General features: G+C 37.9%; 1 protein-coding gene across 14 annotated transcripts; it reads right to left on the bottom strand.

Moving 5' to 3' along the window:
* Positions 1-137321: 137321 nt before the first annotated feature.
* Positions 137322-556257, bottom strand: beta-Spec (spectrin beta chain). Of its 14 annotated transcripts, XM_083113683.1 has the most exons (45): positions 383947-384393; positions 308944-308984; positions 267374-267531; positions 246164-246315; positions 244084-244257; positions 242942-243230; positions 239623-239923; positions 238138-238290; positions 237089-237212; positions 235535-235698; positions 234135-234486; positions 232864-233055; positions 230887-231087; positions 228794-229006; positions 226925-227071; positions 225263-225454; positions 222706-222894; positions 221728-221892; positions 218595-218834; positions 215729-215941; positions 213034-213166; positions 212089-212207; positions 209799-209957; positions 207890-208030; positions 203728-203850; positions 202285-202485; positions 200109-200225; positions 199468-199668; positions 197850-198058; positions 196760-196964; positions 193371-193565; positions 191819-191998; positions 190266-190510; positions 184059-184197; positions 183121-183205; positions 181044-181135; positions 179430-179534; positions 169594-169709; positions 164415-164491; positions 158789-158851; positions 151772-151897; positions 143967-144116; positions 142355-142445; positions 140347-140526; positions 137322-138830 (listed from the first exon to the last, which is right to left on the bottom strand). In XM_083113683.1, exons 3-45 carry the CDS (start codon positions 267510-267512, stop codon positions 138638-138640), a joined length of 7245 nt encoding a protein of 2414 aa, XP_082969809.1. In that variant the 5' UTR covers positions 267513-267531; positions 308944-308984; positions 383947-384393; the 3' UTR covers positions 137322-138637. The 14 variants fall into 14 exon arrangements, with proteins under 14 accessions (XP_082969809.1, XP_082969810.1, XP_082969808.1 ...); XM_083113684.1 differs by lacking the exons at positions 308944-308984; positions 383947-384393 and adding an exon at positions 555945-556257; XM_083113682.1 differs by lacking the exon at positions 308944-308984.
* Positions 556258-576716: the final 20459 nt, after the last annotated feature.

Below are 576716 nucleotides of genomic sequence, written 5' to 3'. Positions count from 1 at the left end.
TATACTGATCTGGCTACATTGGATAATTTTCAAAGTTTAGAAGAAGCTGTAGCAGCTCTTCAAGCCAAATTTAAGACCCAGGCTAACAACTCTGAGCAATTGAAACAACAATTGGAAGAACAGATAAATAATGTCCAGGCACAGCTCCAAACAATTGTCAAAAGCATAAAATCACAAGAAGATTTTGATCTAGTGATTTCCACTCTAAAAGAACAGATTCAGTCACTCCAAATACCTAATCTGGACCCTCTGAACAATGCCATAGCTGAGGTTAAAGAAAAAATTGAGACACTTGAAAATTTTATGAACAATTTGCCATCTTCTGATGCTTTGAATGCAATAACTCGGAGTGTAGCAAATATTAAGCTGCAACTTGAAACATATGAAGATTTTGGAAAAATTCAAAGTTCCATAACCCATCTTGAAGGTACAATAGCAGCAGTGCAAAGTGATTTGGCAAATGTACTAGAATCCAGATTGCCTGGGATTGTAGATACCCTTGTCAGTGTCCAGCAACAAATCACAAAGCTTGAAAACCTCAACACTGAATCTGAACTGTCTCATTTTCATCACTTGATAGATGATATCCAAACAAAACTTGAAATTTTACAACAATCCACACCCTCTCAGGCAGATATAGCCCTGCTCCAAAATGCTATGCAAAATGTGGCCGATGCTTCTGAATTACACAATGTAAAATTGGCACTTGAATCTTTGCAAAATACAATATCAAATCTTCCTACATCACAGGAACTTAAAAATATTAAGAGGGCAGTGAATAGGATATTGAAATCAGAAGATATCAAGAATATCCAGGCAGAGATCAAACATCTCACTCAGACAGTGACCACTCTTCCAACCAATCAACATATTAATGAACTGCATGCCCTGTTTGAGGATATCAGAAGACAGGTCCATGATCTTACAGCTCAAAATTCAAAATTGGCAATTGTTGAAAATTTGCAACAAATTGTAGCTAATATCAAGCAACAGCTAGGAACCATGGAATCCAATCAAGCAAATGCTCTGTCTGTTTTTGCCACCCAGCTCCAAGAAATTGTGCAACAATACAAAAAACTTGCTGTTGACATAAGAATCAAGCCGGGGCACGATGAGATTGTTAGGACTATCAATGAGCACCTTGAATCTGTAACAAGCAGATTGCTCACAGCAGAAAAAGAAATAACAGGCATAATCGAGAATCCAAAACATTCAGTAATTCTTGAATTGTACAGCATCCCCAACAAAGAATATGATTCTCCATTTACACCGGGTGGCAAAATATATATGCTGTCCCCTGCACAATTTTATTACCAATTTTTTGTTGGGGGCACATTGAGACCAATCAAGATCAAATATTGGCTTCAGCCACAGGCACACCACTACCCCACCTTATCAATAACAAATGCTAACAACAAAGTGAAAATCACCAGTGTAGAATTGGAGGATTTTACAGACCCCAATACATTGGAAACAGCCTATACTGAAGATGATGGCACTCTGGAATTTAAAATACAGATAGGGGACAAATTATATTTAGAAAATCCTGCAGTCTCAGCTGCTGAACACCCTATAGTTGCAATATTCTTGTTTACATATTATGTCTAGAAAAATTATTGTTGATGAATTACACAGACAAGCCAGACATAATTTTAAGAGACTCCCAGTAGTCACAAAGGGCATAGATGATTTATGGCAAAGCGACTTGATTGAGTTGTCAAGTGGACAGTTGAAAAACTTAGACAAAATCAACAAGGGCTACAAGTATCTACTCACTGTAATAGATACATTTTCAAAATTTGCCTGGGCTGTGCCACTCAAATCCAAGACTGGAACATGTGTTACAGAAGCCATCAGAACAATCATCAATCAGAGTGGAAGATCCCCGCGCTATTTGCAAACAGATAATGGCAAAGAATTTTATAATTCAGTGTTTCAACAATTTATTAAAAGCCAGGCAATTAAACATTATTCGAGTTACAGTGATCTCAAGGCCTCAATTGTAGAGAGATTCAACAGAACCTTAAAAAATCTTATGTATAAACAATTTACACTGCAGGGTAATTATAAATGGATTAATATTCTTCCAGAACTTCTACATAAATATAACAACTCGGTCCATTCCACAATCAACATGAAACCCTCTGAAGTAACTTCATCTGATGAGCAAAAATTGATCAGCACTGTATATTATCCTAGATACCAGCCAACAACAAGAAAGGCCAGATACAAGATTGGGGATCAAGTAAGAATAAGCAAATATAAGCACTTATTCAAGAGAGGCTTTACAAGAAACTGGAGCACTGAATTATTTACAGTGGTTCAGGTTAAACCCGGGACCCTTAACACATATATAATAAAAGATCACCGAGGAGAAATTCTCAAAGGCAGGTTCTATGAACAAGAGCTCAGCAAAACTAAACAGCCTGACACATATCTCATAGAAAAAATAATCCGCAGAAAAGGCAACAAGTTACTTGTCAAATGGCTGGGTCATCCGGAAAACAGCTGGATCGATGCAAACAAAATAATAATATGAGCACCTGGGATGTTATAAAAAGGCTGCCAGAACCTGAACAGCAGAATAAGAGAAATGGCAACTTGCTGCCTGATAATATTAGGTGTCTTATTGTTGGGCCATCTGCTTGTGGTAAAACTACACTAATGGTTGATAATTTTTTATTGGCACCCAACTGGTTAGACTGGAAAAACAGGCACTTGTATATCTTCTCTAAGAGCTTGGAACAATTAAAATATCAGCAGCTGATGAAGCTATATGATGGATTGGATATTGCCACTTTTGAACCAGATGTTAAGCCACTTGATGAGTGTCTCGATAATTCTGTTGTTGTGTTTGATGATATTATATTGGATAATCAAAACAAGGTTAGGAATTTCTTTACACAGGGCCGGCACAAAAACATTGATTGCTTCTACCTGGCACAGACTTTTTCAAAAATACCCAAGCAACTGATCCGAGACAATAGCAATTTTATATGTGTGTTTCATCAAGACCATACCAACCTCAAACACATACATGATGAATATGTAGGTGGGGACTTGAGCTACAATGATTTTTCCAAATTTTGCAGCAAGTGCTGGAACCAGGACAGTTATGGGTTTGTCACAATTGATATGACAAGAACACCCAATAGTGGTAAATACAGAAATAAAATCAACAATTTTCTAGACGTAGAGACGTATATAAATAAACATGAAAAGGCCAATTATTGATGATCTTAAGTTAAGAGATTATCTTGTAAAAAGATTTAAGGGATGGAAATCAGAGAACCGTGGAATTTATGAAAAACACAAACAAACAGAACAGCCTATTATTGATGCTATTAGTGAATTAGGTAAGAATATCAAAACTGTTACAGAGCAAAATCAAAATTTGCTCACAGAGCTTGTACCTGTAGCTGCAAGGAACATATTAGATTATCCATTCACCCCACTTTCAAGTATTCATACACCTAGTCCTCCTCGAAGGATTGAGGCTAGTCAGGATCCTATTGAATTGGGTCTTCTTGCTCAAAAATATTTAACCACACCTAAAGACAATAAAGATGAGGTGTTTGGCTTATATGCTGATACAGAGCTTGATGGCAGCATTATTCATAGAATTGGCAATTTCAGAGTAACATTTATGGGAGATGATATAATTGTATATTCAGAATCTCGACTTGGAGAAAAAGGTGCTTTTGTTAAGTACACCGGAACACCTGGATTGTGGGAACTGATGACTAGGAAGAGACCTGGCAGCTATACAGATCAAGATTATGAGGATTACAAAGAAATATTAATAAAATCAGATGCTCTATACCAGAACAATGATCCCACACAAAAAAGGGTTAAGTCGAGCAGTGGAGCAAAATACAACAATTTAATCAAGCCCATATGGTCACAGATCAAGACAGGTAGTGGAATCAAACAATACAACACCCTGCCCAAAGAATTTGTGTGGGTTGATGATGTCAGGAAACTTGTAGATAGGTTATTGGTGATAGCTGGGGAGGAAAATGCTGGCAACCACAATTTTTACAATGAAAAGGTTGGAATTATGGACATGATAAGCACCAAATTGTCTAATTTTATAGTGAATGACACTAAGGGGATTGGATATCTCATAAAAATTATTAATACTCTACCACCTAAATTTTGGAATATTTCTGAGGGTCGGGGCCTTGTTAATGACATTATAAACAAGCTGCCATTTGAACTACATATTCCAGGTTATCAGTATTGTGGTCCCGGTACAAAATTGGACCATAGATTAAACAGAGGTGATCCTGGTGTTAATCCCTTAGATGCTGCTTGTAGAGACCATGATATTGCATACAACACACATTCTGATCTTGACAAGAGACATGTTGCAGACAAGAAATTAGAAGAGGCTGCATTTGGTAGATTTGTAAGCAAAGATGCTTCTTTGAGTGAAAAAATAGCAGCATTGGGAACCACCATAGCTATGAGCACCAAACAAAAACTGGGGTGGGGGTTGTAAATATGTATATAATAAACCTACAATGAAGGCCAAGGGTGTTATGTATCAAATACCTTATGCAGGTCTCAAATCTCTTAAAACTATTGACAGTCTCTTAACCAAAAAGCAGCGCAAGAAGAAAAATTCTTGTATTGCAAAGGGACATGGTATGAAATTGTTGCTTAGTACCCCCCAATTAAAAAAATTACAGCAATCAAGAAAAAAATCACATGTGGGGGATTTATATTTACCATCCCTGCCATCTTAGCTGCTCTCGGGGCTGTTGGGAGCTTGGCTGGGGGTTCAGCCGCCATAGCAAAAACAGTAATAGATGCCAAGAAGAATAGGGCAGAATTAGATGAGCAAAAGCGCCATAACCTGGCAATGGAGAAACAAGGCAAAGGTGTTAAGAGAGCCATGAATAAGTTTAAAAAAAACAAGAGCCGCTTACAAACCAAGATATTGAAGCTTTAATCAAGCCATTGGGCATCAAACATTTTAGAGGTGTGTACATGTCTGATTCTTTGCCGGAACAACCACTCAACAAAGAGTGTGGCATTGTTAATTTGGATAAGTTCAAAAATCAGGGCACTCACTGGATTTGTTATCTTAAATATGTAAAAAATAAGGCATTTGTGTTTGATTCATTTGGAGGTGTTCCACCTGAAAATTTAATAAAATATCTAAAATCAGCTAATTTTTATTACAATAATGCCCGTGTTCAAAACTTCAAAGATGTTAATTGCGGACATTTGTGTTTATCTGTTCTTAGATATATGTCTCAAATAAATAAACCATCAATTGAAGATTTTCAAAAAGCCTTGTGGTATTTAAAACATCATGGGGGTATTCCATCTCACCAGCCAAAATTCAATATTGAAACTTAGATTGCATGATGATATTGTGTATCCCAAAACAATAGCTCTCAGGGCATTTTATGGCATGTACCTGATCCCCAATATTACACACCACAACAACACAATTGCAGTTGGTGATGAAAAAATTGTCATCACTCCAGGGCAATATAATCTATCCACTCTAAATGCTCAATTACCCAGAGGTGTAGTGTTAAGTCAAAATTCTGTCACTCACAGAGTAGAGATTGTATCTGCCACAGAAACAGTGAATCTGGGTACTATAGGAGAGCTGTTAGGCTTTGAGAACAACACAAAACTTGAAGCAGGCATCAAACACACTGCTATGAATATACCTAAATTCTTAGCCATAGAGACTCTGAATATTCACTGTAATGTGGCCGAGGGTATGATCACCAAATCAAATGGCATAGGCACTCACAAACAAACAGGCATCATTGCAACATTCAAGCCTAATTCTGAATTTATGGAGCCCATCATCTACAATCCATCCCCAACATTATATTTTCCTGTGTGCCATAATAGAATAGATTACATTGAGTTGATGGTCACTAATGAAAAAGAAGAATTAGTTGATTTTGCTGGAGCCACAACAACTGCAATCATAGAGATTAACATTTAAATAAAAATACATACAATGGAAAATATTGAGAGTTATGAGCTACAATCATTCCCTCCAAACAGGAGGACATTTGCAAATTTAAATCAACCCAACACAGAAATCGAGGTTGATCTTGATGTAGGGGATGGCTTTATACACCCCCACAGAGCAGATCTATACATCAAATTTGATGTTGTAAAGCTCGATGGTACAGATTATCCTGCAAATTCAAATATAAGACTTGTAGACAATTTTGTGCCGCATCTATTCTCTGAAATTGAGATCAGAAAGCATGGCGTTGTTATAAACAGAGTGGATTATCCCGGCATTACCTCCACAGCTTTGGCCACATTAAAATTATCCAAAACCGAGGCTTCATACTACAAAATAGGCGGAATTGAAGCTGGTGATAAGATATTATCTAAGAACCACACTGTACTGTTCCCAATGCGCCTGTTGCCAGGATTCTTCTCGGATTACAAAGAAATTATGTGGAAGGGTGGGTTAAGAATCACATTTAGAAGAGCTGCAAATGATAATAATGCTTTGATGAGGTACAGTACAATAAACCCTACAGGAGAAGCTCTGCCTAATACCCTACCAGATGCAGGCAAATGCATTATTCAGACCATGGAGCTAAGAATCCCTGTTGTTGAGTATGAAGCCAGTTATGGTCTTAAATACAAAGCTGATATAATAAAAAATCCACAGGTTCCTCTACAATTTTATACATATCAATGTGTACAGAAGCCCGCATCTGGTACATATTATGAATTTGATGCTACAAATTCATTCTCCAGTATTCAATATGACATGCCTGATTTTGTGGTAGTACTGTTTCAGACTGGGAGACACAATAATCAGGAAAAAAATTCAAGTAAATTTGATAACTGCAACATCAAGAACATATATCTTAAAAATGGCAGAAATGAGGTCTTTCCTAGAGAGAATTACAATTTAGACATGTCCAAGGATGATTTTCTTAAATTATATGAAGCTTTTTCGGCTTTCAAGAGGGTCACAATTGGCAATACTGACATGTACTACACACCAGATGAATTCAAGGTACAGAGACCCATGTTTGTAATTAACACTTCAAAAAGAAAACAGGTTGTAGTGAATGACAGAACAAATATTAAAATTATCTGTGAATTCCATGAAGCATTACCTAATGACACCATATGTAGTGTTATTCTCATAGGAGAAAAATCATATGTTTATGATGTAAGAAATGAGAGGGTCACGGAGCAATTCTAGAGGTTCTCTGCATATTGCATTGTTTTAATATTGGATTGAGGCTGAGGTCCAATTAAACTTAAATTGGAAGTAAATACGTGTGTATATGGGTGTGTATGTGTGTATGTATTGGCTTAATTTCTGGTGTTGACAAGTTTATAGACAAAAATCTGGCTAATGCAACTTTTGTAAGTATAGGCAAGAGGCTTTTTTTCTTTCCGAGCAAAAATCTTGGATTAGAGGGGGTTCCACACTAGAGCAATACTCATGTTGAGCTAGGTTTAAGTATAAACAAATCTGCTTGGGAGAGGCTCTTCCTTTCTGAGAAATTCCCGAGGGCATTTTTACAAAAATCTTGGATTAGAGGGGGTTCCACACTAGAGCAAAAAGCTCATATGGGCATGTTGAGCTAGGTTTAAGTATAAGCAAATCTGCTTGAGAGGAGCTCTTCCTTTCTACACTTGTAAGTGGTGCTGGTTATAGCACAAACCCTACTACTTCTAAAGTTACTAATTAATATTATACAAGTAATTGATATATTTTTTTGTTCTTGTTGCTAGTGTTGGGTAATTATAGTTGTTGCAAAATATTAGCTCTCGCGTATGACAGTTTCTGAGTTTTGTTGGGTATATATAGACGAATCGAAATTTTACGTGTTATGTTAAATTGTATGTTAGGGTACATGGTAGGAGAAATCATTGTATATTAGAGCGCTCTTTTAATGATATGCCTATAACTGCATACAGGCAGCCGTAAATTTAGCATAAAATATCCTGATCCTGTTTCTTCTAGCATATGCGACGTTTGTTGTGGTGGCCTCATTGGGGGAAATGTGATTCTCCCATGATGTCATCTGACTTACTAGCATATGCGATACGAAGAACAGGTGTGTATGTGGCTTACTAGGATTAGGCTCATGGTAATGAGGTCCTAGTAGCTGAAACGTTGTCGGGGTATTTTGCATTTTTTTTTATTACGTGCTAAACTACACGAGAGCCTCTACGTGATTTCTAACCCTTCTCGCAGATTAGTATTACATCGCTTTGGATAACCGTATTTAAATGAAATTGGTGACATTTGAAAGAAAAACTCAAATATTTTATTTTACAACTCGTAGACATTGAATGTGCCCCCCCCCCCCCCACGAGTGCCCCTGCAGACATCAAGGCGATATTCCCATTCATGCCACACACGCTCCAACATGGACTGGATTTGCAGAAGTGATGCGAATATGCAATTCTTGCAGGTTTTGAGGCAATGGCGACCAATTGTCATCATTTCCGGCACGTCCAATCCAAGCCGCTCATTCTGATGTTTCCGAACATGTAAATGCCAGTGAGGAGGTGAAAAATAAATTTATTGCCTTCATTTTCTTCCAATTGTGGAAATAAGCATTCAGTGAGCATGTCAAGATAAGCTGGACCTTTCACAGTGGCCGCTCGAAAGAAAAATGACTTAAAGTTTCGATACTCGTTCATTGTTGATATTGGTGTCCATTGTTGACATGCACAAAAAATATTTGAGTTTTTTCTTTCAAATGTCACCAATTTTATTTAAATACGATTATCCAAAGCGACGTAATACCACTTTAAAGTATGACAGTATATTTATGGACACGGTGTACTATTTTCCTCCGAGTTTGCCTTTCGGTCTTCCATCAGAAGAAATGCTTGTAATTAATATCACGTAGTGCCATTTTTTACTTATTTTTTTTTGTCAATTTGATATTTACTTTTATGTTGTTTTGTTACTCTTAATTTTTTTTACTTATTATTATTGCTTTCTCTTTGTTGACAATTTCAGTGTAAAATGGCCACCTGTGCCGTATCTGGAATTTTCTCAATAAATAAATATGTCAGATTCATAAATTGATTTGTTTAATATGGAATAAAGAAGAAAAAACCTTCAACAGTGGAAAGAATCCATAATTGTTCCTGTGTTTAAAAAAAGGTGATAAAATGAACTGCAATAATTACCGTGGAATTTTCTCTACTCTCAACAACATATAAAAATATTATCTCATATTCTTTTAGCAAGACTAACCCCATATGCTAATGAAAATATATGTGATTATCAATGTGGATTTAAACGTAACAAACCAAATTTTTCACATCAGACAGACACTTGAGAAAAGTGAGAATATAACCAAAATGTCCATCCATTAAAAAAAAAAAAGAACATATGATTCCGTCAAAAGAGATAAAATATATTATCTATTTAGAATCTTGTTAATATGTCTGACAATGTACAATTCATGATAGGTTATAAAAGAAAAAGATGCAACATATCCAATGCTCTTTAATTTTTGCCTTAGAATATGCTATTAGGAAGGTAAAAGAAACTAACGAAGTACTAAAATTAAACGATGTGACTCAACTGTTAGCATATGCAGATGATGTAAATACAATTAAGAATAATGCTTAAATATTTTTCAAAGCAGCTAATCAAGTTAGCAAAGATAAAATTACAGGCCGAAACCAAATGATAATTACTCGTTTGAACCAGTTTCCAATGGGAGTAATACTAACAAATGAAAATTATAGTAGAGAGGAAATGAAAAGAAGGCTTAATTCGGAAAATGCATGTTATTTTTTCTCTTTCTCCTCGTTTAATATCTAAGAAACTAAAACTTAAAATATACAAAACAGTAATTTTGCCTATGGATGCGAAAACTTGACCCCTTGAAGATAAATTGAGAGTATTTGAAAATAAGATCCTTAGGAAAATATATCAGCCTAAAAGGGGTGAAGAAACAAGCGAATGAAGGAGGTTACATAATTTAGAAGTATATAATTTATATTTATTTCCAAATATTATTAGATTGATGATTAAATCACGAAGACTTAGGTGGGCACGAATGAGAAAGGAAAGAAAAAAAGAAGAGTTTACAGGATTCTTGTTGGGAAACCTGATGGTAAGAGAACAAAACGAAGATGGACCTAAAAGAAATCGTTAAAGATGGAATAGAATGTATATGAATCTTGCTCAGGATAATTACAAATGGAAAACCCCTATTGCTGCAGCGATGAACTTTCGGATTCAAGAAGGCTAGAGAGTTTGTTAGTTAATTAGTATACAATGTAATATTTCAGAAACCAAAAGGCAGCAACATGGTATTCATATTGACAAGGGAATTCCTACAAAACTCATTTTCCTCGTAAGTTTACCAATAGCACTTACATCCTGTTTTACTTCAAATCTTCAATTATGCGAGGCAAAGAAGAGAAGAATTTCCTTGACTTGATAACATGAGTTTGTGCGTTGAAAGAAAAAGTAGAAATGTTAATTAAAGAGCTGTGCTCAAAAAACCAAAGAAACACGCTTTTGACTGACGAGCGGGAAACATATTAGAAATCAAGGACGGAAAATATGAACAGCGAATGCATGCTTCAGAGGAGAGGGGATATTCAAAAGGGGGTGGAACACAGTAAAGCTCTTCTATGATAATTTTTGCTTTCTGATCATAAACGCTGTTGTAATTATTATTATCATCATTGAATGGTTAATTAGGTGCTCGGTTTACGCTGTCCCTCCGAATGAAAGATGGAATATATACAAGCCTGCGCCTCCTACATTCAACACCTATTCTTCGTATCGCATATGCTAGTAAGTCAGATGACATCATGGGAGAATCACATTTCCCCCAATGAGCCCACCACAACAAACGTCGCACATGCTAGAAGAAACAGGATCAGGATATTTTATGCTAAATTTACGGCTGCCTGTATGCAGTTATAGGCATATCATTAAAAGAGCGCTCTAATATACAATGATTTCTCCTACCATGTACCCTAACATACAATTTAACATAACACGTAAAATTTCGATTCGTCTATATATACCCAACAAAACTCAGAAACTGTCATACGCGAGAGCTAATATTTTGCAACAACTATAATTACCCAACACTAGCAACAAGAACAAAAAATATATCAATTACTTGTATAATATTAATTAGTAACTTTAGATAATATTAATTATTAGTTTTCAGTTGTAATTAATTTTAAAAAACAATTAATAACATGTTAGGTGATGATAATTGCCTTTTTTTTTTTTTACACACAAACAAAGCACCACTTAGTTCACAAAACCTCTAACAGATGGCAGATAGTTACATGGTTCTAGTTAGGATGATGATTTTTGGGTTGTTGGATTGGGGTTGAAGAAGACTATTTGTTGTAGTGACCACAGTATTGTTTTTTTTTTTTTGTGTGTTTTCTGTTCTCTTACGAGGATTAATATAGGTTGTCATAGAACCCTCCAATTCATGACTTAGGAAAAATCTGTTTGGTGATTCATCATGTACACCTATATGTGAGAAAAAGTAAAAATAGAACCTATGATCGGAAATCCAAAATGGCGACCGGAAGTGGGGTTATCTTGGGAAACGGTAAGACTTAGGAAAAATCTGTTTGGGGATTCATCACGTACACCTATACGTGAGAAAAAGTATGAATAGAACCTATGTTCGGAAATCCAAAATGGCGACCGGAAGTGGGGTTATCTTGGAAACGGTAAGACTTAGGAAAAATCTGTTTGCGGATTCATCACGTACGCCTATACGTGAGAAAAAGTATGAATAGAACCTATGCTCGGAAATCCAAAATGGCGACCGGAAGTGGGGTTATCTTGGAAACGGTAAGATTTAGGAGAAGTCTGTTTGCGGATTCATCACGTACGCCTATATGTAAGTAAAATATGAATAGAACCTATGCTCGGAAATCCAAAATGGCGACCGGAAGTGGGGTTATCTTGGAAACGGTAAGACTTAGGAAAAATCTGTTTGGGGATTCATCACGTACAACTATACGTGAGAAAAAGTATGAATAGAACCTATGTTCGGAAATCCAAAATGGCGACCGGAAGTGGGGTTATCTTGGAAACGGTAAGACTTAGGAAAAATCTGTTTGCGGATTCATCACGTACACCTATACGTGAGAAAAAGTATGAATAGAACCTATGTTCGGAAATCCAAAATGGCGACCGGAAGTGGGTGGAAACGGTAAGACTTAGGAAAAATCTGTTTGGGGGTCACCGAGCTATATTTCGGGCAATAAAGTACAACAACTCACCCTAAGACAAGTGCCTAAAACAACAGCATAGCCTTTCACAAGAGAAGAGGGGAAGAGAATATTACAACAACTCACCCCTAAGGCAAGTGCCTAAAACAAGAGCGTAGCTTTTTACGATGTAAATTTTTGAGGGGAAATCTGTTCGAACGATCGAACTAACATCAAGATCGTTTGTGAGTTCCACAATCCATTGCCCGAGGATACCGTGTGCAGCGTCATCCTGATTGCAGAGAAGTCCTTCGCGTACGACGTGAAGAACGAGAGGGTCACGGAGCAGTTTTAAAATATTCGTGAAAAAAAATTTGCCACATACTAAAAAAAAAAATCTACTAAGTTTACTACCACAACTAATTATTATTCTATTATGTCATTTGCTTAGGTGAAAGGGAAAAGAATGGTCCAAAAAGGGAAATTTTGCCCCTTGGGAAGGGAAATTGTTCCCTCGTAGTGTGGCAACACTGCGTCTAAGTCGCCGGTGGTGACATCTAGTAGCAAACACTAGAAATATTTCCACAGGTATCGTCTTCATGTTCTCGACTGAAATATTAAAACAAACGCGGAGTCCAATGTAAGTTAGTTCGGTGCGCAAATAAAAAAAATGATAGGTTAAGTTATATCACTGAAGATCGTAAAAAAAAAAATCGTAAGAAAAAAGGATAGGTTAAGTTATATCACCTAAGATCGTGGCATTCGTACCAAGTGTGAGGTGGGAAAAATTGAAAATTTCACTAAAACATCGCTAAACGCTAAAACATCGACAAAATATTGTCAAAATATGTCAAAAACTGATATTCAATTGATAAAAAAAGAGGGAAAAAAAGGGCTCGTACCAAGTGTGACTTAGAAACGGCTAATATACACTACTGTTATGCAGACCGTTAATTATATTTCTATATTTTTGCCACATTTCAAGTATCCATTTCTTTTCATTATGTGGCACAATTTCAAAGCAATTTGATGCATCGTCCCAGGGAAGGCCAGGAGCTGCAGCCCTCAGGTCCATAATCCTGATCTAATCTTGATCATATTCTGCACAATTTGCGCCTCCCTTAAAGCCTACTGGCTGCTTAAGCATACAAGTGGGCATTAGATCACAGTTTTTGTTTCAAAAGCTTTGGAAATCGCTTTCGCTTTCGATGATAAAGTTAAGGAAGTTGAAAGAAAAGCTTAAATTAATTGCATTCAACTTTTTATTTACTCTGACTTTCGTAAACCTATTCACTAAATCAGTGTTTCGGCAAAGGACAACAAAGCATTTTATTGAATGATAATATGTGAACTTGTCTGTAATATAGGTAATATTCACAAGTAAAATATACATGGAGTGAACACCATAATAAACCTATTTATTGAATCATTCACATTTTCCCAAGTGTATATATTTATTGAATTTGATTGGGTGGGCAATGGGGTGAGCACAGCAATTCTTTGGTAGGCGTGCCCTGTTATTCACGCACCTTGGTAAGGTAATGACAGTTTTATCTGAAGAAATGTTAATTCCTCAATAGAGATATGGATAATATGCACAGAATACGAAGTATATTATATGGAAGTTTTACCTATCGTACCGTACAGAGCAACATAGTAAGGATAAATGCCACCCAGTCTATTGGTCAGATTGGATGATTTGTTATCACTGGAAGAGCAATGTTATAATACGGTCGCACAGATACGCGTATGAATACTAATTTGCTATGAAATATGAATTTCATAAAGCATATCCTGCCATTTCCGTAATAATTACTGTAGTTGGCCTCTTGTAGTGTAACGTCATAAAGCTTATGCACAATGAATAGTGTAATTGAGAGGTGATGTCTACTGCGCTAAGAACAATCGGAGGGACTGAGTTGGAAATTGCAATAACAATGACATTACAGTTGCCAATCGGAGTTATGAAGGGACAATGCTCTGTTGTATTTCACTGGGTTCTGTAGGTAGACAATAATCTGTGATGGGTAGACATCCCTCCGTCCCCCCACTACCACCACCACCACCATCAGGTTGAATTTGCTTCCATCTTTCGAAATCTCTCTTCACAGTAGCACTTCATTTTGTAGCCAGAAAATGAAATTAGATGTAAAAGTATATGTGTTTAACGACACAAAGCATTTAATTACTGGGTACCATGTAATAAGTGATATTTCAATCTAGGCTGGATATCTGGGGGTGAAATTATTGATTATCCCCTTCCTGCACAAGATATTGTTTTCTCATTTTATAATTTTACTGAGTACACTAGCGCACGCAGAATTTCCTTTCGGGAGGGGGGGCGCTGGAATTGTAAAATAGGATATCACATAGCTCCATTCGAGGTACACTATAAAATATAATCAATCAATCGAAAGGTTCAAGGTTCGATCGATGGTAGTTAGGCCCAGCTTACGCAAGGGGGGTTACCGGGTTTAACTCCCCCCTTGAGCTATTGAAATATTACGGAAAATGCTGTAGAAAAAATTAAAAATGGCTAATTTATCAGTCAAAAATCTCCGACAGTAATAATAATAATAATACCAATAATAATAATTTGAATTATTATTCCCATGCAGCATGAAGAAAAACACAACATTCCAAACACAATCTATGTGGCTGCAAAGTTCAATTTTTCAATTTTTTTTTGCACAAAGTCGCGCAGTGACTCTCGCGAGAATTGTGAAAATTATTTGCTTCGTCGCAGTATGCCGACCTTATTGCGAACGTTCTTCTGATTTCACATCCCGTTTTCAACTCTCAAGTGATGCTGAGTCTACATCCACATCATTAAATAATGTTGAAGAAGTGCTTTGTGAATCACCTAGAAGTGATAAATGTGTTGGAATGTCTATAAACTTACTTCTGAACAAAAACATAAGACTCAGTGGAATTTAGCAACATGTATTATCGAACTTCATCATCATCCTGGGTGAGTTCCATAGGTAAATTTCCCCGTGCATATAGCACCGTGCCATGAAGGCACAAGTAGTGGTGTGGTGGGCCCCAAACATTCTCGATCTAGTCCATTTTGCAGGTGATGTGATCAGCACCATGCTCCGGCAGCCTTTATCCCCCAGGGTTGCTCTCAGGTACCCATTAATATGAGACTTGGTGCGGAGACAAGGCTGGATAAATTCCTACCAATACCGGGAATCGAACCTAGATCTCCCACGAGGTTGTCAGATTAGAGCACCGCGGCTCCATGAATGAGTTACATATTTTGATTATTTCAAATAATTTAATATATTTGCTTGTTTTTATGGATTTTCTTCACACTAAAATGTCTCACCTATCATATACAAATAACCGTTGAATAGACAATTATTTCGTAACAAAGAAACAAAGAAAATGTAATTTTGTTCAATTGCTTTCATAAATATATTTATGTAGATCTTTACTACTTAATAATAGTAGTGATATAAGTAGTAACAGCAGCTGCATTAGTAGTATTATTAGTAATAATTGAACTAATCAATTAATTATAAGTATTATTAATTAATTATGATGGTTATTAATTAATTAAAGTATAATAAAACAATGGTAATGTGAATTTGTAGAAAGTTTTCGAAATAACACCCCCTTGATGAAATCCTGCGTACGCTACAGGCCGGTAACCAGAATTTGATTTCGGAAGGGGTTTAGCTATCCCTTATCGGCAGCCGCCATCTAAAGATGAAAAGTTTAGGGGGAGGAGTAAATGCGCTGAAGATGAATTTCTTGGTATATTGCAACTTACCATATACAAGATGTTTAAACCTGTTAATGAAGTAAATTTAATTACTACTACACATTATTAAAATCAGATATTTGTAGGATTTCTGGAAAGGTCTGCAGCTCCCGAGCCCCTTCCCTGGGTATGTGCCTGCTTGTATTAGTTCCAAAATTTATGTGCTGTTCCAACATCGTGAGGACAATTTGGGAAGTACTTGAAAGCGATATGGAAGCAAATTCTGCTCTCGAAACTATATGGGACTCGATGTGATGACCACGCGCAACCGAATGAAAGAACTCTTCGCAGGCCTTGTCCCTCAATATTAATTTTACTGACCAACTGTAAGGTTTTGTCGGCCTCCTCGATGACGTAGTGGTAGCGTCGTCGCCTTGTAATCAAGGGGTCCTGGATTCGATACCCGGTGGAGGCACATAGTGGTTCGGATCCCAGATTAGCCTTACTGTGCTTAAAGTGGACTTAAAACACGAACTCGTTAATTGGAAGGTTTTAGAAGAACTAAACATGGCTTTTATGCATCGTACAACTTTGCTTCTTTTCACCCTACTTTTACAGTTTTTCTTCCTAAGAATTCCACCGAGTATAACACGCTACGAAACCAGAGGTCCAAGGTTCAGACATTGGACAGGTATTTTTGTGTCATGTCTGTCCCATCGCCATTCCTTCGGCTCATCATTCATCCTCATCGTCCCATTTAACCCAAGAGGTAGAAAAGCGGTGTAATATAGAAATATATAAATGATTGATTTGGTTTATTTTACTTCGCTTTCCTGACACTTTCTGGCTAATCGTGAAGATGAAGATGACAATGAGTGATGTGAAATTGATGAGAGGACCAACATAAAGAACACACACGACCAGTCCGGGATTCAAACTCAGGACCCCTGGCATCGTAATGCACCTTGTTAACCACTGCACAACAAATAGAAACAGAAAATGCTTGATAAGTTACTTGCTTCTCCATAACTCATGATTATATTATAAGTATTATTCGCTGCATGACTAGGGATTAATTATATTTTTATGTCTAGCCAACCTAGCCACCTAAGCAGCAGCAGCTTCCGCATTTACAGGTGGAGGCTAAATGAAGAAAAATCACAGAAAGTCAGAAATATATACAAATTTTCTAACATAATACTTATAGAGCATCCAGACGGCTGTAAAAACAATTGCAACATATCTAGTTTCCTTCCTTAATTGAAACGTAGTTTATTCTTCATTATACATGAGATCAACCACCCTGAGAGTAGAACCCAGGATCTTGTGTGGTAGTCGAACTCTCTTTTAGAATTCCAATATGTTGGATATTTGGTCGATCAGTCGATCCTGATCCATTGTTTTCAGAGGAAGACAATGTGGCAGCTTGTCATTCGACATTTTACTCGCGATGTAGCAAAACGAGATCACAAACATTGAAAAGATGCTGTACAATATGTGGATTGATAAAATGAGAAACTATATAAGTGAAAATTGCTTCACTTGTACCGTGTGGCCAGAATTAAAGTTACCCAACTCAGAGTCCTCTGTAACCTGTTTGAAGCATCGTAGAACTCTGAAATTTGATGAATCCACTATGCAGACCATGGGGAAGAGGATGGAGATAAAAAATGTTCAATTTTCCGCCACCAGGTTGAAATGTGGCGCTGTACTTCCATGATGGGTTGTAATAATGACGTAAACTGTTCCAATTGGTTATGGATTTGCCTTTACCTTGCAATCTTGCAATAAACGAGAGTTTATTTTCTCGCAACTTCCAGCCACTAACAAATGTCTTTCTAATTAATAACTCAGCTAAATCACTTAACGTGATTAACGGCAAGCCTTCCAGGAGGACAATTATTGCATTGGGCTTCTCATCAAATTTGAAGTTAAATTTGACATTTGACGAAATTTTAACATTAGAAAAATTAACATTTACAACCTGCACTCTTTGGATGGTTTGTCAGTCTCTTTTTTGATCTGTTGTTTTCACTGATGTCGAATATTTGTACCGTTTGGGGTAACCGCGACAGGAAGATGAGAGGATCTTTGAAGAAAAGGAGTGGGAAGTAAGTTTTCATAAAAAATTGACTGGAGGGACCGATTATAAACCGCTGGATATATAGCTATGATTTGAACTTGAGATCTGTAGATTACAAGTCCATCACATGATGAGGATTTCCGCATCTAAGTTAAATGGAGTAAAGAATTTTACAGTATATCCATTCATCCCTATCACCTAAGCATTGATTACCACTAAGTTATCCTCTACAGATCTCAAGCAATGCCTTTGGAATAATGGATAACTTTACACCGTTCGGCTTAACCTTATCAGGACAACCTATTTTTCCTAGGTCATCATTGATCCCTGCAACGTCTCTCGTCTTTCTTCTCGTCTATCGCATCTTCACTCAAATTCTTCTCCCCCGGATCGAATTGCGCTGAAAAAGTAACCTTCCGGAGCAGTTGACGGAAGCATCCATCAATATCGACTGCCTGAGAGTCGCTGTCAAAGCAGATGTCCTCGCCCCGAGCCAAGGAGAAAGTGCTAGATTATATGTAACATCCTCATGCATATCTTATATACGTATGCCTGAATCACACGAGGCTAGATATCCTGCTGTATTTTCCACTTGGACTTGGACTAGTTGTGTGACTGGCTCATCTGCTAGTTTTCGCCTCACACGATACTTGTTACCAGTGGCGTACGCAAGGGGGGTCACGTGGTTTAACCCCCCTTTGAGCTTTTGAAACATTATGAAAAATGCTGTGGGAAAAAATAAAAATGGCCAATTTATCACAGTCAAAGATCTGCGACAATATTACTACTACTACTAATAATAATTTGAATTATTATTCCCATGCAGCACGGAGAAAAGCACAGCATTCCAAACACACGCGTTTTTCAGAGTGAACGCCTTGAATATAAACAGAATTCTTGAAAATAAAATATGACGGCAACTATGATACTACTATAGGGTGTACTTGTGAACATTTTTCAAAATATGTCTTATATAGGATAAAAATCACCAAAAACATAAAGAGAAATATGCAAAATCAAGGTAAAAATGTTAAAAAACAAGGTAAAAATTCTGCTATATTTTTGTCACTTTCTAGAGCAGGCGCCAATAAACGTAAAGTAAAAACCCAAAATCAGGGCAAAAAGTGTTAAGAAACCAAGGTAAAAATTCTGCTATATTCTTGTTATTTTCTAGAGAATTTTTATTTTTGGAGGAAACCGAAATATAAATGGCGTTGTTTATTATTGTATATTATCTGATTCCGCTTTGATTTTTGATTTTATTATGCATACAGCTATTTGTTACACATATCCGATAAAAAGTAATTAATCATGGCTACACTTGCAACAAGAGCATTCTTGTCCATCATATTTTATATAGTGTTTTTCAATTTCTGAGACAGGGTGTGACGGAGGTATTACAATTACACTCTCTACGTGAATTTTATTCTCTTCATCATATCCACCAGTAATTTTATAAGGGATACGATGCTGTTTTAAGATATTTTCTGTTAGTTCATGGTTTAACAAATTCAATGTCATGCTTTGTTTGCTTATCAAAGAGTTTTTTTTTACCTTTATATATAATTTTATATTTATCGTCAACAAGTTCTTGCATCAATTCATTAGTTAAGGTTTTGCTATATCGATCTGGTAAAAACAACTTCTTTTTGTTATCTAATGTAACGCGTGCTTTTAGACCATGCATTGTATTTACAATTTCACCATTGGTGATTTCATACGGTTTACCTATTTCTAAATCTTGCATCTTGATATACTCGAGCGACGAATTTAACATTTCTTCTAATGATTTAGCGCCTAGGTATTTGTGTGATGACTGATTCATTTATAAGATAAAAAAATTATAAATAATAAATGTACAAGTTTATTCCATTATTGTTATTTTTAAATTTTGGGTTATGTGAACTTAATCAGACTTTATCAGCAATAACGTATCTCCATAATTATGGATATTTACGTAATACCATGAACGAACTCACGCAAATAGATTCGCTTACGTTTCAAAGTGCTTTAAGAATTTTTCAAGAATACTATCATTTAGAGTCAAATGGAATTTTGGATGCACCAACTTTAGAATTAATTAATCGCCCCAGGTGTGGGGTCCAAGATGATGAAATGCAATTTAACATGCTAAGATATAAATGGAACAGTAAGACAATAAAATGGTATTATGCAATAATTAATCGTGAAATTCAAGGAATAGCCGAGGCTGCTTTTGAAACATGGAGTCAGCACACGGATTTAAATTTCGAAGTGGACTCACAAAATCCTGATATTATTATATCTAACAAGCGTGGGACTCCACACAGAAATCATAAAATAGGCGGACATTGCACCTCTGTATTAGATGGTAAAGGTGGTGTGTTAGGCCATGCAACTTACCCAAACAGTGTGAATTCACCTATTGAAATACATCTTGATCAAGACGAATCTTGGTATTTACAAGTAGACGATAATACACCTGGTGACCAAACAAATCTTTTCTCGGTTTTGATGCATGAAATTGGACACGCTCTTGGAATATCTCATAATAATAATCAAGATTCCCTTATGTTTGCTTTTAACACAAACAAAATAGAATTACATAATGATGACATTCTCGCCATACAATCTTTATATGGGAAAAAGAAACGAACTATCGAAGACAAACATGTTGAAGAAGAAGAAGAAGATGAACAGGCGGCAGAGGAATCACCTAAATTATGTGAATTAACGAATATTAATCAGTTTGTAATTGTAAATGAATTCTTGTACGCGTTTTATGGCAAATGGGCTTGGATTTTAGGTCTTGATAATTCTACAGTTGCAATTGGACCGCAACGAATCACTGATTGGTTAACATTTTTACCATCTGATTTTGAAAGAGTTGTCGCAGTTTATCAAAGACCCTCAGGACAAATAGTATTAATAATTACAAAACAGAAAACAAATATGATATACATGTTCGATTACCCCAGTTTAATTTTATTAGACGGTTATCCTAAACCCAGTGCAGAATTTGGCGTCAATTCAAGAGCTACAATTCATACTGTTGTAAACACTTATTCTGGTCGCACGTTTACATTTTATAACGACGTATATTTTACAGAAATAGATGAATGCACTTTAAGACCCAAACAGCATGGCCTAATAATCAGAAATTTCCCCGGTTTACCACCAAACGTGGATTCTTCTTTCAGATACAATAACGGAATGTTGTATTTCTTTAAAGATAATGTATTTTATGAATTTAACGAATTCTCTAACCAACTAATAAGAGCAGGAAGAAATAATCTGCAATTATTTAATATCAATTGTCCCAAACATTCTCATTCGTTTCTAGAAATATTAAACAAGCTAAAATCGGCAATAAATGAACTGGAACTGAATTCCTTTTAAAAATTATTAGAATTCCACTCAAAAAGTGCAAAACATCCCCTCTTATTTGGCTTCAATCTCTCTCTATGTTATCCAGCAACCACCCTTTCACGGCAGCTTCTGACGTTTATAGTCAGGTGCCTATCGGGTGGTATACCACCACGATCATTATGGGTCATACCCCAGATCTTTAATTCGGCTTTACTGGATGTCTGCTATAGAGAGAAAAGAGTGTGAAGATATTTTAGGAATAAAGACGTCGTCCGAACTGTTTTCATAGAGACCCGTTACTCATAGACTATGCGCACTCGTCTACAAGTCGACAATCTTTTTTACACACAGAGCGGTATTCCTAATTACATAATTTCAGACCGCCTATATATATACCTACAAAATCTCTACATCATGCATACGTGAGAGATAAAAATAAAATATTAAATAATTCATTCCCGATAGATTAATTATTAAAAATATTATAGCAATTTAATGTATAAAAATCCACTAAAACCTTAAAGCAAAATTAATGTAAAATAGATACTCAAATAAAATTAACAGAACAAAATAATTATTGAAATGGAGGTTTTTCCAGAAGAGGGGAATTATTAAAAAAACACATGCTGCCATCTATTGGCTGTTTGGATAACTATTTGCATTTGCTTTGTTGCTGTGTAGATGGTTGCATAACAAAAAGGGGCAGGTGTAGAATCAACATCAATTCAATCGTTTGAAACACGGGATCTTGGTTCCTATTACATATTTTGACAATCTGACTTCAGATTTGGGTAGCCAACCCATGTATTGCGGGTTGCATATCTTACAGGGGCAATACGGGTTGCATACCTTTCAGGGGCAAAAACATATTTTTATTATTTTCTCGCTTACCAATTAAGATATTTGAAAAATTCAAAATAAAAAATTTAATAAAATTTTCCGTAGAATTTAATGGGAGTATCAGTTTTTAAAAATCTCAAATGTGTGACCCGATTTTAAACAATTTATCTTTAATTTTCTCAACAAGATTTTTAATATATTTATCATTCATATCCCCATTAAGAGTTAATAGGATTTCTAACTCATTTTTAACATTCTTGATCAGCTGAATTATATTCTGATAATCTGATTTCTTTTTATTCAAATTAAATTTAGTGCTTAATCCAGTGATAATTGCTGAAATGGTTGTAAAACTAGTACTGATAATTGTATATGTGGTTAGTGGTATTAAAACATTTACAAATCCTGTTGCAGCTGATAAAGCTATCGATAGAGTGATTAAACAATAATAGAAATATTTTAGAGCTTTATATCTCTTTTTTTTCTTCTTTAACATCATCTCATATTGGTTTATTAATGATTCTAATAATTGAATCAACTTTTCTCTGGGTATATTATCTGGTATTTCCATTTATCTATTTAATATTCCTCCACCCATCTAAATCTTTTCAATGATTCGTTGATTTTTGATGTCATACGATAAAACGTTGTAGCTCAACATTATGATATAGCACAGAGTTTTATCAGCCACATCCTCTTCGAAATCAAGAACGAGATGTAAACTAGTCTTTTGTTTATCTACAACTTTCATTCGTTTAGTCGAGTCTATAACATACATGGGTCTTTTTTCGATGAATTCTTCAAATGTGTAATATGAGTCATCATTTACACCATCAAGTCTTCTAATCTCTGTGAACGCATGATACATTTTTAAAAATTTTCCTTTTGAAAGGTCTAAATTTTTTAGAGATGAAGAAAATATTTCGTCTCTTCCGTTTTCTAGGTAAGCAGATTTTAATTTACAGTGATTGAAATATGCTGAATAATTTTTCTGGTTAGTATTATTTCTATCTGTTTGAAATACTATTATAACCCACTCTGGAGTGTCAGATATACCAGCTGTAAAAGAATTTGTTAAATCTATATCTGAAAACTTTCCACTTATAGACTTTCTAACCGTTTTACTTTTCATAAAGCTGATAGGAAAATCTTGCTTGATTAGATCATTCTTTAACTTTATATCAACTAATGGGTCATATTTTACTACAGGCATTCTGATAACCATACTTTGAATTACTATCTTTCCAGGTTTTCCATCTTCCCAGACATGGACAGCCATATCATCATTGTTATTTCTTTTAAACGTAATTTTCAACCCTCCTTTATATAATACATCCTGAAATCCACTAAAGAACCCACCAAGAAGCCTTAGTTTGAATAATACCTCTTTTGTTCTGTTCGCATTTTTAAGTTGCCCATCTGTTTCAAATCCAGACATTTTATATGTTCTTGCTTCTGCTTGAGAAAGAAAGCATGCTCCTAAAGCTGTAGAAGTAATGCCTGGATAATCAATTCTGTCAACAAGATACTCACATTTTTCAATTAATATTTGAGACCAAAGATGACAGAAGAAATTGTCAACTATCCTAACCTTATCGTTATCGCTGTATCCTGTGCCATCATCTCTAACAAGTGATTTGTATTCCATGTATACATCAGCGTTCCAAGGATGTATAAACCCATCACCTGAGTCTATTTCATAAATGACATCTTTATTCGGTGAATTTAAGTCACCTTTAGTTTCTTGTGTTGGTGGATATTCTTGAAAACTATACTTGATGATATTATTTTCCATTTATAATAAATAAAATTTAGTGCTATTCGCAAACCTTTAAAATTATAGTAACAAGACTATCTCCAAAATTAATTGCATCATCATTTTCATCTAAAATAGACACTTCGATATAATCAAATTCCATATGTTGAAGTGGAAAAAATAGTGGATATGTTGGTTCGTAAATAATACATTCTTTAAACTCTGCGTTAGTTTTAAATGATGCAATGATATCTGATTTTTTATGTCTGTAATCATCATGTTTTAGCATCATCCCTTTTGCTAAATTACAATGAATATTGATTGTATCGAATGGATGAACTTTTGGAATCTTACTTCCAATATAATCTTTATTAGGTTCCAGTTCTATATCGAATCCAAGTACTTCACCGCCAGCATTGTTAAGATTCAATTTGAATGGTGATTTTATCTCAACTCGTTAGTAACATCATTGCCTTTTATTGATATATTTTGTGAACTGAATGGCGATTGTGAGTTGATGTATTCTTCAAGTGCGGTTATACTATATTGACCAGGTGGTATAACCAATTCTTTTGTAACGTCATAACACAGTGTATTATTGTGTTTTGTTATATTAGGAGTGAGATATGTAGTATAAAAACCTATTAGTGCAACTTTTAAATTGTCATTAGTGATAGGATGGGTCAAGGTTTTTTGTAAGATGGAGTTTCGTTCAGACAATTTGAATACATATGTCGTTACATTATAAATTGTACCGTGTATTACATTCATTTAGTAAGATTATTTTTTCTTAAATTTAAGGTTTCCGGTTGTAATAGTTTTTCCAAATATGTCTATTGGCATTTAATAATGATAAAATATTTTTAATCTTGTAACCCCCGTCATACATTTTTAAAAATGTAACACACAAATGACCACACGTAACTTCATCAAAACCTTGTATTCTATCGTTATTATATTTAATATTATTGTTGTTGTTGTTAAGCTGATCGCTTTGATCTTTGATCTTATTAAGATAGATTACTAATTTTTTAGGAGGAACGCCCCCAAATGAGTCAAATACAAAACTTTCATCACGAACTTTAATATAACATATCCAGTGAGTACGTATATTTTTAGAGACATCAAGATTAACAACACCACATTCATAATTGTTAGGTTTACTCGGTAATTCATCTACCATGTAAACGCCTCTGAAGCCTTTAATACCACTACACAATTTTATGATATCATAGTTACTTAGAGGCGTAATCCTATCAAGTTTTTTGTTGTGGACCTTCGCTTCCGTATACCAGTGCCAAGTATTACGTTCGAGGGTTCAGATGTTTTTGATTCTATGACTGTATTATGTCTTTTCATTTCCGCAAGTTGTGCATCATTTTTCTGTTTATTATGAACAGCACTTGTAATAGCAGCAGCTCCTCCTGCCAATGAACCAACAGCAGCAAGTGCAGCAAACAATGTGACAATAGTAAATATGAAGCCACCTTTGTGTATTTTTATTAAACTTCCTATTTTTAGTTTTTTAAGGTTATTAACTGCTTTCATGTATGATGCTAGTGTAATACCACTCCCTATTTTGGGGAGTGCTAATGTAATACCACCACTCCCTATTTTGGTTGGACCTAAAAGTTTTCGTAATTCAGAAACACTATATAGTAGTAGAGGCAATGTGAAAATAGTACCACCTTTTTGTATTTTAATACCACCACCATTTTTTATATTTTTAAGAAATTTTTCTGTGATCAGCAAATCTGTCATCATTTATATAATAATAAAAATTACTACATTACATTGGCATTCCCCACCCCCAAGCAACTTTCCTATTCATTACAACAGCGGTTCCTAAAGAGGTCAATCTTTCACCAATTGAGGCATCTTTGCTAAACAATCTACCATAAGCCTTATGTTCCAATTCTTTATCAGCCTTATGCCTGCTTTCTAAATCTTGGTTATCTCTATAAGCAATATCGTGTTCTTTAGCTGCTTCGTCTAATGGATTTATTCCTTTGTCACCCCGAGCCAATCTTTCATCCAGCTTCGTATACGGCCCCAAGAAATTGTATCCGGGTAAATGTAGCTCAGGCATTCCTTTCATACTAAGTAGATTGTTAAGAAATCCTGCTCCTTGTTTATCCCAAAATCGAGGAGGTAGTATGCTAATTATTTTTATTAAGTGACCTATATTTTTAGGATTCTGTAAAATGAAATTAGTTAGCGTATCGCAAAACATTTTAATTATGCTAGCTTTCTCGTTATAAAAGTTATCGTTACCTGCCTCTTCCTCACCCATTATAACAAGCAGTCTGTCTACTAGTTTTCTAACATCATTCATCCAAACATATTCTTTAGGCAAGCCTGTGTATTTGCGCAATCCACTTCCACTACTGCATTTTTTCATTCTCATATCCCATATGGGTTTCATAAATGTTATATATTTCTTTGATCTACTTGATTTACTATGTTTAGTGTTGGGGTCGTTATTCTGATAAATTACATCTGAATCAAATAATATGTTTTCGTAATTTCTTGCGTCTTCTTGTGTTACAAGATCATTTGGAATATCATTTATTGTTAACAAAGCCATTAGTCCTTCAGTTGCTTTATATTTTGTACCTTTAATAATAAGATTATCGTTGTCAAAAGTGACTTCAGCATTACCAATGTAATTCTTACCATCATTACCACCAACTATCCCAAATGACTTATCATTTCTAGTGTTTAGGTATTTGGAAACAATCGGAACTAATGATGTTGTGGTGTAATTAGTTAACGCCTTAACGCGTGTTTGTGTTGGTGTTTGTGTTGGCGTTTGTGATTGTGCATGCTTTGCATCTGCATGCTTCGCATCTGTTACTGGAACAAGTGATGTGTTATCAACAACTTTCTCAATTTTATCTCCAAGGTGATTAATGGCATCAATAATGGGTTGTTCTTGTTTTTTATATTTGTTATATATACCTGTTTTGGATCTTTTGATACTTTTAAATTCTTCAATTAATTGATCTCGTAATTGTAATAGTTTATTCGCTTCTGCCACAGATGGTTTCATTTATTATGAATAATTTTCAGTTCGGTACAAAATATTTTGCGGTATAAATGACGGACTGGGATATCAAAACCATTATACCTAGATCATCATTAAATCGAAAAAATGGTGAATATTTACCAAATGATGATTACATGAGATGTATTATAGTTGGTCCATCGAAATGTGGCAAGACGACTCTAATGCTAGATAACTTTTTGTTGTCCCCAGGGTGGTTGGATAAAAGAAACAGACATGTGTACATATACTCAAAAAGTTTAAATCAACCAGAGTATGTGTATTTACAGAATCTGTTTAAAAAAGTTGAACAAGTATTAGGCGAAGATATATGTACATTCCGTAATAGCAATGAAAACGTAGTGTCGCTTGATGATTGTAAAAGCAATTCTATAGTCATTTTTGATGATTTTATACAGGAGAACCAAGATAATGTGAGAGACTATTACACAGGTGGCAGACATAAACAGATTGATGTGTTTTATCTAGGGCAGACGTATAGTAAGATACCAAAACAGTTAATTAGGGACAATGCTAATTTTCTTTGCATATTTAAGCAGGATGAAACCAATTTAAAACATATACACAAAGACTTTGTTGGAGGTGACTTTAGCTTTGAGGAATTTAGCTCTCTGTGTAGTGATTGTTGGAATCAGGATTATGGTTTTATTACCATAGATCCCACATGCAAACGAGATGATGGGAAATACAGATATAAAATAAAAGATTTTATCAGAATGTAAATGTATTATAGCGTTGGAAAGTATACAATGCAACACAATATTTCTGATATAAATGGGAGTTGATATTTATGGAAACACATCAAAGAATGTTCGTATCAATAGACTTAAGAAAGATTTTGAGAGATTTAAGGATATGGTGTTAAACGATCATGTGTTGACTGATCTTGTGAATACAAAAATTACAAATGAGTTTCAAAATTCAATTGATCAAAAAATTAATACAAAGTGGTATAATTATTATTCTGAGTTTCTAAAATCAATTAATGAAACGAATACAAAAATTTCAAATGTAAATTTCCAGGTCCATAATTTAATAATGCGAAATACAACAATTAATAAAATAAATTTAATTGGTAAGTTAAAAGGTGATAAACCAGGTATATTTAAATTTACTCACGGTACTACCCAATTTAAGTTTCCATACAAAGGATCACTATTACACTTCGAATCTGATCATGATGCTCATATTCATGCTTTTATAAATTCAAATATAATTGAAAATTTTCCATATCAATTTGAAAAGGGTGATATTTTACATTTTGAACCACATAGGCTAGCAGAAATGGAAGAGCATACCGTTGTTTATATTGTTCTTCATACAATGATTGAATAAATTCAAATATAATTGAATAATTTCAATACGCAATTTCTTTGCATGATTGATTGATTGATTTAGTTTATTTTACTTCGCGTTTTGTGCCTCTTGGCTAATTTGCGAAGATGGGGATGAGTGATGAAATGATGAAACTGATGAATGGACATTCACAAACAACCAAGCCCGACCGGGATTCGAACCCGGGACCCTTGGCATCGCAGCGCGATGTGCTAACCACTCGGTCACAGGGTCGGGCGAATTTCTTTGCATAATTGAATAATTTCAACATGCAGTTTTTTTATGCATAATAAATGATCACATCATATTGCGTTAAATGCAAAGACAAAACTAACAGCATTAATTCTGTTACTAAAAAATCTAAAAATGGAAAGTCCTATACTCTATCAAAGTGTACTGTATGTGGATCCAAAAAATCTACTTTTAAAAAAAAAAACTTAGGTGAGAGGGAACAGATCATTGATGAGCGGGAACAGATCATTGATGAGCTACATAAGCCAGCTAGAAAAAATTATCCTACAAGAAAAGTTTTAACTTATGGAATAGACGATGTTTGGCAAGCTGATTTGGTTGAAATGGACTCTGGCAATCTTAAAGGAATTTCTAAAAGGGTGCAAGTACATGATAACCATTATAGACGTCTTTTCTAAATATGCTTGGGCTATTCCTTTAAAAAATAAAACTGGAAAGCACGTCACCGACGCGTTCGAACACATATTGAATGAGCAAAAACCAAATAATATTCAAACCGATAAAGGCAAAGAGTTCTACAACAAGAACTTTAAGGAGCTCATGAATAAATACAACATAAATCATTATTCTACTTATACAAACATCAAAGCATCCGTTGTTGAAAGATTCAATAGAACGCTTAAAGAAAAAATGTGGAAACAGTTCTCCATACAAGGTAATTATAAATGGATAGACATATTATCAAAATTATTGCACAACTACAATCATACAGTACATAGCACTATCAAAATGAAACCTGTTGAGGTCAGCTTAAAGAACCAAGAGATGATCTACAACAGTGTGTATCGTAGTGAGGCCCTAACAAAGAGTCATCCAAAATTTAATGATGGTAATCATGTACGTGTTAGTAAGATAAAAGGCATATTCGAGAAAGGATACACAGCCAACTGGTCTACTGAGATATTTACAATTGAAAAAGTATTTAAAAGCGATCCACCATATTATCATCTCAAGGACTCTAAGGGCGAACAAATCATCGGCACATTTTATGAACAAGAACTACAGAAAACAAAACACCCCGATGTATACTTGGTTGAGAAAGTATTACGTAAAAAAAGGAGACATGGTCTATGTTAAATGGCTTGGTTTTGATAGTTCACACAACAGTTGGGTTCCTAAAAAAATGTTGTTGTTTAAATTTGGTTGTCTACACATTGAAGTAAGGGTACAGTATTAATATAAGATAAAATTTTACCCTATTAAATGGAGCATGTAAGAAAATGCAGTATTTGTAAGACTGTTAAACCTCTCAATGAGAAAGAGTTTGTTAAAAATAAATGCGTGAAAAATGGTTTTGGATATACGTGTCATGTTTGCCAAGAAATAATTAATCAAAAAAGGCTTGAAAGAGTGTATTGTGATTTATGCAATAAATACATAACGAAGTTAAATTTTAAACCACATACAAAATCTAAAATGCATGAATTATTAGTACGATTACATAAACTAGAAACAAAAACTATACGTGAAGTTACGGTATGTTAAAAATGTATTGCTAAATTTTTTTTGCATTAAATGGAAATACTAAATAATAATATAGTGCAACATAATACTTCTAATATAAATAATACTATGGATCTAGATAATATAAAAACCAAGCGTGCTCTAATAAACATTGCTAAGCAGCATGGTATCAAAGGGTATAACAGATGCCAACAATAAACGGATTAAGAAAGTACATAAGAAGACAACTAACACAAGAGGCTTCCACTCATGCTGTTGATAATATAAAAGGTAGACGTAATTTAGTTAAGTTTGCTAAAGAGCATAATATAACTGGATGCAACAAATATAAAACAATCGAGGAACTAAGGGATTATATAAAACATATGCTGTATTTACAACAATTTGCAAGACGTAATATTGAATTTCCACAACCAGTTGACTTGTTAGATATTACCAAGTGTATAAATAATTTAAAAGAATTTGCTAGAGATAATGGAATTACTGGGTATAGCAAATATAAAAAAGAAAGTGACCTTCGGTTCTACATAAGAACTCAACTAGAAAAATTGCCATTTACAGATATTGCCAACAGTGATGATCTATTTACACCAAGTTCTCAAACTGATAATGAGTATAACAACATATTTAACATATCACGCCCATTAGATGATACTTTGGTGGCAAACCAATCCACTGTTGATGTTGAGGATATATTTAATATCTCTCCAATTGATATTGATGCATCCAATGATAACTTTGTAGCTATTGAAGAATCTGTTAGACACCTTTCAGTTTTTTCGGATGCTCGCTATAGAGTGGAATTTATAGTCGACAACAATAATGTAGATTTCTTTGCATTACATGATATTATTAATCAAATTATTGAAAAAAGAAAAGCAGGTGTTGGGTTTAGAGAAGGCGTAGATAGAATAAACTTTGTTATTGAAAATCCAAGGCTTCATAGTAAAGCTTTCTCTACAGGTTTTAGTACAACAATCAACCATGGTGCTCTGGTAAACCATTTTAACGAAATAATGGAACAATATGATGAGATTGCTTTAGAAGATACAAGATTCTATATTCAAATAGTTAAAATGCCAACTGGTGGAAGGCTTAGAAAAATAATAAACTTAGCTGAAGATGTTAGAACAAAACAGAGCATACTGCAAATAAAAAATCCAAACGATAACCTGTGTGGACCAAGAGCTGTTATTGCAGCATTGACATACAAGACAAACATTATACTTGACAGAGAACTAAGTAATAATGATATCACTTATATACGAAAGGGGCGAACTCTACAAAAGAATTTAGCAATAGAGCTATGCAACAAAATTAGACACGATCCTGGTGCACCGTTTGATCTAAGTTCTTTCAGAAAAGTTGAACGCTATCTTAAAAACGTGTGTATAAAAATTGTCTGTGCCGAAAACTTTAACACCATTATATACAAAGGAATAGGTGAACGAGATATAACTATATATTTATACAAAGTTAAAAATCATTTTCACGTGATTACTAAAATGAGTGCGTTTTTAGGAATGTCGAATTTCTGTGATCGATGTGAGACACCTTATAAGCATAAAAATCATAAATGCAAAGCATTATGTGTAACATGTTGTGGCCCCATTCATCTTGGTAACAAATCTGCAAAGTATTGTAAAGATTGCAATAGATATTGCTATAACGAAGAGTGCTTTGTGCAACACAAAAATAAAGTATGTCCAACGGTTTACAAATGTTTACAATGCAATAAAATATGCAAGAGAAATAAAGAGCATAGATGTGGATACGAAATTTGCGTAAATTGTAAAAAAGAATTTGAAACAAAAACTCATCTGTGTTACATGCAGTGGCAAAAAAGTAAGGGTGGAAAATGTATAAGAAAATTAAATGATAACCGTTACGTAGAAGGATGTGAAAATTGCTCACCAAATAATGTACATATAGTAACTAAATATACCAAAAAAGAAATTAATGAACTTGCATGTGATTATATACAAGAAAACTATTTTCCTGATTTTGATTACGATGAAGAAGTTGTGGATCGTTATGTTGAATCTTTAAAGAAAAAGAAAGTAGATGGATATATGTACAAATGTAAAGAATGTAAAAACTACACAAACTTAAAAAAAACACTTTCAAAATTAAAAACATGTGATGTTTGTGAAGCGGATACATTACAAAAACCTACATGCACATATACAAAAAAATATATTATAATTGATTTTGAGGCTAACCAGGAAACCGGAGAACACAAACCCAATTATGTGGTTGCTGAGTATGCTTTTGGAGATGGAGCAAAATTTCATTTTAAAGATAGTAACATATTTTGTGAATGGTTAATATCTAAGGAGCATCGGGGATATACAGTTATAGCGCACAACGCTAGATCGTATGATTGGTATTTCGTTATGAACTACTGTATGCGAAATGGATATAAACCGTTCACAATTTATAAATGTTGCCAAATCATGTCCATGATTCTTAGGAATGCAAATATGCGATTCATAGATAGCTACAACTTTATCTCACAACCATTGAGTACATTCCCAGAAACATTTGAATTAGCCGAGTTAAAAAAAGGATACTTTCCTCACTTCTTCAACACAACAGAAAACCAGACATATGTGGGACCAATACCGAATATTGAATATTATGGAGAGAGCACTATGAAAAGATGTAGTAAATGCAAACCTGATGCGACTTGTAAACATTGGCATACAAGAAATCACTTTTTACAGTGGGATGATAAACGAGCTGAAGAGAATTACATATTTGACTTTCAAAAAGAAATGAGTGAGTATTGTGAGTCAGATGTAGACATACTTACACAAGCAGTTAGAAAACTTAGTCAAACGTTTTTAGATACGTGTAACATCGATCCATTTCAATATATAACAATCTCAAGTGTGGCAATGGCTGAGTTTAGATACCATCATATAAAATCCGATACCATAGCTGTATTAAAAGATAGCAACCATGAAACGTATAGTAAAAAGTCTATATCATGGTTAAGAACATTAGGTGATAATGTAAAACACGCTTTAAACGGTGGGGAAGAAGCTATACTAGGACGGAAGGTTGATGGCTTTGATAAAACAACCAACACAGTTTATCAGTTCCATGGGTGCTTCTGGCATGGTTGTCCCAACTGTTACAAAGATGATATAATTAACAACAAGAAGCAAGAAAGCATGGGTGACCTTCATGAAAAAACAAAACGGTTTACTCAGCAATTAAAAGATAAAGAGTACAATGTTATAGAAATGTGGGAGTGTGATTGGGAACCTACATACAAAAAACGTAAACATGAAATAAAAGATATAGTAACACCAATCACCCCTAGGGATGCTTATTTCGGTGGACGAACAAATGCAAGTAAATTACACGTTCGTGGAAAAAAGTTAAAATATATAGATATTTGTAGTTTGTATCCAACAGTTATGTTCTATGACAAGTTTCCTGTTGGTCATCCAGTAAAAATATTACATCCTCAAAATTTCAACCCGAATTGGTTTGGATTAATTAAATGCAAGGTACAACCACCAAGAAAATTGTATCATCCTGTGCTACCGATTAAAGAAGAAAAACTGATATTTCCATTATGCGGTATATGTTCTCATTCAAAAAATCGTGAATGCAATCACTCAGACATTGAACGTAGATTTAATGGAAAATGGAGAACACCTGAAATTAATAAAGCACTTGAAATGGGGTACAAGATAACAAAGATATATGAAGTGGCATTTTGAAGAAACTAGCACCAACATGTTTAAAAGCTATGTTTCGAAATTCTTAAAAATAAAATTAGAAACAAGTGAATGGGAAAATGATTACAGCACTAAAGAATTGTATGTCGAAGATGTAAAAAATAGATTAGGTATCGAATTAGACATTGATAACATTAAACCTAATCCGGTTTTACGTGCAATGGCTAAACTACTTTTGAACGCATTTTACGGTAAGTTTGGTCAACGTAGAAAAATGGAAACAACATATTATATCAACTCAGCAAAAGATCTGTATGATATATTATTGAATCCTAAACTGGAATGTATTAACCTTTCATTAATCAACAATGACGTGATTGAGGTTAGGTATCAAACAAAAGATGAGTGGTTGGAAGATCCTACTAAAACAAACATATTGATTGCATTATTTACAACATCATATTCTAGATTGAGATTATATGATATGCTTGACAAACTAGGTGACAAAGTAGTTTATTTCGATACTGACTCTATTATATACATTGATGATGGTACAAACACTGTAAAAACTGGTTGCATGCTTGGAGAATGGACAGACGAGTTAAGCGGTGATTACATAATAGAATTCATATCTACAGGACCAAAGAGCTATGCATATAAAACATCAAAAGGTAAAGTTGTGTGCAAAATTAAAGGATTCACATTAAACTACATAAACTCTCAGAAATTAAATATGGCTGAAATGATAAAGATTTTAAATAAAGAAATTGATCAAATTATTGTAGAATATAACCAAATTACAAAAAGCAGAAAAACCCATACTTTGGTTAACAAAACAATTCAAAAGAAATTTAAATTGGAATACGATAAACGGGTGATCTTACCGGAAAAAGATGGTGTTATTGACACGATTCCTTATGGTTATTAAATAATTGTTTATCTTTATACTTATCTTATAAGGTTACTGGTGGATATAATGAAGAGCACGTAGAGAGTGTAATTGTAATTACTCCGTCACACCCTGTGTCAGAAATTGAAAAACACTATATATGATGGACAAGAATGCTCTTGTTGCAAGTGTAGCCATGATTAATTACTTTTTATCGGATATGTGTAACAAATAGCTGTATGTGTAAGTTTCATAATAAGATCAAAACGGAATCAGATAATATACAATAATAAACAACGCCATTTATATTTCGGTTTCCTCCAAAAATAAAAATTCTCCAGAAAATAACAAAAATATAGCAGAATTTTTACCTTGTTTTTCTTAACACTTTTTGCCCTGATTTTGGGTTTTTACTTTACGTTTATTGGCGCCTGCTCTAGAAAGTGACAAAATATAGCAGAATTTTTACCTTGTTTTTTTTAACATTTTTACCTTGATTTTGCATATTTCTCTTTATGTTTTTGGTGATTTTTATCCTATATAAGACATATTTTGAATAATGTCCACAAGTACACCCTATAGTAGTTATGATTTAAAAGAAAAAAGTTGTTTTGTGTCTCAGCTGCAACAATGTTCAATGAACATTTTTTTGTGTGTGTGAACAATGAATATTAACTAAAGAAAGTTCTTGGTTCGTTGTAGAGTACAACACACATATCGTTGCCGTTGCGTAGATACCAATTTTCGTTTCGTCTCCCTCTCTCTTAGCATCACGTGTTCTACCCTGCTCGCTAACCTTCGCTATTGTTGCCATATTGTCATTCCATTCCTGGACACACTCGCGCAAACATCATTGAAAACAATTGAATAGCGCTCCAGCTCGCGGTTCACACCGTTCGGCAGGGACGGTAATGTGGCAATATAGCACGGCGTAGTGATTGCTTCTTTTATGCAGTGCATGTTCATTGGCTAGCTAGTAACTAGTGTTGCCAACTGTAATAATGAAGCACTATTTCTGTCACTTAAGGTGAAAGGCAGGTAAAGTGACGGTGAGTTTTGTTGGATTGGAAGCACCATATTTTTATTTTATACTAAGTATTTGACCGGTTTGACGTTGTGTGCGAGTGCTTCTGAACTGTAGACAATTTACCGAACCCATAGCTGTGTTCAATGTTATCTACTGGTTATAATCAGGGCTAGGATTTATAGGTAAATACATACTTTTAGTTTGACGAAATATCGCTGAAATTGTGTGATATCTTTGCGAATAGTAATGTTTGTAGTGATTTAAGGTACATTTTATTGTCAATATTTTTCCATATTTCTAACTTTAATAAATACTTACTTTTACATATTTAATGAAAATATACTTAATTTTACATATTACTATTCAACAGGTTTAATTCACAAATTGTTCATATTTCATAATATTGGAATTGTTCGAAATAAATAAATTATGTGGCTCCAACAGCATTTCAACTCTTGGCTCCGGCACGTGTTCTTGTAGAATGGCATAGAGGAGGCTTGTCATTTTTGCTGCTTAATGCGATGCATATTGTTTTCTGTGTTAAAATTGCCATGCTTTGATGGGTGACCAAGTTCATAGCAGGGCCGGCGGAAGGGGAAGGCGAACCGTGCCCCCCCCCCCCAGAGCGGCAAATTTTCAGGGCGACAAAATTTGAAGAGAAGAAAAAAATAAGCCTATTGAAAACTGTGATCGAGCGAGATATTCTTTTGCGCTTAATAGTACTGAAATAGCATAAGAAGTCTCATTATTTATTTTATATTTTGATGTTTTACTTAGGAATATATTGATTTTCAATTTCCCGTTCCTCCGTAATGACGGGGGGGGGGGGGTCGAAATGGAGCGGCATCTGCCGCCACCGCCCAGGGAGGCAAAATGACTAGCGCCGGCCCTGGTTCATAGCAAAAGAAAAATCCGCGCAGATTATTGTCTAGTGGCAGTATATGTACTTGTTATTGTTGTGGAAGCCGGCATCGTTTGTAAATGTACAACAAAGGCAACCGACTGTCGCCGATCACAGAGAGGAAATAATAATACTGCTTGAGGCGGAGTGTTGTGGTCCAATTGTCGCGGTTTAACACGTTGGCATGATATTATCTGCCGTTGCAGTTCCGTACCAGTGTATACGGGTTTTGGAAGTGAACAGTTAGAACGCAATGCAATGGAAAATAATATTATTTTTTTTTATTTTGTTTGAAGTCACTCAAATAAGGAATCGTATGAAGAAGTCTTCTTTTGCAGCACTTTTGGCAATTTTACGTATGTGTTAGTTCATATTTTGCGAATTTTTAGTCCATATGTATGTAGCTACATACAAAGCCACTTGTTATAATAGTACATATTAATCCTAGTCCTGGTATAATGCATGACGTTTAAAACTCAACGTTAGATAGACCTGAATTCTCTAATTTTCTTGTTGTACGCAACAGCTGTGCACCGGCGCACTGCAGAGATTTTTCTATCTGCTCCATTAGCAACACTGCTTCTTGAGTTGTGTCGCGCATCGCACGGCAGAAATATCTGTGCTGGACTTTAAGCGGCTAAGATATAGACAATGCCTAGGCGGACAAGAATACACTGTAACCAGTCCGCCTTCCCATTGTTTGCCTTGGCACGTTTGAATTTCTGAATGCAAATTACAACAATCTTAACTATTGTAAAATGTTTTGTTGGTAAGAACAGCGAGACAATCCAGATGTGAATGATCGGGGACATTTATGCGGGGACAAAGACAGAAAAAATACAACCAATTCCAGGAATCGATCACGGATCTCCTGCGTGGTTGTCAGACGCCCTACCGACCAGAACACCTTGGATGAGTTCCATACTTTGAATATTTCAATTTATTTTAATATATTTTCTTGTTTTTATGGATTTTCTTCACACTTAAAATGTCTCACCTCGTTGACTAGACAATTATTTCGTAAAAAAAGAAACAAAAAATGCTTCTAGAATTTGTTAAAAATCGAATGACTAGATAGTAATTTCGTTCTATTGCTTTCATAAATACTATATTTATGTAGATCTCTATTACTTAATAGTAGTACTGGTATTATTAGTAGTAAATCAACTAATTAATTAAATATATTATTAGTCAATTACACTGGTCTACGTCCATTTTGCTGACTGGAGGCTGATGGTTGTTCTTTAGTAATTCGAGGGTGGTAAATCCAAAACCGAAATCCGTTTTTTTCTATCACGTCAGGTTTCGGAGGAAAATAGAAAAATATCTAATATTAGGGATGTATATTTAGAGCAATGAAACAACGTAGTCCATAAAGAGGTCACAAGATGGCAGCACATGGAATATTATAATTAATATTATTTCAATCAGTTATTCGAACATTGTTAACCCCAAAACAAAGGACAAATATTACTTACCTTGTAAGGAAAGCATATAGTGCATATTTCGGAATTAAATTGGGTGACCAAGATAAATCCTGGGCACCTCATAAAGTATGCAGGACCTGTGTAGACTAAAGGAAAGAAATATGTTAGCGTCTGGAACAACCTTCATGTATCGGGACAGAGAGAGGCATCCATTAAGATATTTTCAAAGGGACGAAGAACTTGTCTATTGTACAGATGTGAAGGGACTAATTAAAGCTATGTGATGTACGTATACGTTTAATGCAGAAGAAATGAGGCTTTTTATTGATAGCTCGAAGAGGAGTTTGAAGTATGTGTTGCTGCATAATGGTAATAAGTTAGCATCCATTCCTGTTGGCCACTCCGTACATTTGAAGGAAAGCTACGAAACAATGAAAGAACTGCTTCGAAAGATAAAGTACGCAAATGACAGTTGGCTTGTGTGCGGAGATCTCAAGGTCATTTCAATGTTACTTGGTCAACAAGCAGGTTTTACGAAATATCCATGCTTTTTGTGTTTATGGGACAGTCGAGCAAGGAACGAACATTGGGTACGAAGACTGTGGCCTGCCAGGAAAAGCTTTCAAGTCGAGGCGAAAAACATCCAGAACAAGCCGCTTGTTGATCCTAAGAAATTGTTACTTCCTCCACTGTACATTAAGTTGGGATTAATGAAGCAGTATGTAAAAGCTCTGGATAAGAATGGGGCTTGCTTTAAATACATTTGCTCAAAATTTCCTGCATTGGCGCATGAAAAAGTAAAAGCAGGTATTTTTGATGGTCCTCAGATAAGGATGCTAATGCAAGATGAAGAATTCTTACAAACAATGAACCGCACAGAGAAAGATGCATGGTGTGCCTTTTCTGATGTCATTACAAACTTTCTTGGAAACTTCAGGGCGCACAACTACGAGGTTCTAGTTGAAAATTTGTTGGTGACGTTTCAAAAGTTAGGAGTAAATATGAGTGTCAAGCTTCACTTCCTGCACAGCCACTTATATGTATTTCCGTCCAATCTTGGTGCCGTAAGTGAAGAACAGGGCGAACGCTTCCACCAAGACATAAAAACCATGGAGCACCGATATCAGGGGAGATGGAATGAAAATATGATGGCCGACTATTGCTGATTCTTGCAGAGTGACGTTCCTGAGGCCACCTACTCCAGAAAATCAAAGAAACGAAAATTTTTGCATAAGTAGGTATGCATGTTGTGCTATTCTGTGGTGTATGTTAAGTTTAGCATAAGAACAGACATCAGGTGTTGACTGTATGTGCTCGTGAAACAAATTGATCACTTTGCCGGAATTGCCTAAATTTTTTGTCCATTAAAAACTCCTTATTGAGAAAATAGAAACGTATGTTTGTTAAACAACGTGACGTGATACTCTGCATGGACATCTGACTACGTCGCATTCTCTTTGCAACTGCTGTTGGCATCTAACCGGATATAATTTTCTGAAAATTTTGAAATGTGACTTGTGAAACAATGCAACTTAATACCTGTTATCAGCTACGCCACCTATGTATAGTCCTATAATTTCATTATGTGCAGATATCTATATGGAAAATTGTTGGAGTTTAGCCCAGTATTATAATATTGTGAAAATTTTCAAATGTGATTTGTGAAAAATTGTGACGTGATACACTTATTCTGACTACATATTTGAAATCAGCGACCTCAAATTATATAGAATCAGTTAAAATATCTAAGTCAGCAGAAAAAGAAATTTCATTATGTGCAGATATCTATATGGAAAATTGTTGGAGTTTAGCCCAGTATTATAATATTGTGAAAATTTTCAAATGTGATTTGTGAAAAATTGTGACGTGATACACTTTTTCTGACTACATATTTGAAATCGGCGACCTCAAATTATATAGAATCAGTTAAAATATCTAAGTCAGCAGAAAAAAAAATTCGTATGTAGACCAGTGTTATGAGTATTGTTATTTAATGAAAGTATAATAAAACAATGGTAATGTGAATTTCGAGAAAGTTTTAGAAATAACCCCCTCCCCTGATGAAATCCTGCGTAGACTACTGCATGTTACCGTACTTGTCTGTATACTTTATTCCCACAATACATTGCGCAGAGCAACTAAAAAGATCGTCGAGCAATTTGAAGAAGATTGTAGAAGAACACCTATTGCTGTTTTTAAAAATTAAAAGAAAACTATGGGCTAGAAATTGACTTGAAAGAAAATATGGTAATCAATGAGTACTTAACAAGCTTTTTAATGAACTCAGTATGTATATTCATACATAAGATTCTCAGGATTCATTCGCAAAAAAATATGTTGTTCAACAAAATATATCAAACATTTTAAACACTATTAATAATAAGGATTTTCATTATCGGCTAATTACATTTGCAGTGTACAGTGGGATCCATGAGTATTATCGTGCAAATTGTCCATCACCATGTTCGTGCAATTTATTTGACCCAACAAGAGCTTCAAGAATTAAAAGAAAACTCAAAACAAGCTGTTGACAACTTCTGCACCAGCATACGTACAAATCCATCGCGTAAAAACACACAGGATGTAAGAAAAAAATTAATGAAAGTAGTCATGGGCAATTTGCACGGTAATACTCATGGATCCCACTGTACAAATCTCATATCTTTGGATAAATTCCTAAATATTAATGAACTGAACACGAATGCACATCATCTCTTTTACTATTTCTTTAGTCGAGCAGCGAAGAAAAACAACCATCGCTCGGAAACCAGAGACAAAAAACATTCCCTTACCAAACTCACAGATTATCTTCACATGACCAAACTTTCGCTCTAGCCAAGAGAGTCAGTTGCAATTAGAACACGGTGTAGTCACAGATTAACGTCTAGTCTAACAGCCTGGCAGCCATCATTTCCAGCCAGGTAGCCAGTCCAGCGTCAACTAGGGAGTTCCTACTGAATATACAGTTCCGTGTGAATTGGGTCTTTATATTTCTTATCTGATTTGTCCAGCACGTATTGGATACAATCTGAGATATTCAGATCTTAGTATTCTCCTAAAGAATACTCTCATTCCAGATTTCCAGGATAAATTAGGTGATGTTATCCCGGGATCTCGCTACCTTTCTGCCAATCCGAAATCCCGGGATTATAAGATTCATAGTCCCAGAGAGTATTTGCATTACGTATTCCAAGCACATTTCCCGTCTGTATCCATCCGCGTTTATAACATAAGCTACATTACACACACACACACACACACACACACACACACATATATATATATATATATATATATATATATATATATATATATATAACGCGTCTGACTACCATGCTAAAGGTCCCGGGTTCGATCCCCGGCCGGTTCAAATCCGGGAACTTTTCTAACGATGGAAGCGACCTCGGCGCCCACCCAGCGTCGAATGACATGGGTACCTGGGGAAACCCTGGGGGGTAAAGGCGGTCAGGGGCGTGATGCTGATCACATCACCCCCACTCACGACCGGATCAAGAAAGTGTGGGGTGTTACCCCCACACCCCCTATACGCCTTCATGACGTTGTGCTAAGCACAGGGGAGCACTTTACTTTACTTTCTTACTTTCAACTTTCGCAAGACTAGACTCATTACTATTATAGGGGCATTAGCCTGACCAATGCAGGACAATGGACGCTATGAACGTTTTAAATAGTCTACACCGATTGCCAACAATTGGGTGGACAGCAAGGATGTATTTAGGGGGTGGGACTAAGAGATCCGGACCCGCCCCGAAAAGCTTAATAGTCTATATAATGAAAATATACTTGTTTACCATTTTTTGTAATAGCTTATTTATTTCCGCCGAACGTATTGGAAGGCAAGGATTTTATTGTAATCATACGATTTTGAAGGAATGTATGCAGACTATTTATGATAATATGCATAAAATATTAATCTAGAACTTTACCTTTCGTATCTGTATTTCTCATATTTTTTTGTTATTCAATAAATATTCAATTCTTTATCAATTTAACATTAATTTCCTTCCCAGGGCAATTGTTTTATATAAATTTTGGGCGATTTTAACTACACTTAACTAGTAGATAATGAATACATGCTGTTATACCGTATTTTTACCTATTCATGTAATGATAAGAATACAATATTAATTAATTTACGTTTTAATTAATATTATTTTCATTACATTTTAATAATTATGATAATTATTTTAATGTAAATATTTATATTATTATTATTATTTCTGATACACTTGGTTCGGACAGGGTATTTATAGCGATAAGAAAATTTTCATTTGCACAATGATGTATTTGTAATGAGAATATTATTCCATATTGAGTAGAGTCAAGACGGTCAACCCTTTGCAGACTTGCATTCTTTTCCTTCTTTTCAATATGTCTTATGGCCACCTATGTATCCGTTATGCATTGCCACTTTCAGCACATATCAACTCTATCTTACAGCCGAGTGGGATGATCGAAAGGGAAGAAGGAGAGCGGAGGTGATAAATTATTTCTGAGCATGACAGATCTGGATCCCGCTTCCCAGATCCAGGAATTATAGTCCCAGTCCCGAAATCCCGGGATTGCATTCCCTAGGGTAATTGTATTATCAAGACTAGCTGAAATCAAGCATCAAAAGAACCTCAAGCTCCCTAAATACATAAAGTACTCAAATTCCCTATTCAATATCAATCCTGTAGAATTATGATTGGAGATGGATATTTAATATAACAAAGAGGGACTGCTTCGAATTGTTTAAGTATGTATCCTATTAATCCCAAACAAAAGCACCAAAAATATCTTGTAACGTGTTTACCGACATTCTGAATAACTAGTTTGTTGTATTGTTCATAAAAACGGTTGTTCTGTGAGAACTATCTGTTGTAGAAATGCGCTGTTTCTTATGCATTGTTCCTTTTGAAACGGGCTTCTATTTTTTATATATGTATTATTACAATTTGCCTATTTATTAGGGCGATAACACAATATCCACAAGTGCATATGGTACATTTGTCTCCCTGTATATTTTTAATTGTTCAATGGTTGATATTTGAAATAAATTGTAGACGTGTTATGAATGAAAAACCAAATAATATGAACCTCCCTCGTGCATGCCGGACACAAGAAAGAAAAAGAAAACTTCCACACATGTAAACACACACACACAGAAACACTAAACATTTAAGAGTAAAAGAATCTTACAAGGATATTGAAATTGATACCCATAATTATGTTAGTTTTGGGAGGTAAGATGAAACAATGCATATGTAAGTATATTACATAATAATATGATTTAGATTTGTCGAGGATTGACAATACTGGCACATGCACTTTATGAAGCAGTGTTTAGTGCTATTCGTGGAAGATTGAACAGAGATTTCTCATCTAACAGTAGCTTCTTTAACTCGTTTTTAAATATGCTAGAATTGATTGATTGATTGGGTGAGTGATTTGGTGTTTTAAGTTCACTTTATGCACAGTAAGGCTAATCGGGACTGGACCTACAGTTTAAAGTGGGATCCGAACCACTATGTGCCTCCACCGAGAATCGAACCCGGGACCCCTCGATTACAAGGCGACGACGGTACCACTGTGCCATCGGGGAGGCCTACGAAATAAAGATAAACTTCTAACTTTATATAATTTCCAGGATATTTAGACTCTCCTAAAGTGTTGAGAGGCAATTTTGAGTCCGTGAAAGACCACAATGCAAAAATGTCGGAAAAGTATCGGCAGGTATCGATAAATAATTTCAAATCGACATCACTGGCCGATACCGATACATACGTATCGACTCAGCTCTAATACATTGTCATCCCTTTTGAGAAAGCCACGTGTCCCCGATAATCCTGCTAATGGCTACCACGCTTGAAAGTTAGGTCCAAACATTATCGCACAGTACGAACAATGCATTTAGTCTCTTACTTTGCCTTTTACAACATTTACCAAGAACACACGAGCGTCTACTTGTGTGACAGAACCTTCTCTCCAAGGCTTGAAACTAGGTTAAAGCGTCAGAGGCCAGTAACAGCCTCCCCCGAGTGTATTTCTCACCGTCTCCCTTCCTCGAAATGGATTCTGGGTACGAAGTTTCCCCTTTGTTTCAGCCTCTTCCAGAAAGTGAAGCCATCCAGGTCTCCCAACTGAATTTCAACCGAAGATTAATGCGTTCTGGGAAATTCTATTTTCCCAGATATTGGAACTTTATACTCCCCGTTTTTTTTCTTCTCTTCTTTTTGCCCTCGTTTCTAGAAAACAGGGCATACTTTATTTTCTCGACCGTGACTTCTTTCTCTTGTTCAAGTTCGCTCAATGTAAAGGATTCAATTATAATCCGAAATGTGGCCTCCGTTCCAATGTATGTTTTGTATTTGTCCTGTAAGTGAACCTTCGTTCTCTTGCAGTCAAATTTTACAAATTCCGAACTCTTTCCAGTTTTACAACAGGTAGCTGCAGTTCTAAATTTGGTGCTTTTGATAACCAATAAAAACCACTGTATAGCAATTTTAGCTCGCCTTGAAATCAAAGGGTCCCAGGTTCGATACCCGGTGGAGGCACAGAGTGATTCGGATCCCACTTTAAACTGTATCTCCAGTCCCGATTAGCCCATCTGTGCACAAAGTGAACTTAAGACAACAATTCAATTCAATAACAATTTTAGCCATACTTTTACAGTACCCACATAATATCTACATTTAGGCACAGCATTTAACCCTTTTACGAAGCGAAAACGTATTTTTCTAAGGCCGGACGTGTTGTTTTTTTGTTTTTTTTAAAAAATTGAAGTTCAACACAATAACACAATCTAGCAAAGATAACCGAAACCTCACGTTATGAAATCTCTAAAGAAGCTGAGTTGGCAATATCTCATTTACTCCACGTGGACTTGCCAAGTAGTTACTGTCAGTTTCTAAAGCGGACGCTCTTGGTGGAAAAGGTTTGAGGGGAGGATACACTGGGCTCCACCTGGACCTGACATATGGTTGTCAGAGGGAATCTGGTTTTTCGGAATTTTCTTTGAAGTAAAGTGGGATTCGAATCGGGACTTTAACTATATAATGGTTCTGCTTCGAAAGACACAGACCTTGTCAATTTAAATTTTCATAAGGAACCATCAAAACGTAATTGAGGAACCTCTGGGTTCCCTGTAACTTTTGACAGGTTTTTGACATTGATGTCTTTCTTGTGCCAATTTGATCTAATGTTTAAAGTGTAACCTGAAGCACTGCGAAATATGACTCCTGTAGCGATCGAACTGGCACTCAGCTAACGCAGGCAAAACGAGCAATTTCAAGAGACAAATTTAACCTAATGTTATTTCAGAGATCTGTAGCTTGAAGTCCTCCTTTTCTTAAACGTATTATCTACTTCCACAGAAAATACAACTAATGAGAGATGCTTTTCCCAGTGCTTTTTACCCGATATCCATCTCACAAAATTACTTACATAAAGAGCCGCCTATTAAAGAGGACCAGAACCCTGAATGCTCTATTGTTAAGTCTTGTCTCTCTATTCGAATACAACCCGAAAATAAGATTCAGATAGGATCAGAGCTGCTCAGACTGTCAGCCAGAAGAAAAAGAAGCTCCAAGTGACAGTAGACGAATGCGCATTACTCAATTAGAGATCAGCCTATGAGAGATTAGAAAAAAAGTAATAGCATAACCTTTCTATAATATTACAAATCCATGAAACCAAAGTCTCGGATCTAAAATCTTTGGAAATACAAATTCGTATAGTGCACGGACGTGTTTACGCGCAGCTCCTGAGTGCAGTGAAGTGTAACGGAATGGGAAACAGTGTTGTGCAGTGGCGCCTGGCTATAGGCGCGTGGAGTGGGAGGTGGAGGCCCCAATCGGGGCAAGCGAGAGGGCAGCTCCCCGCTAAAGAAGTGCGTTTGCTTTTTGTGGCCATGATTACTCTGGTGTTATTAGTGTTGAGTGGCTTGGAAGAGAATCCTGGCCCCTGCACCATCGAGGACGTCATGGCAAAACTTGACTCCATGGACGAAAAACTTAACTCAGTGACCAAAGATACGGCCATGTTGAAGGGTGAAATATGCAAACTCACAAAGGAACTGAATGACACGAGACAAGAAAATGACAGGCTTAAGCAACAAGTGCTAATGAACGAGGACGCTATAGATAGATTGGAAAGTCAATCAAGAAGAAATAACCTCGTTTTCTACAACATAAGGGAGGAACGTGAGGAGACATGGGCCAGAACAGAAGACTTGGTAAGGGAGTTTTTATCAACGGAAATGGGAATCGAGACTGATGATTTCGACATTGACAGAGCGCATCGTCCCGGCAGGCCAAACGGACGGACCCGGCCAATAATTGTAAAATTGGCTTTTTATAAAAGGAGGGAGGAAATTTTATTGAACAGTTATAGAGCCAAGAATACACCAGTCTATATCCAAGAAGACTACACGCGCCGAACGAGGATGGTACGTTCAGAACTCAAACCGTACCTTATAGAAGCAAAGGCTCGCGGTCAACATGCTAAATTGCAATATAACAAGCTACTCATAAATGGAAAACCATTTACTTTGGAAGAATTGAAATCCCCTAACAACGTCCCGTCAAAACCACTTCCAGCAAGTTCCAGAGACGCACAAGTAAATTTGGCAACAACTTCGAACAAAGGACTCCGATCGTCTCCAGGAAAGAAGGAAGTCGTCGACCTCGGCGGAAACAGTAGGACTCCCCCCACCCCTTCACACGGTGGACAATCGCCAGCGTCTGGAACTGCATCTGATAGAACGTGGACGTCCAAAACCCCCAGGCCATGAGTTTCGGAAGGTGCGTGCAGCTTCTATGGAGGGATGAAGACGAAGGCCGAATCTCGGAAGCAAGTTGGAAATCCCCACCCCCTTCCAAATCCCACCCCTCCCCCAAGCGACGTGGTAGCAGTGACAGCAACGGAGGAAGAATGTCAGCCCGGGGGCAACTCCCACAAACATAAACACGTAAGTTCTCAGACTAAAATATTTAGCATAGTGTACCAAAATGTTCGCGGGTTGCGTACCAAAATGCAAGTGTTCTCTCAGAACATATTATCTAACAATTACAGCATCGTAGCAATTACAGAGACTTGGCTTAATGAAAACCATCTAAGCACGGAACTTTTTGATGATCGCTATAACGTGTTCCGATCTGACAGGAACGCGACCGACTCTGGGAAAAATCTGGGCGGGGGTGCTCTTCTGGCAATTCATAACAAATACGCAGCGACGCTCGTAGGCAAATTTAACGACGACCCTAACGTCGACTCGTTGCTTGTGAAAATTGTAATTCATGGACTGCCTACCTTATACATCTGTATTGTTTACTTTACTCCATACTGTAATGACAAGTCTTACAACTTATTTTATAATTTTCTTGAAAGGCATTGTAGACCCACACATAACATTCTCCTCATAGGGGATTTCAATATCCCTTGCATTACAAGCAACGAATACAACCTCGTTAACGCCACTCCTGTTTGTCGCGACTTATGCAATCATATGGGCTTTTTTCAATTACTCAGCGTAAATAACATTCAAAATAGTAACGGCAAAACTCTCGATCTTGTGCTAAGTAACGTTTTTGGCATGCAGTTGACACGAGAAACTCAGCCACTCGTGCCGGAGGATAAGCATCATCCTTGTCTCGTAATCGAAATAAAGCACAGAAAAAGGACACAGAGTAACCATCCACCAAACAACCTCTCGTACAATTTCAAAAAAGCTGACTTTAACAAACTATACAACAAACTATCGGTCGTTAACTGGGATACACTAAAACTCTGTGATAACGTAAACGAAATGACAGATATGTTTTACAACATAATATACGAAGCATTTGACGCGTGCATCCCCTTAAGACGCCTAACCCCTCCTAAATATCCATGCTGGTTTACCGCCAATATAATTAAAAAAATAAAAGCAAAGGCTCACCACCACCAAAAATGGAAGCAAAACGTAGGTAACCCAGTTCACCATGCCAACAAATTTAAAGAACTCAGAAAAGCAATCAAAAAAGAAATATCAGCCGCCCATAATAATTACTTGTTCGACATCGAAAGCAATATTCAAAGTGACCCGTCACTTTTCTGGTCGTACATAAATCGCAACAGGCAAAACAAACAGTTTCCAGTTTCTTCAAACAATGAACCCATATTAAACCTGGATACCGTCGTTGATGAATTTGCGAAATACTTTCAAACTGTGTACGCAAACAATACGGCAAAGTATAACCTCGAGATCATGGCGGGGCACACAGAGTGCAAAACGCTAGATTCACTCAACATTCAGATGATCAGTATGTCTGAAATTGAAGCAGCTGTAAAAAAATTAAAGCCAAAGAAGTCGGCGGGGCCAGACAAAATCCCACCCTACATCTTCAAAGGATGTGTAGACATTTTAAAAATTCCACTCTTTGTTATCTACAATGCGATATTATCTTCCACGCAGTTTCCCGAACGGTGGAAAGTTACTGCTGTATGTCCAGTACCGAAATCCTCGGAGAACAGAAACATACAAAACCATCGTCCTATAGCTCTTTTATCTGCCCCTGCTAAAATATTTGAGCAAATCTTATATTGCCACATATATAACCATGTCAAAGAAACTTTTTCTGAATACCAGCATGGCTTTCTGCCCAACTGCTCAATAGAAACAAACCTTGGCGAGAAACTGCATTATATAAGCACGGTGTTAGATGATGGGGGGCAGGTGGATGTAATATACACTGATCTTTCCAAGGCCTTTGACACTGTAAATCATGATGTACTACTATAGTGCGCGTCAAATCTCCTGCATATGGCGATAGCCAATAGCAGCGCACTGCGGCGGTGCCATGTCGAAATCTCACAAGGGAAAGAAACAGCGTGGTTGAGTGAAACGCCTTGTCACGGAGAGCACGGAACATTAGATAATATAACATATAATAAACTTAATGGGAGAAAAGAACATAACTGATTATGCCAGAGGGACTGCCAGGAGCTCCTCGTCACTCCTCGTCACTGACCGCACTACTTTCGCCCTCTGTGTCACTGTCCTTCAAATTTATTATAATTGGGTCCAAAATTTCATCCCGACCTATCTCCTTTACAAAATCGTTTTCCTGTAATTGTTGTGCGTGTTTAACACAAGCGGCCCATTGTTCTTGTGTTACATTGTCATCTTCGTTAACAAGTCTTTCAACGTCCACAATTTTGAATGTACTGTTTCTATTGACAACCTGACGCTTTACTTGAGCCCACACAAGCTCAATTGCATTGTACTGACAATGGTATGGCGGCAGTCGTATAATCTGATGCCCCCTTTCATTAGCAAGTTGATCGAGCTCATATATTTTGTCCTGATTTCTAAAAGGCAGAACACGTTGTAATAATTCTGATTTAGTTTCTGTTTGTGAAAAATTTATTCCGCGTTGCTGTAACCATTGTTGAGTGTCAGTTTTGCGAGTAGAGGTGTTCGGAATTTTGTTAACTATTACGGAATTATAACTTGTATTATCCATAATAATTATGCTTCCTTCTTCCAAGTAATTAATGAACCCGTTCAGAAACCAGTCTTTAAATGTATAAACTGTCATTTAATTGTGATAATCTGATGTCAATTTTGATCGAAATGCCCACTTACTCTCTGGTAAGAATCCCGTTTTCGCTGAACCTACATGACACACGATAAGACGGCTACCTTTCCCTACGGGTACCTTTAACCCACCATTTCTTGAGGTATCTTGCCAAATACTTTTTAATGTGTGGTTTTGATTTACCCATGTCTCATCAAGGTAAAAGATTTGTCTCGAATCACAAGACACTCGAATTTCGTGCATTGTACGAAGGAATTTTACCCTTGACGTAAGAATGTCACTTCTCTCCATCAGAAATTTACAACCGTCGTTGGTTTTCCTGTACTTGAAGCCTAATTGTTTCAATATTCTCAAGGTGGAAGTTGTAGAGCCTTTGTAAGATATTTTGTCCCGTAAAGAGTACGTTATCTTTTTGGCAGTAGGAAATTCGCCACGATCGTAAAATTCAAAGACGGTTCTACAAACTACATCTTTTTCAAAGTCATCTAAGTTTGTCGTTCTTTTCGGTACGTTAATATGCTTTCTAGGTGATTGAAACATTGGAGCAGGCCCCGATCCATATGGTTTTGTCCCCGAACATATCCGAGAAACGGTAGCTTGATTCACACCACACGCTTGAGCTGTTAGAGCCTGGCACTTCTTAAAGTCAATTTTACTTCTCTCTTCTTCACTCGAACATTTTTTTTAAAAAAATGTACACCTGAAAAATCACCTGTCGTGCCTGGCTTCGAACAACACTGTATTTTTTCTCTCTTCTCTCGCTACCACTACCACTTGGTTTACTCAATGACATGCTGCACACACCCACTAAACACACGGAAAAAACGAGCAGTGGCGGTATCCTCTTCGTCAACTTCTTCTACCATCACCGGGAACGAATTTACCCTGTTCCCTTCGCTAATCGGAAAGTTTCGGAATGCAGCAGGAACGAAGGGAGAACAAAAACGATACAATGCAAATACATTTATAATAACATTGCTTCTACAGAGGGAACGGTATAAGCTACAATCACGCTTGTTTTTCGTACATACTCGCAAATTCAATATCTTTCAATCTGTTGAACTATTGACACTTGAAATAATATATTTATATCCGAGCGCCAGGTACACGATACAGTAGCGAGATGAAACAGGTTCTGAACTAGGCAACGCCGCACGTCTGTGATTCGCTGGTGCTGTTCAGCCTTTCAAGGCCATATGCAGGAGATTTGACGCGCACTCTAAGTAAATTGGGCACTTTCAACTTTTCCCTTCCCGTCAGGAAACTTATGGCGTCATATTTAATGAATAGAAAACAATATGTCTCTTATAAAGGCCACACATCCAGCGAATTTCTAGTACGTTCCGGAGTACAGTGGTGGAAAAAAGTTCTTCCCCATAAGACTTTAATGGCAGTAAATAATGCCGGAAGGGTAGGCAACACACATTGCACCTTTAGGTGATCGGGTGATTCTGTCTGTCTCAAGAGCAACTCGTCTTTCATGCAAAAGCCAACAGGCACAGGAAATGTAGGAAAGTCACGTGACTTGTCAGGTGGAATGTTGTTCGTCAGAAAATCGCCTTTTCTCAACCCAGGTCGCAGAACCGACAAGAGCTACACGTTATATCTCCGAAAATGATTCCCCTAAAAACGTTGAACGAAACTAAAACAATTCTTGCCTTAATTACTGTATGTGCCGCAGTAGCACAGTCGTTAGGGCGTTTTATTACCATGCGAGAGATCTGGGTTCGATCCTCGACGGGGGATAATCGGGATTTTGTCCACCTGTTCAAGCTGCTTCGGTGCCCACCAGCGTCGTATAAAGTCGGTACCTGGAGGAAACTCTGGGGAAGGGGGAGTGTATGGCGGCCAGGGGCGTGGTGCTGATCACATCATTCCCACCTTCCGCCTGATGAAGAAAGCGTGGGGCCCTAACTCCACTAACTCCACACCCCCTATACGCCTTCACGTTATGGTGCAAAGCACAAGATAGGACTTTGCATTTTAATTTACTATACATCCCAATTTTGTCGTAACAAAACTTCCCAATCTCTACGTGGGCTTTCTTCCAAGTTCCGTAGGGATGTGAATAGGCTCCAATATTTCTTGAGACAATTCATACATGTTATATTTCCTTATAAGAACAACAGCCGATATATATTTTGTGCCTTTTTTTTGGCGGGGAGGTATAATCCAAACATGTGAGGTGATCCTTTTCCCACTAGTCACTCCATTCTCAGAAATAAATCGCAATTCCAAACACTGAAAATGCAGCACTTTCTACATCTTAGCATGCAAATATATACATAGTAGCAAAGTAATGTGTGGAAAGAGAAAAATTTACGATTTGTAACGGCACTCTGGAAATCTTTTACAAGTAGTTTATTTTTTCAATTTGAACTGACATTCATAACATTCATTAACGATTCCAATATTGACAAAATAATAGCTTAGGCGTTCTGCTACTTTCAATTCTTCATTATCGTAGTCACCGTAACTCTCTCTCTCTCTCTCTCTCTCTCTCTCTCTCTCTCTCATCCTTCCCGATGGCGCTGCAGTAGAGGAGTCGCATTGTAATCAAGGAGTCCCCTGTTCGATACCCGGTGGAGACACAGATCCCACTTTAAACTGTAGATGCAGTCTCGATTAGTGGACATAAAATACCAAATGAAAATCAAAATCAAAATCACCGTAACTCTCTACAAAGCCAGAGGATCCATTTTTGAAACCTGTTGAGGCTTAGATGTAGCATTGCATTCGTATCATTACCCATCATCTTCGTCGTCGCGATTATCGCAAGAGGTAAAAATGCGACACAAAATAACCTAAACAGAAGCTTGGAATCAATCTGAATATTGGTTAAGTTGGATACGTGGTAGAATTGTTTTAAATATCACTTCCTGTGATGTAATAGGGTTTTTGATTAAGGACCATTTGAGTTGAGTTGGTGTTTTAAGTCCACTTTATGCACAGTAAGGCTAATCGGGACTGGACCTACAGTTTAAAGTGGGATCCGAACCACTTGTTCCTCCACCGAGTATCGAACCCGGGACCCCTTGATTACAAGGCGACGACGCTACCACTGCGCCATCGGGGAGGCCCGATTAAGGACCATTTGTATAATGCATATCGTTGATGCGAACAATAAGTAGTTTCACGTTCACCACACTCTTCGGTTGTTTAGAAATCGTAAGGAAGAAGGATCTCTAAATTTCCGCTTTCACATGTCAATGAAACTTTAAAATAAGTTCAGTGTAGGTCACAAAAGAGATTTACACATTGTTATGATATCCTTTAAACGCCACGAAATCTAATTCCAATAGAATACGATACTACTCCTTACGTTCCTGTAAATGTTCACCATTAGTCTGGCGAAAGAAAGTAACTAAGATTTCCGTGTTTCCTTGAGGAAAGATAAGGCGCCTGCTTGTAGTAAGCAAGCACCAACTGCTTCGATCAGTGACCTTCACTGCCAGAGTGACTCACAGCAGGCCTGCGCTCGTTCCAGTGTGCGTATAAAACAGGTATTTTATTTCGTTCGTTCCAATCCACAGTTATATCAAGCTAACATTCTAATATTTTCGTAAAATATGTAGTAAACAAGTTGTATACATTATGGTCTTCCAGAGTGTTGTTGCCTGCTATTTACACGCGGGAGATAGGGGTGTTGTAAATATTTCTGAACCCAAAGGTCGAGCACGAAGGAAAAGTTGTGTAAGCATTGGAGGTAATAACAAGGTAATAGAAGTTGAAGAAAATGCTGGAATAAATTATATCAGAAATTGAGTAAAAACAGTTCTCATCACACATAGGGCTATCAGATCACTCGTCAGCGGAAAGTAGGACAAATTGTCTCAAAATGTTGAACACGATCGTATTTGCAGTATTTGCATCTTAGCATATAACGAGAATATGACACATCTTCAGCTGAAAAATTAATGTTGAAGTGAACGGTTGAGTTCAAAATTCCTCAACTGCTAATTAATAGCACGGCTGTATGTGATTTCAACTTGTGTATTTAAGACAGAACGTTGTTCGTCGATGTGGGGCCAGGAAGAGAAAACAATCCATGAGTTCGGGAAGGAAAAAAATCACAATTTCGTAAACAAAGTCTGGAAGTTCTTGTTTATTAATATGTAAAAAAATTCCAATACCTGTCGATTCATATCCGTCTGTCAGGCTGGTACCTTTCCACGGACGAGGCAAGTAATGGAATTTGTAAGGTCTGCATTCCAAACCGACGAGAACATCCTGTCTCCGTAATGTTTCGTTTCAAGTACACCTTCTAATTCTTACCTACAAATCAACAATACACTGGGAAAAAACAGAATTGTATGCCTTATTTCTCCAATAACGAGAAAAATTACTTGTTACTTCGAGCAAATTACCGACACTTATATCAATAAAACTTCACAAGTAAGCATTTTTATACATATATCCGGACTTTTTCGGATCTAGAAAATCGTGAAGTAATTTCTGAGCTGGGATTGTAATTGTTTTTCCGAACATCCAGTAGCAACCATGCACACTCTTTGATTTAAGCATACTTCTCTAAGGAACCACGTTATCTTAGACTTCCCTCAGTTTTTCTGTTTCTCCATCTAATTTGAAGTTACGTGATGCTCAAAATACATACGTATAAGACATTTGAGATTTCTTTAAAATTCCTTCCGGAGGCCAGACACAACTATAAAATGTAGGACACGTCCGGAAATAAGATTGATTCTTATAAGTCTTTTTATTTTCTTATTTAGCGTCGTTTTTCTTTCACCTCTTGCTAATCGCGACGACGAGGATGAGTGATATGATGAAATTGATGAAGGGGCACTCACAAAGAACACCCATACGCACGACGGGATTCGAACCCAGGACATCAGACATCGTAGCGCACTGTGCTAACCACTCCGTCACGGACGGAATTCTTATAGCCCTAATCGTTCCTCAAGCATATTTCCTATCTTTAACTACACACGAAACATAATGAACAATCTAAATAAACAGGTGCCAGTTCACACTCTAAATGTAAAAAAACATATGCATGTGAAAATGCAAAATAATATTTATTTTTAGGTAGTTGTGACTTATTATTGTATATTAAAGAAATATATTAGTGATAAAATGACGGAAGTAGAGGAACATCTCCAATGAAACACTCATGCCTTATGGATATTTTTATTTCTTGCCGAACAAGGTTCCGAGTTCGAGTTCCGACCAAAATGGATTCATTGTGTATGTTCATTCATGTCTTTAATGTAATCATAAATCGTCGTCATGAATAATTTAACTTCAGAGGAAGAAAACTGAGGTAATTACTAATAAAAACAATAACAAAACAAATTTGATCTTAAAGCCCTGGCTTTGCGCTACATATTCGATCACGGGGATCATAGGCGTGCGCCCATGGGGCCAGGGGGAGGGCAAATGCACCCCTAATCATGGACGTCTGCAGATTTTTTCCACGAAGAGACAAGCAAGGTATTTTTCCATGGGGCATATTACCCCGATAATAGTGTTGCATTATCGCATTCCTGCATCCTCATTATAATAATTAATGTAAATTATTATGACTGAAATCAAATTATACATGTGAAAACGTACTTTTTGGTTGACATTCGTTTTCTAAGGGGAAGATGTGGCAATCCTTGCCTCCCTTTCAGACATCTATGCCCCTATATTATTATATTTTCACCTAGAAATTTAGGATAGATGAATCCTATCGCCGTTATTAAACTATATTATACTCTTAAAGAAAATTAAGTATTTTCAAGCCGATGAAAGTTGAAGGCAACTAGTGTTGCCCACGGGACGAGACGGGACAGGCTTTTAAAAATTCGAGACGAGACGAGATTGATCATGTGTCCCGAGACAAACGAATATTTTCGAGACGAGACAGCATTTCACAGCATTTCCACGAGACGAGACAGGCCAAAGTCTCGTCTCGTGGGCAACACTAAAGGCAACTACGGGGGAAGGGGGTGCAGTGGCGAAACCACAGCCCCCCACAACCTTGAACGGAAATCAATTTTAGGGGGCAAACATGGAAGTAAAGGAAAGCAAGAGTAACAGAATCTAAGAGTAGCAGGACAAAAGGATACTCAAGATGGATTTTGTTTTCACGTCTTTCTTGCATTATTTCTTCCTGACTGCTAAGAGCACCTGTGGGGGCGGGGGGGGGGACAGAGCTGCAATTGCCCCCTTGATTTCAAATTTTATACAAATATAAATACCTTTTGTCTTTTGTAAAATGTTCTTGCTCGCTTCGCTCGCAATGTCTGCTTTTCTTGCAGTCTAGTCAAGTTCAGAGCAGTAGCTAGGGGTCGGCGGGAGTTAACCCTGGACGCCAAACGATCTAAATGAAAAAAAATGTAAAAGAGAATAATATGGCGCTCCATGAATTTTTTTTCCCATATTAAATCGACATTGTTTTCATTTTGCAAAAATTTGGATCTGAAAATTTATTGGTCGCTTTGCTCGCAATTTGTTTTCTGTAATGCATTTTATATTAACGAGGAGAGAAGTACTGCTGCTAAAAGGTTTTCTCTTAAGTGCATGAACAATTGTTTGGAGGAAAAGGAACGCGCAGATTTGAGAGACAATTGATACACACACACACACACACACACACACACACACACAAATATATATATATATATATAATATATATATATATATATTTGTGTGTGTGTTATATATATATATATATATATATATATATATATATATATATATATATATATATAGTATGTATGTATGTATGTGTGTGGGGCGGGGGGAGGGGTGTATATATAAACACACCCATCAATGCAATCAAATTTAAACAAGTGAGATGAAATTACGTTATTCTTTTCCGGCCTGAAATATAATCAAGGCTATCCCCCTCTAATCAGAGGGTCTGCGCACGCCTATGACGGGGACTGACACTTTACGTACAATTTGATGATATCGCTATTACGTAATGGATGTGCAGCCACTTAACTGAAGCCCCCAAAATTCACATTTTATTACTAAATTCTAAATTAGCATAATATCACATAGTTTACCTATTCATAATATGCGCCGCTTTGGTGCACTTTTTGGATTGTGCATTAATCAAAATCAGGTTAATCGCGGCAGGCAAAGTGGAGGGAAAATGACAATGAAGAACAACGAGGGGGCCCTTGGTTCCCGATTAATGAAACTTTGTCTACATGCAACTGAGTCGCTGCGTGAAATCGCTGAAAATGTCATTTATTAATTTCTTAATTTTGCTTATTTTATATTGCTTTTCTAGCACTTGGCGTCAACAAAGGCGATGAGGATGATTAATGAAGTTATGAAATGGATGATAGGACATGATGATCCATGTCTTACACAAAATTCTAAGTTGGGACTAATGAATATCGATTCGTATTATCATTTGTCAAGTAGTTGTTTTTAACTCCAATCTTTTCAAGGACTTCTGGGTTGACAGCATGTGTGTTGCGCGATGATGATTCGACGAAAACCACCATTTCAGTGAACAGGGGCGCCGACTTGTCAAAATTATTGGGGGGGCTCTGATCACTGAAATAAATTAATGAATGACTCACACCCTCCTTTTTTTAAAAATAAAAATTACGTCTTCGTATGTTGCGCAACGGATTATTACTATAGCAGTTTTTAAGCAGCTCATATATTCCTCATGCAAATGAAATGTAACATGAGAAACGTTTAGAAAATGTTTCAAAGTATCTTTATGTCTTTTGTGTCTGTTCATTTGTTTTTTAGATAACAATTAACATTTTTATTGAAAAGTATTAAATTACCAAATTAAATAGATTTGATGTTTTGCAGGATTTAAATGATGATGAAAATATAAATGAAACAGACGTAAATAAGAATTGGGAGCACATACGTAATGCAATAGAATCAGCAGCTAAAGAAAGTATAGGATACCATAAACCGAGAAAAAGCAAGCCATGGTTTGATAATGAATGTCATAATCTAATAGAAATAAGAAATCAGGCTAGACTTAGGTGGTTAAATAACTCTGATGATACAAATCTAAACAATTATAATATAATAAAGCGAGAAGTTAACCGCACGTTTAGAAGTAAAAAAAGAGATTACTTGAAAAGCAAAATTAACGAAATTGAAACAAACAGCAAAAATAAAAATATCAGAGATTTATATAAAGGTGTAAATGAGTTTAGAAAGGGGTGGCAACCTAAAGTAAACTTGATAAAAGATAAAGACGGTGATTTTCTTGCTGACCCAAGCGATATTCTAAATAGATGGAAGAACTACTTTAATGACCTTTTAAATGTCCATGTAGAAGATAAATCAGAAGTGAATGAAGTACACACAGCAGAACCTTTAGTTCCAAAACCTAACTTGACTGAAGTTAAAGATGCTATTAAAAGGCTAAAGAATAACAAAGCACCTGGCATTGATTTAATACCAGCTGAGTTAATTAAATATGGTGGAAATTCATTAATATGTCAAATTCATAAATTAATTTGTTTAATATGGAATAAAGAAGAAATCCCTCAACAGTGGAAAGAATCCATAATTGTTCCTGTGTTTAAAAAAGGTGATAAAATGAACTGCAATAATTACCGTGGAATTTCTCTACTCTCAACAACATATAAAATATTATCTAACATTCTTTTAACAAGACTAACCCCATATGCTAATGAAATTATAGGTGATTATCAATGTGGATTTAAACGCAACAGATCAACTACAGATCAAATTTTTCACATCAGACAGACACTTGAAAAAAAGTGGGAATATAATCAAAATGTCCATCAGCTATTCATTGATTTCAAAAAAGCATATGATTCGGTCAAAAGAGATAAATTATATAATATATTAGTAGAGTTTGGAATACCTAAGAAGCTTGTTAGTATGATAAAAATATGCACCAGTGAAACAGAAAGTAAAATTCGTGTGGGTATTAATATGTCTGACAAATTTACAATTCATGATGGGTTAAAACAAGGAGATGCATTATCTCCATTGCTCTTTAATTTTGCCTTAGAATATGCTGTTAGGAAGGTAAACGAAACTAAAGAAGGACTAAAATTAAATGGTGTGACTCAGTTGTTAGCATATGCAGATGATGTAGACTTACTGGGGGATGATGTGAATACAATTAAGAATAATGCTAAAATATTTTTCAAAACTGCTAAAGAGATAGGTTTGGAAGTTAACAAAGAGAAAACTAAATATATGCTTACAGGCCGAAACCAAGTGTTAGGTGGTAATAATCAAAATCTAATTATTGATAACAACTCGTTTGAACCAGTTTCCAAATTCAAATACTTAGGAGTAATATTAACAAATGAAAATTATATTAAAGAGGAAATAAAAAGTAGGCTTAATTCAGGAAATGCATGTTACTACTCTCTTCATAAACTTTTGTCTTCTCGTTTAATATCTAAGAAACTAAAAGTTAAAATATACAAAACTGTAATTTTGCCTGTAGTATTATATGGGTGTGAAACTTTGTCCCTTACATTGAAAGAGGAACATAAATTGAGAGTATTTGAAAATAGGATCCTTAGGAAAATATTTGGACCTAAAAGGGATGAGGAGACAGGTGAGTGGAGAAGGTTACATAATTTAGAACTACATAATTTGTATTCATGTCCAGATATTATTAGAATAATTAAATCAAGAAGACTTAGGTGGGCAGGCCATGTGGCACGAATGGGAGAGGAAAGAGGAGTTTACAAGATTCTTGTTGGGAAACCTGATGGTAAGAGACCTGTAGGAAGGCCAAGACGAAGATGGAGGCACAACGTCGAGATGGACCTAAGGGAAATCGGTAGGGATGGAAAAGAGTATATAGATCTTGCTCAAGATAGGGAAAAATGGAAGGCCTGTGTTGCTGCAGCCATGAACCTTCGGGTTTAAGAAGGCTAGAGAGTTAGTTAGTTAGTTAGTTAGTATGTATTGACATTAAGAGACCAACCTAACAGTTTTATGCCGGCCTCGGTAAGGCGAGCGTGTTGGGTGGTCGACTAAACTCGCTTTTATCCAGAGGTCTCGGTTTCGAGTCCCGGAGAGGGCATGGGTGTGTTTTAATGTCCGCAACAGACATGTAATGGGTTGAAAATAACCTTAGTGTTGACGTACCCATAAAATAACGAATATTTAACAGTTAGTCTCTTCTGCTTCATTGTAGATCTCAAATATGGCTTTAGTCGGCGAATAGCACCTTTCGGCTGTCGCTGTCCTCACTATCGTGAGGAACACTATTGTGTTCATCATCAGAAACATCACACGCTGAAGAATCAGATGATTTAGAAGAGGTTAGGTTCCGTGCAGGAATACCAGGTTGACAGTTACTATTCACATGAGAACTGTAAACTTGTACAGGATTACTTGATTCAACATTAGTCGAAATATTAGATGTTAACTTAGTCATATTTTCCTCACATGCTTCCACGCGCTTAGTTATTTCGTCCTTGCTCACAACGGCTTCAAGTCTTTGAACTTGCCGAGACAACCCCGAAACATTGTTCTGGCATTCTGTAATCTGATCATTCAAGCCAGCAAGTTTATCAGAATTCTCTGTACAAGTAGTGTTGACTTCCTCGATTTTCTCTGTTAGTCCTTGCACTTCTCTTTCCATTTCCTGATGTAATGAACGTGTTGCTAATTTGCAGGACTCTGCAACTTCAGCTAATTCCTTTCGTAACGATGTACTCAATTCGTGGAAGTCAAGCTTGAGTAGTTGCTGTGAATTTTGAATTTCCTGTTGAGATTCCCTGATTTTTGTAAATTCAAGCTGTTGAGACTCTTGAGTTTGCCTCATTTTTGTAAACTCAATCTCTTGAGTTTCCCTAATTTTTGTAAATTCCATCTGTTGTGACTCGCTGATTTTTCTTAACTCTGCCAGCAGATCAAACATTTGAAAAGGAACATTACTTTGCCCCGTTGACGTCTCTGCCAACACAGAAGGACGAATGTCAATTTCTTGAACATTTTCTTGACTTCTTTTCCATTGCACAAAAGCCTCAATACTGAACGGATCATAAGATGGATCACAATCTCTACAGAAATAATTTTCATTTAACTGGTATAATTCCCAATGCTTATCGGACAAACCCAAACATTCGAAATGATACCAATGGCCACAATTTTCACAAGCTACCAACCTTTCCTTGTCGGGATCTTTGCAGCACTTCACCATATTCATGGCACCATTCTTATTTTGTGATTCATCAGGTTCATCACCACAATTCATATATCTAGCTGTAAGACTTGTTTTGGATCTCAGATTATAAGGATTACTTGTATATATATAAATTTATGTACAAACTAGATTCACGAGAACAATGGTGTAAGTTAACACGCAAAACACATCACTCAAGATCGTGCTGATAACGTTCCACAATATTGGACCACCAATTATACTGTGACGTTCACAAGTCAATTATTTGCACGATTACATTTCGTTCATAAATATTTGAAACTAAAAATCGAAGGTGAAGATACAACTTCTATAGGTCTATATATTAGTGAAATAACTGAGCAATATGCAGTTCACTATTACCTATATTTCCATTTTTGTCAGACACACTACTACATAATGACTATTGATTCTCGTTGCTATAGCAACGTTAGAATTCCAAATATCTCGTTTATACAGCGTATAGTGCAATGAATAACATAAAACATAATTAACGTTGTACAAAGTAATAATTATACATTTTTTTAAACGTTAATATAAAGTGATTTTTATAATATGAAATTAATAATTTCAATAAACATATAATTATATTGTGCGGATTCACAGGACCGTCACAAGCAGAAGCTCCTGGAGGGTGCTGTCTTCCAAAATAAACTTCCTTATGTCACGCATGGTAGTTAGAAGAACTTTCTTCTGTTTGGCGACATCACCAAGCATAGACATGTGTAAGGAAGGCCTATCGGCATCCAAATCTTGGTGAAAGAATTCTCGCGTTTGCTGAAAGTTTGTTGTGCAACTGTTCACAGTTGAGATGCATTCATACTCTACGGCTGTTATTTTTTGTAGTCCGGTAGATTCATGTCCTTGTTTAACACATGATTTTGCTGTGTCACACACGTCAGTGTATATTGATTTATAATACTACTTTGTAGTGTAGAACTTGTAATGTTTGGCAGCATCACGATTTTCAAGTCTCTTAGGGACGTGACGTTGCCAGGGCAATTCTGGCTCATCAACTAGGCTCGGTTTTCCCTCTGTGCATTTCAGCCAGAACTGCTCAAAACACATTCACTTTTCTTGAAAGATGTCAATCAAGTATTTTAGTTTTGATTCCACTTCTGTAGCACCAATGCTTGGAGACTGAATCTTACAGTTTACCTCTTCTATTGGACCCATCACATTGCAGTAGAGGGAGAAAAAGAAAAATGTCTTGAAGTGAAGCACTGTCTCCAGGAATCCAGCACATTTTGATGCTGCGTCAGTAGAATCTTCTTCAGAAAATTTCTCAAAAAATTGAGAAGGATTTCATAGTTCCTTAAGATCCGTTGCATACTGGAGGCTCTCAACGTCCACCGACGAGGGCAAAGTGGTCGCAGTCCTGTATGGCCATTCACATCAAAAATATTCCGAAATATTTGCATTATTATAGGGGATTCCCAAACAGCCTTTTAACAAGTCCTTCGCAAAATTCATTGTCTCTGATTAATATATGTATAATAGTAAATAATAATTATATACTTAGTATATAGTAATAAGTAGAGGCACATATTTTTGGTAAATACAAAAGCAAAATTTTGGTGCAAAAACAGTCAATTTCGGGTTCAAAAGCGGTAAATAAAATAAAATTTCGGTGTTATAGCGGTGAAAAAACAGACCGAAAGCAGTATATAAAATGATATTTTGGTTTTAAAATTGTGAACATAATCCAAAATTTGATTTAAAAACTGCACTTATTACAAAATAAAATATAACCCTTCTAATAGCACATTTGTGTAGTTACCATAGTATTAAGTATATTCCTGTATAAAGGAGTCCATTCTTGGTTCTCAAATATTTACAGCAGAATTAAACAGTTTTCCGTGAATTGCATAACTAACAGGATAATTCAAACTTGAGAAAGTGTCACGTCGGTAAATAAACTCTAAATTTCGTGTTTAAGAATCTATTTCGCATTTTGCAGTTCATTTCGCACCATTTTGTGACAAACTAGGTAGTAAAATGCACCTCACACCTTGCAGAAAGATGAAGAATTAACATTAGAATGTAGCTATTATGTCACATTTCGTGTTTTCGTCAAAAACGAAATATGCATGCCCCTAGTAATAAGTCATGTGTTTTGCTGTCTCCGGTCATAGCCCCCCCCTCCCCAAAGTTGATGGTTTAACAGTCTGAGCCCCCCCCCAAGTTGATAGTCTAGAATATTTCAAATGTGTATTTAAAGTTAAGTTCATGTGGTACAATTCAGAGAACTTTACAAGAGAACAAGGAAAATTTTTTGGGGGGCTCTGCCCCCACATCATTAATATTGGGGGGGCCAGAGCCCCCCTAAGCCCCATGGAGTCGGCGCCTATGTCAGTGAACTTTCTTGACAATGACTCTAATATCAGTAAAGAGAACATTTTCTTACGAATAGCTGTTGTTAAGAAACCAATTCCAAACTTTTTCTGGTGGTCTCACGGCACCCAGCTGTTGTTTGTTATGGATGGGCCTGGGGGTATGACTCACGCTGCTGTCAATACTCAATCATTCCCGAGAATCCAGGTCCGCCAGGCAAACCCAAGCGACAATTTTGTTATTTGAGTTGCATAGACAACAGGCTTTAAGATGTTACGATATCGTAGGTCTCGTGGCCCAAGAACTATTTTTCATGACTGTACCTCAAGGGTCCAACATAGGACCTCTTCTCTTTCTTCTATTAATCAACGACTTACCAGAACATTTGATTAATTCTAGAAAACTGTTATTTGCAGACGACCTGAAATTCTTTCAAAGAATAAAAAATATTGAAGACTGTGTGTGTCTACAACAAGACATAAATAGGTTGAGTGCGTGGTGCTTGTGCAACGGTCTTTTTCTGAATGCAGCAAAATGCTATTCCGTTACATATTCTAAACAAAGAACGATCTTAAATTTTCAATATAAACTTAATAATACCAATCTAAAAAAATCTGAAACAGCAAAGGACCTAGGAATATATTTTGACTCTAAGCTAACTTTCACTCACCATATTAACAAAGTAATAGGCAACGCTTACAAACTTATCGGGTTCATTATTAGAATGGGCAGAAACTTTCGAGACACCCAAACACTTAAGGTATTATATTACTCATTAGTGCGTTCAAAACTTGAATTCGGGTCTGTTGTATGGAACACTGACAGTATAGTACAGACTACAAAAATAGAGCGAGTACAATCAAAGATGTTACGTTATATGAAGTATAAACTTGAAGGTACTTATCCCAAATTTGATTCGTACAGTAATCTAACAGAGGAGCTCCGAATGCACAGGCTTGACGATCGAAGGACAGTGCGCGACCTGCTGCTGCTCTGGAAAATATATAATGGAAAACTTCGCTCTCCTCATTGGATCTCACAATTTAAATTACGCGTTCCTAACAATAAGACGCGACCCAATCATCAAACCTTTCTTGTGAATAGAGCGCGAACAAACATTGTCAAGAAATCCCCTATCTGGAGAATGAGTATTCTCTACAATGCCTTAGAAAAGCGTAACATATTCTAAACAAAGAACGATCTTAAATTTTCAATATAAACTTAATAATACCAATCTAAAAAAATCTGAAACAGCAAAGGACCTAGGAATATATTTTGACTCTAAGCTAACTTTCACTCACCATATTAACAAAGTAATAGGCAACGCTTACAAACTTATCGGGTTCATTATTAGAATGGGCAGAAACTTTCGAGACACCCAAACACTTAAGGTATTATATTACTCATTAGTGCGTTCAAAACTTGAATTCGGGTCTGTTGTATGGAACACTGACAGTATAGTACAGACTACAAAAATAGAGCGAGTACAATCAAAGATGTTACGTTATATGAAGTATAAACTTGAAGGTACTTATCCCAAATTTGATTCGTACAGTAATCTAACAGAGGAGCTCCGAATGCACAGGCTTGACGATCGAAGGACAGTGCGCGACCTGCTGCTGCTCTGGAAAATATATAATGGAAAACTTCGCTCTCCTCATTGGATCTCACAATTTAAATTACGCGTTCCTAACAATAAGACGCGACCCAATCATCAAACCTTTCTTGTGAATAGAGCGCGAACAAACATTGTCAAGAAATCCCCTATCTGGAGAATGAGTATTCTCTACAATGCCTTAGAAAAGCGTAACAAAAAAATTGATTTGTTCTCTATGCCATATATACAATTTAAAAACTGTGTAATGAATACAATATCAAATAACAGTCACTGAAGCATGTATGAAAACCTGTATCTCTGAACTCTCTAACTGGGCGCCAGCCTGTTGAGTTCATTGTTGAAAATAAAATAAAATAAAATAATTTAATTTTGCAGGAAATTTTCATGAGAAATATACTAAATGCATGAAAAATACCATCGCAATATGCGATTGCTAAAGAGTGCTAGAAATTACATGTTCGATGTTGCCATAAAAAAATGCACCCTCTGATGTAGCCAGACATGAACTTACCAGGCCCGGGATAATTGCCGAAAGTTTGACGAATTACGCTGGATGAACTACCAAAGCCGCTTGATGCATGGGTGATAAGCTGTTTATTTGGTCTCTACACGTTACCAGCACAGCGCAAATTTTAAAATATATCGATAATGGAGTATTGGTTTGTTATTAATTCAAAAATAAATGGAGCGAATTGACAATATAGAGAAAGTCTCCAATTTTGTTAATTTTCGGTATACTAACTAATTTTGGCCTCCTAATCACGAATCTGTTGTAAAAAACCGGGGGTCACGTCTGGAAATTTGAAAAAAGCCGATTGAATTTTTATATATTTATATACATATATATACATAGATATATATATGCGTAGTTTTACGAACGAAAATGTAATCTCCTGTATTGTTTCCAACCACGCCTTTGTTTTACAAGAAAATGATTTATGATGTTCAATTTTTGTATATATATCCTATTTTTTGGATCAATTTAGGGGTGAAATGAATGTTAATGGAACCTAACCTAACAGACCTAACCTAACCTCGTGTGAATGGTTCGTGGAGCTACCCGTGGATGGTTTTTGGTGTTAACGTCAATGGTTTGTGGGGCTACCTGTGGATGGTTTTTGGGGCTAACGAACAATGTTTCATCAAAATGTACAATTTCCAAACTTGACCCCCGGTTTTTTACAACAGATTCGTGATTAGGAGGCTAAAATTAGTTACTATACCGAAAATTAACAAAATTACAGACTTTCTCTATATTGTCAATTCTTACCAAAAAAATTCAACCTAACGTCTTGGTATTAACATTGTGTAATCACATTGTTTAATTAGCTTGAAGAGACAAATTTTGAACGTGTTTTAAAGCCAAGTTACTTCTCGCTACAAGATATTATGTAGATTAGCAATCTATATTAACTGTTTACCACGAGTGTGCTACTCATCCATCACAAAAATATAAATGTTGAACAACCGTTTCCGCTACATTTTTGGTGCCTATGTCTATCAATTAGTTCATTATCCATGTAAATAATGATATGTTACAAGTAATAATGTTCAAAAGTTCCGTAGCTGCTTCTGTTCGTGCATGAACATATGAATAAAACGGAATTCTTTTACACCTACGACAGGGATATGCGTGAAGACACATTTCTATGGAACAATGGTGTACCAAATGCGATAATGCCAAAAAGTTTTAATTGTTATTATTTTATTCTTATTTTCAGTTGTCGTTCTTAAATTCCTTGAAGATCTTCTCGAATATGATAAAACTAAATAGAATTTAATTTCCCTCACTATCAGTGACTTATTGACTTATTACTAACCTAACCTAAAATGTTACAAGTTTTCTCTGATAGTGAGGGAAATTAAATTCTATTTAGTATTATCATATTCGAGAAGTTCTGCAAGTTGAAAATTCGAGAAACATAATTTTGTAGTCTTACAATTACTAAATATCCCTTGCATAAATTGTCTGTTTTTAGCCGAAATTCTTGGAGAAATACCATCGCATATTAATTTTGTTGACCTCAGTGGCTAACCTAGCGTGCAACAAGGTCAGAGGTTCGAATCCTGAAGTTATAAGCATGTCATTTGGATTTGTTCTTTCAACTATTTCATCATATCACAATCATCGTCATGGTTAACCTAAATCGGTAGAAAAGGGACGTGAAATAACAAAACACAGTGCTAATGCAGGACACAATGCTTTTTTCTTTACCGAAAAGGGTATTTTTTTCGCTTCGGCTGGGACAAGAATATCGCTCTATGATCTGCACACACTGCATATGTCAGTGAACGTCTAACGTAAGGCGATTATGTGCGCAAGGATACATTTTGTAGTGAAAAACGAGTGTTAGTTCACGCATATCTTCGTCCGCCCCTTTCGTACCCAAATGACCTACTTTCCACTGGTACAGTACATAACCCTGTCTTCAAACTTCCACAGTAAAAGACAAATTATTATTGCAAGGAGATGTTTAAGAGCTGGAACGAGCATTATCTGCAATTTATGCGAGGAACTATTTTCTCTCATCCACTTCCACGTCTTTTATTTTGCAACCCCTTCCGTGCGGCTTGAAAATTCAAATATTATGACAGCACCTATATTTATTGCAGCTCCCAGTACGGCTTCGTAGCTGCGAAAACATACAGAAAAGTGGGATATGTAAATCAGACGACGTAAAGGAACTGGTGAGGAAGAGGACGAATTTATGAGCGATGATTACAAAGAAGAGATTCACAGTTTCCTTGAAGAAGTTGAAACATGGCCGAAAGCGTGTGCGTGAGAGAATATTGAGAGCGGAATCCGTAAGTACATAATTAACTTAAGATCTGGTGTATTTTTTGGACTGCTTGTTGCTCTTCTTAAGTTCTCTTGATTACATTTTCTGCTTGAAATGTTAAATGTAGTCCATTTGTGTTCGTGAAGATTGAACTGGCATTTTCTCCATCCGTTTCGTTGAATATTTCAATTAAATATCTGGAATCACGGGACAGTCAAAAGCAAAACTAAATTATGATATATAATGCGACAAACTCATGAGTTTGCACATTATACTTGAAGTTCGGCCATTTTTTAATAATCTCAAAATTTTGTCCATATATTTGGTGTATTTCCTTTATCATCTGCCGCTTGCTTTCAGTTCTGACTAATGGTAACGATGAGAATGAATGATGGAGAAGATGAAACAAATAAATGTGAAGGAACACAAATAAACATCCATGACCAGACCAGGACTCAAACCAGGAATCTTCGGTGGCAAGATCAACTACCATTGTGGCTGTCTTATCCTTGTGTAAGCAGATACTGTAAAATGCAAAGAAAAGAAACGCAAGTGTCAGATTTTAATTACTTTGTAATTTTATTTTAATAGTTGATTCTACGCGTGGTATTGGCTACATTGAAGTATTAATAATCTTAATGTGTGTCACATACTTCGCTTACTTATGCACTCTAACTTAGTTCTGCTGTCAGTTTACTAAAGTTTAGACTGTTTTGTCTTAGGAATTCAAGTCCCCATTTTATGTCCTTTGAAGTACTTGGTATCATCATGTACAGTTCCTTCAGACTTCCACTACAAAGTCAACTCACCCTATCAAAGGTCACTTCTCGCTTTATGCTAATGCATTAGTGTTCCACCTTTCACATAAATGAAATGAATGTTTGTCAAAGATCTGTTTGGATGCTTCAAGTTCAATAATGACTTAAAACGGACCATATTTCAAGATTATATTGCACACGCGGCTGATTATTCCTAACTTAAACTAATATTTATTATAACTATTTACAATCTTTACTAGCTATTTACAGCTACTAACGCAACTATTTACAATCTCTAACATAACTATTTACATCTCACAACCAGGTACAAAGTCCCGCAGAATTAACTTGAGACAAATGGCTGCCGGCGCCGCTGCAGGAGTACCAACCTACAGCGAACGCTTGACTCTCACGCGAATCACGGGCAATCAGCTGACAACGGGAGATGGGAGATTCGAAAAATAATTCCATTGTGTTATGAAAATATCACTGTATTAAGAGGACATGCTAAGAAAATTATAAGTATTCTATCTTACACAATAAATGGGAAAACAGTTTATTCTGTACCTTTAAAACACCCGAGGTCATCATCCGTGGAATCTCCACTTCACTTGCTTCACCAGTCACTGCACGTGAGTCCTTTCAACAGTTGGTACCATTTCGCGCGCCCGAACATTAGCGTTTCCGTTGGCCCGTTACAGCGGGAAGTTTCCCGCTCTAGCCAATTCGAGCGCAGTTGCATCACTCACAGAGCGGCAACTTCTCTCAAGTTAATTCTGCGGGACTGTAGATACCGCATCAAGCGGTTTAAGTCTCAATCATTTTTAACGTCATAGCAGATAAACGTTGTCCACATCCAGTTGCCAGTTAAAATTATCAAAACCGAACGCAAGATATGAAGTTACAAATCACAGTGTAAAATTTCGATTTCTTCTGAATGGAAGCAGTCACAATTGATGTAAGCTCTTCACGAAGCATTTTTTTCAAAGCGGAGAACGTCTTTTTCGCTTCTAGCTGCTGCTTCTTGGCAAAAATTTCCAAATCGTGACTATTCGAATTCGGATTTCCCAGGATGAACGTTTCAGCTGAGGTTTCTAATTCACACAAATATTCATCGAATTTTGCAGTAAACTCATTGCCAGCTGCGTGGATCTTCAAAACTCCAGTCCAAATCTACTTTCCTGATTTTCATCAGGCAGGAAGAGGTTTCCTCGCGTGTCTTCCTGTGCAAAGAGTCATCTAATTTTGTGCTCACTGAGTTCAATTTTTTTCACTTGAGGAAGAGCTCTTTGCATTTGAAGGCAGAGTGTCTACTCTCTGCATACTGTGCTCCCCTGCTCCATATGTTAGGCTAATCTGGTGTATCAGCCACTTTCCACCTCTCTCCGTAAATCTTCTTCTCACTTTCTCTTTCAACTGTATCATCCGGTGGTGATTGTAGCGGTGGTTCTGATATTGTGCTCAAGATGACGTCTCCTTTGTTCTTGGAGGAGTCCGGTAGAGGCCAACACATATATCTTTGCCGCTGTGCAGATGCCAATTTTCGTTTCGCATCCCTCTCTCTTGGCATCACGTGTTCTACGCTGCTCGCCAACCTTCGCCATTGTTGCCATATTGTCATTCCATTCCTGGACACACTCGCGCAAACATAATTGAAAACAATTGAAAAGCGCTCCAGCTCGCGGTTCACACCGTTCGGCAGGGACGGCAATGTGGCAATATAGCATGACGAAGTGGTTGCTTCTTTTATGCAGTGCATGTTCATTGGCTAGCTAGTAATTAGTGTTGCCAACTGTAATAATTATGCACTATTTCTGTCACGGAAGGAGAAAGGCAGGTAAAGTGACGGTGGGGTTTGTTGGATTGGAAGCACCACATTTTTATGTGGTTCCATAAGCATTTCAACTCTTGGCTCCGGCATGTGTTCTTGTAGAAATTGCATAGAGGAGGCTGTCATTTTTGATGCTTAATGCGATGCTTATTGTTTTCTGTGTTAAAATTGCCATGCTTTGATGGGTGGCAAGTTCATAGCAAAAGAAAAAGCCGCGCAGCTTATCGTCTAGTGGCAGTATATGTACTTGTTATTGTTGTGGAAGCCGGCATCGTTTGTAAATGTACAGCAAAGGCAACCGACTGTCGCCGATCACAGAGAGGCAATAATACTGCTTGAGGAGGAGTGTTGTGGTCCAATTGTCGCGGTTTAATACGTTCGCATGTTCTTAGTTCTCAAAGCAGTGGTAGTGTCGGTCGTGTATTATCTGTCGTTGCAGTTCCGTACCAGTGTAGACGGGTTTTGGGAGTGAACAGTTAGAACGCCACCAGTCCATTAATGCAATGGAAAATAATAAAGTGTTTATTTTGTTTGAAATCACTCAAATAAGGAATCACTATGAAGAAGTCTTCATTGAAGCATTTTTGGTAATTTTACGTATGTGTTAGTCCATACGTTGCGAATTTTTAGTCCATGCATATGTAGCTACATACAAAGCCACTTGTTAGCACATATTATTCCTAGTCCTGGTATAATGCATGACGTTTAAAACTGAACGTTAGGTAGACCTCAATTATCTAATTTTCTTGTTGTACGTAACAGGAGTGCATCGGCGCACTGCAGCGATTTTTTCTATCTGCTCTGTTAGCAACACTGCTTCTTAAGTTGTGTCGCGCATCGCACAGCAGAAATATATGTGTTTGGCTCTAATGTGGCAATATAGCATGACGTAGTGGTTGCTTCTTTTATGCGGTGCATGTCCATTGGCTAGCTAGTAACTAGTGTTGTCAACTGTAAATATGAAGCACTATTTCTGTCACGGAAGGAGAGGCAAAGTAACGGCGAGTTTTGTTATATTGGAAGGGCCATATTTTTATTTTAAGTATTTGACCGCCTCCAGTACTGTTGTTCATATTTCATCACTTTAGAATTGCTCAAAAAAAAAAAAAAAATATGTGGATGCATGAGCATTTCAACTCTCTGCTCCGGCACGTGTATCTTGTAGGAATTGTATAAAGGAAGTTGTTACTTTTGCTGCTTAATGCGATGAATGTTTTATTTTAATATAAAATTGGCATGCTTTGATGGATGACAAGTTCATGACAATAGAAAAAGCCTCCCGGCTTATCGTCTGGTGGCAATATATGTACTTCTTATTCTTGTTATTGTTGTACAACAAAGGCAGCCGACTGTCGGTCATCAATAATACTGATTAAGGAGGAGTGTTTGTGGCCCAATTGTAGCGGTTTAACACGTTCGTAAGTTACACTTTTCTACAAATTTTAACTTTTTTGTGATACAGAAAGGAAAGTAGCTGAATTCTTACTGAAATTTACATCCTGAACACGAATATGCACTTCATTTTCTAAGATTGGTTCTTAATTTAAAGTTACGGCATAATTCATGTTACCCATAAGCAATGCATTGACGCTTATTTTCAAGATAAGCATAATTCACGTTACATAACAATTAATCATAATCAATGTGGGCATAACTTAATAAATACAGTATATTAAGAGCGCCCGCAAAAAGAGGCCAGGAGGGCACTTGCCCCCCCCCCCCCCCGCCGATATCTGGGAAGAATTAATACAATTCAAATTTTGAAATTAAAGCATGAAAACATAGATGAGAGATGCCGTGAAAGACAGATGCAAATTAACGTAATGCTGGTCATGCTTTATCATAATTCTCTTAACTGGGGGAAAGCATAACTGTTTCCTCCACTTTAAACACTTCCGTAATCAGGATCCTCATATTAGTAAAGATTGGGTACTCTCATTTCTGTAACAAAACGTGTATAGAACAGTGTTATTAGTTCTCAAACCAGTGGTAGTGTCAGTCGTGTATCACATGTCGTTGCAGTTCCAGTACCAGTGTGTACGGGCTTATTTGGAGTGAACAGTTAAAATGCCACCATGTCCATTAATGCAATGAAAAAATAGTAAATTGTTTTATTTTATTTGAAATCAATATGAAGAAGTCTTTTGTGCATCTTTTTGGGTAATTTTACGTATGTATTAGTCCACATTTTAGTCCATATTTAGCTAAGTTTTAGTCCATATGTATGTATATATAAAGCCACTTGTTATAATGCATGGCGTTTAAAACGTTCCTTGTTCTACGAACAGCTGTGTCTCGGCGCACTCTATCGATTTTTCTATCGAACAGATTAACAACACTGGTTCTCGCGATCTGCTGCGCCGGTCGCGGCATATATATATGGGTTGGCCTGGTTCTGCGCGTGGTTCTTCTGCGACCGATAGTGTTAATCCTTTCAAATGTTCCACCAACGCCAACACCAGTGCTAGTTGATAAGCTTCCTGTACGTTTAGCAACATTGACATCCGCTTAATCTTGAAATATTCCTCAAAATACCAGCGATTTAGCTTCAATCAACTGAGCATGGACATGTACAGGCTTCCATGCAACGAGTTTCAACAATCGCAACCCCGACTATCCGTTCAACAATTGAAAAGTGGAGCAGAAAAAAGCATTGTTAGCTTGGGCACATTCTAATGCAAAGTTACATTACAGAACTAGGATAATTGCCTCAACTGAAATATATAGCAATTCCACTTACTATTATAATTTAAAATATCTTATTTTTTTCCATATGAATGTCCTTCGATCTATCCACATGAGCTGGGGAAAGAGAGGTCTGTACGCTGAATGGTTATGGCGGGGGGGGGGACTTAGCATTACGCTTATGGGAGTATTATTTTACTTGTTCTCTTAGTAATATCAAACTTCCGATGGTGTAGAAAAACACATGAACGGGAACAGGACAGGTTGAAGATTTTGTTTATCTTAAGGAAAGTCGAAACTACCATTTGATTAGCCATAACTTGAAGTTGTTCGTCCATGAGCAATACATGGGAGTTTCAATTTGCAATATGTTTAGTAGCAGTGCTCTTTCCGACGGTATTGAAATAAGTGCATGCTTGGTGCAAAACTGTCCGAACTAGGGTCCGGACCACTATGTGACTATTTGTTTTAAAAATAGTTGTATTTATTGTTGAAATTAATTAATTGAGGTTACTGCTGCATAACGTAATAAGGATATTGCAAAATCATGTAGCAAGTTAAGCGAAGAGATTACTGTTATATTAATGTAATTATGCAAGTATTAAATTAACATATACCTACAATGAACTTCTTCTTTAACAGAAAAAAAAGGTAAAAGGTAAAGTGTTCCCCTGTGCATAGCACCACGCCATGAAGGCGTATAGGGGGTGTGGGGGTAACGCCCGACACTTTCTTGATCCGGTCGTGAGTGGGGGTGATGTGATCAGCATCACGCCCCTGACCGCCCCAGGGTTTCCCCCAGGTACCCATGTTATTCGACGCTGGGTATGCGCCGGAGCCGCTTCCACCGTTAGAAAAGTTCCCGGATTTGAACCGGCCGGGGATCGAACCCGGAAAACTTAAAGTATTTTAATCCCTTAAGTGTGGAATTTTTTGGGCAAGTAACTACCGGAAAATTGAGGTTTCTTGATTTTTAGCAAAATTCAGTTGCACCTTCTTCCTTTTACGATTCACATTCTGTTTTCTCAGTTGTTGCTGTTTCAATATCTTGAAGTTTTACTATTCAGCTGCGGGCTACAGGAAATTTAAGCATTACGCCCGCTTTAACATTTTTGTTAGCATAAATGCTATGTAAATGCTTCAAAAAATCTTACAGCAGACTACTTTACACGGAAACATTTCTGGTTAGCTATTGTGATTACAATGTATAATATATACAGCACAAAAGGTACGTCTGTCGTCGCCTTGTAATCAAGATGTCCTGGGTTCAATACCCGGTGGAGTCACACAGTGGTTCGGATCACACTTTAAACTGTAGGTCGAGTCCCAATTAGCCTTACTGTGCATAAAGTGGACTTAAAACATCAACTAAAAAAACAGAAAGGTACGTTGAGTTACACCATCTATGGTGAGTACACGGTGTTTACAATTGAAATAACTAAAATATTCTTCCATACGTGTACTGTATACGTTATAAAGTATGTATTTAAGCAGTGCCATTGCTTTGTAACTAAAACCCTTTTATAGGAAACGTTATTCTTCTCGATTGAATAGTTATCGGCTTTTAAAAATGTGAAGTGATACGTTGTTTACATCTCACGCGGCCGCCATTACAACTGCACTCGTGACTTAGAGCTCGCTTCTGATTTGTTATGCTACGAAAAATGCTACGGAAATAGGACCGATTCGATTCTTGAGAAATGCCATGAAATATGGAATGGCATCGGAAATGGTAACATTTTGGTCATGGCACAAATGTTAAGAAAAGTGATAAGGAAAAGCTTTCGTTTAAAGCGGGCCTCACACTGAGCAAGTGCCGAGAGAGGTTGGTGGGGGTGATAGGAATTTAACCACGAAAATTAGATTTCATTATTTAATTGTCCACTTCCAGACGCGTGGGCAGACTAATTTATTTGGGGGTACCTTAAGGAAAGTTTCAACTGGACAATGTTAGCCAAATTATCGTATCTTCATGTTTCTATTCCTTATGCCTTATTTTTTAAAACACCGATATTATTTTCATTACTGGTAGTTTCTGCATATTTTTTTTGAGAACATAATTGGGGGCGCTCCCAGTGCGCACGCCTATGTCCACTTCCTTTCCATAGCAATATTTAAATCTCAGACTGGGATCAATGATACAAGAAACGTTCAAGGTTGACCAAGACTTTCGTGCGTAAAATATGAATGAATCAATGTAGCGCTGCATTATTTCGGCAGGACAGACCATGATTCTTTGCAAGTAACCACGATCCTTTGCGACGCATTTGGAGCATGCGCAATAGTGTAAACAAAGATGGCGGCAAGTAGTGTATCTGTTGCTGTGGAACAGCGGTGTATAATGAAATATCTCGTGAATGAAAGGGCGAAACCTGCTGAAATTTTACGTAGACTGCAAGCACAGTATGGTGAAAAAACACTGTCACTGTCCACCAAAAAAAGAAGCAAAACGCTGCCGTCTGCCGATTAGATTTTGGAAACTGTCTTCTGGGACATGAAAGGTGATATCCATGTGGATTTTTTTGGAGAAGCATGCCACAATTAATGCCCAGTATTACTCAACACTGCTTCATGGTGCTGTACGTGGGGCCGTTCGGAAGAAAAGACCTGGAATGTTGTCGAAACATGTCATTCTTCTCCATGACAATGCCAGGCCACACACGGCCCATTTGACTCAAACAACACTGGCCAACTTGCACTGCGAGGTTTTACCACACAGTCTTTACAGTCCAGATTTAGCCCCGGTGAACGCTGTCCTGCAATGGTTACGACACGAAACTACTTCTTTCTACGCCAAAAGCATCAAGGAACTTCCACAACAATGGCAACGGTGTCTGGATGTTCACGAGGAATACTTTGAAAAACTGACATAGTTTGGTGCTTCTATGTATAGACGAAGCGTCCTATGAGGCCAGGAGGCCTACCCACGTCATCATTACTCTTTTAAAGTGCCTTTGCTTATTTCGTCAAAACATACGTAATGCAATGCAAAAGTTTTTAATTTTCATTTATGATAATTACAAAAACTTTCTAACCCTGTCCAGTATGAACTTTCCACGGAGTGAGGCACATCTGCTGGGGCTTCTCCTCTCCACATTCTGTCGTACATGCGGGAAGCCTAATCTTACGAGTATTGTACGTATGCTTATAACGTGCTAATGAGGCCGGCCTCACGGTGTTACCCACTAGGACGAATAGAAAAAATATCAGCAACACTGCATTTCCGTCAGGGTTGGAAATTTGTGGTATACCAGCATTTTATGTAAACATTAACCTGTTTTCGTGCAGAAATATTTGTATTTCATTGTACATTCTCCATATTTTGTACGAAACTTAGGTTTTTCTCCCTTTCACCGATGTAATCTGGTGGGCGGGAGGAGATAACGTCTAACAGACATACATAATTATCGTACTGATGGCCGGTAACAACCCTTTTGAACCATTCTCCATGACATACCCCTCACCCTCTTTTACACATTCAAGCAACTAATGGATATTATCGTACTTTTGTGCCTATCCTGCTATAATAGCAACTCTACGCTTCGCCACTGTATGTATGTATATTTCCTGTCTAGAAATGAAAGTCTTGGTCAACCATGAACGACCCTTGTACTTCCGTAAGAATGGGCAAACCATATTTGTTTCTGTTGCTTATTCTAAGTGCTGAAAGCTGGCAAATATTGAAATTTGGCGCTGTGAAATGGTCCGAACCACTGCATATTTTTAGAGCAACGAAGCACACCTGCAATACATATGATATGGTTATATTAGTTTCCTCGTACATTGAGCTTCTTTCTATACGATGAACAGAACCAGCAGATGGGCGTGAATTATTATCTAAACTAATTAATGTATCCATTGGCGTCTGCGTTGTTTCAAATAAAGCTTTCACTTCTTTGCACACCTTCGATTGTCCGCTATTCTCCTCTCAGCCGGTGAGGCTGCTGAAAGGCACACTGGTTATTTAGAGCGTCCGCTGAACTGAATGGACTGTCAATATGTGGTCCATGAAGTTGTATGAGAACACAATTACGCCCTGTTTCCGATCGTAACCGCTGTGCAATAGCCCATCTTCTCTCCCCCCAACCCCTCCTCAGCCCGGTTCTATCTCCCGCGTTCTCTTCTACAACCAAACATAACGAGATTCTCTTTATTGATCGCCATGGCAACGGGCTCCCAGAGGCTACGTCAGCTAAAATCATGCTTGTCCCGATGGTGACAGATTTAGAAAGGGTTTTTACCTTTCATCTATCCTTAATTATTACACAATAAAGCGCTTTCCAGTTCGGGGGATTTCAATTATATAATGGACGCATGAAACGTTTTTTGGCTAAAGCTTCAAATTTTAGCAAGATTATATATATAAAAAAAAGACAGTTCAACGCGAAGTACCTGCCCTTGCACCTCAACTGTGGGAAGTCCATGCGAGCTAGACCTACATTATTATGAATACATTGACAGATATCTTGCGGAATCAAGTCCACCGTGGCGCTAGTTACCGGTTTCTAAATTGTGCTGTCTGTTATTTGTTCTTTAATTTCGATATATTGAAACCCATTTCCGTAACTGTCGTTTCCAATATGTAATGGACGCATGAAAGGTATTGTGCGTGTTATCAGTAAAATGGAAATATAATATATATATATATTAATTTCTGACAGTAAGAAAAAACGGTTCAAATTGTGTTATGCGTATGACCTAGACCTACATTATCAGGTAAGTTGATGGAATCGTGTCCATCTATAAGGATAATTAGTGATAGCTGAGCTGCAACACAGATAAACGAATTGTAAATATATTTATATAAACTTCAGCTAGTGCACTCTCAATCTGCTAATACTTTTTCGATTTTTAAAATACAATCTTCTTGAAATATCCATTAAAAAACTATTGCAAAATGCATAATTACCTGCATAAGAAAGCAATTGTGCGTTGGTGATATCAAGACACCGTTGTTTACAAGAAGTTCGAATGCAATATACAGGGTGTCCATAAATTATCTTTACAACTTTAGACTTGAATAACTTGAAAACTATACTGGATAATGACAAACGGTTTTCAACATGTGACAAGAAAACTCATAAAGTTTTTTGTTATTTTCTAGGTGACGCAGTTTAGACGAAAAATGTGGACGTCAGAGGAAAAAGGTCAGTGTGTATCCTGGTTTATAGAGAGGAAGTCCGATACCCAAGTGCAACGAAACTTTCGGACACAGTATGGAAGGGAACCACCGTCCCGACCCACCATTCGGGCTTGGCATACGTCATTCATGGAATCTGGTAGTGCTTAGACAGGGTGCGGGTCAGCCATCTGTGTCAGACGCCAACGTGGACAGGGTGCGGCAGGCGTTTGCAAGGAGTCCGACAAAATCAGTGCGTACGGCGTCCAGAGAGTTGGCAATGCCACGAGCAACAGTGCACAAAGTCTTGCATAAGAGGTTACGTCTCTATGCCTGCAAGGTGCAGCTGCTTCAGGCACTTGGGTATCGGACTTCGTCTCTATAAACCAGGCTACACACTCAGCTTTTTCCTGTGGTGTCCACATTTTTCGTCAAATCTGTCCTTGCACAAACGAATAGGTTGTTTCTGGACAGAGGAAGTCTTCAGAAGTCTGCTGTCTGCAATATTATTCTATTTTAGTTCTATAACCATTGATGCAAGGCTATCAGACGTTGCGATTTAGTCGGGACAGTCCATTCCTTTTAATCCATGTCTCGAACTTTTCGCTTCACAAATGTTTCACATAATTAGAATAGAGGGGAATTTTCTATACTCTTTACATTATGGAAGAAAGGTTCCTCAATGACTGCAACACAAAACCCACCATATAAGGGGCATTTAGCTCTCCACCCGCACCGCAAGGTCTGTGATCCCTTTTCGCCACCACTGAGCAGAAGGATAAAAAAACTTTGATTTCTTTCTCCAACATCAGGGTTTTTCTGCAACTGATGTCCATTCTACCACTCAATGGCTTGGGTTAATTAATATTATGTAAATAGGAGAATCCACTTCACAGCAGAATCGTTGCTACATTTTTGGGGCAAAAAATTGCCTGAAATACTTTTAACAAATACGTATTGTTATTTGTCCAAAACACTCAAGAAATTAAGTACATTATTATTTACGAAATTCTGTCAATCGGAATTTGTTTTACTGCAACTTTTCTTCCTTTCCACTTGTAATTGTCTTGAACATAAATACTCAGTGGTGTGACCATACAACAGACAACTTTCACAGCGTGCAGAAGACATCAAGGCCAAAAAATTCGATGCTACGAGCCGTTGATAATGGCATTTTCTATCCCAGTGTATGCATCCCCATTTAATAGCTTCTTGGTTGCCACTGGCATTTATTTTTACTGTCAAATAAGATTCTAAAAGTGAAAACACACCATAGAAACAATATTATGCCAGGAGACACACTGCCAGGGTGAAGTCACTTAGCCGTTTCCTTCAGATAATTTATTTACACGGTTCGCACTGACTCCAAAGACCTGGACAACTGGAGGAGTCAGGAAAACAATGCTAGGAGGTCATTGGAAACAAATTATTTTTGAAAAAAGCTTTCAAAACCTGGAAAAGTCAGGGGAATTAATTTTTTTTGCTTGGCAGAATTTGAAACCGGAAACACGTTTCGTTTTATCTTCCCAACAATCTTCCTTTTTGGGTAATATTGCTTATAAAAAGGTTCTTTCATTTTATTTTTCATTTATTTTCAAAAATATTCAACAAACGTGATTCATTTGATTAACTTACAAAGTTGAAGTGTAACTCTTATTTCTTTAGCCTGTTAAATCATTACACAGTTATGTAAAATACCTGGAAAAGTCAGGGACTTCGCAAAGAGGGCGTGAACCCTCATCTATCAACACATATGTTGCTTTTCGTAGGCTATTTAAATTGTTTGCTTTATGCACACATGTAGCCACCCCTATCATACATTTTTACCCTCCCTGACAGAAACAAATGTCAGTGTTAACTGCAAATTGGTTGTCACGTGGTTGCATGCATATAGGTTAGAATATTCTGTTCTCCAACATTTCGGAACAAAATGAGCAAATTTCTCTATACCCCGCCCCCCCCCCCACACACACACATATAAATATATATATATATATACAGGGTGACTGGTAATTACATGTATTCCATGAAAGGGGTTAAAGTAGAGACAATTTGCAATAAATTTGACCATATGATACCCCGTCCGAAAATTAGTAGTTTTCGAGATAATCGAATTTCAATTTTTTTTTTAAAAAAAAAAATGACAATTTTCCACATAAAAAGATGAATTGAGAAAAAACTGCTCATTGTATGGAACTTATTTCAGCGTTTTCTGATAGCTAACAAATAAGTAGTTCGTTGAAAAAAAAAGTTTTTCCCAAATAACAATCACATGTAAGTAACGAGTGGGTCTAAACTTACAAGTGATGATAAAAAATTGCACTCTTAGTTTACTTGGCAACGTATTAATAACAAAAATGGTATGACACGAAGCGTACAAATTACTTAAATTACTTCCTTGTGTCATCTGCTATCCAACAAGGTACAAATGTTGCTGACATTCATATTTGTGTACAAGAAATAATACTTCATTCATCTTCATGTGAATGGAATCAATGAACACTACAATTAAAGAACATTATATGTCTTGCTCAAAATGGGCACCTCCGTTACGAATGCGGGCACGCAGGTTTTCATGGACATTTGGTCTCTTAACTCGTGATGTGATGGTATCCTTGATGTGTTGACCAGCTGATAAGATCCTCTCCCTGAGCTCTTCTTACGAGTTTACCGGTGTTTTGTCATGTGGCTCCAAATGTAAAAGTCGCAAGGCTTCAAATCGATCGGGGGATCGAGCTGGGCAGTCATCATGCTGATAAATCATGTCACGACTTGTAGCTAGAGGCACATCCTCCAACAACATTGCCATCCCGTTCCTCAAGAAATGTTCATAAGTGATGCCTTTTAAGATTTGGGGCAGGAAAAATGGCTCGATTGTTGATTACGCCCATCCATACTTCTGCCTGGGCGTGCGACTGTGGCTGGATGAAAATTACCCAAAGAAATGGATTGGCCGAGGAGGCTCGATTCCCTGGCCGGCTCGAGCCCCCGATTTGAAGCCTTGCGACTTTTACATTTGGAGCCACATGACAAGACACCGGTAAACTTGTAAGAAGAGCTCAGGGAGAGGATCTTTACAGCTTTTCACATCACGAGTGAAGAGAACTATTGTCCGTAAAAACCTGCTTACCTGCATTCGTAACGGAGGTGTCCACTTTGAGCAAGACGTATAATGTACTTTAATTGTGTTGTTCATTGATTCCATTCACATGAAGATGAATGAAGTATTATTTCTTGTACACAAATGTGAATGTCAGCAAGATTTGTACCTTGTTGGATAGCAGATGTCACAAAGAAGTAATTTAAGTAATTTATACGCTTCGTGTCATACCATTTTTGTTATTAATACGTTGCCAAGTAAACTAAGAGTGTAATTTTTTATCATCACTTGTAAGTTTAGACCCAACCGTTACTTACATGTGATTGTTATTTGGGAAAAACTTTTTTTTTTCAACGAACCACTTATTTGTTAGCTATCAGAAAACTCTGAAATAAGTTCCTTACAATGAGCAGTTTTTTTCTCAATTCATCTTTTTATGTGGAAAATTGTCATTTTTAAAAAAAAACAATTGAAATTCGATTATCTCGAAAACTACTAATTTTCGGACGGGGTATCATATGGTCAAATTTATTGCAAATTGTCTCTACTTTAACCCTTTTCATGGAATACATGTAATTACCAGTCACCCTGTATATATTGTAGAGATATGGAGACCATTAAACCGAGAAAACCTCGTCATGTTAATATTCACACTTGTTTATTTCCTGAACTTGTCCGACCAGCGAGTGATCCCAAGAATGCGCTAGCTTGTAACTTCCGTAAAACAAGGAACTGGAAAGGCAAACGCGTGGATCTAAACAGGATCTACCGCGTTTGAAAGGTTTAACAACCTTTCGACGCCTAGAATGATAAAAGCAAGCTCCTACCCGGAGCTAGCTCTCTTTTGATTCTGACACTCATCGACGCTACATGGATAACTAGTCCGATTACTCTACAACACGTTACACTGCTAACTACGACGATGGAACACGGAGTTACCGCTGCCTAGCATGCTACAAGGCGCAAGGGATCGCTTGGCTTGGTGAACTGAGGGTCGCTGGATAGAACCTTGGAACTGTCACGATTCGGTCTGCGAGAAGCATTAGGACAAGACAACACACACATCTACCAGGTATGAACAAGCGTGAATAACCTTTTACACCAACTTTCCATATCTCTACCCTCCTAACGGAGCAGGTTCAGCCATCAAATATTATTAAGCTCTACCTAAATGTTTAAATTAAACTTCCCTGTGACCTCAGAGCCCAGGTAAAACGGGCTTACAACATGGTGGAGGTGCTTCAGGCCCTTTTTGCAATTAAGTACCCTCCTGTACGAATTGCTTTACATTAAATTATTCTCTCCCCCCTCCCTCCCACTTTGGGAGCATTTTTAAAGTAAATTTTTAGTAATTCCAACTCATACTCCCACAGTACGCTTAAGATGCGTCAGACCCAGTGACAATTTTGTGTATTACCCTATGGAAAACAACCCCTCTTTTTCTTTTATGCCGAGCCCCCCCCTTTTTCAACAAAAATCTAGTTCTTCTGCATAACATGTATTCAAGCATCATTCACACAGGAATGAGAACACTTGCTTATACTTCTTTGACCAGCGATATATTAATGACATAAATAACTGTATAACCATACTTTCATTTGTTCTTTGGTCAGCACGACGAACCTTCGTTTATGAATACGTCACAGATAGCGTTGCACGAACACCTAGATTCCTCCCTCGACCAAATCATAGAGTTAGCAACTGCAATCACGGCAAATCCAATAAATTCACGACCTTTATCCCCAATTCCCTCCCCTCCACTAACACGGTTAAGGTCTGCTAATAGAAATTACCCTCAATTTGTCCTTGGACTACAAACACCCAACAAAAACCAACCCCAGCCCTTAGCAAGTACCCCGGCTCCCGTTTCAACTTCCTCTAACACTGTTAATAATTCTGGTAACGTAGCTGTACAAATTTCCACCACTAACATGGCCACCCCAATCCCAACTGCGTTATACCCGGCACCATTTAGCGGAAATGACCCTAAGCACATTGACTCATTTTTCCTCAAGTTCCAAAATGTAGCACACGCCGCAGGATGGTCGGAAGCTAAGCGTAAAGAGATGTTACCTTTATTTTTGACTGACACCGCTTTAACTTATTTTCATGACATACAGAAACGACCCAATTTTGTAGACTTGACATACACCCATATCAAAGACGAGCTAAGTACGCTATTTAAGGGATCATACCTTTCAGCAGATCCTGTACAGATAATACTTCAAAGAAAACAAGTGGTAACCGAACCCATTCACACCTACGTTATTGCTAAAAAGGCATTAGTCCAGCAATACTTCCCGAACGCCACTGAAGAACAAACTCTCTCTTATATCATCACGGGACTGCGAGCCAAATACATTGGCTGTTTAACCAACAAGCATTTTGCCAGAACAGAAGAATTAATTGCCCACCTACAGAATTTCGAACGCCAGCAGTCATTAATGAATTCCCGTATGTTGGAAGAGAAATTGGAAATTGATCAGGCAATCGCTCAGGCGAGCTTACCCCAGACATTCATCCCGACACCACTTCACAGCTGTTCGCATGCACAGGTCTATTCCCCCCTCCCCAGTAGTGCACACAACCCGACTCAGCAGTTTGTGTCATACAACCAGTGTCCATCTTCTTTTTTCCCACCATCGACTCATCAAGTACAAAGTCTACAGTCCAATCCCGCTTCCGTAAATAGTTCCCACACAGTGTATCAAGGAATGTATCATGCACCGAGTGCTGATAGTGTCCGCTGCGCGGCGACACCATCCGTAGTCGCTGTGGAACACGCTCAAAGTGCTACCTCTGGTGATGAAATAAACAAACTCTCGTCACAAATGTCGAGCATGTCTCTCTTTTCGAACGAACAGATGAACGCGAGTTCTCTTTTCAATCTTTGTTCAAATGTACTGGAATTTGCGAAAACGGCTAATCAAAAAGCACAGAACAGAGATTTCAACAAGGGGAATAATAAGTCCTCTTCCTACAGAAATAATAATAATTCTAGAGCTAATCACAGAGGTAACTTTCGATCGAACTCACGAGGCCAATTCAGAAGTAATAGTAACAAGAGGTTTCAACGTCGAGATCAGGCTAATCGCGACGATGCAAATACCTCAGCCTGCAAGTTTTGTGGTCGTTATAATCACGAGAGCGACAACTGCTTTTACAAGCCACAAAGAGGCAGTAGTTTAAACTAAAATCGTCTTCGACTTGCAGGAACGAAATCGAAGATAATAGCAGATTAGATAAAGTTCCTATAATTGAGAGAAATGGCCTATACTTTATTAATAGTAGCATACAAGGAAAACAGGTAGATTTACTTATTGACGTGGGTTCCCAAATCTCAATTTATCCTTCCCACCTTCTCCCTACTGAAAGAAAAACATACAAGGTACAATCTACAATCCAAGGTGTGTCCGGATCGAAACTGAGTGTGTCTGAAATTGTAGTTCTTCCTATCATAATTGGAAAGCGTAAATATTCGCACCCATTTAGAATAGTAGATTCAACTAACGTCCCTCCCCTTTTAGGAAATGACTTTTTACGAACGCAGAGGTGCGAAATGTCATTAAAAGACAATACAATAACTCTTTGTCATTTAGGACGTACTCCAGATTATAGTATTTTAAGATCAAAGTACAAGACTCACCAGCTGTCGCATGACATATTTACCCAAATTGAGAATGTAAATGTGTATGAGGGAAAAGCTACCCTTTCAAACACAGTTCAGTTAAGTCCACGATCCAAGACTTATATCAATTTGAACATTACCACTACGACACCTAATACCCATAAGCCTGTACTTTTTACACCATCTGCTTCCCTTATGAGCCAGCATCCAGTAGTCCTTCCCAATGCTGCAGTAAACCCGCAGTCACCTGTCATTCACATACACAACCCTACGGAAACCACAATCACTTTGGAAAGTGACACAATATTAGGCGAAATATCGACATGTGAAATTTTAAGTGATGTTACTTCCGTTTGGGAACATAAAAGTGAAGATGTCGCATTTTCATACTCATGTAATGAAAATAGTACAGTGAAGCAACAAATCAGTGAAAGTCAAAAGAAATTTGACCCCTCCCTCCTCACAGTTAACCCTGATATTCCCCGAGAAGAAAGAGAAAAAATCCTAAAGCTCGCATACACGTATGCAGATATTTTTCTCTGGCCAGGGGATAAATTGACTAAAACTAATGTTTTGGAATATGATATCAAACTGACAGATGACACCCCAGTGTATGCCAAAACCTACCCTATTCCTTTTCATTACCGAGAACCCATGAAACAGGAAGTTCAGAAATTACTAGACCAAGGTGTTATAGAGCGCTGTGAAGGGAGTCCCTATAGACACCCAGTCCTATTAGTTAAGAAACCCAATGGGACTTACCGTTTTATCTCTGACCTCCGCGACCTTAACAGAATAATAGCTCCGATTTCCTTACAATCCCCAGACATAAAAACCATCATGACAGAGATGGCTGGAAAGAAATATTACTCAATTTTAGATATGTCCAGTGCATTCTTTCAGGTATCATTAACAGAGCGTTCTAAGGACATTACCGCCTTTTCTATTAACAATCTTGGTAGTTTTAGGTATGCTAGGTTATGCCAGGGATTGAAAACATCCCCCGGTGTAATGAATCGCGTAAGCGAACTTGCCCTTAGCGGAATAGACAGTTCAGAACTTTCTGTTTACACTGATGATATTATTATTTACAGTTCAAATATCACACACATGCTTAACATACTGGACAGAGTGTTTCAAAAGTTACGAACAGCATCCCTTAAATTATCACCCTCTAAGTGTAGGCTAGCTTTTACCGAAGTAAAAGTCCTTGGTAATTTGGTATCTCAAAAGGGAGTTAAGATTTCAGAACACATTCTTAAAGCTATTTTGGAATATCCCACCCCTACCACCAAACGCAAGCTTCGTAGTTTTCTAGGACTTGTCAATTTCATTCGACGATTTGTGCAAGGTTTTGCAGGACCAACAGAATGTTTATTTAAGCTTCTTAAAAAGAATGTTAAGTTTCAATGGACTGATGAACACCAGAAAAGCTTCGAAACACTGAAAGAAATGATCACGTCCGCCCCTATCCTCCGCCCTTATGACCCTAAACGCCCCTCATATGTATACATTGATGCGAGCGGAATTGGCATTGGAGGAGCCTTGTTACAGCCTGATGAAGAAGGAAATTTACATCCATGTGCCTATTGTTCACGAGCCTTAACAGACACAGAGAAAAGAGCTGACACATTTTCACTCGAAATTGCAGGTGCATATTATGTTTTGAAAACTTTCAAATTTTTTCTTATGAATCAACATTTTGTGGTTCTCACAGACAACAAAGCCTTATCCTATCTTCGTTCAACTAAACATCATAGTTCTATTTTAGGAAGAAGAGCCCTTTATTTTCAGAATTTTGATTTCGAAATAAGGCATGTTAGCGCTAGTAAAAATGAACTTGCAGATGCACTCTCCCGTGCAAGTTTACCGCTTGACAAGACTAATCATGACAAGAAAGATGATGATGATGATGATGACTTATTCTTTCATCAAGTATTTCATGCACAAGCAGCAGATTTTGATATTAGTTCAGAACAACGTAAAGACCCCTATTTCAGAGACATTATTGATGTATTAGAAAACAAAGATAAAGCTAGTGATCCTAAACTAGAAAAGCTTTCGTATTCTTATGTACTCAAAAATGGAGTCTTATACAGGACTAATAAAATCAAAACTGGTAATAGGGATAGACTTTGTATTCCTCATGCATTAAGAAATCAAGTATTTGACCTTATTCATGCACACAAAATGAATGGAAGTCACCAAGGTGCACAGAAGACATATAATTTAATGCTTATGCGTTACTTTTTCCCCAATATGAAGAAATTTGTGTACGATAAGGTTAGACATTGCATTCCTTGTCAGATTTCAAAGAAACCACAAGGTTCTAAACCGCATACGCTGCAAACATTTCAACCAGCCCAAAATCCTTTCCAACGAATTCATATTGACGTATGTGGTCCTTTAGTCTCTTCAAAAACGCACAAATACAAATATTTCCTATCAGTAGTCGATAGTTGTACAAGGTATGTAATTACAGCTCCTTTGGCTAATCACGATGCACAAAACATAGCAACAGCCCTAGTTGAGAAAGTCTTTTTAGTCCATGGCATCCCGGAAACGATCTATTTAGATCGTTCCACACCCAATTCAAGTTTACTCTTACGAGAGTTAGCAAATATTACAGGCGTACAACTAAAATATGTAGATACTTGTGCCCATTTCACGAATGGATTAGTTGAGAGTTCATTTAGTTACTTAAAGAAAGTTATGAGAGTCTTTGTGTTAGAAAAGAAAGCTTCGTGGTGTGACTATTTAGCTAGCGCAGCGTTCAGCCACAACGTTACAATCCATTCTGGATCCCTCCAGAGCCCGTACTTTACTTTGTTTGGCTACAACCCAAGGATCTTAGCTGACGCTGTCCTTCCTTCGAACCCCGACAATGTTTCCCAGACGAACGCACAGAGACTTGAACTCCTGACTTCCATACGTAAGACAGCACATGACAACTTGAATAAGCGTTACGAACAGCAGAAAAAGTACGTAGACAGCACTTCTAGGAAAATACAGTACTCACCAGGACAACATGTATGGATTCTAGATGCCACTCCAACTCCAGGTGTGTCAAAAGCTTTTGCGTCCTCTTATAAGTACAAAGGAACTATTCTTCGCAAAGTTAATGAGAATTCCTACGAAGTAACTTACATCGACGGCAGGAGTAAGCAAAAGACTGACACTATTACTATTTCTAGACTCAAAGCCCGCTACGACTAGTGCCATGATAACCCCACTAACATTCATTAACACGCCACTCCGTTGTCACTCGCTTTAGCCTCCTCGCTCCTCGTTGCGTACATTGCACATGCTAGCATCCCCTGATCCAGCATTTTCTCACGCTCATCGACCCCCCCCCCCTCTTTCCACTTCCCGTCCTCACACTGCATTTCTGCGTTAGAACGAACTCATTTTTATTTTTAATACAACATGGTCATTTTATTTTTAACAAGATCAGGATTACAGAATGCTATCTCAATCGTCGGAACATTTATAATACATCTCTTGCCTAATAATTAATTATTTTTTTTTTTACAGATATTTTAATGTTATTTTATAATTTGCGTTTAAACGCATAGTAATAGTCAGAACATATCACTTAGCTGATTTGACTAATAAGTACTTAGTGTGTTTATGATTCTAACTAGCAAATATTTTTTTCCCCCATTTGCTGGTACATATACGCTCAAATGAAGAAAAAGTACAAAGAAATAAAGAACGAAAGAACTAAGATAGAACAAGATCAATGATTTAAAGAACAAATGAACTGCGTAGAACTTGCTTGAACAATTGGCTTTTTGGCCATAGCAAATTTTTATTTACGCTTAGGTGTAACGCGAACTGCTTCTTTGAAAGCTGCAATGCACTAAATATGTTAATAAAGCATATAATAAAATAGGCAAATGTTCCCACTCTCTCCTTTAATTTTATAGTTCAAATATTGATAGCATACAACATGGTATAGCTCATATCCCATGAAATTACAACCTACTCTATTTTTCAATGAACTATTACACAAATATATTACTTACTCTTTTTCACTTCTTTTTCATTTTTTTTTATTAGCAGCGAATCGAAGGCGCTTAAACCTTTGTCCACAAGACACGTAAAATTCTTGCAATTGTTTTTTTTTATAAACGACATTTACACATATTACAGAAGGAAATGTCTCGTAATCACTTAGTTCGTTCTATTATCGCTGAATTCTCCTTTCTTTTTTTTCATTTCATTCCCGGCTAAGCCGACTATTCTAACTCCCCCCCCCCCGTTGCGCCCCGGCGAACTTTCCTTACAACATGGAATTATTCCGCCTACTCCCCCCCCCCCCCCGTTGCCCCGGCGAACTTTTCTTCAGGTAAACCTGTTAATCAAAAACAGGTCCCCTTAAAAACTCTACACCATACAAGTAATAACGCCCCTTCGCCGTCATTCAAATTAGATATTACCACCCCTCCCCCCCAAAATAATTCACCAGTTTTAACTGAAAGTCCCTTTTCAATCGATTTTATAACCCGTCATCACTTATTGTAAACTCTGCTCCACTACCTTTTGCTTTTTCCTAATTTTTCCCTTTTTTGCGCTTGTTTCATTATCTCATCGCCACGGATGTTACTGGACCCATGACGACCACCGGCTTGTACCATCGAGCGACAGACCTAGGCTCATCGCCGAGACCAACAACGATCTTGTGGAGTTCCAGCACCGACAAGGACCCGTTCCCGTCTGGACCCATGGCTGATTTTTCCATCTCCCACGCCGCGACCCAGATGTGGAGCGCTTTACCCAGGACGTTTCTTGCCCCGAAGCGCCATCGCAAATTTGACTTCCAGACTCAACTTCGCTGACGTCACGGCGATCTTCATCGACAGGCCCCGCCCACTCCGTGCGGACTGCCCGTGTTTACTGACGACACATGATCCTTATTTTTATTTTTTTTCATCGGCTCACAGTGTTCCGGTGCTCAGCTACTTCAAGTACCGTAAGGCACACGCAATTAATACAAACGCATGTCCATTACAGTGCCAAAGTTTGTGCCCATGGGCACTACCCATATTGGATTAGAGACACGTCTCTTTCTTTTGTGTTTTTTTTTTTTATCGTCAGCTGCACAGAACGACCAGCCTATGGCGGCATGCAGTTTACAGAGTTGCCATAGCTAACATACCTCAAGGCTCCGCCCAGCATCGTGTATGTTCCGCCGAGTGTACTTTGAACTCAGCAAACAGTGAATACAACCGCGTGCGGTTCCCGGCGTTTCCACACACTGTGCTGACATGTATTTTTTTTTTTTATTATTGTGCTGTCATCACTCAACCAAAACTAGTTCAGTGTTACACTTATGTAATTATTTTTATCCATGCCTCAAGACTTAGTTATTTGTGCTCGTACTTTTTGAGTTTATAAGAGGCTATGACCTACAATTTTTTTTTTTTATTCTACGTGTTTTTATATTTTTTTGTCAACGGTGTTTAGTGCCACGTTATTTTCGATGATATAACTATTCTGGTAATTTCAATTTTTTTTATGGTGATGCGATTCTTCTAGTGATTTACTGTATTGGTTTTCTACGAGTTTTGATTTGTTAATAAATCCTAATTTTTAAATATAATCTACTCCGGCCGAGGTAGTCGACCATCACAGAGTGGTTCGATTATTTCAACAAGGGGAATGTAGAGATATGGAGACCATTAAACCGAGAAAACCTCGTCATGTTAATATTCACACTTGTTTATTTCCTGAACTTGTCCGACCAGCGAGTGATCCCAAGAATGCGCTAGCTTGTAACTTCCGTAAAACAAGGAACTGGAAAGGCAAACGCGTGGATCTAAACAGGATCTACCGCGTTTGAAAGGTTTAACAACCTTTCGACGCCTAGAATGATAAAAGCAAGCTCCTACCCGGAGCTAGCTCTCTTTTGATTCTGACACTCATCGACGCTACATGGATAACTAGTCCGATTACTCTACAACACGTTACACTGCTAACTACGACGATGGAACACGGAGTTACCGCTGCCTAGCATGCTACAAGGCGCAAGGGATCGCTTGGCTTGGTGAACTGAGGGTCGCTGGATAGAACCTTGGAACTGTCACGATTCGGTCTGCGAGAAGCATTAGGACAAGACAACACACACATCTACCAGGTATGAACAAGCGTGAATAACCTTTTACACCAACTTTCCATATCTCTACCCTCCTAACGGAGCAGGTTCAGCCATCAAATATTATTAAGCTCTACCTAAATGTTTAAATTAAACTTCCCTGTGACCTCAGAGCCCAGGTAAAACGGGCTTACAACAATATATACAATGTATAATGTAACAGACAATTTATTTAAAATTCGCCTATTGGGTCTGCCCCCCCCCCTCAAAAAAATCCTGGTTACGGGCCTGTGCAAGAGTCGTCGGGACATGGATTTAAAAAAAATAACTGTCTTGACTAAATGGTTATAGAACTAAAATATTGCAGACTGCCGACTTCCGGAGCCTGTTTCTACCCACATACAACCCACCCAATCGAAATCTGATAAATTGTCGTAAGGTTATATGGGTTCACATTAAAACTTTACATACCTCTAGGGTGATCTAGCGGGTAGAGCGTCTGACTGCCACGCGGGAGAGCCAGGTTCGGTTCCTGGGTGGCTGAGCTTAGGTAGGAATTTTCCCGGCCTTGTTCCAGCATAAAACGGCTCTGGGGCTCACCCAGCCTCAAATCAATGGTTACCTGGAGCGTGGTGCTGATTACAACATCTCCGAGATCGAGAATGTGTAGGGGTCTACCCCCCATCCCCGAAATGCAGGATTGTTAAAGGTCTAGAAATTTAAATAAATTCAATTCCGGTCCAGGAAAGAAAATCAGAGAGCTTAAATTCGTTCTGGACCGTAAAGAACCTTTTTATCTGTAAAGTATTTCAATTCGGTCCAGGAACCTTTTTTTACGGATCAATTTAAAAACGATCCTGGAACCTTTTTTCCGGACCAACTTAAATACGGCTCAGGAACATTTTTTCCGGGTCAGTTTCAATATGGTCCACGTTCCGTATTAAAATGAAACAATACGCAGCTTGGACTGAAGTTCAATTGCGCGAGAAAAAAAGGTTTCGGTCTTGATACGCAACGCAATAGAACCCACTACAATGTATGTGTTCCTGGATTTTTAACAATTCCAGGGTTGTCAAAAGATCCAGGAATTGTAAATAAATTCAATTCCCGACCGGAATGAATTGGTTTTTAAGCGACATAGGGAGTTTGAATGTACGAGTGCTACCAATTTATTTATGACAGACTCAGCTTTTGAAGTTACATAATCCATGTCATCATTGCATTTCTAGTAATTTCACACCTAGATATTTAGCTTCCTTTACTCTTCTAAACATTTTCTCTGAGTTTCATCTGTGGGTGTTTATTAGCATTCATCTTACCCTGGTCTCCTGGGTGGCAATCATCAATTTCACCGTATCACACAAGTCCTCGAAAGAGTATATCGCAATACTGGACTTCCTTTCGAACTCTGTTCTTGAATTACCTTATATTAGAATTATTACGTCATCTGCATAGTCTATTTGTGCTTTTGATCCAGAAATATTTCCTAATTTTTCTAGAGATGTTTCCAAGTTTAGATTCCACAATTTTGGACCTAGCATTCGTCTCTGTGAACATCCTTGTGTTGTTGATTTTGAGGCCGTGAAGTAAGGACATCTGATATGCTTTCCTATCGGTGCAAGAGCTTCCATTATTCTGTCGAGGGTTCCTGGGCAAGCCGTGTCTCTTAAGATCCTGAAACGTTGCGACTTGGTTGGTACAGGTAGATGTCAGTTCAAAGCCTCACAACGCCGTCAACGTCTCTACTATCTGTGAGGGCCTCTTTTTTCAGTTGGAAGAGGGACGCAAGGCCATTTGTACCTTACAGTCTTGCGCCGGAGAACAACTGCAATCGACTTGATATATCGCATGCAAATAAACTCGATATAAATGTCGATTGCATGTGTGTATGACAAGATCTCGCTTTCATGTCCATAGCGATCTCTTGCAATACACCATTCTTCCTTTTGAGTCTGCAATTCTAACATGGTTAAATCTAAGGTAATAAAAATTGCACAAAGCATTTGAAATACCTATCAGTCAACTAACCTACAAACTCAAAAGGAAAAACCGTTAGTGGTCTTACATTACATACCTACTACTATTTACATACACATACACTGGCTATCAAGACTTACTTCATTACATAGCTACAGTTTCCTGAAGTGACATGGAAGATCTCAGGGACTACTGCTATTACTGTAATTGTGCCGTGGTAATCTGGCCAAGTTTACCCCAGCATAACAACAATGGATGCTGCTCAAACGTAGGACCTTCCCGACCCAGCAATATTTCAGAGCTGACGAACTCTTAAAGCTCGGAAAACCCCATGTACTATCACACCATAGTATAGGGCCACCAATGCAGAGGCAGGCGCATTGTCCTATGTGGAACATCCACGACGTCTCCTACCAAACGGCAGGGAAAAACCTTATCGGGAGTGGTCGTGGAAACTTAACGTCCCCCTGTAGCCCCCAAGATTTTTGTAGTACGGTAGACGCATTTTGACCGAAAACTTAAAAAGTTTAAGTTTCCATTTTCCATTATTAAAATTCCATTGAGGCAAGTACAATGTTCAAGTACATTTTCTAGTTCAGTTAAATCGCAAAGTTACTTTTAATACGATGTGTTCTAAAATCAAGGCGAGGAGGGTATATGCAAATATGCCTGGATAGCAGTGGCTACCATTTGATACTACGTAATTGGCTAATCATGAGTGCCAGCCAAACTTGCTACGAAATATGTTACCTGCCTCATAGGTGGACGACGTATTCAGTGCCTGTGAGATTGTTCTTCAATTGTTGGCATATGCAGCTAAACGTGTACTTTATTAGGCTCCATAAATCGTATTGCTATATTTCTGAATAAATCTAACATAAGTGTAAAATGATTTTTTTTTAAGTAGGACAACGTTCAACATCTAAAGAGCCGTCAATGTTCTTTTTTGTTTGTTAGTTCCTCATTCGAATACCGACAATGGTATGAATGTTATCGATGTTCTCTCATTGTTTGCCTCATTATATCTCTCCTTATCGTTGCAAATATTCAAGAGGGAGAAATAGGACGTTAAGAAATCAAAGAGTACACAAAGTAACTAATTCTTAAATATTAAGAATTGGAAATATTAAAATTGGACCTCACAGCCCTGGTTATCTAGCAGCAATACTGCTGCCTTGAAATTAAGGGGTCCCGGGTTCGATCCCCGGAAGAGGCACATATCATTAAGTGGCTCGGATTCCACTATATACACTGCATACGATGCAAAAATTAGCATGCTTGGGCAAATTTCATTTTTCGCAGGCCTAGGCCTACATGTTAATTAATTATTATTTATGATGTTAGAAAATATTTTCTGCAGTACCGTCGGCCAAATTTGATTCCGTGCAGAAGAATCAAACTTTGAAGCACATCTCATAAAACTATTAATTAAATTCTGATCAATATTCAGAGCATAATATATTCTGAAATAAAATTATAATCTTCAGCAGTCACTTCTCTAACCAAAATGTTCAGTGCAAAAGTTGCAACTACATATATTCATTGATTTTATGTCAGTATATTTGTCTCGTAGTGGAGGTGGATTTGTAGTGAAAATATTTTTGTTCCTTGAGAGTGGCACGTCCTAAGTGGACGATTTCTCACATCCTCCCCATTTTTAGCCCTACGTTCTGAATTCCAGTCGTTGAACAAGAAAAGTAAGATATTTCATAATGGAAGAGAAAATGGTATCATTAATACAGTTTCTATTCAAGGGTGTTTACGCGTATTTGATGCCTATATTTGATTAAGTTAGTGCCACTTTTCTGAAGCATGAAAAGCTACAATCTTTATACGCTCCCTACTGTTGTGATTTGGAGAGTTTAGAGTCAAGGCACACTATGAGGCAGAATGGAAGCCAAAATAAAGACCTTCAGCAGCTGCTTGCAATGATTGAAACATTCAAAATTTTCTTTAACGAACATTATAAGCTTTGTATTATTGAAATGTTCATATCCCCATCAACGGTTGCTTGCGAAAAACCTTCGAAATCTAATTGGTGACGAGAGGTTGAGTGCTCTATCTGCTCTGTCCTTTGAAGAGCTTGCAAAATCTTTGGATTTAAAAAAGGTTGTGGCTACTCATAAAAACAGAAGTATCTTGTCATAGTTCCTTGCTGTTGCTGTGGCTCATTTTCACATTTTAGCAACAAGTTAGTCACACTGTTTACATAGAAATAGTGTAGTATTTATACGAATATCCAGCGAGTTGATAATGTAATGAGTGTAGTTTCTATGGTGTATTTTGTACTCTTCACATGAATAGTGTAGACGGTAGGGTGCAAGCTACGCACGAACCTTGCCTAATGCTCACGTAAGCTCAACGTCAAACGTCCAGAGCGACAGGGAGGTCATACACCTACCTCCTATATAAGCACAGGAGCAATTACGTGGAGCTCTCTTTTGTCTCTGTTGTCATCGAAGTGTAAGCCTAAGCTATTGGGCTGGTAATCTTGGGACACGCTGTGTTCAAGGAAGCGTCGCTGGATTAGGCAAGGTGAGTGAGTGAGTGTGCCTTCCGTTTGCAATCCCAACCTCCAATCACATCAATAAACCTAATGTGGAGAGAGTATCGGTCATTGTAATTTTCAGTTTGCCTTATCCCGGTACGATCTCTACTCTCCCGGAGGATACACCGTTAGTAGAGCTACGGGATGCGACGATCCGGTGTCGTCTTGTCCTATTGCGGACGCCGTTCCTTCGAAGAGATCAGAGACTAAAATAGTAAGACTCTGATATTATTCCACTCAATAATAGCTTAGGAAAAGAAACAATATAATCATTGCATTTTATTTGACAGTTTTTTACTACCTTCACAACGACGAAGACCCTTCGAAAGTCTTGTCCACTCAGGGTGGCTACACTGAAAGATTAAGAAGTAAATGTAATACTTGGCAAATGAACATCTTCGAGAGTCTTGTCCACTTATGGTGGCTAGACTGATGTCTGAAAATAATGTATCATTTGGCCAAGGAACCCTCTTCGAAAGTTTAGTCCAGTTATGGTGGAGTCATTCCATGCGAAATCAACACAGCCTTTGACCTGACCATCTCCGATTTTCATGAAATTTGTGGAATTGAAACTATGCGTGGAACTTAGTAAGTATAAAATTTTTTAGTTTCGTGCGTCTTGTAATTGTTAAATTATTCAAGGTCAAAGTTTGCAGAAAATGCCCTTTTTGAGCCCGCTTAGCTATACTAAATCTGCTGTAACTCCGCCCCTATTTCGCCTAGGAAGCTCAAATAAAGCTTATTGTACAGGGAATTGAACAGGCTTTCCAGTGATATATAATAAGCCTACCTTTGGATAAAAATATAATTTTGTCACGTGACCTTGACTTTTGACCTTGAATATCTCAAAACATGTCATCACCAAAAATCGTGAAAAAAATATATTTGGTCCCTCATACCATACTATAAAACATACCAAAATATCATTCTGGGACTGCAATGGGATAAGAAGATACAAAATAATATGTGTAATTATGTGACTGATAAAAGCCCCATTACATGAACTATGAAGAGTCAAATGTCCCTTAACACCCCCTACAAAATGTGAAGGAGTTATCCTGGGTATAATTGGTCATAAAAGAAATAGGTTAGGCACAGGGAGATTTCTAGCCGTGTGTGTCAAGCGCAGGTCCGGCATATTGTTGACCGCCATATTGAATTCAACGCAAACATTTCAAAGGAAAGGGGGTTATGTGATATATCAAATGAGGCTAGAACTTCACGAGAAATGAAGTGACGAAGGATTTTCCAACGTATCTTACGCCAGCAAAAAGTTATACACATATCTTTCACTTACGATATATGCACATTATAATGTTGTCAATGTTCCTGTGAGCACACTCGTTGACGTCTCTCACACTCGCATAGAACATTTGGTAATGTAGCAGGTGCAACAACATCGCAAGCAGCAACTATGCCTTCTCTCAGATGGTCAATATCAGGGACTTTTAGTGCATACACCATTCTCTTCAAATGTTTCTGAAGGTAAAAGTCCTCCTAAGATCTTAGATCTGGGGAATGTGCAGGCCTTTTAATAGATCCCCGTGTGCCCATCAATCTACCTAGAAAATTACCATGAAGAAATTGCGAAAATGTCTACATAGTGTGGTCACACTCTGTCCTGTTTCAAAACTCTCGAAAAGTGCCATATCCCGTAAGCAAGGGTGAAAAAACCTGTTCACTTAACAAATCCAAGAAGCCCTCACCATTTAAGGTTCCGTTGTTGAATATGGACCAACCATTTCCTTTCGCCATACATTATACCACATAATTAGCTTACCAGCAACAACCATTCGACTGAGCAAATCACAGGTATTGCATATTATTTTTATTAACTTCACCGTGAACATAAAAATTTGCCTCGTCACTGAAGAATTTTTCATTCCAAAGGAAGTGTCACGTAATTGTTTGAGATACTTTTCCCAATATTCTTCACTATTCAACTATTTGGTGAATGTAGCTGATTAAAATCATATGTAATGGTGCGTATACTTCTTTCTCTCCCAAGATGTCAGCGTGATCTCGATGAGTTCCTAACACGTTAGGAGCATTCCAATGCTTTGTTTTTAACACCTCGAAAAGGAGAAAATGGTTACAAGCATGCAGTAATAAATTTTTGCTGGTTAAATATATGTTGGAAAATCCTTCGTCACTTCATTTCTCGTGAAATTCTAGCCTCATTTGATATATCACATAACCCCCTTTCCTTTGAAATGTTTGCGTTGAATTCAATATGGCGGTCAACAATATGCCAGATCTGCGCTTGACACACACGGCTAGGGATCTCCCTGTGCCTAACCTATTTCTCTTATGACCAATTATACCCAGGATAACTCCTTCACATTTTGTAGGGAGTGTTAAGGGACATTTGACTCTTCATAGTTCATGTAATGGGGCTTTTATCAGTCACATAGTTACACATATTATTTTGTATCTTCTTATCCCATTGCAGTCCCAGAATGATATTTTGGTATGTTTTAGAGTATGGTATGAGAGACCAAATATATTTTTTTCACGATTTTTGGTGATGACATGTTTTGAGATATTCAAGGTCAAAAGTCAAGGTCACGTGACAAAATTATATTTTTATCCAAAGGTAGGCTTATTATATATCACTGGAAAGCCTGTTCAATTCCCTGTACAATAAGCTTTATTTGAGCTTCCTAGGCGAAATAGGGGCGGAGTTACAGCAGATTTAGTATAGCTAAGCGGGCTCAAAAAAGGCAATTTCTGCAAACTTTGACCTTGAATAATTTAACAATTACAAGACGCACGAGACTAAAAATTTTCATAGTTACTAAGTTCTATGCATAGTTTCTACTCCCCAAATTTAATGAAAATCGGAGATGGTCGGGTTAAAAATTGCACATATCTGTGTTGATTTGGCATGGAATGACTCGGTGGCTAAACTAATGATGGAAAATATAAGTAACATTTGGTAAAGCCAACCCCTGTTTGAAATCCCCAAGTTTCCCAATTATCAAAAGATTTGCATTTATACGATATTGCAGAATCGCATCATAATGCCTTGCGGGATGAATGAGGATGATGCGTAAGGAAACGCAAGACTGTCGGAATATCAATTAAGTCGAGGGTAGGCCACAGAGATAGTTAGGTTAACTCTGTGTTAATGAAAGTACCAATGGTTAGGCCATAGGTACGCCTTTGCTTGAAATAAGTAAATTGGTTGATTATGTAAATGCACACATGGAAGCGATTTGTAAATATGCATATAATAGCAACGTATAATTAACCTATATAATCCTACTACAAATGTTCTGATTTGCTGAATTAACTCCAAAAACTTCAGTACTGTCCACTTCAAACCAATTGTTTATTTACTTGCTGTACATGTATAACGAACCAGGGACTAAAAATATAAATTATGTGAAACCCCTTTCGTAATCCCGGCGCAAATACAGTATGTAACATTGTTATTCGTACACATAGAATTTCCGAAGAAAAAATGTCATATCTACTAGTAAATATAATCATTTTCATATGTACCTGGAAATTAATGTTAATGAAGGTTTCACCAACAAATGTCAATAAAAATGTATGTTCAAAGTGTATAAACAGAACATATAATTTGTGTGAAAAGAGAAAAACACCCTTTTTCATGCAACATTGTTATTCGTACAGACAAGAGTTTCAATCTTCCTCGCATACATCGCCACCGCTATTCGGGCGATTTCATGCAGTTTGCAACTTCGTAACAAGTTTGAACATGCAGGCGCGCTCCCCGTCAACCGGAATGCTGGACTATCGTCTATCTATCAGCGTGTTCGAAATGGGCAAGGTGAAGGAACTTAGTTCCGATCTGAAGGATGTTATTATAAATTTGGTTCTTAGAGGTTATTCGTTAAGAAAAATTGGACAAACAGTCAATAAATCACACTGCACAGTTCAATACATAGTAAACAAATTTAGAGAGGAAAGTTCAACACAGAATGTGCCGAGAAAACCAAAAGAGAGAGGGTTGAATAAACGGGATGAACGCTTTATTTTAAAAAGAGTGCGAGAAAACCCTCGACTAAGTGTTCCTCAGTTACGACCGTTAGTAGAAAATGTTGCTGGCAAGATGATGTCCTATCAAACTGTGCGACGTGCCTTGTGGAAGCATGGCTATCATGGCAGAATACCACGAAAGAGGCCGTATGTAAATAAGATGAATCGCAGGAATAGACTTGCATTCGCGAAAGAGCACATCCACAAGGACCAGGAATTTTGGGTTAGTGTCATATGGTCAGACGAGTCCAAGATTAATATATACGGGTCAGATGGGATAAATAGGGTCTGGAGAAAATCAAATAAAGACAATGATCACATTAACACAGTTCCAACAGTTAAACACGGTGGTGGGTCATTAATGATTTGGGGCTATATGTCGTCCAAAGGTGTTGGTACCATCCAGTTTATTGATGGTATCATGGATGCATATGTTTATTTGGACATATTGAAGAACAATGTAAAGCAGAGTGCCCAAAAATGGACATGCCGCCTATCTACAGATTCCAACAAGACAATGACAGTAAGCATAAGGCGCGAGTTGACATGAATTGGCTAATATGGAATGTGCCCAAAGTACTACAAACACCAGCTCAAAGTCCAGACTTAAATCCCATAGAGCATTTATGGGCAATTTTGAAGAGGCGAGTCCATAAAGCAGGCGTCAAGTCCAAACAAGAGTTGAAAACTGTTGTGCAAGCAGAGTGGAATAAAATAAGCTCTGAAACATGTCGGAAGCTGGTTAATTGTATGAAGAACAGGTGTCAAGCAGTAATTAAAGCCAACGGATACGCATCAAAGTATTAGAACTGTCAGTCAATTTGCTCTGAATATATTTTTTTCTTTTATATTATTAAGTGTACGAATAGAAAAGTTGTACAAAAAATGACATGTTTCTCTTTCAGTTTCATTTAATTTATTATTGTCATTGGATATACAGAATTTGGGTAAGATTTTATGTTTCTAATGATATTAGTTATTGAATTGTAAAGAAACAATTTCAAAAGAGTGTATTTCCTTTCAGATATTAAAGCATTTTCTTTGAAAATCCGTGTGTACGAATAAGAATGTTACATACTGTATAATCTGCTCGCTTGGCACCCAGGGTGAGGTGGAAGGAGAGATTTATAGGATGATACGAGGGTAGTAATTCAGAGGGCCTGATCTAAACCAGGGACTGGGGGGGCCTTTCACACATCTTCATCTTCGCGTGTAGCCAAAAGTTGCAGAAAAGTGTAGAAAAATAAGTAAAATCAATGTAGCATTATAATAACACAAACACGCCGGTTCGGTGAGGGAGTGTGTTAAGTGGCCGACTTTCGATCTTGCCAGAGGAGTTCCCGTGTTCGAATCCCGATCTGGGCATGGGTGTCCTTGTAACTGCCCTTTCCTTAATTCAATCATATCATTACTCATCCACATCGTTGCTATTTGCCAGAAATTACAGAAAAGCGACTGGAAAATAATGAAATTCAAAAACTTACGTACTATCCTGCAGCTGCCAGCATCTCTCCACTTTGAATGGAAATCCTATATTGAGGATTTAATAATTGTCATGCGTGTCTGGTCGTCAGTTTTTGGATGTAGTTTCATAGCTACTGAAACGAACTTCAACAATGAATAATAAGTGTTGCATGTGAATAACATTGTTGTGCTGTTGTGTGTTAGATCACGTTCACTTACAAGATAATCTAGAATGTAAAAGTAGTAGTTTCGAACTTAAGGAAAGTAGATATTGAAACTGAACGTGAAGTTAGTAAATCTTGGACTAAGCTAATTGTACTTTTATTTAAATATAGCCATTTTGACATCATTGCTCTTTACCTGTATCAGTTCATTTTGAATTTCAGAACGCGGATAATTATTGTGAATCTCATTTTATTGTATTCGTCTTAAATGTTCTTGTGGTAATTGGTCATATTTCGAAAGACATTTCACCAAATACGTGAAGTTTCCTTAAATTTCTGTTGTTTGTGCTGTGTATAATGTTTCTCGATGTTCTCGAACCACTAAATTATGAGAAATCAAAAATTGTGTCTATTCTTATCAACCTTTGTAAGAGAACGTTTCATTGTTGTTTGGCTTCCTGGATATTCTAAAACCAGACGGCTAAATAGTTGGCGTATTCAATCAAAGTGTAATGTTTCACTAGAATTTATAACCGGTTAAAATGTTGTAGTTTTATTGGCCACAAAAATTAGCTCTTTCCATCTGCTCGCCCACTTCACTCACCCATTGCTACGCCTCTGTTCTTATAATTCCTCCCATTGTCACGCTAAACTGAAGGTCAGATATGAGAAGTAAAATGATTTACAGAGAAATAAAAACCCATTCTCTGCAGTGGTCTCAGCTTCGATTCCCTGTTAACACATCTTGTAGACTCGTTCTGATCCAAATTTAAACTGTAGGTCCAGTTCCGATTAGCCTATCATGAGCATAAAGTGGACTTCTCGAGCCTGCTAAACGCGGTGATAAAGAAACAGAACGAATGAGTCTTGAATATTATTAGGCATAATAATATATCCAAATCATGGCAGTAGGGTCCGTTGATCCGTGCCTGCAACTGTCCTCACCACCTAGAAAATGTTTCTGCGCCCAGCCATCACCCACGGCATATCGCTTGGATGGACGCTTCGTCTCCTTCTACGACCAACTGGAAATTTTCCAACGTCGCGCATTTAGATTGGCTTTCAGGATTAAATTACCCTATCCCACGGCATTACTGAACGATAGAATCTCCTTCCCTACATAAATAAAGTAATGATGTCCGATAACCCAGTATTCTGGATTACCATCCATCTGGACATCCGCCATGATGCAGTACCTACTCACATGTATACGCCCTTACAACACCTGCTCACCATGTACCAGTGTTGCCAACCACTTTTCGACAATGTCCCTACAGACGTAGTCAAGATGTCCCTACTACTGACCAAATGTCCCTACACCAAGTAAAGCGACTAAAAACACATGAGCACATGTACACATTTACTTAACAAATCTTTCTGCTCGATGCTTCCACAATTTATGAATGACGTTGAGTCGTTTACTGTTGATTATGTTATTTGAAATCATACATGCTGCTGCTGTGAAGAGATAGATGTTGGTTGGTGATGCTGTACATCCTGCAGTCTTCTTCACGATCACCAGTAAAGAATTTAAGGTCCTCCTCCGTAGCCGAGCGAGTTGTCGACCTCCGTGGCGGAGTGGTTAGCAGAGCGCGCTACAACGCCAGGGGTTCTGGGTTCGAGTCCCGGGTAAGGCATGGGTATTTGTGTTCGTCCAGTTGATAAGAAACAAAGAAAAATGTAAGAATTGAAAAGTGTGAAAGTGAGAAAAAGAGTGAATGGTGGGGGATACCTCCGTGTAGGGGGTATTTCCTTTTATGAAGAAAAAAAAAAGTGGTTAGCAGAGCGCGCTACAACGCCAGGAGTTCTGGGTTCGAGTCCCGAGTAAGGCATGGGTATTTGTGTTCGTCCAGTTGATAAGAAACAAAGAAAAATGTAAGAATTGAAAAGTGTAAAAGTGAGAAAAAGAGTGAATGGTGGGGGATATCTCCGTGTAGGGGGTATTTCCTTTTATGAAGAAAATAAAAAAAAAGCGAGTTAAGGCGTTCACTCGTCTTGAGATCGTTCGCTGCGGGACGGCGTAGGTTCGAATCCGGTTCTGGTCGGAATTTATTCGGCCTACGTATAGGGCCGGTTGCAACCCACCATCGTGAGGAAATTGGGGAGCTCCGAGTGAGTGAGCGTAATCCGGTCGCGAAGTCCTACAACAGCTGGGTGTCGGTCGGGCTGACCACCCGTCCCCCTAGTCTGGCTGCAGATCTCCACGCCCCCTTGGTGGCTCGCGTGGGAGGGAGGCCAGCAGTCGGTAGGTAAGCCTTGCCCGATATTGGGCTGTTGCGCTATTGGATTTGGAAAGAATTTAACAATTCTGGTCCCAGTTTATTTCTCTTTTTGGTTTTGTATCACTTAACATTGAAAATATTATTTCCGTTTCTGCGTTAGAATGTGGTAATGTTAGCACTATTTTCGCGAGAATGTAAATGTTTTCGAAAAAGAAGTTCTCCGTCTGATGGAGATTTGTCAGTTAGTTCTTTTTTCTCCTCCTCGCTAAAATATCCAGGTACACTAGTCCATTCATTTTCAGGTTCAGAAGGATACAAGTGGGTCATCAAGTGGGTCATGTCATCAAATGATTCCGGTTTCATAAAATTTCGGCACAGCATTCTTATTAATCTCTGACTTTCTGACTCTAATTATCCTATTAAATTATGTTTGCTCTGAAACAAAGCATTTGTAGAGTTATTTTCCAACATTGAAAAAGTCACTACGTTTTCCTTTATTTGGAAAAATCTGTCCCTACATGGACAAAATGTAGTGAAAAGCCCCTATGCGTAGGGACATGCCCCTACGGTTGGCATCACTGTCATGTACTCTTCTGGACGACCTCAATCCACAGAAACAAGAGTACAATATATATCATCCAAACCACTTGTCACGACAGATTTACCACACCATTAGAGCATAATGAATCATAGTGGTAATCGATTTGTACTAACTAAAACACTTAAACCCTCCAAAATGCTGAAAGATACACATAATGTACATCGAATCACTTACCGAAGTGAAGGCATAACCCTCTCAACGGGTTAACACTGGGGGGGAGGGATAATAAGCTTTAAAAGTCTAATATTTACTACAGCACTTGTATGACGATTTTTGAGAGAGTTGTTGGTTGGTCGTTTTATTGCGATTCCTAACTACTCTTAATTATTAATGTTAAACATTACGTTACGAATTCCCAACCTATTTCCTGGACTTCCGAAGCAATTGTCACCACTCATATCGCTAAAACTCCTAAGTATTATAACCCCTCGATCACATCATTTTATTTCTTTGATTTGTGGAAGTGTGCAATTGTAAGAAATAAACTTGGCAACAGTGAGTGTACGTCAATAGTGACGTCATTGAAGGGCGCTGATTGGTGGACGAGTGGAGGAGTACGTCAAAGAGCGTATATAACAAGAGGTCTATCGGTAGCCATGGGAGAGAGATCGGTTAGTTCGTATGAACTTTCCAGCCTAATTATTGCCTATTTTTGTGGGAGCAGGACAATTTTCCCTCCCATCCGATATGTCGATCTTCTCGGCGGAATGTTATGCTATCTATAAAGCACTACAATTCGCCCTGCAGTTACGACTCGATCATTCTTTAATTCTTACGGACGCATTGAGCGTACTTCAAACGTTAGCACGAACAGGTCGGGCAGCATATAAATTAACGGTATTTCCCTATCTTATTCTCCGAATCATGCTAGACCTTCAACGGCAGGGTCTGTCAGCGATCTTCACATATATTCGCGCCCACAGTGACCTTAATAAATATCAAGATCGCGTTGATGTAATGGCTAAACAAGCAAGAACGAAAGAAACTGTTACCCCGATGCGCCTGCCGTACACTGACCTCCTCCCACGGGTAAAAATCAAAGTAGAACAACAATGGGACGATTGGTGCACCCAGCAACTCCTGAATACCAATACATATAGATGGCACGCACAATTCGGCAATAAACGTCCTTGGTTTCAACACATTAACCTACCCCGTGCAGTTTTAGTGTTTACCATGCGAATGCGTACAGGTCACGTTGTTATACATCCCAGTTCATATACCGTGCCTGCAACTTCCTGTCAGTGTGGAGAACCTATCCAATCAACCACACATTTGTTTTTACAATGCCCAATTCGACAACAACATCGCAATACTCTATACAACCAGTTACAACGTGTGGGTATTCCATTTCCGATGTCCCTTTCGACTCTACTCTACGAACCACGGTCTGATGTCATGTGGATACTGTACGGCTTTGCACGCAAACACAACATTGTAACATAAACAAACAGATACTTGGAATGTAAACAAACTTTCTCATAACAAACCAAATAGGACCCCTGGCAAGAAATCGCTCATAGGCGATGTGTGCCAATCAAAGAAGAAGGAAGGAAGGCAGGAAAAGGAAAAGGTTTATTATCCAGCCATGGGAGAGAAAGAGAGTCGCCTTGTCTTCAATCCACAGTCTACTTTTCAGTTAAGTATTGGTTTGATCTTTATTTTTTTGTTCGTGCATAACTGTTGATAATTTGCTAATTGATTATTTGATCATTCCAAAAGAAGGTTACTTTAGTTTAATTTTCATATTGCCATTTTGAAGAAAGGATACTGTCCCTCTCTCATGCACGCTCTCCCACTGAATGTGTAACCATGTGAAATAGTATCTTAAGTAATTAGACCCACAATATGTAACTAAGCCACTGATTGGTTTGAATAAATGTATAGCTAGCATGAATTGTGTTCGAATTTTGATTACTGCAAATCGAGTTACTGTTAGACCGAGTATTCGGGACTTCTTATGGGCCCAGATCTGATAGGAGTTCAGCCCCGAAAGGCGGTTGTAGTATGCGTTAACAGGCATAAACAGGCCCGTACTCAGAAAATATGCACTTCATATTGAGTGTGTGTGTGTAAGTGAAAAGAGATTACAAAATAGTTGAAGTGTTACTATTAATTGTTAGATTTTATTTAATTCTTGCTTTGATAAATAAGTTTTCACACTTATAGTAGTCTTGCATCTTTATTTTGTGTGTGTTGCTACAAGACCCGTATCCAGGATTTTTCTTAGAGGATAATAAGGGAACAGTGTTGATCCGAAAATGTGGAACTGAGAGAAGATTAGAAATGCTGTAAGTTTGATTGACTTAGTTTATTTTGTATTGCTGTTCTGCAAAGTTTGTCTAATCGCGACGATGATGGCGAGCGATGATATGATGAAGGAATACACTCACAAAAAACACCTATGCCCGGGCTCGTATTCAAATCCAAAACCCCTGACATCATAGCACGTTGCGTTAACCACTCCGCCACCATGCGCGTGCACTCCGGTACAGCAAGGCCAGCAGTGGTGGCACACAGAATAACTGTTACAAATTAATTCTTTAACTTTTGGATTCTCATTATTTCTTCCGGGTTGCCTCAACAGAATATCAACCTGCAAGCCTCCAAGGTTCGTCCTTTCCGATATGCGGCCATCAACACCCTCTCGCGTCGTGTTGACAAAACATCTGCGTAGTTTCACCATCCTGGCAATGCCATCAGAAACCCGAAAAATACCCCGGCGACCTTCAAGGATCCAATGGGAGGGGACATTGTGTGGAGACCAAAGCTTGTTTTCCAACCCGTAAGGGCTGGAAGAAAGCAGAGACTGCCGTCGGTCAGCCTGCTGATGTCCTCAGTGTTGCGAACTGCACGATTAAGTGTCCAAGTGTACTGTATACTGTCAGCGACGAAGCATATCCACCAAGCTAGTTAAAATTTATATTCATAAATAAACTATAAAGTTTCAAAACACAGGAGAAACACAAAATATGATTGCTGACATACGGATAATATATTATATGTGAAGATAAACGTTTCCGAGCGTTCGGTCTATTAAGACAGCTGACATGTCCATGGACACATCCGCCAAATAGAGTTGGTAAAACTCGCTGGCCGCGGTCACACTTTTTTCAAGCGCTTTGCGAGGTGAAAAGTTATGGCTTTTCAGGCGGGTGAATTTCTATTTGTTTGCTTGAAATAGTGTTGGCATTGTTTACTATTTATTACGGAAAGAACTACGTGGTGCCTAAGTGGATTTGTGAATATTGCAATGTGTGAAAATCTTGAAAATTCTTTCAATCATCCGCGATCGTCTGTTGCATTAAATACGTTTGACAACAGACCAATTGAAGATCGAATAACTGTGCCAGGAAATTCATCTTTCCCTTAGACGTTATGGAAACAGTATCAGGTAGAGTGCTCATTTTTTCATTATAACGTACCATGTAGAAGCAATGAATTCTTGGTTTCCTTAATTTTTCGGGATCTGCTTCCCCAACGGAAAATGTCACCGCACGCCACTGTCCGCCCCTGTGGTCAGCAAAGTGCTGCAGAAATGTTAGATGTAGCCACCAATGCTATAATATTAATTATATAATTGAAGAGTTGCAACATTATGGTCCAAAGTAACTGGAAAAAATTGAACTCCCCCTCATCCAAGAATCAGCCTCACAGTCGCTTACAGATAAAGTGTATCACATGGTATGTAGCTTAGTTCTTATTGCTTACACATTCAATTTCCAGAAGTATTCGAATAGTTCTGTGTTCCGCAAATTAACAATGTTTTCAAATTTCCTTTAATTTTCTTTTACCAGCACCATTTAACAGCCATGATAATTATATGTTTAGAAAATAAATTAAATTATCCCTATTAGCAATTATTATTATTATTATTATTATAATAATAAAGAACTCAAAATGTAAGTTAACAAAAAAAAGAGACATTTTCGACATTTGCATTAATAGTTATTGATATTTTTACAAACTTGAAAAATCGCCGATGTTATTGTCGTACCTTTTATAGGTTTTCACATTAAAATTTTTCATAGTTTCGAAGGGGGGATGGGCACGCACCTGGATTAAATAGAAATCGAACCATGAAAAAAATGCGTTTACCAGGGACGTCGAAACAAGGGATCCAATGTATAACTTTCAACACGATTTTATTTTCTAACAAAATATTATTTGTGTGATGGAAATTTCATAAATTATTTGAGGACTCTGTGGGTAATTGCACAGAATTCTGCTCTAAAATGAACGTTTTACACCCACTTCAGACGAAAGCATTTTCCTTAGCATTTATCTTAACATTTGTGCCATGCCAAAAATGTTACGTGTAAAGTGAGAAATCTTATGGCATTTCAGATGCCGTGGCATATTTCATGACATTTCTCAAGGATAGGCTCGGTCCGTAGCATTTTTCGTAGCGTAACCAATCAGAAGCGACCTCTATATCACGAGCGCAGTTGTAATGGCGGCCGCGTCAGATGTAAACAACGTATCACTTCACATTTTTGGAACATGATAATTATTCAACCGAGAGGAATTACGTTTCGTATTAAATGGTTTTAGGTAGAGAAGCATGGCACTGATTAAATATATACTATACAACGTTCACTGTGCACGTATGGAATAATATTTTAGTCTTTTCAATTGTAAACACCGCGCACTGGCCATATATGGTGTAGCTCGACGTGCCTTTCATGCTGTATATGTTATGCATTGTAATCGCAAAAGCTAGCCGAAAAGTTACATGAAATGCTTGCGTGTAAAGTAGTATCTGCTATAATCTTTTTGGAAGCTTTTACATAGCATTTATGCTAACAAAAATGCTAAAGGAAATGCTTTCGTCTAAAGCCGGCCTTACACGCAAGCATTTCACGTAACTTTTCGGCTAGCTTTTGAGATTGCAATGTATAACATATACAGCATGAAAGGCACGTCGAGTTACACCATCTATGCTGAGTTCACGGTGTATACATTTGAAATAACTAAAATATTCTTCCATACGTGTACAGTAAACGTTGCAAAGTATGTATTTGAGCAGCGCCATTGTTTTATACCTAATAACGTTTTATACGAAACGTTATTCCTCTTGGTTCAGTAGTTATCGGCTTTTAAAAGTGTGAAGTGATGCATTGTTTACATCTCACGCGGCCGCCATTACATCCTCACTCGTGATCTAGATGTCGCTTCTGATTGGTTATACTACTAAAAATGCTACGGAAATAGGACGGATTCTATCCTTGAGAAATGCCATGAAATATACCATGGCATCTGAAATGAAATAAGATTTTTCACTTTACACGGTAGCATTTTGGTCATGGCACAAATGTTAAGAAAAGTGCTAAGGAAAATGCTTTCGTCTAAAGCGGGCTTTACTCTATCTCAGTATTTATTTTTCAAAATACACGGCTAATTAAGGAAAACATGTGCGAGAATACAGGAAGAAGCATGGAAATACTGTAGTCTTCATGTTCTTGGGTGAGTCAGGGCCGGTTTTTCAATGTTCACTTAAGGTTCATGTTAGCACGTAACTTGAAATTTCTGAAAATTTCTGTTTTTCAATGAACAGTTAGCTCGTAACTGGAACTCTGGTGGCGATTATCTTTATTGCTACTCCTTCTTGCAGTTACCAGCCTAACTGAAAGTTACGAAGCAACATGGCTACCTCATGCAGCGCTCGAAGTTCCACACTCGCAACTTCACTGTCAGATTAAACAAGATATGATTCATAAAACTGTTAAATTGGTACAGAAAAAGACTTGTTTTATTTGGCAGAGTTTACCAACGCCCATGCAAATATGGAAATTAAGCAGCGTAGTCGGGGACGTCGGATCTTATTTTGGAGTGGGGGGGCAGGTTTTCAAATCTATCAACCAGTTTTTACAATCTCATCCCCCATATATATATATATTAATTATTAATAAATAGCTTATTTTATTTTATTGTTTTATATATATATATACACATGGTGTCCGGCTTACACCTTTCACATTACAAAACAGTATAACTTTAGTTACATTCAACTTCTAATGAAACTTATTGTTTGTATGGGACTGGCAAGTATGGCCATTTGCGAGAATCACCAGTACTTCGAGTTGACGTGACGCGCATGCGCGTGTAACGCATAAATTCCAAGATGGCGGAGTGGACGGTTCAGCAGAAAGTGTTCTGCGTTCTTTCACTGGCAGCAAACAAATCTGTGAAGCTTGTTCAACGTGCTTTTCGTCGTGAATTCAATCTTCAACGTCACGACAATGTTCCTTCCTATTTGAGTATTGCTAAGTGGGATAAACAACTAAGAGAAACTGGAAGTGTTGTGTCGGTGCGCGGGAAGTTCGCGAAGCGGAAGGTGTCAGAGGATAATATTGAAGTGATTTGCACTGCATTCACAAGAAGTCCAAGAAAATCAATAAGATGTGCAAGTTTAGAGCTCAACATTCCTCGGTCTACTATCCATGACGTTGTGCACAAAAGGTTACATCTACGGGCGTACAAGATCCAGTTACATCAACGAAATTATCCTGATGATAAACCTAAAAGACGGACGTCTTCGGGAAAAATGTTAACCGAAATTGACAACAACAATGCTTTTCTGGACAAGGTGTGCTTTTCTGATGAAGCTGCATTCCACACGTGTGGCAAAGTTAACAAGCAAAATTGCCGTATTTGGAGAAGTAACAATCCTCATGAGTTTCGTGAAATTATGAGAGACTCGCCAAAAGTTAATGTGTGGTGTGGGTTAATGAAAGAGAAGATAATAATCCCGTTCTTCTTTGCTGAAGAAACAGTGAGAGGAACGAATTATTTAGACATGCTTCAGCATTACGCTGTGCCTCAAATGCCTCCAGAAACCATTTTCCAACAAGACGGAGCCCCGGTACATTTTGCTATCATTGTACGAGAATTTCTCGATGAGCATTTTCCCAGAACATGGAAAGGAAGAGGATCTAAACCACTTGCTTGGCCTCCGCGCTCGCCGGATCTTTCCCCATAGACTTTTACTTTTGGGAGTTCATCAAGGACCTAGTCTACAGTATGTCCGCCAAAACTTGGAAGATCTGCGTAACAGAATTCGTCAGGCGATTAACAATATGACCCCTCAAATGCTAGTGAATGCCTGGACGAAATTGGAATATCGGTTGGACATCTGCCGTGCCACAGGGGGGGCTCATATCGAGGTTGTGTGAAGTGCTGGTGCTGGGACAAAAAAATGCATGAGTTTTTCTGCCAAAATGTAAATTTTGGTAATAAAATTGGGTTTCTCTGCAAAATTGTGCTCTTTTGTAATGTTAAAGGTATAAGCCGGACACCCTGTATTTATTACATAAATAATAAATATATACTTATTGAATATATGAATATCCACAGTGGCGAAGCCTCACAGGAGATAAGAGAAGGCCTAGAGACCTCTATTACGGAATATTTTATTACTTATTATTCCATTAAAAGGTCTTACAATAATTACCGCAAATTTCTTTCTACCCTTGCCTGGTACTCGATCTTCGCATGCAGTGAAGCATTCCTTTATAATTAGTAACATAACTGAAAACGCACTACTTTTAACTGAAAACGCACTATTTTTAAAAGGATGAAAAGTACACTTGTAAACGTATTGAGAAAATCCATGTTTCTGAAGCTTTTTGATCGATGTGTTGCAAAGAAAGTTGCCCTTGGCCGTGTTCTCATTTACCATTTGATCATTTTATAAATCTTACGTTAGTACAATTTTAACAAAAACGTCGCACACTAAAGAAGAATTACATGAATGAAAAAGTTAAATGGAAATAATTTAATGATAGATTTAGTTTACTTTATTTCACTTTCTTCCATTTTTGGCTGATCGCGAAGGCAGTCGATGAGATTGGGGCAATATGGTATCTTTTATTTGGTAAGTGCTATATTTTTCATATTTCAACATATAAAACATTTCTGATTCTAAAATGGCGTAACAAAACGATTCTTTCACCTTTTACTGATATTTTCAAATCCTAGATTGCTATTCAGAGATTAAGATTAAGAAATGAAACTATCAGTAATTTTAGAGTATTTCTAGGCTAAAGTTTGCAACGAAAGATTTCAAATATAGTGCATGGCTGGAGAGGGCCGAGGTATCAAATAAGGGGCAAGTCGCCACGCTACGCCAAAAGCTTTAAAATTAGATATTTTGATCTGTAATTATCGTAGCAGGTAGGTACTTGGTATTGCGTTTGAATGACATCAGTTAGAGCTTTACATGTATTTTCATATGTTTCAGATTTGAGAGAAGAACCTAAGACTGAAGCCGACCTCTCCCCCCATTACCCCCCAACCCCGAGAAATCTAAAATATCGATCATGCCTCGACCTTGGCACCTAAAACTAACCTCCCAACGTAAAAATGAATCACGCGTGAACATAAGAATGAACGGTGTTACCTCTCTCTGAGGTCTAAAGTAGTTAAGCAATCAGTCCTAAACATGACGTTTATAATTAAACAGTAAACTTTTAATAAATCTAAATGGCCAAGAAATAAAAGTTCCTCCCTTCCCACAAGAGGATGTGGTTCATTCACTCCAAAGTTTGCAGCGTTAAAGCCCGAAAGGGCAGAGAACTGATGGTGTATCGGAACGATACTTGTTTGTCTCTAGCCTCGTCTTTTTACGTCCTTTCACACAGAAAATATAAATTAGTAAAGAAAACCTAAGGAGAGAAGTAAAACTTACCATTCTCTTTATTCTATTTGGTCTAGGAATTAATTCGTGCGCCTGGACAAGAGATGGCGTAACGAGCGTATCGTCCCACAGTTCCGTGTAGCCACACATGCGTTGAAAACTCCTGTCAGCGCGCATCGTTCGTAGTATAGGGCAGTTGATTGACGCGTCAACAACAGCATTTTGTAGTCAACTGAACATGGCGCAGTTCGTGCCAGATAAAGTGTTTTTGCGGGGTGTTCTGCTTCATTACTTTAACATGCAGAAAAGTGCTACCGAAAGTCATCGTATTTTGGTGGAAGTGTATGGTGACCATGCGTTAGCTGAGCGAACGTGTCAGAAGTGGTTTGCACGGTTTAGAAGTGGTGATTTCGGCCTGGAAGACCAAGAGCGACCTGGACAGCCAAAAAAATTTGAAGACGAAGAATTGAGAGCATTGCTCGATCAGGATTCGTGTCAAACGCCTCAAAGCCATGGGAATGATTCACAAGATGTCACATTGGATTCCACATGAATTGAAAGACAGAGACGTTGAAAGACGAAAAACCATTTGCGAATTGCTGCTTCAAAGACAGAAAAGAAAGGGGTTTTTGCATCGCATTGTTACTGGCGATGAGAAGTGGATCCATTACGAGAACCCGAAACGAAAAAAGGCCTGGGTGAAGCCAGGTGAACCAGGTACATCACAACCGAAACGAGATATTCACTGTGCAAAGGTTATGCTGTGCATATGGTGGGATATAAAAGGTGTGGTGTACTATGAGCTGCTGCAACCGGGTGAAACTATTAATGGAGAACGTTATCGACGACAATTATTGCGTTTGAAGCAAGCTCTGGCCAGGAAACGACCAGAATGGGAGAACAGACATGATAAACTTATTTTTCAACATGATAACGCTCGCCCACATGTCGCAAAACCGGTCAAAACCTATTTAGAAAATGTCGGATGGGAAGTTTTACCCCACCCGCCGTATTCACCAGACGTTGCTCCTTCGGACTACTTGTTCGATTGCATGAATAACGATTTGATTGGACAGCAGTTCACTTCTTCAGAAGATATCGAAAAATGGGTCTCTGACTGGATCGCTTCAAAGGATGAGGACTTCTTTCGCCACGGAATCCGTAACTTGCCTGACAGATGGGCGAATGTGGTGGCTCGCGATGGACAATATTTTTCTTAAGGTATTTATGTATTTTGTGTTTGAACTACAGCTTCAATGTGTGCGTAACAACCGCACGAATTAATTCCTAGACCTAAATATATAAGGCGACTATTTGCAGTGCACTGATGCGCGATCTTGCAGTCGGTCTACTTTCTGCAAATGATTTAAATGTATATAAACTATATATGCACAGTTATATCGCTTGGTGTGGAAGGAAATCCAAACTCATCACTACAATTTCCAGAGTAAATGCCGAAACACGCCTTCTGCAGTTATTCTACTCTGAACGATAACTGTCCCTTCTGACCAAGTCTAAATTTGGAAAGGCAAGGGGAGATTAGCCTAGGTTTGAATTTCAAAGAACTTACAAGGTGCACCTTTTCTCATGGCAGATGACCTTTTATGACAGCAAGGGGTCTCTAAAGAAAGATCATGTTCGGAAAGTGCACCGGAAGATTTAAAGTTAAGCTGTCCTCTGTGCCCCTCCCCGGTGAATTGTTATACGCGAACGTACTTGTAGGTACAAAACCTGGCAGTCTTCAAAGCATAACTGGAAACAGATGCAGCGAATTCCTACGGGGATACTTGATTTGCAGAGACCTAACTGCGATGTCACGTGCTTCTGGTTGTGAACAGAAACTTGAGTGCACGTTCACAAATCTAGTGCAAAAATATTTTTCCAAATATTCTTCACAACCAAGATAAGTGGAATGAAATATATGTAGCCTAGTCTCATTTTTTAGAGCGTGACTGGGGGGGGGGGGGGGGGGACAAAAAGACAATCTTGCTCCTTCTCTGTGGCTTCTTAACATCAGGCAATACTGAAAGCACTTGTGGGTAGAGGCGGAACAACCAAGGGAGGAACTTTTATTTCTTGGCCATTTAGATATATTAAAAGTTTACTGTTTGTTTTAAACGTCATGTTCAGGGCTGATGGCTTAGTATTAGACCTTAGAGAGAGGTAACACCTTTCATTCTTATGTTCACATGTGATTTTGTTTTTTAATCCGTGCAATGTAGGCACATTTAAGGGATGTGGGGGTAGGGTCCACACATTTTCTAGGTGATATGATCAGCACCAAGCTCCGGCCGCATTTACCCCCCCGGGTTTCCCACAGGTATCTATTCATTTTAGGCTGGGTGAGCCCGGGAGCCGCTTTTTTGCGGCGATACGGCCGGAAAAATTCCGACCTTATATCACCCAGCCCGGGAATCGAACCCGAGTCTCCGCGTGGCAGTCAGACGCCCTACCCACTAGACCACTGCGTCGTCTCGCATTCGTCCCGAATTTTTTCCCACCTTCACCTTTTTACCAAGAAATCTCAAGCTCCATCTGCCCCTTGGTTCGGAGCCCTTGCATCCATGGAATGTAGTTGCAGATGGAAAAGAAGAGATTTAAAATTAGGCTGCTCTCTGCCCCCTTCCCATCGGGGTACGCCGACCGCATCTGTCCGTAAAATCGAAGCGGCGAATACCTAACGGGATAATTCCACCTTACACTTGATTTGCGCAGACGTGGCTGCGATTCTTATCTGCACATGGATCTTTCTGTCACGTACTTCTTGCTGGTATCGTATCAATCCCTAAGATTGTATGCTTATTTTATTTAAGTCTCTCTGAACGCTTCATGTTGACCAGGGCATTCACTTGTTTTTCTCAGTTGTCTCAAGCCTCTGAGGCATGTTTACAATGCATTGTGTTGTGCCATGCAAATCTCCTGAGCATTCAAGAAACAGGTAATACTTCTGGTTACAGAGTCGGCGGTTTGCATGGTAGCAATTATAATAAACACGATTCGGCATTGAGGAAGAGCTCGATGGCCTGGGAATATAGAGGTGAGACAAGCTGAGGGGAGATGGACTATTGGGATTGAGTTGGTTGAGCAAGGCAAGGCAAGGCAGGAGGTCAGTAGTGAAAGCACGCTTTGGTCAGCATAAGAGAGAAGCTCACAGAGGACTTCGATTATTTCGATTCAGCTAAAGACTTCAGATAGACAGGTAATTATCCTACACCCAGCCATGATACAGGTTCAACGGTTCATAAAACCCAACGAGTGACCATTGTCTTTTCTGTAGTCTAGTCCCTAGTGTAAATTTGTACCTTTCGCATTGCCAAGCGATAACTCGTCATGTCAATGACGAGTGGTCTCATCAAGAGGATGAATGATGAGTAGTTTACATCACCCCATCAATTAACTGGTTAACCTTCTAGGTACTCTTAAGATCCCACGAACTTTAAGGTTCGTTACGGTATCGAAACTTGAGTCCACGTTCATTTAACAGTGCAAAAATATTTTTCCATTTCTTTCAAAACGAAACACAAGTTGGAAAAAATATGAATAGTCACATTTTTAGCATGCGACCGGGAGGGGGGGAAAAAAGACTATTATGCCCCCTCGACGATGAGTGGGGGGGGGGGGCAAGTCGTCCCCCTCGGTTCCGACGTCCCTGAGCGTAGTTGCTAGAATTCGCTTGATAAGGTTGTGTTGGAGAATTTGTGGCCAGGATATCCGGTCTAGCAGGCGGGAGGATCTTCAAACAGTAATTTGGTGCAGTGGTTAGCGACACCACATTTCGGAGGGTGTTGTGTTTTGTAATACGAGCTCGGTCACGGATAGTTTTTCTTGTCAATTATTTATTACGTGTGTTGCCTTCAATTCATGCTTTATTGTTGAATGATCTCGGAGAAATATTACAGTAAATTTTAAAATTATTTTTACTCGTACCTTCATATTTTTAGAAGTTTACAAAGCATGCTTACTATTAACATGTTGTTTTTTTCGCTCAACAAACATGCAGTCAAATGTACAATATTTACATATTAATAGTGTTTATATCAACAGACAGGTATTATTAATGTTTCGACTTCCGAGTTCTTCACGCTTCTTCTACAAGAAAGTGTCTGCGCTTGCGCCTCATAACAGCATTTCCCCTACGTGGAATTGACCTTTATTAGAAGAAAGCCATTGGTGAACTTCTTTATGAACATAAACATTAGCCTTGTCACTGTGAAAGACTTTTAATTCAATGGAAGCGTCACACTGTAAATTGTTCGCGACAACCATTCATAATGCGCAGCTCTTCATGGACGTATCCGATTAAAATCGTGTGCAATGGCATGCGAACTTCTCTCCCTAGACATCACTTTGATCTCGATGCATTACCGATGCGCTAAACAAATTTTAAGGCATTTTTCTAACACCTCGAAAAGGAGCAAATTGGTACAAGAATTCATTCATAACTTTTTACTGGTTAAAGATATGTCGAAAAAACCTTCACCATTGCATTTCTCGTGAAATTATAGCCTGATTTGATATATCATGTTGATCATATCACCCCCTTCCCATTTAAAATTCTAAAGTTGAATTCAAGATGGCGAACATCAAGATGGCCGCCGACCGTGCGGGTGGTTCCCCCTTGGCCTGATAACGATTGGTCATCACCACTTCCATGTTGCGCGCTGCAGTGGCCTTGTACCGGGGATGTTAAGTGACTTTTTGAGCCACCCTGTATATATAGTGTGTGTGCACGCGTGCGCGATTTGTAATTAATGCACTTACAAGGGAGGTCTAAGTCTCCCCCTCCGATTTCTATGAAACTTGGCAGGTGTATAGAGGGGCCCAAAGGAAGAAATTCGTGTTTCAGCTAAAAAAAACTGTTTTAGGGGGCAAAACCCCCTCAAATGTCAAGATGAAGACAAATTGACGCGGGGATCTGCCCCTGTGTGCCACTCCGATTTCCATGAAATTTGGCAGGTGTATGGAGGTTTCTTCCTATGGGTCCCTTTATACACCTGACAAGTTTCATGGAAATCGGACGGGGACACTTAGATAACCACCCTTCTTAGTCTTACACTTTGTAATTATATAACACTGCATATATTATAATGTTTTATTTTAATTTGTAAAACTGTAACTAGAACAATTGTATAATTTTTGTAAAACATTTCTGTGTGTTTCCATTTCCAATACGTTCGAATGAATACATATTCGTTTCAATGGCATTTACAAAATCACCTATGACATTTCATGTTAAACAAGTAAGATTATTTTTGTGCACGAGTGTGTTAGCCGATGCGTAGCAAAGTATTTTAGGAACAACACTTGCAAAAAAATCGTGAAGGTTTCTTTGTAATCGAAGATCATAATACCTTTTAAGGTGTGGTAATATTATAATGGGATTGAGATACCAAACTCTCGGATCCGTATCCAGATCCTTAACTTTCGGATCCGGATCCGTAACTTTTGGATCCGGATCCGTTTGGCCATCCCTAGTTAAAACTGGCTGTTATCTCCAACTGGCAGTTAGTTAACAGAAAGATTAACAGGAATTAATAGTCCATCGAATAATAGGTAGGTGCCTTCGTTTTCCACAAGAATGTGAGCTACTTTTAACATCCATTGTCGGTAGAGGTGTGCGAGATCCCGAAAAGTCGGGATCGGGAAAAAAATTTCCCGTCCCGATCCTGACTTCGGGAAATGACGTCCCTACTTTTCGGGATCCCGAGCATTCGGGAAATACCGAATAATCATTTTAAAAAGTCGTTAATTCTCGACGTTTTTATGCATTGTAAGTGTCTGGAAATCATCGGAATTAGTTAGATTTTATTCCAGAAAAAATAATCACTTAAGGTGAAAATGACGTGTGGAATTCGAGATTTCCAGAGCTTCGGGAAATTTCGAACATTTCCGACTTTGTCTGGAAATTGCGAATTTTTCCCGTCCCGAATGTCGGGATTTAAAAAATTTCCCGTCCCGACCCAAAAAAATCTGTCCAGCACATCCCTAATTGTCGGTGTCTACCTCGTCTTATGAACTTCTAGGCACCAAAATTTGGAATGTTTTGGCTCTAACTTACATTTGATAAGACACAAAAGAAAGGAATGGTAAAATGAATTGATCGTCTTTGCTCAGTACATAGCAGTGCATTCTGGTGGGTGGCACTGGCGTACGCAGTAAAATAGTAAAATCTCTTTTCAGTAAAGGTTAGTTTCGAGGCACTGAACCCGTATTCACGTTCAGCTGTAGATATTGGTACAATTTCAATTGAATTCATATAATACTTGCGTGAGGTGTAAGTTTTGTCTTTGATTTTCTTTGTAACTTAGATGTGAAAATCTCAACTAGTGACACACACATGGCTTGGCTTACATTAAAGTTCACGTGACATGTGACCATAAAACACACGTTATCATCTAAATGCCCAGGGGGTCCGGGTTCGAATCCTGGCTTGGACATGGATGTTTGTGTCCATTCATCAATTTCATCACATCATTACTCATTTCCATCTTGCAAATTAGCCAAAAGTGGCACAAAGAGCGAAACAAAATAAAGCAAATCAATCAATCATCTAAATGCCATGTGTGTGCATTTAATAGGACTACATGCGAAACGAAACCCAAGTCTTCAAAATGGCTGTTCATATAGTTCACCAAAGATTGAAAATATTGCTTTCGAAGGTATGGTTTTCCTCTGAACTCCTTAACTACCGTTCCGTTCTCCTACATGGTGAAAAAATATTTTCTATGTTTCAAGAGTAGCAATGCCAATTTCTTGCTTTGCTCCAAGAACTGAAGGATTTCGGTTTTGCATATACACTGATAGTACTCTCAGTACTTGTAGAGAGTTTTAAATTATAGAAAATTCCATCATAAATAACTACGAGGGCTATTTTTCTTTCAACCTCCGATGCAAGGTAACTTAATATACTATAAGGTAGCGCCATCCGAAAATTGCCGATCATGCACGAACGCGTGACGTCATGTGGGAGGATCGGTTATGCTCGGTGCCCCTTCGGTTATGTTCGTTCGGGGCTTGGCAGAAGCAAACGGCCGCTATCATTTCTATGCGAGTTTCAGAGAGGGAAAGTGTTTCATTACTTTGAGGGGTAAATATTAATTATCATACTTCGGGATGGTATTGAGGTATTCCTTTAATAATTAGTAACATAATTAAAACACGCTACTTTTAAAAGAGGGGAAAATTGCACGTGCAAAAGTATTGTAAAAATTCATTTTTCTGAAACATGATCGATATATTACAAAGAAGATTGTCCGTGTTCTAATTAGAATTTCAGATTTCATCATTTCATAAATCGTATTATGATTTTAATAAGAAACATTGCATGCTAAAGAAGTATTACATAGTGAAAGAGTTACAAAGGAAGAATTGATTGACAGATTTGGTTTATTTTTGCCTTTCTCTCTTTCTTTAAATATGAAAGGAAAACACATAAGAGGATCTCTTTCTTTGTTTCCACAAGCCGGCCTCCTTGGCGTAGTGGTTAGCACATCGCACTTCAACGCCAGAGATTTAGGTTCGAATCCTGGCTTGGGCATGGATGTTTGTGAGTGTTCATTCATCATTTCATCACTCATCCCTATCTTCGCAAATTAGCCAAAAGTGGCACAAGAAGCGAAGTAAAATGAAGCAAAGCAATCAATCAATATTTGTTTTCACATATACTATCACATTTACTAAATTATCAATTTTCCCATTAAGGACAAATCAATATCTTGCCCGATTGGATTCGAATCCGGGATCCCTGGCGTTGAAGCACGATGTGCTAAGCACGCCAAGGAGATCGACAGAGGCCTCCGAAGTACTACGGGCTCACAGAACGTCACAGGAGTACTATCGGATTATAAATTTTGGATATTAGAGTTTGGATAATAAATAAATAAATTATATAATATATAATCTATAAATAAAAAACACCCGTTCTTTATTTATAGAATCTCAAAGAGAGCGATAGTTTGCCAAACTAAAAAATAATCCTATCTTGTTCTCACGATAATAAAAATAGAAGGCATAATAAAAAATAAATAGGTAACTATAGATTGACACAGAATTGAATAAGATGAATTTTGATGTAACTCGTTTTTATGTGGTTCTACTGATTAACTTTTAATTGGAGTGCAAACTTGAATATCCGTAATTTCTAATCCGATAGTAGTCCGGTATAATCTATTTACAACATTTAACACAACGAAGTACAAATGCCTAATATTTAGTTTTCTGACTAAATAGTTCCTTCTTATTCATTCAGAACGTTGCAATCATTTCCAGGAACATTTCAAATTTTACATAACATCAGAAAGTATTAAAATTATAGAGTAGAGGCGGCAAATGTGGAATACCGTTTTTGTTTTGAACTATAATTACTTTATTTGTGCACATTTTGATATGAAAATTCAACAAAAAAATACAATACACATTCCTTTTTCAAAAAAACACTCAGAATATTTGAAAACATTAATGTACTTTTGAAGAAAAAAACATTAGTGAATAAAGTGCGAAATGTCAACAAAATGAAAGTGGGGGGTAATGTGGAATACAGTATTCCACATTACCCTCATAATTAGAGATTACACAACTTTGACACTTAGCCTTATTGTTCTGTTCATTTATGTTAATTCGACATTCGTTATGCAGTTAAATGAAAAACTACAAATTTACTTGCAAAAATCGCAAATAAACACATCTCCCTCTGATGCACTACAGAGCTCATGGGCCCACAATTCACACAATACGCACTGGATCCACTTACTGCCTGGAACATCAGTCGACCAATTCTCTCCACAGAACAAGCACTCAGTGTCTGGGTTCCTCGGACCTACACTTTCACCAATCACACTACAATGATCAGAGGTGATTCCATCACTTTCAATGGTCGATTCACTTGTACTTGCTGCTTCTTCCCGCTTCTTGCCACGCTGAGTTCTGGATTTTGCCATTTCATCTTTTCCTTTCCCTTCACACTGATTTGATTCTTTGAAGATACATCTCTTGCACGAGTTGCTTTTCTTTGACTTCTTCTTTTCTGATTCATGAAGAGAGTGTTGTAGAGAATGTTTATAAGGTGTTCCTGTGAGTACAGTTGACGAAGTGGTTCTGCTTCCCCTCTTGGATTGTGCATTACTTGTAGTTGGAACTGGAGATATATCCCATGGTGTTACTGCATGGTTGGGTTGAGTTGATCGGCGAGTGTAGACAGCATTTGTAGACTTTTCACTTGGTGAAGTTGTTTCCTGTACAGGCGGTGTGGGATTTTCAGTTGGCGAAGATGTGGATGGTTGCGGATTAACACTATCAGGAGATAGAGAGACGTCATTACTGGCTGTGTTGGTAGCTCCAATGAAATCACTATCCCTAGAAACGTTTGGATTCAGGGGATGAATCCCTGTGCATTTGAATCCATTAACAGCAATCTCGCCCAACTGAGCACATAGGTAAGCTCTGGAAAAGAGTTCTCCTACGTCAAAAAGAGTTGCGCTTCTCCCATGGTTACGGAGAAACAATCTTAATTCCTCGTTGTAATATTTCTTCAGAGGGCCCAAGAATGTTCTATCAAGAGGTTGTAGCTTATGTGTCGAGTGTGGTGGCAAAGAAATTATAACAACAGATTCTTCCCGAGCTAGGTCAATAACCTCAATATTCCTGGTGTGGCTGTAGTGGCCATCAAGTATGAGGAGTACTGGGTCATCTTTGCTTGGCTTCACTTTACTGATGAAGTGACGAAACCAGTTAGTGAATATTGAGAGTTAAATCCAGCTTGAGGGATGGTACGCTGCGATGGAACCTGGAGGTGCATATTTCATCAGTTGAACATTTTCATTTTTCCTTGGAAAAATTAACATGGGAGAGACAAATGAACCACCCGCACTCATACATGTTACTACAGTTATTAGTGATCCTCGCTCAGCGGATGTCAGAGTACCCACCTGTCTTTTCCCCTTTAATGCAATGATTTTGTCCTGTTGGGTTTGCACCACAGTAAGTCCACTCTCATCTACGTTATACACACGGTCAGGGGAAGAAATTGAACTTCTTGTAGGCATCTTCCAAGTTGTTGAAAAATTTAGCCACGTTTTCGCGACTGAAGCCATTTACTCTCGCAAATGAGGTTCCAGTGGGATTTCGAAGAGTCACTACATCTTTATGTCTTTGCATAAACAATCTTAACCAGTCTTTACCAGCACATTCTCTTACCACAGAGAATGGGTGCTTCACATTATTTCGAACAGCTAATTGATAAGCAACTGAACAAATGTCACGTTTTGTGAGTCCATAGTAACGAGATTCCATTTCTAAGACATAACTGACAAGATCATTTTCCATGGCTGGAGAGAAGATTGGCTTTCGACCTACACATATTCTTGCAGCGTCATCTGCAGATTTGTCAGAATGTAAAAAAGTGTTCCCCTGTGCATAGCACCACGCCATGAAGGCGTATAGGGGGTGTGGGGGTAACGCCTCACACTTTCTTGATCCGGTCGTGAGTGGGGGTGATGTGATCAGCATCACGCCCCTGACCGCCTTTACCCCCCAGGGTTTCCCCCAGGTACCCATGTTATTCGACGCTGGGTGGGCGCCGGGGCCGCTTCCACCGTTAGAAAGAAATTATAACAACAATTAGAAAAGTTCCCGGATTTGAACCGGCCGGGGATCGAACCCGGGACCTTGAGCATGGTAGTCAGACGCGTTACCGACTGAGCCACCCCGTCAGAATGTTCTCTAACTAATCGAAATAATGTGGTCCGTGGAACATCATATGTTTTGCTGGCACGCAGAAATCCCATTTCTTTTTCCCTGACTGCTGTCACTGCCTGCGTCATTTTCTCTGGGTCCCACTTCTTCTGCTGTACTTCTCCTTTAGGCATTCTGGGAGGGTCTGTGAATCTGCAAAATATAAAGAGACCATTTTGAGCATTAAATATGCAGATTAAATATAGGATTTTTTGTCATAATACATTTACAGTAATTATTCTATCTTAACATGGGCACAATTTCATTTTTTTTTCTGCAAGGGTTTAGGAAAATCTAATTTCGTAATAAGAACAGTAATAAGGGCTGAAGAAGGAATGGCTGCCGCATAATAAGATCAATGTCGAGGGAATATTTGCCAAAAATGTTCTCATTAACAAGTTGCAGAAATTTTGAGGGTGTCTTGAACCCCCCCCCCCCAACATGATAAACATTATCTGCCATTTAGCTGTACCTTATAACTGCATGCAGGAAGTCATAAAACTATAAAAATGTGATTTTAACAAATTGTATCAAGGCCTGAAAAAGAGAGGGTAATGTGGAATAGTATTCCACATTAACCACCCTCACCTATTCCACATTACCCGCTAACTACTTTTCTTTTTTAATCTTAAATTAGATAATAACGAAAATTTCCAGGACACCTAATTGACAATGCTTATTTAGCTACGACATTGGTGAACAATGTCACATAGAACACTTGCAGAAATCTTACCTTGTCTTTGCTTTGTGTACAAAACGACGGTAACGAAAAAAAGTCCGCTCCCTCCAAAACAGCTTTATGTGCTCCGTCAGCAAACATTCACAGTGGATGGCGGGGGTTGCTTCAGTGCTGCCATCTGTACATACCGTCTGATGGTTCTAAACTACCCCGATAGATGATAGACGTATGTAGTTGTAAATATCATGGTATTCCACTTTTGCCGACCATTCCACATTCGTCGCCTCTACTCTACTGATATACTTAAAATCCAATCTTTACCATTCACCATAATGTAACTTTATTTTTTAAGTTATCAAGTGAAAGAAGCAATATACAATCTAGATAAAATTTTACTCTGCATTTGATACTTACTCTAAATTCGAAAGAATTCCCAACCTTCTTCATATATTTATTTACTGTACAATAATTTATGTACGGATCAAAGTTCCACATGCAAATTTTTTTTGAAAAGTTTTATGTGGAGGAAGAATGATGAAATAGTTTGTAAGATAGTAGTTTCAGACTTTGAAAACGCAATTCCAGTTTGTAATTTGCAGATATTTTTAATTTCTCTGGTTCAAATTTGGCTGCAAGTTATCGTTGTCATAGTTCTAAAAAGTATATTTTCGTATTAAGAATTTTACATACAAACGCATGCAGAAGACGAGCCAAAGTGTACAAGTACTAATTTAACTAAGTTAACCTATACTCGAAATACTTGATGAGTGCTAGGAACATCAAACTTAAATGTCTTAACCTACTAATTCAAGCCTATAGAAATAGATCTTTGATCACACGGTAAATGAAACGCTTTGAGAATATCGATGAAAATATCTTAGTTTAATTAAACAATAAAGGAGAAAAGTTAAATGAACTCACAATGATTGACCGTGCATGTGCACGAATTATTATTCGTTAAAGGACTTTGTCCGCAGATTTTCCATTTCCATTCCCATGTGTGTCTGAGTTGTATAACCGGAAAATATACTCCAAGGCTGATATGCGACACACATTTGTACATTAACGAAGTAACTTGCATTACAATAATCTTAGATCTTGCTCTTTTTGACAGAAATGTACTACAAAGAAATAATGTAACATCCATTGGTTTATATTGAGTACAAGGGTACAAAATTATTCACAATATATTTGTGAAATACCAACATTGAACAAAGTTGCAAACATTTTAATGATAGGTGTAATATTCACTTATGCAATATTTACCATCGTGCATACAACGCTATGTAACTCGAATTGAAGATGTACTAAGTGAATTTCATTTCGAATAGCGTGAAAGTTAGTACACGATCTTCGAAATGCCCATTTCCGACAACGTTTTTCACAATAATGTGAACATACAAATCACAATTCACATCGGTCTGTGTTAAATGAAATTGTTAATAATTATAAATCCGACTTACATAAAATGTACTTAACAAATAAGTTAGGCTCACTACGTACTTCGCACTAGTTGAACACATTTTCAAGATATTGATGACTTCTCTTGTAGTACTGTCGGTTAGGTTACGTTCTAGATTTTAAACTTTTTTATTTGGTTAAAGCGGTTGAAAGAGGTTGTTTGTAATCTTTAATTTAACTAACTAACTAACTCTCTAGCCTTCTTAAACCCGAAGGTTCATGGCTGCAGCAACACAGGCCTTCCATCTGTCTCTATCTTGAGCAAGATCTATATACTCTTTTCCATCCCTACCGATTTCCTTTAGGTCCATCTCAACGTTGTCCCTCGATCTTCGTCTTGGTCTTCCTACAGGTCTCTTACCACCAGGTTTCCCAACAAGAATCCTGTAAACTCCTCTTTCCTCTCCCATTCGTGCCACATGGCCTGCCCACCTAAGTCTTCTTGATTTAATTATTCTAATAATATCTGGACATGAATACAAATTATGTAGTTCTAAATTATGTAACCTTTTCCACTCACCTCTCTCCTCATCCCTTTTAGGTCCAAAGATTTTCCTAAGGATCTTATTTTCAAATACTCTCAATTTATGTTCCTCTTTCAATGTAAGGGACCAAGTTTCACATCCATATAATACTACAGGCAAAATTACTGTTTTGTATATTTTAACTTTTAGTTTCTTAGATATTAAACGAGAAGACAAAAGTTTATGAAGAGAGAAGTAACATGCATTTCCTGAATTAAGCCTACTTTTTATTTCCTCTTTAATATAATTTTCATTTGTTAATATTACTCCTAAGTATTTGAATTTGGAAATTGATTCAAACGAGTTGTTATCAATAATTAGATTTTGATTATTACCTAACACTTGGTTTCGGCCTGTAAGCATATATTTAGTTTTCTCTTTGTTAACTTCCAAACCTATCTCTTTAGCAGTTTTGAAAAATATTTTAGCATTATTCTTAATTGTATTCACATCATCCCCCAGTAAGTCTACATCATCTGCATATGCTAACAGCTGAGTCACACCATTTAATTTTAGTCCTTCTTTAGTTTCTTTTACCTTCCTAACAGCATATTCTAAGGCAAAATTAAAGAGCAATGGAGATAATGCATCTCCTTCTTTTAACCCATCATGAATTGTAAATTTTTCAGACATATTAATACCCACACGAATTTTACTTTCTGTTTCACTGGTGCATATTTTTATCATACTAACAAGCTTCTTAGGTATTCCAAACTCTACTAATATATTATATAATTTATCTCTTTTGACCGAATCATATGCTTTTTTGAAATCAATGAATAGCTGATGAACATTTTGATTATATTCCCACTTTTTTTCAAGTGTCTGTCTGATGTGAAAAATCTGATCTGTAGTTGATCTGTTACGTTAAAATCCACATTGATAATCACCTATAATTTCATTAGCATATGGGGTTAGTCTTAAAAGAATGTTAGATAATATTTTGTATGTTGTTGAGAGTAGAGAAATTCCACGGTAATTATTGCAGTTCATTTTATCACCTTTTTTAAACACGGGAACAATTATGGATTCTTTCCACTGTTGAGGGATTTCTTCTTTATTCCATATTAAACAAATTAATTTATGAATTTGACATATTAATAAATTTCCACCATATTTAATTAACTCAGCTGGTATTAAATCAATGCCAGGTGCTTTGTTATTCTTTAGCCTTTTAATAGCATCTTTAACTTCAATCAAGTTAGGTTCTGGAACTAAAGGTTCTGCTGTGTGTACTTCATTTACTTCTGATTTATCTCCTACATGAACATTTAAAAGGTCATTAAAGTAGTTCTTCCATCTATTTAGAATATCGCTTGGGTCAGCTAGAAAATCACCGTCTTTATCTTTTATCAAGTTTACTTTAGGTTGCCACCCCTTTCTAAACTCATTTACACCATTATATAAATCTCTGATATTTTTACTTTTACTGTTTGTTTCAATTTCGTTAATTTTGCTTTTCAAGTAATCTCTTTTTTTACTTCTAAACGTGCGGTTAACTTCTCGCTTTAGTCTATTATAATTGTTTAGATTTGTATCATCAGAGTTATTTAACCACCTAAGTCTAGCCTGATTCCTTATTTCTATTAGATTATGACATTCATTATCAAACCATGGCTTACTTTTTCTCGGTTTATGGTATCCTATACTTTCTTTAGCTGCTGATTCTATTGCATTACGTATGTGCTCCCAATTCTTAGTTACGTCTGTTTCATTTATATTTTCATCATCATTTAAATCCTCCAAAACATCAAATCTATTTGACAGTTTAATTTGGTAATCTTTCTTAATTCTTTCATCAGTAAACTTTCCTGTATCAAATTTTATAACTTTTAGATTTTGTTGCTTATGATTTATCACTGAGAGTCTTTCTCTTAATATAGCAATTACTAAATAATGGTCACTGGCACAGTCAGCACCTCTATGTGTACGAACGTCAATTATACTAGTATGCCTTCTCTTATCAATGAGAATATGATCTATCTGATTATGAGTTTTACCATCTGGAGAAGACCAGGTATGTTTATGGATATCTTTATGTTTAAATGTGGTACTTTTCACAATTAAATTCTTTGAGGTTGCAAAAGTAATCAATCTTATACCATTATCATTACTTAATTCATGAAGACTTTCTTTACCAATCGTGGGTTTAAATGTCTCTTCTTTGCCAATCTGTGCATTACAGTCACCTAACAGAATTTTCATATCATACTGAGAAAATTTATCAAAGGCCTGTTCTAACTCTGTATAAAAATCATCTTTAGTATTATCATCTTTATCTTCCGTTGGTGCATGTATGTTTATTAAAATAATTTTACACTACCTACCCTGTAAAACTGCATATGATATCCTATCATTAATAAATTCTACTGTTTTAAGAGCCGAGATAATTCTATTATTTATGAAAAAGCCTGTTCCAAAATTAATCCAAAATCTTTAATTTATTTGCTTCATTATGCAGATGTGTATTTCTCCTTTGTAATAGATCGAATATGTTTTGCAACAACGAAACATTGCTTGCAGTTTGTGTATATACCAACGTCTATATATTTTTCACTTTTTTGGCAGCACAGTCTTTAGCCTGTTTAGGGCACGTTTCCTTATTGCGTGTCTTTCGTAGCGTACAGCTCTGCAAACCTTATCAGCACGTCCTACAAGCGAAGCATATTGTGAAGATAAGTGTTTAGGAGAACTACACCATTTCCTCGATTATTTGGTACTAAAGTAATTGGATGTAATTTTAGCGATGGCACTGCAGTTGGCTTCAGCATGTTCTTTGGTGGAAAATACAGAAATTCTGCTTTTAGATCTCGCACATACGTAGTCTTCTTCACAATAACTGGCACTGCACACTTGCATTTTTTACATTTCGTCTACAAGCATGAATCCACTGTTTACTTACGCAATTATCGACTGGAAATCTATGATATTTTATGTCAGTTCCTTTAGTTTTCAGGTTATAGTTTTCATAGCTTGCTACAGCACAATTAGACATGATTGCAGTCAACAAGTACAAAAATACAATAAAAATAAATGGAATGCTACAAAATCAACAACCTGCTTGTTCCGATTTTTGCGACGTGTTAGTAGCTAAATGTACCCCACACCAAACTTACTGCACATAGCAACGAGCACCGTCAAACCCGATCCTCCCAGATGACGTAATGCATACGTACTTCACATAGCAACGAGCACCCCCTGCCTCCGATGGTGCCGCCAGGAGGTCCATGAAGCGCTAGAAAGCGGGGTGTCACGCAGCGTGATTGGTGTTTCCCCTACCACTACCAACACCACTGCCAAAGCTAACGCTTCAGTTTAAGCTTAGCGACAGGTGCGTAAAGATGTCTGCTACAATCAGCTCTACCACCAAGTGCAAGGTCCGTAGTGTGATACGATTTATACAGGCAGAGGGGCACAATGCAGTGGAAATTCAACATTGAATGACCTGTGCGCCGGAGGGGCATTGTCTTGCTTCATGACAATGCCCGACCGAATGTTGCTGCATCAACCAAAGACCTTTTTCAACGAATCCACTGGAAAGTGTTTGATCACCCTCCCTACAACCCAGACCTGGCACCGTGACTTCCCACCTTTCCCAGGCGATGAAGAAGTGATTGGGAGGATGGTGGTTCCACACCAAAGCGGAGTCTCGACAGACCTGGCTCAACAGACAGGCAGCACATTTCTTTGCAGATTGTATTGGAAAGCTGGTGCATTGGCACGACAAATGTCCGAATCTTCTTGGTGATTCATTGAAAAGTAGATTACACGTGTATGTAACTTTTGTCAATAAACCCATTTTGCTATTCACTGTGGTTATGATTTCATGCCAATCCTTCAAACCTGAACTTTCCACGAGTCAATCGGACACCACCTCTACTTATTTTTTTAAGACGCAACAAAACACCACAGATCTCAACAAGATTGATTTTACTTCACATTTTGTGCCTCTTGGCTAATTAGCGAAGATGGGGATGAGTGATGAAAGGATGAAATTGATGAATGGACATTCACAAACAACCAAGCCCAACCGGGATTTTAACCCGGGACCCTTGACATCGCAGCACGATGTGCTAACCACTCGGCCACAGGGTCAGGCCGATCTCAACAAGAGCTTGAACAGGACTAACTTACATATGCACAAAAAGAATTACATTTGTCATTTTTGTCTTTCAAAAATATAGTTTGTGTGGTTGTTTCCCATTATTAGCTAATGTGAAATTGAAAGTGTTGAAAAAATATCAGGAAAAAATGCCAATAAGAAAACATTTTGGTGGCACATTAATTATCTAAATTGAACTATTATCGAACTAGGATGGTAAAATGAATAACGAGAGATATATCAGTTTTTATTTTATGATTTTAACTTCATTAGTAAGTTCCTTAAAAATTCCATAAACGATAATATGCTATATATATTCCATGATCAGATCAGTACCCATGGTGTATAGAGTAATTATTCAGGGGGATTATAAAACTTACGCCCCTAGGCTATCCTTTGTTCTGGCCCTGCTGGCATTATTATTATTATCATAATTATTACCTCCACTTCCATTAATAGCATGCTCTGTATAAATAACACTTCTAAACTTTAAAACGCACACATCTGATTAAAAATTTGACTTCATTTTAGACTTGTAGGTTAAGATGCAGAACTGAAAATAGTTATGATGTAAGAAGTTATTTAAATGCTAGAAACTCCTTCCTTCTACCTTATTTCATGGAAAAACACGTACGTTGTTGTTATAATTTGCTATTAATACAAATTTAAGGAATTTCAATAATCTACGATCCTTACCAGTTCTGCCTCATCAGCATCCCAATTTTGTCCCTCTTTCCCGTTGGACTTGCGGCCCCTGGGATAGCTTAGTAGCAAATTCTCCCTGCAACTATTTGAGAAAAGCAGAAAGACTTGCTTTTGACGCTGCATTATTCTTGCGAGGCTGAAAGTAGTTTGTAAATAGTTCTTTAGGCGATGCAAAGCAGAAAGTATGATGACCCAAAAGCAGTGGTCGGAAGTAGCATGCTACTTGCAGCATTGCTAATGTAGCTAGATACAAAATTTGTAGCAGTAGCTGTAGCGAAACTACGAAATTCCTGTAGTTGTAGCAAAAATTTCGCTACAGCTACATTTCTTATCTGCATTTTGAGGAAAATTTTGAATGTGACCACAGCGTAAAAGAAAAAATAGACAATAACGCTTACTTTTGCAGGAGCTCCATAATGTCAAAGTCTATTACATGGAAATACGTATAATCTAGATTATAAATATCTTGATATCGCAGATTATAGATATCTGCGTAATTTATTTCATTAGTATAGAATAAATCTAATATACAGATAGCTAAACTGAACTGGCATATATGAATATATTCTGGCTAACAGCTACTTTTTTTGAGCTACATCACTATTTTGGGGAGAAACATGCCTCATTTGAGCCACACCAGGAACAAATTCTGTGGATATCCATGGTGTAAGAGACAGGTAAATGTTATTAATTACACATCTTGCAGTGCAAAAACGAGCGATCAGTGGATGAGAAATGACAAAGCAATAGTGGCTTGACAGAGATGAATTCTTTGAGTTTAAACAGAGCCTTTCCTTAAATTCAGCATTCTCAATCTTTCATTCAATGGCTTAATACGTTAACAGCATTGATCATTGTTGGTACATAGGATCTCACCAGCAAAAAATTAATGTTACAAGTATGATAGACATACACTTTCTGGAACTACAATTATTTTAATCATAATATTTGTTCACAAATTTTAAAATTGCAATATGTTTAGAACACTCGTGCTTACACATCAGTTTCCTCAATATATTTTATGGTATTGTAAAAAGTAGGGATGGGCCAATATGAAATTTTGGCCGATACCGATACAGTACAGATATAAAATATACCGATACCGATAACCGATCCGATATAAAATTAGAAATGGTCCTTGAAGACCCTGAAATTTTCATTGATCTCCGTAATAAGTGTGTGTTTCGAGTTGATTGCAATGCAAAAGAAGTTGAATATTTAGACATTTACTTTTTCAGAAAGTGCATGGAGATTACCCATAAAAATTACAACAAAATGGCAGAATTTTGCACTAAATTATACGATATTTATCGATATATGGAATCGGTAAAATAATCGGTAATTTTACCGATACACCAATATGCCTATATCGGCCGATACCGATAGAGTACCGATTAATCGGTCCCATCCCTAGTAAAAAGTATGTACGAGTTATTGACTTTTCTGCAGAAACGAGAATTTTCTTTAGTTCATATACAATTTCCAAATGTATATTAATGTTTCTACTTTTACGTTGCTTTTCTGTAACTTTTGCTAATCATGAAATGGGATTATAAATGGTTTATTTTGTTATTCTCTTATCTCGAGTCGATTTCTGCCACTTTTGGCTAATTGTGAGAATGAGGAAGAATGATGAGTGTAGGGAATGGAGGAGCAGGAGGATCCATCCTCCCAAATAGGCATCTTTCCTAGTTTTTTCCACTTTATGCACAGATAAGCTAATCAAGACTGGATCTGAATCACTAGTGCCTTTGCCAGATATCGAACATAGAGCCCTTTGATTACAAGGTGACAAAATTTCCACCTCGTTTTCAGGAAATCACAGTTAACTTATGTAATGCATCACTCCACATGTTGCTCATTTAGCTATACCAGAGAAGCAGCCCCAGCTATCAGCAACGTTACAGCAAACATCTAGAGAATTATGGGAATTATGATAATAAATAATGATCTGTTTTCCAGTAAGAACAACTATCATACTAGGGGCTTCTTTTGAATATCAGTGTTTTTTTTTTTTTTATGAAGAAGTAGCGCAAAAGTAGCTCACATGTATAGTGAGCTACTTTTTGGTAAATGTAGCTGTAGCGAAGCTACATTTTTGGGCAAATAGCGGTAGCTGTAGTGAAGCCCTTTTAAAATGTAGCGTTCTGATCACTGCCCAAAAGCATCTTAACTCTGGGGCACTGTATCAAGTACATAAGAAGAAAGTGGATAGTATTGACACTAAAGGAATCGTGAAATACTTCATTGAATGTTGATTCCCTTCATAAAAGTCTAGGAGAAGTTCAAAATATTCTGTTTTTGAAAATGGTACTTTTATTTAATCAGGATTAGAAAATTTTAAGCTTGTGCGTTATACCTGTAAACATATGTGGTGTTACACTTCATACTGCATTACTGTGGCTAGTGTTACATATCTATACATTGCGTAACCAACATTAAAAATATATATTTCTGTGTAAATCTAGTGTGTATACTTAGGTATATACTTTTGATTTGAATATATATATATATTTATCGCCCCAATCAAAGTAACTTCTTGCAAGTAATTATAACAGATATTAACAAAAAGTCAAAATTATCAGTCCTAAATTTTGTACACATCGCATATTAAGTATCCAATATTGTAGTCGTGAATGGAATGCAATATTACATTCTGAAAGTTTGCGACGGTGTTGCCAGGTCAATTTGAAAAAACTGGAGATTGTCCACTTAAAAACTGGATCTGCTAAACAAATCAGAACTAATAGTAGCGGATAAACAATGTTCTTTGTGGGGGAGGGGGGGTAGAGAGAAATCTTTGTCTTCATTGATGATCATGATTAAATATTAATTTTAGATGTCAAAAGATAAATTTATAACCCTCCTTAATAAAAATTGTATTATGAATTTGCACATCAAGGGGTACAATAACCCCAACCCCTTAATTCACATAAGGTACAGGTTGAGTTTCCCTCTACTAGTGTCTAGGATTGGGTGCCATAACTGGGGGTCACGGACAATTTACTTGGTCTTGATAGACAAAGCTTAGCATTAAGAAGCCATAGTGCAGTGCAAAAAGTGGAGGACAATAGCCCAGTTTTTAAATACCTAAATAACTGAAGATAACCAGCCAATGTTAGATTGATCGTTTATTTTACTTCGCATTTTTGTCACTTTTGGCTAATCACGAACATGTGAAATTGATGAAGCGACACTCAAAAAGAGCACTCCTGTCCAGGCCGGGATTTGAACCAGAGACCCAGTATTAGACAGGCCGCAGGCTTAAATACAGCAGCAGTCTGGACCTTTTTTGTCTTCAATTTTTTCCTGTCACTCCAGACAAAGTAAATGTTAATTAAATCAGCTTTTTTCATTCTATGATTACCGGTTATAAAATCAGCAAATATAATTTCTAGACTAACTTTAGGAGTAGTTATGCTGAGAAATAGTTTAAAAAGTGCTATGGAACTATTCCAAGTTGGGAGATTAGTGGAGAAAATAAAACTGATGTATTATCCTGCAACAATGGTATACTAAGCCGGCCTCCGTGAAGGAGTCGTTTTCACAGCATGGTTCGATAGCAGGGTTCCCTGGTTCGAAAACCAACTTGGGCATGGGTGTTCTTTAAGTGTCCCTTCATCAATATCATCACTCATCCTCACCTTTGCGATTAGCCAAATGTGGCAGAAATGCAAAGTACAATAAACCAAATCAATCAATCACCAGGGATTGTCACCCACTTCACCCACTCCTTGCTACACCACTGATTTCAAGTGCATTACCTGAAAATGAGCTGTCAGAACTTCACAAGTCACGTGCTTGTTTATATTTACTTCGTTCTTCCAGCGAATGGAGAATAGCACACACACTGGTGTAGTACTTCCATTTTTCCACATGGAAGGGGAGCTTCAAGTAAATTCTTTGGAAACCAATATACAGTGGAACCTCGATTTTATATACGGAAACAAGGCTTAATTATGTTACCACTCGATTTTGTTTTTCAGGGGACCAAGCTGAAAAAACTTAAAATACAGGGAAACGTACAATCGAGGAAAAGTTTACAGCATTTTACTGTTTGGACCATGAAGACTGAATGTATAACGCAAGAAAGTGTATAATTTGGGAATGTAAAATTTGAGTTTCACTGTATTCTCCCATGCTATCTGATTTACAGTCAGTAAACCAATTTTTTTTCATCTGTATACAAATTGCAGAAAATTTGAAGTTATCTGACTTGTGCTTTTGTTTTACTTGCATGTGTGCATCGGTATTTTATTTCTATTACATCCAATTAATGTAGATGGGGTGTGTAATAAATACAAGCTGGCACAAAAAGAATGCATGTTTTTGGAATAAATGTAACGCTGTTGATTTTCAACACAAACTTTTTATTAACGCGAACACCATTGGTAAGAAATGCAGTTTGGATAGGTATACAGTGATGATTTAAGTATGAAAGATGTCTGAAAGAAGATGCCCTTGTTGCTGTACACACATCTGGAGCCTCTCCTCCAAGTTCCGCATTGCCTTTGCTAACATTATGTTTGGCACAGCTGTAATTTCTTCACGAATGGCAACTTTCAGCTCATAGACTGTACGAGGTTTGCGAACGTAGACTTTCGACTTGAGGTAACCCCACAGAAAGAAGTTGCAGAGACAAATCTGGGGAGCGTGGGGGCCAAGAGACATCGCCAAAACGTGAGGTTTGTTACTGTTACTGTAGCCCCCTCTTCTTTAAAAAAAACAAATTATAATACTAAGTTCCAGTGATCCACACTTTCGAAATGCTGCACCACACTGTCATCTTAGCACTTAGCATAACCATCTAAATGAAAATGTGCCTCATCGCTCATCATCAGAAGAAACAATTGTTGGCAAGGGCCATGACAGAATGTATTGGATGTGTGTACAGCAACAATGAAGTCTTTCTTGTATGTACGCATTGCTTGCATTGTAGAATTATTTTGCTGTAGTTTACGGTTATTACAAGCATAAGAAAACAGCTTTTCATTTTTGTGTGATGGCACGAACACGATCTGGACATTATAAATCTAAACCCAAGAACAGGTTTGTCAGCTCACATCATCGAAGAGAAGAATTTGATTAAAAAGAGTAGGGTTTTAAAAAGATTGACGGGAAACAGAGTTGAATGTCTGGGAAGCTTCCTTCATTGCAGAAGAACACTGGAATAAATTAAATAATGAAAATTGTAACATAGATCCAGTGTGGAGTTTTCTTTTTCACAAATGGAGTAAGCCACAATCTTTAAAATTTAATGTAACAGAAAACATCAAGAGATTTTGTGAAAACAATGATTGCTTTGAATTACCTGATGATATTTGGGATTCATAATTTTATAAAAAATAATGTGATCAAAAAAAAAAAAATATCTGAAATAAAAATAAAACTGACTGCTTCTTTTCAGTTAAGTTGCTATATTACGTACAACAATGTAACATTGACAATATCCATTATATAACATTAGTTTTGTTTAAAAAATTGTTAACCATTGTTATAACTGTATCTTTAGTCAAAATGAAAATAAATGTCCGATGAAGGAAGCGTGTGTTCTCCTGAAACGTCAAAACGAAAAACTGTTTTTCTTATGCTTGTAATAACAGTAAACTACAGGAAAATAATGAAACAATGAAGTCATCTTTCAGACATCATTTTCCATACTTGAATCATCACTGTATACCTATCAAAGCTGCATTTCTTACCAATGGTTTTCGTGTTAAACGTTTGTATCTTGAAAATCAACGACGTTACTTATTCCAAAAACGTGAGTTCTTTTTGCGCCAGCTTGAATATACAGTAAGAATTGTTGCGGAACTTTCAGAATACTCCACTTTTACAGCATACACTATGTAGCATCCCCAAAGGGAAGAATATTTGCAACCAGAAACTTGTGAGGAAGAATCCTGAAATTAAGTTCAGATGAAAGAAAGTGAAAGGCATGGCTCAGCAACACCAAAATCCTGAATTAATTAAAGTTTCCAAATGTGTTTTGTTAAAATATACCTACATGAATGTCCAAACAAAATAAATACGTACCTACACCCTGTAATACACAAGTATTTAGAATAAGATGATATTAATAGGGATCTTGAATACGAACTATTATCAGATACATTTGCAAGTTATCTGAAGTTATGGACATTTATGTGAAACCTTGAGTATGTTGGGAAGGTTTACATAACTTCAATGTATCATCCTATATTCTCTATCTCTCAAAAGTGATATGATGTTACATGGGAATTCTTGTTTATGCTTACATTTCCCCAAGCTTTATGTATCGAGTGTATTACACAAGACAGAAATCATTCACAATATTGCAGCAAAAACCAAGTTAAAACTCCATGACAAATTTATAGTTCGAATATTTCACATTTTTTTATTTTAAAAAATTAATGCTTCTGGCCAAACATACAGTTACTTTTTTCCTTTTTAATTATGTTTACAAGTATACAGCATAAGATTTCTACCACAAAATGAACATAAAAAATAAAAGTGATAACAAGCAAACTCAAATTTCAGATGCCTATTGAACATTAATAACAGACTTTCCATGCCATGATTAGAATACTCGTATGGATTGTTTTCTTTTATTAATCGAATAATACATATTCAATAACAAATTTCAGAATGTTTACGACACTAGTCCTTTTGCCTGCCACAATCCCGAAAGATAAGATTTGGAATGGAACAAGGTATTTATGGAGGTGCAGGTGGGTAATATATTGGAATTTTAATTTACCTGAATACGTTCGTGCTGCTGTTCATTTCCCCCTATTGTTTTCTATCAACTATTACTTCCCCTCCATAGCACAAACATCCATCAGAATTAAGAAGGTCATGTAATAAGCTAATGATTTATTTTACACTGGATATGGGTAAAAGAACAAGTCAACTTATGCTTACAAAGAGAGATACAATAAAGAACACAACAATCTGAAATTAAAAAGTTGCTTTTTTTACAAGAAAAAAAAACAACCACCTCTCAAAACAGCAGTAAATCTTTCAAGCTTATCCCTTCGTCTTGCAAGATACCAATGCTATTTTTTTATTATTATTTTTTGTCGTACATGCACAAGCACACTTTCACAGCACCAAGATGTTCCAATTTTATTTTTGTTCTTTCACCGAGTTTTCCTCTTAGTGTGCTGTTTTCTTTGCATTCCGTTCCGGTGTGAGAAGACAAACAGTAAGCCGAAGTAGTCGCAGGAAGGGAGATGGTAGCACGAGGAAACATGTACACTATTTTGTCACTGCATAAAAGGTTTGTTGTTCTACAATCACTTGATTTGCCAAATCCCCCAAAAGAAAACATAAGCATATATGGAGTTTCAATTGTTTTAAAACACAGAAAGACTTGAATGCATATAGAGGAACTAAAATCTAATTCCAATGGAAATTTGCTTTTTTTAAAAAATACACATTACAACACCATATATAATATAGCAACAGCTCAACTGTACAATCTCTTTATTTACCATATCTATAAAAGCCAAAATGGTACGGTAATTTACTTCTCTCTTTTACGTTTCTCTCTCATTTTCCTTAATTGTGGATATACGTTTCTTCACTGTTTCTTAAACATGGTGATACGACACAGGACGCAAGATGAATCTGAGAAACTTTTTTTTTAGGAGGCGGCCATGTGTAGCTTTACATAACTTTTCTTAACATAAAAACAAATATGAATAACATGGTACACTATTATTATTATTAATATTAATGTTAGCATTATCATTAGAAATGTGTGTGTTGAATGAATGCTCAGATGAAAGCTTAGCTAGGATCTCCTTTACACTCATCCACTTTAACAACCAGGTAAAGCACACCTCACAACCAGCAACGTTAACCACCCATCACTCGAAAAGAAGACTGGCAGTGCTAAATATTGGTAAAATACTTTTGAGAAAGGAAACTTAATTCACATCACTTGCTAAAATAGAAGCATTTTATTTCTTTTTTTTTGGGCTAGGTATGATTTTCTTGCTTCCTTCTTAGTAAGACACTAAAGCACCAGCAATTCCCGATCCTAGCTGTTAGCATATGATTGGAAACTCCTTTATCTTATAGATATTTATATCTATTCATATGCCCCCCTTATAATACAAGTTCTAGCAATAAAAATATGACACTATCTTAAAAAGGAGACCAGTGCTAAATTATTTTTTCTTTAATGTAAAGAAGCTCCTGCGTTTTGGCTCATCTTTTCTTTCGCCAGAGGCAGGCAGGGTCTGGGAGCGAGACGGTCCAGCCGAACCTTCAGCTTCACACTGGATGTTGATTTTGCCCAGCCACTGACCCATCTCGTCATCGTCCTTTGCTTGGAACAGGTATTCAGCTCCATTGGAGAGCCTGCAATGGAATTAACATTGGATTCAGCAAGGATTTCAATTAATTGTATTCAAGTACAGAATAATTACAAAATTCAAGGGAAAAATTCAGCTTTCCGTCAAAAGTATTCATGCATGCATAATTCTTGAAGGAATCCCACAATATATGATGATCATGGAAAGTAATTATTGCTTGAATGTTTGTATTAATATGCAGGTATTCCACTGCAATTGTATTCATCAGCACATGAAAGTCTTGCTTTCAAAAAATGTTCAGAAAGTAAATAGAAATATTAAGATGTCATTTCTTCATATTCTTTTCCATGTAATACTGGTGCAAAATAAATTAAACTTCAAATTTTTCCAATTTTGGACATTCCGAATAAATTTTATTCATTATCTATGGTTTTAGTTTTAACGATAACAGCGAAAAGTTAAGGAAAGCACAATAAAGTGTTTAAAATGTATTTGGGTAGGTTAAGGAGGCAACTTTTCGGTGTTTCTGAATTGCTAAATAACACAACTTTTTCAATTTTTCAATATAATACCAAATTTTCTCTAACGCGAAAAATGCCGCAAAATATGCAATATAAACCGGTAATAACATTTATTTTGTTCAAAAAGAACTACCTAAAGTGCTATTAGATCTGTCATTTCTATTCTACCTGGTGAAAGTTCCATTCAAAAGAGATTTTGTCACGATTCATTTATTGCAGTTTGGCGCAGACATGCCTGAAATTGTTTAACCTCGTCCTGAAAAGGTATTCGTGGGGGGATCTTCCTAGAAGGGAAGTTTCGTATAGGAACAGGAAAATTTTCACGGATAAGCATCTGTTGTATTGCAGGGGAGGGTGGTTAGGGGGAAGGGGGGTGTGTGTACACAAAACTGTATTTTGAGACCACAGAGGAATTTTTTGGCAGTTAGGGAAATGTGATGTGTATGATTGTGTTCAAAGATTTGGATGATATCATTCAATAAACATATCATTTAGTGGCTGATGAGTTGAAATAGTTTTGTGAGCCATAATTTTTTTGCATTAAAACTAAAATTTGTCTCAATTTTCCGGAACTAAAAATGTGAAAATCTTAAAACTAGAAGGAACAGTAAATATAATATCCATTTTAAATTAATAACATCATATTTTGCCATAAACCGGGAAAAATAATATTGAAATGTAGTGAAAAATAAAACTAAAACTTCACATCCCTATCATTATCTTGTTCAGCCAATACTTTTCCTGGCTCACTGAGAATCACGAAAAATATTGGCATTGCTTCAGTCTTAATGGTAATGCACACTAATTACAATAAAATAGTTTGCAGTGAGGAATTGTGTCTCTGCAAGTTTAAATACAGACATGAAAAGTTCTTCACCGATGCTCACAGTAGGACTGAAGTCATGCAAAAAATATTTCTGGATGCAATGGAAATCCAATATTACATTTTCAGGGGACATAAGAAAAATGTAAAATGCGAGGAACATTAAAAGCGGGAATTTAAAAATGGAGTTTCACAGTAAAATTTGCAGTCATACTTACTTGACTCTAAATACATGTTTCCTCTTGGTGTAGTCAGAAGCAACTTCTGTAGACCCTCCTCGAACATCAACTGGGTTTTCATTCCTGTAATAGCTCTCGGGAGCTCCTCGATAGCTCTTCTGATCCTTATAGAAGAGGAGCAAATTGCCTCGAAGCACTACATAGATTTTATCCCAAGACCTGAAAGAGAGAGAAGTTTGAGAACTGTGTGTTATAGACCTAGAGTGAATTATTAGTAACAATTAGAACAGAGTACTAGTTGTGCTACAAAAGGGATAGAATATTTGTGTCTAGCCTCCAGGATGGAAAGAGTGTATGAAAATTGCATGGCTATTATAGCTCTCTATGAGGTAGGGAAGTCAGCAAACGAAATTTTCCAAACCCTTCAGAAGCTGTGAATCTCCGAGAGGTTGACAGCCCCAGACAGAAATGGTCATGCACCGTTAAGGACTGTACAACTGGTCAGTGGTGGATCATGAACTGAACATTTCCAAGATGTCCTAGTCTCGTGTTAGGCCGGCTTTTGACGAAAGCATTTCCTTTAGCATTTTTCCTAGCATCAATGCTATGCAAAACCTTCCAAAAATCTTATAGCAGATAGTATTTTACACGCAAGCATTTCATGTAACTTTTTGGCTAGCTTTTGCGATTACAATGTATATATTACATATACAGCATGAAAGGCATGTCGAGTTACGCCATATATGAGCGCACAGTGTTTACATTTGAAACTAAAATATTCTTCCATACGTGTACAGTAAATGTTGTAAAGTATGTATTTAAGCAGCACCATTGTTTTGTATCTAATAACATTTTACACTAAACATTATTCCTCTCTGTTGAATAGTTATCGGCTTTTAAAAATGTGAAGTGATACATTGTTTACATCTCACGCGGCCGCCATTACATCTGCACTCGTGACCTAGAGGTCACTTCTGATTGGTTATGCTATGGAAATAGGATGGGTTCTATCCTTGAGAAATGTCATGAAATATGCCATGGTATCTGGCCATAAGATTTTTCAATTTACACGGTAGCATTTTGGTCATGGCATAAATGTTAAGAAAAATGCTAAGGAAATGTTTTCGTCTAAAGCGGGAGTTACAAAGTGACCTAGGATTACAAGCTTACAAACTATGTACAGATTTTCTCACACCTGAGTTAGCGTCAGTGGGCAATAAAAGCAAAATACGTACTGGAGCGTTACGCATGAAATTGGTGACAATAATTCTGTTCACCGATAAAATAATGTTTTACTGTTCAAGGTGGTTTTCTAAATGACACAATGCATGCCATTAGTCTGCAAAAAGTGCTTCAATCATCGTGAACTCTATTTCTGCAAGAAGGGAGTAAAAACATCAACCTGGGTGTACAAGAGACAGTTCTGTAGACAGCGGTCAAGGATCTCTGCAACACACTCTTTCATGATCAGGTATAGGCAGCTTTCAGTAGGATTCTGCACCAACTCATCAGGCTCGAGCAGCCTGGCAGTGGCTTGAGACCAATGTGCCCGACTCCCATTTCCTTCTCAGATGGGCTTCAACCCTCTGGACTACAAATTGTAGTCTGTGTCCCAAGACACACCTGAGCATAAGCGCCCTTTTGAAATCAGTTTCAAATTTCTCTCGATACAGTGCATAATGCAAATGATGAGTGGTAACAGACACTTGGGGCATGTGTGCAGGCCAAAGGTGAACAATGATTAATGCTTTGTGTGCACAATACATCCATGTTAACACGTGTCCATGGAAAATTACGTCATCTTAAAGCACCTTGAATAACGAAACGAAAAAGGAAAAAAAAACAAAGAACAAATATCAATGCCTTGAGTAAAATTTCAATCTACGACACACCACTCCATATGCTAAACACACTGCCATGGAAGCGGACAGTGTGAAACTTTCACAAGAGGAGTAATTATTATTTAATTTACCCTATCTCGTGTGGAAAAAAAAAAAAAAAAAAAAAAAAACCTGAGAAAATACTCTTGATCGTCTCATGTCCTCACCTGTTGGATGCTCGCTTGGTGGTAGACTCCCACTCCTGTTTCCTCACAAGATTTCCTTCAAACTCCTCCTCAGCTCCTGGGCTTGGACGTTCTGCAATGAAAGCAACACAATTACACTAATGTATATCCAAGGATATGCTGTGCCTGGACAATTTACCTATTAAATGGAACAAAATAGTTTTACTTACAGTTATTTAGAATTATCCACACTGTTCATCATATGAACATAAGAAACGAAAATAGCACAGAACTTTTGTCGTTCTTTTCCATCCACTGATCAAATTTCCAAAATGGGCCAAGTTTACAGATGGACAGACACAATTTACAACAGTCAACCACTCTATACTGCACCATTGGAAAGGGGGATCATATTTTTTGCCACACTGCTATATTTTTAGTGGATTTTTTAAAGTATTAGAGTGGATCAAATGAAACTGGAACAGGGGCTACAGAATTAAATCAACAAGGTTTATTTCAAACTTAATCTCCAAAGTTAGACAACCTCCTGTCTCACTGTTTCACCAAGCGGCAAATACCCTGCTCGTAGAACTCCTTTGGCTGAGATCGAAACCAGTTGCGAACATTGTCCACGACTTTGTTGTCCGAGTGGACCCTTCAATGCCTTTTTCAATGGACCAAAGATATAGAAGTCACATGGTGATAGATCGGGGCTATATGGTGTGTGCTCCAACACTCTCCACCCACATATTGCCAACATGTTCTTTGTAACAGCTGACGTATGTGGCCATACATTCTCATGCAACAAAACCACTCTGAGGATAACAAGGCTGGGCAATTTGGCCTCGATTGCTGATCTGACAATACTGCTGTCTGACCGCCTACGCATATCACGTGCTCACGCGTGACTATCTAGGGAGAGTCCATTATGCAGTAGGGGTTTCCTTCCTTACCTCCTGCTCAACCTCTACACAGGGTTGTCACCACACACATACATACATACATAAATATAACCCAACACATCCACTGTTCAGTTTTAATTTGTTCCGCCCTAATAATATCAAATTTATGATGCAAGGCAAAGCAATGGCACCTTTTAAAATCATACTGCTACATTTGTTTTGGTAACATCTGATTTGTTAGACAGGCTTTCATTGTAATAGTTATGAAGCAATCCCAACCTTTTTGGATAATCAATGTCTATGATATGGTGCATATCATCAAACACTATATTTTGCATGTGTTTATAATGTTTATAAACATAATTTTAAATATATCCTGGTTTAGTGTTAGTACCTGGACAAAATACTACCAAAACAGCACATACAGTAAGGAGTTTCCAGTTCTTTCTTCTTTAAAGGAAGCAACATCACACAAATTCACATTGTTAAAAACATTTAAAAAATACTTTTAAGGAACTGAATCTGTATTCAAAAAGCTCTTAATAATAATACATTTTGATTCAAAATGATGTAATTGACCAAAAAGCAAGATTATGCAGATGACAACACAGTCAAGTACTTATTCTTAAGGTCTCAATTTCTATTTTGTCCTGGTGGTGGCAACAGCGTGTGTCTAACTTTTAAAATTCTACCATATAAATAACGCTAATGCTGATTCCAGAATTCAGACTTACAAAACCACAAATGCTCACCTGCAGCCCGTTCCAAGTTTGACTCATCATCACTTGCACTACCTGGTAGAGCGCTTGAAGGCGTCTTGGCTTTTTTCCAGCGGAAGCTTCGGAAAGGTGACTTAGACCTTGCCCGATCTTTCTTCTTCGCATCTTTTCCAAGATATGGGGCTAAACGGTAGCACAATCAAAAATAAAAACACTGCACTACAACACAGCGACTGTTCAAAATGAAGTTCAAGTTGCAAGTCATTTGCTGACAAAATACAGCATGTTAAAAATAAATAAGAACTTGCAACTTGAACTTTGGATTACTTACACAGATCCAGAAGAAGAAAAGAGTGCAGATCCTTCACCCGAGTGCGTAAGTCGAAAGAAGTTGTCCATTCCAGCAAATTAACCAAAGAAGTACCAAGCGTGCATAAAGAGTTATATTAATCCAAAAAATAACACTATCATTCACCAGAAAACTAGATAGGAATACAATTCCTTCCAATCCTTGCCATTTGCAAGCATCTCGCTGGAATTCGAGATCAAAGTCAGTGGAACAGAAACCATGCACATCTCTGGTGCACCTCAACAATGCTTTCCTTGCCAACTTGCATCAATTATTCATAGTTAAGAGATTGAAGCAAGCAAGGAACCTCAAACTTACCTCAAAAGTGAATCCATGTTATGCATACAAAAGCAATAAATTTGGGATGGGACCGACTAATCGGTACTCTATCGGTATCTGCCGATATAGGCATATCGGTAAAATTACCAATTATTATACCGATCTGATATATCTATAAATATCTTACAATTTAGTGCAAAATTCTTCCATTTTGTTACAATTTTTATGCATAATCTCCATGTAATACTTTTTCAAAAAGTAAATGTCTAAATGTGAAACTTGTTTTGCACTGCAGGCACCTCGAAACGCACATTTATTAAGGAGATCAATTTTCCATTCTGTTCTTCAAGGACCATTTGGAATTTTATATCGGATCGGTAGAATATCGGCTATTGGTAAATTTTATATCGGTCCATCCGTACAACAATGAATATTACTCTCCAAGTTGTACTAAACATCAAAACTAAAAATGCTCTCTTCACTGTTTTACATTAAGCCTTCATTCTGAATTGAAAACTTCAAGCCACCATTCGGATTTGTATCAGTATTTCAGAAATGTCGAATAACTTAAACGTTAATACCAAAATTTTGTGAACATAAGTGTATCGACCATAACCTTGAGTGTATTTTTCAAACTTGCTGTGAAATACACAAAAATGTAGTTCAAAAACTAATTGTCGTAAAGAGATGAAATTGATTTTTGTTTTCTTTTTTAAGAGCGGGCATTTAGTGGAAGTAAAATTTATACATTGTGGCTTCCAATAATTAGTGTTAGAGGAGGAAGAAAATTGAATTTTTTCAAAAAAATTGTAATTGAATTGGAATATGGTAATTCATACAATAGTTTCAAACAAGTAACAGAAAATTCTAAACATTAGAATTTTTAAAATATTTTTATCAAGCATGTTCATCTTTAGTAATTTTACATTTGTAAATATTTGCATGTAAAATAAATTATACTTTAAGAGTCCACTTCGTTATTGAAGTAAATGAGATAGGTCTTTGGGCTTCTATTTATAAAATACTTAATCAGCATGATTTTGGAATTAAATGCAATGTTGTTATCAACAAACAGGATCCTAGTCTGTTTAACTTTGCAGTGAAGTAACACTAATGTGAAGAAAGCACTTTCAGTTACATCAAAATTGCCTTCCTTAATGTGAATAAGTGCAAGAAGTAATTCATACTTGTTTCATATATACACAGTATTTAATTATTGGTGTTTTAGGAATAAGGATTTACGACCAATTTCCACACAGATACTGAGTTACATACAGTTCTTGCCATTTTCAGCCTGAATCATACAAATATATGATGTCATATTACATTTAATTTATGCAGGGAACAAGGGAACAGCTTTTTTCTTTCACTTTAAGCAACACTGTTGCCGCCACATTGCTAGCAGGCAGTCTTCTATTACTTGTGAGGGCACCCAATGTAGAAGACTGGTACATGACAGGCACATTGTTCCATCACGGGGCAATATCAGCTATGTACGGTTAACAAAGTTAGTTGTTTATTATACAGCGTATATTGATACACTTGTCTTGTTGAATTGTATCTTCTGCAAATATGCTGTATAAAGAAACAAACTGCCGGAGAACTAAGTGAGGTGAGTGTACCAAGCTAATGTCAACACAGGTTTTATCACTGTTTAGTACAGAAATCAACAATGGCTCAGGGAGAGGAGCACAAAAGACTGTAGTAACTTATGCGAAAAAGTAACAGTGAGTATGAAGAGCGAAGCACATGCTCTCATTTTGATGAATGCGAAAGAGCAGGTTCTCTGAAACTGAGACGCTTACATATGTTGCTAGGCTATAAAAATTGTGATATACCATATTTACTCGTGTATAATGCCACAGACACCTCTAGAACAAGGCCGCGGTGAATGAGAATTGGCAACGTCGCGAGGAGGCTGGTCGCAAGCCTCTAGCGCCATTTCAATGCATAGGGAAATAGTGCACGCTCGCTTGTTTTTGTACTCGTGGAGTTTAATTTGTGACAGTGTTCAGTTGGAAGTTATGTCGGAATGCCTAAGAAGTGTGTTGTTTCTGGTTGCAGGAGTAACTACCACTCTGAAATTCAAACACAGGGATATGTGCCGTGTTTTAAGATTCCAACAAGAGAAGACCTCAGAAATGTGTGGATTCGCGCCATTCCTAGAGCTAGTTGGACACCTACAAACAATTCATTTGTGTGTGCAAAACATTTCAACCCCGAAGACGTCAGTTTAGTCGAAAAATTCTAAGACAAAGAGGGCAACGAAAAAGAATTTGTGAGAAGCAAAGCTGTTTTATCACAAGATGCGGTTCCCTGCATTTTTCCTAACCTGCCTGCTTATTTAAGTAAGCCTTCTAGTTAAAAAAGGAAAACTCCCGAAGAAAGAAAACAAGATGTAGAATAGCGGCAGAAAGCTGAAAAGGAGGAGTTGCAGAAGTTGATAGAAAAGGATAAAAACGTTAACTCTTTTGAGTTACTAAGTGAAAATGTACGCTCCAAGCTGTCTGTTTTTACCAGTGACACTTGTTGTATTGTTTACAAGTTGGATATTACTAACTCACCTAAGGTTAGTGCTAGTGTAAAAATAAATCGCAATTTGGGTGTAGAAGTTCATATAAATGGCGGTATCATACCGAATTCATCCATCTGCTGTGAGGGATCACAATTTTTTAAAAACTCTTCTCTTTCAGAATGGAAGCAATTAACAGATGCTTTATATTTTTGTGACAATTTTTTAAAATCAGAGGATAAAATTAATGTACTAATCAGTCAAATTGACTCATTTTTAGAAGATCTTGAAACAGAGCTAGAAAATGCAGAGGACGAAACTTCTGAACGAATTTTGAAAAAGTTAGGTTTTATCAAAGACCAGTTTTCTTAGATTTTTTTAAAAAAGCCAAATAGAATGTTTCTACTATTTTGAATCCATTTTTGATTTATATATCTTCTGTAAAAAGTTATAATACAATAAGACTCAATAGTATTCTCACTTTGCCTCATCCTAGACTTCTTCAAACTGTCAGTAGATTTTTCTGTATCACCTAAAACTGATGTTGGAGAACAAACTTTATTTCACATGTGACAAAAGACTTATCTGCTTTGGAAAGAGTAGTCAACTTACAAATAGATGAAATTCATGTAAAAGAAGCTTTAGACTACAAAAATGGCAGTCTCTTTGGTGTAGCTTCTCACGATACAGAGAAATTAGCAAAAACTGTGGTAGCTTTTCTTATAAGGTCTGCTTTTGGTAATTTTAAAGAAGTTGTAAAGCTTGTTCCTACAAAACCAGTAAAAGGTATGGAGCTAGCAGAAAGTACAAAGACTGTTATTAAACTTCTTCAAGAATGTATTCTCAGCGTTATTTCTGTTATTTGTGACAATAATAGTGTAAATAGAGTATTGTTTAATATTCTAACAAGAGGATCTGAAAGTAAATTTTACTTTAATATTAGCGGAAATCCTTTTAAAACATTTGTGTTGTATGACAGTGTTCATAATTTTAAGAACATACGAAACAATTGGTTGAATGTAAAGTCACAGTCTTTTCTCATTCCTGTCTGGGATCATTTGGATACTTACATTCTAAATGATGATGTAAATATTGTAAATGACCTTATTTCTAATACAAACATAGAAGATAAGTTTCACAATGTTAACTCTAGCCCGTGCATCTTTTAATGATTTAAGACAATTGTACAAAATGGAGTCACACCAGTTAATTAAGTCCGCTTCAAAACTTAATTTCAAAAGTTTATATCCAAATTCATTGGAGAGACAAAAAGTATCTCTTGTTGTGAACATTTTTCATGAGACTACAGTCACTGCCTTACAAGAGTATGGTTTTTGTGAAACAGCAATGTTTACTAAGGTAGTTTTGACTTGGTGGAGAATTATTAATGTTAAACGTAAATTTACTCATATCGTTAAGTGCAATCCACTGCAGAAACCATTTGATTTTGTCAATGATAAGCATTTAGTGTTTTTGAAAGACTTTTTGCTGTGGTTAAAAAAATGTAAAACTGTTAATCAAGGAAATTCTTTGGGCAGTTTTTTTGACCGATGACACTTATTCCGCCATTTTTCAAACAACATACATTTTAAGAGAGCTAATCATCTATTCTTTAACTCTTGTCAAAGCTCAGTTTATTTTGACTGGCAGACAGACAATTTAGAAGAGATATTTGGCCAATACAGGCAATTGACAAGGTGGAAACTATAACATTTCAGTTATACAAGTTCTTGAAACTGTAAAAGTGTACTAGGTCTTCACTCTGCCAGGTACGGCGAGGTAAAGTTTTCAAAAGATGGCCTCAAGAGTGAAAAAAATGCCAGTGAGTATGGTAGGCCTAACAGTAAGTCACCACCATTGCAATCTGTAGATGACAGTTCATACGATGTACTATTAGAACCATACATTCACAACATTAAGTGCGATAAGTCAGGATTTTTGTTTGTATGTAAGTTTCAAGCTAAATGCAAGCTTGAACTGTAGTGATTGTTCTAATTTACTGATAAATGTAATCCAGCCTAACGATAGTTATTTTGAGGAACTGAATAGGGGAGGACTTTCTGTACCTTCAGACTTTACTATTGATGTAAGGAGAGACGTGATTGGTATTGACCAGACACTTTTACAACCTAAGTATGAGCCCACATTATTAGAAACTTGTAATAAAAAATATGTTTTAGAACAACTTAGCTTACATGGTCTCAATTTGGACTTAGATATAAGTGATACTTTAAAAGAAAAAGAGACCTTGTGGCAGAGAAAATTTACAAATTGCATAAAAGAATTGTCTCAACCATGTGTAACATTCTATTCAACAATTACTCCAAGTCCAGAACTGATCAGCAGAGCAATAGAAGAAAGCTTACCATGTTGTCTTGGATTTTAGTTGGTTTTAACAATGTATGAAAATCCGTTAACATTGAAAAAGTAAATTTTGTGGACTTGTGAAAAAAATGTATTTCTATTTATTTCCCTTCTTTGTACAATAATAGCTTATACATAATTTAGCACAACAAAATAAAGTACAAAAGATAAACTCAAATTATTATGGATTTTTTATTTATTTCTTTAACCAATGTAAACAAGTCGCAGTTGAATAAATCATAATATTAATAAGTTACTTATTAAATACCAGTTTTTAGTTACAACCAGGTAAAACATAGGTTTAGGTTTTTTATTCTCTTATTTTTTATTTATAGGGTATTCCCAATTTCTGTAAAGTTATTTTCGTAATAAAATGAAATGCCTATATTTAGAACTCAATAAAAAGCTTAAAATACTATGCTTACACATGCACTAAAGAATTGTGTGTAAAAAATGACACCCACTCTTATTGCGTAATTATTGTGTTTTTTGTATATACAAAGCAGCACGCGAGTGCAGTAGATGAGTCAAGCTAACCAGCCTCCTTCCACGAGCGGGAGCAGTGTTGGCACATCGATGGCCGCGGCCTTGTTCTACAGGTGGCTGTGATAATGAACATTATGCATGGAAGAATTCGGACAGCCAACATGAAAGTTATATTCCATGATTTTGTGACACTTGCATTGATTTTTCATGTTTACGGAACCCTATCATGTTATATATCATTGTAAAGCTTAAATCCTGCAGTTCTGAATATAGCAATAGTATTCCATTCACGATAACGACACTAATGTGAAAGGTGGTTGAAATAAAGTCATCACAAAAATGAAGGAACGTTCTGATTTGTATGGTACTTTGAATGAAAAAGTTAAGGAAAAAGAGTATAATAATTAAAATGTATTACTGGCCAAATAATAATAATAATAATAATAATAATATATATATATATATATATACACATACATACATACAGAGAAATTAGCAAAAACTGTGGTAGCTTTACTTATAAGGTCTGCTTTTGGTAATTTTAAAGAAGTTGTAAAGCTTGTTCCTACAAAACCAGTAAAAGGTATACACACTCTCTATATATATATATAAAAATCAAAGAAGGTAAAAGGAAACACTCACCGGACAGTAGAAAAATTCAAAATTTTCGCTAATTTCATAGCATCATCGGTGTGAGGAGAAATAGACGGAACCGGTTGTCCGGTGAGTGTTTCCTTTTACCTTCTTTGATCTTTACTTAGCCCTTTTGGCCCTCCTTGCTTTTATCCAATATATATGTATAGTGTGTGTGTAAATGTCTTAATGGAAGAAATCTTGTGCTATCATTGCAGATAGCAATCTTAGCAGATCATTGAATAGGTATGATGTCATTCACTCTTGATTAGCATAGTAACAGCTTTACGATCTGCAACTAAAAAGCCATTTCTTGAACCTGGATTGTACTGCGCATTATATACGAGATATAATTGTTTTGTCACTTGTCCCCATCAAAAACCAGGGTGTGCATTATACACGCGTAAATACAGTATGTACAAGAAATCACTAGGTTGAAAACTATGTGACTTCATATGAAAGTGGAGTACTGGGGCATGCGTCATGGCAACTATATTTTTCTCAAACGGTAGTACTACGGTATGATCGTATGTTCCAATAGACATGACATCTGTAGTATGTGGACACATCACTAGATGGCAGTGTGATGAACAGTTATTGTACAGAGGCCATTGTTGAGTGAACCGTCGTGCCATGGTGTGAACAGTGTTTGTGTATCAAAATAGCCATTCTTTAGGAAAGAAATGCCAGAGAATGCCACAGGGAGCTGATTGAAACTGTGGAGGATAGTGTCCTACCATAGTTTGCACCTCTTTTGTTCCTGTCATGATCCTATGCTTTCAGGCTTGTGAACACACGTGGCACGATGCTATACGGATGCTTACTTGCTTCCCTATCCTATACCTGGTACAAATGATCATGGTACACATGCATTGTTCATACACTGCCCCCTTCCATTTGTATATTTCGGATTTTCGTGCTGGTCCTGCATTCTCGTGAAATAAAATTGTTGCCCAACCCTTGTGTGTCCAATTCTTGAGCACAAAATACTCATTTTTATAAATGTAACATGATATATTTTGTATTTCTTACTTTCTGCCTTGTTCCTCTAATCAGAATAACAGGGATGGTGACTTGGTGAAACAGCATAAAAGGACGAATCAACAGACAACATGATATGATGTAGTGATAAACATGAATGTAATATAACCATAACACCATAGCTGTTGTGGAAATCAGCCTTTACTATATCATCTACATCCTGTTAGTACTTACTTGAAGATGGAGAGACCATTGGAGACTCCAGAGTGCTGCTGGCTGAAAATGACGCTTTGTGAGACCGAGGAGTCACAGGCGCGGAACTCACTGTAGTTGCTGGGGAACCAGGAGGGCTAGCATGCACTATAAAAACAACCATCATGCATCATACTCCATGCACAATATTATATACCACCCTCCTCCCAGTTGTTACAATTACCGATACTCTAAAAGTGCTTGTGACAACTGCAATGATTCAAGTGCTGGCAACTTTAAGTGCATACACTTAGCTACACAGGATTATAACGTTCTTATGTAAATAATTTGAGTGCATTAGCTTAGTATCTTACAACAAAGACGTTCCGTAAGTTAGCAAAACTTCATGCATTATTTAAAAAAGACACAAACACACACATGAATCTATAAGTTACACACAAAACATGCAAACACTCACTCTTGCATACAATCACATATTTACACAGTATGCTTCAATTCTGTTATGCATCCATGCTATTAACTACAGATATAATCCAGTTTCAGTAACACTGAACCAAGGGTGTATTATAAAGTTAATATGGTTTTAAGTGGTATGAGCAGAAGAAATTTATTGAATAAATGCAGTTTTAAGTGGTATGAGCAGAAGAAATGCATTGAATAAATGCAATTTTAAGTGGTATGAGCAGAAGAAATGTATTGAATAAATGCAATTTTAAGTGGTATGAGTAGAAGAAATTTATTGAATAAACTTAGTTTTAAGTTGTATGAGCAGAAGAAATGTATTGAATAAACTTAGTTTTAAGTGGTATAAGCAGAAGAAATTTATTGAATAGTAGACAGTTTTAAGTGGTATGAGCAGAAGAAATGTATTCAATAAATGCAGTTTTAAGTGGTATGAGCAGAAGAAATGCATTGAATAAATGCAAACTTCACAGTACACTAAAACAGATGGGATAACCTGGAACTTTTTATTTTTACTCACCAAGGATGAACTTGAGATGAAAGATTATTATAAATTGTCTTACTAGATTGGACCAAGCAAGGTCGAGGATAATTGCACTAATTGTCAGTCTACTTAGTCTCACTATCACTTTTAACTGTTTCCACACCAGTTATTATAGTAAAATTAACTCAACTCAGGTCCATAATTAAAATCTGGGTCCCTGCAGCACAAGTTAGAGAAAATCAAGAAGATTACTGTGGAAAATGTGGTTTTCACACCTACAATAGATTGCCAGTAGAAAATCTGTATTTGCATTTTTCTGAAAATCAACTCTGGTGTTAGGTCATATTGTGCCAATATATAATTATGTACGGAGCAGAAGACTTGCACAATGAAAAAGAGAGAAGAAAGATGCAGGCAGTGGAGATGAGACTGTTAGGAAGTGTAGTAGAGAAGCTGCAGGGCATATGAAGAGGATACGGCCAGAAACACTGCCAGTGAAAGCAGTGGGAATGAGCCTAAGGAAACTCAAAATGTCGGTAGAATGAGCACATAGTGAATACCAAGAAGAGGCGTCAATTAGAAGACAGTGGGAAGGGAGAAATGATGATGAACAGAATATGGAGATGTTAGACTTCCAAGCGAACCTAGTCAGATAGGACACAGTGAAGGAGGATGATTATTTGCTAGTCAAAGTTATTTACTACATGAAAAACTTCAAAATATTTGCTTTTAGGGCTGACTTGATACTAGAAAGTATTGGCTTGAATATATTCAGCAGTAGCAGAAGATACTTTTCTGGACCCTGATTATCTTAAAAAGTAAGAAAAAATTGCTGCACAACACTTCCATGAGGCCTCAATATCATTAATTTTACACCAGTTTTGTCAAAAATTGATCTTGTGATTAAATTACTATTTTAATTTTCTGGCATTAATTCTTTGAATATTTTAAAACAAAACTCTAGTAAATTGATGTGGTACATTTGCAATTATCAATAAGTTACGATGTTCAAGCATTGGTAATAACATAATATACGTAATATAACCAGTGGTTCTACAGCTCGTAACGGCCTTGGCCTATCTCCCAACTGCCAGTCTCCCCTCCCACAGTCCTACCTAGAGGTGTGGAGATCTTCAACCAGCAATTGGGTCAGCATGTCAAACCCCAGCCGTTATAGGAGACATCCATGACCCGGTTACACTACTCACTCGTAGCTCCCAAACTGCATCACGATGGTGGGTCCTATACACAGGCCAAAAACCCAGAGACTGAACCCAGGTGGACTCGAACCCATGCCATCCCACAGTCTGAGCCCAAAGCACAGCACCTTGAACCACACGGGCATGGAGGAGGACGTTCAAGCATTGGTATTTGTGGGAATAAGTTATGATTTATTGATTTTGTTTATTTTACTTCACTTTTCTGCCACTTTTGACTAAACGCAAAGATGAGTGATATGAAATTGATGAAGGAACACTCGCAAAGAACACTCGTGCCCATGTCGAGATTCACATTGTTGTGTGGTGTGATAACCACTCTGCCACGGAGGCTGGCTGGGAATTGTTATGAGTATCGGCTCTGGTATCAAATCAGCCCTATTTATTAGTTACATGTCGGCATGCGAGAACCCGAGGAACGTAACTCCAAAAACGTGGTTTTCAGTTTTGTTTAACGTATCTCGTCTGAAGAGCTCTATTTGTCAGATTGACACATCTCCAATTCTAATCCTTAGCAGTAAAATGGAGTCACGTATCTCCAATTTAAGAGTCAGATATACAGGGTGGTACAAAAGTCAGTTTACCCAAAAAGCACAATTATAATAGTATTACTATAGTGTATGTGCTTCTTGTGCTAAGTAATATTTTTTAGGTGTACGGTTGGTAACATTGTCATGTGACACTGGCAACAGTGGACTCGTTATTCTTTTGTCAACAGTTGAGAGTCTGGCTTGTTGTAGTGTGGTTGGTTGTTGTTTGCAAGCAACTTCTAGCCTTTCCAACACAATTGAAGCATGCAGACATGCTGTTCTGTTCTGTACTTCTGTGCCATTGTAGGTTTCAACCAGTCACAGACCAGAACTTTCTTGCAAACAACAAACAACCACACTACAACAAGCCAGAGACTGAACTGTAAACAGAAGAATAACAAGTGCACTGTTGCCAGTGTTACGCGACAATGTTACCAATCGTATACCTAAAAAGTATTACTTGGCACAAGAAGCACACACACACTATCGTAATACTATTATAAATGTGCTTTTTGAGGAAACTGACTTTTGCACCAGCCTGTATCCCTACGGATACATTATTTCCTCTCCTATAAATTTGATATGTTGCGTTCATCTGGTTCTCGCACAACAATATAACTTTTCATGCAAACTGTGCCAATTCTGTTTACATATGTACATGCAAGGTTTTGAAGTGCCAAAAAACAAAATACATATATTCTTACCTGCAGTAAGCAATGATGACAACACTAAACACAGTAACATTACTTGCATCAGTATATAAAAAGCACAACATCTAACTTACCTATGTCACTGCTGCAATACAAGGCAGGTTTACAATACAGGACAATTAGACTTGCTCCCAATAGTACGTTAAAGCAGCATCCCAGTAGACAAATGCACCAAATTCATAGCACACACATGTCAACAATGCTCTTGTAAGCCTGAACCCCACAGGTGTCTGTGCCGAGCATTTGGAGGAAAGACGTTAAGTGCACAGTGAGCAAACAAGACAAAAAACCCACCACAGTCTCTGTAGATGGCTGTCTATAAATAAGCACTGGACAGAACCTGTTGCAAGCATTCGGAAAGCCATTAGTATGGCAACACTGTTTTGTCTCTTAAAAACAGATTAACGCAAGTGTTTCAGGTAGGTAAGTGCACCAATGTCCTTACTGAAACCACCACCAGAACATTAAGTGTAAAGCTATGGGATGTATTAGAGAAAAAAACAGGATTAGAACCGAGAAAGAATAATGTCACATAAACATTGAACAAGTTTGAGTAAGCAGATTCATCACATGCTATTACTTGTGCTTGTATTTCAAACCAGTAACAAGTTTGGTGTAGTGAGGAAAATGTATAGAATATTGACATTAATTTAAACCAAACACCTTAGTACAAATTTCAAGAACACAAGCTATTTATATTGTCATGACTTAAGATCTAAAGACATGCATAATTTGAAATAAACACTAATATTAAAAAACATTACTAATAATATCTTTTATCAGAAACTTCCCATTTGATTAGCAACATAATTCACAACCTCAGTTGCTTGTACAGTCACAGACATTTCTGGCTTGTAATGATACCATCTGCTATCAATGGGATTGTTACGACCCAGAAGTGTTGGTGACTGTACACTCCCATTCGTATGAACAGCTAACACACGATGAATGATTAGTTGAAAATAGAGGGATGTGCACAAAGGAACAGTCATAACCAGGACAAGAATAAAACTGAAATTTTTGGAGGCAAGTTAACATCCTAAATTTATTCAATTATAGCAAATACGTTTTGTCTGAAGATTATTTTAACTTGCACAGCACCTTAAATTCATTTGCTGGTGCTTTGCAGCATGTGATAATCATCACACATGAATAAACAAGAGGAACTGTATGTTTGAATGTACAGAGAAATTATAGTTTTTTTCTGAATCATGATAACCTCAAGCCACAATTATACACTAGCTCTGCCATACTATATGTAAATATATTTAATGACTAAGAATTTAACTGCTGTACAAAAGTTTCTGAACGAGCCCTATGGAACTGCATGTTAATTACTTTTCAATCTATAACTTTAAATGCCAAGCACCTTTTGCACCATTTATGACAACATCTTTAACTCCAGTCATATTTGCAGGTTGTTTTAAAGTCCAGTGACCTAATTTGTATTATTACTGGATTTCCATTAGAGATTGAAATTATTCAATACTCTATTGGTATTAACTGATATAGGCATATCAGTTTATTGGTAAAATTATAGATTTTACTGATCAGATATATATAATAGTCTACAGTGGCATATTATCCCATAATATCTGGTTTACTGCCAGTAAACCAACTTATTTCATATACGTAGAAATTGGCGGGAAAATTTGAAGTTGTCAGACAGAATTGTTGCAGTATACCAGCTCAAATTTTCAGAATACACAACTGATAGTCTAATTTAATGTACAGTTGTGTGATTTCATTATTTTTATGAACATAGACATTCCTCTACGTTGTTTTGAAATCAATGTCTAGATGCACGGTTTCTTTTTCAAAGTAAAATGCATTAATTAAGGAGGTTCTAATTTACATCAATTTTTCTTTTTACATAATGCATACAAATGCTGTAAATATGGGAATGCAAAAGAGAAGCAATAACACACACAGAAACACACACATATGTACATGTTAAATTGTCATAATAAATATTGCTCAGAATATTCACAAATATCTGACACCCATCCCAAAATTTTGATCATAAAAGTTCCAAGCATTTTTCAAAGAAGGTTTAAATAGGGGTCAAAATTTAAGAGCTTGAAGTTAATTGCTGCAGACTGTCATTCCTCTCTTATAGCATCATTCATGGCAACATGATGAAATTGAATTATCATCAATCTATAACTTTATCCTAGGGATGGACACAAAACCCAGATAGCAGATATCCAATTTCAAATTATCCGATATCCATTTTGGATGCAACGAATAATCTGGATATCCAAATATGCAGGTAATTTTGATATCTGAATATCAGAATTCAGATAACTGGATAATTCAAATATCTGGAGATTTCGAATATCAGGATAGAACAGATTTCATGAAGGATTAGTAGAAAATCCACACAGTGAAATATGAAAATGACAAATAAAAGAATATGTGGATAGCCCGTAAAACATAGTCCAGGCAATTCAGATAACCCAGATAATCTATGTCATAATATCAAATATCCAGATAGAAAATTATCTGATATCCGGATAAATTTTTATCCAGATTTGGCCATCCCTACTGCAGGCATGCAAATGCTAGCAACGTTCAACTCCAATTCAGCTTAGTGACATGTCTGTGAAAATCATTACTTGGCTTGGATGGTCGAGCTGTTGTAGAATGCCTGGGCAACAAATTAAGATTCCAGCTGAGCTACTTTTCAATAAAACTAAAAACTCCATGGTGCAACAGCCTTCTGGGGGCCAGGGCCTTCCATTGGAGCCCCATTGTTGCTGTTTTCTGGAGTCCGCTACTACTTACTTACTTTCAAGTAGCTTTCCAATTGTCCTTATAATGCTGAGCCAACACCTCATTTTCGGAACTCCCACTGGGAATTGAACCCAGGTTTACTTGCACCAAGGGTGAGAGTGCTAATTTTACTGATCTGATATGTCTATAAATATATTACAATTTAGTGCAAAAATGTAATGAACATAATAGTCTCCATTTTATACTTTTTAAAAAAAGTACATGTCTAAATATGCAGCTTCATTTGGATTGTAAAGGCTTGGTTCATATGGTATCATACATATATTACAGAGGTCAATGAACCATTTGAAATGTCCGTTATCGGAATCTGTAAATTTTATATTTGTGCTTTATCGGTATAGGCCAAATTTTCAATCCATTGCTAAATTGTGTTCATGTATGTCAAAGGTTAATCATGGCAGCCTTCCAAAACATTTTTCCTTTTATCTTTTTAAATAGCCCTTTATAATGTCTGGTGGGAAAAAAAGTTACGCAAAATTCACACCATATATAACCTGATGTGAATAGTTCAATAATGAATGTGGAGCCTAATCCAAAAATCAACAGAATAATCCATTGTGAAATAAGGAATAAATAGTTTTCACTATGTTATACTGTCATGAACACTTCTTGGTTGTAACTATCCTATTGAATGTCGATGTGATTCTTGCAACCCAGGAATGTCTGTGACTGTACCTGAGTAATGCTAAAAATGAATGTATAACGTTCATCCACAATATGCAAAGTTAAATATATGATCACGTGTAATAACATTTTGACTCCCGTTCTTTTCACACTACTGTTTACTAGAATCTACAAACTGCCATTAAAAGATGACTGTCACACGACACTTCACATACCTTCCCTCGGAGCTGGCTTCTCTGTGGGTGAGACCACTTTGGTGGAAGATTTGCGCTGGACTGCTAACCAGCCAAGGGGGTGGCACAGTAAAAAAAGAGAAAGAGAAGAACGTGTATTCATGCAACATGCTGCTGCCATTATTCCACAAAAACACACGCTGTGAATGAGTGACCCTTACACACAGATATCTCGGATCAGTTGCGTCCAGGGAATTAAGTCTCGTGCTTTAAGTTTTTGTGCAAATCTTCATTCATGATAGACTAACTAGATCTCCCAGTTAGGAACGTAAATAAGTAAGCACTGTAGTGCAGCTGGTCTTTTTCTGAGTTAAGGGGTGCCAAGTAGCTTTCCTGTGTCTACTCACTCACGACAGAAGAAAGGTTACAGAAACAGTAATCGGAATTCTAGAATTATTAAGGCGAAGCACTTCAAGATATTGGCAACATCAAAATATTTGTAGCACCAAAAATTAAGATCGGGACATTACTAATTTTGAGGGGAAGAGACAATGCCATCATCTCTCTGCAAAGTTCTGTATCCAAATAATAATGAACTATCACAGTGTCGCACTGTATAACAAGTGACACTGCAAAGTATATTCTCTTTCTAGTCAGTCCAATGAAGAACTCAATTCAATTGTTGAGGTTTGCACAAAGGCAACAGACAAGTGTCTATTTACTTGTCCGCATAACTATGGAGCTCCCGATAGACCTGGATTCAAGATACACACTGCAGCAAATATTTTTTCACATGATTTCTATGAGGCATGTCAAAAGTAAATATACAAGGGATATATAGATCTTAGGGAAAATATGTAAGGCATAAGTTAACAACACTAACAGTAACCTTGATCCTTACTGTTTCTAGTAGCGTTCAATCACAGGGCTGTGCTGAGTCTTGTGCAAGTCTCACGTGCTGGAAATTCATGTGGTGATAAAGAATCCTGCAAATGCGAAGTGTGGACTGTAATGCAGTTTCTCCAGGCAAAAGGCGAATGTCCAGTGAACATTCATCTTCCAATTGCGACAGTTTATGAGAACATTATGAATTGTCAAAATGTGACTACATGGTGCATTCATGAGAGGTAGGACAGATATCCATGACGAACACAGGAGGAAGGCTGTCTGTGATCTCTAATTGAAGGCATGACAACTTCATCTATGAATGTTCTCTGGACATTCGTCTTTTGCCTGGAGAAACCGTAACACAGTCTGCACTTCACATTTGGCAGGATTCTTTATCACCGCATCCATTTCCAGCACATGAGACTCGCACAAGACTGCGATTGAATGCTACTACAAAGAGTAAGGATCAAGGTTACTGTCAGTGTTGTCAACTTATGCCTTACATATTTTCCCGTATGTTTACTTTCCTGACACACCTCGTACTTGTGGGAATCTACATGTGTTGTGCTTCACTCAGAAAAAGTTCATGTATTTCTTACAGTATCAAAAAGATATTTCTTTCTAGTCATGTCATTGCCCCAATAATGACTATTTCTGGCAATATAACCTACAGATGTAATTTGTACCGAGAATAAGTATTTTGCTGCCCTTCGACATCATCCCTATTTCCAAAGCATCAGACTTAATTCCTGTAAACAACTGCTACCACTACTCTCTTGATCACCCTTCAACAGCTACTGAACACCAGCCAACTGTTATTTTATTAAAAAATAAAATGTACAAAGAGGGCAAACTTAAAAACTCAAAAAAAAAGAAAGTCATGCTAAACCAAATTATTAAACTGAATCAACATTCCAAATTATTCAACATTCTCAATGTGAGAACTTTAAAAGAAAAAATGCTACTTTCTCAACATCACTGAATTAAAATAATGCAACAAAACCACAGATACAAAGCAGAATTTTGTATGTTATTAAATTAGGTTTAATGAAACTAAATCAAACATTTAGCAGTTAAATCATGCATCATATGTTAGTCGCAACAAGTGCACAATCCAGTAGGTTATTCTGCAATTTTGCGGCTGATATAAAGCTTATCTTTCCCTCTATTATGTCCACATAGCTTAAGCATTGCCTCATGCTGGTTAGTTGTTTGCCAGTCAAGCTACATGCACATCATCATCACCGAACTCCAAAGACTGGAGCTACAAATAGTATAGTCCCCTTGAAACTGTCTCAGCACCATTTCCTTTTTGTCTTGGTTAAAGAGAAATAAACCAATATTCTAGAAAAATAATAATCTTAATATCTGCCAGGATCACACAGATTTCCTTATCTCCCCCAGGATTGTCCAGAACCCTTTATCCCTCTTGTGTTCATTTGGAATTCCCACTTGTAAGGTATTCAGAATTTTTATTTGGATTGCATTTGCTGTTTAGATGTTAATAATACAAACTATTATTTTACATGTGAAGTTTGGTGTTCCCACATTGCAAATTTGGATGATTTCAGATTAATTTTGAAGGCCCATTCATTGCCTTCATTAACTCAGGATGCAGAGTCTGATGGTCACTGCTTTCTTTCCAGGCAGTAGTAGTTCAATTTTTTTTCCATCTGGCAGCACTGGTGCATGTTTCTTGGTTTGCATCCTCTGCTGTGCTTTCAGCTGGTAAACCAATACAGCTGCCAAGGAACAAAGTGGTGATGGACTACCATCTCCATCTCTGACATCACATCCTTAGTTAACCTCTCTACTACGTATGGGCCGTATGTAGTAGAACCTGCATGCTCAACACTACGTACGGCCCGTACATGGCTGGTACTATTGGCCAAAAGGAAAATATTCTTGCATGGTAATGGCCAAGAAAACGTACGTATGCCTCTGGTTGGGAAGGACTGACGTCTGTGTGTTGCTGTGACCCCATTTGAGCATGTGACTATCGCAAGCAATGAGCAAAGCACGCTCGTTACACCATCTGTTGCTGAAAGTACGTAAACGTGCTATTGAGGAGACCTGTGTGTTTTTGTTTTGTTGCATATTTTGTAAAACAAAAGCAGAAAATATGAAGGAGGAGGATAGTAGTTTGTCAGATTATGTTCTGGAAGAAGAGGAGAGTGACTGTAGTGTCTGAATATTCAGATATTTTCGAAGAGGAAGACTAGGCAAAGTTTGTCGGAGATTGGACATACGTGAACGATTCTTTCAGTGATGCATGTGAGAATCCGTGTTATAAGTTTCAAAATGACTATGATTTTCATCCTGCCGTTATGACTGAAGAACAGTCAACAGCCAGCAAGTGTTTTGAATCATTTTTTTTTGCATGTAAAATATTTGTGTGGGATTCTGCTCTCTAACTACAGGCTGGGATTCATGGCGTTAATGAAGGTAGTGGGCCTTCGAAATTAATCTAAAATCATCCAAAATTCTCAGCACGGACACCAAACTTCACATATGTAATTCAAATACCACGTTTACAGCATCCACCATGAACTAACTATTAAGTCTGGACAACAGTGAATAGAATGAAGACCTGCTTGTGCATAGTGAATCAATTGCAATCATTCCAACCTGCCTTCTCCCCTCTCTTCACACCTGTCTCCTAAGAAGTTGAACTTTTCTCCAATGAAAGATAATAGGAGCGTAGCATAGCACAAATAGTGCAGTGAAAAAGACAGATGGCCTGCTACTCCCTCCCCCTTCTATATTATAATCAAGATTAATAAGCACATACAGGTTTTTAGTCTACAATAGTTCCGTATCTAAAACCGTATTTCTCCAGACTGATTTTGGTACACACACATGGACACTAAACTTACGTAGAAAGAAAATTTTCGAATATGCTTTTTGTACATAAATTTGTGTACTTTTTACTGAAAAAGCATGTACAGATGGTAAGTGAGAAATCTCCTATGGGTGTGAACTACAGGCATAAACTTACTTTTCATACAGCAAAATGCACATCCTGCACAGAATGTGCACAACTACTGCTTTATCTCAAGTTTTAGGAAGTCTTTCAATTTTTAATGCTTGGAAACAGATGATCAAAGACACTTTTTTTGCAATGGCAATAGTATTTAGAATGTTTGATAGAAAACATGTTACAGAGGTCCACGTGAATTTTCCCCACAATGTCTCTGCATAAAGCATCTTTGTGGCTCACCTAGCCTCTAATGACCGGGTATCTGGGGACAACCCTGGGAAGTAAAGGCAGCCGGATCTTGGTGCTGATCACATCATTTCTACTATGGAAAATTTTGAGAAACTGAAGCCCTGACACCCACACTACTGTGTGCCTTCATGTCATGGGGAGAGCTTAACCCCTTACATTTTTTATTTAATTATCCTAATCAAAAGTTTGTCTCAAACATAGCATGCTTTTCAGATGAACGCTATGGATCTTAAGACAAATTCCGCATATCTACTGGATTAATGCATTCCAAACAAGCAAAATTTCAAACTCAGGTTAACTGAAGCAACAAATCTCAATTGAAAAGTTAAACGAAAACAGGAATACGCTCGCAAAATTAAACAATTCTGAAATTAGGTCAAGCTAACGTAACTTAGTTGTTAAAACGCTACAACACCACACACACACACACACACACACACACACATATATACACACAAAACGACAATTATTACATTAAGACACAACATGTTAACAAAATAACTGAAAATCTCACACCAGTTTCAAAACACACATGTTAGTCAGATGAAAGAAGTGAAGAGAATATTTTCAAGGTGTTTTTTCAGTACTACAAAGCAAAAATGCAATTAGCTTGAGTTGGTATATTTCTCCAGGTATTATTTTTATTGACAGCTCACTGAAGCAATGAATATAGTTGTGCAGTTTTTTCAAGTTTTATCTAGAGGTTCTACATTCAATTTGTCAGGATCGGTAAATCCACTTTTTGTATATTTAACCACATATACCAAAAGTTGCCTTTGGGAGTGGAAGAGTCAATTAAATTGTAAAGATCATGCAGGCACTTTTAGAATATTTCCATATTATACAATGCAATTTTTAAATATTCCTACTGAATAAATAACAAAGTACAGGAATTCCTGTGGCATCTTGGAAGGTTGTAAGTATTCCAAAAGCAAAGTTCTGAACACTTTCTTGCTCAATTTTATATTTATTATTTAGTTTGATTTCATTTTGTAGTTAGATGATAGATCGAAGACTAATGTAGATCTCCGTTAATTTACAAGAACTGAACTGCTCATGCATTATTTCCACTTTACATATTCTTATCTTTGATAGAATAACAGTTTTTCAAACATTGAAATAAAGTGTTGTGGATAGTTTTCATAATATGGTCTTCTCTTATAACTGTTTACAATCTGAAAAAATATACTCAACTCAGTTTAGTAGCGCATGATGGAATTATTTGTTTTTAAAATAATCCATAAAAGCAGTAATGTGAAACTGGCTGGTAAACAGCTGCGATAGGTTACTATATTAAAAAAATAAAAAAAAATAAACACTTTTGGCAGTAAGTGTATAAGTGAACAGGAATATTCTGGGATACACTGCAAGCTTTTTATTTTTTTCTGGAAAAAAAGTGAAAGAACACAACAACGACCGTGTAGTAGAAATACCAGCACCTCCGAAAGCTGTTTTTCCTGCCTTTGATATGACAAGAGTTTGAACAAAACTTAAAAACCTAACCCCCACACAGATACCTGCACGTGACTCTTCTTGTATCAAATAGCCTACCTTCATGTTGTTCACCTGCTTCCTTTTCGCCGTTGAGCTGCATTTGTTCTCCTTCTGGTGACTGGTCACCGTCAACCCTGCAAATACGAAAATCATGTCAATGACGTTACTGGGTGGCCACTCTAGGACCATGATAAAATTCAAGTATAATTCCCAGTTTTCAAGCCGAACTTTCCAAAAATTCAAGGGTGCAAACAGATGTTTTCTCCACTTCAATCTCGCCTCTCACCAACCACACACACACACATAAATATATTAACAATATAAATGGTCTGTGTGTTTCAAAAGTATCCAAAAATTCTAATTCTAATTCAATTAAATGGTATATTACATTTGCCATTTCCCATAATCTACGAACGCAAGTCGTGAATTTCAAACTCAAATTTAACTCTTCAATTTCAAGATATCTTGCAATAATCTTCCATCATCTGTCAGATAGATTGTTCTGCAAAGGACACTAAGAAAGTAAACAGGCAGAGAATTCTGTGCTATTTTCTTCCATAAAAATAAAAGCTAAACTGTGAAAAATGTCTCTGGAAATTTGTAAATACGTATAAATTCTGGATTAATAAAAGTTGCAATTTTTCACATCTATGGAGAAAAATTCACACAAAATGCATGAACAATTCAGAGAATTCCCTCGGTGAGAAGCAACCCTGTGTGATCATTGGACAGATTTTTTGCCTATTACTTTGAGAAGCAGTAGTACATTGGGAATCTTCACATTATCCACAATTAGGATAATATTAGGCATGCATTATAAAGAACAGCTGATTTTCTATGATATTAAAGCTCGAGAGTATGCCAGACATTCCAACAAAAAAATGCTCGCGGTGAATTGTAGGGATGAGGATCTTCATGATCGGACTTGTGCTAATCCAGGTACTCTCACTATGTTTATATGTGCAAAATGCATCAGAATTGGAAGTTTGTTTGGTCTCTGAGATTAAACCCAAACTTTTAAAATAAATAACTTATTTCCAATAGACTTGCTTGTGGATGGTGGCACCAAAATTAACAAAACCATTAGCCTGGTAGAGTCTGCATTTTTTGATGAAACTTCTACATTAGAAGTAAGTCTCGCGGAAATAAGTCACAAATTTCCTTGTGTGTATTTATTATTATACTGTAACTTTCATTCCCCCTCCAGGGAACGCCGCCTTAAAGTAGCACTGACCGTGCGGGCGGAGGGGTTTGCGTGCTTTGTTGAGGCTGAGAGCTATGCCAGCGGTAGATTTTCTACCAGCAGGGTCACCCATGCTGGACAGGTCTCAGAAGAGAAGCCAGACTAAGGCGTTCTGCAACGCCCCATCTTACCTAGTATATCCTATCCCAATATTCCTACCCAGTCCCAAACAAACAAATGCGAACATCTGCATCTGTGTCCCACATTGTGGAGTGGCAAGTGCCAAGGCCTAAAGATGGCAGCCCCATCATGGCACTCGGGGTCAGAGGGCCAATAACCCACTACCCTTAAAATAGATTATTAAAGAAACCAAACGAGGAAATAGCCGGACGGACAAACTGTTGACGACCTTTGGACTTAAAAAGAAAACTGTAGTAGGGTTTTGGAATGTTAGAACATTATATGAGGCAGGAAAATTGCAACAAGTAGAAGCAGAAATGGAGAAATATAAGTTGGACATCTTGGGAATGAGCGAAGTGCGTTGGAATGAATTTGGAGAGATGAAAACATCTAGTGGTATGACATTCCTCTATTCAGGTAGACCAAATGAAGATGATGAACATCGTAATGGAGTAGGCATACTCATAAACAAGAAGACTGCTCGAAGTATATTGGACTGGAAGCCTGTATCTGAACGAATAATTATGGTCAGATTACAGGCAAAGGTTAGAAATGTGAGCATCATACAATGCTATGCACCTACAAACCAAGCAGAAATAGAAGAAAAGCAAGAGTTCTACAAAGAATTACAAGACACTATAAATAAGGTTAAGAAGAAAGATGTTATTATTGTAATGGGCGATTTAAATGCTAAAATTGGCTCAGAAAATGTTGGACTGGAGCAAGTGATTGGCAAGCATGGTCTAGGTGATAGAAATGAAAATGGGGAAATGTTTGTAGATTGGTGTGCCTCAAATGAAATGACTATTGGAGGTACACTATTTGCACACAAAAATATACATAAGATCTCTTGGGTATCCCCAGATCATAGAACTCAAAATCAGATTGATCATATAGCTATAAGTAGGAAATGGAGAACATCTTTATTAGATGTGAGAAGTAAACGTGGAGCAGACATTAGCAGTGATCATCATCTTATGGTAGCTAGTTTTAGGGTAAAAATTATGGCTGCAAAGGAGAAATTTAATAAACAAAGCACAAAGTTTGACATTGGAAAACTACAGAATAATAGTGTAAAACAGGACTTCAAGTTGCAACTTCAAAACAAATATCAAGAACTAGGGGAGCTGGATGGTGATGAGGTGGAACAACACTGGGAAAAGGTGAAAAATACATTTACAACAGTATCAAAAGAAGTTTTGGGATATAGAAACCCTAAGAAAAAGAACTGGATGTTAGAGGAAACTTGGAGGAAAATAGAAGAAAGGAAACACATTAAGCAGAAGATTAATATGTGTAAAACTAGGAAAAAGAAAGCAGAATTACAAGAAGAATATAGGAAAAAAGATCATGAAGTGAAATATAGTGCGCGAGCTGACCGTAGAAAATGGACCAGTGAGTTAGCAGGGAAGGCAGAAAAAGCAGTAAATGAGGGAAATATGAAGGAAGTGTACCAAATTACAAAGATCTTGTCTCAAAAGAAAACCATACGGAATCGCCCAGTGAGAAATAGAGATGGAGTACTCCTTACGAATAAGGAAAATCAGCTCAATAGATGGAAAGAACATTTTTCAGAAGTATTAAACCAAACCATAGAAGGGACAGAAGATTTGCTTGAAATACCGGAAGAAATGCCAGAATATGAAATAGAAGATGAAATAACTACTAAAGAACCAACAAAAGAAGAAATTAAAAAAGCATTGAGAGAACAAAAGAGTGGTAAAGCACCTGGAATTGATAACATTCCACCAGAAATTCTTAAGGAAGACATGGATATGACAATAGAAATATTACAACCACTTTTTGCAAAAATATGGAAAACAAAATCAATACCAGAAGATTGGAAAAGAGGTTTACTAGTAAAAATACCTAAGAAGGGAGATATTACTAACTGCAATAACTGGAGAGGCATAACACTACTTTCAGTTCCTAGTAAAGTTCTAAGTAGAATTCTTTTAAACCGAATTAAAGGATGTGTTGAGAAAAAGATCCGGAGAGAACAAGCAGGCTTTCGAAGCAACCGTTCCTGTATAGATCAGATAAATACACTGCGTATTATTATAGAACAGAGTATGGAATACTTCTCTAATATGTACCTTATATTTGTGGACTTCCAGAAAGCATTTGACTCTGTAAATAGAATGAAAATGTGGACAATTGTAAAAGAATATGGCATTCCAGCACATATGATTGATCTTATCAAAAACTCCTATGATGCCAAGTTGTGCATGAGGGGATACTTACGGATCCAATACCAGTTATTTCAGGAGTAAGGCAAGGATGTATTTTGTCACATACAATATTTCTGATGGTAATTGATAAAGTAATGAAGAGGGTAACGGAAGGAAAAAGGAGAGGTATAAATTGGAGTCTCACCCAACAGCTAGAAGACTTGTGTTTTGCAGATGATGTTTGTCTGCTGTCTCACACATACCGTAATATGGAAAAGAAATTAGGAGATTTGGATAAGGAAGGGAAAAGAGTTGGTTTAAAGATAAATAGTACAAAGACGAAATCATTAAGAACAAATGTAAAAAAGATGGAAAATTTCCACTTGAATGAGGAAAATATTGAAGAGGTTAAGGAGTTTACATATCTGGGGAGTTTGGTGACAAATACAGGGGGAACAGAAGATGATGTTAGATCAAGAATTAGGAAAGCAAATGTGGCATTTATTCAGCTATATAAAGTTTGGAAAGCCAGAGAAATTTCAATAAGAACTAAGCTGCGAATTTTTAGAACTAATGTGAAGTCAGTTCTCCTTTATGGATGTGAAACTTGGAAAGTAACAAAGAAAATTACTAAAGACCTACAGACATTCATAAACAGATGCCTAAGGAAACTTCTGGGAATATATTGGCCAGATATTATCTCAAATGAAGATCTATGGAAACGTACGCAAGAGGAACCGGTGGCAATACAGATCAAAAGAAGAAAGTGGAAGTGGATTGGCCACACATTGAGGAAAGATCCATCGGCAATAGAGAGACAAGCATTGAGCTGGAATCCACAAGGACAACGTAGGAGAGGAAGGCCAAGAATGAGTTGGAGAAGGACAATAGAGCAAGAAATATGGGCAGCAGGAAAGACCTGGAACGAGATAAGGAAGATGGCTGGAAACAGAGTCCGTTGGCGATGCTTCGTTGAGGCCCTATGCTCCGTAGCGGAGTAACAGGAAATAAGTCAAGTAAGTCAAGTAAGTCAACTTTCATTCCCGAAACATGAATAACCTTTTTAAATTTAATTTGGTAAAAGGAAAAGTGAACTAAATTTTCAATACACTGAATACATTTGCCTTTCCTCTGCCCCTGAGTTGGTTAAAAAAGCTATTTTCCTGGAGAGCATACACAACCTTATGGATAGGTGGACCAAGTATGATGCGAAACAGGGTGAATTTTGTTGAAAAATACGACAATTTCTTGCAAAAGAGTTATTAATAAAATTCCTGTTATTTAATTACTTTCCCTCATAATACATGATCAATGGAAATCAGTTACTGACAGCTGTGGATTTCATATTATCACTTAAAATTTCATATAGGTACATTTCTACAACACAAATAGTGTTATTTCTTTTAACCAACATTGGGAAGTTAAAAACCGCACTGAATTTAGGGCAAAAATCATAAAACAAAGGTCCACTTGAGCAAAATGTAATTTCATAACACACAAACCCATTTTTTTTTACAAAAAGGGGAATTTATGGTGTCTATTGAAAAAAAAAATTGCTTTATATGACCACACTGCAAGCTCAATAAATTCTTACTGGTGGTTGTAGCTATACTAAAAAATAATATTTTCACACAAAAAAAACCTCCCTACTATAGCACCATTCAAAATTTACTCTTATGATAGAAAATTTTCATCTACTCACCTATCACTGGGCTGTTCATCTGGTGAACTTTGTGGTGGTGTTTGCTTCGCAGCTAGTTCTTCTTGCCTCTTTCTTTCCTCGTCCTCTTGTCTTCTCTTTAACTCCTTCAATTCGAACTGTGGAAAATAATTTCATGTGTTAGACGATGCCACACTTAAAAGGCTAAGTAGAAATTAAAACTGACACATCAAGTTTTAACGCAAGGAACATTGTTCAAAAAAAATAAAAATAAAAAAATTGCACGGGCTATTATAATTTTAGTAATGCATCATGACAATGACAAGAACATAAAGCATGTTTCATGCATAGAAAAATAATAATAAATTTATATTAGGATTGCTGTGCAAGCATCAAGCATTATTAATGTCTGGTATGCAACATTTGGCCACAGTTCAGTCTCTAGCTTGCCCAATGGGCATATATGTGCTGTCATAATTAGAAGCTTATTCCGAGTTGCTTCATCGCATTTTCTCTCCAGCTAAAAAAACAGACAAGCTGGACAACAAAACCTTTTCAAATGCAATAGTCTAATTGGTTGAATTGTAATTTAAAGAAACAAAACCCAAGTGTTGAAGGTCTGATTGATCCCACTGTTAAATGTTACTAATGTGATGCTGATTATAAATATAAAAACAAAATTACAAGATATGGGTATTCCAAGAGGTCAATTTACAGCTGACGACAATGGTAGATTAGAACACTTTTACCTGCTCTATGTTCTAACATTAATGCTATTTGTTTGAATTTTAATGTAAGTATCCTTAGCAACTTGAATGTATTTTCACAACTTTTATGGTAGTTTACGAATATATTCAGCATTAATTTGTCAATTGTTTTCATAATTTTGGTTATGTACATGGGAGAACTGTGTGCAGAAAATCACACTGGTTCCCTTAATTATATGACTCATATAATTTATTTATTTATTTACGACTTTGTTTACATGGCGAAGTTAAGGCATTAATGCCTTCTCATCCACTTACTGCTGTTGGTTGTAATAATGGTGACCAAGGTAAAAGCCATGAACAGTGTATTTGTTGCAGAAGCTGTGCTTGCTGTTGGAAATTAGTTAAATGTTAAAAAGGTGCTCTGTGTGAGCTTTCACCCATAATATCAATCATTCAAGCAAACTTTCTATTAGATGCAAATTTTTTCAGCTGGTCTCCCAAACAAAGTACTCTGTTTAGTCTTGGATGCCTACATTACACTTAATATAATGCAAGAATGCTAGGTTTTCACTATACAGGTTGAAAAGTTGGTTTTGCTGAGGAAATGGCATACAGATATAAGACCCAGATCAAAAGTATTCACCTTAAAAACCTGGAATCACTCTCCAAAAATTCAAGGTGTACAATAATTTAAAAAATATATTTGCTTTAACATTTGAGCATTTATGAATATTTCCTTACACATCTTATGAAAATGTGAATATTGAGGGTTGCAGGAATTTGCATTAGTGTTCACATGTCCGAAGGTTTCAGACAGTTTCAGTACACCTGAAATGGACATTATAAACTTAAACAGAGATAGCTCATGATACACAACAGGATTACTTCAGTTTGAAAAGAATAATAAATGGAGAAACAGGACGTACAAGCAATGTACAACAGGATGTACAAGCAATGCTTATGCCAGAAGCATAACAATCAAAATCATACCTGAACTGTTTGAACAAATTTAAACTGACTAGAATCCCTTTCATTTTTTCTACTAGATTGTGGAGATTCACTTTCGCTACTAGAAGCACTAGGTGAGCTGGATAACTGGGAGTTTACTACAACTAGTTTGCTTCCTCTTAGGGTTAGTGGGGATCCTGAGTTCACTACATCGCCTTCTGCTTCGTAGAGCGGTGGCAGGGTGACGCTGTTAGCCAAAGGGTCGTGAAAAGCAGGAAAGTACACGTGTGCAGTGCTGCCACCAGATGGAGACACAGGCGGTTCTGAAAGGGGAGTGGATGGAGTGGAAGGGTTCGACTTCTGCCAGTCCCAGAGGAACGAGCACCGTTTGTCAAGGTCTTCAGCCAACTGACAATCGTGTTTCTCTTTACGGAAAGGAACTTCGATGACTTGCTTGTACTCAGTTTCGATCATCTTAAGCCTGATTCTTTTCTTTCGTTTCTGTCTCGGTATACGGCGACCGTACCTCGAGAGAACTAGGTAACGCACTGCTTCCTCTTCTGTCATGCTGCTCTTGAACGTTCCATGTGCGACAAGGGATTTCACATGCTTTAGGGCTGCATTCTTGGGAACACATATTTTACATGTATCTGCATGGCTTGTAATTTCGTTTAGAACTTCCTGGTTGATTTCATTTAGCCATTCCTGGCTAGAGGTTAAAGTGTAACACCACTTAACATGCAGTAATTCTGGATTCAACACTGACATTCCATCACCACAGTCACTTCCATCACCATGCTCAAGCTACGAACACAGCAAAGAAAAAAACACCATGAACATAAGACAGCATGCACACAACCACAAAAGATGGAAACAAAAATTACTCTAGGAAAACTATTAGTCAATATTAATTCCTGTTAGCATTCATCACCATGCAAGCAAAACAAATAACAATGAATTATTAATTAGTACGTTCATTTCAATATAGTGTAAATGTTGATTTTGCATCGTGAAAACAATACAGGCATGTATCTGTACTGATGAATAGTTCCAATAACTTAGAAAAGTCTAATCCTTATTTTATAAACTCTTCTCTCTTGCTAAATTTAGTCTCCCTGTCAGCACCGCTTGCTGAATGATTTGATTACCATCTATAAAATCGCCAATGGCAAAATCCGGTGCATTCACTCATTCAGGAATTCTACTGATAATACAGTGGAACCTTGATTTTAAGTTTTTCAGGGGACCAAGCTCAAAAACACTTAAATTGCAGGGAAAATGTAAAATCGAGGAAAATTTTATGACGTTTTGCTATGTTGCGATCATCAGATTGAATGTATAATGCAGGAAAATGTAAAATCTGGGTTCCACTGTACTAACCTCATACAGAAAAGTTCAGACTTGAATATTTTAAAATTACTTTCTTTCTTTCTTACAATTTTTCACCCAACATGAAGTGTGTGTAAATACAGTCCATCACAAAAAAATAGCGCCACTCTTAAAAATTGCATGTTTAGTGTGATTTAATAATAATAACCCATACTAGACAGCCCTCGAAGGGCCTTGGCCTATCTGCCAGTCTCCCTCCCAAAATCCTACCTAGAGATGTGATCATCAACCAGTAATGGGGTGCCCTGGGGTTAGCAAGTCTAACCCTCAGCCATTATAGGCTATATCCGAGACCAGGTTACGCTACTCTCTCGTCGTTTACCAATTTCCTCACGATGGTGGTTTGCCACCAGTCCATACACAGGACGAAAACCTATAGACTTAACCCAGATAGACTCAAACTCATGCCGTCCCGCAGTTGGAGTCCTAAGCACTGCACGGTCACCGAGGAGGATGATTTAATAAAAATCATAATTTTTATCCACAGGCTCAGAACAAAAGAAACTGTTTGCTACAGCATCCAGTTGCCGGAATATCACATAGTTCACAGCAGAGCACAAATGCTGTGGTACTATTTTCTTGTGAGTGACTGTATATATTTTAGTCAAAATATGTATCTATCGCAATAAATGCTGCTAAATATTGTTAAATTTTTGCTTCCTTGGACTTATTTGTTAATTTTTATTTTTTGACTATTTTTACATTCATTATCAATTATTTCATAGTTTTCTGCAAATTTTGTTCACTGAAGATGCAAAGTTCATCTATGCAAAATACAACTCGTCTGTCTCTCTTACTTTATAAGTAAAACATGGGTATGTTGTTTCTCACATGCACTACATAGCAATGAAAGGCTGAAAACCTGTCAAACCATATAGTAGTGAAAGACTTATCTAACAGCTAAGTTTCTCTAGCTACATTCACTAACATTGGCACATATCAAATGCATTAGTGTATGAGGCATGTTAAACTTGTAGGCAGGATCATTACCAGGGCTTAATTCTACACTTGTTTAGTTTCAGTTACTTATGCAATCATTATCCCATAAAAAAAAAAAAAAGTGTTTCAAAACTAGAAATGCCTATAAGTACTGCACACCATCCTCGGAACTTGTTCATCGAATCCAAATCGAATCGATGAACAAGTTCCAACGAGGATGGTGACAGTTGCCACTGAAATTAATAGAACAAAGTACAAGTTTCGCAGATAAAGTGAGTACTAGTTTCTCCGTAATTATCTACTACCACGTCTCTCTTCTCCCAATTATGAATAGTAAAGTCTAGTTTACAATTAAATTTTATTTTGACACAAATAAATATCACAAGCATAACATCTGCATGAGACAGACTAACTATGGTGATACACATGTACTACATGAAAATTACTAGCTAAACTTTTGGAATATATAAACTAAATTTGTTATAGCTTTTGAATCTTTAGCTTCCTGCCTTATACTTGTTTTAGCGAATAGGTGATTTCAATACAATATCAAAGTTGAAATTCATAAACAGTATTTTATAAGAGAAATGACACTGTAAATGTAAATGAAGGAATCTGTATGAAACTAAAGGAATGGCAACTAAAATTCAAACTGTCTTTACCTAAAGCTTCAAACACTAATTCACATTAAGCAGAGGTTCAACAGCAACTACCCACAAAACTTTGCATTAGTGTATTGGAACCCAAATGAAATAGCCTCATCATTTAGGGACAGGAGAACTACATACAGGGTCTAGAACATTAAAACATGCAATAATTTCTATTTGAACATAGAGGGGAAATATCTAAGTAGTTAAGAGATTGTGAGTGGAAATAAAAAAAATAGTTGTTATACATTGTAAAGAAACATGCTGTATATTTACCACATACAATTATTTCATTTTGTACATTCCTGGACAAGAATATAAGCATGGTGAACATTATCAAATTAATGTCACTTAAAAATTAAATGTTTTCATATTTAAAGAAAAGGATGAAGGAACAAATTCCAGACAAAAACAAAACTTCAAAAATTAGACAATTCTCGAAGCTATAACACCAGAAGCAAATGTTCTTTACTTCATGAAGAAATTATCAAACCAATTTTTAAAATTGGGGGGGGGGGGAGAGTTTGAAGAGCAAACAATATGTTCACTTTAGATTTGATCAAAGTAATATAAATACATTTCATGTCTAGCAACCACGGAGGAAACTTACAACAACTTACATTCCTTTGGGGGGAAGGGGGTGGGGAGCAGCATCATTTCTATTCATGCACTGTGAGAGTTTAAGTAGGTGTTTCAATGTTCCTATGCGTCAGAATATATCAGAAATGTTTGTTTAAAAAATGGTAAATAATGTGTTAATGTTTCCTTGGTCAAGTAATAAAAATAACACAAATTACTGCACAGCACTTCAACAACTATATAGTTATAACTAAAAACAATGTAAAAATGAGGCATTCAATTTCTGTTGTGTTAGAATTTGTGTGAATCTTCATATTCCAAATTGTAATAAAAATAACACTGAGTCACTTCTATTTCTAGAAAAAGAACACGAGGTTAGTAATAACGATTGAAAATAAACCACTGATTCACCGGCTCCTCAGAATAAGGATAATATCTCTCTCCATAGTAAAGTGTGCGCTGCTGTTCATCTGTCAGCCCGAGTTTCTTTGCCTGTTCTCGCAATTCCAGCTTTGCAAGAGGGGGGAAACGAAAAAGTTGACATGAGGGAAGAGCAAAAAATTTATATGTTCAGTCAGAAAGGTTTACAACCTCCACCCATAAGAAATTGATTTTCCCTTCAGCATACTTTTTCTTTTACTCTTGTCATAAGCAGCAAATACCGTATTTCACAGCATAATTGTCACACCCTGTTCTCTGAGTTCAAAAACTGTATTCACTGCATCCACAAGTCAGGTAACGAAAGTAATGATAGTGGTGTGGAATCTTCGGACACAGAATATTAAATTTTGTTAAGTCCGTACCTTGCAACACTGTAGTAAATTTTCTCAAGTGGAATATTTAGACTATAATGCACAAAGCAATAACAACTAATGTATTAATTTTTTTATTAACGCGGGAAAAAGATTGTTACACTATCCCCAAGAAATGATGTGCATCGATTTGAACTACTCAATTTTAACACACATTCACGAGAATTCCATGTATATTAATTAATCTTGCACAGAAGAAAGTTTAGTAATAAAAGACTAAAGTACCGGCATTACTGATACAATTTTAAAAAACAAAAAAAGCTTCACATAATTGTCACACATTTCTTTACAATAAAAATAGACAATATCTTCAACGATTATGCAATGAAATATGGTGTATCATTAGCCCTAGCATACTGGGAACAGAGCATAATATTTCAACAATGGGGTCTTGCTCTGGTGGTTATTTTCTCTACATATCTGTTTCTTCTTCAAACAGTTCAGCCTTTTCTTGAAAAGTTTTATGCATATATACTGCACGCAACTCCAACTGGCGGCTGGGAAACCGCGAACCAGCAATCAGTTAAATTTCTTTCGACTGAGATCGGACATTTTCGAGCCACAAGTTACCGAACTTTGTTCACAGAATGAAACAAATGAGCATTGGGTCCACCACATGTTGCCAAACGTACCGTAAGATGAGAAAAAGTCTTCTCGGGCAATGGTATTATCAGCATCAAAAATGAGAAGGGGTTGATGGTACAACTGCACACGCGGTCCTGAACGATGACGTTTCCGGAAGGACCACCCACAGGTCTGAATGCAGGCGGACACACATTCATATAAAGACAACTGGCAAAAACAGAAGTACACTTGGCAACGTTGCTTCGGGAGAGTGATGTGATCCTTTCAGCTTTTACTTTGCAACTGAGTTTGTTGACACCCATCGGACCACACGCCCTCAAAAAAGATTGGTGGACAGGATGTGCCAGAAATAGCCATCAAGGTCAACCGCCAGTTGGAGTTGCGATCAGTATAACAACAATGCATTAGTCTGTAGTCATTAATATGAATCTCAAGTAAAATGAATGTAAGTAAATACTAATGAAGAATATGTTATATGAAATTTTTACTATTTCTCCTAAAATACATGATGGATTCAAGTTTTGATATGGACTTATGTGCTTATTTGTGATCTCCCCCTGAAGTCTTTCCAGTGTGCCTAGTGATATTAAGTGCCAAAATTAATTCCCACCCTGCTTGAAATTAAAATACCCTCAAAATCAATGATCAGAAATCTGCATAACAGAAAACATGAGCGTTTAAGAGAGATTCTTGAAGATCATAGCTGTCTTGAAAATGAACCTGATTATTTTAAAGCAATAGTACACTATATGAGAAATAGCAACAAGAGATCCCATTAATAACATCTAATACTATAATATTACTTATAACTACTCAGAATAATTTTAAATTCTTGCAATGTTAAAGTATTACATTGGCAGATTTGGCAAGTGTGAAATACATACCCTACCAATATCAGCCAATATACACATATCAATGTACTTTTACATTGTATAATAATATTTTTACATAGCCAATATTTAGTAAAAAATTCTTTCATTTTGTTATTTTTATGAACATAAACCCCTCGTTTTGTAAAATAAATGTGTAAATACACAGTTTCTACTTTCAAAGGTAAAACCCACCGGAATCACCAGATTCAAGATACTTTAATTAATCAGGCTCAGTAGAATATCTATTGCTAATTGATCAAAATATCAGCATACATTTCACATCTGTCCATTCATATTGAATGAATACTTATGATTGATTTGCTTTATTTTACTTAGCTTCTTGTGCTACTTTTGGCTAATTTGCAAAGATGAGGATGATGATGAGTGATGATATGATGAAATTGATGAATGGACACTCACAAACATCCATGCCAGGCTTGAATGCTTATGAATTCTTATTTTGAGTGCACCTGAGAGAAAAAAAACACTACTTGATATTATATATTAAAATGATTACTTGCATTATCAGGGAAAATGAAACACGACAGTAATACTCAATCTATACACAAAACTTTTTCTCGATGGATTTATCTACAATTTTCATCTCTGTCCAGCACAAAGTTCCTATGTAGATGGGTGGCCATAAAAATTAAGAGAACCATTGTTAAAATAGTTTCACAGATATGGTTAAATACCTGATCATATTACCTAATATAAGAGTATTAAAATTATAGGAACGTCAAAACTGAGGATATTTGCTTCCCTCACTGAACACCAGAGCAAGTTCCCTCACTGAATACCAGAGCAAGAACATGACAGCAAGTTGAGTGTGCAAATTAAAGCAAGTGTTTCTGTAACAAAACTTATGAACTTTTCAAGAGCAACGTAAAAACATCTACAAGCTAGAATTACCACACCTTTGATAACAGCTGGGCAAGACACAGGTGAACACAACGCCACTCCTTGTGGGTCTAGAGCCAGAGCTTTGATAACTTGCAAGAATGCAGTTCCCAGGGGTTACTGTGTGGGAAAGGATATAGTATTCCCACTCAAAAAGTACCTAGTCTTACCATAAATACTGTCCCAAAGTTGTAAATAAATAGACACAAAATGTTGAGAGATATTGTAATATCAGAATAACATGAGGTGCATGGATGTATTATGAACCAAAATCACAAATAATTATTCGAAATGAGCACCTTTAGCACTGACACACTTCTGAAGTCTTCGTGGCCACGCATCAATTGAATTACGCAACACATCGACTGGAAAATGAACAACTGCCTTCAGAAGAGACCGACCGCTTTAAACTTTCAATATTGAGATGCCTGTTCTTCCAAGCCATCTCCTGAAGCTTGGCCCACAATTTGTAGTCCAAAGAGTATAGGTCCAGACTTGCAGAAGGCCAATCTGAAGTGGAAATGAAGTCTGGAACATTTGCTATGAGGGCACGATCCATTTCTGTGAAAAAGGGGTAAAAACATCAGCCAAAGTGTACCAGCAGACAGTGCTTGAGAAACGATGCAAGAATCTTACCGACACCATCTTCCATGGAGAGAACTGGAGCTTCCAGCAGGACTCAGCCCCAGCACACAAGGCACGCACCACCCAGCAGTGGTTGGAGGCAAATGTTCCTGACTTCATTTCCACATCAGATTGGCCCTCTGCCAGTCCAGACTTAAACCCTTTGGACTACAAATTGTGGTCCAAGCTTCAGGAGATGGCTTGCAAGAAGAGACATCCCAATATTGACAGTTTAAAGCGGTCTCTTTAGAAGGCAGCTGCGGAGTATCCACTTGATGTGTTGCGTAATTCCATTGATGAGTGGCCACGAAGACTTCAGAAGTGTGTCAGTGCTAAAGGTGCTCATTTCGAATAATTATTTGTGATTTTGGTTCATAATGCATCCATGCACCTCATGTTATTCTGATATTACAATATCTCTCACCATTTTGTGTCTATTTACTTACAACTTTGGGACAGTATTTATGGTAAGACTAGGTATGTACCTTGGGGAACAATTTTCTGTGACTGGAGGCAAAACTTTTGAACATGACTGTGCACAAACAGGAAAGGTATTACTTCTATATTTGAGTAGATAATAGTGTCATGCCATAGGAAGACAACATTACGGCTTATTTCAATAGTGTGTAGCATGCACTTTGCTTAGAGGTACGACACTTTTCACAAACAAAAGCAAAAAAAAACAAGTATTTTAACCCAAACTAAAAATGGTTATTCACCAAGCAATATCCTCAAATACCTATTCATTTGTCAAATATGAAGTGTTTCGCAATACTATTAACTATAATTATCAGCTTACAATATTTAAAAGACGATTTTACATGGTAACAGGACATTCGCATAAAAAAGTAGAATGTTTTGAACTGAACTTACTGTAGTTAACCTCTCCAGAGCTCCAAATCTCTCTTCTTGTGCGGCTGCTGACTTCTCAAAGGCTTCATGTTTTTTGATGAGGTTCTCCACTTCATCAATTGTGTGCTACAAGGAAAGATTTAAAATAAGTAAAACACTTCTTAGAAATTTTTCAAAAAAAATATTTACAATGAGAATTCACACTTTTTTAAAAAAAAAAATATCCCAGAGAAAAAATAACACACAAGCTTTTCAACACAGGATGACAATATTTATTTTTAAAAAATACCTTAGTCTGCTGATACATGCATGCTTTATTATTGTAAAAATTTAATGTTGCAAAAAATAGTGCATGTGCTCTTTAGAAATTACATGGGGAATAATAAATTATCTTGTTATATTTAACTAGAGATACAGTTATATCATTATTATTTTTTTATGTTGCTTAACTATTGAACATTTTAACCACTTGCCTTACTAACCCGAATTATCTCGGATGTGGTACTCTTCCGGCAAAATATTATCCCGAGTTATCTCGGAAACCTGAGGAGTTTGAATGTAATTTTTTTACCGGCCCGTACTAAGTCGGGCGGAACTTTCATGATGAATTGGGTAGGTGGAGTTAGTTGCAAGTCCGGCCAACAGATGTCTCGAGCGTGCACTAATTTTTGTGCCTGCCTTGAGGCACCAAGAAGTGAAGAAAGACAACAGCTTTTCTGCATTGCGTGACATTCGGTTGCTTGCAAGAATGCATTGTTCGGAAGCGTTGATTCGGTTGGAACTTTCTCGTCCTTTTGGCAGCAAAATGAGTGATATAAGCACAGACATAAGTGCATCAGAGTGTAGTGTAAGTGCTAGTGGCAGTGAAACAACGCTAACTGACTGTGATGATATTTCAGTCAAAAGTTCGCATTCTGATGTTAGTTTGACGTCTGTACGAGTGTGGCAAGAACTTGATCCTGAATAATTACTTCTTTTGTCTTTTGAAATCAATATTATATCATTTATAACATAAACAACATACCATTTTGTTCGTTGCATTATTGTTAGTAAATATCACAATTTATATCACATTTAACAGCTCCGAGTATACTCGGGTTAATAAAGGAATGCCTATTTGGAGTAGAATATTTTGATTATTTTTGATTGTTGTACCAAAAATCATTGTTAATGTAATTTTGCATGTAAAGTAGTAGTAAAATATAAAATTAAAAAAAGTGTAAAATTTTGACATCAATTTGGAAAAAAAGTCGTAATGCAAGTGGTTAAACCAAAAAACTATAAGATTGATATGGTATAGTTCCAATTATACTTCAAATATTTTGAACTACTACAATTTTTTTTCAATTTAAAAGTATCGACATTGTATCCGCTTGACACACTTAGATTAAACTTTTAATATAACACTAACATAAGTTTTGAAGTATGTTACACATCACATTTGATAGAACTTGAAGGTTTCCTTATTACGTACACGAGTCAATTTTTTACCAATAAGATAACTTATGATATTCACGATTGTTGAATGTGACTAGAAAAAACAACTGAAGAACTATTGAAAGACAATGGGATGTATTGTGAAAAAATAAGTTTTAGAATTTAGTGCCATTATGGAGGGAATAAAAATTTACTTACTCCTAATTCTTGACTCATTAGGTACGGCTCTTGTGCCACTAGCCATGCCTCAGCCACAGCTGCATCTCTGGCAAACTGGTATACTTCCAAAACTGAAAAGATTAGCCCATAAACGTCATGCTAACATCCACATATGCATAGGTTCAGATATACAACAAAAAATTATGGATTTCCTGATAAACTACCAGACAGTTAAATTAATACATTAAATTTTGAAGAAGTACTATGTTAATCATGTAATTCTGATTGCAGAAACCTATTACAAGGTTTCAAGTGGTATGGTATATCAATGGTTTAGGTATTCCTAAGTACTAATGAAATTAATTGCAATATGGCTCCAGCATCATATTGAACTCTGAATACAGTACAGAGTAGGGTGTGGTTGTAAGGGTATTCAGAAAGTAAGTCCCAAAAGCACAACACTTAAGTTTTCTACTTAGTTGATTTGGTGCCTATGCACTATGTTCTGGAGTGGTGTACGGTATCGTGTATGGTAACATTGTATGTGCTCACCAATCAAAATTATGTTGAAAGAGCATGGAGGCATTTATGAACTTAAATACCCCTATTCCTTCATACAGCATTTACTTTGTTCAACAATTTCCTTGCACCTGCCTGACACTGCACTACACTACAAGTAGTGCCAAGAAAGTGCAGCAAACTAGACTGGACTTCTGGCATGCCCATGCCTGGTCACTGCCTAACTGCACGTACTCAATTAAACAATTGCAACATGCATAATTCCACTGGAAACTTATAAGAATCGTGTGGGTGATTTCTACAAGGATGTACAAAAATCCATCCCTTAGTCACATCACAATGGTGGTGACTGTACTGAAAGGTAGGTGCAAGAATCATGACCACAGTAAGTATGTAAAAAAAGTTTTCTCCCCCCCCCCTTCCTTTTAACAGCTCAGCAAAACATATGTTCTGAATACCCCTCATATTATGAATTACAAAAGAATACGGTACAATAGTGTGTGCTGGACTGCACTTATTTTCATGATTGTATTTTCAGATACAGTGCACTCTCTTTAATTCGAACAAAAGCACATTCCCCTTGAAACCCCTATCTAAAACAATGTTAAAAATGACTACTTAATTCAAATTTTGAAGGTTAAATTTGGATAATTCGAAGTCAGGTTTCCAATAATTTAACATAAGTTTTTCCAAGAAAGACCAAAGTGGTTGCTACATAAGAAATTCCAGCGGATGACTCGTCCCCCTTTTCTTCTTGAAAAGGTTGTTTTTATGGTTAACAGATGTGCCGACGGCAGATAAGAGAGGGCAGAGGGAATCACCCTCTCAGAAACGAGTTGAGAGGGGAGCGGATAGCCAGACAGAAGGGGTCATTTGTCTGTGTGTTTTAGTGGAGTCACAATGTCTAAACGTGGTGCGTACAGTAGCTTAACATTAGATAAGAAAGTTGAAGTGCTTAGAGAGGTAGAAAGAGGAATGAAAACAATCATGTGATGTGAATATTCCAATAAGAGTACTGTTCCTGGATGGAGATATGGATAAAACATAGCAGTTGTAAGGTAAGGTGTACTGCTTGCGTATTAATGCAGTTTTATGTTTAATACAGTGTGTTATTTCATTGGTGTGTTTCTTTTTTTATTATATTCTGGTTTATTCGAATTTTTTTTCGTAGCCCCTTGGAGTTCGAATTAAAAAAAGAGTCCACTGTATTTGCAATGGTTGCATGTATTTTCCAGCTTGTAACCAGTTTCATTGCAATCTTGATGCATAAGTTCCTGAACATACCCACATGAGGCCTGTACTTTATACTTCACATGATACTACATAGCTTCTCAGACTCTTTAGGCAAATTGCTAAAGGCGAAAATGAATGATTATTACATGAAGGGACATGCATGCCTAGGCAAGGAATTGAACCCAGAACCTTTGGTGGAAAGTCTGCACGGCAACCAACCAATGTGCGTGACCACCGATACGGCAAATATATGTTGTTTTTTTAAACATAAGACAATAATTTTTAGGTGTGTTAGTACTCTATACAATTTCAATATACAATAAACATATATCTACATTATGCATACAAAGAAATAACTACTTACTGAGCTGCAAATTTTCCCATCGTTCTTCCCACCTGTGCAGTAAAGAATTCCTTTGGTTTGTAAGGGAGACAAGTTTCTCCTTGATCTGAAAATAAATTAATTTCACACCTTACAGATTTGTATCTCTATCAAATAAATCGTTCATGCATTAAATTGCATGTGCCACCTATATCTTCTAATTTTACCTGTTTTCATGAAATTTGAACATGAGCAAATCATTACTGAACTGGCACCACACTGAACTGGCCAGTTAATCTGCTAACAAAAGTTTTGCTGTAACTGTTCTGCAGTTCACCAGTCTTTTCAAATATTTCGCAACATTATTTATTTGTTAGTCTTTCTCACTATTGCTATTTTGATTTATTTATGCTGCTTTACAACCTATTCGGTTAATCAATAAATTATGTACAGATGAAATGGATAATGCCTTGGCCAGGGTTTGAACTTGGGACCTCTGGCTTTCGGACAGCTGATGCTAACCACTCTGCCATGGTTTTGATTGATTCATTGATTGATTTGGTGTTTTAAGTCCACTTTATGCACAGAAAGGCTAATCAGGACTCTACCTACAGCTTAAAGTGGGATCCGAACCACTATGTGCCTCCACCGCACTCCGCCATGGAGGCTGGTTGCTACCATCTCTTCCATGTGGTCCTCAATGTCTATGTTTTACAGCATCTCAATCTAAAATTTTACGTAATTTGACGTAGACATTCTGTTGTATTCTGATGCAGGATTTCAACATTTCAGTTCAAATGAGTGTACATCCAAAGAACTTGCTTAGATTGTAGATAATACAAGAGATGTTGATATCCACATTTCACATTTATACAGTGCAACATACAATAATAATTACATCTGAAACAAGATTAATCATACCATTTCAAACATTACTATCTAAACATAATGCCAACGAAATTTAAATGATAATGACATACCTCGTTAGAAGCATAGTGATTACGATTAAGAAGCTCCTTTCCTAAAGATATACAAGCTGTGAAGTTGTCTTCTCTTGCATCAATCTCAGCCTTCAAGCTCTGGTGGTTGTTCATCAGTAGCTCGACACCGCTTACGTCTCTGCAAGACACAGGAATATATCATTAATACTTATCTTAATATTGAAATAATATTGTTTCAAGTAGATTATGTAAAAAATATGGATTAAAGCTGTTCCACAATCAGGGTTCCCATGTGAACTTGAAATGTAATTTCCTGGAGTTTTCCAGAATCTTCAATTTTTTCCCATAGTCAATACACAGTGCAATACTGTTTTACTTTATTTTTTATTTTTTTTACAAGAGCTCCAGTTTCCCCTCAAAGCCATAACATCACCGACTTATTATTAGAGAGAAGACTGACTAGATTATAGATTGCTTTAACATTTTTGGGTGCTTCGGCCCATGTGGCCATTTTGTGGGAAAATTCATTTATAAAACCCTTCTCAAAATTAAAAAAACACGTGTAGAGTGAGATTCGAGGAATGTTAAAAATGCAACTTGTAAAGGGACTTCCACAGAACAATCATGAAATTAAATGAGGCAAGAATAGTCCAAGAACTTCTTCAGAAACAGTGTGTGGCCTGCAGTGTTGCCAGGTCCAGAAAAAAGTGTTGACAGTGCCACACACGGAAAAATGTTCCTTCACCCCGCTGTCGAAAACTGAGTGGTGAAAGGTGTAGGGAGAGGCAAAGGGTGTTGCTGAAGGTGAGGGGTGGGTATGGGAGGACCATTACTGGGTGGCCTTGTTCAGGTCAGGGGATGCAATTGCACTCCTTGGCTGATATGCAGGCCCTCTCCCATCTTTTGCATACTGAGGTGTTGGTGGATTGGGGCAAGGAGTGGATGATCGCTACCCGGAAGCAGTCATTGAAGGGAATATTGTGGTGGTTGGTGTGAATAACAACAGCAAAGTCCAGGTTTTGGGTGGAGGAGCGGTGGGGGTTGATGCGGAGGTTCAGGACTGGATGTTCCCCCAGGTAGAAGCTCCCACAGATATTGCAGGTGAGGAAATAAATGAGGTTAGAGCTGAAGCAGGTTCCTTTGGGGTAGAGCGTGGATTTGCCAGTGGCAGTGTGGATCTGGAGGGTGCAGGAAGTAACAAACATGGGGTAGGTTTTGCACCTTGGGCAGTTGCATTTGTGGGCGGGGGCGACTTGATTGTGAGTTGGTAGATTGTGGTGGACCAGGATGTTTTGGAGGTTGGGAGGGCATATGAAAACAACTCTGGGCTTGTCGGGGAATATATTTCTGGTGTCAGGATCACTGTGCAGGATGGGAAGGAGGGAACGTACAGTGTGTGATTTTGTTGAGGTGGGGGTGATATTGGATGACAAGTACAGGGGGATTGATTGGTGGCAGGTTTCTTGGTGGAGGTGTATGAAGCAGCTGAGGATATTTGTTTGGTGACCAAGGTGGAAGGATGTCTACAGTTGATCAAGGCTTCGTGTAGGCAGAGGCTGTAGTTATGTTGGGAAGTGGATGAGGTGTTGTGGCATTGACCTCTGGGGGCCAGGGAGAATGGGATGGGCTTTCTTGGTGTGGAACGGATGGGAGCTGAAGATGTGTAGGTATTGCATATGGTTGGTAGGTTTGATGTGGATGGAGGTTTCCAAATGACCTTCCTTCATGTGCACATCCATATCCAGGAAGGTGATTTGGTTGGTGGAGTGGGTACAGGTGAAATTGATGGAGCTGAAGTGGTTTAGTTGGTCTAGGAAGGTGGTCAGGAAGGTTCTCCATGTGTCCAGAGCATGAAGATATCAATGATGAAACTGAGCCAGAGGACAGCTCTATCTCATTTATATCCTCACCTGCCATATCTGTGGGAGCTTCTACCTGGGGGAAACATCCACAGTCCTGAACCTCCGCATGAATAACCATCGCTCTTCCACCCAAAAACCTGGACTTTGCTGCTGCCGTTCTCACCAACCACCACAAAATTCCCTTCAATGACTGCTTCTGGGTAGCGATCATCCACTCCTTGCCCCAATTGACCAACACCTCAGTATGCAAAAGATGGGAGAGGGCCTACATATCAGCCATGAGTGCAACCACATCCCTACACCTTTCACCACTCAGTTTTCGACAGCCTGGCAAAGGAACATTTTTCTGTGTGGCACTGTTAACACTTTCTTTTCTGGACCTGGCTACACTGCAGGCTATGCTATCCCATTGTCCATGTCACTCAGTTAACAAGCTTTCTTCTACTCCTGATGATGCGGTAGCTACAGCAAAAGTTTGAAGTTTTCTGGTGAGTGTTTCCTCTCTCCTCTTTCACTTTTTATTTACAGAAAACCCTTGTTAATACGAGTTCAAGGGACCAAAAAATGTCAACTTCGAATTAAACAACTTCGAGTTATCCAAACTTTTCACGAAGGCACCTGTTTTTCAGATGTAAATAGAGTATAAATTACCCCCACAACGGATGTTTTATACTTTGTGGTAGCACAGAAAATAAGCTTTATATGTACTATATAATAATATTGTACGTTTTAAAGAAAGTGTAAAAAATGTTACACAAAATGAGAACACTGAGCTTACGTGGACACAAAAATTCCAAGGAGATGGTAACACCATTTATCCTGCCTAGTTATACAACCGGTTATGCACGAGATGCATGTTGTGGCAAAAAGTTTGGGAGGGGAGGGAGACGTTTAGAGCAAAAGTGGAGGGAAAACAGAGCTGAGTATGTGAGGAGCAGGTTGCCTGGCTCCAACTCGTCACTGAATCCTGGGCACGCAACTGGTCATATCTTCAGAATTTCTGTTATTCCGTTTTTATGTACTAGTATATTTATTAGTTACAGTACATTGCATTTTACATGGTATCAACGGTAAGTGTAAATTATACAACAATTAAAAAACTGTATTTTCATTCAATTGAGCAAAGTCGTTGCTCTTCCACGAAATTTTTACAATTTTAGTTCATAAGAAACCAGTTTGCACGGAGACCTACGGAAAGGAAAACAGTCTAGTTTATTGCAAGAAGTGAAATTCGGAAGAATCTTGACAGTAGTAACACTGGCGCGAGCAAGAGATGGGAGATAATCGGACAGAATGAATATTGGATTTTATGTGCGTTCACTAAAACATTGTCCATTACAGGATTAACTGGTAAGAGAAGATTCTCTTGGGAGAGAACACAACCTTTCCCTGACACAAAAAAAAAACACAGGCTGTAAATTTCGTTCTGGTTTGGCTGTCTAAACACATCGTAAAAAAAGTCACGTTTTCTTTGCTTCAGTTACCTTCATATTCGGCCCCCTCCCCCTTTGCAGGGATCAGTCCAAACTCTTCCTCAACTTGCATTGTAATCCACCCTGAAAAAGGAAACACGCAACTTGCGATATGTTTGCACCGAATGTGTATCCTAGGACACATTAAACAGCGCCGCACTTGATAATCGCTCTAGTTTGGATCCCACTTTTAAACTGTATATTTAGTCCAGCTTAGCTCATCAGCATAAATTGAACTCAAAACAAGCTTTACGGAACTTGCGTATTTTCAGATTACACTGGCGCCAACTGCAACGTAAACACAATGAGACTGGCTGGAAGTTAGAGCAGCAGGTGGCAGAAGGGAAATCCTCAGCATTTTAAAGATAACGCAATTGTCGAAAACCGAACTTTTATCAGCAGTGTGAAAAAGAAAAATGATCCTTGCATTACATTTTACCATGCAACAGACAATAATACGGGCAATATTTCCTATCCAGACAGCTGCATTCAAACAAGAAAGAGGGACCTGAATTCTGAAATTATCGCATTGCCATGCACACCAGTGGCGGATAATGAGCTGTTGTAGGAGAAAAGAGGGGTCACTTTCCTTTTTCTTATCCTGCAGTTTTTGTTCGTTTTGAAGAAGGTATTCAGAACTGGTTGCTTTATTTTAGACGCCAAAGAAAAGGAGCCTGTATGCGCACACAAGCAAGAAAATCGTGGCCAAAACAATTAGCAATGGGAGTGATGCAGAGGCATCTTCGGGGCGCATGCATCAATTGTGGGAAAAGAATTATTACTTTCTTTCACTTCAGATCCAAGAAATCTTAGTTGAGCACTCTCGTGTAAAATAAATACTTCTTCTATATGAAGAAATTAGAATGTAGAAATGCTCATTAATGTCGTCGCAGAGCAAGCTGTCTGATGGACCACATCAGCGAAGAAAGATTTTAACGTGGGCAAGCGCTGCTCGCGTGCTTCTCCCCTCTCTGCTTCTTCCCCCATACAACGTGTGAATATTGCGTTGGTTGCATGCGGTGAGGTGACAGATACAGAGAAGAGTGTGCTTGTTGTTTCATTGAACAAAGAGCAGTGGCAGCGATTGATTTTTCTCCTTGGAGGTACAGTGGAATGCACATTTAGTTTGGTTTACTTCTATTTCTGGGCCACTTTCAAAGTTCCACATGACTTAGTGCAGCATTTTCCCGAAATATTTAAAAAATGACTGAAAATAAAACAGAGGGTGTGATACAGGACCTAATTAAAAACCATTAAACTTTGCTCTTTCTCAGAAAAACAAGAAATAGTTAAAAATGATAGACCTTGCCCTTCTTTAACCAGCCTGTGTAGTAATCGTAAGGATAAGAAACAGGAGTATGCAAGACATTTTCAAATTGCGCAATACAAGAAAACTAGCTGGTCAGCAGGTTGTAATGTTACAGAGAGGTTGTTCTGTTGGTCCTGTCTATTGTTTGTTGTTGATAGAACAAGTATATAGACTAAGGATGGATTTAGCAATTTAAACAAACGTACTATTGATTCCTATTTCAAGACATGAAAAATCTCTTTGTCATATTGTGAATTTCCAATGTAAATATAAACTGTTTATAAAAAATATCAAGTGATTTTATAATTTTATGAAGACTTCCACATCAGACATCAAACCCGGCGAGTTTTAAACTTTTATTATCTACAATATATTTCATTACTTTATACGTTATGCAATATTTAGTAATGTTAATGTGCAAATCGTCAACTACTGAATATGTATAATGCTATACCCCATTCCATAATATATATTACGTGAAATTTAGAAATGTCGTATTTCCTCGTTGCACAATAGCCAAATCCTATTAATTTCGAAGATCCTCTGTTTTCATTCACTAAGGGTACGGCATCTGGAGTGGAGTTGGTACTGCGTCACTGCTTTGTTCCCAGGCAGCGGTAGTTGCAAGAAAAATTGCTACTACCACCACCCGGGAACAAACAAAGCAGTGACGCCGTACCCTTAGTGAATGAAGACAGAGGCTCTTCGAAATTAATAGGATTTGACTATTAAATTGTGCAACGCGGAAATACGAAATTTCTAAATTTCACGTAAGTAATTTTAAACCACGTTTACCACATCCATCATGAACATAATATATATATGTTTTAAAAAATTTGTGTACAGCATGCCCTTTATGAAAATCCAGGATACGCCACTGCAATTTTTTTTATCATTTGTCACTAGATGTTACCATCTTGAATGTATATTTTCTTGGCTCTTGGCACCCCAGATGGAAACGGTTTCCTGCAATTGTAAACTGATGTAATTCTTGAATACTTTAAAGGAAAAACTGGTAAATAGATGTGCATAACTGGAGTGAAATACATACTGACATTAGTCAATATCTTGAAAACAAGTTTCAACTGTTTCAATAGTCAAGCATCAGTATTGGGGTATGCAAGGAACAATTCCCACTTTAGATCAACCACCCTGGAAATCTAAACTGGGTCTCACACATGCCAGTCAGATGTCATACCAAATAGATGGCCAAAACTATGTGGTAAGGTAATGGTACCCCTGTCCATTTGCACACATGCCATGAAGGCATATGGGGTAATGTGGAGGGGCTGCGGTAGCTCACTTGGTAGAGCATGTGGCTACCACGTAGAAGACCAGGGTTCAAATCCTGGTACTGGTGATCTGGACAGAAATTTTTCCAGTCATTTCAGTTTCTGCATGGTTCTGAGGCAGGCAACCAGGCATGACGCTGATCACATAATCCCAACTATGGGCGAGATCAAGAATATGTGGAGCTCAAAACTATGTGGTGAATATGTAATTTGTAGTCTAGCAACTAGTAACCAAAATGCATGTGTATTTTTAATGTTGTGATACTTTATGGACTAATACAATCATAAAAGTAATTGAGCGGAATATTTACCTTGGTTTTTCAGAGGTGTTCATCTGACGAACAACGTCATCCATCCAGAGCATAAGTGTGCGTACCATGTTGAAGAATTTGAAGAGGTCACCGGTGTCAGCAAGTTTCTGTCTCCTAGCGTCACACATGCCTTGTAGGTTCATCCATGCATTGATGACCTCTGCTTCGCGATTTGTGATTTCCTTAGCTTTGTCTCCCGCATAAGAAGCTTGCAACTTTTGTGAATCATCTTGAATTTGCTGCACCTAAAAAGAAAAATTGTTACATATGAATAATTACTATTAATTATACAATTCTCATTGCTGAGAATACATTAATAGTTTTATACTTAAAATTAGTTTTGTACGTAAGCGGAAAGATATAAAAAGTTCTTATCAACCATGTTCAATTTATCACATGTAATGGATTTTGCCACCACAGGGCCATATATTTCTGGTTAATAAAAGATTATGATTTTGGTACAAAAATTAACACATTTCGGGATCAAAAGCAGGACAAAGAGGCATTTTGGTGTTAAAATGGTGAGAATAACCCTGAATTTCATTTATAATCTACACTTATTGCACAAAATAAGCATTTCCATTATATGTTCTTCAAAGTTTGCATAACCACTTTTTGTAGATGCAAAATAATATAATAGTTATTTTTAATGTATTGTATTTTACCTGCTATGTTTCATCCTGGTTTCCAAGAACTTCGTAAATGTTCTGGGGAACCAGGATGAAACATTGCAGGAAAAATAAAAATCATTAAAAATAACAGTATTATATTATTTAAGATTTCCCTTCTAATAGCACATTTATGTAGTTATCAGAATATCAAGTTTATTTATTCCTGTATAAAGGAATCCCATTTTTTCTTCTCAAATATTTACAGCAGAATTAATCAATCATCCATGATTTATTACATAACTCGCAGGATAATTCAGACTTCAGAAAGTGTCATGTCTGTAAATAACCTCTAAATTTTGTGTCTTAACATTTTATTTCACATTTTGCAGTTCACTTTGCATCATTTTGTGACAACACGTTAGAAAAATGAACCTCACACCCTTCAAAAACGAAAAAGGAGTATTTATTACAGGGTGTTATTTCATATTTAGTGTTTCCATCAAAAACAAAATGTACATTTCTCTAAAAATAGTTAAGTGTTATGTCTTCAATTTTACAGGTTAATTGTTGAAAATAAATTATGTAAAATACAGTGGAACCTCGATTTTACATTTTTCAGAGGACCAAGCTGAAGAAACTTAAAATGCGGGAAAATGTAAAATCGAGGAAAATTTTAATAACATTTTGCCATCAACATTGCGGGAAAATGTAAAATCAGGGTTCCACTGTATTTATTGTTATACAAAGTATTCCCTACCCAAAAAAAAAAAACAAAAAAAAAACTTTTTGGTATGAAAAAGTTACACGAGTTGTTATTTTTTTTCCTGGCAAGCAAGGAACTTAATAAAAGTTCCCAGACTGCTTAGTTCATTACCGCAACTTTTCGAGTCCCCCCTTTTTTTTTTTGTACCAGAAGGAAATAAATAGAAAACATTTACTTACTTGTGACTGCAGAGTGAGAAGATCTTGAAGGAAGTTCTGATGCTTCCTCTGCAGAGCAGACACTGATCCAGCATCACGACCCAGTTCATCTGACATTGCATGCTGCTTCTCCAAAATACGTCCCAAGACATCTTTGCAGTCGTGGAAAAATTTATGGAGTTCACGAGATGCAGCAAGCATCTGAAATTGAGTGTACGGCATATAAAATTAGGAAAAGAAAGCTTTCACATTTAAACTACAAATACATGCAGAAATATATATTTATTCCATCAGTGTGATACCATGCAAACAAAATGTGTTAAAGTAGAAAAATACACGTGAATTAAAGAATATAACAAGAACAATACTACAGTAATTTTCAATATGCTTATGACAGTGAATATAAATATTTTGTTATGTTTGATATGGGAATTTAGTTATTAATTTTCACAAGTGTGAAATTCTTTTTGTAGCGTAATGTCAAGATGACTAATGTGATAAAAGTATTTTTAGTGAATTATTTTCGTGGTTACATGGCTTCCATATATTTGGATAGATGTGTTTCTGTTAGCCATATTTTCAATACAAATTAATCATAATGAACTATTGGGGAACTGACATTTTTATCAGTTTTACTCAATCAGTATTTCTTAACTAATTGCTAACTTATTTCTATAATTTTCCTACAGTGAAACACACACACAAAAATAAAAAATAAATCTTCAACATTTTGGACTGTCTGTGGCATTACAGTTTCCAGGTGTCAGTTCTAGGACATGCTTCGGCTGACAGTAAGTACTTCAGTTCCCTCCGCCTAGTTGCCTTTTGTTTTTCATAGAGCTGAGGTGCTACCACTTTGAACCAATAATCTTACTGATTTACAATATTACCGATACTTTGAAATTGTTAACAATTCAAAGTAGTTCAGAATATGTACAAATTTGACGATATAATTTTCCCATCGAAACTATATCATTGCAATATACAAGTTTTGCTTTAAAGTATTAATTTCACATGAGAATCAATAATTCACAAATTCTATTTCACCCCCACATAATGAAAAATTATGAAACTTTCTTATTTTCCATAATATACATACTCTACAAGATCCCAGACAACGTATCAAAAGTATAGGCCGGTATCAATGATTTGCATTATAATTGATACCAGTGGACCCATACCAATATGCCGGGTCAGTTCAGCCTACGTTATTCCTTTTAATTATTAATATTTTAACTACTAGTGTGCTGTGTTTGATATTAGTGGCCTCATTTTATGCAGGCAAGGAAAACAAATTATAATTTTCTTGTTACTTTTATGATCATAAAAGTAAATTTATGTACTTTGTTTTAACTGACACTTGTAAATTTGTAGTTTTTGTCACACATCAATACCTGTGTACTACTATTTATTGATAAAATTTTTAAACATCACGCAACTTCTGATTTAGATTTATTCACAAATGAACGACAAGTATACTATGAAATAAACATTCCTAGATCCTTGCCAGTATCAGTGCTAGCAATGCCCAGAATCTACTCATTAATATAGAGTACCTAAGATCTTTCATTACCTGTGTTCGTGTTTCGATAAGTTCCAGTAGGTCTTGCCAGGCTTCGTTGAGGCCATCTTTCCACTCAGCTATTGTTGCAGAATCTGAGTGACCAGCACTGATCAACTGATCAGCAATCTCATTGACGGCTGCAACTCGTTCTGTACCAATGGCTTCAGTGTCACGAGCGAACTCCTTGAATCGCTCCCACAACAACTGAAAAATAAATTACACAATATATTCAGTGTCTTGAAGAAAGCCCGTACTGTGCAAACTTTCATTCATACATAAAAAATCCAAACTATTAAACTATGTTACCAATATGAATTCTCATTTTTTTCATATGCTATGATTAGGGACCTTGATTTTTCTGTGTAATATTTTTTCCAAAACTGGTGTTTTCCCAAAAATCAGGATTCTTATCTTAGCCCATATTTCTGCCAAATACCTAAAAATTATACATTTATTGTGCTTTTAAATAGTATTTTAAATTGTATGTTACATAACTTACACCTGTTTGTTAAGAGTTTTGATACGTTGAAACCAATTTTCATTTTTCTTCAGGAAGTTCTTTTCCATTATTTCTTATGTGACAAGTACGGTTTTCAGGTGACTGTAAATGCACATTTGATCTCCTGTCAGAACCTAAGTGACAAATCATGGCAAACATCCATTTATACGAGTTTTCATGTAGCCTTCAAAATTATTCCATGTATAACATACCATTATAGTTCTCTCTCGTACGAAATGTTGGAAAATGTGCATGTTATACATGCATAAATATGGCACTTTTTTTCCAAGCCTAAAATGCAAGAATGTTACACGGTATTTTGCATTGTTTAACTTTGTGAGAAAGGCCACAATTTGCATTTTATGCCAAATTCACGTTATTTCGAGAACTCAAATAGATGAAAAATGTGTTCAGAACATGTAACTCACATTCATAAAAACTTTTTTGCTGCAATTACATGTTTATCTTGTTTGCAAAAAAAAAAAAAAATTAGGTCTCTAGCTATGATACTTTCTAGTCATAAAAAGGTAACATGTCAGGCCACTTATCTTTAGCACCATAAAAATGTAAAAGACTTCGAGAGGTACTTGTGATTTTCCCAACCACTTAGGTTCTTTATCAGGAAGGGGAAAGGATTAAATGAACATAGGTTAAAACAAGATTAAAAGTTGAGGATAAAACCAACTTGGAAGACCAGATCGTGGTGGCATGTCATCGTCTGCTTTCCATGTGGGACATAGCTAATAACTGCTGAAAATGTTTATACCAGCCTACATGAAACTACGTATTTACGCCTGTATAATGCACATGCGTGTATAATGCACACCCTGGTTTTTGATGGGGAAAAGCAACAAACAGTTATCTCTCTTATATAATGTGAACTACAATTCAGGTTCAAGAAATTGTTTTCTTAGTTGTAGGTCGTAAAGCTGTTGCTATGCTGATCAACAGTGAATGACATCATACCTATTCAACGAGTCACCTGTTGCTATGTGGACCAAGAGGAGAATATCCTCTTGTGTATACAATGAGTCACTAACACCACTCTCCCTCCACTGTGCTTAGCATCCCAAAGCTTTCACTATTTAACCACCTTATTTATTCTGTAATAGTAGAAAGCAAAATAAAAATTACCTTCTGGATTTGCAGTGGTCAGGAAGTTATTTTCTATTATTTCTCACCCAACAAATACCGCTGATACGCATCCCATGTGACAGGAGGTGCATGCTTGAATTCTGCCTGAATGGCACTGCTCTTCTTGGCATCGCAGGATATTACATTACAAAGTAAAAATCATGGGAAATGGCCTTTAAACTTTTATACATGGTTTTGCTCATTCCTTCTTTACTTTTTCAAAAAATAACTTCAAAATATATATACTTTTTCCATGGATAACTTAACATTTATAAATGGCACATTCAGGACTCTCAAACTAGCAGTTAGCAGCACAAGATTTCTTCCATTAAGGCAAGGAGATACAGTTGCGTACCATGTGTGCATTTATTTGAATATAGTCTGAATGGGCAATACTACCGAAGAAAAACGTGGAGGTACAAGAGAGTATGAATTTCTCCACATTTGGCAGGTCAAAGCGTTTTTCAAAGTTGATTATTAAGATAGATATGACCCGTAAAAAATATGACTAATAAGAATTTTCGGAATTCCATGTATTCCTTATGGGGAATAGACTTCAACATCCAAGTTACGGCTAATCAAATGGAAGTTTAGACTTTTCAGCTGGGCAATCACTTCTTCAAACTGTCCTCTTCCCGTTCATATAATTTTCTATTCCATCGGAAGTTTGATATTCCCAAGATAAATCAAAAAATACTCCCATATGGCCAATGCATTTCTCCTTGCCTCCTGGCAGTGTTGCCAAACCTGGTATGCATAAAAGAGCTAAATTTCACCTTAAATGGAGTTAAAACTCACTTTTAAGGAGCTAGATTTACGAAGTGCTTCCTAGAGTAATGTTAGTTGTCAAAGGGGTGGGGCGCTGCTATTACCGTTAACTCTAAATTGATGAAAATTTATTCTTAGTTATCAACATCTAGATCTGGCAGCATCACCCATCTCATGATCGTACGAAATCGAAAATAAAGGATTCCCTGATAATATTATGCAGATTTTACAGGAACACAGCGCTATAAAAAAGTTGCTGGGGATATAAGATGGGATGGGGCGACGCAGCCAATATAACAATATTACGTGCAAAATGTATAATCATGGCAAAAGTTTATCTATGTGGGCCAGAACCAGTGTCTCATAGTGAGGCACGGGGGTGGGCACCCTAGTTCACAGGCAAACAAGTGCATGAAAGAGCCAGATCTGGCTCCAAGAGAGTTAAGTTGGCAACACTGACTCAAAGGGAAAAGCTGGCTGGAGTGTCTTGCATGCCCTTAAGGCATTTACACACTCCATATATATCATATTATTTGGCCAGTAATACATTTTAATTATTATTTTCTGTTTCCTTAACTTTTCTTCCATCAAAAAAAAAAATAAATAAATAAAATCAGACATTCCTTCATTTGTGATGAGCTCTATTTCAACCACATTGCACATTAATGTCGCCATCTTGAATGGAACACTATTGCCATATTCAGAAACTGCAGAATTTAAGCTTTACAATGATATATAGCATGGTAGGTTTCCGTAAACATGAAAAATCAATGCAAGTCCGGTTTCATGTTGGCTGTCTGAATTATTCTATGCATAAAACGCTGCACAGTTTTTGGGGACAATTTTTTTTTTTTAAAAAAAAGTGTGCATTATACATGAGTAAATACAGTATTCAACTTGCATGAAACTAGGAGCTAATGAATTTTACCATTACGTTTCAGTTATATGTGCAATGAGAAACAGTACAGTTTTTAAAGTTCAGAGATGCAATACTTACTGTGACATGGTCGTAGTCTTGTCCCAACTCATGTGATCCTGCCACAACCTCCCTCTCTGCGATCCATTGCTCAAGGTCATCTACCTCACGGTTCAGCATGAACAGCTGCAATGCCTCATCTAATTTAGCCCTCCTCTCCTGCGCAAGATCCTTCAAGCCAGCATACAGCTTGTCTACCTGTGACTGCTTCACAGCTATTTGGTCACTGGAGAAAGAAAGCAGTATTGAGATTTCCATTAAAGTTCTTCATTGTTCGACATGCATAAAAAATTGAGGTCCACTGATCAAAATGTTTTATAAAAAAGTTTATGAATATTTATTACAAATGAAACAAACAAATTGGCATTCATGAACTTGCTGATGATTTTATCAATCCCATATTTCTTTAAATAGCTTGTAATTTCATACTGCCTTTTTTTTTTACTCTTTTTATCCATATGAAAGGTATTATTTTTGTGTATGTCCTTTCCGGACGTATGAACAGACTGTTGAAGTACACCTTCCCACCTGGTATATATTAATCTGGTTACTGGGAAGTTAATGGAAGGCATGGGAGAAAAATAGTGCTATTACTGTGATTTGTTTGCAAGTTTCGTTATGATTTACAACTTTATTTTTTTTAATTTGAATGATCAAGATAAAAGAGTTTTGTTTCTTTTACTGCAAATCATAATGTTTTCCCATGCACTGGGAGGTGTCATTCATATACCAATATACAGTTTTCATGTTGTTCATTCTCAATTTGTATTGAGATCAATATATTCTTATGGCTATTAATATCCTATGGTTGAACCTAGCACGAGCGTGTCAGGTACCATTTTCCACATTTGGCACATCGGAATTCCATGTGTTCAGGCGTAGCCAACGTGGAAAAAGGTTTCGTAGCTGAAGATGCTCTGTTGAATTAAGTTAATTTGTATCATGTAAATGATCTACTTTTCATGAAAATAAAAAAAGATATGTACATTACTTTCAGTGGTACTCTTATACAAAAGGTTCCTTTTTCTAAAATAAAACCCACATTATTATTCTGCATATTTTAGAAACTATTGTACACTGGTTTAATTATCTGATAGGGATTGCAACGTACCTATCTGGATGTTCCTCACTGATCAATTGTCTTGCTGTCTCACCCAGCTGTCGGATTGTCTCTGCATAGTCTTCAACTGCTATTTCTAATGTCTCGTGCTTCTTCATCAGATTCTGGGCAGAAATCTCATCCTTTCCTCTGTCTTCCACCATCATGTACAGTTCCTGCTCACTCATCCATGACTCTGCTTCACTGGCATCAAAGAAGTACTACGGAAAGAAAAGTAAACATGACTGAAACTTCCTACAGATTACTTCTAGCAAGGATTTCCCAATTAATGTTTAGTAGGAATGAACCAATGAGATTTTTGCTAATACTGATACAAAATTTACTAATACTGAAAACTAGGGATGTGACCGATTAATCAGTACTCTATTGGTATCTGCCGATATAGGCATGTCAGTGTATCGGTTTATCGGTAATTACCGATTATTTTACCGATCCGATATATCAATAAATATCTGATAAATTAGTGCAAAATTCTGCCATTTTGTTGTAATTTTTATGGATAATCTCCATGCTCTAAAAAAAAAGTAAATGTTTAAATATGCAACTTCTCTTGCACTTAGTCACATTGAAACAATTTATTAAGGAGGTCAATGAACCTTTCAGGTTCTTCAAGGACCACTTCTAATTTTATATTGGCATCGGTAGAATATCTGTTATCAGTATATTTAATTTCGGTACTTTATCGGTATCGGCCGAAATTTCATATCGGCACATCCCTACTGAAAACCAATGTTCTACAGATTTGATACAAAATTGTGAACCAAAATGAATGTAATCAGGAGATTGAATGTGTTGTCACAAAAATAAATTAGTTATTTAGAAATTTACAAAAGCACAGTAGATGAATTACATCTTTGTATTTATAAAAAAACTACATTTTGCACTATGTTACAGAAATAACTGATCCATAAAATGATTGTCAATTGTACTGATTTTATTTATTTTTTTGTTTGTTTGAAGTCCACTTTATACACAGATAGGCTAATCGGAACATGACCTACAGTTTAAAGTGGGATCCGAACCACTGTGCCATGTGCCTCCACCAGGTACTGAACCCAGGACACCTTGATTACATGGCAATGACTTTACCATTATGCCATCGGGGAGACCCACTGACAAAATAAGAAAATGACAAAACAAGTTAATTTCATACACGAACTGTGGAGTTTCCACGTTGCTTTTGAAGGCAGTGGGGCTTCGAAATTAATCAGAAAACATCCAAATCCACAATGTGGAAACATCAAATTTCACACATGAAACCACGTTTACAGCATCCATCATGAAAACAAGATGAAATGAGTTGAAATGTATTTTCTGCTACATTTAGCTAATTTCGACAATGAGGATTCAGGAGAGATCGAAGAAGCATGACAATACATCATGCCTGACCGGTGTCTGAACCAGGGATCTCTCGTTTCATAGTCCACTGCACTGACAAACTCCACTGTGGAAACAGGCGAGACTGGTTTTATTTGTTATTCATTCACAAGTTAAAGATTGATGCAATTGAAATATTTAAAATTTCAGTTCTCGCAGTGAAATACAGTATTAATGAAAGCTGAAAAGCATTACACTTGCAGGACAATAGAGATGATAAATATGTAATTACCTGTTGTGCTCTCTCAGACTGCAGAAGCTTATTTTTACGATTTTCAACAGCATCTTTGAGGTCTTGCCACTGTTGCTGCAGTTCTTCAATCAGCTGACAGAATTCTGGAGCAGCTTCATGTCCTTCATCAACTAATTTTTGTCCATTGTTGCAGACGAAAAGTATTCTTGGCTCGTGATTATCAATTTCTGTTCGTAATGACTGAAAATGAAACATTCACTTTCAGTAATACTAGATTTTAAGACAATGTAAGTACTTCAGACTCCAGAAAAGTATTGTTAAATAAACTTCAACTGGTGAGACCGATAGTCAATACTGATCTCAGCTCCAGTACTAATATAATGACAAACTAAACTGTATACAGTGGAATCTATTTTTACATTTTTCAGGGAACCAAGGTCAAAAAACTTAACATTTGGGAAAATTTGGAGACTGTTTTCTAATGCTTTGCTCTATTGGGACCATGAAGATTAAAGGTATAATGCAGGAAAATATAAAATCAAGGATCACAAAATTCTGGTTCCACTGTAAATCCTTGTACAAATAAATAAATAAATAAATAAAAAAATCTACACTACATTACTCTCAAGTTTCTTTTTTAAAGCAACCAGCAAGATATTTTCTCTTATTGCAAACTGTACCTGGTTCTTCTTTTTCAGCGTGTGAACATTGAAAAGACTATTGCCATAATCTGTTGATGTGGCCTGAGGAACCTTTTCCCTGATCCAGAGCTTCTCATCCTCCACATCACGTCTGAACTGTAAAAGAGAAGTAAAACATTTAAATACAATTCCAATTATATCAATGAGAAATTTGTTTGAGAAAAAAAATAAGATTTAAAATGACTGACAATTCAAGGCCAAGGTTTCAAAAATCTTAGCACCTTCCACAAGACAAAATGTAGCTTCTGTGCAAATTAAAATACGAAATTTCCATGACAATTTCACCTTGAAGGGTGCTTCCTGAATAACAAACACTCTTAACCCTGTTACAAGCATCTTGGGTTTGATTCCTGGTGGAGAGACAACTTTGAAGTAGGCCTAAGAAAACTTCAGGATTGAAGTATTTGTTTTATTTGTAATTTGGTTGAATATGAGAAGTACTCAATTCCAAAATTTGAAGTAGGGACAGAGTAGATTATTAGAAATTGAATGCATCTCTCTCTTATTGGCAGGCAAATTCTCAATGAATAACTGAGAAGTACGCAATTGTGATTTTACACTGTGTTAAATTAACCACTCGGCTGTGAAGGCAAGCTCAAGCATTCTCATTAACTGAGGTAACATGTAGGCAAGTGTAAGTATGATTATACAGGGTGATGAAGTCAAAGAAATCAACAAGTCAATACAAAGTCTAGAAATTCTACTTGTGGTCAAGAATTTTTGCTAGCACAATGACCCATTGGTTGATCGTTTATCTTACTTCACTTTTCTGCCCCTTTCGCTAATCACAAAGATTATGAATAATAATGATGATGAATGGTGGTAAGATGGATGAAGGAACAATACAAATATATAGGGATGACAACACGAGCCCCACACAAGATTATACTGCCTGGGAGTCCAGATGCCAGAGCCTTGCTAGTCTGCCAATGCAGTCCAGGATGCATTAATAGATAAAGCAAATCAAATTCTCTTGCTAAGTATGGCTTCAGTTTTCATCTTAACTGGCTGGGGTTTTCCACTAAATAAATATCTATTTATTTAATTGCTAGTTTCAGACTTTACGTACGTAGGGATTGAATAAATAAATGTTAAGAAAAATGAAAAGTGGCCATGGGGTCTAAGGCACCTTGCTTTGGACGGTGGCTGCGGGATGGCATGGGTTCGATCCGGGTTCAGTCTCCGTGAATTTTTGGCCTGTGTAAACGCACCATCGTGAGGAAATTGGAGAGCTACGAGTGAGTAGTGTAATCCAGCCTCGAAAATCTCCAATAACAGCTGAGGGTTTGACGTGCTGACCCCACATCACCCCATTACCGGTTGAAGAACTCCACACCTCTAGGAAGAACTGTGGAGGGAGACTGGCAGTCAGGAAATAGGTCAAGGCCCTTCAAGGGCTGTCATGCCACTGATTATTATTATGAAAAATTAAAACTGTCAAGAAAAAGTCAGAAAAAAGTCAAGAATTTTGAATTTGTTATTTTGGTAGACACGCTGTTTTATAGTGTGATGTCGTTCTCTAAGGAGAGTTTTCAACTTTCAATTTATGAACCTAGGAGCACAAATGTAAGACCATGTCTTATAAGTAGAGCCCGGCTGTTCAGGCACTGAAAAGTATTAAAAATGGCAGGCAAAAAGGCAACAAAAAATTGAAAAAAAAAAAAGCAGTGTATGTCGAAAAAAGGCAGTCAAGTTTCAGAAAGAGGCAGTGAAAATTGAAGAAGATGCTTAAAAAATTGAAGAGAAGGACTTAAATTCTTCTCAAATCTTTAAAAATGTATTTAAAAATAATAATTTGAATAACAAGGGTTGTTGAAAAACGAAATCAAATAGAATAAGAAAAATATAATTTTAAAAAATGCCTTGTCGGAATGACGAAAGAGGCAAAAAAAAGGCAAAAATGTTTGAAAAAGGCAGCATAAGGTGAAATAGGCAAAAAAGGCAAAATAAAGTATTGTTCAGAATGTTAAGAACCTTCGGATTGGTGTACTTTTGTGTTCAATTTTTGTCTACCAGCAACGAAAACGAATAGGCATCTTGCCTAAAATCCAGGCTCTACTTATAAGTGTGTCCTAAAGAATTATTGTTAAGTAATTGTGCCATTGTTTACTGGAAATTAGTGAGGTACGCATGGAGTATATTAAATCATTCTTACCTGGAAGGCCTCCTTCTTCTTTGCCAGTTCTGACTGCCTTTCCAAAAGAGGTGCTTTCAGTTGTTCAAACCTTGACTCAACCTGAAGCTTCTTGATCTTAATTTCTTCAATCTTTTCAGGCTGCATTCGTTCCAAATATTCAGCCTGAGTTTCCAACTCTGATACCTGCTTTGCCTTAACAGCCATCTGGGTTTCTATCATCTGAAAGGAATGGGAGATACAAATGTTAAACATAACACAAAATGGAGGTTGGGTGAGCGAGATAATTGAATTTCTAGCTTAGATTAATGTAGTTTTTATTGCGATGCATTAAGTTAACATATTCCTCAGTCATATACAGTAAAACCTCGTTAATCTGGAATATCGGGGGGGGGGGGGGGGCAAAGAAAGTACGGATTAACTGAAACGTAAAAGAACAGTACAAAGTGCATTAAAACTCAGTTTATAGCAACAAAACCCTTTTATTAGGGTGTATTTAAAGGGCATAGGCCAAAGTACACTATACAGTACAGTAAAACGTAAAGCAATACTGTACATATAATGCAGTACGTATATATGCGATACCCATATTATGACGATGTGCCCGACGGACATTGGATGTACCTATTCTTAGCCATTACGGAGCAATATGACGAATGCGATTTTAGACTTCTAGCCACATTTAAAACCTTGCATTGCGCTTTTTTTCCCCAGTCTGGATTAACCAAAGTCCGGATTAACGAGGTTTTTACTGTACATGTATTCTTTAACTTCTCTTACACGTAATAGAAAACTGACAAGTCTGAACAAGCTCATCTCTGCCCTTTCTGTGGGAACAGAAAAATATAAAAACTCAAGGTGGCTCAAAAACACTTTTTTGTCTTTGTGTACGTAAGTTCCATATTTCAACATTGATATTTATGTAGTAGTCTAATATTGAAGGACAAATGCCTTCATTATGTGGTCTTTCCAAATTAATCAAACTACAAAACTATTAATGTAGAAATACGAAACATTATGTAAACAAAATTTCAACAATGCTTACTGCACCATACCATGACTTCTTCATCTTGTTTATATATCTTTTATAAATAGTTTTGTTTTACGTTTCTACCTCAACACCGCAAGGTAGAAGAGGATCGACTAAGTAAGTAAGTTTCTAACCTGATGTTAATTTTGCTTTTCTAAGTGTAAAAGGGGTGGTCACTTGAATGGAATTCACAACCTCCACAAACATCAACAAAAGACAAATTTCTTCAGAAAACTGGCAGTCATCTAATGAAAGGATATGTTTTCTTTCTCCTTTGTTTACAAATTGTGATAACCTGGGTAAATAATCAGCATTTCCCTAATTTGGAATGCTTAAAGTCCATTAATCATACATAGTTTGAAGAAATCCCCACTTTACACTTTATCAGGTAAGTAAAGAATGAAGACAGTATTTGTTTTAATGTGAAAACCCACCTGTTGCTTCTGCATAAGTATATTAACTGAAGCCAAATCCATTCCAGTGTCACCAGATTCTATCTGCTTCTCCAAGTCATTCATCCATGAGTCTATGTCATCACAGCTTTGCTCGTACAACACCTACAATAAAGAATATAATTAGGAGCAATATCACTATTTTTTTTACAAAATACAATCAAGACTATCCTGTAACGTAATATAACAATTTAATGTTGTTGCATTATTTGAGAACACTAGATTAAAACACACATACAGTCATCATCATCGTCCTTTGCCGTTTCCTGCCTCTGGCTGGGTCGGCATGTAAGTCAAGCCTTTCCATTTTTCACTGGTCTTCCGCCACTCCTCTCTTTCCATGGTGTTCCAATATTCCTTATTCTATCCCTTCTAGTCTTCCCCAATATACTCCTTAAAAATTTCATCCCCACTGCCTGCATCTTTAGTTTCTCTCTCTCTGTCATTGTCCAAATCTCTGCTCCATACATAGTTATCGGCACATACTGTGTGTTATATATTACCTTCTTGCATTTCATAGGTACATCCCTGTTCCATTTTAATCTTAGACAGCTTTGATATAGTCCACCACTCTTTTGTCCTCTTCTGTTTACCTGCTCATCTATTCTTCCACTTCTTTAAATTATGCTTCCTAGAGAAGCAGGGCAAAAAAATCTGTCTACTTGAACACAAAATGTTGGTTTCCATTCTTTGGTGGTAGTGTTACATTTTCTTTCAAATATTATGAAAAAAATATATAAATATGCTGGCCAAGGCAGTAATTTATTTTATTAAAAACATAAATGTTTAGTTTATGTTTTTAATAAAATAAATTACTGCCTTGGTCAGCATATTTATATATTTTTTCATAATCATGGAAACAAGGCTTAATGGTGTTATAATTTCAAATATTACGGTTATCTACAAATGCAAAAAAGTGTATCATGCATTTGTCTGATCCCAATACTATACAGTGGAACCCTGATTTTACATTCCTCGGTTTTACATTTTCCTCGCATTATACATTCAATCTGCATGGTCCTAATAGAGCAAAATGCTATAAAATTTTCCTCGATTTTACGTTTTCCCGCATTCTAAGTTGTTTCAGATTGGACCCTTGAAAAACGTAAAATCAAGGTTCCACTGTATAAGCTTTTTGTTCCTTATGTAGCATTAGTGCTAATGCCTTTGGTGCAAACAGACTTGGCAAGAGCTTCCCCATTTCGGTATTGTCCCAGAATTGCAAGGACAGCTACAGAGATGCTCGAAAGAAATTGTAGCAGACACCAGTCTAGAAAGTCTGGTGTAACAGCAGTGATGAATTCAATGAGAGGAATGTGCACCAGACAATGAACACAGTTTTATAGGACTTGACACTCAAAGTGTTGTTGGGACAATGAAGTTTAGTTCAGTTTTATTATTATTGTCTTTTGATAGAATATGAAAACAATGTAAAAAATTATTTACTTCAATGTTTAATGTTTTCAGCACTTCAAAATCAAGTTCATGTTTTATAATAGCCTAAAAGAAACTGAATTTGAAAAAAACAGTGGTTCAATACATTTTCTGCTAGAAGCACTAATTGATGCTCTAGAAACAGTTTATTCTCACACAAAACTAGCTTATCAGCTTTAAATACAACCATCATGAGCTTATATCCAGCAGCATTAGTAGTTATAACACCATTAAGCCTTGTTTCCATGATTATGAAAAACTAAATATGCTGACCAAGGCAGTAATACATTTTATTAAAAACATAAACTAAACGTAACATTTCAACCTTCTAGCAAGGTCTTCATCAGACTCTGTATCAAGTACAAAAGTAACAAGATACACAAAAAGGGCATTATATATACACAAACATTACTCCCTCCAGACTATTAGAAAGTTGTTAGGAACTTCCTAGCAGGTGGCTTTCACTTTCCAACTGTACTTTCACCTAAAAGGCTAAACATAATTACTTTCATATAGAATGTGAAGAGATATTCATATAGAATATCTCACACTCTTTTTCCTTCATTTTTCTCCCTTCTCCTCTCCTCTTTCTCTCTTGTCCTTTCCACTCTTTCTAACACTTTCTTCCATTCTTTGTTTAACTTCAGTCCCCCATTCCAGTTCATTATGTCTTCTTCACCTTTCTTCTCTATTTCCTTGGCTTCCTTCCATTTTCTCACTAGCATTCTCTTCTCCCTTCCTATCTGCTTAGCCTCATCCCACTCTATGTCATGTCCTGTTTCTCTCGTGTGTTTAAATATTGCATTTCTCTCTGTCTTAAGTCATACATCATCACTAGCCACCTCCTCATACATCATTTCTAGCCACCTTCTAGCCACCTGCTAGAAAGTTCCAAACAACTTTCTAAATAGTCTAGAGGGAGTAATGTTTGTGTATATATAATGCCCTGTTTTTGTATCTTGTTACTTTTGTACTTGATACAGAGTCTGAAGAAGACCTTGCTAGAAGGTTGAAACGTTACGTTTAGTTTATGTTTTTAATAAAATAAATTACTGCCTTGGTCAGCATATTTAGTTTTTCAGCATTAGTAGTGTATACCATATTTGACAACTTTACCATGGAGCTTTTACATTTGTACTATGCGCTAGTGGAAAGGTATACACTTATATTTTTCTTAATCCCTTCCCTGCGGTGGCATTGAAGAGAAGTGTGGCAAAAAAAAAAAAAAATTAAAAAAAAAAATAAAAAAAAAACCTACATATAGATGCAACCACAAATTCGTGTCATCGTAAATAATGCAAAAACTATAAAAAGACTTGCTGCAAAATGAAGCTAAGGAAAACTATATATAGACTCTGCTGCAAATAAACATTCCATATTAGGTAAGGTCAAAGCTAAGATTCCCCCTGCATACAACACCATGCCTTGAAGGCACATTTAGGGTATGTGGGGGTAGAGCCCCACACCCCCACTACATATTCTCGATCTCTGCCATTTTGGAGGTGATGTGATCAGCACCATGCCTTTACCTTCCAGGGTTACCCCAGGTACACATTGATTTGAGGCAGAGAGCCCTAGAGCTGCTTTATGCACGGACTAGGCCAGTAAAATTCTGACCTCAGAACACCCACCCCACGAATCGAACCCGGGTCGCATGGCAGTCAGACACACTATCAACTACACCACCGCAGCTCTAATTCCATATTGCAAAAAAATATTTTTCAGAAACTGAAAGCATCAACAATGGATTATTTGATTGCTAATAGCCCACATAGACTAATACTAGCACTAAAAAGTGGTGTCTATAAAAATGACTTGCCAAATACAAGAACTGTTAATTTTAAAATACAGTCTATATATAGACGATCCGCAAAAAAGGCCAAATTATAGTCTCTATATATAGCTCCACCGCAGTTAATGGGTTAATATTAACTTTCAATGCATATACAGAGGAACTTCGATTTTCAAGTCTGTTGAGTTTAGTTTTAGTAGTTGTCCTATAGTTTTAACTTGACCCCTACCTTTACAAAATAATTCCTTAGTTAGATAGAGAGAAAGTTGACAGTTTAATATAATATAGTCAGCCACAAAAAAATAGCACCACTGCATTTGTGCTCTGCTACGAATTATGTGATCTTCCGGCAACTGGACGATATAGAAAACAATTTCTTTTGTTCTGAGCCTGTGGACCAGACCAGAGCAGGGATAAAGCCATGGTCACATACAGGGTGGATAAAAATTATGATTATTAAAAAATCGTCCTCCTCCATGGCTGTACGGTCTGTGCTGTGGACTAAAACTGTGGGACGGCATGGGTTCAAGTCTGCCTGGGTTAAGTCTCCAGGTTTTCATCCTGTGTATAGAACCGGTGGATAAACCACCATCGTGAGGAAATTGGGAAACTACGAGAGAGTAGCGTAACCCGGTCTCTGATATATCCTGTAATGGCTGAGGGTTTGACGTGCTGACCCCACATCACCCCCTTACCAGTTGAAAATCTCCACAGCTCTAGGTAGGAATGTGGGAAGGAGACTGGCAGTCAGGAGATAGGCCAAGGCCCTTCGAGGGTTTTGGAGCATGGGTTATTGTTATTATTAAATCACGCTAAACATGCAATTTTTAAGAGTGGTGCTATTTTTTTGCGACTGCCTGTATACGTCATGTTCGTTTAGGAAAGAGCAAATCTGTAACCATTAATGCGGAAACTTACGTGTCTGTTTGCATCGAATAATCTCTCCCCCTTCTCTTTGGTAGTGCGTTCCAGGTCATCAAATTGGTGACTTAATTCCATTATCTTTGGCACAATGACTTCACCTAATTCTGGCTTCTCTTTTGTAATTCCATCACTATCCTGAAAGAAAAAGTCAAGATGTTAGTGTGTAACCTAGTGAAATGACAAATTCCTTCAGAAATTCTATCTATTTCTACCCGGTGATGTGAAGCATATAAAAAAATTTGTCATTCCAAAAATAATGTTTTAGGCATGACCCTTTCAACACCAACCAAGATCAATCAAGTCAGGAAAAAGGGACACAGCTTATGAGTTACTATTTTGAAGGATGGAATGGACGAAAGGAAGTATGAATATAAATAATTACTTCAGTTAAATTTCATAAAGCTAATTCAAAATGTTAAACTTGAAAGGATGTCTTCTTTGACCCAAGTTACTTTTTCCATCAGTTTTCAGAAATTTTTGTAGTTTCAGTTAGCCCAAACATACTCCGAAAAATAACAGAATATTCCTTCATATTTGTTTTACTATGGACTGTAACCAAGTAGTATTTAATTTTCTTCTTTATTGTACTGTACCTCAAACTTCAGTAGTATTAGCTATCACCTGACAAAGAGTTGCATATTTCTAGAAAATATACACCTAGGGTCAAGGTGGATTAAAGACCAGCAACATGTATAATTTTATCACTGTTCCATACTGCAAGGTCCTGCATTTTCTAACTCTACGTAAGAAAGAAATCAACATACATAGTTACTTTAAATCACATAATTTACGTCTGTGATAAGCATATAACATTTAAAATCAAATATAAAAGTGCTTACATAGATCAATATTTTTATGTATTGCATGGGCACGAGAATTAGGCCTCATGGTACCCCTCCTTAAAGCCCACACACAATGTTACACCTGTTTACAACTTAATCTTAATACAGTAAAACCTCGTTAATCCGGACAGGCAAAAAAAAGAAAAAGCAGAAGCAAGGTTTTAAATGTGGCTAGAAGTCAACAATCACATTCGTCATATTGCTCAGTAACAGCTAAGAATATGTACATCCAACGTCCATGAGAGAACTTCCCAAAGAAAGAGCAGTCACCCAACGATGAAATTCTGTTTCCCGCAGACTTTCGGGAAGAAGCCGCATTGACGCAGTAATACCCTCGGCATATTCTCGTAAAACTCTGGTCATTATAATACGTAGCCGTACAAACGTGACACTTTTCCATAACAAGATGCCAATTCAAATAGCCTTACAATTTTCCTTCCGCCTGCCACACTCTCAGAACGGACTCCCCTTGCTATAACCCAACACATACATTTTTGAAATCAAACAACATTCAGCAACAAGTTTGTAAAAAAACACAGCCCCGAGAAAATGTCCTTTGTGTATTGCATATGCTACCATTGTTAGAATATGAAACTTGTTTATTGCATGGACAATAATACATTCTTTCCACATTCAATGGCAAAACAGAAAAATACAGAATGTATGTTGTCCATTGTTGTGGATACTGAATGCAGTCAGTTTCTATTAGAGCTGTTGTATCAAACACATCTAGTTCTTTGTAGGTACTGCATTGTATGTACAGTATTGCTTTTCATTTTACTGCAGTGTATAGTGTATTTAGGCCTATGCCCTTTAAATACACCATAATAAACGTGTTTTGTTGCTATAAACTGAGTTTCAATGAACTTTCTACTGTTCTTTTAGGTTATTTCAGTTATTCTGGACTTTCCTTAAACCGGCCCCCCCATTAGTTTGGATTAACGAGGTTTTACTGTAGCAACTGACGAACAGTTATTGAACTGTTCTCAGAAATGTAAGTAACAATTTTTTTCATATTCTAGAATAAATTAACAAGATTATGTAAAGTATCAAAATCTTACTTGTTGAATTCTGAACAATCTATCTTTGTTAGAAGCAATTTCAGCCTCGAATGCCTGGTGACGAGTCCACTTGCTGTGCACAGTCTTAGCGCTTCTGTAGGTCTCATCTTGGGCAGTGATATTCTTCTCCTGGACCCATTCACCCAATTCTTCACAATCCTGAAAGGAAGTAGAATTTTGTCAAAAATTCAATGCATTGTAAGAAAACAGTTTCATTCTTCTCTAAACAATAAAATTTACTTTGTTAATCAAATTTTACCTGATATTCAGATCTTGAGATCTTGTTGAAGTTAAGAAATGTTAGGCATATTTGCTGATTTAAGAAAAATTTACATAAAGCTAATGTCACATGCCAACATCATAGCATAGTAAAAGGCAAATCACTCAACTTGGGCATCAGTAGCCAAATGTCCAATATGTCAAGGAGACCAATTTAACTTCTTTAGAGTTAATGAACTAAACCAAGGAACACTTACACAGCTGTGGTAAAAACAGGTACAGGGATAATAAAATGGTGCTTGTTCTAGGATGGTTAAAACTGTACTGTACAATGCCATCTTTCTTTTTGTTCCACGGTAGAGTTTTAACCATCCTAGAATATACACCATTCTACTTCCTTGCCTGTTTTAACCATTTCATCTAAGAGTTCTTCAGTTTCTTTTTTAACTCGCTACTGATACCAAGTTGATCTTTGCAACATATTGGACATTTGGCATGCCAAGGCGAGCACTTTACCTTTTGCTATCATAAGCTCTAGTTAAAAACACAAGCTTTCCTACAACATAAAAAAAAAAATTCTCATTCAAATTCGATATAAAGGTACATTCAATACCAAACATCATAATTATAAGAATTTTACAAAACATCAAGTAGTATCGACAAATAGCTATAATTATAAAGCTCTAAATGGAAGTGACAGTTAAAAAGTTGAAGTGTTATCAAATGTCAGTGAAGAATACAAGTTCCCAAAAATAAGTAACTGGCGTTTACTATCAATATTCTTACTTATAAAACTGGAACAGGGTATCCAACCTAGGACTATGATGAAATTCAAGAATAATTCCAGTTTTTCAAGGCAAACTTACAAAAATTCAAGGGTACAAGCAGATATTTTCTCCATTTCAACCTCACGTATTACTGTCTCACATGCACATAATACACACACCATATATTATCAATATAAAAGACCTGTGTGATTCCAATGTATCCAAAATTTATAATTCAATTCAATTAAATGGTATATGTAGAGGCACATATTTTTGGTAAATAAAAAAGCAAAATTTCGGTACAAAAACAGTCTATTTCGGGTTCAAAAGCAGTAAATAAAATGAAATTTTGCTGTTATACCGGTGAAAAAGCTGCACATAAAATGATTTTGATTTTAAAAATGTGAATATAATCCCAAATTTTATTTAAAAGCTGCACTATTACACAAAATAAACATATTCCTTCTAATAGCACATTAACTCATTACCAGAATATGAATTTTATTCCTGTATAAAGGGGCCCATTTTTGCTTTTCAAATGTTTGCAGCAGAATTAATCAATTTTCCATAAATTGCATAACTCACAGGATACTTCAGACTTTAGAAAGTGTCGCGTTGGTATATAAAAACGGTAAATTTCGTGTGAGTCTATTTCGCATTTTACAGTTTGCAGTTCATTTCGCATCATTTCGTGACAAAACAGTGTAGGAAAATGCACCTCACACCTTTCAGAAACATGAAAAATTAACATTACAATGTTTTATTTCACATTTTGTATTTTCGTCAAAAACAAAATATGCATGCCTCTAGGTATATGCTATGTTTAAAATATTTAAGATGTGGAGTTTACATTTGCAATTTCACATATTCAGACTAAAAATACATCTACAAACACAAGTCAAAGTGTTATGGGATATCCTAATTTAAAAAAAAATGTTAATTATATAAGAATTTCAAATTAAAATTTACGAAATCAACTTCAAGATGTCTTATCTTGCAAATCTTCCATCTGTCAGATAGATTATCTTTCAAAGGACTAACAAAGTAAACAAACAGAGAATTCTGTTTTATTTTCCACGCAGCTCTAATTTTCTTCCACACAAAAAAAATAAGAGCTAAACTGAAATTCTTGCCTCACGGTATCTTTATGAATATGTATAAATTCAATGGGATTTTGATTAATAAAAGGTTGCAATTTTTCATGTCTACGGAGAAAAATTCAAGCACAATTCACACATAATTCCAAGTCACCCTGTGGAATAAACAGATATTTTTCTTTAGCAACCACTGAGAACTGTACATACCTGCAAGAACTGGTGCAACTGTAACTGTTCTCTCAATTTCTCCATCTGTTGCAGAGCCCTGTCTCTATTAGCATTGCGGCGCTCACTAATATTCTCTGCTTTCTTGTGCACCTTATCGGCTGCAAGAAATAGTTCAGTGGATGATAAAAGCGGTACAATACTTACATGCTCGCAAATCAACACACACCCATTATAACAATTATTTAACATTATCTCCAAGTTTAGTTTCTTTAACACAATCAAATGTTTACAAAATACAGAAGGAAAGTAAGAATTGTAGCTTTTCTGGCAACATGATTCAAACAAGTGTCCTCAGGTTATCAGCCAGGTTAAATCGGCATTAGCATCCATTGTTTCAAGTGCATATATTGCTCTCATCAGCAGCAGGTTAAATTGGCATTAACGTCCAACTTTTCAAGCATATACATTGCTCTCCTCATCAGGGATTCCCCATCAGCAATGCACCCAACACACTTTTAACCAGGCTTGTAATGCCGGAACACTTGTTCGAAAAATGTAATGAGGCAATAAAGACAATCTCAAAGTTATTCAAGATTATAATATTTACTCATTTGATAGTTATGATAAAATAATGTTTGCTACTTTCGCTCTGTTCTTTACCACCTTCATGCTAATAATTTTAAAAATAATATTCAAAGTACTTACAAAAACCAAGAGCAAAATAGTTGTTTAAATGTTACTGAGTCATATTACAGAATTGAATCTATCTTTGAATTTGTATTCAATGTCAATTACGTGTCACAATTTTTTGATTTGTTGATTTGAACCTACAACCTTAGATTACAAATCCAGAATGATAACCACTACATGAACATTTTAAGTGCATATACACTTTTCAATACTTGAAAAATTGATAACCATATGCATACTAAGCAACCGTTATATTTTATTTTCCATGTATAATCAAACAATAAAGTAAATTACCTGCAAAGTGTCCCTCATCGCAAAGTCTTCCAGCGAACTGTATAACAGCATTGATTTTCTCATCATTAGCTTCCATTGTAGTCAAGAAGGCTTCATGGCGTTTTATCAAGTTGTCTGCTTGTTCGAGGTTCACCTTCAAGTAAGAAGTTCATTTGTTAGAACATGTCAGTACCAAGTATGCATTCAAATATTCATAGGACAGAAATTATATACCACAATGTTTGTACTTTCAAGCCTATCAAGCATATTTGTAACTGATATAAATGTGTGCACCATATTATATTTCTTGCCTGACAATGCGGATTCCAGTGTTAAGTGTTTGATAGATCCTTCCTATTTTTCATGCATCTATCTTTGTTTTATTCACACAGTTACTAATTTGATTCGTATGTACGTATTTATAACAAAATAATTTCATAAATCACTTATATAGTGTTCTATTACTGTAGTTCTGGGAAATCTTATACTTTGCACTATATCAACAGTCGAGTATCAAAAATGAGATTTTATGCAATGAGAATACTGTGAACAAAAAACATGTGTCTTAACTAATTATTATTTTATTACGTTGACACAAAGCATGAACCAATATTAATAAACTGGAACACTTTAAAAAGGTTTTAAAAATAAATCAGTTTGCACAAAATACACTCATTGATTTTAAATGGTTGATCTTTGGTAGGAAATTACCTGCATAAGCAACTCTGTGGCTCACCCAGCCTCTTCACCATCAGTTGATACCTGGGGGTAACCTTGAAGGAGACTAAGAAAAAGGCAGCCAGAGCATGGTGCTAACACCATCAGAGTCAGCTGTTATCTTGGATTTCTGCTTTGGCAAAAGCTACCAATGCAAATAGAATTTTTCTTGTGGGTAAGTATCGCTTGCATTGTAGAATTCTTGTAGTTTACGGTTCATACAAGCTCCCTTCATCAGACATTTATTCTTGTTTGATTAACGTTACAGTTATAAAAATATAGTCAATGCAACAAAAATACAAAGAATAAATGTCTGATGAAAGGAGTGGTGTTCTCCAAAAATGTTACATTGTAAGTTGCATTTACGTGCTTGTAAGAACTGTAAACTACAAGCAGGCATGTATCTACAAATATGTTTCGGAGGGAGTTGGGGGGGGTCCAAAATAAAATAATAATAATTATTATTATTAAATTAATTAAAATAGTATTAATTAAAATATTCAAATTTATTAAAATCATATTTTATTACATGACGATATAAGGATAATGACATAACAGCATGTATTCATTATCTAGCTTACGTGTACTTCAGGTTGGCAAAATTTGTACTAAAAAAACTGAATGTCAAATAGATAAATAATTGAATATGTATTAAATATAAAAAAAAGGTTGTTAGATCCGTTGACGAAAAGTAAAGTTCCTGGGAATATTTTATGATGTTACGTTATAAGTAGTAATAAATCTTGCATAAATCTACTTTGCCACTATCATTCAAAGTAGTATGATTACAATACAGGGTATCTATAAAAGAACTCCGCGGTTTTGAAGCTAAATATTTTATTAAAAACTGAAACTCAGGAAAAAGTAAATACATATTTTTGAAGGTAATGTTAGCAAGTTTTGTTTACAATTTAGTAAATTTCATTGTGTTCCCCGTTTGTAGCACGGCACACATCCAGACGATAATCGACTTCTTGCTACGTCCTAGCCAGCATGTCTGGGGTGATGGTTGCCACAGATGGCAATAATTCTTTGCCTTAGATGGTTGACATCTTGAATTTTCTCCGCATAAACCATGTTCTTCACATGTCCACATAGGAAAAAGTCTAAGGGAGTAAGGTCTGGACTTCTTGGAGGCCATGGAATAGGCCCTTTCCTTCCAATCCATACTTCCATTATCTTTAAACACCTTAAGCCATTGATGAATGGTTTTGTCCGAAGGCTAAACACCACCATACTCTCATCGAAAGTTCCACTGTACAGTAATAACAGATCCAGTTTCTACAAGCCATATCACACACTGCACCTTCTGTTGTGGCATCGCCGTTGTACTGAACTGAACTGCACTGCACTGTGTTCGGCTCAGCTCTGCCACTTCAAGGTCAACGCTGCGCAGTCAGTAATTAACTAACTTGAGTTACCTAATACCATTTGCACGCTTTCATTGTTTAAAACACAGGAATTCTTTTATAGACACCCTGTAAGTTTTGCGGAAATAAATAAACATCAATTAAAGAACAAGTATATTTTCATTATTTAATTTTAGTTATTTTATTATTATTATTATTTAATTTTTGTAATTATAATTAATAAGTCTTTCGGGGGGAAGGGGTCTAGGCCCCATGGATACGTCCTTGACTACAAGATAACTAGATTTGCAGTTTTGACTTGCTTAACCTAAAAATCACAAACACAAGAGTAGCAGACAACACCGCAAACAGGGGTTGATAGTACCCCTAGCAATTTGTAGCACCCCCACCAAGTATTAAAACAACACATTCCAAGCGGATGGGGGGGGAGTGGTTATTAAAATCAATACGACTGATAAATCAGTTATGAAATAAGTGCTTGTTGCAGGTTAAATGGACTCTACAAAAGTGTTGCTTGTCATTTTTGTGAACCCCACAAGGTATTCAGACTCAGACAGTACATTGGTACTATGGTACTGGGAGTATGCATACAATCATATTCCAAAACTGAACCATGTAGATGAACTTACTGGAGTCTCATCCTTGCTGAGAATGTGTTCCTGCTGAGACAGGAGCACCTCAGCCTGCTTGCCATCTCTGTTGAACATTTGCAGATTCAGGGACTGCGACAGAAGCTGCTGTCTGTTCTCCCACATTTGATGCAGCTCTTCCCATCCATCTCTTAGGGCTTTCAAACGTTCCCTCAGGAACATGTACTGTGGGTCATCGACAGTGGAAGGTTCCTATAAATGTGTAAAAGTCACATTTTAGAACATGCACTTTCCTTAACTTCATTCTGTAGTTATCGAGGCTAAAAACTTAAAATGAAGCAAAAAGGAAAATTTTAAATATACTTTCTTTCTTGCACCGAGATCAGGAGCTTGCACTGAGAGAACGTAAAACTGGTGTTCCACTGTAATTTCATGAAGTTGATATCTTCCTCAATTCTGAAATTAAATTTCTTCATAAAATATAAACTTCCTCAACTCTTAAGCTCAGTGCAGATGATTCTATGTTGCTTGTGTAAAATACATGCTAGATTTATAACATACAGATTATACAGTAAAACCTCGTCAATCCGGACCTTGGTGAGCCAGACTTCGCTTAATCCAAGATAGTAGAAGAAAAAGAAGAAGGAAAAAAGCAGAATGCACGGTTTTGAATGTGGCTAGAAGTCAACAATCGCATTCGTCATATTGTTCCTTAATGGACTTCCCTTGCTTTAAACCAACACACAAAATTTTGATTCAGCAACAAGTTTGTAAAAACAAAGCCCCTATACTGTACTGTATAGTGTATTTAGGCCTATGCCCTTTAAATACACCATAATAAATGTGTGTGTTGCTATAAATAGAGTTTTAATGCACTTTCTACTGTTTAGGTCATTTCAGTTAATCCAGACTTTCGTTAAACCGGTCAACTTATACACCCCATTAGTCCACATTAATGAGGTTTTACTGTATTTAAATTAAAAAGCTGGATTCGTGTTACAAAAAATATTCACATCCAAATGTCATTTACTTTAAATGTCCTAAATGGAAACAGTTTCTAAAGAACAGAATTTAGTCTAAAAGCAGAGCAGTAGTATGACCAATCAAGGATTGGGCATACATGCCCACATACAAACACCCACAGACCCAACCTAAGTGCAAGGGCCATTAGGTTAATATCAGAAAAGGATTGCGAGAGCTATTTCCCAAAAGCTTATACTTTCCCCCCATTAGCATCATGGGTAATGTTTACATACCATTTGCTACACCCATGGAATGGAAAAAAATGCTTCGTTTATTAAGAAATAACAATTTTTAGGCCGACAGTAGCCATCTTCAATACAAAAAACCATGTGCTCCAGATCATATATTTGCTAAATCCCTTATATTTTATTAAAAATAGAAGATAACATTTGGGCATTTGCCTAATTTATGAAAAGTAGGCATTTGCCTAATTTATGAAAAGTAAACTCATTTTTAGTTATCTGGCATAAGTAAGCCAGAAAAGGTGAAAAAACGCCTTTGTTTACATTTTTCAATCAATTTATAACTGCCATCTGGTGGTAGGAATTGGAACCTCCACATACAAGGAAAAGTCTCAGAGGACTCCAGCTGCCCAATGAGAGGCCTTCAAGGCTGTGATGTCACATAATAGACTCTCAGATGGCAGATTGTTTTGAGCTTGCCGTTCAAGCTCACTTATGTTCTGGAATGGCTTGAGAGCAGGTCATGTGTTGTTTTGCTGGCCAAATCTAGTGTGCTCATGGCCACGTGGGCCGTGAACAAAGGAAAGTACACTGGACATAGGAATCCAACTCCCATATCAGTTAAATATGGAGCCAAGGGAGGGCTACTACACTGGGAATAGTACCAAGACCTTTTTTAAAGCCCATACTGTGTTTTTTGCCCATGTGCAGAAATGTGTGTCCAAAGTGGAAACCCAGGCCACACGGTTGGGACAAAGAGCTATAGGAACATCCATGAGGCATCCAAGAGTATCCATGTTTGTATCCAGCCATTCTTCAAAGAATAACCTGTGGAAAGCCCCAAAGCTTCTATTGCATCAAAAACTCCCATGAAAATACCCACTCGTTTGTGTTGTGTGCCCCTTAAGTGCCAGGTATTGGGATGTGGTGTGTGGTTAGAAAAAGTGTGTGGTCCCTAGGTTAAAAAGAAAAGATCTTTCGAGTTCGGATGATATGCAAGTACAGAATCTTACACATACTTATGTTGTGTGTTCTTTGTGTCAGCGAAATGTCCATGTTTGGTGGTGGTCATGCCACAGGTGATGCTCTTTGTGAATAAATGTACCGTTTAAATTAGATCGGCTTGATGTCATTGATGTGATAGTAAGACTACCAAAGCCTTCTCTTCCTACCATATTAGTATTTAGGCTAAAGTCCGTCTGTTGGTTAACAGGTCTCCCACAGGACACCACATGTAGCATAGGGTCTGCATGTCAGGCAGCGTAAAGTGTTGCTCTTCTCTTTCTGATTGTGAATAAGTAATTCAAAATAGGATAAAGTATTAAGAAAGTAAATCACCCCTTTATAGTAAAGTCAAAAGTAAACCATTAACACACTATGCTGGAACTTGACAAGGAACAGCATGATGGAAACAGTTACGTTATCTCAGAAACATAAGACACTTTTGTGTATCGTATGTGAATGCAGAGCAAACCAAATTCCAGTTCCCTAGCGAGAAAGTAACTTTAAAGAATATATTTCTTGTATGCTATTTAACTTAAATGCAATTTTCCCCAAATGACCATGTCAACTATCTTTTGGGTGTGAAAAAAGCAGAAATTCCTTATGACAAATTCACAGTGAAAATAAAGGTTTCCTTTTAAAGTAAAACATTCTACTGCACATGGTCTTTGAATACGAACATTTCACACTGAACTTACAGCTGTAATTCTTTCTCCATATTCCATCATCTTGGTGAAGTCTTCCGTGTAGTTGTCGATCTCTTCTCGGATGCTCTGATGCTGGTTCAGCAGCTTCTCTGCTTCAGCCAATGAGGTTGGGATGTCCTCTGAGGCAACGTCTGTCTGAGTCTTGGTCAACCATACCTGGAAGTGGTCCAGGTCACGGAGGAACCTGTGCAGGTCACCAGCCTCTTCCAGTTTTGAATCTCTCTCTTTGAGCTGAAAATAGTACAAAAACCAAGCATTTAGAGAGACCAACTTTACAATGCACATATAGTTTCAATACATAAACAATATACTCACGTAATGTACTAGGAATGGGACATTAATCGGTCATCCCTCAGTATAGATATAGGCATATCTGTACCTCTACACTGGTCCATGCTGTCGTCTTATTATCAAGAGAACTTGGGGGCACATTGCCCAGTGCTTCAGATCCCACTTTAAACTATAGGTTGTCCAGACTAGCATATTTAGGTATAAAGTGGACTTGAGAAAACATTTCATGAACTTTTTCATATTTATACCAATAGCACATAACTTAGAGCAAAATCTTACCTTTGGCTCTTATTTTTAGGAACATCATGGTATAATTTACATGTATATTGTTTTTTTCCAAAGTCAATAAGCAGTTTGTTATTATAAAGCATAACCCAATGAAGTACCCTTTTTGCATACACTACATTAATGAGTTATACCGTTCATGTTCCTGTTGGAACATTTGCGATTTTATGTGCCACTCTTAAGTGGGGAAAAAAAAAAAAAAAACTTGTGAAATTACAATTTTTTTAAGACCTATTTTGACAGTGCATAATAAGACCTGGTTGGAGTACAGTACTATCTCGGCACTGCAACTGGTCTATGGCTAGCGACAAAACAGATGAACTATTTCTAAACATGAGATTCTGTCCAAACATCAAACACACTTTCTCCCTTTTCCCCAACAAGTTTCATGTTTGAATCATGGGTCACCAACTTACAAATGACTTTTTGTAAAATTGTACATATATCATGTACAAGCAGCAAATGTCACTACAGAAACCTCGATTTTATGATCGTGGATTTTACAATTTGCCCACATTATACATTCAATCCTCGTGCACCCCAACCCAGAAAAAATCAAATCAAGGTTCCACTAACATTTTTACACAAATACTTTGCAAGTGTTAAAACACTGGCCATATCTGAATCAAAATTTTTCTCATTCAATAAACAATAGTTATGGCTTCTATCTCCTCTAACATTTGGCAACAGCATGCAAGCAGCTCGCATCTGGTTTTCGTGTTTTGAGATTGAAAAATGTGGTTATTCATACACATATACTCCAAAGAGCTACTTATTTTTTCGTGAAATTTATTTCTATTGTTAGATTACATTTTGGTTGCCAAGTGGATGATGGCAGCAATCACCTTATTTTTTTGTTGTTACTTTTATACTTGTCATATGTGCATCATATAGAGCTGAGCTGATATCATTGGTATGAGTACTGGGAAGCATTTGTTGGAATTTAGCGAATGAAACTGGCTGATGCTTTTCTGGGGTTTGGATATTTTGCAGATTCTGCATAAATTAGCTAACAGATTTAATATAACTGGAAACACGTTAAAATTAGTGAAAGACTAAGAAATAGACAACAATGTGTTATACTTCCTGGAACTCATTCTAACTGACTTCCTCTTATATCAGGTGTATCGCAAGAAGCATTCTTGGCCTTCTATTATTTGTATTATATCTGGATGATCTCACAGATATCTCTAATTCCCCAATCTCAAGCACAATTCTAATGTTCGCCGATGATTGCAAGATTATGAGAGAAATAAAACAGCCATCAGACATGCAATTTCTCCCAAATGACAGATTCTCTGAATGGTGTAAGCGATGTAAACTGTCCAAAAACCCTTCGAAATGCTCTTACATAACAATTTCATTGAAGCAAAACATTCTTGAAGGTAATTATACACTCACCGACATCGCTCTAGCAAAAGAAGCACAACACCAAGATCTAGGTGTCCTCATAGATTCTAAATTAACTTTCGATAATCACATATCAACCATCACAAAAAAGGCAATGCGTATGCTAGGCTTACTTTACAGATTCACCGAAATCCATAACCCTAAAGCACTTTTCATTTACTTCAAAACTTTTGTGTCCCCCATTCTAGAAAACTGTTCACCCATCTGGAACATGGCTGCCCCTTCTCATACCTCAAAGATCAACAGTGTTCTCAGCTTTTCCTCTCCATCGTTCGATATATAGTACCGGCCCCGAGACATCTACCTAGGTATGTTGCAGATATGAAATTACTACATAAGATCATTAATGGAAACCTTAGATGCAGCATCCCACTCCACGAACTCTCCCTCAGAGTGCCTAGACACAAAACAATGAGCAAGGAAACTTTCCACACTGCAACTCCCAGACTCGCACTCATTCAACGTTCACCATTTCATAGGCTACCAAATCAGTTCAATGTCATCTCAAACCAAATCGAAATATCAAGTTCACATCAATCTTTTATCACCAACATAGAAAAAATTGTATATAAGTAATGCTTTTGTGAAACTCATCTGTTTACCTTTGTACTGTCTTGACTTGTTTATATTTATATTTTGTTTATTTTAACACTAATGTACTGTTTTACTGTTGTTTCTTTCCAGTATAAAATGGCTTCTGCTGTACTGGAAATTTCAAAATAAATAAATAAATTCGAAGCCCCACTTTCACAGTAATTATCCTGGAAATTATGCAAAAGGCAATGTATTTTTTTTAATATTTTGCACCAGTATTGTGATTAAAAGAGCTATTTTAACATTCCCATGTAATTACTGAATATTTTAAAGCAAAAATCTAGCATATTGACGCATGTAAATGCAGTAGAATATTTACATATCAACATTATTCAATATTTTGAAGAACTGTTAACTGTAGCTACAATTTTCAAACATTGGTATCCAAGAATCTGGAGTATCGGTTCAAAGTTGTATCGGCTCGGCTCTGGTACCATATGTTATTTTTAACTGCTGATATCCTGATATAACATTGATGCTGTAATAACATTATGCCATTTACATCAGGAAACATCAAAGGTTGAGTTTAACAAACACAGCTTACCATTTGTGTGAGTTGTTCCCATATTTGTCTGATCTGATCAATTCTCTCTCTGACGACTGCTGCCTCTTCTGGATGGTCTGTGCCAATCTTATCAGCCTCCTGTTCCAAAGCATCCAATTTGGCCTGAATTGCAGCCAAATCACGCTCCATTCCAGACAGTCGGCGCTGCAAAGGAAACACACATTTCAATATGAATAACACATTGCATACAAGCTAGAATTCTCATTTATTCTTCAATATTTTTTTCTAAACCCATATGTAACATTAAAACAGTCAACAACACAATGTTTTTCTTTGAGTAAACACTGTTGAATGGCATGTGATAGCATAGTTTAAAATAAAACTGCAAAATGTTTTATATTAAAAACAACCATTAAAACTTTAAAATTTAAAGATGATTCATCACAAAAATATGTTTTATATAATCTTAATAAATTCTTGATACTTTCATTCACCTATCGTACAAAGTAAATTACATATCATATTTTGCTTTCACAGATACAAATAAAACCTGCAAAATACCTGGGGAAAAAATATCCAAACCATGAAGAGATGAATTAACAACTTTAATAAGTTGATATCTAATCCAAATTATATATGTACTTTCTTTCCGATAAAGAGTTTAAGAATTTTCTGTGCGACTTCTTTTTCAAGGTTTGGAAATTGGCCCAGTTCTTCCTCTCGGTGCCAAAAAATCTTAAAATAACAGTAAGAGTGATATGTATGGTAAAGAAAATTATGAAAACAGAAAGGAAATAAGATCCCCGTTACCCCTAGAAATTTTCACACCTACTGCAACAAAAATTTATGAAAATTGGGGAGTACGTATTTCCTTCTTACTTTTTTGATTAATACATTCTTCAGTTTGTTCATTATATTTGAATATATTTCACCTAAGTTGAAACAAATGTTACAATATTTACAGTCAAGTGAATTTATAGACCTGCAAATACTAAAAAAACTGGTCTTTATTCTCACCTGAAGAGTCATAATTCCAGTCAAATCCATCTCTAAGCTGTCTGTCGATTGAAGGATCCTCTTCTTGTCCTCAATCCAGGATATTGTTTCACGGCATTCAATGTGGAAGGTTTGAACGCCATGTGCAGAGTTGAGTTCTTCCCTCTTTGATTCAGCTTTTTCTCGAAGCTCTGCCCAGTTGTGGTTCAACTGAAATGGAAATAAAAACAGTTAACCCCAGGCATTACTATTGTGCAGTCTAAGATGCTTCTGCATTGTAATTATATCATTGACTCAAGAGAATCATTATGACCCAGAATGATTAAGACTGTACAGGAGATCCTAGATTTTACATTTGTTTTCAGTATTATGAACTTAAACCTTCTTTCACGCTATTAAGAATAGGAGATACAGTTACATACCAATTGTGCATTTATTTCAATATCGCCAGAATGGACACCGCTACTAAAAAAAATTCTGTGTATCCAAGAGTATGATTTTCTCTCCATGTTGCAAGTGGAAGCGTTGTTTTCTATGTTTATTATTAAGCTGGACACAATGTTTGAAAAATATGATTAATAAGAATTTTCGGAATCACATGTATTCCTTATGGGGAAGCAACTTCAGCATCAAGTGGAAGTTTCGACTTTTCCGCTGGTGAAATTCACTTTAAAAATGCCCTCTTCACGTTGATATATTTTTCTATTCCATCGGAAGTTTTATATTCCCAAGAGAACGAATCAAATCATACTCCCATATGATCAATGCTTTTCTCCTTGCCTCCTGGCAGTGTTGCCAAACCTGATGCGCATAGAAGAACTAACTTTCACCTTAAATGGAGTTAAAACTGACTTTCATGGAGCTAGATTTACGAAGGCTGGATAAAGTGCCTCGTAGGGTAATGTTAGTTGTCAAAGGGGTGGGAGCACTGCTATTATTGTTAACTCTAAATTTACGACAATTATTAGTTTTCAACATCTAGATCCGGAGGCATCGTTCATCTCAATAATCCACCGATGGTCATATGAAATCAAAAATAAAGAATTCCCTGATAACAATATTATGTCAATTTCACGTCAAACACTGTGCTATAAAGAAGTAGCCAGGGATATAAGAGGGGATGGGGCAATGCAGCTAATATAACAATATCATGTCATGTGCAAAATGTATAATTATGACAAAAGTTGGTATATGTGGGCTGGAACCAGTGATGGCATCATAGTGGGGCACAGGGGTGGGCATCCCAGTTCACAGCTGAACGAGTGCACGAAAGAGCCAGATCTGGCTCCAAGAGAGTTACGTTGGAACACTGCCATGGATGGTGGAGCTTGGGAAGAGTCCCGTGGAGGCTGTATCGCATGCCCTTAAATTCATTTAGTTAAAGGCCCCTAAATAAAAAAATTATAAGTTCACTGAGTTCGAATCAAATGCTCAAATGTATGCTATCTTTCACTGAATCCTTACCACTTCCTCCATTTTTGTACAGCATTAAAGCTTTGTTAACTGCCTCTCAATAAAATACCAAATTATTTTCTTTCACAATTGCTAGCAGTTTTTATTTCCCTTTCAAAAATAACACCTCCTTAAAACTACATTTTTTTTTAAATGAGGCATTTCCTTATAGTTACACAGTTGCAGCCATTTTTAGCAAAGTCTCTTATGTTGTTGTTAGTTTTCTCAGTAACTATGAGACCACCGGACACTAAAAAATTAGGCATCTTTAGTGTAAACTGGTCTTGTTTGAGAAAACTAAAAACAACATTAGTTAAAGACTTTGCTAAAAATGGCTGCAACTCTGTAACTAAATGCCGTATTCAATACCTCAAATTAAAACTCATAATACCATTTTCAAAAATTGTTGAACAGATTATCCAATAGAACTATGCACTTTTGAGTAAATGCAATTATTGTTGTTTACTTTATCTTCAGAGTTAGACCATAAATAGTAACTTTATCAAATATAATACATTTGTACAAATCTTTGCTCTTTCAGCATAAATTCATATCATGAACCATTAAAATCAGCCCACTTGTTCAAGATAATCTTTGACAAGATTCAACATTCCATCATATTTCAAGATGGCATTGACTCAGGTTGAACACCACATACGTTGAGCAAATGCTTTAATGTGGTGTCTGATGTTTTTTTTTCTTTCTTTCTTCATTAACAGACCTTACTATCAACACATACTTCAATTACTTACGTGAAATTTAGAAATTTCGTATTTCCACATTGCACAATTTAATAGTCAAATATTTAGATGATCCTTTGTCTTCATTCACTAAGACTAAGTGACGTAAGTAATTTTAAACCATGTTTACCGCATTCATCATGAAGACATACTTCGCATAATCACTGGAGATAATTTCATAAAAACATGTAAGTCCTAAAATTGGAACATGTGTAAAGAGAGATGTGGTTAAAACATGGAGAAGCTGAACTTTTATGCTAGCCCTTCCCGAGGCTAGGATAATGTCCTTCAACTACATAACATTTTCATTCTATGCAAACGAAAACTTTAAAACCACTCTACAACTATCTGCAAATAATCTACTTTAGCCAATAACAAATACGTACTGTATTCTGCCGAGCCACAATCTCCTCCGAATTAGGATGTTCAACGTGCAATAACTGCCTAGCCAGTTGGTTGACCACAGCCACTCTGGAAGCATTGGCGTTCATCTCCTTCTCGAAGCCATCATATCTATGCTTCATGATCTCAACATCCTCTATGTCCTTGGCAGGAACCATAGTCTGCAGCATTCGGTCCTGCAAGCAAACGTACATTGCGTTAATACAGCTTCCAAAAATTTATAAATAAAACACTAACTTACTGGCAAGTTCTCTGTGGTTCAAACAGTAAACAAACACAAGTACATCAGTATGTTATGTCTATGTATGAGCATGGAGCCATGAGGACAATGTTTGGTTTCAATGAAGCATATGCTAGTTTATATTTTACTGCTACTCCTCCATACACAAGTTCTTGGAAGGAATATCAATTGTAGTAATATTTTTTTTTAGTTAAACATTTTTTTAGTACTGTCATGTAAAGGAAGTCCACTTTATACTCTGAGAAGCTAATCAAGACTGGACCTACAGTTCAGAGTAGGATCCAAACCATCACAAGGCAACAGCATTACATTTCGGAAGGCCCAACAAAAGAAATATTACAAACTACTGATAGGTTTATATTACACTGTTAAGAAGAAAATAACTTGCACTTTGTCAGGATATATTCTGTTTTGTTGATTGGTAATATGTCAGTAATGTGAATGAATGGCGAAGACACGGATTGTGTAAAATATGTAATTTGCGGTTAATAAAACCATATGCATAAATAAGGAAGCCCTTGTACGTAAACTTCACTCTACGTGGATATCTATCAATTTTCCAACGTTCATTGGAACTTTGTTTGCGGTTAATAAAACCATATGCAAAAATAACAAACCCTTTGTACACTTCACTGTCCACGGAACACATCTATTTCTCAACGATCATCAACTACAAGGCTAATATTTATTATGATTTTCTAGTAAGTTGTAAGGTTTTCAACATGAATTACTGTATTCTAGTCTGAAGCACTCCCAATATGATTAACGAATGTGTGATACTTGGTAATCAAGAGAACCGAAATAAGACAAATAAACATGTTCCATCATAACATGGCTGTCCAACAAAGTATTTTTGCTGCACTACATGTACATACTAGTTTCTAGCTTATTTATTTATTTCTATTCAAATTACTGCTTTGCAGAGTAAAAATACCTGAAATTTCAGTGAAAATCTACAAAGTTAGTTCAGAACTTCAAACTAAAAGCTGTGCAAGAATTTTGCAATGTAAGAAGTGCTGATGGCAATGAGTACACACTTTTATTCAATAGAAATTTAGATGTATTTGAGAGCATTTAGGAATGATCCACTGAAGTTTCTGAATACATTAATCTATGAACATTGAAAAGAAGAGTGAAAATAATATGAAAGTTATTAGAACAATATCATGAAGGAGAGATATTAAGAGACAAAAAGTTAAAGTACTTTGTGCAAGGAGTGAATCCTTGGCATCAGATATACAGTTTCTAGCTCTTAAAAATACTGATCAAAATGCATAGAAAAAGACTTGTATTTCAGAAAACACTGATGTACCAATGCACTCCACACACCATTAGTACTGTTGTAACATGGACAACTGCACACTATTGTGAAAAGTCAAACCAGAAGCTGAGTGGTTTCACTTACTTTCTCTCCAATCCATTGCTCCACGCCATCAGCCTCACTAAACAGTTTGTACAGGGACAAAGCGTCCAGTAGTCTCTGCTTCCTCAACTTAGCCAGTTCGAGTAATTCTTTGTATCGACGGTCGATGCTTGCAAGTCGTTCAACCACCTGGAATGCAATTACTGTATTGGTCATACTTCATCTACAAGCGTAAACATCACTACTGTCATACCGTAATTACTTTGGATTGAGAAAGCAATGTTTAATTTTGCCTGTAATTACATTTCTATCAAAAATGTACTTAATAATTTGAAGTTAACAGTAAAAGAACATGAAATACCACATTTTTATGTGTACATGGTTAAGTTTAACCTGCTATATTCACTATTTACTTTGCAACTGCTGTATGAATCCTTAACAATGTAAAATCAATGAGAAGTGTGGTTCAAACAGAGAAATTTTTGCTTAACTTAGCAGAAAGAAAATATACTGGTTGTTCAAGAACAACTGAAATGAAAGTAATATTAAAGAAACCAACTAGAAACTAACAAATTTAGTATCTAAATCACACATCAACATTCTTTTCTATCTTTAATTACCGCTAAGTCACATAATTTAGATATGTTAAAACTAATTTTTATGTTAAAACTAAAATATATATATGCGTAAATTTATAGTATGTTTCCTAGCAAAACACTATATGAACTTGAGTAAATTGTCAGATCTATCTTCATGCAAAACAAATAAAAAAAAAGTAATTTAGAATCTGATCATGTGCATGTTTGCAATGAACTTTTCAATTCCAATCAGAAGAGTTCTAATCACAATATGAAGTTATTATGTTTGAAATCTTGATTGTTCAATTAATGATAAAATATATACTAGTTTGAGAGGGAGATAGCTAGTTTCTTTCGCATGCTCAAGATACTAGACACATAAAATAGTCCTTTTGTTAAATATGATGCACTTTTGCAAATGACTGCAAATTTTATGTAAAGTCCGGCAATATATAAAGTAAAGTGCTCCCCTGTGCTTTGCACATCACCATGAAGGCGTATAGGTGGTATGGAGTTAGGGCCCCACACTTTCTTAATCATCGCCGAAGGTGGTGGTGATGTGATCAGCAAAATGGCCCTGGCCACCTTTACCCCCCAATATCCTCCAGGTACCCACTTTATACGAGGCTGTGTAGATGCCAGAGTTGCTTGAACATGTGGAAAAATCCCAGTTCTACCTGCAATGTATATCTACCATTTTAATATATTTCCAATACTGAAACAATACAGCTAATGTAAAGCAAGATAGTGCTAACGGATAGATAAAATAATGAAATTTGTAAAACATTACCACAATACTCTTCACTTCGTCCTATTTTTTAAAAAAAACACATCAGGTAGATTGCCACCATTCCATGTTTTACACTCACGGAGTTGGGGAGCAAAATTATCCATTACAGACACTAGCATTGCAGGTGGAATTGGCTGGAATTGGCTAATTCTTCTCTTCAGGGTCTCTTAAATTAGGAATGAGTGATATAAAACTCTGCTCTTGAGGTTCCACCAGAGAAAGAAATTGCAGGCAGTCAGTGTACCACATATTACTTTTAAAATATGCCTCTACCACAAAAGCAGGGTGTTCAGGGATCCAACGCTCCATTGCTACAGAAATGGCATCCCTTGTGCTCTTAGCTAGCATGCTGGGTTTCATACCTACTGTGGGATCATAAGTTTAAAAGTTGATTATATATATATTGCCGGACCCTGTGTACAGAGAATAATCAGGCATGAACAATCAGTTTTCCTTACTGGAAATGAAGCTCAAGACATGACAGAATGAAATGAAGTGAGAAAATTGCAACTCTCCATTTAAGCACTGAACTCCAATACACACCTCAGAAGATTGCCTATCCTGTTCGCCGAGTTGTTCTGCTTGTTGGTGAAGGGCCTCAATAGTAGAGGAGTAGTTCTTCAGTTCATCTGTGACATCTTTGTGCTTCTTCAGAAGAGACTGAACGTTGGCTTCATCTCTACCAACATCTTCGCTTGATACCAATCGCAGAGTATCCAGCATCCATGTGTCAACATCATCTGCATCAGCGAAGAACTGAAAGAAGAGAATGGAAATTTTAGTAAAGGTTCTACATGATAGTGAAATGAACACATGAAAAAGGAAACAAGTGCAGATAAATAAAAATTGAAGGAAACTAAACACAGACACAAAAAATGAAAGTTTCTGGCCACTTTATCTACATTTTTGTATGAACACTGACTGAAAAAGTTGTATCAGAATGAAACTGATCAACCTGAGAGCAGAATAAACAGATCAAGAAACAAGTTATTATATTTTGAACTTTTGACTTGAATTAATGATAATTATATGCTAGTTTGGAGGAAGATAACCTGAACGAACAGATCAACAGAATAAAGTTATTACATTTGACTTAGTAACACATTCGTAGTTTCATTTGCACATAAACAGAAGTGCAAGAGACAGCACAGACATCCGAACCACACAGTTGCACCACTAGACTTTGTAGACAGATATATCAGTTTGACTATAGGTGTGGCAAGTGAGTGCAATGTGCCTATTATCTACAATCCTCCATGGAACTCCTAGCGTAATAATACCCTAATTACGGAGCAAAAACTAGCTGTTGAAATTTCAAAGATATCATCCAATCCCAGTAGTCTCTCATTCTTCCCTACCATACAGTTGCAAATTGTGTTGTCTAATCCCCTAGCAGGCACCAATCAGTGAAGAAACAAAAATTACAGGACACACCATATACAGCTAAAATTTACATGAGGTATCAACTGTTATTTACAAAACAACCTCGAGGCTACAACACTAATCAAGTGAGCTTCAAACAGTGGCGTAGCGCAGATCTTTGGGGGGCCCTGCAAGTAAAATATTGGGGGCCCCTTAGTGGCAAAGAAAATATGATGCCAGAGTGGGACGGAGGTACATTAGTGAACTAGTTAGATAGCTAGTTACTCTGGGCCCCACCTCCAACTGAGGTTTTGGGCCCCTTTGAAGTAAAACGTTCACAAGTGTAGACAATGTGGGAAATTCATTTCAGCTATTTCAATATGAAAAGGAACTACGTAGGGATATTTTCCTATCGGTGGACATCTGCGAGCAAGTAAGTTAATTCTGCATTTTGGAGGGGATCCATATGACACGTTACTCGGGTCCCTCTAGCTGAGATAATACGTCACTGTTTATTATCGCAGATGTCGTATGATGTTACTGGAAACCAGATTTGTTTCCTAAATCTATTTTCTTTTATAAGCAACACTATCTGTGGAATTTATGCGATCATATAAAATTTCAGGGGCACATTGCGGGGCCCCTACACCTCGGGGCCCCCTTGCACAGCGGGGGCGGCTGGTACACCACTGGCTTCAAAACATCATTTTTGGCATTTTAAAGATGGTGCCTCCTATACACACTTGCACCAGTGAAGATGAGTGAGTGGTTTCTTGCCCTCTTGTCAGCCCAAACTTACAGAAATTTATCTGCAAATTAAAATTCAGTATCTCTGTGCATTCTTACCATACCAGCAAGTTTACTAATGGAGGAGAAAGTTAGACAATGGCCTCAGTTCGCAGGCATATGGGTGGAAAGGCCTTCGCAGTGGCTCATAAGTGACTGCACGTGGACCTCAAAGACTTGCTCTTCTGGGGATACAGGCATTAACTCAAAGTTGAAAATATGTGTAGATCAGCAAGAGGTCTGTGCTAAAATGCAGCAAACTTGCACAACCCTACATACAGAAATCTACTAGATAAGAAAAATTAAGGTTTTCATTTGAAACTCCCTCATAAATCTTGGAATATATATTGTAAACATTCAAAGTACACTTACATTTCTAAAAGACAACCAAGCTTTGAATGAAATAATGACAGAATTGGAATTATCAGCATCAGAAAAAACATTGTTCATCACTAAATTTCTAAACTACCCAATTTAAATCTACTTACTTGGTGATAGTCGACAGCTTCTTCCAGTCTCTTGCGACGATATGCTGTAAGTTCCAGAAGGTGGTTCCACATCCCAAGAATTTCTTGCAATCTCTCCTGGATACGGTCTGCACCAAAGTGTTGCCGAGTGACAAGTTCGTCTCCCACAGAAACGACAGCCATAAGCTGAGGTTCGTGGCTTTGGATTTCATTCTCCAGGGCCTGGAGGGAAAAATATATTTCTAGTATATAGCCACAAGAAAATTTATATCACAAAAACTTAGCAAAAATATTAGCAAGTTCAAGAATTTTCAAAGTGAATATTTACACTTAGTAAATTCTTAGTAGAATGCATGTTACTCGTGGGTTTACAAATATTACAAGTCTTAAGACATGGACAGATACTAACACTGACCTGATATAAAATTACAAATGTTCCATGAAGAACATGAATTTTTCATTACTGTCTTTAGTGTATGTAATAGGTTTTGCCAACATTCACTTAAAAAACAAGGATAAATATTTTATACTCTTCAAAGAGATGGCAAAATGGTAGAATCTGACACTAAATTACAGGCTATTTATAGAAAATACTGTACAGTATCTGTAAAATTATTGGCAATATTGATGATAAACCTACACATTGATATTACTAAATTAGCTGATAACCATAGAGTGACAACCCTACAATCTTTACTTCTAGCCATAAGTACAGCTATTAGTAGAGGCATGCATATTTCGTTTTTGCCAAAAACACGAAATGTGAAATAACACATTGAAATGTTAATTTTTCATGTTTCTGAAAAGTGTGAGGTGCATTTCCTCACCCTGTTTTGTCATGAAATTATGCGAAACGAGCTGCAAGATGCGAAATAAGACTCTTAAACATGAAATTTAGAGTTATTTATAGACGCAACACTTTCTAAAGTCAGAATTATCATGAGAGTTATGCAAATCACAGATAATTTGTTAATTCTGATTTAAATATTTGAGAAGCAAAAATGGACCCCTTTATACAGGAATAAATGCAATATTCTGGTAACGACATAAATGTGCTATTAGAAGGGATATGTTTCTTTTGTGGAATAAGTGCAGTTTTTAAATCAAATTTCGGATCATATTCATTTTTTTAAAACAAAAATGTAATTTTATATACCGCTTTTTCATCGCCATAACAGTATTTTTTATTATTATTATTATTATTACGACTTTTGAACCCGAAATTGACTGTTTTTGTACCAAAATGTTGCTCATTTATTTACGAAAAATATGTAGTGAAACACTCATTTCCACAGCAAACCTTTTCAACACTCATGGTTGATGCCAAACCAAACCACAAAGAAAGAATTTGAAAAAAAATTGTTCGTGCTCTTAAAAAAACATACCAAGTCTTATTTCCTATCACTATGCATTAGGGATGGGCCGATATGAAATTTTGGCCAATACCGATATAAAATTTACCGATAACTGATATTCTACCGATCCGATATAAAATTAGAAATGTTCCCTGAAGAACCTACTTTTGTTTTTAAGAATAATATTAAAAATCATTTAATACTTGGGCATCTCTTATCTTTATTATTTAGTTTTCATGAAAATCTGCGTATCTGTAGAAACTAACAAGAAAGCAAGAGTAAAACGATTTATGAAATCCATTACTATTAAATTGGATAACTTATAAATTTTCTCTGGCAATTTAGTAATTTATAATGTGAGGTGGCAGTTGTAAATGTAATTCTTATTTTGTGTTACTTTTCTATTACCTTTGGCTAATCATTACATTGAAGTTGAGATTATAATTGGATAAAACGGATGAAGTTATACTTGTAGAGAAATAGCCATGCGAGATCAAAATCAACCTTTCTGTGGACAGTTTGTGCATTGACCTTCAATGCACTTAACCAATGAGGCTACAAGATGAAATTATGCTTCAAAATTTTCTCTTACAATTAACATAAAATCAAATTCAAAATTGTCAACAATACAAAATAAGAATACCTTGTGCTTAGAGAGAAGAAGATTGACTGTTGTGAGATCATGTCCAATGTCACCAGCTGACAGAATCTGTTCCTTCTCCTTAATCCAGTTCTCCTCGTCAGCCATGTCCCAATAGAACTGCCACAGCTTCCTGCTCTCTTCCAGACGTGCCCGTCTCTCCACGGCCAGCTTCACAAGCTCTGCATATGCATCCTGTAGAGCAAAGTTTCAAAATTAATGCTCAAAGTTTTTTTATAAATAAATATAAAAGAAAAATAAAGAAAAATCTGCTCATAACCCTATTAAATATTGTTCTTTGTATTGCAATTCTCTTCCACAACAAGAGGACAATTTTAAATTTTATCCATTCAAGTTTGATAGATTTTTTTAACAACAAATTTAAATTAGACATTCCAAACAAACTGGAAATTTTTTCTAAATGATTATCTTGTAATGTATTTTCATTTAAGCAATTTCATTGATCTGGCTACAAACACGTAGGGGATAATGCAACCTATTTTTAATATTGGCCACTTACAAATGGTACATGGTGTCTTTATAAATTATAATCATAAGGAATGTAATTACTACTAGACATAAAAAGACAACAAGAAACAACCATGTATCTGCACATTATTGATTATTATTGTTGATTTGCTTTATTTTACTTCACCTTTGTGCCACAATGGCTAATTTATGAGTGATGATATGTTGAAGTTGATGAATGGACATTCACAAACATCCATGCCCAGGCCGGGATTCGAACCCGGGACCCTTGGCATTGTAGCACGATGTTCTAACCATTCAGACTATCTGCAAAATTAGCTAAGAGGATAATTTGTTCCAAGAGCACGGAAGTTCCGGTTTTCAGTCAGTATACAGTAGAAAGATCTTCAATAAACCTCTAATAATACTACTACAATATTTAGTAGCATTTTTTGTTGATTTTCACTTAAAAATACACCACAAATACACTGAAACATTATAATTTGCCTATGTATGGTACATTTTAGTACCATGTGTAGCAGTCTGGTTTGTACTACGTGATGTTAGATTTAGTCATGGACACTAATGGAAACGTTACAATCCAGAAAACGTTAATGAAATTGTTACAACCTAGAAGTGTCCAGAACTGTACGGTACCAAAAATACAATGTGACCCCCATGGCAGATGCTAAGCTTTATTTCAATGTATTCTTTGAGTTTTACATTTTATAAAATTATGATTGGTATTACTGGAGGTATTGAATCATTCCAATACGAACATTATAAAGAGCTTTTCTGTAACTCACCTCAAGCTGCTGTACTCGCTCAACTATGATAGCTGGGTCGCAAGGTCTGTAGCCTTCTGTTGTCTCTTGGTCCAGGAATCTCTGCGACTGCTGCACAACAGCCTTCACCCTCTCACCCAGCACATTGATGTCTGCCTCCACGAGGGAGTGCTTCTGCAGAAGGTCCTCCACTCCCATGAGGTGCTTGCCGTAGTCGTCTGACAGGAGCCGCATCTTGATTTCTTCCATGGAGTCCAGAATGTACAACATCTCCTGGAAATTCTGCTGCAGCTGGAGTGACAGTTCCAGTCGCATTCTTCTTGCTCGCAAAAGTTCCAGCAGGTAGTTCCATAATCTCAACACATTGTCTTTCCTGCAAAGAGAATTAACCCGTTACTAATGAGAAACTGTGTCAAGATTCAGATGGGGAGGGGGGGTGATTCTTCTGTTAAGATCCATCTTGCCTTTCAACCTGCACCACCAAATTCACAAATCAACTCTCCATTTTAAAAATAAATATGATTTGAGATTGTCAAATATATTAGAACTGTTTTAAACATTCAAACTATCAGAAGTATTTAAACATAGAATTGCAAACATAATAATTTGGATAATTTATATTTGGTTCACTTTTGACACGATCATATATAATCAGATAAAATACAGGAAAGTTAAAATTTTAGTGTCAACATCAATGTTAAGAAAAAAGAACATGATCTTATCATAATATAGTATACAATAAAAAAAATTAAAAAATAAGCCAATTAGCCTTACTGTGCATAAAGTGGACTTAAACACCAAATCAATTAATCAATCAATAAAAAATAAGAATATGTCAAAAGTATAAAAAAGTAAAATAAAGTGCTCCCTTGTGCTTTGCGACATGCCATGAAGGCGTATAGGGGATGTGGAGTTAGGGCCCCACACTTTCTTGGTTTGAGTTGGTGTTTTAAGTTCATTTGATGCACAGTAAGACCAATCGGGACTGGACCTACAGTTTAAAGTGGGATCCAAACCACTGTGCCTCCACCGGGTATCGAACCCAGGACTCCTTGATTACAAGGCGACAACGCTACCACTGCCATCGGGGAGGCCTCCCACACTTTCTTGATCATTGCCGAAGGTTGGGGTGATGTGATCAGCACCATGCCCCTGGTCACCTTTACCCAATTCTATGCTGGGAGAAACTAGGCCCTGTCGACATAGCACTGGCAGGCAGAGATAATTCCAGACAAGTAAAGGATCAACAAGAAAAAATTGGGTGAAGCCAGGATTGGCTGAGTAGCACAGTTGATAGAGCAGTGGCACGGTACGCCAGACTCTGGTATGAGTCCTCACAGAGCCTGCACTTTTTGTTAAAATTTCTATATGGGCTTTCTAGATTTTCAAACCTAAGAGTAAATTAATAATTGGAAACTCACCTTGCATTTATCCTATCAATGTCATGATAGTTTTCGGTTTCAAGTTCCTGAGACACAGAGACCACCGCCTGAACTCTCTCTCCGTAGGCAAAGATGTCTGTTTCAATAGCCTCGTGCTTCTTGGCTGCTGCCTCCACAGCTGCCAAGTCGAAGCCAAAGTTATCCTGACACAACAAAGAAAAATTATTTAGTATGCTATTTTTCCCCATCACCACTGAAAGTACATTCAATTGAGTCAAACATACATTTGGTTAATATAGAAAACGCACACTCTTCAGACATCAATTTGGCATACTCTATATATAATTTTTTTTCTTGGATTGTACAGTCATGGACAATTCTGGGTTGTAATGATTGCATTGAAAGTCAATGTGGTTGTTACAACCCAGAAGTGATGGTGACTGTACATTTAACCTTCTGGTCTCAATACATTTGTCCAGGATATTACATTTGATATTACATTCTTCGTACTTGGTCCCCTGAAAAATGTAAAAATCAATATTCTTGTGGTGAGAAAGATCCTATTATATTAAGGATTGTTCATCTGCATTAAATTCATGTATCCTTGTAACAAATGTTATCAAGACATTATAGTTATCCACAAAATCCCTCCCGGATTACAAACGTTTGTACCTTCTGAAGTTTTTAACATAGAGAACCTATGGCAAAGTATGGGACAACTCACCATTTCTTTGGACATCAGTAAACGTCCACTGTTGTATACTGACTGAAGCTGTGCACCAGACCTGAACTGTGACATCGCTGTGTGCCAGATATGATTAATGTAAATTATCTGTCATTAGTCATTTGTTACCTTTTTCGTGTGTTCACTGATAATCTGTAATGTTGTCCAGGGTAAATAGACATGTACATAGCCATTACATTATGTATGCTGATTATCCCTGCTTTACTGATTTGTTTCTGAATTATACACATTTGTTACGGACATCTCTAGAGTTGCATTCTTACTCCTGCACTTAGCGTCCACGTGAGCAGCTTTAGTTGCACAGAGCATATCTAAGTGAAATTCCAATTCTGCCAATGTTTTGGCAGATTCCTCCTAGGGAATTGACACACTGGAAGCATATATATATATATATGACAATATGTGGCTTGTGGATTACAAAGCCCGAATAATTTGCACCTTGCATGCATGGAACAGCAAACTTATATTTTCAGCTCTTGCACCCCGATACTCTTCCAATGCTGATCGCGAGCCATTTCATAAAAGATTAAAGACACTCTTTTTCCTTGAAATCTTGACATCAGAACTTAATGTTTTTGACATCAGGTGGTGTCTTGCTTCGTGTGGAAGTTTCTTTGAGCAGTTATTGGTAAATATGTCTTGTGGTATGGTATCACACTATGAACTTTTTCTGAATATGAACACATTATATCTTGTAGACAGTTTCTGTTTTGCATCAATGGCACCTGAACCCAAAAGAATCATGGCAAATTTTCCCGCACTTTGCTATAAATTTCACTCCTCTATCTTCAAAACTTCAGAAGGTACAAAGGTCATGCATTTTTCATATCTTATGGCAAGTAAATTACCTGAGAGACAAGCCTCTGGTTTTCACTGAGCCATGTTTCCCTCATGCTAGCCTTGCGATTGAATCTGGCAGCCAACTGCTCCAGTTTCTCTTGCCTTATCAGCTCCTCACGAAGAGCCAATTCTCTGTAATACAAAAAAGAAAACTTGTATAATTTCATGTGAAATTAAGAAGCTTGAACAAAAGCAGATTTTCAATTAAGAGTTTCACATATCCAAGGGGAAAATCTCATACTGCATTTTTATTTGAAGGAAGGGGGAGAAACAACCAACCATTGGAGCAGAAAAATTAAATTTGTAACTGGATTTCAAACATTTAAAATATTTCTACTTTAAATCACTATTCAAAATTTGCAGTAGCAAGTTATAAAATGTAACTAGAATTTTTCGTCAATTTTTCAAGTCCGCACTTGTAGACCCACAATTTTTGGCAACTAGCTAGCAGCTTTCTTCCAATGGACAGGGTAGTTTCAACTGGTTTCACAAATTTCTTACTCAACGCCTTTCAGATTTGCCAGCAGGCAGAACTAAAGCCTGGACTTGTTTGTAACTTTAAATTTATATAAATATGAAGCAGAGTATGGTAAAATATGTCAATTTTTATGTGAAGAAAATTCACACAGAATACCCAATGCCAAAATGTATGTAAAATTTCTGGAATTCTATATATACCAAGTTGCATATGTGCACAAAATATCTTACAAATGGACATCACTTACCAAACCTATTATTAAAGTGGTGGTTTGTTTGCCATCACAGCACGATTAATTCAAGTTTTCAGGAACAATAATAAACCCAACTTTATTAAAAATCAATTTATTTCAATATTTATGGGTTGTCTGAAAGTTACTGGCAATTTTTAGTACTACCACCACTATCAGCTATCCTGTAACTATTTGTGATCTATTTATGGATTTTCTCTTGAACACCGTATGCTAAATTTGATGAATGCAAGCACAAAGATGCACTACTCTCACTTGTAAAGCTTTTATATTAAATACAATGAACCAAGGTACACCAAATAATTATTTGAGTAATAAAAATAACTTACCTCTCATGTTCAGCCTTTTCTAGCCTCTCCCATGCCTTGTTTATGTCTGAGATCATCTTGCCTTCCTTTGGAAGGTATGGCTTCTGGTTGTTCGCTCTCATTCGTGACTGGAGGGTGAATAAGAGTACCTCAAGGTTACCCTTTTCGACAAACCTGCAAAAAAAGAGTTTCCATTATTACATGCAATGTTCCATAAATAAAACAAAATTTAACATACACAATTGAATAAATAACAAATGGAGCCCCACATTTCATGGTTGAATTTGACATGTCACAAGTGAACTCCCCTTCTTTGATATAATCATTGATTCATTTGCGACAAATAAAAAAGATTAAAATTACACTAATCTGTAAAAATCAGCTCCACACTTTATATAAGTACCAATTTCCTTAGAACAGAATCTCCATCAGAAGTTACATTTAGAACTAAACTATCTTCCTCAATATAGCAACTGCTATAGCACATTAAAATAATCATATATTTGACGGGGAAACTAGCATAAGCATAGACTCACTTTCAGCTAAGTTGTGCCAATTACATGCACTTGTTTCCAAAATACATCACAAGATATTAATAAAAAGAAAAAAATACTGGGAAGTACATTTGGCACCTTTTTAGACTAAGCAAGGATGAGTGGTGATTAGATTAAACTGAAGAAGGGACACTTGCAAAAAATACCCACACCAGGACATGAACCAGGGAACTTCGGTGGTGAAATTATGAGTATAGTAATCAATACATTCTGAGATTGGGGCATCTTCATGCAGGTTTTCCTTTGCCCAAAAAAGAAATATATCTATACAAAGCTGTTTCAGTTTGAGAAAACAATAACTGGAGGGGTTAATAAAAAAAGACAGGTTCAAGGTTATGACTTTACAAAGAAAAATATTTTCCTAGCCTTTTAACCTCTAGGTTTTATAATGTTCCTGACAAGGACCTTCATTCAAAACATTCTATGTAATAACTGCTTCATATAACAAATGCTCTAACATGGGCAATTGTCATGAATTTGTTAAAGATACATTCAAAAGTTCCCACTGCTTCTTACTGGTCCTATAAGCTATATATTGCTATATACTGATGAATATTTACTTACTTATATATTTATGTATTATATCACCAGTAATTATCATGAAACGGTCTTCTGTTTTCTGTCTGGAATCAAACGCATTATCCCTCTCACAAGATCCAAAAAGAACTAACTGTTACACTAGCCAGGGACTTATTTTGAAATAAATATTGCTAATTTCCACAATGACAATTAACTATCGCCTCACCCCACTCTAGTCCCTAACTTCTAGTAGGAAAAATCATATTCTACTATAACTCTACAATACATAAAAGGTCCTATTAGAGACTACAAATCCAGATAATGAGGCACACAAGCCAGTTTGATGGGAACAGTCATAATACAAATAGAATCTTGAAGAATCCTACTGAAACACGCCACACATGCAGATGATAATCACAATTCCAACACTCACTTTGGTGGTTTCTCCACAGTCCTGTACGTATTAAATTGTGCCAACTGCTGCTGCACTCCGACGAGGGAATTTGCAAAGTTCCTGTCTCCCAGGGCAGCGATGGTTGCCTCAATCCACTTGAGGAGATCACTGGTCATACTCTCGTATTCCTGCACCATACGGTCGTTCTCCATTGCGATTCCAACCACTTTGCCTATCCTCTTTCCCTGCACAGTCTCTTGCTTCATCTTCGAGAAGTAATGGTAATACGTGACAACATAGGTGATTATGGACTTCTCGTCTGGTTGCTCAACAAAGACATCTACAAAAAATAGGATATATTAAAATAAAAAAGGGTGACCTAATACTGCTTTCAACTGGTGTTAATACCAATACTTTTACAGATTCCTGTGTACACTGAATCTTCTCAACATTGCAACTGTAAATTTCTACTTCCGTTATTGGTCTATTTTAGAATCCAACAGGCTAACAGGGACTGGACCTGTACATTCAAGTATTTCATGCACAAATAAGCTCTTAAAACTCATTTAATCTGATATTTCGACATTAGGATCCAAAATTTCATTATTATACAGCAGCCATTCCTAATTTTAGCATGAATAACAATATATCTTTTTTCAGTTTCCGACCCAGATAAAACTTATTAGAATTTTGGTGTTTTCTCACAGATCTAAGCCTTTAAAACTCAATTATAACCTGATTACAAGGTGACAGCATTACCACTACGCCATCAGTGTCCTTTAGTTATTTAAGGTCACTTTCTTTAAATCTTTTATTATTAATTGTTACAAAGAGTGATGGGACAAGCAATGTTATATCTACTCCTTGCCAAGGATTCAAACCTAGAACATTTTGTTTCATAGCACATTATATTACCCACTCTTTCCCAGAGTCTAGCCTACAACCACATTAGTTATAATTAAGTTATTGTGATTGTTTTCCACACCTCAACTATCTAATAATTGTCATCAGATAGTTACATTGAGATGTTTCAGCAACAGATAACATTTATTCACATGACAACTTTCATTTTCTTTTAATTAGTTAAGTTGTTTGTGGGTTTGTAACAGACTTTTTGAAATACTGAATTCTTCATAACTCGAGAATATTCTAACTTTACAAATGTATTTAACACATATCTCAGTAAAATATTGGCATTTTAATTCAATTTGCTACAATTTACATGGGAAAATACTGACACACTGGTTGTTTTAAGTCTCACTCCTGTTCACAGTACAATTTGCTAATTACACTGAAGTTTGGATCCATTTTAAAAAATACAAATTGAAAGTGCATACTTCTTTGAAGCTACACCTTGATGGGTGATTGCCAATGTATGAAATAAAATATATATATATGTGTGCGTTTTCTTTCTCAAAGCAATTGTTGCATGTTGGCTGGTCACGGACCTCGAAAATTGTTGATCAGATGATTGGCGACAATCAATTGTGCCAACATCAATGAACAAAGCAAACATTACAGACTGTGGAGTGAACATTTTTTTTCTCAGGTAAGTTCATATATCACCTTTCTCTGCGACTTTTAGTACAAATGTACCAAGTTGGTGTGTTTAATCATACTTGCAAGCATGGACGTCCGCAGGATTTTTTCCAGGGAGGGGTAAGGAAGGTAATTTTTTTTCGGGGGGGGGGGGGGGGGGGGCAAACGAAGGCAAAACTTCCCCAAAAATAGTGTTGTTCCCTAAAAAACATTGCTTAAATTTGAATTTATGGTGTTCATGCAATAATTAACACATATTATTGTGGCTAAAATGAAATTATATGCGTGAAATACATATTTTTTTGGTTGACTTTCATTTTCCAGGGGAGGGGGCATGGCCCCCCCCTTCCGGATGCCCATGCTTGAAAGTACTGTTTCTTTGTTTTTGTTTGGTAGAAAGGTGATGATACTTAAGATAAATTTGACAATAAAAATGATAATCTTCAAAGTTTAATTCATATTGATAATTTCACATTTGTACTTGATAATTTGTATTTCGTTATTTAACACAAACTATTATTACGTTTTAGCAGATCCATGTGAAAAGGTACCGGTAGTAGGCTTTCGGTAATGTCAGAAGAAAAGCACTACTTGATTAAAACATATTAATGATATATCAAAGTATCCCAAATTTATTGATTGATTTGGTTTATTTTACTTCGCTTTTCTGCCAGGTTTGGTTAATTGTGAAGACAAGGCTGAGGATGAAATCGATTAAGACAAACTCACAAAGAAAACTCATGCCCAGGTCATATTCGAACAAGGGACCCCTGGCATCGTAGCATGCTGTGTTAACCACTCTGCCATGGGGGCAGCACATCTAAAATTGTTAAAGCAAGGAGTGAAATTACTGTTTTTGAGCAACTCAACATTTTAAGTTACAGCGCTTGAACAAACCTTAAAGGGAAACAAGAGATGGTAATGGCAGAGCCTTGAAAATATTAGTAAATCTGTACTGGATGTAAATATTTCAAGCAGAATCTGAACTACACCAATAAATACGGAAACAGGTAGCTGGGTCAAGTCATTAAACACACGTGAACTAGAGTTGGCCAAAGGTTTAGGCCCCTTTTCATTTCGTTATCGTCCAGTTCATATGAATCTCCACCGAAAAACTTCGCCTTTTCTCCATATCTTTTTGTGTCGACTGCACAGAGAGCTCGAACACAAAAAATTACCGCCATTTCCAGATGGCACAGAATTGTCTTTAATGGTATGCAATGTTACCGAAATTTTACACAGTACTATCAAACGTACAGTTGGCACAGGTATAACTAATGTTGCGTGCAAAGAGAATGGATCCCATTCTCCTACGTGGTGGGTATTTCCTTGAAGACGACAAACAACTCTGCCGCAAACATGGAGACTGTGCGAATTCTGATGTCACATGAAACCCACCTATACACTAGATGTTAATATGTACACCATGTAGCTGCCAATATAGACATATTGGCATATGTGACTATCATGAAATTGCCAATTAGCTGTAAGTCTTAATAAAGTGATGTGAAGTAGGAAATATAGACATAAGATTGGCAAAATTTCATATCTACCCATCCCTAATATACACCAATTGCTCTAAGAAAAGTGTTTTCCATATCAGTGTAAGCACACTCTCAAAGTGTGGAGTTTAATTGAAGAACATTCTCTTTGTTGCTTATCTATTCACACACTTCTTTATGTAGATATAAATTTATTTCTTGTAGCCAAGGCAAATTTTGGAATTAATTTCTTGGCTATCACAAAGCTCTCTTAACAACACATAAAATTTTTCTAAACTATTTTCACCCCATTTGAAATCATTACTTTAGTTACTTACCTTCTGGGTCCAAAAGTTTTGTGAGCCCTAATTTTTCTTCAGCTACAGTAAAGGCATTATTCAAGTTGTGAATTGCATTGGATTTGCTTAGTTTTTCATACTGTATCAAGTCCGGTCTATGTTTGTGTATAATGGCATTGAAAGCCAAGCCATCTCGCCATGATGTGGTGAAGTTCCGGATGTTGACATTGTGGTAGCCTGCCGTTTTCATCTGACACCAGAGCAATAGGGCATCTTTGGCTGATTTTGTTTCTTGGTTATCAGTCTCTTCTATTGTAATGTCTTGGATCTGAAAGGAGCCATTAGAAAATGATACAACATGTAGATGCAAAACAAGAAATACTTATCCAAGAGGTGCAATATAAAACTTTCTAATTTTTTCTGAAGAAATTCCCAGATATTAATAAGAATTCTAAAATAAATGTTCACAGACTTGTCAATATTGCAACTCACTAATTAATAAATATAATCAAATTAACTTGTTTTATTAACGCTCCTGAAAAACATTAAGAAAAAACTATTACATAGTGTCCATGCATTAACATTCATAATAGAACTTATACCAATACACCTGTAGTGATTGGACTTTTTTAATTACACAAATGATTGGAATTTCAAATTGCACAATGTTTTCACAATTCACATGTGTGAAATACAAAAAAAAAATGAATTAAAAACATTTCTCTACAGAGCATCTCAAACCAGTAGGAAGTGTTTTATTCTCTACTGCAGGAAAGATAAAAAACAATCTTTAAAACTTATGTCCTACGAATTAGAATTAAAAAAAACAACAACTTAATTTTCACACATTATTGAAATTTCTCATTTTTATGGACAATCTATTTTGATATAATTTTAAAATATGAAGCAGTATACAGACAATTTTTACTTCAGGGCAATAATTCAAACCTCTTTTGTTACAACAGTTTAGAAAACATAATTTTACCATTAATACTTTTAACTTTGTTAAAATAGTGTTTAGAAGTATGTACAAAAATCCATACACGTAAGACAAATTTGATTAATATTCACCGAGCTTTCCAATTTGATATTTTCTCTCACAAGTTCATTTCCCTAACTTTTCCCACATTTTCTGAGTTAGTACAAACATGAACACGCACAAAGGGAGGAAGACAACTAACCTGGAACCTGAGAATGATGGTCCAGATAAGACCAAGGCTAAGTCTAGGATTTCCATCTACAATGTCGTGAGAGCCCATATTCTCCAAGTGCACTCTCTGATCTCTTAAAAACTGTAGGGCCTTGTCTACATTTTCCAAACAATGGATCCTCATCTTTCCTCTTGTTGGTCTTGGCTATAAGAAACAAAAGTAGTAAATAGACTTGAAAGCATAAACAAAATCATAGTAAGGTTATATTTCTAACATAAATACCAGCTGCATTTCTTCAGAGAAATCTTACCTTACATTGTTGTTAAGTACATAAAACAACAGCTAAATAATATCTAGCTGTATAGTACTTGGAAACTTCGCATCTGCATTTTCTGTATTGGACATGTTAATAAATAGTTTATTAAGCTATTTTAGGGCATAAAGACATGAAAGAGAAGAAAATGCCCTTTTTATCAAATGATTCTTCTGCTTTTGTTTTAGTGCCAGCAATTTTCAACAAATGTCAACACATGCTTTAAAAAAAATTTCAAGCCTCGAGGGGAAATTCCGCCACTGCCTTCACAAGTGATACATTTGAAAACAAATAAATTGAATCCACGACTAATAATTGTGAGGCCTCCGTTAGTATTACAATATTTCAACAATCGAAATGGATTTTTTAAATCACATCTAATTTGTACTTTTCAGCATTCATATAAAATATATGTTACATAGTATATATTCAAAGGATTTCTTAAATATGGAAATAGCGACAAATATGGTACATAGTATATATTCAAAGGATTTCTTAATTATGGAAATAACTACAAATAAATTATCTTGACTCAGACTGGGATCTCACTTTTTGGACAACATATACCGTATTGGCCCGAATATAAGCTGAATATTTCTCCAAATTTCAATTGTGAAAAATTAGGATGCATCTTATATTCGCGACATTAAAAAATTATGACAATTCGTCAAATCACGAAATATTGTGGGAGGAAAGCAGTGAGTGATGGAGTGAGTAGCGGAAGTGAAGTCAGTAGTAATAATAGTGATGGCGGTAAATAGGCAAATTTTCTTGCCTAATAAGTACTGTGCCGGTAATTAACGGAAAGCTACCTTTGAAGTAGGTATAGCACACAATTGTAACATCAATTTTTCAACAACGATACTGTATTTTGTATGTACCGTTTTTATGATAAATATGTACCTACCTAATTATATTTTCCTGAATCTGGCGGTAAATGGTTACCAGTATTTTCTTTTCTCCCCTCGGCTTATATTCGGGTATCATATTTTCTTTCTTTTCACTCCATCAAATTTTAGGGTGCAGCTTATATGCTGGAGCGGCTTATATTTGGGCCAATAAAGTATTTTAAAAATAATTTTCTAATAACTTTAAACATTGATATCTTTTCACAATTAAATTTTTATCATCATGTAATTTTGAATGAGTTTTTAGTTATCTACAGTTTGAGATACAAGGAACTTGGATAATTTCTTGTAAAATTTATCATTTACATTTCAATACAGTATTGTCTTACATGCTACAACAGAAATAACTTATACATACTGTATTCTCTCATGATAAATTACAATCAAAGATTCATGAAGAAACAAATGAAGAGTAAAATGTTTTTGCAATTCTTTAAATACTAGTAACTTTTTTGAAAATCATCTGAATTGAAACTTTTGTGACTGCTTTATCAGTTCTGAAGAAATGAGGTTCTGTCAACTCAAGGCCTCTCAGGACAACTTTTGTAAATTCAAAAAGTAATGAACGAGTTAGGTAAGCAGTTAAGGTACAATAATCATTTGGGAGGTTCAAGTTCAAACCCCACAGTTAATGATTCTCATAGATTTCTCCACGAGTTTCCTCAGTCATTTCAACTGAATGCTGGGATGGTACCTTTAAACAAAGCACATGACACCTTTCCCATGTCCCTTTCATCTCATCATCATTTCCATTACAATCATAATCTCATCATCATTTCCATTACAATCATAATGGTACAAGTCATGTCCACAATTGTTGCACAACTAGTACATATTCAATACAAATAAATAGGATCTTTGAGACAAAGACTTTTGAACAATGCCTTACCAGTCTTTCTCCCGAAAGAACTTCCAACAATTTGAGAAGCATTCGTCCATCTCTGAGGTCTGTGTAAAGGTCTGTGATGCGACATGATACTCGTACAAGGTGTGAGTTTACCCATTTCTGAAAGGTTTTCTTCTGTACACTTTCTCTCTCGTCTGAAAGAAGAAGAGTTAAGACACATGAGAACATTTGTCATATCAGCAAAGATGATGGAATCCAACTTCATTCCAAATATCACATAAAATAAAATTGTCTTGCATTAACAGAAAACCACATGTCTAGAACAAAGACAAGGTATTAATTTTCACTTTTATTGTGGTACAACAGGCAGTTATGCTCTTGGTAATCCATATGATTACCACGAGCACAACAGAAACTGGATTACTGTGAATGGTAAATATGTAGAACATACCAATAAAAATGGTAAACCAATATAATTGGGTTTATAACCAAACATTCCTAGGGTTTTTCATGAAAAATGTTCAAAAGCTGCAGAACATACCAATAAAACATATTACCATTATTATAACATTATACAGTATGAAATAAATAATCACTGTTGAAAAGAGATGAAATAATATAAACTAAGAATCATGGAAAAACACAATTGGATCATCATATTTCCAAGAGAAAATGTTGCGATAACAAATGCTACTAGGTTCAGCAGTGTGTCGGTAAGATAGCTTTTAGTTGTCGCACAAAGGCTCCGCATTATAACTAACACATATCCAGTGTGATATTTGAGAAATTTCCAATCGGAGGAAAACTAAATTAACTTTAGGGGGAGGGGGGGGGCTACAGTAACTTCTTTCGAAGCAATGGGATATATTTATCAGTCCTTTCCTCCCAAGAGGAAAAAAAATTACATCTAGGGGGAGAAGTGCGACAACTCCCTACGAATTCTGTCTTGTCCCTATCTCAAAAATGTAATGCCTTTTGGATATGAGTTTCCAGTACTATGTAATAAAACTTATTTACTGATGGATTTCAATACAATGTTTTCTAGAGGAACAATCTTGCTAAGCCCCGCGACAGGTTAACTTTGCAGCAACTTTTCCCATACATAGAACCAAACGTGCTGGCAGAATCTAGTTCCGCTGCAATACTGCGTATTTTCTCACTGTCTGTGATATAAACAGCTCGGCCATTAGGGCGAGACTGGCACGGGGATGCTGAGTGCCGTTCTCGAGTGGATTGATACATAAAACCTACTGCAAACTTAACGTGTCGCGGGGCTTAGTTTCTATTACATATTAAATTGATTTTTACTTAATTTCACTTAATTTTCAGTTAATTTTTAATAACCGCAAATTATTGTTACCAACATTATAGATGTGAAATATACAAATTTAGACTGACAATTTTTTCCAGTGCCCCCCCCCTCCTCGGAACTATATCAACATTATTAAAATCCACATGACTTTGCTATATATTATTCCTAGTATAGACCTCCTTGACAACTGCACATCTGGGGACCCAAAAATCAGCAAATGCTTCACAACATGCAACTTTTATGAAACTTCTAAGCAGAACGTGCTGTTCATGCATATGACTTTTAAGATATTGTGAATGATTTCACACACTTCCATCCCATGGAACAAGTTTGAAAACTTGAGTCGTTTTTGGAATAGCAAGTTCAATAACAATTGTTCCTGGATTTCATATTGGATGACAAAACCGTTTCTGCTACACATTTACCCAGAATTCAGGTAATTACCAGAGAACCAGTGATTCAGTGTTATTTGTTCGTGTACACAGTAATGGTAGGTGGGCACACACAATGCATGATAAATGATCGCTGGTACACCATAAATGTTACTTCAGACAAAATCAATTACAAGAAATTTCTTTATGTTTAAAGGCTAACACCATTACTAAATGATATATCAATAACTCTTGATGAAATGCTGGTAAACTGCCTGGTAAACTGAGAGAGTATAATTCCATAACTAATATGGAAAGTTAATAATAAGTAGAGCCCGGATTTTAGGCAAAATGCCTATTCGTTTCCGATGCTGGTAGACAAAAATTGAACACAAAAGTACACCGATCCGAAGGTTCTCAACATTCTGAACAATACTTTATGTTGCCTTTCTTTGCCTATTTCACCTTACTTACGCTGCCTTTTTAAAACATTTTTGCCTCTTTTGTCATTCCGACAAGGCATTTTTTTAAAATTATATTTCTCTTCTTCTATTTGATTTCGTTTTTGAATAACCCTTGTTATTCAAATTATTATTTGTAAATACATTTTTAAAGATTTAAGACCTTCTCTTCAATTTATAATGCCTCCTCTTCAATTTTCACTGCCTCTTTCTGAAACTTTACTGCCTCTTTTTCGACATACACTGCCCTTTTTTTTTTCAATTTTTCGTTGCATTTTTGCCTGCCATTTTTAATACTTTTCAGTGCCTGAACATCCGGCTCTAATTATAAGTATCATGCAAATTTAATTGTACGTGATAAATAATTTGTATTAGCGTGATGAACAGGAATTGATTTACAAACGTTATTGAACTATTATAGAGCATTCCCTGACATTCGCTACGAGACACTGCGGAAAGCGGCTCGGCGTCAGCGCTTGTCTTTACCGGTGAACGGGTCCGCGACAATCTGTTTTTGGTTTTTTTCGCTCTCCCTGCCTTCGCTCTCTTTCCCTTTCTGTTGACGTTGCAGACTGACGCCAGTATAATCCTCCCTCGGAAGTTGTGTTGTGTCCGTGTGTTGAAGATTGTGGCTTAATATGGCACCACAAAAGTTTACATGACAACAAAGGATTTATCTTGTCGAATGTTACTTCGGAAAGAGGAATTGTGGAGAAGTGCGACGACGTTTTGCAACGAAATTTCCTGGTGTTCCCGTTCCACATAGGACCACTATATAAAACCTCGTAAAAGAAGTTTAGAGTAACAGGGTCAATTCTGAATAGAAGTGGAAAGAAAAATGGGGAAATCTAAAAAATAAAGTATACAAAGACAATCCGCACACTATCCGTGAGTTAAGAGAGAGTATTGTACGAGAAATCATAAGAATTACAGTAGACGAACTTGCACGTGTAAATGCCAATTTCCTTCGGAGATGCCAGGAATGTGTTGCAGCAGAGGGACATCATTTTCAACACCTTCTGTAGTCAAGGTTAGTACACAATATGAAAACTGTAATTTTAATAGCCGACTCTATTACCCCACGCTGGTGGGTAAAGGGAGCCGAGGAATGGTGACGATCGCATCACCTATGACAGACCGAGAATGTGTAAAGCACTACCACGGCCTTCGAGGCAAGGTGCAATGCGCAGGGGATAGATTTTTCCGATGATAATGTCGCCAAGGAAAAGTGAGTGGGAATGCGAGAATCTGTTGTTGGAAGGAGGTGGCACATTTATTATACGCAAAATTAAATTCGAACATTGTAATTAACGAACTTTTTACCTTAAGAAAAGTTTTCCTCGTTTACTAACTTGGGTGTTTGACTTCTGGCGTTATTCACTGAGACTAAGTGATTGTCGTATTGCTTCTATACTATTTTGAGAATTTATTTACACATACGACAATGCATCATAATTTCGCATAAATCTAGGAAATGTTTAAATAAATATTAGGAAATATACTATTTGAATTACACTATATTGGTCATTCTCAATCTTCGTGAAACCACAGCCCGGTGAATTCTTTCAACTCGATGTTCCGATCACAATTTTACTCGTACTTTGCTATTTTTTAAACGCTATACATTAATTAATTATTACCCTTGAAATTAAATATTAACTATTAGTTCGATTATGTCTAGGCTTATAAAATGAATTTTAAATTATTTGTCAACCATTTTGACGATGACCTCTCGCGGCCGGGTATAACTGATACCTTGGCCCGGTATCCGACTGCAGCTTGGCGGTTAACACTACTAGATTACAAGATATGAAAGATCCTTCGAAGCGAAAAATGTAAATAAATCGAGCAAATAAAGACATGCTACAAGTGGACATATTTTTAAATCCTGTACACGTTAAGAAGACTGTCCCATTGAGACAACTGCTTACGCACGAAACTAAATCAACAGATAAGTAAGGTACATAAAAATATTACGTAACCGACGCAATGCACACATTTTACCTTTTAACTCCTGCACTATGATGTCCCAGTAGGCTTGTTCAGACATTCTTCCGCCTACAGACCCTTCCAACTGGCCATCAGTGCTGTCATTCACACATCCTGATCCCCAATCGAAACTCACCTCCTCGCTGTTGGCGACACCACAATCTTGGAACCTGCGTTCCAAAAATCCAGCGAGGAGTTCCCTTTCCGAAGCGGCCGCCACACCCAAGCCTTCAAAACTACATCCAGCAACGAAAAAGCTGAGAACTTCCTCTCGCTCTAGGTTGATAAGGACAGGAACTTGCTTCCGCTCCACTCTCGACAAAACTATAACGTTGCGTGAAACAAACTCTAGATCCGCACACACATTCTTACAAGTTAACAACGCAACACAGCAAAAACACCGCCACGATCTGTCGCCACCTGCGCACAAAATCCGCAAACATCTTGCGTCACTGTTGGTCAAAAAAATATTAACAGCAGTGCCACTGCGGGAAGCACGTACTCAAAAACTCTTCCAAGTTGCCTTCGTCGTGATCCTCACAAAAGTACAGGGTTTCATATCTAATCAACCAGCTTGCACTCATTAATCTACACTGTATCACCAATCCTAATTCCCATGACGTTATCTGCTTCAACCTGTTTATCACTGCGAGTGTGAAGAATCGGGCGGTTGGCCTTTGCTAAATTTCGCCCCGAAAAGCATTCGGCATGTTGGCCACATCTTGCAGACGTGTGTAAGTTCGCACTACTGTAGGTGAATGCTGGAAATGCTCAATAAAACAGTTGCATTAATATTAATTACATTTCCAAAGCCGCCTTACAATGGAATTCATCGAAAGTGTTTTCTCATTACGCAAATGATTAACTTTATAACCCCATAAAAAAATTTCTTCACATTACTGTAATGAAATAATATTCAGTATTAATGAAAAAGCATGTTGGACTTTCTCAGATGGTCTGCCTGAATTGTTTACGATAATTCTTTCTAAATGTTAATCATCTCCAAGTAGCACAAAATTCGAAGACCAACACACACAGATCACAGCCAATTTGCTTCCTTACAACAAGGTCAACGATGCTGCTGCACACAAAAAAATGCACACGAACCGACTGGGGTTTGCAAGACGTCAGAGCTGATTCACTAAGCGCGCACAAAGCAAGTTATCGGTACCAACACAAAACAGTTGCGATTCAAAATTTTAAACAATCCATTATCTGCGATTAGTCCAACAAAGGAAAATAACAGCAGTTGCAAAAGTTCTCACACGCTCAGCCACGTGAATTACTCGGAACGAGTTTGTGATCCGTGAAATTTAATCCCAATCAAAAGTTCTGTTTCTCCAAGAAACAAAAGCCAACCGACTTCGGATCTTCAACAATGAACGTTTCTTCTTCTGCAGATGTTAACAGTAATTCAACTACACTGTGATAAGGTTCATGTCCGACCATTCTCTGTGGCTCCAGGGGGTGCTGTAACCGGCAGTGCTTTGATACTTGGAACATTTTTACCAAAGAAACAAATAATTGTGAATGATAGTTTTTGTTTGCCGTTATGCTTTGCATTAACGATAGGTACTGACTAATTAGTAATTACAAATCTGAACATAACACTGTTACAGAAAAAGACGCCAACTGTGGAGGAACAAAGCGACAGACTGGGAACTGGGAATCAATACTACCTTCAGTTTCCACAAACATAAGTTACTTGAGAAAACACCCCATGTATGGGTAATTCCACACTCCTCCAAACAGATCAGCGCAATTGGCCCGAATCCCACCCCTTTTCGGCTTGGAACCTCCCAATCCAGCAACTGTGTGACATGATCGGTCGGTATGTGGGAGTATATACGCATGACAGCACTAAGCAGGCAGAGACATGATGATCTGGAACTTATGGGTTAATTTAGCTGCATGTGAACGTCTTATATTTTTAATCCATTAGTGGTAACAACGTGTGCAGCGTGGTTGCACACAATAAGGACAAAATTTAGTTTTCGAGGTTTTGTAGCGTTGAAAGAAAGATACAGAAAAAAAGTTGAACATTTTGTGCGGCGATATGCTATGTACGTTGTGTACTATGTATAATGTATTTCGAGACGAAAACAAAACTTGGTCTTCGAGACCGAAAGGTTGGTCTCTGAAACAGACCATGTCATATGCGATCCCTGCTTGACAAAGTAAAAATGTTTTTGTTGGAACCCCTATACAATTACTATAATAAATCCACGAGATGGAAACGGCAAACTATTTTCTAACGAATAGTAATCCCCAAGTTCTAATCGTGTGGTTTACATTGAAGAATGATTGTGTTCAGTAGGGTTAAAAAGCGGAAGAAATGTTCTGGCATGAAATCTGAAATAGCGGTTATGGGTACAGTGTCAAACGATTACCCAAGACCTTTACATAAATTTAGTATCTCATTTAGATTGTACATTATACGGCGCACGCTTTTAGAAGGAACATGAGTTCGGCCAATACCCAGCCAGTGCTACTGCGCTGTTGCCAAACTAACTGCTAGAGCAAGGGAAGGACAGAAAATTCGCGATGTGTCCATTATTTTTGATAATTCATGCACGGTATAAATGAGTACAGTGAAATAATATAGTGAATATTTCTACACAGGATTATAATATATCCAGGCGCAGTTGGCTGTATAGCGCAAATGTGCAGTGAACCCCCAGTAATATACAAAATAAACAATAACTGAGATGTTCATAAGCGTAGAGTGCCAAATTCTCTTAGTGAGAAGGAGAAACCGCGGGCCAGAGCCACTCAGCTCCCCTCTAGTTCCGTTTCGTGCAAAGCCTCCGCTGAACCTCCCCAAGGCAACCCCCACCATGCTAAAGCATTAGACGGCTAGCAGAAGCTCGACTCGTACATATGGCGAAAATACATGCAGTCGGCTACTCCAGGAAGGTCGTCTCGTCAAAACGGACATGCGCAGTTCGTAGGATCACCAGCGAGCTGGAGTCAACCACGCTCTTCTCTCTTCCAGTGTTGCACTATGTGTTTCAATTTGAATTCATTTGGCATTCTCATTGTATTATTTATATTTTACAAGACTTATTAGATTAATGAAGAGGGTGTAATACAAATGTAGAGGTGACCCCAAACGAAAGCTAGAAGTAAAGATGATGGGACAAATAAGATAAATATGATAGAAAACAACTTGCCTAAAGTGAGAATCATAGAACTTCAGACCTTCTGTAAACAAAAGCACGTGTACCCTAACAGTGTTGCAAACTTATGGAAAAAAAATAATCCACATAGCCTACAAGGTGTAAAAACATTTCCATTTGTCAACAGATGCGGAATAAGCAGTGTATCACTGATGACCTGTTGAAAGTTATTGAATGTATGTAAAAAAAAGAAAAAATGTACATCTTGCCTGGTGGCCGATTTTCAGACTCATCACCGAAGTTCCCTGGCTCGAATCCCGGCATGGGTGTTATTTGTGAGTGTCCCTTCATCAATTTCATCTGACGATCACTCATTCTCATCGTCGGGATTAGCCAAAAGTGGAAGAAAAGCAATGCTAAATTTAAAAATGCACGTAAGCTAATACATATGATTTGATTGACTAAATTAATAATTATTAATTAGATAAAATAATGAAACTAACTCACTTCATTTGATTGATTTGCTTTATTTGACTTCCCCTCTTGTGCCACGTATGGCTAATTTGCGAAGATGGGGATGAGTGATGATGATATGATGAAATCGATGAATGGACATTCACAAATATTCATGCCCAGGCCACGATTCGAACCCGAGACCCCTGGCGTCGTAGCCCGATGTGCTAACCACTCCGTCACGGGGACGGCTAACTAATTTGGAATTCAAATATCACCTATCCCTCATCATCTCCTAACTAATGACAAATGTGCGTGTCACAGCGTGGTCGATCTACACCTCAATGTCACACATTCCAGTATCCTCCAGAGTGTACTTCAACATATCTAAAGTTACTTCATCCAAAAACACACTCGTATGTCCTTTTTATCCCGTTCAAAAATGATGGATTATGCAGAAAGACACCAAGGGAAACTAAAACGGCAACTTAGAGAAGCATAAAAGTGGGGAAAGAAGACTGTAGAATACAGAAATATTTTGAGGCAGTCACATTTTATTGTACGCTACATATAAAATAAAATGCATATTTGCGGGTGAATTTTTAAATATTGTCACATTTTTCTTCTCTCTTGTTGAGAGGTGTTCATTTTAAATCAACCTCCCTCACCCTACGGCCTGCCCTCCTTTACCCACAAAAGTATTCCGGAGTGTGAGGATGTCACCATCCGGATGGTGAACACCTCTGAATTATAGATAGACTCCTGCGTCCCACCCCCTCCCCCATCCCGGAGGATCGTCACTGACAATGTGAAATCGCACTATCATATGCCGACATTCGACATACCACTTCCGTTTTCTGCACTTGACTTAGTGAGAAGTATTGAGGTTGGCAACAGCCTAATAACGGATTTCTTCCGCATCATGTAGTCCGTTCTATGAAAGTACGCTAATGGAAGAGAAACGTGTAAATTACATTGGATTATACATTTTAAAATATATTTTCATTAAAGGTTTCTGTTTATAATAATAATACGTGATTATTGTATAAATTACAATCGATCACGTGTACAGCAAGAAAATAGCGCCAGTTTCGAACATGGCGACTTCCATGCGTGCAGGAAGGTCTCCCGTGTTTTCAGAGTAGTCATTCGGAAATACAGTCGTTTGAAAAGTGGCAAGAAGCAGGTTGTTCTTAACGTTTATGTGACGTTGTGTCGGAGCTATCCTGAGCAAGCAGTGAAGTTGGTGTCCAAGTGTAATTGTGTGTCTGCGTCTTTGTATTTTCGGTGCGGTGAAAGAAAGGAAAACGACCGGTCAAGTTGTGAGTCCCGCGAAAAAAACACGTTGTTGCTCGTATAAACAAGTACACCGATTTTGAGATAAGCGCAATACAACGCGAGGTGTTTTCATATTCTTTCAATCAAACAGCCGTCCTGTGCACTGTGGGGAAGATGTTGATAGTGATGATTGTGACGATCTTCCCAATTTTAGCAGTCGGCGTTAAATCGCCTCTTGTGCCACGTTGAGTTCCTTTTTTGGGAAGCAAATTTGACAGACCGTACTCTGACAGGATGTCTAGCGCCGAAAATGCCTCAAGTTCAAAAAGGAACTGCTGAATCAAGGTAAGAAAATACATTACTTGCATGAGACGTGCGTAAATAATGCGCTTATTATCGCCTTCTTGTGCATGAGAAACCGAGAGAAAGATAAACAATCTCTTTTTATTCCCCGGCTTATCTTTGTTTAGCTTCTGCTAAAACTGGCGGTATATTTGTTGCACAAAGGAGAAAACAATACTCTACATGTCAACAATGTTGGGCAATAAAGGCTTGAATTTACTGAAACGAATCTCTCACTCTCTTGTATAACGTTGGCTCTGTCATACTGAGAGAGGAGGGGGGAAGGGGGATCTGTTAACCCAGTGTCAGATAAATGTGACTTTTGGCGTAGAAAAATATGTTCATTCTTGAACAAGAACACGTATTTAATCACTTGTAGAAAATTTATTATACTTCAATGTGTAGATTATCAGTTAAAATAAGAATACGTTTTTCCATGTTACGTAAAATTAAAGGTTGCGAGTGAGCAGCATATGATGGCCGCACCATTCACGAACAGCTGGCGCGGAGTGATACGTTACTCGAAGTGATACGGTTGTTTACAGAGGGTCGGAAGGTTCGTGATTCTTACTTTACACATTCAGAGTTTTCATCTTTAAGATGGAAACACTTCAGGTGGAAGGAGCCGAAAAGTCAAAAATAGCGCGAGGGCGAGGGGTTGCTTATCGGACAAGACTTAAACAACCTTTTGGTCTTCTTACGTCAGACTAAATGCTTTCGTTGACATGTTAGCCTTTTTAGGTTTAGTTGTCTTAGAATATATACACTCAATTTTCGGGGCTTACCGTGCTTGAGCAAAAATGTAATATTTGCTATTTATTCAAGCCTAACCTAACAATGAAGGCATTTCGCACTTCCGTCAGAAGACGACCAAAAAGTTTTTTGGGTTTCGTGCGATCAGTTATACTCTAGCGCGAGAGGGTGTTCGAAGGGACGCGCGCATTTAACTTTGTTACGTGTCATTGTCTCCATACTTGTTAGTTTGTTTTGAAGTGCATGGCTGGTGATTGAAATATATATGGCATAGTGATACGTTGAGTGAAGTGAGGTGGATTGTGTATTGGAAGGAGTGTAGTTGTTGCTGTGCGAGAAGTTAACATATTGCATAGAATAGAATCTAATCGCTTTGATTTAGCGATATACTTTCGAATAGTTATATAAGAATTATCTTGTAATCAAGGGGTCTTGAGTTCGATTACTGATACATACTCATTTTAGCAGGCAGAGATTTGTATTTTTAACTGTAGGTTCAGGATCCAGTTCCAATAATATAGTCTATTTGCCAGTGGTGGGACCAGAAAAGAGTTGGCAAGAGTGGAAGAGGCAAAATTGAGGCGAGAATATTTTCTGAATTCTGAGATACCCCTAAATACAATACCATACGAAAATCTTAAATTAAAATGATCGCCCTCTACACACACACACTCCTTGGTGCTGTCACTGTTTTCTGAACATAAAGCAAATTAACTTTGTCAGTAATCTACCGGCCAAAATTTGATAATTTTCCCAGTACTATCTCTACGAACCAAAGCGTGTAGTGTCTCAAAAGGTTTAGATAAGTCCACTTTGCATAATTTTGGTGAACCCCCAGGAAAATTATGCACGAGCCGCGCCTGAATATATCACTGTAGCATATACGAAAAACCCATACCTGAAAGAAGCTTGAAGGTATTTATTTATTCATCACCGCTCTCGGCGTCTTCCTCGGTCTCCGCATGGACGTCCGCAGGAGTTTTTCCAGGGAGGGGGCAAGAAAGGTGCTTTTTTCCAGGGGGGCAAACAAGGCACATTTTCCTTCATAATAGTGTTGTTCCCTCAAAACAATTGCTTAAATTTGAATATCATATTCATGCAATAATTAACATATTATTGTGGCTGTAATGAAATTATATGTCAAAAATATATAATTTTTGGTTGACTTTCATTTTCCAGGGGGGCCACGGCCCTCCCTTGAACCCCCTCCCGGACGCCCATGGGTCTCCGTGTTACTGATTTCACTCATTTTCGAATCACTCTCCTGGAGGTTAATGATTAGATTTTGCACCCTTGGTGCCTGTTCTACTGGTGCTACGTTTTGAGAGTGACATTATTTAAAATAAAAAGAACACGCGGACGGAACACACTATCGAACGAAAGGCCTGTATTTAATCCTTTCAGAAACTGTTCTTTGTGGCGCACGAGTGAACGATGCGCGAATAATTTTACACCAGCCTTGTTACGAAAACGCTGAACTCAAACTGACCCAGGCTTTCAATGTTCGAGAACGCCCAGAACAATGAAGAAGGGTCATTGTTTATATCGAGGCGAATTTAACACCCACAGTTTTCCCTAGACACAACAACTCAGATGCGTCAACACGGTGGCAACGAAAAAAAAACAGGCTGAAGGAAATGAAAGGTGTTTCCCTTGTTTCTTCAAGGAACGATAACTCCAGCTGTAGGCGACGGAAATTCATGGGATTTGGACAGTCAGGTTCAAAATGTCTTTTCCCATCTTATGATGAACCGCCGCAGTCTCCTAACTGTACAACGTTGCACTTTTGCCATTGGTTGATCGCCACGCACACCCTCTGCGTGGCCCCACCCGATATCGCTTGTAAAAGCGTGCGTCACAGCTGCAGTGGTCCAACCTGAATGTCGCAGGAGACTGGTTCGATTCTCGGGGTGGGTATTCTCAGGTGAAAATATTTGACAATGTTCCCTCACAAAGTGGCTCTGGGAATCACTCAACATCTGATGTTTTATGTTAAAAGCAACTGAAATGTGGTGTTTATTATGTCGCCTCTACAATATGGCCGAGACCACATATCTGCTTTCGTACCACAGTGCATTGGAGAGGGCATTCGTAGGTGTGAATTATATGAGCCCCTTAGATGGGCAATTCGCCATATTTTGATAGGCATTTCCATACTATTGGTTAAATTATACAGGCTGACAAATAAGTCTCCATACATAGTAATAACACGATGCCATCGTGGTCGGTTGGATCGATTTCCAGTTTTCGCATTCCTGGATTGGACGACGTGGTGCCTTTGACTGGCCTGCACGGTCACCAGATCTAAGAAGTTTTTCTTTTTGTGTGGCTTTCTGAAGAGAACTGTCCACCAGGAGAACCTTCAGGACACACGTCATCTGAAAGAACGAATCCTAAGCACATGCTCAGGGAGTGTATGGTTCAAGTCCTGATCGGAACGTACTTTACTTCAAAGAAAGTTCGAACGATCAGTTTCTCCTCGACAACCATATATCAAGTCGATGTGGAGCCCAGTATACCCTCCCTTAAAACCTTTCCCACCAATAGCGTACAACGTTTTAGGAACTGACAGTACTTGTCAAGTCAACGTGGAGTAAATGAAATGTTCCCAATTCAGTTTCTTTAGAGATTTCACAACGCGATGTTGCGGTTATATTTGCTCGGTTGTGCAAATAGTGTCATGCTATTTTTTATGCAATGTGGAGATCTTGGGAGCATAACGTCGTCGCAGTTCGTGTTGGATGTCTAAACACTGCAGGTAAAAGTGGCAACACCGCCTCTCACAAAAACAGGCGCTGGCTCGAAACCAGATACGCGTCCGCTCGGCTTCCTCTCGAGCTATGTCAAAGATACAGAACTGGCGTTCGAATCAGGACTTTAATTATACCTCGTACTTGGCGGCAGAGTGAAGAACTGAATGATGCAGCGTGAAGTGATGAACAGACTGCAACAACATGTATGGAGGCTATTAGGTCGCCCTACGTCTCAGGAATTACTCTTAAGACAATTTAAACGAGATTCTTTTTGTTTTAAGCGTGAATAATTTAAGATTAAAAAATCCTACCGGGCACGAGACTGCAAGCACTAGGATTCCAATCTCCGCCCTGCTAATATTTAGCAACTGACAATTTCTTGGACGCGTCGATGAACTGTAGGTAAGCCCCCAGCCTCCCCCATATTCTCCCCACTCCTCGCAGAACAAACTGATGCATCCGCTAAAACGAAAAAAGAAAAAAAAAGTCCTCTGGCAACAATCACCCACCCCTTGCTCTCGTAATGAACTCTTCCTGCTCGCGTCCTCCGGCTAATGGATCCGAAATGTCATCTCGCAGGCGGGAGACAAAACCAGCCTCGGGTCGTGACATTTCACAAGTGCCGCTCCAAGGCGGAAAATTCGCGAGGGAAACGATGACACCAATACACCCTAAGATAATGCACTTTATTTTTAAACATGCAGCGCCGAAAACTATCGACCTCGGTCTATACTTAACGCAGTGCGACAAAAATTAAAGCCAAACTGGGCTGGGTGACATAACGGTTCAAATTGTGAACAGCATCATGCTGCAGACGAGTTCAAAGTTGCCACATTCTCTGCGTAGGCTGGTTTAGGTACCAAAACCGTCCGTAATGATCACGCCGAATCCTTTTCACCTGGGGAGTGTAATGTAATTTTAGTTGTGAAAGAGGCTAAAATTAAGTGCCACAATGACCGCAAATGGGGCCTCAAAGAATTTCCGTAATTGTTGGGAATAGTATGACGGGGGTGTTGCGCGCGCGTGTGTGTGTGCATACATTACTGGCCGACACCAGGGGTCCCGGGTTAGAGTACCGGCATGGGTGCAAGTGTCCCTTCATCAATTTCATCCTTATCTTCGCGATTAGTCAAAAATGGCAGATAAGCTAAGTAAAATAAACCAGAATGAATAAAAAATAGTTTTTGATTTTTTATTATTAAAAATTTAAATCTATGAAAACACGCTTAACATTGCTTTAAAGGTATTTTATAGAAAGGCTGTTTCTAGTAAAGGTTCTGTAAAATATTTGAACAGTTGGATTAAAGCAAATTATAATAAACCAAAAAAATATATGTAAATATTAATTTATCGATTTCTGATACTGTATATATGAACCTACTATGGAAATGTTTTTGCTGACTGTGCTAATGAAACATACATAATTTCGTAACTTTTCTGCCAGTAAAATAAAACATTCTGGATGTACTCTATATAATTGTAACTTAAAATAATTTTTTAAATCTTTGTAGCTGAATTTTGGCATTTTTAAAAAAATGTCATCTGCCATGTTTATATACAGTTTAATAGTAATGACACTATTTACGGTTTTACATGATTAGTGTTTTGTATATTTTTCTACACAAAATGTTTGCTATTCATGCCTATAAAAATTATTGAATTTTAAATCGAGAAAAATTTACGTGTGTTTACAGTTTACATATTACATTTGCTTTCGTATGAAATTCATCCCATCAGTGCATATATTTTTTGTTTCCTTGCTTTTCCTTTCTTAGAGCCTAATGAACACTACTAAATGAGTACGAGATTAATCCTTTCACTAAAAGTGATTCTGATATCTACAAAATCCTTATGTACATTATTCTATAAATTATTTATTTAAAATGATTTAAATCAACCTGATTTCAATTAATCCACCTTGAAATAAATCAATTCACTGACCCAAAATGTATTTCACCCTCTCCCTCCCTCTTTCGCTCACACACAGAGGTGACAAGGGAGACGAGAAAGAGCTGAAGAGAGGAGAAAAAGAGATAAAATAAGTCCATCAAGATAGGCTAATAGGGACTGGACCTACAGTTAACGGTGAGATCGGAATCATTGTGCAATAACGAGAGGCATGCAAATTTACTTTTTGACGAAAACACGAAATGTGAAATAACATTCTGTAATGTTCATTTTTCATGTTTCTGAAAGGTGTGAGATGCATTTTTCTACAGTTTTGTCACGAAATAATGCGAAATGAACTGCAAAATGGGAAATATACTCTTAAACACGAAATTTACTGTTTATATACCGACGCGACACTTTCTGAAGTATCCTGTGACTTATGCAATTCACGGAGAATTTATTAATTCTGCTGTAAATATATGAGAAGCAAAAATGGACCCCTTTACACAGGAATAAACTTAATACCCTGTTAACTACATAAATGTGCTATTAGAAGGGATAAGTTTATTTTGTGGGATAAGTACAGTTTTAAATCAAATTTAGGATTATATTCACAATTTTAAAACCAAAATGTCATTTTATATAGCACTTTTGATGTGATTATTCACTGCTGCAACACAGAAATTTTATTTTATTTACCGCTTTTGAACCCAATTGTACCGAAATTTAGCTTTTTTATTTACCAAAAATATGTGCCTCTAGCAATAACTAACCATTTCATTGCAGAGGCTTTGTTCGAAGTACCGTGTGACACGACACATCCTCGGCAGTGTCAGGCGCGATATTGCACGGCAGGTTTGTTGAAACAACAAATTTCAAAAGCAAAAAAAGGATTAACTTATGAGAGTCTGGTTTCGTCGAATAGAGTTGCTTGTGACCATTGCTGATATCGGTGACCTTTCAGTTTGCTATCATAATTTTTTTTAAATATCTAGAATTCAACACATGATCTAACTGCCGGCATAGAACTGATTGATAAACTTGGTTTATTTTAATTCGCACTTCTGCCACTTTTGGCTAATCGCGAACATGAGGATGATGATATGCGATTGGTGAAGGGACAACAATGAACACCCATGCCCAAGGCCCGGGATTCGAACGCGGAACCACTTGCGTCGCATAGAACTGGTAACATCCTGATAATGCAAATGTTTTCTTGGGCTTCACTGCAGCAGGCTAGGTGACATTCTCCACTACTGACAGATTAAAAAAATATAGATACTAGAGTTTAGACTCCAATTACAAATTAACGTACATAAAATCGAGTTACATCAAAATTTAACTTATTCAATTCTGCGTTAATCTATGCTAACCAATTTTTTTTTTCAAGTATGCCTTCGATTTTTATCGTCGTGAGAACAACAAAAATGTGCACTATTTTTAGTTTTGTAAACGATCGCTCTCCGAGATTCTATAAATAAAAAAAGGGTGATCCGATCGTGGTGAAATTTAAGAACGGTGCAGGCAGAAAGATTCGAAATAATTCTTAATTTTCAGATTTTAAAAAAAATTGTCGAAAAACAGTTCTTATTAATTTTGCGAAACAACTTTTACTTAGTATTGGATAGTCCTACAGATACAATATTGATCTTGTTTTGAAGTTCTTTGCATCTGTTTTTAAAATCAATTATCCTTGTCAATTCACATTGCGAAACAGATTTTATACAGATTTTTATTGAACGGAGTCAAGATGCACGTGCGTTTCGCCGCAACTAAAGGACAACTACTAATACAATTAAATTAAATATGCAAAAATAAACTTCGTATCAAAATAAAACCAAGTAGCTGTGACGATGTCAAAGGGAAGAAATGAAACTATGGGCCACAAACAAGAAAAAAAATCGTATACAATATTAGTTTCCATGTTATGTACGGTTATGTACAGTGGGATCCATGAGTATTACCCTGCAAATTGTCCATCGCCATGTTCGTGCTCTTTATTTGACCCAATAAGAGCTTCAAGAATTTAAAGAAAACTCAAAACAAATATTGACAACTTCTGCACCAGCATACATAAAAATCCGTCGCTTAAAAACACATAGGATGCAAGAGAAAAATTAATGAAAATAGTCATGGACAATTTGCACGGTAATACTCATGGATCCCACTGTACTCCCCTTTCCGACTCCCAATGTCAGTTTTTGTAACAAGAAAGCTATTCATGGACAAGAGAAAACTTTTTATTTCGTTTTATTTTTCGTCGCTTTTGTACCTACCGCGTAAATTGCGACGATGAACTGATGAAATTGATGATTGGGCAAACATTTATACCCTGACCAGGGTTCGAACATCTGAAATCGTACAAACTAAACTCAAAATACATCATATCGACGTCGATTGAATTTAGGAGCATCAATTGACAAAGTTTAACATGTAATTTTGAAATGATCCTATCCGATTTCAATTGATTCATATTAGTCAGTGGCGGCGATTGGGTTCCGAAACCGGGAGGAGGGGGGAAGGTGCCAAAACGGGGAGGGCGGGGCAAAGCCAGTTTATTTCCCTTTGTAGATAAGTATTAGCAACAGCCCCCTCGCCCCCCTAATCGCCGCCACTAATTTTAGTGCATCACAAACAGCAGCAGCTGATAAAAAGTACCTTTCGTATAAATTTCTGTGTGTACTCTGATACATCATGCCCCATAAGCAGGGTGGATAAAAAAAAAATCAGGATTTTTAGTAAAGAAATCATTTGATGATTTTTTTTATTTAAATCTTTTTTTATTTTTAAAACTGGCTCAAAATTGCTTGTATGGTTTTTAGCACCATACACACAGATACATTTTTTAAAAAAATAGAAAGGCTATTTCTGGTAAACGGCCCTTTAAAATGTAAATATACATTTTTTCTGTTTCTGATACTGTACATATGAACCTACTACGGAAATATTTGTTGAGTGTTAATGAAACTATAATGCTTTCAGTATCTTTTCTTCCAAGTGAAAATAAAATATTTTCGATGTACTATATAATTGTAACTTAAAATATTTCTTATAGTCTTTGTAGCCGACAATTTTTTTATGAATTTGCAAAATATCAGCTGCCATGTTTATTTAAAGTTTAATGACAATGGCACTATTTACGGTGTAACATGATTAGTATTTTGTATATTATTCTACACAAAATGTTTGCTATTTTTGCCTATAACAATTATTGAATTTTAAATCAAGAGAAATTTAAGTGTGTTTACAGTTTAGACATTGCTTTCCTTTCGTATAAGGTTCACCCCATTAGTACATATATTTGTTTCCTTTCTTAGAAGCTAACAAGCACCATTAAATGATTACAAGATTAATGTACTTTCGCCAAAATTGATTCTGATATCTACGAAATCCTTATGTACATTATTTCTTTAAAGTGATTCAAATAAGTGATTTGTTTAAAAAAAATCACCAGATTTAAATCTTCATTTAAATCAATCCACCTTGCCCATAAGTTCATAATTTGCAACTTATGCACAATAAAGCGTTACAGGGGTCAACACATTTTGATTTCTCTGTGTAGCCACGGACAGATGTATTCACCATCCAGAGGGCGAGTCGCGAGTGAGGTTGATTTACACACCTCTGGCCACTAATGCTTCGAGAATGCAACTACAAAGATGCAAGGACGTTACGTTGCCAAAACAAACCACAGGAATCTAAGCCTATATTTTCTTTCACTACGAGGTGAAACCTATAATCACGGATTATCGAGCACAGTTATAATTTATGGGTATCAACTGCTTTAGTGCAACAGCATGTCTTACCTTAAGGTAAGGGACCTTTCGCATCAGTGAATATTCCGCATTCCTAATGCTCGCGAAGACTCATGATCGATGAGCCTCCCGCGTGTGTAACAATCCATGCATGTTTCCGTTGGGGGAGGAAGTCAGTCTGTTCATTGATCGAACTTGGAGGTGGAAGTACTGCGACGAAGTTGGAAGCAAAACTTACATAAAATCCCTTTCCGGACATTAATATTATTATGCAAGTTATTTCACGAAGCATGCTCACCTCTAGACTAATAGTAACGACGTAAATATGTGACGGAGCACAAATACTAGTGAACTGCTCTGCAGCCACGGACTCAGCGGAAATGCCCTGAGGAATAATGTCTTTCATTAAAGATGTTACAATTTTTATTGGGTGAAATATTGTTAATTTGAACAGCTCTAGCATTATCATAACAATAATATTTGATTGAATGTCTATAATTTTTATAGGTAAGCCACGGCCCGACTCAGCTGAAATGCTGTAAGCCACGACTATTTCGCGTACCATCACACGAACAGCTGGATCAGTCTTCTGTTTCAGTATAAGGTTTCAGCTGGTATCCCTGACGGTGTGTCATAGTGAACGCCGCTGTTTAAAACAATCAGCAGTTTTGTTAAAGAGAAAAATACAGCAATAAAGTATATCTTTGATTATCACAACCATTGTTTTTATGTTATAACCACATGCTGCTAAACAATTAGTTTTAAGAAAACGATATCTAAATACAGCAAGAATCCCTTCTACCACTGTTACAATTCAAACTACTTCCACTACAACTTCATTTTTTTGTGTGTATCAGCACACTATGTCATTTTACACCCTTCAATATATACGGGGTAAATCCCCCTATCTAAAATCCTTACCTTAGTTTTAAAATGGGGTGATGTAGAGCCCTCTTGAGTTGGTTAAAAGTGCAAGATTGCAAAGCGACCCATACAACACATTAAAAGGGCAAGAAGACATTAAAAATGACTTCTTCAGATACACAGTAAAAATAAAAGGCCTCAAAAAGCTAAAAACATGGTTAAACATTGTCATCATTTACCAACAATTTGCAAACCAGGAAACTAACGAGCTTGTGTACACTAATTTGTTTGTTTGAGTTTGTGTTTTAAGTCCACTTTATGCACAGTAAGGCTAATCAGGACTGGACCTACAGTTTAAAGTGGGATCTGAACTACTATGTGTATCAACCGGGTACCGAACCCGGGACCGTTGATTACAAGGCGACGACGCTATGCACACTCTTTAAATAATTATTATCTGTTCTTACAATACAATAGAACGTGGTACGATAAGGAATTAACTTGCATATGTCAACGTACTAATTAACGTACAGTAGCATATTTGTTACTTTACTTCGAACAACAAAACAAAAAGTCGACCTATACTAAGAGCCTAACCTCCCTGGCTTAAAGAGGAGGGCGTAGGCACGGTACGTGAACAACCGTAATAACGGGTTTGCCTGGGAAATATTTCATTGTAAACTGGAGATGACCTCACAGAGTAAACAAACTCATTTATGTCACCATGGGAGGGCACCACGAAACAGCCCACCCATGTAGCCTACGTAATCAATTTTAAGATAATGCAAAATAAGTAGTTTAACAGCTTCGTTAAGTACGTAAGTACGCATAGCCATGACACGGACAATTTGTCACAAAAAAGAAAAAAAATAGCAAGAGGACTAGACATAGCATAAAATTACAAAGGAATGCGAAGGAATCTAATGCCTTTTGTATTTTGGTGATATAGTGCTCTTCTATTATAGAGCTCGGATTTGTCTGCAATTAAATTACATATTTATTCCTTTCCAGATACGTACATACCTCGAAAAGGAAAATGTCAACGAATTATATAAGTTGTATAACTGACATGATTTTGCACAGGTTTTAGGTTACATATTTGCCAGGATATTACATATTTGCTAATTTACTTTTACATAAAACATATTTCTGTACTTTTTCCTACGTTTTCGATCTCTTGAAATATGATGAAGAAAATTTGTAGCTCACGTGATGTTATATTTTCTTATCAATGAGATGCTTAGTGCTTACGGTCACCTACAATTGACTGCGAAGTCGAAAGACAGACAAGACCAGACCAATACATTACGGGAACTGTTGTTATTTATCAAAAGATGCTGGTTATATATTTTTGTTTCGCTTTTAGATTTAGGCGAAACACCAAGAAACTTTGGATCGTTGGACAAGAAAGCTATAGCGAGTTACACAATTTGTTCCCTTGTATAAAAGTAGCTGTGTGTTTTCATTAGATTGTTCTTCCTGTACGTGTTTTTTTATTATTTACAATTTGTTTCGAAAGTTGCATATTATACAATAATTTGCGATGTTAAAAGTAATTAATGTGTGACAAAATTGGCTTCGTAAATATGTACACGTTGCGGTGCTTTTTTGAGTTTATACATTGGATATTTGATACAAATTTTAATTTGAACAACTTATGTCCTTAAAATTAAGTTGAATATGTTCAAATAAAATAAATATGTAGCAAATTCTTGAAATTGCTGGGATACTAGATTAATATAATATTACATATACTTTGATACTACATATTTACCTACATATTGTCAATTATTATTACATATTTATGTACATATTTTGTACTTTGATATTACATAAAAATCGAGGGTCTAACTATTATGACACTATACTGAGGTGCATGTATAAGAAAAATTGTCTTTTATTGCCTACTCACCTGCTAGTGCTTTTATCCTCGATCGTTCGAAAAGTCTGGAAGAAGAATTGCCTCCGTCATACTCGTACTCCTCCAGCAACGCTATGTCCTCCTGCGGGATGCTGGGGTCCCACCGGACCACACTGATGTCAGTGGTCATGGCCGCAGTGGGTCAGACCCTGCAACAGAGGAAATAAGCACGTCAGTGCTTCACCAACACACATTTCTTATCTTGTTTAATACTCAAGAAATTAAGTTACAAGAATAAAATTTATAGTAAGCTTGAATTGGTTTTAAGTCCACTTTATGCACAGACAGGCTAATCGGGACTGGACCTACAGTTTAAAGTGGGATCCGAACCACTATGTGCTTCCATCGGGTATCTAACCCGGGATCCCTTGAGTACAAGGCGACGACGTAACCGTTACGGCATCAAGGAGGCCTTCTTAAAAAGTATTTGAGTAACGGGAAGTATGTATGTATGTGCGTGTGTACACACACACACACACACACACATGAAATTTGAGGGACCAAGAGCAGAGACAGATTAATCACGAGAGACGCCAGAATACATTTATCCATGTAATCCTCTGCATGAATGAACATTTACTCTCCCCAGTTGAGGGGGGGGGGGAGGGAACGAAAGAGAAGAGGAAATTGGAAAGAATGTACAAAAACAACAAGTGAACTAAAATACTGAAATGTAAAAGTAAAGTGGACAGAAAGATATGAATGTGTACTTTCTGGATATTTCATGACTCTGGCGCTTTGAAGATTTATTTTCACCTCACGACATAAGCGACATACATAGTACAAAGTTCACACCCGTCTCTCAGAATCGTCCCTGCTGCCCCACAAGAAAAGTTGTGGACAAAACATAAGTACATTCAGCTTGCTCTTCACACTGGACCTGAATGCTGGACACGTACACTTCACTTCCTTCTATTCTTCAAACACTTCTTCCCACACTTGATAACCACCATTCAGGCAACTTGAGTGGAGCAACCAACGCACGGTGTCGTAACGCAGCAAAAATATGAACTTTGGTTTGAGAGCTGACCTCAACGAGCTGTGACCGTGACTCCTCCGGCTGAACCATTTACAAAAACGGTCAATTTCCAGCCTTCTCGCCGGCTTCCGTCATGTTCCCCACATTCGTTACTTCGCTTCACGCCGTTAAAATTCAACGCACAATTCCTCACTGGAAATGAAAAAACTGTTGGCTGCTAGAGGACCTGTCTTACGTCATGAGAATTGGTCTATCACGATGCCAAGCTGCTGAAATGCATTGCGAGGTACGTGTTAATTCTCGGAGCAAATTCCTTCAATGGCGGATCACCTCGTGATCGCCCGAGATAAATTTAGAAATCTTTCTTCAACTCAATGCCTGAAGTCCTTCCTGTGACTAAGACAATTACATGAAATAATTCTGTATTACAAAAGAAAGAGCACCAATGTTTCATTTTCCCATCAAGTTCTGCATGCACACTCAATAGGTGTGTGTTTCACCTACGTCACAAACTGTTGCATTGTGGCCATGATTGAAGACAGTTCTTGTAAGCATAGGAAATTCTAGCGGGCGGAAGTTACTAACACAGACATTCGCGATTTAAAACAAACCCACAGTTGGTGCAGATGTAACTAACGCTACATAGATATTTCCTTGCGAACGACAAATGCAATTGGCCGCAAACATGGCGGCTGTGCGCATCCTGACGTCACATGAATCCACCTATAGTCAGCGTAAAATGATCGCAGTGGTGCATTACTATCTGCTCTAGAATTTGTCTGTCACATGTGTAATGTAACAGGAATGGTTCACTATCATGTCTATGACGTCTAGTTCATTCCCTAAATATCAAATCCAGCACCAACCTTTCACCTTACTGTGCTAATATAACAATAATCCCTTTATTTACATGGGAGGTCCAACCATAAGCTGGTCTACCACCTGAATCTTATAGATACATGGTTGAGAGCATATATAACAAAGATATACGTATATGTACAAAGAAACAATTAAGATAAACTAAAGGAAAAACAAAGAATTTCACATAAGATATGTTTTTAAATGCAGGCTTAATACACTACCTGCAACTTAAAAAATGAAGTGGAAATTTGAAAAACACGAATAGAGAAAACCAATGCAAAACAAATATACTGAAGCCTACATTTAAGTAAAAATAATGTAAAAATAGTAATAAAATTATACAATTATAAAAACAAATATTAAATCGTTGGCTTCGGTGTCGATTTACTTCTAGTATGACCCACTGATCTGCTGGCACTGTTGCTTCAGCAGAAACTCTTCGAGTTTGATTTTGTATTCTTAAATGCTACGACTTTAGGTAATTACTACTAATAATAATAATAAATATCAAGTGTTTTAGTTGAAATAATTTTGTGTCATTTTTCAGGTCAGAAATATAGATGTTTATCAAAAGTGAAGAGGTCGCAAGGCTTACTGTCTACAGAAACAAAAATGGCAAATCACTGTGTATTTGCATTTACCACCAATAAAATATCTTCCAACTTTCGCTTGCACACTAATTAAAAGTGAAAGTCATCAAGTTTTATCTTATGGCTCAAATATAAGTATGTTTATATTCGCAGAAATGTTTTTATATCTTAATTTGTAAAATCTGATCAGGTTTTCTTTGCTGAGAAGTACTGAATTCAGTCTACTTTATACCTAAGCAAGACCCTCTGGCATATGGTAAAACTGAAAGATCCTGGTTCCTGTTGTAAACAAGCATGAGGTTACAGAGAAAACAATGACACAATCCTAAGAAAAAACAGGTTCCGTGAGAGAGTGCCCCTTTATGACTAACTTCTGTAAATGGCAGTAGGTGCTTGCACAACTTTCTGTCAGAAGATAAAGACTTAAAAACGCAACAACACATTCCTTCAATGGAAGCAACAACCGACAATCTCAATACCTGAGAAAACAAGAGCAAGAGTTCAATCGTAACAATATGTCGATAGATTGGAAAGGAACTGCAATCACATACATGTGTCAACGTGATTGAACACATCGATCTTTGTGTTGCTCTACAGATATTTCTAAAACAGGGTATAGAAATAGCCATATTCTGTGTGGTTGTGCTACATTGCCTCTCTTCATTCCTATGAAGGAACGTAGTTTCAAGTATTGCCTCAAGCAGGGTTGTTCAAGGTCCAGGAATTTTAATTCAATTCAATTCCGGTCCAGGATAAAAAAATCAGTAAGCGTTAATGGGTTCTGTACCGTAAAGAACCTTTTTTATCTGTAAGGTATTTCAATTCGGTCCAGGAACCTTTTTTCCAGGATCAATTTAAATACGGTCCAGGAACCTTTTTTTTTTTTCGAATCAGTTTAAATCGGGTCCAAGTTCCGCATTGAAATGAAACAAAACGCAACTTGGATCGAATACGGACCTGACGATAAACAATTATCCACTTGCGAGCATGAAAGACTAATCCAGGTGCTGGCTGTCTCGAGAATCTAAGGTACAAGGTAGAAATGGGCGAAACGCAAACGAAGCAGTCACGTTGCCCCATGTAGCCCCATTCTATCGCGCGCGCTCCTTCACTTGGTTGTAGCAGCACTGCCCGTCTCTGTTGTGATATAATGTGACGCCACAGTAATATAGTCCATTGCGTTATGTACAGTAATTCTTCGACAAGACAGTTTTTGAACCTGGCCAAGGAGAGAACAACAGCGTTTTGATTTATTTTCTGCGCTAAGTTTTCTACAACCGCAGTGCGACATTCTAATGTAAAACGTATTCGCGGACATTTTTAGAAGGCAACTTTCGATCTGTCAACCCTGGTCCAGGAATTGTAAATAAATTCAATCCGGGACTGGGAGAGAAAATCAGCAAACGTAAATGAGTTCCAGACCTTTTCATATTTAAAGCCTTTCAATTCGATCCAGGAACCTTTTTCCGAATCAATTTACATACGGTCCAGGAACCTTTTATGCGGATGAATTTAAATACGGTCCAGGAATCTTTTATCCAGAATGAATTTAAATTCGGTCCAGGAACCTCTCAGGAACAATTAAAATACGATCCAGGAACCTTTTTTCAATGTAACAATACGCAACTTGGACCGAATTTAAATTGTGCGAGAAAAAAGGTTCCGGTCCTGCAGAGGAAGCCAATAGAACCCATTAGAATATATGGGTTCCTAAACCTTTAACAACCCTGGCCTCAAGTTGAATCACACAAATAGACAACTTTTGTGTGGGGAAACAAAAAGAGAATGTAATATATTGGGAGTATTGGAACATGTTTTAACTGTGCGGTAAATTCTGAAGTGAAACAAAGAATCCTCAATGGGGAATGTGTTGTCTAATGCATGACATTAGTATTATTAAATAGCATTACTCAATATGTTGCTGTAGTTTGAATGAGCGTACTTGTAAAACTTGTCAATATGAATTTGGTGGAAGTTTTCGGTGTAGTAATTCGATAGCTCTTTTTGTGTTATGAGTTTTGGTATTCTTAGAATGAAAATACACAGTTTCTAAATTATGTGTAAATGTTATCACAAGATTTAATGCCCTAGGTTCGCAAGGCAATACTTTAATTTACTTACTGGTAACCTGTATAAAATTCCTACCTCCCAAAATGAAATTACAAATACGCCTGAGTGTGCATCCCTCTAAAGCTAAAACCTTAATTCGCACAGTGATTGATGATAAAACTCATTGATCAAAATTTCCACTCGTTTCTCTCATACTTTTCAGAAAGCATAGCCCCGAAATCGCGAGAACTCAAACATGGATCATTGTTAACTTTTTCCAGCAGCAGCGAGACCAAGATTAGATAAATATTGTTCGTAATGACTTGTGATTTAGCGACTGGTACGTTTTCGGGAAGAGGTGTGTTATCAGGGAAACTTCTAATTTTAAATCGAGCCATTTATCATGCGTAGATATTCTCATCCGACCAAGAGAATGAACTTGACAGATTTGATAAGATTAACTTTGCTTAAGGAGGGGGAGAACTTGGAATTTGCATCATCTGATCCGTGGGGGGAGGGACATTCCTGAAGACAAGCAAACTATATAAAGCATTTCTGGACGGCCACCAATATCCACCCCTCCTCCTCTTCTTTCCCATAGAAATTAATGGAGTACCGAGGAAAATTTCGTATGCTACTGTTAAAAACTTCAGGGGGAAAGGGGGGAAGGGCTTCCATTGCGATTTATGACCTCCCAAACTCAGTCTTCCGACGAGGCAACCAAACCAGGCTTATTTTATACGCAGAACGAGCAACCCAAGTTTCTGGAACCAGCGGCCATAACTAAGGTTTTTATTGCACCCTTCCTCGTTTTCCAATTCAGCAATCTGCATAAAACGGCATTCGCTGCTCTTTTCGGCCGAGCTTGAAATACCACTTGCTGGCAAGAGGCAAGAAGTTATGTTGCCATGGCGATTCCTCTTGGTCATACTTCTTTCCTTCGCAACTTCCCTTCGCTCTAGACTCTGCACAGTGTCTTGATGGAGTACAGTTTGCACACCATTTATATATATAAAAAAAAAATATCTGTTTCTTATGAATTCACAAATCTTGCGATAGAGGGTTCAATGACTGGTTGCACCCTTCGTGCAAGACACCTTATATCAGTGACGTGCGGTGACATTAATCCTTGAGGAAGCAGCTCCAGAACAAGAATATTTCAGGTATTTCTACGTTCAAAACGAAAGTGGCTATTTGAAGGTGAAAAGTAGTACCGGGTGATCCGTTTGAGATGTCAGAAAAGTAAACCTTTATACACAAGAGGATAATGTACGTATCTGGGCAGTAGCATGCATGTAATACTCGAAAATTTCGCATCCCATACGACATAATAACCCCGTCTAGTTGGCTGCACTTCTTGACACACTGTGCAATGCAGGTGTGCAAGGAAATTACGTTAAAAAACTAGACGGAAAGTGGTGTTCAAGTTCAGAAGATTCAGCAAATGCCTGTCTGCTACTTTAAACGGTCATTTGATTAGTTAGCACGCACCACGTGACCATACACCGGTCCGAGAGGTAGTGCAGACACCAAATACACTACTTGACTCAAAATCAACGAACTAAGACGACTGTGTTGCACCGTGCAACCAACAGAGTCAAAGCGAGTCAAAAAGTGCAGCGAATTAGACGAGGCTACTGTGTGCGCTGTTGTGACGTGATCACTACCTTTGTTACCATGCACAGTAGCGCCGTCATGTGGCTGCAGTATGTAAACCTCCCCTCATTCGAAACTTGCATCCTTTCTGCTTATATTACAACAAGCTGCTCGGAGATACGTACATTAACCTCTTGTGTATAAAGGTTTACTTTTCTGACATCTCAAACGGATCACCCGGTATTTCTCGGTCTTCGCAAACTCATGTCATTTCTTGATAAGAGTCCCCTTCGCTTTCAATGTTTGCAAGAGATTTTTTAAACGATCACGCTCATTCACAACATTTATTCTTCTGTCAAAAAATGTAGTGTTTGTGTCTCTACTGTGCTCAAAAGCTTCTAATTATACACTGATGGCTTCTGTGGACTATTGCATGGTATTTTCGAACGCACCGAATTGGATGGTTACACTTTCATTTTTAAAAAAATGCTTCCCTGATCAGCCTCAGCGCTGGCAATGGCATTGGTACAAAAAATCCCTCCATGTAGATATTTAACTGTACCGTTTGAAAGACTACATTAGCTACAGCAACCAATGGCCAGATAAAATAAAATATTTGAAATTTATCCAACTCTCTTCTTTCAACTGGTCATTGAAAACATAGCCAGATGTCGGGCACACCCGGTACTGCAATCTGACACTACCAATGTTGCCAGTACACCTCGTAATTTCCAAAGAACATTCTTTACGAATATGTAATAATTAACCCCATAAAATCGTCTGTAATGCATAAAATTCAAGATTTATCGTTATTTTATCAATTCGATAAATACCCACAGAGATAATCGATACATATCGAACGTTTTTGCAACAAGTTTATTTTTACTTCGTACATTTTCTTTTTTACACCTTAGCAGCTTTTTTCCGCATACTGATCGTTCATGCTGAGCCATGATTTTCTTGTTTAATGTTTAAAAAATATCCGCATAGACAAAGTTAATACCCAGTGTAAGATTCGTGTGTCTATTGCTTTTTGTACACTCCTGTTCAAAAAAGTGGCACACCTTATAGGGTTGAGTAGTTGAAGAATGTGCCACTTTATCTGAACAGGAGTGTACAAAAAGTTACGTACGTTGAAAGTCTCGGTTACGCGATTTTCTGGACACCCTGTATACGACGACGAAGTTGAAATTTCCAGTCTCGCTGTAGACAGTTCGATTTGTGGACAAATTATTACATCACTTAACACGAACAGAAATGAAGAGGGGTTCCTCGTGGAAGAAAGGGTTTGAGAACGAGTGAGTCAGGGGACAAATTGAATGATTAGATTCCATTCTCTACTATAGCTTTCCCACGGTCAGCCATAAAGGAGCGCAACTGAATGCTTTACCCTTTCTTCTATTGGAACTTTTTTTTGTCACTGATGACCCAGGAAGATGCCCCCTCCCCTCCAGCAGAGCAAGATGGAATTGGTTTAAAGCAGACAGGAAGTACAAGAAGGGGGGGGAGGTCCATGTGACGCATGCAGTCGTAAACTAAACACACACGTGGCTTTGTATCACTTACATGGCACTGACAAGACGTTGGGGTCAAATGTGTCAGGACCTTACTTCATTAGAACAAAATAGTTTTTTAAAAGGCTTCTTTTTATTTAAAAAAAAATCAGTGCGGTTCTACTAGCATTTGGTCTTCGAGAACATACGTATTTGACAATAAAATTACAATCATTTCAACAACTAATTAAAGGAAGCATCAGTAGCTAAAGAGCTCCACACTCAGCCGAATGGTATGCGCTCTTACATTTCGTGCGAGCGGTCCCGGGTTTGAGCCGCGTGGGAGATCAAAAATGTCGCTGTTGACCTAGCATCGTGGATGCTTTGGGAACTATTTGAAAAAGTAGCGGGCTCCAATCTCGGAAGGTCAGAAAACACCGGCAATAGAACTCTACGCGCTTGCCGCTCGTCAGCCAATGAAAAAGCAGCTTCGCAGGCCCTGGTCCTGAAAGAACTGTTGCACCAAGGTTTAGTTAAACAAACTGATAAGCATCAAGAAAACTTCTAAAATTAGCTCCAAACTTTCATTTTCGCGATTTTTTTTAAAAAAATGTCCGTTTACATTTTCATTTATTTTAGTCATTATAATTAAATCACATAAGAACGATTCTACACAAACAACATTTAGAAAAATATAGTAAAAACCAGTCAGAATAAAACTGGTACGGTCGGTTAGGTACAATATTTTGGTATGGCATGCAACAGAAGAACAGCAAGAACAAAACTGGGTAATTGGAATATGAGACCGATACATTGCCAAGCATTAATTAGTAGCTATATGCAGATGATATAATGTTAATAGCAGATACAGAGAACAAGCTACAAGAGGCGGTTACAGAAGGGGCAGAAGTGCTAAAGGCTAAAATAATGACTGTAAACGTAAATAAGAGCAAAGTGATGCAAATTGGAAGAACGGAAATGGTAATAGAAATAACACATATAATATGCGATAGAATAGAACAGAAGCACACAGAAAGATACGAGTACCTGGGAACAATCATAAACCAGACAAGAAGAGTAGAAGAGGAAGTTATGAATAGAGTAAGGAAATCTTAACAAATACTACCAACTAAGCCAGGCCATTTTTGGAAAAAGGAAATAGATAACAAAACTAAACTACAAGTATATAAGTCAGTAGTGGAACCAATTCTACTATACGGACATGAAAGCCAGTAAGAGGAAAAGTAGTAAGACAAATAACGACAGTTGAGATGAAATGCTTCCGTAGAATAGTTGGTAAAATGAGAAGAGATAGAGTACGTAATAAAAGAATCTGAAGAATTAAATCAGAAGCCAATAGAAGAAAATCTGACACAAAGGCAATGAAAATGGTTCAGATTGTAACAGATTGTTTACAGAACGTTCCGGGAAGAAAGAAGCAAAAGGAATCGAAACACCCCTTTTTGAAATAATAGACTGAGTCCGGTACACAAAGGGAAGTAAGCGCTCGTGGATTTGCGCGCGGAGACGTTGAAGCAGTTGGCGCGGAGAAGTTACAGCAGTTGGCGCGGAGATTTTGACTGGAAGGTTGTCGCGCAGTTTAGTGCTCTGTCTGTTAAGTTTTGCATACCTCCGGGGACATTTTCTTCTGGCTAAGTGGTAAAGTAGTCTGTTCATTCGGAAGACCACGCTAGTCCGCCGTTGTTTGCAGAGGCACAAGAAACGTTAAATCGGCATTAAGGCTCTCCGGAAAAGAGATCGTACGGAAGTGAACTCACTCTGCAGCAGTTAGCAGATTTTCAGTCAGTGACGCCGAGGTTGCAGGGAAGAAATTTCTCCGGCGACAAGACACCAAGGATCGTCGGAAAAGGAAGACGGAACAACGAGGATTTTAGTGAAGTGATCCCCAGTGTCGAGAGCTCTCGTGTTTTAACCCCCACAAGCTTGATCTTCTGATGAAAAAATCCCACTAAAGTTTGAAAAGCGCTAATTCTTTCTAAAGGCCGGCCATGTAATCGTGAGTAAAAAGGTTAAATTTGTTAATTTTTATAAATATATGTGAGAGTGATTTTTTCTTATTTCTTTTACCAAGATAATCTAAAGTACTGGTGTCAACTCTTGTATTGGGTTTTCTCATGTAAACCAAGAACCACCAGCGAATCAGTGTGAACCTTTAATTATTTTTTCTTTTTGTGAAGTTTTTACTTAGTTTTCATCTGTAATAAAAGAAAGTAAAGGTAATTGGTTATTCTTTCCTTCAAACATTGAAATCTATAATAATACTTGAAATCAGTTTATCTCAACCGAACTGTAGTTAAAAAGCATAGCTAAGTCTAATACTAATAGCAATAACGATAAAATCACGTTTTATCGTTATATGGTGCCCGAAACTCCCGGGAGTTGCCTTAGATTATCTTGGTGAAAGAAAAAATAAAAGGGGTAACAGGCATTGTGTTGCGACGTTGTCGGCAATGTTTATGTAAACATTTATCGTTGTGTTGTAACTTTGGTCAGCGTGTGTCGGCAACATGGTTCGCACAAAAGGAAAGACTCCGTCTGAAAAGGACTTCGCACCCGAAGTGGGGTGGGAGGAAATATTGGATTGTTGTGGAAGACTGTTGAAAGTAGATGGAGCGATAGAATGTTTGGGTTGTAAACAATGGCTGCATAAAGACTGTATAGGAATGAGTGAGGAAGAGTATAAAGAACACGAAACTGACATTGGTAAAGACTTTTTATGTGAACGATGCAAGAATCGAGTTGAGAAAGAACCTGCCGTTGGAGTAAAAATAACGGAAAAAGAACAGGGTGTTTCGAAAGAAACCGACGAATTTGGTTGTCAAGTTGACGTTGGTCGGGGAAAGGAAAATGATGTCTTGAATTCAATTTTGTCATTTATGGAACAGAGTAGGCTAGTCTCAAGAGTTATGTGCTGTTAGGAGATAGTTTGTTAAAACGATTAGCGTCATATTGTAGAAGGCAATTTCCTGAATTAAACTGTATAGAAAGCGGCTGGGAAGAATTGTGTGTTAGTGGAAGTAGAGTCTCTGAGCTTGTTCATGCTTTGAAAGAAAAAGAAAGAAAGGAAGGTGCAAGTTGTAAATGGGAAAACGTTCTAGTTCTTGTAGGGACCAATGATGTCATGAGATTCACTGAAAAGGAGCATTTTGAGGAAATGTATTCCTACTTAGTGTCGTATTTGAAAGAAAGAAGTAATGAGATTATTTTGTGTACTGTTCCACCTATTCCGGCTGTGGCTCATATTTCGGAATATGGTCATTGGAAAAAATTGTTGTATTTTAATAGAGTAATAAAAAATCAAGAGTGTGATCATGTGAAGGTTGTGGATCTAGAAAAGATGTTTTATATGGAGAATGGAGAGATAGATTTAAGCAAATATGAACGTTACCTACTAAAGAGAGAAGGGAGACGTGAAGACTTAGTTCACTGGAATGAAATGGCTATGAAGGAATTTTTGACTCTCTTAGAATTGCAACCTGTATATATTTGTGAAGTAGATGTAAGGGAGTATGAAAATCTGGAAGTTGAAAACTTGAAATGTAATAATGAAATTTTGAACAGTGTGGAAAAGAGAAAATTAATTAAACATTCTATTTGCGTAGAAGTGGAAATGAATGGTAAAGCTGTAAACTGTTTACTGGATTCCGGCTCTCAGGTATCGCTAATTTCTGCTAATACATGGAAAAATATTACTTCTGACGTGACTAGGCCTTCTCTAGAAAAGGTAGATAATATTATGTTAATAGATTATAGTGGAAAAAACAAAACAAGAGTGATGGGGAAAACAGTAATACCGACTGTTCTGGCAAATGCTAGTTTGCTCATGGAATTTATTGTTGTTAGAGATTTGAATGTGTCTGCCATTCTGGGTAGCGATTTTTTATTTACCGTTGAAGCTACTCTTAATTTTCAAGAGAAAGAAATGTTATTTCAAACTAATGGTGGAAAAGTGGTTGTCGGATTTTTGCCAAGATGTGATTATGAAGAGAAGGGTAGAACTATGTCCGATTTGGTGACCGTAGCAGGTTTAGAAACTGGCGACGTTAGAGACGCGAGTATCGAAGACCTAAGAGCTCGCATGGAAATGTCTACTGCTCTGACGGTGGCGCAAAAAGAAGAAATGTTGAATAGAACTTCTCTTTTGTTAGATGTATTTTCGGATCGGCCTGGGACTTGCAATAAATTCACTTATAATATTAAACTGATTGATAATGAACCAGCTGTGGGAAAGTATTACCCTGTTCCGTTTGCTTTGAGAGAGGAAGTTAGAAAACAAATAGGTCAGTGGCAAGAAGATGATATTGTTGAGTTGGGACATTCTGCTTACCTCAACCCTTTGTTAGTGGTACCCAAGCCGCGTTCTGACGAGAAAAGGATAGTTGTGGATTTTCGTACTACTAACGCTAAAATTAGACTGGAGCATAATAGAGTGAAAAGTTTAGAAGAAATATTGGCGAGCTTTCATGGCAAGAGGTATTTTACATCGCTTGATTTATGTGCAGGGTATTTTCAAATACCGTTAACAGAAGAAAGTAGAGACTGTACAGCCTTCATTTTTGATGGTAAAATGTATAAATTTAAGAAGCTGCCTTTTGGAATTTCGACTGGAGTATCGGCGTTTACTAGTGCAATGAATCATGTTTTGGGCAATGTATCTGATTTTTGTATTGTGTATGTTGATGATATTTTAATTTTTGATTCAGACTTTGATGATCATGTAAATCACGTGTGTTTGATTTTAAAACGCATAAGGGACGCTGGAATGACAGTGAAATTGAAGAAAACAGAGTTTGGAAAATCTGAAGTTATGTTTTTGGGACATATTATCTCTGCAGAAGGAATAAAAGTTAACCCCGATAAAGTCAGGAGTATAGTGGAGTTACCGATCCCCCGTAGCAGAAAGGAAGTACAGAGGATATTAGGAAGCTTCGTGTGGGTCAAAAGGTTCGTACCTAATTATTCGGAAGTAATAGCTCCACTTTCGGAACTTTTACAGAAAAATAAAAAATGGACTTGGGGAGAAAAGGAGCAGTCTAGCTTCGATGAAATGAAAACTCTTATAGCGCAGGAAACTCTTTTGTACCATCCAGATTTTTCACAGACGTTTTACATCAGCTGTGACGCTTCTACTATGGCCATAGGTGGATATTTGTTCCAGCTTGAAAATGGTGAACGGAGAATTATACACTATGCTAGTAGGAAACTAAATCAGGCTGAGAGAAAGTATACGATTACAGAATTAGAGTGTCTAGCTATACTATTCTGCATTAAAAAGTTTGAAGTATATGTCGTGGGCATGGAATTTGTTGTTTTGAGCGATCACAAAGCACTTCAGTGGCTGACTGCGGCCAAACATTGGAACCCTCGGCTATGTAGATGGTCGCTGGAATTGAGTAAATTTAATTTTCGAATTGAATACATAAAGGGCTCAGAAAATCCTCTAGCTGACCTGTTGTCTCGTTTTCAGCCTGAAGTTGAAAAGGAGAAATTGTTTGTTAATGTAGTGGGAAATATTTCTTTATCAGATTTAAATCTGAAAATAGAAGATTTAGTAATAGCACAAAGAAAAGATGAAGAAATGAGGAAAATAATTGATGCTTTAGAAACTGACGAAAATGTAGAAAATGTTAAGAGAAAAGGACCGCTACTAAAATATTATCAACTTGAGTCTGGAGTGTTGATGATTAGAGACTTTCACTTTGAACAAGTGTGGAAAATATGTTTGCCTCGAAATTTGATTGGCAATGTGTTATTCGTTTATCACGATCAATCAGGACATTTTGGATTGAAGAAAACGTTTGATCGAATTTTGAAGACTTTTAGTTGGAGGAGAATGAGGCAAGACATCAAAGACTGGATTAATGACTGTGAGATTTGTGCCAGGAGTAAAGCTGACAAGCACCCTCCGAAGTCTAATTTGAGGCAACATCGCATAGAGAGAATGAGAGAACAAGTGTTCGTGGATTTGCAAGGACCTTTACCTAGAGGTTCCCGGAGAGAAAATTTTCTTCTAACGGTGTTGGATGGTTTTTCAAGATATTTAGTAGCATATGCTATAACAGCTGCAACAACTGAGAAAGTGCTGGAAGAACTTGTAAATAACTATTTTGTGCACCTAGGGATACCTAAGAGAATCATCTGTGATCGAGGACCTTGTTTTATTAGTAAAAAATTTAAGGAGAAAATGAACAGTTTTGGAGTAGAGGTTTATTACTGTAATAGCTACCATCCGCAGACTAATCTCGTGGAGAGAATCCATCAAGAAATTAATAGATTGATGCGACTTCTTTGCAATGAAGCTCACGAAGATTGGCCTAAACAGGTGGCGAAAGTTGTAAATTTACTAAATTATTCTATCAATGACACTTTAGGGGAAGCGCCAGTTACAATTCATCTTAATGAGCAAATAGATAACCCACTGAAAGTTGCTTTAAAATTAGAAGAGATTCCAGAAGAATGGGAGAAACGGCTGATAATGGTGGAAGCTAGGACCAGAACAATTAGGGAAAAGGATATGAAGAAGAAAGCAAATGAAGAGAAAGGTAGAAGGGAAATTCAAGAAGGGGACCTAGTGTTCCTGAAGGCTAGAAATCAGAGTTCTTTATTAAATAAAGTTATAGCAAAATATTGTTTACTTTATAAGGGTCCTTATTGGTGTAAAAAGCAAATTAATGCTGGAAGTTTTGATTTACTTGATTGTTGCTCTGGAGAGGTACTTGAATCACAACATGTGGAAAATTTAAAATTATGGAATTGTAGTAATTGTAAAAGAGAAATGTATGTAAGTCAGTTGAAACAATTTGAAAACCTGCAAGACAATATGTAAATGATTTGAAGTTACTTGTAGTATATTGATAAATTACGTAGTAAAGATTCGAAGTTGATTTTATGTAATGTATGAAGGTATATATGTAATGAAAAGAAATTGAGTAATATGTTTATTATGCTTCAATGTTTACAAATTGTAATTGTGTATATTTTCTTGAGATTATTCTTACTATGTGATTGTAACAAACGATTGAACAGAATTAATATGTGAAATTGAAAGAAAATCTATATGTGTTTACTATGTTATAAGATATTTTGAAATTGTAACCTGAATTATTTTTTTTTCTCTTAAAAAAATGTATGTACGAAATCTGGTCAAATATTTAAGGAGATAAAAAGACTTGGAAAGACATTAGCTCTCCTTGATCAGTCCATCTAATGTCTCTTCGGGGAGGGGGCATCTGTAACAGATTGTTTACAGAACGTTCCGGGAAGAAAGAAGCAAAAGGAATCGAAACACCCCTTTTTGAAATAATAGACTGAGTCCGGTACACAAAGGGAAGTAAGCGCTCGTGGATTTGCGCGCGGAGACGTTGAAGCAGTTGGCGCGGAGAAGTTACAGCAGTTGGCGCGGAGATTTTGACTGGAAGGTTGTCGCGCAGTTTAGTGCTCTGTCTGTTAAGTTTTGCATACCTCCGGGGACATTTTCTTCTGGCTAAGTGGTAAAGTAGTCTGTTCATTCGGAAGACCACGCTAGTCCGCCGTTGTTTGCAGAGGCACAAGAAACGTTAAATCGGCATTAAGGCTCTCCGGAAAAGAGATCGTACGGAAGTGAACTCACTCTGCAGCAGTTAGCAGATTTTCAGTCAGTGACGCCGAGGTTGCAGGGAAGAAATTTCTCCGGCGACAAGACACCAAGGATCGTCGGAAAAGGAAGACGGAACAACGAGGATTTTAGTGAAGTGATCCCCAGTGTCGAGAGCTCTCGTGTTTTAACCCCCACAAGCTTGATCTTCTGATGAAAAAATCCCACTAAAGTTTGAAAAGCGCTAATTCTTTCTAAAGGCCGGCCATGTAATCGTGAGTAAAAAGGTTAAATTTGTTAATTTTTATAAATATATGTGAGAGTGATTTTTTCTTATTTCTTTTACCAAGATAATCTAAAGTACTGGTGTCAACTCTTGTATTGGGTTTTCTCATGTAAACCAAGAACCACCAGCGAATCAGTGTGAACCTTTAATTATTTTTTCTTTTTGTGAAGTTTTTACTTAGTTTTCATCTGTAATAAAAGAAAGTAAAGGTAATTGGTTATTCTTTCCTTCAAACATTGAAATCTATAATAATACTTGAAATCAGTTTATCTCAACCGAACTGTAGTTAAAAAGCATAGCTAAGTCTAATACTAATAGCAATAACGATAAAATCACGTTTTATCGTTATAAGATGGTAAGAATGGACGAAGATATAAAAGCAAAACAATTTATGGAAGCTAGAACAGAGGGAAGGAAGACATTCGAAAAAGAAATAGAAGAAATAGGACAAAAGAAAGGAAAAGAAAGAATTTTAAGAGGATGACAAAAAAAAACGGGAGACATCGAAAGTTACACAAAACACTTCAAGCAAGCATCCACGGAGTTTGCAGTAGCATGTTGTTGATTACTATTATGCCTGTGCTATAACTGTCTTAGCGTTTCGGAGACAATATGAAGTTTCCCCCGCATAGAAGTCTTGAGAATATGACGAAAGTTGACGTCATCTAATTACTGCTGAACTAACACATGAAAGATATTTGCGAGACGACAAATTATGAAAACACTGATGTTGGTTTCTCTTCACCCTTTAAAACCGTATGTACAGTGACATGCACAAGAACTTCTCGGAAAGTTGTCCATGGCGTTTCTTGGATCCTAAGAGTTTTTAAGAAATCGATTTTTACATGTGCTGGTGCAGATGTCGTCAGCTGCTTTTTTGTAGTTTCAGTTCTTAAAGCTTCCACTGCGAAAAACAAAGAATAAACATGGTGATGGACAATTTGCATGGTAATACTCATGCATACCACTGTACAGGGGCGCCGACTTGTCAAAATTATTTGGGGGGACCTCTGATCACTGAAAAAATAATGAATGACTCACTCTCTCCCATTTTTAGGTTTTGGCCTCAGTGTTCGGAATATCATAAAAGCCCATGAATTCCTCAAAAATATCAAAATTTTTATTCACAGTTCTAATGCAGAATATTAATTGTCCACGGATGGATATGTCACAAGTTTCGTCAACCATAAAAGCAAAATATTCCCGACATTTAATATAAATTTGAAAATGCATAGTATACGGTTACATTTGTATTCAATGTCGTACTTCGAAAATAAGCCAAATCACGGGAAAAACCCCGAATGGTTATACAATTTTTTCAAAATATTTTTTCGATTTTCTGGAAAAAATTGTGGAAGCTTAAGTTACTTTTCTACATTTCAAATTTAATGACTGCGATGAAGATGAGTGATGAAATACACGAGAGCAACCACCGAGTACCATAACGGAGTTTCGAATGCAAGAGACTTTGTTTCTAAACCAGTTTACGTCACGAAAGCAGCTTATATGGAAGCTTGTATGAGTGATTATGTCCACATAAATGCACTTTATTGTGCGTGCGTTGTATCAAGTGCATTTATGGTTTTTATTGTTCATAAACAGCCAGTCAGAACGTTCGGGGGGAAAAAAGAAGCCACATCAAATTGCACAAGCTATCACAAGAGCCCATAGTAGTTCGTTGCACGATAACAAGACAGGAGAAATTGCACGTAACGTATGGCTGCGACGGGAACAGGGGCCCAGAGACATATGATCATGTATAAAAAATGAATCCGACCTTATTCCTCGGCTCTCGAGAGTGGAATGACCTAAGTTCAACCTTAGTCACGTGATTTCGTGCGTCTGGTTCCTCCCCATAAGTCGTCTGGTATCGATCTCTTCCTCTTAGGAACTTCCTCTACTTCCCAGGAATACAATATCACTAACGACCGTTGTTCAGATCGAATATCATCCCATTGTGGACTTGCGGAACTGAGCCCCTGTCGGTTATGTTCGATAACAAATGTCAGAGATTATATACAGCACACATACATATACCGGGTAGCCTAAAAGAAATAGATAGTTTAAACGCTTTATAAATTGAAATTTGTTTGTTACTGCTGTTGTATAGAGAAAGTCTTCCAATTTACGACCTGCGCTTTTCGTTTGTCTTCGTGAGGTCAGCATCACGTGAGCACTCAGTGGAGCAGTATGGCCGCTGGCCAGGTGGAGAAGGCTTTCTGCGTGATTGAATTTGCAAAAACAAATTCCGTTACCGACTTACAGCGTCGTTTTAGAACACGGTGTGGCAAGCAACCACCCACAAGGCAATCCATTTTCAATTGGAGCAAGAAATTTGAGGAAACTGACTGTCTGTGCAAGGGGAAAGGTCCTGGTTGAGGAGAACTGGACTATCGCATTGATATCTGTCGTGTTACATAGAACACTTGTAACTCACCAATGTAAACTTCAAGACGTACTCTTCAAACCATGTAAGAATTTCAGCGCTATTATTAAAACTCTTATTTTGTAAAACTTTGAAAGTATCTATTTCTTTTAGGCTAACCCTGTACTATAATACACACAAAACCACAATGCTTTTCTTTTTCTGGTGGTAGCGGCAGTTTTTTATCTGCGAGAATAAAACTATTTGAAATTGTGTAACTACATGGATGCATAATTATTTGTGAACATACTACAATATTGTAAGTATACAATAACTAACAAAGAGAGCAACAATAACAAACCAACTGGAAGATTACCGGAACCTTCCTTTCCAGAAAAAGCACTGCCTGTGTGTGTGTGTCCAAAATTTTGTCTTTTGTACCGTTCAGTGTCTCGACTGCTGATATGAATGAAATTACCTAAAATTTACGAATGTTAAATATTTGTAGCCGACATTTCTGGGGAGGGGGAGTCCCGACCAAATGTCATAATGATATAATTAGAACGATTATATTACATTAAAATAATATTAATTAAATATGTAAAATAATTAATATTGTATTATTGTTATATGAATAGGTAAAAAGATGATAAAAACAGCATGCATTCATTATATACCTTACGTGTAGTTAAGATCGTCAAAATTTGTATAAAAACAATTGCCCTGGCAAGGGAATTAATGTCAAATAGATAAAGATTTGAATATGTATTTGATAAGAAAAAGGAGTTAAATCCAAATGCAATGGGCAAAAATAATTGCACGATGATTACAATTGACGGAAAGGAAAGTTGTTAATATTTTATGCATATCTTCGGAACTGTCATTCAAAGCCGTATGACCAAATTCCTTGTCTTCCAATAAGTTCAGCGGAAATAAATAACAATCGATTATGTAACAAATGCTAAACAATTATATCTTGATTATTTCATTTTAGTACTTGGTAAATCTTTCGAGGGGTGTCCGGACTCATCCCTAAAGACGTCCTTGTCCACAAACTCAGCTTTTCAAAGGTTTTCCTTCAAAGAAGCACTGAGGTACGAGGTTATTCTATAGATATGCCACCACATACGGTGGTGGCATATCTATAGAATAACAACTTTATGAATTGGTTCAACATCCTAGAAATCTTATTAGTTACTTTCGATAGCAGATGTTGCACAGTGCCCCTGTGGACGCTGCCCTAAGCAAGTTACCGAACTGGAACTTGACCTCGTGCATCTTACACCCATATCTATGACAGGACGAGTGGCAATTTCATGCATATCCATCCTGCACCCACACATCATGAAATCGATTTCAGTATTAATGTTGCTTATCCAAAGAGGAATGCTATTACCTCTGATCTGTACCATTTCCTGCATGTGCAATTGCATGCGCCGTGACGTTTGCATCACTGCAATTCACCGTTAGTCGGTTCGTAAGAGGAGGATGTAGTAAATAGTTCGTCACGCTTGCTGCATCAGAAACTTCAGTTCCATTCTTGCGGATCGACTTTGACTAGCTCCTTATTGAACCTATGTCCATAGGCGTGTGCAGACTATCAGGAGTGCCTTAAGAAGAGTTTGAATTGCTTATCTCGACAATGTTAGCATAACGGACGGAATTTCACTGAATTAAGAAAGCTGCCGAATCTTTGGGGTACGTTAGGTACTCATGTAATGTAGCGATATACGCAGCATCATTGCTTTTAAAATAGCGTTACAATCTCTGGACCAAAGTAATTAAGCTTTTCGTGAACTGGCAGGATCGCGTTAGACAATTTCCATAAATAATGGTGACATGACAAGTCTGACTTACGTCACTGTGACTTGATAATTCTACTGATCGTCTTGCATGCTTTCCGGTGTCCGCAAGGAAAAGGGTTGATTCACAGACAAAATTTCTCCTGCACGTGAGGTTTCCATAGAAGGGAATGGAGAATGTAACGATTTAAAAGTAAACGGGTACTAGAATGAGAAATAAGCACAATGAAATTAATATTGGGCAGGTATTGCATTGAAATAGGTATTTTAATATGTAGAATTGATTTGAAAGGCAATGACGGCACATGGCGAGTTAAATAAATAATATAAAATTGCAAAACTTATAAAGTAAAAATTAAGAACTCCCATTAGTAAAGAGCGGGAAGAGTTGGAAAAGGAATGTATTCAAATACTCCCTTAGAGCGTATCAAATATACCGGGGGGGATGTTTACTTTTTACTATAAACAATACTGTTGATTTAGAACCGCTACAAGGGGGTAGAGATCAAGATATACATAGTTTATTTCTACTCTATTATTTTATGTCTATTTTCTGTTCTACGACTTGTGTTAACCGCGACAATGAGGATGAATGATGGGTGAGCCCGAAGATGCATTCACGGCCTTCCCGGTGTTCGAACCTGGGATCTCTGGCTTCGCAGTGTGTTGTGCTGAACACTTCGAAAAGGGGCAGGGCCATGACAACAATTATGGACTATGTCATGTCCGAATCTGCAAACGCGCTGTTGAATTCTTCCCCGTCGCTTACCTGTGCCGTCCGTATCGAAAGGTTCCCGAGCAGTAGAGTTGCCATTTTTCCCCGCCAGGTGTCCGGTCGAACGTCACTCACCGCGCTCTGGCAGTGATGTCTTATTTTACATTTCTCTAAAGGTCGGTATTGCTGCTACAACTATTGTTCGTCGTCATCGTCTTCTTCTAAGAGACGACCACCACAGATTATTACTACCACACAAAGCTACCAGCCAATATCAATGCTTAAAACAGTTGTAGCAGCAATCACTACCTTTTCTAAATACTGTGTTATCCATGAAATGTCCACGTAGCACAGAGTTGATATTGTGTTTCCAATTAACACCACCTCTACAAAGTGAAAGTTGCAATATGTCTGCCGAGTGCATCGCTACAGCGAGTCGAACTTGTAGCACTCCACCTATTCCCCGGATTCGGACTATAATGGTACGGGTGGATCGGTGCTCTAGGCGGCAGAAACTTCCGACTCGACTCTAGGTCGAGGAAAGGTTTTGCTATTACTTTCTGAAAAATCACTCCCAGAAAATTAAGATGAGTTTAGCCACGTTCCAGGAAAACCAATATTGGTATTTTGCACATGGCATTCTCCTCATTCCAAGAAAAGAACACGAAGCGTCAGCATGAATGCGAAGTCACGTGGGGCGCCACATAATGGACTAGTTCAAAAGCTCCTGCTATCTTCGATGCCAACGAATTCCGAACAAAGGGAAAGCACAATGAAGACTGGAGAAACTGGAGCTGGGAATGCACGTCTCGCTCTTATCGAACACTTCTGGCTTGACGGTATTCTACGCGGATGAATGACGTCATAATGAGATGAGGACAGCCACGGAAATTACTTCACGCTTCGCAAGGAATTACTGTAAGACACACTGCAAAGATATGCAGAAGAACAATGGCAAAGTTTATAATGGGACTTCGACAGTTACTGTAATTTGCTGATGGTATGAATGGGAAGTGTTTGTATAGCCATAAGAAAGAGTGGTTTCATTTTTTATTATTCTTCAGGATAGATTCGCTCGCTTAATACTGCGAGTTAGTTCGTTTGTACAGCATATTTAGAAAGATACAACTTAATCTATATTACTGGATTGTTTTTAAGTTGTTTTTATTATTCTTTCGTCCAATATATAGGTTGGTTAGATCATTCTTCTCAATGAAGGTGATTTTTATAATCGGATTTACAAAGCTTGAAAAATTATGTTTTGCTGTTAACATGCCGAAATTTCTACACCTTGCACGTCACGTTGTCTTTCCAATGAGTTTCACCAATATCTGGCTTGCTCTGCCAAAAAGGAATTTGAAGTATGGGATTGTTGGAGTGTATTTTAATGTTTCCAGTACATAACATGGGGATATTTTTTAAAAAAAATGGCGTGGGCTTCTCAAAACACAATTAATGGACCAAATATGTGGGTGGAAGAACTTATTTCTGAGCTCAAGCTTTGAAAATTCATTTCGTAATTTTGCTCGTGATTAATATCTGGCCAGATTTCACACATGAGGTCGCACGCTTCTCGCTTCTCTGAAGCGTAAGCATGCTACTCATTTAAAAGCATGGATTAAAATATATTTGATTATTCTCCCTGGGCCGGCGAATGCAACTACCGCCCAGTTAAATAGCTACATGAGAAACAAAGGCGACCCCGTCTCAGAATACTCTGGTTCGAGTCCTGGCAATGCGTTTAATCTTTCTCGATCGCACGAAAAATTAAATGGCAGTAGTCTCGGGGAGCTTTCTGATCGAAGCGACACGGAGGTTTCACACCTATTCTGTCGATAGAAAAGCATTCACTGCGCATGCGCTACCAACATTCTGAGGAAGCATGAGGCATGATAGAGGAAGACACCAAGGGGCGCGTCGAGTAACTGAGCGATACTCGCCGACAGATCATTTACTTGACAGTGTGTCCACATTGATCACAACATCAGTCCCAGCATCTGCGATTGCGCGTTGAAAAACTATTATAAAAATTATTGCTTTTCAAAACAATGATGGGTGCTAATAAATCAGAACAAAACCAAACATTTTGCACCAAACGTTAATTCGAAATATCCGTTTTTAACAGACTTGCACAACTTTGCAACAACTAGGGTGTATGTTTGGAATAAGCAACACTTTCATTTAAATACAATTCATTAGCCGCCATCTTCACACAATCTCATCTTCTTACTCTTTGCCTCAAGAGATCGAAGCACAAAAACAATATATTTTGTGCCTTTAACCTGTGCAGGAAGGAAGTGAGCAGCGCTCGTCGAGCAACGCTTATTTAGCAGTAAATAGTTGAGTGATCACGTTGCTCGTTAAGCGCTCGGATACTTGACGCGCCCCTGGTTGAGCGACAAGCAAGATGTGCAGCTTCTAGAGTCACTTTCTTAGGAAAGCTTGCATTATTTTCTGAATTTTGATATCCACGTGACACGTGTGGCTTCTTTCTGAAAGTTCATTTAGGTTTCACCCCACCCCCCTCCCTTTGTCAATTCTGGTTTTTAAAGCTTTGTCAGATTATGAAAACGTAGAGCCGGTAGCGACTGTGTTCCCAAACTTCCGTCCAAGATGACGCTCGCACTCTTACAACGAAACGAATGTAGTGCACAGCTGGAAAATATGCAATGTGAAATAAGACACAAAAAAGAGGATAAGAGGGGGGCTTCGCCAGGAAGACAACAGACGTAGAACCAGTTTGCTGCCCTCTGCAATCAAAAGGATGACTCATCGCAACTTTTACCTCTTGCCAGTTTCTCACTCCCTCACCTCGTCAGCCAAGACAGCAGTGTTGCCAAATGAAGGAAATTTTCAGTGTGGGAAAATTCAAGTAAACATAAATGAAAATAAATTTCACGGAAAATGTCCATATTACAGATAATTTTGAAGTTCATTTGTGAAATAAACAATTATTATCTAACTCTTAAAATTGTTGCAGTAGCACTGCTTAGTATAGCCCTAGCATTCCTAAACTTTTCGCATTATTTCCCTCCAAGTATACAATTTGCTATTAATAAGAAAATTCCTTATCTACCATTATCTCCTTATTTTCATTCAATATGAATTGAAATAATAAGTGCGCTTCTACTGCTGCGACGACAATTATAAAAATAATAGTCAATACTTTTTATTGATAGGTTCATTTTTTTAGATAAAGGGAAAATTGGGTTGAAAAGGGAAAAATTGCAGTTTTAAAAGGTACTTTAGACATGTGTCAACACTGCTCGAAACCTTCTCCCCCCCCACACACACACACACACCCAATGCAGATGTCACGTGACGCTGCCGGTACTTTAACATATGAACAATCGCATGTTGCACATACGGCACAGTTGCAACTGGTTCAAGGAAAACATACCCAAACTCCCACGTACACCACGTGTGGGCGACCACTACATAATAAGCGCGTTGGAGAGTGATGGCTAACGTATGAGGTTTCTGCATACACTGTGTGATGCATCAGCAGTTAAGCTTCGTGTAGGCTGACTATGCACACACAGCGCATGCATACAAATAGACCTTCTGGAATGAAGGAGTCAGCATTCTCCTGGTTTCAGGTCATTGCATGTGCAGCCAAAGTTGAGGACACACATGTACAGTGAGATCCATGAGTATTACCGTGCAAATTGTCCATGATTATTTTCATTAGCGATGGATTTTTATTCATGCTGGTGTAGAAGTTGTCAACAGCTTCTTTTGAGTCTTCTTTTAATTCTTGAAGCTCTTATTGGGTCCAATAAAGTGCACGAACATGGTGATGGACAATTTGCACGTTAATACTCATGGATCCCACTGTACTATGAAGGCGCGAGGCAGCAAATAGAAATGGCAGTTCCTTTAACATTTTTGCTAGCATAAATGCTTCCAAAAATCTTATAGCAGATAGCACTTTAGACGGAACATTCCAGTTAGCTTTTGCGATTACAATGTATAATATATACAGCACGAAAGACACGACAACACCATCATTTCATAGGTGTACGTTACAACGTATTTAAGCAGCGCCATTACTTTGTACCTAAAACATTTTCATATATTCCTCTCGGTTGAATACTTATCGACTTTTAAAAATGTGAAGTGATACATTGCTCACATCTCACTCGGCATTACATCTGCACTCGTGACCTAGAACTCGCTTCTGATTGGTTATGCTATGGAAATAGGACCGATTCTATCCTTGAGAAATGCCATGAAATGTGCCATGACATCTGAAATGCCATAAGGTTTTTCAATTTACACGGTTAACATTTTCATGGCACAAATGTTAAGAAAAATTCTGAAGCGGGCCTTACAGTGGATTCGAAATAATGATCCTTTGCTCTCCATTAGTTCTGTTATTTAGCCTAACATTATACCGGGTGTTTCAGAAATAGTTGAGGGGTTTCAAAAAATTATTGCAAGTATTGAACAGTGTGCGATAACTCATACCCAGCTCGGGTTGGTACAGTCACGGACACTGCTGGGTTGTAACGATTTCATTGAAAATCAATGTATTCATTACAACCCAGAAGTGTCCGTGACTGTACATAGCAAAGCAGGCGCTGTCTCCAGAGCCTCTGCCAGCGGGTGGAAGGAAAAACAACCGGCACGTATTGGCGTGAACTGTACTAGGATATAGGACCGGGACTCCATTTCAACCCTGGAGGTCTTTTAGAGGCAGTGTGTCTCGATTGATCGTCACACGTGCCATGGAGAAGTCACAGAAGTGAATGAAGGCACAACACACCATGTCAACGACCGAAGGGGAAAAATCGATATTTAAAAAGGGGAGGTTCTTCTCACTCCCATCTCCATTTCCAGAAGAGAAGCGGCTGAAAGTGATAGCGTCAACACTCCGCGATGCAAAAAGCACTCAAATATTTATGAACTCCCATTCTGTTTCGCAGAAATTTTTCTAAACTGTTTGCAAACCCGACTTGTGAAAAAGTTTCCTGTTGAGTCCACGAACATTTCAGACATATCTATATCCATGGTCACTGGCATACGCAGGATTTGTTTTCGGGAGGGGCCGGAATTGTAAAGGTGAATAGTACATTGCTGCTTTTTGGGGGGTTGGTATACAGTAAGATATTTTGTATATTTAGCACTTTCCACCCTCAAAAATTGCAATCGCGGTTCATTTTAAGGGGATTTTGCATTTACCACTCTGGTTTTTCCCAGAGTTCTCACCGCTTTCATTTTAAAAATGTTGATTTTCTCAAACTTTCGGAGGGAGCTTGACCCTCCTCAGCCCTCCCTCTGCGTGTACCAGTGTCCATAGTGATGGGAGTCATTTCTGACGGCCTTTGAAGTCTCATTGCACACCCTCGTACAGAGAGGTGGCCGAAATGATGTCGTCCTTCTAGCCACATAATTCGTGGCAGTTCGCCCCAACCGCCCACGCAGTCTAGAAAGAGAATCTAGGTCAAACGACGCAGCACGGAAGACTACGAACCACGCGGCTCGCAAATAGTGCCAGATTCAGACACTGCACACAGGGACTTCCGCGATTATGTAACCAACAAGATTCGCTACGAGCAAGATTCTACAGCAAAACGCACAATGTTCGCAAATATAAAACAGAAAGGAGCTTCCTTTAAGTAGGCTTACCATACGGTCCGGGATTGCAAAATGTCCAGGGTTTTGAGAATATGAACATGAAAAATAGCTACCCTTATAATATTCACGACCAGAATTTATGACCGGCAAGGATCGATCGAGTTTTAAGGTGTTTCAAAAGACTGATATTTCATGTACCAACATTTCTAAAATTGTTGAGTTTGCTGTGTTGAGCGAGTATTTTAAATTATGCGGTCTGCAGAAAGAGGTAGACTTCTAGTATCCACTGTTAAACATCTGCTGAATGTTAAAATTAATTCAGAACTTTCACGTTGTGAATTTTATGTTGTTAAAACAAACAAGCAATTTCTGAAAAAAGTCATGTCTAGTGAAAAGTAAAACTGAGTTAACTAACAGATAATGCTACCTCGAACAGAGAGGTTTCCTAAACATCAGAAAATATATTGTTCAATTAGACATTTGAAAATTAATTGATTGATTCTAGAAAATAATGTTAATACTTTTTATTGTACAATTTATAGTTTAATGTTCCAATAGAATGTTAAGGCGAGGAGGGACAATTACGCACTAGTTGTGCATTTATTTCAATATCGTCGGATTGGGCACTGCTATTTAAAAAAGGGTACAGTATGCAAGAGAGTATGAATTTCTCTGCATCTTGCAAGTGGAAACTGTTTTTCAAGTTGATCAGTAAGCTAGACACGATGTTTGAAAAATATGATAAGTATTTACAGAAGAATCCCATGTATTCCTTATGGGAAATCAACTTCAACTACAAGTTACGGCTAATGAAATTGGAGTTTCGACTCTTCCTACTACTATGATATAGTTCAACGTGTCCTTTTTCCGTCCATGTACTTTTCTACGTCATTGGGTGTTTGATATTCCCGAGAGAACGACTAAAATAATGGTCCCATGAACCTAATGCATTTCTCCTTGCCTCATACGGCAATCCTGACAGTGTTGCCAAACCTGATGTGCATAAGAGTTACATTTCACCATTAATAGAGCTAAAGATGACTTTCAAGGAGCTAGATTAACGAAGGCTGTATAAAGTGCCTCCAAGGGTAATTTTAGATGTCAGAGGGGTGGGGGCGCTGCTATTACCGTTAAATTTATTCTTAGTTTTCACCGCCTAGATTTGGTGGCATCACCCATCTCAATAATTCAATTATGTTCATATGAAATCGAAAATAAAGGATTTCCGGATAATAATATTGTCACCTTCATCTTAGCCACAGAGCTAGTTACATGGCGATGCCATTGTCCTGGATTTGAACCCAGATCTCACTTTCAAACACAATCGACATTTCGAGCAGAACATTTTCCCTAGAAAGACAATCGACATTTCGAGCAGAACATTTTCCCTAGAAAGACAATCGACATTTCGAGCAGAACATTTTCCCTAGAAAGACATTACCAATTATTAAACCACGTATCTGCATACCTGTTGGGTGTGAATGAGATGTGTCAATCAACCTTTGACACCCCTCTCTCAATATAGGCAGTGGCTACGATGGGCAGTCCAATAAACTGATCGAAACCCAGGCCTCTGTTGTACGCTGGATATCTACACATGTACGGCTCGTCATAGTTTAACTGGCTGTTGATGTAAGTGATCAACAGGGTCAGATTTTATTGTTAAATCTCGCTTCCTGTTTTCAAAACCCTTTTCGGGTTCCGGTTTATTCTTTTAGCTGTAGATTGTGCTCTTCGGATCTATTGAAACTGGAATCACAGTCGTGTTTACTTCCCCCTTGTTTGCATTTCAAAAACACTAAAATAGACTTTTACGAGAGGTTTCAGCGAGTCAAAAAAACAAGCCAGTTGTTTCAACACATAATATTTTACGGAATCTGTAAGTGGACCCTATACTCTTGATCAATAAGTCTCCTAGTCGTGCACTCCCAATAGTGCACTCCTCTTAACATAGTATGGCACATACTTCAACTTTATGTGAACACGAGTGTATAAATTAGCTACATTAAATCAACAATTGAATGTTTAAAAATCCACATTAAAAACCAAGAAAGATTCACAGAAAATAATCTGAAAAGAGACCGGATTTTCACCTAGTGGTGGACTGTGATCAGGACCAGACCCCGTACATCTCCTGTTCTGCGCCAGCAGAAACTATACCCAGTACCAGCTATCTGTGGAGCAGGCGAAAGAGAACAAGTCTGCGCAAGAAGTGACGCGAGATTGCTACACCAATGAACAGTGAGAGGAACAGGATTGCGTAATTGGTGGGGGGGAGCGACTGGAGTAACCCGCTGTCCCTGCTTCGCTCTGTCTTTGTCCACTCGATTCCCTCCTCCTCCTCTGAAGGTATGCGCGGCCCTGCTCCACAGTTAGTTGGGACAGGGTATAGAATTTTCTCAAGCTCATTTTGGGAATGCAAAGGTAAATTTAAAGCCAAAATGCTCATAAATTAGACCTTTGTTTAAAATGTTAGGGTGATGTGGAGAGAACTGGGGTGCAACGCCCCTCTCCCACTTCATGGCAAGTCAACGGGTGACGTGTCATAGGATGTCTAGTGGCTAGAAAAGCGGAAAGAACAAGCATTAAATATCATCTTTGGTACAATCTATAGTCAGAAACTGTTGTATCTCTAGTGTCCACATCTGCGTACGAACCATAAGTATAAAGCTTGGGGGGGGGGGAGAAGTTTTGTTCTGTTCCCTTACACTAAACCGAGTAATATACACACATGTACATTCCGATGTCTAAATAACTTATATATAGGCCAAAATACGCAGCGTAACATAGGCTAACCAACAACTAAAGAATGACGCTGACTGCAAAATTTCACAGCCAAATTATTTGAGTATTTAGAAGAAAACCTCTGCATCACTGTAACTTAAATATTGATTGATTCGTTTGTTTCCAAGTCTACATTATGCACGGAAAGATTAATTGGGACTGGCACTACAGTTTAAAGTGGGATCCAAACCACTATCGTATCTCCCACCGGGCATCGAATCCGGGACCCCTTGATTACAAGACAGCGACGTTACCACTACGTTAAGGGGAGGTCCTGTAACAAATAAGTTCATTGAAGGGTATATCAAAGCTGAATTAACCCGAACATCGTATACGCAACACTGAAATCTCTGAACATCGGTAATTAGTAATTACAATATCGTTTAATTTGTCTGCCTTATGTTGTAATATGTTGCGGCAACTAATGGTGGGGCAATTATAGAGCAAGAATGTCTGGTCTTTTCACTCCCCTGGCCCTGTTTTAAGAATGATTGGAAAAGAGCCAGCAACTGCTGTTCAGACATGTGCACCTGCTATAAGCAATCACGTGACCAACTTCTTAGACAACGCTTACTGGCAGGTAATCAATAATGTTAAAACTCAGACATGTACGCAATCAGGTCTAACCTTATTTGCCATGGAAGAAATATTTATATACATTGCTCATGTGCAAATGTTGCAAATAGAAAACAAGAACACATTTAAGATGGAATACATTTAGTCTTACATTATTCAGGTTACGAGAGAATGCTGAAACATTTATCCGATAGGCTGAAAAGACGTATTAAACGCACGGCCATAAAAATAGGCAGCTGGGCAGAATTGCACTGGTTCCACATACGAGAAAAGCAAAGCAAGAGCAGGACAAACGTCGCTGGTTCCCGCGCAGTGTGTGTCAATCAACAGAGCTCCGTTGCCTAATTCGAGCATAAGACCGACCTCTCTCCGGGACACTTTTGTGTCATCTCTGACCTTTCGAGCAAATACTGTCAGTTTGTATCACACGTGGATTACAAAGACCAACTCTACGAGATCTTTCATTCTCTTAAACCTCCGAACACGTGGAGTTGTGCTCCGACGTGGCAACAGCGCGAACTTCTGCCACCCGCCTAATTCCATGGCTGTGCGTTTAGCTTCTTTATAGTAAACTAAATATATGAAAGTTACGAAAAATGGAGCATATATACTGTACTTCAGAACAATGGTGATTTTCATATTTTTGTACTTCGCTTTTCTGCCACTCTCAGCTAATCGCGAGGGTTAGTGATATGATGAATTTGATAGAGATATACAAAGGAAACCCATGACCAAGACGTGGGATTCGAACTCTGAACCCCTGGAGTCGTAGTGCGCTGTGTTAATCGGGTGTAACTCATCGCAAAAAAGAAAAACACCCTGCCCCGCCCTTCATTTTCTGAAGTAAGTGCGGGATGCTTTCGTTGTTAGATTAGGTGGCAGCATAAATAGACTGCAATTTTTCGGGGCTTGATCGAAAAATTATTATTTATGCTAAGAGACAAGCCTACCAACGCTTACGTCAGAGGAAGTGGGCGAGACAGGTGTTTGGGTTCCCTGCGAATATGGAGACCCGTGCGAACCACACCGCCACTGAAATCTGCGGCCATTAGTAAGAGAGTAAGTAAGGTATCATTGATAAATATACAAACCTCAATTTGATTCCAGGTATGCTTTTCATGTTCCCCCTTGGGAATAGGATACAATCATTAACGTAAATATTTTTATTAAAAAGAGAAAAATAGCATTTCAACATCATATATGATTGTTTTTACACAAAGCTGGACCAAATCGGTTTCCCAAAGCGAGTAATCCTCTTCCCCTCCCCCCGGAAAAAAGGTATGAAAAATTTCCCCGATTCGGTAAAACTTGACGTCAAATATGTGCTAAAAGGTCCATATCGAGCAAAAAATAAATACACGTGTAGCAAAATGTATAAAAAAGTTAAAATATAACAAAAAGGTACATACAGGGTGTCTCAAAAATAATAGCGCAAACTGCCACAAGTGGAAGTACACGATAATAGAAGCAAAAAAGTCTCAGTAAACATGGTCTGCAAACGAGCAGTTTTCGAGATAATCGCAAATGTGAGATTACAAGCCGCCACTGACCGACTTCATTATTTGTAAACGTCGTTCTAGTTGGTAAAATACTAATAATGTGTGCGAATGTTCTGTTTGATTCCAACGCCACCTCTCGGAAATGTTCTGTTTTGTAAGGAGTAAAGAACTTTGTTTACAAAATGCAATCAATGACGGATTGTAACCACACATTCGCACACATTATTAGCATTTTACCAACTAGGACGACGTTTACAAACAATGAAGTCCGTGGCGGCTTGTAATCACACATCCGCGATTATCTCGAATACGGCACGTTTGCAGACCCATGTTTATCAAGATGTTTTTGCTTATATTATCGTGTACTTTCACCTGTGTCAGTTTGCGCTATTACTTATGAGACACTGTATATAAACAAGTTCAAATCTAGCAAAACAAAATACTGTTAGGCACAAATCTAGTAAAAAGAAATAAAATCTCATTACACCCGAATACCACAGATTCGAGTTCAAGCACAATCTCGTTGCCAGGTATATTCTGAGAACCAAAAAACAAAAGATGCTGCAAAAGGAAGTAAAAACAACGACCCTGAACTTCTTTCTCGAATCTCGATCTGAGCGACAAAGCAACCAACGCTGGATGATCCGCATCATGGTTCGTTGGCTCGGGAGGGCGTGATGCTCAGCCTTCCAACAGCGCCAACCGCAAGGGAAAACAAAGGAAGTTCATCAACACTACCTGCGCTTCAGAGAGCCCTTCAAATTCACTGTTTACCACTATTGTGCGTTGGCAAGAGTCCACAAGAAATCCGCTGACATCTCCAAAATATCGCACATGCTATGTAATCGGCTGGTAATGTCAGCCGTTCCAAGGTGTAGACCGACGACATGAGAAGTAGGAAATACGGTGCGGTCACTGGATATAAGTGGAGGAAACAATTCCTACATCGTATAATAAAGCAATATAAAGAGAACAGACAAAGTATCGTTCAGAATAGTCAAACATAGATGTCCAGCACTTGCAAACTTTTCAAACACGAAATTCTATCCACTCTTCATAGGGAATTCATGACGCGCCTGCGTCATGGGAATTTTTAGAGGGACAAAATTTTATAGTTTTGCTACCAATTCTATATATCTTCATACAAAAATGGGGGGGGGGGTTCTTTCGTTTGACTTTTTTTATTTTTTATGGATATTATGTACAGTTTTTCTACTTTACACTGAAATACTGAAACATTTTTCATCTTTAATTATTTAACGTCGCTTTCCTACCTTGTGGTTAATCGCGACGAGGAAGACGGGAAAAGAATTGGAGAAATGGATGGTATTCAATTTGACGTCATCTGCCTATTGCACTGTGAGTAGTTAGCACGTGAGTTCATCCAATTCCGGCAAATAAGCGATCAGCTGGAACGTACGAATGCTGTTGCAACGAAGTTGCTCCGCAGAACGCACAATGAGTGTCATAAGAATCGTTAGAAACAGATTACGTTCGTGTATGTCTGATGAATGGTCAATGTCTACCTTATTCTTCGAGTCCAATATTTTAAAAGTGGTGTAAAATGAGGAAATTATCAAAAAGTTTGTTGCAACAACTTTCCAACGACAGAAGATATTATCATTTATGTAAAATGTTATTTCAATCAATGTGAAAGTAATATACAATATGAATATGCATGTAAATATCTACATTGTAAACAACACCTAAAGTAAACTAATATTGCTTAAATATGTCTGTTATATTGTTCCGCAAATTTTGTCTAACCTTTTTGGGGGAAGTGCGTCATAGGGCATGATCTTTATCTTTCGCCATGAAGATCTAACATTTCTTTTCAGAATCATGAATGGACAACTTTTCACTAGCGAACTCTTGCCACTTCATGTACAAACAAGAAATACAACTTCTTTTACATGATTATCCTCGGAACAAATATCACTTCTAGACCATTTACAACTCATTAAAACATGTCCCAGGCTTCCATCTATCACTGAAATACGGCGTGCATCAAGCAGTTAAAGTGTAAATAATGTTAATATTCTTGTTATATATGTAAACGTGGTGTTTAACCCTTAACTTCCCACGTGCGGTCTCACAGACCGCTAGCGTTTATTGTTAGGGTGGGGTAGGAGATTACAGCGCTGTCTAGTAGTTGTCCCTTCCCGAACCCTGCATTGGTTTACGTCGTCAGTACCCAAAGTAAGTATATAATATAGTTGAGTACCCACTTGAACGTGACCTTGAGCGATATTTATAGCTTTTTTCGTGCTTAGCAGTCTCCGAGACCGGCCCTGGGCCTGTGTGTTACGGATTCATTCGTCTACTGTGTGTGTTACAGACCCTGATTTTGAGGATAGTGTTTTAAAACAATAAACGCTAGCGGTCTGGGAGACCGCACGTGGGGAGTTAAGGGTTAAATGCTTAAGGTGTTAGAGATATAAATCTTACAAGCCGAACCTATGTTAGCATAACTAATACATTTAAAGCGTATTCATGCTAAGATAACCAAACATAACAGACCTAACCTAACAACATAAGCATTCAGCAGTTAAGTATTTTTTTTTATATTTATTTTAAAATAGAGGTCTGCGAGACCGGACCTGGGACAGAGTGTGACAAAAACATGACCTGGGAAGATAAGGGTTAAATGTGCATTTTATTATTTGCTAGTTTCCCTTCCCTCTTCTTGTTAATATTCTGATGTAAACTGGATTTTCCTGTATTCAGAATTTTTCAAATAAATAATTAGACTGGAAATTCATTCGGTCAGCATACGTAACATGTGCACTTATATATTGACCAATTCCATTTTTTAGATCTGTGAAATAATATTTAATGGGTGCCCTGAACGGTGTCATGAGGGCACATATGGAGAAGGGGAGGTGGACGTAAGGCCACACACATTCTCGATCACACGGTGTGATAACTTGAAAATGCGAATTTTTGGCAAAAATAACCCCATTAAGTTTATAAAAACGTAGATTTTGAAAAAGACTAATCTATGTGACCAACAACACATTGAAATCCAGGTGTATCGAGCGACTACCTGTGTTACAATTTAGGTACTAATCGCATACTATTAATTATTTTTGCATTGTCTGCGGCCCAATTTGCGTCCACTACACAGACCTCGTGCGAAGAAAAAACTATTTACTATGTGAAATAGAAAATTTAACAGCTCTTCCGGGCGATAAAATCGACGTGGTAGCTTCGTAAAGAGATCATCCTTTAGTATTTGTTTCTTTGCCCTTTTTATTGAAGTACTGAAAAAAAGGACAAGTATAAAAGAGATCAACATATTCAATATGTAGAAAAGCTGTGCATATAATATCCTCGTACTATTGCCTCTGAAACAACGTCTTGCCTAATTATTTCTTAACTGAATTCCTAAATTCTGCTTATTATTCTGACATTTTTCAAACTGAATACTTCTCTAAACTGGAGCAGTTGCAAAAAAGGTTTTGCTTTTTTTGTTGCAGTGTTGTGATAACTGGATACCAGTTCGTGCAACTTTCCATTTATAAATGATTTATATATTCTTTGCAAAATGATAAGAAGGGGGCGGGGGGAGTAACCTGTCTCGTTTCGAAGTTCCTTGCTCTACATACTGTAATTTTACATATTACTGTTTGTAACTATTACCTTATTCTATAAAGTTTTCACCTACCATAGTAGGTGATGAGTTCAAGACCTATTACATTAACACTTTCACCAGAAACTCTTCGGTTTATTTTATCAACAAATAGACGCATCGGGTCACAGCTCTCATGGTTATGATGAGTTTAGAAGTTGAAGCCTTCGAATGGTAATCAAAAGCTCCTGGGTTCGATACGCGGTGGAGGCACATGGTGGTTTGGATCCCACTTTAAACTAAAAGTCGAGTCCCAATTAGCCTAGATGTGCATAAAAGTGGATTTGAAACTTAATTTTGTCACATTGTCGTAACCTTAATTAGTATGAAACAACTAAATTGCAATTGTATGAGAATCGAAACTAATTTACGAGAAAATAGCTACGAGGTTTTACAGGTTTGCAAAACACATTTGAAAAAAAAAATCAATTTTCTTCTGGTGAATTGTTAGGCAAAATAAGACAAAATGTAACAAACATCAGTGTATTTCCTTGCCCGCACCTATCACTCTTCACATGTGACTCAGAAAAAAAATACGGAAACAGCAGAACAGATTTATATGTAATTCCCGTGGAAAGAATGTGCATTAGTATAATACCGTTATGAAGTGTTACCAGTGTTGTACGAGTTTACGAACATATGTTAAAAACTGAAATTCCCATGCTATGCCAAGGAACCTTGTTTATACATAAAAAGTAGAATGGAACATCCGTACATGTGACACTGTTGCCAGTGCTAAAGTACTCTTCCTTATATTAATCTATGGTTGGTTTTTTTGGCTTCGCAATCCGTGCAGAATTTGTAAGCTTGTAAATCATGAATGGAAACTGTCATATTTACACGAGAAAATACGAAAACCCATACTGGTCGTATGCTTAATGTATGAAAAACCATGTCAATTGTATCCTGCTTTGTATTCTATGTGATTAAGAAACTAGTTCTTTTGGGGAGACAAAAGCGAGACAAATTTCAAAGACATACGCTTATATCTCGTAACATGTTGACGATTTTTTCTGTGGTTATTGCGGAGCTCTGAGGTCTGTTCACCACCCTTCAAACGAATGCCTGAGGTGATAATTCACAGCCGATCCACGGTGTGTCAATTATACCACTTTCATTTGCTGAAAATATCATGCTGCTACAATTCCTCAATAATTTAAAGCAATATTGGTCTCTCACCAAGTTTTATCATCTTTCATATTGCACCATGTATTGAAGGCACTTAGGCGGTATCACACTCCACACTAGTGTTGCCCACGGGACGAAACGGGACAGGCTTTTAAAAATTCGAGACGAGATTGACCATGTGTCATGAGACAAACGAATATTTTCGAGACGAGACAGCATTTCCACGAGACGAGACAGGCCAAAGTCTCGTCTCGTGGGCAACACTACTCCACACATTCTCGAACTCCACCATAGTGAAGGTTATCTCTACGCTATTTCGGTCGTTTTTAGTGCCTATAAATAGGACTCTCCAGAGAGTGAAGAAGATAATAGAAATAAACAGAGAGGGCAAAGAGGGCGAGGAAAAGGGCAAAGAGAGAGGGACGAGGAAAAGGGCAAAGAGAGAGGGACGAGGAAAAGGGCAAAGAGAGAGGGACGAGGAAAAGGGCAAACAGAGAGGGACGAGGAAAAGGGCAAACAGAGAGGGACGAGGAAAAGGGCAAACAGAGAGGGACGAGGAAAAGGGCAAACAGAGAGGGACGAGGAAAAGGGCAAACAGAGAGGGACGAGGAAAAGGGCAAACAGAGAGGGGCGAGGAAAAGGGCAAACAGAGAGGGGCGAGGAAAAGGGCAAACAGAGAGGGGCGAGGAAAAGGGCAAACAGAGAGGGGCGAGGAAAAGGGCAAACAGAGAGGGGCGAGGAAAAGGGCAAACAGAGAGGGGCGAGGAAAAGGGCAAACAGAGAGGGGCGAGGAAAAGGGCAGAGAGGGGCGAGGAAAAGGGCAAACAGAGAGGAAGAAGAGGCAAAGAAAGAGGGGAGAATAGGCAAAGAAAGAGATGAAAAGGGGAAGATGAAGGAAAGAAAGATGAGAACAGAGCAAATAAGTTGTGCGCTTTCGGAAAAACCATAACCTTTCCAGTCCGGCTACCAACACTGCTTGCATAAAGGTTCAGTGACCATCCAATGTCGTGTGATCTGTTTTTACTTCCGTCGCCTGGGAGGGAAAGTTCACTTTCGTTACGCTTAGTACGCCCACAGCCGTGAAAACAGACTACTCTGCGGGACTTGAGCCGGAGTTGAGGTGGAAAATGTTGAGAGTCTGCTTTTTAGAGATTCGCTTATTGGTAGCCGATGCACATGAATTCCACGCCACCATTACAGACTAGGTAACACTTCAATGACGAACGGTAGGAAAACGGCGAAATAAGATATTTAGTTTCTTTTCCTTATGAAGCTTCCACGTGTTGCTGTTCAGTACATTAACCTTAGCTACTTAACCTTGAAGAGAAACATTAAAGCTACTCGCTGTGTATTGCACCGCCTTTCAATGACATACTCCAGGTTCAGCCAGATTGGAGGTAGTGTAATCAGCAGCTGGCTCCAGCCGCCTTGATCCTTGGTTTGCCGAATATACTATGAGTGTGCTTTATGTTGGGTCATGGTCGGAAAATTCCCACGCAACCTGAGAATGAAACCCGAAGCTCGCGTGTGCCAATAAGACCCAAACTACATACCATCTGTTCTGGACAAAGAACGTAACCGTGTTGTGTCACTTACTTATACGCCAACAAATCAACTATACCCATCAGAGGGCCAAACTGACATCCACATAGGCAGCGAATACGATATTTGACTTATTTAGCGTCGCTTTTCTACCACACTTGCCCAATCGCGACGATGATGATAAGATATGATATTATGAAGGAACACTCAAGAGATTCCCAACGCCAGGATTCGAACCCGAGAACCCTGGCGTCATAGCGTGTTGTGCTAACCTCTCCGCCACGCACGTCGGCACGCTGCATAAAAATGCATTACAAAATGCGTCAAAATGGGCATGGACTTCGTTGTTTTTTATAGGAAATTGAAGGTAAAAAATAGTGGTAGAGAACTTACATCCACATATCTTGGAATTTGACCGTACATATAGGATTGCCCCAGTGCTCGAAATGGAAATTCCTAGCTGGGAGGATGGTTGATCAATTTTGGAGAAAAGTTGAATGGATCACCATTACAGTAGTTGGGAGGGGATGCTTTATGAAAATGTTCTTAACTGGGGTGACAGTATCCCCCGGCACACTTCGGGCACTGCTTGCCCCCGAGAATGAGTATTCCTCAAGTTTATATACAGGGTGCACCTAAGTCACTTACCATTACAATGAAACATAACAAACCACAGCAGGGTGTTTTCTTTTGCCAAAATGTTCTACAGCTCAAAACGTTTTAACGCCAATCCACCTCAGCGTGTGCCCCCCTCTGGTTGCCCTCAGGATGTCGCTGCAATATTCCACTTCCCCATACACGCTGCAGCATAACAACAAACTGTTTGCACAGGTGCAATGATCCATCTGCGAAGTGTAACAAGATGTGCAATAGAGGTTTGGTATACACAATCTTTGACATACCCTCAAAGGAAAAATTCAAGGGCGTGATATCAGGAGAGCGCTGGGGCCAGGCGATTGGTGTGTCACGGCCTATCCATCTCCCAGGAAAATGTTTATCCAGAATATCCCGAACATCATGAGACCAATGTGGGGGTGCTACGTCTTTTTGGAAAATCATGGTTCGCTGCAACTCCTCCACCTGGGGGATTATGTACTGTTCACGCATATCGCACTAAATTATCTCTGTAATGCTGTCCTCCAAAAAGAAAAACGGACCTATCACTCTGGTGTGCATCTGAACATACCACACATTAAAAAAGTTTTGAGCTGTGGAAGATATTGCCACAAAAAAAAACGCCCTGTTCTATGTCATGTGATTTCAGAGTAGTTTGATTGTAATGGTAACGGGACTTTAGGAACACCCTGTATAATTACGAGCGCCTGAGAACTGGATTTCGCCTAAAGATAAGTTTGTCGTCCCGCCTAGCCTCTGGCGGATGACGACCATGCGCAACAAGAAACAGTTCGAGGAAATGTTACAAATTTTACATGAGGAAGCGATGCTATTTTTTTTCAAGGCCGTCCGAGGAGGAAGTACCACCACTCGTACAAAAATAACGCAATTTCCGGTTACAATCCGCGACGCTATTCTTCTTTCTTTCATTTGATGGCCGGCAGGAATTCTCCCAACGTTAATTCTAAAATTGTGGGTGGAATGTTCCCTCCCACGCGCGCGAATCGCTGGCGCCACTTCTGAGTTCCTCCTGCTCACCACACCAGTGATGCCAAAAGCAGGGAAATTTCCCTCGGCACAGGGAAATTTGAGGTTGAAAAGGGAAAAGGGAAATTTAATGAAAAATAGCTAAAAAACAGGGAAATTTTAACTCACATTTTCCTTCTTTTAAAAAGTTCGAAAATATTTTATTTCAGCGTGTACTTTTTCCAAATGAATAGTTAGCAACAGTGACATTTTTCAGTAAGCTTTCCTTCTCCCTGTTATAGATGATGACCTTGACCGGTCAGTCTTATAATTGTCGCGTTTCCTAGAAAGGCCTCAAGGCACAAGCCGCGCTACACCTGGGAAGAATTTGGGACGCGATTTTCAACTTCTTTCCTTGTTCCATCCATCATTTCAGAACGTGTCTTAGTGGCTGTGTGTGTGACACTGTGTGTCCTGTGTCGTTGCAAGGAGAATGGAAGAGGTGACCTGCAACTCCCAAAAACGTTAGAAAACGTCCTGGAGATTTATCTGCGATGAAAAGAGCCTGGCTACAACCAGTTAAACGTAACGAGTGTAAGTGTGGGTGCATAGTATGCGATGTTGTTTTAAATTGCGGAAAAAGTGATCTGGAAAAGGATGCGAAAGGACAAAATTCGTTGCGCCCCAGTTATCTTCTCTTGTTCGAGAATATCTGCCCATTACTTCACAATTTTACGATTTTCATAAATATTTAATAATAATAATAATAATAATATAGTTTGTTCCTAAGGCAAAACAGGCGTCAAAAGATAAATATTAACATAAGGCCCCTAGCTAAGCTTTGACAATCGGTGGGTTTCAAAGTCCGACAATCATTGCGCCGCAGACGATATTTTTTTTTTATTTGGGGATTTTTCAATGCATTAGTGTTTTATTTTAAAATTCAAATGTTTATTTTAGGATAATTATATTATGAAACTATGATCAGTTTCTAGTATTTTATTCAATGGGGGGTTTGAACCCACTAAACCCCCTTATACACGGTCCTGATTAACAGTTATAGTAATACAAAGATACAGCTTCAGATGTGTTTTGAAAATCGAGGGAAATTTAGATCGAAAAAGGGAAATTTTACACTGGTAAAAGGGAAATCCTGCGTTAGGAGATTGGCAACACTGCACCACACGTGTTGGTGCAGAATGTTTCCGTTATGCTTATGGTGTGAAGGTTCCAACTGGTAAGCGACAGGTCTAAATTTATTCACAGGATGCCTCGGTGTCGGGCTGCCAAGGAACATACAGATTTCACGGTGACGCAGAAACTCGGAAGTGTGAAGAGAAGCTGTAGTGATAACTGGAGATATGTCGCTTGATAGGTGCACATGCCAAAACAACTTATCGTAAAACATGTACAGGTGAAAATAATTCCGCTGCCCGACTCAGAGAAAAGGCTCTCTCAAAAATATGTCTGGTTTTGCAGATCCTGAAGCATGGTATATGATAAAGTGTCCAAGCTGGACTGAGCATTGCGCTGTAGAGGTTTTTGGATTGGCAGTTGAAAATATTGTTTAGAGGATGCAAGTGTCAATTTAATGAGCTTTACCAAAACGTCTCAGCTAATTGTACACTCCTGTTCACAAAGTGGACCACTATCTAGGAGGGTGCAATTGAAGCACATGTGTAACAGTAATGTTTAGAGCTCGGAAGTTGATGACCTCAAAAACCTTTACAATTACCTATGGAATGACCTTAAAATTGTTAAAAAAAGGACCTAAAAATAATTTCCGCAATTAAAATGCAAGCTTGATTTATCATAAATTACAAGACTAGTAGAATAATTTGATTAAAATCTGTTTGGTGGTTTAAACTATCGAAGCAAAGGGGAGAAGCAATTTAGTGCTAATGTAGGTTTTTTCCTTCACATTTTTACTTCATTTCATGCTATCAAATGCATTGAAAATTCATGAAGCACCTGGGAAGGAGAAAAATAAACTTAAAAAATGATAAAAGAATTCAACAAAAGCGGAAAAAATGAAAACAAAGAAAAGGCCGGAAAATTGAAATTTCTTTTCTGGTTCTAACCAAAGTGAAACTGACTACTTTCAGGTTTACCATTGTCTTCAAAGTCCAGAAAAAAGATTTATCAACTTCCTAGCCCTAGTAATGTTAATGCAAGGAAGTAGGAATGACTAACAATAATCACCAGTTAAATTGCTCATAAATAATATTCTACGTTAACACGCATATGAATGAGGAATGCAATTGAAAGTAAACCTTTGAACTGGTTAAGTTTTAAATTATTAACAGTTCCAACGATATCCCACAGCTGATATGTTTTGTTATCGCACTACACCAAGGGAAGGCACGTCTAATTCTCATGTAAATTAAGACTGTGCATCTCTGAAATGCCAAAACTATTTTTTTTTCCTATTTCATACTCAAAGCACGTTGCAAGTATTAGGAGAAAAATGAATGTGTGGACACTTTGCGTCACCGTAGGTCCTATGGCTAACCCGACTATACAGCAGTTAGACATTATTCTTGTGACTGACACTCGCATTTTTGTAGGAACAGCCTCAGGGCTTCACGTTTCAAGGGTACAGTTTGAAGCATGTGTTGTATTACGAAAATTCACGCAACAAGAAAAGTTCAAGCCCAAGACAATTGATAAGAATTACTGTAGTAATCTCAATTGATTTAGCAGTATTGCAGTATATTGGCGACATAGAAAATGCATGTTATAAAACACAATGAACTGTATTGCCAAGTGGTTTACATTCAGTTAATTCAGTCCCAAAGCCCTATGGACTTTAGCAGTAGTTACTGGTATCAATGACACCATACTAATAAACCAACACACAAGCACGCACACATATTTTCAAGAATGGATTAAAATGCAAATAATTCCTACCGTGTGTCGCTATCAACTGGTCAATGGCACCATGAACTCACCTGAAATGAGAAAAAAATAGAATTTAATACAGTAATATATTAAGAGTTCAAAAGTTACATGTATATTTCAAACTTACGTTACAGTTGTGGAAGTGTACATATTTCTTGGAATTACCCTGCATTCTACAAAAATGAAATGGTGTATTCGTACAATCACAGAAACAAAGAAGCTAGATTGCGGTATCAGAAGTTATTGCCCTTACACAGTACCAAAAGTTGCAATTTTTATTTGGCTTATGTTTTTTGTTACAGTTAATAACAAAGCAACAACAGAACTGAACCATCATTATATCAAGTACGTATTAAAAGTATTTGGTAGGCCTTCATTACGGTGTGCATGAAAAGTATTGTCTGTGAATCGAATACAGCAGCGGATAATAATTCTCTTCATTAATGAAACAGTGGGAGCTAAATAATCCACTTTATAAGCATACATCTCCCTATAACAACCAAATACTTATTCCTATGCAGGACATTACAGACAAGGTCCATTATTTCTAAAATACAGTTTCAGATGGAAAGCTTTATTACGAAGACTTAATAGTAACGAACTAGTACAGAGTTAAGTTTCGAATTGGATGAAGAATTACTGGAACTTTCCACAATAGGTTGTGCTCGATATAAAAGTTTGTATTACATCAATATAAATTTAATATAACACAAAAATATTGTTTCGTTATTGTCTTATTCGTATGTAGCTTAAATCATGTCAAAACCGGGGGGATCATAGCCTTTGTGCACCGCCTCATGTAGATGAAGAGAGATTAAGCTCCGAAGACTTGGGATATTTTTCAAGGATGCATCACTGAAAAGAAACCTCGCACTCCTTACGCAGACGTTGTATCACCTTGCATCAAAACCTTGGGCGATCTGCCTCCTTGATCATCGTAATTATGGTCCCCGTTGTACGTGACGAAAAAATAAAACGCCCAGCAGAATTACATTTCGGCTTCATCTCGGCCGTGCCATGTGCGTGAGAGGGAACCATCAGGCCTGAAGGATAACTCCCTCAACTTCACGATTCTTTGACTGCGGCGGCACACACTTTTGTCATTACGTTACACAGAAACAAAGAAGTGCGTCACGGATATCTGGAATGATATTTCCCCTTGAACTTTCCATTCTTTTCGCTGCTGGAAACTTACAAGAATTGACTATGATGAACAGAAAACTAAAGAGTGAAATAAGAAATGGACAGAATTAAAAACAACCACCTAGTGGATGGTATAGTTTAGCTACACATATTTAGATTAACCTATATACAAGTAGGATTTATATGAAGGTGTGTAACGTGAAGATGTCCGTCCACTCCTGGAAATACCAAGTTTCCCTACTCTTTTTCCAAAACAAATTTCTAGACATTTCCAGCCGTTTACAAATACATTTCCAGAATATTATGTAATATTAACTTACATCAATTCTACAATAAATTGTTTTAGTGAAAACAAAAAAAACAATGGCTTCAGTTGAAATAACATCACGCTTTAAAGGGCTGCGAGAGTGAGGGCACGTGATCGGACTGGCGACCCGAAGGGTGATTGAGGCAATATGAACACCTCTGGTTCATTTCTCCAGTCAACATTCTACAAGGTACCAGATCAGGAATGAAGACGTCTTTGGAAGTAAGGAGTTTCTTTTTTACGAGTATCTACACCCTGTCCCAGCGAACTGTGGAGCAAGGCCACGCATAGCGTCAGAGAAGCGAGGGAAATTGTGTGGCCAGAGCGAAGGAGTACATGCTGCTGGGAAGTCAATCGCTTTCTAGCACTCCACGCAATTCCGTTCATCTCCGTGTTCATTGGTGGAGGCGTCTCCCGTCACTACTTGCGCAGACTTAATTTTGTTTGCCTGCTCTACAGTTATCTGGGACAGAGTAAGTATAGTAACAAAATCAACACTGTATGCTCATAAGTGTATTTTAGAAAGGTAAGATAAAGTTCCCAGTGCGTATACCACCGTGCCATGACGGCACATTTAGGGGATGGATGTCGGGGGTTGGGCCCCACACATTCTCGATCTCTGCTATTTTTTAAGGTGATGTGATCAGCACCACGCTCAAGCCGCCCTTCCCCCCCCCCCCCCCCCGTACACATTGATTTGAGGCTGGGGGAGCCACACAGCCGCTTTAAGCGGGGACAAGGTAGGAAAATTTCCGACCTTAGATCATCCAACCCGGAAATCGAACCCGGGTGTCTCGATAAAGTGAGACTCATTCCAGACATGCTACAGGTTCTAATTTCAACAATAATGAACCAAATTACGACTTAATAAAAATGAAAAAAACACGGAACAACTTGTTAATTTAATTTTAAAGTGTAAGGGATTACATAGAATTTTCTACCTCCAAATATTATTTTAAAAACAACTAACTATAACTTAATGAAAATTAATAATCTTTTATTGATCATCAGTGGACAAAAAAGCAGCTCCCTTGCAATTCATGCGTCAAACTTGTTATCAGAGTTCAAAGTAAGTTGCTGAGGATCAGAAGATGAAAAATTGCAGAACGTGGCTCACCGGTCTATTGAAAAGTCAGGGCGTGTAAGGGCAAGGCACCCAAAAGTGAACCTCACTTCCACGTAGTACACCCCGATAACTGCTTTATGCAGGCCACCAAGGCTCTGGCGACTGGCCCTATGGCCAGTATAATTGTGTTTTGTCCTTATATGTGCAGAGTGTCTCTTTACAGCCTCAGCTTCTAACCCAGGTAAGAATATTTTAGTTCTCAGACACGTTTACTTTAGTTATGGTAAGGGGCTGGTCCCCGTATAATGTGACGGGTGCAAAATAGCCTAAGTACTGACGCACCCACAATTTTCAATTCGATTACTGAAAATTTATTGTATTAGAAAATATGATTAGCAGCCGCTCATATTCGCCACATATTACAAAAACAGACAAAATTTATTGATAAAAGAAATGAATTTGGACAATGTATAGGCGTGAAGAAGCTCTGGGGTGCTTGCTTCCTGAATAATTGCCTCGTCACAGACCAAAATACCCAGGTACTCCACCAGACCTGCTGTATAATTTACTTCCGCAAAATCTATACCCAAGAGTTGTTTTAAAGGTCTGGATCAACACATTCTCCATGAAAGAGGATTCGAAACTCAGGGCACTTCCTGGGGAGCGCATGATATATGTTCCCCCACGGTACCTTTAGGTTCGGTACTACTAGAGGGCCGCTAGTGAAGTTCTTCCAATACTAGAAAGAGCAGATTCCTCATCCAATTTGGGCCGATAAGAGGGTGGATTCACCAGTCATCCATAATTCATACCGCGTATCTAGATTGGCTCAAGAAAGTGGCCAGATGTGCGAGAGATATGGCCGTTTGGTTCGTACGAGAGCTGCAGACCCGACAACAACGAGACTAGCCAGCAGGAGGGTATTACTGGGCTCATTTCTAGGCTCGCTTCTCCGCCTCTGTCCATTGCTGTCTGCGTCTATGATGATCTGTCTACGTGTCCAAAACCTGAGGTAGCAAGCAGCGTGAGGCAGATTCACTATCTTATTCGGGGTTCGAGTCCCGACCTGACTACAGGTGTTCCTTTCGGTATGACCATCGTTTTTACATAATCGCCATTCACGTTCATCCTCACCTTTAGCCGCAAATTGCAAAAAGAGATCCAAAATAAATACCAACCCAAGGAGAAAAGTACCTACTTTCCATACTTTTCAACAGTCCAATGGAATAAGTTCTAACAAAGTGGCAAGTCTGGTTTCTTAAGATAAAACCACATACAATTTCAGTCATTCCTAATGGAAATTGCGAGTTGTAAGTCGAAAGTCCCATATTACATTCGCCTGCGTTTATATAATTTGCTTCACAAACTAGAATATGACAGGTTTCATTATCAACCCTTGATTCCCCGAAGGGCGAGGGGGGCTGCAACGCAAACCACCTCTTGCTTTTTAATTTTCATGTGTGAATACTTCTGTAAAAAATTGAAAGTAAATTACATTGTTCTCTAGGGTGTTACCACAGTTTCTGTATTACTTTCGTTCATCAAAGCATAAAGGTAACGTACATACGAGGAAAATTCACGTGCTGGGCATATCAGCCCCCCTTGGGATGCACTCATGCCGGTAACATTTTACAATTGGTTGGCATTTTTTGTAATTATTATAATTACTACACGTAGAAATGAATGATGAAATTTGTCTGACACTCGTGCAATAATTTGTTCTTATTTTTATCAATGATAGTAACTTGTATAATTAATATATAATTACACCTATCTAGGTATATAAACAAGAAAGCGAACAATGATTAAAAAACACAAGGGTTTCTTGAATTTTAGTGATCACTCTTCTCACGATGCAGGGAAATATCTTTATCTAAAATGCTACGACAAAATTTAAAAGATTGCAAAATATATATTTAAAGCAAAAAATATCTTCACAGTGCAAATATTAAAATGGCATAGAAGAATTAACGATCCTCGCGGATGGCATGTAACTCGCTTCTTAGACAAATTGGAGCAATTTTACTAATTGCAATGAAAAGTTCTTGTTGAAAAAATAAGATCTGTTTAGCATAATGTTACGTGCTATCCGAGACACGACATGCAGCCTGTGTCTGTTAGAAGTGGGAGCACTTTTACTTAATCCAGGTATACGATATAGTGTTACGGTCGCCTGAACAGCAAAAACTAGGGACCGGTTTTAAGGCGCAGCACCTTTCCAATAGCAGTTTCCTTACCCATCGTTTGAGATATGTATTTTAGGACATGAAATCAAGTCAAATGAACAAACTTTGCTGCACCTTTTCGTGAGATTAGCACATTTATCACTTTTTTACCCTTCTTTGATGCTTCAGCACCTTTTTCCTTCATTTCATGTTTTGTTAAAAAAAATTGGACAGAAAAATAATTGATTTTCACTCTTCTTGAGCAGCTATATAAAATCCCATAGTCTCAATTTGTAGAGCAGAACGAGAGCTATAAAATGGTATAATATAATCATTGGAGCCCCATTAGTTCCCAAGATAATATAAATCGATAATCTCAAAGCATTAGTGACACATTCGAAAACAGAAATGTTGAGCGTAATCTAGTATAGTAATTTGATTGAAATCCAGTAAATGCTACGTTTACTTCTTAAATACTTGTTACTTTATATAACTAACTAATGGTTATTTGTTACAGTGTTGAATAAAGAATGTTAATGTAACTGGTTTTACTCTTGAATAAAGGAATTTTATATTTACCTTTCTTTGCACCTTTTTGAAAACATTTTCAGAACTTTTTCCCCTTTTCCAGACCATAATTTTGCACCTTAAAATAAGTTCCCTACCGATAACCATTTCCAACATGTACTGCAAAGTCGAGAAGTTAGTGTTCTTTTGATGCTTCTTCGAAATTGAGAATTACCATAACTCGACTATAAGAGGCGTGTTCTTAAGGAGAGAATAATTTTCTCCTCAAACACGTGTTAATTTCAGAACGTGTATATAAACCGTTCATGAACTTATTAAAAGTTTAGTAATTAGAATGTTATGCAAATAGGAATTATATGAAGAACCTAAAGGAGAGTCCTGTGCTCAACCCAACAATCCCACAGTCACGTGACATTCTGCATCATTACCTTCCACTTAATGTAAGGGTCTCAATTCTACGTACTGGCTAATTGAACTCCTTTACATACCCTACTTGTAATAATATAATACTAGTAACTTGCTGCTACTTTCTATTCAATACGAAGAAAAGCAGCACATCACGGAACCCATTCCATTATTTTCTACACATGCATAAATAGTCCACACTACGTATGTAATGTCAATAAAGCACTAATGTACCATGAAGCTGTACTCTTAATATTCTCAGTACAAACATAATTGAGAGAAACTGCCATTTCGAATCTATGACTTGATTCTCATTCTGATGCTTCTTCAAGGTTGAGAATTACCGTAATAATTCGACTATATGAGGCTTACTTTCGCTCCACATTCTACTCTGGAAACAAGCCCATTGTCGTTTACGGTTATGTCAAGGAAGGTTGTGGACATTCGCCATGGGTTTTGCTGAGCGACGAATACATTAATGCTGCGAATCACACATCTGTCAAGTAAGCTTGCAATAACTGCATAGAAACCAAACTATAGGGTGGCGCATGAAATGCCCTGTTACAACTGTACTACTTGGCTATCGGCGTTGCAACTGCGTGGGTAAATGTACTTCGTGAAAATGCCATAGATGACATCATAATTTGAATTGGTTGGAGGTGGAGAGTGAAATTGTGGACAATGAATATTTTACTGCTGACATGACATATTTTCGCAGAAATAAAGACTGTAGCATACAGTCAAGAATAGTTTCCATTTCATACTTTGGTAAGTGAAGGGTTCCTCAAAAACAAAGCAATTTGAGGCAAATGTTCAGTGCCGAAAAAAGAGCGACTTCAAACCTCGAGCGTTCTTACACCTGAAAATATTTGGTGGCGAGTGGCTTCTTTGAAATTGCCGGAAAATCAAAAGGAGAGCGTGTGTTGAACATTGTATCCTTTAGAGAGAACTTTTCCAGACTATGGTTACTAACCAGTTCTGTACTAATCTTATGAAGAATATACATAAAACAAAATGTTTTGAGATTTCGTGGGCCACCCTGTATACTGCAAGGAAGAATAGCATGTATGTAGGTAGAGGGATCTAATGAACTTGGTGAGAAACTGAACGTATGCGGGGAGGTCCTCACGTGAGAAGGATTACTTGCAAGCTGCAGCCTCGTTTCCAGATAGGCGGAACAAATGGGCCGAGATAAAAAGACTTCCATGAACCATGAGTATCCTTGGCGAACTAAGAAAACGGATGTTACATAACCTGTGCAAGGAAGTACAAAAGTTGGTTCTTGAGTTTTAACGTCCAACTTCAAGCACCACACTTTAATGGAGGACAGCTGGCAGTTTACGGAAACTCATTTTCCTTACTTCATGAATGTTTCATTCACTCCATTATCCACGTCTCAGTTTGAAAATCTAAACGAGACCGAGACCAGATCTTCCGGGAGGTTTGCAAAATCGAGACGAAACAGGTTTACTCTGCGAGTGTCTGGTCCACTCCAAGAGTTTTGTATCTTATAAGAACGTAAGGCAGGGGTGGAAAAAAACTAATTCAGGCGTCAGCTCCATTTCTCACAAGTCAGCTTTGTTTATTTTTGGCAAATATGGTTTAAGAAAAACATGAATCCAACTAAGATAAAGCTACACATTTTTAAATATGATCTTAAAACATTTCCTTGTATTAATTAATACAAGACTGGATTAAAAGTAATTAATTCTTGTGCCAGCTTTATAAAGAATTTACCATATCGCCTGTGATTGGCGTGCTGTTTAGTTTGAAGTATTATTTCAATTTAAATTTATGCACAGATGGGGTAATTGGGACTAGTTCAAAGTGCTTCCATCGGGTATAGTCCCGAGATCCCTTGATTACAAAGCGGCAAGGTTACCAATACACCATCAGGGAGGCCTTAGGTGTGCTGTCTATTGTGGCAAAGTTGTTTTGATTTTGTTTTTCTTCTTAATAAACACAAGAACGCCAGAAATTACGCACTCCGCAATCGTGACGATAATTCATCCTATCAACAATCTCAGTGTGAAAAATTTCGCATTTTGGTTTCTAGTATTTCCAAGTGAAACGAGTTCAGGCAGTGTCAAGAAAGACTCTGTCTTGGATGCTGTCCCCTACTTTCAGTAACTGAAATAACGGGACATTGTTTCTCTGTAAGTGCGACAACTCATTGTCGTTAATTTGCTGCTCACAACCTTTTGCGCAAAAAAGCATAAAGTTTGCGGAAGTAGACCGAGGTGATTTGCAAACTCAGACAGGTGTGAAACGAGGACGTCGCTCTTTTACATGCGGCTGGTTAATATGCATGAGCGCAAAAGTATCTTTCAAATTTAGCATCTCTCTCGCTAGCCTCTGAACTGAGTGTTTGAAAATGGAAGTGGAGATAGGGGAAGATGTCCACTCTTCTTTACGTTATTTATACTTTAAAACCAAAACCACTACAGCAAATGTATAAACGAATACAATCATTGTGATTAAAATTGAACAATTTAATTATTTTGCATCATTCCTACCACCCAAGAGAGTGGTGACCGGGAATGGCCTCTTGTCTACCATGAAACAACCAGAGCCCAATCTCGTACCCAAACAAATAGCATAAAAACTGCATTTTCACCTGTAGTGTTTTAGCACATATGAGATAACGCTGCACATATGATCGATATAAGTAAAATTGTTAAAATATTTGTGAAAATGCAGTTTTTATGCTATTTGTTACATGTATCATTTTCTTATTTTCTCCACATTAAACTAGCAGCTGGAACAGAAGGGCTGGAGAATTTAGTATTTGTTTAGTGTTCTTAGCCAAACTACGACGATGACTATGGATAATGATCATTCTCCATCCACTGCAAGAAGGAAGTTCATGTAAACAAAACCAATGACTTCGGGGAAATGGTTCCTTTCCGGCTCTGGTTTCCTTTCCTGTGTGTCAGTTCCCGTGTCATTTTGCTGATGAACATATTGGTGGTAGCTGTATACGTAATAACGCCATTATAGCAACTAGTTGAGTTGTATGGCTAGATCAGATGCAATATATTACTACGCGCAAGATTCCTATGTAGCTGCCACTGGAACAAGCAAAAGGATTTTTGATAAGCTACGTTTACATTGACTTTGTTCTTAGAGCGGACAGAGAATAGACGAGATTGCTGAAGGGAAACGTAACCTCCAAAAATATAGAATGCATATGAATGTCAGTTTTGCACGTTTTGGATTATTTGAATTTGAAATGTTTTAAGTCCACTTTATGCACAGAAAGGCTAATCGGGACACGACCTACAGTTTAGTGGGATCCGAACCACTGTGCCATGTGCCTCCACCGGGCATCGAACCCGGGACCCCTTGATTACAAGGCGACGACGTCACCACTACGCCATTGGACCCTTGTGGATTATTCTTAGTTACCAGCACTTTTTTCCGCAACTTTCAGGGCAATTCGAGTAGATTTCATGCTCAGTTCCGGGTGATATTTTCGGAACAAAAAAATACAACTTTTGTTCAGAAAAAGTAATACGTTCATTGTTAACAAAAAAACAATGCTTAACAAGTAGTCAAAAAATCAGGAAAGGCTAGTCTCAGCGGTAACTGACAAAATTCAGCAATCGTAGTGAATACACAGAAAGCGACCATCTCCCCCAGGACACGAAATGCATGCATCTAGATGAAATTGTAACCGTCGCTCGGGATCGATTACCTGACGCTGCTGTCTGGATGGGCGGCGTCTCCCCCTCCATGCTGCCTCGATGACTCACGGCCGAGGAACGTTGCGTGTTCCGGCGACCTCGGCCAGTCAACATGTACACACAGGTACGGCACAGGCAAAGGAACAGGGTGTGCTAGCAGCGCGGGCATCATTTCGATCCGTCGGACGCGAAGCTATTTTTATGGCCTGTTACTTCCTAATTTCGCTTTTCTCGCACTGCAACCCAATAAGGAAATTGCATATCCTCACATTCGTGCACACGCAGCAGGTTAATGGTTGGGGACTGTCCTTTCCAAAAAAAACGTACATTTCTTTGAAAGCATTGCTATGGAGTGGGGATGGCTACAAAATTCGGATAACGGATATCCAGATTTCAAATTATCAGATATCCGTTTGAGATGCAACGGATAAGCCGTATATCCGAATATATGGATAGAACAGATTTGGTGAGGGGTTTGTAAAAAATGCGCACAGTGAAATACGAAAATAAATAAAATAATATGTGGACAGCCCGTAAAACAGATAAAGGACAAAACTGTCCGGTCCGGATAATGCACATATTCGGATCAGATTATCAGAACAAATCTTATATCCGGGTAATCGGGACAATATCCGTATAGCCTAGCCCATTTCAAATCCGGATAGAACATTATCCGATATCTGGATAACATTTTTTTTCGGTTTGGCCATCCCTACTATACAGACAAGTCAAGTGACCACATTATTTGGCAACACCTATCAAAGACCACATTATACACGACGCCGCCCTCCATGTGGGAGTGGCCGCCGCAGCGTGTTAGGCTGCTTCAAATCCCGGCCCGGCATGGTTGTTCCCATGTGACTGAGTGTCCCTTCAACAATTTCATATTGCTCATCTTCGCGATTAGCCAAAACCAGCAGAAAAGCTAAGTAAAATAAACCAATCAAAATTCCACAAGAAACTAGATAACATCCCCATTCGCAGATCAACTGATCTCACCTGGTTAATGTCTACAGAGCTCTGATGAGTAACGTAAGCACCATTACACACATGAACAGTTTCTGCAAACACACTCAAAGACTGAGTACCTATCTCATACTGAAAGGTCAGTGTTTAAGTAACTCAATTTGAGGCTAAATTATTTTCATTTTATATTATGTGCTACTTACATACTTTCGAAGGTTACCACTATGCTAAATAGTGTTGCCCACGAGACGAGACTTTGGCCTGTCTCGTCTCGTGGAAATGCTGTCTCGTCTTGAAAATATTCGTTTGTCTCGGGACACATGATCAATCTCGTCTCGAATTTTTAAAAGCCTGTCCCGTCTCGTCCCGTGAGCAACACTAATGCTAGAGAAGTTAATTGGGGCTGTAATAATAGAGAAACCACTTGGGCTGAATAACACTGGTTGCTTGATTGATTTGCTTTATTTTACTTCGCTTATTGTGCCACTTTTGGCTAATTTGCAAAGATGGTAGATGAAATTGATGAGTGGACACTCACAAACATCTGGTATCACTAACACTAGTATCACAAACATCACAATATAGTGAAGGCAATTTAACCTTGTAGGAGCCATACGAACATGTGACCGAAAAATTAAAATTAAAATCCTGGAAGAATAGTCGAGAGTCTTAGATAGTATCAAGTAACTTCTATACATTCTTTTAATTTCAATGTTGACGCTTTGATAGCTCTGAAATATGTTGTTCGGGTTGTAGCTCCTTCAGTCGCAAGTCGAAGGAATTTCAAATATGATGCGATTTTTCCGACCTCCATCGATTTCCCTGCTATGCGGTTCTTGGGCTATATCTGAGACGGGGAGATATCCGGATGACCTCGGTTGGTGAAACGAAAATACTGCGAGCAAGTGCTGCAGAAAATCTGGTGGGGGACTGCATAGCATAGCGTTTGGAAATAGACCCGAAACACGTAACAGCAGATTATTTCTACCTCGTAAAAAGATCTCCAAAATAAAGTCTGCCGTCACCCTGGTTTGCCTATACGCTATATATCGATGAAAACGTCGCACACATCGTCAGTCTTGAGTCTGAGGAATTTGTACATTTTAATTGTTCTACCGTCGCTTTCAGGATAATCACGACTTGACGAAATTTTTGACAGAGCTCCCACAAACAGAAGTGCCCATGTTTAGAGTAGTTTTTCTTCAGTCCCTTCAAGTGAATGCTAAACTGGAGGCCATGGACGCAAGGGCGCCAGCAAGATTTTTTTATGGGGGGAAGGGGGGCAGAATAATATAAACTTATTATTCTCATTATTTATAATTATTATTGATATTACTACTACTTCGTGTGTTTTTTTAAATTACATACATTGATAATTTTCATATTCTGTATATCTTATATACAATTTGCATAACTGTATACTAAACATTAATTCATTAACATTAGCTGCTTTTTATAGTTAGATAAATCAGTGTAAAATATAATAAGCTTAAATGCAATCCTACTTCAAATAATAATAATAGTTGCTGTAACTTACGGCCTGTAAGTCACAGAAAACAATACTTTTTGTTGTAAAATATCTCTACAATTTCACCATTCGAAATCTTATGGGGGCAAGTCCCCCCCCCCCCAAGATACTACAGTAATCAACTAAAACTTGGGACTTGAAAACAGGGGCCCTTCATTTCGCAATGCATCATGCTAACCGAAATGCTATTCAAGATGGCGTACATTAAGCTCTTGTGTATCAAGGTTTACTTTTCTGACATCTCAAACGGTTTTATTTCAATGGCAATACATTGCATTATTATAGGTGGTGATAACTGATAATTACCACTAAAAAGTTCACCAAAAGTGTGCTTGAATTTCAAGTGCACTTTGAAGGGGCAATATAATTTTGAAAAAATAAAAACTTCCTTGCTCTTCCCTGGAAAATTCTGCAGGGGCACTCGTTGAGCAAACTCAAATAGTAAAAACACGTTAATGGATCACCAAGGACACTGTATTGGGAAGAAAGTTCATTCAATGAACCCTCACGCACCTGCCACGCAACGTACGAGACGACGCCTGCATGTGAATCAGCAGAATATAAATCACACGTAGGCTCAGTTCCTACAAGGCAAACACGCTTCCTCCCATTGTATTTACAGACTTCTTCCTGAAATTCAGCCAGAACAAACTGACGCCTGCAAAGACAATACGATTACGTATGATGCCATGATGAAATTCTGCTAATACCAGATGTCTCTTTGCCTCAAGGATTGTAGTTTTCTGTTCCTACACCTTTTTAGGCAGATAACAAAGAGCGTTCACCAACAAGGCATACTACATACGTCACAGGAATATGTTCAATGATTACCCTGCACCGAACACGCAGAAAGAAATGCCATGCACCACAAAAGGGGATCAGCTCATCAGCGGTACATAGATTTTGGACATCCTCTGAATACCCTCGACTGGACTTTGGCAGCCGTATGGGCGATTTTTTCAAATATTCCTCTCCATTCGAAAAACTGCTTTGATATTCCAAAATATTAAAAATTACATCTGCTTAGAATTCCTTCTAGAGAACTGACGTGAATTTTTGTGTAGTATGCTTTCACTGTTATCTAGATATGAGTAGCTTAATAGACTTACGGAATCTCGAAAGTATTCAGAATATCTAGATTCTAAAAGCAATTCGCGTAAGTAATTTTTCATATTTTGGAATATCACGGCGGTTTTTCGAATGGAGAGGAAAATTTGAAAAACTTCGCCCAGTCGAGCCTTAACAAGACTTTCACTGGCATACACGATAGCGTAGTGATAACGCTGTCTCCTTGAAATCAACCATTTCCACACTTCGAGTCCCGGAGGAGGTTCAAATGCATAATGGTTAAGGTCCAGTCCCGATTTGCCAATTTCAGCATACAAAAATAAACAGGGCTTCAGGAGCACCACGCGTATCAATGGTAGTTCCAGAGATGAAGTTCTCACCATGTAAATCATTGACTTGTACAACTACGAAGAAAATGTGTGTTATGATCTGGCAGTATTGCTGGTTCATATTAATCCATTTTTTTCGTAGTCCTAGTACTTTCCGAGATACAGATAATCGAAAACACTACTACTGACATTTTTCCCATCACAACTGACTGGATAAAATTATGAAGTATGTGCGGTTTGAAATATTTCGAAGGCACTGCTACAAATACCCATAAAATTTACAACATTATGTTTACATATAGCACAGCACTACAACATAAAAACTTTCAAATTTAAATTTTAATGCTTTATCATACTCGCAGGTAAGAATTGCGGTTGTGTGGAGAATAAATGTGTATTTATAAACTGAATAATTAAAATTACATCAATTAAGATTATCTGGAAATAGCTCATAATATCTTAAAAACTGTCATTTTTGTCGTTATTGGTTTTTCTTTCGCGGAGTGTCGCTTAGGTCGTCCTTTCCCCAGTCTTAATACAGTGTACGATATTGCTTAGTGTACTTTACTCCTACACTCTAAGTTTCAGAGGGCAAAACTATGTCCCCATACCCACCAGCGACCAACAGTTGCATACGATATTCCCAAGCACTGAACAGTTGCCTTAAATGTCACTTGAGACACTAGAATTGAGGTTTGGCTGCTCTCTGTTCCAGATATGTAATGAAACCAAAATTCGAGTCAAACTTCTACAGGGAACTTTCCTTTTTTACGTTGATCACGCAGAAGGCGGAGTCACGCAGTCTGCGCGTGATAGAGCATTTTGAAACAATGCTTGTTTTCCTGAAAGTGTACTACTTCGAGGGAAACATTGTCATGCAGAAAACAAAGATAGCTTGAGACAAAGAAGGAGGCGTATTTCACAATGCTCCCGGACATGATCGACTTCATACCATACATAGCTACAGTGACGTCACCCACTCATTGGAAACTCAAGATACGATATTCCTAGGATATACTGAGCTTACCTAAAAAGTGAAGATTGTGACGTTCTGCCGGTATGAGCCTTGGTGAAACCACTAGCAGAAACTTGTCAAGCAGTAGTTTAACTTGCCCTGTTCGTTCTATAAAATATAAGTTATTTCTAATGAACCGAAGATAATCGAATGGATCAAATGGCAAAATACATTTGCAATAACAGAGTAGCCACTCTAAGACCATGATAAAATTCAAGTATAATTCTCTGTTTTCAATGCGAACTTTCAAAAAATTCAAGGGTACAAGATGTTTTTTTTTTTATTTCAGCCTTATGCATTACCGTCTCTCAGCACCCACACACATACACACAAAAAAATTACCAATATAAAAGGGTCTGAGATTCCATGTCTCCAAAAACTCTAATCAAATTAAATTAAACGATATATATTTAAAAATATTTAATTTAAGGTGAGGAGTTTACATTTACCATTTCACATACTAAGAATCGAAATATATCTACAAACACAAGTCACAAATGTTACGGGATATATTAATCTACGACAAATTGTTAATTGTATAAGAATTTCACGCAATAATCTTTCGTCTGTCAGATACATTGTTCTGCAAAGGAAACTAACAAATTTTTAAAAAAACTGAGAGAATTCAGTTTTATTTTCCACGCAGATTCCTTCCTCTATAAAAATAAAAGCTAAACTGAAACTTGACTCAGGGCATTTATAAATATGTATACATTAATTGAGATTTGGATTAATGAAATTTGCAACTTTTCACGTCTACGGAGAAAAATTCATGCAGAATCTCCGGAGTCAATAATTCACGCATAATTCCCAGAATTAAAAAAATTCCCGGTGAGTAGCTACCCTGAATAATTAACTACAATAATCCAAACTTCTAGATAAATTGTTTGGACTCGACATCAATGTTTCAGACTTTTTCCGTGTCCCTCTTGGGAGTAACGTACTGTGTTATGTGGTCGCACAATCCTCTGCATTACCGTTCACATTGAATCCTTTCTCCAAGACACCCTGTGTTCAGTACTACCTATGTATGACCGCATAAGACACATTACTCTGAAGACACAACGAGTCAAACGTTGGCGCGTGTGTGTACATGTATGTATGTATGTTAAAGTCCAAACAATTCGTCATTAATCAACCACCACTGATCAGCTACACAGAAGAATACAGATTTATTTTGTTATCTTTATAGTTACCACAAATCAATAGTATCTAGTACTCAAGCACTTTATACGCTCTGGATATTTATTTTCCACCTTCGGCACATCTTGTATACCAAACCCCATGGCTTTAGTTGAAAAATATGCGCGATGAGAATACAGTAAAACCTCGTTAATCGGGACTAATGGGGGGGATAAGTTGACCGGATTAACTGAAATAACCTAAAAGAACAGTAGAAAGTGTATTAAAACTCCGTTTATAGCAACAAAACATGTTTATTATGGTGTATTTAAAGGGCGTTGGCCTACATACACTATACAATACAAAATCTGCAGGAAAGGTTTTTTTTTGGGGGGGGGGAGTTCTCTTGTTGACTTCTAGCCACATTTAAAACCTAGCATTCTGCTTTTTTTTTGGCCTGTCCGGATTAACCAAAGTTTGGCTTATCGGGGTCCGTATTAACGAGGTTTTACTGTATTAAAATGTATTATCTGAGAGCGTGTGCGTAAACTTACCTCAGTACTGAATAAACTACAGATAGCGGTGTCGGTCGGCCTCAAATTAGCCATAAACTAGAAGACAAACCCTTTGAATATTGATCTTTTCCGTTCAAGGAAATGTTTAATAGTCACAAAAGGTAAAAACCAAGTATGATGGTTTTCAAATTATTATCGATGAAAATTAGGGATACGCGACTTTGGAAACACACTGGATAAGATAATGTAATCATATACGCGTATATTATGCTATGACAGTCTACGGGACATCACTGGTATTCACACGCTAATAATTAGTTCGTGTCAAATTCGAGATTGTGTTTCTAGAGTTATCAAAATAATGATCAAACATGCCTTATAACTAGACCTCTGATTTTAGCTTATTAAACTATTTTTTTTTTCATTTACGGGTGTGTAAGAAATAATAAGTTATGTCAGCGTTTCGTTAAGAAACGCAGCAACTGATGAAGTTTTATAGTGGCTAAAAAAACTGTTTTGCTTGTTAGAACCTATTTTAGGTTTTTATATATTTTTAAAGGTTTTACAGGATTTTTATGTCACACAGAGGTATTTGCTTTGTTTGGTCACGAAAACATTCAATGGCGAACGTATTTGGTAAGTACTCTCTGTCGATTTCCCTTCCTCCAAGTCCATGGTGATTTTTCAAAGCTCTAAACAAAGCAAAATGTCTGGTGCCACTGTTACCTGTACAGTCCAAAGTGGTCTGATCTGTGTGGTCTTGCTCACTTTCGCGTCACTTCGGTGCTTTGTGGCATTCACCCCTTTGCAAAAAAACATTTCAGCATTGAAGTTTACACCACTGACTATGTTTTTGTTGAAAGATTATTCTCAGCATATAAGATGATCCTCGCGGACAAAATTGCGGAGTTCGACTGTGGATAACATGAAAAGCTAGTGTTGCTCAACTATACGTCGAAGAGTGAATTTTAATGGCAAATTTCCAAGGAAAAAGTTCTGCCATCGCCGTAGGGTTAGGCAACACACATAACTTTATGCAAGATAGTGCGTATTTCAGGATATAGGTGTCCCATTTTCACGGTATTGTTCACGAATTTTGAACTATTTTAAGATCTTTGGAAACTACTTCAGGATTACTCGAGACCAATAAGATTTTTAGGACCTACTATAGGATTTTTAGAACCTATTTTAGGAACCAAAAAGCACACTTTTTAGAACCTAAAAATGCGAGGTCTACTTATAACCAAGAGCTAAATACCTGGTATTCACAAAATAAGCAAGAAACAAAAGAAAAACTACAGGCATAAACTGCTGGAGCACTATAAAAAACAATTCAACAAATAATTCTATCCACGAGCATCATATCCTGGTTCAGTAAGCAAGCTCAGTCAACGAAACGGCAACAATGGATTCTTCTTTGGAAGCCACTGCACTGGCAGCTGACTTTTTTTTTTTAACCCTCGCATCCTTCTCTCCCTCCCCCTACCAACCATGACTTCCTCACTTCACCACGCCCACACCACACCCAGCGGCTCTTTCTCATCCGCTATATGCACTCGGACCGCTGCTCAGATGCACACAAGTTTCACAGAACCAGACGGTCGCTTGTCAACGTAGCAGGAGGGGTCAAAATCACAAGCAAGAGTTTTATTTATACAACTTATCACGAGCTGAAGGTTATTTTTCATAAAATTTCCACATGAAATCTAGAATAACTGAAGCACTATGGTGTATAAAGTTAACGTTTGAGTCCACTTTATGCTCCGATAGACTAATCGGGACAGGGGCTAAGGTTTAAAGATGATGTAAATGAAAAATGGAGTTTGCCTTTCTCAGAATAATCAAGTTCAATCCTGAATGATAATGCTGGAGGTGTTAATTCAAATCTCAAGCTATAGTAGCTTGTAAAGCGTTACTATTTTAAGAAACTTCCTGAACTATGGTAATAACGAAAAAGATGAAGTCCATTAAATGTAAGCAACACATATTCGAACTAGAATGCCTATCTTATTATTATGCATTAAATTCTCGGATTTTTAACAATCATTATAGAATACTTGAATAGCTTGGCCGCAAACTGACGATAATAAAGAATCACGCAATTATGAAAAGTTACACTATATGTGGTACAACATCCCTTTGAAAGCAAAGATCTACCAAATTACTTTTCGGCGGGTGACTGTGGTCCGAGTCCCATTGCCGCTGTTTTCTGGCTAAGTATACAGAATTCTGCTGCTTATTTTCAAGCAACTACCCAATTTTCCTCACGAAGTGAGAACAGAAGTGTTTTAGCTCTCGTCGGAGAAAAGTTGACTACACCAGGAGCGCAGACAGGACTTTTTTTTGGGTATGCACCATTACTAAAGGAATGTATACTCTGTCTTGGGTATCTATGAAGCACGCGAACGCAAAACAAGTGTATGCACAAGTAGTGACGTGAGACGGCTCCAGCAATGAACAGGTGAGGGGGAACGGGTGTGTGGAGGGGGAAGTTACTGTAGTTACCAGCCTTCCCAGCAGCGTGTACCGCTTCGCTCTTCCCACCCGATTTCTCTTTTTTCTTATACGCAGCTGTGCGCGGCAATGTTTCACAAATTCTGGGGATAGAGTATAATTCTGTTAAACATTTGCTTACGAGGAACTACTTTTTGGTTGTTCCAAACATTTTCCTCTGTGCACGTATAGTGGCGCTCAGCACAAACCTACTGGCTTGAACTCCAATCAACCAACGAGTCTCTGGCGTCTGATTGATTTGCTTAATTTTACTTCGCTTTATGTGCCACTTTAGGATAATTTGCGAAGATGGAAGTGAGTGATATGATGAATATACACACTCAAACATCCATGCCCAGGCCGGGATTCGAACCCAGGACCCTTGGCGTTGTAGTGTGATGTGCTAACCACTCCGCCACGCGGGCCGGCAGAACCTCCTTGGCTTATATATTCTTGGAATCATGTAAAACTGACAGTTTGAGTTCGGCACTACGAAATTTGTTCCAAAATACATTACAAAACTTCCTGAAAAAGTTTGATTTCTTTCGTCTCGACCGTTATATTCAACATATGCACGCTATGACGAAAATTTGAGGGGCGGAACAGAGGTGTAAAAATGTGTTTGGTGTTATTCCGACGCTCTTGTTAGTCTTCAGGTAACAGCTTGACACTCGAAAGAAAAGAACTATCATTATCACAATGTGGAAAGTCACTGTTGCAATGCTATGCACGCCACCTCATCAAACGACGGGGCGGGGAGTCGCGCTGGCGAAGATAAAGACGGGAAATTTACAGGCAAAGGAAAGAAGGGAGCTAAATGGCAGTTGGGACAGAATGCAAGCAACCAGGTTTCGGCCAGGGCAAGAAGAAAAGAATTGCCACACTGACTTCCGCGTTCACACGACAGTTGGAACGCCACTGAGGCGATAAGGGGGAACTAATGTTCCTCTTGAACTCGACGATGAAAATAACACACCGCGGAATCTTAACGGGAAGGGGGGGGGGGGATCAGACTTGTTTAAAAACATCAAAAGCCAATTTATTTCATGTTTGGGAAGATGCTCCACGTACTGAATATACTGGTCTATGAACCGAAGGAACATGTTATAATTTTAGCAAACTTAAATAATGACTAGAGACAGAAAGTTTGGAAAAATGATTCTTTCCTGCTACATTTAATGATACTTTTATTCTTGATGTACGTTTTTTACGTTGTTGCTAATGTTTTAGAAGCTTTCTCATTTGGCCTGTTTTGTACCCTACTGTCTATTTTTTGTAATTTTAATGCCTCTTATTCCCATTAACAAAATTTTGGATTATTTTTAATGTACATAACTTTTATTTTTTTCAAAAACTTTATTTATTGGCACATTATAGTGTTGCCAGAGACAATTACAACGCTGAAAAAAGGGATGAAACTTCATAGCATCAATAACAGTCATCGAGAAATCGGTGCAGCAACAGCTGATGGAAGTGCCAGGAGAAAAGGGATTAGGTTTTTGCAGAAAAGTGCAAACGTGGACTCGGAAACAATTACGCGTAAAACAATTTCTGATATTCTTGAAGATCGAAATTATTTTCTTGACGATATGAATCCAGCCACAATAGCCTGTTTCAGTATAGTCTAATTACTTCTGTCGAAGGAGAGAGATAGATAATTTTCTATTATGAAAAAGGATTATTTCTTAAGAGACTGATATCTACGAGTGTCGGAAACTAAAAAGTACTGGTTATGTGCAATCAAGGCAACAAAGAAAAGTGAAAAATGTTATTTCCAAGTAGATATTAACTTTTTGAATAAAATTACATATAAGTGACTCTGAATTTGCTATTTTTTTCGGTTAATCGTGCCTTTCAGGGGGTCTATTTTCGACATTATGAATGCATTTTGCCTGCCTATTTTAACCAAAATAAGTGGCTGAACTTCCGGATTCTAATGAACCATTATTTTGTTCAAAACATCTCAGGTAGGGCAGGCCCGTAGGGTGTGGGGCTTACGGATTATCAGGAGGGGAGGGGCTTTAAAGAAAGTCCATTTTTCAAAAGTTTAACAGTGTTAAATGAAGACCGTATGTATCAGTATTCTTCAATCATATAGCCTACCGTACATTTCACCCCCGGTCGAAGCAGTCCCATTCGCTCCCAAAACTTGGGAGCTGTTGACCTTTGACGGAGATTTGGAAGGAATGTGGATGATATCAGTCTTAGATTTCTGTCTAAAGGGGAGGCCGGAGCAGGGGCAGCGAAGGTACAGACAAAGAAGCTTCCCTATGAAGGAACTTTCTAAAGTATGGAGAATCTTCTAAATACAAGTTCCCGCTCCTTAGACTTGCGTTCGTAAACAAGAACGAATGTAATATCTGCTGTTCATGTTCTGTGAGTTTATCCTTCACCAAGTTGCGAGCAAAATAATATGTACTGTCTATATTCTCTCTTCACTGCAAACAAATTATAGAAAATAGCTTTACCTAATGGTAGGGGGCTGACGCCAGTAACAGGGGGGAAGGGCTAAGTCCCCCTGACATTCTGAAAGAGCTGTAACTTCATGCATCACTAAGCTAATCAGCTCAAAGTTCCTTCAGACATAAGTTCGATCATGAAGAACAGCATAAGATAGACTATGACCCACATAGTGTCCATGCAATATTTGTTCTCTATCGCACGCGATAATGGTGTCAGTTGGCATAGATATCGTGCAGAGGACGTTTCAGTATGCGATGGAGAGGCATGCATGAATACGGGTGGCAAAAACAAAATGTCCCTGCATGCCCTACCTCCATGTCTTCCTCCTCCTAATGGTGCCAAAACAAAGATTGTGTGTTCTTACTCTGTGTCGCTTTTCGTCAGAATCGGCTAACCGCGACGACAACAATAGATGTTGGTTCTAGAGATGGTCCCAGAACCTTCCGAGTGTCCAGGGGAAACACTCGTTCGATACTTTGGTAGTCACGAACACTTCTGGTTTGTAACGTTTCCATTGAAAGTTAATGGGAGTGGCACAGATGTGTCCGTGACTGTACGATATTGAAAACAACCTAAATCAAAGTAGCTTTACTATGCGATATCCTCAGGCATAACAAATTGATATTTAACTAAATCTCTAGAATTCTTAAACCCGAAGGTTTATGACTGTAGTAACACACGCCTCATCTGTGCCTATCCTGGGCAAGATCAATCCAATCTTTTCCATACTTACCGATTTCCACATCAACGTTATCCCTCATCTTCGTCTTGGCCTTTCTACAGGTCTCTTGCCATCAGGTTTCCTACAAGAATCCTGCAAACTGTTCTTTTCTCTCCCATTCGTGCCACATGCCCTGCACACCTAATTCTTCTTCATTTAAATGTTCTAATAATATCCTGACATGAATACCAATTATACAGTTCTAACTGATATATCTACCTGTAATCATTTATAAGCAAGTCATATTTTGATTACAGTAATTGCAAAGCTAATCCTTAGTGGCGAAAGTAAATCTGCGTGGCGTGATTACACATTACTAGCGACGTGGAGTTTTTGTTTTAGAGATAACACCGAAAAGTTGAGGAAAGCAAAATAAAGTGTTTAAAATGTATTTGGGTACGTTTAGTTTTCAGTGTTTCGGAATCGCGAAATAACGCGAAGTATGCAATTTTTCAAAATAACACCGAATTTTACACTTTAATGCGAAAAACTGTGCAATACAAACTGGAGATAACATTTCTACTGTTCAAAAAGAACTACCTGAAGCGCGATTCCGTCATTTCCACGCGTAGTATAGCTGATGATAGTTAAGATTCAAAAGAGATTGCAGCAGTTTGCCGCAGACATGGCACAGTACTTAACCTCGTTCTCAAATAGAATTCGCTCGGGGGGAGAAGGGATCTTCCCAGAAGGGAAAATTTTCAGGGAGAAGAATCTGTTGTGATTCGGAGGGGGAGATGTGCGTGTGTGTGTGTGCACAAAACGGTATTGTGAGGTCGCAGAGGGATTTTTTAGAATTGTTGGGGAAATATGATGTGTATGATTGTGTTCCGAGATTTGGGTGTTATCATTCGATAAATATTTCATATTTAGTGGCTGATGAGAAAATAATTTTCCAAATGGAAGAGATTTGGAGAACTAAACAATGTGAAAATCATAAAAGGAACAGTAAAAATACATGTAAAAATAACTATTTTACATTAATAACACCGAATTTTGTGATAAACCGCGAAAAATAACACCGAATTGCAGGAAAAAATAACATCGAAATTTAGGGAAAAATAAAACTAAAACTTCATGTCCCTACACATTACATATACACAGATTTCTTAAAGGTCCAGGAACTTTAAATAAAATCAATTCCGGTCCAGGAGAAAATCAGCAAGTGTAAATGGGTTCTAGACCGTAAACAACCTTTTTATCTGTAAAGTATTTCAATTCAGTGCAGGAACATTTTTCCCGGCTGAATTTAAATTTGGTCCAGGAACATTTTTTCCGGGTCAATTTAAATTCTGTCCTGGAACCTATTTCCAATTAAACAATACACAACTTCTACCAAATTTAAATTGTGCGAGAAAAAAGGTTCCGGTCCTGCAACGGAACCAAATAGAATCCATTAGAATTTATGGGTTCCTGAAGGGTCATTCCATGTCAAATCATCCAGAATTTTGTGAAAATGTCACCCACCATCACAGATTTTCATGAAATTCGGTATGCTTATAGAACTTTTGATGCTGATTACAAAAATGACAACTTTTTTAAAATTGGTCACGGGGTTCAGAAGTTACGAGCTTTTTAAGAACTCCCTGTACGCCACATGCAGCTCCACTTTGAATGACACGCATTAGGTTATAAACGATCGTATCTTCCCTCGGGTTTGCCGTAGAAACTTCAAGTTTGTTTTCTTTCGTTCAGAATAGTATAAGCTTTCATTTAAATAACGTTTCAGATGAATGCATCAATAAACATGTATTTGTATATATAGTTTTATGTATTTTTTTAGAAAAATGAATGACTAACTTCAAGAGCAAATTTCATGCAATGCCCCCCCTTCAATTTCCCCACAATTTTATATGTAGGTAGCTCAGAGTGTGTACTAATGCCTGATGGAAAAATTGGGATGGGCGGTTCAGAGACAGGGTGATAAAAAATAATTTGCATAAAATGACATTAAAAGTAAATCTTATTAAAAATGCTTATGTATTTAGCACAAAGCCTGAAGTACATTATGTTTCAAGCTACAATATTCGAAATTTATGTTCAATATGTATGAATGTAAGCATAGGCGTAACCTGGCAGGGGCAAAGGGAAGCAGTTGCCCTCTCACAAATTTACATATTAATTTCAAATTTACAAGTTAAATATATTTTGTGATCCTCCTGGCACTTGAGGAACGAACGAATAAAGAGTAATAATTGTGATTTTTCAAATGTATTTATCAAATAATCCTGGACACTATTTTTATACGATGGAAAACTTTGTGATTATCCCAACCCGAAGATAGTTTCCAAGTGACACCCATTAAGATAGTACTATTTTTGCTCTGACTGTTAAACAACTAATGTTTCGAAGTAAATAGTTACAAAGTTACAAGTACAGTTACTTTTTATTTACAAATTCTAACTGTAACTAGCTACTTTTAAAAGTAAGTACCTGTAACGTTAACAACGGTAACAGAGTTACTTTTTGCAGTAGGGAAATCGCTAAATTGGACAATTCTGTTCCGGACTATAAAAATAAAATATGTACCTTCTCCGGATGCTACGTGAAAGGATTTTCTTGGAATTGCTGGCAAGGAAGCTATGCTTTGTTGCATGCTAAATTTAGAACATCCACGCTTTACTGTAATTCATTTCTAATTGTATGTGAACACTCCATTGTTTTTGGTAGACTGCTGCGTTCGTTTGGAATGTTGTTGTCCAGCTAGGAAAAAGTCATTGTCGAGGGAGTGGATCTTTGGATCTTGTTGAACTTGGAATGGAGGAGAAAGAAATAGGTGCAAGTGGAATCAATGACACCATATTCAAAATAACGTGGTCAGCATACAAATGATTTTTTAATTATAATCGTTCAAGCAAAGCTGACTGTGTTTTCCATCATTTATTAGCAGTAATAATGTAAATATATGAATGCATATTATGTACTAGAAACATAAGTAAAACACGGAAGTCTTCATTCATGATAATTGATATTGTGTAACTTTTACACAAATCAATGATCATTAACAGTACGTTACTGTTACAGTAACTGTAAAAGAAACTCAGTTACTTGTAAAAAGTAACTTACGGAACCTGTAAATTCAAATTAGTGCATACTTCCTGGTACTGTTTTAGTACTTTGCAATCGCTGACACATTGTACTGTGGGTTGTTGGCATTTCACCCTAGATGATTTCTAAGAAATTTATGCCTTGAATACTATTTCTACGGAATTGGTACATAATTGCCGTACTTGTTGCTTTATATTATAGAAGTCTATACAAGTATTTTTACTGTTCCAACCACCCCGTCATAAGGATATATTCTGTGATATGTGGCGAAAAAGCTCCATTTCAAAAAACTTCAATCAGCTCAAATGTGTAGTATTATTTCTTACTGCATATTACGTATCCCCATGAAGAGTAGCCAAAAAAGAACTTCCATATTGAGATAAATGCACAAAAAGAATGTTCTCGAAGATAAATTTCCTAAACTTGGGAATGTTAATAATGATGAGATAATAATTATATAATATATATATATTTTTAAAAAATGAAGACTGTTGAAACTAATTTACAGTGGAACGTCGATTTTAAGTTATCCAGGAGACCAAGCTGAAAAAACTTAATATAAGGGAAAATGTTCTTGGAAAATTTCTAAACAATTTCCTATGTTGGGACCACCACGATTTAATGCAAAATGAAGGAAAATGTAAAATCGAGGAACTTAAATCGGGGTTCCACTGTAATTATTACTTGCAAATTTTAAATTAATATATAAATTTGGGAGAGGGCAACTGCTTTCCTTTGCCCCTGCCAGGTTACGCCTATGCTTACATTCACACATAGTGAACATAAATTTTGAATACTTTAGCTTGAAACATAATGTACTTCAGGCTTTGTGCTAAATACATAAGCATTTTTAATAAGATTTACTTTTAATGTCATTTTATGCAAATTATTTTTTTATCACCCTGTCTCTGAACCGCCCATCCCAATTTTTCCATCAGGCATTAGTACACACTCTGAGTTACCTACATATAAAATTGTGGGGAAATTGAAGGGGGGGCATTGCATGAAATTCGCTCTTGAAGTTAGTCATTTATTTTTCTAGATAAAATACATAAAACTATATATACAAATACATGTTAATTGATGCATTCATCTGAAACGTTATTTAAATGAAAGCTTATACTATTCTGAACGAAAGAAAACAAACTTGAAGTTTCTACGGCAAACCCGAGGGAAGATACGATCGTTTATAACCTAATGCGTGTCATTCAAAGTGGAGCTGCATGTGGCGTACAGGGAGTTCTTAAAAAGCTCGTAACTTCTGAACCCCGTGACCAATTTTAAAAAAGTTGTCATTTTTATAATCAGCATCAAAAGTTCTATAAGCATACCGAATTTCATGAAAATCTGTGATGGTGGGTGACATGGCCTGGATGAATTGACGTGGAATGACCCTGAAACTTTAACAACCCTGCATATACATACACGATAAAAATCCAGTTTTTAGAGGATTCGTAGCGTCAAAACGAGGCATCAAACAAGAGGGGAGAAAAAAGAGTTAACGGCCTCTATATACCCAGTATGCTTATGAAAGTTTATGGGGTTACTCGTTGCATAAGTTGTTGCATTTCAAGACGCAAAAGACCGAAACAGTTTACACATCGAGATGGAGAATGGGACAGGCATTCACAAATCTAGACAAGACACTACGTTCGATGTAGGAAGGGACATTCTCACGAGTAAAATCGTCCATATCATCCTTTTAGGTATGATTGAAGTATTTCATCCTTATCTCTGACTGGGTCCATCTTCCTAATGTCAACATGAAAAAGTACATATTTGGCTTCCCTACTTTGAGAGATTATATATAAAGATAGATTATGCTATCTCCAGTGCACTGCCCAGTGCCACGAAGGCACAGAGTGTGTGGAGGAAAGGCCCACACATTATCGATGTGATCAGCACCATGGTTCGTCCGACTTCTTCACAAGGATATCTCCAGGTACCAATGAATAGGAGCTGAGTGTGCCTAGTGCACATTTAAGGAGGTTCATTATAGGAAATATTTCCAGAGATCTCTCACGTGGGACTAACACGCGCCCTACTGTCAAGACCACCTCGGATGTCATGCTGTTATCCTGCCGGCTTCCTTTTCTCATGGTTCATATATAGAGGGAAAAAAAGTTCAACAAATAGTTTTCAGGAACCACATATTTGTTCAGACAAGCACCAAAAAAATGATTGTTTAACCGAGCCAAATTATTAATAATGTTAACTGGCAAACATTTTAGTCAAAATTTCCGAACTTAGTAACGGCTGTCTTCTTTTTGTGCTTACAGTACCAAAAACTACAAACACATCAGTTTTTCCTGTGTACGTATTATAGGCAGATGTGGAACTACAGGAGGAAAACCTCTACGCTGACCTCCTGCTGGAATTCGCTCTCCCGCAAGAAATACAAAATAATCCGCTGAGAGGCGCCACTCGCAGTCTTGCTTCCACCACTTCTGACAAAGAACAAGAGATGGCGTTGCTATAATACGTTTATCTGTGGTACTATTTTCCCCTACGGAGGTAATGCTCTAAACTCCATGTTAACTTCATGGCCCTGTTGTACACTGGCGAACTTTAAAAAAAGATCTCGCTAATCTTAGTTAGATTGGAAGGTAGTTGGAAACACTTCATTACTCCTGTATTCGATAAGAAAGTGGGGGAAGGCAGTTGCAGACAAGGCCATCACTACCCTATGCGCACGTAAACTTGTTTCCGGAAAGCTTTCTGTTGGAGTCTTGTCAGGCATGATCGGGGCAGTTTGTGGAAGAATTTTTTTTTTACCCCCCCCCCCTTTCTCTGTGTATGTGTGTGTGCGTGCGTGCGCGCGCGCGCACGCTGACACCCGTTTCTTTTTAAGTTTGGCGTATTTTTATTGCATCGACTAATTGCTGTTATGGCTGGGAATGAACCAGGTTAGCAATGGGCAAATAAAAAAGTATATAAAATACCAAAATTCCTGGCATGAGTAGTTGGTAGTAGTAAAGGTTAGGTAAAGTTCCTCGTGCGTATAGCAACGTGCCATGAAGGCACATTTAGGGGATGTGGTAGTAGGGCACCGCATATTCTCGAGCTTGGCCATTTTGGAGGTGATACGATCAGCACCACGCTCCAGCCGCCTTTTTTCGCCAGGGTTGTAGTAGAAATGAGAAAATAGAAATGTTTTGCATTCTGCGTATGTGACAGTATTCTATGGATATTGTCCCTGAAATATCTGTTAACATCCTAACAAGCAGTTTTTTTTTTTTTTAAGGATAAACTAGTTGAAGGCCGCGAGTGGTTCCTGAGAAGTAATGAACATATCACAGAATGCGCAATATTTTAGCTCACGTTTCTTGGGGGGAGGGGGAGAATGATATATACAAATTTATTCTACGAATGCTTACGTCATTGTGACAATGGAGTATATTTTGCAGACTAACGAGGATCTGGCGTCTAGACACAAGGCCAGTGTAATGGTCTGTGAAGTTTGGGCTGTGTCCTACGTTTGTGATTGCCTTTCACAAATTTCGTCTTAACACACCTTTCATCCTTATCTATGTGATTACTCAAAAGTGGAAGAAAAGCGAAGTAAAATAAATAAACCAATTGGTCATTGATTCCCTGCGTTTTTCAATATTTCTTCCTGAACGAAAATTAATGTTTCACCGATGTAATGCATGAATATAGTCATGTGAATTATTATTTTCCGTCATTATAATGTGCTTAATCATTCCTTAAACCATGGACTTTAACGCTGTTGTCCTTAGTGTAAACGATCTTAACTGTGTGGAAGTTGTTATGTAGGCAAAAAAATGGTTAAGAGTGAATCCCAATTGATTGTTAGAAATTTCAAATATTATAACTCTGACGTGACGCATATTAAATGTTCTTAGTTCGCTGTCAAGGAACGATTTCTCCTAACTAAAAAGGATTTCGGCCTCCGTGATAGAGTGGTTAACACAGCTTGCTTAAACACCGCCTTGGCATTGTGTTCGTTCGGTGTTCATTGTGACTGTCCCTTCATCAATTTCATCATTTCATCGCTCATCCTCATCGTCGCGTTTAGCCAAAAGTGGCAGAAAAGCGAAGTAAAATAAACCAAACAAACATAAATAAGAATCTGAAGGGAAAAATATTCCATTACCAAAAATAAAATATATAAATATACAGTAATTACTTTGTTGACACTGCAGTTTTTTTGGCAGTGTGTAGCTGTCTTAGGGTCGTATGTTCGAATTAGCTGACCTCAAAATATACGAAGAGTGAACGATTAATGGAAATGGGGATGCACATTTCTATTACTTTAGTAAGCGTTCAGTAGTAAATCATGTGGACACAGTGTGATTTTCGTGCAAGGAAGGGTTCCTGGGACATCAACTAGGTCGACGTTTACTTATAACATTACGAGGGTATGGATTTCTCTCAACAAGTGCAACAGATGTTTATGGTCATGGAAATTATTTGTACAATTTGTTTGAGTAACGTCGTTTTCTACCTCTTGAAATTAATGGTGACTGGAGATGAAAAGACACACATGGCAGATTGTAACGTGCTTGAAGACAGAGGTCTTAAGTTCCAACCATGATTAAGGCATGTTTGCCCCATCACATCCATGTTATCAATTGGCCAATCATTCTCATCACCACGAATTAACCAAGAGGCAAAAAGGCAACGTAATATATCCTAAATAGAAAAAATACAAAACAGGGGCAAGGAAATGCACATATCGTGCCGAGTCGAGGTTCTGTGTTGTAAGACGGAAATGTGTAACTACAGTGCGTCCATTTCGATCTGCAGCCGAGAGATCGGGAGAAACGTGGCGGGCGGCAATGACGGAGATGCCGACATTTGAGGCCTGTAATGCCCGCTTATTTTTGTGGACATCTTGCAAAACGAGCACTAACCTGTGTTATAACACGCAAAAGTTCTTCTGTAATTCTTCCAAGTTCCACCCTTATATACACAAATAAATACGCTTTAGAAATTATATTAAGAGCCACAGATAATACTCTGTAAAACATTTTAATCATAGTTTTGACCAGTAACGTCCTGCTTAAGTTTATATCCTTGAAAGAGTTTTGTGTCGATGGGGATCGTTTGGAGGTTTCGAATGTGCAACACTGTATCAAGATTACGCTGCAGACGAACCGTTAAAAGCTAATGGTGTTCGTGAGCTTCCTTGCAATCCGAAATCTCCTAGCTCAAGTTTTTTGTTCCTTCGCGACTACAGAGCTGTGAATATAGTGGCAGGCAGATGTAAACCAAGAGCGTGTTAATTTCGTACTGTGCGTAAGAGTGTTATTCTTGGTTACTTGCCGTTACTTGTTTGTGTTATTGCAGTGTGTATGTGTGTTGTGTCAGTCAGACGATTGGAATGCCAGCCGCAAGGTTCACGTTAGAACAAAGAATTTTTATGTATGACACTTACGTGAAAACAGACTCGTGTCGAGACGTGTGTAGGCAATTTGTACAGAAATTCCCAGGCGTGTAGGTGGACATCACTTTGAACAACTCTTATAACACAGGTTAGTGCTAGTTTTGCAATATTTATATAAATGTCTGCATATGTCCATAAAAATATGCGGGCATTACAGGCCGCAAATGTCGGCACCTCCGTCAGCGCCGCCCGCCACGTTTCTCCCGATCTCTCGGCTGCAGATCGAAATGGACGCACGGTATTATCGCAAGAGCACGTTCAATTATATTAGGGCAGAACCATATATCACACAATACAGGTGAAATTGTTTTAGGTTGACATGAACTGTTAATCTGCCTAAACTCTTAAAATATTCTAATATCAGGTTGTTGTTTTTTTCCACTTATTATTTCAATTTTGAGGGTCTTCATGACCGAGTGCTTTGCATATTGCTTTATGAATCCGTTGACCCTATGTTCGATTGATTGATTTGCTTATTTTACTTCGCTTCTTGTGCCACTTTTGGCTAAGTTGCAAATATGGGGGAGGCCTCCCCGATGGCGGAGTGGTAGCATCGCCGCCTTGTGAACAAGGGTTCCCGGGTTCGATACCCGGTGGAGGCACATAGTGGTTCGGATCCAACTTTAAACTGTAGGTCCAGTCCCGATTAGCCTTACTGTGCATAAAGTGGACTTCAAACACAAACTCAATCAATCAAACTCAATCAAATATGGGGATTAGTGACGATATGATTCAATTGATGATTGGACACTCACAAATTCAAGCCCAGGCCAGGATTCGAATGCGGGACGCCTGGCGTCGTAGCGTGATGTCGTAACCACTCTGCCACTGGGGCCGGAATCTATTTTCGAAGCGTGGGTAATATTTAAGAGCTTATTGTGTTCGTTAATTTTTTCTGGTCACTCCAACATTCGTCCTTATCGTTGAAAGTAAACAAGAGGGATATAATATGGTCGTAGAAATAGCAAAGTTACCACATATGCCTGCCACGTGCCGAAAGAAACGACCTTCTTTGCTCGTTTTCTTTTTATATTTGTTTTAGAGCTATTGACAAAAGAGAGAAAAGAAACGAACAAATGAACAACCTATTTTCATTCATGAAGGAAATAAATCGCCAGCTCAGAACCTGATTTCTTGAAAGCTCAAAATGGACAACAAATATTTCTTCCGAGGCCGAATGACCACAGAAAGAAACGCTGTGCTAATTCCTTGATGACTCATGGTTAACATTCTCTTCTGTGTGGTGTTCACGACTGACACCTGTGCAGCTCTTCCTTATCTTGCATAGAGTTTCAGCATTGACGATGCAGTGTTTCCAATTCAATATCAGTTTTTGTCTGTTTTGTTTGTAAAAGGTGCTGTCTCAGTGAGGCCTTACTAAAGTTTTACACTGTACAGTATATTAGAAAGTTCACGTATGCAACCATGGGCAGAATCGGCCATAATTTCAAACTCTGCTTTCTTTTTGATTCGTACGAATGCACGTACTTGATGTAAATGTATACAAATTGTGTTCCCAACACAATAGCAAGAAAGATAATAATCAAACGCAAATTAACTTCTATCCGTAGATACAGTGGGATGCATGAGTAATACCACGCAAATTGCCCATCATGTTTCTTCTCTATACTATACCTAGTGAGAGCTTTAAGAATTGGTCGGTATTGCTGCTTCTTCGTCATCTTCTTGTAAGAGAACCAAACTCAACAAGCCTAACCTAGCAACGAACGTATTCCACAGGCTTCACAAATCCACCAGGCAATGACAATGCTTAAAACAGTTGTAGCAGCAATCACTACCTTAAGAATTGAAACTAACTCGCACACAAGATACCGACAACCTCTGTACCAACATACGAAAACACATTTCTTAAAAACACGTTTGATGCACCAAAAAAAGAAGTCATGGATATTAGCAGAGCAATACTTGTGCATCCCACTGTACAGGTTCAGAATGTTTCGTGTATGGATAGCATATTATGCTCAACGTGAGATGTAGCCTGTGACCTAACAACCCAGGTCTCTATGATTACCAAGAGGTGTGGTTAGCAAGTAATCTAATCAGGAAGTCCCCCAGTACTAAAGCCGAGAACGCCCTTGCTCACCTTTAAAACTAACAGAACCGTGGGTCTAAAAAGACCTACCTTGTGGTCATAGGTGGGGAAGCGGTTGTGGCAGGCTTTTTCACGGATAACTGAATGAACCGGAAAGCGTCGGCGATCAGTTGGCATCTCCCATGCACAAGCACTCTGCGCACCGTTACTTGGGGTCGATGATTGCTCTTTTTTTTTTCCTCCACAAGCACCGAGCCGAGTGCAGCGGCGAGACCTTCCAGTTGACTCATCAAAAACCCAAGCCGCCACCGACTGCCTGCCTTTCTGCAGTTAAATGCAAAACGCATACAAATTAGGAGGCAGGAGCTTGGTTATACGGGGAAAACAAAAACTAGAGAGGATCGTGGGATGATCAAAATTCTGGGAACAACGATTCCCACTGCATGAAACTAATGGAGATCTGAGTTTACAAACAAAAAATTTATCTTCCTAATTTTATCGCACAACGTGCTAGCATTTTTGACGTCATCGTGGAATGCTTTCATTGTTAGGTTAGCCTCATTAGGTCTAGTTCGCTTAGCATGAATACATTGCAGTGTATTAACACAAAGTTGGTAACGCGTTGTGCGATAAAGGAGACCCGCAAAAAAACAGTCAGCCTGCAAGACGTCAAGTTAGTGGCTTGCGGAACGAAGGACGTTGAAACCACGAAGCAACTTTCATTTAACATTAATCCTTATGTAATGTTTTAATTTTCTGTACAGTGTTTACACGAAATGAACTTTAGTACATCACTGACCATGTGTAATGATGCATTAAAAGTTACAAATTATTTTCAATAAATGCCAGCATCTGGCGATAACGAAAAAACTGCGCAAAATGTGCACAATGAATTGTGCGATCTGCATAGAATTTCTGATTCGAATTCTGTGCCTAATTCGTCAACTCGAGCAAATCTATAATGACATGTTTATTATTCTTATTTAATGATACACGTGATACAGAAAATACACTTACAAAAACATAGGTGTGCTCTTTCTTTGAAAAAAAAATGAAAGTTTCCATTAGCGAACTGGAAATATTAAAATTCATATTTTTTTGGAGCTGAATTTGAAAATTCAGGCGCCAGGTAAAAATTTCCAAGCGACCGGGCGTCCTGTATTTTTCTACTCCTGTATTAGCATAACGCATAAGCATTGAACTGTGCTGGAGAAGTGCTGAACCCTCGCCCCCTCTTATTCTCTTCAATTTAACATTGCAATTGAGGTCTTTCTGTTCATGATTGATTGATGATTCAGTTGGTGTTTTAGGTCCACTTTATGCACAGTAAGGCCAAGCGGGACTGGATCTACAGTTTAAAGTCCGAACTGAACCACTGTGTCTCCACCTGGTATCGAACCCGGAACCCCTTGATTACAAGAAGACGACGCCTTCGCCATTGGGGAGGCTTCTTTCTGTTCATTAATGATCAAAAATTTAGGAGTGCGCAACATTTGGATCACGCTGTAGTTGAGAAGTTACTACACGACAACCGTCTTTGTAGCCAAGTTCACTCCACGTCAGACTACAATGCTACTGTATGGAGAGCGACGTTATGCAATCCTATCGCGCCACTGCAATAAATCGAGGGACAGTGGCCTTGGAACAGACTAGCATAAATTTATGTTTCGTGAATGAAACACATTGCTAGCACGCCATCAGAAAGCTGCCGACTAATACTCTCGGGACAAAATGAAAAAAACAAAATCCACGTCATACTGCACGGGCAGGCGAACACGTATGCGACGCCCACAAGCACAGAACAGGTTCCTCAAGGTTAAGTTACGGTATATAATCACATAGGCTCCTGTGCGTCTCGTGCAACAGTGTGGCAAAATCTAAACGCTTGGACAAGCAGTGGTGGTTAAGAGAAATTTTCTTCCATTTTGAGTAGTCAAGACCAGTGGCGTCGCTAGGTCCTTTTTGGGGTGCTTCAGCCCCCCCAATTTTTAGCTATTAGTACATACAGTATTTCGAGAAAACATATTTGAACAATTGTTAATGCAGGAACATACCTCTAGATACAAAAAATTACCTAAAGAACTTGACATAGACCATCACATCCATAGTACATTTAATGAACGCCATTCCAAAAGACATGTTTCCGAACTTATGCAGAATGTTGCAAATTGCAGTGACAATTCCTGTGACATCAGCATCGTGTGAGAGGAGTTTTAGTTGTTTGAAGAGAATCAAGACATTTTTGCGTAATACTATGGGCCAAGACAGACTTTCCTCACTTGAAATACTGGCCATAGAAAAGGAAGAGTGTCATGAATTGTGTGTGGATTGTGTTATTTATAATTTTGCAAGAAATTCGAACCGCAGAGTACAGCTGATACTTAAAGACATAGTTCACCAGCATTAGAAAAACAGGACAAGAATATCCATCTGTTTTCATAAAAATTAATGCAGTAAGTCTATGTTAGTTTTAATTCATTATGATTGTTATACGTATATTATTGTCTTATTAATCACTTTGCTATTTTCAAACATTAAAAATATTTACAGTAGTAGTAACAGTTGGGCTGAAAAGTTCGTAGGCTGACTCATAGATGGCGTTACTAGAATTAAATCCATGTGATTTTTACTTAGTACTAACCTTCAAAAGATACGTGTATAAATTTCACAGCTGCCGGATAATTAGTTCGTGAGATATAGCATTGTGAGTGAAGCAGCTTTTGTTATTGTGCAAAAATGGATAAAAAAAGAATTTCGTGTGTTAATAAAGCATTGCTTTTTGGCGAAAAAAAATACTGTTCAAGCCAAGGCTTGGCTTCATAAACATTATTCGGACTCTGCACCAGGAAAATCAACCGTTGAGAAGTGGTTTGCTAAATTTAAACAAGGCGAAATGAGCATCGAAGACGATGCACGCAGTGGACGCCCCAAAGAGGCTGTTACCGACGAAAACATCAAAAAAGTCCACAAAATAATTTTAAATGATCGTAAAGTGAAGTTGATCGAGATAGCTGAGATTACATAGCGTTGTTGGAGCGTTTAAAGGATGAAATCACGAAAAAACGGCCCCATTTGAAGAAAAAAGTGCTGTTTCATCAAGACAATGCACCGTGTCACAAATCAATGAAAACGATGGCAAAATTATATGAATTAGACTACGAATTGCTTCCCCATCCACCATATTCTCCAGATCTGGCCCCCAGTGACTTTTTCCTGTTTGCAGACCTTAAAAGAATGCTCGCTGGAAAGAAATTTAGCACTGATGAAGAGGTAATCGCCGAAACTGAGGCCTATTTTGAGGCTAAAGAGAAAACGTACTATAAAAATGGCCTCGAAAAATTGTATGACCGCTATAATCGTTGTATCGCCCTCAAAGGCAACTATATTGAATAATAAAATCGAATTTTGTCAAATAAATATTTTTTACTATGTTAGCCTACGAACTTTTCAGCCCAACTGTTAAGTCATGTATCTGGTTGCAGCCCCCCCCCCCCCCCAAAGCAGATGGCATAGGGACGCCACTGGTCAAGACTTACGATAAACGATGATACCTTTATGCCGGGGTAGACAAAAATAATTTAGGCCCCTTTTTCCATGAACCAGGATTTTTTGCAAATATTCGACTAGGAAAGCAATGAATCCAACTAAGATAAAGCTACACATACTTTGACCTCAAAACTTTTACTTTATTAATGAATACAAGACTGAATTAAAAATAACTGTTGCGCCGAAGTGGTTAACAGCATAAATGCCGGTAAGTATGCAATACATTCAAATTGCCGACTCTACCTTATCGTTGTAGATTTTAAAATTCGTATAACAATAGTGCAAAAATTCATAATGGCATGTTTATATTCTGATTTAATGGACACGTGATACAGAAACCATACATACTAGTTTTAAAAAAAAGTAATGGAAATGTCCTTAAATGAACTTGAAATATTTTTTTTAAAAAAATTAGAACTGCATTTAAAAATTCAAGCGCCATTGTACTTTTCTGCCCCTGCCTTTATGTACCGTCAAAAGGGTTAACTTCGTACAGATTTTGGCATATTCTAATGTGCGCTGCAAAATCCATGACGAGTGACAACACGAAAATTATACGCGAGGAACACTGTCCTTTATACATGTACTGAAGGAATACAAAAAGAAATTCCAAAATATTAGGGTGGGCAAATACGTCATCTTTGCTTACGTTCCTAACAGGTCAAAATTACTCCCATGAAGAAGTAAGATTGTCACGCTTCCGCGACAGTTTTCCCCTTTCCGATCAGTCTATACAACTATACCTCCTGCACCTGATCGGAGGTATAGTTATGATATTTCCAACCACAAACTACCATTATATGTCCTTGGCATCGTGCACGAGAAAATGCTGCAAACAGCGCCAAAGCACAATGCACACAACACACTTCCTCCCTTGATGTCCGCTCCACAACTGCACGTGTGTGGCTTCACACTCCCTTTGTTCCACCAGCATGCGACTCCTACAGACATCTACGTATCAGTCTCATGACGAAGTTACCCTGATATTTGAAATTTCTCCTCCGTGATGCAGAGTCGAGACTTCACAGTTTGGCCTCGCCTCGAACAACCAATACCGATAGTATAGTAGTAACGTCGTCACCTTGTAAGCAAGGGATCCTCGGGATCGATACCCGAGTGGTTTGGATCTCTAAACTGTAGGTCCGGTCCCGATTAGCCTTTCTGTGCAGCAAGTGGGACTTAAAAATTTCAAAAAAAGTAAGGCTTCCCTCCCCCCCCCCCCCGGCACATATGCAACATATCATGAGGAGTCACAGTGGGGGTGGAGATAAAGGGCCCACACGTTCACGATCTTGGGCATTGTGGAGGTGATGAGATTAGCCCCACGCTCTGGAAACCTTTGCCCCGCCGTGAGGCCATATATTGGAGGTTGGGTGCATCCCAGAGACGCTTTATGTTAGAAAATTTCCCACCCGAGCTTACGAACCTCGGAAATCCAACAGACTGGTCCATGGCGGGTATTCAAGGTAGATTGATTGGGATGAGAAGCGTGAATGAGTAATAGATGAAGTCAACGAATGCACATCCACAAAGAGAACCTGGAACCTTTGGTGACGAGATAGTGTGTCGGCGACTCTAAACGATCTTCCACAGAGGCTACAGTCATTATCAAACTAATTCACCGCAAGGAGCAACAAAATTATGTATTCATGACTGGGCCTATTGGACCTCCCGTAATTTATAGATAACCCTAGTTTGCCATTTTCTACTAGGGCTACGAAAGCTAGAAAACAATATTACTCCAGATTTTTTTACATTAAATTCCCAAAATTCCAAAACTAAAATTTCATTACCTTACCATTTGTCATATATTAGAGATGTACTACGAAGAAATTTCAGCGGAAAATGCACATGCTAGGTCGGAACTCTAACTATGGCATACCGTGCGTACGATACGTCAACACTACAGTACCGTCTAGTAACGTATAAAACGCCAACGTTCATTGAGAGACTGGCTATCATTATACAAAACATGTGCAACGCGTCCTCTTTAAATCGGAAGCAAGCTTATTCAAGTACTTACCAATTGTAGACCATCCACCACGGTAAAGGTATGTTTATACTAACCTGAAAATAGAAAAAAAATAACATGTAACTTTTGTACTGAGAAGAATCACATGTACTGAAACGTCATCAGAAAACTTTTCTTGTAAACTATGTACAGCTTGTCCGAAAAGTAACTGCAGTGCAGTGAGAAAATAAAAGAACGTCGACAGCGTGTTATTGGGCCACTTTTCTTCAACCACACCATCAACACAGAACGTTACCGCACTGACATTCTGGAACCCTTTGTGGCTCAACTCAATGAGCGTGAGATTCAAGAGTGTTCGTTCCACATACGGCTGGGGCATCACTCCATTTTTGGAAGAATTTTTTGGTGATCGCATAATCTCCCGTGAACTCTGCCTGCTAGGTCTCCAGATCTCTCCCCCCCGTTTTTTTTCTGTGGGGCTCACTCAATGGACGGGTATACGAAAACAATCTTCACACACTGGCGGAGCTGCAGAGAGCCATTACCCAGCACATTGGACAGAAAACTCCAGCAACCCTCCATAAAGTGTTTAACAATATGCAGCGTCGTGTGCAAACATGTCTTCAGGTCGGAGAAGGACATTTCCAGCATCTCATGTAGACAAAACTGAACTATCGTAAGTACAACTTCAACATTTCCACTGCACAGTTACTTTTCGGACACCCTGTATAAATCTACAAATCACACTATGTTCAGGAATGGATGAAACTGAACACAGCACTAACAGATTGGACCAATGTATATGTATTGATGACAGTTGTCTCAGTTGTTCATGTCAGTCAACAATTCGTATATTAGAAACTGACAGAAATAGAAAACTGTGGCTAACACTAATATCCTAGCTACTATCAATCTTTGTTCTTCCAGTCTATTAAAATGAAGAATGCTACTTTTAAATCTTTGCAGGTTCTAACTTTATTGTATAAGTCCAAGCGATTTGATGATGAAATACGACGACGTAATGAAGAGCATCAGTCCGTAAGCAAAGTATGTGAAATTGGTTGCGGTAAGCTAAACGATAAGGTACACCATGTAATAGAACAAAGTATTTACATCAAGAGTTTAAAAAAAGACAGGAAAAACCACTTGCCGATAAAATTTTACTACCGAGTATTTTTATAATCTAAAATCACCAAAATATGCGAAATAAAATTACCTACAATTTTTAAAAATATGCAGTACAATTAGAAAAATGTGCCCTTACAACTTAACTGTTTCAAACATCAATATTTGACATCTGTTGAGATATTTTCACATACTATTTTTAATCCACTTTATGAGCCCTCGGTTAAAATGTACAATGAATGCTTTCTACAAATTTTCAAATGATTACCTATTGTCAACCAGCAAATCCTTGTACTGACAAAAGCTTCTTTCTACTTCGGCTGGCACAAGAGAAGCATATTTAAAGTAAACAGTGTCATTCGGCTCAAGTTCTGTAGTATTGAGAGTACATTTGTATTGCATTGCAATAGGGGAGGAATGTAGTTCTCATAATTTTGCAAAAAATAAAAACCTACACTTCTAAGAAATTTAACAATAAGCAAATATCTGCTGTTATATTTTGGCCCAAAGTTTATATTTTAATTTCATTTCATTAGAAAAAGAGATTGGTTTTCAGGATATTTCTTTTTAAAAAACTTAGACGTATAATTGTAAAAAAAAAATCAACAACTTGAGTGAACATAGGAGTAAGAACTAACCCACTTTGAAAATGGCTATATATTCCTTGAAAACGCGAAAATATGCTGAAAATTACAGAAAAATATCAAAATCACGTAGAAATGGCAAAATATGCCCTTAAAAAGCACCTTCATTTAGTTTCTTCATAATATGAATTTCTATATATTTAGGCAAGACCAAAAAAAATATGCTGTCATGAAAATCCTAACCCTAGTTACGAAGAAAATATGTTTGTTTAGTGTCCGCATCATGGTGAAACAGCACATGCGAGTGAAGTGAAAGAGTGTATGAAGATAATAATGGAAACTGCAACTTTTTCCCAAAGCGATATACAAGTACTATACGGATGTTAGTTGCCCTCTTTGCACCCGAACCACTGAACCAGCAAAATGACCCAGAAAGTTGCACAGCCAGCTTTATAATCTGATCGTTCGTTCGCCATGTCAGTTCCAGGGATGAACCTATTCAATTCATGACCCACGATTCAACTGAGCCCAGTTGCCCGGTCACGTTCTTCTTTTTTCACAAAACACGATCCGAATCTAAGCTGCACACAGAACATGAAATCCAACATAGGAACGAACTTTGGGAACGAATACATCCAATCCTGTTTCGCCCATAAAGTCCTAGCTCACTGAACTAGGCTAATATTCTGACTCAACTTCACAGGAGAAGAATGAAGCAAATATGGCAATCTCACGTCAGTAGCAGTCTCCTACATGATGTCATCGATAAAGTAGGAAGTCGACCTTTCCGGATTACAAAATACACTACATGCCACAATCGCTCCATTGGGAGAGTGATTCATGTATCAACGACGTCAAAGGAGACTTCTACGAACTGAGACAGCGAATGCGATTTCCGACCAGATTTGTCCTCTTACCAGAACTTCTTTCTGCACTGACATGGCATACAGTAATCTCTAAGCGTCCGCCATGTCTTTCTCTTTGTTTCCGTTCGAGTGGAGAATCCGTTAGAAGGATGTTGCAAAGTGAATACAAATTTAAAGAGCAACGGTTCGGTTATGCACCGCAAAGAACTGGGAGCCACACTTTCAGCAACCGTTGTGGGAGTTTCTAGTTTATCCAGTGGCGGCGAATGGGTTCCAAAACTAGGGGGGCAAAGACTTTTCTCTTCCCTCGTAGCATAGTGCGGGGGCAAAAGTAGCAAAAGGTGGAGGGGGCTCCCTCGCCCCCCCCCCCCAATCGCCGCCACTGAGTTTATCCACACACCTTCAACACCATCTCTAAAATTTTCAGCAACACGCCCTCCAATTCCCTATTTATGGACCTTACATGAATCTAGATTCTGGATTGCAGTATTATCACATTGTACGATGAGAAGAGCATTGACCTTGTTAGAGATTAATTGAAAAACACGCTTACCTTCCTAACTTATACCCTTTACGGTACAGTCACGGACACTTCTGCGTTGTAAAGATTCCATTGGGTCAATGGTGTGGTGTTACAACCCAGAACTGTCTGTGACTGTACATTGGCTATTATTTTTTTTAATGGTTGCCAGACGAGTACGACCCGGTTTTGAAAACAATTGCTTTTTCGAGAAACCATTTGTCCCGGTTTGTTTTTCCTTCCAAATGTTATATTTTCCGATCAATCTCTCTTCTTTTGTAGACTGACAAGCACTTCTCTATTGTTGGAAATTGAAATACGATAGAGGTATTAGAGATTGCTTTCGAGTTCCGCAACAAACTAGCGAGTGTTATTGTTGACGTGAAGAAGGAAAACAGGGATGGACAGTCTGGGTGCCTGCAAGTTGCATTGTCCAATTAGGCAAGTTTTTAGAACATTCACTTCCATATAAAAGTGATTAAAAAGGAATACGAATAGAAATAACTGTTGGAAAGTGGAATCTTGGGTAGTGTGTGTATGTAATGCTTGGCACGTTTTGACTTAAGGTTACCAATGAATTATTTTATAAAAAATCATAATTACAGCATTTAGTAATATCTGTATTAATCCTAAAATCTTCTAAACAACCCAAAAACTGTAACAACAAATTGGAAATTCCAATAGCCACTTACTATAGTAGATCTCTACATGAAAATAGTCCAAAACATGATCTTTTCCTGGAGAATATAGAATTTCTACTGTAACTACAGATGATAATACTCAGTACATCAAACCGAAGTATAGTTTGCTCACAACAAAATTTTATTTTCTCACTTGTCCCTTTTCTTTATTTGTTCAAAAACCTACTTTCAGGGCACTACTACAAAAAATGTTGATTTTTCCAGAAACAGTAAACTTTCCTGACATTTCCAGACTGGTAGACACCCTTATACAAGAGTGACTAAATTCAGTGCCATAATATAAGGACAACGATCTGGTTCCCTACCAAAGACTACATTGTGATTAGATAATACATCATGATATTGGAAACCATCCACCGGTATATCTGTCAGGTAATACTTCATGAGTGGAATATGTAGCTAGGTGTACAAAACAGAAGATGTACTCTGAAACTATTGGATTCTCATGACCATAACTATTGATGCGGATACTTTACTGAACTGACGTGGCAGTTCCGAAATTTCTATCCTAGCGACTTTCAGCATGAGGTAGTTCTGCGAAAAGCTGCGGGCGCGATGCGTGTAATATAGGACACCCTACTGGGTCAAAAGGAAAGGGAAAGTATCGACTACAAACACTCCCAAAGAACTCTCCTGGCAGTTGGTCACACGGGAAGTCTGGCAACGCCGAATGAACCTCAATACATTAGTATTCAAGTGCATGAATTGAGTGTGAAACAGCCAAACTGGCTTCGCATTCCTTCCCTGATAAAGGTTCATTGAACATGCAAAAACCAACGCCGTCTGTTCAGCAGATGCTTACGACCTGCTTCCTTCTTCAGAAGCAGCTGATGAAAGATCTAGTAAATACCTTGGTGCTCATCAATGCAACCAACTTAATTCTAAAACAAAATTAATATCATATACTGCTGAAGTATTTCTGCCCATCCCCTTGTACACAAATAGTTCAAGTTACACCAGTAGGAGTGGAGCCAAATTGGGCAACAACCCACACCGGTAGTACTGTCCATTTCAAACGAGACCACTGGCCAACAGCTCACGTCTAATGAACCCGGAAGCTTCTGTTTCTTCGAAAGTGGATTCGACAAAATAAACTGAAGAATTTTGAATGTGATATGATACAAGTCTAAGTCGTTATTCGTTTAAAAGGGGGTGGGGCTCAGAAATGTCCAAGTAGAAACTAAAAGTGCTCGAAAATTTCGGAAAGTATGCTTTTAATTTGGAATACGACAGTTACTCCTTCAGGGTGTCTATCAAAATAACAAATTCAAAATTCTTGACTTTTTCTTGCACTTTTATTTCTTGCTTCTTTTAACCTTTATTAATTCGACCTCTACTTAGGTAAAAGTTGGAAATTTGCAATTTAAAATGTTATATTTAATGAAAAACCCCTACCAAAAGGCCAGTTCGGATAAAAACTGAAACTGTATTTAACAAGAGAATTAGACTTGCTTTATCTATTAATGCATCCTGGACTCTGGCGTCTGGACTCAAAGCCAGAATAATGGGCAGAAAAGTGAAGTAAAAGAAATTAAATCAATCAGTGCGCTAGAAAATACAAGTATAATTTCTTGTGTTCTTATCGACTTCTTGACCTACTTATTGATTTCTTAACTTTTTCTTCACTTTCATGACTAGTAGATACGCTATCCTGTCTTGCAGATCAAATATCGCACAGGGAGAATTATAACTGGTATGGCGACGAAAACCAAAGAAACCTATAGAAGCCTGATTTATATGAACAATATCTAATGAAATGCTGAAACACGCTAAAAATGGCTTTCATACAATAATGTGGGTTAAAGCTAAAATATCGTTTCAAAAATTAAGCCTTTGTGGGACCAATAAATCCAGCATCATCGTGTTTCCAAAAGGTAGAAACGAGTTTAAATCAACGGTGGGAAAACAAAAATCACAGCCCTATTTACAGGGATCGAAACTGGACCGCTAATTCAAATCAAAATGGATATAAATACCTGCAAAAGTCAGGTCAACTTTGACTGATTTGGTTCGTTTAACTTCGCTTTTTCTGCCACTTTTGGCTAATCGCGAAGACGATGGGTGATGAAGTTGATGAAGAGAGACTCGCGAAGAACGCTCACGGTGGGCGCCGTAGCGTCGTGCTAACCACTCCGCTTGAAGTCTACTTTATGTAGGATCAGAGCCACTTAAACAAGTCTCCACAGGCAATGGTTGGATTATAGCGCATGGATGTTGCCCAGAACCTCAATATTCGATCGATACATAAGAACTTGTGAAGCATTACAGTACTCTCTGACCTTCATGATACAGTTAAGTTCAACTTCCGTGCGAAATGCACTCCATTCACAGGCACAAACAGCGACGTTCAGATCTACTTCCGTTGCTAGCGTGGGTCATGCTCCTGCGGAAGATGATTTTTTCCTGTGGCCTTCACATGACATGCCACATCAATGAACAACATTCCCAATCTTTTTCATCGTTTCCCACTGTGATGAACAGTGAAACTAAATCCGCGACATAATGACCGGGAAAATCATATAGAAGAGACCTTGAAAGTTACAAAATTATGAAACCACTAGTCGTGCGACCCTGAGGCAGAAACTCTGGTTTGTCATGACAGACATTTCGCCGGAACTTTTACATTTCAGTACTATTTGATGAAAATTGCATGTTCAGGGCAGTGTTGCCACGTGAAGGGAAATTTCCCCCACCACAGGGAAATTTAGGTAAAATGTAAGTGAAGACGAAAATTTGGGCGGGGGTCAAAATAGCAGAGATTTTAAAATATCCAAGTCACGTGCTAGACCCAAGCTCCTTAGAAGTGGGAAAGACCTTTTTCCTTTTTATTTTAGTGTAATTTATTTCCCAAAATGTATTACATTTAACATTCTTAATTTGGTTTCAATACATTTTCATTGAAATAATTACAAAATCTAATTCTTGACCTGGTGTAGAATTTGGCACCATTAATCTGAGTTTTTGTTATGTCTTCCATATTTTCATTCAATCAATCCTAATATTTACGTACATTTATTTTTCTATATATTCTCAATCTTGAATGTTCGAAGGAAAACAAGAGCTTTAGTCGCCAGGGCTTCCTTGAAAGCAAGCAATTTTCTTCAGATACGAATGTCCAGAATCATCAACGCATTTGGATTACAGTTTCTAACAAGCTGTATAAACATTATTTCCATACAACCAACCAGATATGTAAATGGTGCAAAAAAAAATCCGAGAGTAATATCAAACTAGGAAAACAATGCAAAAACGCTCAGTGGACTGAAACCTAAGCAGAAAACAATCGCAAAAAAAAAATTACACTCACCTTAGCAACACCGGTACAGGAGGAGCGGAGCACCTAAGTCTCCTTTTTCGGTAAGCTAAGAGGTTGCAAGGAACTCTGCCCCCCCTTCCCCCCATTCTGTCAACTGGAGAAATCCCATGCTTCTGTCTAGCGCCTAGTGCAGTCGACTATCAAACGCCCAGAGCACGGTCGTCCACAGTCGGTGGACTTTCCTCGGTGCCAGAGACAGGCAAGACGAGCTATACTATCACAAGTCAGGCTTGCTTTCTCTTGGTTGAATTATGGAAAAAGATACGAGTAAACACCGTTATGCTAGTTTAACTTGTGGAAAAACACTGGATTAAAAACTTGAAAACACAATACGCAGACGATTCATAAGCATTCTTGCAACGAAAGAAAGTGTGGTTACAAATGTAAATTGGGACGTAAAACGAAGTTGAAGCTATTACGATAACAGCAATGGTTCGATTCAAGCCAAAGCTTTTAACAATAAAACATTAACACTACATAGTGTCAATTTGTACTGCAAAATACCGCCATCACTCTCCAGCAGCGGCGTATACTCTGGGTCATCTAGGTAATCGCAGATGACCCGGCTGTATTTCTTTTTTTAAAAAATATATATATATATATATATATACATTTCTTCGCAAAATGCTTCCAAACCAATTTCGATGCATACATTTCCTTGCTTCCAGTGCGCGAATACTTCCAATCGTTTGCCGCCGAATGTCTGGGAACCTTTCTCCAGCCGGTGGAATGACTGGAATCTCACCATGACGTCATTCCTCCCGCTTTCCTTACAACCCTTGGCGAGGAGGGAGGAGAAAGGAAAGAGGGGGAGGAAACACTGCTTCTCAGGCGCGGTGATTCCGTGCCCAGGGTAAGCTCCTTCTTGTGAGAGTCCACCGGTCGCACTCTCAACCTTCAGAGCCTTACCGTTCCCTCCGCTGAACTAGGGAAAACATACCCGGTAGAGTGCGAAGAACAGGAAAACTGAATAACATGGGCAAACCAATTCTACGCTAATTTTCACTTTACATTTGCTTCTGTCTTGCTGATTTCTGTTACTTGAACATAAATTTATCAAAAGGGAAAAGCTTAAATATTGAAGATGAAGCAAACTGAATTAAAATTCAAAGCTTAAGCAATTAAAGCACCTATTTGCTGACTCCCCCCATCCTTGTATTTACAAAAATAGTGATTGTTTCTCTTCTCTAATCTTCAAAAGCAGCGAGAATACTTCTTTCACGGAACTGAATATTTTTTAAAGGGAAAGATATCAAAAATAAATTATATATATATATATATATATATATATATATATATATATATTAGTTAATTTAAGTTGCTATATTCCGCCTGTTTAGATTAATAGTGATGAAGATGAACGAATTAAACATAAAACGAAAAAAAAACACATCAGGCACGTAACCAGGTGGAGGACTCGGGGGGGCGAAATCCTACAAATATCTAATTTAAAAAGTGTATAGTGGTAATTAATTTTAGCAGGATTAAACACTTTGCATAATACGTTGCAATAATCTGAGATTCATCTTCAGGACTTCTAACCCCACTGTTTCAACTTTATGTGGCGGCTGCTAATAAGGGATGATCCCCATCCCGAAATAAATTTCTGGCTCTGACCTGCAATGATTCGAACTTTTAAAAACCTGTTATTTCGAGCTCGGAAAGGGATTTTTTTTATCATTCATAGGGAATTTCATTCCGAACCAGGAACACAACAACAGAAGTTTGGCGCGTGAAACTGAATGCGTGTAGTCGTTGGCTTCGTGCTGTGCTTCGTGTTTATTATTTATTTAGGTGTTAGTGTTTGTCGTGATAGTGCTGTGTTAAAGGGTAATGGATGTGATACAAGATTTGCTGGTGAAACCTTTTGGAACAAGATCTTTTCAGGAGAAGTTGCAAATTGTAAATACAGGTAGGCCAGTGTCATTGCTTGAACTTATTTCTACACAGAAAGACAAAAATCGGGAATATGTGAGGCATTTTTGCAAGCAAATTATGACAAAACACCATGGTTGACAGGAAGTATAAGTGTTAATAAGCTTTGCTTTTTTTGTTGGCCGTGCTTACTTTTCGGGGCTGAAAAGAATGTATGGACGCGTGGCGGATACTGTAATCTTTGCAACGCTTGTGCCAAACATGAAAAATCCAAAAGTCACATAACTTCCTTTGTTAAGCTGCAATCTTTCGCACAGACACGTATTGATGTGCAACTGGACAAAAAGCATGCTTTGGATGTGGTATAGCACAAATAATCGGGTCCTGGAGTAAGTTGAATTTTGCACTTAAATTAATATTGCGGGTTTTTATTTCACTAGTGCACGTCTTTCATTTTATATTTTACAGGTTGTTTTTTTTATAGCTTTATAATACTGTCTTTTTTTATTATTTGAAATTCTACACGTATATTAAACTGCAATAACGAGAATTAATTGATTGTGGTCGTAGCAATAAGACAAACATTCCGACACAATGTTCCTAAATCCAATATGGATCCTGACATAAATTGCACGGAAACTTTTGGAGTTTGAGGATCAAGGGTCGGAGATTACCCACTCGTTAGAACCAGCATACGCCACTGCTCTCCAGGGAACCGAAAATTACAATCGTGGAACTCCCATACCGTTACTGGCTCGTTAATCAGTCAATGAATGTATTTTCATCAAATGCTCCAAATAACTGCGAGGCAGATTTCCATCTGTACAGGCAAACCTATCGCTACAGATGATCAACGTTCAAACGAAGGCTATGGCGCATCCCGCACTAAGGGTACAATGAAGGGTCTGTGTTCGAGTAACGGTAGTCCATTTCCTCTTCCGCGCACCTGGTGTCTGGAACTAAGGATGAGTCAGAATTGTGATGTAACAGTAGTCCCTATTGTTAATTTTTGAACCACGTGGATACAAACGCTGAAAAGGAGTTGTGGTGAAGCGCTGAAGCACGATGTATTCACGCTTCTTGTGGTGTGGTTAGGTGTCTTGAAATTTCAAAGCGTAGCGAAGTTACGCCAAGAACAGAACACTTCTGAACACAGTAGAAGTTTAGCTTTCTTGCATCTGATTAACGATAAGCAAACAATACTGTATATACAAAAGACTGCTCAGTCCTCTAGCATGCACCGAAAAAAATGAACATCGCCTGCGTAGGTACATCCAGAGCAAGTGATGCCGAACAAAATCAGGGTGGCCACTCTAGGACAATGAAAAAATTCAAGTATAATTCCCGATTTTCCAGGCGAACTTTCCAAAAATTCAAGAATCCAACCAGATGTTGTCTATATCAACTTAACGTATTACCACCTCTCACCACATACACACAAAATATATTAACAATATAAAGAGTGTGTGATGCCAACATATCCAAAAATTCAATTAAACGGTATATATATATTTAAAATATTTTTAATTATACTCAGCAGACTCCAAATACATCTATAAACACAAGTCACAAATGTAACGGGATATAGGCTACTAATCTACGAAAAATTGCAGCTTTCATTTCTTCCTCGATAAAAATTAAAGGATTTTTCATTTTTGGACAAATAGGAAATGTTATTCATCTTGTGTACATTCCTGGCAAATGATTGATTTGGTTTATTTTACCTAGTTTTTCTGCCACTTTTGGATAAACCTGAGGATAAGTAATGATATGATGTAATTAAGGTACACTAACGAAGAACATGCTATGGCCGGGATTCGAACCCGGGACTCCTGGCGCAATAGCGCTCTGTGTCAACCACTGCACGACGAAAGTAGGCACATTCTTCTTGAGTGTCACATTATGTGTACATAGATGTCCACTCGTCTTCACATAAAGTGACATACTTCCAAGTCAACCTTATAAAATGTACCACTTTATGTGAACATAGTGTACAAGGAGGTGTTTCTTGTAGAGTTGAGATTTTTAAAAAAATGCAGGATATCTTATACAATGTGTACATGCAGTATGGCAACTTTTAGTGTACAGTCACGGACACAAGTTACAACGATTACACTGACATTCTATAAACCCAAGTCCAGTTACGGTGGAGAAACCCAAGTACAGTTACGGTGGAGACACATAGCGGTTCGAATCCCACTTTAAACTGTAGATCCAGTCCCGATTAGCCTTACTGTGCATAAAGTGGACTTAAAAACACCAAATCAATCAATCAAAAACAAAGTCCGGTTAAAAATTCAACTCTGCCCTGTATCTCTGGAGCAAAGCGGTGCATAGCTAAGCAGTGCACCCTGCTTCGAAGGCTGGTAACTGCAGTCGATTTCCCCCTCCACGCAATCCCATTCCTTCTCAGGCATTCATTGGTGGAGCAGTCTCGTGTCACTACTTGCGCAGACTTTTTTCCCTTTCGTGGAAAAGACCTGAAACTGTCACCACCACCTCCCCTACTTATCAACAGTGGATAGGGTGGTATAGCTCGGAGCTAGGTTGCTACATATTTGTGCTTCAGCCACCCTTCCTGCATATACGTAAGTGAAAGCAGCAGGAGCAATCATAATTGAAAACCACTATTCTCACTGGCAGCAACAAGCAGCATGGCACATACATCCTTCGGGTTATCTTTGGGAAAGGCACGAGATTAACAATAATGTGGGGGCGAGAAGAAGGAACCGGCCCAAGGGTTGACGTTGAGTTGAGCCAGCGCATGAAATCACTGCCTAAGAAGATCGTGAACCTATCTTTCTGGAATGCAGTTCTCGCTCTGCTTGGAGCACGAGGATGTCGAGCCATACAAAGCTGTCTGTTCCCTATCACGCTGGGCACGAAGATAAAGCCTCTTGTATTGCTTGTGTGAGGAGAACCAGAGGGTATGCAATGCCGGCTAGAGGTATAGACAGCTTTCAAATGCTTGTGTACCAGATTGTGCGTAATAATCGAAAATTCACACTCCGATAGCAGATTTAGCGCAAATTTCTTTCCCTTTTAACTATCATGTTGAATGAAATACTTCCATTAGAACTGATTTCACAATACAGGGTCTCCGAAAATGAATGCTGGGGTTTGTGAAATTATTTGGAAGATATGTTACAAGGTATACCTTGAAAGTTGTTTCATTACGTTCAGCAACTAAATTTCTAAGGTAAGCAAACACATGATTTAGTGATTAAAATAATTTTGCACGAACCGAATAGCACCACAGACGATTGAGAAAGGCCCAATTGTTGACTATGGCATGGGAGGAATTCCTATGGACTGAACGCAGGAGTGTGAGATTGAATTTTTCCACTGTTTTGTTAGATATTCTCGGCCTATTTGATGATTTTCTTTTCTCCACACTAACCCCCTCCCCCCCGCCCTCAGAACTATGAGAACCATCGATAGTTTTCTTCTTGTGTGGTGGATGTTTCTGATAATGGCATCTAAACTGTCCTTCCACCAGAATCATAGATTTGTGTTCCGCCAGCCATAGGACACAAGCAGCTTTCTCTTGTGCGGTGTACGTTGCACTGTAATGATCAAATTTACTGTTGGGAAATGATAAATCAATATTCGGCTCTTGTTTTCCTCTACAAAAGCTTGTCGGAAGTACATTCAGAAACCCTGAAAGATAAGCATATTCGGTGGCACGGTACAGGGGAACAATCACATCTTGAAACCTCCAACCTTCTGACATGGAAATTCTGCAAGCCCCTTCCGTGAGCTTCGGTGTAGCGGACTGTAGCAGGCGTGGCAATGTTTCCATTAAAAACAGATCAACAAATTTATTCACGCCTGCGCGCTTACCAAGCGGTTCTTTTTACCTGCCACGTGTTCATCGCATCGATAGAATATTTGCCTTTGTTATATTACCTCGCTTTCATAACGCGACGATGATAATGGACTGGTAAAACAGATGGTGGGACAGGACATACAGTCCAGTGTTAACCAGGATTCGGACCTAGCTTCGCAGCATTTCATGTTAACCTGCCGTCTCAGGATCAGACTCTAGCTCATAAGATAAAAACTTCCAAAGCTGGGTGAACACCGACATTTTTGCATTGTCACAGGTGATCTAACTGAGATTCCTAACTCTGCGAGTGACAAATTTTCTGTTCTTATCTCGAGAAAGATAATATTTAACATCCTTGCAAATATCCTTCTTTTTACGGTCACCTAAATTTCGGTACATTCCTCTCCTCATGCCAATACAATTAAGTACTAGGCAGACGAGATGTAAAACCCAACAGTAAAAGACACAGCATCATGCGATGACTCATTCTACTGGATGTGAAAGCACCACAAACCGGCTCAGGTCAAATCAAGTATTATGGCGCCTGCATGTGCGATGTTTCATAAGGCAACTTTCATGGACAGCAGGAAAGATATACGACCATCTTTCTCCTAGAAGCACAGAGACCCGCACGGCACAGTCTGATTGGTATCGCACTGCAACACAGGTCTTCAGTTACGAAAAATCCATTCTTTGCTTACTGGGGGGCCGTAAAAGGAATGTTGTTCCTACAGAAACCGCCTGACCAGATACATACTTAGAAGAGATAAGAATCTACATGCACTCCTAGAAGCTGCTTAGTAACTCGTGCAATGCAAACAAAGTATGTAAAAGCCCCGCTTAGTATTATGAACTCATACGTTGCACTTCAAAATAGTTATTATTGTCAATGTGTTAATAACAATGAAACGTGGTCCTAATTATCCTTAACCAATACCTTTCAAATATATTTAGTATTATGGCCTCCCCAATGGCGCAGTGGTAGCGTCGTCGACTTGTAATCAAGGGATCCTGGGTTCGACACCCGGTGGAGGCACACAGTGGTTCGGATTCCTCTGTAAACTTTAGGTCCAGTCCCGATTAACCTTACTGTACACAAAGTGGAATTCAAACATTAAATCAATCCATCAATATTTAGTATTATGGGATTGCTTATGATTAACGTATGAAACATTTCTTTTACACGTATGTTACATTCGGGGCCCAACGCTACCTCTAGTCTCAAGCACTATAGATTTCGCCGAGCATCTCGGAATGGGATCGAATATATGAAACCTTGAATACAAGACCATAACAATATTTATTTAATCATATTGATGAGGTGACACGAGTGGAGGTTACATAATTTGTATTCATGTCTAGATATTAGAATTTTTTAAAAAAAAGACTTAGGTAGGCAGGCCATGTGACACGAATGGGAGAGGAAAGAAGAGTTTACAGGATTCTTATTGGGAAACCTGATGGTAAGAGACCTGTAGGAAGGCCAACACAAAGATGGAGGGATAACGTTGAGAAGGACCTGAAGAAAATCGGTAAGGATGGAAAAGATAGGAATGATCTTGCCCAGGATAGGAACAGATGGAAAGCTTGTGCTGCTGCAGCCATAAACCTGAAGGTTTATGAAGGCTAGAGAGTGAATTAGTATATTTAATATCAATTCTGAAACTAGCGTTACACAAAAGAGCTAAGATTTTCTTACGTCTTTAACTTACAATTGCTATTTTCAACCAAATCACGAATAAAAAGTCAATACAAACAACGTATTTAGCAGCACTGTGCAAATTTATACAGCACACACGTGTTTTTTAAATTTGATTAGAAAAAGGTTTCGCTTTCACTAAGAGAATGGGACTTCAAGCACACAAAATTAAAGAAAATTCTACCTAAGCAATCGAATAATGTGGTCTAACTGCATCTTGACAAAAATGCAGTATTAGACAACACATAGTGCATGTATTGGAAATATTATGATACCACGAAAATAAGGATTCACAATTGCTGACAGGTATAACAGTTCTGCTAAGAGAATCGTATCCCGTCGCCGCTGTTTTCTGGCTCTCGAGACCGAAGTCCGCCACTATTCCTTTCAAACTGCTTCCCAACTGTCCTCACGATGCTGGGTCACAACCGAAATGTTGGACATCGAACCCGTGACCACACAACAATATGAAAACTATAATGCGAAAGAACATACAAAGGCAAATTCACTGTTCACAACAAGATGATAAACCTTGGAATCATTTTACGTTAGTAATTCATCTTTGGGACGTCACAAAGATTCTTCAGAACAACGGGAAAACTTCGGCTAGTCATTGTGTGTCGGTTTTCCTCTTAATTACGATGAGAGCAAATAACATATATATAATGTATGTGCCACAGACGGTGATATGGCGCACGTAGCTTTATTTATACCCCGGCAAAGCAGAAAATGGCTTGGTCAGCAGAAGAGTGCAACTGATGTATACGAAAAAAATTCCACAGCTGTTCACAAACTTACATTTACTTATGTCCACTGATACTAGCAGAGCTATAACGCAGCTAAATTTTCAAATAAAATATGCAAAAGGGCACACTAGCGCGGACTCTTCCAACCTGCCCCACCCCTTTCTCATCAACATGGGTTTGTTAACCTACCATATTCTAGAAAGAGCAAGCGAAAACCAATCAACAAGGGGCACTGGACACACCCACACGGAGATGGTTCAGTCAGCTGGCGACGCATCCTTTTAAGCCCATCAGCTGTGATCAATATCCGTGCTGCTAGGAAACCAACGGTTAGGGGAGGGGTACAGAAATTCTTAAAGGGATTACATTACCTCTCCAGGTCTTGATTGATATGGATGAACAGGGCTAGTGCTAGTGTTTCCATATATCGTTAGTAAAAAACGTCCAGAAGCCAAGCGCTTTCATATCCTCTAGAGCAAGCTTGATTAGCTTCTTTAAAACAATAGATATGCACATCTAATAGCAGTGAGACATAAAACTCTTTATAAAAACACATACACACGCATGCTTTGTCCATTCAAGGGTCAAAAAATTTCACAATTTTTTTTGAACTACTAATTTAATTTTGTGTGCACTTTTGATACTGGCTACACAAAATAATTGATTAATTAGAGTTATTTAAGTCTATTTTATGCACAAAAAGCTAATCGGGACTGGACCTACTGTATAAAACAGAATCCGAACCACTATGTGCCTCCACCGGGTATCGAACCCTTCATTACAAGGCGACCGCGTTACCACTCCCCTCGCAAAGAACAGCCATGCCGGGATTCGAATCCGGGACCTCTGGCGTCGTGACGAGCTCTTGTAACCACTTCGCCACGGGGGTCGGCTCTATACAAAATGACTACAAAGAATCAAAGTCATAAATGCCACCATGACCAAAAGTAATTTATATTTCTTGCAGTGGTTAATAGAGCAAGTGTCAAATGTATACATCATCATTAAACATTCAAATTTATGTAGCTGCTAATACACACAGAATTACACTAAAATGACAAAATTTAAATAGTATTGAAGTAAACAAAAATTTCACACACACACATCACCTCGGCTTTTTATCAGGGTTGTTAAAGGTCCAGGAACCCGTAAATTTTATTGGGTTCCTCTGCAGGACCGGAACCTTTTCTCTCACAATTTAAATTCGGTCCAAGTTGCGTATTGTTTCATTGAAAAAAGGTTCCTGGGCTGCATTTAAATTCATCCGGGGGAAAAGGTTCCCGGACCGAATTTAAATTGAGCGGGAAAAAAGGTTCCCGGACCGAATTTAAATTCAGCCGGAAAAAAGGTTCCCGGACCGTATTTAAATTCATCCGGGGAAAAATGTTCATGGACCGAATTGAAATACTTTACAGATGAAAATGTTCTTTACGGTCCAGAACCCATTTACGCTTGCTGATTATCTCTCCCGGACCGGAATTAAAATTCCTGCACCTTTAATAACCCAGCTTTTTATAGGGCGCCTCCAGGATCGCTCAACATGGTAGCAAATGTTGACCTGCTACGTCACACAGTTTTATGGCCTTTCCTGGATGCAGAGTTGAGAAGTAGCGACGTTCCAGCCGATAACAATTGAAAATCGCATTGCGTTGCCTTGTGGCGTCTGCAGCGAAAATGGCAGGACGTATTGGGCTGTTGAATACAGTGCCACTATTCATGGATTATGAAAGGATGATGACATACATATATATCGGATGCTATTTTCCAAATGAACGTGTGTGGTTAATCTCGAAGTAAAGCATGAGTAGATCTAGATCTGTGACTAGAGATACAATTGGGGGGAAATTTGATATTCCTGATTTGAGAACTTTGGTTAGCTACAACAGATTCTCTGTGGTTACAATTTTCTTTCTCCGACCAAAATAATACGTAATGACCATGGAGGAGTGACATTGAGTGTAGAAAGGTTGTGGCCAATTTTATTTAAGGATATATAAGTATGTTTAAATTAAAGATTATTTTCGTATAGGAGCGCAAGTTCGACACAATACTCTGCTTTTTTTGTGTGCGTGTGACCTTATTGGTTGTAAACCTTTGTTAAAACACTTATACGCTACACTATAAGTGAAAGAATTATTAATTTCGAGAATGTGCTTTGAAATGATATCATTATTCCTTAAATAGTTTCATAACATTGTTAATAGGTCCCCGTGGTGGGCATGAATGTTAGTGAGTGTCCTTTCATCAATTTCATCATATCATCATCACTCATTCCCATCCTTGCAAATTAACCAAAACTGGCACGAAAGCGAAGTAAAATAAAACAAACCAATCAATCTGCCATTGTTAATAGGACAATAATAAATATGATTTAAGAACAGTAATTTTGTTTTTTATCGTCGCTTTTCTGCCACTTTTGGCTAATCGCGAAGATGAGGACGACTTATGATATGATGAAATTGATGAAAGGACACTCACAAAGAACGCCCAGATTGGGATTCAAACCTGTGACCCAGGCGTGGTAGCCACGGAGGTCGGCTTACGAACAGAAATGTTAAACAGTGAGTGTAAGTTGCAAAATGTGTGCAAAATTGTATAACGATGTTGTGTCCATACGAAATCACGTTGTTTTCACGCAATAATGTTTGATATAGTTTAGTTTAAATTATGAATTACTGATTATGCTTTCGTAGCTGCAAGAGAAAATGTAAATTAAAGCAATATAAATAAACAGGTACGAACTGGCGTTTATACATGAATATGCCACAATATGTTTACTTGTATTGGTGATTAACTTTGCATGATCATCGTTTAAGTTATTGTAATACCACCGCGGTGGCTCAGTCGGTAACGCGTCTGACTACCATACTAAAGGTCCCGGGTTCGATCCCCGGCCGGTTCAAATCCGGGAACTTTCCTAACGTTGGAAGCGGCCCCGGCGCCCACCCAGCGTCGAATAACATGGGTACCTGGGGGAAACCCTGGGGGGTAAAGGCGGTCAGGTGCGTGATGCTGATCACATCACCCCAACCACGACCGGATCAAGAAAGTGTGGGGCGTTACCCCCACACCCCCTATACGCCTTCATGGCGTGGTGCTATGCACTGGGGAGCACATTGCTTTTTTTTCACTTTTAATACCACCCTCCTTCCAATGGATTTTCAAATATCACACTTCCTAAACGATGCATTTCTTGATATCACACTTCCTTAAAAAGTATATATTTCACATAGGAAATAGCCTCGATACTTGTTGCCAATTTTTCTTGCAAGAAGAAGCTGGACACGTACTCGACATTCACAAATAACATCCCGGAGTGATTAACACATCGCGCTATGACGCCAGGGGCCCGATTCGAATCCCGGCCTGGGCATGCTGTTCCTTGTGAGTGTTCCTTCACCATATCATCACTCATCCTCATCTTCGCGATTAGTCAAAAGCGGCAAAGTAAAATGAATTAAATCAATCAAATAACATCCATATTTATACCGGAACTCGAATCCTGAACTTAGGTAGCGATATAAAATGTGCTCTCGACTTCAAGATGGACACGTGTTTGCAAGAGTATGCTCACCCGTTTTGCCAAAAAAACTTAATGTTCATTACTTGGGTTCATTACTTTTTTTAACTGCGTTAAGCGGTTGGAATTTTTAAATATACCTCAGGTGAAGCCAGTGCATAATTATCCGTTGACAGATGACTCATTCTCCGAGAATATAGTGGCGAAATAGTTATTACTATTTAAATCTATCGGATGCGCGACCTACAGGTGCACTTGGGCTACATAATCAAACTTGCAAGTATATACTTTTCACTCCACGCATCTGAGTTCCGCCGCGCCATGTTGCAAAGCAGACTACCACAGACTTGCAGACGACAGTTGACCGCAGGCAGCGAGAGAATTTTATGTTGAGTGAAGCCGCGGTCGCTCCTTCTCAACAACCAGGTAGCAAGCGCCTCCAGGATTCTTGCTACTCAACAATGTTGGGTTGCTGAGTGATCCTGGAGGCGCCCATTCTATTTCAGAATGGACTACACCAGGGTGTCCGAGAACTATGTGTACACCTTTAAAGCCGCATAAAACATCGTTGTAAAATAACGTTTTATTTGCTTAACTTAGAGAATGACACATACTTCCAAACAAGCAAATGCTAAAAATCTAAAAACACAGTACATCCACTAGACAATTGCCGAACAAAGACCAAATATGATGGTAAATGCAATTACTTTCTCGTTGCTCTCGGCTATGCGGTGCCGGTAAGCACGTTATCGGAAAGCGGAACCTGTTCCAAAGTACTTTCTCCACTCCTTGACCCAAGTCCAAGTTACATCACTCCTATAATTATCTATGAGTAAACTCGCTGGCCTCGTTACACATCAGGATTCTCCTCTGCATAAGCCGGCCGACTCACCTGCTACGAAAACCTACAGATTCCCCGTCCGAATGCAATTCTTGGACGAAACTTACAAAGAACTAAGGATTGAACCAGTTGATACTATCACGCAATTCCCCCGTGGCAACCTGACAGTATTTGTATTCTGTATTATTCTAATGTCACGTCGCTTTTCTGCCCCCTTGGGACAATCGCGGCCATGAGTATGAAGGATGATGAGATTAAATTGAAGAAGAGACACTCAGGAACACACACACCAACGTTAGGGCTCGAAGGAACAGTCTGTGGCAGGATCGTAAGTTCAATACTCAACATGATCCATCACATGCATGACTGACGCGACAAAAAAGACGAAGTTTGTTTATAAGTTCATTTCAAGCTCAGCGGGTTCACCGGAGCTAGACCTACAGTTTAAATTGAGATCACTATGCAGAGATCTCTCTATTAAGGGAATGGTGTGTACCAACATGTTTACAAGCAACTTGATTCCTATTTCTTGTGCTCCAGGACAAAATGGCCCATGCAGCAGAAACCGATAAACACAAGTCGCATAGTACATTATGCATAAGTGGGATATGCAAAGAAATTGCAAGACAAGTTGCCCATCAGCACGTTCATTCCACTGGTTTTACGAAATATGAGTACGAGGTTCAAGAATTGAAACAAAACACCAACAACCTCTGCATTTCCATCAGAATAAACGCATTCTTTAAAAACACGCACCGCGTTACTGCAAAAAAATAAAACAGCAAAAAGGAAATTGTTTTAAGTCCTTTAAGGCGACAGTACTAGCCACTAGGCTATCGGTAAGACAAAGTTTAAGAAAAGCGATGGTCTACTTGGCTAAAAATATTTACACATCCCCACTGTACAGTTAAGAGGAAAATTGTAAATTGTAACTAATATGGCATAATTAATCTCCGTCCCACAAGCTAAATCACGATCATTAAATTTACACTGAAATCGAACAAATAAACAATGTTTTGGGGTAAAATTCTACCGAGGCAACAAGCACAGTCAATCTGTTTTAGCCACGATCATCGAGCAACTGCGCATGCGCTATCTGGACGAGCCTACTAGGAAAATAGGGAGGACACCTGGGAAGTGGAGTGCTGACGGGGAACCAGGTTGCGTGGAAAGTGTTTGTTACGAGTTCTAACAGCCATAACAAACAAAAATACGAGCAATAATAAACAATCGAAGGTATTAAAGCAAAATTCTAACCTAAAAATTACACCATTATTTCGCGCATATTATCTACCTACCTCCCCTATCCCATTTGGATTCGTCCACTCGAGATGGGCGCGGCTTTTTCGGTCGAACAGTAACGCATGTTTCACTCTTGCACCAGCTGAAAAAAGACTAGCTACGTGCGCGGAAGCCGCATTGTACACGGTGCCTCGGTGAAATTGTTGTCTTATCAACACAAGCGTTCTTTCTGGCAATCAAGAACTTGGAAAAATGAAGCAGCAAGTCAAAAAGATAACAGACTCTTTGGGCCGTTATTACTTAACGTCTCCATTCGACTACGAACTCATTTCTGCAGAAGTAGAAAACCAGAATGCTCTCCACCTAATGGTGCCTTGCAAACATGCATTCCAGCTTCCGAAAGGCATGCTCCACGCTTTTCGGAAACTCCTCCCTTAATTTTACTCGCAGATTGGGTCTCATCACGCCACGACGAAAGCGCGACCTTTGACCTTTTCCTAGGGAGATTAAAAGCGGCGTCGCCTGCCATCTCCCGGCACCCAGAGAGTCAACAGCCGCCTTCAAAACTTGTTAATCGAAAACTTCTCGTGCCATTCCCGAACGAGCAAACAAAAGAGGCAGTAAAAAAGAAACCAGGGTAAGAGAGAGTTCAGAGACTCGCCAAACATGGTATCCGGCTGAAACCATTAAAGTCAATGTAAAAAGCAAACTATTTACGTCAGATAGTTTCAACACTATTATACATCGAAACAAAAGTCAGTTATCAATTACTTTTCTAATATAAATATTGCTTTCTGCGGGGAAAACAATTTCACAAAGTTGAATATATTGACTCCACTTCCACAATATTTCCTCGAAATTTTAGGATTGTTAACTTCAGAAATGTATAATAGTTTAAGTCACATTTTACCTCCTCCTTTGACGGAACAAGCGACGTGACAGTAGGGATTGATTGTTTTTTTTTTACATAAAAACTAAACATGCCAGAATCATCGGGTGCTTAGAAAGTCCACTTTATGCTCACTCAGATAGGTTAATCTGGACTGGACCTACAGTTTAAAGGGGTACTTGAACCACAATGTGCCTCCACAGGGGACCGAACCCGGGATCCCTCGATTACAAGGCGTCAGCGTTAATAATACGCCATCGGAGACCCTGGATATCTAAAAGGATGGGGAAAATAAGGCACTGGCCAAAAAATCCTAATGTTGCTTGCTTATTTTTGAGACCGCACCCGGTGATTGACGACATGGATACGAGTCCACATCTCGAACCCAGAACCTCGATTAGCTATTTTAGTTACTAAAATCTTACTTTCTTAATGTAGATTCTCCTTGAACAATATTCTCAAAGAAAGTTCTTATAAATGAAACTACCACTGTAAATTTGTAAGAAATGTTCATATTTTCAGTAACCAACATATTTAGTCTAGTGTTCACATGACCTAGTGTTAATTTTTATTCTTTGTGAAATAGCTTGAGACACATTCATTTTAAATTAAAGGTACCAGTGATACATTTCATTCTACGTCCAATTTCAACTCTAGTTCTTGTAGTTTCTGTGCAAACAAATAAGTTTCATGGACGTACGTATGTATTTCTCGCTTTTACAAGGATAATTATAAATCAAAATCCAGACTTAACCACGATTCGAACCTAGAACCAATGACTCCGCAGATCGACCGCTACGGTCACCAAACCACACATATAAGAGACTGTGAGAATTAAGCTCTTTGCTCGGGGGTGAGGGGAGGCACTCAGTGGAATATTTGCGATTTTATTTCGGAGGTAAGTGTTTTGGGTATGCACATTTGAATAATACCCCTCAGTAAACTAATGTCTTGCGGCCCTAAATACCTTAGAACATTTGTTGTAGGCTAGGACATTAAATCTTAGATAAACATTTACACACAATTTAGAAAAAATATCACGCAAAAAGCGCTATCGAACCATATTTCAAATCACTGACTACAGTCATGAAAATGCAAGTGTGCGCGCGTTGTATGCACGTAATACGTGCATAAATATGTTTTTTGTAAATTTATATTATTATTTCTTTGTTTTCAACATTTACCTTTGTATTTAATGGTTTAAATGTTGTTTTCTAATTTCCATACACTAAAATTTCGATGTAAACATGGTTAAGTGGTCGGAAAGGCTACAAAGCCTTAACTTCGCCATGATAAACAAGACTTAATAAACAAAATAAAAATAACAGCAAAAACCTGACTAAATTAGCCAAGTTCAAACTTGATGCCCATCTACAAGTTCCTTAACACTTTAGTCGCAAAATGGTGGTGCCCTCCTTCAATCCACAAGAACGTACACTTTTCGGCAAGGAAATCCTTGATGGCCGGGTCATTAATGGACAGGAATGACTTTTTACCCCCGCTCCCCGTTAATTCGCATACAGCATACAGCTTGTAATTGATCAAATCAAGGTTAATGTACTTTTGGGTACATGACAGTTTTGGATTTCTTTGACATTTTCGTGTCTGATCTCAATTGACACACTTCTGTTGACGCACCCGAAGTTCATACAATCCAGTGTTACTGAAGTGAACATAATGCGTAAAAAAAGGTACCAATCAAAGGAGTCAGTTGACACATTCTAGGACCTGCGAGGAGAATCCGGTCCAAAATCCTGAGAAAGAGTCGAAATGATCACGCCCGAATCCAAATACTCAAAACACGTATGAAAAGATCTACAGGACACGTTATCGTATCAACGGCGGTAAAAAGCACATGAGGCATCCACAGCTACCGGGAATACCATCTCGTCACCCCTCCTAAGTTTATTTTAAACCCCGAATGGGATGAGCTTCCACAGAACAACTCTCACCCTCGTATCTCCAGGCACACTGCTGGCAGCGACGCCCGCGCCCAAGTTGGTGCAAGAACGGGCGTGTCTGTCTCCCGACAAGGAATTCCGCGGTACACTGAACTTTACAAAACGCTCCTCCAGAACTTTCACTCAACGCATATGCAAGATAAAATGTCCAACTTTGGTAGATCTTAAGGTCAACAATAGTTGAGTTCATTGCTAGAGCTCCGCTGAGTTGAAACAACTGTATTCCATGTCCAGAACAAGGAATTATATTGAAACAATTGTACTTCTTGTGTAGAAAAGAATTAAATTGACTCGAATTGAATTACCTTGAGTGTCAATGTCAACCATCAGACTAAGTACACGCGGGACAAAAACAAACCGTCATTGAGTAACAAAATAAGATAAGAATTTATATTTGGCAAACATCCCAGTATATTAGGCAGCTTTTCCAAATATGCACACACACAAAAATAAATTTGGAATTACACATTTGTATGAGCAACATGACCGTACGGGTGGAAACATCTCACTAGGTTACTAAAAATCTTGCTATAAAGAGCAAGACCGTAGCATTTTTCTATCAGGCCATGCAGGCACATCCTTTTCACTAGAAACTTAGGATTTACAATAAAAACTCCAAAATTATGTCCGATAGTTTGTTTACAAATTTATTTTCGTTCTTTACTTCTTTTTCCGACTCTGGAAAAAGTATATATGAAAATTAAAGTTATTTACATAATTCTTAGCATGCATGTGTTTCACATATTCACTTTTGTAACTAATCATAAAGACTGTAAACGTAGGGACACCCAATAAAAAAATGGAACGCAGGATTCTAATGTTAATTTGTTTACCATCTTTCGTCATACAGCCCGAATGCCATTTTGCTCTATTGCAGATAAACTCCAACATATCAAAAACGCCGCACCAATCAGGGAGCCAAAAAATTCCCCAAAACCAACTATTGCGACTAAAGGGCATGGCCGTAGGCAGGAAAAATTTCGGGGGGGGGGGGATTCATTCATAATTGTTCCCATGGGCGTCGCCAGAAATTTGAATAATAGAAATAATAACAATAATTGTACAATAATAATTAAAATTTCATAATAATAAAACAATGTTATTCCATAATAATAATACTAATAATTATTATTATTATTATATTATTCTTATATCCTTGAGGGGGCTTACTCAATCCAGCAGATGAGTGAATATCCAGCACAAGTTTCTTTTTGGTTTTTTTATGTTTCATACAGTGTGTACTGAAATGCACAATTATTATACTTCGTCATTAAACTTTACATACCTTCAAGAGAAAAGCTTTAAAAGTTAGATGGAAATTTTAGTCATAAAGTTTTTGTTGTTTGACTTTAAAATTAAATTTTTGGAATTTTGAAAAGTGTGAACCAGTTATTCTTTTTAAAAATTTAGCCTGGTGCATGAATTGTAACCTCAATCGCGAACGTAATGCGCTACAAAACTGGATATCCTAGGTTTGAACTCCTATCAAGGGGGATTTTCGACTTTATCGGACAGGGAATTTAAAAGCTGGAAATGGAAATTTGGGACAATCATAAGGGAATCTTCAGTCTATATTCCTTGTGACGCAGGAGCAACACTGGAAAGATGACAGCAGAAGTGATAATGGAGGGGTCGCGGGTGGGTTACGATGTTTCACTCGAGTTTCAGAATTCCAAATGTATGAGAATTCTAGCTCGATCGTTTCAACATTGTCTCCTGTCTTTTTGTGATGCTTCGAAAAAAAAAAATGAAAATTTGTTACAAATTTTGTGGTTTCTGAACTTCCATTAATCCAACATATCAGACGTTTCGGGGGGGGGGGGTTTGAACCCTAGAAACCCCCTCTAAATACGGCCATGCTAAAGGGTACAACAAGAAAAAAAGTTTGAGAGCCACTGATCAAGACAATTCTCGAATGCAACACCGTCAAAGTGTAAGAATTGCAAACAGGTTTAGCTGTCTTAAGAGCAACACAAATTCCTGCTAGAACGTCGACAAGTTCAAAAAGCAATGTAGCCAAGCACAATGAAAGTTCATGAATCCGATGAAATGATATGAAAGTCAGTACACTCTTCAAAGTACCGTGTAGGGATCAGACTTATATCACAACCAGGAAGAGTCTTGGAAGTGCAATTAATGTCTTCTCCCACGCCAGACAGGTTGTGGAAGAGAACATCCTGCCTGACAAAGGCCAACGACAATAGAAGTAGTTCCATTTCGCACCATGAAAATGCCCTCTTATCTGCATACTTACCGCCAGTAACGACGGCCAGTTTCAAGAACCTCCACAAAGTGTCCCCCCCTCTCTCCCGCGCATTATAAATTGAAAGCGGACGCAGTAAACTTCCGCAGGGAATCTGCGGCCACGTTGAACTCTTTGCCACAACAGTTATCCGGTAATTACTCAAACGTTTATTGCTGCCTCGGCCTCGCGGGAGAGTGAAGAAAAATATCCCCTCGGTGAAACTGGGTCAGGGTGATCGGGTTGGTTGTCATAACACCCACCAGGTGAGCAATACTGCAGCCGTAGCACTGGGGTCACTTTATCGCATCGTTAATAAAATTTATTCATCACAGCAAAAGGAGGAGGGGGGTGCAATTTGCTCGGCATCGATACATTCCTGTATTCGCTCAGCTTTCCGGATAAAAAGATGCTATAAGGTCGGAATTTTTCAGCCATGTCCCCCGTATCAAGCGGCTCTGGGGCTCACCCAGCCTCAAATCAATGGGGCCCGAGCGGCAAACCTGGGGTGGTACAGGCGGACGGAGCGTGGTGCTGATCACATCACCTCCAAAATGGCCTAGATCGAGAGTATTGGGAGCCCTGCCCCCACATCTCATAAATGTGCCTTCACGGATCAGTGCTATATGCACGGAAAACTTTACATTTTACTTTTACCATATCTTACTCAAGCAATTGATTGACATCCTCCGTTTACACCCCCAACCCAATACACTTCAAGCACTCAGGCATTTTCTGCTATCATTTCCCTTCTGGGGAAAAATTTCTTTTAAGATTTTGTTCTTAAGCCCACTTCATGCACGAGTAAGCTAATCAGGACTGGACCAACAGTTTAAAGTGGGATCCGAATCACTATGTGACTGAACCGGGTATCGACCAGGCGACGACGTTGCCACTACGCTATCGGGGAGGCCCTGGAAAATATTTTTCTCTTTCTTTTTTTTAACAGCATGCGCTGTGTCCCATCAGGCACCATGTGCCCTTTGGCTTTTCGAGGTATGGTAACATTCTCCACACAGTATTGCCCCAGTCAGAAAACCAGATTCGAAATACGTGAACACAGCCTTCTATTATTATTATTACTTCACTTTTCAGCCTCTCTAGGTCCGCGACGAGCATGAATTTTAAAAATTAAGATTATACCCACGCAGACTCTAACACCGTCCGTTCAGTAGCGTCTACAACCCACATCCGAGTGCAGCACTCTCAGAACATGCTCCTTTACCCGATACATTTCCCAATAACGAATCTTGCAACAATTAAACGTATATGAAGCAGGTGTGCATCATATGACCACCCCATATATTTTTTTAAAAAATAGAAAGTTCACGAACAAACAAAACTTACTTTTTTAAAATCCTACAGTACTTTCTGGAAAACTACCGCTAAAGACATCCGCTGACATGACACGCCCATAAAATACTAAGAAACCTGCTTGAGAAAAAACTGATAAGTCTGTCTACAAATACACAATTCTCATGATAACACCACGATAAGATAACCAACCCAACTCGACACTTCTCAAAATTGACTATCATTCTTTTAGAGGGCAGATATGACTAAGAATAAACCAAAGAATTAAACTCTGAATGGCTCGTGATATTCACCGAGTCTTGCTAGAAATCTGCGCTACAAGTAAAAGTGATTTAACATTCACTCAGAATGTTTACTACGAACATCCACGTAATAATAAAAAAGAATTTCAAGCGCCGTTGGCACTGTGCAAACTAATCACCAGTTCAGGATGCATGTATGACCGCTTCACTGACACTTGAAACTGACTTAGCGCCATTTTGGTATTCTTCGATTAGCAAAATCTTGGCGAGAAGATGACAGAGGGGCACACACGAAGGACACCGATCAAGAATCTTCGGTAGACTGAAAACTGAGTTCAAAACGCGTCCGAGTACCTTTTCGCAAAGTACCCAAACCTAAGTGCCTTCCAGCAACCTACAATCAAAAATAACAAAACATTTGGTCAAAAGCGAGCACAAAGACAAGCAGTCTGGCCGAGACTGAAAACCGCCGTTCCAAACTTGCAGGCTTCGCCGCCGGAGTGAGACGGCTAACAACCAAGGCCTCGAGGGGGGGAGGCTTCCTCCAGAGGTCGATGACCGCCTTTATTGTAGCAGATGGGGCAAAGACCTTCCTGCACAGATACATGCATAAATGTCGTCACTTGTTTCAAACCCTGAATCATCATTACAATTTAACACTTGCGTCGCCAATATGAGCATTTCCGCAATAAAAACAAAAATCACACATTGTTAATGTTTAAAATTTAATATCCGGGTATTATCTGTCAAAGAGCTTGAAGTGATCACCCATTATATAATAAAAGCTTGTTCCGATTTCACATTATGCTCTGAACTGAACCTATAGTTTTAAAGTGAAGTCTGTACCACTGAGCAAGGTGTCTCCACCGGTGTTCGAATCCGAGGGTACCTCAATTACAAGGCGACAGCCTCTACCCTCCTTTGTACAACATGATTTAAAAAGACAGATCTAGAAACTCTGTACACACAAATGAACTCCACGAGTAGTTCTGTTCGAATTAACCTGGCCCAAACTATCATCTGCAGATATCTGGGGTGGCACCACTGGTTGGTTCCACATAGTGCTTTCACAACTTGACAGGGGTGAAACATAACCTGATAATACTGAAGTTAAATGCTGTGATTGCAGGGAACTTAACTGAGCCTTGCAACCTTGAATAGATTATTTAATTACAGAAAAAATAAGGCTAACCAAAGTGCTGATCTTGGACTTAACACACATAAATACTGACATTTCGATATATTTTTATTTTATTTTTAATCTAATGGTACTCTGGATTGTGAAAATAAAGTTTATACCATCAGAAACTAAGTTTAAACTAAATACTTTTGGCTCGTAAGAAATTATTTTTCAAAAAGGTACAAATTCATGTGACTTCCATTTATATGCCTTACTGGCAGACAAACAATTTTCTTTATTTTACTTCGCTTTTTGTGCCACTTCTGGTTAATTTGCGAAGATATGATGAAATTGATGAATGTACACTTGCAAACATCCATGCCCAGGCCAGGATTCGAATCAGAGACCCCTGGTGTCGTAGAGCGATATGCTAACCACTCAGCCACGGGGGCCGACTAGGTTGTCTTTTGAGTAGAGTATAATACCGTTCTTCTTCCGGTTTCATTTGCACTGGCTAGGAAATCAAAATAGTCCCCTGTCTAGCTTTTATAAACATGGATTGGGTCGGAACAATTTGGGAAAACCAGTAAACCGACAGCTCCCGGTCTTGGCCCCAAAAACCACTTTAACTGGCCAACTCACTCGCAGCTGCGAACTAATTTTATACCATTCTGCCATAAGACCCCAAGTTGCTACCTAGCTGGGAAAGGATAAGAATTTGTTCAATACCCTGAAAGGAAGCAGCAAGACACTGTAAAAGAGGTCGTTTCGTGATTTATGGCTGCGGAACCAATCGAGCTGAGCCTAGGAACCGCCATATGGGCAACACTGCGACCGGACAGGCAAGACGCCCCAAGGTGATTTCCATTTTAGACTTTCGTAACAAAATTACGATCTGCGGTACACCACAGTTGCTTTATGGAGGATCGTTGATAATTTGCGAGATTGTAAACGTGAACACGAAGTTACCTGTGGGAAAGAAGGCATATTTGCGGCCTTTCTTGGAACTAACAGTAGCCAACGCAAAGGTACTGTGTTATCTGGATTTAGACATGTTTAGTAATCTTTAGTTTTTTTTTAAGCTAAGCACGAACTAAGCCTATGAAGTAACATGGACAAAGCTACCACAACTAATGTAACAAATACCAATGTGTCACACAGACACAGTAATATATATAGTATGAGACTATTGTATCACCATGCATAGAACTGGTTTAGTAAACAATATATTTTCTATTTCTCTTCTGGATATTCTTGTCACTTTTCTACTTTGCAGGAATGAAGATTGATTGGGTGATGAGAAACAGCAAATCGATGCATTGACCAGATTTGGAACCTAGGACCTTTGGCTTCAGAGCACCTAACACTAACCACTGTGCCACCGAGCATGGCAAGTGGTCAGGGCAACTTTATATTCTAAAGTATATGAAAACTACCGATGTATCAAAACTGGAATGTAAACTAGTCATTCGTTCTGTTATTTCAACCCATAAATACATTTAAACCTGCACAATTCTGTTCAAAAATCTTCAGAACTGTTGTAAACATCCGTGGGCAATTTTGTAATTAGGAAAAAAAAATATATGAAAAAATACTGCTTAAGGTCAGGAGAATTCCATGCAATCCCAACTAATGGTTCAGGGGGGGGGAATATAAAATCAACTGTCAAAATGGGAACTCGCTATACAAACCAATCAAATATTTTAACGAAAAATGGCCTACGATGGATTTACAAAGAAAGAAAATAACTATCTGCAGCAGAATTTTAGTGCTAATGGCAACATGATTTTCCATGAATCACCATACTACTGCCCACTTCCGAGAATGCACATGCTTCAAAGTCTCCAACACTGAACAGTGCTTATAGCGTTAGAACTGCACAAAGGTGGTTTCAAAACTTGTATTCTTAAATTTTGATAAAAATATGTTCCATAAAATAAAGAAGCACTGTTTTATATTCAGCATATAAGTCTTCAAACTAGTTTATTTGCATGAAAAAATAACAAACAGCCAGAAGTGTATTCTGAAAATTTGACCTGGCTTACCGCAACAATTCTTATTAATTGTAAAAAATAAAATGTAAAGTGTTCCCGTGCTTAGCACCACACCAAGGGGTTTACTAGCAGTTAACCGGATCATGCCACTGACAAAGACATCTCATTAATTAATAGTTACTAGTCTGTGTCAGACTTGTGTGACCAATAATTTGCATGCAGTTTCACATCAAAAAAATTAAGACTGTTACTGCCAAAGCTGATATTATTTCTACAGCAATCCCCACAGTACAATAAGATGAACCTGCATTATTTGTTCAGATTTTCTTTCACATTATCATTTACTTACTTACTTGATCATTAAATTCTAGTTAGATCTCCTTACTTGCAAAGTAATCTAGTAATAATTTATGGGAACTTCAGAAAACCTATGAAATTGTCGCTCTGTTAATTTCTCCAAGGGGGGAAGCATCCACCGCATGGAGTAAGAGCTCTGTATGCAGCGAGTATGTAGAATTTTGTTTCATTTCATGGAAGCACTAATCGATTGCGTGTTGTGGGCAACGTGCCGCAATTGTGTAATATGAACAAAAAAATTAGGTACCCTTGACCCTCTGTACCCCCAAGAGAAAGTGAAATATTTTGCATGGCATATGAATATTTTGTTGTTTATGAACGTTTTCAGTTGATTGTAGCTTGCGGAAATGTATTATTGTGAAATAAAGTATGTCTGTTACATTAGCATGTTACTTTACCGTGAAGAACAGCCTGAAGTGAATCTAGCACCTAAAACTACACTTCACAACAGCAACTATAATTTTACATAGTTAGGTTAAGATTGTTAGGTTCGGTACCCATGTAATGGCCATGCGTTTAGTCTCAATCCTTTGACTTGGCCAATCATTCCTCCCTAAGTAAGCCCCCCTTGGTCAAGTGGCCAGCATAATGTGCTACAAAGCCTGAGGTTCTAGGTTCAAACACTAGTTAAGACATGAATGTATCATCCTGATTAATCTTGAGGACAGGCAGAAAAACTTATAATAGCCTGCAATCCCTGAAAAATCATCACAAATGAAGGTTCATTTTAAAACTGCAATTTCTGGGCAAGTACAGTAGGCTATATTACAAGCATGAAACCAAGCACCAGTACTATCAAATTTCAATAAGTAAGTACTGGGATGCAAAAACAAGTCATTAACATTCTGGTTTTTAACAAGTTAAGATTCCTCAAATTTATTGCTTAGTTGGTTTTCCTTGCTTACAAAATATCTGCTACGCTGCTGCTGGCAGACATTGACAACACATGTGAAAGACAGATGCATCCTTGCATTTACAGTGAACTTCTTTAGCAGTTACATCCTGTACATGAGCAAATATCAATGAATACAGCACATGAGGTAGAAAAGAATTCATCCCTGTCGCAACTGACTTAAGAACTTTACACCTACAAAATGATAAACCAAATTCAGATACTTTCTCAAACCAGCAACGACGTTTGCAATAAATGCCCACCTATATATAAACAAGCATTGAAGTGTTTCTAAGAAAATTGAAATGAGAGGGACCTGTACAATTAGTTTTTACGAAAGTGAAAGCAACAAGAACCATGCAAAGGTAAAAACCTGATACATTAAAAAAATAAGAAATTACAAAAAAAATGTACTACAATATGTAATTCAGACTTGAAAGTAAGGCAACAAACAAGTGTGTTTCCTTCTAGTCTTTTTTTTGCCCAAGTTCCTTTTGTTTTATTGCAATTTCATCATGCTACGAACGTAATTTTAGCATGGTTCGATTTACTTCTGTTAACACATACTGCAGAGTTTTAGGGATTACTTACGATTTTAGTTCAATATTTGCTTTTGTAGTTACATTAGGTAGGCCAGGTTTGATTTTCTTAGCATTAAAATAAAGTCCCTAAATGCATTCTACTTCTACATTAAATCCCACTAGTCTACAATAGTCTGCTTGTCAACAGAAAATATACTAATGTCCAAAATTAAAGCAACAAACTGAAATTCTTTCCCGTGTGTCCATTTGACCACATAATGCGATCAGGTGATAGTAATATTTATGATGTCATAGACAACTGGTTTAGGATAGAAAATAAACCAACCTTAATGTGCCAGGATTCAGGGGTGCCCATCCCCCCTAAGGCCAATGGCACATCCCTCCAAAAATCATGTCATGCGTTTCCCCCAAATCATATCATTCGCGCCCTTAAACCATATTGTAATCCCCCAAAAAATATTTAATTACGACAGCGTGTCTACCCAAAGTAACTTTTTTCTTAGCTTTACTGAACATTATAATTGATCTGCCCCTCCTCCCTAAACAGGGGTGCCATCACTCAAGACCACCCCTAAAATCGTTCATCATAATCGAGAATATCGTGTGGATCCCACTTCAAACCGTAGGTTCAGTCCCGATTAACCTTAGAGTGGACAAAGTGGACTTAAAAAACAAAATCAACCAATCGAGAATATCGCTTGTCTTGTAATGCAGCTTTAGTATAAAAACTTCATATTCATCTCATTAAAGTGCCAAACACAAATCGTAGCAACAAATTATTGTGATCGAGGTGAGCAACAAAATTTTTACATCCATTTCTTTGCAGGTTGTGAAGAATATTAATTTAATGGGGTGTCAATACTTTCTTAACATCCCGAGATATTTAGTCTTATCATTTTCCTTTGGCACATTCGGGGTCGAAAACGTGTGGATGCCTTATCGCTAAATACAGTCTCCAAAATGTAATGTTCGAACTTTTTCTCCACTACAGAAATCCCTTGACAATCTTAAGATTTAACACTTTATCAAGAGCTTTCTATCTCCCCCTTTAAAATTCATACTCAATCCTACCACCAAACTTTCAGTGCCAATTTTTTGCTCAATCCCCTCTAACTAAAGTACTCGCCTTAATCTAAGACCTAGAGTTGGATACTGTCCCCCGCAAAGGGCCTAATATATAGGATTTCGATACCCCCTTTCGATAATGCCCTAAACACTTCCATTTTTTCATCTAATGGATTAAATATTTACGGTATAAAATTTTTACATATATTTTGGTAAAGAAATAAATGTTGAATTTTATATTATTTGAAGGGGAAAAATCCCCCCCCAAAAAATCTCGATGGCGCATCCTGTGCTATAAAACCCCCCTTGTGGGCCCCCCCTGACAGATTTTAACAAAAAAATCACGATAGAAGCAGGTTAAACTTGGCAAATTTATCAACAACAAAAAAAAACACTAGGAAAGGATTTCTGTTTGTTGCTTTAATTTTGGACACTAGTGTACATTGTCCATGTGAAGCGCGCATGCTTGCCTAAGTAATTTTTAAGTTGTTTTTTTTCTTTTCCACATAAATAAATATTTTTCGAAATCCAAACAGTGCTCATTACTTTAAGGAAGGTTCACATTTCATGTGACAAGGATTGCCAAAATTCTACGATAATTAGTCCTCCTGCTAGGAGAAAAAAATCTGAACTGTTACGTTTTATTTTTCTACTTAATGATCAGGTAAGGCAATCGTAATCTGTAGTGGACCTACAGTTTAAAGCGGGATCTGAACCACTGTGCACAGCAGAATTGTGTGTGCCTGCACAGCCATTTTATTATTGGCACTAGCATCAAATCCATTAAAACCAACACAAATTACTTTTTGTCACAAAATTTAAATAGGATGGGGCTACATAAGCTGTACATTCACTGACACTTCTGGGCTGTAACAATCCCATTGAATCCAAATAGATTGTTACAACCCAGAAGTGTGAGTGTCACTGTACAATCAGGTGGCCATATCTAGGTGCCCGGGAAAAAACTGACCCAAGGTCTTGTATTACAAATTTCGCTCCTTTTAAACTGGAAGTCAAGACAAGAGTTGTCTGAAATAACTGCGCATATGCAGTGTCATATACACAATTTTAGCTCCAAAGTAACCATAAATTAGGTATACTTGTACATAAAGCAATGAGGAGTGTTAACGCATGCGGGAAATCATTTGTCTGGAAACAATTAACCCACAAAGGCACAACACTGTCATCTTGTAATCAAAGGATCCAGGCTCATTGCAGTGGTATAATTCATTTTAAACCTTAGGATTAGTTCCCATTAGCCAATCTGAGCATTAAATGGACCTCAAACTCCGGTGATGGGTGTGGTATTTAAATTTTAAGTATATCGGTAATGATTTCAGGGTAACAGTTTCATATCAGCCCAACATATTTCTTCATTTTTACAGAAGAAACTACTTACGGAAATTAGTTTCTGTAGCATTATCAAAGTTCATGGAGGTATTCTCTTTCATCGTGGAATGTATTTGACCAGGAACTCTTGTATTTTTCAAGAGAAATATCTCACCGACGCACAATTGCCATTGCTTTTATTTGCTTCCCCTACGTGAACCCGATGCTGCATACGTTTTATGACATAACCCCTTGTCAGTGTTTCCAAGCCCCCACCCATTTTTTTACCTATGCTTGCCTAACATAACCTTACCGGAAGTTGTTCATGGGGCTATCCGCCAATGGTTTTTTGGGCTACCTTTGCATGCAACACAACCTAACCAAACCTTACCGGAAATGGTTCGTGGAGCTATCCGACAATGGTTTGTGGGGCTACCTGTACAGTCGTGGGGCTACCCGTGAATGTACAATTTGCTCACGTGACTAACACGATAGTAGGTACTTTTTTCAGTTAAGAAGGATGGAAACACTGCATACCCACAGATGAACCACAATGGTATTCAAGCTGTGCGCGCCATATTGCATGTTACACAAGCGAAAAAAGGAAGAACAGAAATTACTCTTAATGCAAAAAATTGAAAATATTTTCGTGAAAAAAGCAAAATGCAACCTTGAAGAATCTATCGCAATGCAGAATATGTAAGTACGAATGTTAAAAATGACTAAATAAACGAGTGAGAGGTGTTGGACCCATATGAAACTGGTAACTAGCTAAAGTGGGAAAGTTCGATTAACCTCAAGGACACAATTTAGTTATTTCAATATGCTACAAGACTGAATATTCAGAATACAAAATATATCTATCACTGTGTGACATGTTCATATGTACTAATCTGCAAAATTTGCATAAAAATCTTGTAAATATACCCATAAAATGTATTACGTACAACAGCGAAAATATCTGAGTAATGAAGATATACAAATTGCAAAGATATTCAATTAAAATTATTGAAGCAAAGGCATTTAATATTGTGCTATGATAAGAGTACTAATTGTGGAAGTAGGGTAGTTGCAGCTGTCTTACACTGAAAGTTATATTTACTTACGAAGAACTGGTTACAAAGCACCAAATTTGGCAGAAATGCATTCCTTGGACCCATTAAAAATCTATTTGATTTTAGAAAACAGAGAATGTGCCTGTATGCAGAATGTTATTGGTAGTTATTCAATTTTCATGGTCGAGTCCCCAACAATTCCAAGTTAATCTATTGCCAAAAGCAGCAAAAATAAAATATATTGACAAAATACTGCCATCACCATGATGTAATGGCAGATTTTTTTTTTAAAGGTTTATGCACCAATTAACTGCAAAATATGCACATAAATCTCAAACTAACAATTCCTTTAATATGTGTTTACGTGAATTACAAAATATTACGGAAATTATAAAACACACGGGCGGGAAACTACATTTATGTAAAAATTTGCACATACTTAGTTCATAGCCGAAATAATATGGCTCGCAATACTAATCAGAATTTGCCAGTTGGTGGGACTACTGATATTCCAATTCAAGCGTGCAATATTTTCCCACAGATCAAATCATGAAAAAAAAAAAATCCCTGTACTCACTAGCACCTGGCATTCAATCAACCCATTGACTTTCAATAGTAGTTACAGCCCAGAAGTTTAACTACGTAAGTCGTAAATTCCGTAGTTATTAGGGACTTAACGAAATACACGATCAAATTCCTACAACTCGTACATCAAAATTTGCATCGGGCATTGCCCTTCATTATTACAGTTATCCAGCTTGTGTGCTAAAAGGAAATATAAATTACATGAATTTTAGGCTGTATTTTAAGGATTCTCTCAACTACAAAAAACCGCAATATATATTTTTACTCCTGCCCAAGTAACGGTTCTAGATTATAGCAATAGCCGCCATTACACTGCATACGATCCACACATACAAATTCGTACGTGTTAATCTGGAAGTGTATCGAAGTTGAAGTTATAATTTAATTATCGCATGTACATGATGATTTCCATTAATTACTACAATAAATTCCCAACTATTCGGGAGATGCCGTAACCATTTACTAAGGGGGGGGGGGGAGATGAGATATGCTCACAGTACCTTTTCGGCTACAAATGAAACTTTTCGTTCACTAAGCAGAAACGGCAAGTTTTAATATTTACAAGAAGTTTTGCTCAAAATTCAAGAGGCAGGAATGTAGCAGATTAATATCTCAACGCAAGGGGAGTTGCCACTGAACTACTCCATTGCGAATACCTAAATTCTTATCACTTGAGGGGATAATCGTTTATACAAATCGGTCCATCTAGTAACCCCGCCCATTTTATGTCATGAGAGAAGTGTGTGTCGCAATCATTATATCACATTCTGCATTAGTCAGCAGTCCCGGTTTTTAAAGAAAACCGTGCCGTATCCCATTTGCCTCTTCCACTGATTCCAACTATGATATTACTATGTTTTAATCATAACTTCATGACAAAATGCACAAAATACAATATTCTCACTGAAAATACAGCATTACACTGCTCAAAACATGACTCTGTACTATTAATAGACCTATGCGTAATTCAACCTCTATGCATAAGTCAGCCTCTGAAAGCGACAGTACTCACCTCTAGTGAAGAAACCACTAACTACAGTGCATTAATTCCCAAGGAGTTGGGGCGTATCTTATTATCCTTAAAAGTCCACACAACACTACGTGATTACGACGATGATCAAATACTGTTGTTTTTAACCAATAAAATTTACTAGAGTTTTCTTTCTCTAGATTTGTGCACACCACACCATCGAAAGACACACTCCGCTATCGATCACTACCGACTGGCCTCCCAAGCCAGTGGCCACTGCCAGAGAAATACTACACTGCGATAGAAGAAAACAACTTCACTAAACAGGCCAAAACGTAATGCACAATTCTGTGTTACATGTAAGTACCAAGTTCACCAAAAGCAAAACTACTTTGCGATCAAGCAGCAATCCACCTCGCCCACACAACAGTCTCTCCGCCCTTCTTCTGCCGCAAGCAAGCTTTCCAGTTTAGCAACTGCTGCGCTGTGCGCTCTCTGGCGTCAGTTTCCCATCATGCAATGCACTCACTAGCCAGCGTGCCAAGTTCAGCGTTGCCATATTTCGGATACGAACTGTGAGATAACCATTGCTTGCTTCAGGGCAGGAGGATCGCTGTGGTGGTGGATCTCCAAGCCTGCAGGCCGATGCGGAAACTTATTAAAAGTTTCATCCATGTTCCAATGTTCCGCATTAAACTTTTCTCCTCTTTGTGGCAATATTTATTTCGGCATGTAGAAACTTAGCGCAAAATGTAGGCTTTCACCCGACACTCTGGCGACTAGACTGGCATACAATGTCAGGAATCGAGTCCTTTTAGCAGCATTTTTCGTTAATTTATCACATACTGTTAGTGTGTAATGTAGTTGTTACAGTGTACTGCTGCTTACATGATAATTCAACTTTATAGATATATTTTGCAGAACGGATTAAGTATTTGTCAACTTTCATAATCTGTAGAGTTTAACATACATAAACAAACTTGTTATACTTCTTTTTATGATGTATTTTTTCCTCAGTGAGATCGCCGTATTTATTGTGAAATTTCTGTATGTGCAAGATGAAATCAGCCTCTGACTTACTTGGCTGATATTATGAGGGGGTGTAATTTTAAAATTAACTCAAGGTTGCAACCGCAGAAATACTAGTTCAGTTGTTGCCAAAGGAATTTTTACATTTCACATTATATATTTTTTAAATGTGTACTGCCTATACTGCCCTGTTAAGCCCTAAAAGCCTTATCTTCTTACCACAAAAGTTCTAAAAAGGAACAAAATACGTATCCCATTTGAACAAGATTTCGGAAAGGCAAAACGAAACGTATTTTGTTCATTTTCTCGAAATTTTCTGAAATGATTTTTAAAAGATTTTGTTTATTTTACTTCGCTTTGCAGTCACTTTTGGCTAATTGCCAGGATGAGGATAAGTGTTAATTCACTGGCGTGACCATGATTTTCGAAAGGGAGGGGTTATGTGGTGTACATTTTTAAGTAGTCAGTCCTTATTTTGCCATATTTTCCTGCCTTTGACGTTCTTTCTTTAGAAATACCGAACAAATTAGGGGGGTTATAACCACCTACAACCCCCCTTGGGCCCGCCACTGAGTGTTATGATGAAATTGAAGAAGGGACACTCACAAATAACACACATGCCAAGGCCGGGACTCCTGGCGTCAGTTATTTTGAATGAAAATATTTTTTTTCCGCTGTTTCTAGAACAACAAAAATCAATATTTTTCACTTTTTAGCACCGCTGCATAGTAATCACTTACGAGGTGGAAGCGGGACGAAGCGAAATTATTCCGCTGGAGAAGGCTCGAGGGAGGCGAAAATTTCTCTCCGCTCTGTTCCAACATAAATGGCTTAGTGTTGCGGAAGAAAGTGGTGGAATATTTTATCTTGGAACTCAAGTCGCTTTTAGTATGTTTTCGGTAAGTCTCGCCATGTAAGTAAGACTATGTGCATTGTCGAAATGTCATAATCAGAATTTGAAAGCAACAATTAGCTCCGTCTGTTGTTTCCAACGACAAGCTGAAAAGCTAAGTTGGTCAAATGCAACCCATTCCTTCACACTGCATTTTGGTACATGTTCCTTTTGTAACCAACAAATACAAAAATTCAAACTCTTTCAGCCGGCCCCCGTGGCGGAGTGGTTAGCACATCGCGCCACGACGCCAGGTGTCCCGGGTTCGATTCCCGGCCTGGGCATGGATGTTCGTGAGTGTCCATTCATCATATCCCCATCTTCGCAAATTAGCCAAATGTGGCACAAAAAGCGAAGTAAAATAAAGCAAATCAATGTATCAAACCCTCCCAGAGAAACAGATTACCTAAGAATATAATGTTTGACATTCACTTGTCTTTCCAGTAGCGTAACTAATACGCTCTGTGACCCCCTCCCGCAACTTTTAGTTGTGCGTCCCCTAGTCGTTATAAAACGACACACACATTGCTTCGGAAGAAAGTGGATTGAGTGGTGTTTGAAGTCCACTTTTAAGCACAGTAAGGCAATTAGGGACTGGACCTACAGTTTAAAGTGGGATCGGAACCACTATGTGACTCTACTGTGTATCGAACCCGGGACCCCTTCATTGCAAGGCGACGACGCTACCATTGCGCCATCACGGATGCCCTCAAGGAACTGGAGTAGCAGTGAGAAATTAACAGAGGAGAAGATATTTGTACGTTTTGTAGAAACTAAACCTTTGGCGTAGCCAAGCACTAGGGGCTGCCTGATCCCTCCCGAAATTTTGCCAAATTACATTGCTCTATAATTGAAGTTTTCTTTATAAAAATGAAAGTAGCCTATTTTCATAGATTTTGGAGTATTGAAATACAAAATGACATTTTTTTCTTAATAAGGTGATTTTTCTAGTGTTTCTTTCGAATTTAACCACATTTGGCATATATTCTGAATGAAACCTTAAAATTGTAGATTTTATACTGTGCAAGATTTATATATTCAATAACATTTTGGAAAAAGATAGTATTTATGAATACAGTAGTCACAATTAATCTTACATAGTAACAGAGACATTGCAAATTGTTATTTCCATTTTACTCCAATGTAACAATTTTACAGTTAACTTTTTTTTTTATCGAAAGTTGGACCCCAACTGGACAAAAATTTCCTCGTTACGACCCTGAAATATATTGTAATACTAAGTAATTTAGTTCTGTTTAAAAACTGACACTAAATGCTTCAGACTATGAAAAACTGACAATGTATCTCACGCCCGTACCCAGATGAGGGGCCATGACCCCCCTTCGAACCATGTAATATTTAAATGTGAACCTATAAGAAGCCACGAAAATAACATCTACGATATTTCAAATTTGTTAAAATTTCAATCTTGCCCTTGTGTAAATGAATGTTTGTTGTGTAGAGAGGCAGGCTACAGAAGTCTGCATTCTGCGTTATTGGGTAGATTTTGCTTTATAACCATTGATGCAAGGCTACCAGCAGTGGGTGCGATTAAGGGGGGCGTGGGGGGCAGTAGCTCCTGCTCTATGGCCTCTTAATGCTACGGCTTGTTTACCAAGACCAGGTGGAGGCACGCAGTGGTTCGGATCCCACTTTAAACTGTAGGTCCAGTCCCGATTAACCTATATGTAAATAAATGTGGACCGAAAACAAAAACTCAAACGTGTCTACTAAGAGAAAATCCTTGCCCCCCAGTTTTGACTACCAGCTGAAAATGTATCGTGTTTTTGTTAACTCACATATCTAGTTGTTTAATGTAATAATAATTGCTAATACGTATCATTTACTAAATATAGAATTATCGTGGCTGTTCAATGGTGCTGATACAAGAAAATTAAAGGAAATTTAATTTCACACACACAGAGATACACACACACAATATATATATATATATATATATATATATATATATATATATATATATATATATATATATATAATATTTTCTCGAGAACGGAAGATCGTATCAAGTTGAAACAAAAAAATGCACCACTAAGTTGGGCCCAAAGAATCCGTAGAAAGTATTTGCAACAGCCCGAAAGCCACCCTTTGTGGTTTTAGTGGAGGGCACGTGCCCCGTTCGTGCGATTTTCAAATGCGAAGGGCATGAAAGGCGGGGAAAAATACGATTGTCATATGAAACATTTGTCTGTACCACCTACCGTTTTCCGTGTAGAAAATGGTTGTGCAAAAAAAGGAAGGTGAGCCAAATCTAGTATACCGAGCTTAACTTAAGATAAGTGCAGCACCATAACAGTTTCGGAAAGTGCAGGACACAAGCTTTCCAACGATATGCCACATGATGACTGCAGGACTAAAAAAAGATGAAACCGCGTGACCCAAAAAAGGGGGTCTAAAGTTAGGGAAGAACTCGAAAATTTCAAATGGCAAGGGGGGGTCGAGTAATACCTCGTTGTAAAGGTCACAGAAAACGTGAAAAGGAAGAGAATATGCATTTTTTTGTTTCAACTTGATACGATCTCCCGTTCTCGAGAAAAAGGTAGTGTCTGGGTCGCTCTGAAACACCTATATATAACACATTTGCGGGTATGGCACCTCCCTCAGAAAAATCCTGGGTACGGGGGCCTGACGTGTGTAGAGCTCTTGTTAATCGTTATCATACCGGTATTGTTAGCAACTCACAGAAGAGTAAGGAGCAAAATGCACTGCATTAATTATTTTTAAAAAGTGTATTGCTTTATCATTCAATTGTTGCAAAAATAATGAAACCAAGTTGTGTGATACAAAGAACGAACAATAGGGCATGATAAGTAACAGTGTCGAAACCTATGCAAGACAGAGATACCGGAAGAATTCTAACCGACTGTTAGAGTTGGGTAAGTAAGTTGCTCAAAAGAGTAACATTGTTGTTACTGTTATTTGTTTCCAAAGTAATGTGTTACCGTTAATATGCTATGTGGACATTCAACTGTTTACGCAATTATCACACCTGTTCTCTCTTCTGCACGCTTTTCAAGTATAACTTTACATGCACAAGTTTAAAAAACATAACAAAGCATGTTTGGTCCTGGGCGAGTTTACGATTGTAATGCAAAGTAACGAAGTATCGTTGTAATTTCAGTAACATAAGTTACACATGTACTGAAAAATTAAAGCGTTACAGTATCGAAAAAGTAACGAGTTATGTTATCCCAACTATGATTATTACAGATTATTATCATTATCTCTGGCAGAAATAATATTATGTCCGCCACCAAGTTTCCTTTTGAGATTTTGGACCTCCCTGGTGGCGTACTGGTCACATTCACTGCCTTGTAATCAAGGGGCCCCGATTCGATACTCGATGGAGAGAGACCCATAGTGGTTCACATCCCACTTTAAACTGTATGTCCAGTACCGATTAGCTTAGCGGTGCTTAAAGTGGACATCAACAACTCAACTCTCTTGAGATTTTAAAAGCTTCGAATGTGAACCTGTTGATGATGCAAGCAAGTTCTATTACTTCCAAATAGCGTAACTGCCAAGATTGGCAATATATCTAACTATAGACAGAATAAACTCACCTTACTGCCTGTGGAACTCAAGAGCAATATAGATCGAATTTTTTGTAAACCCCTTAAATTGTCCATAACACTCAATACTAATTTTACGTCAACAACTCGAATAAAACCTTGATAAGACGAATTTTTGTACAGTTTATGGAATGCCGTTCGAGTTTAATAACTCGAAGGTAGAGTATGAAAAACCTCTATGAGTCGAAGTTAAATTCTAATCACCTCTATAACTCGAAGTTTTAGTCGCACGGACCTTAATAAGTCGAAGTGTAGGGTGCGTATTAACTTAAAATGATGCTACATACGTTATAGGCGTACGTAGTGCCAACGTTCAGAAGGGTCAGTAAACTTTAGACCTCTATAACTCGAAGTCGGCGATTTTGGCCCTCAATAACTTGAATCTTGGTAAGTCGAAATCCTTGATACCTCAATTTTTTCTATTTCCCCTCAAGTTCGAGTTATCAAGGTTCCACTGTATTAGAAATAAATATTTACGTTTTACTAAACCATCATGTAATTAGAATTATTGTATTAATTAGTTACATCATGCGAGTGGCATAATGAGCCCATTACTAACCATTATGAGTGAAAATGTGTTTACAGCAGAGGTTTCTCTATTTCTAACTACCAACATAAATTTGGCTGTTTTTGACTTTTGATTTGATTTGATTTGCTTTATTTTACTTCGCTTTTTGTGCCACTTTTGGCTAATTTGCGAAGATGGGGATGAGTGATGATATGATAAAATTGATGAATGGACACTCACAAACATCCATGCCCAGGCCAGGATTCGAACCCGGGACCCCTAGCGTCGTAGCGCGATGTGGCTGTTTTTGACCAATTTCTCCCTGTTGCAGGGGCTGCGCCAGGGTGTGCAAGGGGAATTTGTGCACCTTTAAATTTTCTTCCACCTATGTCCAACAGAAAACACTAACTCTTACAGCGTCATATTATGTATGTCATGCTGTCACATTGAGCACCGAATGTTAGGTATTGAACTAGAGAGACCGCTGTTCTTGCCACTCCCTGCAAAAAAATCCTCCAGTCGTCCATGTACGAGTATGTCATTGATTTCCCTTAAACCCTTTATGCTGTAAGTATGTATCAAATTTTTATTAGGTCCCCCACCAGAGATATTTAGGCTCAAATTTTACTTCGCTCTTCTGCCACTTTTGGCTAACCGCCAAGATGAGGATGAGCGATGATATTATGAAATTGATGAAGAGAAAATCACAAAGAACACGAATTTCAAAGCCGAGATTCGAACTTGGAATTCCCTGGTGTCGTATCGCGGTGTGCTAACCACCTCGCCACGGAGTTCAGCTCTGAAACGCTTTGCATTTTAGCATACAAAACAAACTAACTTTGGAGCCATCATCCATATTCTCAATACGTTGAAACTAACACTTCATGTTAGCGAGGAAGATATCCTTTTTAATACATGACATCATGGATCTTGGGTTGTTGAAGTGGAATTTTAAGATAGGGACAGTGATAAGTATGACGTATTTGACAGAATGACTAAAATATTATGTGATAATCAGAACAATATCAATCAGGAAACGAGATTAAAACTCAACTATGGCCAGCCTTTCTGGTTAACGTAGTCTAATGCAAAGTCTGGAATACTAGGTTCAAATTCTGGCAAGACATGCTTCTGTGTCAACGTTCCTCTTTATTTAAGCATCATTAATTCGTGTGAACTTGTGGAGGCTGGCGAGTGATCTGTGCGCCCGAGCTTCTCGTTTTCACAATGCAGTTAAGGCCTCTTTTATCACTTTCTACCGTCCTTCTGCGTGCATACGAGAGCGCTCTTCGACAAATAGGGCGAGTTGCCTAGGCCTGAACTAGAGATTTCCAGTAGGGAAGAAAATCGAAATAAAACCAATCCAAAGGAATTTTAGCATGATAATTTCCAACGGAATTGTTTACTGTGGATCCAGGTGTCAGTCTCTCTTTAGTCTGCAGTGTATTTCTAGGTTGTGCTACGTGGGAGAGGTTGATACACGAGTGCATTCCGAAACGATCACCACCATTCCAAATTGGCACAATGCTGGCACCTAGTTGGATTTTGTTAAAGTTTGATGTGGATAATTTTTTCATCCATGCTATCATGTAAGAGTTGATGTACACCAAACGGCAAAATAAATATTGGGCGAATCCATTACCATTTTCATTGAGGTTTTTTTCCACACTGTGATGATAATGTGTTGAAATAAAGAACGTCAATGACCTGACAACATCTGCTTCGAATAAACAGAATTTCATGACTTAAAACAAGACAGAATGTGGAATAAAAAAGAATCGAAATACCGGTAGACAATTTGTTTCCTATCATCTTTCCCGTTGGCTGTACAAGAGACGAAAGTCTTGGAACCACAAGGCAGGAAACACATTATGAAAGTTCGGCACGGCACCGAACCAGCCCACAGTTGCAATGAAGAAAATTCATCGAAGATTGTTTGCGGAGCGTTGTCTAGGTTAAGTGATTGGATCTGTGAAGCAGTGTCTCTGGCGTAAGTGCGACGAGACTGTTCTCGTCGTGACTCCAAAAGTTTTTGGAACCGGTGGCCCGGGTGATGCTGACCGTTCAAGGCAAATAACTGGCCGTTGTGGACGAACTCCAACAAACGTTTTAATTCTCATGGAGGCACTCGGGCCGTTCCGATTATGCATAAATCTTAACCGAAGTGTGCCAATCCGAGCCGAGTACTCCCATCTGATTTCCTTAAAATCAATTTGGCCGATCCTGGTCCGTTCTGTGCCGAGCCATGCCGTGCCGACCATTCAAGATGGATTTCCTGCCTATACTAGGTCCCAGTCTCACTATATAAGCATTTCAAATTTTGCTAAGGGTAAATGTCTGTTATATCGGAGACACATTTCTATCGGATATTTTCAGTTTTAAATGGTTCGTACTTACCAATTGTGTATTGTAGAACATAGTTGAAGGTGCCATTATGCTTTTTACACGAAAATAACTTCGATTTTTCACATTGCGAGTAATTCTTTTGGGTCCTTTCTTCCGTTGCGGAACATACAATATGGCGCACACAGCTGTGGATCATCGCGCGTCGTGCTTGTGTTTTGTCGATTTGGAGTGGGTATGCAGTGTTTTAACCTTCTTAACCGAAAAATACCTACTTTCGTGTTCATTATGTCATCACAAACCATTGACGGAAAGCCCCCAAAAACCATTCACGATAGCCCCAAAAACCATTGGCGGATAGCCCCAAAAAACATTCACGATAGCCCTACGAACCATTTCCGGCAAGGTTAGGTTAGGTTGGGTTAGGTTAGGTAAGCATATTTAAAAATATATAAATAATAAAATTCTGGTAAAAAAAAAAAGGCACGTTTGGAAACACTGGCGAGACCGCGTGACTTTCGACACTCGCGCCAACTGCAGGTACATAATGGAAACAACGGCATAATGTTGTCGCTTTGCACAAAATACAAGTTTATTATATCAAAAGTTCTTATTTCTTGTTGTGCAGCATTCTACGGTGAGAAAATACCTCCATGAACTTTCAAAATACTACAGAAACTCATTTCCGTAAGTAGTTTCTTCTGTAAAAATGAAGAAATGTGTCTCCGATATAACAGACATTTACCTTGCTAAGTTTCCACTTGATGGGATATTGAGAGAGAACTGTAGATTTCCCAAACCGAGAGCTCATCGCTCAAATTGCTTGGATAAGGCAGGTGATGAGAACATTTCCAAACTTTCAGCGTATTCGCACACCCAGTTTCCTGAGCAGTAAAGGGAGGAGGAGGGAGAGGGGCAGACGCGAAGCACAATCCAGACACGAAAACCATGTGGCGAACATGATCGATTGAACTTTAACCAAAAAAAATAAATAAACTAACTAAAAACAATGATTGATGGTTCATCGCGTGACGGAATCCACAAGCAGAAAGCTCTCACAGATATTTCCGAAAAATAATTCCAGTCCCTGTAGGGTACTACTTTCTAGGGTCCACCTCCCAACGCTTTAGGTTTTGTGTGAACAATCCCTGGTTTTTCCCCTAATACGAGGGTTGAAGCATAAGTCATGGTAACTATTTTTTCTCGCAAGAATGCAGGACCGGCACAAAAATTCGAAATGTACAAATGGAAGTAGTCATTGTGTTGAACTGAACAATGTATGAACAAGAATACGGCAGGTCGTGTGTTGGTTGGTAAGTAAGTGCCAAAAAAAAAAATATAAAAAAAATATCTACTACCTACATGCGCGTGTATATTGCTATATATCGTCAGAGACAATACGATATTTTTTTCGTATGATATCGGCAACATATCGTCTCCACGATATATATCGCCAAATATCGTGACGATATATCGCCGACATAAAATATCGGGACGATATATCGTCTAGTTGATATCGCCTGAGTGTTATTTTTCAATATCGCCCAACGCCAGTGGCGACGCTTGGGTTCCAAAACCGGGTTGGGCAAGGTGCCAAAACTGGGGGGGGGGGGGGGGGGGGCAAAGACAGTAGGCCTATATTTCACTTTGTAGATAAGGTTTAGCATAGTGTTTGGGGCAAAAGTGGGGGGCAACCGCCCCCCTCGCCGCCGTTAGTCGCAAGTGTACATTGACAGTACAAGAACAAAAGAGCCGCACACAAAGCACCTTATGAACCCTGAAAGTATTCCCCCAGAGCGTCCACAACACGTATTGTACATAGTTGCTATGACTACAGCGCCTAGAATAACGTAGTGTGGAAAACGGCATGGTTTTGCTCTCTCTCGCTGGTTCCACTCGAAAATGAAATCCGCTAGAGGCGCTGGTGTTGACACCGGGGTACAGCGCTCGACTGCTTATAATGGAAGTAAATGGGGTTTTTGCTGCAACGTCTGATTCTTTTCCTTGTAACATTTCTTTACATCAGAAAATTGTTATGATATTTGGTACAGTAGTCGCGAAAATATTAAAGAATATTATGAACCGTCTATCATGACCTGTCCTTGAGTTTTTTATTAACAATACGGAAGAAAACATAGGTATGGATTGTAACACGTAACATGACAATTGCTGCGAGAATTAGTATTGTGTATGCATTATCCTGAAAGGTTCATTAATATTGTCATTGTCACAAATATTATTTTTATGGAAATTCACACAGACAATACTCGTTTATTTTAATTAATTAATTAATTTATTTTATTATTAATTAATTTAATTAATTTGCGGTTTATTTTCATCAAGTACAAGGTAGACATTTTACAGCCAAGTCACGAGTAAAAAATGCACAGTCCTTAACACCAAAGTTCTACTTACCAATCGACACGAATGTAAAGCAATTTGTTGATAGAGATGACAAGGTACATCGAAATCGGCTATTTCAACTCCATGGAATATGAAATTAAATTCTTTCGAATATCTGCATTTCGGGAAAATGACTTCATAATATGTACGCCACGAAACATTTTTTCTCCTTCATGACACTATTTCAATTTTATTAGTATACAAAAATAAACTTGTGTACACAATCCAACGTTTGACGTCCAGCCTCACATGCGATATGTTGATGCTCGTGTTGCGTTGCACATAAAACGCATTTATGTTACTTGCCATTTCGTGACTGCAAATCACTCCACAAACATAACTGTTTCCATCAATTCACTTACCGCCTTTCTAGAGAAACAAATCTACACAATATATTCCAAAAACTAACTAAGCCGCATTACTTTCATAACAAAATTAGCTGCTGTGTCGATCGCACTGCCATCTACTTGTCATCGTCTCGGGGAACCAGTTTCTTGGGCCGTTTTCCACACTACGTTATTCAAGGCGCTGTACTATGACTTTCTTCTCTTTTTTCTCCTGTTTGTTTTTGTACTGCCAAAGTAGTCTTGTGATTAACACACGCACGTAGAACGATACTTTTTAATGCTTTTTTTGTACTTTCCTACCGACTCCTGATATACATTACCTGCATTGTTCGTACACCCAACGGCAAAAGAAACGGTTAGCGAATTGAAATCACCATTTTCATTCGGTCTGTATTACACAGTGTGTTGCTAATGAATTGAAATAATGACGTCAATAAGCAGAGGGCAATGCCTGCTTCGAACTAACAGTTTCATTCCTTAAAACAAAACAGGATGTAGAATAAAAAAGTAATGAAAACAGCGGTGGACAATTTGCCTACCATTATCTTTGCCGTTGACTGTACATTGTTCAATTCAATACAGGGTCCAGTAGTGGTAGTATTTCTTATGATTGCACAAATGTAAGTTATTTAGCAAAATAGTTCTGGACTTTTTATGGGATGGAAAACTTGTCGCTTCTGCCCCCGAAGTTAACTCCCAAGTTTGATTCTGCCCCGCCCCCAAGTCCCAAGTTTGATTCTGCCCACGCCCACCCCAAGTTTAGTCATGTTTGATCGTACTCCCCAAAGTCGACTTCCTAGTTCGATTTTGCCCCCCCCCCCCCCCCCACCTAAGTTTGGCCCCAAGTTACATCCATGCAAACACGAGACAAAAAATTATTTACCTTGAATGTAGGCTTTTTGATTATTATGTAAAATAGCCAATATTTTAATAATATTTCCCTGAATTTTTTCTATATTGTAGCTCCACTCTCAGTTAAGTCTCAGTGTCTAAATTTTTACTAGAACGTCCTCCCATAGAACACTTCCCTGTAGAAAGAAATCATTTTTTTAAAACAATTTGCACATCAGAGATATTAGATCTCAAACACGATCATAAATGAGTAAGCGTGAGGATTGACGGACATCTAAAAGATGTTCATTTCTCAAACTTCATATTTGGTACAATAATACTACTAGTAGATTTGCTTGTGAAAAAGTTCGAAAACTGGGAATGAACTCGTTCCCTTGATAAGGATGCTCTAAAAAGTACATTTTTAACAAAAATGTCGAGTATTTTTGTACTAAATAATGTCATTTAAGAAAAAGATTTCCAGAAATTAATACACTAACATACTCCAAAATGTAGTGATTAGAATTATTCTAGTTTCAGGTGACTAAGCTTTACGTTACAGAGATACTGATGATTGCTTAAAGGTTGCGTAAAAACGCAAAATTCACTACACTCCTTGATGGAAACAAAGCTGATATTTCTAAACATGACGTGTTAAAAAAATAAAATACATATTATCAGTTTTGAACAATAGGTATATAAGTGACGACATACTCAATTTTTCTACAACAGTGGAGTGGCCATTTAATTCAAAATTGTATTGGATTGATGCAGCAAGCACACTCATTTCCCTAGCAATGTAGTTGCAAGGGTTTAACTAAATTTGTTTCCAGTATGTAAAAACGTTATATTAGGTCACAGAAATTAAAAAGCCAGGCAATTTTTTCTGAAATATGAACGTTATAAAACAAAACATGTATTTATGGCTACAAAATATGCAACATAAGTGTAGTTTCACTTATTTTCGTATGGAACGGAAGTGTAGTTTCACTTATTTTAGTTTTTGCCAAAACGCGTGCCTTTTCAATAAAAACATGCAGTTGTATATCACGTGATCTGGCGCATAAGAGAAGCAGTAAGACATATTCTGCGTATTTCCCATCTTGCCCAAGGTTTTTTATTATTTCCTTTTCAGATAACAACTGATTCAAACAGATAAAATATTTCAAGGATCTCTGATAAATTTTTACAGCTTAAAACAATAGTGTAGCAACAATTAATCTCACTTAAAAGAAAAAGTGGGAAAGCAACTATTGTGAAACACTTGGTGCTAGTCGACACTTCAACAGATAGATTTATTTCAATATAGCCAATAACGGCCAAAATGAATTTGTCAGTTTTCCAGTACCCAAGAATATTGTCAATGATACATGTAAATGCTTATATTGTTACCTCCAGAAAAGGCGCCAAAATATAACTTTAGCTACTGAAAAAGCCATAACTTGTCCTTTATAATAATGTCATTTATGCATTTTTTGGCTATGAGAAGAACAAATTGCAACCGAAATATAACTAACTGCTTCGGTAGGAAAAGAAGGTGAGAACTCCGATTGTGAAGAGGTTAGTACTGTCTGACACATAGGTTCGCTGGCGGCGCCATTTTAAAAAAAATGGGGTCAAAAACTGACGCTGAAAAAATATCTTGTAAACGGTGCATTGCACAATGAGAAAGAAAGAGCACGAAATTTTCTCATTGACTATTAATTTCATAGATTTATCATAAATATTTATCACATTAGAGAGTTTCAGTTATTTCTTTTAATTTTTAGGGATAATTGTAAAAATTTGGTTTCTGACACTGATTGCTATTATAGGCTTACGTACTACGTACTACTGCTAAAACAATTTTATAGGCCATGTTTCTTGTTTTACGTTTCATGTTTATAGAGTGATGGGTTCAGGAGATTATGTAATTTGAAACTAAAAATGTGTTTTCCATTATCATTTCCGTTACAAGAGGATTTGTTAGGAAAAATCGGTGCACAACGAATTAAATCACTAAACCACAGCACTTTTAGATTAACTAACATAATGAGAATCTTACGTAATTCTTACGTTGTATAATCTCTCCAATCATACATACGAGACAGTAGATCGGAAGTTACATTTTGCTTAGAAGGTATGTCTACCACTTCAAACTTAAAGCAAGAGCGTTTCTCCACCCACCTGGCATATTTAGAATATTTTCTAGATTGTTTACATATGACTTAGGCTCATATTATCTAAGGTAGGTGAGCGAAAGGTGGCCAGAGTTCCCAAGGTCTCCCACTTCACGAAAATCATATTAGTACTTAACAAAGTTAGCAAATGGCACTACATCAATGTACCCAGTCCCCTTCTGGTGCACTATGCAGAAAACGAACTGTCTAGGGCTTCCAGGATACATATTATGTAAATTATTGTGTCAGGGATCGAGCAGATTAGTTGTGTTGTCGTTGTTATTTTAAGATAGGTAAGAAATGTGTGTGTGTGTGTGTGTGTATGTCCTTGAAATTAAAGAATGTTAATATTTTATACATATTTTGCAAGCTCGTTTAATTATCTTTTTGATCACATAGTTACATTTTAAAAATATTTTTTGTGTCAAAGGAACGATACCTATTTTTGTTGAAAAACGTAGTCCAGAGGCGAGTTCCTAAGGTGGCCGATGGTCGACCACCGTGGGAACAGGTTACACTCGCCTCTGGAATTTACACTTTTTCACATTAAAATACGTTTTATTATTAAAGATTACCTAATAATGTTAAATTTGCACAGACTTTCATGAATCACTAAATGTTATTAATATGTTGGGTTTATATGGTAAATACTTCAGTGATAAATGTTTTGCGGAAGAGTTTCTTTTATTTATTTCGTTATGCGTCATTGCTGTACATAATGCACGTCACCAATCAAAAGTTTGAGACTAACAATTTCTCTAATAAATTATAAACAAATAAATAAATATGTTTTCTTGAGCACAAGCAACATTTTCTACGAAACTATAAGCAGTGGGCCAAAAAAAAAAGTTACAAGCAATTTTACAAAATATTTATATGGTAGATGTTGTTAATTAGTTATAAGAGTCATTTCTTAAAATTTCATAAATTCATCTCTCATTGGAGATTTGTAAATTACCCTAGAAGCTTAACTAGGGCCAACTTTGGCTCACCTACCTTATAGTAAACCCAAATCGCTAGTCCTGACCGAAATATATTACAAATTTTTGTTTATGATGATCGCTCAACTTCGGTTTTAGTGAACCTCAAACATTAAATGTCCATTAAAATTAAGTACAATACAGTACTTCAAAACAAACATTCCTATATTACCTAAAGTAACGGGTTGACTACCTGTTTTTGCTGTTTTTAACAAGCAGAAAGACTTAAATAGAATGGGGGGAAGTCGACAGCTATTGGGCAAGGGGTGGGGTTGTGACTCATAGTGACGATGAAATACGTTTTCGAGAGGAAGGAACAGTGTGTGGCTGTCTCTGCTGTGCTCATTAGTTAAAAGTTTTGAAAAGTGAACATTAAGATGTCGGAGCACTGAAGGAAGAGAGGGTAAAGATGACAAGGACAAGAATGATGAAAGTGTGGCGGCTGTGAAAAAGACGTTGGAGTGTGTCAGGACTGTTCTAAGTTTTAGAGTGTAGAAAGAGTAAGAGAAAACTGCTTATTCAAACAGCATGTCTTAAGCAATTTTTAAATGAGTGTATTAAAAACTAGTTTTATGTGTGATATCACAGATGATATTGTACTGAATTTGAAATTCTGTTTCACTTATAGACAGGGGCGCCGACTTGTCAAAATTATTGGGGGGCTCTGATTACTGAAATAAATGAATTAATGACTCACTCCCTCCCTTTTTTAAAAATAAAAATTACGTCTTCGTATAGCAGTTTTTAAGCAGCTATTATATTCCTCATGCAAATGAAATGTAACATGAAAAACGTGTGTCTGCTCATTTGTTTTTTAGATAACAATTAACATTTTTATTTAATTATTTACATAAATGCGAACACAAATCGCAGGCAAATAATTTTACTTTTTTGTTCTTGCTACAATATTTTACTTTTTAAATTTAATTTTGCAATAATAAATAAACACATAGCACGCCGTGATTTAGCAATAATGCCTTTGATCATAGCTGTTCCCGTTTTCGCAATACAGACTTTTCATAAGCTTTCCTTGCGTACTTTACTGTAAGCCAGTGTTAAATGAACTCAAAGACTTTAGAATTATTTTCCCCTTATTCTTTGTACTAGAGGAAGAGATTTCGAGGATAACTAAATATCGTATCAATATTGCCTGAAAGTCTTGTTTACGACCTCAAATTGTTCAGAATTCACTAAACAACATACTGGTATAATTGTCATATCACCTCGTTATTTTGAAACTCTTTTTAGTAAAAATGTTAACAATACTCATAATTATATACTTAGTATATAGTGTTAAGTCATGTGTTTTGCTGTCTCTGGTCGTACGGTGTAACAAGTACCGTGTGAGGCGAAAACTAGCAAATGGGTAGCTAGTCCAGCGTCAACTAGAGCGTTCCTACTAGAAATCCAGTTCCGTGTGATAGGGGCTTAAGTGTGAAAGGAAATCTAATATAAAGTGTCACACATACACATACTTGAAATATGAAGGACTCCTCTTCTGCCACCCCTCTTTTGGCCATTGTCCGGCCTTTTCCTTTCACTTACTTTATTTTCACTTCCCACAGCTTTGTGCCAACATATAGTGTAATGCTGTTAATGTGGTCTCGTTGAAAATAAAGAGAAGCTGCATCAGTTTTTTTAAAATTTAAATATCAATCGAATTTTTTCAAGATTGCAACTTATCGATATGATCTAAATAATGTGTAAACTTTAATTTGATGTAAATGTGACACAGTTAGAAAATGACGGAGTTACAACCGTTAAATTGATACTTGTATCTCATTTCTATATCGTAGTAGGTATTGAATAATCAAGGAACGCCGCAGTTCAGTATAACATACCCTTATCTGTGGTTATACTATCTTCCTAGTTTATCTTTGAAAATAAAATAAATTCTGCCTTGGTCAGCATATTGAGTTTTTGGTTATCATGGAAAGAAATGGTGATATCAATTTAAAGAAACCTATCCCTATTACAAACTGAACTGATTTCGTTTCCTTAAATTCAATTGATGACTGCATCATTCTTTTTATCTACCAGAGTGATTAACCTAGCAATAAAAATAATAAACAAGTTAAAATAGTTTCATTTAGAATTTCTAACTAAATGAACTTAAAAATAAATATCCTTCCCTGTGTCTCTCTCACACACCTATTCTTAGCTGCATTAAAATTGTGTAGTTTAAAACCAGCCGCGAATTTTCTTCTCAAGATGTAAAGTAAGGTTATGTTTCAAATTATTCAGATCTCTTGACAATTTAATAAATCTCTCCTAAATCTGTATACTATTGATGTATGTGTATCTTCTTCAAAGCACAGAATGTTCTCTCAACCGATGAGCTGTTTGCACATTTCTCGAAGAGCTTTGAACGGGTTTGCTGAGATTAAATATTTGTTAAGATCAGAAACTGAAAGTTTCATAAACTTTTGCAAACAAAGAAAGCAGCCAGTTTAGTTTACAAAAAATACAAGAATAAAAATATTGCCCTCACGATTTGAATAAGCATTCATAACCATTTATTGGAAAATTTCAACAGTAATTTTGGAAATTGTCGAAACACAAAAGAAAAGGTAATTTTAGTTTGTGAAGTTAAGAAAATCCGTAGCTTGACTGGCCTTTCATGTGTATCAATAATTAATAAAAATGACTGAAAAGGGGGGAAAAAAGCCAAATAAGAACAATGTTCTTTGGTTGTTACTGAAGGGAAACGGACTGATATCACGATTAGCATTGTTTTCAAGGCTCAGAAGAAATATGATTTTCCTACAACTTCCGATCTCTAGTAATGATGTATGTGTTGGATTTTTCATGTTCTGGGTGCTAAAACCAGAAACGTACTGATTATCCATGCAATTGAAATAGTTGTAGTTTGTTTTGTACAGGGTGAGATAAAAGTCATTGTACACTTAGAAAGACAATAATGTACAACTACAAGCGTGCTTGCTACAATAAATGCTTGAAATGACCTCCTCCTGTGTGTAGAATGCGTTCACACATCCGAGCATGTTCTCAATTACAAGTGACAGTTCAGTTGGTTTCCTGATAATCTGGCAGCGAATGGGGATTATTCTTGTGAACAGTTTTTTTCAGTAAATCCCACAGACGATACACTGGAGGCTTGAGATCAGGAGACCGCGGAGGCCATGTGCTTTTTGAGATGATCTTGTAACCGAACACATCAGTCCGCAATGCCATGGAAACATGAGCTGTATGGGACCTAGAATTCTGCTGGAAGTAGCCGTTAACAAATTTCCTTCTCGATTAAGTGCCTGATGAATGGGCTCAGGATATCGTAACCATGACTCGAACCTTTCTGTACTTTATATCGTACAATGATAGTCACTCGCTCACAAATGCTGGAGCAACTCAGATAAGACAGCACAATGAAAACAATAATAAGAGTCAAGGACAGATTAATATTTATTTGAGCATTTTCAATGGTAAGAATACATTACAGACCAAGGGATACGAAGGAGAAATTATATTAAAAAGTGCACTTAAAGTGACAAAGGCAGAGGGTTACCAGGAAAGAAATTTACAACGTGAGCAAGGAAAAGTAAGGATTGGAAGACAACATGCATGCGAACTGAAGAGTTTCAAAGCAAGACACAAGTTGCCGACTTCAATAGCAACTTTTCAATAGGAAGTTCTTCTGTCGCCGTAGAAGTAGGCAACACACACAACGCATTGTATGGAAGCCAGTATTTCAGGTGTCCCATTTTAATTGCCGGTGATTGTACATCGAATATAGCTTACATTTGGGTTTCAAATGAATGTTTAGGATTCGTGTTTCAAAATTCGGAGATATATGCAATGATAGTTGATGATCTTTGGCAGTACCAAGTATATTAACCTATTTATTTTCGTAGTAGTACATCTAATGAGTAAAATTAATATGAACGAAATGAGGATTTGTTATAAAGTAGTGATAAATGTTATTACATTCCAAATAGAAAGAACAATAATTATAATTTGGGCCCCTGGTGGGAGATCCCAGCCAGCTTCTACGGAAGAGGGTTTCCGATAATGTAAAACTCACTTCCATGTAGTAAACTGGACTGCATTTTGCAGACTAATGACGTTCTGGCGTCTGGACTCGGCTAGTACTGTCTGGCTGCCTTAGCCGAGACCATGGACGGAAGTGCGCATGCGCCAACCGGACGCGTTCAGTGGCTAAATAAGGGTGACGGAGCTTTGGACAGGAAGCGGGTTCCTTGAAAATCGTCTGCTGTAGAAACAGCAATGAAGTTTCAGCGCAGTAACATCGTCGCCAAAATACATACAGAGATGTTTACGAATTATGTAAGGGTTAGGTAAGCCAGTCATATACTTTATCAGCAAACAGAACATATCAGGAAAGTATTCATATCGTCACATTAGTAGATATACTTGTTTGTAAACCAGTAGCTTTATTTTACATCATTCAATTAAATTGATCTTCTTAGTAAATATTATAATTAGCACAAATGTACACAACATTAATCAGGATAGTATTTAATAATAATAATATTGTTGTATATAGTATTATAAGTATAAATGTAGTAACTGAATGGCTTGTGACATTTTCTAGCGAAACGAGGGTGTTTTGTAGAATGTGCGAAAGGGGCCAAAACGTCCCAATTTTCCTCATTCCACTTCGAAACGGTTTGTTGCCAATTGTAAGAGCCATCACAAATCACAAACACAACAAGCAAACCCACGCAAGCGAAATACCACAGGGTAGTTTGGCGAGTGCTTCTCCCTGCTTCCCCTCTCGCGTTTGGAATCGTCTTTTCCAGGTAGTTCCGTCTTCCTTGGCCGGACTTGTATAGTCCTCTGTGGGACTCGTGTTATGTGCTGTCCATATGTTTGGTTTGGTTTGGTGTTTTAAGTCCACTTTATGCACAGTAAGGTTAATCGGGACTGGACATACGGTTTAAAGTGGGATCCGAACCACTGTGCCATGTGCCTCCACCGGGAATCGAACCCGGGATCCCTTGATTACAAGGCCACGACGCTACCACTGCGCCATCGGGGAGGCCCCACTGTCCATTGTGCTTCCATCAATTTCATGTTACCGACATACGATTAACCAAAAGTGGAATAAAAGCAAAGTATAAAATATATCAAATAAATAAATCAATCCTGGTTTCTGGACCCATACTTCCAAGGAAGACCGGACAAGAGACAAAGGAATTCAGAGCAGGCCATTGCCTCCAAACACCCACACTTGGTGTTCTTGAAATTCCCGAACTTTAGTCACTGGCACAAAGGCTTCGTTCTTCAGGGGTTTTTGGATTCTCGATTAAATATTTACGTCACGGCTATTTACTTTGGTCGGTTGCCGAGGTGACTGATCGCTCCACTTCTGCACGGCTTAAAAGGGTGGACTTATTATGGGATGGATGGCATCTCGATTGGCGAGGTCTTCAGGAAATTCCATAATGTCATCGCACTTTTATATTCAATGCCAGTATATTACTGTCGACGAAATGTTTTTATAATGTATATTCCAGTGTAAAAAATTGCATTCTTCTGTTTGTTTGTTTTTTAACTGAAGAGGAGATGAACAAAGGGATCTAAGTTTTTCATTTCATTTATTTCCATTTTCCAACGTAGGCAGCGCCAAGAGCGTGGTAACTGCAGGTGGGGGAGCTCTAGCCCACCATGAAAGAATCTCAGCTCACCCTCCTGTCCACCCAGATAGCCTGCCTCAGAAATTTTCAGAAGCTTTTGTGGAGAGAAATAATAACACACACACACACACCACACATACACACACACACACACACACACACACACACACACACACACACAGAGAGAGAGAGAGAGAGAGAGAGAGAGAGAGAGAGAGAGAGAGAGAGAGAGAGAGAGAGAGAGAGAGAGAGACCTCGAAATGAAATGACTGGAGTACGTAGATTTTTTTTTCGAGGGCGGGGGGGGGGGGGGTGGGGGTGGAATTGTGACAGTGGATAGAAGTTGATTGATTGATTGAGTTGGTGTTTTAAGTCTGCTTTATGCACAGTAAGGCTAATCGGGACTTGACCTACAGTTTGAAGTGGGATCCGAGCCACTATGTGCCTCCACTTCGCATGTGAAGGTGGATAGAACACAGCTGCTTTCTACACGCGGACGGAATATACAATAAGATATTTCGTATATTTAGAACTTTCCACTCTCAAAAATGGCAATCGGGAATGATTACAAGAGATATTTGCGTTTACCACTGTGGTTTCTCCCCGAGTTTTCATTGTTTTTATGCGAAAATGTTGATTTTTCTCAAGATTTCGGAGGGGGCTGTAGCCCTATTCGTGCTCCTTACTGGGTACGCCAGTGCCGGAAATCATGGTTGAACTGGCACAGTGTAATTTTCGTTTCTTTGAAATGATCGTGTCTGATCTCAACTGATGCATTTTTAGTCCATCACACGGAACATCAGCTGATAAAAGTGTTATTCAGTAGCGGCGATTGATTACCAAATCTAGGGAAGGCGGGGGCAAGGGCCGTTTACTTTCTCTTGGAAGACAAGGCTTAGCAATAAGAGGTCATAGTGTGGGAGCAAAAAGTAGAAAAAAGTGGGGGAGCAACTGTCCCCCATGCTCCCCCTAATTGCCGCCATTGGTGTTATCTGATGCATTTCTGTGTATATTTTGATGAGTCAAAGATGCACCATGAGCAGCTTATCCACTTCACTGTGTTGCTTGAATCGAAAAGATGTTGAGTTCTGCGTGCGTGGGAATTAGAAGAGAGGCTAGCAATGAGAGATAGAAATAAAGAAAGAAAGTTGTAGAACGATATGGAAACGGAGGATGAAATAAACAAAAAGAGAAATAGAGAAACGGGAAGAGAGAAACAAAAGATACAGAGAAACAAAGGAGAAAATAAAAATAAAAACAAAAGATACAGAAAAACAAGGGAAAAAAGAAAAGAGAGAGAAACAAAAGATACATAGAAACAAAGGAGAATAGAAAAAGAGAGAAACAAATGAGAAAAAGAAAAAGAGAAACAAAAGATACAGAGTGACAAAGGAGAAAAAGAAAAAGAGAGAAACAAAAGATACAGAAAAACAAAGGATAAAAGAGAAGATAGAGAAACAAAATATACATAGAAACAAAGGAGAATAGAAAAAGATAGAATCAAAGGAGAATAGAAAAAGAGAGAAACAAAAGATACAGAGAAACAAAGGAGAGAAAAAGAAAAAGAGAAACTTCGGAAGAAATACAATACAGAGAAAGAAAGGAAGAACAAGATAGAGAAACAGAAAGAGGGAGAAAAACATAGGAAAAATGAAATAAAAAAAAAGAATAAAATAAGAGAATCTTAAACGCCTGAAAATAGTATCTTGTCCACACTTGTGTCTAACGCCGGTGGATCCGTCACTGGGTAGCGAAAGGATATAAGGATATTGAATAGTACTGTGCTGTGAATCCATTGAGAGATGAGAGAATTCTACCCCCCCCCCCCCCACCCCACTCCGTGCAGCCACGGAGCACCCACCACTGACAACTGATTATATTAATTTTCCTTTAAAAAAAAAAAACATATTTCAATGACAGATTTTCTACATTTTGTGAGCATTTCCAAAGCATTTTTTTCCTTCTTATTGGAGGACCCTTTGCAGATATTTGCCCAGGGTGAAGCTCCCTTTCTAAGTCTGGAACCCCTGACAAGAGTCAAAAATATCCCTGAGAAAACAAGCTTAATTAATATTCGCACAGCAGACAGTTTTACTCTTGCTTACTACAAGAAAAAAAAGGAAAAAAAATGTTTAGTAACTTGATACAGTAGCCGTGTTGTACCTTTACAGCTACTAAAAAATGTAACTCTATATCTTAACTACATTGAAGATGCCAAGACCGAAAATACAAACAGCATGTAATTTATGTAAACATGTAAATAAATATATTATGAGCAGTATTTATGCCGTTAAGGCACTATGCAAAAACACGTAAACGTGAGGTACCAGAGGTTTCGTACTGGGCGATTTCTTCCTGCTTTCTACTGAAGCATAATTGGCAATTGTTTGAAGCCAAAAAACCAAGACGGAAATTCGTGAGGAAGATTCACTTCCCATGGATTACATCTTATAATGAGATGCTAACGAACGAATATATGCAAATGCAATATATAATGAAATCAGCACGAGAAAAAGCATTAAAGAGAGAATACAGACTGACAATCCCGCATATTATGCAAACTTAATTTTAACAGCAAGTACAAATGAAGTATACAATTTCGGATTGTAATATAAATGAAACTACAGGAAAGAATCAATAAATTATATATCTACAATATATAGCCTACTAACTGTGTAAGTTTAATATAACATGGTCAGTAGATCTCCACATGCACTTTGTTGGTTGCACGAACGATACTTTATGTCACTTCCGCAAAAGTCTGCCACTCGTCGTACAATTTAAAACAGTTCCTGTCTTTTTAAACATCTAAACCAATATTCTTTTGCGTAGATGGCTGTCTGTTGTTCAATCTTTTGAAATTTCGCTGCACTTGAGTTAGATATTTTTTCTCTGCAAACCACAAGAAACACACACACTACTTTTTACTGTGGAGACACAATATCCGTTAACACTACAACTAGCGCCGCCACTGACCAGTCTTGAACTAGCGCAATGTTGCCAGTCTACAAAGAACTTGCACATTTACCAATGTTGCCAGTCTACAAAGAACTTGCACATTTACCAAATATTTTCCCATAACAAACTATTTCCTATTTATTGCCATTTTATTTTTATTACACTCCAAAGTTGTATAATTCATTTGTGAACACCCTGTATATAAAATTTAAAATATACACAAGCATAAGACCGGAAAATACCATCCTTTCCACAATGTTAAGTTTCAGACATTTCCACCATTAGTATACATGCCACCATTATTGTCCAATCTCTACGAAAAAATGGCGTTGGTGAAGAAATCGTGTTAATGAACACGGTATAATATCACAACAATATAGGTCATAGAGTGAGACTTCCAAATATTAATAAAGATAAAAATAGTGTCAAAGTAACGATAAATATATAATCTGAGTATTTGATATATTTTACTTCGTTCTTCTGCCATTTTGGCTAATCGCGGAGATGAGAATGAATGGTGATATGAAATGTATGAAAGGACAATCACAAACACACATGGACAATATCACACCACGAGCCTCACGGAGGATCATACTAGGGGCTGTAGTCGATGATACACGGCGGTATACGCCATATACCCTCTGGTAAACCTTACCGTATACATTCTAATTTCGTTTTGTTTATTCATTTATGTAATTTGGCTATTATTCCAGTGAATTTATTTGTAGTATTATTAGTGATACTAGTAATATGATACATGGGAAGGAGGTTGATATTTGGGTGTGTTTGTAAAGCTCATGAAGGTAAGCAGGGCTGCAGTAGAGAGTTCACGCTGTATACCCTTTGGTTAACCTTACTCACTAGCGTATACTTTCTGCGACAACACTATGTCTTTTGTTTCGTTTGTATTTATGCAATTTGACCATTTCTCCAGCGAGCTTAATACAGTTATAATTCATGATGTGTGTGCTCAACAATGTTCTTTCTCTTTCCGTAACAATTGGCAGCCTACTATGTTATCTTTACATGCAACCGACAATTGAACACTGAGAGAACGAAAAAAAATGTTGTTTTTTCGTATTGCTCAATGCAAGTGGTACGGTCTTTAATTTTCTTACAAGTTTTCACTTTTTGTGTTATTGGCAGTATTTTTAAAGTTATTAACAGTACATAAACTGACAATTCACAATACCAATATCAACAAGAACACAAAATATAATAACATGATGTTCTGTAGCGTATACAATACCACTGTAGCCTTTGATACGCCTTGTTTATTTTGGCCATATGTAATAGTTTATTTGCTTTCTGTTAATTTCACAGACATCTGTTCGATATATTTGTTAGTTTCAATACTGTTGTTTGTGTTGATTTAAATTTGTAATTTTTACTGTATATTTGTTGCACGCAATATCGGAAGCGGAAGTCATTTCCGGTTTATAAACATTTGTAGAACTGTCCAATCTTTTATTGATTCCGTGGCCAGGACAACAGTGCGTGAAAAGGAAAAAGTAAGTTGAGTTGCGTGAGATGATGTTTATTTAGTGAAAAACACTGTTTTATAGGAAAAGCCGCAACTTAATTCAAATGTGATTGCGTTTGTGAATATTATTGTTATTTTGCAGTGATTGTTTAAAGGTAAAATGTGTTATTAATAGAGACCGGATGTTAGGCAAAATGCCTATTCTTTCCTGTTAGAGATATGATGAAAACGAATGTTGCGAAGACCAGGGGGGAGGGATTAGCTTCATTTAAAAGCAATTTAATTTTGCCTATTTTGCCTATTTCATACGATATTGCCTATATTATTTCATAAATGCCAGATATTGCCTATTTTAGTCATTTTCTTTAAAATTGGGATATGACTGAACTCGGTGCATACAATTTCCTGTTCCCAGGATTAGTTTCCAATGCTTCCAAGAAATTTAAAAATAACAGTTACCGAGTTATTGCAGCTAATAAGGACTTGGACAAGTTAAAGGCAATTCAACAAGTTCTGAAAGGTGAAAATATACAAACTGAGTTAGATCCACATGTTCTCGCGTGCTTTAAGTATGCTCCGGTAACATCTGTGGAGGTTGAAAGATCTTTTTCAATTCTAAAAAATGTGTTGTCCGAGTGCAGACATAACTTGTCGGTTGATCACCTGAAGAAATACCTTGTTGTGATGTGCAACCGCAATTAGTGCTTCTTATTCAGAGACTGCCAAACCGTACAGTACAAACTTCAAATGCATTTAAAAGTTTCTTAGTTTGAACTGCTGTGTGGAATATATAGTGTAAATTTTTTGACTGAAATAACCCTGTGTGCAGTGATAAAGTGTATATTTAAATAATTTGCGTACTGGAAGTAGCCAATAATTTCTTTTGTCAGACTATTGTGTGTAGAAATTATACAATGGAAAATTTTGGGCTGACGTGACTCCTGTTTGCAGTGATTTATTAAGTACAATATTGGACTGCTGTCTCTCTCTAATGATGAGCTCTTGGTTTATTTTAAGCAACTATACAGGGTGGCTCAATAAGTCACTTAACACCCTCAGTACAAGGCCACTGCGGCATGGAATTTGAAATTGGCGATGACCAATCGTTATCTGGCCAAGGGGGAACCACATTGACGCCACCCACACGGTCGGCGGCCATCTTGATGTCCGCCATCTTGAATTCAACTTCAGAATTTTAAATAGGAAGGGGGTCGTGCGACATATCAAAATGGGCTAGAATTTCACGAGAAATGCAATGGTGAAGGTTTTTTCGACGTATCTTTAACCAGTAAAAAGTTATGACTGAATTCTTGTACCAATTTGCTCCTTTTCGAGGTGTTAGAAAAATTCCTTAAAATTTGTTTAGCGCTTCGGTAATGCATCGAGATCAAAGTGACGTCTATGGAGAGACGTTCGCATGCCATTACACATTATTTTAATCGGATACATCCATGAAGAGCTGTGCATTATGAATGGTTGTCGCGAACAATTTACAGTGTGACGCTTCCATTGAATTAAAAGTCCTTCACAGTGACAAGGCTAATGTTTATGTTCATAAGGATGTTCATAAACAGAATAGTCGATGATTTTTATCTGATAACCCATTTTCGACAGATCAAAGCTGAATGGTTAGTGTTGGTAAGTTAATGGTGTTGCGTGCTGTGTGGAACACGATTGGTTAATCAATTTTCCATCAACGGAACCTTAAATGCTTAGGGCTACTTGCATTTGTTAAATAAACAGTTTTTTTCATCCTTGCTTATGGAAGAAGGTACTTTTTACAGAGTTTTTTCAATAGGGAAGAACACCAGAACACTTATGGGAACATTATGAACCTGTTTTTGTCCAAAGTTAGTTATCAGATGACAAGGGTCGCATATTCTGTTTATGAACTTCAGTAGTAGGATTGGCTATAGGATAAGGACCACTTATAAGTGTAGGAAAGAAGAGGTTATTTGATTGAACAGCCCGATTTGCTTACACTTAAAACAATGCCAAGAGGGGCCTATACCCCAATTCTTCCAGTGTGATATGCTCTGATTTTTAAGAATTTTGAATTCTAGTGTAGAAAAAGAAGAAGCCTCTCAGACAGATTTGCTTATACTTAAAACAATGCCAAGTTCCCATATGATCTTATTGTTTATAGTGTGTTTTTCTGTCAAAATTCTAGGAGACCCAGTGGAGTGTGGTGCATAGCCCCATGGTTTTTATTGCCTTGTAATCGGGAGGCTCGGGTTTGAATCCTCATAAAATGTGAAGCCTCCCCTGATTGCAAAATGTTAATATTGTTGCTTTGTAAACAAGAAGCTCGGGTTTGAGTCCTGATAAAATGTATAAGATTGAAATACATGTGGCAAAATAATATCTCCACACGTGAGATTTTAAGAATAATTACTGCTAGTTGATAGCTCCCAGATCTGAAACCTGGTAAAAAGTGTTTTACAACAGCATAAAAAAGCAAAATTATTTTATATTGGGAACTACCCGAGCCTAGTTATTGCTGTTGTTTGGGTATAAAAGCACCAGCTCAGCCATTAACTGCTGTTATATTTTTATGCAGGCAAAACTCCCTGATCAATACAATGGGAGAGGGGCAAGCAAACATAATTAATTGCTTCTATGTTCTTTATAATCTTTTGATCAGTCCCATGTTTTGGCCAGCAATAAATCATGCTTGCCCGGGAAATTATATTTCTTGTATGCCAGCAGATATAATCTACACTGTGTCTTTTCAGAGAGAAAATAACATATTATCCATCATCAAAGAGAAATTAGTAAAAAGAATAATGGCCTTTTTCTGTATGCCTGGGAGATTATATCTGTTGGCATAACCTGCACTGTGCCTTTTCAGAGGGAAATTACATGTCATCTGTCATGGGGCTCAAAGAGAAATTCTTATCTACACTGTGCCCCTTTCAGAGAAAATTACTTGCCATCTATCATATTATTAACTCAAAGACGAAATTCCTAGTAATAATAATATTGGCTTCTTGGATATTGTCATGCAAACCTGAGCACAATTCTAGTTTTGTCTTGTTGTGTTAATATAAGCCCGAGTCTGTAACTTACAAAATAATTATTCCATATTTCTATATTCCTGCAATGCAGATGTGCTGTAAGAGCTTCCCTGCAATAGGCAGAAATACTGTAAGAGCTTCCCTGTCACGAGCAGATGTGCTGTGTTTTTTAACTTTCTTGCAAATAGCAGATGTGCTGTGTTATTTGAGGTTTCTTGCTGCGAGCAGAAGTGCTGTTAAATTTGGGTAAGTAATAATAAAAGCTTTCCTGCCACGAGCAGATGTGCTGTTTGATATGAGTTTTCCTGCAATATGCATAGTTCCATGGCTTATATGTTTTAAAATTAAGAGGCCCCTAGGCCTTCCTGACGGCAAAATGTTGGTATTATTGTTTTATAATCAAAGGGCTTCTATGTTTGAATCGGCCCTCTAGAATTGCTCTGTGACCCTCTCATTTCTTACATCATAAACATATGATTTTTCACCTATGAGAATAACACTACATATGGTGTCATCAGGCAATGCCTCATGGAATTCACAGATAATTTTAATGTTTGTCCTGTCATTCACCACAACTTGTTTTTTTTTTGAAGTGTTAATTACAAACATGGGCCTCTGTGCTTTGAATTCATCTGGTGTGTAATACATGTCAGTATTGCCAGAAGTGACCCTTTTGAAAGCCGAAAATGCCTCATATAATTTGAGGAAATCATTCTTGGACATGTCTAAATTATAATTTTCTCTAGGAAATACCTCATTTCTGCCATTTTTAAGATAAATGTTCTTGATGTTGCAGCTATCAAATTTACTTGAATTTTTTTCCTGATTGTTGTGTCTTCCAGTCTGAAACAATACCACCACAAAATCAGGCATGTCGTATTGTATCCTGGAGAATGAATTTGTAGCATCAAACTCATAATAAGTACCAGTTGCGGGCTTCTGTACACATTGATATGTATAAAATTGTAATGGAATCTGTGGATTTTTTATTATATCAGCTTTGTATTTAAGAGCATAACTGGCCTCATATTCAACAACAGGGATTCTTAACTCCATAGTCTGAATAATGCATTTGCCTGCATCTGGTAGGGTATTAGGCAGAGCTTCTCCTGTAGAGTTTATTGCACTGTACCTCATCAAAGCATTATCTTCATTGGCAGCTCTTCTAAATGTGATTCTTAAACCACCCTTCCACATAATTTCTTTGTAATCTGAGAAGAATCCTGGCAATAGGCGCATGGGGAACAGCACTGTGTGGTTTTTAGATAATATCTTATCACCAGCCTCAAATCCACCTATTTTGTAGTAAGAAGCCTCGGTTTTGGATAATTTTAATGTAGCCAAAGCTGTGGAGGTAATGCCGGGATAATCTATTCTGTTTATAACAACACCATGCTTTCTGATCTCAATTTCAGAGAATAGATGCGGCACAAAATTATCTACCAATCTTATATTTGAATTTGCCGGATAATCTGTACCATCGAGCTTTACAACATAAAATTTGATGTATATATCTGCTCTGTGGGGGTGTATAAAGCCATCCCCTACATCAAGATCAACCTCAATCTCTGTGTTGGGTTGATTTAAATTTGCAAATGTCCTCCTGTTTGGAGGGAATGATTGTAGCTCATAACTCTCAATATTTTCCTTTTTCTTCTTGTATGTATTTTTATTTAAATGTTAATCTCTATGATTGCAGTTGTTGTGGCTCCAGCAAAATCAACTAATTCTTCTTTTTCATTAGTGACCATCAATTCAATATAATCTATTCTATTATGACACACAGGAAAATATAATGTTGGGGATGGATTGTAGATGATTGGCTCCATGAATTCAGAATTAGGTTTGAATGTTGCAATGATGCCGGTTTGTTTGTGAGTGCCTATGCCATTTGATTTGGTGATCATACCCTCAGCCACATTACAGTGAATATTCAGAGTCTCTATGGCTAAGAATTTAGGTATATTAATAGCAGTGTGTTTGATGCCTGGTTCAAGTTTTGTGTTGTTCTCAAAGCCTAACAGCTCTCCTATAGTACCCACATCCACTGTTTCTGTAGCAGATACAATTTCTACTCTGTGAGTGACAGAATTTTGACTTAACACTACACCTCTGGGTAATTGAGCATTTAGAGTGGATAGATTATACTGCCCTGGAGTGATGACAATTTTTTCATCCCCTACTGCAATTGTATTGTTGTGGTGTGTAATATTGGGGATTAGGTACATGCCATAAAATGCTCTGAGAGCTATTGTTTTGGGATACACTATGTCATCATGCAATTTGAGTTTCAATATTGAATTTTGGCTGGTGAGATGGAATACCCCCATGATGTTTTAAATACCACAAGGCTTTTTGAAAATTTTCAATTGATGGTTTACTTATTTGAGACATATATCTAAGAACTGATAAACACAAATGTCCACAATTAACATCTTTGAAGTTTTGAACACGGGCATTATTGTAATAAAGATTAGCTGAATTTAGATATTTTATTAAATTTTCAGGTGGAACACCTCCAAATGAATCAAACACAAATGCCTCATATTTTAAATATTTAAGATAACAGATCCAGTGAGTGCCTTGATTTTTGTACTTATCCAAATTAACAATGCCACACTCTTTGTTGAGTGGTTGTTCTGGTAAAGAATCAGACATGTACACACCTCTAAAATGTTTGATGCCCAGTGGCTTGATTAAAGCTTCAATATCTTGGTTTGTAAGCGGCTCTTGTTTTTTTTAAACTTATTCATGGCTCTCTTAACACCTTTGCCTTGTTTCTCAATGGCCAGATTATGGCGCCTCTGCTCATCTAATTCTGCCCTATTCTTCTTGGCATCTATTACTGTTTTTGCTATGGCAGCTGATCCCCCAGCCAAGCTTCCCACAGCCCCAAGTGCTGCTAAGATGGCCGGGATAGTAAATATAAATCCACCCACATGTGATTTTTTTCTAGATTGCTGTAATTTTTTTTAATTGTGGGGTACTAAGTAATAATTTCATACCATGGCCCTTGGCAATACAAGAATTTTTTTTCTTGCGCTGCTTTTTGGTTAAAAGACTATCAATAGGCCCAAGAGATTTGAGACCTGCATAAGGTATTTGATACATAACACCCTTGGCCTTCATTGTAGGTTTATTATATACATATTCACAACCCCCACCCCAGTTTTTGTTTGGTGCTCATAGCTATGGTGGTTCCCAATGCTGCTATTTTTTCACTTAAAGAAGCATCTTTGCTTACAAATCTACCAAATGCAGCCTCTTCTAATTTCTTGTCTGCAACATGTCTCTTGTCAAGATCAGAATGTGTGTTGTATGCTATGTCATGGTCTCTACAAGCAGCATCTAGGGGATTAACACCAGGATCACCTCTGTTTAATCTATGATCCAATTTTGTGCCTGGACCACAATACTGATAGCCCGGAATGTGTAGTTCAAATGGCAGCTTGTTTATAATGTCATTAACAAGGCCCCGACCCTCAGAAATATTCCAAAATTTAGGTGGTAGAGTATTAATAATTTTTATGAGATATCCAATCCCCTTAGTGTCATTCACTATAAAATTAGACAATTTGGTGCTTATCATGTCCATAATTCCAACCTTTTCATTGTAAAAATTGTGGTTCCTAGCATTTTCCTCCCCAGCTATTACCAATAACCTATCTACAAGTTTCCTGACATCATCAACCCACACAAATTCTTTGGGCAGGGTGTTGTATTGTTTGATTCCACTGCCAGTCTTGATCTGTGACCATATGGGCTTGATTAAATTATTGTATTTTGCCCCACTGCTAGACTTGACTCTTTTTTGTGTGGGATCATTGTTCTGGTATAGAGCATCTGATTTTATTAATATTTCTTTGTAATATTCATAATCTTGATCTGTATAGCTGCCAGGCCTTTTCCTAGTCATCAGTTCCCACAATCCAGGTGTGCCGGGGTACTTAACAAAAGCACCTTTTTCTCCGAGACGAGATTCTGAATATACAATAAGATCATCCCCCATAAATGTTACTCTGAAATTGCCAATTCTATGTATGATGCTACCATCAAGCTCTGTGTCAGCATATAAGCCAAACACCTCATCTTTATTGTCTTTAGGTGTGGTTAAATATTTTTGAGCAAGAAGACCCAATTCAATAGGATCCTGAGTAGCTTCAATTCTTCTAGGAGCAATAGGACTAGGTGTATGAATACTGGAAAGTGGGGTGAATGGATAATCTAATATGTTTCTTGCAGCTACAGGTACAAGCTCTGTGATCAAATTTTGATTTTGCTCTGTAACAGTTTTGATATTTTTACCTAATTCACCAATAGCATCAATTATGGGCTGTTCTGTTTGTTTGTGTTTTTCATAAATTCCACGGTTCTCTGATTTCCATCCCTTAAATCTTTTTACAAGATAATCTCTTAATTTAAGATCATCTATGATTGGCCTTTTCATGTTTATTTATATATGTTTCAATATCTAGAAAATTGTTGATTTTATTTCTATATTTGCCAGTATTAGGTGTTCTTGTCATATCAATTGTGACAAACCCATAACTGTCCTGGTTCCAGCACTTACTGCAAAACTTAGAAAAATCATTGTAGCTCAAGTCCCCACCTACATATTCATCATGTATGTGTTTGAGGTTGGTATGGTCTTGATGAAACACACATATAAAATTGCTGTTGTCTCGGAACAGTTGCTTCGGTATTTTTGAAAAAGTCTGTGCCAGGTAGAAACAATCAATGTTTTTGTGTCGGCCCTGTGTAAAGAAATTTCTAACCTTGTTTTGATTATCCAGTATAATGTCATCAAACACAACAACAGAATTATCGAGACATTCATGGAGTGGCTTAACATCTGGTTCAAAAGTGGCAATATCCAATCCATCATATAGCTTCATCAGCTGCTGATATTTTAATTGTTCCAAGCTCTTAGAGAAGATATACAAGTGCCTGTTTTTCCAGTCTAACCAGTTGGGTGCCAATAAAAAATTATCAACCATTAGTGTAGTTTTACCACAAGCAGATGGCCCAACAATAAGACACCTAATATTTTCAGGCAGCAATTTTCCATTTCTCTTATTCTGCTGTTCAGGTTCTGGCAGCCTTTTTATAACATCCCAGGTGCTCATATTATTATTTTGTTTGCATCGATCCAGCTGTGTTCTGGAAGTCCTAGCCATTTGACAAATAACTTGTTGCCTTTTCTGCGGATATTTTTTTCTATGAGATATGTGTCAGGCTGTTTAGTTTTGCTGAGCTCTTGTTCATAGAACCTGCCTTTGAGAATTTCTCCTCGGTGATCCTTTATTATATATGTGTTAAGGGTCCCAGGTTTAACTTGAACCACTGTAAATAATTCAGTGCTCCAGTTTCTTGTAAAGCCTCTTTTGAATAAGTGCTTATATTTCCTGATTCTTACTTGATCACCCACCCTGTATTTGGCCTTTCTTGTTGTTGGCTGATATCTAGGATAATAAACAGTGCTGATCAATTTTTGCTCATCAGATGAAGTTACTTCAGAGGGTTTCATGTTGATTGTGGAATGGACCGAGTTGTTATATTTTTGTAGAAGTTCTGGAAGAATATTAATCCATTTATAATTACCTTGAAGTGTAAATTGTTTATACATAAGATTTTTTAAGGTTCTGTTGAATCTCTCTACAATTGAGGCCTTGAGGTCACTGTAACTCGAATAATGTTGTATTGCCTGGCTTTTAATAAATTGTTGAAACACTGAATTATAAAATTCTTTGCCATTATCTGTTTGCAAATAGCGCGGGGATCTTCCACTCTGATTGATGATTGTTCTAAAAGCTTCTGTAACACATTTTCCAGTCTTGGATTTGAGTGGCACAGCCCAGGCAAATTTTGAAAATGTGTCTATTACAGTGAGTAAATACTTGTAGCCCTTGTTGATTTTGTCTAAGTTTTTCAGCTGTCCACTTGCCATTTCAATCAAGTCGCTCTGCCATAAATCATCTATGCCCTTTGTGACTACTGGCAGTCTCTTATAATTATGTCGGGCTTGTCTGTGTAATTCATCAACAATAATTTGTCTAGACATAATATGTAAACAAGAATATTGCAACTATAGGGTGTTCAGCAGCTGATACTGCAGGATTTTCTAAATATAATTTGTCCCCTATTTGTATTTTAAATTCCAGAGAGCCATCATCTTCAACATATGCTGTTTCCAATGTATTGGGATCTGTAAAATCCTCCAATTCTACACTGGTGATTTTCACTTTGTTATCAGCATTTGTTATTGATAAGGTAGGGTAGTGGTGTGCCTGTGGCTGAAGCCAATATTTGATCTTGATAGGTCTCAATGTGCCCCCAACAAAAAATTGGTAATAAAATTGTGCAGGGGACAGCATATATATTTTGCCTCCTGGTGTAAATGGAGAATCATATTCTTTGTTGGGGATGCTGTAAAATTCAAGAATTACTGTATGTTTAGGATTTTCAATTATGCCTGTTATTTCTTTTTCTGCTGTGAGCAATCTGCTTGTTACAGATTCAAGATGCTCATTGATGGTCCTAACAACATCATCATGGCCTGGCTTCATTTTTATGTCCACAACAAGTTTCTTGTATTGTTGCACAATTTCTTGAAGCTGGGTGGCAAAAACAGACAGAGCATTTGCTTGATTGGATTCCATGGTCCCTAGCTGTTGCTTGATATTAGCTACAATTTGTTGCAAATTTTCAACAACTGCCAATTTTGAATTTTGAGCTGTAAGATCATGGACCTGTCTTCTGATATCCTCAAACAGGGCATGCAGTTCATTAATATGTTGATTTGTTGGTAGAGTGGCCACTGTCTGTGTGAGTTGTTTGATCTCTGCTTGGATATTCTTGATATCTTCTGATTTCAATATGCGATTCACTGCCCTCTTAATATTTTTAAGTTCCTGTGATATAGGCAGATTTGACACTGTATTTTGTAAAAATTCAAGTGCCAATTTCACATTGTTTAATTCAGAAGCATCAGCCACATTTTGCATAGCATCTTGGAGCAGGGCTATATCAGCCTGAGAGGGTGTTGATTGTTGTAAAATTTCAAGTTTTGTTTCGATATCATCAATCAAATGATGAAAATGAGATAGTTCAGATTCAGTGTTGAGGTTTTCAAGCTTTGTGATTTGTTGCTGGACACTAACAAGGGTATCTACAATCCCAGGCAATCGGGATTCTAGTACATTTGCCAAATCATTTTGCACTGCTGCTATTGTACCTTCAAGATGGGTTATGGAACTTTGAATTTTTCCAAAATCTTCATATGTTTCAAGTTGCAGCTTAATATTGGCTACACTGCGAGTTATTGCATTCAAAGCATCAGAAGATGGCAAATTGTTCATAAAATTTTCAAGTGTCTCAATTTTTTCTTTAACCTCGGCTATGGCATTGTTCAGAGGAATCAGATTAGGTATTTGGAGTGACTGAATCTGTTCCTTTAGAGTGGAAATCACTAGATCAAAATCTTCTTGTGATTTTATGCTTTTGACAATTGTTTGGAGCTGTGCCTGGACATTATTTATTTGCTCTTCCAATTGTTGTTTCAATTGCTCAGAATTGGTGGCCTGGGTCTTAAATCTGGCTTGAAGAGCTGCTACAGCTTCTTCTAAACTTTGAAAATTACCCAATGTGGCCAAATCAGTATATTTCTGAAGCAGCAATTTGAGTTCAGAATCAATTTTAAGAAGAGTGTCCATGCATTGTGATTGTAAATTTGTAATTTCTAATTGAAGACTGGCATTGAGTGTGGTTTGTAAAGCTTGTAAATCACTTCTTAATTTCTTGACTCTGACATCAAGCATCAAAATCTCATCACTGTGATCTTCATGCCTTGTATGGCCAAAAATATCATTAGGCATTTTTGTTTTAGCGGTTATTTATTATTGAATATCTGATTCTTAATTCTATAAAAAAGGGTATAAGCTTGTCATATGATCCCGGGACCTCAATATATAAGCAGTCACCAGCAGAAACAGTATAAACAGTGCCAGAAATCATGTTTGAGTGCTTAATTCTATAAATATTTCTCCCTATTGAAATTTTAACATTGCCCTCAGGGGTTGTAATAAATTGTAATTGCCCACCTACAGGTAATTGGTAATGATTTAAATTATTGTTAAATATGTACAATGTTTTGCCTGTTTCATCATCAATATCTGTAAGTATGCTGTTCAGATGAATAATTAACAAGCCACTTAGTTTAGATATTATATCAGAAGAGGGTTGTGGTGTTGGCAGGTCCATAATACCTTGTTTTTTGAACCCAAATAAGTTCATAGGCATGTTTATTTATTTCAAATCATGCTCTATAATTGTGCATTGATTCCCACTTTTCAAATCACAATGACCCCATGGTAAAGTATGTATGCCACATGATAAAATAAATCTCTTATCATCATGTGGGTCCAGAGCCACTTTTCTTACAATATTTGTAGTCAATAAGTGATCTTCACTCTGAATTCTGGATTCTGATGTTTTGATTAAATTCTGGGTCTTGAGACAATTTTTATAATCTTCAAATTGGAGCTCTTTTTCAACAGTTACTCTGCCAATGCCCTTGGCCTTTTTGGCAACAACACCACTACATGTTTCAAAACTGTACATCTTGGCCCTTAACCCAGCAAATGCCACAATAACATCACCAAGTGTCTCATCTTTTAACTTGCCAGGCACCTTTTTGTTGTGGCGTTGAATCTTTGTATGTCCACTGGTATCAAAATATTCAAGCAATTCAGGCTGTGACATATCTTTATAAACATCTTCTGTTTGAATATCAAGAACAAAACTATCAGTGTCCATGTACATCAATTTTACATGATCCTTATAAAAAGGTTTCAACACATCATAATACAATTTTAACATGTGTAATTTGGCCAATTCCAATATCACAGCCCCTACATAAATAGGTTTATCAAACTTAATCTTTGTTTTTTCATGTTGAAAAGTGCCATATTTTCATCATAAATTCTTCTGTAATTGAAGTTGGGCTTCGCAATCAATTTTTTGCTCAGGCTGGGGTCAGTAATTATTTTAACATCGGTATGTTTTCTGACATTTTCAATAGTTTTGCCATACACAGAATTGACCATCAATTTAAACAATGCCTTATCAAATTGGCTTTTTGCAGATGTTCGAAGCTGTGTTTGTATTAATATATGGTTTCAACCATTTTGAGTGCCTGAACCTCAAAACTTTGCCAATTTTGGTCACTTGAACACCATGTTTTATCAGGAACTGGAGGTTTTTGTAATATATGACATAACCCTGTTTTGGCTCCAGTGTCATCATGAGCTTCTTCTGTTTAGAGCCAGGTGAGCACTGAACCTCGGGAATTGGGGGCAGATCAGAAAATTTGTTGTGTAAATTATCTGGAATTGTCAGATCAACCTCTAAGAAGAGGCCATAGTTACTGTCATCAAAGTCCTGAAGATCTTCAATATTGAAATCTTCAACCCATTCAAGCCCTGCATATGGCAGTTTATCCATCATGGCATAACCATACAGGCTGTTTGCATCTACATACAGTATATATTTTGATTTCAGTGCTGGATTATAATCAGGAATATATTTGTTATTTGCTCTGCCATATCTCTGAGAGCATTGCACCATGCCCCCTCTTATACATTGCTCCATAAACAGATACATATCTTGATCTTGGATAAGATCCAATTGCATTTTTGTGTTTAAAAACATTGAAGACCATGCTAGGCCCGGAGCACTGTAAAAATATATTGGGTCCAGTTTATAATTTTGCATGGAAGATTTTCTGAATGCCTGCAATATATCAGCTAAGAGGGTCACATCAAGTTTTAAATATGCCATGTGATAATCACCAAATGTCTGGCATTTTAAATTGTTCCACATCAACTGGGCATGGTGATAATCATCATCACTGATTCCAGATCCTCTGATTTTGCTGTAAAACTCTTGTTGTGGTGGCAGAGCACACTCATCAAATTTAGAAAAATCTGTAACATAATCATATGGATATACCCCCATCCGCCTAATTAATTTCAGGTCCTGATTTGGAAACAAAGCACATGTGATTTTGAATTGATCATCAAATAATTGAGTGGCCAGTGTAGCCAGGCTAGCCGATAAAATTCTGTAAGAATCAAGAAATCTTATGTGAATAGGAACACCATTAACTTTAATTATTTTGCTAATAGCAAATATATTTTTCATCATTTTCTGCTAAAATATTTAAATTCTGCTTCTCAAACCCCTCATATCTGATCAGATGATGAAAATCATAATTGGATGCTCCATGGCAAAATATGGGGACAAATTTTGGTCTCTGGATCTTAATATTACAGCTATTACACAGGGCCATTTTGAATTTACCATCTGTATGAGAATGGTGTTTCACCTTGATTTTTGTATCTGAAAATTCAGAATTACATACCGGGCATTTTTCTGCATTGTTGAAATCTTCAATCTGTTTCTCTGTTAAAGGCAACATGGGTTTTGATTTTAATAAGATATTAGATGCTATGTCACGGCACTCATTTTCTATTTTATGTGCAAATTTTTTGATGGCATCTGGTCCCATGTGTGAATATTCTTTACTAACAACACCATCCTGTACAACAACATAATAAAAACTGAAAGGTTCATGTAGCTGGTATGGTGTAATTGAAGATTCTTCAGGATCTGGATTGCAGAATGCAAGAGGTTTGAGATTTGATTCAAAATCACAAACTATATATGCTGGGTGTTCCGACAAGGCTTCAAACTTTTTGAATTCTGCATTTTCACTTGGCATTGGCATCACCATATGAACAGGTTTATAGTTGCCACAGTATTTCAGATGCTCAATTAACTTGTTTTTGGCAATTTCTGCATTCACTTCCCGAACCCCATTTACCATTTTCCTGCCATCAAATACACTTAAACATCTTCTGCACAACTTGAATATTGTATTGGATTTGTCTATTTGCTTTCTTACTAAAGCTTCAAGATTATGTATCAGAGTGTAATGATATGTGCCATCCCCTTCAATTAAGAGCAAATCAATCGGAACAGCAGATTCATCAACAAATGTACTGATTCTGAGAGGTTCTATCAAACAATTGCCACGGCCAGTGGAACAAGTAAATACATTAATAGATAATTGTTTACCATTAATATCCCGGGCCTTTTTTTCAAATTTATCAATATTCTGAACAGATATTGGATATTCTAAACCCTCCATTGTATCATCAAAAAAATGTTCATGTTGTTTGTAATAACTTATTCGCTCAGAATGCCTTGAAACTGGAAACAAAGCAGCTAAAATACACCACAAAAAGCATTTCTCATCATTATTTTCAATATTAACCACGGCTTTTTTGTTTTTAATATTGGCAGGTAATGGCAAATATGTAGATCCTTGTAACGGGCTGAATTCAGAAATATTAACATATAACTTGTGTGGAGAACCGCATAGGCTCCATCCAGACTCTTTTGCTGCAAATTCAGAGTGTTTAATATTCAATTGATCTATCAAACTGCTTATTATTTTGTCTGAATTTGCATTTGAATATACAGGTACAGTTTCTGTTATGTGGGGCTGTGTAAATTTTGTGCCATTTGGCTTCTTATATTGTGTATACAATTTGAGGGACAGCTTATAAGAGCCATTTTGTGCATTTAGAATTGCCTGCACATCAGGATTTACACTGTTCAAAAAATTCTTAATACCACATCTTGGCTCTGATACAAACCGATAATCTCTTAATTGGCCATTAAAACTGCTATGGATGGGTTCATAGCGTGGCTGCTTTGCAGGTCCAGCATTAACAGGTGTTTCATGCTTCCTTTTCAGACCAGATGTAGATGGTTGTGAGGGCAATATTGATGACTGTACATAAGAATTACATTTATGCCATTTGTAATATGCCTTGCTTAATATTTTATGGCATTTTGGGCACATTTTTGTGGCCTTTCTGCATTTCATACGGTCGCAAATATGCCGGTGCCTAGACCAATTAGAACTAGATATATTTTTTTTGCATTGATTGCAATATTTTTGTTTTGGCATTTTTGTTGTTTATTTATATAAAATTTCCTGGTCCAAAAAAAACAACAGAACTATGGACAATATGCCAAATCAATTATAACAGCAGTTAATGGCTGAGCTGGTGCTTTTATACCCAAACAACAGCAATAACTAGGCTCGGGTAGTTCCCAATATAAAATAATTTTGCTTTTTTATGCTGTTGTAAAACACTTTTTACCAGGTTTCAGATCTGGGAGCTATCAACTAGCAGTAATTATTCTTAAAATCTCACGTGTGGAGATATTATTTTGCCACATGTATTTCAATCTTATACATTTTATCAGGACTCAAACCCGAGCTTCTTGTTTACAAAGCAACAATATTAACATTTTGCAATCAGGGGAGGCTTCACATTTTATGAGGATTCAAACCCGAGCCTCCCGATTACAAGGCAATAAAAACCATGGGGCTATGCACCACACTCCACTGGGTCTCCTAGAATTTTGACAGAAAAACACACTATAAACAATAAGATCATATGGGAACTTGGCATTGTTTTAAGTATAAGCAAATCTGTCTGAGAGGCTTCTTCTTTTTCTACACTAGAATTCAAAATTCTTAAAAATCAGAGCATATCACACTGGAAGAATTGGGGTATAAGCCCCTCTTGGCATTGTTTTAAGTGTAAGCAAATCGGGCTGTTCAATCAAATAACCTCTTCTTTCCTACACTTATAAGTGGTCCTTATCCTATAGCCAATCCTACTACTAACTTCCTTATGAACATAAACATTAGCCTTGTCACTGTGAAGGACTTTTAATTCAATGGAAGCGTCACACTGTAAATTGTTCGCGACAACCATTTATAATGCGCAGCTCTTCATGGATGTATCCGATTAAAATCTAGTGCAATGGCATGCGAACTTCTCTCCCTAGACGTCACTTTGATCTCGATGCATTACCGATGCGCTAAACAAATTTTAAGGCATTTTTCTAACACTTCGAAAAGGAGCAAATTGGTACAAGAATTCAGTCATAACTTTTTACTGGTTAAAGATACGTCGAAAAAACCTTCACCATTGCATTTCTCGTGAAATTCTAGCCTATTTTGATATGTCGCACGACCCCCTTCCTATTTAAAATTCTGAAGTTGAATTCAAGATGGCGGACATCAAGATGGCCGCCGACCGTGTGGGTGGCGTCAATGTGGTTCCCCCTTGGCCAGATAACGATTGGTCATCACCATTTCCATGTTGCGCGCTGCAGTGGCCTTGTACTGGGGCTGTTAAGTGACTTATTGAGCCACCCTGTACATTCTTTATGTTTCCATATTTTTTAAACACCTATTTCTTTTTGTACGTCTATCTTCATTATTTTGAGTTAAATTTAATTGCCTTTTTTATTGCCTATTTGTATTTTAATGCCTATTTTACTGCCTATTTTGAAAATTATAAGTGCTTATTTGCCTGCCTATTTTATATGTTTTTAGTGCGTAAACATCCGGTCTCTAGTTATTAAATTTGTAAAATAGCAAGAAGCTATTTTTTTGTTCAAATCGTTTCGTCCTGAGAATGCTCATTGTAGCATAACATTAAGGAGAGTCTTATAACTCCGCCGCACAAGGAGATTGGGTAGTTACCGTGACGTAGTGATCCGTGATCCATTGGTGAACACCAGAAAGGAACGTCACAGGTAAATTTGGCGACCAACGTGAAGGCACCGATGATGTAAAAGGATAAATGTAACTGTAATATCGTGTGAAAAACGTGTTTTGTGCAGTGTGAAGTCATGAGGAAATTGTCGAGCGTTACAAAGTCTGATAACACATAGACGTAAGTCATGTGATTGATTTTGCAGAGATATCAAGGTATGAGTAGGAGAAATTTGAGAAGCCAGAGCAAGAAGAAAATGGATAAATTGAGTTGTTGTGATGATAAAAATAAGCCCGTGGAGGAAATATTTCAGTGCAGGAAATGCGAGGCGTATTTCCATTTAGGGTGTGCAAATTTGCCAATATCCAGAGAATTTCTTCCTGATGGTGACTTAGTTTGTAAAAATTGCAAATCGGATTGTGCGACTTTTAATATGGAGGTACTTTGTGGCTGGTTAAGGAGAATTGAAGAAGGAAGGAAAGAAGATAAGAATGAATTAAGGAAGATCATTGAAGAAGGAAGGAAAGAAGATCAGAATGAATTAAGGAAGATCATTGAAGAAGGAAGGAAAGAAGATCAGAATGAAATGATAAAGAGGTTTGAGAAAATGGAAGGAAGGAAGGCTAGAAGATAAGAATGAATTAAGGAAGATCATTGAAGAAGGAAGGAAAGAAGATCAGAATGAAATGATAAAGAGGTTTGAGAAAATGGAAGAAGGAAGGCTAGAAGATAAGAATGAATTGAGGAAGATGATTGAAGAAGGACGGAAAGAGGATAAGAAGGAATTGATGAAGATTATTGAAGACGGAAGAAACGAAACTAAAGTAGCTTTTAGAAACTTAGAGGAAGTATTTAGGAATGATAATAAGGAATTGATGACGAGAATGAAAGCAGACCGAGAAGAATTGATGAAGAAGATTGAGGATGAGCGGAAAGATGATAAAAATGAAATGATGAAAGTAATAGAAGACAGAAGACAAGAAAACAAAGAAGAATTGGAAGTTGTGCGATGTGACTTGTTAAAACAGATTGATGAAGGGAGAGATGCACTAAATAAGATAGAAGAAGACAGGGAAGTAGACAGACGAAAAGTAATGAATGAATTGGACACCGTAAAGGCAAGGATAGAATCCGTCGGAGATCAGCAAAATACTTCAAGGAATTTGTGTATGCTGGACAGTGAGAAGATGAATAAAGAAATTAACCAGAAGTTCTATTTTATGGAGGAATTCCTTTTAGGGAAGTTGGAGAGATTACATTTAGAATCTGTGCAAAGAAATCCAGAAATGACTGCTGGAAATATTGGCAGATCTGTGGAAAATATTCGATGGGTGAGAGATGATAATGGCCCTTCGTTTTCCGGTATATCCTCAACAGAATCTGTATCTTCTGCTGAATTGTTGACTAAAAGGAACCGCAAGAGGAGGAGACGTATCCAAAGTACAAAAGGGATATTCAGAGGAGATATTGATAAATCTCCTGATGTTTCTCACAGTCCATCTCACACTGGACATTTTTTTAGAATGTCGGATATTAACTCTCTGAGCAAATTTACCGGAGAAATAAATTCCATATCAGCGGAGCGTTATTTGGAAGAACTGAAAACGTCCATGGACATAATGAAAATGCCTATGTACTATAGATTAAAGGTGCTTCCTTCTGTAATGAAAGGGAAAGCTAAAGCCTGGTTTATTGCCAACGAGAGAAGGTGGAAGTCTTTTGAACAGTTTTGTGCCGCGTTTAAAAAACAGTATGCCTCTGCAGAAGCGAAGCAGAGAGAGATCCAGATTTTAAGAAACAGAAGATATTCCAAATCCTCAGGTCTTTCTATGGAGGATTATTGTTGGGACGTCTACGGGTCATACTGTAACTTGGTCGAACGTGTGGACCAAACAGAAGTGTTAAGTTTAATTATTCATCAGCTCCCATATAGAATACGGCAGCTAGTATTAACAAGAGATCCTCGAAACATTGACCAGTTGACCAACTTCTTGGGGAAGTACGAAGCCTCAGAACAGATAATGGGTGGAGAGGCGACGGTAATAAAGCAGAAGAAAGGAGACCTAACCAACCTCGAGTTCGCAGAGTACAGATGACAACTTCTACTAATAATCCTGGAGGATCCCGCAGCGCAGAGAGCGGAAATGGCAAGGAACCAATCACCAGAGAAGGACAGCGATTCCCGGGTGGAAGGTGGAAGAATAGAAACTGGACAAGTAACAGACTTTATAGAAGGACTACGCCGTACACAAATAGTTGGAGGAGGGATCAAAGAGCTCCAGAACGAAAAGAGTGTGCAATACAGACGGAAGAACTATCTCCCAGTAATCTTAGAGTTACAGCGTCGCCATGGGAAATTAACTGCAATGAAGTTCTGGGTTTAGCCCAGCGCCCGTTGTAAGCGATGCTCTTACGCTTGCAATGAAGGGCATGCAAGAACAAGAAAGCGACGAGAGTGAAGATCCATTCCTAACCGAAGATCCGTTAGAAGTATTGTACTTGAATATCGAAGCCACTCCTCTAAATTATTTAAAAATTAGAAAGACGATAATCGAAGAAGATAGGGATAATGTGAAGAAACCTGAAATTTCAGTCGAGGTTTTAGGATTCCAAATAAAATGCACTCTGGACACGGGTAGCGAATGTACCCTTATGAATTATAATATTTGGCTTCAAGTACGAGAGCGATTACCAGGTCTTAAATTGCAGAAGTGTCCAGGCGTAATATTAAAAGATTTTGCTGGAAAAGAAAGATCACGGATAGCTGGTTGTAGGCGAATAAATTTTGAAATTGGCGGTTTTATATTTGAAGATTTGGTATATGTGGTCAAGTGCTTAGAAGCTGACTTATTATTTGGTTATCCTTTCCTTCGAAGATACAAAGTCACTCTGGATGCAGGCGCAGAAAAATTGTATCTGATCAATGGCGGACACACAGTAGAGCAACATTTACTTTCTAACGTCTACGGGTCATACTGTAACATACTGTCGCGGGAGAAGACAGCCTTAATACAGTGTACGAAAACGGAGGAAGAAGCTAACGCTGATGAGTGGACTGCAACAGAATCAGACATAAGAGATAAAGCCTTTGCTTCAGATGTTTTGAGAGTTGAGGAAAAGGAGCAGCTATTTAATTTATTGTTGAAATATAGAAGAATATTCGCCGACAAACCAGGATTATCTAGGAATTTTATCTGTGAAATAAATCTGACCAGTGAAGAACCTGTTTTCTCCAATCCTTATCCTGTTCCGTTGTCCAAGAGGAAAAAGTTGGAAGAAGAATTATTGAAGTGGCAAGAGTGGGGAGTAATTATACCCTGCAACTCACCATATTTAAATCCCTTATTGGTAGTGGATAAACCGGACGGGTCGGTCAGACCCTGCATTGATTTTAGAAAACTAAATAAACAAATTGTAGCTCCCAGGAGTACAGTACCTCAAATTCAGGAAGCTTTACAGAAATTTAGAGGGAAGAAGTATTTCTCCTGTTTGGATCTTACTTCAGGATATTTACAAATTCCAATTAGTAAGAATCATCAAATATACACAGCCTTTACATACAACGAAAGATCTTGGTGCTTTACGAGAATGCCCTTCGGTTTGACCAATGCTGTTGCTGTATTTATGTATTCCATGCACAATTTGTTTAATCCATGTACTGAGAAATTCTTGACAGTTTATATAGACGATCTTTTGATATTTGATGAAACGATTCACAAACATTTTCAGCACTTGTCATTCGTCCTGGATACTCTTCAGAAGGAAGGTTTTACAGTGAAACTTAAGAAGTGTGAATTCGGAAAGGAAGAAATTAAATATCTAGGCCATATTATATCCGGAACACACATCAGGGTTGATCCTAAGAAGAACGAAGCCATTTTGAAATTTCCACGTCCCAGGAACAAGAAGGATTTGCAACAATTTCTCGGGCTGATTAACTGGAGACGTCGTTTTGTAGAGAATTTGGCACAAAAATCTGCCCCTTTAGAACAATTGTTGTCAAAGAACGTTAAATGGGAATGGACCAACGCAAGAGAAAACTGTTTCAGAAGATTGAAACAGGAACTAGTGCAACTGCCGGCGTTAGCGCAACCCGATTATTCTAAGACGTTTTGCGTAATGTGTGATGCTTCTTCGTTAGGACTTGGATCGGTTCTATTTCAAGGAAACCACGAAACTCCAATAAAACTGACTGAGATTCAAATTATTCAGTATGCAAGCAGAAAATTAAAGCCCCATGAGAAGCATTATACAGTGCAAGAACTAGAGTATCTAGCTGTGTTATTTGCGATAGATCATTTTAAAGTTTATCTGTATGGTCAGAAATTTTTCATTTATACTGATCATAAAAATCTAATATGGTTAGAAAATAGTCGCAACTGGAATGGCAGATTAACGCGATGGGCTCTGAAACTTCAACAATATCAATATGAGATCATTCATGTGGAAGGAAAGAGTAATAAGATCGCTGACGTACTAAGCCGTTATCCTGTAGCTGAAGGGGTTCTGGAGACAGAAGGCAACACTCCTACCATTCTACAGGTGTGGTCAGCTAAGAAAATTCTCATGCCTAACCAGGAGATCCAACTGTGGAAGGAGTCCCAAAGTCAAGATCCAATGTGTAAAGATATACCAGACAAGTTAAATAATGGAGATGAAGAGGCTAAATATTTTTTGAGGGAAGACCTTTTATTTAAGAATTCTAGAGGTAAAAAGAAATTCCATTGTATAGTGGTTCCGCAAAGTTTAAAGGATAAAGTGTTGGAGGCTGAACATGATAACACTGCCCATTTTGGGTTTACAAAAACTTATCAGAGAGTAAGAAAAAGGTACTTCTGGAAAAATATGAAGTCTGACATTTCACGATATATTCAAGAGTGCTTGATACGTTCAAAGAACAAGCCCGATAAGCTTGGGATATGTAGAGAGAGATTGACCACGACCCAAAAGAAACCACATGAAGTTCTGTCAATAGACATCATTGGCAAACTACCTAAGTCTTCATCGTTCTCCTATATCCTGACCTTGATTGATGTAGGAACCCGATACTTAACAGCCTATCCGTTACGAACAGCCACTACTGGTGAAATTATTAGGAAGTTAGAGCAGGGATACTTCACCCATTATCCGAAACCTAAGTATGTGCTGTCCGACAGGGGAAGTCAATTTCTGTCCAAGCAATGGCTACAATTTATGGAAAACCACTCTGTTAGACCCATCAGGACCACTCCTTATCACCCAGCAAGCAATCCGATTGAGAGAAGCAATCAGGAAATTGTAAGACTTTTAAGGACGTTTTGCAATCGGAAACACGACTCCTGGTGCAAACAAGTGAGGACTGTCTGTTGGCTCATCAATAATTCTATATCCGAGGCTACCGGTTATGCCCCAGTGGAGTTATTTTATAATCGACCTGTAGCAGCTAACTTACTGCAGGAATTAGACTGGCCTGAAGACAGTGAGTGGAAGACTCTAGCCTGGGAAACCAAATTATTCATCGCAGAAAGTCGAAACAGCCGACAGAAGAACAAAAAGAACATACGGATCAATCCCCATTCGTTCACACTAAAAGAAGGAGACCTGGTTTTAAAAAGGAACCACCGGTTAAGTTTAGCTAAAGATATAGAAATATTCAAGTTCTTGGAATACTTCGTTGGCCCGTATGTAGTTGAGGATGTTAAGCACAACACAGCTAACTTGCTGGATCCTTGGAAGGACAAATTAATAGGAAGGGAAAATTTTTCCAACCTGAAGAAAATTAATTGTTCACCCGAAAGAACACAGGAATTATTGCAAAGATGGCATCACCAGATCAAAAAGGACTAATTTTCGTAGCAAAGAAAATTTCGTACATAAACATTACCTCAATTTTCTTTGTTTGTATGGGAGGAGAACTTAATACGCCTTGTTTATTTTGGCCATATGTAATAGTTTATTTGCTTTCTGTTAATTTCACAGACATCTATTCGATATATTTGTTAGTTTCAATACTGTTGTTTGTGTTGATTTAAATTTGTAATTTTTACTGTATATTTGTTGCACGCAATATCGGAAGCGGAAGTCATTTCCGGTTTATAAACATTTGTAGAACTGTCCAATCTTTTATTGATTCTGTGGCCAGGACAACAGTGCGTGAAAAGGAAAAAGTAAGTTGAGTTGCGTGAGATGATGTTTATTTAGTGAAAAACACTGTTTTATAGGAAAAGCCGCAACTTAATTCAAATGTGATTGCGTTTGTGAATATTATTGTTATTTTGCAGTGATTGTTGAAACGTAAAATGTGTTATTAAATTTGTAAAATAGCAAGAAGCTATTTTTTTGTTCAAATCGTTTCGTCCTGAGAATGCTCATTGTAGCATAACATTAAGGAGAGTCTCATAACTCCGCCGCACAAGGAGATTGGGTAGTTACCGTGACGTAGTGATCCGTGATCCATTGGTGAACACCAGAAAGGAACGTCACACCTTTACGTTTTATTATTAAAATACGTTTTCATGTTTTTACACTCCTAACAAAAAGATTGGGATATTGTTATATTAGGCAATATGTGATAGGCACGGCCTTGGAATGCAACAACATATGGTATCTGTCTGCTGGATGTTCTCGTGGTTTTGCTGACATATGCCACTGTATCTATCACCTATTGTCTACTATAAGAATATTCCAACTATTTGTGAGGAGTATATTTTTAAAATGCCCTCTTTATTGTGGTATGGCTCTTTTATGCCAAGTATGTGTATATCATCAATGACTTTTTTTGTAAAAATTAAATTATTTAATCCATGTATTTAATGCAAAACAATCCTAAGTTAACGGAAATATGGTCTCAGCATTTCACGACACTTGGCGTGTACCCTGAAATAAAATTGGAACTACAGCACTGAAGGTAAGCGATTTCGGTAGCATGCTAATCTGAGAATAAAACTTGGCTTGAAGAAGGACTAACTTGGCACAACGACCAAGTGAGTAATGAAGGCTGAGTAAAGCTAATTAAGTTGCCAGTGATCGGGCTACAAATGTAAATTACGTAATTACTTTTTGCATGTTGGATACCAATTCAAGTGAAATCCAATTTCGGGAGCATGGATGATGGTACTGACTGACACGAATATGTTTTTTTTAAAAAAATTAGTAAGTTCTTGATATTTTTTCGCTTTAGATATAGGAATTTTAGGCCAGAAAAAGGTTTCAGGCACCTAAAATAGGCTTCCAAAATATCAAATTAGAGCTGAAAATAAAGTTAGGTAGGCTGACCAGATTCTACACAAGAATAACATAAAAAACCGGGTTTAAGTTGGGAGAACAACAGCTTTGATATAAGGGCATGTTTGCATTATTCTTGTCACTATGAAAGCATAGTGTGAGTTACAGTATAAAATTTACAACTTGAATACTATAAAACTTGAATATAGGTATTATATTTCATCTGAATATTGAATACATTCAAGGTTCATACGTACTATTCAAGTAGTATATTATCTTCGAGAAACGTGTACATGCTAATAATTATATCATTTTTCAGGGTACGAAATCGTGCGGGGACAGGGAGATTTGGCTCCACAAACCACCAAGGCCCAACCCCCCCCCCCCCCCCCGCAAATGTTCGGGGAGAGAGTTTTTGTTGTAACAACAAAGACATGCAATTACCTTTGACTTCAAATTTACTTTAGTAGAATATCCCTTTCAAGCAACCATCAAGAGATTTACACCAAGAACAATATATGCACAATAAAAATAAAACAATTGATTTATTTGCTTTATTTTACTACGCTTTTCTGTCACTTTTCACTAATGGCTAAGATAAAAGTAAAACGAGAATGTAAAACAGATAAAAGTATGAATCTGATTGATTTATACTAACAGAAAACAAAAACTAAACCAAAAGGGAAAAATAATAATACAATTTCAATTATTTTGAAATTTATGGGCATTTTTGACCAGTTGGCAAAGGAATTACTTTGCTGCTTTATAAATATGTGATATATATAAAAGTAAGAAATGAATTCCTTTATATATATTTAACAATATACATATTTAAATATTTAGCGATTTATTTTTACATGTAATAATAAACATATATACGACAATAATTCATATATATGGATTATTAGGCTATATTTGAGTGGGTGGGCGTGTAAATTAAGATCTTCCTCTTCCCCAGCCAATCTCCAATGATTTCACGCTCGGTGGCCGAAGCGTTAAATAGTTTGAATTTTGATCGCCACCGAAGTTCCCAGGTTCGAATTCCGGCCTGGGCATGTTCATAATGTTCTTCATGAATTTTTCTCCATCAATTTAATCTAATCATTAGTTATCCTCATCGTTGTAATTAATCAAAAGAGAAAGAAAAGCGACGATGAAAAACAAGAGAAAATACTAGTACAATAGTATCCCTTGGTGATCTAGTAAATGAAATACTGTAGTATATTTAAATAACATCTTGTATATTGAATATGGCATCCACATATGAGGTACCATGTGTACACAGTTACAGGTTAACATAAAATTTACGATTATTGACCGTTGAAATTTAACACCCCTACCTGTTAATTTTTTAAAAAAAAAATATTAAAAAAATGCAACTTTCATTTATTTAAAATTCAATATTTTGTCTTGTACAATGAGAGATAATGATCATTTTTTTATAGTATATATAACGATAGCTAAATGGCATCGGTCATTGACTGTATGCTGATGTAATGGTATGATACCGTGCGTTCATTTCGATCTGCAGCCGAGAGATCGGGAGAAGCGTGGCGGGCGGCGCTGACGGAGATGCCGACATTTGCGGCCTGTAATGCCCGCTTATTTTTATAGACATATGCAGACATTTATATAAAGATTGCAAAACGAGCACTAACCTGTGTTATAACACGCAAAAGTTCTTCTGTAATTCATCCAAGTTCTGCTCTTATATACACAAAAAATACGCTTTAGAAACGATGTTAAGAGCCACAGATAATAAAACATTTTAATCATAGTTTTGACCAGTAACGTCCTGCTTAAGTTTATATCCTTGAAAGAGTTTTGTGCCGATGGGGATCGTTTGGAGGTTTTGAATGTGCAACACTGTATCAAGATTACGCTGTAGAAGAAACCGTTAAAAGTCAATAGTGTTCGTGAGCTTCCTTGCAATCCGAAATCTCAGAGCTCGAGTTTTTTGTTCCTTCGCGACTAGATGAAGACAGAGTTGTAAATATAGTGGCGAGCAATGTAAACCAAGAGCGTGTTAATTTCGTACTGTGCGCAAGAGTGTTATTCTTGGTTACTTGCAGTTACTTGTTTGTGTTATTGTAGTGTGTATGTGTGACGTGTCAGTGAGACGATTGGAATGCCAGCCGCAAGATTCACGTTAGAACAAAGATTTTTTTATGTATGACACGTACCTACGTGAAAACAAACTCGTGTCGAGACGTGTGTAGGTAATTTGTACAGAAATTCCCATGCGTTTCAACCCCACACAGAGATACGGTTAGACATCTTGTCCTTAAATTATGAGAAACTGTATCGTTAAATTTTAAAACACCTAAGCCAAAACGACGGATTCTAACCGAAGCAAAACTCGATGATATTGGTGCAGCGTTAGAACGTTCTCCAAACAAACCTCTACGCCGTGTTTCACAAGAGGTGGGCGTGTCAAAATCATCGGCACATACAGTCACTAAGCTACTAAAATTAAAACCATACTCTTATAACACAGGTTAGTGCTCGTTTTGCAATATTTATATAAATGTCTGCATATGTCCATAAAAATAAGCGGGCATTTCAGGCCGCAAATGTCGGCATCTCCGTCAGTGCCGTCCGCCACGCTTCTCCCGATCTCTCGGCTGCAGATCGAAATGGACGCACGGTATAAATGCATATATCTATGACTCATTCTCCGGGAAGGGATCAACACTAAGCAAACTCAGGCACGTGACAATCTGTTGGGTGAGAATGAGATAGAGAAGATGACTTGAAGGGCACGAGGAACAGTTTCCATGTCCAGCCAGACGCGAGGACCCTCATCCCCACCGACCTTTCCGCTCCGTGTGCTGGGGATAGAGAGGTTTGTGAGCTGCATGGTCGGAGGAGGAGGAGAAAACTTAGCACCACACTTATGGAGTATTATTTTACTTGCTCTCTTGTGAATACGAAACTTTCGATGGCGTAGAAAAACACATCAACGGAAAGAGGAAAGGGTGAAGTTTTTATTTGTGCTGGGAAAAGTCGAAACTTCCGCAGTAAGTTGAAGATGTTTGTCCATAAGGAATACATGCAATTCTGTAAATACTTATTCGTTATATTTTTACACGTATCTAGCTCAATAATGAAATTTGAAAATCTCTTTCACTTGCAACATGGTCAGAAATTCATAGTCTCTCGTACTATGTGTTTTTTTCTGTAGCAGTGCCCATTCCGACGATATGAAAATAAATGCATACCTGATACGAATCTGTCACTCTTCGCCTTAATATTTTCGTGCATCCAAAATAGTGGGAAATATCAACAAAATTTCAACCTATCCTATTTCCGTTCATGTGTTTTTCTACGCCATCGAAAGTTTCGTATTACAATGGATTACCCACCTTCATACAGAAACAAATACAACTGAGACGCGTTCCTCCATCGAATAAGCTATGTGGGTTATAGGTTGATAAAAAACAAGTAAACATGAACAAAATTACGTGAGCTGCGTTGGAATAAGATATATACTCTTCTGCTGGTTATACTGTTACAAAGTAAGGCTCATTCGATGTGAAGCAAGCGTGAGCGAGGATCCGAAAATACATAAAACTCTGGCGCTAATGTTTTGTATCAAGAAAAGTTCAACTTAAACAAAACACAATTTCATCGTTGCGGAGTGCCAGGCACCGTATCGGATCGAACTTCCACCAGAGCAAGTCTTCAAGTTTCTCTTCGGAATCTGGAAAAAGAGAAGAGTCTCCCTTTCCATCAAGTTCTTGAGCAAACCGAGGTCCTAAAAATACCCAAACGAGATAATCAATACCGAAAAACATAGCTGCAAAGTTTGAGGGGAACCAAGCCTGGATTGATAAGCAAACTCATTTCGTATTTTTGAACCAGTGAATCAGCAGCACAGATCTTTAGCACAAGACCGGAAAATACTATCCTTTCAACAATGGTAGTTTCTACCATTAGTAAATATGAGACCTTTATGGTCCAATGTCTACGAAACAATCGTCTTGGTGAAGAAATCTCTTACACAGCAGAATATCACAACAATGAGTGAGACTTCCAAATATTAATTAAGATAAAAGTGGAGTCAAGTAACTATACTTATCGCAGGCTCAACTGGCGGCCGACCTACATAACTCTATTTGTCCACCAATCGTCTTCGGGGGTGTGTGCCTAGATGCGAAGTTAAAGCTGTAGGGGTAACATCGCTATCCCGTTGCAACGTTGCTTAATTGTACGTCCATTTTTGTCAATTGTTTCTATTAGCTTGTTTGTACAGTGTTTGGGTGTTTTCTGTACTAATTTTCCGTGTTTTGTGTACTATTGCTGTCATTGTACAACTTTTATCCAGTAGCGGCGCTGTCAACTCTCTCTCTCTCCCCCCTCCCCCCGTTTTACTGAACGTTTGGCATCCTGCTGTGTATCCGACGCTCATTTGTTTCGTCTCGTCAGCAACATTCGGTGCCTTGTGACACGAAAATGCCCGGTGTCAGTCGAAGAGAATTCAACTGATCACTGATTCGTTGTTTCCTAGTCGCCAGCTTGAATATGCAACCAGCATAGAAATATATAATATTATTATTTTTCATAACTGGTTGAACTGAGAAGAGCACTAGTGTGTGTGTGTGTTGGACTGTCAAAATTACCATAAAATTTATTCTGTCGCTATAATTCAAGAGTTTGCCAGTTAATTTACGAAAAACGGGACAAACCTCCTTTATATTTTCTAGAACGCAGATGCATTGATGTCGTCACCTTTCTGTATTGCGGCTAGCATCAGAAGTAAACATGGCATCGGAAATCGCTTGGGATATTAAATACAAACACACTTACACATGTTATACAGGGTGGCCCATATTTATCTGCCAGTATCAGTTGGCAACCATGTCGGAACGCAGGTGCGCGTGCGCAGGAGTCTCCCATTCTTAGGCAGATGGAAGTCTGGCAATTAGTCTGCTCCTATGGAATGTTCACTTGTTCAGACACGAATAGTGGCTGTGGAGGCGTTCATCCGAACGGGTTTCTTTCAGGAGACGCAGCAGGCATTTCACTGAAGAACACCAGGACGCCAGAGAATCTTCCGACCTGGAGACTTCTCTTTCTGCACGCTGCCACTGGTTCCCTATTGTCTGACCCGTCGTGACGCTCTGACACGGGTTTTCTGGTGAACCTCATTGACCCGTCGTCACAGTGCCGTTCGGATGAACGCGTCCACTGCCACGATTCATATCTGAACCGGACAACTTTCCATGGCCGACTGATTACGAGATCTGCGGCTGCCTAAACTGGGCATGTGCACCTGCGTTCAAACAGGGTTGTCAACTGATAATGGTAGATACAATATGCACCACCCTCTATACATTCATTGGCCTATGGTGCAGCAAGGAGACATATGAAAAAACTTTCAAATTTAAATTTGAACATATTACCATTTATAACAATAGATATGGATAATAATTATTAATTTCAATTGTGTGAACCACACTAAAAACTGAATCATTAAAATTACATTAATTGGATTAATAATGTAATAGTACCTGCTGGAAATACAAAATTTCTTATAAAAGATCATAACACACAATTTTAACACAGTGTCGAATCACTTAGTTTTTCGTTTAATCATATTTAACAAAATATTCCGAAAAGAACTGCATATATCTTTAAGTTCATCTGTAAACTTATATGTTTGTTTCGGCATGTAACTACTGTAACATGCCTCCAATATAACTATAAAAGCACAACAACAGAGCACTAAATCACTAGACACTATGAACGATGCCACGTCCACATGAATGTACTAGTTGATACCAGTTCGAGTAGGGATAACGCTAAACGCGAGATGGTTTGTATAGGTTTCTGATATCGACCTATCGACACTGTTTGAGTATCGATTTAGCGATGATGGCATTCGCACTCGAACTAAAGTGAAATGTAACGACTATGTTTTGACATGCTATGCCTATTGATAATGTTTTAAAATTCTTGTTAAAGATTTGTATGAAACACGGACTAATTTACTGTGAAAAGCAAACCCACTCAAACGTTACTTAAAAATAGAACATATCCCGTGAAAAGGGTATAGTCGACGCGCTAGCTACGTTAACGACCGGCGGGCTTTAAAGTCCACGGAGCGCGCCCACCAGCTCCAACAATCACATTCAACACACAGTGTTCCCACACATCTACTCTGCGCCACCTTGTCCCTCCATGCACAAGCACCTTCCCACGGTCTCCACATTGAAGTTGCAAAGTACGGCAACAGCGCATCCGCAGTCATGTGACCGAGACTCCACGTGGAGTAGACGATCAGAATTACAGCTGCGCCCATTGGCTGAAGGTTGAGTGTGATTGGACGAAAACAACTCGCCCGCTATTTATCCCCACCCAGGTTTGTGGCGGCGGGTTTCTTTAGTCTTCGACGTTAACGAAGTAACCGCGTGGACTATAGGTGTGCTAATCCTGACCTGCTTCTGAATTCAGTAATACATGTCATCCTACAGAGCTAAAGGTTTCATTTGCGCACTGTCTAAAACGTACTACTTCAATCAGGAGGGTGATTTGCCCGTAGACTATCCCAGGCTATAGCCATAGGCGCCGATATTTGGGGGGCCCCTAAGCAAAGCATAACGCTGACTCTTTCCGTTTGCGGCGGGAGGGGAGAGCATTTTTCAGTAGTAGGGACATACTTGAGAAAAACCTTTCAAAAATATATGAAGGTACAGTAAACTCGACAAAAAATGAACTATATTTTGATTATATAATTAAAAAAAAGGTCAAGTGCTCCCCTGTGCTTAGCACAACGCCATGAAGGCGTATAGGGGGTGTGAGGGTAACACCCCACACTTTCTTGATCCGGTCGTGAGTGGGGATGATGTGATCAGCATCACGCCCCTGACCGCCTTTACCCCCCAGGTACCCATGCCATTCGAAGCTGGGTGAGCGCCGGGGCCGCTTACAACGTTACAAAATTTGATTATATAATTATACAACACAATTTTGTCTTCTCGTTTAATATCTAAGAAACTAAAAGTTAAAATATACAAAACAGTAATTTTGCCTGTAATATTATATGGATGCGAAACTTGGTCCCTTGCATTGAAAGAGGAACATAAATTGAGAGTATTTGAAAATAAGATCCTTAGGAAAATATTTGGACCTAAAAGGGATGAGGAGACAGGTGAGTGGAGAAGGTTACATAATTTCGAAGTACATAATTTGTATTCATTATTATTAGAATGATTAAATCATGGGCAGGCCATGTGGCACGAATGGGAGAGAAAAGAAGAGTTTACAGGATTCTTGTTGGGAAACCTGATGGTAAGAGACCTGTAGGAAGGTCAAGACGAAGATGGAGGGATAATGTTGAGATGAACCTAAAGGAAATCCGTAGAGATGGAAAAGAGTATATAGATCTTGCTCAGGATAGGGACAGATGGAAGGCCTGTGTTACTGCAGTCATGAACCTTCGGGTTTAAGAAGGCTAAAGAGTTAGTTGGTTAGTTAATTATACAACACAATACTTTGTATAGAGAGAACAAGTCCTTGTTGCTGCATTGTCCTTAAAATTGGTGAGAGACGAGCGAGGCATCTTGTTGAGCAAAGAGGTTTCATACTGGATGGAGGGCCAAGTTTAAATCAAAATATGTACCATGCGTTTTTCACTAATTGCACTGTGTTCTTGATAGAAGAAATGCTGAAATAGAGTAAACGCACAAGCGTGTCGGATTCTATAAAGACTCAGCTGGGTGATAGACTCTACATTTTTGATATGGCAGAAAAGAATCCTGCGTGATTTACAACCTCTTTGTATGTAAAGTTCCTGTGTGTAGAAGTCTTCTAATTGTAAATAGAATAATTGTAAAATCCTTAATTATTTTTTAAAATTTTCATCACACAAATAGTATGTTTCTCCAAAATGAAATAATGTTCAAACTTATACATTGCACCCCCGTCTCAGCGCCTCTGGCTATAGCACAGAGGGAGCCGCATAAATATTAAACGCTGAAGGGGCAGAAGTGACAATTAGCAAAATAAAACATGCCAAGTCCATATTTCATGAAATAAGATAGATTGAAGGATTTTCTAGTATTTTAAATAACTTCCTACATCATAACCCTATTTTTCAGTGGTCACGCAACAGTGGTCGAATGTAACAATTGTTCCTCGAAGAAACGGACGTAAACATTGTGAATGCCTTCTTCTTCTTCTTCCTCTTCCCCCTTTTGCCTTATACCGTCGGAGTTGCTTCTATCCACTCCTTCCATCTCTCCCGTTCCTTTGCCATCCTCTTCATTTCTCTCATTCCTTTCTTTTGCCCTATTTCTTCTATTCCTTTTTTCGAATGTCTTCCGGTGTCTACCTCTTGTTCTCCTTCTCTCTGTTCTAGCTTCCATAAATTGTTTTTCTTTTCTATCTTCGTCCATTCTTACCACATTTCAGAACCATTTTAATTGTCTTTGTGTCAGATTTTCTTATATTGGCTTCTGATTTAATTCTTCTCTGATTCTTTCATTACGTACTCCATCACTTCTCGTTTTACCAATTATTCTACGGAAGCATTTCGTCTCAACTGTCGTTATTTGTCTTACTACTTTTCCTCTTACCGACCAGCTTTCACTTCCGTATAGTAGAATCGGTTCCACTACTGACTTATACACTTGTAGTTTAGTTTTGGCGTTTATTTCCCTCTTTCCAAAAATGATCCGGCTTAGTTGGTAGTATGCATCATTGCGAATGCCAAAAATTGAAAATGAAGTGGAGGGATATTAACGGTTGAAATCAACATCCTTGTTTATCAGTTCGTGGCCAGTGTGGCTACCGTAATGTGGTTTCGGTTTCTTTTCCTTTGGTACGTGTATGTGACGAAATACGTAGTGAAAGTGGCGCTTATAAACGAGAATGAAGTTTAATTAATTATTTTTATTCATATGTGTATGTATTTCAAAGTTTACAACTGATATTGATACACTTCCACGTGATACACCCTGGACTACATTTTTCAGACTAACGAGGCTCTGGAGTCTGGGCCTACGTGTGTGTTGCCCTTACGTGTGCTGAGTGTCCCTTTACAGCCTCAGCTTTTAACTTAAGTAAGAATATTTGAGTTCCTCAAGATTACAGTTAGGATGTATTAGTTACATTATAGTTATGGTGAGGGGCTGGACCCCGTATAACTTGACGGGCGCAAAATAGCCTTAGTGCTGTCGCACTCAAAATTAAAATTTCAATTAATTCAATCAATGATATTAATGCAAAGCATGCAATTAATGGAAGTGACGTACTATGATAACAAAACTGTGAATAATAATAATAATTTCGACAGAGCCCAAAACAAAAAATAGCCAATGGGAAAATGTCATCAGCCCCCGCCCTTTCCCCGACTGCAATTGCTTTCGTCAGATTTCGATGACAATCCAATTACCTACACACAACAATTTTCGCCCTGGCACAAAGTGTTCGCACCTGTCGTTGAGACAGCTTTGAAGCAAGCACTGGAACTCACTGTGGCTGTCCGGTACGCTCCAGTGAATGAAGGAATATTGTTAAGCAAATGAGACCATTTTACAGCTTCCGGCGATTTCACAGACCTGGCCTGCAGTCAATGATTTTCACCTATTCGCTACACCTGCTCTAAGCTGCACATACGAATTCTTTCCAGTTTCCATGTCTGTCTTGCGTGTTTTGTTTGCCTCTCAGGTTGCTGTTGGAAGCCAACTTCTAATTTCAGTTCAGCTCCAAATCACTTTGCTAAAAGTAATTTCATAAAAAGTGACGAGGAAAAAAGAAAAAAAAGTTAGAAATTTTCGCGTTTTCGAATAACATTTAGCGTCCTCGTGGTACACTCACTTCTTTGAGTAGCAATTTCCTCGTATCTAAAAAAGATACATTTAGGGTGGTATTGACGAGGGAACAAGGGGGAATTTTCACCCTCTTGGTTACTGAATCCATCCACTTGTTGCTAATTTATGGTACTTGGAGGCAGTGCTTGAAGTGGGAGATGTTTGCTTCATCTTTGAGGATACCTGAGGGAATGTTCTATGACGACTATGGGATCAGAAATTCTAATGGGTTCCGCAATAGGACCGGAACGTTTTTTTCTCGCACAATTTAAATTTGGTCCAGTTTCGTATTGTTTCATTAAAAAAGAAGGGTTCCTGGACCGTATTTAAATTGATCGGGGGGAAAAGGTTCCTGGACCGTATTAAAATTCATCCGGAGAAAAGTACCGTATTTAAATTCATCCGAAAAAAAAAGATTCTGGACCGTATTTAAATTCATCCGGAAGAAAGGAAGGACCGAACTGAAATACTTTAAACATAAACATAAAAAGGTTCTTCACGGTCTAGAACCTATTTACACTTGCTGATTTTCTCTCCATGACGGGAATTCAATTTATTTACAATTCCTGGACCTTTATCAACCCTGTATGATATGTTGGGAATGCTATGGGTAAATTTTTCCAGCTGGTGTATAACAACTCCCCACATCGGCCAATAGGACTTCAAGCATTGCTGGGGACAGAACTAATTGTAATTGTATTTTCTATTTATGTATATTTAGTGTCTCTTTTCCGCCACTTAGACGAATCGGGACGATGATATGAAATTGATGATTGCCCAGGCCGGGATTAAAACCAGAGAACTTCGGAGGCGAAAAAGTCGATGGCTTGGCTGGACCTTTGGCTGACGTAAGCGAACTCGTTTTCGAATTTTTCACTCCTCTTGAAATATCGCTATGATTTTAAAAAATATGAAAAATTACATATGCTGAGAATTTCTTCTAGAGCTATGTTTCTGAACCGCCGAGCCGCGGCATCTATTATATCGGCGCGTGAGAAGTTACATTGAAATGTGTAATTTTAGTTTATGGAGCAATTTTCATTAATGCACATTTTGGAGTGGAAATATTGTGATTAATTAGAGCTTTTCGGTGTTCAAAATGCAACATGCCAATTAAAATCAACAATTATGAAATTAATTCAATAATGTAGAGCTCATCAAACTACAAGATTCCATAAGGGCAAGTGGATGACAACTAATTTACACCTAATTTTACATGGCATTGCTTATACGTAAGCATAGCGTTGATTTTGGCAAGGCTCAAGAAGTTTATTTGATTCTGGACAAACAAATTGGAACCCTTAGATTAATGAAAGATTTATCTGATTAACAACGTCAAAGATGATTTATACTTTATGTATTAATACAATTAAAACATAAGGCTAAATGAAGAGCTAGCTTGTTTTTTCTAGCTGTTAGGCAAAACGCATTAGACTGGAAACCACAAAAGTTGTATTCCATGTATTTTTTTAAGGATATAATTAATTATTACACACCTACATATAAAATAAATATTTTTTCTTGTGTATTTATAATTTGGTTGTGACAATCATTCATACTCAAAAAAGTACTTTAAGTATAAATTCCAGCAAGAGATGGCAGAGATTTTCAAATCTAAAAAATCAGTGATTTTAGCACTTATTTAACCAGAACAAAATTACCATTAGAGAAAAATTAGGACATCAAAAAAAGAAACCAAAGAAACAAGAAAGCAATAATAAATAGACACGGAATGCTTTATAAGAAAACCTAACTACTGAAAGCAACCAATACCATTACACAAAAACATAAATAAATAAAAGAAACTTTACCATCATTTGAATTTTTATTACATAAGCGACCGTTGTAATCTAATTTAACATTCATCTCCTAAAATTCCACAATGATATAAATGGTAAATTAAAGTTCACACATTCAGAAAATACTAAGAAGAAAGACAATTTGTAAACAAAAGAAAATATCTGATTACCTCTATATGTGAAAAAATCTATCCTGTTGCCCGAATAAATTAACTATTAATACAAAAACGATATATATAGGTTCTAATCCTCATTACTCTCCCTGATGGTAAATGTCATTCTTTGTACAATATGTGAATCTCCATGATCTCCCCGATGTTAAGCGTCCTTCGTAATCTAACGTGAGGATTTCCTCGCTCTCCCCGATGTTAAGCGACCTTCGTATTCCAATTTAGGGATTTTCTTGCTCTCCACGAAGTTAAGCGTCCTTCGTAGTCTAACGTGAGGATTTCCTCGCTCTCCCCGATGTTAAGCGACCTTCGTATTCCAATTTAGGGATTTTCTTGCTCTCCACGAAGTTAAGCGTCCTTCGTAGTCTAACGTGAGGATTTCCTCGCTCTCCCCGATGTTAAGCGACCTTCGTATTCCAATTTAGGGATTTTCTTGCTCTCCACGAAGTTAAGCGTCCTTCGTAGTCTAACGTGAGGATTTCCTCGCTCTCCCCGATGTTAAGCGACCTTCGTATTCCAATTTAGGGATTTTCTCGCTCTCCACGAAGTTAAGCGTCCTTCGTAGTCTAACGTGAGGATTTCCTCGCTCTCCCCGATGTTAAGCGACCTTCGTATTCCAATTTAGGGATTTTCTTGCTCTCCACGAAGTTAAGCGTCCTTCGTAGTCTAACGTGAGGATTTCCTCGCTCTCCCCGATGTTAAGCGACCTTCGTATTCCAATTTAGGGATTTTCTCGCTCTCCACGAAGTTAAGCGTCCTTCGTAGTCTAACGTGAGGATTTCCTCGCTCTCCCCGATGTTAAGCGACCTTCGTATTCCAATTTAGGGATTTTCTTGCTCTCCACGAAGTTAAGCGTCCTTCGTAGTCTAACGTGAGGATTTCCTCGCTCTCCCCGATGTTAAGCGACCTTCGTATTCCAATTTAGGGATTTTCTTGCTCTCCACGAAGTTAAGCGTCCTTCGTAGTCTAACGTGAGGATTTCCTCGCTCTCCCCGATGTTAAGCGACCTTCGTATTCCAATTTAGGGATTTTCTCGCTCTCCACGAAGTTAAGCGTCCTTCGTAGTCTAACGTGAGGATTTCCTCGCTCTCCCCGATGTTAAGCGACCTTCGTATTCCAATTTAGGGATTTTCTTGCTCTCCACGAAGTTAAGCGTCCTTCGTAGTCTAACGTGAGGATTTCCTCGCTCTCCCCGATGTTAAGCGACCTTCGTATTCCAATTTAGGGATTTTCTCGCTCTCCACGAAGTTAAGCGTCCTTCGTAGTCTAACGTGAGGATTTCCTCGCTCTCCCCGATGTTAAGCGACCTTCGTATTCCAATTTAGGGATTTTCTTGCTCTCCACGAAGTTAAGCGTCCTTCGTAGTCTAACGTGAGGATTTCCTCGCTCTCCCCGATGTTAAGCGACCTTCGTATTCCAATTTAGGGATTTTCTTGCTCTCCACGAAGTTAAGCGTCCTTCGTAGTCTAACGTGAGGATTTCCTCGCTCTCCCCGATGTTAAGCGACCTTCGTATTCCAATTTAGGGATTTTCTTGCTCTCCACGAACTTAAGCGTCCTTCGTAGTCTAACGTGAGGATTTCCTCGCTCTCCCCGATGTTAAGCGACCTTCGTATTCCAATTTAGGGATTTTCTTGCTCTCCACGAAGTTAAGCGTCCTTCGTAGTCTAACGTGAGGATTTCCTCGCTCTCCCCGATGTTAAGCGACCTTCGTATTCCAATTTAGGGATTTTCTTGCTCTCCACGAAGTTAAGCGTCCTTCGTAGTCTAACGTGAGGATTTCCTCGCTCTCCCCGATGTTAAGCGACCTTCGTATTCCAATTTAGGGATTTTCTTGCTCTCCACGAAGTTAAGCGTCCTTCGTAGTCTAACGTGAGGGTTTCCTCGCTCTCCCCGATTTTAAGCGACCTTCGTATTCCAATTTAGGGATTTTCTTGCTCTCCACGAAGTTAAGCGTCCTTCGTAGTCTAACGTGAGGATTTCCTCGCTCTCCCCGATGTTAAGCGACCTTAGTATTCCAATTTAGGGATTTTTTGCTCTCCACGAAGTTAAGCATCCTTCGTAGTCTAACGTGAGGATTTCCTCGCTCTCCCCGATGTTAAGCGACCTTCGTATTCCAATTTAGGGATTTTCTTGCTCTCCACGAACTTAAGCGTCCTTCGTAGTCTAACGTGAGGATTTCCTCGCTCTCCCCGATGTTAAGCGACCTTCGTATTCCAATTTAGGGATTTTCTTGCTCTCCACGAAGTTAAGCGTCCTTCGTAGGCTAACGTGAGGGTTTCCTCGCTCTCCCCGATGTTAAGCGACCTTCGTATTCCAATTTAGGGATTTTCTTGCTCTCCACGAAGTTAAGCGTCCTTCGTAGTCTAACGTGAGGATTTCCTCGCTCTCCCCGATGTTAAGCGACCTTAGTATTCCAATTTAGGGATTTTTTGCTCTCCACGAAGTTAAGCATCCTTCGTAGTCTAACGTGAGGATTTCCTCGCTCTCCCCGATGTTAAGCGACCTTCGTATTCCAATTTAGGGATTTTCTTGCTCTCCACGAAGTTAAGCGTCCTTCGTAGTCTAACGTGAGGATTTCCTCGCTCTCCCCGATGTTAAGCGACCTTCGTATTCTAATTTAGGGATTTTCTTGCTCTCCACGAAGTTAAGCGTCCTTCGTAGTCTAACGTGAGGGTTTCCTCGCTCTCCCCGATTTTAAGCGACCTTCGTATTCCAATTTAGGGATTTTCTTGCTCTCCACGAAGTTAAGCGTCCTTCGTAGTCTAACGTGAGGATTTCCTCGCTCTCCCCGATGTTAAGCGACCTTAGTATTCCAATTTAGGGATTTTTTGCTCTCCACGAAGTTAAGCATCCTTCGTAGTCTAACGTGAGGATTTCCTCGCTCTCCCCGATGTTAAGCGACCTTCGTATTCCAATTTAGGGATTTTCTTGCTCTCCACGAAGTTAAGCGTCCTTCGTAGTCTAACGTGAGGATTTCCTCGCTCTCCCCGATGTTAAGCGACCTTCGTATTCCAATTTAGGGATTTTCTTGCTCTCCACGAAGTTAAGCGTCCTTCGTAGTCTAACGTGAGGATTTCCTCGCTCTCCCCGATGTTAAGCGACCTTCGTATTTCAATTTAGGGATTTTCTTGCTCTCCACGAAGTTAAGCGTCCTTCGTAGTCTAACGTGAGGATTTCCTCGCTCTCCCCGATGTTAAGCGACCTTCGTATTCCAATTTAGGGATTTTCTTGCTCTCCACGAAGTTAAGCGTCCTTCGTAGTCTAACGTGAGGATTTCCTCGCTCTCCCCGATGTTAAGCGACCTTCGTATTCCAATTTAGGGATTTTCTTGCTCTCCACGAAGTTAAGCGTCCTTCGTAGTCTAACGTGAGGATTTCCTCGCTCTCCCCGATGTTAAGCGACCTTCGTATTCCAATTTAGGGATTTTCTTGCTCTCCACGAAGTTAAGCGTCCTTCGTAGTCTAACGTGAGGATTTCCTCGCTCTCCCCGATGTTAAGCGACCTTCGTATTCCAATTTAGGGATTTTCTTGCTCTCCACGAATTAAGCGTCCTTCGTAGTCTAACGTGAGGATTTCCTCGCTCTCCCCGATGTTAAGCGACCTTCGTATTCCAATTTAGGGATTTTCTTGCTCTCCACGAAGTTAAGCGTCCTTCGTAGTCTAACGTGAGGATTTCCTCGCTCTCCCCGATGTTAAGCGACCTTCGTATTCCAATTTAGGGATTTTCTTGCTCTCCACGAAGTTAAGCGTCCTTCGTAGTCTAACGTGAGGATTTCCTCGCTCTCCCCGATGTTAAGCGACCTTCGTATTCCAATTTAGGGATTTTCTTGCTCTCCACGAAGTTAAGCGTCCTTCGTAGTCTAACGTGAGGATTTCCTCGCTCTCCCCGATGTTAAGCGACCTTCGTATTCCAATTTAGGGATTTTCTTGCTCTCCACGAAGTTAAGCGTCCTTCGTAGTCTAACGTGAGGATTTCCTCGCTCTCCCCGATGTTAAGCGACCTTCGTATTCCAATTTAGGGATTTTCTTGCTCTCTACGAAGTTAAGCTTCCTTCGCAGTCCAAACTTTGATTTCCTCGATCTGCGCGATGTAAAAGGTCCTTCTCAGGACATCGTGCATGAACGACCCTTCTTGTGAAGCAATGGACATATTACGCTTTTTCCTGTGTTAGACCCATCTTCTTACAAAAAAAGGAAGTGTTTAGATTTTGCCTTTGGTGTCATTGATAGTAACGGTTATTGCGTCTTCTCTGGTTTTAAGCTTAGTTAGTTCTTTGGTATTCTTCCTTACATATCTAGTACCTGGGTCCTAGAATTTCGAAATATATTTTATATCAATATGTTGAAAAAAATAAATATGTACATGAAAACTACTGCCCAATTCTTGTCGTAATTGCTTTACTTTCAATTGATTACATCTCCGCAACATCTTCGTATATTTAAATAATTTTTAATTTGTGTTTATTGTTGTAGGTTAATTTTAATGTTATGATAAATATTTCTTACATATTCGTAGCATGTAACGGATATCTTTGATCAGTTTCTTTTATTGAAATGTTGTTGTATAATATTTAGTGATTGCTGTAAAGTGACTGGTTCTTCAGGATGTTTTTCAAACATCTTTGTGTTTCTGATTTTATTCCCATATTCCTCATGGCAATCTCAGTCGCTGTTGCAGTCATTTTGTGTTTCCTAAGTTGCCGCCATTTCTATCACGCGTCTTGCAGTGTCAGATTATCGTGAGTGTTGTGTTTACTTTTTGGGCTACAGACACTGATGTACGCAAGGGGAGATGATGGGGCTACAGCCCATCGCGAAATTGAGAAAATCAAAATTTTCAAATGAAAGCATTAAAGAACTTTGAAAATGGTAACCAAAAACACTATTAAAATAAACCCCAATTACCACTTTTGTTTGATTGATTGAGTTGGTGGGGCAGCTATGCAATATCCACCTTCAGAATTCCAGCTCACTCCGGAAAAAAAAATCCTGCGTATACCAGCGGCTACAGCTTTATAGAGAGATCCGTGTGCATTTTGTATCGTCTGCTGTTGTCCTTAACCTAACAGGAAACAGACAAAGGAATGCTTAATAAGAAATTACGCAAACGTTAGGAGGGCAGTCGAGGAGTGTTGATGGTGAAAGATGGGGGTCGATGAGTGTGGATGGTGAGGAGAACGTGGAGCTGAGAAACAGTTTTTGGACAGTGAGAGGTGAGCGGAGTGAATTCTGACAGGGAGGTCAGATGTGTGACAATTGCCATTATTCAAAGGACAATCTGTGGGAATAATCGTCATCCAAACGGGAGGCAAGTAAGATCCCTTTCCTAACAATGTCCATATCGATTCAGTCATGGAGAGTATAAAACCGATTTCTAGTTCAAGTCAATTCTTTTGCCATTCCTTTGAACGTCGTTTCTTGCACATCTCACTTTTTGGCCAAGCGAGTAATAATTTTCAGGAGATGTCCGATGAATAGCTTACGGCACCCAAGAGACAACTCAGGGTCTCTATTTCGATCCCGACGAAGCATTAAAACTACTACGTTACGATATAACTTGCGAATCAGTTTCGATCGAAATGTAACGTAATCTAAAAATATAACGTTTCAGCACATTTTAAAATCTCTATATCCGTTATATCGTTCTACATTTATCTTTGTTGCTGCCTTCAAAAAGTTAAACTTTTAAGGACAGTATAGTTTCCGGAAGAAAAGCGAAAATAAAACAAATGAATCAATCAATTTATAAATTCCCGAAAGTCGATGGTAGGATTTGTGACTCACCCAAAGATGTTCATTTATTTCATTTATTATTTATTGTTTAATTTTGTGTTTAATAGGCATTATGATATTTATGTTGTTATCAATTACTATTTTGTTATGTTCCGAAACGTTGTTGAATTAATAAGATGTATAATTAATTATTGATAATGTGAAATTTACGATGTATAAATTTCTATACATATTTTGAGCATAGCAACGAAAAGAAACAAAAGACAGTTGATCAATAAGTGATAAAAAATATATGGAAATTTTAAATAGTGTCGTCCGAGTTTCATTGAAGTTATCAAAATCCTAATTGCTTTTTCGTAAAGTGAATACTAGGATGCTTCGTTGAAGTTCAAGTAAAAGGCTTGCTTCAGATTCCTGCCAAAATGAATAGTTATTATTCAAATAACAAATTTTAAGCAATTAATAACAATTACTATCCTATTTAGTATATCATTACTAAGGGAGTATCGTACATGAGCGGGTTCAAAGCGGGCTTTAAAGGAATTCTAACTTGTTGTCGTACTATTATTAATATTGTTGTTGTTATTATTATTATTGAAGAAAATACTACATGAGCCACTGTTCACAAAGTGCACTCTTGCATTTATCTTTCCTAGCAACTTGTCGAGAACTTATCAGTGTGGATAAATCTAATTGAATTTATAAGTATACTCTGTCCCAGCTAACTGTAGAGCAGGGCCGCGCATAGCGGCAGAAGAGGAGGAGGGGAAATCGAGTGGTGAAAGCGCAGCGTTGCTAACCGTACATGAACGGAAATTTCATGGCATGTACTGACGTACGGTCCAGACCTTACATAGTCTGTACGCTAAATGCACGGCTTGTCAAAATTTTCTCTTGCAGTTTTATCCCTAAAATTTCCCTAAGAAATTCTTAAACCAATCGTACAGATCTGGAGACAAAAATACGGTTCGTTTGCCATGTGCGTACGGTATTATCCCTTTCAAAAGTTTGCAACACTTACAGACCGAAGCAAGAAATCGGTTAACTCCAGTCGCTCATTACGCAATTCCGTTTCTCTCACTGTTCATTGGTGGAGCCGTCTCGCGTCACTACTTGCGCAGAGACTTGTTCTCGTTCGCCTGGTGTACAGTTAGCTGGTACGGGGTTTAGCTTTGTTCCAATCACTAAATTGTTATTGGTAATGACTGAAATGGTTATAAAACGCGTTACACTACTTCCTGGTCTCTACTCTTCCAGCTGAGCTGTTGCAACATTCGTTTACGGGTGAATGAGGTGCTGCTATTTGACGTTATGTGAATCTATGCTACATGTGACCGCAGCTTGTCGAACAGCCCATCAAGAGACAAGATTAGCCTTTCAGTGCCTGGTTATTTATGTTATTACTAACTATGTGATTAATTGTTCTTATTATTTCTTAATTATTGTTATTTCGTTGCGCTGCACTACGATAAACTAAAGTAACTTTCAACACGCTGTCTCTAGAATCTGTAGATCAACGCCGGGCATTACGGTAGAAGGGGAGAAAGCGAGTCGGTGGAACAAAGCAGTGCACACTGCTGCAAACAGCTGATAGCTGGATACTTGTGAGAGTCCATTCATCAATTTCATCACATCATCACCCATCCCCATCTTCGAAAATTAGCCAAAAGTGGCACAAAAAGCGAAGTAAAATAAAGCGAATCAAAATAAAAATGAAAATCAGTTTTTCCTGTCGATGAAGGCAAGCAAACAATCAAATACCTGGTTGAAGAACTAAGCCACTGAAGGTTTCAGGTTCGAGTATTGGCCTGTGTTTGTGTGTATGTGTCTATGTGTGTGTGTGTCCCCTCATTTAATGATCATTCATAGTCATCATCGTCAAGAACAGAAGCCCGACGTACCGCCGCAACCGAAATCTCACTGACCTGTTTTGCGCACAGATTTTGATCGAACGTTTCCACTTTGATAGCTTTAGAGTCTGTGCGCAAAAATGTTTTTTCTTTAGACAAGAAGAGAGGGAGAAATTAGAAATAAAATAGTAAATATCTTAAGGATTAAGTAAAAAATATAATTTGACCAGTAAATGTAGCAAGTCAAGATACCATTTTCATACCAATTTACATAATACAGTAACTCACTATTGATGTTTTCAAGATACAATTTTCATACCAATTTACTCAAACTCAAAAGTTAGGTTAGGTTAGTTTGGGTTGCATTCTAGTCCACCAATCAGGTTCATCCTCTATGCCTATCTAATGCTACCCTTCCAGCAAACACACGTGTAAGTCTACACACACAAACAAACAAAACAGAAGTGAGAACGGCTTGAGAACATTTTACATCTGACAACATCGCCTCATTTTTTTTGTGCGCAATCCTGTACATTGTGACAGCTTGTCAACGGCTTATCAGATACCACTCATAAAACCGGAAAAGTGTGCGCAATCCGGCTGTAGCCCGACGTACACCTACAATCACGAGTTTGCCGTTAAACGTATTCTAATACGAGGATGTTTTATAAAATTTTTCTCTAATTTCATTTTAGTATCTTTCACTTTCTACGCAAAATGTACTGTCCCTAAAATAGTCCGTACACGATTCATATCATTTTGAATTTTTTATGAGTCAAAAACGGTTGTTTGACACTCGACAAACAAATAGGAATCCCTTGATCATTGAACAGTTTCATTTATTTTTTTGTCAAAAATTTACCTGAAGTAGCTACATTTAACACATGCCACACTTAAGAAATTAATATCATTTATGAGATTTTGTCAATCGGAATTTATTTTACTGCAACTTTTCTTCTTTGTCTTGTCAGAGGGACAGTGACGGCGATTGGGTTCCAAAACTGGGGGCGGGGGGCAAAGTGCCAAGGTGGCAGATAAGGTTTAGCACAGTGCGGGAGAAAAAGTTGCAAAAAGTGGGGGGCGGGCAACTGCCCCCCTCGGCCCCCTAATCGCCGGCACTGCTGAGGGGTGTGTCAGTACAACACCGACAACTTTCACAGTGTGTAGAGGACATTAAGGCGAACAAATTCGAAGCTATGAACCGTTGAAATTCGTATTTTTCTATCCTACATGTATGCAACCCCATTTAATAGCTCCTTGGTTACCACTGCCATGTATTTTTACTGTCGAATAAGATTTCCAAAGGCAAAATATGCAATGTAAACAATATTATGCAACAGAGACACTGCCAGGGTGATGTCACGTACCATTCCGTTTAGATAATTTATTAACAGGGTTCCCACTGACCTGAAAATCATGGAAAAGTCAGGAAAATCAGGGTAGGAGCGAAAAGGTAATTGAAAACACAGAAAATTTGTTAAAAGCGCTCAATACCCGGAAGAGTCGGGAATTAAATGATTTTTGCTTGCCAGGATTGGTAACCAACAAGGGCGCATACAGGATTTTTTCTCAGGGATGGCAGGGTCATAGAAACTTTTATTATTATTATTATTATTGATATTATTTCTGCTTTTTTGTTGCTATTAGTTTTGTTACAATTACTACTACTACTACTTATTTTTTAAAAACTTACATACATTTGTAATTTCCATATTATGTATATCTATATACAATTTGCACAACTGTATACTGACAAGAAGCTGTCTTTTATAGTTAGAAAATCAGTATAAAATAGACTAAGTTCAATTTAACCCTACTACTTATAATAATAACAATTGCTGTCACAGAAAACAATATTCTTTTGTTATAAAATAACGCTACAATTTTCACCATTCGACTTACATTAACTCTTTCCAGAAATCTCAAGGTCGGCAAGTCCCCCCCCCCCCTGGTCCCACCCTGCGGACGCCCTTGGTACCCAAAACACATTTCGTTTACCCTGAAGAGCAATCTTCCTTTGGAGATAACATTAAATATAAAAAAAACGTTAGTTTATTCTTAATTTATTTTTCAGAAATGTCCAAAGTTGATTCATTACAGAAACTTGCAAAGTCGAAGTGTAACTCTCATTTATTAGCAAGTTTATTTCATTACGTGGTTGCATACATACAGGGTAGAAAATTTCGTTCTTCAAGGAATATAGCATCGAGATGAGCAAAGCGTTATAGAGTACATGAACATTGTCTATAAAGGTACGGAAGAAATCTTCCTTATAGGCCACTTATAAATGTACTATGAGACTCCAGAGGAAGTGTGGGATCATAATGACAAATATAACTTCACAAAATATACAGTCAGCATTGTTAACTCCCAGTATTGGCCATATTATTGGACTCTTTAGTTGAAACTTTCAATCTTTTTTCTAAACTTCAAACCACGTGGTTTATGAAATTACGCGTTGCTCCGAAGATACAAATAAAGAACACCCTTACAACAACGAGAATTAATACTATTTCCTTTATTATAACTAAAAAAATAGCATAAATAACACCGTAGACAATGTACGTATTGTTCCAGGCATTTTTGCGAATATGCAAAGAACCGTGCTGCCATCTATTCGTGGGACACGGTAACAGAAAGGATTGTGGGAAACAAGATTATATCGAAGGAGACAAACAGTTTAATCCGATAAAAAGTTATAACAATCGTCAAATATATTTAGTTAGAATACTTTCAAAAGAAGGAAATGTGCTTCTTTTTTACAATGAGTCCAATAATTTGGCCAATACTGTAGTTGTCCTTCATTTAGTTTATCTAATATACAATGTAGATCAAGATAAAAAAAAAATATGACTGGTTGTCGAATCTAGTTCATTATCACATCACTCGATCATTGTAGAAATATACTTTATTCTTTGCTGCATATGATGTTCAACGGTTCGTTTCCATTTACACTTTTCGCGTCGCTTTCTATTCATCACAGAATAGATGTAAATAGCATTCTGTGCCTGAATGTTTTTCTTTCGATAATCGATTTCTAGCACGTGCTCTGATTGGCCGACAATCTGTCTTGAAATGTTTTACATACAACCGTTCCTAAATAGGAATTCTTGAACGTTCACCACGAATTCGAGGAGAAACATGACTTTTACTCCTGACGCCACTTGCTTCAAGTGTGAAATATAATGTGTTCTTGATGGTCATTTGATTTTGTAAGGCCAGGTTAAGCTTTTCAATCTGTTCAGTGCATAAATCCTTCGAGATTTCCTTTGTATAGCTTTATGCAAACATTATTCTCCTAACTGACGCCGAATTACCACCTTATTGTTTCTACAATATTATAAACATCTATCACATCATACCTGTAAATTATATGTTGCTGTATTTGATAAAATACTTCGTTCTTCGTGTTCGATGTCAGAGGAATCCTCTATATTCCTTGAGAGGAATACACGTGCATTCCTTGTTAAATATGAGTACAATGTCATAGCAAAATTAATATTAATTGTTGAGCTTTGCATGTTTGCTACAATAAGAATTGACAAAGATAAGCCAGATGTTATGTATACACTAATTGTTAGAAATGTTTACGAACAAAGTTTCAATACTGCTTGTTTAACTTCTCATTAACAAACCTTTTCAATTTGAGAGTTTTGCATTTATGGTACCAGTAGTTTTAGAGATATTGAGACTAGCTATTTCTGATAATATGCTTTTATAGATACGTATTTCAATACTGGGGTGACCATATGTCTCGTTTTCACCGGGACGGCCCCGTTTCAGAGGCGTGTCCTGGTCGTCCCGTCCATATTATTAAAAAGCTACTATTTGTTCCGTTTTATAAAAGTCAAGGAGCTATCTTGAAAACCAAGTCTAAATTTGAGATATTTCATGCTAAAAATAAGAGCAGTAAATAAGCATACTGTTTCTTTACGGAATTGCAACAAGAATTTAAATTTCCTGCGTCTTGACACACACTCAAAGGAAATTCTAGAGTTGTGTGTCTGATATGTGGGTAAGGCTTTCGGGGAAATTAATGAACGAGTGTTGAGGAATAAAGCTGCTCGCAAGAAGATTAGTTCTGCTAAATACTTCTAGCATTACTCAACTTCAGCCTAGAGGTTGATAAGAAACGAAGAGAAACGCTATATAAGTCATACCGCGATAGTAATAATTAATACCTTTTGACAGTGGGAGACCATATTTAGTTTATTGTTTATGATGTATCATTTATGTGATCCATACTTTAATAAATAATAAAAAAAGGTAAAGTGTTCCCCTGTGCTTAGCACCACGCCATGAAGGGGTATAGGGGGTGTGGTGGTAACGCCCCACACTTTCTTGATCCGGTCGTGAGTGGGGGTGATGTGATCAGCATCACGCCCCTGACTGCCTTTACCCCCCAGGGTTTCCCCCAGGTACCCATGTTATTCGACGCTGGGTGGGCGCCGGGGCCGCTTCCTTCGTTAGAAAAGTTCCCGGATTTGAACCGGCCGGGGATCGAACCCCGGACCTTTAGCATGGTAGTCAGACGCGTTACCGACTGAGCCACCGCGGCCTTTAATAAATAATAACAATACATTATTAATAACAATACTTTTAGGATAAGGCCTAACCGATTTTTCAGGAAAAGGAGAGGGATAAACTAATCTCCTTGGGATGTCACGTTTTTTGGTCAAAATATTATGGTCACCCTATGTGTAACCCACTGTGGGAGTTTGTGTTTTGTTATACATATGTTTGCGATTGCCCCTTCGTCCATCTCATCTTGTTGCCATTCATCGCCATCGTCACGATTAGCACAAAGTGGAAGAAAAGCGACAAAAAATAAACTCAATATAATCGCCCCCTCTCGCATGTTACCTAACAATAAAAATAAATTAAATGAAAAAGTCAACGGAGCATTGATTGTCTCGTTAACTTATTTATCGCTGCTTATTTGTTAACCAGATCGGAGAGGATGATAAGAAATAGTGGCGCCAGGGGTGGGGGTGCGAAGAAGAAAATATTTTAAATATTTTCTTTTTTATGTTCACTTTAAGGATAAATAGGCTAACCAAGAATTGTACAGTTTAAAGTCGGATCCGAATCAGGCTGTGCCTCCACCAGGTACTGAACCCGGGACTCCCTGATTCCAGGACGAATACGTTACCACACGTCATCAGCAGTGCCGGAGCTACAAATCTTGCCCCCCGGCAATTGAATTTATTTAAAATTTCTGGACCTTTAACAACCCTGCCTGTGCATCTTTCATAGCAAATCGACCGTCATTCCGCGCAATCCTAGCTTTCTCACTAAATCTGGATAGACCTTGTTGTTGAGTTCATCTTCCAGAACAATGCTGAAGTAATTATTAGGCATTGTTGGCAAATACAGCTGTATCTACGCAACAACAATCGAATGCATGGAGCGGTGAGTACCTGTAAGAGATATTACGTATACATTTTTAGAATTTAAGTTGTTCATGATGTTCACTACATAGTTTATATATATTACTTGCAATAACTGCAAGACAAGCCCCTTCTTAGTTCTTGAGGAAACAAAATTTGAGTGACAAGGATGGTAGATGAAGCGCGTATGCTGATGGCCTTCAATACCTACCACTGTTCACGTTACAATGGGCTATTCCATTTTACTGATGCAATAGGGTCATTTGGCTACTATGAGGCTCATAGACAAATATCTTTGAGCCGGGCGACTTTTAACTTGGACACCAAATATAATCTAGGGGCATGTAGGGGTGCATAGTTTACTACGAAGGGTTGAAAAAACACTTATTTAGCCTTAAGCCGAAGCACCCAGTTTATTGCTGTTGTTTGCAGGAACGTTGCACTGTTTCGCACCTTGGCCATGTGGTTCAAGGCGCCAGGCTTTGGGCCCGGGCTACGGGACACGAACTGGTTCGAGTCTTCTGGGGGGAAACGTAAAGTTCAGGGGAGGATATACTGGGCTGCACGTGGACATGACATAGTTGTCAGAGGGAAACTGATCTTTCAGAACTTTCTTTGAAGTAAAGTGGCGTTCCAATCAGGACTTGAACCATAACAACTTTTCTACTGAGATTTCGGCCAGTGTATGCGACCCAGCCGTTATGACACCGACCAACGAGGGGGAGGGGGGTAGGGGGGATTGGTCGTCACCCCATAACTTGTTGGATGATATCCTTCCACCTCTGCTGTTGTGCCATTGGATATTATTATTATTATATAGTGAGTACTTTATAATTACAATAGTATATAAGGTTCAAAAATATAAAACAAGAAAAAATAATTATTATCAGCAAAATTGAAAAATGATAGTGAATTTACAAAAATATTAATCGATGATTTCAATTATGACTTCCCTTAAAATATTATATTTAGGTATAGGATGTGATTTTCTGTAAAAACCATTATGAGTTAATAATCCTTTGATATTACTCTCTGTGACATGGTGCTGTATAAGGTTTCTTTAATTTTAACTGTTCTCAGTACTTTAAATAAACTATTATAATTTTTATTAATTAAAAATATAATGTTAATACTAATCTCTTTTTTTATTTTTAGATTTATTTTCTTTTTGTACGAGCCATAGGCTGTACGCACTACATATTTTTGATTTTTCTACAATATTTTGTTACATTTAGTCTTCGTTTAAGCTGTCTCTTACTTTGTTCCATATATACACATTCTTCCCCTCCCTCAACAGTTCTTATTTCAGTCTTTCTCCTGACTTCTCTTTTCCTGCACTCTCACCAAAACACGCATACATGTTGCTTTACACACACTTACACTATAAAGATGGCTCGTCTGGAGCATGATCACTCATTTCGCTACCTTCTCTAATAGCTTTCCCCCGCCGTTCTCTTACCTCTCCCAGGTATTTCCCCACTTGCTGCGCCGCTTCCTTTATCTTTATTCTGTCGTCTACCACTTCTATCATCTCCCTGCCTGTTAAGTTTTTCATCCATTTGTCCCTTAGGTCACGTGTAGAAGGGCAGTGCAGTAGGATATGCTCGTCCGTCTCCTCCCCATCGCACAAAGGACATATCGTTTCCCCTGCTTCGTTTCTCTTTCTTAGTTGTTTCCATCCCCCTAACCTGAACCATGCCAGCGCGCCTCTTTCATTTTTTCCCACGAACTGGATATATTTCGCTTTCCCCCATTCTCTTACTCTTAGCTGTTCCCTGATTGAGGTCTTTGTTTGGCAGTCTGCTATTATTTCTTGCCTGTCTATGTCGAGTAACCTGTCCCTGATTTGATTTTCTGTTGAGATGCCCCCCCTTCCTCCCTCTTCCCATACCCAACCCATTCCGCTATTATATAAGAGATTTTTCACTTCCAGGCCCCAGCTGTAAACGTTATGCTCTCTTGTCTGTATTTCCAAACATTGTCCCCCCAGCGTAGTTTGGCCCTCTTGTGATAATCGCATCCAATATTTAACAACCCTCATCCGTGCTTGTACCGCGTCTCTGTTCAGTCCCAATTCCTTAAGAATCCCACAGTTGGCCGTGCCTCTGCTTACGCCCATTACTCTCTTATAAAATTCTGTTTGTATGCCAATTATTGTGTTGTCCCCCCTTAACCCCCATAGTTCTATTCCATAGTTTAATGTACCTAACACTACTGATGAATAGAGGTTTTGAATGACCGGGAAAGGCATTTGAGGTGCCTTATTTATTGTCCTTATGACTTGTCCTATTGCAAATTTTGTTTTAGTTTTTCTTGCCCTTATGTGGTGTGTCCAACTCCCTGTCATGGAGAGCGTTGCCCCCAGGTATGTGAAGTTTTTAACCCGCTCGATTAACTCTCCCCCATATGTCCAATTGTAATAAGGGTCTATTGTGGCTCTTGCTTTAAATTGGCAAATTAAATACAAATCGAATGAGAATTTACATGCTGTAATAAGAAAAAGCACTATATTAAACAGAAAAAAACTAAGCCTCACTGCTTTGAAGTTGATTATTACTTTGCATGTGTTTATCGCCACCGAATATATAGGAGGAGACCACTTTATTGCATATAATAAGCTTACTTTCATGCATAACCAATTCCTTTTGTTATTATTACTGGGATGCAAATTTGGTGTGTGGAATTTGGTGTTGACCTGAAGAGGAATCATTCACAAAGAAAATGGAGGCGCTACAGTCCTGTTAGCCTGAACCGATGCAATTTATGGCGTCGTCCTATTTAAGAACTGGACACTTTATGTACAGAGAGTAATCAGGACCATCTTAAAGCTGGTGTGACTGTATCAGGTTTGGAAATAACTTTCTCACCGTTTAGTCATTTATGAAATAATAAGATGTTGATTCTATTGACAACCAATCTCATAGATTCATTTCATTTCACTTACGCTACTTGGCTGTTGCAACATTAATGCATTTACATGCTAGGTTTGTTCATGCGACATCGAGCATTTGCAGCAGCCAATGGGAAGAGGCTTTCCTTCACTGGTGCTACATAATTGGTTGCTTTTTTTATGGAGTACGTAATGTATACTGGTTGATTATCTTTATATTACGATTGGCATTGAATTTCTTCCGAACATCCTCTCAACACTTGGCCATAAGAATTAAAAAAGCCTTATAAGTTAGATGCAATGAAAATCTTGGGAATAGGCACAAGCAAAACGACGTACATAAAAGTACTGTACTTCTCTTAAAAGTAGGACATATAAAAAGTTATGAACAATTTGAAAATCAACTGAAGGATATGAATATCATGTATATTTCGGAATATTATCCGATTACTATTCAATTTGCCAATTTAAAGCAAGGGCCACAATAGATCCTTACTTCTCCAAAGATTGTTCTTTCCAAAGAGTGTTAGTGCGATGAAAGTTAAGCCAACCTACTTAATAATGATCACTAAACTGTATGCAGGTGGTTACATTCATCGCAAAATTATTGTTATAATCTCAAAGATTAAACATCCTAGTAAAAACAAAAATTAGATAACGCATATATGTATATTAAAATGTGTGTATAGCTTGGTACCGTATTGTATGTGAGTAATTAAACATAACTTTATTTATTGAAAATATAATATTTATACAATTACTGCCATCTCTTGGGAATCTTGTAATTTCCATTGCCCGAACTTTGGCTGAATACATTACAATAACAAGATTAGTTTCAGTAATGAATGGTTATGAGGAAAAATTACATTTTAGAATAGGAGGAACAATTATTTATACAAACACCACTTCGATATAGACTTTCATAAAAAAGGAAGTCAATCAATTCAACGAAAGGATGAAGTAGAGCTAGAGTTACTTTGCTTAGGAACGAAATAATCAAAATAATCAATGTTGAAAGGGCCAAGAAAATTTCAAAGTTTCTAAAAAGGAATTTCATTTAACTATTTTAGTAGTGATTTCATAAAGTTAAAGGAGATTTGCCAATATTGCTTTTAGTTCTCGTTCCATGCCCTACCAAATACAGTACTACCTACTTGTGGCACCAAAAATGTACCTACAGTGACAGTGTGTTCAGAGTTATCTTTACAACTTTTATGGACAATAAAACAGAAACGGAGTAAGATAACAAAACCCCTTTCTACTTTTTGTTTTTGCACGTTGAACAAGTTCTAAAATTTGTTGTGATACTTGTAGAAGCTCTACCCAATCCACGAATGAGGTCGAGATGGTATTCAATTTCCAGCCATATTTGTTCCATCATTTCCGTAGAATTGTTGTGATGGCAGCTGTAATCTTGTGCTTCAGACCATTCAAATGCCTAACCTTTGTGCGGTACGAAATGTAATGTAGAAAAAAGTCTAGGGGATAAGGTCTGGTGAAGGCGGAGGCCAGTGAATTAGACGAACCCATCCAATCCTATCACAAAACGTTTCACCAAGAAACTCACGAACATAATGGGTCTGTAGCGACAGCCACTGTGGTGTGGCGAAAGCCACTGACTCTTGCTGCCACCTAACGTGGGGAGAAGGAACTCTTTCCGCCTCACCAGACGCGAGGTGATTGACCCGTGGAAGCAGGGGAGAAAGACACAGGACACAAAAAGACAGTGAGACTCGAGGCATCGCGGACACAACGACGAGAGCGACCTCCTATATTACCGATTTTTTGTGGTGTAATAGTGCCTGTAAGTAGTGATCATCCAGAATAAACCAGGAGGTAAGATAACATTCTTTCATTTGGTGATTCTACTCCAAACTGGTGACCCCGACGTGATGTTTTTTGGGGCCGTGAATTGTGATTGGCTCCCTTTATGTACCATACCGGCAGTTTCGAACAACGTGCACGCTAGACGACGCGCCCAATCCCCCTTTGTTTGTTCTGGACGCACCAACTACACTGCGATGACAGAGGAACTTCAAGCGCAGCTCGACCATCTCAGGCGGGAAAACGAGCAACTCAGACAGCAAGCACTTCAACCGAGGACTCCAGCACCGCACGCGGTACTACCGCAACAGGACTCCGTACACTGAGTGAGTGTGAATTTCCCCCCATTCTGGACTTGTGGTTCTCGCAAGTGGGAGCCCAGTTCACTATCGCCCACATCACCCGGGAAGAGACGAAGTTCGCATACGTCGTGGAGCAGTTAGAAGGTCGGTACGCGTTCGAAGTGAGAGACATTATACGTGTACCACCGGCGACCGACCCTTACACCCGGCTGCGGACGGAACTCACGCGAAGATTTTCCCTGTCTAAAAATCAACTATTGCGGCAGATCCTCATGGATGAAGAAATGGGCAGCCGCAAACCGTCCCAGTTCCTACGCCACCTCCAGTCACTCGCAATCACCACTCCCTTGCGTCACGACTTGCTGCGCACGTTGTGGCTCCAACGCCTGCCCGCGCAAGTTCAACCGATTCTGCAGATGCAGTCTTCCGAACTCCCGCTGGACCAACTTGCCTCGCTCGCGGACCGCATCGTGGAGGTGAGCCCCTCCATGCTCACCCCCGCGACAAGCAACATCGCCGCACCGTCCGCTTCGCCCAACCCGCCGGCCATCTGCGCGACCACGACGCCACTCGCGCCCGCCTCCGACACGGTTCGGCTTCTCCAGCGCGTCGAGGAACTAACTCGCCAAGTCGCGTCTCTGCAAAGCGACTTTCGCGCCTTCCGCGGCCGCTCGCAATCGCGTGACCGTACCAGCCCGCGCCGCTACGGCCGCAGATCGCCGCCAAGAGGAAGTGATGAGGGAATATGCTGGTATCACCACCGCTTTGGAGACCAAGCTCAGAGGTGCAACGACCCATGCACGTACGCGCCGGCGGCAACAAACAACAACGGCAGCCGCTAGTCGCGGCAAACGGCTGCCGGCCTGGTGGAAGCCGCCTTTAGGTGACCGACCTCTATAGCCACCACCGCTTCCTCGTCGACACAGGGTCGGATATCTGTTGTTTCCCGAGACGTTTGCTCCCGGACCGACTCCATCCGACCGACTACGTGCTCAGTGCCGCAAACGACTCGACGTTCAAGACGTACGGTATTCTGCCCCTCTGCCTCAAACTCGGCCTGCGTCGCGAGTTTTCATGGCGTTTCGTCGTCGCGGACATTTCCGTGCCCATCATCGGATCGGACTTCCTGGACCACTTCGAGCTGCTACCGGATTGTTGCAACAAGCGCCTGCTCGACGGACGAACGGGACTCTCCGCTCCCTGCCAGCCAACGAACACCACGCAACCTAACATCAAGGCCTTGTCGGACGATTCTCCATACAGCGATGTCCTAGCCGATTTCCCGACGTTCACGCGTCCCGCCGGCACGCCGCGAGAAGTGCGTCACTCCACGGTTCACTATATCCGGACCACCCCGGGTCCTCCCGTGTCCAGCCGACCTCGCCGCCTCGCTCCAGATCGCCTACAAATAGCCAAGGCCAAATTCGGCTCCATGTTGCGCTAAGGCACCGCACGTCGCCCCGACAGCCCCTGGTCTTCGCCGCTGCACATGGTACCCAAGAAAATGGAGGGCTGGAGACCGTGCGCGGACTACCGAGCTGTCAATGCCCGGACGATTCCGGACCGTTATCCAGTGAGGCACATCCACGATTTCAGCAACTACCTCCACATCTTCTCGGTCATCGACTTGGTCAAGGCGTACACACAAATTCCTGTCAACCTAGACGACATCCCGAAGACAGCGATCACCACGCCATTCGGGTTATTCGAGTTCCCATACATGACCTTCGGACTACGCAACGCCGGGCAGACGTTCCAGCGTTTCATCGACGAACTGCTCTTAGGACTGGATTTCTGCCTTCCATTCATCGACGATATACTCGTCTCATTACGCAACTACGAGGAACACCGCGAGCACCTCCGCGCCCTCTTCGGACGTCTCTCGGACCACGGCATCCTGATTAACACCCAAAAGAGTGTGATTGGGAACACCAAGCTCCTCTGCATGCTGCTGTCACCACCCTTCGCGGATCCCAGCCTTTCCCATGGACGCCGGACCTAGAACAAGATTTCGAGGCCTGCAAGACCAGCCTTGCCAACGCCACGCTCCTGGCCCATCCGCATCCCGAAGCCCCTCTTGGACTTTTCACCGATGCCTCCGCCACCTCAGTCGGCGCATGCCTGCAACAGTTCGCCAACGGCTTGTGCAACCCCTCGCCTTTTTCTCCCGGAAACTCACCAACAAGCAGACTGAGTGGCTACCATACTACCGCGAACTTCTCGCAGTCTACGCAGCCGTTCAGCACTTTCGTCACATCCTGGAAGCGCAACACTGCACCATATACGTGGATCACAAGCCCCTCACCTACGCTTTCCAGCAGCGGCGTGACAAACTACCTCCAGTGCAACTCAACCAACTTTCCTTCATCGCTCAGTTCACCACGGACATCCGCTACATTGAAGGCACCTCGAACGTGGTGGCGGACGCGTTATCGCGAGTGGACGCAGTTCACGGAATCACCCTCTCCCCCGACCTGCGCTCCCTCGCCTTCGCCCAAGAAGGGGACGATGAGCTCTGTGAGCTCCTGAACGGCGATTGCGATCTCCACTTCCAGCTCATGGACATACCTGGCACCGAAGTCAAGCTCTACTGCGACACCTCCACTGCGAAACCCCGGCCGTATGTACCCGCCGCGCACAGCCGCCGCATTTTCGATGTGTTGCACGGCCTGAGTCATCCCGGTACCCGAGCATCCGCGCGCCTAATCGCGTCGCGTTTCGTCTGGCGCAGAGTCAAGCAAGACTGTCGCGCTTGGGCCCGATCGTGCCAAGACTACCAGCGCACCAAAGTTTCCCGACACGTGCACGCACTATTGGGCAACTTTGTTCCTCCGTCTGCAAGGTTTCAGCACGTGCACATCGATCTGATCGGGCCTCTCCCACCAGCGGGACCCTGCAAGTATTGCCTCACAGCCGTGACCGTTTCACCCGTTGGCCCGAAGCCTACACCTTGGAACGCATCACCGCGGCGGACGTCGCGACGGCCTTCACATCGTGCTGGATCTCTCGATTCGGTTCCCCCCGCCCGCATCACCACAGATCAAGGGCGGCAATTTGAATCTGAACTCTTCCGCGAACTAGGACGGACCATCGGCTCCGAGCGCCATCGCACCACCAGCTACCACCCATGCGCCAACGGCATGATCGAGCGCTTTCACCTCAAGGCAGCACTCGTGTGCCACCCCGTCTCCACCTGGATAGAAGCCCTGCCTCTCGTGCTCCTTGGGATTCGCGCAGCCATCAAAGATGACCTCGCAGCATTGCCCGCTGAACCGGTGTACGGCGAACCTCTCCGTCTCCCAGGAGAGCTCATCGTGCCACCAAGAGCCACCCGGATGGAAGACCCTTCTGACTTGGTTTCCAGACTCCGGCAACACATGGCTCGCCTGCGACCACAACCCGGTTCCCGTCACAATCAACCCAGCACAACTCCTAAATGAGGACACTCTCTTCCAAGTAGCACACCATGGACTGTATTCTTGGCGACTGGGTCGACAGCCACATGAGCAATTTCAGAGGTAACAGATTTATTTATATTTTATTTCTTTGATTGATTGATTGACCTATTGTTTATGATTCGTGAAACATATAATGAAACAAATATAACACATCTCGCACGAAACGATGCTTTCGCACTCGCTGGCTGGTTGTCACTGGCGTGATGGTGGCGGGAGGGGAAGCGGGGGAAATGTTGCCAACATCGAAAAGGCTCTATTAACATGTGCTGGTAACAAATGTTGCTAACATTCTGTGATCTTTACAGACTTCTTCAGAATAACAAAATTTCTGTTGACAACACTGGAAATCTGTTTCTAACATGAGATGTTGGTGACAAATTCACAAGCGTTTTTCGGACACATGTGTTAGCAACCCCGGTGTAAACGCGACTTTAACTTCTCCACTTTTGGTTCCGAGTTCGAGTCCTGGTCTCGGCATGATCTCCTGAAGGTTTCTTTATCAATTTAATCTAACTATCATTCAACCATTCAACTCATAGTTGCGATAAATAACGAAACGAGAAAAAAATAAATATTTGTAAGATTATTACAATGTCAGAACTACATTAGAAAGAAAACATGAACACAAGATTCATTTTCAAACATGCATTTGGGGAGAACTGTGTAGAATAGACAACATGCTCCCGAAAGTTACCAATCGACGTGTAGCGTGAACTTCAGTGCTGAAGTTGTGCGTTGAGAAACCTTTGCTAGAGGCTCCTCAAGCATCTTATCAAGAATGCCTCGGTGTGTGCAGCATTGCCAACGTATTTTCCGTCGGGCAAAACTTTCCCCATCTGTTATATCTGCGGTCGGGTGTACTTGATGAGGATTTTTTTACACACACATTTTAGAGTTTAGAAACACGTGTTGTATCATATATTACCAATCTAAAGATGTTCTTCAAAACAATGTACAGCCCACTGATATGTAATTTTGGCCATTAAGGTCGACATTTTTGTGGAATTGCTCCATAATCCTCTCTGTGAGGTTTGTGTCATATGATTGTGATTGTACTTTCATCAGGTCCGTGGCCAGGCAGGGACCAGGGGGCTCAGCCGCCCCTTGTACTACCATCAGACCCCTTGACATTAGTTAAACACATTTCGTGTAATTTGTTTGCAGTAAAGAGTGAAAATGTAGACAGCAGATATATTTTACTCACAACTTGGTGAAGGATAAATTCACTGCCTGCTTAACTTTTGAGTTAAATTAGTGACATGCATGTCCCAAGACAGGATCGTATCTAACGATACTCCTAAAAATTTTATTTCATTGCATTCTTAGATGCCTTCATTGTTAATAACTACATTTAAGTTGTTTGTTTATTTTACTAGATTGAAATTCATTAGAACTGTTTTATTAACATTCAGGAAGGGCTTATAATTCTATAGACAGTGTTCAATTGAGCAGTTGTTGAAACTGAGATCTTTTGAAGTTGCTCATATTCCATAATTTTTACTATGATATTTGTATCATCAGCAAATGATATTGTTTCACACTCTGATCAAGTTTCTGGTAGATCATTTATATAAAGTAAAAATAAAACTGGTCCAAGAATTGAACCTTGCGGTACGTCTGTTTTGAGGAGGAGACATGCCCTGACATGCTATTGTGCACATGGGTCGAGATCAAGTATTGACTAGACATTTTGAGGGTTACGACAGGAGCCCACGTAGAAATGCACTAAATCAAGGAGCTGTTTTACATGATGCCAAAAACCGCAAGACTCTATGTCAAATAATTTCCTCACAATTGTAATTTGAAACCAGGGAGGTTTCATGTGGACACACTGTAGATTGGTAATAAATAGAGACCGGATTATAAAGGGAATTCCTTTTTTTATTTTTCAACATGGATCATGGAAGAAATAACAACAGTGTTGATAACACTGTTCTGCAAAATTAAACTTTTTGTCGCTCCCATGAACCAAAATAGGTGATTCTTATAGATTTCGAGCTCCTGAGTTCGAATCCGCAACCCGTTTTTCTCCAGGACGTACCAGTTTTGAGGGAGGGGGTGGGGGCGTGTTTCAATGACCACGCATAGGTGCTATTCTCCCCCCATATAAATTTGCCCGCTATCATCAGAATTTCAATATAAAACAAGCAGATACAACTACATAAAGAGTAAAAGTTCAACATTTACATGTCAATTGGTGTTCCTGCTCCTCTTGTAATTTGTACAGGGTGTCTCGCGTGTCGCATTCCAACAGAAGTCTGCCAACATATTCACACTCCATTTCCCACTGTAGCGCCTCTTCATGGTAGCTATTTGTTGATGAAACCTTTCACCGTGTTCGTCGGAGACCTCCCCCAAGCTGTACTGTTGAGGGAAGAAGTCCAAGTGACAGTGCAGGAAATGTAACTTGAGGGACATATTACATCCCATGGTACGAAATGAAGTAATTAACCTGCCCACAACATCTTTGTAATTAGGTGACTTATGATTCCCGAGAAAATTACTGCACACGTCTTGAAAGGCCTCCCAAGCCTCACGTTCCACATCACTCTGCATAGAAGGAAATGTAGAATCCTTCAAAACGTCTCTGATTTGAGGCCCTGTAAAAACTCCTTCTTTCACCTTGGCCTCGCTAAGTTTTGGGAACAGTTTTCTGAGATGAGTAAATGCTTCACCATCCCGCTTCAGGGCCTTGACAAATACCTTCATTAGACCTAATTTTATATGGAGAGGTGGTAAGAATACTTTCTCCGAATCCACAAGAGGTTCATTAGCCACGTTCGTCTCTCCTGGGACCAGTTGGTTCCTTGGTAGCCATTTTGTGATGGTGTACTGCTCTTTGGCTCGACTGTCCCAATGACACAAGAAACAGCAGTGTTTGGTGTAACCTCCTTGTAAACCGGTGAGGATGGCAATAACCTTAAGGTCAGCACATACACACCACTTAAACTGTTCGTAATTTAATTTCTGTAGTAGGTTCCTCATGTTCTCGTATGTTTCTTTCATATGCACAGCATGAGCAACAGGGATGGCAGGATATTGATTGCCATTATGTAATAACATTGCCTTCAGGTTAGTCCGCGACGAATCTACGAACAGTCTATATTATTCAGTGATGTAGTCAAATTTCAGTTGTTCAATAAGCGACGGAATGTCACTGCAATACACCAAATCATCATCCTTTGTAAAATTAGGAACTAGACTCACCTCTCTTTTTCTGTACATCGATATATTCACATCTCGATCAAGTAGATTCCATTGTTGAAGTCGCGATGCAAGCAACAGGGCCTTGGTCTTCGGAAGGTTTAAGTCTCTGATCAGATCATTCAGTTCTTCCTGACTTATCACATGTGGTTCCTTAGTGTCAGACACTGGGGCGTAATTGGGATCTGAATGCGTACTCGAAGATTGTGCAACATCCTGACAAGTCGCAGGTTCTTCGTCGGATGAAACACTGCTCAGTGTGTATGAGTTTGGTGGTACGGGTACAGGCAGAACGACATCATGTGGGGCAGGTCTCCTCGCGGAATCCAAGTCAGGATGCTGTATTTTATGCTTCGTGCCTTTTGAGAAACCTGTAATATTGGTCAGGCAGAAGTAACAATCTGGAACATGATCCCGGGGCTCGTGCCAAACCATAGGTACGGCGAACAGCATCGATTTATGTATACCTTTCAACCATCCTTTTAGATTACGCTCACACGAGTTACAACTTTGTTTGGGAGCCCAGTTGCGATCCTGGTCGCCGACTTTACACTCGAAGTACAGGTGGTGCACTGTCCTTAGGAACGGTGACAATGGCCTACTTTGTCCCTTGAAGACCACTTCCCCACATACTGTATGTAGCAGAATGAATCTACAGAATGTTTGCAAGTTCGTGGCATGTTGGTTTAACACAAATGTCAATATTTCACGCAGAAATATATTTCCTTAACGGTATACACAGACACAGAGTAACGCGACTCTCTTACACCACGATCACCACGGAAGTAAAATAAGTATCTGCTTCACGAGACAACGAGGTGGATGTCTTGGTGCCTTTTTCCAGCCACATCCGGTTTGTCGTCTAGACGAGAGGGTGCCAACGAATGACCGCAAGTTGATTACGAATCCTTTTACCCTGAAGGAAGCCAAGGTGACAGTGTAGGAAGAGTGTAACGAAAATAATACGTTGAACTCCAGTGTACACAAATAAGCCTGTCACACATAGTTAAAAACTGTAAGATACCATTCACTTTAGAGCCAGTGACATCGTGAAAATATTTCTTCCAGCAGTAATGTTAAAATGCAAATTATTCACATTTTTGTTTTGACGTATATTTAGAATTCTCAAAAAAATGTGTGTTGTGGGCGAATTCACTGTTTTTTGGGGTAGGTGGGGTGTATTTGGTACTTTTTCCTATTTCGGGGCTGGGGGTTGTGAGGCCAGGGGAAAGAATGTTCCTAGGATATAGTAACAATTCTTGGATTGAGATAAAAATACACAATTATGCATTCCAAGCATAAAAAAACACATATTTCATTAAAAAATTACAATTTTTCGGTAATTTTTTTATGGAAAATGCCCCCTAAAAAAACCTTACGTGCTGGAACTTTTTCAATGCGATATTCGTAATCAGCGACCCGAAATCTATAAGGTACACCCTTTCATCCTCGTGGGAGGATTTTCATGCCGATCAGTGAATTATCTTCCACCAACAAGATTACATGGTTTTGACTTCCCTTTTTTACTTATGCAGCCCACATTCCCGTTCTCCCTTTTTTAAAAAAACATTTTCCTTTCTGGTCCCTTTATTGACAAGATATCAAATATTTTATACGATTGAATTTTCCCTAAACGAAACATTCGACAATTGTCTATTTGGTGCAATTTAAAGGAAAGAAAGAACAAGAGCCTTCTACCTTAATTTCCCTCCATTAGAATAGTTTCAAGTAAGTGGGGGCAAGTACCAGGATAAACGTGCCAATAATAATAATAATAGTAATGATAATAATAATAATAATTATTATTATTATTGTTATTATTAGTAGTAGTAGCAGTAGTAGTATCAAAGACGTTATTATCCTCGTAAATTACGCAAAAAAGGGGATAGAAGATGGTGCTAAAGCATTTGTGTTCGAACAAACGATTTGGATTATTTTTTCAACACGTTCAATTTCACATTAATAATGGAAAATAAGCACACAAAGTATTTTTGAAAGACAGAAAATGCTTGATACATGCATTCAGAATATATATATTTTTTTTTACATTAATATGTAAACTTTCATGAACGACAGTATACGTTTCGTACATATGCAACATGGAGCGACGTAAAATAAGAAAATTCATATGCAACGTGCCAATACTAAATCGTGTACGTATTCAAAGTTTCTTTAATAAATATATACACAACATACATTATTTAAATGCATTACGCAATCAATTCATCCACCTCATAATAAACCAACAGCAAAATATACACAAATGTGCCGCTCCCTCTCCTCAAAACAATTGTTTATGCATTTAAGACAAAATCAATTGATTTTACTTCTCCCTTTCTCTGGTAATTTGCAATGCATTACAGAAAACAATCATACACTGAGAGTGAAGCGAGCAAGAACATTTTTAGATCCAATTTTCTTTGCAGACTGAAATAAATATTGATTTAATAGGGTGCAAATAATTTCACGGGGGGCCATGGCATTTCCTCTTTTCCAACTTTTTAATTTTGATCGTTCGGCGCCCAGACCTGACTTCCGTCGCCCCCTAGCTATGGTTTTGAACTTGAGAGGACTAAGAAAAACAGCGAAGCGATCAAGAAAATTTTAGGAAAAGTATTTTTATTTTACATAAAATTTGAAATTTTGGGTGGTAATTGTCCCCTGCAGGTACCCTTGGCAGTCAATGTTTGCTCCCCCTAGAACTCATTTCCGTCTTAGGTTGTGGGGGAGGCAATGCCCCCCCCCCTGTTGTTGCGCCAAACTCAAAAGACAAATCTCGCGTTGTGTGTCAGACATGTTTTCGGGAAGTTTTATGAACGGTTGATGAAGAAAAAATCTGTTCTCAAGAAGATTGGTTCTTCTGATAAATACTCGCGTTCCTCAACTTCAGCGTAGACTAACATCAAAGGTTGATCAGAAGATGCCAGAAGCGCTATGCAAGTCATACCGAGATTGTAATAATTAAAACCCTTTAACAGCGGGAGATCATATTTCATTTATTGTTTATGATATATCATTTATGTGATCCATACTTTAATAAATAATAATACGTTAATAATAACAATTATTTTATGATTAGGCCTAACCGACTTTTCAGAAAAGGGGGGAATGACATGAACTCCTTGGGATGTCCCGTTACGGGGTCAAAATATTATGGTCACCCTATTCAATACACATTATTTTAATCTTTGCAGACTCAGGAACTTCTTGCATTATGAATGGAACATCTGAATAATCCGGGTAGATATGATGTTAAATCGTCAGTGTGCATTATACGCCTGTGGTTCACCCTGATGTAGCAACCTTGCCATCTGCCCCCTTACATTATTGTTTCACTTACTTGTTTTTATTATTATTTATCAAATTTATCTTAAAGCTGAATTATCTTTCTTTGCTTCTATCTTCATCTTTCAGCTGCAACTCACAAGAAAAGTCCAGTCAGAAGAAATACACTATTTCTCTGCCATGAAATATATCAACTATATCATTCTGACTGGACGAAAACAGTATCATAAATCATCGCCCCACAACATACCGAACAGTAAATAATGTGGTTCATTCCATACCTACCTTGAATTCCTCCCTCCATTGGCTATGTTTCAAAAGGAAACAACATACCTACAGTTAGGGTCTTTCACCCCTAAATCAGAGCGTAAGGTTCACTGGTGGCGTTTAACTTCCATTCCCCTCTTTCCCCCATGAAGTTTGGTGAACACGCAAAAAACCCATTAGGGGAGAAATCTAGGGATTTCGAGGAGAATAAGTCAACGAAATGTACCTAGTTTTCCATTTCATACGGAGGGACCTGCATGGACGAAGGAATCATGTGATCATTAGTATTCTAAACCCTACATTACACGAATCAACTTTTAGAGCAAACCCTACTCAACTTTGTAGTTGAGCGGAAAGACCATCATGTAATAGGCAGTATGCAAATTAAACTTTTTGCTTTGGAAGAGGGGGTGCATTTATGTGTAAACAAGGATTTGAGTTCACTTTAAGTCCACTATATGCTCACAATGAATCATTCATTTCCCCACAAAAAATATTTTCCAAGGGTTCATAGTCCATTAAGAATTTTGTATTCCTTTGCCAAACAAAAGGATTTTGAAGGTAGTGAGAGTAATTAAAATAATTGTGCACCACAGTTTTCTTTACAGGGGTGTGGAGAGGGAAAGGGACATAGACTGTTTTAATTGGGCGCACACTGGGCTTATTATGGTTATTGATTTGGGTTGTTTTACTTCGTTTTTCTGCCACTTTGGCTAATCGCGAAGATGAGGATGAGTGATGATAGGATGAGGGATACTTACGAAGAACACCCATGTCCAGGAATTGATTCGAACCCGGGACCCCTGGCGTCGTAATACACTGTGATAATAACTCCGCTATTTCGAGCGTCTCAACATACATGCGAATTACATGCGTTCAAATCTTTTTTTTTTTTTTTTACCAAAACATGTATTTAAATTATATATTTGTGGAAAGCTTACGAATTTATTTTACAACTTTTGTTTCCATGTTTAATAAAACACTAAAATGCTGATAAATGCAGTATTTATTGTAAAATAAACACATTACTGTATAAACGTGACGTTTCAACCTCATAGTAAGGTCTTCCTGAGACTTTGAACCAAATTATAATTCTTAATAATTTACCTTAAAAAAGCAATTTAAAAAGAGTTAAAAGCATTGTAATTTGGTTCACAGTCTGAGGAAGACCTTGCTATATGGTTACACATTTATAGTGCGTTTATTTCATAATAAATACTCCCTTTGTGAGCATTTTAGTGTATTATTAAACTTTAATTCGAAACATTTTCCAAAATTTCCCTTCGTTTACAAATTATTAGACAAGGTTTTCAAAATTTGTTTTCAAATTTTACATTTGCCTCCCATTATTCATGAGTTTACAAGAAATCTAAGCGCGATACGAAGAATATTTGGTAAATTTCTCGTATCGGACAAACGGCTGAAATTTGCTAGTTCTTTTAATTTGAATATTCGTACTTACGTATTCTGCATTGAGAAACATTGCTGAAAGTGGCATTTCGCTTATTTCACGGAAATAAGCTCTATTTGCGACATATCGAGTAAGTTTTCTTCGTTTCTTTTTGCCTTCGGTAACACGCAAAATGGCGGTCACAGTTTCACTACCGTACTCGGCATGCAGTGTTTCCACCCCAATGCACCCAAAAATACCTACGTAGCCCCACGAACCATTGACGCATAGCCCCACGAACCATTGACACATAGCCCCATGAACCATTGACACACAGCCCCACAAACCATTTGCGGAAACATACCTTCTTCAGTTACAAAAACACGTGTTTGGAAACACTGACCGGGATTACGTCATCAGACACAGGCTACATCCACCTGGAAGTAAATGGATGCAAGAGCTTTCGTGCATCGGTCACACATTGATATCGAAAAATAGATGATTTACCGGCAAAAATCAATGAACGATGCGAGAAAACACTTCCCCGAACTTCCACAAGTCTAAAGAAACTGCACTCGGTAAGTAATTTCTCCTGTAAATTTGAAGAAATCCGTTTGTCCGATACGAGAAATTTACCGAATATTCATACACAAAAGGTTTAAACTGACAATGTGAGTAAATTAATTTTAAAAATCGAAGGTCCTATGATTCTACGTTTCCGAAATACTAGAACAGAAGCCATTGATCTTCATGGGGCAGAGAAGGTCTCACATCCTGCCAAAGTCATACTTTCCTCTTTATGTTTCTGACATTAACCCTTTATTTACAGGGTTATAAATTTTCATACAAGGACGGTAATTAATCAGTTCGCCGTGTGGCGAAAGTTCTTGCAACTCAGTTTTAGTCCCTTGGTGGAAGCTTAGGTACTTCACGGAAAAGAGAAGAGTTGGTTTTGAACTAAGGAATGTTGGTGTTTTGATTTAGGGAACGAAGGGTAACATTTTCATAAACTTATACTTTCAAGTGTGTTACGTTCCACAGTTTATTATCAATGGATCAACTTACTTTTATTCCTCGACGGCGAGCATGAGACTTATCAGCCTACTATGAAGCCCTCAGGTTGTGGGAAATCAGATAAGGATATGTTTACGTAAACCTTACTAACTCTCGCACACAAAAAAATATATTTAGATGTCAGTTAATGTTAATATATTACCCTGGCACTCGCAATTAAACTCCTTATTACAAACAAAATTGTATTAAGATCATAATTGTTCTTCACTACACAAATTAACACATTCACATTTCCAAAATCACTTCCATCGTCCCTCAACATTCATAATAACTCTCTTCTCACAACCCCACAATCAAATGTTTTAAGGTTAGTCCATAACCATAACAGACTACCCAATTGAACAAAACAAATTACGGCATCATAGACATTTAACATATTTAACATATTAAACACTTAAAATGATACAATATGTGGATGTGCATCAAGTGAAAAAACAACAAAAAACAAAAACAAACAAACAGTCACAAAATCAGTTTGATTTAAAAATATATAGTTTGTAAATTTTTTTCCAAGATAGTTTTCAAGAGTACAAGGTAGATAAGTTCTATGCTCCATTCCATCGTTTTGTATTCATTTTCAACAGTTTTTACTTTCTCAAAGTTTCTCGGGAGCACAGATAAGGCGAGGTATTACCACAACGTAATATGTAGTTTGATTCTTTTGGATAGGGAGATAATGTAGACGAAGATATTTTTTTTTTGCGTTTAGTTATTAAAAACGAGATTCTTCGAACTGCAACATCTTGCGTATTTGAGAGGGGGAGGTACAGTAGAATTCATGAGTATTACCGTGCAAATTGTCCATTACCATGTTCGTGCACTTTATTTGACCCAATAAGAGCTTCAAGAATTAAAAGAAAACTCAAAACAAGCTCTTGACTACTTCTGCACCAGCATACATAAAAATCCATCGCTTAAAAACACATAGGATATAAGAGAAAAATTAATGAAAATAGTCATGGGCAACTTGGCGAGCAATGCTAGTGAATTCCACTGTACAAGGGGTACAATTTCGGTAAATGAAGTCTTTCCCACCCAGATAGCCAAGTTGGAAAAGTTTCAGAATCATTTATAGTAGAGAATCACACGCACATGAAGAAAAATAGGAAATAAGGATAAGAAAATGATAAAAATGATGAGAATTGGAGAAGAAAGACACAGACACAGAAACGGAGGAAAGAGAAAAAGAGAGAAAAACTAAGGCAGAAAGAAGAACGAGATAGAGAAAAAGAAAAAGAAAGAAACGGAAAGAAAATAGAGAAACGAGGAAGAAATAGAATGAGATAGAGAAACCGAATAAGAAAAGAAAGAGAAACGGAGTGAAAGGTAAACAAAGGAGGAAAGACAAAAAGAAGTAAATCAACTAAGGAAGAAATAAACAGAAAGAAAGAAAAGTGGAGAGAGAATGAAATAAAAAGAGGGAGAAAAATAGAAAATTAAAGAATCTTAATAGCAATCGAAGCAGATCATATCCGGAATTATCTCGTCCACCTTTGAGCGCACTCAACCCAAATATTCTGACAACGTCACCAATTAAATTAATCAATCTATGAGACTTATTCACAAAATATGTATGTATTTGTGTACACCATAATTTTGGTATTCAAAGCTCACAAAGAGTCAGAAATAAAGTACAGTCATTATACAGTAAAGATGGTTCAAGAGGGATAAAATTAACCAATCAGTCAATTTTTCCAAGGAGTACTTTGTATCCCCTTGAAATAAGTATTTGAAGCAACCTTCATCCCCATATAGATGAGCTGTTCTTGAGGGCAGTACTTTTCAGTGTCTTGACGAAAGACGAACCCCATATAAGTCCATTATGTTGTGTTTAAGTGAGTGACATGCCCGGGTAGGGTAATCAATATAAACCAGCGACGAATACAAGATAACTTGACCAACTTTTAATGGACGGATGACCAACGGAACATACCGGGTCACCAACAGCAAATTGATAGAATGAATCAACGTTTAAAACTTGAACCCTCCGCAAAGGCTTCGGAACTGACTCAGGCCTTCAAGTACCTTCGTCCTCTTGTCTCTTCGTTTACACAGCCCCCGCCCTGGGTCCATTAAATTACCCATCATTCATCTCTGCCTCTTGTGTGTGGGTTGTTTAGAAGTGTCCGTCATCGTGAAGCTTTTCCCGGTCTTATTTTTCCAAAGGCGCGTTCTGGCTCATTCCTTCTTCCTACGTTCTCGCTAAAAATGTCAAGGCAGCGTGTTCTTATTGATAACTATGAGAAATAGTTGCTTCACAGTGTAACGCCTCACTGCGGTGGAAATGTGAAACATTTAAGGGGAGAGGCAATGATCTTGTAAATGGACATCCAATCAATAGATGGCGCTGATCCTGATACATTCTATGCATGCTACATGAAGTCGAGCCGGCCTCCGTGGCCGTTTGCCAGGCCCGTAGCGATGGGTAGGCTAGGGGGCTGAAACCTAGGACGCCATTCAAAGTTGTTGTTGTTGTTTTGTAAGACGACAAAGTCAGAATATGAGACAGAGAAGTTTACACTTGGCAGAGGTATTACGTAACACTGGAATTCTGCTGGAATTTTCTGTTTCTCAAAGTAGTAGTAATAGTACGTTTTAAAAGAAGTTCTTCAGGCACTAATGCCCGCTTTAGACGAAAGCATTTTCCTTGGAATTTTTCTTAACATTTACGCCATGACCAAAATGCTACCTTGTAAAATGAAAAATCTTATGGCATTTCAGGCATAAGTGAAAACTCAGAAATGCAAATTACAAAATTCAAAATTCAATTTAATTTCAAAATTTGTAGGCCCGACTATCGTGGCGGCGTGGTTAGCACACAACGTTACGATATCATGGGTCCAGGATTCGAATCCTGACCTGGGCATGGCTGTTCTTTGTGAGTGTCCCTTTATCAATTTCATCACATCCTCACTCATCCTCGGCGTCGCGATTACCCAAAAAGTGAGAGAAAATAAAATCAAAATTAGTAGGATGTAAATATCACGAATATCGTAGTACAAAAATAAAATATCGAAGGACGCATACAAAATGTAGGTGCTTGGTAGTGCGAGGGGGTGGAGGGGAGAGGACGCCAAGCCACAGTGCCGCCTATAGGTTACAAAAACAAGTAGCTACGGTCAGCACAGCGGTCCTTCATCAGTTTCATCAAATCATGACCCCTTATCTTCGCGATTAGCCAAAAGTGGCAGAAATGCGAAGTAAAATGATTCAAATGAATCGATAGATCAACCCTAGTGAACAAACAATTAACCTAACGTCATTTCAACACAGCACATATAGCTAACCCTCCTGTTCACGCTCTACACCATTTGTACGAGGTCTGACAATTAAGTTCGCGAACTAGCCACCGTTTAGCGCTGAAGGCAGCACTATACAAGCAGCTCTGTAAGATTCTGTAGCCTTGGTATTTCAGTGTCTCACAGCTGTTCGCGTTCACGCTGTTGTGCTGAGTATCGTGCATTGCTGTTTGTGCTTGTATGTATGTTATTGCAGGTGTACGGCGAGAATGACATGAAGAAAACAGCGGTGTACTATTTGGGAGTGCTGCAAAGGTTGTGTGAAAAAGTGAGACGCAAACGACCGGAACTCTTCGCCAACAACTCATGGCTCACGACAATGCACCTGCGCACACGCACTGTCTGTACTGGACTTTTTGACCGGGAAACAAATAACTTTGGTAGACCACCCGCCATACTCACCTGACCTTGCCCCCAATGACTTCTTTCTTTACCCGAAGATCAAACAAGTTTTGAAAGGAATTTCATGACATTGAGGACATTAAGGCTAATACGACACCAGCTCTGAAGGCCATTCCCGAAACAGAGTCCAAAATTTCTTCGAAGGGTGGGGTAGGTGCGGGCATCGGTGTATAGCTTCCCAAGGGGAGTACTATGAAGGTGACCACAGCGCTATTCAGCAATAAGGTATGTAGCATATTTTCTAGGATAAGTTAGCGAACTTAATAGTCAGACCTCGTAGGCTCGCTACACTTTGTCTCTGGAGCAGGCGAACGAAAATAAGTCTCTGCGCAAGTAGTGACGCGAGACGGCCTCACCAATGAATACGTGAGAGGAATGGGATCGCATGGAGGGGGGAAAGCGACTGTAGTTACTAGCCTTCCCAGCACTGCTTTGCTCTGCATACTAGATTTCCCCCCTTTTCTGCCGCTATGCGCAGCCTTGCTCCAGAGATTGTTGGGACAGGGTATAGCTAATTCTGGAGATGCTCCGAATACAATCTGACTCTACCTCCCGCCACTGTAAATTATTATTCCCCCATCCTTATCCGGGAGTGACACGGAAAAGTCAATGTAATTTGATTGATCGAATATGTATTCACTCATCCTCTTTATCACTTACAAGGAAAAGTGGTCTCACTCTATAGCGCATCCTCGCCACCTGATAAAAGAGCTGCAACAGAAGTGAGTCAACATATTCTGTTGCATCGAGTGCACCGTTCGTGGCTTTGATAACCGTTCAATATATAGCACCAGACAAGTGACGTGTTTTCTTGGAAATACGATCGTACGCCAGCAGGCAACATCTTGGTATTTTGCGTGCTCTATTATTTTCTTTCGCTTGCTAACACAGAAACCAGAACATGTCTCTGTGCGTGTGCTTGTACGAAATGTTTTGATAATTTCATAGTACGGGGCATTATGGATAAAAATTATGATTTTTATTTTTAAAAAATCAGATTTTTAAAATTTAAATATTTTTTTATTTTTTTAAAAACACGCTTAGAATTGCTTGTGTGTTTTTTAACACCATACATATAGATATATGTTTTTATAGAAAGGCTTTTTCTAGCAAACGGCCCTGTAAAATATTTGAAGAGTTTGATTAAAGCAAATAAAAAATATACGCAAATATACATTTTTCTGTTTCTGATACGGTACCTATTGTGGAAATGTTTGTTGAGTGTGTTAATGAAACTATAATAATTTCAGTAACTTTTCTTCCAGTGAAAATAAAACATTCTGGATGTAGGATAATTGTAACTTAAAATATTAACTTAAATATTTGTATAGTTTTTGTAGCTGAATTTTGAAAATTCTATGATGATAGTTTGAAAAATATCAGCTACCATGTTTATTTACAGTTTAATGATAATGACACTATTTGTGGTTTAACATTAGTATTTTGTATATTTTTGTACACAAAATGTTTGCTATTTTTCCTATAAAAATTATTGAATTTTAAATCAAGGGAAATGTGTGTTTACATTTCTTTTCGTATGAGCTTCACACCATCAGTACATATACACTTGCGTGCAAAGAAATAGACCCACCTCACACTTTTGATATACGAGGGGCGATCAGGTTGCTCCGACCCTAACATAGAAGGAATGACATCACGATTGATTTTTTTATTTTGTTATTGTTTAGTGATCCTTTGTATGCTTTCAATCTGAATTGCAAGTCTGAGTATCGTACAGTTTTCTTTTTACAGGGGTTTAACTGAGTTAAGTTGTGAAAAGGTGCCAGAATGGAGAAAACTGAGGTGAGAGCGGTGATCAAATATTTTGTGAAGAAGTGGACGGTATCCAAAATTCATGAGGACTTGGTGGATACACTAGGGGACACTACTCCTTCATACAGTATGGTGTCGTGAGTTTAATTGTGGGAGAGAGTCGTGTGAGGATGAATATGCAGGCGGAGCATCAAAAACTGTCATGACGACCGAAAACATTAACAAAGTCCACGATATCGTGCTGAAGGATCGTCGAGTCACTATCCGTCATGTTGCTTAGATGTGTGGCCTGTCATATGGCACTGTGCAAAACATAATTACCCAGGAATTGCAAATGAAAAAAAAAAATCTGCAAGATGGGTCCCTGGAAACCTAACCACAGATCAGAAGCGCACCCGAGTGCTCATCAGTCAAGAACGTCTTGACACGTTTCGTGCTGATATAGACGATTTCCTTGCCAGATTTCTAACTATGGATGAAACATGGGTCCATCACTTCGACCCAGAAACAAAATCACAAAGCATGGAGTGGAAACACATTCTCCACCAACGAAGAAGTTCAAGGTGCAAACGTCAGCCAAGAAGGTGATGGCCTCAATTTTCTGGGACTGCAAGAGTGTCCTTCTTGTGGACTATCTACAAAGAGGCCAAACCATCACTGGCACATACTACAGTGACCTAATCAAGAAATTACGTGATTCCATCAAGAAAAAGAGGCGTGGGATGTTGACCCATGGTGTGCTCCTTCACCAGGACAATGCATCTGTCCACACCTCACGCATTGCGAGGGCTGCTATCGCAGATGCATCGTTCGAATTGCTGCCCCACCCACCCTATTCCCCAGATTTGGCCCACAGTGATTTCTATTTGTTCAAACGTTTGAAGAATGACATTCGTGGGCAAAAATTTTCTGATGATTCTGAAGTGATAAGGGCTATGGACTCATGGTTGGAAGACCAGTTGGAATATTTTTTTTTGCAAGGTATCCAGGCGTTGGAGCACCGATGGGAAAAGTGCATTGGAGTTGCAGAGGAGTATGTAGAAAAATAAAAAAAAAAGTATTGAAACCCTATTGCCGCTCTTTCTATGTTAGGGTCAGAGCAACCTGATTGCCCCTTCGTAAAATGTTTACTTGTTCTTACTTTTTCTTCCAACCGTTTGGAGGCGCTAGTGAACTCTGCATTCGCCTATCTAAATTTCTTATTTTTTTTTTCTGAAAAACATTTTATGTCAAAAGTGTGAGGTGGCTCTATTTCTTTGCACGCAAGTGTATTTTTTTCCTGTATTTTCCTATCTTAAAGCCTAATAAACAGCATTAAATGATTACGAGATTAATTTACTTTCACCAAAAGTGATATCTACAAAAGCTTTATCTACATTATTCTATAAATTATTTATTTCAAGTGATTTAAATCAGTGATTTAAAAGTATCACCTGATTTAAATCAATCCAGTTACAGGGTGATTCAAAAGTTCCTTAACATCCTATAAAATACTAAGTTGTTAGGCTGGGTACTATATGTCCAGAACGTAAATGCTCGGTGGCTGTGGCCAAATTTGAAACTAACGATGGTATGAGAAATTGATTGGAACATGTAATAATGCCACTTCGCATTTTCAATACATGAAATATTCCACATTAGAGTAGACGGGAGTGAATACGTTATCACAGAAGTCTACTTCTGAGTTGCAGACTTCAAGTCTAATCCAACTTGTAAAATAAAGTAGGGAGAAACAACAGGTACGTTAACGAAGATTACAAAATTGCTGACGAATCTTAAGACAAAATTTCAAGTTAGTTTATTTGATAAAGTTGGAAAATGGTAAAGGCTGGCTCAGATGTCTGAAGATCACAGGTTCGAATCTCTTGTAGAACAGAGTTTTTTTATTTAGTAGAAATTGCATTGTCGACATTTATAAGACATAAAACTACACCATCATTGACTCGGAATGGGGTAGAACCGGTCCGCACCTGAAAATTACGATCGTCCATTTCAAGTCAGAAAAAAAGTTATGTCAAAACTGTAGCTTGTTATTGTCCATAACAAAAATAAAGTTCAGTTCGTATTCGAACAGAAAAACAAAAGTAAAACCTCCGTTAGATCGAAAAAAAAAATGTTTAAATACAGAAGCCAGGTTACGTTTTCACATTTCACCATTTAACGGAAAGTGCAAATGGTTTGACAGTTCGAAAAATTCCAAAACTTATAATTTCACAGCTTGATCAAGATAAGAATGCCCCTGTGGCGCTGTAGTCGCAAGGTTGACAGGCACGAGAGAAGGGAGAGCGAGAGCAAAGAACAAAGATTGGATTTCTAAAGCCTGGATCACACGAGGTTAGAAACCATTTTGTATTTTCCACTTGGAGTTGGACTAGTTGCGTGGCACTGGCTCAGCTGCTAGTTTTTGCCTCACACGATACTTATCGTACTTGTCAGTATATTTTTGTCCCCATAAGACATTGCGCAGAGCAGACAGACTGAAAAGTTGCAAGAGCGATTTCAAGAACGTTGTAGGAAAAGAGCTACTGCTGTTATTGAAAATTAAGATAATTAAAAGAAAAGTATGGGCTAGAGACTGGTTCGAATGAAAATATTGTAATCAAGGTGCACTCAACAAGCTTGGTAATGATATGTATTCGCAGGATTCATACATAAAAAAATATTTTGTTCAACTAAATAGGTCAAACATTTAATTCATCAGTAATAATAATGATTTTCATTATCGGCTAATCACATTTGTCGTGTACAAATCTCGTCGCTTTGGATAAATATCTAAATATTAATAAACAAGAATGCACATCATCTATGTTACTTTTTCTTCTAGCAGCGAGCAAAACAACCAACACTAGGAAACCACAGACAAAAAACTTTCCCTTCATTAACTCACAGATTATCCTCACATGATCAAACATTCGCTCTCTAGCAGAGAGAGTCAGTTGCAATTAGAAACTAGTGTAGCAGCCATCATTCCCAGCCAAGTAACCAGTCCAGGGCCAAGTAGGGCGGGCATTCCTACTGGTAATCCAGTTCCGTGTGATTCGGCCTTTATTCGGACACGCGCTGCAGCATTGTGCTAGCAGAACACCAGAAGGAAATTTCACTGATAAGTGCGTGGAGATTCCCTGGACAGCTTTTGTTAAAAATAAATACGAAACTTACTTTTTGGATTACCCTCGTACAATCTCCACGTCAAACATCCCGAGGGTAATATTAACTTGAAAGTGTCCAAGGTGTGCAAATGTAAATTCCACTCCGATTACATAAGCAGCTCTCTGTTCCCGTGTAGGCACAAAACGGGCGCCTACGAGACCCTGAGATGCAATTCACATTTTATGTGACGTGGCCTTACTTTCAGCGGTCCATTAAGTCACTCCCTTGACGACAGTCATTTGGAATCGAGTGATGCACGCTCGTCGTTTTATATCCCAAATGTCCTAAGAGGACGCTAACACTCAAAGTAGGCAAACACAATCGACACGACACCCACTTTACAGCAGTTCAAATATAGTTTTATTTCACTTGTATACGAGGGTAGATCAAAATGTTCGTTCCCTGACCCAGTTCATACTGTGTGAGCCCACCAAATAGACATAGGGCGTAAAAATACGTGTTGCGTAACAAAAGCTGCTTGTCTGTACCCTGTGGAAGTTTGTAGCGTTACGCCACAAATATTAATTATATACAGAGTGATTCATAATTCGTTCCGTGGTTTAAAACAGTAATAGTACAAGAACTATAACACATATAGCAAAAAGGTGCTAATCAGTACATAAAGAAACTCTCGACATTTGGTACGTACCTTAGAGGTGCTCGACCCCTGGTGACGCAGCAGATATCAATCCTGAAATCAAGGTTTACGGTCTCAGCCGACAGTCCCGCCCGGGCAGTTTGTTTTGCGTCGCACAGGCATGTTTGTACTATGCACGAATTGTCTTGTGTCTGTTCGATATTTCGAACGAAATCTCCGTTGTACAGTCACAACTGACTCACATTTAGCGAATTCTAAGTCGCAGAATGCTTTATGTTCATCAGTGCACGCCATGTTTGCGTTGACTGCATTATGCTGCCACCTAGCGGATAAATCTACATTTACGTGATGGGGCCTATTATGGCGCAAACTTGGAGATATTCTTTATGCACTGATATGCACCTTTTTGATGCAGGTGTTACAGCCCTTGTACTATAAACGTTCGAAACCCCGGAGGGAATTGTGAATCATCTGTACGTAAGAGTATTTCAATACCGAGACTTGTCGAACCGAGGCATAGACGAGTGTACATAAATCCAGAGTGTTCTTTGCGAGCGTCCCTTCATCGCTTTCATCATATCAGCACTCATCTTCATCTTCACGATTATCCAAAAGTGGATGAATAGCGAAGTAAAATAAACCAAATCAATCAATCAATAGAGACGAAAACGAGATAAGATTATTCCAAGACTTGCCTTGATACCATTTCTAAAGAGACTCAAATACCAACCTCTCTTCCACGCAGTACACCTTGCACTCCATTCTCACAGACTAACGAGGCTCTGGCACCTGAATTCACAGCCAGTAATATCCCCTACTGAGCCTGTGTCCTGCCCTGTCCATACGGGTTTATGAATGAACTCGCACCATATTATCACCATTCATCGTCATCTTCACGAGGGCCTCCCCGATGGCGCAGTGGTAGCGTCGTCGTCTTGTAACCAAGAGATCCCGGGTTCGATACCCGATGGAGGCACATAGTGGTTCGGATCCCACTTTAAACTGTAGGTCCAGTCCCGAATAGCCTTACTGTGCATAAAGTTGAATTAAAACATCAAATCAATAATCAATCATCTTCACGATGAGCGAAAACCTGCAGAGAACTGAAGCAAAATAAACAAATCAGATTGTCCACAAACAGTATTTCGCCCCACACAGCAGGTATTTCGCTGTGATTGCATATCACAGTGCCGCCATGACACATTTGGGCACTTGCGAAAAGTACTCTACGTCTTGTGTTGAAAATATCTCATTAAAAAGAGGCTATAGAGTGATCTCTGTTCAATTCGAACTCCAAAGGGACACGAAAACAGTTCGAATTATCCAAAATTCGAATTAAGAAGAGCCCACTGCGTAATGCAGAGAAAGGTTTCGGTGACTTTTGGGTCACTCTGTATATAGATATCAGCTAAACCAATGGAGCTTCTTGTCTTGGGACAAGACGAATGCAAGAGTTGGAAATATGCTTTAGTGCGTCCTGCTACTTTGTTCATTCACCTTGCGATGCATTATCCCGCAGACTGCAGCAGAAATGAGTACTTGTTGACGACTACATCTCCAGTTGTGCAACCATGGTTACAGCGTGCTTGCCCCTAATAACTCGTAGAGTCGTTAATTAAGCCAGGAAGAGGTTGATGGGTGTGAAGGAAGAGTCTGGGTTGAACTTTTCCCACTGTCCTTAATTAGCACATCTGAGTGTACTGTTATGCAAATGCAGGAAGAACGGCTTTCTTCATTTGCGTTCGGAGAAAGGAAATACTGTGCACTCTTCAGTGTATGCAGTACTCACTCTGTTTTCTTCCTCCTTTCCTCTTTTCGCTGTTTCTCTATCTCATTTTCCCTCCGTCACTCTCCCTTTCTCCCCTTTTCGTTATAACACATTTTTCATGCACTTTGTGTGCGGATCACGCACACGCAGACCTGGGATAAGAAAATAATAATTTCAATTTTTTCCGATTTTTGCTATCTGCCATCTTTTTGTCAGTGGTGAATATGATACTTCTTTCATTTCCTTCTTTATTGGTATTTTTTCTTCCCAGAACCAAACACAGGCTGACATAATTTTACAAAGTTTGTAATTACAAAATTGAATAGTTTATGACAATATTGCATTAATTTACTATATTACTGAATAATTCGAAAGCAAAAGAAAATTTTAAGAAATCGCTACTGTGTAAAGCTATGGTTTGCTGTGGTGAACGATAGATGGCTCTGGACTCATGAGTATTTTCTTATCAGTTTTCTTTATTGTTTCTGAATGATTTACTGTGGTGAAAATATGTTAATATCTTGATCTTTTTTTGCGGATTTTAGGCTTTTCATTAAAATTGAGAAGATGACCATATGTAAGAAGATAACTAAATTTAATTTCTAATTGCCATAAAGAAAATGCATGCAATTGCCTTTTATTGAAGTATCAGAAAGGGCATTCATATGGAGATCATTTGTATATTGTCGATACATCCCTTAAACACTTTTTGTTCTCTTTCTCCCAGTCTTCTCTTTTCCTTTCTCCTTGTTTCAGGTCTCATTTTCATCTTCTTTCACTTTGCTCTCCTCTCCCTGTGTCCTTATTTTATCTCTTCATCTCTTTTTTCTTACTTTGCTTTTCCCTTTTGAGACCTTTATCTTTCCATGCTTCTCTTTTCTTTTTTCTCTGACTCTTCTTTTAACATTAACTGTTTTCTTTCTCTGCATCCATCTCTCTTCCAATTTGTCTTGCCCTTCCCTTGTTTGCTCTGTGCCTCTCCTTTTCTCTTTATAGAACTCTTTCTCTCCGTCTGTTTCACTCTTCTTTTTCATTTTATAACATAGAATCTTTAGCATTTAAATAGAAAACAACATGATAAAATCAGCATTACTACATAACTTATGTAACAATAATTGATGTAATATGTACCTAGATATGTATTATCAAAAGGATATGTAGCTAAATATGTAGTATCAAAGAATATGTAATAGTAATAATAATTCAGTATCCAAACAATTTCAAGAATTCGGTTGGTATTTATTTTATTTGAACATATTCAACATAATTTTAAGGACATAAGTGGTTCACATTAAAATTTGTATCAAATTTATAAACTCAAGAAAGCGAAGCAACATGTACATACATGTATTTAAGAAATTTCCCACTGCACTGAGGCAAGGAAAACAAAACTTTCGAAACAAATTGTAAAAAAAAGCGTCTCCAGAAAGAACAATCCAATGAAAATACATAGCTACTTTTGTACTTTTTTGTACAATGTGAACTCGCTACGTATAGGAAAGTAGCTTTCTTGTCCACCAATGCCAAATTTCTAGGTGCTTTGCCTAAACATAAAAGCAAAACGAAAATATATAACCAGAAAGGGGGGGGGGAGGAGAGAAACTTCAGAATGTTTCGATAAATAACAGTCCCCGTAATGTTTTTGGTCTTCATCCTGTCTTGGCAGTCAATTTTAGGTGACCGTAAGCACTATGCATCTCACTGGTTAGAAAATATGACATCACATGAACTACAAATTTTCTTCGTCATGTTTCAGAGATCGAATATATAGGAAAAAGGATCAAGATAGGGAAAACTTAACGAAATATGTTTTTTCATGTAAAGTAAATTAGCAAATATGTAAAATATGTAATATCCTGGCAAATATGTAAAATAAATAACATTAAACTTATGCCAAATCATGTCAGTTATATAATTCATTGACATTTTCCTGTTCAAGGTATGTATCTAGAAAGGAATAGAATATTTAACTACATACAAATCCGGGTTCTAACAGGTGGCGCAAAAGTCATCATCCTATTTGAACTGACCATTATTTTGACATCTTGTTGTTTATATCAGTAGTGTTTTGTCAGTTAAATAGAAGATACTCACGAGATTTATTGTGTGCGAAAATGAATAAGTATACCCCACATACAGCCCGCGAAACATTAGCTCTTTTACGTGACACTTTTCCGGACTGAGTAATATCCCGTTTTGGTGATTTGCCATGGCCGGCCAGGTCCCCAGATTTGATTGCTCCATTTTATTTCCTTTGGGGATATTTGAAGTCATTAGTAGATGTCATCTACGCTAACGTCTGTCGGTGTTTAGTATTCATAATTTGTTTGCATGTATTTAGAATTTATTTGCATGTATTTAGAATTCATTTTCATAATTTAGAATAAATTTTGCATATCATTAGAATAATTTACATTTATATATCTGAATATTTATAACTTTTATGAATTTTTAGTTTTTAATTTTATGAAAAATATGTAAATAGAAGGTAATTAGAGGTACTAAATGTTATGCATATGGTTTTATGTTCATTACTGCAAAGTATGTAATGTATGAAACTTTAATAATTAATGTTTATAGTATTGAAAATATGTTTTTACGGCTTATGAACCTTTACCTACACATAAACATTAATTATTATCGTTTTATACATTACATACTTTACAGTAATTAACATAAAACCATATGCATAACATTTAGTCCCGCTAATTACCTTCTATTTACATATTTTTCGTAAAATAAATATTCATATTTACATAAAAGTTATAAATATGCATATACACAAATGTAAATTATACTAATTATATGCAAATTTGTTCTAAATACATGCAAATAAATTCTAAGTACATGCAAAATGATTTATCAATATTAAACACCGACAGACGTTAGCGTAGATGACATCTACTGTCATTGGTTTATGTGAATAAGCCAGAGACACATCTACTGTCATTGGTTTATGTGAATAAGCCAGAGACGTTACAGCAACTAAAGGACAATATTCAGCATGAAATTGAAAACATTTCCCCGCAGATTTATAACACCATGGAAAACACAATAAAAATAGCCCAAATTTGCATCAATTCGAATTGTGGTCATTTATTGGATGTTATCTTTAAAACTTGAGGACATAAAACTTACAAGTATCAATAAAAGTTTAACACAAAAAAAACTTACCTTGTTTAATTTAAAACCCAAGCTATAGGCTAAGAAAATCAGGTGATGATTTTTGCGCCACCTTGTACTTATAATGTACAAATACGAGGGGAAGTCAGTAAACTGAGGTGGGATAGCTGAAAATAGTATTGAGTAGTTTCTAAAGGTGTCATTAGGTGGCTGCACAATCCAGCGTGATGGTATTCAGTTAGAAGTTGCTAAATAGCAGACGCACACATGGAAGGCTCAGCTTAAAAATGGGGAAAAGGACTTCCAGCAAAGGATATTCATTAGGAGACGTTTCCTGTTTATGGTGAGAAGTGTTTGTCGCATGAAGTGGTGCACAACGTGGCCGCTAAAAACTCACCTTGCGGCAAACGTACAACGGATGAAGAACGTGAGGTGCGGCTATGGGTGAGACAGCAGCCCAAAGACTTTTATGCAGCAGGTTTTTGGGAATTGCTAAAGCGATGGGATAAGTCTATCAATGTTAGTGATGGTTATGTTGAAAAGCAAAAACGGTTTTCAAGTCAGTATCTCACTTAGTATTTTTTTAAAATAAGCTTAATACTGACTTACCCTCGTAATTAGAATCACAACATTTTAAACCTTACAACACAATTTAAAACATTGTCAAATGAACATGATTTGATTTGGTGTGCACATCCGATAATGGAACGAGATGAGATAGAGAATAATCGCTCTAGACCGAGATTATAAGAATATTCTTACGAGATTACCTCTACTAGCAGGTCAATCGATAGCACGAAACGAAAGAGGAATTATTCATTCTACGTACGACACTACCAAACAGATTTTTTTTAATACGTGAGAGATTTACAACAAGAATTATTAATAAGAAACCGAGAATACTTCTTAGAACGAGAGGGATGATAATCCTTTTGTCGCCCGATACCGAGAATTGTAATTTTTAACATGAGAACGAGAATTAATTCTTTTTGTTGCACGAGATCAAGAACGGGCCTTTTTGTAGCACAGACCGAGAATAGACCTTTTGAAGGAAAGATAGAATGATCTTTTTGTAACACAGAGCGAGAGTGGGCATTTTTGTAGCACAGACCGAGAATAGGCCTTTTTGAAACATGAGAACCATGTTTTCTAGCATGAGACTAAGATTTGGCCTTTTTGAAGCATGAGACCGACAATGGCCTTTTGTAGCAAAGACCGAGAATGGGCCTTTTTGTAGCACAAAGTTATGTGCATTTTCAAAGCACGAGAAGGGAACGAGTGAGCCTTTATAGCACGAAACGGAGATTGATCTTGTAGCACGAGACGGACACTGTACTTTAGCAAGAGACAGAAAAAGACAACTTTTTAAGGCCGCAATCAGTGTAACCATTATTAGTACGAACCAAACAATTAGCATCATTATTATGAAAACTGCCTCGTCCCTCTGTTTCAACTTGGATACCAGTCCCTCCTCCCTGCGCTGCATATCTTTCAGGCTGGCACCTGGACCAAGCCCCTGTGGGCTTGTGTTGTACCGCCCATATAGGGGAGAGTTGCCGAAATTGGACCGTTGCCTATGTTGGACCACCTTTGTTTTTGCCTATAGACGAGTATTTGAAACAGGTGAGTTGGCACTACTGGCTGGCGTCAGTGCCATGTACAAATGACTGAATGGCCAGTCAACTAGAGACGTTCGACGAAGCAGGAGTGCTGTTATTGTGTTTCCATTGTTCGTGTTGCAATTATTGTGCTTCGGATCTTAAGCTCTTGTGTAGACTAGGGGTAAGTAATCAAATGTCCTGTAGTATATTATAAAAGTGCCATTAATTAACCACTAACTACATGTGGTAGTTATGCTTATGTTTGTGTAGCACCATATTTTTATTAACGGGGTATAATTGCCTAAGTTGGACCACCACTTTTTTCCTAAATTGGACCGGGGAATGTATGGGTTGTGGACAGAGATGGAATTGCAAATGGTTATAGCAGCATACAATAATGGGGACTATGACTTGAACGAGTGTAGTAGAAGGTATGGTTTGTTTGGTTTTACAGCTGACCAAATATTCAACGTGGATGAGCCAGGTTTCACCACAGTCCAGAAACGTCCACAAAAAATTGTAGCAAAGAAAGGAAAATCACAGGTAGGTGCTGTTACAAGCGGCGAACGTGGAGTAAATACCAAATTGGCGTGTGCAGTGAGTGCTGCAGGTGTCTAGATACCGTAGACATACATACGTACATGCCTTTTGTGAGCGGTCCAACCTAAGAAACCTGTGGTCCAAGTTAGGAAATCAGTTGCCTATAATGGACCGATGCAACTACTTTCGTTTATGTACCCTATTATATTGGTTCCTGCATTTTTTGTTGATATACGTACATATATGTAGTGAAAGCTAATAGTTTGTGCTTCTCATACCTACAATTTCGTTCTTCCTTGTCTTGTTTTTGATGTAGAAGCAAAATAGTACCAACTGATCCAATTTCGGCAACTCTTCCCTATGTTTGCAGCCCTGTAGCTATATATTTCGACGCTCCAGACAGGATTGTGCTTTGCCCTCCCACATCCTCCAAACACCGACAATTATTAAATTAGGCACACACAGGAGCGAAAAATGCCGGATCGTCTACTGTGTTTCTAAGGCAACAGATCTCGTTGCGGTAGCACTTGCAGAGACGATTCCACATAGGTAATAATAATAATAATAATAATAATAATAATAATAATAATAATAAATTTTCTTTATTCAGCGGGCGAGGTTCAGCCAACGGCTGCTCTGCCACCTAACCCTTGTCAATATGAGAATACATATGAGATGATTATAAACTTATGGAGCAGTAAGCTAAACGTAAAATAATAATAATAATAATAATAACAAAAATAAAAATAAAAAATAAAAAATGAAGAAAGAAAAAAATACATAGGAATTAGTTGCATACAAAAAAAAGTGTAACTAGAAATACAAAAGACATAGTAATAATAATACAATAATACAATTCCTTATAGTGAGTGACTTTGTGACGTTCCTTTCTGGTGTTCGCCACTGGATCACGGATTACTACGTCACGGTAGCTACCCAATATCCCTGTGCGGCGGAGTTATGAGACTCACCTTAATGAATACTACACTTGGTTCTCAGGACGAAACGATTTGAACAAAAAATTAGCTTCTTACTATTTTACAAATTTAATAAAACATTTTACCTTTAAACAATCACTGCAAATTAATAACAATATTCACCAACACAATCACTTTTGAATTAAGTTGCTGCTTTTCCTTTAAAACAGCGTTTTTTCACAAAATAGACGTCATCTTCCGCAACTCAACTTATTTCTTTTCTCTTTTTGCACTGTTGTCCTCGCAACCGAATCAATAAAAGATTGGACAGTTCTACACATCTTCACAAACCGGAAATGACTTCCGCTTCCGATATTGCGAGTAACAAATGTACAGCAAAAATTACAAATTTAAGCCAATATCAAAATATCAAACAACAGTATTGAAACTAGCAAATAAATCAAACAGATTTCTGTGAAATTAACAGAAAACAAATAACATATTACATATCGCCAAAGTAGACAAGGCGTATCAAGTTCTCCTCCCATACAAACAAAGAAAATTGACGCAATGTACATGAAGGAAATTTTCTTTATAGAATAAACTTGATTCTTCTACGAGCTTACTTCAGAACTCTTCACTCTAAAACCTGCATGCAAACTCGCTCTAAGAAAATTCATATGATCCTACATTTTTTAATCATAAAAACAAATCTTCAAACTATCTGTTCTCTTGCTTTGTGTAGAACTTCTTTTCTTTCTTTTGTCATCCTTTCCACATCTTCTAAGAGCTTCTTAACTTTAACAGCTTGTTCTTCATACAACTATACATTTCCTAAACATTTGCATTTCCAAACGTTTAACTTCTGAAATTGTTCTGGGCTTAAACTTAATTATTGACATTGAAGTCTCACATAAAATTATACATTGGTTCCCTATTGGCCCTTTATCATTGTCAACTATGACTGTCCTTTCCCTTCGACTTCGCCATTCATTCTCAAATTGACCTCCTGGAACTAAATTATCAACATTGTGAACTTCTTATTCTTCTGCGAATTATGCCTAACGTCAGCCCTCTTTCGGTTTAATAATAATCATTACAGGAAATGAAATTCAAGTTGTATCCAAATCATGTACACAAGCCAAGCATCATCTGAATAATTAGATGACTTTATAAACTCTTCTTTATCCATTTTCTTCAAAGAATGTGCAGGACTCTCGACGATTACTTTCTATGATGGAATATACTATTCAACCTTCATAATGCAACCAAAAGATAGATTTTCATATACATTTGATAACACGTACTTCACATCTTCACGTGCAAGCTTATTTGATAAAGTGTTTTACAAGCGGTTTCTTTTTGTTTTCTGAACTGTAATCTTCTTCCTTCTTTTTCTCCATAGATCAAACATTTCTTTCTTCCCTTGCCACTTCAATAATTCTCCTTCCAACTTTTTCCTCTTGGACAACGGAACAGGATAAGGATTGGAGTAAACCGGTTCTTCACTGGTTAGATTTATTTCGCAGATAGAATTCCTAAATAATCCTGGCTTGTCGGCGAATATTATTCTATATTTCAACAATAAATTAAATAGCTGCTCCTTTTCCTCAACTCTCAAAACATCTGAAGCAAAGGCTTTATCTCTTATGTCTGATTCTGTTGCAGTCCACTCATCAGCGTTAGCTTCTTCCTCCGCTTTCGTACACTGTATTAAGGCTGTCTTCTCCCGCGACTCGCCCTTCTCTGAATCTCCAACGTTAGGAAGTAAATGTTGCTCTACTGTGTGTCCGCCATTGATCAAATACAATTTTTCTGCGCCTGCATCCAGAGTGGCTTTGTATCTTCGAAGGAAAGGATAACCAAATAATAAGTCAGCTTCTAAGCACTTGACCACATATACCAAATCTTCAAATATAAAACCGCCAATTTCAAAATTTATTCGCCTACAACCAGCTATCCGCGATCTTTCTTTTCCAGCAAAATCTTTTAATATTACACCTGGAGTAGTGTAATTGGCTATATTATAAACTCAACAAATGATGAACCAGGCAGATTTGGCTACACTTAAAACTTGCTCAACATGCCCATATGAGCTTTTTGCTCAAGTGTGGTACTCCGTCTAATCCAAGATTTTTGTAAAAATGCCCTCGGGAATTTCCCGAAACTACAGTCTACAAATGATGAGCCCCCTCAGATTGATTTGCCCATACTTACAAAAGTTGCATCAGCCAGATTGTTGTCCATAAGCTTGTTAAAAATATGCCCCTTCTTGATATTGTTTTGGATACACTTGAAATTAAGCCAAAATCCTCATAAAACCCACACCCACAGACACATATTTACTTCCGGTTTAAGTTCAATTGGGCACCAGGCTCAACTTGCATATCTAGTACTAAAAAAATGTAATTCTTCTAGAATTGCTCTGTGACTCTCTCATTTCTTACATCATAAACATATGATTTTTCACCTATGAGAATAACACTACATATAGTGTCATCAGGTAGTGTATTGTGGAATTCACAGATAATTTTAATGTTTGTCCTGTCATTAACCACAACTTGTTTCCTTTTTGAAGTGTTGATGACAAACATGGGTCTCTGTGCTTTGAATTCATCTGGTGTGTAATACATGTCAGTATTGCCAGTAGTGACCCTTTTGTATGCTGTAAATGCTTCATATAATTTAAGGAAATCATCCTTGGACATGTCTAAATTATAATTTTCTCTAGGGAATACCTCATTTCTGCCATTTTTAAGATATATGTTCTTCATGTTGCAGTTATCAAATCTACTTGAATTTTTTTCCTGATTATTGTGTCTTCCAGTCTGAAACAGTACCACCACAAAATCCGGCATGTCATATTGTATACTGGAGAATGAATTTGTAGCATCAAACTCATAATAAGTACCAGTGGCAGGCTTCTGTACACATTGATATGTATAAAATTGTAAAGGTACTTGTGGATTTTTTATTATATCTGTTTTGTATTTAAGAGCATAACTGGCTTCATATTCAACAACTGGGATTCTTAGCTCCATAGTCTGAATAATGCATTTGCCTTCTTCAGGTAAGGTATTGGGCAGAGCTGCCCCGGTAGAGTTTAATGTGCTGTACCTCATCAAAGCATTATTATCATTGGCAGCTCTTCTCAATGTAATTCTTAAACCACCCTTCCACATAATATTTTTGTAATCTGAGAAGAATCCTGGCAACAGGCGCATAGGGAACAGCACTGTGTGGCTCTTAGATATAATTTTATCACCAGCCTCAAATCCACCTATTTTGTAGTAAGAAGCCTCGGTTTTGGATAATTTTAGTGTGGCCAAAGCTGTGGAGGTAATGCCGGGATAATCCACTCTGTTTATAACAACACCATGCTTTCTGATCTCAATTTCAGAGAACAGATGCGGCACAAAATTGTCCACCAATCTTATATTTGAATTTGCCGGATAATCTGTACCATCGAGCTTTACAACATCAAATTTGATGTATAGATCTGCTCTGTGGGGGTGTATAAAGCCATCCCCTACATCGAGATCAACCTCAATCTCTGTGTTGGGTTGATTTAAATTTGCAAATGTCCTCCTGTTTGGGGGGAATGATTGTAGCTCATAACTCTCAATATTTTCCATTTTTTTGTATGTATTTTTATTTAAATATTAATCTCTATGATTGCAGTTGTTGTGGCTCCAGCAAAATCAACTAATTCTTCTTTTTCATTAGTGACCATCAATTCAATATAATCTATTTTATTATGGCACACAGGAAAATATAATGTTGGGGATGGAGTGTAGATGATTGGCTCCATAAATTCAGAATTAGGTTTAAATGTTGCAATGATGCCAGTTTGTTTGTGAGTGCCTATGCCATTTGATTTGGTGATCATACCCTCGGCCACATTACAGTGAATATTCAGAGTCTCTATGGCTAAGAATTTAGGTATATTAATAGCAGTGTGTTTGATGGCTGGTTCAAGTTTTGTGTTGTTCTCAAAGCCTAACAGCTCTCCTATAGTACCCAGATCCACTGTTTCTGTAGCAGATACAATCTCTACTCTGTGAGTGACAGAATTTTGAGTTAATACTATACCTCTGGGTAATTGAGCATTTAGAGTGGACAGATTATATTGCCCTGGAGTGATGACAATTTTTTGATCCCCTACTGCAATTTTGTTGTTGTGGTGTGTAATATTAGGGATCAAGTACATGCCATAAAATGCTCTGAGAGCTATTGTTTTGGGATACACTATATCATCATGTAATTTGAGTTTCAATATTGAATTTTGGCTGGTGAGATGGAATACCCCCATGATGTTTCAGATACCACAGGGCCTTTTGAAAATTTTCAATTGATGGTTTATTTATTTGAGACATATATCTAAGAACAGATAAACACAAATGTCCACAATTAACATTTTTGATATTTTGAACACGGGCATTATTGTAATAAAGATTAGTTGATTTTAGATATTTTACTAAATTTTCAGGTGGAACACCTCCAAATGAATCAAACACAAATGCCTCATTGTTTAAATATTTAAGATAACAAATCCAGTGAGTGCCCTGATTTTTGTACTTATCCAAATTAACAATGCCACACTCTTTGTTGAGTGGTTGTTCTGGTAAAGAATCAGACATGTACACACCTCTAAAATTTTTGATGCCCAGTGGCTTGATTAAAGCTTCAATATCTTGGTTTGTAAGCGGCTCTTGTTTTTTTTTTTAAACTTATTCATGGCTCTCTTAACACCTTTGCCTTGTTTCTCCATGGCCAGGTTATGGCGCTTCAATTCATCTAATTCTGCCCTATTTTTCTTGGCATCTATTACTGTTTTTGCTATAGCAGCTGATCCCCCAGCCAAGCTCCCAACAGCCCCAAGTGCTGCTAAGATGGCCGGGATAGTAAATATAAATCCACCCACATGTGATTTTTTCCTAGATTGTTGTAATTTTTTTTAATTGGGGGTACTAAGCAACAATTTCATACCATGGTCCTTTGCAAGACAAGAATTTTTTTTCTTCCGCTGCTTTTTGGTTAAAAGACTATCAATAGTTTTAAGAGATTTAAGACCTGCATAAGGTATTTGATACATAACACCCTTGGCCTTTATTCTAGGTTTATTATATATATATATTCACAGCCCCCACCCCAGTTTTTGTTTGGTGTTCATAGCTATGGTGGTCCCCAATGCTGCTATTTTCTCACTCAAAGAAGCATCGTTGCTTACAAATCTACCAAATGCACCCTCTTCTAATTTTTTGTCTGCAACATGTCTCTTGTCAAGATCAGAATGTGTGTTGTATGCTATGTCATGGTCTCTACAAGCAGCATCTAGGGGATTAACACCAGGATCACCTCTGTTTAATCTATGGTCCAATTTTGTACCGGGACCACAATACTGATAGCCTGGAATGTGTAGTTCAAATGGCAGCTTGTTTATAATGTCATTAACCAACCCCCGGCCCTCAGAAATATTCCAAAATTTAGGTGGTAGAGTATTAATAATTTTTATAAGATATCCAATCCCCTTAGTGTCATTCACTATAAAATTAGACAATTTGGTGCTTATCATGTCCATAATTCCAACCTTTTCATTGTAAAAATTGTGGTTCCCAGCATTTTCCTCCCCAGCTATCACCAATAACCTATCTACAAGTTTCCTGACATCATCAACCCACACAAATTCTTTAGGCAGGGTGTTGTATTGTTTGATTCCACTGCCAGTCTTGATCTGTGACCATATGGGCTTGATTAAGTTGTTATATTTTGCTCCACTGCTAGACTTGACTTTTTTTGTGTGGGATCATTGTTCTGGTATAGAGCATCTGATTTTATTAATATTTCTTTGTAGTGCTCATAATCTTGATCTGTATAGCTGCCAGGTCTCTTTCTAGTCATCAGTTCCCACAACCCAGGTGTGCCGGGATATTTAACAAAACCACCTTTTTCTCCAAGATGAGATTCTGAATATACAATAAGATCATCTCCCATAAATGTTACTCTGAAATTGCCAATTCTATGTATGATGCTACCATCACGCTCTGTGTCAGCATCTAAGCCAAAGACCTCATCTTTGTTGTCTTTAGGTGTGCTTAAATATTTTTGAGCAAGAAGACCCAATTCAATAGAATCCAGAGTAGCTTCAATTCTTCGAGGAGCAACAGGACTAGGTGTATGAATACTGGAAAGTGGGGTGATTGGATAATCTAATATGTTCCTTGCAGCTACAGGTACAAGCTCTGTGATCAAATTTTGATTTTGCTCTGTAACAGTTTTGATATTTTTACCTAATTCACTAATAGCATCAATAATAGGCTGTTCTGTTTGTTTGTGTTGTTCATAAATTCCTCGGTTCTGTGATTTCCATCCCTTAAAGCTTTTTACAAGATAATCTCTTAATTTAAGATCATCAATGATTGGCCTTTTCATGGTTATTTATATATGTTTCAATGTCTAGAAAATTGTTGATTTTATTTCTGTATTTGCCACTATTGGGTTTTCTTGTCATATCAATTGTGACAAACTCATAACTGTCCTGGTTCCAGCACCTACTGCAAAACTTGGAAAAATCATTGTAGCGCAAGTCCCCACCTACATATTCATCATGTATGTGTTTGAGGTTGGTATGATCTTGATGAAACACACATATAAAATTGCTGTTGTCTCGGATCAGCTGCTTTGGTATTTTAGAAAAAGTCTGTGCCAGGTAGAAGCAATCAATGTTTTTGTGTCGGCCCTGTGTAAAGAAATTTCTAATCTTGTTTTGATTATCCAGTATAATGTCATCAAACACAACAACAGAATTATCGAGACATTCATGAAGTGGCTTAACATCTGACTCAAAAGTGGCAATATCCAATCCATCATATAGCTTCATCAACTGCTGATATTTTAATTGTTCCAAGCTCTTAGAGAAGACATACAAGTGCCTGTTTTTCCAGTCTAACCAGTTGGGTGCCAATAAAAAATTATCAATCATTAGTGCAGTTTTACCACAAGCTGATGGCCCAACAATAAGACATCTAATATTATCAGGCAGCAACTTGCCATTTCTCTTAATCTGCTGTTCAGGTTCTGGCAGCCTTTTTATAACATCCCAGGTGCTCATATTATCACTTTGTCTGCATCGATCCAGCTGTGTTCTGGAAGTCCTAGCCATTTGACAAATAACTTGTTGCCTTTTCTGCGGATGATTTTTTCTATGAGATATGTGTCAGGCTGTTTAGTTTTGTTGAGTTCTAATTCATAGAACCGGCCTTTGAGAATTTCTCCTTGGTGGTCTTTTATTATATATGTGTTAAGGGTCCCAGGTTTAACTTGAACCACTGTAAATAATTCAGTGCTCCAGTTTCTTCTAAAGCCTCTTTTGAATAAGTGCTTATATTTGCTGATTCTTACTTGATCACCCACCTTGTATTTGGCTTTTCTTGTTGTTGGCTGGTATCTAGGATAATAAACAGTCCTGATCAATTTTTGCTCATCAGATGAAGTTACTTCAGAGGGTTTCATGTTGATTGTGGAATGAACCGAGTTGTTATATTTATGTAGAAGTTCTGGAAGAATATTAAGCCATTTATAATTACCTTGAAGTGTAAATTGTTTATACATAAGATTTTTTAGGGTTTTGTTGAATCTCTCTACAATTGAGGCTTTGAGATCACTGTAACTCGAATAATGTTGTATTGACTGGCTTTTAATAAATTGTTGGAACACAGAATTATAAAATTCTTTGCCATTATCATGGGCGTCCGGAAGGGGGGGCAAGGGGGGCCGTGGGCCCCCATGGAAAATGAAAGTCAACCAAAAATGATGTATTTCACACATATAATTTCATTTTAGCCACAATAATATGTGTTAATTATTGCATGAACATGATAAATTCAAATTTAAGCAATGTTTTTTTTAGAGAACAACACTTTTTGGAGAAAATGTGCCTTGTTTAGCCCCCCCTGGAAAAAATACCTTCCTTGCCCCTCCCTGGAAAAAATCCTGCGGACATCCATGGCCATTATCTGTTTGCAAATAGCGCGATGATCTTCCACTCTGATTGATGATTGTCCTGATGGCTTCTGTAACACATTTTCCAGTCTTGGATTTGAGTGGCACAGCCCAGGCAAATTTTGAAAATGTGTCTATTACAGTGAGTAGATACTTGTAGCCCTTGTTGATTTTGTCTAAGTTTCTCAGCTGTCCACTTGCCATCTCAATCAAGTCGCTCTGCCATAAATCATCTATGCCTTTTGTGACTACTGGCAGTCTCTTATAATTATGTCTGGCTTGTCTGTGTAATTCATCAACAATAATTTGTCTAGACATAATATGAAAACAAGAATATTGCAACTATGGGGTGTTCAGCAGCTGATACTACAGGATTTTCTAAATATAATTTGTCTCCTATTTGTATATGAAATTCCAGAGAGCCATCATCTTCAGCAAAAGATGTTTCTAATGTATTGGGATCTGTAAAATCCTCTAACTCTACACTGGTGATTTTTGGTTTGTTGTCAGCATTTGTTATTGATAAGGTGGGGTAGTGGTGTGCCTGTGGTTGAAGCCAATATTTGATCTTGATTGGTCTCAGTGTGCCCCCAACAAAAAATTGGTAATAAAATTGTGCAGGGGACAGCATATATATTTTGCCACCTGGTGTAAATGGTGAATCATATTCTTTGTTGGGGATGCTGTACAATTCAAGAATTACTGTATGTTTTGTATTCTCGATTATGCCTGTTATTTCTTTTTCTGCTGTAAGCAATCTGCTTGTTACAGATTCAAGGTGCTCATTGATGGTCCTAACAACATCATCATGGCCTGGCTTGATTTTTATGTCCACAACAAGTTTCTTGTATTGTTGCACAATCTCTTGAAGCTGGGTGGCAAAAACAGACAGAGCATTTGCTTGATTGGATTCCATGGTCCCTAGCTGTTGCTTGATATTAGCTACAATTTGTTGCAAATTTTCAATAACTGCCAATTTTGAATTTTGAGCAGTAAGATCATGGACCTGTCTTCTGATATCCTCAAACAGGGCATGCAGTTCATTAATATGTTGATTAGTTGGTAGAGTGGCCACTGTCTGAGTAAGTTGTTTGATCTCTGTCTGGATATGCTTGATATCTTCTGATTTCAATATGCGATTCACAGCTCTCTTAATATTTTTAAGTTCCTGTGATGTAGGCAGATTTGTTACAGTATTTTGCAAAGATTCAAGTGCCAATTTCATATTATTTAATTCAGAAGCATCAGCCACATTTTGCATAGCATCTTGGAGCAGGGCTATATCTGCCTGAGTGGGTGTTGATTGTTGTAAAATTTCAAGTTTTGTTTGGATATCATCGATCAAGTGATGAAAATGAGATAGCTCAGATTCAGTGTTGAGGTTTTCAAGCTTTGTGATCTGTTGCTGGACACTGATAAGTGTGTCTACAATACCAGGCAGGCGGGATTCTAGAGATTCTTGAACATTTGTCAAATCACTTTGCACTGCTGCTATTGTACCCTCAAGATGGGTTATGGTACTTTGAATTTTTCCAAAATCTTCATATGTTTCAAGTTGCAGCTTAATGTTGGCAACACTCCGAGTTATTGCACTCAAAGCATCAGAAGATGGCAAGTTGTTCATAAAATTTTCAAGTGTCTCAATTTTTTCTTTAACCTCGGCTATGGCTTTGTTCAGAGGGTCCAGATTAGGTATTTGGAGTGATTGAATCTGTTCTTTTAGAGTGGAAATCACTAGATCAAAATCTTCTTGTGATTTTATGCTTTTGACAATTGTTTGGAGCTGTGCCTGGACATAATTTATCTGCTCTTCCAATTGCTGTTTCAATTGCTCAGAGTTGGTGGCCTGGGTCTTAAATTTGGCTTGAAGAGCTGCTACAGCTTCTTCTAAACTTTGAAAATTATCCAATGTGGCCAAATCAGTATATTTCTGAAGCAGCACTTTGAGTTCTGAGTCAATTTTAAGAAGAGGGTCCATGCATTGTGATTGCAAATTTGTAATTTCTAGTTGAAGACTGGCATTGAGTGTGGTTTGTAAAGCTTCTTAATTTCTTGACTCTGACATCAAGCATCAGAATCTCATCACTGTGATCTTCATGCCTTGTATGGCCAAATATATCATTAGGCATTTTGTTTTAGTGGTTATTTATTATTGAATATCTGATTCTTAATTCTATAAAAAAAGGTATAAGCTTGTCATATGATCCCGGGACCTCAATATATAAGCAGTCACCAGCAGAAACAGTATATACAGTGCCAGAAATCATGTTTGAGTGCTTAATTCTATAAATATTTCTCCCCACTGAAATCTTGACATTACCCTCAGGGGTTGTAATAAATTGCAATTGACCACCTACAGGTAATTGGTAATGATTTAAATTATTGTTAAATATGTACAATATTTTACCTGTTTCATCATCAACATCTCTAAGTATGCTGTTCAGATGAATAATTAACAAAGCACTTAGTTTAGATATTATATCAGAAGAGGGTTGTGGTGTTGGCAGGTCCATAATAGCCTGTTTTTTGAACCCAAATAAGTTCATAGGCATGTTTATTTATTTCAAATCATGCTCTGTAATTGGGCATTGTTTGCCACTTTTCAAATCACAATAACCCCATGGTAGAGTATGTATGCCACATGATAAAATGCATCTCTTATCATCATGTGGGTCCAGAGCCACTTTTCTTACAATATTGCTAGTCAACAAGTGATCCACACTCTGAATTCTGGATTCTGATGTTCTGATTGTGCTACATAATTTGAGGCAATTTTTGTAATCTTCAAATTCAAGCTCTTTGTCTACAGTCACTCTGCCAATGGCCTTGGCCTTTTTGGCAACAGCGCCACTACATGTTTCAAAACTGTACATCTTGGCCCTTAACCCAGCAAATGCCACAATAACATCACCAAGTGTCTCATCTTTTAACTTGCCAGGCACCTTTTTGTTGTGGTGTTGAATCTCTGTATGTTCACTGGTATCAAAATATTTAAACAATTCAGGCTGTGTTATATCTTGATAAACATCTTCTGTTTGAATATCAAGAACAAAACTATCTGTGTCCATGTACATCAGTTTTACACGATCCTTATAAAAAGGCTTCAACACATCATAATACAATTTTAACATGTGTAATTTGGCCAATTCCAATATCACAGCCCCTACATAAATAGGCTTATCAAATTTAATCTTTGTTTTTTCATGTTGAAAAGTGCCATATTCTCATCATAAATTCTTCTGTAATTGAAGTTGGGCTTTGCAATCAATTTTTTGCTCCGGCTGGGGTCAGTAATTATTTTAACATCAATATGTTTTCTGACATTTTCAATTGTTTTGCCATACACAGAATTGACCATCAATTTAAACAAGGTCTTATCAAATTGGCTCGTTGCAGATGTTCGAAGCTCTGTGTTTGTATAAATATATGGCTTCAACCATCTTGAGTGCCTGAACCTCAAAACTTTTCCAACTTTGGTCACTTGAACACCATGATTCATCAGGAACTGGAGGTTTTTGTAATATATGACATAATCCTGTTTTGGCTCTAGAGTCATCATCAATTTCTTCTGTTTAGAGCCAGGTGAGCACTCAACCTCCGGAATTGGGGGCAGATCAGAAAATGTGTTGTGTAAATCATCAGGAATTGTCAGATCAACCTCTAAGAACAGGCCATAGTTACTGTCATCAAAATCCTTAAGATCTTCAATATTGAAATCTTCGACCCACTCAAGCCCTGCATATGGCAGTTTTTTCATCATGGCATAACCATAGAGGCTGTTGGCATCTACATACAGTATATAATTTGATGGCAGTGCTGGATCATAATCAGGAATATATTTGTTATTTGCTCTGGCATATCTCTGAGAACATTGCACCATGCCTCCTCTTATACATTGTTCCATAAACAGATACTTATCTTGATCCTGGATCAGATCCAACTGCATTTTAGTATTCAAAAACATTGCAGACCATGCTAGGCCCGGAGCACTGTAAAAATACATTGGATCCAGCTTATAATTTTCCATGGAAGATTTTCTGAATGCCTGAAGTATATCAGCTAAGAGAGTCACATCAAGTTTTAAATAAGCCTTGTGATAATCACCAAATGTCTTGCATTTTAAATTGTTCCACATCAACTGGGGATGGTGATAATCTTCATCAGTGATTCCAGATCCTCTGATTTTGCTGTAAAACTCTTGTTGTGGTGGCAGAGAACACTCATCAAATTTAGAAAAATCTGTAACATAATTATATGGATATACACCCTTCCGCCTAATTAATTTCAGGTCCTGATTTGGAAACAAAGCACATGTGATTTTGAATTGATCATCAGATAATTGAGTGGCCAGTGTAGCCAGGCTAGCAGACAGAATTCTGTATGAATCAAGAAATCTTAAGTGAATAGGAACACCATTAACTTTAATTATTTTGCTAATAGCAATATATTTTTCATTATTTTCAGCTAAAATATTTAAATTCTGCTTGTCAAACCCCTCGTACCTGATCAAATGATGAAAATCATAATTGGATGCACCATGGCAAAATATGGGGACAAATTTTGGTCTCTGGATCTTAATATTACAGCTATTACACAGAGCCATTAAGAATTTACCATCTGTATGAGAATGGTGTTTCACCTTGATATTTGTATCTGAAAATTCAGAATCACATACCGGGCATTTTTCTGCATTGTTGAAATCTTCAATCTGTTTCTCTGTTAAAGGCAACATGGGTTTTGATTTTAATAAGATATTAGATGCTATGTCATGGCACTCATTTTCTATTCTATCTGCAAATTATTTGATGGCATCTGCTCCCATGTATAAATCTTCTTTACTAACAACACCATCCTGTACAATCACATAACAAAAACTAGAAGGTTCATGTAACTGGTATGATGTAATTGAAGGTTCATCAGGATCTGGGCTACGAATGCAAGAGGTTTGAGGTTTGATTCAAAATCACAGACTATATATGCTGGGTGTTCCAACAAGGCTTCAAATTTTTTGAATTTGACATTTTCATTTGGGTTAGGCATAAGCATATGAACAGGTTTATGGTTGCCACAGTATTTCAGATGCTCAATTAACTTGTTTTTAGCAATTTCTGCATTCACTTCCCGAACCCCATTCACCATTTTTCTACCATCAAATACAATTAAACATCTTCTGCACAACTTGAATATTGTATTGGATTTGTCTAGTTGTGTTCTGACTAAAGCTTCAAGATTATGTATCAGAGTATAATGGTGTGTATCATCCCCTTCAATTAAGAGCAGATCAATCGGAACAGCAGAATCATCATCAAATGTACTGATTCTGAGAAGTGCTATCAAGCAATTGCCACGGCCAGTAGAACAAATAAATACATTAATAGATAATTGTTTACCATTAATATCCCTGGCTTTTTTTTCAAATTTATCAATATTCTGAACAGACATTGGATATTCTAAGCCCTTCATTGCTTCATCAAAATTGTGTTCATGCTGTTTATAATAACTTATTCTCTCAGGATTCCTTAAAACTGAAAACAAAGCAGCTAAAATACACCACAAAAAGCATTTCTCATCATTATTTTCTATGTTAACCACGGCTCTTTTGTTTTAATATTGGCAGGTAATGGCAGATATGTAGATCCTTGTAATAGGCTGAATTCAGAAATATTAACATAGAGCTTGTGTGGAGAACGGCATAGGCTCCATCCAGACTCTTTTGCTGCAAATTCAGATTGTTTAATATTCAATTGATCTATCAAACTGCTTATTATTTTGTCTGAATTTGCATTTGAATATACCGGTACAGTTTCTGTTATGTGGGGCTGTGTAAATTTTGTGCCATTTGGCTTCTTATATTGTGTAAACAATTTGAGGGACAGCTTATAAGAGCCATTTTGTGCATTTAGAATTGCCTGCACATCAGGATTTATACTGTTCAAAAAATTCTTAATGTCACATTTTTGCTCTGATACAAACCGGTAATCCCTAAGTTGGCCATAAAGACTGCTATGGATAGGTGGTGCATAGCGTGGCTGCTTTGCCTGTCCAGCATTAACAGGTGTTTCATGCTTCCTTTTCAGACCAGATGTAGATGGTTGTGGGGGCAATATTGATGACTGTGCAGAACAAGAGCCTACATGTCTATTGAAATATGCCTTGCTAAATATTTTATGGCATTTGGGGCATATTTTTGTGGGAGTTCTATATTTGCCTGGGTCACAATTTTTTTGGTGCCTAGCAAAATTGGGGCTGGATATATTTTTATTACACTGATTGCAATATTTTTGATTTGGCATTTTTTGTTGTTGGTTTATTATATAAGATTTCCTGGGGTTCAATTCAAAATTTTGTACTTAATATATATATATATATTTTGTTCAGCTGTGTGCTTTGTATATTTCTTGTATATATTTAATATGTTAATATTATTAATTTTTATTCTCGGTTTATTATACAAAATTTTTTGGGTTTTAAATCAAAACTCTATGCTTATTATGACAGGTTGTAAAGCTAATAGCCTACAAGTGGAAAAAGAGAATAAATATTGATCTACACTGACCTTCCGCAAATGCCTGCACAGACATGCATGTCCTAGAAAGGCAATGACCGAGCACTGTGTTATGTATTGATTTTTGTATAACAGGCTGGGACAGATATAAGCCTGACTCTAAATAAAAGTGGATTACAACAAACAAGATGGATGCAACAAATATCAGATTTTTTATACAAAATATAAGCCCTTTTTGTTCAATATACCAGAAATATATTTAATATGAATAATAAGAAATATTATATATTAAACCAAACAAGCCTGTAAGTATGAGAAGCACTGTAACAACACATCTGTACTCCTCAGCCACTCTCACAATACTGGCTGATATGTAATGCAAAATCTCTTTATATACCCTAAGCATGGATTAAAACATCTGAAACAACAAAGCAATCAGAATATAACACATCATCACATTATGTCATAATTAACCAATCAGAAAACAACACATGGATAATATTGGATAATAATTTGTTGCACAGCATGATGCAATAGAAATAAACCAGAAGTAAGCATGTGTGTGTGTGGGTGGGTGTATGTGTGTGTATGTGTGTGTGTGTGGGTGTGGGTTTTATGAGGATTTTGGCTTAATTTCAAGTGTATCCAAAACAATATCAAGAAGAGGCATATTTTTAACAAGCTTATGGACAACAATCAGGCTGATGCAACTTTTGTAAGTATGGGCAAATCAATCTGAGGGGGCTCATCATTTGTACACTGAAGTTTCGGGAAATTCCCGAGGGCATTTTTACAAAAATCTTGGATTAGACGGAGTACCACACTTGAGCAAAAAGCTCATATGGGCATGTTGAGCAAGTTTTAAGTGTAGCCAAATCTGCCTGGTTCATCATTTGTTGAGTTTATAATATAGCCAATTACACTACTACCTGGACACTTCTGCAATTTAAGATCAGGTAATCGCTCTCGTACTTTAAGCCAAATATTATAATTCATAAGGGTACATTCGCTACCCGTGTCCAGAGTGCATTTTATTTGGAATCCTAATACCTCGACTGAAATTTTAGGTTTCTTCACATTATCCCTATCTTCTTCCATTATCGTCTTTCTAATTTTTAAATAATTTAGAGGAGTGGCTTCGATATTCAAGTACAATACTTCTAACGGATGTTCTGTTAGGAATGGGTCTTCACTTTCGTCGCTTTCTTGTACTTGCATGCCCTTCATTGCAAGCGTAAGAGTACCGCTTACAACGGGCGCTGGGCTAAACCCAGAACTTCATTGCAGTTAATTTCCCATGGCGACGCTGTAACTCTAAGATTACTGGAAGGTAGCTCTTCCGTCTGTATTGCACACTCTTTTCGTTCTGGAGCTCTTTGATCTCTTCTCCAACTATTTGTGTACGGCGTAGTCCTTCTATAAAGTCTGTTACTTGTCCAGTTTCTATTCTTCCACCTTCCATCCGGGAATCGCTGTTCTTCTCTGGTGATTGGTTCCTTCCCATTTCCGCTCTCTGCGCTGCGGGATCCTCCAGGATTATTAGTAGAAGTTGTCATCTGTACTCTGCGAACTCGAGGTTGGTTAGGTCTCCTTTCTTCTGCTTTATTACCGTCGCCTCTCCACCCATCTATCTGTTCTGAGGCTTCGTACTTCCCCAAGAAGTTGGTCAACTGGTCAATGTTTCGAGGATATCTTGTTAATACTAGCTGCCGTATTCTGTATGGGAGCTGATGAATAATTAAACTTAACACTTCTGTTTGGTCCACACGTTCGACCAAGTTACAGTATGACCCGTAGACGTCCCAACAATAATCCTCCATAGAAAGACGTGAGGATTTGGAATATCTTCTGTTTCTTAAAATCTGGATCTCTCTCTGCTTCGCTTCTGCAGAGGCATACTGTTTTTTAAACGCGGCACAAAACTGTTCAAAAGACTTCCACCTTCTCTCGTTGGCAATAAACCAGGCTTTAGCTTTCCCTTTCATTACAGAAGGAAGCACCTTTAATCTATAGTGCATAGGCATTTTCATTATGTCCATGGACGTTTTCAGTTCTTCCAAATAACGCTCCGCTGATATGGAATTTATTTATCCGGTAAATTTGCTCAGAGAGTTAATATCAGACATTCTAAAAAAATGTCCAGTGTGAGATGGACTATGAGAGACATCAGGAGATTTATCAATATCTTCTCTGGATATCCCTTTTGTACTTTGGATACGTCTTCTCCTCTTACGGTTCCTTTTAGTCAACAATTCAGCAGAAGATACAGATTCTGTTGAAGATATACCGGAAATCAAAGGGTCATTATCATCTCTCACCCAAGGAATATTTTCCACAGATCTGTCAGTATTTCCAGCAGTAATTCCTGGATTTCCTTGCACAGATTCTAAATGTAATATCTCCAACTTCCCTAAAAGGAATTCCTCCATAAAATAGAACTTCTGGTTAATTTCTTTATTCATCTTCTCGCTGTCCTGCATACATAAATTCCTTGAAGTACTTTGCTGATCCACGACGGATTCTATCCTTGCCCTTACGGTGTCCAATTCATTCATTACTTTTCGTCTGTCTACTTCCCAGACTTCTTCTATCTTATTTAGAGCATCTCTCCCTTCATCAATTTGTTTTAACAAATCACATCGCACAGCTTCCAATTCTTCTTTGTTTTCTTGTCTTCTGTCTTCTATTACTTTCATCATTTCATTTTTATCATCTTTTCGCTCATCCTCATCAATTCTTCTCGGTCTGCTTTCATTCTCGTCATCATTTCCTCCTTATCATTCCTAAATACCTCCTCTAAGTTCCTGAAAGCTAGTTTAGTTTCGTTTCTTCCGTCTTCAATAATCTTCATCAGTTCATTTTTATCCACTTTCCGTCCTTCTTCTATCATCTTCCTCAATTCATTCTTATCTTCTAACCTTCCTTCTTCCATTTTCTCAAACCTCTTTATCATTTCATTCTGATCTTCTTTCCTTCCTTCTTCAATGATCTTCCTCAACTCATCCATATCTTTTTTCCTTCCTTCTTCAATGATCTTCCTCAATTCATTCTGATCTTCTTTCCTGCCTTCTTCAATTCTCCTTAACCAGCCACAAAGTACCTCCATATTTAAAGTAGCACTATGCGATTTGCAATTTTTACAAACTAAGTCACCATCAGGAAGAAATTCTCTGGATATTGGCAAATTTGCACACCCTAAATGGAAATACGCCTCGCATTTCCTGCACTGAAATATTTCGTCCAAGGGCTTATCTTTATCATCACAACAACTCAATTTATCCATTTTCTTCTTGCTCTGGCTTCTCAAAATTCTCCTACTCATACCTTGATATCTCTGCAAAATCGATCACATGACTTACATGTGTTATCAGACTTTGTAACGCTCGACAATTTCCTCATGACTTCACACGGCACAAAACACACGTTTTTTTCACACGATATTACAGTTACAATTTATCCTTTTACATCATCGATGCCTTCACGTTGAGCGCCAAATTTACCTGTGACGTTCCTTTCTGGTGTTCGCCACTGGATCACGGATTACTACGTCACGGTAGCTACCCAATCTCCCTGTGCAGCGGAGTTATGAGACTCACCTTAATGTATACTACACTTGGTTCTCAGGACGAAACGATTTGAACAAAAAATTAGCTTCTTACTATTTTACAAATTTAATAAAACATTTTACCTTTAAACAATCACTGCAAATTAATAACAATATTCACCAACACAATCACTTTTGAATTAAGTTGCTGCTTTTCCTTTAAAACAGCGTTTTTCACAAAATAGACGTCATCTTCCGCAACTCAACTTATTTCTTTTCTCTTTTTGCACTGTTGTCCTCGCAACCGAATCAATAAAAGATTGGACAGTTCTACACATCTTCACAAACCGGAAATAACTTCCGCTTCCGATATTGCGAGTAACAAATGTACAGCAAAAAATACAAATTTAAGCCAATATCAAAATATCAAACAACAGTATTGAAACTAGCAAATAAATCAAACAGATTTCTGTGAAATTAACAGAAAACAAATAACATATTACATATCGCCAAAGTAGACAAGGCGTATCAACTTGATACCTTCAGTATATGCCCCGAGTCTGCCATTGTTCAATTAACAGCAGACCTTTTATTTTACCTTTAAAATATAATTGGTTGTTTACACTAGCGATATTCGCAGGCAATGCATTCCATGCTTTGGGAGCCGAAAAGGAGCGAAATATCAGGGAAGCCAGGTCAGCTCGGTAGCTCAGTGGTAGAGCAATGGCAAGGAATGCCAGAGACATGGGTTCGAGTCCTGGTCGAGCCTGCATTTCTCGCTAACAGTTCTACGTACCGACATTTATGTGTGTCCATGCCATGTTTATGATACTTGCATCCTACAGTTTTGAAATGAGGAAACTAAGAATAAATCATTAAAAAATTATATAGGTTATATTTAAAGATTCGAAATTTGCATTTCTGATTTTTTTTGGAAAATACCATATTTTTGAATATTTATTATTATTTTTATTAGGATGATTTTTTTTATTTAAATGATTTTTGAAAAAAAACCACTTGAAATTCCTTGATTGGTTTTAGGCACCATGCATATACATATATGTTTTTTTTTATAGAAAAGCTTTCTCTGGTAAATGGCCCTGTGAAATATTTGAACAGGTTGATTCAAGCAAATAAAAAAAAATATATGTAAATATACATTTTTCTGTTTCTGATACTGTACATAAACCTACTATGGAAATGTTTGTGTGTTAATGAAACTTTAATAATTTCAGTAAGCTTTATTCCAGTGAAAATGAAACATTCTGGATGTACTATATAATTGTGACTTAAAATATTTTTTAAAGCCTTTGTAGTTGAATTCTGGCAATTTTTTTAATGAGAATTTGCAAAATATCAGCTGCCATGTTTATTTACAGTTTAATGATAATGACAGAATTTATGGTATAACATGATTAATATTTGGTATATTATTCTACACAAAACGTTTCCTATTTTTACCTATAAGAATTACTGAATTTTAAATCAATTTAAGTGTGTGTACAGTTCCCTCATAAAAATCAGTACACCTTGTGCGTCAGTGTCTAAAGAATATATTTAAAAGCGTGCTATTAATACTACAGTAGTATGATACCACAATATAAGTCTACAAGTTAAAGAAGAAGATAAGGTTGAACATAATTAAAATATATTCTCAGTAGAGAAACGGTAATTTACATTTATTAAATTCTGCTTGAAAGAAAACGTTATTACACATTATTCTAAATACAATTTAGAACATATTCATAAATCCCTACTGATGTCTCAGAAAGAAAGTCATTAGAATTAAACATTTCTTGCTTTCAATGAAGCAAAATCGTCAATCTTCCTATCAAAATTGACAATTTATTTTAAAATGTATTTTCTATTTGACAACATTAACATAATACTTAACCTCTCCTGACTCACTGACGATATGGACGATAGCTTTGAGTGGCGCCCTCTCTGCATTGCGCCCTAAGCTCCAGCCCCCTAGATTACCCCTTGGGGTGTATTTGTTACTATCTTCTCTCCTTCCTTTATCCCCATCGTAGCGATTAGCCAAAAGTGACAGAAAGGCGACGTAAAAGAAAGTAAATCAACATGAAAACAAGCTCGAGGTGGGAGTTGGCGTATTTTGGTTCCTTTTTTTTCTTTCTTGTTACTTCATTGAGAGATACTTCTCGTGACGTTGACGTTGCCTGAGCGTGCGTGACGATGCCGTATAACTATTCTGCTGGAGTATTGAACGGGGTAAGTGCTGCGGGTGTAGCGAGACTACCGCACTGCCGAGTAGCCGTCAAAGCAAAACGCCGCAATTTTTTGCACCGCAGCCAGACATGTCATAAAATATTCACAAGGACGTCTCATTCCTAGCAGTTCAAGACGCTGAACACCGGGATGTGGTTCAAATGTGGAGTCGCGTTATTAAATAATTCGTATTTTAAATTCTTGGGAATAGCCCATGCGCGTACGCGGCGCCAGAATTTGTAATCTAGCGTATGGGGGTGCGGAACTTTTGATGTTTACATCATTGATAAACACACAATTATATCTAATGTATTATATGCGAATACTCCGAGGAAAATACAGATGATTAAAAAGGTAATGAAATAAACAGAAAACATATAATGTAATTAATAGGGAAAGGAACTTTAGGTAAATAAATGTTTTTTCTGCGATAAGATAGAGACCCTCATTTTTGCCAAAATTCTGATCATAGCCTTATATGTCAACACAGCAAATTTTATTTTACATAAAAACACATATTTTCCAGTTTTCCGTATGTAAATACATATTTTGCGAATTTTCATTTTAAATACATAAAATCGCTCATTGACTTCATCTACCTCGAAATCCTCGAAGGAAAAATGTGTATTCTCCGCACCTCTTTCATATCGAGAGTGCTAGGTTTGTTTTGTCTTTGAGCACCCTCGCTGGCAGACTTCTGGCACCTCGCCTACGATCCTATTGGGAGAAAATAGCTGTAAGAAGCTGGGGCTGGCTACACGTAACGATAGCAAGGCTTTTTAATGAAGCAATGCAGCTATTGTGGCCGGAAGGCATAAAATTTGACAATGTTCTTCTCTTGACAGATGCTGCAGCTTACATGCAGTAGGCCTTGCTGTTAGCTACCCCAAAATGGTGCACGTTAAATGTGTGACTCATGCGTTGCATAGAATATATGAAAAGATAAGAGCTCTTTATCCCAATGTCGATGAACTGGTTTCAAATGTGAAGAAAGTTTTTATCAAGTCGCCTAGAAGAATAGACATTTTTAAACAAAAATGTCCTGAAGTTCCCCTTCCCCCTACACCTGTAGTTACGCGATGAGGCACTTGGTTGGATGCAGATGTTATGCCCAGAACTTTGAAAAAATTGTATCTGTTGTAAATGATGTCGACAAAGAAGAATTCTGCAAGAACTGTTGATGGAGCCCTCCTTAAAAGTCGAATTGCCATACATCTCAAGAAACCTGTCCTTTCTCTCCAATTCCATACGAAAGCTTGAATCGTCCGCGTATAGTAGAAACAAAACTGAAAGAATTCACTGGATCTAACGCACGAGTGCAAATGTCTAAACGTACAGAATTTTTTGGGAAAAACCAAGGTTTTCAAACTTTGTGCCAAATTGCACGTGTTTTGAAAAGTGAAGTAGAGGAAGAGGAAGCTTTGGAAATCTTCAGCGTTAGTGACATTTCGTGCTTCAAATATGCAAGAATTGTTTCTTGTGACGTGTAGCGATCTTTCTCACAATATAAGATGCTTTTTAGAGATAAAAGTCACAGATTTACAATGGAGAATTTGGAAAAGCTATGGTGATCCTCTGCAACTCTTCCAAAAAATAGCTCGCTAAGAGATAATCATTTAGAAACTAATTTCAGGTGTTTAAAATGCATTTTATAGTTTGTTTTTGTTACCAAATGTTTTTTTATTTTTGTCACATATTTTCCTGTTTTTATCACATATTTTCAACATTTATGACACATAAAAAATAAATATTTCTGAGTTTTTTAGCACATAAAGTTCCGTTCCCTAGTAATTAATTTCGTAACTACACTGAAAAAATAAAGGTGTGGAACCTCACCATTGGGTTGAGTTTGACTTGTCACAAGTAGGCGTCCCCAAAGAGTCGGTTTACTCAACCCAGCCTAGGGTGTGATTTTCCTCCCATTTGAGATTCAGGGATGAGTTATCCTCGCCCAGCCTTGGGATCTGTTTTTACTTCCATTAGGGATACAGGGGCGAGGATACTATCCCTACTTGGGATGTGTTTTACTTCCTTTGAGGATACAGGGGCGATGATAGCCTCCCTACTTGGGGTGTGTTTTTACTTCCTTTGGGGATACTGGGGCGATGATACTATCCCTACTTGGGATGTGTTTTACTTCCTTTGAGGATACAGGGGCGATGATAGCCTCCCTACTTGGGGTGTGTTTTTACTTCATTGGGGGATACTGGGGCGATGATACTCTCCCTACTTTGGATCTGTTTTTACTTCCTTTGGGGATACAGGGGCGAGGATACAATCCCTACTTGGGGTGTGTATTTACTTCCTTTGAGGATACAAGGGCGAGGATAGCCTCCCTACTTGGGATCTGTTTTTACTTCCTTTGGGGATACAGGGGCGAGGATACTCTCCCTTTTTGTGGTGTGTTTTTACTTCCTTTGGGGATACAGGGGCGAGAATAGCCTCCCTACTTGGGATGTGTTTTTACTTCCTTTGGGGATACAGGGGCGAGGATAGCCTCCCTACTTGGGGAGTGTTTTTACTTGCTTTGGGGATACAGGGGCGAGGATACTCTCCCTACTTTGGATCTGTTTTTACTTCCTTTGGGGATACAGGGGCGAGGATACAATCCCTACTTGGGGTGTGTATTTACTTCCTTTGAGGATACAAGGGCGAGGATAGCCTCCCTACTTGGGATCTGTTTTTACTTCCTTTGGGGATACAGGGGCGAGGATACTCTCCCTACTTGGGGCGTGTTCTTACTTCCTTTGAGGATACAGGGGCGATGATAGCCTCCCTACTTGGGGTGTGTTTTTACTTCCTTTGGGGATACTGGGGCGATGATACTCTCCCTACTTTGGATCTGTTTTTACTTCCTTTGGGGATACAGGGGCGAGGATACAATCCCTACTTGGGGTGTGTATTTACTTCCTTTGAGGATACAAGGGCGAGGATAGCCTCCCTACTTGGGATCTGTTTTTACTTCCTTTGGGGATACAGGGGCGAGGATACTCTCCCTTTTTGTGGTGTGTTTTTACTTCCTTTGGGGATACAGGGGCGAGAATAGCCTCCCTACTTGGGATGTGTTTTTACTTCCTTTGGGGAAACAGGGGCGAGGATAGCCTCCCTACTTGGGGAGTGTTTTTACTTGCTTTGGGGATACAGGGGCGAGGATACTCTCTCTACTTGGGATCTGTTTTCACTTCCTTTGGGGATACAGGGGCGAGGATACTCTCCCTACTTGGGGCGTGTTCTTACTTCCTTTGGGGATACAGGGACGAGAATAGCCTCCCTACTTGGGGTGTGTTTTTACTTCCCTTGGGGATACAGGGGCGATGATAGCCTCCCTACTTGGGGTGTGTTTTTACTTCCTTTGGGGATACAGGGGCGAGGATACTCTCTCTACTTGGGATCTGTTTTCACTTCCTTTGGGGATACAGGGGCGAGGATACTCTCCCTACTTGGGGCGTGTTCTTACTTCCTTTGGGGATACAGGGACGAGAATAGCCTCCCTACTTGGGGTGTGTTCTTACTTCCTTTGGGGATACAGGGGCGATGATACTCTCCCTACTTTGGATCTGTTTTTACTTCCTTTGGGGATACAGGGGCGAGGATACAATCCCTACTTGGGGTGTGTATTTACTTCCTTTGAGGATACAAGGGCGAGGATAGCCTCCCTACTTGGGGTGTGTTTTTACTTCCTTTGGGGATACAGGGGCGAGGATAGCCTCCCTACTTGGGGTGTGTTTTTACTTGCTTTGGGGATACAGGGGCGAGGATACTCTCCCTACTTGGGGCGTGTTCTTACTTACTTTGGGGATACAGGGGCGAGAATACTCTCCCTACTTGGGGCGTGTTCTTACTTCCTTTAGGGATAGAGGGGTGACTAACAAGGACGTATTTATAGGAGGATCCCGGGGGTCCGGACGCCCCCGAAACAGTTATCAAGTCCAAAATTAAATAAGCAAAATACTTGTTTATTGTTGTACAACACGAAGTTGATTTATTTCAGAAGAATTTATGTGTAGGTAAGGATCATATTTTGATTATACGCTTCTTGGTTGAAAGCTAGTGTGAAAACTTTAGCGTACCATTACTAATAATAATAATTACTCATAAGAATTATCAGGAACCTATCAACCATTTTGGTATTCAATAAATAATTGGTTTTCAAATTTTGTGACATTAATTTATTTGGTATGCCAGCTGTTTTTATGCAAATTTTAGTGATCTTAGCTAGTAGATATTGAATACATGCTGTTATATCTTTATTCTTATATCATCTTTTTACCTTCTCATATAATAACAATAATCAACATTATTCTTAATTGGCCTATTTTACTAATATATAAATAAAAAAGTACTAGATCTAAACCTGACGACTAACTACTCGTGGGTCCTTAAAATGGACTGTTCTATGAGCAATAGCATAGTTTGAAAATGATAAATATGTTACAAAACGGCTAATCTGGAAATGTCATTCATTCCTTACACGCTATCAATATTTGTTAAAAATCATACTATTTCACAAAATGTTTGTGCTCAAAGTTGTCATGTTGGGAACCAAATAATTAGAGTTATTATTATTATTACTATTATCAAGAAACATTATTAAATATAACACACATTTCAAAGTATGTGCAATACATTAAAATTCACGCACGAATCAAAAATAAAAGGATATAAAGTAATGTATAAATAACTCACTATTACTTATTCTTCACTTACTAACTTCTAATTAATTACATAATACTAATTACAATAAAGCTCCATTAATTAACTTCTAATTGATTATAACAAACCGTTCTGGCTCCCAGAATAGGTAAACATAAATCGAAATGTGTAAAATCTCACAAACAATATTGTACTACCATGTTTTTATTGTCATTATTATTGTATTATATATTGTATATTTTGAATAATAAACAAAACAGAAGAGGCAAAAAGGCGGAGGAACTGTTTAAATTCAGATAAATTGACGTCCTGGTTTATTTGAAGACACCAGGACAGTAAGCGCATATCCTCGTATATATGCGGGTGGAGGCGGGCTTACTTCGTGGGTTCCCCCCAATGGCGTTTTATTTCATTTAGTTTATCACGGCGACGAAAATTAAACTAATGAAGGAGCAAACCCTGCCTCTTAAGCTACTTTAACCTTACAAGAAATGCATTCAAGAAATTATAAGAAATAGTACTTTGGATTGAAATGAACTTCCTACATGTTAGGTGGCATACATGTTGGTAGAACTCAGGGAAAAGAATGCAATGGTCTCCAAAGAGTGTGCCGCGATACTGTGGTATTGCTGGTAGAATTAATTAAAATAATTTCACTCAATACATACAGCCATGTGATCTAACTTGGATCATTACTCCAACATGTAACAACAGCAGTCTTTTTGTATTGTTTTTGCTGTCGGGGAGACTGTCTATGTCCTCATGTGCATATCCTTGGTGGGATGTCAGGATCCTTTTCTTGTTGTATACCTAAACCATTTGGAAAGTATAACTATTACATATTCTTTAATGAAATTAGCAACTAATCATTAACAAATTTTGAATTTAAATGTATCTTCAAGAGAACGAACTCTTATAAGTTGTTACAAGTCCAAGTACTTGTTTTGTAACATTGCCACCAACAGCTTTGAAAATTTAACTATTTTGAAGAGAAGTACAAGGGGAGTTTCTAACTTGGGACAGTACACTTTTATTTTTCCACTTGGAACAGATGAGATAATTGTTAAGAAGAAAAGTGGAAATATAAACTGAAGGTTCCGAAAGAAATGAGAGGAGTATACACTTTTGATCCCAGTCCTCATTTTATCTCTCAGCATTCATCAATAAGAAAAATATTAAAAAGTCCCTAAATGTGGCTGTGTTTCCCATTCACAGCATTTCGGCCCCGTTTCCTAGGCTTCCTTCAGACTTTCCAAGAAGTTTAAATCATTACTTAAAAGGTAAAGAGCTTAAAAGGATAAAACAGGAAGTTTCAAGGATGGCACCAAACTTTTTTAATGTCTGAAACTTCTAGAAAAGCCTTAAGAAGGTTTAGGAAAATAAGTATTCGTTTTTTGGCCTTACTATCAAAGAAGAAGTGTTTGTTGGAAGAGTTTCATTTTCTTTAATTACTTTCTGTTCAAGTAAGTTTATTTTTTGTGTAATTTTGATGAAATTAAAACACTTAAATTATTTTTATTTAAAAAATTATTTTGATGACTTTTTTATACTTAAATCGGATTTTTTTAAAAAATAATAGATTTTAAAAAATCAAGCTTAAAATTACTGGTACGGTTTTTGACATCATACATTGATACGTTCTTGTGTAATTAGACGCGTCGTATTACTATACTATTAATATTAACTTAATAATACTCAGTGGTGAACGATGAGACTCGGTGAAGTACACAGACTCCTCTCTGGTACAGGGATAGTGTTAGGCAAAGACAATATTCACAGCACAGAGAAATAAAACCACATTACTGCAGTATGTATAAACTGTAAGGTTTTATTCTTTATTTATTGCAATTATAATGCAAATATACTTGAGACGAAGGCCAGGATTTCGCTTTGTCGATGAATTGACTCAACTAAAACGCATAAACTCAATGCGTGGCTATCGGCAAGCCTATGATCACATAGACCTAGCTTGCGCCCCGAACTACCACACCAAGAGATATGCAATGATAACTGAGCCAATATTTGCTCTTTAGCCTTTTATTTCCAAATTAATCCTTAGGCTAGCTTTATTATTTAACGTAGAATGGTTGCAGTATTGTGCATATCATCAATGCATGGCCATCGGCGTACCTATGTTCACATAGGCCTAGCTTGCGCCCCGAACTACCATACCAAGATGTATGCACAACACCGAGGAGTTCATTTTAATTTTAAAAGCTTCGTCGATCCGTGACGAAAAAGTGTGATGATTTCTTGCGCGATATCCTCGCTTTTATACTATTTCGAGAACACAGATTCAAGTACAGATGAATCACTCACTATTTACAAAAAGATTCTACCAACAAAACTGACATCTATGCATGTTTAGAAATACAAATTCGTATAGTGCACTCTCTCAAACAAAGATACATTAAATTACCCATAATGTAGCATAAAATACAATAAACAAAAGATATACATTACAAACAAGGTGCATTATTACATATAATAACAAAGAAATTACGCTTTCCTTCACAAAAATAAATACATTAGTGACATATTTTCTACTGGTGACGTCACATAAAAATGTGGATCATATCAACATATATGAATGTATGTTTATAGGAAGGCTTTTTTCTGGTAAACGGCTCTGTAAAATATTTGAACAGTTTCATTAAAGCAAATAAAAATATACGCGTATGAGTCATTCCATGCCAAATCAACACAGATATGTGCAATTTTTAACCTGACCATCTCCGATTTTCATGAAATTTGGGGAGTTGAAACTATGCATGGAACTTAGTAACTATGAAAATTTTTAGTCTCGTGCGTCTTGTAATTGTTAAATTATTCAAGGTCAAAGTTTGCAGAAATTGCCCTTTTTGAGTCCGCTTAGCTGTACTAAATGTGCTGTAACTCCGCCCCTATTTCGCCTAGGAAGCTCAAATAAATCTTATTGTACAGGGAATTGAACAACCTTTCCAGTGATATATAACAAGCCTACCTGTGGATAAAAATATAATTTTGTCACGTGACCTTGACCTTTGACCTTGAATATCTCAAAACATGTCATCACCAAAAATCGTGAAAAAAATATATTTGGTCCCTCATACCATACTCTAAAACATATCAAAAAATCGTTCTGGGACTGCAATGGGATCAGAAGATACAAAATAATATGTGTAACTATGTGACTAATAAAAGCCCGATTACATGAACTATGAAGAGTCAAATGTCCCTTAACACCCCCTACAAAATGTGAAGGAGTTATCCTGGGTATAATTGGTCATAAAAGAAATAGGTTAGGCACAGGGAGATCCCTAGCCGTGTGTGTCAAGCGCAGATCCGGCATATTGTTGACCGCCATATTGAATTCAACGCAAAAATTTCAAAGGAAAGGGGGTGATGTGATATATCAAATGAGGCTAGAATTTCACGAGAAATGAAGTGACGAAGGTTTATCCAACATATATTTAACCAGCAAAAATTTATTACTGCATGCTTGTAACCATTTTCTCCTTTTCGAGGTGTTAAAAACAAAGCATTGGAATGCTCCTAACGTGTTAGGAACTCATCGAGATCCCGCTGACACCTTTTTTGAGAGAAAGAAGTATACGCACCATTGCATATGATTTTAATCAGCTACATTCACCAAATACTTGAATAGTGAAGAATATTGGGAAAAGTATCTCAAACAATTACGTGACACTTCCTTTGGAATGAAAAATTCTTCAGTGACGAGGCAAATTTTTATGTTCACGTTAAATTAATAAAAATAATATGCAATACCTGTGATTTGCTCAGTCGAATGGTTGTTGCTGGTAAGCTAATTATGTGGTATAATGTATGGCGAACGGAAATGGTTGGTCCATATTCAACAACGGAACCTTAAATGGTGAGGGCTTCTTGGATTTGTTAAGTGAACAGGTTTTTTCACCCTTGCTTACGGGATATGGCACTTTTCGAGAGTTTTGAAACAGGACAGAGTGTGACCACACTATGTAGACATTTTCGCAATTTCTTCATGTAATTTTCTAGGTAGATTGATGGGCACACGGGGATCTATTAAAAGGCCTACACATTCCCCAGATCTAACATCTTAGGAGGACTTTTACCTTCAGAAACATTTGAAGAGAATGGTGCATGCACTAAAAGTCCCTTATATTGACCATCTGAGAGAAGGCATAGTTGCTGCTTGCGATGTTGTTGCACATGCTACATTACCAAATATTCTATACGAGTGTGCTCACAGGAACATTGACAACATTATAATGTGCATATATCGCAAGTGAAAGATATGTGTATAACTTTTTGCTGGCGTAAGATACGTTGGAAAATCCTTCGTCACTTCATTTCTCGTGAAATTCTAGCCTCATCTGATATATCACATCACCCCCGTTCCTTTGAAATTTTTGCGTTGAATTCAATATGGCGGTCAACAATATGCCGGATCTGCGCTTGACACACACGGCTAGGGATCTCCCTGTGCCTAACCTATTTCTTTTGTGACCAATTATACCCAGGATAACTCCTTCACATTTTGTAGGGGGTGTTAAGGGACATTTGACTCGTCATAGTTCATGTAATGGGGCTTTTATCAGTCACATAGTTACACATATTATTTTGTATCTTCTGATCCCATTGCAGTCCCAGAATGATTTTTTGATATGTTTTAGAGTACGGTATGAGGGACCAAATATATTTTTTTCACGATTTTTGGTGATGACATGTTTTGAGATATTCAAGGTCAAAGGTCAAGGTCACGTGACAAAATTATATTTTTATCCAAAGGTATGCTTGTTATATATCACTGGAAAGCTTGTTTAATTCCCTGTACAATAAGCTTTATTTGAGCTTCCTAGGCAAAATAGGGGCGGAGTTACAGCACATTTAGTATAGCTAAGCGGACTCAAAAAGGGCAATTTATGCTAACTTTGACCTTGAAAAATTTAACAATTACAAGACGCACGAAACTAAAAATGTCCATAGTTACTAAGTTCCATGCATAGTTTCAATTCCCCAAGTTTCATGAAAATCTGAGATGGTCAGGTCAAAGGCTGTGTTGATTTCGCATGGAATGACTCATATGTAAATATACATTTTTCTGTTCTGACCTATGGTGGAAATGTTTGTTGAATGTGCTAATGAAACTATAATAATTTCAGTAACTTATATTCCAGTGAAAATAAAACATTCTTTATGTACTCTATAATTGTAACTTTGGCAATTTTTTAATGGTAGTTTGCAAAATATCAGTTGTCATATTTATTTTCAGTTTAATGATAATGATATTATTTACGGTTTAACATGATTAATATTTTGTACATTTTTCTACACAAAATGTTTGATATTTTTGCCTGTAAAGATTATTGAATTTTAAATCAAGAGAATTTAAGTGTGTTTAAAGTTTAGATATTGCATTTCCTTTCATATAAGCTTCACCCCATCAGTACATACGTATATTTTGTTTCCTTTCTTAGAGCCGAATAAACACTAAAAAATGATTACGAGATTAATGTACTTTCACTAAAAGTGATTCTGATATCTACAAAATCCTTATGTACATTATTCTATAAATTTATTTATAGTGATTTAAATCGGTGATGTTTTAAAGAAATCACCACCTGATTTAAAATAATCCCCCTTGCATAGTACTAAGTTATTGAAATATGCATTTTTCTCAAAATGAATGTAGTTACGCCACTTGTGTTCTGAACCTCTCATATCTTGGAGACAGTCTCTACTGGTTCACGAATCTCCAAGACGATAAACGACTGGATTCCTCACTGTGACTGCCGACTCGTTTTTTCCCCCTCTTAAGGTCAACAGAGCAACCGACATAACTACAGCTAAATCTGGTTCTTGACGGACACAAGTTCAAAGGCCACGCGCTCCTTTGGCCTAAAATTCAAAGCTTCATCGCTGGACCTGATTTATGAGAAGATACTTCAGAGCTGAGTACATCTCCAAGCCTTTGCTTTAAACTTTTACAAAGAGATCTTTTAGGGTTGTTATCTTCAGAACTTTTAATGAGTTGCGAAGTAATTTCAAGATAAGCTGCACTGTTACATGTTACTGTAAAATTTAGAATATTTTACAGTTAAAATTTTACAGTCTGCCTGTTAATTTACAATAAAGGGAACACAGCGGATTTTATGAGCGCGTGGGCATTCATCTTGTCACCTCTCTGTGTTACAGCTATAGGCCACAGAGTTTAACTTCGTACCCACTATAAGAGGAACCACAAGGAAAGAAACCTGCGCAGAACCTCATCGCGCTGACTGGCGGGTGGGGGAAAGAAGAGGGGGAAGGAGCTTTTGAGCGCAGCCACGTCGTCAGTGTTGCCAGACCTATTGATTTCTCGGTAGAATTCCTCAATAAACTATTGCTATGGAACCTCCGACGGCCTGCTCAAAAACACGTTTCCTGCTCATCTTACTTGAACATGGAGGGGAGATGTAGAGTGGATTAGGGGGACAAAAGCTTTGATAAATGTTCAGTCGGTAAAGAAAAACCTCATTCCATCTCACTGTTTTATTGTATTGGTGGGTACAAAACAGGGGAGTAAATAGCGTCAGAAACCATCGAAAATTCCCTTAGTGTAATTTTAGGCGTATATATATATATATATATATATATATATATATATATATATATATATATATATATATATATGTGTGTGTGTGTGTGTGTGTGTGTGTGTGTGTGTGTGTGTGTGTGTGTGTGTATGTGTGTGTGTATTGTATATATATTAAATGCAACAACATAGAGGCAGCATAACTGACGGATAAAGCATGTGAGTGTTATTAACAAGAAATTTGCTAGAGAACGAAGCGGCATAGTTCAATTACAAAGGAAATAATGCACCCCCTCCCCCGTAGTTGCTTGGAACTTTCATTGGCTTGAAAATACTTAGTTTTCTATCCTTTATATACTATTCTATACTTAAATATTTAATTTTCTACAAAATTATATAGCGGCATGGACGTCCAGAAGGAAGTGCAAGGATGGTCGCCACCCCCTCCCCTTCTGAAAAATGAATGTTGACATGAAAGTACCTATTATTTCAGACGTATGAGTTGATTTCAGTCACAGTAATTAACATCCATTATTATAATAGGGATATAGGACCGTGATAATTTCAAACTCAAGTGGCGTTTTCTGAGAGTGCAACATTATTACGGGGTAATATGCCTCGTTTACCCACCTGATAAAAATACATTGTTTCCCCCTCGCTGGAAGAAATCTGCGAACGTCCCCTTGCCCCCCAGTGCGCACGCCTATGCCGCCCCTCCGCTCCCGAGAACGTAGTTCATCCGCTACTATTAGATCATCGGATCTTGTAGCAGATCTTCTGGTTTGCCAAGAAACAATCTCCCGATTTTTTCAAGTCTGACCTGGCAACACTGCTCCGAGCACAGAAAACTGCGACCGCTTTAGAAGTAAGGTTTTTTTCCCTTGTGGTCGAGCTATTGCTGCAGTCGCAAAATTTTCAGATGGTATACGCTAAGATTCCCGAAAAGTTAACCATGTTTCCACTACTTTGGATTATGTTTCTATTAAAGATATGGATTAAACCAATAAACTTCTACAAAACATGTAATTCGTGATAGAATACTGATGATGATGATAACGATGATGCATACATTATTGGCACAAAAGAGTCATTACAATAGAAAATATCTATTTTTCATGATTACATTTAAGCACCAACAATATAGTATTTTACTATCTTGTTCATATTGCTTTTATGATTAACCAGTTTGTATTCTGGGCCTCCCCCATGGCTCAGTGGTAGCGTCTTTGCCTTGTAATCAAGGGGTCCCGGGTTCGATACCCGGTGGAGGCACAAGTGGTTCGGATCCCACTTTAAACTGTAGGTCCAGTCCCGATTAGCCTTACTGTGCATAAAGTGGACTTAAAACAGCAACTCAAACCAGTTTGTATTCTGCTAACAAGTTTAATAATGATGCTGCTTATTACACTAAAACTGAAAATTTGGGAAAAATACTTGTATAAAAAAAAGAAAAACAGAAATAGTAACAATGTTTTTTGGTTATCTTCACGTTTAAAACTTAAATACAACATATCTCAATTAAATTCTGAGGCCAAGAACAAGAAGTGTAATATGTCAAATTAAAGATAAACGTTTACGCTACAATTTTTGCTTGGAACACTTTCTTCTCAGATGCCTAGATTATTAGTAAATTAATGATAAACATAAAATTATTAGTAAAAAATACGATATGTTTTACTAATTATTGATTAGCTACTTAATGGTTGCTCCTATCGAAAACTGTAAGATAATCTTAAATATAGAATGCATATTAAGCTTTCATTTGAAAGAAAAATCGTTGAAATCGGACGATTGCTTTCAGAGATAGAGTAGGTTTTTTCAAATGCCAACATTCGCCATCTTGGATTGGCCTCCATTTATATTAGCTACCACTTTAAGATGGCAGTCATTTTTTGGTATCCTTACACACCCATATACCTGTGGCATAAAGGAAAATTAGTACCCCCAAATTATACCAAATTCTTGGTCCATGGACTAAATTATCACAGTTGGGCATGAGGCTTTACAGTCCGCCCCCAATTGTTGCCGAAAAGGGAAATAAAAACATTAATGAGACTTTCAAAAGGTAAATCTCAAAAAGCTCACTGGAGTTAAGACCAAATTACATAGTATATTGCCGCATACTCTCGACGCCAGCCCTGGTTCACACTATTTCAAAGTCTGACGTGTATGGAACGTTAATGCCAAATGTATGTTTGGTGCGAACACACTGTGCGCAAGTAAAGTGTAGTAGTATCAATGAGTTATTTGAGGTCTTAGAGAGTAAATTCTATTCCTCTTGACATCTGAAATACCCGTCTCGATGTGTCGGTTGCCTTCCCCTCCCCTCCCCTCCACTAGCGTACGCAGGATTTATTTCGGAGGGGAATTGTAAAGACATAGCTGCGTTCTGAGGAAGACGGGGCGTTCTCCACAAAATATTTCGTAATTTCCCTTGTTAACCTTCGTTTTAAAAGTTGTTCGAAGACAAAAGTGATAATGGGGGGCCATTTTAACATTTACGACGATGATTTCCCAAGTTCCTTATTGCTTTCGCTTGAAAAGTTTGAGTTTTTCAACATCTCTGGAGGGGCTGTAGCCCCATCAGCTCCTCCTCTGCTCTGGTACGCCGAGAACAAAGCATGTGCTGTTGCCAGCGCGCCTGTCAATGGATGGAAGCACTCGCATGATCGTTGGCAAGATTTTCCAGCAGACTACAAACCTCCCAGCTGCGGGAACTGTACACCCACCGGCAAAGAAACAGTAGGCGATTTGTCCATCGTCATTTTCACTCTGTTTTCCACACCGTGATGATAAGAAATTAAAAATAAAAAAAAACGCCACTAAGTAGATACAAACGCCTGCTTCGAATCAACAAAATTACATTCCTTTAAGCAACACAGAATATAGAAAAAAATTGCAATGTGCCTACTACTTTTTCTTTGGGCTGTACCAGGATACACCTTCTGGCTTACAGAACGAGAAGCAAACATGGTGTCGGTAACTGCTTGGAATATAAACACACACACACAGAGACTGAATATGATAGGTGGTAAACTGTATATTTATTTATTTATTTATTTATTTATTTATTTAACTCTATCATTAATTTTGGCTTTGCAGACGCATTCATACATGTTATTCTACATATAACGGCACTGAGACCTGTAAGAAAAAAATAATACTTTATCTTGCCTGAAATAGATAATATAAGTAATTATAAATAGCATTCTGGGTCCGTACACACATAGTCATGGGCATTTTTTATAGTAGTTGGATGGAAGCCGAAATTGATGGTCCGTAGCCAGGATTTTATTTCGGGGGGGCTCATCTCTTATGAGCACAGGCGTCGCCAGAAATATTTGTAGGGGGGGCAGGTCACTAATAAAACTTGATAAGTAGAAATAATAATGACAATAATAATTATTACCACGGTTATAATTGTAATTTTACAATAATATATAAAGCAAATTTAATCCAAACTTATTGTTATTATTATTACTATTATTATTACATAAATGGAGAGAGTTTGCTACTTGATCCACCGTAGGAGTGAATATCCAACACAAGTGTTGTCCATTATTTTTCTTACATTTTGTACAGTTAGTGTACTGAAATTCATAGTTATTGTATTTTGTTATTGACTTTTACACATTCAGTTAAAAAACAACTTTAAAGGTTAGAGCCAAATTTTACTCATATATATATATATGTTTATATTGTGTGACACCTCTCATAGAAAATTACACATCTTGAGAGCTGTGGATCTATTTATTTTTTGGATTAAGTGTTGAATTTAAAAATATAACCTGGTTCATCTATTATACACTAAACTTTTCTCGATTTAATGTTTAATCCTGCTAAGGATGTAAAACTAATTACCACTATACACTATTTAGATTTGATATTTGTAGGATTTCGGAGGGGGCTTCAGCCCCTTAGCCCTCCCCCCCGGCTACGTGACTGGTCTTAGACTGTCTTAGATTGACTTCTCCAGTCAATCTTTTTACTGTGAAAAAACCTACAAAGATAATTGTTACGGTTTCATAATATGTAATGCAACCGCAAATCCTCATTTCTACTATCAGAAACGCAGATTTAATTAAACTGATTGATTCAAGAGATTGATGATAGGGAAGGATTATCATCGAAATAATGATAATGAAAGTAACTTTTTGTCCAATTCTTTCGTTGATAGATTGAGTGAGTTTGTTTTTAATTGCATTTTATGCACAGAAAGTCTAGCCGGAACAGGAGCTACAGTTTAAAGTGAGATCCGAACTTTATAATTTATCCCGGCAAAAGAAAATAATTTTTATCCCTGCCAGGGATATTTTTAACCCCCTCAAAGAAAATTGAATTGAAAACATATCGTATACCATTTCCTAACTAGGTAACAAACATATCTGAAAAATCAATTCGTTTCACTAATGGTTCAGTCATCAAAGATTTCCCTGTTGTAAAGTGGATTAAAGAAAGACACTGACCAACCTCACCGTGCCAAGACAAAAGCAGCTGTTTTCCACTTAAGTTTTCATGGCAAGTGTTCATATTTTGCATCTATTAAAGTGTTCACCAGAAACTTGTAGGTAAGTTAGATGGACGTTAAGTTTGAACTTGGAAAAATTTGGTCACGTTTTCAGTGTTACTGGTTCGATAACTCTTGTAGTGTATGAGTTTGGGTTTTTTATAATGTAAATGAAGACTAAAATTGGTAAACGCTGTGACACAATAATTCAAACACCGTTTTCCACGTTAAACTGTGAAATGTATCATGCTTTATAATGTGGTAAACGTGAAAAGTGCCTGGTATCCCTCTAAGTAGTTCAAAGGGCGGGTAAAGAGGTCACTAGTGTGAATGTTCTTACGGGCTGATGTGCTGAACGATGCGATTTCCCAACACTTTCGCTTTTGGCACTTACAACGTTTACCACTTTTAGTCCTCAATTATGAAAAACTAAATATGCTGACCAAGGCCGTAATTTATTTTATTAAAAACATAAACTAAACGTAACGTTTCAACCTTCTAGCAAGGTCTTCTTCAGACTATGTATCAAGTACAAAAGTAACAAGATACAAAAACAGGGCATTATATATACACAAAACATTACTCCCTCCAGACCAAAAATGTTTGTGTGTGTGTGTATATATAATGCCCTGTTTTTGTATCTTGTTACTTTTGTACTTGATACAGAGTCTGAAGAAGACCTTGCTAGAAGGTTGAAACGTTACGTTTAGTTTATGTTTTTAATAAAATAAATTACGGCCTTGGTCAGCATATTTAGTTTTTCATAATCAAGGAAACAAGGCTTAATGGTGGTATAATTATACCTCAAATGTTCACATTTGAGTACCTCCCAGAACATCTTTAGAGGCTAAATATAAAAATCCAACTTCTCAAAGTCAGTACTGACAAATCAAAAGGAGTAACTATATATAGATAACGTGATTACATGAGAAAACTGTTGCTATATTATTGCGTGGGGCTTGCATAACTAAGAATATATAGATTATCATTATGTTAATTGCATTCGTAGAAATTGCAAAAATTATTAATTCATTAAAGTGAAGAAAATTTAGAACTTAGGTTACAATAATTTCAGACTTACTATTGTTTTTAGAAGTACTTCTACGAAGTGCCATCTCTGAATCGTTCTTTAAGTCATAACATTTTATCATGCATAAAGATAAATAATGATTATAAATTACAGTTGCGTTCACCATACCAGATTTTTAAAAACAGAACCATTAAAAATACAATAATTAGGGTAACTATGTAGTAATGGACGTTAGTACTTTAAAAACAATCACGTAAATTGACGGTTTTAGACTGTAATTTCTCGTCAACTCTTTACAGTGTAGGCATATACAGGGCGATTCGTAATTCCCTTCCAGGTTTCTGAGCTCACTAAAACAGAAAATAAGCGAGACACAGCAGAAAGAAAAAGCATATAATTAGATGGATACTTATCAGGTTTTTGTAGAATATTAGATGCTCGATAAATCCTTCCTTTCAGACGCGGCAGACGTTAATCCTACAATATTGTTCTTGCCATTAAGGTTTATAACATCCGTTAGCCAGTGGTAGCGACTGCAACTCCGATCCTTTGTTGAGCTTCTGGTATATCACGTGGCATACGAGACTGTACAAGAGATCCTTGATGTACCACCACAGGAAGAAATCATATGGGGTGAGGTCAGGTGAGCTTGGTGGCCAAGAAAGAAGAGCAGAGTGATTTTCAGAAGAGGGTTCGATCCAACAGTGTTTTGCGAGGCACCTAGCCGACCTATATGTGTAGCCGCATACAGACTAGCCCGCGAGAATTTCCTGTATAGTGGGATGCAGAAGTATCGCTCGGCAAGTTGGCCATTAATTTTCCTTTGCATCCCTTACGTATGGGGAATTCTGTTTCAATTCTTGAAGTTCTCATTGCGTAAACCAAAGAGACAAATTATGATGGACAATTTGCTTGCAAATAGTTATGTATCTCACTCTACCACTCACGATTCTTTTTTCCTGTAGGTGCCCTTTTGTGGCAAAACTTCGTTGTACCATCACTACTGACTCGTTCTTGGCAAATTCCAGCACACAAAACGCTTTCTGTTCACAGCGCGTTCAGGGCCCGCAAAGAGTTAATTCACCAAGACCTGAGTCTACTGTCGGATTAAAAACTATTATAGATACTGGAGTTTACACTGCAATTAAAAATTAACCAGTAGAGAAAAAAATGAGTTACATCAGAATTTAGCTTATTCAATTTTCTTTCGACTGTGCCTTATATTTTTCATCGTCGTGAGAACAAAAAAGCATTTTTTTTTAGTTTTGCAAACCATCGGTCTCTTTGAAATTCTATAAATCAAAAACATGTTCTCTGATCGTGATGAAATTTTAGTTTGGTGTAGGCAGAAAGGCTTTAAACACAATTCGTAATTTTTAGATTTTTAAAATTTGTTAAAAAAAACGCTATTATCAATTTTGCGAAACAACGTTTTTCTTCGTATTGGGTAATCCTACAAAGACAATATTGGTCTTGTTTTTAAGCTCTTTTCATCTGTTTTAAAAATCCATTATCATTGTCAATTCACATTGCGAAATCGATTCTTATACCGATTTTTAAACAACACGTCACACAGCGATGTCCGTTGAACCGTGGAAACTGCGGGCTGGCACTGCGGTGCTTGCAGTGTTGCCACGTGGAAATATTGTAAGCTTGCAGTGTTGCCACTTGGAATATTGTAAGTAATTTGACTAAGAACCGCAGTGCAGTGGACCAAAACAAGAATTGCGGGTTAAAGTCGAGATATTTCTGGAAAGAGATAATGTAATCTGAGTGGTGAAATTGTAGCGATATTTTGCAACAAAAAATATTGTTTTCTGTGACTTGTTATTATTATTTTACAGTACCATTCGGTACGGAAAAACATGGATCAGAGGCACCATGAAGAACAGTATTAAGTGGTCTCTGACCCAGATTGATATCTGTGCATTGTGAAAAGTACAAAAAGACAAAGGACTGTTCATCAATAAAGTGATAATGTTTATTGAAAGGAAGTAAGGCGAATCCAGTTTCTATCTAAATAGCAGACTCGAGTCTGACGTTGTATACAACGCCGAAGTATTTTCAATTCAATTTGAATATTATGATTTGTAAAGTAGTAATACGGATAAACGTATTATAAGCAGATATGGAACGCAGGCCGCAAACCTTCTGCGCTTTAAATTACTGTTTGCAAGAAGTTCTAGTATGAACCGCTGAGAGGCGCCAATCGCACATTTTGCTCAGACTGGACAATCAGCACAGGTCAACGAATGATTCACCCTCCTCACACCAGGGGGCAAGGAATAGCTACAACGGAAAATAGCTTTCTCCTCGAAGATCCTCGCAAACTGTTGTAAATAGGTTGGTCCCGATGTGAAAGTAAAAATTGCGAGTGGCGCCTCTCAGCGGTCAATACTAGAACTTCTTGCAGGCAGTAATTTAAAGAGCAGAAGGTTTGCTGCCTGAGTTCCATATCTGCTTATCTGTGGTAGTAGTACTGACTAATAATAATAATAATGATGATGATAATAATAATAATAATAATAATAAATGTTTCTACGACTCTGTCCACTGAGAAAAAATCCTACGGGCGCCTTTGATTAAAGTATGTTTTGAATATCAGAAAAATGTGTCAACTGACACAAATGCCTTAGTTCCAGTAGCACATTTAAATGAATCAACCCCTAATGATGCACTTTTTGGTGCATCAAAATACACAGAGAAATGCATGAAAGGGCATTGTTATCAGCTGCAGATGCACTAAACATGCATCAATTGAGATCAGGCACGATATTTTCAAAGAAAACAAAAAGTTATACGTTTAACTGTGTCAAATAATGCAACAAATGTTGATCAACCTTGGTTTAGACGCATTTCCAGTTCTGTGCGTAGTATCCTATTTGCGTAATATTCACCTCAACATCCCTCACCCAGGGGTGTCCCCAGGAATAGGGTTGGCAAGAAAGGATTTCTTTTAGAGGAGTAAGCAAAGGGCTTCTGCCCAAGGGCGCCTGCAGGATTTTTCTCGGGGGGCAGTTATAGAAACTTTTATTATTATTATTGCTATTTTTTGTGGTTATTATTATTATTACCACTACCACTACTAATACTACTTATGTTTTTTTTAAAAAATTACATACATTTGAAATTTCCATATTCTGTGCATTTACATAGAATTTGCATAACTGGATATTTAATATATTAATTCATGTACGACAAGAAGCTGTTTTTTTATAGTTAGATAATAACTGTAAAATAGACTGTAAGCTTAAATGTAACCCTATTTCAAATAATAATAATAATAATAATAGTTGCTGTAAATTACGGCTTGTAAATCACAGAAAACAAATATTTTTTGTTAAAAAATATGGCTACAATTTCACCATTCCAATTTCATTAACTCCGGCCAGAAATCGTAGGGAGGCAAGTGCACCCCTGGCCCCTCCCAGCTGGCGGTCTTGCTTCAGCAAAAGGTTTTTTCTACTTTATGGCTACTTTCCCAACCACTACCACCCCACCACCTTTAAAAAACACTGATCTGTACTAATCCTTAACAGTTCTTATAAATAATGTAAATTACTGTGACTGCAATGTGTGAAATATATAATTTTGGACAGACAATAGTTTTCCAGGGGTACTTTCCAAGCGTTCAGGCCCATAGAACGCGCCCCCTCAAATTTTTCGCAACATCCTTTGCAGGCAAAAATCTGGATAAAACCCTGTCCAATTAACACAAAGATAAACTTAGTGGGATTACAATCAGGGTTGTTCAAGATCCACTAACCCATTAATTCTATTGGGTTCCGCTGCCGGACTAGAACATTTTTTTCTCGTACAATTTAAATTTGGTCCAAGTTGCACATTGTTTCATTGAAAAAAGGTTCCTGGACAGAGTTGAAATACTTTAAATAAAAAGGTTCTTTACGGTCCAGAACCCATTTACGCTTGCTGATTTTCTCTCCTGGACCGGAATTGAATTTATCTAAAATTCCTCGACCTTTAACAACCCTGACTACAATGTCCTAAGTTACATCCAACAACGCAATAGTACCATCCTGCGCTAAAAGGAAATTATTCCCAACACAATGCTGGGGTCCCTTTACAAGACCATGGACTTCAATTAACAAGGAAAAACGCTAAAATTGCGAGAGAATTCAGCCACTACTATAGCGCTACGAGCGGCGATTTCAGCAACTACAAATGCTAATTAATACACGAGTAGTATTTTGAATAGCGATGGACACTGCAGGACAGTGCGGTGTTAGCTGTCAGTGAAATGGATTACATGGGGAAAGGCCATTGGCTCAGATTGTACTTTGAATTGCACCTATTCATGTTACGCCCAATGAATTAAACTGGCTGGTGCCGAGACAAGAAATGTGTCGATAGGAGACCGAGAATTATTGTCCGAGATTCTCGGTCACAGGAGGCTACAATCGAGGAAACAATGTACAATTAAAAAGAATCGTTTCAAACTAGATAATTTCATATTAGAAAGAATAAGACGAGAAGGAATGAAAGTGGTTTTAAAATAGGAAAACAGATGGCAGCACAAGATGAATTAATATTAATACATTGTTGGAGGACAACTGTCGATTTAGTGAAAGTTAAGTTATATTAGAAAGATGTTGAAAAAATATGAAAACAATGTACTAAAAGTAGGTAATAGTAGATAAAAAGAAAAATAGAAGTGGGTTTCATCTCTCAATAAGTTCAAGCCTGCAGTCAGTTGTTAGGTGCGCATAAAGAAGTAATCAAGAGAAAATGTAAGGAATTGAAATTGAAATTAACAACTAAAACGCAACATACATTGTCATAGCAAAAAAAGACCCTTCTTAGGACCAACATTTTAGTCGGCCCTTCTTAGGACCACAACTTTCAGTTCACAATTTTACTGCCAACACAGACCGAACCTCGAACAACAGTTGCAGGGGTAACAGAAGCCCAATCATCGCACTACGCCAATACCACAACCTCAAAGCAGATGGAAGTCAAGGAAACGGCACTTCAACAAGAAAATTCAGCGTCAGCGTAAGGAATCATGTTTCGTCCTCATGGGCCGTTCTTACGACAAACCCTTGTCACAGATACACAAATCAATAAAAACAAAGAACAATAAACAATGAAAATGAAAAATATTTAAAATAGGGCTATCATGTTTCTTATTCAAAACCGTAAATACGTAATATGGTCAAGGTTTTTATTGGTAGTGGAAAGTGGGGGGACCAGGATGGAAAGTTATGCAAGGCAGGGTGAAAAGTCTGGGGACGCCAAAAATTCACCACTACCGGGTGAAAATTTTATAATCAGCCGCCCCTGAATATTGTTATCTTTGTAATTACAAAACTATTTTCTTGCCTGATTTCGCCTTTGGCATTCTCCCCGTACAAGGGACAAATGTTTCGACCCGCTGCGTTGTCTGTGCCCCTATGTTAAACTCAGATAGAAGAATATGTCGGAAATGTTGTTTTTTTTCCCACTGGACACTTATTGTTCTTTACCTTATAAATAACATCGTCTTTCTTCAAATCTATAAAATTCAATGCGTATTCACAAGCACAACAATGCAACTCTAACTGATGAACATTAAACGATAAACTAACTCCTAACACCGCAGTGTTGCCATACTAACACAAACATGACGAACTGATTCCGTGCTCGTAGCGAACGTGCTCGTAGCGAACACGTGCTCTCAGCGAACACAGGAAGGAAAGGATTTGCACGTGCGTGCTGCTAGCGAACACACAATCTTGCCCTGTCTTGTTTGTCCTTGAAAGTGGTCAATATGCAAGTGTTGCCAGTGATACCTTATAATCATTTTGTGTTCGAAATTAGCTAAATGAAGGATCCTCAACAATTTAGGTTAACTACATGAAATGTTTTGTCAATTATATATTTGCAATTCTATTTCACTCATCTTGCTGATTTCACAGTCGACTGAAGAAGGTCTCACTTATTGCACAACACTTGAGCAACCTTGTGTTCTGATGTCACGGGAGAAAGCTTTTTAATTTTAGGCAAATGTTTACGTTGTCAGGTTAGGCTGGCTATGTTTAGTTCTCTTAGCCTAAATAATAATTTTTCATTGTATTTATGCTAATGGAACCTAACCTAACAGGCCTAACCTAACCTTGTAGGCATTTTTCGTCTGACGTCAGAACACCAGGTAGCAAAACTGTTGTGCGACAAGGAAGACCCGATTGAAGAATGATCAGGGGTGAGTCAGGTCAGGTCAAGAGGCAAAAGCCACTGAGGTGTTTCTCCACGCAGGTTGGCTTATCACTGGCAACACTTGCATGCTGACCAGATTCAAGGAGATATAAGACAGGACAAGTTTGCGTGTTCGCTAACAGCACGCACCTGCAAATCCTTCCGTAACTGTGGTCGCTGAGAGCACGTGTTCGATACGAGCACGTATCGAGCACGTATACGAGCACGTTCGCTAACAGCACAGCACCGTCGAACTTATGCACCAACCCAATAATTAAACCAGTTACGATGTAAGATTACAATTTACTAAGTACTGTGGGAGTATGTGCAGAGGCATTTTGAAATTCGTATTTGTGTTATTTAAAGTAGTTTTTGTGCCACTTTTGGCAAATTGGCGACCATGAGGACACTCACACGCGCATGTCTCGATTTGAACCCGGAATCTTCGGTGACGAGAGTTTTGAAATTCGGAAACGCTGAAAATCGAAAATGCATATTCGGTGTTTTTTCAAATGAAATCTTTACTAATAATTGATAGTCTCCATTATAAAATAAAACTTCATCTGGCGTTATATTAGGTTTTTGATTTCAAAGCATTTGCAACACCTACCGCGGTGAGCCGCAGGTTTCTATTAGGCAAAAATACAGAGCATTCCCTGACATTCGCTACGGGACTCGGCGGCAAGCTGCTCGGCATAAGCGCTTGTTTTTCCCGGTGAACGGGTTAGCGACAGTTGCTAGAGTCGGCTATTAAAATTACAGTTTTCATATTGTGTACTAACCTTGACTACAGAAGGTGTTGAAAATGATGTCCCTATGCTGCAACACATGCCTGGCATCTCCGAAGGAAATTGGCATTTACACGTGCAAGTTCGTCTACTGTAATTCTCCCGATTTTTCGTACAATACTCTCTTTTAATGGTGTGCGGATTGTCTTTGTATACTTTATTTTTTAGATAAAAATGGGGAGTTTTTCACATATTCGATAATGTAATGCACCCAGGAACATGAAATGACTTTCATTCGGTTGAGAAAAGACCATTCTTTAAAAAATAAGGCTAAAGTTTGCCTCCCCTTCCAAAAATAGCGGGGGAAGAGGGGGCAAACTCTCCATTTTTATGATTTTTTCATTGAAAGTTGGGGGCCCACCCAACCCCTCTTATTGGCTTTGGCGTTTTGATTCCTGCACGGTTGCATGCCCTGATGTTTTAGCGGAAAAACAAAAGTTACCGGAAATAGATTGGTTAAATAATCTACGAGTTATAACATTTTTGTCAAATAAGTGTACAAATTTAAAATTCGCGCCAGCTTCCACATGTAACTTTGGAGTGGGGGGGGGGAGTCCTGGGTGGGTTGGTTTTCTTCCACATGACATTTCAAAGTCTTATCTCAACATCTGTCAGCGTTTACAACCTCACATACAAGTATGAAGATACAAGTATGAAGCTCCTAAAAGCACGTGAATGTTGTATTCGGCACCATGGGTCATATATGACCCATTGGTTGTTTAAAGGTTAATCCACTCACTACTTCAGAAGTTCCTAAGACCACAAAAATAAGCCACAAAATTAACATTTATCCTGCCAACTGATATTGCAAGTTGTCATGTGGTGAATCTGTAAAAGGCCGTCCTTTTTTACCAATATTATATACTTTTATTTTATTTATTTATTTATGCTAGTATTATCTTGCTGAAAAACAGTTGGCTGGTCTTAGTACAGCAGTACGTATACATGTAAATATATAAAAGTCATAACTTTATAATACAAGATTGAATGATAAAGATGTGACTGTACAAAAGAAATGCTAAATACAATAAGAGGTACAATAAAATATAAATGATATATACATTAAAGTATACATGGTAAGTACATTAAAATAGGCCTGATGAATGATTAAAATACAATTGATGTTTAGGTTCGATGGAAATCATTATAACTACTGACTATGGAGTTTAAAAACTCATTATATTTATATATGTACATGTTGTTAATACCGACCCTTTTGTTCGTACTCGATATGACGTAGCTCGTTACAATTCTAAACACGTTACTGGTTGATACTATGCCTTTTTGATTGAGTATCAGTGGCGTAGGGCAGTTCTCTGGGCCCCCCCTGCAAGTAAAACTTTGCCCCCTCCCCCTTTGTGACAAAAAATTATGATGCCAGAATGAAAAAAAATAACTTTTACCCCAAAATATTCCGCTTCCCCATTTTTGTCTTCGACTTATATACATGGTAGTGCCTTCTTGGAACTAAATAAAGGTGGCCTCAATTTATGATAAATAACTGGAAGATGAATCTGAAAAAAATTTATCTTGTACTTCAACGCAGCAGCTCAGCCAGATATATTTTGGAGGAGGAGAAAGCTTCCCGCTATTTCTCGTGAATCGTGTTCCTTGTATTTTTTGCTTGAAACGCTATTTAATGAGGTTACATATACAGAATACACAGATATTGAAAAAATATTGTTTTGGGAGAATCGTTTAGAGGTAGCACCAGGTCATGATTCAATGTTAAGAGCCGCTGACGTTAGGCTTCTAATACTAATACTAATACTGAGTAATATGCTAAAGCAAATTTATCAGTTCAGTTACAGGGGTTGAACTGGACCTCTAGGTGACCTAACATCACAAGGTCAATTGCAATCTGCTACGAAGAAATAGCAGCGGACCCAGTCTTGAGAGATAGATAATAAAGCTGCAATGGAAATGTATTCACTGAAAATTTGTCATTCAATGAAATACCGCTTGGAAGGACTTAACCACCCCCCCCCGCATCCAAAAAAAGGTTGTTTCCGCAGACACCCTGTTTAATTCTTGTCTTAGTGGACCTCTTTATTATCATTCATAATTTTAACGATGCCACCATGTCTTTTCGATTGACCACTGATCATATATTTCTTGAAGACTTATTCATAAACAAGAACAGTTTTATTAATAGATCAGCACTGCTCGAATTTGAATAAGCATCCTCCTCCACCTGCTGCATTGTCTTCAAGTCGATCCATGCAAATATCCTTCCTTCTATCCTCAAACTTGAACAAGGAAATTCACCTTTAGGAATTTCCACTTCGAAAACTGCATATCACAAAATTGTAATACATTGGAAAATAAGAAACTGAACCACCGATAAGAGAAATGGTAAAAAACGTATTCAAAATGAAATGACAATGTCGGCTTTTGTCTCAGACTACATCTAAAATATCAACAACAATAAATTTTATTGGACTTACAGCTTACATGTGGCTGTTTACGCCCAGTTTCATGTCAAATATTTGCAAATCTCGTTGCAAGGTTGATATCTACAGGTTTGTGTCCAGATGCCTTGTGGTACTTTTGTGCTGATAACGGAAGTATCCGAGGTTCACGTTGTTACATTACGGCTAAAACACGTACAACCACAGTAACAATCTAATGATGAATCAGTAACGAATATACTGCCCTGTTCACATTTGCAAACTATTACATGTGTATCCGGTGCATAGATAAACACATAGTCGTCTTAGAGCTTGTATTACTACTACATATATCCCTGTATTTTCAACCATTTTTACCACTTGCCTCATAATGCTCTGAATATACATTATATTATCTGTTGCTTACCTTTGGAATTTTGAGTTCTTTCATTTCTATTTTAAGTGGTCCCGGGTTCGATACCCGGTGGAGGCACATAGTGGTTCGGATCCCACTTTAAACTGTAGGTCCAGTCCCGATTAGCCTTACTGTGTACAAAGTGGACTTAAAACACCAAATCAACCAATCATTTCTATTTTGTCATCTGTTCAGTGTGTCACAGACAACTAGTATCAGAAGGACGAAGTGGATAGACTAAATTGTAGATGCCAACTTGGTAACAAGATTTGCAAATATTTGACATGTAAGCTGAGACAAAATTCGATATGACCACTTTCACTTGAATTCTATTTTCTTTCTACTATTTTTCGTATTGTTTGTTTACTTCCGGTTAGGTTACAGAACGTATTTTCTCGTTTTGTGTTACGGTACATAATGTGGCTCATTGTAGCTATGTCATTTTTCACAGAGTGTGTGTGTTCCTGGCAACCCTGGAACGCATCGCTTCACGACGGGATATGGCGTCACAAATGCAATCAAAAGTTGTGTGTGGTTGCCAGCATTCAGGCGGCAAAACGGGCTTTTTTGAACGACTGTAGCGCCGAAACGACGCACCAAAGAGAAAAATGTTACTGAGAAAAGTTGTTTGTTTTGATGTCCTCTATACGTTTCCGTGGTCCGTGGGCGCCATTAAAATGACACCCTGTATATATATACACACACATTTCTTCGCAATATTCTTCCAAACCAATTTCGATGCATACTTTTCTTTGCTTCCAGCGCGCGAATGCTTCCAACCGTTTGCCGCTGAATGTCCGGGAACCTTTCTCCAGCCGGTGGAATGACGTTAGGGAATCTCACCCTGACGTCATTCCTCCCGCTTCCCTTACAACCCTTGGCGAGGAGGGAGGAGAGAGGGGAGGAAACACTGCTTCTCAGGCGCGGCGATTCCGTGCCCAGGGTAACCTCCTTCTTGTGAGAGTCCACCGGTCGCACTCCCAACCTTCAGAGCCTTTACAGTTCCCTCCGCTGAACTAGGGCAAAACATACCCGGTAGAGTGCGAAGAACAGGAAAATTGAATAACATGTGCAAACCAATTCTACGCTAATTTTCACTTTACATTTGCTTCTGTCTTGCTGATTTCTGTTACTTGAACATAAATTTATCAAAAGGAAAAAGCTTAAATATTGAAGATGAAGCAAACTAAATTAAAATTCAAAGCTTAAGCAATTAAAGCACATATATGCTGACTTCCCCCATCATTGTATTTACAAAAATAGTGATTGTTTCTCGTCTCTAATCTTCAAAAGCAGCGAGAATACTTCCTTCACGGAACTGAATATTTTTTAAAGTGAAAGATATCAAAAATAAATTTTATACATATATTAATTTAAGTTGCTATATTCCGCCTCTTTAGATTAATAGTGATGAAGATGAACGAATTAAACATAAAACGAAAGAAAACACATCAGGCACGTAGCCAGGTGGAGGACTCGGGGGGCTGAAACCCCCCTCCCCGAAATCCTACAAATATCTAATTTAAAAAGTGTATAGTGGTAATTAATTTTACTTCATTAGCAGGATTAAACACCTTGCATAATACGTTGTAATAATCTGAGATTCATCTTCAGGACTTCTAACCCCACTGTTTCAACTTTATGTGGCGGCTGCTAATAAGGGATGATCCCCATCCCGAAATAAAATTCTGGCTCTGGCCTGCAATGATTCGAACTTTTAAAACCTGTAATTTCGAGCTCGGAAAGGGATTTTTTTTTTTTTTTTATCATTCATAGGGAATTTCATTCTGAGCCAGGAACACAACAACAGAAGTTTGGCGCGTGAAACTGAATGCGTGTAGTCGTTGGCTTCGTGCTGTGCTTCCTGTTTATTATTTATTTAGGTGTTAGTGTTTGTCGTGATAGTGCTGTGTTAAAGGGTAATGGATGTGATACAAGATTTGCTGGTGAAACTTTTTGGAACAAGATCTTTTCAGGAGAAGTTGCAAATTGTTAATACAGGTAGGCCAGTGTCATCGCTTGAACTTACTTCTACACACAAAGACAAAAATCGGGAATATGTGACGCATTTTCGCAAGCAAATTCTGACAAAACACCATGGTTGACAGGAAGTATAAGTGTTAATAAGCTTTGCTTTTTTGTTGGCCGTGCTTACTTTTCGGGGCTGAAAATGTATGGACTGAATGTATGGACGCGTGGCGGATACTGTAATCTTTGCAACACTTGTGCCAAACATGAAAAATCCAAAAGTCACATAACTTCCCTTGTTAAGCTGCAATCTTTCGCACAGACACGTATTGACGTGCAACTGGACAAACAGCGTGCTTTGGATGTGGTACGGCACAAGTAATCGGGTCCTGGAGTAAGTTGAATTTTGCACTTAAATTAATATTGCGGGTTTTTATTTCACTAGTGCACGTCTTTCATTTTATATTTCACAGGCTGTTTTTTTATAGCTTTATAATACTGTCTTGTTTTATTATTTGAAATTCTACACGTATATTAAACTGCAATAACGAGAATTAATTGATTGTGGTCGTAGCAATAAGACAAACATTCCGACGCAATATTCCTAAATCCAATATGGATCCTGACATAAATTGCACGGAAACTTTTGGAGTTTGAGGATCAAGGGTCGGAGATTACCCACTCGTTAGAATCAGCATACGCCACTGTTTAACTCGGTAACCGTTCGCTAAAACACATGGAACAACGTACTGTTAGGAAGAAGATATTCGTGAGTTTCACACGATTGACGGCAGGTAGCAGTAGCGCGCACCCCGCGCCCCTTTCCCCCGCGCTCGCAGTCGCATCAGATTGAAGCAAGATGGCGACGTAGCAACAAAAAGCTTTCTGTGTACTGCGCTTTGAAGTGTGTGAATCTGTTACAACAGTGCAGCGTGAATTTCGGTGACAGTATGGTGTTGAACCTCCTACCGCACAGAGTATTCGACTTTGAGACAAACAGTTCAAAGACACAGGTTGTCTGTGCACAGCAGCATGTTCCCATCTGTATGGGACTAATTCTCTTACCGAATGGACATATGCCGAGCGTCCAAAGGAGTCATATTGAGCACTTATGAATATTTGTTATTTGTTACGTAAAAATTTATGTGTAACTGTGTATTTTAAAAGCAATTCAAGTTCCTGGTTTGATAAATAAAAAATATATAGTCTTTTCAAATCGGATGATTCTTTTTGAAATACCCTGTATATAAGATGTTAAATGAATCAACATTTTGCGCCCTAGGCTCGAACCTAATAAGCCAAGGCCTAAATCTGTCCTTGCATACAAGGATTTTATACGGTGTCTTTTCTAACCACAACTTTCCAAGTTTCATATGAATATTGGGCATTTTACTCAAGGTAACATTTTAAAAAATGCTGTAACTTGTGAAGATAGCCACTGGTGTGGTCCAATACAGGCAAATCCTGTTAATATGTAAGTAATGAGGTCATAAAAGAAGCTTGGTCACGCTTTATGAGCAACATATGCAACAAAGCAAAACAATTCGTCACGATTTTTAAAAGGAACAACACTTGAGTGAAAAACATTAAGGAGTACGATGGCTTCAAGTCTTCCATTTTGCGTTCGTTATTCAAGTATTTATAGCGATCACGTAAACACAGTCTTTGTTTCTGAGTGTTATGTAGCCTACCGCCCTACGTCATAAATGAGATTTTCTTTTATAAGGGAGATTTCACACCCAAGCGACAAGTGACATTTGACCTCACCAATAAATATGCAGCGTGTCATGTGGCTACGGTGTGAAACGCTGCAGTTCAGAGGTTCGTTCAAGTGGCACAGTGGCATGTGTTGCCTCGGTGCGAAGAGGGTTGTTAAAGGCCCCATAAATTCTAATCAATTCTATTGGGTTTCGCTGCAGCACCGGAACTTTTTTCTCGAGCAATTTAAATTCGGTCCACGTTGGGTATTGTTTCATTGAAAAAAGGTTCCTGGACCGAATTTAAATTCATTCAGAAAAAAAGGTTCCCGGACCGTATTTAAATTGATCGGGAAAAAGGTTCCTGGACCGAATTGAAATACTTTACAGATAAAAAGGTTCTTTACGGTCCAGAAACCATTTACGCTTGCTGATTTCTTTCCTGGCCCGGAATTGAATTTATTTAAAATTCCTGAACCTTTAACAACCCTGGTATGAAATCTTGCTAAGAAGCAACAGTGAAGATAATTTATGTTGCTTTAAGCTAGAATTCGACAAGTCCGAGATGTCGATGAGTCACATGATTTTGATTCTCTGCATCGTGGACTCTTGTCAACTAATTTTTCTATTTTTTAGCCGCAGCATTTTCAACACTAGGAGGGCGGTCACTTCCTAGCTACCTATTAGGGAACCCGTCATATTGACGGGTATAGTTTTTCCATACAATATTTCTCACTGCTTTTATTCTGAGCGTATAACAACACCTGAATTTCTACATTTAATTTATTTTCACATCATTATAAATATTCATTACAAATTCTGCCTAATGCAGTGGCTAATAGAGGGACACATAAGGAATAAAATGTCTGGTCAGAAGGACCGTGTTATTCATATTCAGTTAAATCATGGAAGACGTAGAGTTAAATTAATGAAATTATAATGAAATATATCCATAAATATATAAATAAATCACTTGTCAACATCAAGGTGTGAATGTGTATTTCATGTATTTATTTATTTTATTCCTTTATTTTTTCATGGGTGTATTTTTATTTATTTTTGAGTCTTTGTATTTATAGAAATATTTTTCCTTACCATTTATATTACGATTGCCTTTTTCATTGGAGGGAACTTTTGAAAAATATAATTACGTTATTCTATCATAAAAATTAGAATTACACGAACGCTCACTTGGAAATAAGAAAACGCCGACCTCTGTGGCGTAGTGGTTATCACATCGCGCTGCAACACCAGGGTTTTTAGGTTCGAATCCCGGTCTGGGCATGTGTCTATTCATCAATTTAATCATATCATCACTCATCCCCATCTTTGCACTTAGCAAAAAGTGGCACTGTTCACATGTATTGCCATCATGTTGCACATCTTCAATGTAGACAACTTGCAGACAAGTTCGTAAATCGTATGTAATGAACATCTATTCCGGCATTGTCATTATCTACTCTGAACTCACAATATTCATAAATATTGTCCTCTTCCTCAGATTCGACATCTGACAAATCAAGCAGATAATGAAGTAGAGTAAGCGAATAGAAGTTGTCAATAGAACATGTGCTGTAGCGTCCGTTGGTAGGTGATTTTCAAACTTTGAGTATTCATAAGTTGCAAATGATACAAGATATCAAAGAAACAATTACATTTTTGAATTCCTGAGCTCACGAGTGTAATTTGATATGCTACATGCCCCCCTTCCCATTTGAAATTTCGAACCTGCGTTCAAGATGGCGGATTTCAAGATGGTGGCAATGGTAACCATGTACGCTACAAGTTGCGCCTACCCTCTTCCACCATCTCCCATTACCAGATTTCACATATTCCTGTCAGGTTTCAAAATAAAAGGGTATCCAAAGACTTTAGACTCTAGATAATTCGTTGACCTACGTATCTGAACTAACATTCAACTTGAAAATACGTGCCCAACCCTGTGGCCGAGTGGTTAGCACATCGCGCTGCGACGCCAAGGGTCCCAGGTTCGAATCCTGGTCGGGCTTGGTTGTTTGTGAATGTTCATTCATCAATTTCATAATTTCATCACTCATCCCCATCTTCGCAAATTAGCCAAGAGGCACAAAACGCGAAGTAAAATAAACTAAATCAATCAATCAATCAATTGAAAATACGTCCTTTAGACGAACAACAATGAGCAAAAATGAACTAAGGTTTACTCCAGTGATGTGCAGTAGACTATAAGTTTACGTCTTCATGCGTTGTCTACACGTAATCTACGCGTAGATTACATTGGGTTGTAGTTTACATAGACTACGTAGACAATCTAAAGTGCATTAAAATTAATTTTCAAGGGTTTCATGAAAGGAAAGTGACATATTCACTATATTGGTTCCTAAAGAAATGAAAAGAATCCTATTTACAACAAAATTTCTCTTCTCTTCTATTATCAACGATGGAAGAAGATAAATAGTATGCAAAAAACAACAACAGATGGCAGTCGTGAGGCAAGAGTGGTCTTTTCCCCATAAAGCACTAAGGTCTAAATCACCATCCCTGAGACCTTCTGTAAACAAACCGTCTCACCGATTCGATGTATCACTCCGCGTCAGCTGATCCATGACCGCAATCATCTGCTGTTACACTCATAGTTCGCCGCACCTATTCATTTTATATAAGAACCTCTGAATGTGAGAACCCGCTCTCAAAACATCAGACGAATATGCAGCCGCATACATTGTTACTCTCCCGGTCATTCTCTCTTTCATATCCCTTAAAACTGCAGACACTGACACACCACTGCACTGGGATACCAACTTAACCACTTCATTTACTGGTTTCTCAGGATCCCACTGACAGAACGTTACATAAATATTGAGTAGAATCTGTTTCTCACCCCTTTTCAAAGGCTGTCCTTGCTGGTGTTTTGAAAACAAGCTCGGAGTAAACGGAGACTTTCCCTCACGCATAGAACTCGGCATGTTATTTTTCTAAGGCTAAGTCAAGCAATATTACTAAGTTGCACTACTTCCTTGCTGTTCACATGATTATTTTTAGAAAATAACCAATGTTATAAAATATCATTATGTACACAAATCTCTAAGCTCATTGAAAGGGTAACAGTAGTATAAGCCGGAGACACATTAAACTCGTTTGTTTTCAAATAAAAATCATTGCTACTTACCTCATATGCATAGCGGAAGATTTTTCAAGCTGGGGATCACTTTTTTTTCCCAAGAAGAAAGCGTTATTTTTAACATTATAATCATTTATTGGTCGTTGCTAATTCGGCGGGCAAATTTTGACTCACGTTGTCTATCGTCAGCTGATATGCAGTATCGTCAGCTGATGTGCAGTGTTTCCAAACTTATGAACCGATAAATGCCGCACAAACTATTCACAAAAGGTTTTTAAGCGAAAATTGAGGCTAGACTCTACTTTACGTCCTTATCTGCATGGTGATTGCTTCTTTGCGTTCGCGGTGCGCGATCGTGGTGCGGCACCCGGCATCTCTTCGGGTAAGTACCTTTTTCTTTTTACACTTTCTGTTCACGATAGCCCCACTATCCATTCACGGGGTCGAGGTATGCCTACGAGGTTAGGTTAGGCCTGTTAGGTTAGGTTCCATTAGCACTCATTTCACCCCTAAATATGTGCTTCATCATCTAAAAAATTCCTCAGTACGTTCAATTGCGCATATCCGGACAACATCGTTTTTTCTCGATTTGTTCACGATAGCCCCACTATCCATTCACGGGGTCGAGGTATGCCTACGAGGTTAGGTTAGGCCTGTTAGGATAGGTTCCATTAGCAATCATTTCACCCCTAAATATGTGCTTCATCATCTAAAAAATTCCCCATTACGTTCAATTGCGCATATCCGGACAACATCGGTTTTTCTCGGTTTACTCCTTCAGGAAATTTTTGCTCGATTTGGGATTTACGTTGTTGAATTCCTTACAAAATAAGCTTTCCAACGATATATGACACGTATTCCTTAGGAAAAGGACGTAAACTAGAGTCTTACCTTACATTAGATAAAAAAAACCGCTCACACGTCATCTTGTCAAACTTCCGCGTGGTTGCTACACTGTGAGGGGGTTACATAACCGAACGCACGGAACATTTGATTCAAGTAGTCGACGGTAATGGCGGCACGAGCTATCGTACAACGGAGATGCATGATTGACGAAAAATACCTTATTCACAGGCAAAATACGTTGCACGATTCTAAAAAACAATTTCCCCGGCTTCAGAAAGTCCTCAAGAACGCAATTTCGTAAGTACTTTCTCGTCTTTTCTCCTGTAAATTTTAAGAAATCCGTCTCCGGCTTATACTACTGTTACCCATTGAAAGTTATATTACTACAAAATGTTCACACTTATCTTGCCTTGCCATGTCACCAAGTTATTTTACGAAGTGCACTATATTTGGCGGAACAAAAATCGTTATTAGGATGCTTGTCAAAGTTTCCAATTGCAATAAATTTACGAACTTTTTGTCTTGTTTTGATCATCATCAATATATTTATTGGACTTACAGCAATGCATATGGCTGTTTATGCCCATTATATATTTTATTTAGGCTACATAAGATACAATTTACATAAAATGTACAAACAAATTTCAAATACACTCCTATCTATATCAAACCTTAGAAATATACATTACCATGTTATATCATTTTGTCTAAAAAATGCAAGTAAAATATATTCAAAGAAAGAAGCCAAATTTATGGGAAATGATTACTGGTGCAAAGAGTTAACCATAAAGGTGAAGCAATAAGTGAAAAAAGAAAGAGCATTGGGTTTAAAGTGAGACGTCATTTGCGGCAGCGTATCCCATACTACAAATTTGCCATTGTTTTACCTTACGTAATGAATCCTGTAACAACGCTGGATTTTCGTGTGGATTATTTTACTTCTATGAGTTTGCAATGCTTTCTGCATGCAGGTGGTTTTGTTTACAGAAGGTGTCAGGGTTTGTGATTTGAACTATAGAATATTTCCTATGTTAGGTTTCTTCCTAGGTGAGAAATTGTTCGAATTTGGAAGGAAGAGTATGAAAATTTAACTTCACACATCAGCAACTGATACGCAGTATAATTTTATTTTAATTCCACTGCACCCTTTGCTAAGTTATCACCTTTCGCCACGTTGTTTACATAGATTACGTAAAATACGTGTATAAAATAGTCTACGTGTAGAATGTAGACTATAATTGTTTACGCGTAGACGCACATCACTGGTTTACTCACACTTAGAATACGCTACTGCTAACAGATGCATCTAGTTAAAAACTGTACCCGTCAAAATGACGGGTGATCGTATTTATAGTAGTAATCCAACATATTCTCCTTTACACGTGAGATAAAAGTTTAACTTTTTACACATTAATATTTGTTAAAAGTCAGAGAACATGCAAGCTGAGAAGAAAAATTAACATTGTCAAAATTACAATAAAAATAGGGTCACTCGTCCTTCTAGTGTTAAGATGAAACAATCTGACTTCCATGCGGGAGACCCGTGTTCGATTCCCGGGGTGGGTGATCTAACGTAGGAATTTTCCGGCCCGGCTCTGGGACTCACCCAGCCCCCAATCAATGGGTACCTGGGGGGCCAATCCTTGGGGGGGGGGGGGGTGCTGCTCACATCACTTCCAGAATGGTCGAGATCGTGAATGTATAGGGTTCTACCCCACATCCCCTGAATATGCCTTCATGGCACGGTGCTATATGCTGATAATTCAACTTTTATCAATGGTCTGATCCTCCCTACAAAAGATTCCGGCGACGCTCATGGCAGCGTAACTTGGTTCCCCGTCAGCGTTCTACTTTCTGCCGTTACTCCTATTTGCCACAGGACTCGTCCAGTTAACGCATGCGCACTTGCGTCTATAACCTCAGTCAAAGCAAACGGAATGTTAGCTGCATGACTGGGCTGGGGGTGGACTAGAAGGCAATTTGATGGTGGGCTAGAGCCTACTCTTGCCCACACGATATCAATGCTCCTGCTGCTCAGAAAAAAAAATGAGGGGGTGAAATACAAGTTTATCAGAAGGTATATTGGTTTTGACAGTTTCGTTTTTCATTTTCTAACAAATGTCCTTCAGAACAACTGAGACAATGAAGGGATACAGATCGCACATTTAAACCTTGTGCATATCACAGCATACTCGCTGGCGGTAAACCAGACCATCGCTCATCTGCAGTCCAGGGTTGTCTTCTTGCTTCGTTAACTTTCTCGATTGCTGCAGCAGACTGGGCAGCTCTCCAAGGAACGCACACAATTTAAATCGTCTGCTTTTTATTGATATCGTCGAAACTATGTTTTGCTGTATTGGAATTACTTCCCTTTGTCTTTAGTAGTCTGGGTTTGTTATTTTGGTTTCACACGTCAGGAAGTAGGTCTGTCTGCCTGGATACCCATATTTAATCTCAACTCAATCGGTTTTGAATGCCAAAAGCCCGACATGATTGACTGATTTGGTGCACATTAAGGCTAATCGGGACTGGACCTACAGTTTAAAGTGGGATGCGAACCACTATGTGCCTCCACCGGGTATCGAACCCGGGAACCCTTGATTACAAGGCGACGACGCTACCGCTGTGCCATCGGGGAGGCCCTCAAAAGCCCGACATGACTTGGTTATCTGATTAGAATCTCATGCGCATGTTTGATAAGACTGAGCATGCGCCGTTACAAAGAAAGTTCTTATAAGTCGCTTTCGGTTCTTAAGGCGCATGCGCAGAAGGTTACAGCGCATATGCTTTGCGCAGTCGGCGCGAATCTTGTCTCTGGCACTGCAGAAGAAGCGGTTTCACTCATCACACAAGGCTCAACAACCTCTTCGCCTTCTGACGTAAGCGAGGAATGCCTTCATTGCTAAGTTACGCTTGTTAGGTTTAATTCTCTTGCATAAATACACTGCCATTTTTCGGGCCTTGATCAAAAAGGTATAATGCCAGCATTTCGGCTGAAGTCAGAAGGCGAAGGGCGGGAAGGTTGGTTGAGACTTGTGTAATGAGTGAGACGTGCAGAGAAGTCTGCCCACTTATCGATCCCCATACACCACGTGCGCTTGCGAAGTAGACTACACTGTACACTACCTGCAGCAGAATATTGCTTACAAACTTTACATATTCTCTGACTAGCTTCAAGATTAAATCCAGGGAGTTTATGGATGTGAGCTCTCTCTCTCTCTCTCTCTCTCTCTCTCTCTCTCTCTCTCTCTCTCTCTCTCTCTCTCTCTCTCTCTATATATATATATATATATATATATATATAAGGTTTTTAAACTTTGATCTCTTAAGATCTACAAAGTAAAGTAAGCTACAACATTGGAAAGACTGTTTTTCAAAATAATTCATATTTTATTTCAAATTTAAATTGTTGGACATGTATATGACTTATGATTATGAGTTGAAGGATCAAGAAGGTAGAGTCTGTTATGTTAATTAACGAATATATTCCCGCTTTCGTCTGGATTAAGTAAATAAAAATCATAGGAAACCTATGCAGGTTCAATCGGAGTCCTCTACAATGCGAATCTATCGCCTTGACCACTTTTTAAGTATCCACAGTCATTCACACATTTTCTCAACTTTCGCTCATGTAATTTTTACTATATTCTCGGTTTTCATTTTCTCATTACGGACGAACACAATCATCCATGGGACCCCTGGCTTTGTACCGCGATACGCTGACCACTCAGCCAACTCGTTTCTATGAGGTGCAATGTCATGTCGATGACCTTCTGCATAACTTTGAGATCAAGTTTTAAAAAATGAAAGTGTCGGACCCTTTCAGGGCAATAGAGCACGTTCAGCGGGGATGCCCCTACCTTCTGGACGTGCAATCCTTATGGGAAATATAAAAATGCGTGAGACATGGCCGGAAAATGTCGCTCGGGTTCCAAACTACGTGCGGAGTGTTTGTAGGTCCAATGTCACCCATCTATTGGGTTACTTTGTAAATTCTCACCTTTTGGGAATTTTGGATCATGCAAATAGCACGTACTCTGAATTATGTTGAGGTTACATTATTAATAATGTCCTTTTTCTGTTGTGTAGTTTTTGTTTATCATAACTGATGCAGTGGAAGGATAGAAGTATACAAGTGATAAAACGACGACATTTTGCATTTTTTTAAATAGGAAACTAGCTGATCCGGCGTTGTTGCCCGGGTATTTATTTATCCAAATCTTCTATTAGACAAGAAAATAATGAATTCTAACTATAGCGTAAAATATAACTACTTTTATTTACAGGAATTTAAAAGTATAAGTACAGTATACAAATTATAAAGTAATCAAATGTCTCGAACGCCTGGAGCAATTTCAACCAAACTTGGTACACATATGAAAATTCAAATCGTGAATGTCACCAATTACCTTAGCGACTCCGAAAACTATGGATTCGACACTAAAGTATGTCATTTTTTTACATTTTGCTTTTCACCCCTTCTCACCCCATGCCGATAGGTGATGCACTTGGAGTTGAAGGCATTGGAAGTGTCACTATTCATCTTAGCGACCCCGAAAAATATGCGTTCCCCACTAATATCAGTCGCTTTCGGTTATTGTTACATGTCACCCCCTTCCCACCCCACCCCTAGGGGTGCCAGGACCCGCACAACATTTCTTTCCAGATGGTAAGTCATATGTGTACCAAGTTTGGTTGAAATTGCTCCAGGCGTTCGAGAGTTATGCCGGAACAAACATACGTACATATATACGTCCATTTTTATGAGGAATTGCAAGGCTGGATCATGATTGCGAAATTGATGCCGATATCCGGTAGATGCACACACGTTTGGATCCCACTCCCAATTAGCGTCTCTGTACATAAAATGGACTCAAAAGCTCAAAGAAACAAGCAAAATTGATGTAATGATATCCTTCAGTAGCGAGATACAAGCCACACACTCAGCCAGCAAACAAATAGGTTGTGATTTATGAAACCTTCTCTTTAATATGCCGACATCCGCCCAAGTATCAATATTCAAAACGTGCGAAATTTTCCTATTCAAGTAACTTCTGATAAGACTGCGACACCGCAGTATTTTAAAAAAGGAAGAAAGAAGAAGAAATACATGATTTCGTGAGCACTTAATACACCAACACACTGGGCGTTGTCTCCTCAACCGCCGCCTCCCTAATTAAGTGGTCATTGCTTCCTCTGACGGTGATATGTCGGTCTCCCACTTTGCATGATTAATGAAAGAGTTTCCCGCTGGTTGGCTTCCACACCTTGGAATGGTTTCTGCGCATGCGTCAGTGGCGTGGACGCTGTCCCGCTGCTGAGGAACAGGGGGTGTCGTCAAGCTTTTACATGAACTAAAATCCTTCTTCGTTCATTTGAACCCTGTGTTTTTAAGCATTAAAACTAAACTACAGAGTGATTCAAAAGTCCCTTAACGCCACCTATAAAATGTAAAGAGTTAGGCTGGATACAAATGGTCATGATGAAAACCATAGGCGTGCGTAGACCCTCTGATTAAGGAGAGCAAAGAGCTTGATGAAACTCATTCCATCACACTGTTTTATTGCATTGATGGGTACTAAACAGGGGCGTACATAGTGGTGTCCGGACCCACCGAAAATTACTCTATTAGAAGAATTTCAGCTTCCGTGGAACAAAAATTCTCTCTTCCCTTCCCCCTTTATTTTGCTTATCTGTAGTTCAGACTAATTTACACACACACACCCACAACCACACACACACATATATATATATATATATATATACCGACACACACACACACACACACACACACACACACACACACACACACACACACATATATATATATATATATATATATATATATATATATATATATATATCACAGCAAATTCAAAACAACTACACGTAATTTATTCATTTCCATTATGTGACCAATTTATTCTGCGAACACGTGTAACACAACTAGTCTTAATAAAAAGCAGAAAACGGATTTATATGTAGTGAAAATACGCTAAATATGTAAATACACATTTAGTTATTTTCACCAAAAAAATGGAGTTAAATATGGACTTCAAATTGTAAAAAATTAATTTTTTAATATGTGACCACACGAGCTACTTACAGTATAATACAGTCTCGGCATTGTAACTATTACAGTGACTGTCTTGAAGAGAAGCCATAAGCAAATCCCGTACGTGTGCCACAAAATCGTTGCTTCTGGCGCTGCTGTCCCGTACGTGTGCCACAAAATCGTTGCTTCTGTCGCTGCTGTCCCGTACGTGTGCCACAAAATCGTTGCTTCTGGCGCTGCTGTCCCGGACGTGTGCCACAAAATCGTTGCTTCTGGCGCTGCTGTACCGTACGTGTGCCACAAAATCGTTGCTTCTGGCGCTGCTGTCCCGTACGTGTGCCACAAAATCGTTGCTTCTGACGCTGCTGTCCCGTACGTGTAAATTTTATTCCTCGAGACAGGCCCGAGCAATTCGAGTGCACTTGTGGAGATCAGCGAACGCTCCGTTCGGTGCGAGTTCCCCGCCTGCATGCTGCACCTCGAAGCCAGTAAGCAGCAGAGCAGGAAAGGGGTAGCCGCTTGAGATACGAAGTAAAATATACTGCGGGGAAGACTCCTTTTCACGAAACCACATCATGGTCTGCCATGAGAACAATGCCACACTGCACTCTAAGTCACGAACCGGATGACATGAGGTTTCCCACTGCACGAACGCGACCGACGAAGCCTCCTGCCTCGCTCACCTACAACGCTACAGTTCCTCTGCTCACTCTGCAATCCACACGTGCACCGAGTTAACCAGGCCTGTCTCGAAACACCTAGGGAGCAAAATAAAACTCAATGAATGATTTAATTGGCCTGGTAACGCTTACGAACCTCACTGTACAATCGAAATCTGAGAAAATAAGCATATAACATTGTTAACAATGATTTTAGGCATATTTAATTCTGCAGCATGTTTTTCTCCCATTTTTTTTATTTGTGCTTATTCGTGCTGTAGTAGATGTCATTTGCATATTGACGCTTTTGCATCAACTCATGCAGTTCGCATTGCACTAGAGTAAATGAAGATAGTGAAGGATACTTTAGCTACTATTATCTTTCTAGTCAGCTGTATGCAAGGGTAGCGCCAGCTGCCAACTTAAGTTTTTGTCTCACCACCCAAAATTTCACGGAATTCGTTAAGTAAACATACTCTTGTTTTGACTCCATGCATATTTTTCTAGTGAATATTGTCAATACCAGAAACGTTCACAAACTGTCATGCCCTACTCAGCATAGTCTTTTCTAACTAGATTAGCTACGAGAAAAGTATATTACGTTAAGATAGACACAGGGAAGAAGGAGGAAATTCTATATGAGAAAATCCCAAGAATGAAGAGAGAGAGAGAGAGAGAGAGGGAAGGGAAAATGTGTTTCGGAAATTCGTGTTTATATTTTTATTTAGGTCTCTTTTATGTCATTTTTTTTTGGCTAATCGCGACGATAGGAATGTGTGATGATTACATGAAATTGATGAAGGAGCGAATTTACAATAGAGAATATCTCCAATTTCGTTAAAAATTAGTATACTAACTAAATTTGGCCTTCTAATCACGAATCTGTTGTTAAAATGCGGGGGTTACGTGTGGAAATCGGGGAAAAAAGGCGATAGAAGTGGATTTTTTTTAGAGATGTATCGCATTGTTTTAGGAACACAATTTTCACTAAGCTTGCTTAACCTAACCTAACCTTACCGGAAATGGTTCGTGGGGCTATCCGTGAATGGTTTGTGGGGCTACCCGTGCATGGTTCGTGGAGCTACAGCTTCCTAACTGCGCAAGACGCCATGTTTCTAGAAGTACGCTCGAACACCGTTGCCAAACTTACCGGACACGTCCATCCTCCCCCACACTCCACTTAAATAACTGTTGCACATTAACAATTTTATCATTCCTCTGTTCCGCCATGCTTCAACGATTAATGCTCTGCAAGTAACGAAGTAGCAGTGTGGCAACGCTGTAGACAGCTCAACGTATGCCGAACGTCACTTGTTCATATAATCAAACATGGTTCCTATGTTTCTGTATGGATAATGATCGCGGCAATGAAGAGCGTAATTGCAGCATATATAGACGTAAGTGTACAATTTTTACACGTGACCCGCAAATCTTAACTCCAGATACGTTACCAGGACTGCATATTTAGTGAGTATAAGAAGTAGGAAAGAAATTACAGACATTCTCTGTATTGTACATTCTTACCTTGATGAAACAACGCTCTCAAAGGACACACATGCCCAGGACAGGATTCGAACCTGGAATCGCATGGCGAGATCGAAAGTCAACACACTTAACGCGCTTGGCCACGGAGCCGGCTGGGAATATATGAATGAATGATTTAATTTACTTTACTTCGCTTTTCTGCCATCTTTAGATAATTGCGAAGATGAATGGTAATAAGATGAAATAGATTAAGGAACAATCACAAACACATACGGACAGCACACAACATATTTCCAAGACAGGATTATACTGGCCGTAGGTCCAGGCGACAGAGCTTCGTTAGTCTGCAAATGCAGTCCAGGGTGTACTACGTGGAGGAGAGATCGGGACTCGTCACCCCTTACCCCCTAGCAGGATTTATGTCATTGATGTCTTACTTAGAGTGTAATGCGTAAATATTACCAAGTAAATTAGCCAAGTATTAGCCAATCACAGATTCAAGAATTGAAATATAACGTCTGCTCTAGAATACACATTCCTTGAATGCACGTAGGATAAGTGAAAAATTAATGAAAACAGTCTTGAACAAGTTTGCTGGGCAATATTTGTGCATCCCACTGTACATTTGTACCTATTTATCCGGTCATCTTAACCGTACAGAGCACTTTCTTGTAAATCTATTTTCACCGCCTCTTTTCCATTAAACAAATTCACAAGGTCGTTTCATGGCATTCGCAGAGAACATGAAAGCAACTTGAATATCACCAATGAAAATCGTGTTCAACTTACCTTAATCTGGACGTTATCAGGCAGCTGTGGAGGGGTTGAAATTGTGTCAACACGCAGGTGCGATTACACGACGACGTGCAGGGGGTTAAAAAAAAACACACACACACAAGATGAGCCGTTGGAAGAGAGGTTCTGTCACCTCCCTTGGGTCAAGAACCTCGTCATACACTCGGGGGGAGCAACACGAACTCCTCCTTAGGCCTAATTTACAGTTGGCAGTTTACTCGCCACCCTAGCGGAAGAAACAGGCTTGTTCTAACTTGCACCGATATAATCCGCATTGCACTCAACTCACTTGAAAGCTTGTATTTCTTTTCGTAGCACCTTATCGCTTCGGAAACGAGGCTGGTCGACGTCTGCCCGTCGGCTGAAGGCCCGGGGTTCACTGCCAGGTTTCGTCTCGTCTCGATGCGGTGTCGCACCGCCGCAATCGTCGTCAGTGTTGCCAAATCTTGCCGGCGTTTCCTCCAGGAGCAATCAATTATTCTGTAGAGGACTCTGTGGGAGAAAACGATGCGGCTTACCAAGTCACGTTTACTTAGGCGTCTCGCTTGGGGGAAATGTCTTGCCTTTTATAGCCCAGCAAGGCACCAGGGGGAGACTAAGCTGGGTTTGATCAAATCTTCATCTTATTCCTTGTTTCTTCCATTCTCCGTACAGTAACGAAGCACCGTTACAATTACTCTGGTAATATTGGTAACACGTTACTAACCTAAGTACCGAAAAGGCAACGTATTATTTATTAACGCGTTACTTTTTCGGTACTTCTGTAATTTTGTCAGTAACGTGTTCATTGGCGTAGCTAGAACTTTATATTTGGGTGTGCACAAAGAAAAAAATGAGGTCTTGTACCTTCTTAATAGCATATTTTGCAACACAATCACTTTGCTCTTTAACTGCACTGATGTTCGTAAAGGAATATAAATTCAATAAATGACAGTGTTGAAAATTTCTGAATATATGTAGTAGAAAAAAATCAAATTGCATAGAAATTACACACACGCAAAATGTTCATAAATCTTACAAACAAATACATCAAAATACACGCCATCTATAACAAGAGACGTCTTTCAAAAGGTACAATGTTCTTAAACTCATCAATAACTTCATTTACATCAATAGACGAAGCTTTTTCCTGTTCCACAATAGCAAGAGCAGGGCTTCCAATCTATCCTGCTTCTGAGTTGCTCTTAATTTAGTTTTAACTTGGGTAAGCTTGGAGAAAGCTCTCTCACACGTGCAGCTTGTGACAGGTATAGAAGAAAGGCGCTGACATAAAAAAAATCGAGAAACTATAGACACTCGTTTCATCAGCGATAATGCACACGTTTGTACCAAGTAATGACATTTTCAACTTCTTACAAACTGCCGCTTATTTTCTCTCTTATCGAAATATCTATCTTTAATTATCTTTGATAAAGCAGCCCATTAGGGTGAGCCTAGGCACACCCGGCACACCCTGTAGCTACGCCTATGAACGTGTTGCTTTTCTCGTAGATACTTACGTTGGTAATGTGTTACTTTTTCAGTATTTACGTTTAAAACGTCAACCTTCAGTACATGTGTCAGTAACGTGTTGCTTTTCCGGTACTTGCGTTAGTAAAGCGTTACTCTTTCTGTACCAGGGTTACAACCGCATTACTTTTTCTGTACCTCCGTTAGTAAAGTTACTTTCTCTGTACTGATTACTTTTTCCGTACTACCGTTAGTTAAGTTACTTTTTACGTATTTCCGTTAGTAACATTGCCTTGTAATCAAGTTGTCCAGGGTTCGATATTCGGTGCAGTTCCCAATTTAAACTGTAGGCCTAGTTCCGATTAGCTCTCCTGTGCATAAAATGGACTTGAAACAACAATTCAAATTTCCGTTAGAAACGCTACTTTTTCCGGTACTACCGTTGCTAGTGCAACTCACTATACTTTTTACTTCCGTTATTCTTGATTGATTGAATTAGTGTGTCCACTTTATACACAGTAAGGCTAATCGGGACTAGTCCTACAGCTTTAAGTGGGATCCGAACCACTATGTGTCTCTACCGGGTAACGAACCTGAGACCCCTTGATTACAAGGCAACGACGCTACCACTGCGCCATCGGGGAGGCCCCATCCTTTATTCTTGATCTATTAGTCGTAGAACGTTACATGCATGAGTTATAAACGGGCTGTACTTGATTTTTACAGATGTGGTCGTTGAAAATTAACATTAATTAATTTTCAATAATAAATCTCACGTGTTTAAATGTGAAAATATAGAGTTATAATTTCAAAATAAACTCGGTCTCCGAATTCAATAAACCAGAGACTTAAACAATTGAGGCTGTTTGGGAAAATGTACATAGATCACAAACTGCGATTTTCTGTTGCTGAAGTGATTAAGGAAAATATTATAAGTATAATTACTGTATATACTGGGCTTGTGTAACGATTTTAAACGGTGAGGTTGCATGTGTAGCATTTCTGTAATGTTTGCTATTAATTAAGAGAATGAACATAAATAACTATCTACTGTAAAATTGTATTTTTTGACTCAAGTGCTTTTTCCCGAACAGCCAAGAAATATCTTCATGGAAGGAACAGGGTTTCATACTGTCTGGCATTTCAAGGATTCTTCATATTCTCTAAATCAGTTTCAAAGCTACATAAACTTCCTAATGTGTTGGAGTGATATGTATTATCAAAGTTGAAAGGATTGAAAGTGAGAGACGAAGAAATTCCTTCCAAAGAATGTAGGACAATTGTGACTATCAGGACCTAACCTAACCTAACCTAACCTAACCAAAGCGCCACAGAACTAATGATGCTGTACAAGGTTGGAACAACAAAATAAATGGGTGAATTGGAAGACCGCATCCAAACATTCATGATGTTCTGGCCTGCCTCAAGAGCCAAGCAGGAGACACCAACATCAAGTACTTGCGGGTGGAACTCAATATGAGAAGGTCAGAAAAGAAGGAAGAGAGTCGGAAAGAGTATTAGCACATATGAGGAAACGGACGGGGGACTTCAAAAGATGTCTGTTGGCTCTAGTCCATGTTCAAAAACGTCATTGAATCAAACTCCCAGCCGAAAATATCAATATTTCACATAATTCTCTTGTAAGAGGTATTGCCCTTCAATTTGATAGAAAATTTAAAATGTCATTGCAATTGTACACCCGCCCTTTCACTTTAACTGTGTTAATCGCAATTGTCCGGCTACCTTTTCAAATATGTATTTTCTGGTCGTACATAATAATAAATGTAGTCCAGTAAAATTGGGCAGATGCGTGGTTAAATTTGTACCAGTTTGGTATTACTGCTGTGAACACCTTCTGTGGTTCGATCTAATTGAAATTGTAGATCAAGTGTCATTTAATCCATCTGAGCCTAAACTTAGTAAACAACCTTCGAATATTTTACCCCCGTTTGACTGGAGTTCTATCGTTCATGCAGGTTGCTGAAGTGACTCCTTTCATCTCTTTTCAAGTGCTGCCAAAATGCTAAGGGAAGCATTTCAGAATTCCACCACCTAGGAGGCGATCCGTTTGCTCTTGGATCTCAGACTGCATTAACCTCAAATCACGTGAGAGTTCAGGAGATATTGCGGAACCAAGGCGGATCAGTTCGATTCTGCCGTAGTCTCTTGGAATGGGGAATGAGGTCTGCCAATGGGAAGCGACTCCGGAACTTTGCAGTGTTGCCAGTTCCTTAGAATAATCGTACACCGTACTGTAAAACGTTTTGGGCAAGTTTGTTTATGAGCAGATAGGCTGATCTGGAATAAACTTGCCGTTTAGTTATTTTTCTACTTTCCTCATCTTACATCGTAAGATTGCGACGATGTGGATAAATTATGATCATATGTACAATCATACATTTTGGGGGGAGGATGCACTTAAAGGAAAGTCTATTTCCACACTGAAATGAAGAATTCAGTATCGAATATATTACAATACACGACAGGCAAAAACGTTAACGGTAATCTATAGATTGACTCATGATGACATCCGTGATGGAGTGGTTAGCACAGCGCCACACAACGCCAGGTGTCAGGGGTTCGAATCCAGACTTGGACATGTGTGTTCATCTATCACCCTCATCTTCCTGATTAACCAAAACTGGTAGAAAATCGAACTAAAATAAACCAAATCATTCAATATATTGACGTACTTGTTGCCAACCACACCATTTAAAAAAAAAAACGTTCTTCACGTTATACTTAATGACTTTTGCAAAATGATTTAAGTAATCACCGTCAAAATTGAAAAAGGATTTTTTAAAGAAAACATTCTTTTACAAAAGTAGAGTATTTGACTTGCATTATTGTTATTTAGCGACGTTTTTCTGCCACTTTGACTAATCGCGACAACGAGGATGAATGGTACTTAATTCTATGTACGTAGTTTGTGAAGGGACACCAATGCTCACAAACCTGGGACCAACTGTGAGTAGATTACGAGGGCTGTTCAATAAAGAATGATCATCATTTTTTTATAACAACATACCCTCACTCATCGTTCAAATTTTGATGGTCCTTTTCAAAGTAGTCCCTATGCGATGCAATGCACTTGTCCCAACCTTTTTTTTACATTCTTCAAAAACATGCTGGAAGCCATGTCCTTGCAAAATCGCCTCCGCTGCCTTCATCACTGCTTCTGATGCTTTCCACGAAAGTGTTTCTTCAGATTAGGGAATAAAAAAAAGTCACAAGGGGCTATATCTGGACTGTAAGAGGGTTGAGGAACACATGCCACATTTGTGTGGCGAGATATACAGTAACCACATTTGCGATGTGCGGGCGAGCATTATCGTGGTGTAGCATCCATCGTGGAACCCATCGCGCACAAACACGTCTCATGTTCAGTTTTACCCTTACCGTCATGTGGGTGGCACCCAATGATATCTGCAATATGTCTGATAGTGCGCGTAATGTTATTCGACGATCTTCTCTGACAATAGCAGCGGCGGTGTTAATGTTGACTTCTGACAGCGCAATGACTAGAGCTCCGGGTCCACCTTCCTTTGACGTTGATTGTCTCCCTTCCTGAAACATCCTAAACCATTTTCTAGCTGTACTATAGGGAAGAACAGACTCTCCATAAACCTCCTGTAGCACTTCATAAGCTTAGACTGACGATTTCTTCAGGCGAAAGCAAAAATAATTCAACGCAACATATTGTTCATCGCGTGTTCCCATACAGCACACACATATCCAGGAGACGTCTAATGGACGTCATCTGGATATCCATACCAAAATTCTGGATATCCATACCAAAATTCTGGATATCCATAGAACGTCCCCTGGATATCCATATGTCCGTCCAGGGGACGTCCATAAGATATCCAGGAAGGACGTGTTTTGGACATTCTGTGGATCATTTTGGATGTGTTTTGGACATCCTGTGGATCATTTTTGGATGTGTTTTGGACATTATATGGATGACTCTTGGACATGTTTCGGACATAAGTTCACGTGATTTACTGGATGTTTTTATTTCATTGTGGGTAAGGATATATTCTGGACTAAAATTGTACCTAATCTGGACATTATGCTGATATTTTTCGCACATACTTTGGATACGAAAAGAACATTCCTGGACTAGATTTACACAAATCGAAGACCTCGAGTACACATATGCATATAACAAGCACTCCTCTCTCTCTTTCTCTATCTCTCACTCACTCATTCACTCACACACACACACGCACACACACGCACTAACGTACACAAATTCACACACATACGTATCTACACACCCGAAAAGTACTTTGTATTCACACGCATAAGCAGAGCTTACTTTACTACAACGCAAGGTAACGTCCTCATGCAAACTGCCGTTGTGTTCGAGACGAAACACAGAGAAAGCCTCGTGGCAACTTTCCCCTGCTTGGCGCCCATGCGTAAAAGAAAATGCGCCTACGGGAAACGCAATTTCTGTGGGAGATGTTTTTAATTTACGATTTGTTACTGCGTAACATAATTTGAGTGCTAACATAATTGAGACTAGATACTATGACTGAATCTTTACACGAATATTAAAACGTTTATGTCAAATTTGTGATAACACGTGGACGTAATACCACATATCCCATGAATATCCAGAACGGGACGTCCTATGGATATCTAGGAAGGGAGATTCTCTGGATATCCCATAGACGTCCCATGGATATCCCGTTCTGGATGTCCAGAACGGAACATCCATAGAACGTCTTATGGACATCCACAATATCCAACGTTATGTTTAGTTTATGTTTTTAATAAAATAAATTACTGCCTTGGTCAGCATATTTAGTTTTTCATAATATCCATGGATCTGAATTGGACATTGTGGACGTCCTATGGACGTCCCCTGTGGGTCTCCCCGATGGCGCAGTGGTAGCATCGTCGCCTTGTAATCAAGGGGTCCCGGGTTCGATACCCGGTGGAGGCACAAGTGGTTCGGATCCCACTTTAAACTGTAGGTCCAGTCCCGATTAGCCTTACTGTGCATAAAGTGGACTTAAAACACCAAATCAATCCAATCCAATCTATGGACGTCCCTTGGAGATGTGTCCTGTTTGGGTTGCCTCCATCGTTCCCGTAGGCGATTCCGAACGTGTCTGAACTTGAAACTTGAAACGAAAATATGTAACCAGAAATGGGAGGGGGGATAAACTCCAGCATCTTTCGATAAATAATAGTTCCAGTAATTTCTTCTGATCTTCAGCCTGTCTTTCGACTTCGCAGTAAATTGTAGGTGACCGTACCGTGACTGCACCTCATTGCTTAGAAAATATGACATTACATGAGATACATATTTTCTTCATCATGTTTCAGAGATCTAAAATATAGGAAAAAGGATCAAAATAGGAAAAAAAATACCGAAATATGTTGTTTTATGTAAAGTAAATTAGCAAATATATAAAATATGTAATGTCCTGACAAATATGTAAACATATGTAACAAAACTTACGCAAAATCATGTCAGTTATATAATTCGTTGACATTTCCGTGTTCAAGGTATGCATCTAGAGAGGAATAGAATATGCAATTACATACAAATCAGAGCTCTACTCATGAGTGGTACAATCCTAAGGCATATCTATAATGTACCGAATAGCAGTGATCTTGTAGTAGGCCGTCTGACTGTCAAGCGACTCACCCAGGTTCGATTCCCGACGTGGTTGATCTCAGCCGGGAACATTTCCGACCATGCACCTTCATAAAGTGGCTCTGGGTCCTACCCAGTCACAGAATAGGTACTTTTGGGGGAAAACTTTGGAGTGGTATAATTGGCCGGAGCATGATGCCGATCACATCACCTCTAACATGGCTGAGATCGAGAATGTGTATGACCCTACCTCTACACTTCTTATGTACCTTCATAGTACACGTGTAGAAATATATTTCGGCGGTGCGGGGATCCGAGACAAATTTCTCAGAAATAATAATAACAATGATAATAATAATAATACAAGGGTCGTTCAAGGTTTTATTTCTGCAGAGGAAATAGGTAGCAGAAGAAACACCAAACTATGTCAGTTTTTCAAAGTATTCTCCGTGCGCGCCGAGGCACCGTTGCCATCGTTCTGGAAGCTCCCGAATTCTTTGGCGTAGAAAGAACTTGGTTGTTGTCGTAGCCACTGGAGGACATCGCTCCGCAGTGCTTCGTCTGTCGTGAATTTCTTCCCTCCCAGATGGTCTTTAAGGGGTGCAAACAAATGATAATCACTGGGGGCTAAATCCGGACTGTAGGGGGGATGGGGCAGAACTTCCCAGCGCATGGCGGCCAGAGTTGTTGTTGTCACATTGGCCGTGTGAGGGCGGGCATTGTCATGGAGAAGAATTACATTTCCAGACAACATCCCAGGTCTTTTCTTGCGAATGGACTTTCGTACAGCACCACTCAACAATGTGGAGTAATACTGGGCATTAATCGTGCTCCCTTTGTCCAGAAAAACCACATGGATAACGCCCTTCATGTTCCAGAAGACACTTGCCATGATCTTTCCAGCGGACGGCTGCGTTTTGCTTTTCTTGGGGGGCGGGGAACCTTTATGCCGCCACTCCATGCTGCGTCATTTGGTCTCTGGGCTTGAATTGTGCAACCATGTTTCATCACACGTGATGATGGATTGCAACAATTCATCACCTTCTGCTCGAAACCGATTCAGAAGCTGTTCACAGACCGTCCTGCGTGTCCACTTCTGATCGAATGTCAGCTGGCGGGGAACCCACTTTGCACAGATTTTGCGGAAGCGTAAGTGGTCGTGAATGATTGTCTCAACACTCCCGACACTGATATTCACCTCGGCAGCAATATCCCGCACTGTTACTCGCCGGTTCTCAAGAATCATTTGCTCAACACGTGCGATATTCACTGGTGTGACTGCAGTCGGGCGAATGTGTCCATGTGCTTCACTTGTCACCAGCTCCCGTCCTTCGCGAAACTGCTCACACCATTCGTACACTCTTGTCCGCGACATCGTTTGTTCACCATACTGTGCTTGCAATCGTCTGAAAATCTCAGCTGGTTTCACTTTCTCCTTCACGAGAAATTTGATTACACACCGCTGCTCCACAGCCACACACACACTGCTTGCCGCCATGTTCGCTGCAACTGCTGGGGATGCGCGAAATACGTCATGCCCGGCGCTAGTTACTCGCGAAGGAAGACATTACGTCACCCGCACGTTTCATCATGATCCGGCTATTCATCGATTTTTTACGTACGAAAATCCCGGTCAACCTTGAACGACCCTTGTATTAATATAAATGTTTGAATGAATACATTAATATAATTTATAGGTCTATTCATAAGATGTATGTTAATTTATGTTGTGTAGTTATTATTACATGAATAGGTAAAAAATAAGGGTATAAGAATAGGGATAGAACAGTACCAGGAGCGTATATTCTAGGCTAGCTAGGCTATCTGCGAAGCCTGAAGTCTAGAGAATAAAATACAGGAGAAAACTCGATCAGAAATTGTAAATAAAATTATTCATATCAGTGAGATGATGATGGTGATTCTGCAGTTGGCAACCTGATTTCTTCTGAGTTGGTAACCTGATTTCTTATGAGTTGGCAACAAGCCCGTAGCCAGGCAGGGGCCAGGTGGGGCTGAGCCCCCCTGGGACTGTCGTCAGCCCCCCTGGCGCCACCTTCAGCCCCCTTGACATTAGGCAAAACTATTTTTTTAATTTGTTTGCAGTGAAGAGTAAAAATGTATACAGCAGGTATCATTTTGCTCACAACTTTCGTGAAGGATAAATCCACAGAACATGAACAACAGCTAATACATTTGTTCATCTTATTTATAAGAAGAAGTATAAGTAGCGGCAAGTATTTAGAAGATTGTCTTCTCTAGACTCTAGAAGGTTCTTCAACCCTGTTGCGACCTCCCGTTTAGACAGGAATCTGTGACATTGATGTCATCATGCAAATTCCCTCCGCATCTGCGTCAAAGGTCAACAGCTCCCATGTTTTGGAAACGAAGGGGAGTTTCATTGATTCCGCCGGGGGTGGAATGTATTGTAGGCACTATGATTGAATATTGTGCATTTTTCATGTGTGATATAAATATCTGTATTATCAAAAGTAGTATGGGGTGTGTAGTGAGGGATGATGTCAGTAGCAGTGAACACTTCAAGAAAACGATGTTTTAAAAGATATTGAAAGAAAATGTAGTATTTGTATGATATTTCTAAAATTCGTATAACTTAATGACCACCACAGACATAGTTTACCTTAATTAAATAGTGTTAACCTTTTTAAAATTGGACTTGGTTTGCAAAGACCCCCCTGATAACCTGTGAGCTCCCCTGGAGATCAGTTCTAGCTACGGGACTGGTTGGCAACCTGATTTTCTATGAGTTGGCAACCTGATTTCCTATGAGTTGGCAACCTGATTTCTTAGGAGTTGGTAAACTTATTTCTATTCTAGGACCATGTGGCAGTGAAATAGCCCAGACCTTGAACTCAGTGTACGCTACTGAACAGTACGTATTCATTCTTTGATTGATTGATTGATTGATTTAGTTTATTTTACTTCGCGTTTTGTGCCTCTTGGCTAATTTGCGAAGATGGAGATGAGTGATGAAATTGATGAATGGACATTCACAAACAACCAAGCCCGAGCGGGATTCGAACCCGGGACCCTTGGCGTCGCAGCACGATGTGCTAATCACTCGGGTATTCATTCTTATGTTAAGATCGCCAAAAAATTGTATATAAACAACAGTCCTGGCAAGGAAATTAATGTCAAAATAATGAAGAATATTTATTGAATAACAACAAGAAAAATATGATAGATCCAGTTGACGAAAAGTAAAGTTCCTGATTAATATTTAATACATATTATTATAAGTAGTAGTGTGCATAAATTTTCTTTGGCTCTTTCATGCAAAGCCGTATGATCCCTATCTAATATTTGTCTTCGAGTAGGTTAGGCGGAAATAAATAACTCTCGATTATGCAAGTATATTTTCATTATTTAATTTTAGCACTGGCAAGTATCGGGGAGGGGGCCTGGGCTCCTTGAACCCCAGAAAATACGTCCTTGGTCTTTCGGTGCTTAACCCTCATTTGAGAAAAGCAACGACTTTTTTATTTTCTCTATTTTACACATTATTGAAAAAAGAGCTGGATTCGAAAGTGAATACCCATTACACAAAAACCGCGATAATAGTCGATGAAGTGGGCAGGTCCATTATCAGTAATGAAACTTCTATTGTAATTCGCATGCATTTGTTTCACTGTCATTTCCACGCTTTGTTTGGAATTCGCGCATTTCACAAAATGTTTAATCGGTCCTTTTAATCCCACTTTGGAGACACAGAGAACCGTTAGCGGGTCTCACTCCAATTAAGCATCGAGAGGCAATCAATGCAGGCAACCGCTTCTTCCCACAAGGGATAGAGCATGCATTAAATATGCCACGGAGATCTTAGAACTTCGGGGATTAAAGCAAAGAACTCCAATTAATTATAGACGTCTCATGGTAATAGGCTCCTTTTACAAGGACTTCTTGTTATTATCTCTTGTAAACATTCCCTTTACTATAAGCTCTGAATGAGTACCGGATGTTAGACAAGAATGTGGTGTATGCGTGCAGGGCTCTTAATCAATGACGTGTTACGGCACTGTAGCCAGTCATGGGTTTACCCTTCCGAAGTTTTGCAAACTTACGCTGCTCCAGAATTATACAGGGTGTTTCACTCGCTCTCGGCCCCTGATTTTCGCTTATAAAATCAAACTATTGGTCATAATGTAATGAAATTTGCTACGGACATACCTTGGTGTGCTGTCATTGTCTCGGTCTCGTTCTCGAGTTGTAAATGCCCGTCTCGTTCTCGGTCTTGTCTCGAATTTCAAACACGTCTCCTCCTCTTGCTCTCGAAGGGCAAGAATATCGAAGTATATAGTATAAACAACGAACACAACGTTTAATCGCACATACTTTCACAGCCTATAGACGCCATTAAACTTTTCTTTAATAAAATTATTTTTTCTCTGACGCTTCATTTCGACGCTGAGTACCCTCGAAAAAAGGAAGTTTATCCTGAATTTAGGCAACTCACCTCACAGGCTACCAATTGTCACTAATATTTCAGTTAGTTTATTAAGTCCACTTTCTGCACAGATAGGCTCATCGGGACTGGGCCTACAGTTTAAAGTGGATACCAATTGCCACTCTATTGATTGTTTTTCTTTATTTAGCGTCGCTTTTCTGCCACTTTTGACCAGTTGCGAGCGACGATGTGAATTAGTGATGATATGAATTTTGGTGTAAGTATATTTCTTTCAAATATCATACCAGATAAGCCTACTCTCCATCTTCAATGTATTCCCTGTGCTTTGCAATGTGCCATGAAGGCACGTAGGTACATGGTGTGGAGTTAGAGTCCAACACTTTCTCGATATCGGCTACCACAGAGCGACTACAAACATATAAACCTTCGGCGAAACACCTTCGCGCACCTTCCCCTCCATCCGTTCAACTAGAGCCATAAGGAAGCATTCTCCACTCTACCCCCTCCCCTCCACGCGCGAGTACGATGCACAATGCATGCTGTTCTGCGCAGGTTCTTTTGCCTGTGATTAGAGGATGGGCGAGTGCCATAGGCGCCGACTCCATAGGGCTTGGGGGGGCTCGAGCCCTCCCAATGTTAACGATGTTGTGCAGAGCTCCCTAATAATTTTGCTTAAGAGGATCTATCTATTATTTTGCTTCTCTTGTAAAGTTTACTCTGAACTGTGCCAGAGGAACGTAACTTTAAATACACATTTAAAATGTTCTAGACCATCAATTTGGGGGGCTGAGACCGCTAAACCATCAACTTTAGGGGGGGGCGGCTATGACCAGAGACAGCAAAACACATGACTTATTACTATATACTAAGTATGTAATTATGAGTATTGTTAAAATTTTTACTAAAAAGAGTTTCAAAGGACGATGTGCATGCACTAATGTAGTGAATGGGACGTTCGGGCTACAAATGGCTCTCACATAACATTCAGAACGAGATCATTGATATATTAGGGAGATCTGTTTTGCGCTCCGTGGTAGCAGATATTAAAAGTCGGGAATATTTTGCTATTATGGTTGACGAAACTTGTGACATATCCATCCGTGGACAATTAATATCTATTCTGCATTCGAACTGTGAATAAAAATTTTGATATTTTTGAGGAATTCATGGGCTTTTATGAGATTCCGAACACTGAGGCCAAAACTTAAAAAAGCGAGAGAGTGAGTCATTCATTAATTTACTTCAGTGATCAGAGCCCCCCCCCCCCCCAATAACTCGCCCCCGGGCGAGTCCCGAAGCTGCTTTATGCAGGAACATGGCTGGAAAAAAATCCTAGGAATCAAACCCGGGTCTTCGGCCTGACATTCAGACGCCCAATTGACTGGACTAATGTGTCAGGCAACCTGAACTCATACACAGAAAGGTCGTCCTTATGCTATATTTGCGTGACAACGTTGAAATTCTCCGAGCAGCTGCTACAGCTGCATTCACGTGTCATCGAACCAAGGCCCTGGCTTCGCTCTCATGTTTTACACGTCCGGAAACCCATTCCAGCCAGGATACCCTTCCGCTGCAGTATCATAAAACCAGCTTATCCCGCAATAGGGAGGTTCCGGCAAGAGGACAGCGGGAATCGAAACCACACCCTTTGCGTGGAAATCAATGGCACTGAACACAAGCGCCGAGCATTTCAAGATTGAAATTGTTCTGAACCCTGAATATAAAACTCAGATGTATTCGTATTATTGTTTGCAGAAGTGTTCTCCATACAAACAGGCCCGTCTCAATATTGATTAAGTTACCCATCATTAAAGAACAGATTTTAAGGTGCAAGATTATGGTCGGGAAAGGGAAAAAGAGGTTATGAAAATGTTTTCCTTCAGGTCTAACCCAGTTACATTAACATTATTTATTCAACACTGTACCAAATAACATTAGTTAGTTACATAAAGTAACAAGTATGTAGTAGGTAAACGTAACATTTACTGGGTTTCAATCAACTTGTTATAATGGATTTCGCTCAACACTTCTATGTAAGTCACTAATGCTTTGAGATCAGCGACTTACATTAATTTGGGAACTATTGGAGCTGCGATGATTATATTATACCATTTTGTAGCTCTCGTTCTGCTCTATGAAATGAGACTATAGGATTTTATGAAGCTGCTCAAGAAGAGTGAAAATCATTTCATTTTCTGTCCAATTCTTTAACCAAACATGAAAATAATGAAATGAAAACGGTGCAGAGGGAGTAAAAGGGGATGAACGTGCTAATCTCACGAAAAGGTGCTAAAAGGTGCAACAAAGGGTGTTCATTTTACTTGAATTCATGTCCTAAAATACATATTTTAAACGACGGTAATGAAAACAGCTATATTTTTGGAAAGGAGCTGCACCTTAAAATCCGTTCCCTACTCATCATTGTCTGCATGCATTCTATCTGTGTTATTTAAAAATGGACAAGTGGCAATATCGATATGTGATGATTACTTTCAAAAGGTGACAATAATATTGTTGAATAAGCTCTTCCCGTTTGACATTAATGCTGGACAAGTTAACGTAAGAGGTTGATAAATTACTTCCATCAAGTAAAAACTCAATAGTAATGGCAAGTAAGTTATTCGCAAAATAACAGTGATCTATTCTAATTTTTCTTGTTTTGGTCATATTACCGCAGCTCTAGGCTAATCTCACGACTGGGGGATGAATGAAAAGAACATATATTTCAATCCAATCTAGCCTTCTGTAATTGGAGGTTCAATCCTCTGTAGAAGTGCAAAGCATAAATACGAGATTCTCTGCTTCGGTGATCCCTCTCTTTTTTCATTTCGTTCGCTTTCCCATTTTTTCTCTTTCATACTTTCCTTCTCCATTTATTTTGTTTCGCTATATTTTCCTATCTCTATCTTCTCTTTCTCAATCAATGTCTTTCCATACTTCTATTCTTCTACTTTTCTTTCTCAACCTACATCTTTCCATTTTTCTTTCCTCCTCTCACTCTATCTCCTATAGTCCCTTTATCTTTTTACATTTCTTTCTTTCCGGTTTTCTGTCTTTTGTAAAAATCTGTTCTTCTACCTTCCTTATTCTCTTCTCTTTCTTCCTCGGTGCCACTGTCTATTTCACTCACTTTATCACTCTCTCTCTTTTCTCTCTGTCTCTTTCTCTCTCTCTCTCTCTCTCTCTCTCTCTCTCTCTCCCTCTCTCTTACTCTCTTCCGTATCAACTATAGACAGTTCTGAATATTTCTCATGTAGGTTATTAGGATGGCAGGAGCGTATGCAGCGGGGGCAAAGGGAGCACATGTCCCCAATGAGGAACGATGGGTTGAACATTTTCATTTTAAATTAACCAGTACTTACTTATAAACAATTTTAACTGAGATATTCGCTTGGCATGAATTGATTGATTGAGTTGGTGTTTTAAGTCTACTTTATGCACGACAAGGATAATCGCGACTGGACCTACAATTTAAAGTGGGACCCGAACCGCTATGTGCCTCCACAGGGAATTGAAGCCGGGAGCTAGGCATGAATTAAATCGCAAGTAAAAATATTCTTACATTATATTACAGGTTAAATTTTAAATTTTAAAACCACGTATTAAATATTAAATACAATTTTCAAATCACTTTCAACCAATTTAATATTTTTGAAAAATGGTGGGATAGTTTATTTTACTATGTAAATAATGCAAAATGTTTACTAAGTCAATGGGAGGGGTTTTGTGTTCTCTAAACCTACACGTCTATTTGGATACATGTGTGTGCATATATGTATGCAGCTATACGGAGGCTTACTCTTCTCCGTACTTGGAAAACAGTGTTGTTCACAAACATGAAATTTTCCGAGGAACGGTGAATTGTAGAGCCAAAAAAATTGCAGGAAAGAAAAGAGAGAAACATCTAAAAATGTGCACCCCCCTCGCCAAATTAACAGTGTATCCAGCTGCCATAGTTTGTTACCAGGTTCACTAGAAAGAAACAGTCTTTTGCAGCACTTGAGTAAATGCACGCACACAGATACAAGCCCCTAAGCTTCATAGACTCACGGCCCTCATAGTTGTATGGTGTATGGTGTTAAACGCCTACTCGATTGGAAATGTTATCGGCCTCAGACGCAGTGCAACCCACACGCTAAGATAAGCGAAGGTGTTCATCCCCACAACGTCCAATCGTGGTTAGCCAAAGAAAAGGCAGAAACGCTAAGTAAAACAATATGTGTGCATATGGGCCTCTCCCATGGCGCAGTGGTGGCGTCTTTGCCTTGTAATCAAGGGGTCCCGGGTTCGATACCCGGTGGAGGCACAAGTGGTTCGGATCCCACTTTAAACTGTAGGTCCAGTCCCGATTAGCCTTACTGTGCATAAAGTGGACTTAAAACAGCAACTCAAACTCAAATATGTGTGCATACAAATGCAAGACCAAATCGGAAGCTATTGCCTTGCATTTATAGTTTTTATAACAACGATAACCAGTGGCGTGCCCATGTTTTTCGAAATGGGCGATTACGTATACTTTTCTTTAGTAGTCGACCCTTATTTTGCCATATTTTTATTTCTTTGGCATTCTTTTTGGGAATACTGGGCTAAAGGTGAGGGTGGAGCTTAAGCCCCCACCAACCCCTCCTTGGGCACGCAACTGACGATAGTCCCCGTTTAGCTCGCTGCACTTTTTGGCACTATACTCCATGAGGCCTTAGAAAGAGCGTTTCGCGGGCTAACAGCAGACGTCGCTCGCACACTGTTGCCGATACACTCGTGTCGTCTGCTCTTCAGCCGAAAAAACAGGCCGAAGTAGCAAGAGGCAGAGGTCACTCATCCTTCCAGAAGGGATCAGCGAGCTAGCTGTGGCAACCGGACTAGCTCATTCGCGGACCTGATTGGTTCTCGCAGACACACCCCCATATTGTCGTCTGCTGCAAGCCCGCTAAGCGATCTTTCTAAGGCCTCATGGAGTATAGGTGTAGTGCAGGTGTATCCCGGTGTGGGGCTGGTGCAAGGAAATAACGTTCAACAAAGTGTTAGCGGTGTTCAAGTTCAGAAGATTCAACAAATGCCTGTCAGCTGCTTTAAACGTTCATTTGATTAGTTAGCACGCACCACGTGATCATGCGGTACACCACGCACACACCGCTGCAAACGGTGCAGACACCAAATACACTACTTCTTGACACATCCCCCTGAGCAGTGGCAGCGATTAGGGGGGGGGGGGGCAAGGAGCAGTTGCCCCCAGTTTGTGCAACTTTTGCCACCGCACTATGCTAAACCTTATCTGCCAAGGGGAAGTAAACTGTCCTTGCCCCCACCCCAGTTTTGGAAGCCATTCGCCGCCACTGCCCCTGAAATTTCTGAAAAGAGTTAATGTAATTCGAATGGTGAAATTGTAGAGATATTTTATAACAAAATATTGTTTTCTGGGACTTACAGGCCGTAAGTTTCAGGAACTATTATTATTATTATTATTTTACAGTACTCTTGGGCAGTAATAACATGGATCGGAGGTACGTACAATGAAGGACAGTAGATTAAGTGGTCTCTGACTCTGATTAATATCTGTGCTATTGTGTAAAAGTACAAATAGACAAAGAACTGTTCATCAACAAAGTGATACATGTTTATTGAAAGGAAGTAAAGGAGAATTCAATTTCTATATTCAGGGTGTATCATAAGTAATAGCGCAAACTGACACAGTTGAAAGTACACGATAGTAGAAGCAAAAAAGTCTCAGTAAACACGGGTCCGCAAACGAGCCGTTTTCAAGATAATTGCGAATGTGTGGTTACAAGCCGCCACTCATTTCATTGTTTGTAAACGTCGTCCTAGTTGGTAAAATGCTAAAAAAAATACAGTAAGAACATCGTACCTGTTAAAGGAAGTGTTCAAACTATCGTCCTTGCATGTGGATGCAATACTGTACGCGGTTCCGCATTGAGTTTCGAATTCTTTCGAACAACCCCGGTTCATTTCGGAATGGTCACAAACATGTACAATTCTCTGTACTGATCGTAGCCATCCTGTTTGATTACAACGCCATCTCTCGGAAATGTTCTGTTTTGTAAACAAAGAGCAAACCTCGGAACGCGCAAGGAGTAAAGCACTCGGTGTTTACAAAATGCAATCAGTGACGGCTTCTAACCACACATTCGCGATTATCTCGAAAACGGCTCGTTTGCAGACACATGTTTTATCGTGTACTTTCAACTGTGTCCGAAGACGAGGCCCAACATAATATATGTTCATTTTGGGTCATTGTAGGCCAGAAAAAGGTGGGTTTTATTTGTCCTTTTTTGCCTTTTCCTGCGTTTTTTGGCTTATTGGTCCTTTTTTAGCCTTTTTTAAGGTCTTAACGGCTTTTCTTTTTGCAACTTCATCTTTATTCGACTAAGTTTTTACTGCCCATTCTCAATTCGAATCATCATCAGTTCACCGCCTCTTAAACATCCTTTCTGTAGTAAAGAAATAAAAAAAGAAATAAAGAAATATATTTGAACCATCCCTGAAACGAGAGAAAAACATTTTTGGACGACTGAAGCAGGTACGGTACAAGGTCCTTTAACCGTAACTTGTCTGGAAGGTCGCACTGTGAGTGGCAACTTTCTCTTGTTTTGAACCTTTCAGTTTTTTCGCACTGCGTGTTCCATAAAACCAGAATTTTTTATTTTTTTATTCATGAAATATGTAATTAAAACTGAAGTTATTAATTAATTTGGATTACATTTATATGTCCTTTTTCCGTTTTTAGGTCCTTTTTTGATATTTTTGGGTCTTTTTATAGGTATTTTTTTGGCAATTTATAGGTCTTGAACTTCCGAGCTCTACTTATGATACACCCTGTAGATAGCAGACTGAAGTTTCTGTGACTGCGCCTCCCCTGAGAAAAAAATCCTCCTGGCGCACTTAACACCAAATCAACGAATTAGACAAGTCGTTGTTGCACTGTGCAACCAACTTGACGCAGACAGAGTCAAAAAGTGCAACGAACTAACCGGGGATATTATCATCTAACACTGGGCAGAACGCGCTTCGGAGCAAAAACTGCTGACATAAGTCATCACTATTTCCAGCTTTTCATGAAATGAACCCTTATTCAGTGATCAGACGTATCTACGCAGTGACACGAACCATCATAGACCAGGCAGCTCCACGTACAGTCAGAGAAAAAATTACCTGGGCCACAGGACGTAGAATTTCGTAACGTCTTAAAGCCTGTTGTTTATGCAACCCAAATAACAAAATATTCGCTTAAGTTTGCCTGGTGATTCTGAGTTCTCGGGAAGGATTGAGCTTTGATAGCATGAGTCACATGACTCGTGCCCCAGCCACAACAAACAGTTGGGTGCTACGAGGCCTCCAGAAGAAAATTTCAGGAACTGGTTTCTTGACAAGAGCTACTCGTAAGGAAATACTATTCTTTCGAGTGATATTAGAGTCATTGTCAAGAAGGTTCGCTGAAATGATGGTTCTCATCACAGACCACATGCCACACGTTAATTGTTTAAGTCCAGTTCATGCACTGGACCTACAGATTAAAATGGGATCCGAACCAAATGCCTCTCTTTTTGGTATTGAATTCGGAAGCCTTTCATTACATGGCGAAGACGTTACCACTACGACATCAGAGAGGCAATGGAACCCCTTGAGAAAGAGATAAGCGAAAATTGCTACGTGACAAACCATATTTGACCGTAAATTTTAAAAATAAGACAATATTTTGTACTGACAGTTTCGAACCGTGGGAGAGGCATATATTTTTTTGTACCATCGTCCATTTCACGAGTTTATAATTCTTTCTCACCGACACGATTAACGCGAGTGGTAGAAGAAAAGCGAAGTAAAATAACTGAAACAGAAATAAAAGGAAAAAGCGAAATAAATTTTATTCATAATATTCTGCAGTCACTTGAGTTGTATTCACGGGATGCTATCTTTAAAGAAAGCCGTGGTCTCTTCCTTGTCTTTTTCTCTTCCTTTGTGCTCTTGCTTCCCCCTGTCACGATTGGTCTAAAACTAATTAATGCGACGTTAATTAAACAATCCAAACAACGAAACAATGCACAATCAACTGCACAAAACAACATTCCAAATGTTTTCGAATCGGAAAACAATTGAGATGCTGTAAAATAACTTAAGATGCAGTAATAAAGTGGGAATTTGGTACTATAGAATTAAATCGGTCGAGATGTTCGATTTGATTGGATGTTTGTTATTTAGATTTGCTATTCTTTCACTTTTGGCAAATAGCGACGATGAAGATGAATGATGCTATGATGAAATTGATGAAGGGACACTTACCAAGGACACCCACGCCCAAGTCGAGATTCTAACCAGGGACCCATGGCATCGTAGCGCGCTGTGCTAACCACTCCTCCATGGAGTGGACATTATACCATATTTTGTGTGCTCAATTGGGATCAATCAATGGAATGAATAGGCATATTATATGATTAATAAATTCATATCATAATACCACGTCATATTATTCGGCACGAAGTAACATCAGAGACATTCAATCTTGCATTTTTGCCTTTCAACTAATTCTTTGAATTCAGGTTAATCACAACAATAAGATAAATTATGAAGCAAATGATAGTGAATGTGGGATATTGACAGTTATTACGAATTATCTGACAGAAACAACATTAAGCAGGCTCGGTGGTCAAGCTCATTAAGTGATTGTCATTCGATATCGTCGCCTAAGTTCCCGGGTTTGAGTACCGTCCTTGTCGGGGGTGTTTGACTATTTCGTCATCAATTTCATGTAATGGTCACTCGTCCTTATCGTCGCGATCATCGAACAGGGAATAAAAAATATAAAAATAAATACGAAGGAAGAGTACTTATTTCATCTATCACGAAATCTCCTACAAAACCGGAATATATAAAATACATGTATATTCATTCACATACATTTTCGATTTCTATATTTAACTAATCGAGACCGAGAACGGGAGAGCAATTTTCAATTCGACAAACCGAGAGACCGAAACTGTCAAGTCTCGTTTCTTCTTGGCACCTCCGTAATCGAGTTGTTCTGTTTGTCATTGGCTTTGTATTGGCAATTATTGTCATTATTCTTCCCCTGCAGGTAAACCATAACGATGAATTATGATGAAATGAAGCAGATAAAAGGGCAAGAACAAGAAAGTCATGCCTGTTCGGGACTCCAACCCAGAACCTTATGTAACGAGATTTGAAATTCTGGAGAAGGCGTCCGTGTTTCGCTTGGTTTTCTCTTTCCTCTACTTCTCTTATATTATCATACATGTATAATAAAAATGGA

The sequence above is a fragment of the Lepisma saccharinum genome, chromosome 28 (assembly GCF_977018435.1).
Source record: "Lepisma saccharinum chromosome 28, izLepSacc3.1, whole genome shotgun sequence".
NCBI classification, from domain to species: Eukaryota; Metazoa; Arthropoda; class Insecta; order Zygentoma; family Lepismatidae; genus Lepisma; species Lepisma saccharinum.
This window is presented reverse-complemented; position numbering and strand designations above follow the sequence as displayed.

Bases quoted from the DNA above. Each gene is read 5' to 3' on its own strand.
- beta-Spec (XM_083113684.1), bottom strand. From the start codon at position 267,512: ATGACCACTGACATCAGTGTGGTCCGGTGGGACCCCAGCATCCCGCAG. The intron at 231,088-232,863 runs GTATTCTTATTT...TTTTCCCTCCAG, and splicing joins TTCTTCTCTCTAAGCACAAG to GCCCTGGAGAATGAAATCCA. The intron at 142,446-143,966 runs GTGAGCATTTGT...CTTTCATTGCAG, and splicing joins AAACTTGGAACGGGCTGCAG to AACGTCCAAGCCCAGGAGCT.